Source organism: Stegostoma tigrinum, chromosome 27 (assembly GCF_030684315.1).
Source record: "Stegostoma tigrinum isolate sSteTig4 chromosome 27, sSteTig4.hap1, whole genome shotgun sequence".
Taxonomy (NCBI): Eukaryota; Metazoa; Chordata; class Chondrichthyes; order Orectolobiformes; family Stegostomatidae; genus Stegostoma; species Stegostoma tigrinum.
The window spans coordinates 34,436,705-34,944,204 of NC_081380.1; the positions used below are offsets into that span (position 1 = coordinate 34,436,705).

The 507,500-nt window shown below is 41.9% G+C and overlaps 9 protein-coding genes across 25 annotated transcripts in view; 6 read left to right on the forward strand and 3 right to left on the reverse strand.

Annotated features, from left to right (window-relative positions):
• The window catches only part of cuedc1b (CUE domain containing 1b), a 160,827-nt gene extending 96,958 nt beyond the window's left edge, over window positions 1–63,869 (forward strand). For all 3 annotated transcript variants that reach the window (XM_048557401.2, XM_048557402.2, XM_048557403.1), the window contains exons 2-11: window positions 26,194–26,809; window positions 43,991–44,118; window positions 45,336–45,462; window positions 45,992–46,163; window positions 48,526–48,618; window positions 51,612–51,704; window positions 53,499–53,592; window positions 59,263–59,321; window positions 60,112–60,181; window positions 62,540–63,869. In XM_048557401.2, the coding sequence (XP_048413358.1) occupies window positions 26,501–26,809; window positions 43,991–44,118; window positions 45,336–45,462; window positions 45,992–46,163; window positions 48,526–48,618; window positions 51,612–51,704; window positions 53,499–53,592; window positions 59,263–59,321; window positions 60,112–60,181; window position 62,540 (1,146 nt within the window). In that variant the 5' untranslated portion in view covers window positions 26,194–26,500 and the 3' untranslated portion in view covers window positions 62,541–63,869. The remainder of the gene's footprint in view (window positions 1–26,193; window positions 26,810–43,990; window positions 44,119–45,335; window positions 45,463–45,991; window positions 46,164–48,525; window positions 48,619–51,611; window positions 51,705–53,498; window positions 53,593–59,262; window positions 59,322–60,111; window positions 60,182–62,539) is intronic.
• Window positions 63,870–83,650: 19,781 nt separating this feature from the next.
• gemin4 (gem (nuclear organelle) associated protein 4) lies at window positions 83,651–100,312 on the forward strand. Of its 2 annotated transcripts, XR_009447299.1 has the most exons (4): window positions 83,651–83,741; window positions 86,182–86,278; window positions 91,428–98,822; window positions 99,598–100,312. XR_009447299.1 is itself a non-coding variant. In XM_048557293.2 (3 exons), the coding sequence occupies exons 2-3, from the start codon at window positions 86,269–86,271 to the stop codon at window positions 94,703–94,705; spliced, it is 3,288 nt and encodes a 1,095-aa protein (XP_048413250.1). In that variant the 5' UTR covers window positions 83,651–83,741; window positions 86,182–86,268; the 3' UTR covers window positions 94,706–100,312. The 2 variants fall into 2 exon arrangements, 1 of the variants encoding a protein (XP_048413250.1); XM_048557293.2 differs by having other exon boundaries at window positions 91,428–100,312.
• A 6,143-nt stretch (window positions 100,313–106,455) lies between these two features.
• Window positions 106,456–130,708, reverse strand: LOC125464675 (ceramide synthase-like). Its single transcript, XM_048557354.2, has 6 exons — window positions 130,648–130,708; window positions 118,941–119,191; window positions 111,431–111,514; window positions 108,966–109,182; window positions 107,270–107,365; window positions 106,456–107,165 (listed from the first exon to the last, which is right to left on the reverse strand). Exons 2-6 carry the CDS (start codon window positions 119,060–119,062, stop codon window positions 106,914–106,916), a joined length of 771 nt encoding a protein of 256 aa, XP_048413311.1. The 5' UTR covers window positions 119,063–119,191; window positions 130,648–130,708; the 3' UTR covers window positions 106,456–106,913.
• A 26,744-nt stretch (window positions 130,709–157,452) lies between these two features.
• vps53 (VPS53 subunit of GARP complex) lies at window positions 157,453–384,081 on the forward strand. The gene is made up of 22 exons (XM_059655282.1): window positions 157,453–157,556; window positions 163,299–163,379; window positions 168,291–168,340; window positions 181,939–182,005; window positions 209,915–210,001; window positions 211,034–211,149; window positions 213,291–213,410; window positions 236,249–236,327; window positions 237,471–237,614; window positions 238,691–238,833; window positions 239,561–239,702; window positions 249,764–249,859; window positions 273,766–273,860; window positions 285,017–285,259; window positions 287,759–287,906; window positions 294,345–294,427; window positions 302,499–302,577; window positions 303,376–303,524; window positions 334,804–334,873; window positions 355,441–355,578; window positions 375,244–375,348; window positions 379,194–384,081. Exons 1-22 carry the CDS (start codon window positions 157,461–157,463, stop codon window positions 379,362–379,364), a joined length of 2,502 nt encoding a protein of 833 aa, XP_059511265.1. The 5' UTR covers window positions 157,453–157,460; the 3' UTR covers window positions 379,365–384,081.
• A 129-nt stretch (window positions 384,082–384,210) lies between these two features.
• rflnb (refilin B) lies at window positions 384,211–412,204 on the forward strand. 4 transcript variants are annotated; one of them, XM_048557312.2, is made up of 4 exons: window positions 384,211–384,346; window positions 395,940–396,213; window positions 410,268–410,377; window positions 411,677–412,204. In XM_048557312.2, exons 2-4 carry the CDS (start codon window positions 395,998–396,000, stop codon window positions 412,008–412,010), a joined length of 660 nt encoding a protein of 219 aa, XP_048413269.1. In that variant the 5' UTR covers window positions 384,211–384,346; window positions 395,940–395,997; the 3' UTR covers window positions 412,011–412,204. The 4 variants fall into 4 exon arrangements, with proteins under 4 accessions (XP_048413269.1, XP_048413268.1, XP_048413267.1 ...); XM_048557311.2 differs by lacking the exon at window positions 384,211–384,346 and adding an exon at window positions 395,568–395,670; XM_048557310.2 differs by lacking the exon at window positions 384,211–384,346 and adding an exon at window positions 395,602–395,816.
• Window positions 412,205–417,570: 5,366 nt separating this feature from the next.
• Window positions 417,571–427,527, reverse strand: liat1 (ligand of ATE1). Its single transcript, XM_048557137.2, has 2 exons — window positions 426,271–427,527; window positions 417,571–422,104 (listed from the first exon to the last, which is right to left on the reverse strand). The coding sequence occupies exons 1-2, from the start codon at window positions 426,482–426,484 to the stop codon at window positions 421,662–421,664; spliced, it is 657 nt and encodes a 218-aa protein (XP_048413094.1). The 5' UTR covers window positions 426,485–427,527; the 3' UTR covers window positions 417,571–421,661.
• On the forward strand, window positions 427,217–443,712 carry exo5 (exonuclease 5). 3 transcript variants are annotated; one of them, XM_048557130.2, is made up of 6 exons: window positions 427,217–427,599; window positions 434,054–434,150; window positions 435,370–435,626; window positions 437,454–437,558; window positions 437,954–438,126; window positions 439,546–443,712. In XM_048557130.2, exons 1-6 carry the CDS (start codon window positions 427,455–427,457, stop codon window positions 440,011–440,013), a joined length of 1,245 nt encoding a protein of 414 aa, XP_048413087.1. In that variant the 5' UTR covers window positions 427,217–427,454; the 3' UTR covers window positions 440,014–443,712. The 3 variants fall into 3 exon arrangements, with proteins under 3 accessions (XP_048413087.1, XP_048413089.1, XP_048413088.1); XM_048557132.2 differs by having other exon boundaries at window positions 435,370–435,602; XM_048557131.2 differs by having other exon boundaries at window positions 435,373–435,626.
• A 5,890-nt stretch (window positions 443,713–449,602) lies between these two features.
• LOC125464783 (tapasin-related protein-like) lies at window positions 449,603–470,348 on the forward strand. The gene is made up of 8 exons (XM_048557621.2): window positions 449,603–449,793; window positions 453,960–454,139; window positions 455,825–456,115; window positions 456,406–456,744; window positions 457,762–458,088; window positions 461,419–461,511; window positions 463,350–463,366; window positions 464,845–470,348. Exons 1-8 carry the CDS (start codon window positions 449,748–449,750, stop codon window positions 464,857–464,859), a joined length of 1,308 nt encoding a protein of 435 aa, XP_048413578.1. The 5' UTR covers window positions 449,603–449,747; the 3' UTR covers window positions 464,860–470,348.
• Window positions 470,349–483,228: 12,880 nt separating this feature from the next.
• LOC125464526 (rap1 GTPase-activating protein 2) overlaps window positions 483,229–507,500 on the reverse strand; it is a 325,971-nt gene continuing 301,699 nt past the window's right edge. For 7 of the 9 annotated variants that reach the window (XM_048557001.2, XM_059655287.1, XM_059655286.1 and 4 more), the window contains 12 exons: window positions 506,544–506,699; window positions 506,103–506,174; window positions 504,708–504,794; window positions 504,286–504,420; window positions 499,739–499,876; window positions 498,218–498,315; window positions 495,585–495,698; window positions 494,307–494,427; window positions 493,623–493,728; window positions 491,720–491,796; window positions 490,714–490,767; window positions 483,229–487,831 (listed from right to left, as the gene is read on the reverse strand). In XM_048557001.2, coding sequence (XP_048412958.1) covers window positions 490,756–490,767; window positions 491,720–491,796; window positions 493,623–493,728; window positions 494,307–494,427; window positions 495,585–495,698; window positions 498,218–498,315; window positions 499,739–499,876; window positions 504,286–504,420; window positions 504,708–504,794; window positions 506,103–506,174; window positions 506,544–506,699 — 1,116 coding nt within the window. In that variant the 3' untranslated portion in view covers window positions 483,229–487,831; window positions 490,714–490,755. The remainder of the gene's footprint in view (window positions 487,832–490,713; window positions 490,768–491,719; window positions 491,797–493,622; window positions 493,729–494,306; window positions 494,428–495,584; window positions 495,699–498,217; window positions 498,316–499,738; window positions 499,877–504,285; window positions 504,421–504,707; window positions 504,795–506,102; window positions 506,175–506,543; window positions 506,700–507,500) is intronic. The other 2 variants (XM_048556997.2, XM_048556998.2) reach the window with 2 other exon arrangements.

The window sequence follows — 507,500 nt, forward strand, 5'->3', positions numbered from 1 at the left end:
CCCTCCCCTCGCTCTTCCCCCCTCCCCTCGCTCTTCCCCCCCTCCCCTCGCTCTTCCCCCCCTCCCCTCGCTCTTCCCCCCCTCCCCTCGCTCTTCCCCCCCCTCCCCTCGCTCTTCCCCCCCTCCCCTCGCTCTTCCCCCCTCCCCTCGCTCTTCCCCCCTCCCCTCGCTCTTCCCCCCCTCCCCTCGCTCTTCCCCCCCTCCCTCGCTCTTCCCCCCCTCCCCTCGCTCTTCCCCCCCTCCCCTCGCTCTTCCCCCCTCCCCTCGCTCTTCCCCCCTCCCCTCGCTCTTCCCCCCTCCCCTCGCTCTTCCCCCCTCCCTCGCTCTTCCCCCCCTCCCCTCGCTCTTCCCCCCTCCCCTCGCTCTTCCCCCCCTCCCCTCTCTCTTCCCCCCTCCCCTCTCTCTTCCCCCCTCTCTCTTCCCCCCCTCCCCTCTCTCTTCCCCCCCTCCCCTCTCTCTTCCCCCCTCCCCTCTCTCTTCCCCCCCTCCCTCTCTCTTCCCCCCCTCCCCTCTCTCTTCCCCCCCTCCCCTCTCTCTTCCCCCCCTCCCCTCGCTCTTCCCCCCATCCCCTCGCTCTTCCCCCCATCCCCTCGCTCTTCCCCCATCCCCTCGCTCTTCCCCCCCTCCCCTCGCTCTTCCCCCCTCCCCTCGCTCTTTCCCCCCCTCGCTCTTTCCCCCCTCACTCTTTCCCCCCATCACTCTTCCCCCCCTCACTCTTCCCACCTCACTCTCTCCCCTCACTCTTTCCCCCCTCCTCACTCTTCACCCTCCTCGACTTCCCCCTGACTCTTCCCCCCCCTGACTCTTCCCCCCCCGACTCTTCCCCCCCCGACTCTTCCCCCCCCGACTCTTCCCCCCCCGACTCTTCCCCCCCCGACTCTTCCCCCCCCGACTCTTCCCCCCCGACTCTTCCCCCCCCGACTCTTCCCCCGCCGACTCTTCCCCCCCCGACTCTTTTCCCCCCGACTCTTTCCCGCCTCACTCTTTCCCCCCTCACTCTCCCCCCCTCCTCTCACTCTTCACCCTCCTCCACTTCCCCCCTCACTCTTTCCCCCCTCACTCTTTCCCCCCTCACTCTTTCCCCCTCACTCTTTCCCCCCCTCACTCTTTCCCCCCACTCCTCACACTCTTCACCCTCCTCTCACTCTTCCCCCTGCTCTCACTCTTCTTCCCCCCTCTCTCGCTCTTCCCCCGCCACTCATCCCCCTCCTCTCACTATTCCCCCTCCTCTCACTCTTCCCCCCCGCTCCTCTCACTCTTCCCCCCGCTCCTCTCACTCTTCCCCCCCTCACTCTTCTCCCCTCACTCTTTCCCCCCTCCTCTCACTCTTCCCCCCTCACTCTTTCCCCCTCACTCTTTCCCCTCCCCTCGCTCTCCCCCCCCCACACTCTTCCCCCCTCCCCGCACTCTTCCCCCCTCCCCGCACTCTTCCCCCCTCCCCGCACTCTTCCCCCCTCCCCGCACTCTTCCCCCCCTCCCCGCACTCTTCCCCCCCTCCCCGCACTCTTCCCCCCCCTCCCCGCACTCTTCCCCCCCTCCCCGCACTCTTCCCCCCTCCCCGCACTCTTCCCCCCCTCCCCGCACTCTTCCCCCCCTCCCCGCACTCTTCCCCCCTCCCTCGCTCTTCCCCCCTCCCCTCGCTCTTCCCCCCTCCCCTCGCTCTTCCCCCCTCCCTCGCTCTTCCCCCCCTCCCCTCGCTCTTCCCCCCCTCCCTCGCTCTTCCCCCCCTCCCCTCGCTCTCCCCCCTCCCCTCGCTCTCCCCCCCTCGCGCTTCCCCCCTCGCGCTTCCCCCCCTCGCGCTTCCCCCCCCTCGCGCTTCCCCCCCTCACTCTTCCCCCCTCACTCTTTCCCCCTTTTCCTCTCACTCTTCCCCCTCCTCTCACTATTCCCCCTCCTCCTCTCACTCTTCCCCCCCCTCACTCTTTCCCCCCTCCTCTCACTCTTCCCCCCTCACTCTTCCCCCCTCACTCTTGCCCCCTCACTCTTTCCCCTCCCCTCGCTCTTCCCCCCCTCCCCGCGCTCTTCCCCCCCTCCCCGCGCTCTTCCCCCCTCCCCGCGCTCTTCCCCCCCTCCCGCGCTCTTCCCCCCCTCCCCGCGCTCTTCCCCCCTCCCCTCGCTCTTCCCCCCTCCCCTCGCTCTTCCCCCCTCCCCTCGCTCTTCCCACCCCTCCCTCGCTCTTCCCACCCCTCCCCTCGCTCTTCCCACCCCTCCCCTCGCTCTTCCCACCCCTCCCCTCGCTCTTCCCACCCCTCCCCTCGCTCTTCCCACCCCTCCCTCGCTCTTCCCCCCTCCCCTCGCTCTTCCCCCCTCCCCTCGCTCTTCCCCCCTCCCTCGCTCTCGCCCCTCCCTCGCTCTCGCCCCTCCCCTCGCTCTCGCCCCACCCCTCGCTCTCGCCCCACCCCTCGCTCTCGCCCCACCCCTCGCTCTTCCCCCCCCTCGCTCTTCCCCCCCTCGCGCTTCCCCCCCCTCGCGCTTCCCCCCCCTCGCGCTTCCCCCCGTCGCGCTTCCCCCCGTCGCGCTTCCCCCCCTCGCTCTTCCCCCCGCAATCTTCCCCCCTCACTCTTCCCACCCCCTCTCCCCCTCACTCTTCCCCACTCTTCCCCCCCCACTCTTCCCCCCCCACTCTTCCCCCCCCACTCTTCCCCCCCCACTCTTCCCCCCCTCACTCTTTCCCCTCCTCTCACTCTTCCCCCTCCTCTCACTCTTCTTCCCCCTCCTCTCGCTCTTCCCCGCCACTCTTCCCCCCCTCCTCTCACTCTTCCCCCCCCTCTCGCTCTTCCCCCCCGACTCTTCCCCCCCCATCTCTCTCTTCCCCCCTCATTCTTCCCCCCCTCATTCTTCCCCCCTCATTCTTCCCCCCCTCATTCTTCCCCCCCTCATTCTTCCCCCCCTCACTCTTCCCCCCCTCACTCTTCCCCCCTCACTCTTCCCCCCCTCACTCTTCCCCCCCTCACTCTTCCCCTCTCCTCTCAATCTTCTCCCCTCGCTCATCCCCCCTCCCCTCCCCTCGCTCTTCCCCCCTCCCCTCGCTCTTCCCCCCTCCCTCGCTCTTTCCCCCCTCCCCTCGCTCTTTCCCCCCTCCCCTCGCTCTTTCCCCCCTCCCCTCGCTCTTTCCCCCCTCCCCTCGCTCTTTCCCCCCTCCCCTCGCTCTTCCCCCCTCCCCTCGCTCTTTCCCCCCCTCCCCTCGCTCTTTCCCCCCCTCCCCTCGCTCTTTCCCCCCCTCCCCTCACTCTTTCCCCCCCTCCCCTCGCTCTTCCCCCCTCCCCTCGCTCTTCCCCCCTCCCCTCGCTCTTCCCCCCCTCCCCTCGCTCTTCCCCCCTCCCCTCGCTCTTCCCCCCTCCCCTCGCTCTTCCCCCTCCCCTCTCTCTTCCCCCCCCTCTCTCCCATCCCGTCTCTCTTCCCCCCCTTCCCCCCCTCCCCCCCCTTCCCCCCCTCCCCTCTCTCTTCCCCCCCTCCCCTCGCTCTTCCCCCCTCCCCTCGCTCTTCCCCCCCTCCCCTCGCTCTTCCCCCCTCCCCTCGCTCTCCCCCCTCGCTCTCTCCCCCCTCGCTCTCTCCCCCCTCGCTCTCTCCCCCCTCGCTCTCTCCCCCCTCGCTCTCTCCCCCCTCGCTCTCTCCCCCCTCGCTCTTCCCCCCCTCGCTCTCCCCCCCTCGCTCTGCCACCTCGCTCTCCCCCCTCACTCTCCCCACCTCACTCTCTCCCCCTCACTCACCCCCTCACTCTTTCCCCCCTCCTCTCACTCTTCACCCTCCTCCACTTCCCCCCAACTCTTCCCCCCCACTCTTCCCCCCGACTCTTCCCCCCGACTCTTCCCCCCGACTCTTCCCCCCCGACTCTTGCCCCCCGACTCTTCCCCCCCGACTCTTCCCCCCGACTCTTCCCCCCCGACTCTTCCCCCCCGACTCTTCCCCCCCGACTGTTCCCCCCCGACTGTTCCCCCCGACTGTTCCCCCCCGACTGTTCCCCCCCGACTGTTCCCCCCCGACTCTTTCCCCCCTCACTCTTTCCCCCCTCACTCTTTCCCCCCATCACTCTTCCCCCCCTCACTCTTCCCCCTCCTCTCACTCTTCACCCTCCTCCACCTCCCCTCCCACTCTTCCCCCCTCACTCTTACCCCCTCCCACTCTTCCCCCTCACTCTTACCCCCCCTCACTCTTACCCCCCCTCACTCTTCCCCCCTCACTCTTCCCCCCCTCACTCTTCCCCCCTCACTCTTCCCCCCCTCACTCTTTCCCCCTCACTCTTTCCCCCCTCACTCTTTCCCCCCTCACTCTTTCCCCCCTCACTCTTTCCCCCTCACTCTTTCCCCCTCACTCTTTCCCCCCTCACTCTTTCCCCCTCACTCTTTCCCCCTCACTCTTTCCCCCTCACTCTTTCCCCCCTCACTCTTTCCCCCCTCACTCTTTCCCCCCTCACTCTTTCCCCCCACTCCTCTCACTCTTCCCCCTCCTCTCACTCTTCTTCCCCCTCCTCTCGCTCTTCCCCCTCCACTCTTCCCCCCGCTCCTCTCACTCTTCCCCCCGCTCCTCTCACTCTTCCCCCCGCTCCTCTCACTCTTCCCCCCCCTCACTCTTCCCCCTCACTCTTTCCCCCTCCTCTCACTCTCACTCTTTTCCCCCACCTCACTCTTTCCCCCCCCTCACTCTTCCCCCCCTCCTCTCACTCTTCCCCCCCCCTCTCACTCTTCCCCCCCTCCTCTCACTCTTCCCCCCTCCTCTCGCTCTTCCCCCTCCTCTCGCTCTTCCCCCCTCCTCTCGCTCTTCCCCCTCCTCTCGCTCTTCCCCCCTCCTCTCGCTCTTTCCCCCCCTCGCTCTTGCCCCCCTCTCATTCTCCCCCCTCCTCTCACTCTTCCCCCCCTTCCCCCCTCTCTTCCCCCCTCCCCCCCTCTCTCTCCCCCCCCTCTCTCTCCCCCCCTCTCTCTTCCCCCCGCTCTCTTCCCCCCCGCTCTCTTCCCCCCCTCTCTCTTCCCCCCCTCTCTCTTCCCCCCTCTCTCTTCCCCCCCTCTCTCTTCCCCCCTCTCTCTTCCCCCCCTCTCTCTTCCCCCCTCTCTTCCCCCCTCTTTTCCCCCCTCTCTTCCCCCTCTCTTCCCCCCTCTCTTCCCCCCTCTCTTCCCCCCCTCTCTTCCCCCCCTACCCCCTCTTCTCTCCCCCATCCCCCCCTTCCCCCCCTTCCCCCACTCACTCTTCCCCCCCTCACTCTTCCCCCCCTCACTCTTCCCCCCCCTCACTCTTCCCCCCCCTCACTCTTCCCCCCCCTCACTCTTCCCCCCCCTCACTCTTCCCCCCCTCACTCTTCCCCCCCCTCACTCTTCCCCCCCCTCACTCTTCCCCCCCTCACTCTTCCCCCCCCCTCACTCTTCCCCCCCCCTCACTCTTCCCCCCCCTCACTCTTCCCCCCCTCACTCTTCCCCCCCTCACTCTTCCCCCCTCACTCTTCCCCCCCCACTCTTTCCCCCCCTCACTCTTGCCCCCTCACTCTTACTCTTGCCCCCTCACTCTTACTCTTCCCCCCTCACTCTTACTCTTCCCCCTCCTCTCGCTCTTCCCCCTCCTCATTCTCTTCCCCCTCCTCTCGCTCTCCCCCCTCCTCTCGCTCTCCCCCCTCCTCTCATTCTCCCCCCTCCTCTCACTCTTCCCCCCCTCTCACTCTTCCCCCCCCTTCCCCCCCTCTCTTCCCCCCCTCTCTTCCCCCCCTCTCTTCCCCCCCCTCTCTTCCCCCCTCTCTTCCCCCCCCTCTGTTCCCCCCCTCTGTTCCCCCCTCTGTTCCCCCCCTCTGTTCCCCCCCTCAGTTCCCTCCCCCCTCTTCCCCCCCCTCTTCCCCCCCCTCTTCCCCCCCCTCTTCCCCCCCCTCTTCCCCCCTCTCTCTTCCCCCCTCTCTCTTCCCCCCTCTCTCTTCCCCCCCTCTCTTCCCCCCCCTCTCTTCCCCCCCCTCTCTTCCCCCCCTCTCTTCCCCCCCCTCTCTTCCCCCCCTCTCTTCCCCCCCCCCTCTCCCCCCCTCTCTTCCCCCCCCCTCTCTTCCCCCCCCCTCTCTTCCCCCCCCCCTCTTCCCCCCCCTCTCTTCCCCCCCCTCTCTTCCCCCCCCTCTCTTCCCCCCCCTCTCTTCCCCCCCCTCTCTTCCCCCCCTCGCGCTTCCCCCCCCTCGCGCTTCCCCCCGTCGCGCTTCCCCCCGTCGCGCTTCCCCCCCTCGCTCTTCCCCCCGCAATCTTCCCCCCTCACTCTTCCCACCCCCTCTCCCCCCTCACTCTTCCCCACTCTTCCCCCCCCACTCTTCCCCCCCCCACTCTTCCCCCCCCACTCTTCCCCCCCCACTCTTCCCCCCCTCACTCTTTCCCCTCCTCTCACTCTTCCCCCTCCTCTCACTCTTCTTCCCCCTCCTCTCGCTCTTCCCCGCCACTCTTCCCCCCCTCCTCTCACTCTTCCCCCCCCTCTCGCTCTTCCCCCCCGACTCTTCCCCCCCCATCTCTCTCTTCCCCCCTCATTCTTCCCCCCCTCATTCTTCCCCCCCTCATTCTTCCCCCCCTCATTCTTCCCCCCCTCACTCTTCCCCCCCTCACTCTTCCCCCCCTCACTCTTCCCCCCCTCACTCTTCCCCCCCTCACTCTTCCCCTCTCCTCTCAATCTTCTCCCCTCGCTCATCCCCCCTCCCCTCCCCTCGCTCTTCCCCCCTCCCCTCGCTCTTCCCCCCTCCCCTCGCTCTTTCCCCCCTCCCCTCGCTCTTTCCCCCCTCCCCTCGCTCTTTCCCCCCTCCCCTCGCTCTTTCCCCCCTCCCCTCGCTCTTTCCCCCCTCCCCTCGCTCTTCCCCCCCTCCCCTCGCTCTTTCCCCCCCTCCCCTCGCTCTTTCCCCCCCTCCCCTCGCTCTTTCCCCCCCTCCCCTCACTCTTTCCCCCCCTCCCCTCGCTCTTCCCCCCTCCCCTCGCTCTTCCCCCCCTCCCCTCGCTCTTCCCCCCCTCCCCTCGCTCTTCCCCCCCTCCCCTCGCTCTTCCCCCCTCCCCTCGCTCTTCCCCCCTCCCCTCTCTCTTCCCCCCCCTCTCCTCCCATCCCGTCTCTCTTCCCCCCCCTTCCCCCCCTCCCCCCCCTTCCCCCCCTCCCCTCTCTCTTCCCCCCCTCCCCTCGCTCTTCCCCCCCTCCCCTCGCTCTTCCCCCCCTCCCCTCGCTCTTCCCCCCTCCCCTCGCTCTCCCCCCTCGCTCTCTCCCCCCTCGCTCTCTCCCCCCTCGCTCTCTCCCCCCTCGCTCTCTCCCCCCTCGCTCTCTCCCCCCTCGCTCTCTCCCCCCTCGCTCTTCCCCCCCTCGCTCTCCCCCCCCTCGCTCTGCCACCTCGCTCTCCCCCCTCACTCTCCCCACCTCACTCTCTCCCCCTCACTCACCCCCTCACTCTTTCCCCCCTCCTCTCACTCTTCACCCTCCTCCACTTCCCCCCAACTCTTCCCCCCCACTCTTCCCCCCCGACTCTTCCCCCCCGACTCTTCCCCCCCGACTCTTCCCCCCCGACTCTTGCCCCCCGACTCTTCCCCCCCCGACTCTTCCCCCCCGACTCTTCCCCCCCGACTCTTCCCCCCCGACTCTTCCCCCCCGACTGTTCCCCCCCGACTGTTCCCCCCCGACTGTTCCCCCCCGACTGTTCCCCCCCGACTGTTCCCCCCCGACTCTTTCCCCCCTCACTCTTTCCCCCCTCACTCTTTCCCCCCTCACTCTTTCCCCCCATCACTCTTCCCCCCCTCACTCTTCCCCCCTCCTCTCACTCTTCACCCTCCTCCACCTCCCCTCCCACTCTTCCCCCCTCACTCTTACCCCCTCCCACTCTTCCCCCTCACTCTTACCCCCCCTCACTCTTACCCCCCCTCACTCTTCCCCCCCTCACTCTTCCCCCCCTCACTCTTCCCCCCCTCACTCTTTCCCCCCTCACTCTTTCCCCCCTCACTCTTTCCCCCCTCACTCTTTCCCCCCTCACTCTTTCCCCCTCACTCTTTCCCCCTCACTCTTTCCCCCCTCACTCTTTCCCCCCTCACTCTTTCCCCCCTCACTCTTTCCCCCCTCACTCTTTCCCCCTCACTCTTTCCCCCCACTCCTCTCACTCTTCCCCCTCCTCTCACTCTTCTTCCCCCTCCTCTCGCTCTTCCCCCTCCACTCTTCCCCCCCGCTCCTCTCACTCTTCCCCCCGCTCCTCTCACTCTTCCCCCCGCTCCTCTCACTCTTCCCCCCCCTCACTCTTCCCCCTCACTCTTTCCCCCCTCCTCTCACTCTCACTCTTTTCCCCCCACCTCACTCTTTCCCCCCCTCACTCTTCCCCCCCTCCTCTCACTCTTCCCCCCCCCTCTCACTCTTCCCCCCCTCCTCTCACTCTTCCCCCCTCCTCTCGCTCTTCCCCCCTCCTCTCGCTCTTCCCCCCCTCCTCTCACTCTTCCCCCCCCCTCTCACTCTTCCCCCCCTCCTCTCACTCTTCCCCCCTCCTCTCGCTCTTCCCCCCTCCTCTCGCTCTTCCCCCCTCCTCTCGCTCTTCCCCCCTCCTCTCGCTCTTCCCCCCTCCTCTCGCTCTTTCCCCCCCTCGCTCTTGCCCCCCTCTCATTCTCCCCCCTCCTCTCACTCTTCCCCCCCCTTCCCCCCCTCTCTTCCCCCCTCCCCCCCTCTCTCTCCCCCCCCTCTCTCTCCCCCCCTCTCTCTTCCCCCCCCGCTCTCTTCCCCCCCCGCTCTCTTCCCCCCCCGCTCTCTTCCCCCCCTCTCTCTTCCCCCCCTCTCTCTTCCCCCCCTCTCTCTTCCCCCCCTCTCTCTTCCCCCCCTCTCTCTTCCCCCCCTCTCTCTTCCCCCTCTCTTCCCCCCTCTTTTCCCCCCTCTCTTCCCCCCTCTCTTCCCCCCTCTCTTCCCCCCTCTCTTCCCCCCTCTCTTCCCCCCTCTCTTCCCCCCCTACCCCCTCTTCTCTCCCCCATCCCCCCCTTCCCCCCCTTCCCCCACTCACTCTTCCCCCCCTCACTCTTCCCCCCCTCACTCTTCCCCCCCCCTCACTCTTCCCCCCCCCTCACTCTTCCCCCCCCCTCACTCTTCCCCCCCCTCACTCTTCCCCCCCTCACTCTTCCCCCCCCTCACTCTTCCCCCCCCTCACTCTTCCCCCCCCTCACTCTTCCCCCCCCCTCACTCTTCCCCCCCCCTCACTCTTCCCCCCCCTCACTCTTCCCCCCCCTCACTCTTCCCCCCCCTCACTCTTCCCCCCCTCACTCTTCCCCCCCCCACTCTTTCCCCCCTCACTCTTGCCCCCTCACTCTTACTCTTGCCCCCTCACTCTTACTCTTCCCCCCTCACTCTTACTCTTCCCCCCTCCTCTCGCTCTTCCCCCTCCTCATTCTCTTCCCCCTCCTCTCGCTCTCCCCCCTCCTCTCGCTCTCCCCCCTCCTCTCATTCTCCCCCCTCCTCTCACTCTTCCCCCCCTCTCACTCTTCCCCCCCCTTCCCCCCCTCTCTTCCCCCCCTCTCTTCCCCCCCTCTCTTCCCCCCCCTCTCTTCCCCCCTCTCTTCCCCCCCCTCTGTTCCCCCCCTCTGTTCCCCCCCTCTGTTCCCCCCCTCTGTTCCCCCCCTCAGTTCCCTCCCCCCTCTTCCCCCCCCTCTTCCCCCCCCTCTTCCCCCCCCTCTTCCCCCCTCTCTCTTCCCCCCTCTCTCTTCCCCCCTCTCTCTTCCCCCCCTCTCTTCCCCCCCCTCTCTTCCCCCCCCTCTCTTCCCCCCCCTCTCTTCCCCCCCCCCTCTTCCCCCCCCTCTCTTCCCCCCCCCTCTCTTCCCCCCCCCTCTCTTCCCCCCCCCCTCTCTTCCCCCCCCCTCTCTTCCCCCCCCCTCTCTTCCCCCCCCCTCTCTTCCCCCCCCTCTCTTCCCCCCCCTCTCTTCCCCCCCCTCTCTTCCCCCCCCTCTCTTCCCCCCCCTCTCTTCCCCCCCCCTCTCTTCCCCCCCCCTCTTCCCCCCCTCTCTTCCCCCCCCTCTCTTCCCCCCCCTCTCTTCCCCCCCCTCTCTTCCCCCCCCTCTCTTCCCCCCCCTCTCTTCCCCCCCCTCTCTTCCCCCCCCTCTCTTCCCCCCCCTCTCTCCCCCCCCCCTCTCTTCCCCCCCCTCTCTTCCCCCCCTCTCTCTCTTCCCCCTCACTCTTCCCCCCTCACTCTTCCCCCCCCTCACTCTTGCCCCCCTCTCTCTTCCCCCCCTCACTCTCACTCTTCCCCCTTCACTCTCACTCTTCCCCCCCTCCTCTCACTCTTCCCCCCTCCTCTCACTCTTCCCCCCTCACTCTCACTCTTCCCCCTTCACTCTCACTCTTCCCCCCCTCCTCTCACTCTTCCCCCCTCCTCTCACTCTTCCCCCCTCCTCTCACTCTTCCCCCCTCCTCTCACTCTTCCCCCCCTCCTCTCGCTCTTCCCCTCCTCTCACTCTTCCCCCCCTCCTCTCACTCTTCCCCCCTCACTCTTTCCCCTCCCCTCGCTCTTCCCCCCACTCCCCTCGCTCTTCCCCCCTCCCCTCGCTCTTCCCCCCTCCCCTCGCTCTTCCCCCCTCCCCTCGCTCTTCTCCCCCTCCCCTCGCTCTTTCCCCCCATCGCTCTTTCCCCCCTCCCCTCGCTCTTCCCTCTCCCCTCCCCTCGCCTCCCCTCCCCTCGCTCTTCCCCCCCTCCCCTCGCTCTTCCCCCCCTCCCCTCGCTCTTTCCCCCCTCCCCTCGCTCTTCCCTCCCCTCACTCGCTCTTCCCCCCTCCCTTCGCTCTTTCCCCCTCCCTTCGCTCTTTCCCCCTCCCTTCGCTCTTTCCCCCTCCCCTCGCTCTTCCCCCCTCCCCTCGCTCTTCCCCCCTCCCCTCGCTCTTCCCCCCCTCCCCTCGCTCTTCCCCCCCTCCCCTCGCTCTTCCCCCCCTCCCCTCGCTCTTCCCCCCCTCCCCTCGCTCTTCCCCCTCCCCTCGCTCTTCCCCCTCCCCTCGCTCTTCCCCCTCCCCTCGCTCTTCCCCCCTCCCCTCGCTCTTCCCCCCTCCCCTCGCTCTTCCCCCCTCCCCTCACTCGTTTCTAGCTCTCCTCTCACTCTTTCCTAGCTCTCCTCTCACTCTTTCCTAGCTCTCCTCTCACTCTTCCCCCCTCACTCTTCCCCCCCCTCACTCTCCCCCCCTCCTCTCGCTCTTCCCCCCAATTCTTCCCCCCCTTCCCCCATTTCTCTCCCCACCCCTCTGTCTCTCTCTCTCTCATCTCCCCTCTGTCTCCCTCTGCCTCTCTTTTCCCCCCATTTTCTCTTCTCCCCTCTCTCTTCCCTTCTCTTATTCTCTTTATATCCTCCTTTGCCCAACGGTGAATCTGTCGGTTGGTCTCAGTGTGGGCAAGTCCCCATGTTGACAGTCCAATAGGGCTGATGTCATCTGTCTTTGGACCAGACCAAACCCCCACAAAATATATTCAGAAGGTAGTATGGTCTCTAACTGTTTCTTATTTGAGAGGTAACTGTAAGGTGTTGCATTTTGGTTGGTTAAATTACTCAACATTAAGCAAAACATTAAATTATTTTTACACTGTAGTTAAAACTTCGAAGAAATTGGATTCATTAACTCTATTGGAAAACTTCATAGAATAATAGCTTATTTTACTACTAAACAGTAACTGTTCCAAAATAGTAACATCCTATAAACACACCCTTGACTAAGGCAAATTCAGTAAAAATAGATTGTCTCACGGGCAGTTCTCCAGTCCAGGAGGGAAACATCAAAAAAAAATTCAGAGTAGCAGAGATGTACAGCAGCTTCCAAATCCAGCCTGAAGGCCCTGGCAACTGCTACTGAAAAACTGAAACTAAAAATCCTGTCTCTGGGGGTGCTTGACCTCACCCATTCAGGCTGCATACAGACTCATAGAGTCATACAGCACAGAAACAGACTCTTCAGTCCAACCTGTCCATGCTGACCATAATCCCAAACAAAACTAGCCCCACTTGCCTGCTCTTGGCCCATATCCCTCCAAACATTTCATTCTCCTGTATTTATCTAAATGTCTTCAGGACAAAGTATATCTCTTAAAGCCAATACTTTCATCACAACTTTATATTTCCAGAGTGAGCCTCCATTCAAATTCACATTGTCACTTGGCTTTTGTTCTTTCTCCGGGATCCCCTTCACGCCTCCTCTTCTCCCTCCAACCCAACAGTAGAAGAAAAGGCCAGAGACTGATTGAAATGTTCAAACCTGTGGTTGATAGAGGTAGGGTATGGAGGAAATAAGGTCAGAGGTAAATGAAGCTGTGGTGCATATCAACTGTGATCCAGGTTGGTAGAGAGTGAGTTCAAGGCCTCAATGACATCCACCATTCCCAGTGTTTGCACCACAGCCTTTAAATTGAACTGTTTAGAATGTCAACCTGTACTACCAACCTGGAGTTACAGAGAGCACAGGAGACTTCCCCCAGCCCTAACCAAATAGGCACATCTCCATGGGAGAAGTGTAACCAACCATATTTGCAAATGTGCCCGCTTGTGCCAACTTGACAGAAAGTTGGTAGATGGAGAATGTTCCACCCAGGATCCAGGATGTTTATGGAACTCCATGATGTTATTCTACCAAGAATTGCATTGATAGAAAGGCCCTGCATTATCATCTCTTCCCAAATTGACACTCCAGTGTCAGCAAACCAGTGGGAGGACTTTCCTCACCCTGTTTAAGCTTAACATCTTAAAAATAAAAAAAGTCCCCCAGTTAACTGCTTTTGAGCCTGAGACAATATGACTTCCTTCTGCTTTTTCACTAGCTTTCAAAAGTAGCCTGTTTACTTCCTAACAGTGATTCCCCCACCTCTGACATAGGCAGGTTAACTGAATCAATCCCAGGGTATGAATGCTGATCATATGCTCAGTGTCTGTCCCACTACAAATACTGGGACAACAGCTGGGGTCTTCATTTTCTGCAGTTTGATGTTTTCTCTCACCTCATGAATCATGGGTCTCACCCTCTTTGCCTTGGAAGTGGTCTTCTTGAACATTCACAAAGGAGGCTTTCCGGCAGGACACCACAATTTTTGTTTCCGTTCTCCCTGGTCCCTTGTAATTGAAAACCAGCAACAGTAAAGAGCATTGGCCCTAAAGCACTGGAGTGAGCTGAGTTTGATTACCTCCAGTGAGGTGCAGACAAACTACAAGCCTTTCACGCAAGTTAAAATGTGTGACGCCACTTGGTTCTTCAACTTGAAGTGATGAGCTGCCTACAGAGTGGAGTCAGTGCAAACCATTATTTCAATGTTAGGCCTTGTACCACAGTACAAGTTTCCTACTTTGTGACTGACTGCCCATTAATTCCACAATGTACAGCGCAAGTTATTTGTTAATACTTGTACTCATTAGTGTCAAATCTGGTCTCTTGAGTCATCTCTGATTTTCTACGTGTTGTTCTTGTCTGATCTCTGTTGTGCCTCTGTATAATTTGCCTTTGCTTTTTTTAATGGAATGAGAGAGTTTAATCATGGCATTCAACTTGCTAAATTAAAAGTCAGTTTTCTTCACTGTAGTTTAGAGATTTCTCTTCCCTGGAGAGCTGATGGAGCTCTGAAGTTAGACATTTATTCGATGTGGACATTGGGAGCCGTGAAGCTAAGGCAGGTAAATGATGTAGGCGGAGCAAATCAGCCATGATCCCTCCGGAAGACCAAACGGCTGAATCGGACATTTCTATCCTTAGTTTGCCTCTCTTTCTACAAGCCAAGTCACAGCTTCCTTGTGTTGTGAAGTTGGGTAGAATACTTGTGCATTGGAAGGCAGGAAGTTAGAATTTGGTGTTGGTGAAGTGCTAAGGGGGAGAGCAGTGCATGGGCCCTTTAGAAGATGATGTGCTTTTTCTATGTTTACAGATTTTGAAAAGGTCATCTGTGAGCAGCTTGAAAGTTTGCAAGAGCACAGAGAGCACCTGCAGGCCTGGCAGCATCTGTGGAGGAGAAAAAAGAGTTAACGTTTCGGGTCTGGTGACCCTTCCTTAGAACCTGAAACATTCACATTTGGGTCACCGGACCCGAAACGTTAACTCTTTTTTCTCCTCCACAGATGCTGCCAGACCTGCTGAGCTTTTCTAGCAACATTGTTTTTGTTCCTGATTTACAGCATCCGCAGTTCTTTTGGTTCTTTCAGAGAGCACCTGAATTGAAACATTTGTATCAAAAGGCCGTACAGTTAGCAGGCCAAGCAGCAGCTTCCTTTCGTTATCAAGACAAGTTTTGAATTTGGCCAATCATTTGAACCAGGCACTTAGATGCCAAAACCAATTAAATTTAAGTCTGATGATTTTGACAAAATAGAACCAATCCTATTGTGAAAAGTTGGTATGTCATCAAGGGTATAAAAGAAGAGAACAGTTGGACAAAGCTGGAGAGTGGATAATAGGTCGGCATGACATTGTGGACCGAAGGGTCTGTACTGGGCTGTACTGTCCTATGTCCTAGGTTCAAACTGCCATCTGCCACTTAACAGCTGTCGGCTCTCACAGTCCTCTTTAAGTCTTAGAGAAAGCACCATATGAATCAAAGGTACCTGTGGCACAGCTAGTTAATATTCCTGACACAGGAATGGATGGAAAAGGCATTCCTGACGGAACATTTGTCAGAGAACTCACAGAACATTCCAGAAGTCGTAACCGGGCTGTAATTTCATGAGACTAATTTTCTTTATTTTATACTAGTGGGACTTGTATTTATTGCAAAAGCTTACTATAAGAATCTTGTTTCATTCAGGAATAGTTAGAAGTTAGAAAAGGTTTTTTTCGGAATGTCAATAATTTAGTTAATTTGTTCACTGTTTGAGTCAGATGAATAAATATTTAGTTGTTAATTGTAATGGGAGTGTAAGGGGTTTATTTTAGTTAACCACTAAGTTGTTGAAAGGCAGGTGATACCACTTTTCACGCTCCTTTTTAACAGATTATAGGGCAAGGTGGTCCTCTTTGGGTGTTTCAGTTTTAGTCCTCAGAGAGGGTTCAAACTCTATAACACGTGAAATTAAGCTATATATTCAGCAACACTTGTAAGCTGTCAATGTACAAAACGAGGCTAGACTTTGCTGCTGTTCATTGCACTGATGATGAACATGAATCCCATGTCTGACAGAGGAAACTAGGCAACAACACACAACACTGACTTTCCCTGCTCTTCCCCTCTTCAAATCTCCAAGTATTACCTTGGCAAGTGCAATGAGGCCTGGGCCTATAAAGCAAGGGTACAGCGCTGAAGTGCAGGTGAGACCAGGGAGGCTAAGCCTGACTCTACTTTTTTTATCCTCAGTAAGGTAGCCTAGGCGGTGATGATGCGTCAAAAACAGAAGTTGATGGAAAACCTCAGAAGATCTGGCAGCATCTGTGAAGGAGAAAGCAGAGTTAACATTTTGGGTTCAATGAGCCTTCCTCAGAACCCTCAGGAACCCATCAGAGATGATGGGTTTGGGAATGCTTTGGAGAAGCTAAAGATGAACCTGGACTGCAACCCAACAGGCTGGAGTCTTGTGGACATTCATTATGTAGCTTGAAGGTCACTGCTGACATTTAACAACCTTCTTGTCACCTGACCTCATGGGGCCCAGTGTCAAATAATGTTGGTGATACTCCTGCAAAGGCAATTTACCTGTTTCAAAGGCATTGTATAAGTACAAATTGAGGATGGACTTGCATCTCGAACTTAGGAGCAAGAAATCCAGTAGCTAAGCCAGACCAAACTCGAGTTGGACCATCATCCAGCTATTGGAGTTGGCCTTGGAAAATGGAAACATTGGCTAGTCCTCCCCTCCAGATAACTCTCTAGTCCATAGCCTAGTGAACTGTCCACATATGTCTGGCAATGGGGAGCTGTGGTCTTTCCCCATATTGAAAAAAAACCCACTGGGAGTTCTGATAACTGAGTATTGGCTGTTTGAACCAGCTGCATCTCAACTAATGCAATTACCTTTTTGAGAGGATAAAGGAAGAAAAGTTACCACATAGATGCCAGAGGTGGAATAGTTAACATATTCGAGGTAATCAGAGCGTACAATACCACAATTGCAGAGGTGCTCATCTAGAAATGGTTGCCATGGGAATACGTGTGGAGACACACCCAACTTCCTTCTAATCAGACTCCACCTGACATTCTCAATAATGGCTCACATTCAAGTTGATATCCAGCCAGGACTGCTCATGTCATCAGAAAAGTCACTTGATGTCTAATACCTTGTGTATTCTGGACAAGGGATCACTAATTGTGAATCACTAATCCCTCTGTGTGGACTATATCAACAGTATTTTAACTTTTACCACAATAAAGGGTCTAGATAAATATCCAAAGGTGTTTCACAGAAATATTAGCAAACTTTAACACTAAGCCATGTAAGGAAAATTTGGGGAAGATGACTGAAAGCCTGGTAAAAATTCTTGAAGGGATTTAGAGGCAAGTCATCTAAGGAAGGAATTTAGAGCTGAAGAGCTTGATAGCTGAAAACGTGGCTGGCAATGGTGGAGCATGTAAAATCAGGGTTGTGTAAGAGACTAGCATTGGAGGACTGCGGCGATCTCTCAGGGTTGTGGGCCAAGTGAAGTTGCAAAGATGCAAAGGACAAAAATAAACAATAACAAGGAGGAGAATTTTGCCATTGGCACTTTTCTCAGGAGAATCATGAGAGGTGAAAGAAGAGAAGCAAAAAGATGTGTTAATGAGGTGAAATGAGGAGTCTTATGTGGCAAGCGGGGCAGATGGGCTGAATGGTCCAAATGTGAGTTGTAAAAGTTATGCTGTGCGTCGTTCTTAGAATCTTCTACCTTGAAAAGAGAACTGTGGGAAGTTGCGTCCTTTAAGGATACTGAGCATTTTTAGTTTCCTTTCCTTGTAGGTCAGATTGATTCATTTGGTCATTTAAATGTTTGTGTTTTCTCTTGCTACCAATCTTTCACACAAGCCACAGGTGAATAATAATAGTTTATATGTTTGTGAATTATCACCTCATGGTTGGTAACAGTATGCAGTTTCTGGGAATTAGTCTAAAGAGTGGTGCAAGCTTCCCAACAACATTCATTTCTGTAGAATCAACTAGTTGGCCTGTTACCAATGGAAGTTCCCGGAGTTCCTTCTAAGGTCAAGCTAAGTACCTTTTAATGCTTCTGAGTTCAAGTTGGGGAAGAGCATCAGTAACTTAATACTGCTGTCGGGAAGGGTGAATACCATCATCAGATGTGAGTGAGGTGAAATTCTCTTTTAACTAATCTGTGTGTTGTGGTAGATATTAAATATCCTGTAACAGAGAGCAGGGAGTTCACCTTTGAGTCCAGGCCAATTCGGCTTAACCAGAACAGATGAAGGGCTTGTTCTGATTGTCATTTTTGAGACCTTGCTGTTCACACGGTTGCCTCTAACAATAACCTGTACTTCCAAAGTGATTAATGATGTGACAAAACTTGTGATGTCTCTGAGAAATGCAAGTCTCTTACTCTCTCTCATTCCTTTGCTGTTTATCTTGTGCTTTCTCTCTCTCTTCCAAGATTGGGAAAGGGAGAGGTTTGGGGAAGAAGGCCCTGATTGCCATCGGGTGCCATTTCATTGCCTTGGCTAGTGGTCTCCATTTCTGGTGACGTCAGGGTCCCAAAACTGGAGTGCCGTTCTGATACCCCAGTGGGGGGTAAGCCAGGGAGTGGCTGCTTCAATATGGAGGCACCCTCTCTCCAACTTTCTAAAAACAAATTATTGATGTTTTTTGCAGCCAGACCACTACTGGGGGAAAGCAGTAGCTTTTCTGAGGGGTGGCCTTCCATCTACATGCTGCTGTCCCCAGGGAGGGTCTTTCGGCCTGCTTCGAGCACTCACACTGAGCTACTGCTGATGGCTGTGACTGTGGAAGATCCCAGTCAGCCTCCTTTTAATTAACCAACCTCTCGGTTGCTTCCTAATGAGGCACATTGACCACCGTCGCCTGCCCACCCTGATTTGGCAGAAGCTGAAGATCCAGCTCTCTGTTTTTTGCGTCTTTACCTCTTGGGTCCTCTAAACTCTCTTCCCTTCTGGCTTTCTCCGTGTGTCACTGGCAAAGCCAAAGGGTTTGCAAGTGTCTTCAACCCAAGTGTCTAATGGACGATCCTGCTTGACTCCTTTCTGAGATGAGGTTCCCACACTGACACCACTGCCCAGCCACTTCAGTCAGCTACAACTCAGTGGCAAGTGATGGGCACTGAGAAGTTCAAGGATAAGATAATATCTTGGCTATAGCACCGAAAACCTGTGCATCCCAGCTGCAGCTCCCAGCTAACTGCTAAAATGGAGTTAGTTTGAGGTCAAAGAACGACTTCGTTTTATGACAGGTGAAGTGGGTTGAAATATAGAAACATAAAACGGTCACGACACAAGACCATTCGGGCCATTGTGACTGTGATGGTTTTTTGGAAGCACAGTTCACCTTGCGTCGTGCTGTCCACATTAACTTCACAGCCCTGGAAAATTCTGCCTTTTCCAATAACAATCGATTTCTGTCTTGAATATGGAATCCCAGAATGATTTCCGAAAAGACAGAGGTCTATTCAGCCCATCACGTCTGTGCTGGCTCTCCATTAGAGTAACTTAGCTACTACTACTCCCTTGCTGTCTCCCCCGAAAACTTGCAGCTTTCCCTTCAGAAAGTCACCAAGTTCGCTTTTGAAAATCACAGTTGACTGTCCTGCCACCACACATTCAGACAGCACTTTCCAGATCTTAACTAACTTTTGTGTATAACAGTTTTTCCTCATGTTGTCTTTGGTTCTTTTGCCATTCATTTTGAATCTGTCACCACTACTTCTCAACCTTTTCCACTAATGGAAACAGATTCTCCTTGTCATACTGTGTCTGAATCCTCATGATTTTGAACACTTACCAAATTGCCTAATCTTCTCTTTGTTGGCAACACAGCCTCAGCTTCTCCAGTCTACCCATGGAACCAAGGTCTCTCACTCCTGGAGCCATTTCCTTTGTTGTCTCTTTCTAAGACATCTTCCGAAGGACTGGTATCCAGAATTGGATACAATACTCCTGTTGAGGCCAAACCATTATCTTATGAAAGTTCACTGAACTCTCCTTTCTTTTGTAGCCTGTGTCTACACTCTTGGGGCCCAGGGTGCTGAATTCCTGACCAACTGCTTTCAAATGGGCCATGTCACCTTTTGATAATTTGACTCTTCCACCCCCCCACTTGCCTTTGCTCCTGCTCCCTGAGCAAATCCAAGAGAGAGATCGATGAATTTCTACGTTTTAAGGATGCCAAGAAATATGGAGCTAGTATGGGGAAAAGACTTTGAGGCGGAAGATTAGCCAAAATATAGTAGACTGGAAGGTGCAAGGAGCCAAATGGCCTAGTCCTGTGTTAAGAATCCATTATAGTGAACTGGTTCACACTTAGCTATCTGCTCCATTAAATTGTCTCCACGGAGTGTAGTATAACCTGCTGTCCAGCAACCACATTTTGCACTAAAAGCTCTCCCAGACACCTGTTCCTGAAGTGATAAATGATAGCTTGTTCTATTGACAAGAGTTTGGCAAGGGACAAAGGCTTTGTTGCAAAGCCAGCAGGAAGCCATCTTGTTCTGTCAGCGAGAGCTCAGAGATGCTCAGTTCATGAGCTTGAATGAATTCCAGTTGGAATCTTTACTTTGTAATTTGAGTTGAAAACAATTCTTAGTCATAAACAAAAACAATATACACAGAAGCAAGGGAAGATTCACATGATCTCTGGCCACAGAGGGTGAAAAGGATGTGTCAACGATATTGTAGCTTACTTCCTGAATCCAGTGGCTGGCACTGGATTTGGCACATGCAACACACAATGCTTTGTTTGCAAAGTACTACACTTCCCTTCTGCAAGGCCGACTCAGTTCGCAGACTGAGTAATTCTTTCTGTCCCCAAGCCAGTAGCTGCTTACTGCAGGCACACTGGAGCAGGCATAGAACCAGACTGAAATAGAGATAGAAAGAAGCATCTGGTGTTTTGCCCATTTGATGATGAAGTGTAAAGAGGGACATTCATGAAGCCAGTCTTAGTGCCAAGTGCTGTGATCAGATCAGCAACTCAATGTCTTCAGGTTTCTGTGCTGCAGCAGAACATCTTCCTGAGCTGGTAATTCATCTCCTGTCTCCCCAAAGCCTGTATACTCCTCACAAGCTATGAATTATGAAGATTTGTTCCCCTGCAATGTTTCTTGCTGCTGTCTGGACTCTAAGGTCAATTCAGAAGCAGACACTGAACAACACATTCCTAGCAGCTTAGAGGGATTGTTTGTCAGGAAAGTGACCAAATACTGTCATCTTGCCTGGATGAGTGCAGTTCCAGCAATGCTGAAGAAGCTTAATACCATCGTGGAAAATATGTCCCGCTTGAATGGCACCCAGTCCCTAAATACTCGTGCTCTTTTTCACGAGCAGTGTGCATCATCTAGGTACATTGTCATAGTTCACCACAGCTCCTTTGACAGCACCTCCCAAGATCTCGATCTCTACTGCCCAAGAGGAAAAGAGCCACTGCAGGTTCCTCTCCAAACAACGCTTGCCATCCTGATGTAGAACTTCATCACTGTTCCTTCACCATCACTGGGTCAAAATCCTGAAACAGCATTGTGGCCGCTCCGGATGGACTGCAGCAGGTCAAGTAGGCAGCCCACCATTGCCTTCTCCAGGGCAATGGGGGGTGGGCAATAAAGGCAGGAATGGCCAGTGATGCTTTAAGTATGCAAGGCATGCTGCAGAATTTGAGATAAGCCTCGGCAGTAGCTGAATGTGTTTCATTTTAGGGCTTGGACTTTCTCCAACTTCTCACAATGCTGTCACCTCAGCAAACTGAACCCAGTCTTCACCAGGACTGTCCACCCATTCAGCCACAGCTGCTTTGTGGTCTCCCCAGTACTGGATCTCAATGTTCCAGCGCAATGTTACATCTGGACACTGGCAGGAGAGGGAAGAGGTAGTGGGGGTGAGAGGAATGCAGAATACAGCCATGGTTCATGTCACAGGTAGGAGTTCGTCATTGGATTCAGGGCAGTTTATCTTTGTGGAAAAGTTTCCTTCTCTGAATCCTGGAGCTGCTTTGTCATGTGTGTCAAGTTTGATGTGACTTCTCTCAGCCAGTGATGAGAAAAAGGATTTCTTTTTTAATAACCATCATTTTTCCAAAGGGGTCCCTTCAGCTTTCAAAAGACAAACAACGTGAATGACTAGCTGTTTGCTGCTGCAGAGCTGCTGAAAGCTTCTCCGAGCAGATGAATTCTAAAACATAATTAATAGAAGCCTGCATATTGCAATGTCTGGACTCCAGCCGGGAAGATGGTGTTTGGGGAAGTCAGGCCGTCAGTCATGCCTGGATATAACACTGTTTGAAGTGGCTGCTGTTGGTTTTATTCCCACATAATTTTTTTTGGAGAAATGATCTTGCCTTTATCTGGAGACTTGACTGCAGTTTTCTTGATGGAATTCAGTCTCCTGAAGAAGCTGTGCTTCTTGAAGGCAGTGAGGGATGGCCAACAAATGCTGGTCATTCCAATGATGCCTGTATCGCATCGAATTTTGTTTTGAAAGTGGGGCATCTTTTTCAGAATTAACAGACTTGTTTGCCTTAACTCCTGTCATGTCCCACCCTGCCTCCAACCCAGCTGCTGATATATTGTTATTTCTCATGTATACAGACCTGTCACTGGATGGTTAATCCACGGGTGTAAGCTAACATTGTGGGTTTGGGACTTCAAATTCCATTTATGGTAGCTGGTAGACTTCAAATTCCATTAAAACATGGAATCACAGTAATTTTAATTACGCTTGTTGGGAAAACACAGCTGGCTCCCTAATGGCTTGGGAAGCTGCTGTCCTGACCCAGTCGGTCCTATGTGTGACTCCAGATACACATTAAAGTCCTTGACTCTTAAATGTCCTCCATTATGGTCTCTCAAGTCATGCAGTCCGAGAGACATTAAGCGTGGTTGACAAACATTGGCCCTGAAGTGGTGTCTACTTCCCATAAAGAATTAAAAATGAAGCTGGAATTGGAGTAAAGAAGGTATAGAGGTGAGCATGATCATCGAGACCTGCTGTTCAGAGAGCCCATGCTTGGTTTACAGTTTTAATTGTACAGTGGCTAACTTTTTCTGCTGGCTATAGCAAACCAACAATGGAATATTGCCTGTGGTAGCAGAACATTGTAACAACACCCAGCTAAGGCTCGCAGACTATCTTCAGAAAGTTGCATTTCTCGCTGACTGATATAAAACAGGTTGTTATGGCTTAAGGTTAAGCCCCTCCAGTTGAATGGAAATTGTTTGAAACTGAGAATTAAATGGGCCATTGTGAAAGCACAGTAAAATGGCACTGGTGAGCTACTCTACTCCTAATACAAATCAGCACTTGCAGGAGATGAGGAAACAGAGTAGAATATTGGTTTGGAGTGAGAAATGGGGAGATGACAGCCTGGTGGTATTATTGCAGGGCTGTTAATACATAGACCCATGTAATGGTCTGGGGACCCACTGTGGCAGATGATGGAATTTGAATAAAAAATAAGATCTGGAATGAAGAGTCTAATGGTGACCTTGAATCCATTGCTGATTGTCATAAAAATCCATCTGGTTCACTAATGTCCTTTAGGGAAGGAAATCTGCCATTCTTGCCTGGTCTGGTCTACATGTGACTCCAGACCCACAGCAGTGTGGTTGACTCCTAACAGAGCTCTGGGCAATTAGGGATAGCTGTAAATACTGTCTGGGCCACTGATGTCCACGTCCTGTGAATGAATTTAAAAGAAAAGGCACATGGTAACAGTTTCATAGTCTCCAACTTTGTTCGTTAATCTGTTATTTACTGTTTGTACGTCATGAATCGTAAGCAATTTTCTTTATCTGCTGTGTGTAGTCTCAGCAGGACCCCCCCCACCCCCCACCCCTCAGCCTGTCACTGCGACATTTGGTCTGATGTGAATTCACAGTGAATACCCTCTGGTTCCTTGTCCAGAATGGCCAGGTATGAAATGTAACAGTAGACATTGGGAATTAACAGAAACAGTTGAGAGGGGTGGGGTGGAGATTACCACTGGTTAGCTGCTCCCTGAACCTGCCCTTATCCAACATCTCTACACATCAGCTGGACAGCACAAGAAGCCCATATCTTGCCCTCTCACTCTGTGGTTCAGAGGGGTGTATGAAAATACACATGAACTGTCCTTTCCAGTGTGAGCAGATAACTCATGTAGACATGCAGATTGAACGTGGGATCTTCGAGCTGCATGGGACCACAGCAATGTACTGCACCTAATGTGATAACCAGTCCAAGAGTATTGCACTGAGAGATAATGCTGTTGCGTTGTTAATTTGATCTGAAACCTTAAATCAACTGCTCATAGTGTAATAAAACTGCTATTCATCATTCAGCAACGACCAACAATGAGTTCAAATCATACCAGTTGTGAAATTAAATTCAATACATCAAGTTGATTATGGCGAGTGCAAGGAATAATGATAATGGAAATTGCCAGATTTTTTGGTAATGTCCTTCAGGGTAGAGAACCTGCCACGTCTTCCAAACGTTCAATTTTGAAAGGCCCTCTGAATTGACCTCAGAATGGTTACAGTATAGAAGGATTACTGTAGACCCAGCGATAGTAGGAACTGCCGATGCTGGAGAATCTGAGATAACACGGTGTGAAGCTGGATGAACGCAGCAGGCCAAGCAGCATCAGAGGAGCAAGAAAGTTTCTGAAGAAGGGTCTTGACCCGAAACATCAAACTTTCCTGCTCCTCTAATGCTGCTTGGCCTGCTGTGTTCATCCAACTTCACACCGTGTTATTACAGTAGACCAATCTGGTTCTCTGAATGAGTATTATAACTTAAATGTCATTCTCCATGGTGCAGGGTAGCAGAGTGGCTCAGTGGTTAGCACTTTTGCCTCACAGCGCCAGGGATCTGGCTTGAGCGACTGTCTGTGTGGGGTTTGCACATTTTTCCTGTGCCTGCGTGAGTTTTCTCCCACTGTCCAAACATGCAGATTAGGTGGATTGGCTGTGCTAAATTGCCTGGACTGTCCAGGGAAATGCAGGCTAGGTGGTTAGCCATGGCAAATGCAGGGTTACAGGGGTGGGGAGGGGTGGTGTGAACTCGAATCCTCACTGGATTGATTCTATGATCTAGCCTCTCCCTGTAACCCTGTACATTAGATAATTATTTGAATAGAAACATGCTCCTGAATGCCTTCCAGATCATACATTCCAGCTGCTGACTAGACGCTATGCGAAAAGGGTTTTCTCACGTTGCACTTGTTTCCTTTGCAAATGACATCAAATCTGTTCCCTCTCACTTTTGATCCTTTTACAAGCTGGGACTGACTTTCCCCATCCATTCTGTTCAGACTAGTCATGAGCTTGAAAAAGTTCATCAAATCTCCTCTTAGTTTCCCCCCTGCAACTAAAACAGTCCCAACTCTCCAATCTAACCACATAACTAAAGTTTCTCATCCCTGCAACCATTCTCATTATATTGTTCTCCAATAGATTCACACCATTCCTGAGGTGTGGTACTGAGAAGTGAACATGATGCACCAGCTCAGATATAATTAGGGTCTTATAGAAATTTAGCACAACATCCTTGCACTTGTACTCTGTGCTGCTGTTAATAAAATGTAGAAAACTGTATGCTTTATTCTTATCCCTTTCTGCCTGTCCTCCCACCTTTAATGATTTATGTACCCATACACCCAGAGCTCTTTGCTCGTGCACACCCTTCAGAACAGTACCCTTTCTTTTATACTGTCTCCTCATGTTCTTTCTATCAAAATGTACCACGTCATACTTCCCCACATCGATCTTCATCTGCCGCCTGTCTGCCTACTCCACCAACCTGTCAGTCACACGGCATGGTGGCTCATTGCTTAGCTTTGGAGGGGCCTGGGTTCAATTCCAGCGACTGTCTATGTTGAGTTTGCACATTCTCCCCGTGTGTCTGTGTGGATTTCCTCTGGCTGCTCTGGTTTCCTCCCACAGTCCAAAGCTGTGCAAGTTGGGCAGATTGGCCATGCTAAATGAAAGATTATGGTTATGGGTGGGATGCTGTTTGGAGGGTCAGTGTGAAATCAATGGGCTGAATGGCCTGCTTCCACACTGTAGAGATTCTGTGATTCTAATATACCCTTTTTTTTGGTTCAACACTGCCCTCATCAAGTTGGCAATGCTAGATAACAAAGTGTGGAGCTGGATGAACACAGCAGGCCAAGCAGCATCTTAGGAGCACAAAAGCTGACGTTTCGGGTCTAGACCCTTCATCAGAAAAGGGGGATGGGGAGAGGGTTCTGAAATAAATATGGAGAGAGGGGGAGGCAGACCGAGGATAGATAGAGGAGAAGATAGGTGGAGAGGAGAGTATGGGTGGAGAGATAGGAAGGGGATAGGTCAGTCCGGGGAGGACGGACAGGCCAAGGAGGCGGAATGAGGTTAGTAGGCAGGAAATGGAGGTGCAGCTTGAGGTGGGAGGAAGAGATAGGTGAGAGGAAGAACAGGTTAGGGAGGCGGGGACGAGCTGGGCTGGTTTTGGGATGCAATGGGGGGAGGGGAGATTTTGAAGCTTGTGAAACCCACATTGATACCATTGGGCTGCAGGGTTCCCAAGCGGAATATGAGTTGCTGTTCCTGCAACCTTCAGGTGGCATCATTGTGGCACTGCAGGAGCTTCCAGGTTTTGTATTTTCAACAGATAGGCTTGTCCCTTGCAAGCCAAGATCTCAATCATGATTTGTAAATAAGGAAAAGAAAAGAATTATAGAGCCATAGAGAAACAGGACCCTTCAGTCCAACACATGCATGCCACTTAGATATCCTACATTAATATAGTTCAATTTTTCAGCATTTGGCCCCATCCCTCTAAATCCTTCCTGTTGGTAGACCCATCCAGATGCCTTTTTGATTGGTCACAAGCTTTCAGTTCTAGCTTTCTTCGTTGAATTTAAATTCCGCCAGCTGCCATGGTGGGATTTGAAACCATATCCCCCGAGAACCAGCTCAGGCCTCTGGATTGCTGGCCCAGTGACGTCTCCACTGTGTCACCATTGCATCACTGCCTCACCTCCAAGTCAGTTCATCAAAACACCTTGCACAAAAGGAAGCCCATTGCCCTGCATCAAGAAATATGGCCGTTAGATAGCAGCATTGCCTTTTTCTTGAAAGCCAAGAGTTTTATTTTCAATGTAACTCTCAAAGCCTTTATACTAACTGACTAAACTTTTGTTCTTCTGTTACAGGCGTGCCAGTGGCTGGATGAGATGGTGTGTGCGTTTCTAGTACCTATGAGGATCGGGATATGATAGGATCTCTGGTGGCGTACTTTGCGTGCAGAGGTTCTTGCTGTGCTTTCCTTTGTCCGGGAGCCCATGGTTGTGTGGCCTTGTTCATTTTGCAGTAAAATATCGTGAATGTTTGCACTGGGATTTATTTCTGTAGACTTGGGATATGGCTTTGCAGCAGCTTTGCGTGTGAGCTCTGACACCTTAAGAAGCTCTCACCATTTCCCACTCCAAGCTGAGCAGATTTCGAAAGACATTTCTGAAAATGACCAGCCTTTTCCGTCGGAACAGTAACAATGGCAACTCCAAGAATGGCTCAGCCAACGCGCCGTCACAGCTGCTCAACAACAGCCGGCCCCCCCGACAGGTCCGGAGACTCGAGTTCAACCAAGCCATGGAGGACTTCAAAGTCATGTTTCCGAACATGGACTACGACGTGATCGAGTGTGTCCTGAGGGCCAACAACGGAGCGGTGGATGCCACCATTGACCAGTTGTTGCAGATGAACTTGGACTGCGGATTTGACAATGGGTATGATGATAGCTCGGACTCTGATGACAGTATTCCCCCAGAGGTAAGCTCATCAGCCTTAACATTGTTATCGAATGAATGTGATTGCCGGGCCTGCTTTCGATGCATACTTGAATGAAGCTTAGTGCTGTGTGACAGAAAATGCCTGAAGTTTTTTGCCCATGCTACTTTTGGAACCATCTCTGTTTAAAAGCTACTTCTTGCCTCATTAGTAAACGCACTGCCTGGGGCATGTGTACATGAGACACGTTGACCTGGAGATTCTTGGGTTTGAACCCAAGACTGGGCGGATTAGTAAGTCTGTGAGCTACCTTCATGCAGTATGTTTATGCAACGCGTACAAGATACCAATTTTGTGATTTTGTCATTTGGTATTAGCTCCAATGTGCTAATGAGGAATTTCGGCACCAATCTTTATCCATTGAGGTTACATTAGCTATTTCCCAGCCCTCTGGGATGCTCCCTTATTCAAGTCATTCCTGAAAAGTTAGGGATCCCCTCAGAGTGCCTTTGACTGTAGTGGCAGTGGCTAGCTAGAGGCCTTACTGTCTATGGAGCGGTCCCAGTGAATCCTTTGGACGAGAGCTCCCCTATTGTAGCAGAGGTCATCCCCATAAAGAAGACATATAGTTGCTTTGAAATCACATTAAATGAGTTGCCTCTCTTATACACTATAATTACTGTAATAGTAATTACTATAAATACTAAGTATAATTAATTCAGTACTTTCAATTTAAAGGATAGATCAGGTGATGTAACATTGTACCCCAGAAACTTGTTTTCTTAACACAGAGTCTACATAAGTCACTTTGCTTTGAAGTATTTTCTTGTGATATTTGAGCCAAACTATTGCTGGTCTAAAATACCCTCAGTACCAGCATCGATCGCCAATCGTCATTCAATTTAGTTCTAAATCCTTCTAATATCCACTGAGAAGTGACAGCAACTACCAGTCTGTCTTCCTGCAGCTAAAGAAACGGATCACGAGGTCAAACTACACCCCAGAGACAAGAACAGAAATTGCTCAGCAGATCTGGCAGCATCTGTGGTGCGCAAAGAGTTAACGTTTCAGGTCCAGTGACCACTCTTCAGAATCCCAGAATCTTTAGCACAGTGCTTTCCAAACGTTTTCTCACCATAACCCCGTTTGGAGGCTTGAAAATGGAATGAATGAATTGGCTTTATTGTCAAACGAGTACAGCAAAAAGTCTACAGTCTCTGCATTATGGCCCCAGCTTAGATACAAAGGCACCTATGTGCCGATACTTAAGATCAAATTCTACGAAACGAAGGAAAAAGTAGAAAAGTAAAGAAACAAATAGTCCAGCATTATAGGTCATCAAAATAAATTAGAAAAATAAAGACGTACGAAGTTCAGAATATCAGCCTTTCCAACCCAGACCATGCCGGCACTTAGTCTTGAAGGAGAATAGTTACAATCCTTCAGTAAGAGCTGTAGGAGCAAGGGTCTGTTAGAGTAGGAGCACGACTGCTGTAACTTGATTGGCGCTCCATTTTTGATTAGATCTCGCGGTGACAGAGATATTAAACAAAGACTTCTCTTTGTTATTTTTTTATTCTTTCCTGGGATGTGGGTATCTCTGTCAAACCTGGCATTTATTGCCCATCTTGAATTGCCCTTGAACTGAGTAGCTTGCTCGGGCAAGAAGGAATTGGGGATCTGCCGTCACACGTTATGGAACAGGATCTTCTGGTAATGTATTTTGATTCTGTTCTGAGGAAGGGCCAGTGGGCTCGAAACTCTGCTTTCTCTCCGCAGGTGCTGCCAGGCCCAATGAGGTCCCCCAGCAATTTTCGTTTCTGAATCTAATTTTAATGTTGTTTTTTGAGATCTTGCTGTGGGGAAATTGGCTCTCACACCTTACCAGAGGTTTCCATTGATAATTTCAAGGATGTGAAAGATGATGTAGGAATGTCATTTATTTCTTTAATAAATGGTTTCTATTGAATATGTCCGACCGGCAAGTTTGGCAAGTTCCGAAAGCTGCCACATTTCCAAAATACCTCTAGAATGTTCCCCTCCTTTCTGTTGCTGGCTCTTCTCCACTTCCCAACCTTTATAGCAGCACCACAATAAAGCCTTTTCCCGTCCATTCATGGAAAAGACTGCTTTATATTCTAGTGTGGTCTCCAATGTCGTTTTTGACTTGGTGGCTGCTAAATGTCTGGTATTAATGATTGTGAAATCAGAATTTCATATTGCTGACATACACTTTTCCAAAATGTCTGAAAAGATGTAGAATCTTCAGTGTTTCAGAAGATACAATTTTTGTTACTGATAGCTACAGATCCATAGAACTCCTACCATGTAGATCCAGGCCCTTCGGCCCAACAAGGCCACACCGCCGGTCAGACTATCCCACCCAGACCCATCCCCCTATAACCCACCTAACCTACACATCCCCAAACACTATGGGCAATTTAGCATGGCCAATCCACCTGACCTACACGCCCTTGGGACCATGGGAAGAAACCCATGCAGACACGGGGAGAATTTGCAAACTCCACACAGACAGTCGCCCGAGGGTGGAATCGAACACGGGTTCCTGGCACTGTGAGGCAGCAGCGCTAACCACTGAGCCACCGTGCCGCAGTTTTGATACAGCGAGATTCCTTAACTTTGGTTCCCTCACACAAGTGAGTGATTACGTTATGGATAATGAGAAGGGAGGAATTTGAGATGTGACGTGTGTTAACTGGTAGCAGACTCGGTAAGAGGAGATAAAGTCGAAGTTAAACTGCTCAGAAACAGGCCCATCAGCCCAATTCGTCCATGCTGAACAGGTTTCCGAAACTGAACTAATCCCATTTGCCTGTGTTTTCCCCATATCCTGCTAAACCTTCCTTATCCACATCCCTGTTCAAATGTCTTCTAAGTGTTGTGATTGCACCTGCCTGTACCACTTAAGCTGGCAGTTCATTCCAAATACACACCACCTCTACATAAAAAAGTTGTCCCTCAGGTCCCTTTTAAATCTTTCCCCTCTCATCTCTAACCTCTGTCTTCTGTTTTGGACTCCCTCTATAAGGTCACCCCTCAGCCTCCATCACTCCAGGGAAAACGTCCCTGCCAATCCAGCCTCTCCCTATAACTCAAACCTTCCAGTTTTGGTAACATCCTTGTAAATCCTTTTGCACCCTTTCCAGTTTAATAGCATTCTTCCAATAGCATTGCTCCAAATGGGGCCTTACCATAAGACCATAAGACATAGGAGCGGAAGTAAGGCCATTTGGCCCATCAAGTCCACTCCGCCATTTAACTCATGGCTGATGGGCATTTCAACTCCACTTCCCTGCATTCTCCCCGCGGCCCTTGATTCCTTGTGAGATCAAGAATTTGTCAATCTCTGCCTTGAAGAGATGCTACAAGTACAATACCAGAGAGAATAGGGCACCTACCAATATCTTATACAGCTGTAACATGATACCCAACTCCTACACTGAAAGTTCTGACCAATGACTACAACTGTGCCAGACACCACCTTCACCTTCCTATCTACCTGTGTCACCTGTTTTAAGGAACCTGCACCCCCAGGGTCTCTGTTTGATAACACTCCCAGGACACTACCATGAACTGTGTAAGCATTGCCAAATGCAACATCTCGAACTTATCTAAATTAAACTCTGTCTGACGTTCCTCGGCCCACTGGCCCATTGTTGATCAAGATCCCATTGTACTCTTAGATAATGTCCTTTACTGTCCACTATATTATAAGCTGAGTGTCACTGACAAACCTACTAACACTGCTTCCTCTCTTCTCATTCAAATATTTTATATAAATGACAAACAACAGTGGACCCAGATATAATGGGAACTGCAGATGCTGGAGATTCCAAGATAATAAAATGTGAGGCTGGATGAACACAGCAGGCCAAGCAGCATCTCAGGAGCACAAAAGCTGACGTTTCGGGCCTAGACCCAGATACTTGTTTAGGATCTCATCTGTCTCCTGTGGTTCCACTCATAGATAGCTTCTTTAAGGGGCCCTGTTCTTTCCGGTATTGTACTTGTAGCATCTCTTTGGATTCTCCTTCAATTCTATCTGCCAAAGCTATCTCATGTTCCCTTTTTGCTCTCCTGATTCCCCTCTTCAGTGCACTCTTACATCACTTAAACTTCTCGACGGATTCACTTGATCTCGGCTGGTTTTTTCTTGACTGGAGTCTCTATCTCTAGTCATCCTGTGTTCCCTACTCCTGCCAGCCTTGCCCTTCACATAAACAGGAACATGCTGGCCCTGAACTCTCGTTATTTTACTTTTGAAAGCTTCTCATTTGCCAGACACCTTTTTTATCTGCAAATAGCCTCCCCCTGCTCAATTTTTTAAAGTTCCTGCCTAATGCTGTCAAAATCGTCATGCCCCAATTTCGAACTTTAACTTGTGGACCCGACCTCTCCTTTTCCATAATTATTTTAAAGCTAATAGAATTATGGTCACTAGCCCCAAAGTGCTCCCTGACTGTCAGCTTCAGTCACTAATCGTGCCTTATTTCCCAAGATGACTTGGGGCATAAACTATCTGAAATTCTGCTGTCTGTGTTCAAGTTTACCTTTCACCGGCACATTTGCAGATCTACACTAACTTGTTTCCGGTCAAGCAATATCTCAGTTTTAACATTTTCATTCTTGTTTGCCAATTCCCCATTGTTTCATTCCTCCATACCGCTATACACCTGTCTGTAACAGTGATATTCTAATTCTGGCTGTTTGTGTGGGCCCGATTTTTTAATTTCTCCAGCTTGAATGGATGTGCCATCAACTGACAGCAGTTCACCACTGGAATTCCTGTGCGAAATCTCTGTGCCTCCCTTTCCTTCTTTAAGACTGACTTTGACCAGGGTTCTAGTCTTTTGCCCCACTTTATGTCCTCGCATGGCTCTGTGTCTGATTTTATTTGCTCCTGTGAATGAGATACTTGTCTACATTTAAAGCTGCTGTGTAAACCAAAGTTGTAGTTGGAAGCTCCTAATCATTGGAGCTCTCCTTGCATCATGCTTGGATGGGTTTTGTCTTACTGGAGGTTGCTGTGATCAATCAATAACTCCACTACTGATGCACCTAACTACTGGTCTAGAGTCATACAAGGCAAGCTAAATGATCTTTGGTTGCTTTTCTGCTAACCGTTCCCATATTCCTCTGACCCCACCCTTGGTCTGGTGGCAGTGGGTAGACTTGCATGCGTGAAGGAAATTAACAATATGCACAGATCACCATGACCATCTCTGGCATCACATCCCAAGTCCTAAATGATAATTCTGTCTTCTCCTGCTTCATAAGTTGAAGGCTAAGCTTACTGAGCAGAAAATCTCTACATTTGCAAATGTTCCCGAAAATGGATGATAGGGATTGTAGAAAGATAATCACTAGTCATTTGCCTGTGGACATAAGTAACACTTTAATGTGACTAGCTATTAACCCTGGCTTTAGCTCTGCCGTTTCAGTTGAACGTACTGGTCCCATTCTTGGACCTCAGTTGCTAAGACCTCTGATGTGTTGCAAAAAGACGTGACATTGGGAAAATGTCGTGCAGCCATGTGGATTCCTAATCAAACATGCTTAGTGCCTGTGGTTGTAAATGTTGAAATCTATGCAGCACATTTTGTCTAAAGTAAAATTGAAGGGAGTCCTAGTTCCTCACTCATGCTCTGTGTGTATGTCGTTGTTCTGCCTGTTCGTCTTCAGGAGAAGCTCCTGTCTTTGAACGACAGTGTAATGTGCATGCAGGGTCTAGGCCTACCAAAAAACGTTCCATCACTGGCACAGCAGTTAACATGTGCAATACTGAATTATAAGGACCAAAAATTTGCTTTGCACTTTGCGGTGTAGATTTTGGAAAGTGTTTGTTGACTGCGATTAAGTGGACTGCATTTTATGGTTGAATGACCACCATTCACTGCCTAGAATTGCAGGTGAACAAAAGGAAAAGAAGACTTGGTTTTATATAAAACTTTTCATGACCACTATATATCACAGAGTGCTTACAATCAGTGAAGTACTTTTGAAGTGTAGTATCTGTTGTAAAGTAGGGAAGCATGGCAGCCAATTAGCTCTTGGCAAATTCCCACAAATAGCCTTGTCATTATGACCAGGCGATATCTCTCTTTTGTGTGATTTTGATTGATGGATAAATGTTGGCTGGGGGATCAAGGAAACTTCCTTGAAATGGTGTTGTGAGATCCTTTTCATCCTCGTGATCAGGTAGTTGGGACCTCGATTTGATTGATCCATTGATTTAATTAATTGTCACGTGTACCTAAGCGCAGTGAAAAGCATTGTTTGCAGCAGATCATAGTAAATAAGGATATACAGATCCTAGGGTGATTAAAAATTTGGACAGTGAGGCAGATAGATGACTGCACAGGACTTGCACGAGGCAAGATCAACATTATTTGAAATTAGAGAGTCCATTAATCAGTCTAATAACAGCAGGGAAGAAGCTGTTCTTGAACCTGTTGGTGCACGAGTTCAAGCTTCTGTATTTTCTGCCTGATGGACGAGGTTGTAGGAGAGCATTACCAGGGTGGGGATGGGTCTTTGTTGGCAATCTTTCCACAGCAATGAGAGGTGTAAATAGAGTCCATGGATAGGAGATAACAAAGTGTGTCACAGCAGGCCAAGCAGCATCTTAGGAGCACAAAGGCAGATGTTTTGGGCCTAGACCCTTCTTCAGAGAGCTCTCTGATGAAGGATCTAGGCCCAACATGCCAGCTTTTGTGCTCCTAAGATGCTGCTTGGCCTGCTGTGTTCATCCAGCTTCACACTTTGTTATCTCGGATTCTCCAGCATCTGCAGTTCCCATTATCCATGGATAGGAGATCGCCTTCTGTGATGGTCTGGGCTGTGCACACAACCTTCTTTAGTTTCTTATGGCCCTGGGCAGAGCAGCTGCCGTATCAGACTGCCATGCACCCGGACAGTATGCTTTCTTTGGTGCATCTGTAAAAGCGTCTCTATGGACATGCTAAATTTCCTGAACTGCCTGAGAAAGAAGAGACATTGTTGTACCTTGACCACCACCGCTATGTGGGAAGTTCAGGACAGTTTTTTGGATATAGTCACTCCTAGGATCTTGACGCTGTCCACCGTCTCAGCCTCAGTTCTGTTGATGTAGATGGGGGCGTGTTCTCCTCCTTTCTTTCTGAAGTGAGTGATCAGTTCTTTAGTTTTGCCAACATCAAGAGAGAGGTTGTTATCATTGCAGCATGTCACCACGCACTCTATCTCCTTCCTGTATTCTGACTCATCGTTGTTAGATATCTGTCCCACTACGGTGGTGTCATCAGCGAACTTGCAGATGGCATTCATTTGGAATTGGGTAGCACAACCATGGATGTACAGGGAGTACAGTAGGGGGCTGAAGACACATCGTTGGGGGACTCCAGTGTTGAGTGTTATTGTGGAGAAGGTCCAGTTATCTACCCTCACTGATTGCAGCCTATGGGTCAGGAAATTGCAGAGGGCAGAGCTGAGACCAAGGTCTTGGAGATTTGAGATCAGTGTAAAGGCAGAGCTATATTCAATGAGCAGGAATCTAACATAGATTTAAGAGCTTATCTGAAAGATGGCACTTCTGATAGTGCAACACTTCCTCAGTGTTGTACTGGAGTAACAACCTTGATTTCCATGTTTAAAGCCTGAAGTGGGACTTGAGCCTGGAACCTTCTGAGAATATTACCAACTGAGCCACAGCTAACACTTAACCAGTGGCTATGGAAGTGAACTCTGACAATAGGCAGTGCCTTCAGAAGGAAGTGGAAGAAAATGAAGCCAGTGATGAGATTCTCCCCTTTAAACAGTACATAGAACGCCAAGAATATCTTCTTTATAATACGGAAATTCCTATGCAGCAAACAGAACAAAAACACCTGTCTTTAATTAGCAAAAATAACAACACAAATATGAGGCCCACTCTCTCTCATGATCTTTATAGTAAGAATTTTGGAAGAGCTTCAATCACACCATCTTCATTCATGAGTCACTATTATACTTTTGAAGCCATTCCAAGGCATCCTTAAAAGAGTGTGAATTTCTGCCAGTCTTGAGTCTCAGACCAGCCAATGTAAATTACAGCTCTGTCACTCTGCTGCTACCCTGTGGGGACACAGGACTTCAGATCACTGATTTGGGCACATTCACCCCCACCCCCATGGGATGAGAGTTCTGTCTTGAACTCTTCCAGCTCTCTTCCTTCAATTCCTGTTTTACATGATTTGGGGTCAGTCCCTCTCTCAAATTGTACATGTCACTTTCAGAAGTCAGGGAGTTATTCACGAAACTAAGGAAGACCCAGGCTTGGAACTACGGCTTAACTCTTCTGCAGTCTCGGTGTCCTCTGTGAAATACTTCAAATAAATATTTAATTTAAAAGGAATGCGTTGAGGATACAAAGGAAGTTATTCTTTTCAAGTAAAATATTCCGTTATGGACCAGACCAAACACCCTTGAAATATATTCAGAAGATAGTCTAGACCCTAATTTTTTCTTATTTTAAAGGTGTTACATTCCAGATGCAATTCAATTGGTTAAACTACCTGATTTGAAGCAAAACACACTTTATTCTTACACTGTAGTTACAAAACAACAAAAGAAAGAAGAAACTGGAATAATTAACTCTATTAGAAAACTTAACTGAGTAATTGATTATTTAATTACCAAGCAGTACTGTTCCAATACAGTAACATACCCATAAACACACCCGTGACAAAGGCAAATTCAGTAAAATAGATTGTCTCTCAGGCAGTTCTCCAGTCTTCGAGGAAAACCATCGAGAGAAAACTGTGCGAGAGAGTGCAGCAGGGAGAAAGATACTGCAGCTTCCAAGCCCATCTTCAAGACCCCAGCAACTGAAACTAAAACTAAAAATCTTGATTCTGTGGGAGCTTGACCCATCCATTTGGCTGCTTCTATTGTTCCAACCTCAAGGGGGAAAAAAACCCAAAGCCTCCCGAGCAGTTTACATTATGGACTTTGAAGCAGACTGATTATCACCTCTGATCTCAACCTTTCTTTGTAAATAGTCCCAGGATGAAATACACCTCTTGAAGCCATAGTATCATCACAATGTAAATGAAAGCAGGGTGAATCAAACAACTAATTGTGTGTCTGTTCGTTGATAGACAGGGCAGTGCTGATGATGACATTGTGGAAGAGTCTGCTAAAAGACGAGTGCAAAAAGGAGCGACAGGTAAACTAGAACTGGGACAAGCAGAAACATTGCAAATCCATAATAGTTTGAGCTCTAGCCTATTTTAGGAATGAACTTGCAATTAAAAGAACAAATTACATTTCTTTGGCACCATTTAGAAAATCAAGACGTCTGGAAGTGTTTATGCCCAATGAGCGACTTTTGAAATGCAATTACAGTTGTACAGTCACAAACAAAGCACCCAATTTGCACACAACACCTTAGCCAGCTTACCAACATCCCCCAAAACACTTCACATACAGTGAATTATTTTGGAGTGCGGTTATGGGTGTTGTGTTACCATCTTGCCTGGGGTAAGGTCTCACAAAATACAAAATCACTTGCCCATTGATCTAGCGTTTGGAGGTGTTTGAGAGGAATGAATTTTGGCCAGAATACCAAGTGAGCTCCCTTGCTGTTTGTCGCGTGGACTGGGTTCAAAATCTTATTGATGCCCCCAGCAGTGACAGTGCTCCCTCAGCAATGTACTGAAGCTTCAGCCTAGATTGTAGGCTCAAGTGGGGACTGAATCCTCAGCTCAGCAGTGAGAAGGGCACCACCTGAGCCAAGCAGACACTTGTTAGGAACTGTAAGGCAAATGCCAAAGTGAAAAGGTTGTGTTCTGGTTGCAGATTAACCATGACCTTTCATTATTTCAGTCTCCACTGCACCTTTGGGTACTTCAGTTCATGTGTCTGACATGCTCTGGTGCATCTTTTGGCCTGGGAACCATTCAGCTTCTTATTGCATTGGGGCCTTGGTCCAAACATGGATGAAAGAGCTGAACTATACAGTTGGAGACAAGAGTGACATTAAGGCAACAGTTGACCGAATGTGGTATCAAGCTGCCCTAGCAAAACGGGTGTTAACGGAAACCAGCAGGAAAGCTCTGTTCGCTGTCTAGAGTCATACCCATCACAAAAGAAGATGGCTGTGATTGTTAGAGGTCAGCTATCTCAGTCCCAGGACATCACTGTGAGCATTTCTCAGGGTAGTATTCAAGACCGAACTATTATCAGCGACTTCCTCCATCGTAACGTCAAAAGTGGGGATTTTGCTAATGATGGCACAATTTTCAGCACTGTTCACAACTCCCCAGATAATTAAATAGCCCGTGTCTATTTGCAGCAAGACTTGGCCAGTATCCAGGTTTGGGCTGCTAAGTGACAAGTAACAGGCAATGAGCAACTCTAACAAGAAAATCTAACCATCGTCCCACAATGTTCATTGGCATACAATCGCTGAATCCTCCTGATTTGAAAATGTTTGGGATTATTACTGACCAGATACTGAACTGGACTAGCCATATAAATACTGAGCCTATAGGAGCCAATCAGAAGCTTGGAGTTCTGTGATGAGTAACACCTCCTGTCTGCCCAGTGCCTGTCAGTGTCTACAAGGTATAGGTCAGGAGGTCAGGGAATACTCCACTTACCTCAATGGATGCAGCTCCAACAACACTGGCATAACTTGACACTATTCAGCACAAGAAAACTTGCTTGATTGGCACCTAGCCACCATTGTAGCATTTACTCCTGTCACCGCTGATGCACAGTGGCAGCAGTGTGTACAATCTACAAGATGCACTGCAGTAACTCACCAAGCCTGCTTCAGCAGCATTCTTCAAAACCACAACCTCTACCACCCAGAAGTTCAATAGCAGCAGGCACTCGGAAGCAGCACCATCTGCAGGTTCCCCTCCAAGCCACATACCATCTGTTGGAATGATATCGCCATGCCTCCCCTTGATGCAGGGCCAAAATCCTGGAACTCCCGGAGTTAATAGCTGAGTTGTTCATTGCCTGGCAGTTTTGTGTGGCCTAAATTTTGCTTACCATTTACCAGCCCAAACCCGGATATTGTCCAGGTCTTGTTGCAAATAGACACAGACTATTTGAGGATCTGTGAGGAGGTGTGAACAGTGCTGAACGTTGTAAAATCATCCCCACTTTGGATATCTCAGGACTGCAGTAGTTCAAAAAGGCAACTCAGCACCAAGACAGTTAGAGATGGGCAATAAGTGATGGCCTAGCCAATGATACCCTCATCACACAAATGATTATTTTAAAAGAGCACTTAGGCTGGGTGTGGCTGCAGGCTGAGCTGACTCTGGTACTGACAAAAACTTTATTACATCCCTGAGCCCTGCTGAAGAGTAGCATTTGAGGCTTTTACGGCAGACTGTGTGAATTGGGGATTTTCCATATGTGCTGCAGATTGCACACAGCCAGACGGAGGGGAAGACACATTCAATTGAGAAACCTTTTTAGCATTTTATTTCAGTGACATTAACAGTTTAGAATTTTCCTGGTGGCTGGACATCAGGCGATCCTCTTGATTTGAAAGACTGATGCAGACGCATAATATAATTCTTGTTAAAATGAGAGAGGCAATGGCTTGTGGTATCATCACTGGACTGTTAATACAGAGATCCAGATAATGTTTTGGGGACCCAGGTTCGAATCCTGCCACGACAGATGGTGGAATTTGAATTCATAAAATATCTGCAAGTAGGAACTGATGATGACAATGAATCCATTGCTGATTGTTGGGAAAAACCCATCTGGTTCACTAATGTCCTTGAGGGAAAGAAACTACCATCCTTACCTGGTCTGGCCTACATGTGACTCCAGACCCATAGCTCTGGGCAATTAGGAATGGGCAGTAAATGCTGCCTAGCCAGCGATGCCCTCATCCTGTTAATGAATAAAGAAGATAAATTCCACGGAACTCATAGAATTGTAAGGTAGTTTCTTCAGTTGTCAAAATGAGTCAAAATTCCCAGTTTCATTCAGTATTTCAAAACAAAATTCTTTGTTCCTGGGGTATGAATGTTATTGTAAAGACTGGCATTTACTGTCCATTTTTAGTTGCCATTAGAAGGTGGTGGTTTGATAGAATCGGCTTGCTACGCCGTTTCAGAGGGCCCCTTGCTGTGCACCAGGAGTTCAGGTGGAAAATTTCTCTGCCTAACAAGCACAAGAGATGGAGTTGGATATCTGACAGCAACCTGATTGTTTGTTGCTCACTTTTTTTTATCAATAACCAGTATTGGTTCAATCTCTGCCATGTTCTTTTAAACCGAGATCAAATTCTCTCCCTGCCGCAGAAGGATTTGTACTGGTCTTCTGAACTATTTGTCAAACCCACTGAATTTCCCAACCAACCAGATAGCCACTCCAATACCACACCTCCAATTTGGTCTGGTCAGTTTAATTGGAATGTGGACAGACTCCAGGACCTGGGCCCGAATGACTGGGGTTACCCCTTAAACATCAAACAGACTGTTACACTGACAGCCTTTTGGAGAAGTGCATTGATGGCAGCTTGATAGATTGTAGTGGTCACCATACGTGTACACACATCAGCTTGATGTTTCGAATTGATAGTTAATGACCATTTTAGAGTCAATGGACTGCTTTGACTGAAGGAAAATACCTGAGAAAACGCTTGTAAGTTCACCTCTGGATTTTAAGTTATTCACATTGAAATATATATTTATATCTGTGTATATATAACAATCGGAGTTGTGTTTAACAACTATTCATTTTGTAAACTGAATTGACATCTTCTGGCATAATGAGGCCCTAGGTAAATTATATACACATGAAGGAAGCTCCCTGGGAGCACTCAGTGTTGATTCCAGATCCCATGAAATCTCAAGGTTTCAGGTCAGACATGGGTAGGCAAACCTCCTAGTACCTACATACCACTATACCCCAGCTGATGAACCAGTACTCCTTCACCTTCTAAACCCACCACCAGTACCAGTTAGAAGGACATGGAAGATAAATAGAAACACCACCAATTTCCCTTGCAAGTCATCCTGTCTTGGGAGTATACTGCCATCCCTTCATTTTCAGAGGACCCTGTACCTCCCTCGCTATCAGCATTGTGGAAGTACCTATACCAAATGGACTGCAGCGGTTCAAGAAGGCAACTCACTATCATCTTCTTGGGGCAATAAAGGGATGGGCAATAAAGGCTGGCCTAGCCACAAAGCCTATGTCCCAAGAATCAAATTCAGTAGAGCTGACTAATCAATCAGCACCATTTGCCCCATGTAGTATCACGTATTGCTTCCTTTGAAATCTGGCATTCGTGCATCTGTCCTGATGAGAGCAAGATGTAAAGCTGCAATAGCATGTCTATTTTTCAGCAATACTCAGGATTAAAAAGTGTTTACAACAGCTTTCGGAATGGTACCAGAAAGCTCTTTTGTGCAAAGAGTGAGTACCATGTGAGATTGGACAAAAACTTAATTTGTTGGAAGTACACAGTGGGCTCATCAGAAATCTGTAAGGACAAAGATTGGGTTAGCAAATTAGCATTAACCAATTCCAGCAAATGTCATAGTCCATGTTTCTTTAACAGAGCTTTAACAGACTGACTTATGGTATTTTATCAGTATTTTGCTGTTCTTGTTTCACATTCTCAATATTCAGGGGGCTCTGCTGGAATGAAATGTCCAGTATTGAAGTAGGGACTAAGCTTTGGATGAGTGTACAAAACATAGCTTTCAAAACACGTTCAGTTTCGTGACCTGCTCAGAGGCCCAGACAAATGTGGCCCAATTATTTTCTGGGTTTCTGATTTGAATTTAATGAGCCTGGGGCTTTGGAAAGGAATACTTAATATGCTTATATTTCAGTAGAAATAAATTTAAAATCAAATCCCCAAGGATTTCAAGCAGGCATTAATTGGAAAAATAGACATGCGCAGAACCGAACGTAACCTGAAGACATATATTGGCAAATTTTTTGGGACTTTGGAGACAGGTGGCAGATATAAAGGGAATATTCTCTCATCAGGATTTAACAGGTGGTCTTTCCCAGATATCTGCTGGGGCCCCAGAGTTTTGACATGAAAGCTAACATGTAGTTGCAGCTGGCTTCTAGGAAGGCTCATAGTATATATACCTGGAATGTTACTTCGTAGTAAAGAAGTCTCACAGCGATTAGTTAAAACCTTGGTGAGACCGCATCTAGAATATTTTTATGTAGGTTTGTTCTCCTTGCCTAAGAAATGATATATTTGCAGTAAAGAGAGGACAACAAAGGTTCACGAGTCTGATCCTAGGGATGGTGGGATTGTCCTGTGAGGAAGGGTTGAACAGATTGGGTCTTTGTTCCCTGGAGCTTAGGAGAATGAGAGGTTGTTCCTCTGAATATACGCAGTCCTTACAGGAAGGATGGTCCCCTGGCTGGCAAAGAGGCGTCTCTGGAACCAACGAACCCAGTAACAGAGTAAAAGCTAGAACATTAAGGACTGTGATGTGAAGGGATATTTTTATTCAGAGGGTGGTGAATCTTTCGAATGTTTCGTCACAAAGAGTTGTGGATGCTGAGTACTGTCCTGTCAGAGATTAATAGATTCTTAGATATTAAAACTATCAGAGGATACTGGAGTGTTGGAGACTGAGGAATGACCTTATAGAGGTTTATAAAATGATGATAGGGTGAATAGATAAAGTCTTTTCCCTGGGTTAGGGGAGTCCAAAGCTAGAGGGTATAGGTTTAAGGTGAGGGGGGAAAGATTTAAAAGGGACCTGAGGGACAGCTTTTTTCACGCAGTGGCTGGTGTGTGTAGGGCATGAGCTGCCAAAGGGAATGGTGGAGGTTGATATAATTGAAGCTTTTAAAAGGCATCTGGATGGTTACATGATGAGGAAAGGTTTAGAGAGAAATGGGCCAAATGCTGGCAAGTGGGACTAGATTAATTTAGGATATCTGGTCGGTTTAACTGAGTTTCTGTGCTGTACAAATGTAACAAGGACAATGTGGAAAAGTGGCATTGAGGTAGAAGATCAGTCATGATCTATTTGAACACAAAGCAGACTCCAAAGACTGAATGGCCTACTGCTACTCCCAGTTCCGATATTCCTATTATCATTTACTGATCCATCTGCAAACATTTCTTGTTAAAAGACAACAACAACTTATTTATACAACAACATTAACATAATAACTTTAACATGCCTTGGCATCACACAGTTTGATATCAGATCACATAAGGAGGACTTGAGTCAGATGATCAGAAGGTTGGTCAAGGAGGTTGGTTCTCATGGGCATCATAAAGCTGGAAACAGAGGATTTGAAGGGACTCCCAAATTTTAGGGTCCAGGCAACTGCAGGCATAACCACCAATGGTGAAGTGATTAAAATTAGGAAAGCCCAAGATGCCAGAATTGAAGGTGTGCAGGTATCTCAGAAGGTTGTGGGACTGGAGAAGATTATAGAGATGAAGTTGGACGATGTCACGGAAAACAAAGATGAGAATTCTAAAATTCGTATAAACCAAAAGAACTGCGGATGTTGTAAATCAGGAACAAAAACAAAGTTGCTGGAAAAGCTCAGCAGGTCTGGCAGCATCTGTGGAGGAGAAAGCAGAGAGTTAAAGTTCTGGGTCTGGTGACCCTTCCTCAGAACTGTGTGTGTGTTGGACAATAGTGGAGATGCATCGAAGAAGCTTGATGTAACCCAGACTGCAGACTGGGTGGGGAGAGATTCACCTTTTTTACAGTCTCATGGGCAGTCATTTGTGACTTGGCTAAGAACCGCTTCAGCACCCTTGGCAGGGGCAGAAACTTAATGAAACTGAATCAAATAAGAAATCCTGGGAAAGGTGATGGTAGATTTGAGAACTGACAGATTATCCAACAACTTTAGAGAAGAAATGGGTTGATTGTCAGAATGGAGAGTTCAAGTTGTCTTTTTAGAGAGGAGGGGTGATTAGAGCAACGGTCAGCACTTTTAGAACAAAAGCGATCATGAGAACAAGAGGTGGAACACCTCGATGCAGTAGGCTTGGAGAAATGGGAGAGGACCTAACGAATTCCAGGGAATGTTTGGTCTGGTGGGTGGGAGTAATCTGTAGAGGTAAGCGATCAGGTGTTCTCAATCTTTGTCCTGAAAGATTTTGTGATCCCCTTGTACTTGTTGAGGATAAGAATGTAAGATCCAGGAGAAGATGGATTGCAGTACCGGAACAAACCGTAGAGGTTCCAGGTAATTCTAAGAAGTAGGGACCATTTTGAGCTGATGAGAGCAGGATATAATGGTGCTTTTTGTGGTCCAATCTGATCTGGAAGTAAATGGCTAAATCAATTGTCTGCCGTTTATGTTCAAGCCTGTATCCTTTGGACCTAAGGCAATGGGAGGTGGGGGCCACGACAGAAGGAATGTCTGGATTGAGAGGGAGTAATAGTTTTACTGGACACTAGAATGTCAAAGATAGAAGTGTGAACGTGACTGAAGAGATTAGCGGTTGCAGAAGTATTGTGATAAATGGTAGTTAGATTTTGGGAGTGATATGGGAGCTTTTCGCTTACCCAATGTTGTCATGGTTGTGTGTAGCAATAGGAAGATGCATAGCCACATAGACAGCCCAGGTGGTTGGCAAAATCTGTAGGGGATGGAGTTTAATATGGGGATGTGTGAGATACTCCAAGAATGATGAAGCTATTTTTTAAATGGCAAGAGATTACAAACTGTCAGAGGAGCAATGCAGTTGGTAGTCTGTATGTTCAAATCACTTGAAGCTGGTACACAGGGACAAAAGGTCATCAAAAAGGCTGTTGGCTTTTGTTTCAGAGTCTGGAACATTTGGCAAAAGAAATAGTGCATCAGGTGTAAAGCATTGATCAGACCATAGTTTGAGCACTAGGGTCAGTCTTGGACACTACAAATGGAGAGGGTAGATTGCCCTAGGATGGGGATCGAATGCCTCTTCACCAAAACGATATTGGGGTTTTGAAAGGCATTAGTTATGAAAACTTATGAAGATTGTGCTTGCTTTAATTTAAGAAGATGAGGGATGATCTCTTGGTGATGTTTCAGATTTGGTTGGTTAAGTAAGGGAGTATTATTTCTAGAAATGCCCCTTTCACTAATATATTTGCAAATGGCATCTGAAGGCTGTTTGAAACAATGCAGTGTTTGTTTTAATGTGGACAGAAAATTATGCAGTCTGGTAAAATCTTGCGTATAACCTACATTTTCTCCTTCTCCCCCATTCAGATTTTGGAGAGGACGCTAGAGCCGGACAGTTCTGATGAAGAGCCTCCTCCTGTGTACTCTCCTCCTGCCTATGACATGCATGTGTTTGACCAGGGTTATCCGCAGCTCCCTCCAGTGCCACCGCGACGGTAAGCACCACAATCATAGTCAACAGGCACACTCTCTGCCTTGGCTTAGGGCATGGACTCATGCAAGTGATACTTTGCCAGCCTGGCACAGTAAAAATGGTCCCACGTCCATTCACACTGTATTTCAGTGAACATCAGAGTTGCACCAGGGCCACCTCCTGGATTTTGAGTGACATTACACCATTCACCAATTGTCACATTGTTAGCATGGTTCTTAAAATGCGCCGCGTTTAGCAATCCTTCTTATAATAAATGTCAACTCCCTCTCTACAGAATTAGATAAACAGGGAGGTCACTTCCCCTTCAGTTTGGCTCATAACTAGCAATAGTAACTGATGGTCAATACCACTGAAGTCATCACTTCGCTATCCGTTTGTTATTTTTCTTCTGGGGAGCCTGGATGTTTGTAGGTATTCCCACAATTTTGCAAGGCCTGGCAGGATTACTGGGTCAAAATCCTGGAACACCCTTCCCAACAGCACTGTGGATGGCACTGCACCTCAAGGATTGCAGCAGTTAATGATCCAGATTACCACAGCCTTCTGCAGGACAGTTATGGGTGGGCAATAAATTGTCAGTGATGTCCATATCCTGGTGTGTCGTTGGCATTCAGTCCTCAGTTTTATATCTCCAAGAACTTTCCAACTGATCCATATCCTCATGAATCCTTTGACAATCTTCCTTACTATCCACAACTCCTCCAATTTTTGTGTTGTCTGCAAATTTACTAACCAGACCATCTCCATTTTCATCCACATAATTTATATTCGTATGTTAGAAACAACAGAGGACACAGCACTGATCCTTGAGCAACACCACTGTTAATAGATCTCCAGTCAGAAAAACACTTCTCCACACTACCTTCTGTCTTCTGTGACCAAGGAATATTGTATCCACTTTACCAACTCACCATGTGATGTAATCTTCTGGACCAGCCTACCATAAAGGACCTTGTCAAATGCTTTAGTAATGTCAGTGGAGACAACGTCAACCGGCCTACCCTTATCAATCACCTTCGCCACTTCCTCAAAAAACTCAAATCAAACTAGGGAGACAAGGCCTCCCCTGCACAGAGCCATGTTGACTATTCCCAAAAAGTCCATCATTTCCCTACTCGTTTTGATGTTTTGTAATTCTTTGCAATATTATGAGGCGCCTACACAATGCGGCGTGACAAAGCTGCAGTTACATTCTTCATTACTCCATTGTGACCACAGGGTTGACGCACAGAGCTCGGGTGGGAGCCAGTCAAAAGTACGCTATCGGAATTGGAATCCGCCGTTACTCGGTAACCTTCCTGACGACTTCCTGCGAATTTTACCTCAGCAGCTTGATGTGGTGCAGGTGAGCGTGATTCTGTTTCTCTCACGAAGAAGCCTGTTCTGTAGGTAATGGTTCTGAAAGGGTTAAAAATAGTGAACGCACTACTGAGTCCAGAGAGCTGCAGGGTCCCCAAGCAGAAAATGAGGTGTTGTAGTTCCAGCTTGCGCTGAGCTTTGCTGGAACGCTGCGGCAAGCCTGAGACAGAGATGTTGGCCAGGGAACAGGGTGGTGCATTGAAGTGGCAGGCAACAGCAAGCCTGGGGGCAGAACATAAATGTTTTGCAAAGTAATCACCCAGGCTACATTTTGTATCCCCAATATAGAGCATGTTATGAGCATGGGACTAGATTAATTTTAGAATATCTGGTCAGCATGGACGAGTTGGATTGTGCTGTGTAATTGTATGACTGCTCCTCCTGCGGCCTGCAATACTAAACAGTGCATTTCCCGGCTACCACCCTTGAGCTCGGTGACAAGGGCACAGTCTGCATGTTGCTGTGGAAGTAATACTCGTCGTCATTAATGAGAACATGTGCTCGTACCCTGGCAGAACTCACAGAAGGGCCATCATGGGAGCGGCCAAGACTCACAAGGATCACTTGAGCAGGAGCGAAAGCTGAAGCAGTACCTGGAGGATGAGCGGATTGCACTGTTCCTGCAGAATGAGGAGTTCATGAAGGAGCTGCAGCGGAACCGTGAGTTCTTGCAGTCACTGGAAAAAGGTGAGACAACACACAAGATGGGAGAGGGTAGCTTTGTGGTAGCTGAAATAGGAAGACCTGCCATTCCATCTCCAAATTTTTCTCTCTGTTTTCCTACCTCACTCTAGAAGCTGGAAAAGCACAGTTCCAGTGGGAGGTCCTTCTGTGTGTTAATGCTGAATGACCCTTCTTGTAAGGATCCTAGCAACATTGGGCTGATCTTTAATCTCGATATGAAGATGTGTGCATTAGGACTCCACTTGGTCATACCACCACAGTCTAACAACCATCCAGCCTCTGCTGTTGTTGAACTGAGATATGCAAATTGCTGACAGGGGCCGGAGGCTCCTCCCATGGACAAAGAGGAAGTTGGAGCCAAACATACTGTTGCTCTGTGGGAGCTGGGCATAGCCACCCCCTTTGGAAGCGGAAGATGTGGTGTTCTACACCTAGAAAGGAAATGGGGAAAAATATGAGTATCCTTGTTTTCCTGAGGCAATGTTGATTTTTATTTGCACCATTTTAACATAATCTGCTCAGTGGAAAACAGGCAGATTCAGATCATCTGCTGTTTTATACTTGGCCTGATTTTAGTTTCCACCGAATTCCAATTGATCAGGTTAAAATAATCTGTTTCGAATGAGTTTCCGCTTTGGCTGTTGATGTCATGCAATCACATCGATAATCCTATGTGGTCCCACCCTCCTAAAACCCTTCAGATTTCATGTGGCAATGATTTTTACTCTGATATCATTGTCAAATTTCAACTGTGAAGACCACTCAGACTTTCAGCATCTCCAGTCAGCCTTACAAAGTGCTTTGAGTTGAAAAGGGATGATAGATCCTTTAGGGATTCTGAGAGGAACACTGCAGCTGATACCGGTACCAGGGGCATGACTAATGCAACTCAGGAACGGCGATTGGCATTGCCATTCCTCCTTGTACCATACATTTTAGTATATATACTGTTCTGGTGAGTTTCCTCAGATTTGGAAACAGCTACAGACAAACTAGAATACAGCGGTAGTTGCTTTATTAATGCGAAGCTTTCCGCCTGTATCCTTCTTACAGCTCCACCTACAGGTGTTGTTCTTCATGGCAGCTACAAGCAAACACTATATTCAAGATAATAAAATGTGAGGCTGGATGAACACAGCAGGCCAAGCAGCATCTCAGGAGCACAAAAGCTTTTGTGCTCCTGAGATGCTGCTTGGCCTGCTGTGTTCATCCAGCCTCACATTTTATTATCTTGGAATTCTCCAGCATCTGCAGTTCCCATTATCTCTGACACTATATTCAAGATATTGGTTTAGTACCAATATGAACCTGTATTAGTATAATATTTTACCTCTGTGAATGAGAGGCTAAACCCTCTGACCATCTTTGTCTTCCACTTTCCCTCATTTACTGGAAGCTGGGTTCCGTAGACACAGGTTAATGGTAACTCTCTTTTTTGATTTGCCACTCGTGGATATTGAGTGTCAGCAAGGGTTATTGAACATGGAATGGCCAAAAGCCACGCCTAAACTGGCCCTCACTATCATTGTTTGGTGGTCAGGACTCGTAACCTCACTAACCCCCACCCCCGGGCCTTCGGTCACGGAGCCCATTTGTGATGGCCTAGCAAAGCCATTATAGCAAGACGAAGAAACGCGGGTTCAAGCTACCCTTCACAATTGATCAGCTTGTGGAATGGTCACGGAATCCACAGCCCTCTTGACTGTTATGTTGTGGGGACTGTTGAGTTTGGGCTGGATGAGCTAGGGTGATCCTTTCTACTTTATATGGATGTCAATCCACTTGGCTCAAACCATAATGTAAGGCTAGGACACTTCCTGACTTTTTTTTATATTTAGTTTTGGAACAGCGAACATTGCTGAGCAGAACAAAGCTTGTAGCTTGTCTCTAATTGCCCTTGAAATGAGTGAGTTGCTAGGCCATTTCAGAGGGCAATTAAGAGCCAACCATGTTGTTGTAAGTTGTGAGTCTCTTGAGCAATAAGAATGGAACATTTCCTTTCCTAAAGTACACCAAATGAAATTTCACATTAATTAGTGGTCTCATGGTTAATTTAATGATACAAGCATTTTGTTCCAGCTTCATTACTGAATTGACTTCAACCTCCCCCCCACATTTGGAGTTTGAACTTGCATTAGTCCACCACTATGCATTAACTGTAACATTCTCACAATGCTGGTATCCCTTTATACATGGGTCGAAATCCAGCCAATATTGGCTACCAGCTAGGTATGGCATTTGATATAGGATCCGTGGCAGATTTGAAACAGTTTGTTGTTAATCCCGCAGGTAGATCCGGAATTTAATTGCAATTAAAGCCAGCTTGAGTACTGAGTACATTATACCTTATCTCCCCTTCCTCCAGATCGGCTAAAGTACGAGTCTAAGAAGTCGAAGACCAACAGTGCGAATGAATCTCTGTCCTCTGGCAACAATAGTTTTCCCTCAGCAGTTCCAGGTAAATAAACCATTAATTTCCAATCAGCGTAATTCGTTTGGTTTATTATTGGCTGCTATTAGAGTTTAGTGATTTACTTCTGGCTGCCTAGAGAGATCCAAACAGCCTTATTGCTGTATCACTCTTCTGTCCAATTGCACGTTGATGAGCCACTTGGTTCAGTGTTGGTGACCATTTACAAGGTAACTGCTGCTGTGAAACATGGATTAATGACTGTCTGTGACACAGGCGCCTGCAGAGCTAGTTAAGGAGAAGTGATACTGAGCCACGCAGACCTGCATAGCTGTAGGATTGCTTGCAGCCTGGTTTGTGCTGAGATAGCTGATCTCACCCTGGAACTGAGGGGCATCACAATTGATGGCAGTGCCACCTGCCACCACCCAGAGGATAGTACAAAATCTTGGTCATCGATTAAGAACTGCATTGGGTTCCATTCTGATTGAAAACCAGTTTCTGTGTCTTAGGACGAATGGACAACTTTAGGGGAGATGCCAGGAAGCAAGTGGTACTCACCTAAGGGTATTCCACAATAAGCCATGGCCTTGGCAGAACAAGCTTGTGGTCCGGCTTCTCTTCAGGGAAGAAGGAGCTCAAGACTTAAATGCTGGCTGCCTGTTTTTCAGAGGTACCTTCACCTCTTCCAGCTCCAAATGATGTTGTCATTCAGAGAGCCATAGAGAGATACAGCACAGAAACAGACCCTTTGGCCAACTCGCCTGTGCCAACCAGATATTGTAAATAAATTTAGTCCCATTTGCCAGCATTTGGCCCATATCCCCCTCAACCCTTCCTATTCAAATACCCACCCTTTTGGATGTTGGAATTGTACCAGCTTCCATCATTTCCGCTGGCAGTTTGTTCCATACACGCACCACCCCCTGCGTGAAAACGTTCTCCCTTAGATCCCTTTCATATCTTGCGCCTCTCACCTTAAACCTATGCCCTCTAGTTGTGGACTCCCCCACTCTGGGGAAAAGACCTTTTCTATTTAGCCTATCCATGCCCCCCATGATTTTTTAAACTATACAAGTTCAGCATTCAGCCTCCAGTGCTCCAGGGAAAATAGCCCCAGCCTATTTCAGCCTCTCCCTATAGCTCAATCCCGCCGACCCTGGCAACGTCCTTGTGAATCTTTTCTGAACCCTTTCAGGTTTGGCAACATGCTTCATATAGCAGACAGACCAGAATTGAATGCAGTATTCCAATAGTGGCCTAACCAGAGTCCAGTACAACTGCAACATGACCAACCAGCTCCTGTACTCAGCGTACAGACCAATAAATGGAAGCATAACAAACAGTACCTTCACTATCCTGTCTACCTGGGGCTCCATTTTCAAGGGACTATGAACCACAGTTGAAAGTCTCTTGACTTAGTTGTCTGAACATTAGCTATAGCTCAGTGGTTAACACTGTCTCCTCTAAACCAAATGGAGAGGACAATTCTTACTCTCCCTGACTTTAGGCAGCTTGACAGACACACTGCTGCCACTTCAAACACTTGGTACCAGCTCCTACCAGTCTTAAAGTGCCAATGCTGGCACACCAAGGAAAGCCTCAGAGTGCCTTTGTCCTCCTCTACAAGCCTGGCCCTTTGAGACTTAAGATAACAGGGCTTGGCTCGGAAGACATTTTGGACATCCAACAGTTGACTCGATAGGAGTTTTGCTCAAACTTTTTCTGGCAGTTTGAAGTGCGCAAATTGGTTGCTCTCTTTGCTTTATTGCAGTGGTATATCATTTTGCAATAATTTTACTGAATGAAATAATTAAAGGTGAATTGGGCAGAATTAATGACAAATTCCAGGTTACAAAATCTTATTTTTCAGTTTGTTCTGCTTTAGCCTTGCAAACTAATCTAACAAAATAAAACTAATTACAAGTCAGAAGTGTGATGCCTGGATTTGTGCAGCTTCAGAAGCTTGACCATCACAGGTAGAAAATAATGATCTTATCAAAGGAGAAATATACTGACTTCAGAGGCAGTCCAGAGAAGATTTACTGTGTTGATCCAAAGTATGAAGGAATTTTCTTGCAAAAAGGCAGAGGATGTTTGGCTTGTACTCTTTGGAGTTTAGATGAATGAGAGGAGACCTTATAGAAGCACGTAGATTCTTAAGGGGGTTGACAGGGTAGATGTAGAGAGGTTGTTTCCCCTTGTGGGGGAGTCGTAAGACAAGAGGCCATAACCTCAGAATAAGGAGTCGCCCATTTAAGAAAGAGATGAAAACTTTTTCCCTCTCTGACAGTGCTGAATCTGTGCAATTCTTTACAAAAGCTGGCTGTCAAGACTGGGTTGTTAACCGTATTCATGGCTGAGATAGACAGACTTCCGATCATTAGGAAAATCAGGGGTTATGGGAATAACACGGGAAAGAAGAGTTGAGGATGATCAGATCAACCGTGAATGGGAGAGTGGGCTCAATGTGCTGAATAGCCTATTTCTGCTCCCATGCCTTATGACCTAATAACCGGGACCGATCCACCAACTTAAAAGTTGCACTCGGTACACTACTGGTGCACAGTAGCAACTCGCAAAGTTCTTGCAGTAGTATCTTTCAAGCTTGTGATCTGTACTGTGTGAAGGTTGTGGTCATTTGGCATTTGGGAATTCCATCACCTGCACGCTCACAATTGGATCTACGTTGCCATTTCTTCAGTGTGACTAGGTCAAAATCCTGATAGTCCTAATAGCACCATGGGTGTACGTACATCGCACTGAGTACAATAATTCAAGAAGGTTCCTCCCCACCGCCTTTTCAAGTATAAATCAGGATGGGCAAGAAATGCTGGCCTAACCAATGATGCTCATGTCCCTTGAATTAATAAAAATAAGTATTAAATTACTTTTAAGACCAGTCATTACAGAATGATTTAATGTCTGCAGTGGATTGTGTGCTGGTGACATGGATGGCTGTGGTCTGATGAAAAGCCAAAAGGATGTGATGAGAAAATATCTGGAAGCAAAACCTTAACACTTTTGTCTCCCATTTGCAGCAGTTGAACCTGGTACCTCTGGTGTTGCTGAAGCAAGCAGTTTAGTATTTGATGATGCGATGTTCAGGGACAAACTGAAACACATGGGAAAATGTGAGTCCATCTAAGATCATTACTTAGTACTTCACCTTTTGGCCTCACTAGCCTGTGCGTGGCTTTCCAATCCAGCAACACGTTCCACACCATCTCCTACCACAATGTATCTGACTGTATCAGCATACTTTTTTTCCCCCCCCTCAAATACTTGTTCACCTTCCCCTTACATTTAAAAAGGTGTTGTTTTCAACGTGATACCTGGACACAAGCTAGGGTTGTATTCCTTTAAAGGTTAAGAGGCCAGTATCCCATGGCCAAGTCATCCTTTCTTTACCCTTACATGACACTGACCCAGCCGACTCAGTGAACAGAACCCCTGGCACTCCTTTTTACATCTGTCAGCCAGGGCTCCCTGATTGAACCAGAATAACAGCTCCAATCAGGGAACTCATATTCTATGAGATCTCCCTGGATAACCTCATTCCAATTGCTGCAAGGTGATTTGATCGAAGTTGTCAAGATATTAAGGGGAACAGATAGTTTCTCCCAACTGACCCTATTTCTGATGGTTGGGAAATCCAGAGTGAGAGATTATAGAGTGTAAAAATTACAGCTGGACACAGTGAGGTCACAAAACAAGCAATCAGAGTTCAAATTTAAAGGCAGCGCTAGGGACTGCAGAGTGGAGGCTCCAGCGTGATGGACACTGGATCAACTTTAAGGCTCTTTAAGTGCACACAACTTCTTCGTTTTTGTGGGTCAGTGCGGCCAAACAAAAAATGTTGAGGCCAAGTTGCTGCCAGCAGCAGAACCATAAAATGCAAGATTTCCAATGTTTTTTTTGTATCTGTATGCCTGTCATTTCAGCTGCTCTCCAGGTCCATGACAATGACCTCAACCACCTTCCCAATTTTTGCACTAGGATTTTTTTGTGATCAGTGGAAAACTGACATGTTCGCCAATGACCTCGAGAACGGATCAGGCAATCTGTCTGGTGTGAATTTCCCTTTCCAATTTTACTCTGCCTTGGAAACAACTGATAGTCTGCTCAGTGGCATTATTGCTGCTGTGCGCCGAGAAAGCAGTCACATTGAAGTGTTTTCTTGCATGGCAAACCAACAAGTTAAAAAGCACTAATAATCCTTAACGTTTTACTCAGAATGAGATAAAGATTGGGTAAGGCATATTGGATTAAGGTAGAAGCTGAAATATCATTTTCAAAAAATCTTTCCAAAGATTGTTTTCAGTGGAATTTATTTTATTGTATTACCACTGGATGAATGTTCAATACGTTTTCCAGGCCAGAGACGTTGCTGAGCTAACATTTTGGACGCAGTACCCTGTTTAAAAACCCCGTTACACCACATTTAGCCATTCATAAACTTTTTATAGGTCTCTACAGTAAAACTAAATCTGCCAAAGTGGAAGATCTGGGGTTTTTTTTAAAGCGTATCTTCACATATACACGTTTTATCTTTTTGAAGAATAGTGTGTACGTGGTGGGAGGATTATGACTGATTCTCAGCCCTTTGAACTGCATCACAGCAGCTCTTTCTGTAGCCGACCAAGTTGTGTGGGACCTTGTCCCTTCTGACCCATATGTAGGGATGCTACCACAAGTCTTCCTTGCATAGGATTCATTTATACAGTTTAAAAGTTATATTTTTCATAATGGTTTTTGAATAGTCTGTGTTGGAATCTGTCATTTCTAGCTGTCAATTGTATATTTACTGCAGCCTAAAAATGCAGTTATTGTTTGTGGGTGACTGATGACATAATTATTAGCATAACTGCTCACCCATAATGATCTCAAACTCAGGAGGGGCCTGACCCACTGCTTGTATTTTTCAGCGACAAGGAAGAAACTTTTCGAGCTGGCCCGAGCATTCTCTGAGAAGACAAAAATGAGGAAGTTGAAGCGAAAGCATTCCTTAAAGCACCACACGTATCCTTAATAGTTCTTTGTGATGGTAAAGAATGATGGGTCAAGGGCCCAGTTTCAGTCAGCAGCCTTGTAACTGATAGATGTGCTGTGGAAAATCAGGATTCCTGTTTGACTGTATGTTTTCCTTATTGGAAAACTAAACATTCAGCCTAAAGCCCACAGTGTAGGACAATAGCAGGGATCATATGGCATTGGAGGCCACATTTGGCCAGTACCAGTTCTTTGGGTGAATTATTCGATCAATACAAATGTACGCATTAGGAGCAGGAAGAGACTATTTAACCACTTCACCCTGCTGTGCCATTTAATAAGTTCATGACTGATTTGATTACTCCACATTCTGATAACCTTTCACCTCCTAGCTTCTCAAGAATCTACCTGCCTCTAACTTAAAAGTATTCAGAGACTGTGCTTCCACTGCCTCTGTGGAAGAGGGTTCCAAAAACTCATACCCTGCTGTGAGAAAACATCCCTCATCTCCGTCTTAAATGGCACCTTCTTCCTAGATTCTTCTACTAAAGGAAGCATCGTTTCCACATCCAGCCTGTCAAGACCCCTCAGGATCATGCGTGTTTCAATCAAATCGCCTCTTCCTGTTCTAACCTCTATCAGACACAAATCTAATCTGCCCAGGTTTTACTCACAAGACAACTTGCCCTTTCTGGATATCACTCCAGTGAATCCTCCTTGAACTGCTCCCAACCAAAATTTCAAGGGTCTGCAGTCAGTGCTGTTCCCAGCATTGACTTGCAGTTGCCGAAGTGTCTACCATGCTGGAACCTTATAGGTCCACGCGGAATAAACAACAAAAAGGAATGATGCTTCCAAAATATTCACATCCTTCCTTATATAAGGAGACCAATATGGTACATAGTACTCCAGATGTGGTCTCAACCAATGCCCTATATAACTGAAACGTAACCTCCCCAATTATGCTTTATTTCTCTTTGCAATAAACCGTAACTTCTATTATCTATTCCTCATCACTTGCCATACCTGCATTTGTGATTCATTCACCAGGACACCCAAATCTCTGCATCTCAGAGTTCTACAATCGTTATCGTTCTACACCATTAGGATAATATACTACTTTATTCTACTTGCCAAATTGTATGACTTTGTTTTCCCACATTATACTCCCTTCCCTAGACTTTTACGCACTCATTGCCCACCTATCTGTATCCCTTTGTAGCTTTCTTAGTCTCCTGCACAACTTACTTTCCTGCTAGTCCCACAGCTCTTACTTTTTCCCCAGATCCTGGTAAATCTTTATTCCCTCATGCACTTCTTGGTGAGCAGAGTGAAAGATGGGGTAAGTACATTAGCCTGAGGTTTGTCAGAAATGAAGATTGAAGAAAAATAAGATCTGGAATTGACTGAGCTGGAACAGAAGATTTTAATCCGTCTCAATTTCAGTAATGAAGAGGAGAAAGTTGGTTTATTAGACAGGATAATCAGGAGAAAATTCAGAGCAGCAATCAGCATCGTAGCAGAAAATATATAGAGAGAAACGAGCGAAGTTGCAACAGTTGGAGATTATAAATTAAGTGCCAGACAACCAGCTTTTCCTTATTTAGAGGAAGGTGTTGTTGGACTCTCGCCAGATATGAGTGCAGTATTCTTGTGCTGAACAGATTGTGTTTATAAGGCAGATATAGGTTTCTGATGAGGAATGAGTATTTTGGCAATTAAGAGGGCACATGAGCGTTGAAGGTTTGTGTGATTCATCTAAGGACAGAAACATGAATATGTTCATTAGACGAAGGAAGACAGAGTGGAGTGTAATAGGTGCATAGAAATCCGTATGTGTCATGGCTGATTTCAGATGTAAATGGACAAACCTTATACCAGTCCAGCAGTACTGTGGCCATATCCAGTGGAGAAGTTGGACCCACTCTTAAGCTCATTGAGGTATCTGAGATAATAGGGACTGCAGATGCTGGAGAATCCGAGATAACAAGGTGTGGAGCTGGATGAACACAGCAGGCCATGCAGCATCTTAGGAGCACGAAAGCTGACATTTCGGGCCTGGACCCTTCTTCAGAAATGGGGGACAGGGAGAGGTTTCTAAAATAAATAGGGACAGAGGGGCAGGTGGATCGAAGGTGGATAGAGAAGATAGGTGGAGAGGAGACAGAAAGGTTTAAGAGGCGGGGATGGAGCCAGTAAAGGTGAGTGTAGATGGGGAGGTAGGGAGGGGATAGGTCAGTCCAGAGAGGATAGTCAAGGGGGCAGCTTGAGGTTAGTAAGTAGGAAATGGAGGTGCGGCTTGAGGTGGGAGGAAGGGATAGTTGAAAGGAAGAACAAGTTAGGGAGGCGGGGACGAGTTGGGCTGGTTTTGGGATTCACTGGGGGAGGGGAGGTTTTGAAGCTTGTGAAATCCACATTGATACCATGGGGCTGCAGGGTTCCCAAGCGGAATATGAGTTGCTGTTCCTGCAACCTTCGGGTGGCATCGTTGTGGCACTGCAGGAGCCCCATGATGGACATGTCATCTGAGGAATGGGAGGGGGGAGTTGAAATGGTTTGCAACTGGGAGGTGCAGTTGTTTACTGCAAACCGAGCGTAGGTGTTCTGCAAAGTGGTCCCCAAACCTCCGCTTGGATTCCCCGATGTAGAGGCAGCCACAATGGGAACAGCGGATGCAGTATACCACATTTGCAGATCTGCAGGTGAACATCTGCTTGATGTGGAAAGTCTTCTTGGGGCTTGGGATGGGGGTGAGGGAGGAGGTGTGGGGGCAAGTGTAACACTTCCTGCGGTTGCAGGGAAAAGTGCCGGATATGGTGGGGCTGGAGGGGAGTGTGGGGCGGTCAAGGGAGTCACGGAGAGAGTGGTCTCTCCAGAAAGCAGACAAGGGTGGGGATTGAAAAATGTCTTTGGTGGTAGGGCCGGATTGTAGATGGCGGAAGTGTCAGAGGATGATGTGTTGGATCCGGAGGTTGGTGGGGTGGTGTGTGAGGACGAGGGGGATTTTTTTTGGTTGTTTTTGCAGGGACGGGGTGTGAGGGATGAGTTGCGGGAATTGCGGAAGACATAGTCAAGGGCGTTCTCAACCACAGAGGGGGGGATTTTGCGGTCCTTTTAAAACGAGGACATCTGAGGTGTACGGGAGTGGAATGCCCCATCCTACATCTGTTGATTTGTTAATCCTCTGCTGTCTTGCTTTGAGGATCAGATGAATTGTTATCTGCTGGGCCTGAAGTATCAAGTTGTCCTTTGGCCTTCTGTTCCCCCATGATGCTCCTGCAGCTGTCAGTTTCCTCAACCACTCCCTAACCTCCACTCTTGCCATCTCTTTGTTTCTCTGTCTCTTCTCCCCATCCCCAAGGCTCCTGGTTCTGGGCTCAGTCTTTTTTCCCTCAAGTCAATGTGTCACACATGCTTGAATGGACCATGCCAATTAAAATTCTGACCCTCCCTCCTCCCCAGCACAAGCAGCAATAAGCACAAGCAGATGGCCTCAAGGCCCTCCGCTTCTTCCTGTCCCGCAGGCCCGACCAGTCCCCCTCCACCGACACCCTCATCTGCCTAGCCGAACTCGCCCGCACCCTCAACAACTTCTCTTTCGATTCCTCCCACTTCCTACGGACAAATTGGGTGGCCATGGGCACCCACATGGGCCCCAACTATGCCTGCCTCTTTGTAGGTTACATGAAACAGTCCCTCTTCCGCACCTACACAGGCCCCAAACCCCACCTCTTCCTCCGTTACATTGATGACTGTATCGGCGCCGCCTCTTGCTCCCCAGAGGAGCTCGAACAGTTCATCCACTTCACCAACACCTTCCACCCCAACCTTCAGTTCACCTGGGCCATCTCCAGCACATCCCGCACCTTCCTGGACCTCTCAGTCTCCATCTCCGGCAACCAGCTTGTAACTGATGTCCATTTCAAGCCCACCGACTCCCACAGCTACCTAGAATACACCTCCTCCCACCCACCCTCCTGCAAAAATTCCATCCCCTATTCCCAATTCCTCCGCCTCTGCCGCATCTGCTCCCACGATGAGGCATTCCACTCCTGCACATCCCAGATGTCCAAGTTCTTCAAGAACCGCAACTTTCCCCCCACAGTGGTCGAGAACGCCCTTGACCGCGTCTCCCGCATTTCCCGCAACACATCCCTCACACCCCGCCCCCGCCACAACCGCCCAAAGAGGATCCCCCTCGTTCTCACACACCACCCCACCAACCTCCGGATACAACGCATCATCCTCTGACACTTCCGCCATCTGCAATCCGACCCTACCACCCAAGACATTTTTCCATCCCCACCCTTGTCTGCTTTCTGGAGAGACCACTCTCTCTGTGACTCCCTTGTTCGCTCCACACTGCCCTCCAACCCCACCACACCCGGCACCATCCCCTGCAACCACAGGAAATGCTACACTTGCCTCCACACCTCCTCCCTCACCCCTATCCCAGGCCCCAAGATGACTTTCCATATTAAGCAGAGGTTCACCTGCACATCTGCTAATGTGGTATACTGTATCCATTGTACCTGGTGTGGCTACCTCTACATTGGGGAAACCAAGCGGAGGCTTGGGGACCGCTTTGCAGAACACCTCTGCTCGGTTCGCAATAAACAACTGCACGTCCCAGTCACAAACCATTTCCACTCTCCCTCCCATTCTTTAGATGACATGTCCGTCATGGGCCTCCTGCAGTGCCACAATGATGCCACCTGAAGGTTGCAGGAACAACTCATATTCCGCTTGGGAACCTTGCAGCCCAATGGCATCAATGTGGACTTCACAAGCTTCAAAATCTCCCCTCCACCCACTGCATCCCAAAACCAGTCCAGCCTGTCTCTGCCTCCCTAACCTGTTCTTCCTCTCAGCCATCCCTTCCTCCCACTCCAAGCCGCACCTCCATTTCCTACCTCCTAACCTCATCCCACCTCCTTGACTTGTCCGTCTTCCCTGGACTGACCTATCCCCTTCCTACCTCCCCACCTATACTCTCCTCTCCACCTATCTTCTTTTCTCTCCATCTTCGGTCCGCTTCCCCCTCTCTCCCTATTTATTGCAGAACCCTCACCCCATCCCCCTCTCTGAAGAAGAGTCTAGGCTGGAAACATCAGCTTTTGTGCTCCTGAGATGCTGCTGGGTTTGCTGTGTTCACCCAGCCTCACATTTTATTATCAGCAATAACATCTGCTTTTAGCCCCACTTTAGCCTTTAATCTTCTGAAATCCATGTTGCTGGGCGAGCAGAGCCCTGTTGCTACAGGAGCAGAAGTCCGGAGAATGAGCCATCAATTCCAGCATAGGTGGGACCAACTTCGAGGAAGCAGTACATATTCAGACGTGGAGCTCTTGCGGTGCAGTGGTAATGTCCTACCTCTGAGCCAGGAGCCCAGATTCAAGTCCTCCCTGTCCTGGAGGTGTGTTGTAGTTTGCCTGAACAGGTTGATTTAAAAATATCTGCATTTGGGCACGCAACATCAGTGGGAAGCTGGTAAGAAGCGTACTGTGTCAGACCCTGTTTGTCTGCAGGAGTAATAAACAACACTGCATATTAAACTTTATAAAGAGTGATTATATTTTACAGTGCAGTTAGCTGGATAGAGACTAGCTGCTGTTGTACAGGCGTAATTAATAACTGTTACATAGATGTCCGTGAATTACACTATTTTAACGTTTTTCCTTCATTCCTCCGGCAACGCAGTCTCGGAACTGCAGCCTCAACAGCTAACCTCCTCGATGATGTAGAAGGGAATTCTTGTGGTAAGGATATCTGCATGCTTTAACCTTTTCATATGTCTGGAGGGCATGGAATTGTCAAGGCGAGCTGCACGGGGTCTATCCAATGTAGCCCTCGGTTGTTGGGTATGATGCATGTGGAAGTTGTTTTTACCTCTCAGCTAACAGCAGGGTATAGATTTGCTCTGATTTTTGCCCTGCAGCAAGGGAATGTGTTATGGTACAGAATTTCAGCAGGCAAGAAACTTGCTTGCTTTGGGCTTGGAAACACGCGAGGACCATGTTGTCATCAAAAATGATTTATGAGAGTTTAAAATTAGAAGCAGAGATAGGAAGAGGAACAGCTTGGCTTAACTGTGGCTTAAGCAGATCAAAATGTAAATTTTGGCAGCTTTTTCATCTTTAGAGTTAGAATGGGAGCTCAGGAAGGTGGGGTATTGAGTGAGATATGGCTTCGGCAGGAACAAGCACAGAAAACGCTGGAGAAACTCAGTAGGTCTGGTAGTGTGCGTGGAGCAAGAAATAGAGTTAAAGTTTCAAGTCCGGTATGATTCTTCTTCTTTACATCTTCTGAAAAAGAATCAAACTAGACTTGAAACATTAACAGACCCACCGAGTTTCTCAGCATTGTTCTGTGTTTGTTTCAGATTCCCAGCATCTGCAGAATTTTGATTCTATTTGTATGTTTCCTACAGGACTTGGCTGCCAGTTTATTTTCACTCGTTTATAAGAACACGAGAAAGAGGAGCAGGAGTAACACATTTTCCCCCTCAACGCTGCTCTGCTATACTACATATTGGTGTTTCTCTTTCAGATGAAGATATCCAGTTCAGGAAGCAGCCCCTACAGGAAGAAGATGAAGAAAATGAGGATGGGCAGTCCTGGTAAGCTTAAAAAAAAAGGATCTGTTTCAATGTCAACTTCTGGGCAGGAGTGGGGAGTGGGATAAAGGGCCAATCACTATACAGATCTCTGGACGCACAAAGCTCTTGTGTTAATATGGAAAACAATTAGCTGGAGCAACAGTTTCACGAATCACCCACGTTATTGGTTGAAGGGGGCGCAAATGGTATGTTATTTATATTTAGTTGAATGCAGATGGGAGGTATTTACTGCGGCTGTTGTGGTTACAAACGTGTGAACAATGAACAAGAGGAGGCCACCGGGCCCTATGTGCCTCCTCTACTATTCCATAAGATTGTGGCTGATCTGATTTTAACCTCAACTCTACATTCGTGCATATCCCTGACAATATTTCATCCTCTTGGTAATCAAGAATCTAGCTTCCTCTGCTTTAAAAAAAATCTGCATCCACTGCCTTCTGAAGAAGGAAACTGCAAAAAGTCATCAACTCTCTTGGAGGGAAATAAAATGTTTTGTCATCGCTGCCTTAAATGAGCAATCCCTTATTTTTAAACTAAGACCTTTAGTTGTTGTTTCTTCCACGAGAGAAAATATCCTTTTGACATCATTCCAGTCAAACCCCCTCAGGACGTTATATGTTTCAATTAAGTTACCACTGACTCTTCTAAACTCCTAGCCTCTCCACATAAGGCAGTCTGATCATTCAAAGTATTAGTCTAGTAGCCCTTCTCAGAACTGTGTTAACATCCTTCCCCTAAGTACAGTGACCAGTATTGTACACAGCAGTCCAGATGTGAACTCAACATTGCCCTATATAACTGAAGCATAACCTCCCTAATCTTGCAGTGAATTCCCCATGCCATAGATCATAACATTCTATTAGCGTTCCTGACTATTCCTGCATGCCAGTATTCTGTGATTCATGCATTAGGACACCCAGATCTGTCTGCATCTCTCACCATTTAGATAATATGCTGCTTTTCTCTTCTTTCTGCTAAAATGGACAATTCCCCACTTGCCCACATTGTACTCCATTTGCCTAATCTTTGTCCACTCACTTAACCTTCTGTATTCCTTTGCAGGCTCCTTATGTCCCCTTCACAACTCACTTTGCCGACCATCTTTGCACTCTCAGCAAATTTAGTCACTCATCGGCACTTTGATCAGCTGAGCCCCACATGCCTCCCCAACCCATGAAGATGATGAGCTGCCCACAGCTTGGCTGCAGTTGTGAATGGCATGTAGCGACAGGCCCAGTGTCAATCCCAGTAGAGCCAACCTAACGCTGTTCTGTGATCTTCATTTGGCTGCTGATGCCCTCAGTTGGCATGGGGACAGGATGGTCAGCCCTCGGATGCCTAATTCTGGCTGGAAGCAGGAGGGTTTCGGTATTCCAGCACCTGCTGCCCTCAGTTGGCATGGGGACAGGATGGTCAGCCCTAGGATGCCTAATTCTGGCTGGAAGCAGGAGGGTTTCGGTATTCCAGCACCTGCCTTCCCTACCTCTCAGACTCCTTACTACCCGGAGCAGGAAGTGTTCCTGCAGCTCCACACTGTGTTACCTCTGACTCCAGCTTCTGCGGTTCTGACTATCTTGAAGTTCCACCCTCTGACTTTTCTTCATTTTGAGAGGATGTGATTTCTTTTCACTAGCTTTCCCAAATGCTTATTGTATCATCATCAAGTGTTGGATGTTGCAGACAATCATTGTTTATTGATACCTCAAAACTGGGCATATTCTGTAGCTCCCTGGGTCTGTCTTAGTCTTTCATTATCCTACAGGCATTTATTAACCGATGCTTGATGTAGGCTAACCACAGGTTGGCTATCAATTATGTATTTTTCCAGTCACGCTGGCAGCGTTTACCATGGGCCGTGAGTTTCTGAAAGAAAAATCTGTTAAATTTAACTACTCAAATAATAATGTATCAGAGATAATGGGAACTGCAGATGCTGGAGAATCCGAGATAACAAAGTGTGAAGCTGGATGAACACAGCAGGCCAAGCAGCATCTCAGGAGCACAAAAGCTGACGTTTCGGGCCTAGACCCTTCATCAGAAAAGCTAATAATATTCAGTTGCCATTCTTTGTGTCTCCCCCAGCTCGTGCTGGAGGCCTCCCCTGTTTCCCAGGTAACCAGCATGACATCTTCAAACAGGAAAAGTGAGGAGATGCAGTTAAGTGTTATGCAGTTTCTTTGCATAACAGGAGAAAACTAATAATTTGTGAAATCTGTATTTCAACCAGCATTATTAAATCCTCAAAAATGAAGTTAATCTCTTTGTCTGCTATTATCTCTGATTAAATATATATGAAGTGAATTATATCATAATTTGGCTTAACATTTAACCACATTTTCGGATGCTCTTTACCTACAGATGCTGACACCTTTTCTGCTGAAGGAGCTGCTTTCACTGATTAAGCAAAAGGACAATTATTCTTTACAGATGAAGTTGGTGGCATCTCTTCATCTGCTTTTTAATAACTTCTGTAATGAATAAGGCACAATTAAATGGAAAAAAAATCAAGGGATACCCATCCATCACCATTGTAAGTGCAGGGTTTGGGTGTATTCATGTTTTTATCTTTAATTCTCTGTTTAATTCATCAAATTTATAAATGTCTAGATTTTTCTATCCAGACCTTGCTATAATCCTAACCCTGACTCACAATGGTTGAGAGCAACTGGTAGAGGGCTGAGCCTAGTTTTTAACTATATGTATGGCAATATTTTTTGATAGAAGAGGCCAACTTCAGGCATTGAATTGTATTCCATTTGGGCTGCTGTTTGATTCAAGTAGGCAGCACAATTCCTTAGCTCACTGTCAAATGATGTCGTTTAGGTTGTTGCGTGCCTAATGATATACTGTATTAATTAACAGGCCCATTCAATAAGCCGGAACATATTTGATTATGTAAATGTTTCTGTTGTAATTGCCGGGCCAGTTCGTGCTTTTTTTCCTTTTTTTTAAAGAAATACTAGATTATAGTGGAACAGGATGGACTGAAATGAAGAACCGTCTGATTGTCATGGTAAACATCGATGGATAAGGAGCTACTGGGGCCTTTGTAATGTTGAATCACAATCCCACCCACTGCAAAAACACCAATTGGACACTCAGCCAGAATGATTATTTAGCAGAATACAAATATTAAAACAGATCACTGCAGCTTATGGTGAAAGGGGCTGTACAACATATAAACCACAGTTTAAACTGCCCTATTACTGTGTGGACATGTGTGCTGTGAGGAACATAACCCACACAGCAGTTTAAACCGATGAGGAATTTGCTAATGCTTTCAGTATCCTGTTTAACTCTTTCACATGAGCCGGCCTGAGCTATGGAAAATCAAAAACTGGTAGAAAATCCAATTAGTTTTGTTTCTCCCTTCAGTATTGGGGCTTTGGCTGTTCAGTTTTGCTAATATTCCTGTTGAATATGACCCATTTGTTCACTTTCTTCAATCATGTAACGGGGAGACAGATGTGCAATCAAATTGATTGAATCAAAAACACCATAGCCAGGCTCTCAAGGAGGTAGGTCTTTAAGGAGGACTCAGACAAAAAGTAATAAAGAAGGAGTCTTGTATATCTCCTTGTAGCTGCTCACAGTTTAAGCAAGAATTTGTCAACGGGTCATTTATTCACCTTTTCACCATTGTAAAAAAGAGGAGGAAAAGGAATTAAAATGATGAGGTATGAAATTCTCTAATTGCTGTGTAAAGTTCACTTGTTTGGAATTGCTAGCTAAGATGTTGTGAAGAAATTTGCAATGCTACTGCGCGTGGTGACGGAGAAAACTCTTACCTGCCCGGCATTAGTATTAAAATAATGGAATTTAGCGCTGGTAAAAGGGTTACATTTGTTAGGAATAAACCTGTTTATTTTTCGCAATGTTGCTTTTCTTTAAAGATTGTATGCATGAATATTACAGCACACTTTGAGGAGACTTGCAGAAAGCACATGAAATATATCTGCAAATCTAGACCTCATTGTTCAGGATCTTACTTCAGATAGAATCCATTGCAACTCCCCTCTTTTTAACCAGTATATCACTTGTGTTATACCGACTATCCGGTTAAACACTTCGTAAGAGAGTGAATTAAAAAATGTGGTATGCATCTCTCAAATGAAACAGTTTTAAATCATAGACCACCCTTTCATTCAACATATTCAGAGGAAAGAAACTATTCAGAGATTGATACATTAATTTGGGAGACTGGAGGAAAATTTCATATTTTATTATAAATAATTTTAAAGTATCTCAAGGAAATTCACAGGAATCATTTATTATGTGCCCTCATCTAATACCTGTCAAGTCTGCTGATTCCCATATACGTCAGAGAGAGGGGATGGGAGCGTTTGATACAACAGATTGCAGCTGGTGCATATGTAAAATTGGAAAGAAAATGAATGAGACTGCTGTACAACATTAAATGAACATGAAGAGCTCAGGTCAAGTATAAAGATGCGTGTGTAAATGGGTTCTGTACAAGGTTCACAGAGTGCTTGGCCTGGACTACTTGCAGTCACGTTCCTGTCTCTGACCTCTTCAAGAGTAGAATCTATTTCAGAGTGTTATTAATATTAAAACAGCTATTCCTTTAGAACGGGCCAGTGGGAGTGAGCGAATTATTGTAAATGATTTGTTCTGATGGTAACAGTGAGCAGTAGTGGGAAGAACAATAACTAACTCCGCTGTCAGAAGGGAGTATTCACTTCTGATTTTGAATGGTGACTATTTGCCAACGTCACAACTTTCTTCCCAAGCTGGGTCAACGGCAATACATGGAAACCCTGGCAAGTGTTCCTGAAGGAGCTTCAGATAACTGAATGTAGGACAGCTTCCAATGCCTGACCTTATTGGGATGTAGGGGGGAGAGATGTAAGGGAGTCACAAGTATATGCCACTTTAAACTACTTCCCCAACGACACTTAACCTTGTGTTGGCATAATGCTGAACAGGCTTTGGTACGTCCTATTTCTCAAGCATCATGTCTTATGAGTGATTATTAGAAGAAAAGAATAAACAGCTGCTAGTTTTACCAAATAAACTGCACATTCAAGAACCGTCAGGAAATCGGGCAAAGCCTGGAGTTTCCTTCCTAGGACATGACCACATCTTCTACCTCTAAGTTACACCCTACTGTATATTTTCATTGCAACATATGCTGAATTTGACAGTACTGTATCTTTACCAGTCCCAATAGGGTCTGGTTCTAATGTATCATCATTACTACACCAATGCAATAAGTATGAAATGAGAGCAAAGTTTTTTTTTAAACTTATATGTAAACAGACAGGAATTGTACCTGGTGTAAAGTCACAGCATGGAATCTGTTACAACTGATTCAGGATATTCAGTGAGGTGTAAGAATTAGAAGCACCACTGTTAAAAGGAAAAGTGTCTTCACAACCAGTAAATGTACAGGTGAATAGCAGTACACAAACTGTGCCATCTTTGCTGAGATCAAACATATTGTAGTTGATTGTGAGTTAATTTGTTAAATTGCATTATTCCCTTTGCTGGTATGTGAGGGCCGCTTGTTCATTGAAAAGATTCTCGTTCTTGATGGTGCAACATCTTATAATGCAGCGCCACAGACTTAGAATCAGAGGTTTTACTGCTAGGTTTAACCAACTCACATCTAGACACGCTTCCCTGAGATTAGAAAATATACCAAGTTGCTAGTATTAGCCAAATTGAACAAAGAGAATTCCATCTTGGGTTTTATGTTACAGTACAACTTAGTGACTGACCAAAGGACAGTATGGTTGGAGCCATGAAAATACCTATAATTACCAAGTACCTCGCAAAAATATGAAATGGGGGCATGGTTATCAAACAGTTGAAATGTAATGAGAAGTAGTAAATGAAAATGCATGCCTTTGGAGTTGCTCAGTGATGGACCCAAGTTGAGTTATTCAGATAGGTTTAAGGATATAGTGGCTGCACCTGAGGTGTGTGTCAAAGAACCAGGGGACACACTTTTCAATCAAACCCGGGGGAATGACGAGGAAACTGGTGATTGGAAATGGGATGCCTTTTGCTTATTTTGCCCCATACTATTTTAAATGGTCCCAAGATATATCTCTGTCACTCTCCCTTCCCATTTTTGGAACTTTAGAGATTCTGCCCGTGGGAAACAATGGAATTGAGTGAAAAGCAAGTGCAACTGAGGTCTGAATGTTTGGGTGAAGCAATTAGAATGAACAAAATAAAACATTGTGCAGTGTTTTGAACTTCTCATTATTGGGCACGGCTAGTGAAAGTCACAGAAGAGGGAGCACGGGGAAAAGAATATGGAAAGCTAGAATTCAAATTTTACAGCCATTACAGATTCGTAAAAGATTATCTGCTGCTTCACTTGAAGATGCTCATTGGAATGTTTTAATCTGTTGAGTCTTTGAAGAATGTTTGATCCACATTGACTGTGATGCATCTCATGATGTTCCTTGAACAAAACTATTTAAAAGCAAGTTCTGTTATAAACCATGTGTATTGAATGTTGTCCAACTCTTTCACTCCACTTGTTGAAGTATTTTTGGTAGTGTTGGGCTCTGAGAAGTTATATTTGAAATTTGTTTTTCTAGGGATGCTTGTTAATTAGTTGGGCAGCTGATGTATCCTGTTTTAGAAAAACATTTATTTTCACATCAACCTGTGAGATCTGTTTCTGACTGATTACTAGACTATAGGGCCATTCATTGACTAGTTTTCCAGATTCCCTTCCTTCCCATGGGAGATGTTGCCCAGTCTTGTGGCCACAATTACAAACCAGCTACATGGGTTCAAAGTTTATGAGAAGATTTGTAGTTCAGGTTGTGGATGAGGTTGTAGACATGCTCGCTGAGCCAGTGGGTTTAGTTGCAAACATTTCGTCACCCTGCTAGGTAACATTGTCAATGTGCCTCCAGTGATGTGTCGGTGTTCTGTCCCACTTGTTATTATTTTCCTCTGTTTGCTGAGGTAGTTGGTATTAGCAAACAGAGGCAGAAAATAACAAGCGGGACAGATCACCAATACTTCACCAGAGGCACACTGACGATGCTGCCTACCAGGGTGATGAAACATTTGCAACCAAACCCATCAGCTTGGCGAGCATGTCTATAACCTAAACAAACTCAGTCTACAAACTCAGTTACGTGGGTAATCATTGGAGAGTGCCCAGCCTAATGTGGCATACATCTATGCCAACAGAGTCATCAATGAATATTCAAGTACATTTTCCTGTAATTTATAATATATCAGTATTTTCTCATGGATGGGCTCCATTGACTTTGCATGGCTCTGCATGTCTTGAGTTCAGGTGTTTCTCGATAAGGTTACCTGTCATAAGTATTAATCTATTCATCCAGAACCTCGTTATTTGTACTGGAATTTGAAAATGAATGTTCTGCTTTAACTGTGATGCTAACTTATAATTGGGATAAATTTATAAATGAGTCATTTTTGATTCCGTTGAAGCATTGTTAGACCAGATAGTTTGGAACAGGTGAATTAATTAGTGGAAGGGTTGATGAAAAGGGTACTGTTAGGGTAAAAATTCACAGAACATAAACTGTTCTACGAAAATGATAATAAGTGCATACGATGATTAAGATCACCTCTGATTAACATTTCCAGTGTTTGCTAGCAGAAGTGCTCTGGAGATTAATCCTTGAATTCTAGGAGACATTTGGGTGAACCTGCAGGGTTGGTAATCCAGAAATGTACCTTAGGTTGGCTTCTTTGCACCATGTTTTGAAAAGTTGTCAAATGAAAGCCATTAAGGTTGTGGTGACAACTTGTCAGCATGTTGTTTGCTGCATTCAGTGAGAATGAGTGAATGAAGATTTAAACTTCACTCCTGTGACTTTTAAATACATGCAATCTTAAGGTAGAGTACTGATCATAACTTGAAGCTAAACACTGACGGAATCGATGAAGGACTGATGCAGGCCATGAGGCTCGCTCTCCAAACTGGAAGCAAAAATAAAGGGCTAAAAACGCAAACCATTGATTTTAGGAGCAGGAGGAGGCCATTCAATTCTTCAGGCCTGCTCCACCATTCTTCACGATCATGGCTGATTGTCCAACTCAATAGCTTAATTCTGCTTTATCCCCATAACCTTTGATCCTATTTTCCCCAAGTGCTATAACTAGATGCATCTTGAATACATTCAATGTTTTGACATGAACTACTTGCTGTGGCAGTGAATTCCACAGGCTGTCCACTCTTTGGGTGAAGAAATGTCTGCTCATCTCTGTCCAAAATCGTCTATCCCAAATCCCCAGACTGTGACCCCTGGTTCTGGACAAACCTAGCATTGGGAACATCCTTTCTACATCAACCTTGTCCAGTCCTGTTAGAATTTTAGAAGTCTCTGAGATGCCCCACTCATGCATCTGAACTGTAGCAAAAACAATCCCAACGCAGTCAATCTCTCCAAGTGTCAGACTCATTATCCCTGTTAATCTTCACAGCACTCCCTCAGAAAAGGAGACCAAAAATGCACATAATATGCTAGGTGTGGCCTCACCAAGGCCCTGTACAAATGCAATAACATATCCCTACTCCTGTACTCAAACCTCTTGCAATGAACGCCAACATGCCGTTTGCCTTCTTTACCACCTGCTGCACCCGCATGCTTACCTTCAGCGATTGGTGCACAAAGACACCCAGGTCCTGCTGCACACTCCCGTCTTCTAATTTACAGCCATCCACGTAGAAATCTGCCTTCTTGTTGTTGCTTCCAAAGTGAATAACCTCACATTCAGCCAAATTATACTGTATCTGTCGTGGATTTGCCCACTCACCCAACCTGTTGAGATCATTCTGAAATATCTCTGCACCCTCATCACAGTTCTGTGTCTCACCCAACATGGTATCATCTGCAAACTTCCAGATTTACATTTTGTTCCCTCATCCAAATCATTAATATATATTGTGAACAGCTGGGGTCCCAGCACTGATCCCTGTGGCACCCCACTTGTTCTTCCTAAGTCTGACAACTTTTAAAACCTTATAGACATGGTAGAGCAGCTAATCTCTTGGTTACAATCTGACTTAATTCTAAATCAACCGAAGCACATTCTTTGCTTTTTTTAAAAAGAAAAGTATGTTCTAGGACATTAAAAATATCAATCATTTGCCAAAGTAATTGACTCCAACATGTTCACTGCCAAGTGGACTAATCAGCAATAATCTCTTCTTGTCAATTGTAATTCTGTCATTGGTGGGAACTGAACCGGCATTTCTCTACTGTTTGCTGTGCAGTTGTACCTTTTAAAGAAAATATGTTCACAATCTTTGGACTGTGTGTGTTTATTCGTCACAAAGAGAAGGATTTTATTCATTTCCCAACAAGAGGGAAAATAGATCTTATGTTCAGGTATCAAACGTTCTTTTAGGTTTTGTACATCCATGTGCGGAATTATTTTTGTCTGGATGTGCTTAATTATGTATAGGCTTGTGCCATTAGGACATGCTAGATGAAGTCTAGTACAGAGCTTCATAGTGAAAAGGAGAGACGTTGCTGAAGCTTATTTGTCTTGCACTCATCAAGATAACATAAAGAATGTCAAATCACCACAATTTATAGCGCAGGGAGAAGGATTCTCAAATTGACTCTGGTGGAGGTGTTGCTATTGAGAAAGTAATAAATAGCTTTACTTCCCCTCCCCCAACTTTCTGGATTATTCAAAAAATGTGCAAGACTTGAAAAAATCTGTTTGCAGCGAAGTTATTTTGATACCAAGCCGTAGCAGGAGAAATCAGAAATGCTGACCAAAACACTGCTCAAAGATACAGGTTTTAGAGAGGGGAATGGAGAGGTTCAGTGACAGAATTCCGGGTATATAGGCAATTACCAGGCAATTTTCCCACCTGGCCCTCACGACTGGGAGGCTTGCTTGCCAAATTTTCAGCTCGGAAATTCAGCTGCATGTTGTTCCTTTTCTCTCATTGTTCAGAATATTCGCCGAAGACTACACGTAGCCTAACTTTCTGATGCATGGCCTGGGCAGGTTCAATTCCCTATTGGGAGCACCAAGTGTGACATGTTACACATTACAATAACAATGATTTGTTACAAAAACAATGATTTCTTCTGTCCCATTGCTCAATTGTGAACTTTGCGTGGAGGAAAATCTGTTATGTTTCTGTAAAGGAACCTGAGATTGATCAATTATTGGATTTGTTGAGTGTGCAGAGCCTGCTGGCTCCATGTTGCCTTAGTATGGGAAATTGTTTCAGTTATATCGTGTACTCAACGGGTATAACCCCAATTGCAGAAAACTCTTGATCTGTCAGATTCTGTGACTGGGTTGGCCATTAATTCAGGACTTAATAATATCTTTGAACTAGATAACAGCTTCATATCATATCCCCCGGTGAGATTGCATTCAATTCTAGATAGAGGTTTATTTCCTTATGGAGTGATTGTGTTCAGACCCAGTAAAAACACTGACAATTTGGAAGCACTCTAACTGATGCTGAATTGAATATTAATTGCATTTAATTTTGTGTGCAGCTCCATACTACCGTGGAGGTGTTGTATTCATAGCTGAGCACAGGTTCTCGGAGCTTTGGGAGCACAATGTTAAAACCGACATGTAGTCACTAATTTAAGGATAATTTGAGCTGCACGTCACTCTGGGGCATCCTGGTGACTCTCTTTCAAGCATGTTTGTTTTGTGAAGCTGTATTATTCAGGAATTTTGTGAAAATGTCTAATTTTGTGGGGGGTTTTTCCATGATAATGATGTTCGTAAATTGAGCTATTGAAGGCTGTGCAGAATGAAAATTTAACAGAAAATTGAACCTGAAACTTGAGTAATGGATAATACCAATTGGTTTGTGTGTTTATATTATTGTAAAAGTAAACTAATAATCATGCATTGGGAAATGTGACTGGCATTTAGCCCCTTGACTGACTATACAAATCTCTTGAGCATTTACATCTCTTTCTGAGAGGTCTGTGGAACAAGACTAATGGCTCATACGTTTCATCTCTAAATATTACTTCATTCTCCTACCAGTTTCAGGCACCGTTTTCCACATGGACTACCCACTATCTCACTCTTTCTCTCAAACAGATAGACACACAATGCACACAGTCACATGACATATTTACACCCACAATCTAGCGTGTATACATATTTCATGTTGGAAGAACATGAGCTTTCTGGACAGGGATAGGTAAAGTACATGAACCTTGCTATAAAGGTTCTTGCCTACAGATTGATAGGGTCACTTTGTTGCGATGGCAGGTCCAGCATCTATATTTTACTGCTTTTTGCCTATTCCCTCCACCTAATCACAGGCTTGTCCCCAGTGTTTTAATCCATTCCGCAGCCCATGAGAGTTTCTTTCTGAAGCCTTGTAAAAGCCTCACTTCTAACTGTGTCTTCCCCTGCTTTCCACGGGTTATATTTGATAGTATTCTCTTTCTCGTCCAATAAACTAACTCTTGAGATGATTATCATTTGAAGCTTGGTGTGAATGCTGTGATGTTCCAAATTAGTTACCATTGCAAACCTGACCCTTCCATTGGATTATATTTTCTGGCAGTGTTTTGGGTTTGAAGTTACAATGGTTTATGATTTGCGTACAGATGTCCTTCAGAGAAACAGAATTCAAATTGGGTAAAGTAGTCCAAATCTATTCTCCTAGTCATAAGAAGTATTTCTTGAATTTTTTTTCATAAGAAATGATATCCTAAGTATGAAGCCGGAGTTGAAATCAGCTCCTGTTAAGAGTGGTAAGCATAAAGGAAAATGTTTTAACAGTGAAATAACAAAAAAACTTAAGATTGTATTTGAATGTTAAAATGTAGGCAGAAAATGTGAACCTATGACCGTATATATGCCTGTTGCACCTACATTAATGTACAAAAAAAGTATGTGAAATACAAAGAGCTTTTAAAATGATTGAGTTTGTGATGTTGGTAACTTAGAGTATATTTCCATATCTGATTTTTTTTTCTTAATAAACTTAATGATCTTTTGTTTGTTCATAGTGACCTTCAATTATAATAAACGTCTTGTATTCTCCCTGCCTTTTGTTCAACAACAGTTTTTTGTTCTTCAATATTCAGGGTCCTAGTGAAGTGAAATGATTCCAATCTAGATTCAGCCTTAATCTCTTGTTTGCTGAAGATCTTTGCGGTGATGCAATACTCTGAATGCTTGCTTATTTTTTAAAATATTTCTCTTCACTCAAGGAATGTGGGTGTTGCTGGCTGTCCAGCATTTATTGCCCAGTCTAGTTGCCCTTGAGAAGGTAGTGGTGAACTGCCTTCTTGAACCGTTTCAGTTCACGTTCTGTAGGTAGATACACAATGCCACTAGGGAGGGAATTCCGGGATTTGACCCAGCAACGCTGAAGGAACAGAAATATTTTTTCAAGGCAGGATGGTGAGTAACTTGGATGGGAACCTGTCCTTCGAAAAAGTAGTGGCCGTGGGTTTGGAAGGTGTAGTCTAAGGATCTTTGAATTTCTGCATTGCATCTTATACACAGTGCATCCTGCTGCTACTGAGTGTCAGTGGTGGATGGAGTGGATGCTAGTGGGTGTAGTGCCAATCAATTTGGGGAATCACGAGGTGAGTTACCCGCTGCGGCAATCTTAGCCTGTGACCTGCTCTTGACAAATCCATCTGAATTTTGGGTCAGTAGTATCCCCCCCCCCACCCCAGAGGTTGATAGTGGGGGATTCAGTGATGGTTACATCAATGAATGTCAAGGAGCAATGATCAATCATCTCTCACTGGAGATGGCCATTGCTTGGCATTTGTGTGGCGTAAATGTTACTTGTCATTTGTCAGCCCAAGCCTGGAAATTGACCAGATCTTGTTGCATTGGAACAGAGATTGCTTCAGTATCACATTATGCACTCATTGGTGAACATCTCCATTTCTGAGCTTATGATGGAAGGTTGTTGATGAAGCAGTGGATGATGGTTAGGGCTAGAGGTAGGAACTCCTGCAGAGATGTCCTGATGTTGAGATGACTGACCTCCAATAACCACAACCATCTTCCTATGTGCTAGGTATGACTCCAACCACCAGAGAGTTTGCCTCTTGATTCCATTGATTTTAGTTTTGCTAGGGCTCTTTGATGTCACACTTGGTTGAATGCTGTCTGGATGTCAAGGGATGTTGATGCCCCACAGCACCTCATCGATGCCCAGTCCTAAGTTGCTAGACCTGTGTGAAGTCTGTCCCCTCCAGCATGCTGATAGTACCACACAAAATGATCGAGGATATCCTCCAACGTGAAGGTGGGACTTCTGTTTCCACAAGGACTGTGCAGCAATCACTCTTGCTGAAATTGTCATGGACAGGTGCATCTGCAGCAGGCAGATTGTTAAGGATGAGGTCAAGTATGTTTTTCACTCTTGTTGGTTCCCTCTCCACCTGGATTCTAAGGTGGAGGAAACCGAGGGCCCACCTGTGGTGCAGTGGCAGTGTCCCTACCCTTGAACTAGGAGGCTTAGCTTCACAGTCCCACTTCTCCACGGGTGTGTAATAAGTTCTGTGAACAGTTTGATTAGAAAAGCAGGTTAAACAAGGAAAAAGTGGAAAAGTTTCCTTGAAAAATTCTTGTGGGGCTTCGGTGTTTTTGTGCAGTAGCACAGCTTCAGGTGACTCAAAAACAACCAAATGATTACAATAAAGTTTCCTCTTGTTAGCACCAGATATTGAGATAACATTATACCACATTTAGGTTGTTACAGTGAGCTTTCCTTAGCGTACACCTCCTAACTACATATAGTTTATTTATACTGTAATACTATAATACACCTGATGCACCTGCAGGAAAGACATCCAACCAGAGCTGATAACTATTCAAACAATGAATAGCCTGCTGTGCATGTCCAGCATTTTCCATTAATAACAAAATTGCTAAATTACTTTTATGCGAATAAAGCTTTCTTTGATTAGAATGGTCTTGGTTATGTGTATTACTACACAGTGTAGCTAATTTCTTTCCACTGCTGTTGGAACCAAACAAATTAAACTGCACATCTTTTAACAATAATATGCATAGCTAGTTCAGCCTCATTACTGTCTAGTTGCACAAATCCAAACAAGGCAGATTAATTTGTTGTTTAGATGCCCTGTAAGCAACTATTATGGGAAATCACTGCAATTAGTATTCACCTCATGTTCACCTGGTGTTAAAACGGACTACACATTCTCTTAACAAGACTGTAAGAAAATACCAACTTAACGTTTTTAAAAAATGTTCAAGAAAAATATTAATCATGCATGTTAGAACACTGAAAACCTCACGTGGTTACATATAGGAAGTATTGCTGTTTTATGAACACAGAAATTGTCTTTTCACATGCTCACACCAGCAGCATCTGTGACTTGAATTTGAATCACCCCAGTCTTGCAGTGGATCGTTTTTCTCTGTTTTACCAGAGGGTTCCCGCTTCCCCCTCCAGCTTTATTCCACTTGCAAGACTAAACACTGATGCAGTTGAAAGAACTGACTATCAAAAAACCAGAACCACCATGAGGGGCAGAGTGACCTCCTGTGTTGTGTGACCCTGTGAAGGAGCGATCGAAGAATTTCACATCTTTAAAATACTAGGAAAGAATTGATTCAGAAGGAAATGCTGACAAAATACAGTTCAGCACAGTGAAGATATAGTAAAGATTAGTTAATGAAGGAAAATAAAACGTGCATTTATATAGCACCTTTCACAATCTCAGCATGTCCCACAGTGCTTTACAGCCAAAACAGTGTTTTAGAGGTGTTGTCATTGATGTAGGAAATGTCAGCCAAATTGTGCGCAGCAATCTCCAACAAGCCATACTGTCACAATGACCATATTATCTCTCATTACGCTGTTGATTGAGGGATAAATATTGGTCCGGTCATTGAGTGTCTCCGACACTGCACTGGACCATCAGCCAGCGTTGTTGTGATCAGGTTCTAGAGTGCAACCTGAAACTTTTGTCTCAGTGATGAAAGACCTACCCAATCAACCACAACGGATAGAACAACGGTTTGTCCCAGGAAAGAAAACACAAAAATAAGCATCCTGGAGGCAGCCTTAGCAAAGGAGGAATGCAGAATATTCCATCTGCAGTCAGGAGAAGTGGCTTCTTATTTTTAGTTTTAAACTATCCAATGTGGAGTTGATAAGATTGTGAATGGTATGGATAGAGTGAAAAGTATGAGCCTTTTTCCGAGGATGGAGGGGTCAATTACTGGGGGGTGGGGGGCGTATGTTTAAGGTGCAGGGAGAGAAGTTTGAAAGAGATTGGGACGCTCCTCGGAGAGTCAGTGTGGACTTGTCGGGCTGGATGGCCTGTTTTCACACTGTGGAGATTCTGTGAAATTCCATGTGTTGACGCAGGTTTTTCACACAAAGGGTGGTGAGTGCCTGGAACACGCTGTATGAGGATGAGGTGAAAGCAGACGCAGTAGCAGCGTTCAAGAAGCACCTGGACAAGTACGTGACTAGGAAGGAACAGTGGGATACAGATCCTGGAAGTGAGGACAGTTTTAGTGTGGAAGGGCAAAATACATCAGCGCAGGCCTGGAGTGTCAAAGAGCCTGTACTGTTCTTTATTCTGCAATGTTCAGCATAGACTGGTTGGACCGAAGGATCCGTTTCTGTGCTGTAAAACTCGATGTGTCAAAATGTGTTAGAACCTCTGCTGAGTTTACTGAAAAGTTTTTCATGTACTTTAGCGTATACCCAACTCCACTCATCACAACAACTAGGTTTGATGGGAGCCTTAATGAATTTGTGGGATGGAATAAATTTGTGCAGTAATTACTGTTTAATGATCAATTAACAAAGCAAGGGGAAATAATTTATCTGAATTCTGAGTATGAACATGTTTTTTTTTTGGAGTTACTACCCTTTGAAGCACAAATAGTGTATATTGGATAGAGCAAGTTAAATCCCCTGAATGCTGTGTGATAACTCCAACCCAGGAAATATCAGTGAGGATAAGACTGGGTTGCTCATAGTGTCCCTGCCTGGCATCGACTAACTAACTAGGTTTTCGCTTGAGGAATGTCCATGTTCTTTGATTTGTGGTTACCAGCTTCAGGAGAAGATTGGGAGCAGAGGGAAAGCAGACAATTCCAGTAGCAAATATGTTCCTCGATCCTAGCTATCCTGTGTTAAGATTTCCAGGATTAATGATCGACTGGTGATTTCGATTCCCCAAGCACAGTAGGAAAATCAGTTCAGGTTTGGGGCTTCCACCTACCGTACTGTCCAGTCCAGTCAAATGGATGGTCTCAATGGCATGTGAATATTAATATCTATTTCAGAACAGATTCCATTCTTTTGTCTCTGAATCATGCCTATGGTGATAGAATTGAGGAAACCTAATGGACATCTTTCCAAACTAATCAATATAGGGTAAGCAATGGCATAGTGGAATGATCACCAGACTATTAATCCAGAGACCTAGGTAATGTTCTGGGGCCTGGGTTTGAACCCCACTGCAGCCAACAATGAAATTTGAATCAAATAAAATTCTGGAATGAAGAATCCAACACTGACCATGAAACCAAAACCCGTTTGGTTCACTAATGTATTTTAAGGAAGGAAAACATACTCACCTGCCCTACACGTAACCACAGAAATCTGGTTGAGTCTTAACTGCCCTATGGGTAATTAGGGATGGGCAATAAATGCTGGCCCAGCCAGATTTGCTCACATTGCATGAACAGATTTTTAAAAATCCCATTAGTTATCCAATTGACCCCTGCCATTTAGTAATACAGAATCACAGTTTCTCCACTGTGCAGAAAGAGGTCATTCAGTCCATTAGGTCTGCACCAACCCTCTGAAAAGGCAGACCCCAAACCATCCCGATAACCCCACTGTTACCATGGTTAATCCAGCTAGCCTGCACCATAGTTTGCAGTTTCAATTTCGTATCCTATCCAGATTCTGATGTTTATCAGCTAACATGCTATCCACAACTCCTCCAGCTCTGTCAGGTAGCTCATCAGAATTTCATACCATTTTCAAAGAGTGATTAACCTGTGTTTAATAAGTGTTTGATCTCTTGTTCACACTTTGGTCGTGACATGCTTTAGGAGGTGCTGCAATTTTGCAAATTCCATTCCCTGTCCCCAAGTCAGTTCATAAAATGCAACTGTCTCCCAAATTAGAGACAGTAAGAACTGCAGATGCTGGAGTCAGAGATAAACCATATGGAACTGGAGGAAGGCAGTAGACCAGACAGCATTAGAGCAGGAAAGTTGATTCGAAACATCACCTTTCCTACTCCTCCGATGCTGCCTGGCCTGCTGTGTTCCTCCAGCTCCACACTGTGTTATCTCTCCCAAATTAGCCTGGCTGTTCCAGACTCTCTGAATCGGACGATGAAATCACAGCTTTGAGTTGCACTGACCAGCTTCCATCACTATGTGGGGCTCTAAGGAAACAAATATATAGGCCAAAAATTGCTGGCAGGGTAATCGTGAGTTCACTGTGCTCCTCAGTTATTACAGCACGAGGCCATTCAGCCCATCAACTCCATGTCGACTCTCTGAGTACAGCAATCCACTCAGTCCACAACCAGCAAACCTCACAACTCTATCCCTGTCATCCCTAAACTTCACTTTCCACAAATGTTCACTTAATTTCCTTTTTGAAATCCTTGACCATCTTCTCTCCCAATACCCATATTGACAATGAGTTCTCGGGCTTCACCACTCACTACTTGGGGGAGAAAGAAACGACATTCTCTTCATGTCTCTTGCCTAAAATCTTAAATCTGTGGGACGGAATGGTGGCTCAGTGGTGAGCACTGCAGCCTCACAGCACTAGGAGCTCGTGTCTGATTCCAGCCTCAGGTGACTCTGTTTTCATTCTTCCCATGTCTGCATGGATTTCCTCCCCCAGTCCAAAGCTGTGCAGGTTAGGTGAATGGCCATGCTAAGTTGCCCATACTGTCGAGGGAAGCACAGGTTAGGTGGATTGGCCATGCTAAGTTGCCCATACTGTCGAGGGAAGCACAGGTTAGGTGGATTGGCCATGCTAAGTTGCCTACAGTGTCTAGGAATGTGTAGACTAGATGGATTAGCCATGGTAATCCTTTTTTAACATGGTAAATCTGGGGTTACAGGGCTAAGGTGGGGTTCTGGGTAGTGTTGTACAGACTTGATGGACCAACTGGCCTTTTTCCAAACTCTAGGGATTCTATGATTCCGAAAAAAAAGGCACTTGGTATGCTTACATTTATTGGTCAGTGTACTGAGTACAGGAGTTGGAAGGTCATGTTTTGGCTGTACAAGACATTGGATCGGCTACTTTTGGAACACTGAGTGCACTTCTGGTCTTCTTGCTATAGGAAGAATGTTGTGAAACTTGTAAGAGTTCAGAAAAGATGTTGCCAAGATCAGAAGGTTCAAGCTATAGAGAGAGGCTGAATAGACTGGGGCTATTTTCCCTGGAGGGTCGGAGGCTGAAGGGTGACCTTCTAGAAGTTTATAAAATCATAAAGGGCATGGATAAGGTAAATAGAATAATGTCTTTTTTCCCTGGGGTGAGGGAGTCCAAAACTAGAGGGCATAGGTTTAAGCTGAGAGGGGAAAGAATTAAAAGGGACCTATGGGGCAATGTTTTCACGCAGAAGGTGGTGTGTGTATGGAATGAGTTGCTAGAGGAAGTAGTGGAGTCAGGTATAACATTTAAAAGTCATCTGGATGGGCATATGAATAAGAAGAGTTTAGAGGGATATGGGCCAAATGCTTGAAAATTGGACTATATTTAAATTAGGATATCTGGGTTGGTGTGAATGAGATGGGCTGCAAGATTTGTTTCTATGCTGTACATCTTTATGACTTTATCTATGACTCTAACACTTGGGCCATCAGCAAATGGGAATAGTTTGTATTTATTTGCCCTCTCTAATACAACTGTCACAAACTTGTGCATATGTATCTAACCTCTCCTGCACCAAGGAAACAACTCCACTGCCCTGAACCAACCCTACAACCAAAATTCATCATCCTGGGAACCATCCTGGCAAATTTTCACTGCACCAGCAGCGAAACTTGGACCCTCATCCTTCCTAGAGTTTGGTGACCATAACTGTATACACTGCTCTAATTGTAGTCTAACCAAACCAACTAAGAGTTTATGGTGTCTTTATTATTAATTACGACCTTACCGCGGTTGCCAATATTAATGTATACATAATATTAATGTATATGGTAGGGGGGTAAAATTCTCAAATCCATTATCAAGGACTTCATAGTAAAGCATTTAGAAAGCAGTGGCAGGATCAGACAGAGTCAGCATGCATTTATAAAGAGGAAATCATGCTTGACAAATCTGTTGGAATTCTATGAAGATGCAACTAGTAGAGTTGTCAAGGGGGAAGCCAGTCCTTGTACTATTTTTGGACTTTCAGAAAGCATTTGTCAAAGTCCCACATAAAAAAATTAATGTGCAAGATTAAAGTACATAGGATTGGGGGAAGTGTATTCAGATGGATTGAAAACTGAGTGGCAAAGAGGAAACAAACAATAGGAATTAATGATAACAAGGTGTAGAGCTGGATGAACACAGAAGGCCAAGCAACATCTTAGGAGCAGGAAAGCTGACATTTCGGGCCTAGACCCTACACCTTGTTATCTCGGATTCTCCAGCATCTGCAGTTCCTATTATCTCTACTAGGGTTTAATGGGTCCTTTTGAAATTGGCAAACAGTAACCAGTGGGGTGCCTCAAGGATTGGTGCTGGGACCCCAGCTATTCACAATGTATATTAATGATTTGGATGAGGGAACAAAATGTAACATCTGCAAGTTTGCAAATGATTCCAAGTGGGGTGGGAGGGTGAACTGTGACAAGGATGCAGAGATCCTTCAACATGATCTCGACAGGTTGGGTGAGTGTGCAAATCAATGGCAGATGCAGTATAATTTGGATAAATGTGAGGTTATTCATTTCAGAAGCAAAAACAAGAAGGCAGATTATTACCAGAATGACTATAAATTGGGAGGGAAGTGTGCAGTGGGACCTGGGTGTCCTTGTGCACCAATCGCTGAAGGTAAGCATGCAGGTGGTAAAGAAGGCAAATGGGATGTTGGCCTTCATTGTGAGAGGTTTCAAGTCCAGGAGTTGCAGTTATACAAAGCCTTGGTGAGGCCACACCTAGAATATTGTGTGCAGTTTTGGTCTCCTTTTCTAAGGAAGGATGCTCTCACTCTTCAGGGAGTGCAGCGAATGTTTACCAGGCTGATTCCAGGGCTGACAGATCTGACATAAGAGGAGAGATGGACTAGATTGGGACTGTTTTTGTTGGAGTTCAGACAAATGAGGGGGAAATTTCACAGAGACTTATAAAATTCTAACATGGCTAGATAGGGAGATGCAGGGAGGATGCTCTCAGTGGTGGGTATATCCAGAACCAGGGCTCACAATATGAGGATTTGGGGTAGACAATTCAGGATGGAATTGAGAAGATATTTCTTCACCCAAAGTATGGTGAGCCTGTGGAATTCATTACCACAGGAAGTAGTTGATGCCAAAACATTGGAAGTTTTCAAGAGGTGGCTAGATTTAGCACTTGGGGCAAATGGGATTAAAGGTTATGGGGAGAAAGCAGGATTAGGCTACTGAGTTGGGCCATCATCCATGATTGTGCAGAATGGCGGAGCAGGCTCGAAGGGCCGAATGGCCTCGCTCTGCTCCTATCTTCTATGTTGCTATAAGCTGACAATTCATGATGTCAGAAGGGCTATGCCACAAGATGTGAATTGTCATAAATTGCTGGATGCTTTGCACAATTCAGCTATTTATTCTCATAAAACAAAGCTTGAGATCAGTCCCTCTGTGAGAATCAAGAAACTGCTGGACTTGTACTGTGAGTAAGAATAAATCTCACTGAGGTCTTGTAATTAATGACATAAGGATACTGTTAGTGCTGAGATTATAGGTCTGACATGAAACCTAACCTCTCCAGTCTGGAAATAGAAAGAATTTAAGCTGTGGACTCTCAGTCCAGTTGGTTGTAAATTGTTCCTAAAGCTTATTTTTTTTGTCATAAATTTTAAGTTTCGCTTTTGTCTCCCTCTCTTAGCTCACATTCTCATTCTCTCACTTTGGGGGAGAGGCAGTTACTCTTAGAAGGAACTTCAAGCCATTCGGCACATAAGAGGACATGAGCAGGTGTTCCTCCTGACTGAGAACCCTGGAACATGGCATCCTGCCTGTAGTCATCTAGCCGGCAGTTCCAACATTCAGTCGCACCACAGAAGTTTGTGCCTACTGCTGGCACACCTGAGTCCCAGCTTCAAGGAGTGATGCTGCGAGAAAGGTGGGTGTTGTTAAGACTGGCTCACTTAGTAGGCCCCTTAGTGGGAGGGGCCACCTGGAGACAGGGGAGTGGCTCGAGGTCAGAATCTCTTTTCCTCTCTGTTTTATTTTATCAGCCATCTTGAACTTGACGTAAGAAAACCTGTATAATAATAAGTATATATTTAATAATGAAAAAGTCAATTTTGACACAAAAAACTTACATCTACACAGCACCTTTAAAGTACAATAAAAACACCTCAGGGTTATCCACAGGATACATCTTACTAATGCCCTTTATGGAAGGAAATCCACTACTTTACCTGGTTTGGCCGAGGTGTGATTTCAGATCCAGAGCAAAGGTTTCATTCCTAACTGCCCGCTGAAATGGTTTAGCAAGCCACTTGTTTTCAGGGCAATTAGGGATGGGCATTAAGTGCTGGTACAGTCATCCACACCCAAATCCTATACATGGTTATTTTCAGTCAGATGTTGTTAGAATCTTGCTGCACATTTCATGTAATAAAAGCAAAACACTGCAGATGTTGAAAATCTGAAATGAATACAGTTCTGAAGACAGCACATAAAATGTTAACTCTATTTCTCTCTCCACAGGAGTGCCGTACCTGCTGAATTTCTCCAGGCATATCTCTTCTGTTGTGAGGACAGATCTTTTCAAACAACCTGTTCAAACACCTCTGGAACAGACAGGACTTGAACCTCGGACTCCTGGCTCAGAGGCAGGGGTACTACCACTGTGCCACATAACCCTTAAAATACAAATTGTTTGCAACTTGCATTACCAAGAGAATAATGTTGATATTTTCTAATCAATCTGTTCAGAGATGTTATTACACTGATATTAATTGTTATTAGTTCTGAGGAAGGGTCACCGGACCCCCCACCAACCTCCGGATACAACATATCATCCTCCGACACTTCTGCCATCTACAATCCGACCCCACCACACAAGCTATTTTTCCATCCCCACCCTTGTCTGCCTTCCGGAGAGACCACTCTCTCCGCGACTCCCTTGTCCGCTCCACACTCCCCTCCAACCCCACCACACCCGGCACCTTCCCCTGCAACCACAGGAAGTGCACACTTGCTCCCACACCTCCTCCCTCACCCCCATCCCAGGCCCCAAGATGACCTTCCACATCAAGCAGATGTTCACCTGCACATCTGCCAATGTGGTATATTGTATCCATTGCACCCGGTGTGGCTTCCTCTACATTGGGGAAACCAAGCGGAGGCTTGGGGACCACTTTGCAGAACACCTCCACTCGGTTCGCAACAAACAACTGCACCTCCCAGTTGCAAACCATTTCAACTCCCCCTCCCATTCCTCAGACGACATGTCCATCATGGGCCTCCTGCAGTGCCACAATGATGCCACCCGAAGGTTGCAGGAACAGCAACTCATATTCCGCTTGGGAACCCTGCAGCCCAATGGTATCAATGTGGACTTCACAAGCTTCAAAATCTCCCCTTCCCCCACTGCATCACAAAACCAGCCCAGCTCGTCCCCTCCACCCACTGCATCCCAAAACCAGCCCAGCCTGTCTCTGCTTCCCTAATCTGTTCTTCCTCTCACCCCATCCCTTCCTCCCACCTCGAGCCACACCTCCATTTCCTACCTACCACCTCATTCCACCTCCTTGACCTGTCCGTCTTCCCTGGACTGACCTATCCCCTCCCCACCTATCTTCTTTTCTCTCCATCTTCGGTCTGCCTCCCCCTCTCTCCCTATTTATTCCAGAACCCTCTCCCCATCCCCCTCTGATGAAGGGTCTAGGCTGGAAACGTCAGCTTTTGTGCTCCTGAGATGCTGCTTGGCCTGCTGTGTTCATCCAGCTTCACACTTTGTCATCCGAAACATTAACTCTGTTTTCTCCTCCACAGATGCTGCCAGACCAGCTGAGCTTTTCCAGCAACTTTGCTTTTGTTCCTGTTATTACACACCTCTGGAGCTGGGACGTGAACTTGCACCTGCCAGCTCAGCGACACAAAGAACTGTTTCAAAAAAATGTTAGCAACTTCCATCATCAAAAAGATTCTATACCAACCCGCTCAGAGGTGCTGTTCCACACCCTTAGAAACATACTCTGTCGCTCAGCAATGTGCATGCTTCTCAGCAGAGGCCATATGCAATGCGGCGCAGTTACTCATCCTGCCTAGGGGGCGGCAGCGGCGGCGCCTGGCTTTCTTTTCGTGTCCCTGGGAACGCGTCTGCTTTGGCGAGGTTGCCTGTTGTATGATGGAGAGCGACTGAGTGATGGAGGCACTGAATGAATGAGTGAGTTGGAAGAAGGGAGGAGGTCTTCTTGCTGTATGGGTTTGGAGGGTAGAGGATAGGGATGATGATGATGATGATGATGATGATGGTGGTGGCGGCGGCGGCGGGGAAACCGAAGATACTCCTGGAAGCTGTACATCTCATTAAGGGCCTCAGGCCTTCCTGCAACTTAATCACAAACGTACACCGCCCCTGTTCTTTTTATCTTGGTTAAATAGCCTTCAGGAGGAAATTTGATCTCATCAAAACGTTAAATTTGCTTGCTTGTGGTTTTGATGCAATTAAAATGTATGATTTTACTTAAGTTGCATTAGCATGGTGTGAAGAAAGCACGAAACAGCCACACAGTGACTTCAATATAATAGGAAATGTGTGTGTTTTCGAAATCTTTTGGAGCAGTTGCTGTACTTAAACGTTCAAAAGGCCAAATTTGCTGCAATAATATTGTTATCTGTTGGTTGTGGTGTCTGACGTTTGATTTGTCCACTAGTTATAGTCTCAAACAAAATACGGTGGCTGTTAGAGATCTGAAAGAAGAGGAGTCATTGGATTCAGAGATAGTGGGAGCTGCCGATGCTGGAGAATCTGAGGTAACAAGGTATAGAACTGGATGAACACAACAAGCCAGGCAGCATCTGAAGAAGGGTCCAGGCCCAAAATGTCAGCTTTCCTGCTCCTCTGATGCTGCCTGGCCTGCTGTCTTCATCCAGCTCTACCCCTTGTTATCTCAAAGTCATTGGATTCAAATGTGTTAACTCTATTTCTATCGCCACAGATGTTGACAAACCCACTCCAGCATACACTGTTTTTATTTAATTAGAGTCTCACTTCAAGGTGCAATTATTACCAAGCTCTCCATATTTGGGATAAAATAATGGGAAAGTGTCGGGGATTCTCAGCGGGTACTCCAGCACCTGCGGACAGAGGAACAGATGTAATGTTTCAGGTTGATGACATTTTGCCAAAAACAAAAACAACCAGAGACGTAATGGGTTTTCATTTGAGTACAGAGACAGGGATAAGAGTGAAGAAATGAAAAGCTTGTCTAGAGGAAGTATAAATGGGAATAGCAGGATTATTGTCCATAACTGCAGTCTGAAACAGTTATTTTGTATTCATTAACGGGATGAGGGCACCGCTGGCTATGAGCATTTGTTGCCCATCCTTAATTGCTCAGAGTCAGCCACATTTCTGTGGGTCCGGAGTCACATGTAGGCCAGATCAGGTAAGGATGGCAGTTTCCTTTCCTAAAGGGCATTAGTGAACCAGATGGGCTTTTCCTGACAATTGACAATGGATTCATGGTCATCATTAGATTCTTAATTCCAGATATTTTTATTGAACTAATTTCCAATATCTGTTGTGGTGGATCTTCAATCCCAGAATGTTGTCTGAGTCTCTGGATTAACAATCAAGCGACCATACTACTAGGCCACCACCTCCCTAATAGTGGGAAAACATATATGATCTGAAGTGGTTAAACTCGATGTTGAGTATGGAAGACTGTAAAGCACTTGGAAGAAAAGATACTGGCCTTCAGCTTCTCTGGACAACTGCAGAAAACCGCAGACAATTGAAACTATGTTGGTGAATTAAAATGGCAGGTAGCCAGAATTTTGGGGTTGTGTGGACAACGTGGTATTTGGAAAGACAGTCACCCAATCTGCTTTTGCTCTTACTGGTGAAGAAGAGACTACACTAAGTGCAGTGAATCCTGTAGACTAAATTGAAAGAAGTACAAATCAGTCTTTCAGCTGGAAAATGGGTTTGGGATCTTGGTGAGTGGGAATGCACAAAGGCAGTTCTTAAGGAGAGTCATACTGGACTCGAAATGGTATTTGTCTTTCACCATTGATGCAGCCAGACTTGCTGAGTTTCTCCAGTGTTCTCTATATTTATTTAAGGCAGATACAGTCTTTCACTTACCTGGGAGAATGCCTGTGGAAGGACTGAAGGTGTTGGGGATAATTTGAAGAGTGAATCTGGGGTTGCAGGCAAGACAATCCTTTTGGAATACTGAATGTGAAAGTACAGCAAGGTGCTTTGGTGGTGGAATCACATTTGGGATAGCGTACAATGATAAATTGAATATGGAGACTGATCTATGGAAGGTGAGGACAAAAGCAACTTCGTTATGTCCAGGTATCTGCATTTTTGAATTGCACCTTTTACTAGTTGCAGTTAGTGTGAAACCAAAATGATTTGCTTCGTTTAACAATGATCTGTCACGGAACGCTATAGGTTTGGTACTCTCAGGAACTGACATTTCAGTCATGCTGCCATTTTTGCATTCCAATCATGATTTAGAAGGCAGGACAACTACATCTTTCAATTGCCGCTGAGTTTTATAAGCAAGAAAACTGTCATTTTTTGTGGGGGTGATACTCTTTACATATTGAGATGTTAAAACTTTGTTTAAAAAGTTCAATTTTTTTCTAAGAGTTCACAGGTTTGGAGGAGTTTCCAATTAAATTGTACGATCAAGCCATCAAAGATTGCACAGTGTATGGGGAAATAACCTGTAAATATGGAGCAGGGTAAGTTTCTTTCCATTTTTTAAAGACCATAATTTGTGTCATGGCTCCTGTACAGCATAACTTGAGCACGAGTTGCAGCTTCTTCGGTGCCAGATTTGCTAAACTGCAGAAAAAAGTTTGCGTGAAATTATGTTCTTGTGCAGAAAGCAACACCACTCTCGAGTAAACCCATGAAACAAATGTTTGTAAACTTGCAGTTTAAATGCTTCCCTTGGCTGATTACTGCAGGAAGCTTGCTGAATGTGGATCCTTTTAGTTTACAAAAGCAAGTTGACTTTAAAATACATTGGTTAATTAATTTTTGTATGGTGCCTGAAGGTATTGTGAGAGAGAGAGGGTGAACAGAAACTTGTAGCCACACTAACCTCACCATATCAGGAGGTCAACTGACTTGACTGAGACTAAGGCTGTGTGTTTGTGTTATTGCTACAGGTTCAATGTAATGCTTTAATGGTTTTCTGACCTGCAAGTTATGAATGATACATTAAGGACAAAAATGGAAATCTCTATGCTCTTGCAAATGTTAGGGCTACATCGTTGATATTTTTTCCAGTTCTTCTTACTCCAAGCTACTCTTCTCCTGGGTGTAGTTACAGTATAAGGTCATTGATGTCATGTCAGTACTTCACTGTAATGACCCTTGCAATAACAGCAGCACCAATTTGCATTCATTTGGCATCGGTCAATTAAAATAATATCTTTCATGCGAATGTTATCAAACAAAGAGTCTTATATAGACTCTCACTTTGAAATCCCTTTGTGACCTTCTTATTTTTATTATTTTTTTTCCTTGGAGATGCGTGTGTCACTGGCATTTTTTTTGAAACTCTTATTGCTTTTGAACTGAATGGTTTGCTAGGCCATTTCTGAAGGCTGTTAAGAATTAGAAATCACATGTAGACCAGACCAAGTAAGGATGGCAGATGTCATTTCTTTAAGACTGTTAGTGAACCAACTGGCTTATTTTGAGGCAGTCAGCAATGGTTTAATGATCACTAAAATCTCAGAATCCCTACAATGTGAAAGAGGCCATTCAGCCCATTCGATCCTGCAGTGACCCTCCAAAGAGTACCCACCCAGATGCAGACCCCCGCCCTATCCCTGTAACCCCATATTTACTATGGCTAACTCACCTAGCCTGTACATTCCTGGACACGAAAGGGCAATTTAGCATGGCCAATCCACCGAACCCGCATATATTTGGACTGTGGGAGGAAGCCACTGTACCCGGATGAAACCCTTGCAGACACAGGGAGAAAGTGCAGACTCCACACAGACAGTCACCCATGGTAAGAGTAAAACCAAGAGCCCCTGGTGCTGTGAGGCAACAGTGCTAACCACTGAGCCAGCGGCAGCTCATAAAGTTAATGAGAATGATGATGAATGTGATTAGTAAAATACATTGCTAATAATATTAGAAAATTTCCTGGAAGAAGTACCAGTTGTATGTATTTATTACTGGGGCTAACTTTCTATTACATATTTAAATTAATTGAATTTAAATTACACCAGCTGCCTGGTGTTTGAACCCCTGTCCCCAGAGCATTATCCTGAGCCTAGAATACTTGGTTACAAGTCCAGTGACTTCACTTCTCTGCTTCTTACCAGTGATTTTCTTTAATCATATATCTTCTCCTATACCGTTGACGTACTCCTCTTAAATCCCAGTATGACTCTTTGACTGTACTGTGTCATTGTTAGATAATGCTTCAGCCACATATCCATCACCAAACCTGTCTATTTCCACTGTAAGAATATTGCTTGATTTCATGTGCTTGAGCTCAGCTGCTGAAGTCCTTGTCTGTGCCTTTGTCACCTCCAGAATTTACTGCTCCAGCATTTTCTTGGCCAGGCGCCCAGCTTCCACTTTATACAAGCTTGTGTTCACACAAAACCTAGCTGCCCATAACCTAATTTGCACCTTGTTTTGCTCACTTCTGTGCTTGCTGACATATGTTAGCTCTTGACCAGGCAACACAGCTCTCAATAACAACAGCGTATATTCAAATTCTTTAATGAAACTCCCAAAACACTGCACAGGAGCATTGTAACACCAAGTCTGACATAAGACTATACAAGGAGATATTATGTAAACCTGCCAATGTTTTAAAGTGTGTCTTCAAGGAGGAAAGAGAAGTAGAGAAGCACATTATAGTTTAGAGCTGTGGATACTGATGCTAAATGCTGTCATGTTTTTTACAACTCTTAGTTGATCACGAATATCTTCTGCCCTTACTGCTTGCTTATGTGTTGGAAAGGTTTGTAGATTGATAGTCAACCTGTTTTGCCACATTATATATGCGTTCCCCTTGGTCAACAAGTCTGATAGTGAATCTCAAACTTGGATCTTCTGTCTCAGAAAGGGGGACATTATCCATGGCACCGTAAACCCACCACCTGGGAGATGAGTGTGCGCAAATCATTGAAGGAGACAGAGAAAGTTGTGGAAGTTGCATGGAATCCCAACCTTTATAAATAGAAGCTTAGAACACTAAAGCAAGAAAGTTATGATGAACTTTTGTAAAAAATTGGTTCAGCCTCAACTGGAGTATTTATGTCTAATTCTGGACACCATACTCTAGGGAGAATGTACAGGAAAGACTGAAAGGAATGATTCCAGGTATGAGGGGCTACGGTTATACGATGGACTAGACAAGCTGGGCTGTTCTCCTTAGAAAAATGGTTGTGAAGGGATTTTATAAAGGTGTTCAAAGTCATGAGGGATCTAGGCTAAGTAGATAGTGAAATTATTTCCAGTGATTGGAAGAATCAAGAATAAGAGGACAGTGATCTGGGGTGATTAGCAAATGAAGCAACAGGAATATGAGAAAAACGTTTTCACAGCAGTTGGTTTGGATCTGGAATGCACTGCCTGAGAGTGATGGAGTTCAGTTATGGTCTTGAAAAGGCAATTGGATCATTACCTGAAGAGAAAATAATTTCAGTACTCTGACGATAAGATGGGGAAGTAGGTCCAGCTGATTTGCTTTTGCATGGGACTAGCACAAACAGGGTAGATGAATGGCTTTGTTCTGTCTAATGACTATTATGATTTTGTGGTTCCTTTAATTTTGTACTGTAATCCTCTGAGATCCATGTGGGAACAATAACTTTAAGTGTTTATTTTCACTTATTTTCTTTCTTTGAATTCAACATGCTGTCCATTTTAATTGAGAGAAGGAAGAGCATGAATTGCCAGAGAGTTTTGCAATCATTCTATTCTCTTGTGCTGCTGAGTTCAATGACTGTTTATTTGTTTCCCAACCGCCCATTAACATTTCTCATTAAAGTCAATATCCTAAAACAAATATCTACAGACAAATAAAAACGATGTTCCTAACATAAGTTATTCATTGTACAGTGAGGTCATGTAAGTATTGCTGAAAGAAGAGATATTTTGTCCAAATTTTTCTTCATGCACTGATCAGGACTATCAATTTAAAGGGAAAACTAAAATTTATACTGCATGAAAGGAGAGTGCAAAAAGGATTGGCTTTTATTGGTAGAGGCATGGAGAATGGAGAATGACCAATTAATGATACTTGACAGGTAACAGCCAGGCTTTGTTTAAATTTTGAACTGTGTAGATTGATATGATCAGGGCATTTGAGAAATGGACAGATGAATGGTTATTTTGAATTGAAAGAATGTGTAAGTATTCTTTCTACCTACAAAGAACAGAGCTCTGTGTTGGATTTATGCAGATTCCAGTAGAGACAGGTACACTTCTGAATTGGTTGTCACCATAGTTCCTTGCACACTTGGGATTGTTCACCAAGTGTTGTCCAGCTACAGAATCACGCATTATGTTGGACTGGTTGGACTTCCTTGTCTGAGCAGCTAAAGGGATATGCACTTTGATATGATCCACTAGAATTTGGCATCATACAAGCACTGAATTTTATACACCACCTGACTCCTCAGAATGAGAGGGAAAATGTCTTTTTGGCTTAATTCCAGCATTCAGTTACTGGCAAACGCTAGGACAGCATGAAACTATTAGCTTCACCTGTTGCTTAAATGTTTGAGGTACTTTCCCCTTCCAGGGTAACCTGAGAGTACTGAGCATTTTATAGAACCAGTAGTCACTGCTTTAAGTCCTTCCATAAGTTTGGATGATATACCACAAGAAATGATTGGAATATGGGAATCATTATCTACAGAATGGCTTTGATGCACCCTATTTGAATGTCAAACTTGCACAGTAAGCAACTGGCTTGGGCCATACTGAGAAGATTGATAATAAGGCCAGTCTTAAGAAACTCTGGAAACCACAGTGTATACTAACTATTAGGTTTGCAGTAAACAGTATTTCTCAACTGGGACATCAAGTCAAGCCAGCTCATTTGACTGTTCCATTTCAGATATAATGGTCTTTCTTATTAAGGATTACTTATGATAACATTCACCCTAATAGATTTACTACTCTGCACTCAAAAATAAGAAAATAGATTGCGGAACTTTTTTTACAATACAATGTACAATCATGAGTCAGTGGTTTTCTTTGTATTCATCAGTTTTGGACAATGAGCTGGAAACATTGGCACCTATTGACTTTTCTTTAGTTTGGTAAAAGCCATTGGTGTCCATCACTGTTTTTAGAGTATATTAACAGCTTTGTATTTTACAGAATAATTGCATACCTCAAAAAAGGCATTTATGTTGCTAAGTTGTAATTATATGCACCTTTAAATGTGTGTTTGGAATAGGACTTTTTGTATCACATTCACATTACCACATTATGAGTAAAGTTTGATGAATGAATCCAGTTACTTATATAGGACAATTCTGAAAACCATACTGTTGTTAATGTCCATTGTAACAGTTTTGCAACCTCTATGATTGTGCACTAGTCCAGTCCCCAGTTTTCACATCCCAGCTTTGTGTTCAACTGTCTAGACTCTAAGATCTGGATTTCTTTTTCCCAAATCTCTCCTACCACTGTCTTAACCCTTTTCCCCCTTTAAGTTGCTCCTTTATTCCAATATCATTGACCAAGCTTTTGTTCACATATCCTAAAATCTCAACTTTAAAGGTGCAACTTAACTAAAATGATTTTTTTAAAAAATTGATGCAGTAATATAAGTTTATAAGGCAATGATTTCACCTTTATACATTTGGAATTAATTGGTTTTTCTGCACTGTGTAGGATCCTGGATTTGTTGTGAGAAGATGGCAGTTCTCCATGGGGGTTTTCTGTTGGCCAAGAAGCAAAGTCAACACAAAGTGCTTTTGGAAACAAAAAAATCTGATTGGACAACTTTAGGGAAGCCTATTGTCTGTGCCATACATGAGATCTGTACAGGAGGGACTAACTCAGCACAAGATCCTGCAGAAACAAAGGACTGGCAAAGGAAAATACTTGCTTTTTTGTGGGCAAAGCTACTGAACTCTAATGTAATTGGAACTAAAGTTAAGGAGGAACTGGATTCAGATCCTGAGAGTGACCGAAGGTGGAAGGAAGACCTGTTCTTTTCAGCAGAAAGCATGATTCCAGAGATAAATCACACTGTTTTTTTTGAAATGGTAAAATCACTGGGGGCTTCTGATGTCTTTGTTGAGTTACTTTCAGCATTGCCAGCAAATGCAAGCTGCCTGGAGATGGCTCATTTTGTGGAACATGTTCTTGATGGAACCTCTGATGATGATGTGGCTTTGTTTCTAGATGTATGGTGGGAACTGATGAAACAAAATGATGGACAAAAGAGTAGAATTGTTCAGACTTTTGGAGACGAGACTAAAAAGTACTTGGCACGTGTGGCTGATGAATTTAGTCATTCATCGAAGAGACTCAAACTAGATCCTGATGTTTCTTCTCTGTTCCCTTCATTGAACTTGCCTGAATCTTCCAACAACCTGTCCATTCCTTGTCTGCTACTAGATGGTCTTAAGAAATTGAAAAGTCATATAAACTCTTATGTTTATAAATGCTCTGCACTAGCAAAACTGTCAGACATGATTTGCAATTCAGTTCTTTCTGAAAATATTGTAGAGTTGTCCACTAAGGTGTATTTGGAGAAATTTGCCAGACTGATTACTTTAGGAAATCCTGGGGTCCAAAAGTTTCTAGTACCAAACATTTTCATAAGGAATGTGAAGGAGACACAGAGAGAGCTGAGAGCCACTCCTCAGAAGTCTTTATTCCAGTTGCCTCAGGGAGCACTGACTCCAGGGATTGAGTTGCTTGCTGATCTCCTGCACTCATGGGTAAATGAACTTCAGACCGAGCCTGAGAATGACACTGAAATTCAGAAGAGAAGCCTGGCTATTTATAGAACAGTGGAAAGTTTAAAATGCTTCCATGAAATCTGTCCAGTGCTTCAAAACTCCAAGATAGTATCTGAAGATGCAAAGAAAAATCTGTCTGATCTCCTGCTGAATTCAGCCACTTTTATTCAGAAGATTGGCACATCTGTGCCTTTAGATGATGCTGCTACCATAGATAAAGTTAAATTTTCCATTGCTTTGACAATAATTGATGGAAGAATGGAAAGATATGCAGAAATATGTGAAATATTTGCATCGAGTCCTGGTTGGGCTTTATCAGCTGATGGTTGGCTTGATTGCCTTGAAAGAAACCAGGACATTTTCCAAGATACAAATTTAGTGTTGAGATTAGCTGGAACACTCAAAGAAGTTTCATCTTGTAGGATCAGCGAAGTGTCAAGGGTTAAACGACTAATGAATGTCATTTTACATTGCTTGACTGCCCTGTCAGTTGCTGACAAAAATAAAGTTCTCTTGGGGATCCTGTCCTCTTATGGTAGCAAAGGCTTCTGTAGAGACGAGGGACCTTTTAGGGACTGGTTTGAAGAGGAGGTGAACATGGCATTCAATTGTATTACACAGAGTGAGGCTGCTAAGAACATTAGTAAAGCAGTGAATGCAGTTGCAAGAGTTGCTTTCTTAAACCCAGAAGCCACTCTGCAAAAGATATGCCACTTGGCTGCAGTGAACCTGGGTGCCCATAAGCTGCTTGGTCAGATCCTGAAAAATTTGTCAGTGCTGTCCTTTAAGGGCAAGCTGTCTTCAGATGGACTCAATATCTTGGCCAAATGTCTCCTGGAAGCTGCTTGGGATAGCTTTGCCACCACCAAAGGGGAAAATCAGTTTCTTGAGTTCTTGACATCTCTTATGGAACCAGGAGAAGGAAATGGTGAAGAACCTCCTAGTCCTCTTCTCCAACCAGCAGATGCCACAAAGATATTTGTCCTTCCTTATCTGATGGAAAGCAACTCCGGTATCGAGTTTCCTCTTAAAGTTCTTAACAATGCTCTAAAGATTGAGGTGACAGATGACGAGACCAAAGAACATTGGCTACTTGCCTGTTGCCCATTTCCCCTCATTTTTGCTCTTTCTCAGCTCCTGGACCATTGCATCTTGTGCTGGGAGGAGGGCAACAATAAAACATCAAGTCACATTTCTGTAGAAACAAAAGGTCTCCTGATTGAGACATTGAACATGGTTTGTGATATTGTTGGACAGATCATTTCTGTAAACCCAGAGATGTGGTCAACGTCTGTTTGTTGGTTGTACAGAAAAACTGAACAGTTGGACTGGACTGTGCGCCTTAGGTTGAAAAGCATCTTTGGGAACCATTTCAAGTATGAGGTACCTGCCACATTGTTTGAGGTCTGTGATCTTTCCGATGATGGTTGGTCACCACTTAACCTTCCACAGTATGGTCCAGGCACTGGACTTTTGGCCTGGATGGAATGTTGTTGTGTCTCGACTAATATGATGGAGCAGATGCTGTCCCATCTAACAATTGATGCTAAAAATGTTGAGGAGGTCAATATGTTTAGCAAAGGCTTTCTAATTGCACTGATCCAGGTCCTACCTTGGTGCAGCTGTAGTGAATGGAAACGCCTCAACCATGTTGTAAACAGCCTTCTGCAGCGCGAATTGCTTCATGTGCCATATACCCTGGAATATGTTCATTATATGCCACTGCTCAATCTTCGACCTTTTGCCCATCCCCTACAGATATCTCAGCTTTTACTGAGGGCCTTCCAGCTGATCTGTAGTTGTAGCTGCTCTGACTGGCTTCCAGCAGCGGGGTGGAAGTATGTAGCACGACAGTGTGCTGGCAGTATGTCAGACATCTTGGAGTCTGTAAGGTGCAGACTCAAAGGGCATGGAGTTCAGAATGCAGACGGAAGTCAGGAAGCCACTTTTGTCGTCATGCAGCTCTTTTGCCATGTGATTCACATTATGGTGATGATGCCCTCCGGCACGTCCGAGCCCCTCTATTATGTAGCCTTGGAGCTGCTTTCCCAGTACGAGACCCTGACAACTGCCAATACTTCTACCTCCGGGCTACTCAGCAAAGTTGATGAAAAACACTTCCTCTATTCCATTGCCGAGAATCTGTCCAGCGAAGATCAACGTTCTGTGCTACTGCAGAAAATCAACAAAATCTGTTGAGTAACAAAATCAGAAATTGTTAGAAAGTCTCAGCATCTGTGGAGAGAATTCAGAGTTAACATTTTGGGGTTAAGTGACCCTCCTTCAGAGCTGATAGTTACATTGTTTTTTATGCAAAAGATAGGGTGGGGGTGGAGACAAAGTGTAAATGTTTATTCCCTACCCCCTCCTCTCACCCTATCTTCTGTAGAAAAAGTAACTTTACCCTAGCTACCAGCAGGTCTGAAGAAAGTTCACTGGATCCAAAAGGTGAGCTCCAATTTCTGCCTGCAGATTCTGCCTGACCTGCTGAGATTTTTCAGCAGTTACTGTTTTTGTTTCTTATTGCCAGCATCTGCAGCTCTTTTTTCGTTTTTTTTTAATTTGTTGAGTAGTTCAGTGGCTGTTTATCCATGAGCTGCCGGGGTTTGACATTGCAGGGGTGTTATATTGTATGGAAAAAGATTCATCTTGTTTTGGAGACTCCTAATGCTGAAAACTATTCTGACCTGTACAGGTCCTGACAAGTGAACGTTCAAAGTTACCAGTGAACAGTTGAATTGAGACAGAACACTGAGTTGTTTCCAGCCATATCTGGATCTTGAATTGAAATTTATAAGACTCCCAATCTGTAATTTAACTTTGTGTGAATATTGAGAGCGTAACTCAACTTTTTTTCAGTTAATTTGTTTTGCCTTTTTATGGGCTTTGTGTGTCTGCCCCAGGTGGTATGAGAGAAGGTTTAGAACAAAACCATGCTCCCTCAGATTTTATTTCCCTCCACATGTTTTGAAGATATTAAAAACTTCTTAAAGGGATGTTATCAAGAGTTTTTCTTTTCTCTATACCGGCTATTCCACTTCTATAATTGTGAACAGGAAATTATTTTGGTGCTTTTATTTTGTAGATCCGCTTTGGTACAAACAGATAGACCAAGCTGCCTATATGAAATCTGAAAGAAATTCAACTACCAGTCAAAACAAAAGTTCAAATCCTGACTTGAATGGTTTGTTCCCCTTCTGTAAGTGGATCTGGTAACTTACGATTGGGATGGTAGTAATCTTACAGCAGCGATTGAATGGCAATACTATTCCAAATCAGGATGTGTAACTTGTGGGAGTACTTGAAACTGGTGGTTTTGCCAGGTATCTGCTGCCTTTGGTTGTCCGGCCAGAGAGATTATGGATTTTGAAGGTACAGTCCCAGGAACCTTAGTAAGTTGCTGCAGTGCACCTTGGAAATGATACACACTGCTGCTGTCGTGTGTCCGCTGTTAATGGAGCAAATATTTGAAGTCACGGATGGGCTGCTGATCAATTGACTTGCTTCACCCTGGAATATTTTGAACTTCACAGTGGCTCAGTGCTTAGCACTGCTGCCTCACAGCACCAGGAGCCTGAGTTCAATTCCAACCTTGGGCGACTGCCACTGTGGAGTTGGCACCTTCTCCTGTCCTGCAAGGGTTTCCTCCAGGTACTCCAGTTTCCTACCACAGACCAAAGATGTGCAGGTTAGGTGGATTGGCTATGCTAAATTGCCCATAATGTCCAGGGATGTTTAGGTTAGGTGGATACAAGGTTGCAAGAGATAGGGTGAATCTGGGTGGGATGCTCCTCAGAGTCGGTGTGGACTTGTTGGGCTGAATGGCCTGTTCCCACACTGTAGGGATTCCGTGAAATACACAAGTGCGGGTTGTGCTGTGCTTATTCAGCAAGTAGAGAACATTCTGTTACACTCCAGACTTGCACCTTGACAGATTTTGGGGAGTCAGGAGGTGAGCTGCTTGCTACAGAATTTACAACTTCTAATCTATTATTGTAGCCACTTGTACCAAGATGGGTGACAGGAGTACTAATCTGGAGATCTGAGCTCAAATCCCGTGATAGCCACTGAGGAATTTACATTCATTTAACTGTCAAATCTGGACTAACACATTACAGTCAGAAATGGTGAGGTTAATGGATTAGCATGGAAGTGTCTGGTTCACTAATTCCCTCTAAGGAAGTAAGCCATTTTTTCCTAGTCTATCTTGTTAGTGACTCCAGACCCGAAACACGAATGACCTTATGTTGGAGGCCAGTCATAGTCATGCAGCACAGAAACAGACCCTTCAGTCCAACCTTTCCATACTGACCATAATCCCAAACTAAACTAGTCCGACCTGCCTGCGCTTGGGCTATATTCCTCCAAATAAGTACTCATGTACTTATCTAAATTTCGTAAAGAACATAGAACATTACAGCACAGTACAGGCCCTTTGGCCCTCGATGTTGTGCCGACCCGTCCTACCGATCTCGAGCCCATCTAACCTACACTATTCCATGTATGTCCATATGCTTATCCAATGACGACTTAAATGTACCTAAAGTTGGCGAATCTACTACCGTTGCAGGCCAAGCGTTCCATTCCCTTACTACTGTCTGAGTAAAGAAACTACCTCTGACATCTGTCCTATATCTTTCACCCCTCAATTTAAAGCTATGCCCCCTCGTGCTCGCCGTCACCATCCTGGGAAAAAGGCTCTCCCTATCCACCCTATCTAACCCTCTGAATATTTTATATGTTTCAAGTAAGTCACCTCTCAACCTTCTCTCTAATGAAAACAGCCTCAAGCCCCTCAGCCTTTCCTCGTAAGACCTTCCCTCCATACCAGGCAACATGCTAGTAAATCTCTTCTGCACCCTTTCCAAAGCTTCCACATCCTTCTTATAATGTGGTGACCAGAACTGTACGCAGTACTCCAAGAGCGGCTGCACCAGAGTTTTGTACAGCTTCACCATAACCTCTTGGTTCTGGAACTCGATCCCTCTATTAATAAAAGCTAAAACACTGTATGCCTTCTTAACAGCCCTGTCAACCTGGGTGGCAACTTTCAAGGATCTGTGTGCATGGACACCGAGATCTCTCTGCTCATCTACACTACTAAGAATCTTACCATTAGCCCTGTACTTTCCCTTCTGGTTACTCCTACCAAAGTGCATCACCTCACACTTGTCTGCATTGAACTCCATTTGCCACCTCTCAGCCCAGCTCTGCAGCTTTCTATGTCTCTCTGCAACCTACAGCATCCTTCGTCACTATCCACAACTCCACCGACCTTAGTGTCGTCTGCAAATTTACTAACCCATCCTTCTACGCCCTCATCCAGGTCATTTTAAAAAATGACAAACAGCAGTGGACCCAACACCGACCCTTGCGGTACACCACTAGTAACTGGTCTCCAGGATGAACATTTCCCATCAACTACCACCCTCTGTCTTCTTTCAGCAAGCCAATTTCCAATCCAAACTGCTGCATCTCCCACAATTCCGTTCCTCCGCATTTTGTACAATAGCCTATTGTGGGGAACCTTATCAAAAGCCCCTCACGTCTTTTTAAAATCTTTCTCCTCTCACCTTCTCCTTATAATTTAAACTTTCCATTTCTGGCAACACCCTCGTAAATCTCTTCTGAACCGTCACCTGTTTAATAACACTCTTCCAGAACAGGGACACCGGGACTGCCCTACATCAAGAACATATCAGAACTGACAGCGAGACTCCTATGACCACGAGAAATCATGGTAGCGCACAAGCCGACAGCTACTCTACAGTAATGAACTTTCCTTAATATCGGTACACGCAGATAATGAAGGCCATCAGTTTAACTGGGACAATGTAACCATGGTAGCCCAAATGAAACAGACATGCATGGGAATTCTTAGAGGCATGGTTCTCAACCCATAATGCAATCAACAAACATATGGAATTGGACCCCGTGTACAAACCCCTACGGAACAAAACCGGAAATGACACGACTCACCATAATGGACCAGACAGTGTAAACCCTAAGTGGAGTAGCACAACATTGCTTCATCAAAGGCCTCACTGATGCTGTTACCTGGCATGGTGACGAAAACAAGCCAGCTTGGCGAACAAGTTAATGACCTCACCTGTAACCTGAGCTATGGAACTTTGCTAAATCCTTAACTGAAATATGGCAGTTCCAGACAATGTGGCACACAGTCAATACTGCAGTGAGCTATTAATAATGTGCTAAAGCCTCTGGAGTGAAACTTCAACACTTCACTCAAGAACAATCTCACTTAGATACTACTGTTCAAACCAGGCTGGTACCTTTTACAGTACTGGATTACCAGGTGGATAGCATTTTTTTTCTAATTTAACTGATTTATCTAATTAACATGTCCAGAGATGTTAGAACACACTTCTGAAGCAGGTGGGATTTGAACCTAGGTCTCTCATTTCAGGGGTAGGGAGACTGCCACTGCACAAAAAGAGGGCCCTAAAAACCTACTGCACCTGGTATACCAGGCAACCTCCCATCCAAGTACAAATTGGGCCTCAGTCTGCTTAGCTTCTTAGATCAAGCATTTTTTAGATTAATCTGTTGGCATTACTGTTGAGGAAGAATCAGGAACACCTGGTTCTTTTCAGTAGAACTCAGAAGGTTAAGAGATGTTAGAGGTCTCTTATATCAGTAGAGCTGACTAATTTCACCTGTTCATTTTATAAGTATTAGGGTCATCAACAGAATGTAGAGTTCAGGGAAATTGTTCTATTCACGAAAGTTGTTAGCACATGAATACTCTGTCAGAAATTGGTGCAATCACAAGCAATTGTAGGTTTTGCAAGGGGCATTGAGTTAATCAATTTGTTTTTTAATATTATGAGGAAAAGATTGAGAATTGGGACTAAATGGCAGACCCAATATTGGCATGAGGACCTATTGGCCTTCAGTGCTATAAATTCTAAGATGTTTCTACACACAAATAGAACTATTTCATGAATACTCTGTGGCCATATCTTTTGGCTTGAGGATGTTTATCAACATTGAAAACTGGTACAACAAATTCCAGAGAGTTGTAGTTAAACAAAGCAATTAAGATTGTGCCATTTGCTATGTCTCTACAGGTTAAGGTGGAGAAATCTCATTGTTGCAGTGAGTGCTTTTCTGCAAAAGAATGAATATCCAAGTTGGACAGATGGGAAGTCACTTGCAAAAGTATCCATAAGAATTTTTAAAATGATGTTTTACAAGCTTTAAATGTGTTTTGAGAGTCCACACTGCAAAATCTCTCAGAACAGCTCATGAAAATCCATGTGGTAATGTAGCTTGTATATGTTGCACACGGTTGGGCTATCAAACTGGAGATAGGTAGTGTGAAAAAAGACTCTTATACTTGAATAAATGGTTTTGTATTTTACAGTGTGATAGTCACAAATTATTTGCTGTGAACTTGCTTTCAACTAAGAAATATTGCCTACCAACTTAGAATTGCACATTTCCTACTCTTAAGCAACTTACTTTCAAAGTGAGATTTTATTCAAATGGATTATCGAGTAAACTTGTTTGTTGCAAACAAGACACCTATGCAGTGACTGTCGTCTCAATTTGCGCGCTACAGGTTATTGAAGCAGGCTGGATGTAGAGGGTAATTTGTGCTGAGTGCCAACAGCATTGGCTACAGGCCAGACAATCAAGGCTGCATTAATGTTAACTCCTGTTCAGCTGCTTTAGTAGAAGCCTTGTAAAATTATTCCTTTTGTGTCGCTGATATGTTCACTGCAGTCATACCCAGTGGTTAAAAAGGAAAATATTAATTCCCTTTACTCCTCTGCCCTGAAGATACTGCCTGTTCTTTCAGATAAAAGTAAATAAACAATGAATTTTGAACTGGACCAATTTGCTTTTATTATCTTGTGGAGAGAAACCAACAAATATATGTTCACAACGTAAAATGTGTGCAGGCCCATTATATAAAACTGATGGTTCCAAGGAACTAAGAGTTTATAACCATAACCTTTATTTTTGACTGTGGATTGAATTGTAAAAAGGATTTTTAAAACCAAAGTACCCAAAATACAATTATTGAAGCTCATCATCAACCATGTTTACATTGCTGCATTGTTCAAGTAGTTTCTATAGGCTAACACTAGAGGGTGAAGTGAAATTCGGCTGGCAACAAGGGGCTGATTTCATTGTGGAATTGTGACCAAATAGCACAACAAAATCCATCAGTCTTACCATAACTGTTGGTTAAGCAATTGGGTAGCTGAACAGCTTGTGGGTGTGAACAAATACTAACAGAAGCATTCAAACCTCTGGAAAAGGAGGTGGTGTATCTTTCTCTCCAGCAAAATAACTAAAACGTGAAGAAAGCCAGGTTTTTTCCCCTTCACCTATTGCTATAATCTGAGCCTTTTAGTCAGTAACAAAGAGACTTTGCAATTAATGTACCAACTGCCTGTGTCTCTGGGGGGAAGAATGGAAAGAACCTGGAGAAAAGGAATTGAAGGACAGAAATTCCAAACAAAACGATTATCTCAGCAAACTCAGCGAGCTGGGGTCATTAAACTGCTTCCCCAGTTTTTCCTCCCTCTGTCATAATACCAGTGCTTTTGTGTCTGTATGTGTGCGTGGGAGCACGGAGGTTTTCTTAGTACAGGATGAGAGCTCCATTTTATCAGCAGTTTATAGTTGAGGGTCATAGATAAGGTGAATAGCCAAGGTCTTTTCTCCTGGATAGGGGAGTCCAAAACTGGAGGCATGGGTTTAACTTGAGAGGGAACTGAAAGGGACCTGAGGGGCAACATTTTCACAGAGGGTGGTGTGTATTTTGCAACGAGCTACCAGAGGAAGTGGGCCAGCACAGTTACAACATTGAAGAGATATTTGGTCGGGTATGTGGATAGGAATGGTTTAAAGGAATATTGGCCAAGTGCAGGCAGATGGGACTTTAAGAAACCTGGTCGGCATGGCCGAGTTGGGCTGAAAGGCCCACTTCTTTGTTATATGACCCTCTGTTTAGCTGTGGTTAGAATCCATTTATTTGTAATAAATAGTCGTTCTCGTGCAGTGCAAAAATCTGATCAGTTTTTTATTTGTTAAATTTACTTTTGAGAGGTTGGTAAATTGGGGTGTTTTATATATTTTAATAAAACCTTTAACCTTTGTGATGACTGGGAACAGCAGAATTTAAATTCTGGTGCACTTACCCCAGTGAGGCGTTACAGTGGTATTAGTTGGTTTCCACATATCATCTCTGCACAACGGTAGATCAGATATTCTGGATAACAATATCCCAAACGTCGGACTTAAGTGGAGAACAAATATGATTGAGACTTTTCTCCTCTAGGGATATGCTTCTTTGAATCAACTGATTTTGCTTAATTGTGAAATCTAATTGAATGAACAAAAGTGCCAAGTTAGCACTAAGATTGAAGAGAATAGAAAAGCAAAATGATCTAAGTCATCAAGTAGTAAGTGGGTAATAGCAATATTCTAAGAACCTGTCAATATTAAGATAGAGGGGAAACTAAAAGAGGTAAGAGTTTCAGTCTTGAGGACCAGGCAGATATTTTTGATAACAAAGTGTGGAGCTGGATGAACACAGCAGGCCAAGCAGCATCAGACCTTTTCTGATGAAGGGTCTAGGCCCAAAATGTCAGCTTTTGTGCTCCTGAGATGCTGCTTGGCCTGCTGTGTTCATCCAGCCTCACATTTTATTATCTCGGATTCTCCAGCATCTGCAGTTCCCATTATCTCTGATATTTTTGATGGTTTGTTCAGTTGTTTTGACATCTTTTGAACATAGGGACAAGGAAGTGCGTGAACAGCAGCGTATTAAGTACAGGGTCTGATCAAGAAAATTTTATGCTGTATTTTTCCATAGCTCTGGAAAACTAGATAAACAAGTTTTGACATGTTGGAGGCTAAAAATAGAAGGGTTAATAATCAGGCAGAATATTTTCCAAGTTATGGTGAAAGTATGACAGGGAAGCCACATGTATGTGCAGTTTACAAATCTTGGTCTGGATCAGTGTACCGCACAGTTGAGAATCGTTGAATGGAAAGTTGCATTTGGATGAAGGAGCAATGAGTTTCTTTAGCACTGGGTGAGACAGTTAATTTCCATCTGAAGTCAAAAGTAACTTTAAGATTATCAATGAATGACGAGTGAAGATAGTAAATGTAAAAGATGGCAGCTACTGATTAAGCTTGCAACATGGATAAACAATTTATCCTTTTGAGGACTCAGCTATTGGCAAGAATAGGTATTGAAATGTAATAATTCATTCATCAATGCTGGTAGTACCATGACCAAAAATGATTAACTTTGCCAGCAAGGCCTGTCCCCATAAATGAACAGCCTCTGAAAAACACCAGAAATGTCCAAAGATGAATAGTCAATGGCTGCAGAAACCTTTTGAAAGGAAGTTGAATGACCAGTCACAAAGCTTAGTTACAAACCATTCCAGTGGTAACTTAAATGCAAGATGTTGGATTCAGTCAAAGGCTGTGAAGATGCCAACAGCAAAAGGTGAATCATTAAAATGTTCAGGTTGTTGTTATTCAATGAAATGACCATTCTTAAAAACAGCACTTGTAGGAGGGCCTGCTTTTAGGCACAGCCTTCACTATGGATAATAGGCAATAAATGCATAGTTAAAATGAAGCCACAGAAAAGTTGCTAAGGTTGTGAGTCTTGTGGACTGCTGTTCTTGGGTGCAACATCTAATGCCTTGAAAGTTTGAGAAGAGAAAGATGCAGAAAGGCACACAGGAAATAAAACATTTGGAGATGAGAAGAAAGCTCAAGAGAGTGAAAAAAGAATGTAGGAGAAAGGATCAAGAATGAAAGATATGGTAAAAGAGAACAGTTTTAGTTAAAAGCAGTGATAATGGGAACTGCAGATGCTGGAGAATCCAAGATAACAAAGTGTGAAGCTGGATGAACACAGCAGGCCAAGCAGCATCTCAGGAGCACAAAAGCTGACGTTTCGGGCCTAGACCCTTCATCACAGAGGTGGATGGGGAGAGGGTTCTGAAATAAATAGGGAGAGATGGGGAGGTGGACTGAAGATGGAGAGAAAAGAAGATAGGTGGAGAGTATAGGTGGGGAGGTAAGGAGGGGATAGGTCAGTCCAGGGAAGACGGACAGGTTAAGGATGCGGGATGAGGTAGTAGGTAGGAAATGGAGGTGCGGCTTGAGGCGGGAGGAAGGGGTGGGTGAGAGGAAGAACAGGTTAGGGAAGCGGAGACAGGCTGGGCTGGTTTTGGGATGCAGTGGGGGGGGGTGAGCTGGGCTGGTTGTGTGGTGCAGTGGGGGGAGGGGACGAACTGGGCTGGTTTTGGGATGCAGTGGGGGAAGGGAGATTTTGAAGCTTGTGAAGTCCAAATTGATACCATTGGGCTGCAGGGTTCCAAGCGGAATATGAGTTGCTGTTCCTGCAACCTTCGGGTGGCATCATTGTGACACGGCAGGAGGCCCATGATGGACATGTCGTCTGAGGAATGGGAGGGGGATTAAAATGTTTTGTGTTTGGGAGGTGCAGTTGTTTGTTGCGAACTGAGCGGAGCTGTTCTGCAAAGTGGTCCCCAAGCCTCCGCTTGGTTTCCCCAATGTAGAGGAAGCCACACCGGGTACAATGGATACAGTATACCACATTGGCAGATGTGCAGGTGAACATCCGCTTAATATGGAAAGTCATCTTGGGCCTGGGATGGGGGTGAGAGAGGAAATGTGGGGGCAAGTGTAGCACTTCGTGCGGTTGCCGGGGAAGGTGCCGGGTGTGCTGGGGTTGGAGAGTGTGGAGCGGACAAGGGAGTCACGGACAGAGTGGTCTCTCCGGAAAGCAGACAAGGGTGGGGATGGAAAAATAGCTTGTGTGGTGGGGTCGGATTGTAGATGGCGGAAGTGTCAGAGGATGATGCGTTGTACCCGGAGGTTGGTGGGGTGGTATGTGAGAACAAGGGGGATCCTCTTGGGATGGTTGTGGCGGGGGCGGGGTGTGAGGGATGTGTGGTGGGAAATGCGGGGGACGGGGTCAAGGGCGTTCTCGACCGCTGCGGGGGGAAAGTTGCGGTCCTTGAAGAACATGGACATCTGGGATGTGCGGGAGTGGATAGCCTCATCTGGGTGCAGATGCGGTGGAGGCAGAGGAATTGGGAATAGGGGATGGAATTTTTGCACGAGGGTGGGTGGGAGGAGGTGTATTCTGGGTAGCTGTGGGAGTCAGTGGGCTTGAATTGGACATCAGTTTCTAGCTGAGATGGAGACTGAGAGGTCCAGGAAGGCGAGGGATGTGTTGGAGATGACCCAGCCCAGCTCTTCCCCTCCCCCCACTGCATCCCAAAATCAGCCCAGCCTGTCTCCGCTTCCGTAACCTGTTCTACCTCTCACCCATCCCTTCCTCCCACCTCAAGCCGCACCTCCATTTCCTACCTACTAACCTCATCCCGCCTCCTTGACCTGTCCGTCTTCCCTGTACTGACCTATCCCCTCCCTACCTCCCCACCTATACTCTCCTCTCCACCTATCTTCTTTTCTCTCCATCTTCAGTCCACCTCCCCGTCTCTCCCTATTTATTTCAGAACCCTCTCCCCATCCACCTCTGTGATGAAGGGTCTAGGCCCGAAACGTCAGCTTTTGTGCTCCTGAGATGCTGCTTGGCCTGCTGTGTTCATCCAGCTCCACACTTTGTTATCTTAAGTTAAAAGCAGTTGGTTCCAAAGCTGCGAGCAACATAAGGCAACAAGCTGATACAATTACAACTAAAACATAATTTGAGGCAAGAAGGCATTCCCATCCTGTTTGAGTTCCTGGGATCCAAATTGGCAAGTATATATTTTATACTCTGAGATCTATAATTGCACTGTCATATTGTGCGTATTTCTGGAGTTTTAAAATCCATTCTGGATAGAATGCCTTTGAACCCGTGTAGTTTTCTGCTTGTTGGTTGGCCAATCCTTTGCAATTAAGATGATGAGAAGGCCGATTAATAAGTTATAAATTGAGAACAGAGAGTTACAGTGAATGATTAAAATTTTATTTTGAAGGCACCAAAGGAAATTGCAGCAGAGGCATTGATGGCAGGCCTCTCAAATTTCCGAATTCCATTTGAGTCATCCTGTCTACTGTTGTCACCTGAGTCGTTCTATCAAAGCTTTCTGGGTAGGTTTGTTTCCACAAGTAGAATTGCCCAAGTTTTGCGTTGCTATGCTTACGCTGTTTTATTCTAGTGTGGACTTGACTTTGGGGCACAACTGGACAGGTTTGGGGAATTGGGCGGGGGCTGTGACTGGAACAGTGCCAAGCCCTGGGAGACAACTTTATGCGCGAGGTCAGGTAAGCACACTCAAGAGTCATGCAAGCAGGTGTACAAAAGCACACAAGGGTGCAGAGCCATGCTCAGGGTTGGGAAAGGTTGTAGTCATTCCCCAAGAGGTCATCAATAGCTGCAGATGGATCACCAGGAAAGGTAGGGGAGGAGCTAGAAATTATGACAAAACACCAGATGTCCTTTAAAACATGAGAAGGTTCTGCAGATTGGTATTCCAGAAAGATGAAATGAATTGGGCCAAAAATGACCATTTGAATCAATCCGCACTGAAACCATGTCGTCTGTTGCTTCAGTTGTAAGTAAATTCCACACCAATATGAAATGACATGGGGGTATATAATCAGCGCAAATACAAATACTTTTGTAGGTTGACTGTAATTCAGTGACTTATTAAGAATCATGAGAAATAATTTCCAGGCAGCTATTCCTTTACCTGTAGTGGGAAGGGTTTAGGGCATCAGTATAGTGATGGATACAGATACATAGATTACATCCTGTTGGTTTGTCTTTGAGATGCACATTTGATACATCTGTAAGTAGAGAATGTTGTTAGCTTTGAGCTGGATCTTTCTAACGTTGGAGACTTTGAGGGGGTTGCTTGGAAATAACTGTTTTCTGTAATGTCCCATTTTAAAAAAAAGCAACTTTTATTTTTAAAACGTAGCCCACAAACTGCATTGTCAGGTTTTACATTCAAAACAGGTACTGCTTGCTAACAAATTTCAAGGTAGTGTACAACATTGAGAACAACTAGGCTTATAATCTTTATTAAATAAACCACAATATACTTTATAAAATATATATCAAGTAGAATCTTTTGTCATTATCAAAGTAAAAAAAGGGGTAATTTTACCACCATTTACTGGCAGCAGACTAAGTAACGGAAGTTGAGGTACATGCAACTTTCTGTCTGCAAAGAGAGACCATAGGCCCATGAAATTCCCATTAAGCGCTGGTAATAGTCATACGAATAAAATTACCTCAGTGTGTAAGTAAAAAAACAAGGGTAATATTTCCAAACCACACACACACACTCACGCACACTCAGGGAGTCACTGTCACCCGCCAAGTGGGAACAGCAGCAGCGCCGTCCTCATTGTCTCGTCACTCCACCTTCACAGTCTTCCCTGCCTTCCCGATGATCAGGCTGAGCCAGTAAACCTGAGGAGTCATCAGCATGGCGTTACCGAAGGTGCAGTGCAGGGGGATGCGGAAGGGGACAAGGTGGGCAGGGATCCCATACTGCTTGCCGTAGGCCCAGTACATGTAGGGGAACACGAGGATACGGCAGAGGAAGAATGTCGCCAACAGGATGACACCGTTGACCTTGTACAGCAATGTGTTCTGCTTTCTGAACTGTGTATACAAGACAAAAACAATATGGGTTATTTTTCTTCTTGATTCTTGTGCCTTGAAATAATGTATTGCAACTCTCTTTCTCGTCTTTTGTTGATACAGACCCGTTTGAGTATTTTGGCAAATGAGACAAACGGTGTACTGAGTTCGGCCAAGAACAGACATCCCAGGAAGAAATCTCCAAGGCCTTTTCTGTAATACTGCAAATGTTAAAAAAAGAGTTCTGGTGTTAAGTTACAGTTTGCTCAAAAAGAAATTAAGTTTTAGCAGGATTAGCCTATGCAGTGGAGGTAATAGGCATTTTAATTTTTGTCTTATATGGTAGGAACGAATTGTCTTCATTCTGGATGCTTCCTGGTCGCAGAAACATAGAAAATAGGACCAGGAGAAGGCTTTTCAGCCCTTTGAGCCCCCTCTGCAATTCAACAAGATCATAACTGATCCTCTATCTTAATATCATACTCCCCTAGATATTTTTAGCTTACACTTTTTTTTTAGATATGTTCAGTAATTTGGTATCCATTGTCTTCCGTGGAGAGTTCCTGAGCTCACCACCCTGTGAGTGAAGACATTTCTCTGATCTTGGTCTAAAGTAGCCTAACATGTATCCTGAGACCTTGACTCCTTGTACTGGAACCCCCCCGCCTCCCCTTCCCCACCCCACCTGAGGAAGCATCCCAACGTTTATTCACTCAGAGATAATAGGAACTGCCGATGCTGGAGTCTGAGATAGCAAGGTATGGAGCTGGAGGAACACAGCAGGCCAAGTAGCATCGAAGGAGCAGGAAAGTTGACGTTTTTGGTCTGGTTTTCCTGCTCCTCTGATGCTGCCTGGCCTGCTGTGTTCCTCCAGCTCCATACCTTGCTATCCTCACGTTTACTCCCTTCCCGCCCACACACCCTATCTTCAGCACATATACAAGCTTTTTCTAGCTAGTGTCAAGTTCTGATGATAGGGTCATTTGGCCTAAAATGTTAACTCTGCTTTCTCTGCACAGCTGCTGCCAGACCTGCTGAGTCTTTCCAGCAATTCCTGGTTTTGAGTTCGAGTTTGATTAATTGTTGTCACTTGTTCTGAGTTACAGGGAAAATTATTGTTTTGTCTAATGTCTTGATATCTGATCAATTCTAAGGAACACACCCCCTAATTTTTACACACAATAATTAGCTTGTCTTTGGTATTCGAGAAAATGCCCCAAACAAACAAAAGGAAACACAGAGACTATTGTTAAGAATGAGATTGTGGTAATACACGATAAAACAGGGCTAAGTCAGCATGGTTTCATCAAGGGGAGGTCATGCCTGACAAACCTGTTAGAATTCTTGAGGGAGGCAATCAGCAAATTAAACAAAGGAGAGCTAGTGGACATGATTCATTTGGATTTCCAGAAGGCCACTGACAAGGTGCTGCAAAGGAGGTTGCTAAAAAGGTCAGAAAAGATGATGTTAGGGACAAGGTACGGGCATGGATTGGCTGACTGGCAGAAGGCAGAGCGTGGGAATAAAGGGATCTTTTTCAGGATTACAGCCAGTGACTAGGAGGTGAACTTGTAGGTAGTGATGTTCCCATTGACATGCTGCCCTTGTCCTTCTAGATGGTAGAGGTCACTGGTTTGGAAGGTGCTTTTTATTGGGCCATAGGGTGTTTGGGGGTACAAAATTTGCAGTTTGGAGTGTGCTTATGAATTTCTGATTCTTGGCCCAGAATGTAGAAAAACTTGTACCATTCTGCAGTGTGACACAGGAAATATGACAGACAAGACTCTCTGTTTACAATGCAGTGGAATTATGAAATCTCACCACCACAATGGGGAAGCAGATGAGTAACAGCGTGAGATGATGTAGCACAATCAAGAAATTTTTCTTCAGAAAGTCTATCACAATGTTGGTGGATGAAGTCTTCAACCCATTGCTGTCTTTTGCCTTGTGCTTGAACCAGTGACACAGGTACATGGCGTAAATGTCATAAGCCATGTATGGTGCAGCAAACACCACGTAGTCTGTGGAAATCCAATGCCTGTAACAAACAGCAAATAAATAAGCTGCACACAGAACGAAAGAATGTCAATTGAAGTAATTAATTACCACACAAGATGGTATGTTTCCAGTTCTAAAACTGTTTACCTGGTGTACACCTATCAAGCCCAATTCAGCCTATTCTAACCACATCAGCAATCTGAAAAAGCACCTTCGGCTCCTTCTAATCCCTCACTCTTATCCCAAAGCCTGAAAAGAGTTTTCTCTTCAGCTACCTACGCAAAACCATTTTGAAGAGAGCACTACTAAATCTGTCTCCTGCACATGTGAAGGCAGTGAATTCTTGATCCTTCATGCCTCGCCTGTCCCACTGTGTTCAAAAAGATTTTCCCTGTTTGTGTCGTGTCTTCTGTCAATTGTTGTAAAAAGAAACAGTGCCACCTCATTCCCGACTTTTCTGCAAATGGTAGCAGCTGCTCTCTGCTCTGTCTAGACTGATGATTCTACAGACACTTATAAAATCTCCTCCTCAAATCTCCTTGACTTCTCTGAACAAAACAAACTCAGCCTCACTAATCTTAACTACAGAACTGAAATGTAAGCCCATCCCTGAAATCATACTGATCAATCTTACCCGCACCTTCTCAAAAGTGTTCACATTCTTCTTAAAATGCGGTGGCAAAAATTTGAGACCACACTCCAGTTGAGGCCAAACTACTGTTTTCTAAATGTTCACCACAACCTCCCTACTTTTGTCATCTATGCCTATATTTATAAAGCTCAGGATTCCAGATGGCATCTGTGAGTGAGAATGTCTACTTAGAATATTTTGTCCGCAATATCCTGAGTCATCGTGTTGTGTGGGTGGCAGCGTTCAATTGCTTCTTGCTAAAACAGGTACGGGAGGGGGGTGTAAAAGATTTTACTTGAGTCAGTTGGATTTGTTGATGTAACGCTTGAGCATTGGCCGAAGGGCAGAAAAGGTGAGTCATGACAGTTGCTTTATCATATCAGTGTTTATAATACAGAGTTTTGTATTCAGTTATGGGGAAAATATGAATTCATATTTACAGGAACACAATGCTGATCAGAGATTGATTTAGTATGTAAACTCTTGGACAATGGCTATGTCATAGATTATGAGTTATCCTGAAGGCAAAGATTCCAGTCTCGTTCCCTGAGTTATGCTGCGTTGGTCATCCCAGTTGAGACAGGTGTGTGGAGAATGTAATCGGTTTTAGGTTTTGATGAGTGACAATAGTTTTATTTAGTCATTCATGGAATATGAACATCACTGGCCTGCACAGCATTTATTGTCCATCTCTGTTTGCCCAGAGGGCAGTTTAGAGTCACCCACATTGCTGTGTGCCTGGAGTCACATGTAGGCCAGACCAAGCAAGGGCAGCAGTTTCCTTCCCTAAAGGTCATTAGTGAGCCAGATGGGTTTATTTATAACTGGCAATTGACATCAGTTTCACAGTCATCATTGGACTCTTAATTCCAAATCTCAGTTGAATTCAGATTCCACCATCTGCCACGGTGGGATTCAAACCCAGGTCCCCAGCACATTAACCCAGGGACTCTTGGCGGTGTCGGCGAGGTGGCAGTGGCAACAGAGCCAGGGCCTCCGTGGGCATTACTGTCATCATTGCTGTTCCCATTCAGGACTCCTTGAGGAGCAGAACACCTTGCAGACGGCTTGCAGAAATGCTGAAGCCATGCTTGAGACCCCAATTTGAACAGAAGACAAATTCGTAGTTAAGCAATTTCTTTTTGTCCTGTTTGTAACTCAACATGGTGCCAGATTGTGGTGACAAAACACTTTTCACTGTATTTTCGAGACATATGTGACAATAAATCATTCATTCATTCATTCCACCCAATAGAGGTCTTTATGGAAGATTTTAATAGAATGGACAGAGTGTGTTTGTATTGTGGAGAAGGGTGAGACTGTGGAGACCCTGAGTATTTACTGGTGACAAATAAATCAAATTGAGAATTCAGAACACCTTCACCCAGAGAATGTGGAACTCATTACCAGAGGGAGTATATATACTTTGAAAAGGAAAGTTAGATAACAACGTGAGGAAGAAGGACATGAAGGATTACACTAACACAGTTAGATGTGGCAAGATGAGAGAGGAGCTTCAGGAGAATGTACATGTCAGAACAGACCGGTTGGGCTTGTTTCTGTGCTGTATTTTCGATGTAGTAGACCATCTTTCTATGGTGGGACTGAGCTTATCTGACATTTGAACTCTCAAGACTGTTAACAAAGAGCTTCTTACCTGTCTTTCATCACATGCTTGCAGGAGGAAGTTATGATGAAGCCAGCGAATGCCGCCATGAAACCTTGCACAGAGGAAACAAATCTGCAGTTTCAAGAAAGAAGAAATGAAGCACGCCATGTAAATCTCAGGAAATTGAACATAGATGCTTCCATTTGCTGCTTGCTTAATCTGCTTACCTAGCAGCAGTTACTGCCGCAGCATGGTATGCGAAACCCTACCAAAAATGACTTGGCATCACCCAAGAGAGACAGTAAGAACTGCCGATGCCGGAGTCAGAGATAACACAGTGTGGAGCCGGAGGAAAACAGCAGGCCAGGCAGCATCAGAGGAACAGGAAAGCTGATGTTTCGGGTCGGGATCTGAAGAAGAGACCTGGTTCGAAATGTCAGCTTTCCTGCTCCTCTGATGCAGCCTGACCTGCTCTGTTTCTCCAGCTCCACACTGTGTTGTCATCACCCAAGTTATGTGATTTTCTGATATGTCTCACCTGATACAATTGGTGTTTGCATGAAGAACTGGCGATGGGGCAGGAGTGAAATAAAAATAGCCAGGGTACATAATATTATGGGACTCAGGAAAGCTGCAAATTGATTGATGGTGGAATATTTGGGGATTTTCAAGCTTGCGAACAGGATTCAGCAGTTCCTGATGATATACAAACTCTGTCACATAGCCTGCTGGACTTGGTCATAAATGGTTTCAATGCCCACTTCAGACTGAGTTCACACTTTAGCACACAAATTGGACGCTAACGCTTTTTCATGTTGCTGAGGAAGCCAAATGGATAGAACACCTGAACCAAATCTGTGTTCTGAATGCAGGGGTTTGCGTGGTGCGGTAGTAGTGTCCCTACTTCTGAGCCAGGAGGGCTGGGATCAAGTTCTGTCTGCTCCAGAGATGTGTAATAACAACAATGAACTGAAAATATCTAAAAATCTAATAATCTAAGTGTGTCTTCAATAGTAAGCTTTAAAATGTAGCATCACTACACCTCGACCTTTCAATTTAGTAGTTCCTTTCCAGTAGGGTACGAGCAATCTTCACTTTAATAATTATATTAGAGACATTGAGTTGTACAGCATGGAAACAGACCCTTCACTCCAACCAGTCCATGCTGACTATAAGTCCAAATGAAACTAGTCCGACCTAGCGGGTTTAGAAATGACTTACCAGGATGTTGCCGTGAATAGACGGTTTGATTTATAAGGAGAGGCTGGATAAGCTGGTATGTTTTTCACTGGAGCATAGTAGGTTTAGAGGTGACTTTATAAAGGTTTATAAAATAATGAGGTGCGTAGATAGGGTTAATGATAGGTGTCTTTTCCCTAGGATGCAGAATTTCAAATCAAGGGGCACATTTGTAACATGAGAAAGATTTCAAAAGAGACACGAGAGGCAATATTTTTACACAGAGAGTGGTTTGTGTGTGGAATGAACTTCCAGAGGAAGTGGTGGATGCAGCTAAAGTTACAGCATTTGAAAAACATTGGGCTAAGTACATGATTAAGAAATGTTGGAGGAATATGGGCCAATTTCAGGCAGTTGGGACTAGCTTAATTTGGGATGATAGTCATCGGCATAGATTAGTTGGACTGAGGGTCTGTTTCCATGATGTAGGATTCTATGACTATGACTCTACATGATTAATAGATTCTCAACACCTATAAAAAAACACATGATTTTAGAAAGTGAGTCAAATTGAATTGCAGAGTTAACGAATAAAGCGATGTTGAATCAGTAGATTGTGTTTTTAGATTTTTGAAGAAGTGTCATGTTATCGTGTACGCAATAATTTGCATGTTCAGCGCTGACGGACGCCATTCCAGGAACAGCAGAATAGTTTTCCCCTTTTGGCTGTTGGTGTCGTGTAATGGAGGAAAATCATATAAAATCATTGTGAGGAAAGCATTAACAAACTCTCCTCTTTCAAAAATAAACGGTCAGTTGCTGAAATCAGCCAGAGAGAAAGTCTGGTTTTCTTTCCTGGGACAAATAAACCAGAATTGGATGTCTTCAAAGTTTTCTCCCAGAGTATTACATTTTGATTAACTGACTGTAAGAAGTATATGCAAATCTGACCCCAATGTTGCTTTGCCTTACCACTGATTGCACCACACTTTTAGAGTAAGGATCAGCCCAACTTCTGGCATGTTGCTTCTGTGGAATAAGGAACCTTAAAAAGTACCAGTGTTTATATATAAAACTGGTTGCACGGCATCAATTTTAGAGCCACTTCGTCAATTTTAATAATCATTCCAAATGTTTCATAATGAAGTCACTGTCTCTATGAATAACACACAATGCCTCAGCGAAGTACTGTGGCTATTACTTCATGCGTGTTGCATTTTTTGCCACTGAATAATAGATGATTTTCAGGATGTAACACACTAATTTTCTTTCAAGATAGCCACCTGAAATTTGTTTGCCAAATTAGTATGAATGGCGAGAGTCAAGGCAATGGTAGTGTAGTGGCAACATTACTGCATGAGTAATCCAAGCACCCAGGTTAATGCTGTGATGCCACAATTTCAGTGATGTTCAGTAGCATTTTAAATTCAATAAACAAAGCTGAATTAAAAATGTTAATCCATTTGTGACCATGATAAATATCATCGGTTGTTGTTGGGTGAGGGGTGGGGGTGGTTTGCAAAATAAATCTTGTTTGCTAATATACTTTGGGGTAAGGAAATCTGCTGCCTTTACCTGGTCTGGCCTACATGTGACACCATTTGATTGCCTCTTGACTATCCTCTGAGATAGCTCAGTAAATGATTCTGTTCGGGGCAATTAGGAATGGGTAACAAATACTTCCCTCACCAGTGACACCCACAACCCGTGAAAGAATAAAGAAAATTATTAACTGCAAGTAAGGTCGTAAATGGAGTTTAAGGTAAGATCATCACGCTGAAAGCTGCCCCTGCCCACGAAATTGGCCAATATCTGCCAACTAGAATAACATGCCTAGTGAGTTACTGCTTTCTTGCTCTTCAAGCTAAGCACCTTTTATTATATTGGAAGCAATAGGCACCTTTTAAATGTTAAAAAAATGAGAAAACTGCCTAATATACACCAATGTAACAACTAAATTTTTGTTACAAATGCTTATTTTTTAGGGCAAGTCTGTTTTTAGCTTTGTTAATAAAGCAGAAGTTCGCAAAGCATATTGAGGATCTTTTTTTCATGCAGTGTGGTTAAAAATTTATTTTATTCTTTCATGGGATGTGGGCAGCACAGGTGAGGCCAGCATGTTTTTGCCCCGCCCTAATTGCTAAGCTTTCATAGGAGTTGCCATGGGACTGGAGTCACATGTATGTTAGACCAGATTAGGGAGGCAGACTTCCTTCACTGAAGAAAATTAATGAACCAGATTGGCTTTTGCAACAATTCCATGATTGTCTCATAATCACCATTACTGATAAAGAGCTTTCAGGTTTTTATTCCACCTAGCGCTGTGCCAGGATTTGAATCTTTGTCCTCAGAATATTAACTTGAACATCTGGATTATTACATTCTTCCACTATACCACCAGTTCACTTTAGGCTGCCAGATCGTGGAAGATTTTACTTTTGGATTCTGCCAAAACACACGGTGCAGAAATATGCAATATAGAACTAGAGGAACACAGCAGGTCAGGCAGCATCAGAGGAGCAGGGAAGTTCATGTTTTGGGTCAGGACCCTTCTTCAGAAATCCCAACTCAATCCAAAACGTCAGCTTTCCTGCTCCTCTGATGCTGCCTGGGCTGTTGTGTTCCTCCAGGCCCATACTGTGTTAGCTCTGACTCCAGTATCTGCAGTCCTTGCTATCTCTGAACAGAAATGCATACCATAATTTCACTTTGGAAAACTAGTTTTATTTCAATCCTCCACATTTTATTTTCAGTGCCAGAGAGGTTGATTGGAAGTAATTAATTTATCATTAAAAGGATATATAGAATTGAAACAATAAGTCTGGTGTGAACAGGTTTTGTCTGTATCTTACATGCAGGTGTTTCCATCAATAGCTTCCATCAGTTTCTAAAAGCCCACATTAACCTTGACTCCCATATTTCTTCTGACCTAAATTACAAGAGCATTTTGCATTAAACCTGATGTCCACCTGTAGTTTTTATTTCGGATTCCCTTTTAGTTTCCTGTTTTGATCTTCCTTTGCTGTTCTTTGTACCTCTCACACCCTCCTAGCTTCTCATGATTCCTTACATGGAATGTTAGCCTTTATTACGAGGGGACAACGATTGAAAGGGGACGAAGTTGAGCTGCAAACACTTCAGGTGTTCAGTGCATTTTAACAGTGAGGCAAACAAATGTCACATTCATTCAGTTTAGCAGCTAGGCACAGCTCAGGCAGCAACAACCTTTTGAATATTTACATTTAACTTGAAATCTATTCTTTATTTGAAATGGCTCTAGCATTTCCACATAAATAATTGTCAATACTATTGCCTCACCATTATTTTTGTGGCTAAAAATCAACTTATTGTAAATTCACACATTCCAAACTTTTGTCCATACTTTATGGTTAGACTTTTAAATCTTGTACCAGTTTAGTTTAGTGCTAATGTTGTGTAAGCTACAGGCTTATATTGATGTTATCAGATCTTAGAGTGGTATTAACTTATTAGTACAAACAGGTTGATCTCCCGCAACTTATCACCAAGAAAAGTCAAACACTTCAGCCAGAAATAGAGATAGTACCTGAAACATCAGTTTTCCTGCTCCTCTGATGCTGCGTGGCCTGCTGTGTTCCTCCAGCTCCACACTGTGTTATCTCAGCCAGAAATACATTTGAGAGCTGCGCACACAAGGGATTCATGCAGGAAATTTGAGTTGGGGTTCTAAGCAGATCCTGCGTGATCTTACTGAATGATGGAGCAGGCTCCAGTGGCGAAATGACCAGTTTTCATTGAGGGTCATACAGCATGGAAGCAGACCCTTCGGTCCAACCAGTCTGTGCTGACCATCATCCCAAATTAAACTGGTCCCACCTGCATACGTTTGGCCCAATCCCTCCAAACCTTTCTTAGTCATGTACATATCTAAATATCTTTTAAAAGTTGTACCCACATCCACCACTTCCTTTGGAAGTTCATTGTACACATGAACCACTCTCTGTTAAATAAAAATTGCTCCCGTGTCTTTTTGGATCTTTCTCTTCTCACCTTAAAAATATGCCTCCTTGTTTTGAAATTACCCATCTTAGGGGAGATACACCTGCCATTCACCTTATCTATACCCTTCACTATTTTGTAAACCTCTACAAGGGACACCTCTAAACCTCCTACACTCCAAAGAAAAATGTCCCAGCCTATCCTTATGACTCAAACCATCCATTTCCAGCAACATCCTGGTGAATCTTTTCTGAACCATCTCCAGCTTATTAATCTCCTTCCTATAGCTGGGCACAGTATTCCACAAGAGGCCTCACCAATGTCCTGTACAACCTCAACATGACGTCCTAACTCCTTTTCTCAAAGGTCTGAGCATCAAATTTCTTATATTCTTGACACCTATTGAGCTACGATAATTTTCCTGGAAGTGCAGCAGGGTCTCCATTAATGCACAGAAACAAAATTTCCACCAGACAGCAAACATTTGATAAGTAAAATTACCACAGTCTTAGCAGACCACAGGGGCTGCTCTCTCTTAGACAGACAGAGACACTACGGGGGGGTGGCGGAGTGCTTTAATCCAAGGATCACCACACTTCAGGTGAGGGCTGGGATTAAGGAGAGTCCTTCAGCTGGTGTAGGAATTGAACCCAGACTGCTAGAGTCACCCTACATCCCAAACCAGCCATCCAGCCAACTGAACTAACACCCTTTTTTTTGGCCTCGCCGCTAATATCTTTGCCAGTCAACAGTCTCTTCAACTCCCCCTTTAAATTATTCAATGGCCCTGCTTCCCTGGATATGACAATTCCACAGACACCAATCTTCCCAGATCCAGCTTCTACCCGCATTGTTCTGGGAGCAGATCGTCATGTTCCAAGCTGAGGGCTGGAATTGCTGACAGAGGCAGGAAGCCGAGGCTAGATGATGCCTGTCAACATTGCTTGGCACACCATCTGATCGCAGTGGGTCAAGCCTCAGCAGTCAGAAGGGAACAGAATTACCACAAGTGCCAGCCAGACCGCTTCGAGCACCGAGCCATCGATTGGCATCTCAAACACATTGTTAGGATAAAAATAAAAACCCATACACATCTGCACTCGGGGGAAGGTGATGGGGGGGGCATTAATTGCCCTGGCTAATAGCAAGAACTGCAGATGCTAGAGTCAGAGACAACAGTGTGGAGCTGGAGGAACACTGCAGGCCAGGAAGCATCAGAGGAGCAGGAAAGTTGACATTTCGGGTCGGGACCCTTCTTCAGAACTGACTGGATGATGGCTCTGTTATTGAACCTTCTTAGTCTGTACTCCAGGGCCGACCCATTGCAGGTTCAGGGCCTTTACAGGTCAGATCTGGCATTGCAGCTTAACATGCAATTATCATTCCATTCTCAGAAAGCCCCAAAACACCCTACAGCCCAGGGCTTTTCATTTCTAGATTTGAAGTACAGCCTATTATTTTGCAGACAAACCAAGTTACAGCCAGCAAGTTCCATTAGAACTGTGATGGCGAGATGGGGAGAAATATGTTCACCTCGAGTGGAGAGCCTGTGGAATTCTCTGCTGCAGAATAACTGAATGGAATTGAATATTGAATGTTCTCGAGGAGTTAAGATCTGTTTCTTAGGGCTAAAGGAATCAATCAGGGCAGCACGGTGGCTCAGTGGTCAGCACTGCGGCCTCACAGCACCAGGGACCTGGGATCAATTCCAGCCTTGGGGTGACTACCTGTGTGGTGTTTGCACATTCTCTCTGTGTCTGCGTGGGTTTCCTCCCACAGCCTAATGGTGTGCAGGTTAGGTGGGTTGACCGTGATTAATTACCCATAGTGCGCAGGCTAGGTGAGTTAGCTGTGGGAAATGTGGGTTACGGGGATGTGGTGGGGTCTGGGTAAGATCTTGTTCAGGAGAAAGGTGTGGACGCAAGGGGGCTGAATGGCCTGCTTCTCCACTGTAGAAGTTCTACGGCGATTTCAATGGGAACAGACTACTGAGTTGGATGATCACACCGAGTTCAGGAGCAGACTCAGAGGGCTGAATGGCCTACTCCTGCTCCTATTTTCCAGGTTTCCATGTCCCATTAACGAAGGAGATGCCCTGGCAGTTGGTAAGAAATCAGAAACAGTCCCGTGAGCTGCAGCAGGCATTTGAAAGCAGCTGTGGCACTCTGTGTAAAACATTTCCTGCCTCATCGTCAAGGTGTAACTTTTGCAGGACGAAGCGGAGTGCGGGAGGGAAAGATCCCATCGCTTAGAAGGTGGCACAGCAAAGAAATGGTTAGAAATTGGGGTCAATTCACTTGAATCAGCCGGGGAACGGGGAAAAACTGCAAGCCCCTAAGAAGAAATAAGACCTCCCCCCCTCCCCACTAGAACAGTATAAAGTAACGAAGGATGCAATTACCTGACACTGATGTTGACCGTGTCTTCATCTGTTAACTTTGGGAAGTTTTTCTGCAAGGATCTCTGGATGAGGATGAACAGACAGGGGAAGAAGAGGCAGCCCAGTGCGAGGAGGTGCCACATTGTTGAGATCTAAGCCCTGGGCTGCTGTGTGATGATTGTCTATCTCTCGGTTCTGGGTAACACCAGATATCACCATCTCTTCACCTGATATTCAAATAAGAACCACACCTCCTGCCCAGCTCCGAGGTCCTTCCGCAAACCGAAACATGAGATTGGGAAAGAGAGAGACGTCTGAGTTCCTCAACAGTGAAGGGAAAAAAAACCCAATCTAACCTGCGCCACCTAAGGGCGCAATATATTTTCAAAAATTATCTGTAACAATACTATTTCCTCGACTCCGCTTCTGTCTGCAATCGTGAACTTTGCATGCATTACCAGGTCAATTTCTATGCCATGTGCATCCGACTCATTCAATATCCCACACGCAATCTCCCCTCCAAGCAGAAACTTCTAAATCCTAATCTGGCCAGAAATGAATTGGGAAACGGGGCCAGAAATGAATTGGGAAACGGGTCGACAAAGTAGTTGGGGAAGTCGTCCCACCTTACTCCAGTCAACACGATCTTCCAAAGGTCTCCAGACTCGAAACATTTAACTCTCTCTCCACAGACCCTGCCGACCTGCTGAGTTTGTCCTGCTTTTGCACCCCCCCCCCCCCGAATGTGACCTGCTTTCGTTCTTTAAATCTGAACTTTACTCCCCCTCCCCAATTTGTCCTTCATTCTTAAGAAACACTTTGAGCAGAATAAAACAAAGAATTGCGGATGGTGGAAATCTGAAACATAAACAGAAATTTCTGGAGAAACTCAGCAGGTCTGGCAGCACCTGTGGAGAGAGAAGCAAAGTTAATGTTCAAGTTCTGAAGCAAGGTCACACTGATCTTGGACCAAAACTCTGCTTCTTTCTGCACAGATGCTGCCAGGCCTGCTGAGTTTCTCCAGCAATTTCTGTTCTCCTGCAATACTGCATGCCTTTGTGTTTGGTTTTGCCTGTGAAATTCAACACCCTCCGTGAATGCCTGTAGGCATGTTTATGTACCATCAGTGTCTTGTTAATGCTTTTCCAAGTGTTTAGATTTGAATTCAATATATTGACTGGTTTACACCCAGGGCTTACACTGCTGCACCTGCACACACTGTGAAAGGATACAATAACTAATACAATGAAGATGATTAGGAGCAAACAGTGAAAAGCTGGAAATACCCAGCAGGTCAGACAGTATCTGAAATTTTTAAAAATTGCTGGAGAAACTCAATCGGTTTGGCATTATCTTTGGAGAGAGAAATAGTTAATGTTTTCTGTCTAATTTGATCCTCCCTAAGACAGCATCTGTAATTAGATTATTCTAGTTTGACAGCTAACTAAGATATAACAGATATACTGCATTTACTTAAAGGTTATTTTAACTAAAGAAGACGGGAATGACCATAACCACTGCTAAAGAATCAAAACCAAGTGTAGGTATTAGCAAAGCAAATTTATGCATAAACTGAAAACACCCTCGATAAATAAAATATTTCATACAGAACTTGTGAATTGTAAATTGTAAACTGTAAATTCAGGTTATTTCATGACTGTATTCCTACAATGTTGACAACCATGTGTTATATTTGAGCAAGGGCAAACATTGTTACACACTGGGAACTCACAGTACCATACAATCACAGTGAAATATTACAACAGCTATCCTGCCAACCCCACAGGTACAAACTTGCAGTGGATCCACATCCTCACTAAACACTGAAGCATCTCACCAAACAATTAAACCTCACAACCCAACTGAGGTTTCCTTTTGTGAGCCTCTGTAATCCTCTGCTACATTTGTGGTCCTTGTACCTTCCCTGTGAACAGCCATCCTAATACCATGTGCCTTTCTGCTCCTAACGCCATCCTAGAGCTAGCACAAGGTGATGTGGTGCACAGATTTTTCACAAACATTTGACTCATTCCATGAGAACATGTCATGAAGTCGGGAATTTTCAACCCCACTTTCCGGCATTTTCCCCATAACCCTTGATTCCTTACTGATTAAAAATTTGTCTATCTCATTCTTGAATATATTGAATGTCCCTATAGCCCTCTGCAATAAAGAATTCTATGGGTTCGCTATGGTCTGAGAGAAATTCCTCCTCATCTTTGTTTTATACATGTGAACTTTTATTCTGAGATTTTGGAGAATTAGGTGGGTCCCTATTCCTGGAATTGTCAGAGAATGCAAGGAGGAAATAATATGGCTTTGGTGATATTTTTAACAGTTCTTTGCACACTGGGGTCATACCTGAAGCAAGTGCAGTCTCTGAATTAAAAAAAAAGACACAAACTTGGTAACTCCAAATTGATCAACCTAATTTCTATTTTGGGAAAATGTGCTCAGAACATGTGATAAGTGTGGATCTAAAGAGCACAGGTATCTGGGGCATAGACTGCAAGTGTTTTTGGAAATAGAAGGGAGCATTTTACAAACTTGCCGGAATTATTTTAGATGGTACATTGGATGAGTAAGTAACGGAATCCAATAGATTCCATTTACTAACCTAATTGGATGGGCATTTGAGGAAATAAGCTTGCAGGACTAAGAGAATAAAATGAGGGAATGTGACTGATTGAATTACTACACAACATAGATTCGATGGAGTGAGTGGCCTCATTCTGGGCCATCACCTGCTCCCTGACCCATTTTAACAAGGCTCCTCAAGTGAGGCTAGTGGGGAAGGTTTAACTCCAGTAAATCATCCAAATGAGGAGAAAATTCATTTCAGCCGTAGAACTTTAGGAAGGATATTGTGAAACTTGAAAGGGTTCAGAAAAGATTTACAAGGATGTTGCCAGGGCTGGAGGGCTTGGGTTATAGGGAGAGGCTGCATATAGACTGGGGCTATTTTCCCTGGATTGCCAGAAGCTGAGGGGCAACTTTATAGAGGTTTATAAAATCATGAGAGGCATGGATAAGGTAAGTAGAAAAAGTCTTTTCCTCTGGGTGGGGGAGTCCAAAAGTAGAGGGCATTTGTTTAAGGTGAGAGGGGAAGGATTTAAAAGGGACCTAAGGGGCAGTGTTTTCACACAGAGGGTGGTGCGTGTATGGAATGAGCTGCCAGAGGAAGTGGTGGAGGCTGGTACAATTACAACTTTTTTTTAGATTAGATTCCCTACAGTGTGGAAACAGGGCTTTTGGCCCAACAAGTCCACACCGCCCCTTGGAGCATCCCACCCAGACCCATCCCCCTATAACCCACACACCCCTGAACACTACAGGCAATTTAGCATGGCCGATCCACCTAGTCTGCACATCTATGGACTGTGGGAGGAAACCGGAGCACCCGGAGGAGACCCAGGCAGACAAGGGGAGAATGTGCAAACTCTGCACAGACAATTTCCCAAGGCTGGAATCAAACCTGGGTCCCTGGCACAATGAGGCTGCTATGCTAACCACTGAGCCACCGTGCCACCCCCGCCCCCGAAGGCATTTAAAAGGCATCTGCATGGGTAAATGAATAGGAAGGGTTTAGAGGGATATGGGCCAAATGCTGGCAGATGGGACTAGATTAATTTAGGATATCTGGTCAGCATGGATGAGTTGGACAAAAGGGTCTGTTTCCGTGCTATAAATCTCTATGACTCTACGTCCCACAGGGAAGGAAACTTGCCGTCCTTAATGGTTGGGGGTTACATATGGTTTGTTTCTTTATAGGGTACTGTACAGGACTGAGCTCCTTTAGTGACTATGTATGTTTATAAAGATATTTTATGAATAAATTATATTTTTGCAATAAAGAAGGAATAATTGCAGCCACCTTTCTGTGTGGCTGCATCAAGCTGTGTGTAGACCCTGCCTATGCAAACACCAAGTGTCACTGCATACTCAGGTTCTACCTGTCCTCAGTATTGTGAAGGATGGGACTGGTCTCATTGCCATGGAATATTCCAAGTAATTGAGGTATTCCATATCACCCGTCCTTCATGGAGAAATTTGAGAAGAAAAACACCTTTGAACACAAGACCAAGATCCCGCGGGAAAAGGAGAGGGTGGATCCTGTTGCGTGGTTCCCTGACCTGACTGTCAAAGTTATTTGGCAGAATGTCTCATCACCAGCACTTTCCAACAAGCACCAAGACATGGCCTGGCTGGTGTTGGGAAGGTCACTACCTGTGATGTCCCTCGTGTACGCCCAGACTCTCTGCGCCACCGCATGCTGCCCTTGAAGCAGCTTCAGGGGAGGTAGAAACTGTCATTCATCTCCTTCTGGAATATGCCTTTGCAAAGGAAGTCTGGAGAAAGCTGCAGTGGTTTTAGCTGACGTTCATTCCTGAGCAGCTTTGTGACACAGGGCTCTGTTCTCTACGGTCTGTTCCTCAGGATGCATAGAGACAAACATCGACTGCGCCTGGCAAGCCATCAACTCAGTGAAAGATTCTCTTTGGTCTACTGGAAATTTGTTGGTCTTTCAGAACAAGGGGTGGGCCTTGACTGAGTGTAGCAGACTGGCACATTCCAAAGTCAAGGACTTGTGCACTAAAGCATTGGGCAGCTGCTGCCAAGGTACAGTGGGGAAAGACCACTGTATTTCTTCTTCCTACCAAAGTACAATGGGGGTCCATTCATTTATTGGACCCTCCTGATGCCTCAAATGTATGTAAATATAATCTTGTATAAGTAGGAAATGCCTTGGGTTTGTTTGTTCTTTGTATGTAGAGACTGTACAAAATCAACCTGTTCTAGTAACTATAGTTGTGCATAAAGATTTTTATGAATAAAGTATATTTTTGAAATAAAAAAGGTGATTTCAGACACACGGCAACATTACTTACTCTTCATTGCCCTCCAAAATGGCCTAACAAGTTCAAAGGCAATTAGGGATGGGGAGCAAATGTTGGATTTGCTAAGTGATGCCCAAATCCCATGAAAGAATAAAGAAAAGAACTGGTATATTAGATGAATGAAAGGATAGCAAGCAGATCCAGCTGCGTAGAGAGAGGCAGTGGTGCTAATGCTGTGGGAAGATCTATTCAAATTCATGAAACAAAGCAGCCCTTGAGATCCATGTACTGAATGACAAGGCTCGGGACTTTTTTTATGTTATGAAAATATACTTCATTAATAACAAAAATCCTTATTTGCATACACAGGTACTAAAATGGTTCTGTACAGTCTTTGCATATAAAGAGAAAACGAATACTGTAATTTGACATTCCCTGCAGTTATAGAAACCAAATGCATTTTCTACTCAAGATAACAGTGTGGAGCTGGATGAACGCAGCAGGCCAAGCTGTGTTCATCCAGCTCCACACTTTGTTAACTTGGATTCTCCAGCATCTGCAGTTCCCATTATCACCGGAATTTCTACTCATGCAGGGCATTATTTATATGCATTTGAGAGAAGGTCTGATAATTAAATGGACACTGATTGGGCTTTGGCAGGAATAAACTTAGTCTTGGTTTTCCCCCACTGAGCCTGGGCTGCAGCTGCTAATAATAATACAGGGGCAATAATACAACAGACTGAGCCACAACAGAAGCTGCACTAGGTTTGTGAATGTCAAATGGCTCCCGTACAATTCATGCCTCTACTAAACATCATGCGCTTGATTTATTGTGACAGAGTAGACAGCAAGTTAAAATAGAGAACCGTAATTTAAAGTTGTTGTTGAAAATGTAAGTGTCTGTTTAATATTATGAGTAGCCTCTCCCATATTATTTGCAAGTATAATTAGTTTCGGGGAGGGGAGATATTCCAGGAGGGGAGAGAGGAGCAGACAGACTTGCATATTTGGATTTCCAACGAGCATCAAATCAGATCACAGTCTTTGATTTAAAAGTTGAACATGTTATTGATGAGAATTGTTTGGAAGGTAAATTATGAAGGGAATGTAAGGAGTATTCAAATTGAACGATATACAGAAAGTCAGTGAGTGGATAAAATATTGTCTGATACAAAATAAAGTGGAGACTGTGATGTTTGTTAGGAAGGAACAATGAAGAGATTTTAATTTAAATGGGAGATGTTGCAGGGCTCTGAAGTACAGAGGGATCTGGCTGTCCTGGGATATCAATCACATTGAGTTATTCTGCATGGGCTGAGGGTGATTAGGAAGGAAAAGGGATTTTCTTTTCATTCATTGTCGGGATGTGAGCATCATTGGCTGGGCTAGCGCTTATCCCCGATTCCTATCAGCACTCCATAAATTTTCTGGTGAAATGGAATGTGGCAGAAATTAAACTGCAGCTTTTTCTGTTCCAGCTCCCAGTCTAATATTCAACCATACTGAATTCGAGACTGGAATCGCATTGATGTTCTCAGCAAGTTTAAACATAGCATAACATGAAGGGGATCAAGTTACAGACTGTATTCTAATTGTGGGGATTGGGGTTTTTATATACAGCATAGCACATACTGGGGTCAGAAATCTACTGGAGAACTTTGTCAAACTGTTCACATAATGTCATGACAGTTATACTGCTCTTCCTTCAGACATTTCCCTGCCTGGATGATGCTCTGTATCTCCAAAACTAAAAAAAAATCTTTATTAAGAATTTCTATTTCACTGAGGAGGCTGCAGGCTGATCTGCATTCAACAATCTGTGCTGAAAACTCTGCTGACATTTTGACAGCCGTGACAAATGTCACCACAGCAGCTGAGACAATTCATTACCTTCTAAAATAATTCACAACCTTGTAGAGAAAAGACAATTTGCTCTATCTCCTATTGCCAAGGGGTCTTTCAAAATGTTTCAGGTTCCAATTTACATGTGTGCCGAAAACAAATCAGTTCTCCCAATATCTGCCTTGATCTTAATCAGCCACTGTACTGATCTTGCAAAACCTACAATCCTCCTACTGATCTCGTTTCCTCTCCTATTTTGGGTCCTTTGATAATTTGATCATTTTACTTTGTGTCTTGCAATTCAAGTCAACGGTAAGATGACGGTGAAGTAGGATGCACCAGCCGGAGCTCCTCTGCTCCACACATTCTTTTTCTCCTTTTTCATTTGTTTTCTCCATCTCTCTCTCTTCTCTTGGCCTCAGAAATTCGCCCCTGGCCTCTGGTCGTCTGCAACACAAGCAGCCAGAGCGATGATGCCAGTGGCCCAGTGTGGTGCGTGGTGGCAGTGAGTGGTCAGACCGTGTGGAGGCCCCTTGCTCTGGTCTGCTGCAGAGAGCCCTTGGAGAGAGACTCTGATGTTTGTTTTTTTAATGTTGCTTCTTTTTTTCTGACCTGTGGTCATACTGTGCATAGCTGTATTATAACTTTTCTTCATTTCTGTGTGCTGTAACTAAGTATGGTACCTAGGCATCTTTGTACCTAAGATACCACTGTAAGTGGCAATTCACAAACCTGTCAGTGTACCCATTTGAGTACGTGACAATAAAGCTAATTCAATTCGATTCAATTCAGTTCAATAAAGTAAAGCCATTAAAACCTTGAACCGGATCCCACTCAATAATATCCCCCTCCCTGTCCCAGCAAAATAATGATTACTCATTGTTTCCTGAGCTTCAATCAATTCCATATCTGTTTCGAGAAGTTTTCAGCATTGATTTTAACTAAGAATGGCGTAAATGAAACTTTGTTGAATGCCCTTTGGAAAGTTTGGTGCATGCTATTGTGAGACTTTCAAAAAGTTTATAATTTGTCTATGCCTTGAAGAACATAGAACATAGAACATAGAACAGTACAGCACAGAACAGGCCCTTCAGCCCACGATGTTGTGCTGACCATTGATCCTCATGTATGCACCCTCAAATTTCTGTGACCATATACATGTCCAGCAGTCTCTTAAATGACCCCGATGACCTTGCTTCCACAACTGCTGCTGGCAACGCATTCCATGCTCTCACAACTCTCTGTGTAAAGAACCCACCTCTGACATCCCCTCTATACTTTCCTCCAACCAGCTTAAAACTATGACCCCTCATGTTAGCCATTTCTGCCCTGGGAAATAGTCTCTGGCTATCAACTCTATCTATGCCTCTCATTATCTTGTATACCTCAATTAGGTCCCCTCTCCTCCTCCTTTTCTCCAATGAAAAAAGTCCGAGCTCAGTCAACCTCTCTTCATAAGATAAGCCCTCCAGTCCAGGCAGCATCCTGGTAAACCTCCTCTGAACCCTCCCCAAAGCATCCACATCTTTCCCATAATAGGGCGACCAGAACTGGACGCAGTATTCCAAGTGCGGTCTAACCAAAGTTTTATAGAGCTGCAACAAGATCTCACGACTCTTAAACTCAATCCCCCTGTTAGTGAAAGCCAGGCAAGTGGGCAGTATACCATTGCACTTCTAATGCTTGCCTTGCATATAGTGGACAAGCTTTGAGGAGTCAGGAAGTGACTTATTTGATATGCATTTCCTGGCCTCTGACAGGCTCTTGTTGTCACATATTTATATAGATTATCCAGTTCCATTTCTGGTCGGTTATAAACCCCAGGATTAATAGGTGGGAGCAGCACTACGATAACAGGACATTAGCTGGATATGGTAGGCTCTCTCTTGTTTAAGATGGCCATTGCCTGACACTTGTGAGCATGAATATTGGCAGGATATTGCCCAGGTCTTGCTGCATTTGAACATGGATTGCTTCAGTATTTGAGTTGTGAATGGAGCTGAACATTGTACAGCCATTGGTAAGCATCCCCACTTCTGACCTTATGATGGAAGGAAGGTCATTGATGAGGCAGCTGAAGATCGTTGGCCCTAGGACACCACCCTGAGGAACTCATTTCATAGTGAATGAAACCTTTGAAGAGCAGGTGTGCATGCTGGAATGGATAGAGATAGACGAAGCTGATGTGCTGAAAATTTTGTCAAACATTAAGATTGACAAGTCGCCAGGCCTGGATCAGATTTGTCCTCGGCTGCTTTGGGAAGCGAGAAATGCAATTGCTTGGCCACTTGCGAGGATCTTTGCATTCTCGCTCTCCACTGGAGTCGTACCTGAGGACTGGAGAGAGGCAAATGTAATTCCTCTCTTCAAGAAAGGAAATAGGGAAATCCCTGGCAATTACAGACCAGTAAGCCTCACGTCTGTTGTCTGCAAGGTGTTAGAAAGGATTCTGAGGGATAGGATTCATGACCATCTGGAAGAGCATGGCTTGATTAAATGCAGTCAACACGGCTTTGTGAGGGGCAGGTCATGCCTCACAAACCTTATCGAGTTCTTTGAGGATGTGACTAGAAAAGTTGATGAGGGTCGAGCTGTGGATGTGGTGTATATGGACTTCAGTAAGGCATTTGATAAGGTTCCCCATGGTAGGCTCATTCAGAAGGTCAGGAGGAATGGGATACAGGGGAACTTAGCTGTCTGGATACAGAACTGGCTGGCCAACAGAAGGCAGCGAGTGGTAGTAGAAGGAAAATATTCTGCCTGGAAGTCAGTGGTGAGTGGTGTTTCACAGGGCTCTGTCCTTGGGCCTCTACTGTTTGTAATTTTTATTAATGACTTGGATGAGGGGATTGAAGGATGGGTCAGCAAGTTTGCAGACGACATGAAGGTTGGAGGTGTCATTGACAGTATAGAGGGCTGTTGTAGGCTGCAGCGGGACATTGACAGGATGCAGAGATGGGCTGAGAGGTGGCAGATGGAGTTCAACCTGGATAAGTGCGAGGTGATGCATTTTGGAAGGTCGAATTTGAAAGCTGAGTACAGGATTAAGGATAGGATTCTTGGCAGTGTGGAGGAACAGAGGGATCTTGCTGTGCAGATACATAGATCCCTTAAAATGGCCACCCAAGTGGACAGGGTTGTTAAGAAGTCAGAAGGGTTGGTCAAACAAGGTATTCTCTTCCTCTTTTACATGTTCTTAGCTCGTTTATAATTGTACAGGTAATCTTCAGTTTATTCCTGGATGCTTCCATTATTTTGAGACAGATGTAAAATTGCGATTGTTTATCCCTCTTTCTGAACATTGCCAACTTGTTGGCCTGTCTCCAAGCTCCTCACATTTGCCAAAGTCCTGTGTTTCGTATGCACATGTTTGGCCCTTAGTCCTTCTCAGCAGTCATACTTTAAAAAATGATCAGACATAAATGGCAGGATATCGATATGCACAAATAATCTAGATCCACAGAAGCTAACATGGATTCAGAAAGTTTATCCCTGGTTGAGGACAGGATGATGACCATGTTTTGCTTTGCGATTTCTTTGAATTTTTGGATCACACAGCTCACCAAGAGGCCATTTCGTTCACTGGGGCCATGAATGCTCCTAGAAAGGGCTATTTTATTAATTCCCATTCACTTCTTTTTATCTAATAGCCCATTGTCTTTGTCCATACATGCTGTAATTTGGAATACGCACTGCTTTGCAGTCATCCTCTGTTTGAAGCTCATTTCCAAACTGCGACAAGTTGTCTTTGATATAAAAACAAATGCGGTAGAAGGAGTAGGCCAGATTGTTTTCCATCCCTTTCCAGTGTTTAACAAGACAGTGACTAATATTTAGCTTCAACTCCACTTTTGCATCTGATTTCCATATCCCTTAATTCTCTTAAAATCCAATAATCTATTGATCTTCGTCTTGGTTTAATTCAGCAGCTGATTACCCATGAACCTTTGGGAAAGGAAGTTCCAAACAATCATAATCCTTTGAATGGAAATTTCTTCTCATAACGGTGCCGAATATCTGACCCCATATCCTGGCATTATTCCCCCCAGTTCTAGATCCCTTGGGCAGAGGAAACAGCCCCTGAGCTGTCAATCACTCTCAGAACCTTCAATTAAATCACTTCTCATTCTTCCAAACTCCAGAAAGTATGAACTGATTCTATTTCAATCTAGGGCCTTTTTAAAAATTAATTCACGTGACATGGCTAGGCAGCATTTATTGCCTATCCCTAAATGCCCAGAGTGCAGTTAAGAGTCATTCACATTGCTGTGGGTCTGGAGTCACATGAAGGACAGGCCAAATCAGGATGGCAGATTTCCAGCCCTAAAAGATACTAGTGAACCAAATGTTTCTTTCTTAATGACAATCGACAATGGTTATGATGTCATTATTAGACTAGCTTTATCTTCCAGATTTTTGTTGAATAAAAAGTTCATTTGCTATGGTGGGATTCAAACCCACAACCTTAGAACAATATCCTGGGATTCTGGATTACCACCTTAGGGACATTACTCTTTCACCATCATCTCCTTAGGTTCAGTCAGTCTCTTTATATACTGAGAATGTTTTATTGTTTACTTTCGACACTGTCTTTTTTAAGGTCATCTTTGTCACTGACATTTTTTGAAGCGTTTCACCATTTTCAAATGCATTTCAATGAACCTCTTCCCCTTCTGGTTTTCTCTTTATTTAATTTCAAATTTGATTGTTAGTCAGTTTTGGGTTGTGCATGCTTATTCTGTAGCTCCCTCACATACCGAATGACAGTGTGACTGACTCTGTGACTAATCACGTATACTCTAATAGGTGAAACTGATTATGATACTCTGATACACAGAGGTTATAATGTTCTACCTTAGCAACAACTGTCACTGTAGGACTCTCTAAATATAGGAACAAGGTATATATATACGCAATAGACTCTGACACCATTCCCATAGGAAACACTTCAGGAAGTAAAATGTTTGCCTCTTAGAGACCAGGAGAAGCATAAGATAAAAAACATGCAACCTGACTAATTTTATATTAGAAATGGGAAGTCTCACCATCTCTGTCCTTTTAAAATCATCACCTTTCAATTTAATCTTCATCTACTTCTCCTGTGTGGACTCCTGGATGCACATCAAAACATACTTTTGTTTTGAGTGCTGGTGTCATCATTGGGTGGAAACTGGGAGGGGTTACTAAGCAATGAGGGAGTGAAAGAAATACGCATTGTTAGTAAGTCAGGGTGACTCAGCTACAGCGTCAATTCAGACAGACTGATTGCTCCAAGCATCTTGGGCCAAATAACCTGCCGGTCAGGTTTTCCCTTTTATCTGTAATGCATCATTCTAGCCTGTTTCAGACAAGAAAGAATGTCAACAAGTCATTTATTAACAATTTGGAGCTTGTCAGGACTCTGCATACTTCAGAACTGATTAGTTTTGGGTGCTACTGACTAATTTGTTGCAGGTATGGAATACCCAACATGTCCCATGGCTTTCGATTTGAACCTGATTCATCCTCATGTGTTAATTCCCCTATAGGCAGTTTCTAACCATGACAAAAGATAGTTTCTCTGGTCAGGGAATTACTTCACTTAATGCCAATGCAGAAACAATGATAGCATTTCGCTACCCCACCCTGGTAAGAAGAACATTACTATTCCGTACCTGGAACTCTGGCAACACCTCGGCTTTAAAGTTAGACTCATAGAGTCATAGAGGTGTACAACAGGAAACAGGCCCTTTGGTCCAACCCATGTGTGCTGACCAGATAAATTAATCTAGCCCCATTTGGCCCATTTCCCTCTAAACCCTTCCTATTCACATACACATCCAGATGCCTTTTAAGTGCTTTAATTGTACCTCCCTCCACCATTTCCTCTGGCAGTTCATTCCATATATGCACCACCCTCTGTGTGAAAAAGTCATCTCTTATGGGTCCCTTTTAAGTCTTTCCACTCTCACATTAAACCTATGCCCTCTAGCTTTGGACTCAGCCCCCCACCCTGGGGAAAAGACTAACTGTCATGATCTTATAAACTTCTATAAGGTCACCCTCCAGCCTTTGACAATCTAGAGAAAACAGTCCCAGCCTGTTCAGCATCTCCCGATAGCTCAAACCTTCCAACCCTAGCAACATACTTGTAAAGTTTTGCTGAACCCTTTCAAGTTTTACAACATCCTTCCTATACTAGGGAGACCAGAAATGAACGCCATATTTCAAAAGTGGCCTAACCAGTGGCCACAACATGACCTCCCAACTCCTAACTCAATGCACTGTCCAATAAAGGTAATTATACTAAACGTCTTCTTCATTACCCTGTCTACTTGTGACTCCACTTTCAAGAACTATGAACCTGCACTCCAGGCCTCTTTGTTCAACAACGCTGTCCAGGACCTTACCATTAAGTGTATAAGTCCTGCCCTGATTTACCTTTCCAAAATGCAGCCCCTCACACTTATCTAAATTACACCCTACGTGGTACTCTTTGGCCCACTGACCCATCTGATCAAGGTCCCATCGTACCCTGACATAACCTTCTTCATTGTCTAGTACACCATCAATTTTGGTGTTACCTGCAAACTTCCTAACTATACCTCCCGTATTTACATCCAGATCATTTATATAAATGCCAAAAAGCAGGGGACCCAGCACCAATCCTTGCAGCACACTGCTGGTCACAGGCCTCCAGTCTGAAAAGCAACCCCGTTGAAAATGTTGATAAGGTTCCTCAAAAGGAATTGAATTTGCTCTTAGCTATATTGGTATGGGAAGGTTGGGTTAAATTATGCATCATAGGAATATTCAAAATATTAAAATGGTTTTCTTTCACTCAGTTCAGTAAGAGGCATATGACAATGTTCTGCCAGGACTTTTATACCAGGGAATGTTGTCTTTGTTGATCAATTATTGATGCAGAGAACTCAGGAAGTCTGGGAAGTTCATAGGTCAAACACTGGATTTCTCTTGTGCTGGTAAAATGTAAGAAATTGAAGTCAGTCTTCCAAGCAAAACAACTCTTTCTATCTCAGGTTAGTGCCAGTATGTTCAATGCATGCTCAGTTGCAAATAATGATAGTTGGTCCATGTGAAGAGGTAATGTCTAAAGTATTATTTGGTGAGACATGGATTGGAACACACTGAAAATGATACAGTGTATTCTGATACCACATAGGAAATCAATCAGTTTGTCAACTTACAATTGGACACTCTCTGACTTTTCAGCTGAATAATATTAAAGATGGAGGAGTTCACGAGCACGATGTGTGATATCCCAATATGCTGTATGCCTAATGTTGTGCATTGTTGACCCATTTCATTTTTTCAAATGGACCTTTTTTAAAAACATTTTTTTAAGCGTCTACTGTGAATGGCTGAAATTTTTATTTATTCTTAATTCAGAAAATTTAAAAAGCCTACGTGTGTTTTAGAGGGCCCTTTTTTTACATTCTTACATTTTCACAGAGAAAATGAATATCTTGTGTCTGTTTTTACTGTGGAGAAAGAAATGGAGTCTAGGGAAAGCAGAAAAATAAACTTTGATGTTTTAAAAACAACTCACCTTACAGAAGAGGAAGTTTGAGTGGTCTTAGAGAATACAAAGGCAGATAAATCTCCGGGGCCTGATCCAATGTGTCCCAGAATGTTGTGGGAACTAGGGGGGGGAATTATGAGACCCCTTGCAGAAATATTTGCATCATCTATAACTACAGGTGAGGTACCTGATGATGGAGGGTGGCTAGTGTTTTACCTTTGTTTAAGAAAGTTTGTAAGGAGAAACCGGGGCACTATATACCTGTGAGTCTGACTTCATTTGTGAGTAAGTTGTTGGAAGTGATCATAAGAGATAGCATTTGTGGACATTTAGAGAGGCAAAAATTGATTGGGGATAATCAGCATGGTTTTGTGTGAGGAAAATCATGTCTCACAAAATTGATTGAGTTTTTTTGAGGATGTTACCAAAAAGGTTGATGATGGCAGACCAGTAGATGTTGTTTATTTGGATTTTAGTAAAGCTCTTGAGAAGACTCTGCATGGTAGACTAATTAGTAAAGTTAGGTCACATGGGATACAGGATGAACTTGCCACTTGGATACATAATTGATTTAATGGCAAGAGACAGTGAGTAATGGGGGAGCGTTGCTTTTCAGATTGGAACCTGTGACCAACAGTGCTCCACAGGGATCAGTTCTGGGTCCTCTCTTGTTTGTCACTTATATAAATGATTTGGATGAGAATAGAGGAGGCATGGTTAGTAAGTTTGAGATGACATCAAAATTGGTGGCATTGTAGACAGTGAAGAAGGTTTTTTAAGATTACAAAGGGATCTTGATTAAATGGATCAATGGGCTGAAAAATGGGAGATGGAGTTCAATCTGGATAAATGCGAGGTACAACAAACAAGAGTATGGGTTACACAATTAATGGCAGGGCCTTAGGTAGTGTTGTTGAACTGAGTGACCAAGAGGTGCAGGAGGATGGTTAAAAAGGCTTTTGGCAATGCTTGCCTTCATTGCTCAGAGTTGAGACATTATGTTGAGGCTGAACAGGACATTGGTGAGGCCTCTTCTGGAATACTGTATCCAGTTCTGTTCACCCAGTTACAGGAAGGATATTATCAAGCTGGAGAGGGTTCAGGAGAGGTTTACCAGGATATTGATGAGTATGGAAGGTTTGAGTTATAATGAAATATTGGATACGCTGGGACTTTTTTCACTGGAGCATAAGAAATTGAGAAGTGCTTTATAGAAGTTTATAAAATAATAAGAGGTATAGATAGAGTTAATCACCATTGTCTTTTCCATATGATGGGGAATTTCAAGACTAGGAGATACATTTTTAAGGCAAGAGGAGAGAGATTTAGAAAAGATGTAAGAGGCAAATATTTTACACACGGGGTGGTTCACTTGTGGAATGAACTTCCCAATGAAGCGATGGATGAGGATACCGTCACAATGTTCAAAAGACATTTGAATGGGCATATGAATAGGAAAGGTTAGGAGGGATATGGACCAGGAGCAGTCAGGTGGAACTAGGTTGTTTGGGATTATGTTCTGATTATGTTGATCGAAGGTTCTGTTTCTGTGCTGTATGACTCTATGACTCTGTATCCCCTGGAACGCAGTACCGCATCAATGGATATTGGCAGTGAAGGTTAAATCCTGATTGTGAAAAATTTAGAAACTGAAATAACTCCACAGAGACTGATGACCCGTCACCAAGTCGCTGATTCAGCTCTCAGATCTGTCAGCCAGAGCTCCATGATTGGACCAGATTAACAGCCTCAATCATGGAACCCATATTCTGTGAGATCCACCTGCTTGATCTTGTTACAACCTCTACAGGAACAAACATAAATGCTGATATGAGAGAGACTGTGTAACACAAGAACACAAAATTAGCAACAACACCAACTTAATATCAAAACTGGAACAATACTTCGTCACTTTAAGATCATAAGACTGTATGATGTAGAAGCAGAAGTAGGCCATTGAGGACACTGAGCCTGCTCCAACATTCAGTGAGATCGTGATTGATCTGATAATGCTCAGCTCCACTTTCCTGTCTTTTTCCCACAGCCCTTGATTCCCATGCTGGTAAAAAGAATGTGTCTACACTACTCTGTGCACATCATCCTTAGTTCTCTTCATCCCTTTTAGCTGTATAGAGCCAAAAGGGCAACTCCAGAGCTGTCTTTCTTCTGTAGCATTTGTAATATTTATTGTGGTTAGGGACATTTCTTATGGAACAGTTTGAAAAGTTTAGTGAAAAATCAAACAGTTCATTCCCATAATTATTCTCCTGATTGATGTTTCTACTGTTTTCTTTTTCTCTCAATAATTGAAATGGTCTTATTGTAGTCTGACTTGGATGATTTACCATGTTACTTTCTTCAGTTTATTCTAATTAACAGCTCATAGTTATGTTCGCCTTTATTTCTGTTGCTACTTCTTGTGGAACAGGTCAGCGTAGCTTTGAGGAGCGACCCCTCTGCGCCATGCAAAACATGAGCAGAATCGGTACAGTCATCATTGAATCTCCTGCCATCAATATTGTTACAGATGAGAGCAGTTATGGATTATTAACAAAAACCCTCTAGATCCCAGCTCCATTAATGAATGCAACAAGCAGAGGCTGATATCATGGATACACCCATTATCACATTATATGAGTTGCATTCAGCACAGCTAACCCATTTTCTCACTCTTAGCTTTTCATGATCACTTATTCAGCTTTTCTTCTGCCCTGGCCTGCTATCCATAACCTTGTTTACCTACCCACCTCACATATCTCTCTCTCTGGGCTCCATCTCCAACTAGCCAGTCACCTGTCTCCTTTCCCTGAGCCCCCTTTCACCTATTTCCGTTTCAGTAAAAATGCTGCCAGATCGGCTGAGTTTCTCCAGCAATTTCTGTTTTTGTTTCAGATCTCCAGCACCCACAGTTTTTTTGTTATATCTAAGCACAGCTTAATGTTCAAGCCTGTTCGCTATCAGCATCCTACTATTTCTGCAGTTAACTCGAGAGAAGAGTAGCTGTTCAAAAATGTTTATGGCAAGAAACGTTTGTGTAGTTGTTCTTTAATTTTATTTCATTTTGAAGGTTTTTTTCACTAGGTGTCTCCTTGGTGTCAATCTTGGACTAATGCAGCCTTGACATTACTCATGACTCATCACTGGAATTTGACTCTTTTGTCCACGTTGGAACCGAGGCTATAATGAGGTCAGAAGCTGAGTGGCCCTAGTGGAACAAAAGTGAGCATCAGAGGGCAAGCTTTTGTTGAGCAAGTGATGTGCAAGTGAAGCAAGGGTGATGTGAGAAGGAGATAACAGAGTGTGGAGCATGGGGAACACAGCGGGCCAGGCAGCATCAGGGTAGCAGGAAAGTTGACTTTTTGAGTCGGGATGCTTCTTCAGAAATTCATTCTTCATTTCTGAAAAAGGTCCAGACCCGAAACAATCGTTTTCCTGCTCCTCTGATGCTACCTGGCCTGCTGTGTTCCTTCTGCACCGCACTGTGTTATCTCTGGCTCCAGCATCTGCAGTTCTTACTATCTCTGATGTGTGAGAAGGATACATTTTTACACAGCGAGCAGTTCGGGTACGGAATGCACCATGTGGAAATGCGGTGCAGGCAGGTTCAACTGAAATATTCAAGAGGATGATTATTTGGTGTGCAGGGATAGGGGAGAAGGCAAGAGATTGGTACCAGGTAATAGAATCAGTGCAGGCATGATTGCGTCGAATGGCATCCTTCTGTGCTGTAGCAATTCTGTGATTCTGTTAACAGGACAAACAGTGAGCTCGCAAACCTGTCCTAACTGGCAAACTGTCGAATTGTCTCATGCATATGAATAGCACATTGTAATGCTTCTGGAATTGCATCAAATGATTCAAGTGATACTAGAATGAAGTATCCATTCATGAGATAATGGCAAATTATTCCACAAATTGTCGAAAACATGTACATCCTGGGGCTAAATCCAGAATGTGGATTTAGCACATAGACTGAAAAGGGAAAAAGAGATGAGATTAATCACCTTCAAAAGAAGTAACTGTGAAACAGTGCCACATTTCAACATCCAGTGTTCTTCAAGTTCTCAAATTAAAGCCCAGTTACGACATTTTTACAGGAGTTGTTTTGAAAGCATCAACTGTTTTGAAGAAAGCTAGAAACAACACTGAGTCCATGCATTTAATTGCAATGCTTTTGGGCAGTGAAGAATTTAAGGCGAAAGTAATTGTTTGCTGTAGCTAGGAAGAATAATCACAAAAGCATCGTGAGTTATCAAAGATGGTTGATGACTGTAACACAAGGCAACACCGTTTGCTCTGCCAAAGACAGCCTGGCCCACCAAATTTTGTAATTGTATCTGCTCCTGGAAAATTGAACCGCATAAAATACACTCATTTCCTCAAGGTTACTTCATAGAACAATACAGTGCAGAACAGGCCCTTCGGTCCTCGATGTTGCGCCGACCTGTGAACTAATCTAAGCCCCTCCCCCTACACTATCCAATCATCATCCATTTGCTTATCCAAGGACTGTTTAAACGCCCCTAATGTGGCTGAGTTAACTACATTGGCAGGCATGCCCACGCCCTTACCATTCTCTGAGTAAAGAACCTGCCTCTGACATCTATCTTAAATCTATCACCCCTCAATTTGTAGCTATGCCCCCTTGTACAAGCTGAAGTCATCATCCTCGGAAAAAAGACTCTCACTGTCCACCCTATCTAATCCTCTGATCATCTTGCATGTCTCTATTAAATCCCCTCTTAGCCTCCTTCTCTCCAATGAGAACAGACCAAAGTCCCTCAACCTTTCTTCGTAGGGCCTGTGGTCCAGACCAGGCAACATCCTGGTAAATCTCCTCTGCACCTTTTCCAATGCTTCCACATCCTTCCTGTAATGGGGCGACCAGAACTGCACACAATACTCCAAATGAGGCCGCTCTAGCGTTTTGGACAGTTGCAGCATGACATCACAGCTCCGGAACTCAATCCCTCTACCAATAAAACCTAACACACCGTAAGACTTCTTAACAGCACTATCAACCTGGGTGGCAACTTTCAGGGATCTATGTACATGGACACCAAGATCCCTCTGCACATCCACACTACCAAGAATCTTTCCACTGACCCAGTATTCTGCCTTCCTATTATTCCTCCCAAAGTGAATCACCTCACATTTATCCGCAGTTAACAAAATCACATCAAAAATTACTGCACAAATGCAGGCCATTCAGCCCAGCATGTCTGCTAGATTTCTTGTTTGTCACAAGCCATCTCATTTAATTACATCCCATCTACAGATCCTAATTATCCCATTTTTTTCCTCAGTTCTTGTGATCGTGCTTCTATTCAGAAATGGCTAAGCATTAAATTATATTTCTGTCCCTTTGGTGTTACCAGTTTCATTAATATAGAGAACTCTGATTGGAAACCATGCTAGAAAAAAAGCTCAAACATGCTTGACAAGCGGCAGGTTTGGTTTCCTTAGAACTTGTGGATATGAGCTTGAAGTGCTGTATAGATCCAGAGCTGGAATGGACATTTGTTGGTTGCATGCGTATTCTGGGCCTCCTTCCAGGGACTATTTCAACAATTCTATGACGAAAATTGATTGAGTGATGAAGATGTGCAACATGACCAACTGATTCGAGAAGTGGCAAATCCTCCTTCCCTTCATCTGCTAAATTTAATATGAAAGGATGTAAGATATGTCTGCCTAGCTTCCTGAATCATTTTGTAAAAGCTATTTAGGGAAACCAAAAACAGCATAAACATCAAGAGCTGGCAGGAGGATTGCAACTTTTTGCACAAAAAAGTGTAAACTTGGGGAAGGAAACATTGGCTGCCGTAAAGAAACAGGAATAGTAATTGCAGAGAATGCTGCATTGCTTCTGGTTGGGGGAGCATAGAGTTCTTGCATTGAAAAGAATAACATACCAGTGTACGATTAAATAAAGGTAAACAAATCACTTTACTTTGTCATTCTTTATTTGAGATTTCACCTGCGACAATCTACAAAGGGAACAGTTTAATTTCATAAGATAATTTGTCACAGCTTCAAAAAGCAGCCAATAACCAGCTCAAGATAACAAAGTGTGGAGCTGGATGAACACAGCAGGCCAAGCAGCATCTCAGGAGCACAAAAGCTGACGTTTCGGGCCTAGACCCTTCATCAGAGGTCTAGGCCCGAAACGTCAGCTTTTGTGCTCCTGAGATGCTACTTGGCCTGCTGTGTTCATCCAGCTTCACACTTTATTATCTTGGATTCTCCAGCACCTGCAGTTCCCGTTATCAATAACCAGCTCAATCTCTTTCCCTAATGGGTTGACAAATAAAATCAGGAGAGAAGGGCTCCTTTGTGCTGATGAGGTATCATGTTACAGTGTAAATGATAACCAGATTAAAATGTGTGCATTTTCACTTAAGCGTGTTTAATTGTTGGCTCAAGTACAACACAATTTAATTCATGTATTTGTCTTGCTTAGCTGGTAGAAGGTCACAGTTTCATTGCTCGCTGGTCCTACCATATAGCATTAGGTGGTCTCTGCTTTGAATGTGTGAGCTCCCCCACTCTGTGTTTGCAGATATATCACAACCAAACCTCCTTCTTCTGTCCCTTTCTACCCTCAAAATCATATACTGTCCTATGTGAGGCAAATCCTTAGGAGACCATATGGATCAAGTGCATGACAATAATGACCTTCTCAGTGCCACTTGTGGCTCGGTTGGTAGCAACTGGGTCACATGATTCTAGGTCCAACTCCAAAAGTGGATACCAAATTCAAAATTGACACTCTAATGCAGTACAGAGGGAATGCTACATCATCTGAGGAATAATCTTTCAAACGAATTAAACTGAGGACCCATCCCATGGATAGCTGTAAAAGAGCCTGTGGCTGTATTTTGAAGACAAGCAGGAGAAATACACTTGGTGTCCTGGCCAACATTTATCCCTCGGTAAACAGCGCAAAAACAGTTGATCCTGTCATTATCACATTGCAACTTGTGGGGTTTTGCTGTGAATAAATTGGCTGCCACATTACATCTCAAAAATACTTCATTGACTCGGAAGATCTTTTTGTATTCTTTCATGGCTCGTGGGCAATGTTGCCTAGTCCAATATTTATTTCCCACCCGTAATTGTCCAGAGATGGTTAAAAGTTAACCACATTGCTGTGGAGATGGAGTCACACGCAAGCCACACCAGGCAAGGACGGCCAATTTCTTTCCCGAAAGGACATTTGTGAACCTGGTGGGGTTTTATTTCCTTGCAACAATTGACAATGTTTACAAGGTATCTTGGATCACAGAGTGTATCCAAGCAGTTCTTTGTATTTCAATTAAAAGTAGTTCAGAGAATGCTCGACAGCGTGCAATTTGCTTGAATTTGAATGTTTATTCAGTAATTATAAAAGACAAAAAAGAAAGGAACAGTCATTAAGCAAATAAAAGGAATGAGAAAAAGAGGAAAGAACAATAAGCCTGACGACCTTCTGCCCATTGGGGTCCCGTTCATTGACAGCTGGTCTGGAGACTGAGCTTGTTCCTGGCACCATTCACAATCCTGGACTGAGGCAAAGCCCAGTGACTTGGAACAAAACTCTCTCTTATACGGTATAGCACACAGTCGGGTGCAGAAAAAAAACTACAGAAGACAAAACTGCTAGCTGGCACAGAAAACACAGCTGTAGAAAAACAAACTGCAGGTGCCATCTCCAACCTGTAAAGAAATGTCCACAGGACTCATCCAAGGTCATGCAGCTTGTCGAGTATCATCAACAACTTTAGCCCTTCAGCCCATCCTATACATTCTACCCCGATGATATTTGACAGCACATTTTACAATTACAGATGCAGACACATCATCCACAGTTGTTCAAGAACTTATAACAAGAGTATGTAACCTACACTAGAAGATTAAAACTGCAATGAAAATAACTATCATCAATACAAATAAAATAGCAATAGTGTGTATCATCAAATTAATGATTGCAGTGGGCTTTGGGGACCGACCCTTCAAAATCTATCCCATCCCTGATGTATGGTCAAGACCGTGATGGAACTAGCAAGTCATGCCACCCGATTGAGGTGGTCAGGATATTATCTACATCTTTTTTCCAGTCAATCTGTTTACATAATTTGCTCTAAAATTCAGTCTATTCCAGATTCAGGTTCCTCAATTTGTGTTCTGTTTTAATCGTCCAGTTCCTTATCCACAGATCACCTCATCCAATAACAGTAAAATAACAAAATACATGGATTGAAAATTTCTCCAGTTCTCATCTGTGTCTGTGTTGAGGATTCTTCTTCAATGCATTTGCCTCCTTGCCAATTTTATGAATGATTTTATCATTAAGTGGTAACTACTTCCAAATGCAGGTACCCCGTTTTGAGCTACAATATACATGGGATCAAACAATGCAGCTCTGATGTTCATCGGGCTTTACCTTCAACTGATGCTTCCTGCCTTTTTGTTTGTCCCAGGGTTCCCTCACCACAGGCTCCTATACCACCTGAGTCTTAGCTCAGCCCTTTTTTGTATACACTAATTGTCCTAAAACATTACAGTTGCACCTGCTGGTTTACTCACACAAATGCTCAAGATAGGATATGTGTATGTCATCTGATGCGCGCTTTCACTCAGTTCACCCTTACTCCTCCCAGGATCCATGTTCTTTCATTTCCGTAACATTTTGACATAATAACCAATCACACTTTTTATTTTGACTGTCCTTTTTGCATCCCTTTCATAATACTACTTCCACTGTTTTGAAGTCAGTTTCTCTTTGGATTTTGTGTCAGTGTCTTATCATTTAAGCCATGTTTTTGTGCTGTTCCACCACCATACCAATCCTTTTGTCAAACAGGTGTTCATGTCTGAGACCCATTCTTCAGTGTATGTTTTTTATTATTTCATGATCGCTACCTCTGAGGTAGCATTCACTTTTGCAGACTTTACATCAGTATCCCAAGGCCATGTCACACATTCTTGACTCCCACATGATCTTATCAAATGATCTATAATGGTTTACTTATATTTCCACGTATGGTCTGGATGCTTGGGTAGTGACTTGATCACCAACTCAATCTTTCTTAAAAAGAATGACAAGGACACAAATATCACCAAGAAGAAGCTATCAGTTTGGTGCCCTCATATAAGCTTCCTTTAAATGCATTTTAACCTCATTTGCCATTTCAACTCATTATTTTAATTCCTTTTTCTTCTACCACCAGTCTCCACCCTTAATTACTTCATTTCAATCAATTTTCAACTTAACTTTACCATCGTATCTAATTCTAGAAATCTCGTAGAGAATTGTAGTACATGGAACATAATCTTATAATATATTAAAACAAAAGTCAGGCACAACATACTTTGTTCTTTCTCTAAGATAACTAAGTTATTTACTAATTCATTCTAGATATTTGATATACATCTACATAATATTTTCGAGATTCAATCTTCTGTTTACTCCGTTAAAGTCACTTATCATTTTTATGTATTGAAAGCATTGAGGCTGTGTGCATGCACTTTATCATTTGCCAGAATTCCTTGAAATTTTCAGGTAACTATCCCATTTCAATGTTTTAGAATGCCAGGGCTTATGAGTCTTGATATAGATTTTGTCATGACGTGCTTATGTGCACCATGGTCAGTGGTTTTGAGATTCCTGACACTCACTACGAATAATATTTCCACAGTACTTCACCAACGCTGAAATGTATTATTGATGAATGGCTTGATGGATTGGGTGCCTCATCCATCACTGTATTGCATGTTTGAAATTGTACAAACGGATTCAGCTTTCAGTGTCTCCAATTTCTAAAAAAACACAAACAAGGGTAATCCATTCCGTATCAAGCAGAATGGGTTAATTAGTATTAATCTGCTACAGATTCAAAAAGAAGGGGGTGGGGTGTAAATTCCTGCATGTAATTACATCATCTGTCTCTCCTCCTCCTTGAATGAAGGAAAAGACCAGCCCTTTGTTAAATTTGCCTGTCTGAATCTCCACGCACACTGGGGAGTTGCAGTTTCAACATTCCAATGTCCCTACATTTGGATATTAACGATCAGTCAATCTTATCATTGTGAATTAAGGATTCACTCCCCTTAAAACAACACTTGGAAGTTCAATCTGACTGGAAAATGAAATTCCAAACATAGTAATTTCTGGAATTAAAATTTACCCAAGTCCAAACACAACATGGAGGCAATTTCAAAAGGTAAGGATTTTACCAAGCGTTATGGACCAAATTTTTGAATTGACATTTTGCAGATTTTTTGCTTTATGCAATTACTGACAGTTTCTTAAAAGGACATTACACTAACCATACATGTCCCACACTAATACAGTCACCCATCATACTTTCAAATCACCAGACATTTCCAAAATGCAAACTAAAACTTCAAGGTATCCCCAGATCTCGAGCTGCAGGGGACAAAAAGACACAAATTCTACAGGACAACATTTAGCACCCAACAAAGATAGATTCAAACCAGACTACAAAAAGCAAACACTTCTACAACCTTCAGTGCACATGCACAGCACAGAAACCTAGCCTCTAGCTATCTCTTTTTTCCCGTGAAGACTGTCCCCTATCCTTTTGGGGGTCCTAATTGTGCTAACATGTTAGCTATAGACTTGAATTCAAAGTTTCCGCATTCCACCCTAGAATACAGAAGGTCTCTGGAACATCAAGTTTCTTGTTCCTTCTTTTACACATTTTCCCAAATCCCGTTCTCATCGTCAAAAATGTCTTCGATCATAGTATCCAAACGGTTCTTTTTAGATTCAGTTGAATATAGTTCAGAGAAGGCTCAACAACAGTAATTTGCTTAAATATGAGTGTTCATTAAGTAATAGTGAAAGATAAAAAAGAAAAGAACATTTATTAAGTAAACAAAAAGAATGAAAAATGTGGATGAAACAATAAGCCTCACACCCTTCTGCCCATCAGGGTCCCCTCGATTGACGACTGGACTGGAGGCTGAGGTTGTTTCTGGCATCATTCGCAATCCCGGGCCAAAGTGAAGTCCAGTGACTGGGTACAAAACTCTCGCTTATACGGTGTAACAAGCAGCCAGGTGCAGAAAAATAACAACTACAGAAGACAAAACTGCTAGCTAGCACAGAAAACATAGCTGTAGGAAAACAAGCTGCAGGTGCCATTACCAGTCTATAAAGGAATATTCACAGGATTCATTCAAGGTAATGCAGCTTGTCGAGTATCATTAACAATTTTTGTCGTTCAGCCAATCCTATACAATCTATTTTCTCACGCAGTTGTCGAATATCATTACTAACTTTTAGCCCTTCAACCCATCCTAGAAACATTATTAGGCTAGTTTTTCATAATGCCAGATTTATATTGAATCCAGATATCATCATTTGCTGTTGTGGGGTTATCAACCGACGTTCCAAGAATATTAACCTTAAGAATTGTGAATTACTAATGTAGTGTGACATTACTAATACACCACCGCTTCCTTTGAAGTGTCTTGGTAATTATGAAAGAAGTTAGAGAAATGTATCTATTCAAGATGCATTCTGTGCTTCAGTCACTGGCCGAGCTCCATCTTAAGGGCATATGGAGAGGCAACACCCACTGGACCAGCCAGGACAATCTATTCCCGAGGCTCACTGCTTTAGAGGGAAAGAGAGAACTGCCTAACATCCAGGCTATTCCTGCTCTTACATCAGTTAAACTCATGTCTCCTGCTCCTCCCCAACCTGTTAAACTTTCATCATCCTGCAGTAAGGTCTTTCAATGTTTAATAATTCTCAACAAGTCACCTTGACATTTTTGCTGCTTTAAAGCATAATAGACCGAAATCTTTGAGCTGAGTGATTGATTAGCTGATGTTGCTTAAGCTAGGAATTTTCCTTGACCCCTGATCTGGTGAAGAGTCAGCTGGTTGCAGGCTGGTGGGCAATGACCATAGCTACTCAAAGGTGCTTGTGCGATTATTGGTTGAGAATAGGAATTGGATTTGATTAACTGCAATAGTCTTCCATAATGGAATGGGTATCTGACTTGTCACTGTCACACAGGCTTATACAAAATTAATAGCTGCTCGCTGCCATTTAAAAGCCAGGTTCCTGTGAGACGTCTTGATGGTTTGATCTTTTAGGCCTTGCCAAGGATTGGAGGGAGGCGGGTACTGTAGATAGCCCCGCCTCCAGCTTCTTTATCCCATCTTCACCTCCAGGATGCTGGGGAGACTGGCAGGGTCGCCCAGCTAAGGATGGCCCACTGGGCTCGGTAAGGCCAATTGAAGGATTCCAGAGATAGCAGGACTGCAGCTGGCAGATTGTAGCCTTGTGGCTCACTCTGCCCACGGCATCAGCCATTTGTTACGTTAAGATGATCCATGTTGAAGAGCCAGCCACCATCATTAATTGGATAGTGAGCTCCGGTCATTCACCAATAGCTCTGGAGTTACAGTGAGGGACTCTTCCCCCAAAGTGGGCTCCTAAATCCTATTTCAATCTGACAGCGAGGTTCAAAAACTAAAAGAGAGATCCTTCCTTGTAATTTATTCCATTCGCCTTCTTTCAAAATGGTACCATTATCAATGGCATCCACTGAAGATCCATTACAAATGACAGGGCTGGTTGTTTGGAGTTAAGCCAGAAATCTAACAGGAAGCTTTGAATTTGTTGTATGGTAAATTACTAAAATTGAATAGAATAAGTGTGCGCGTAAAATTTCAACAATGTAAATGCAATTTTTTATACTTAGGAAAGGGAAAAACCATACCATGCATTGAGGGATGTTTTAAATTCAATGACCAAGAAAGCAAGACTTTTTAAGTGGAATGAATAATTGACCTATTCATGCACATGGATTGCAGCAGTTCAAGGCAGCACACTCTGCCTTCTCAAGGGCCACCTAGGGACAGGCAATAAATACTGGCCAGACAGCGGTGCCCATATCGCACAAAAGAATAAAACAAGAGCTATGATACAAGGAGGACCATAATCGTCCAACTGAGAGTCACCACTACCATTGCATCAAAAGAACCCTAGGCTTGCATTTATATAGCACTATAAATGACCACTGGATCTGTTTTACAACCAATAATCACGGTCAGAATGAGCAGCCAATATCTGCTCAAACAAACAGCCATGAGTTAGTGATTGGAGAATTGGTGGCTCAATGGTTAGCACTGCAGCCTCAAAGAGCCAGGGACCTATGTTCAATACCACCTTCAGGTGACTGTCTGTGTGGAGTTTACATATTATTCCCGTGTCTGCTCTGGTTCCCTCCAGTAGTCCAAAGATGTGCAGGTTAGGTGGGTTGGCCATGCTAAGTTGCCCATAATGTTCAGGGATGTGTACATTAGGTGGATTATCCATGGGAAATGTGGATTTGAGGTAGGGAGTATGGTCTTGGGTAGGAAACTGTTAGGAGGGTAGGTGTGGACTCAAATGTCCTGCCTCTATTGAAGGTTAAATACCGGCAGGACACTGAGCCCTTCCTCAAAATAGTGCCGCGGGATCTTTCACATTCAGCTCTGCAAGAAGAAAGGGCTTCCATTTAACATTTCAGACTGTGTAGCGCGCTCTCAGATCTGTGCTTAGTAAAGGCAGCGTTGATTTCTGTCTTTCGCCACCTGGAATAGGACTGAAAGCAAGAGCATTGCCAGCAAAGCCAACGCTACATTGATAAATATTTGCCTGTTAAGATAAAATCTGATCGTTGTGCAAAAGTTCTTGCTATGACCTGATGTGCGGTCATCCAGTTACAGACTGTGTTCACCCTTCATGGAAGGGTATGGAATTTAGTTCATGGGTTACTGACTCTGATGTCATCTATACTCAAGGTCAATGTTCAAAGTGCTGAAGGGTTATGCTATAATGGAAGATATATGACCTTTGATGCATTGAACCTACTGTAACGGAGGTGCCAAAAAGATCCAGTGTTCTTGAACAGCACTTGATTCTAAGGCACCAGGAAGATCACATATATTTCTGAATGACACATTGTCTTTTTGTGTTTAGTTTCCATGCGTCCTGATAAATACTGACTCAATAACATTGAAACAGTACCATTGATCCAGCTGAACTTGAACAACAGACTATTAGAAGTTATTCCCTGTGTTCCAGAGAGGATTTTATATAAATATTTACTTTATCTGTGTCTGTTAATGCAGATTATTCATGACACCAAAATTGGTTGTGTGACGGACAGCGAAGAAGTTTACGTCAGAGTACAATGGGACTTTGATCAAATGGGCTGAGGATTGGCAGATTGAGTTTAATCCAGATAAATGTGAGGTGCTGCATTTTGATAGGGCAAATCAGGGCAGGGATTATATACTTAAATGGTAAAGTTCTGGGATGTGTTGCCAAACAAAGAGACCTTGGAGTGCAGGTTCACATTTTCCTGATAGTGGAGTCACAGCGAGACAGGGTAGTGAAAGAAGTGCATTGAGTATAAGATAATAAAATGTGGGGCTGGATGAACACAGCAGGCCAAGCAGCATCTCAGGAGCACAAGTAGCTTTTGTGCTCCTGAGATGCTGCTTGGCCTGCTGTGTTCATCCAGCCCCACATTTTATTATCTTGGAATCTCCAGCATCTGCAGTTCCCATTATCATTGAGTATAAGAGTTGGGAGGTCGTGTTGTGGCTGAACAGGACATTGATCAGGCCACTTTTGGCATACGGCATTCAATTCTGGACTCACTGCTCTAGTGAAATTTGAAAGGGTTCAGAAAAGATTTACAAGGATATTGCCAGGGTTGGAGGGTTTGAGCTGTAGGGAGAGGCTGAATATTTCCCCTGGAGCATCAGAAGCTGAGGGGTAAGCTTGTAGAAGTTTAACAAATGGTAGACGCAGACACGATAGTGTCTTTTAAGATGTACCTGGACAGGTACATGGATGGGCAGGGAGCAAAGGGATACAGATCCTTAGAATATAGGAGACAGGTTGAGACAGAGGATCTCGATCGGCGCAGGCTTGGAGGGCCGAAGGGCCTGTTCCTGTGCTGTAATTTTCATTGTTCTTTGTTCTTAAATCTTCAGGGGCATGGATAGGGTGAATAGTTGTGGTCTTTTTACGAGGATAAGGGAGACCAAAACTAGAGGGCATGGATTTAAGGTGGAGAGAGGAAGGATTTAAAAGGCACATAAGTGGGAACATTCGCAAGCAGAGGGTGGTGTGTATGGAATGAGCTGCCAGAGGAAGTGGTGGAGGGGGGTACGATTACAACGTTTAAAAGGCATCTGGATGGGTATATGAGTAGGAAAGGTTTAGAGGGATATGGGCCAAATGCTGGTAAATGGGACCAAAAAGATTAATATATGATATCTGGTGAGATATCCGTCATCTATTTCCTAAGGGTCTGTATCTCTTTGCTCCCTGACCATCCATGTACCTGTCCAGATACATCTTAAAAGACACTATCGTGTCTGCGTCTACCATTTGTTAAACTTCTACAAGCTTACACCTCAGCTTGATATCTGGTAGACTAGTTGGACCAAAGGGGTTGTTTCCATGCTGTACAGCTCTATGACTCTATGATTATGATTGTTCTACACACAGGTATTCTTCATTAACCATCTGAAATGGCAAACGTAATTACTAATATGTGTCCAATAGTGTTGTTAATGTGTTATGAAATGTCTCCCTATGGCTATTGTCAGATGTTTAACTCATTTTCAAATGTTTCTCCTCAAACAGTCTGGTTTATTGCAAATATTTCTTGCTTTCCCTCACCCACTGCTCAAATGTTAGTTGCCCTGTTTCTGTATTCATCCACTTCCCACTCCTCCAAAAAAAGAGTTTTGTTTTTGTTATTCATGGGATGTAGGCAGCATGTGCTCAGCCACATTTATTGTCCACCTTTAATTGCTCTTGAGAAGCTGGTGGTGAGCTGACTTCTTGAACTGCTGCAGTCCACATGGTGTAGGTGGACCCTGTTGCTATCAGGGACAGAGTTCCAAGGTTTTGAACCCATTGACAGTGAAGTTTGAAGTCAGAATGGTGCATGGTTTGGAGGGCAATTAGCAGATGATGGTGTTCCCATGCATTCCCTGCCCTCATCCATATCTCTCTTTGTTTTAACATAGGTATGGAAAAAGATAGGACAGGTCCACAGATTAAGGAGCTAAACTGGAGCAGGGCCAATTTTGGGGCCATTAGGCAAGATCTAGCAGGGATGCTGAAGGAGAGATCAATGAACATTTGGATAGTCAATGTCTGATTAGGGATAGTCAGCATGGATTTGTGCCCAGGAAGTCATATCTGACAAATCTTTTAGAGTTTTTTGAAGCGGTAACCAAGAAGATACTTGAGGTTAGGGCAGTGGATATTATCCTTATGGACTTTAGTAAGGCCTTTGACAAGATCCTGCATAGTAGACTAGTCATGAAGGTTAGGTCACATGGGATCCAGGGGGTGCTAGCTATTTGAATTCAAAATTGGCTTGATGGTAGAAGGCAGAGGGTGATGTTGAAGGTTGTTTCTCAGCTGAAGTACTATGACTAGTGGTGTACCATAGGGGTCGGTGCTGGGACCTTTATTTGTTATTTACATAAATCATCTGGATGTAAATGCACAAGGCATGATTAGTGAGTTTGCAGGTGATACAAAATTAGAGGTATCGTTGATAGCGAGGAAGGTTATCAAAAATTCCAGAGGGGTCTTGATCAGAAGGATAACTAGGCAAGGCATTGGCAAATGCAATTCAATACAGCTGAGTGTAGGGTGTTGCACTTTGCAAAGTCAAATACACCTGCATTCCCCATGCAAATGGCCTAAAGGCCCTCCGCTTCTTCGTGTCCCGCAGGTCCAACCTGTCTCCCTCCACTGACACCCTCATCCGCTTAGCCGAACTCGTTCTCACCCTCAACAACTTCCCTGTCGATTCCTCTCACTTCCTACAAACAAAGGGGGTGGCCATGGGTACCCGCATGGACCCAAGCTATGCCTGCCTCTTTGTAGGTTACATGGAACAATCCCTCTTCCGTACCTACACTGGCCCTAAACCCCATCTCTTCCTCATGCTCCCACGAATATCTTGAACAGTTCATCCACTTCACCAACACCTTCCAACCCAATCTCAAGTTCACCTGGACCATGTCTAACACATCCCTCACCTTCCTGGACTTCTCAGTTGCCATCTCTGGCAACCAGCTGGAAACCGATGTCCATTTCAAGCCCACCGAATCATACAGCTACCTATAACACACCTCCTCCCACCCACCTTCCTGCAAAAATGCCATCCCCTATTCCCAATTCCTTCGCCTCCGCTGCATCTGCTCCCAGGCTGAGGCATTCCACTTCCGAACATCCCAGATGTCCTCGTTTTTCAAGGACTTCAACTCCCCCCCCCCTCAGTGGTCGAGAATGCCCTCGGCCATATCTTCCGCATCGCCTGCAACTCATCCCTCACATCCCCTCCGCACAATAACCTCCAAAACCCATCATCCTAATGTACCACCCCACGAACCTCCGGATCCAACGCGTCATCCTCCGACACTTCCGCCGTCAGCAATCCAACCCCACCACCAAAGACATGTTTCCCTCCCCACCCTTATCTGCTTTCCAGAGGGACCACTCTCTCTCTCTGTGACTCCCTTGTCCGCTCCACACTCCCCTCCAGCCCCACCACCCCCGACACTTTTCCCTGCAACCGCAGGAAGTGCTACACCTGCCCCCACACCTCCTCCCTCACCCCCATCCCAGGCCCCAAGAAGACTTTCCACATCAAGCAGATGTTCACCTGCACATCTACTGATGTGGTATACTGTATCTGCTGTTCCCGTTGTGGCCTCCTCTACATCAGGGAAACCAGGTGGAGCCTTGGGGACCGCTCTGTGGAACACCCACGCTTGGTTTGCACTAAACAACTGCACCTCCCAGTCGCGAACCATTCCTCAGACGACATGTCCATCCTGGGCCTCCTGCAGTACCACAATGATGCCACCTGAAGGTTGCAGGAACAGCAACTCATATTCCGCTTGGGAACCCTGCAGCCCAATGGCATCAATGTGGACTTCACAAGTTTCAAAATCTCCCCTCCCCCTACCGCATCCCAAAATCAGCCCAGCTGGTCCCCGGCTCCCTAACTTGACCTTCCTCCTACCTTTCCTGTCCTCCCACCTCAAGCCCCAACCCCATCTCCGACCAACTTACCTCATCCCAACCCCTTGACCTGTTGTCCTCCCTGGACTGACCTATCTCCTCACTAACTCCCCATCTACACTCACCTTTACTGGCTCCTGTCCATCTCCTCTCTATCTATCGTCTCCTCTATCCATCTTCTGTCTGCCTACCCCTCACTCCCTATTTATTTCAGAATCCTCTTCCCCTCCCCCATTTCTGAAGAGGGGTTGAGGCCCAAAATGTGAGCTTTCCTGCTCCTCTGATACTGCTCAGCCTGCTGTGTTCATCCAGCTCCACACCTTATTATCACAGTATTCCATAACACCCGTGATTTGTGCCGTGTAGCTAGCGGACAGGATTTGGGGAGTGAGGAGGCGACTTACTTGCCACAGAACTCCAAGCCTCCGGCCTACATTTATAGCCACAATTCTTGGTTTTCAGCTTTGTTTTTTGAACTGATGTACTAAATTCTCCCAACATTGGGAATGAGGCTATTTGGGGAACTCTCACCTCTTGTTAGTAGTTAAATTGTCCACCACCATTCACTAGGTGTGGCAGGCCTCCAGACCTTAGATTTGGTCAGTTGATTGTGGGGTCACTTAGCCCTGTCCATTTTAGCTTCATCAAGGTTGACAGCTCATTTTTGCGTGTGCCTGGGACTGCTCCTGGCATGTTCTTCATTAGAGGGTTGATTTTCTGGTAGAATTAATGGTAGAGTGGGGATATATCTGGCCATAACATTTTGGTTGAATACAATTCTGGTACTGTTGATGGCTCCTACAATCTCATGGGCGCTCAGTTTTGAGTTGCTAGATATGTTTGAAGCCTGACTCATTTCGCACGGCGGTAGTGCCAAGAATATTTTTTGAGTTAATGAATTAAATTCCACCAACCACTTTGGTGTCACTTCAAACAACCTGGGCCAATGACTACCAATTCAATGACATTATCGTAATCCCATCACCTCCTTGCAATTGTGTATTGAAGCCCTCTCCCACAATAAGAAATGTTTTCTCTGCATGCACACTATCAAATCTTCCATAATTCTAAGGTCCTCTATTAGGTCACTCCTCGGTTTTCTTTTTCCAGGAGAAAAGACATCCAACCTGTCAATCCTTTCCTGAAATCGTTGCCCACACATTTCTGGTATTAGCCTTTTAAAATTCTCTAGTGTTAAATGCTAACACACATATGAAAATTTAGCTCTGTCATCTGTCCCTAGTTACTGCTGTCCTGTTCTATTAGCTTTGGCTTTTCATCAATTTGAAAAGAAAAAAATGTTTATCCTCTACAGCTTACTTGCTTTGAGCCAAGGTTAGCGTGTGGTCAAAAGTCCCTCACTCCTTCTATTCTAGAAAGCAATTTAGTCTCAACATCCCATTCACAATCATCGCAAACCACATTTGCTCCCACAGCTCTTTCAAAGTGGAAGGAGAATTTGGAATATTCACCTTGCCCCACTCTTAATGGCTCTTGCACCAATGCTGCACCCCTGTTCAAACATTTCTGTTTCAATTCTCCTTTTCATTCCAACCACCAATCTGTCTTGAGGCCCCTTTTCCCTTCAAAGGTGCTTTGTTGACACAGATTTCCAACCTGTGCTTTTCCATGTTTGAATTGCCTCATTCCAATTTTCAGCCTATTGCCCACTGCTTCTTGTCTTTTGGGAAGGGTAAAAAGGAGGAGCTTAAGATTGTAAAAGTTAATTTGCTTCAATTTGGTTTTACTAGTACAGAGCCAAGAAGTAACTCCTTGCTAATACAACATTTAATGAACAGCTGAGAACCATTAAGTAGACTTTAGACCTGTAACACAACACGCCCCTACAGATCTTGTGGCATAGTGGCAGTGTTCCCTACCTTTAATCTTAGAATACTTCCACGTTCTAATCCCACCTACTCCAGCAGTATTTGTACAGGTCAATTGACAACATCAAGAAGCAAGCAAAGGTTGACCTAGAGAAAAAAGTGAGACAAAGCTGCTGTCTAATATTAGATTTCTGGTCCTGTATTTCTGTACAGTTGGAATTCTCAGTCTGCTGTCTCTTATTTTCCCATAATCAGCCCAGTAATTTGGAATTCACAGCAACAGAAAAATCTTAAGGATCAAAAATGGCCAGTGATTCAGGAGAACTGATAATGTACAAGTCTGCCACCTACTGTTGTGATGTATATCATGTATAATTGATTTGAGTAGCATTTTTCATTCTACTGATTCAGGCTGACCTGCATAGTTTCAGCATTTTCTAACTGAGTTTCATTCTTTACAGCATCGAGGATTTTATTAAGTGTCAGCTGTTGCTCAGCTGGGAGCACGTTTGAGTTGAAGTTGAAAGATTGTTGGCTCAATTTTCCACACCAGAAGACTTAAGCCCAATAATCTAAGATGATGCTGCAGTACAGTTCTGAGGGATTGCTGCATTATTGGTGGTGTTTTTTTTCAGATTAGATGTTAAACTGTATCCCTGAAATATTCCCAGTGATGGATATAAAAGATCAAGGAAGAGCAGGGGTTCAACCCCGATGTTTTAGCCCTAAGTAATACAATTGATTATCTGTTCAATATTATGTTGCTTGTTTAAAGAGTTGCTGTGTGTAAATTGGCTGCCATGCCTAATTTTACCACAGCAACTAAAGATGAAAAAGTCTTTTGGTATGGGTCAATCTATCAATATAACCTCAGGTCATATCCCAAGGTGTTTATTTAAATATTAGTTATTAACCATATATGCATAATTATTGAGCGAAGCTCAGTGCTGTGCTCATTTCAATCCATTTCACTTTAGAACATGACAACTGAGGTTACAATTCTAAATTAACATAGCCGAGTCTCCTCTGCACATTTATTAAACCTTACAGTTAATTAGTTATAAAGCATTACTGGCATATCAGATGTCACCAATATTCAGTTTATAAAAGTCTTTCTTAGTAATTTTATTTAGAGTGATCAATTCACAGATAAAGTAACAGCAACAAACACCTTGGAATTATTTCAGAACTCAGGAACATGAGTAGTCCATTCAAACCCTTGAAACTGTTCTAAAATTCATTCCCATTATGGCTGATCAGTATTTGAATTCCATCTACTTTGGTTCCCTAATCCGTAAGACTTCAGCGATCAAAAATGTACTTCAGGTCTGACAATCAACATCAATAGCTTGGGCGGAGGGGTTTCCTGAATCCAAAATGCTTTGGATGAATAATCAGAAAGAATTCAAAAAACAGTTTAAAAAGTTAATGCCATGTGTGTCTGGTTGAATGAATTACGATGGGCTGAGTGCACTTTCCCATCAATGATCCGCTGAGATCTTTCCGAATTGCTTTGAATCTGGCATTTCCAGAATTTACAAGTTTCTTTTTGTATCACTGCAAAACAAATAATTCAAGTTGACATATCTGTTAAAGTGAAGTAATGATTCATTCATTATATTGCAATTGCTTGCAACAAATGCTTCCACTCCTCAAGAAAAAATGGTGAATGAGACATACAGCTCACGTTCTTTGCTTCAAAATATCAGTAAGATCGACACATTATACCTGTCCTTTTCTTTCCTCCCTCCTCACCATCCAAGGCCCCAAGCACACCACCACGACTACATAAATTTCTAAGTTTCTACCTGGTATAAGATTTTTTAATACTTATTTTCCAAAATAGCCAAATGATAGCCAATTCCACTTCATGCGAAACTTTATTAAATTTGGACAACAATTAACTTCACAACAACATCTCGGTCACAAATAAGTCCTACTATTAATGTGAGTGAAAAACATTACCAAGTTCACAGATTTTAATTTTTAAGACAGATTTGGATAACCACTAATCAACCTGTTCAGACGTGTTAGCACACACTTTTGGAGGAGGTGGGACTCGAACCCAAGTCTCTTGAATAAGAGCATCTGTCAAGAAAACTCAGAGTTAAAGTTTCAGGCCCGGTGACCCTTCCTCAGAACTCAAGTGCTGAGGCAGGGTCACTGGACCCGGAGAGTTAACTCTGATTTTTTCTTCAAAGATGCAGCCAGGCCTGCTGACCTTTTCCAGCAATTTCTGTTTTTGTTCCTGATTTACAGCATCCACAGTTCTTTTGGTTTTTATTTATTCTTGAATGAGAAGTTGGGACACTACCCTGCACCACAAGGAGCCTTCACTTCCAACTCTCACTGGCCAGAATAAACCAAATAACAGTGGATGCTGCAGATTTGAAATAAAAACAGAAATTGCTGGAGAAACTCAGCAGATCTGGCATCATCTGTGGAAAAAGAAACAGTTAATGTTTCAAGTCTGGTGACTTTTCATCAGATTTATTAGCAGCAGGGAAAAAAGTGGTATTTGTGCTGAAGGTAAAGCTTTGAACTGAAAAAAATTATCTATTTTCCTTCCAATTTCCACCTTGCTCTTATCTTCACCAGGTCTATCCGACTTCTCCTGTTCCTTCCTCGATATCTGTTCCCATTTCAGGGGATAGACTGATCACTGATACACACCACAAACCCACTGAGTCCTAAAGTGACCTTGACTAACATCCTCACACCCTGTTTCCTGCAAGGACTCCATTACATGTTGTAAATCAGGAACAAAAACAGAAGTATTTGAAAAAGCTGGCAGCATCAGAACTGTCCTGAGGGTCACTGGACCCGAAGTGTTAACTCTGATTTCTCTGCACAGATGCTGCCAGACCTGCTTAGCTTTTCCAGCACTAAGGTTGGTGGAGTTGTGGATAGTGACGAAGGATGCTGTAGGTTGCAGAGAGACATAGATAAACTGCAGAGCTGGGCTGAGAGGTAGCAAATGGAGTTTAATGCACACAAGTGTGAGGTGATGCACTTTGGTAGGAGTAACTAGAAGGCAAAGTACAGGGCGAATGGTAAGATTCTTAATAGTGTAGATGAGCAGAGAGATCTCAGTGTCCATGTACACAGATCCTTGAAAGTTGCCACCCAGGTTGACAAGGCTGTTAAGAAGGCATACAGTGTTTTAGCTGTTATTAATAGAGGGATCGAGTTCCGGAACCAAGAGGTTATGGTGAAGCTGTACAAAACTCTGGTGTGGCCGCACTTGGAGTATTGCGTACAGTTCTGGTCACCGCATTATAAGAAGGATATGGAAGTTTTGGAAAGGATGCAGAGGAGATTTACTAGGATGTTGCCTGGTATGGAGGCAAGGTCTTACGAGGAAAGGCTGAGGGACTTGAGGCTGTTTTCATTAGAGAGAAGGTTGAGAGGTGACTTAATTGAAACATATAAAATAATCAGAGGGTTAGATAGGGTGGATAGGGAGAGCCTTTTTCCTAGGATGGTGACGGCGAGCACGAGGGGGCATAGCTTTAAATTGATGGGTGAGAGATAGAGGACAGATGTCAGAGGTAGTTTCTTTACTCAGAGATTAGTAAGGGAATGGAACACTTTGCCTGCAACGGTAGTAGATTCGCCAACTTTAGGTACATTTAAGTTGTCATTGGATAAGCATATGGACGTACATGGAATAGTGTATGTTAGATGGGCTTGAGATCGGTATGTCAGGTCGGCACCACATCGAGGGCTGAAGGGCCTGTACTGTGCTGTAATGTTCTACGTTCTGTTTCTGTTATCACATGGGTTGCCTTTACCAACGTCACCCATTCCCACATACTCCCAGGCCCATTACAATGAGCTGTGTTTAAGTACGGCTCACCCATTTTCTCCTGCTCTAATTATCACTTATAAGGGATAATGGGAACTGCAGATGCTGGAGAATCCAAGATAATAAAGTGTGAAGCTGGATGAACATAGCAGGCCAAGCTCCTGAGATGCTGCTTGGCCTGCTGTGTTCATCCAGCTTCACACTAATTATCACTTATTTAGCTTTTCTTCTGTCCTGGCCTGCTAACTACAATCTACCTGTTTACCTCTCCCCTTCATTTTAAAAAATGTTTGTCTTTGCTCTCCCTGCACCTTTCATCTTTTTTCTAAGTTCCCCACCCCAAGTTCGTCTTCAACACAAATACCACCTGCTCCTAAGATGCTGCTTGGCCTGCTGTGTTCATCCAGCCCCACACTTTGTTATCTGAGATTCTCCAGCACCTGCAGTTCCCATTATCCCTTAAAATTTCTCATTTCTGCTTGTGATTCAATGGCCAGATGCTGGACCTCAGCCCTGGTCACGTGACGACAATGGCAACACAGCAAAGCCCCGACCCTCACTCTAGGCCGATCACGTGTCTTCCGGCTGGGTCCTCCTGTATCCCAGCGTGCATTTCGCCGGTAATGGCAGCCACCATGGAGGAGGAAGAGCTGGAGTTTGTGGATGAGTTGGAGGGTGTGTTACACCTGTCTCCGGAGGTGCAGCAGGCGATCGAGCAGGTACAGGGCGGCCCTTCGAATGCGATGGGAGCGGGCTGAGGCTTTTATTAACCGTGGCGCGGAGCGGCGTGGGGTGACAGACCAGTCAGAAAAGGGTGGGGTGGTATTTATTGCGTTTGTTGACAGCTGTCTGTCAGGGTCCTGCAGCGTCCCTGGCCACTTTCATTGAGTCTGAAAAACTCTTAATCGTTTCTCCAAACCGGGAGACTGCTTCAATTTTGCATTTTGCCCAGATCTGTGGAGCTGTGAGACACACAGCTGCCAGAGGAGATGAGTTGGAGAGACGGAAACTGTGAACCCTTTGAGTTTTCAGATGACTGCTATTTGATTTAGCCGTCATGTGTATAACTCTGAAGCCTGCGGGAATCAAGTGAAGGCTGGATGGAACAGTTATCATTTGACGAGATAAAAACCGAAAGAACTGCGGATGCTATAAATCACAAACAAAAACAGAAATTGCTGGAAAGGCTCAACAGGTCTGGCAGCATCTGTGGAGAGAAATCAGACTTCACGTTTTGGGTTGAGTGACCCTTCTTCAAAACTGCTGCAGACCTTTTTCAAATCATGGAGGACGTGGAAACAGACCCTTCGGTCCAACTTGTCCATGCTGACCAGATATTCTGGATAAATCTAGCCCCATCTGCCAGCATTTGGAACATAAACTTCTAAACTCTTCCCTGTTCATAATACCCATCCAGATGCATTTTAAATGTCATAATTGGACCAGCTTCCACCACTTCCACTGGCACCTCAGTCTATACATGCACTCTGTGTGGAAAAAGTTGCCCCTGATGTCTTCACTTTCTAGTTTTGGACTCCACCACCTGCTGAGCTTTTACAGCAACTTCTATTTTTTGTTAATTATTTGATGAATCTGGACAAGATGGATTAAGGGAGTCAAGCCCAGTAGAGTTTGGTCAGTGATTTGTGTATTCACGTGGTATATTGGGACACCTTAAAGTTTAAAATTGTAATTCCTGTCTGCAGAACAGATTCAGAATGAAGTGGGAAAAATTGGTAATTGTGATGAGCTGCCTATTTCCCAAAGATGTGACTGGTGCTGGATTGCAGGTTCAAAGATTCTTAGTTTAATATGAGCAGAAGTAGACCATTTGACCCCTCAAGTCAGGGCTGATCTTTCCATGTTTTGATTTTTCCTTTCCTATTTACTTCCAAAATTTTTGATCTGCTTGCCTAACAATAATCTATCTACCTCTGCTGCCTTAAATTATTTTAAGAAGTTGACTCCACCTCCTCCGCTTTTTGAGGTGGAGTTCCAAAGATGCGCAATTGTCGGAAAAAACAATTATCTTCTGTGTCTTAGTGTGACGCTTAACTTTAAAACAGTATCCCCTATTTCTGCACTGATCTACATGTGAAGTATCATCTCCAAGTCCATCTTGTCAAGACAATTCAGGGTTTTGATAATAAAATGTGAGGCTGGATGAACACAGCAGGCCCAGCAGCATCTCAGGAGCACAAAAGCTGACGTTTCGGACCTAGACCCTTCTTCAGAGAGGGGCATGGGATGAGGGTTCTGGAATAAATAGGGAGAGAGGGGGAGGCAGACCGAAGATGGAGAGAAAAGAAGATAGGTGGAGAGGAGAGTATAGGTGGGGAGGTAGGGAGGGGATAGGTCAGTCCAGGGAAGACGGACAGGTCAAGGAGGTGGGATGATGTTAGTAGGTAGGAGATGGAGGTGCGGCTTGGGGTGGGAGGAAGGGATGGGTGAGAGGAAGTTCAGGTTAGGGAGGCAGAGACAGGTTGGACTGGTTTTGGGATGCAGTGGGAGGAGGGGAAGAGCTGGGCTGGTTGTGTGGTGCTGTGGGGGGAGGGGACGAACTGGACTGGTTTAGGGATGCGGTGGGGGAAGGGGAGATTTTGAAGCTGGTGAAGTCCACATTGATACCATTGGGCTGCAGGGTTCCCAAGCGGAATATGAGTTGCTGTTCCTGCAACCTTCGGGTGGCATCATTGTGGCACTGCAGGAGGCCCGTGATGGACATGTCATCTACAGAATGGGAGGGGGAGTGGAAATGGTTTGCGACTGGGAGGTGCAGTTGTTTATTGCGAACCGAGCGGAGGTGTTCTGCAAAGCGGTCCCCAAGCCTCCGCTTGGTTTCCCCAATGTAGAGGCAGCCACACTGGGTACAGTGGATGCAGTATACCACATTGGCAGATGTGCAGGTGAACCTCTGCTTAATATGGAAAGTCATCTTGGGGCCTGGGATAGGGGTGAGGGAGGAGGTGTGGGGGCAAGTGTAGCATTTCCTGCGGTTGCAGGGGAAGGGTTTTATAACTTTAATCAATTCATACCTCACTCCAAGCCCCCTGTGGAAACAAGCCTAGCCTGCCTGACCTATCCTTATCAGACAATCCCCTTATTCAAGATACCAGTCTAGTAAACCATCTCTCACTGCATTTATATATTTCCTTAAATAAGAAGGCCAAAACTGCACACAGTATTTGAGCTGTGAATATCATATTAAAATGGTATGAACTTGGAATTTTGGCAGGATATTTGCTGATGAAGGATTGCACAGCTGAGCATGACCTTTGCCCATGTGTAGATTTCCTGGCTGATTTTTTTTTCCCCTCTCCTCGTTAAATCAGGGATGTGAATGATATTTTATGCCTGTGTTGATTTGATTTATTATTGTCATGTACCAAGATACAGGGAAAAGAATTATTTTGTGTGCCAACCAGACAAATTATACCTTACATAAAAAAATCGGGGTAATAGCACAGAAGGCAGAATATAGTATTACAGATGCAAGGACGTACAGAGGAAGATCAACTCTGACGTACCTGAGATCAGAAATCTCATTACAAACTTGGAATCAAACCTACTGTTATTTGGTTGAATTACTGAGTTTTGCATTTAATAATAGTTTCGTCCACCAAGCTGGAAGTAAGGTTGGAACAATTTTGAAATTGTGCTCAAATAGTGAGGTATTAGGGGTCAATCGACTCAAGCCCCATTAGATTACAGCTTGCAAGGGTAGTGTCCAACCGTCTGCTTTGTGACTGATCCTCTCTTCTTTATTGGATCAGAAATGGGGTTGTTCGTTGAACATTGTTCAATGTTCAGCACCACTCATGTCTCCTCAGATATGAAAGCAGCTTTGTGCCTGAATTCAGCAAGACTTGAGCAACTTTCAAGTTTAGGCCAAGAAGTAGAATTAACATTTATGCAATCCAAACTTCAGGTGAGGATCATTGCCAACAAGAGAATCAAGCCACCTCCCTTTTGAGATTCAATCACATTATCTTTGCTGAATCCCCCACCATTGGCATTCTGGAGGTTCCCACTGAGTAGAAACTGAACAGCATCAGCCGTATAATGCTGTGCATAGAAGAGCAGGTCAGAGGCTGGGTATTCTGCAATAAGTAACTCAAATCCTAACTCCCCAGAATCTTTCCTGTACAGGGCAGGACTGCGATGAAATATTCTTCACTTACCTGGATGAGTGCAGTTCCAGTAACACTTGAGGTGTTTGATATCAGCAGGGACAAATGAGCCTGCTTTATAGGCACCAAGCACTTCAGACATTTCCTCTGCAACAGCTCACTAAACATTTTCTGACAATGTCTTTCAATCCTATGACACCTTCTGCCTAGATGAACAAGGACAGCGGTTACAAAAGAACACCAAACTTACAATCTCTCCTTTGGGTCTCATATTTTCTTAACTGGGAAATATATTACTGCTCTTCACTATTAGTAGGTCAAAGCCCTGAAAACATCTAACAGCACAGTGGGTACATTTACACTACAAAGACTGCACAATCTCAGGAAGGTGGCTCCTTGCAATCTTCTCAGTCAATTTGAGGAGTGAATGCTGGGTGTGTCAGCAACAGTCTCATCTTATAAGTATATATTTTTAAGAATAATAAAGTACAACTTCATTAGTTATTTTCTTTGCACCAATTTCCCAATATAATGAAAGATTATTGTAATTAATTTCACTCCAACATTTACCAAATTCCTGTGCAAGTTCAATTCCATTCCTGTTCCTGCCAAAATGTCTACATAAAGCAATTCCATGATTGGTGGATGAGGGGTCACTGAACTCAAAACATTAACTCTATTTTCTCATCAGAGATCGTGCCAGACCAGCTGATTTTCTCCAGCAATTTCTGTTTTTGTTTGTTTCAGATCTCCAGCTTCTGCAGTTCTTTGTTTTTCTATTAATTGGATGATACTGGCTATAAAACACCCTAAAGTTCATCCAAAGGTTACCATTTTCTCATATCTCCTAATTACACATCAATAATTTTGTTTGCAGAATTACTTGTAGATAATGGCAAGTTGGGTGTGAAAACTGGGAATCTAAGGAGCATGGACACAGCGGGCAATTTTTTTTATAGAGTGGTTCATGTGTGCAATGAACTTCCAAAGGAAGTGGTGGATGTGGGTCCAACTTTTAAAAGACATTTGGATAAGTACATGACTCAAAGGTTTGGAGGGATTGGGCCAAACGTAGGCAGGTGGGACCAGTTTAATTTCGGATGATGGTCAGCACAGACTGGTTGGACCGAAGGGTCTGTTTCCATGTTGTACGACTCTAAACAAAAAATAAATAAAACAAATAAATACAGTTACAAGGAATATCAGATGAATAGAATTTCTAATATTGATACATTTAAAAGATTGCATGTTGGTTCAGAACCATACTGAAGTGATTTTGCCTTTATTGGTTAAATACCATGGACAGGAGAAAGATTCAGCTATTCTGTTTGACAAAGTGTTAATAGTGCCCTAATATTAGAGAATGACTCCCGTTGAATAAAGTTTTGAGGTGAGGCAAATAGATCAGCAAGAAAGAATAGCCTTGTTTGAGATCACATTAGGATCATTGTACCCAATTTACTGGGAAAGATTCTGAAAAAGTCATCAAGGTTATCCATAAAAGGAAATTACGGTGAAATGCTGGAAATCTGAAACAAATGCAGAATGCTGGAGACACTCCGCAGGTCTGCCAGTGTCTGTGGAGTGAGAAGAAGTTGTTTCGTGTTCACTGTAACTCTGAAGAAGAGTCATACTGGACTTGAGCATAACAGTTGTTCTGAGTCTTGGATCATGGAGCTGTGTTGAAGTAGCAAAGGACTTATGACCCTTTACCTTTATGGTCAAACTCATTTGCCAGAGCTGAGGAGTAGAATGAGACTTTAAAATCAATAAATTGAAATATAGAGAAACTGTAAGGAACAATGTCTTTTATTTAAGCAAAATAATTTTGCGGGATTGGAAAACTTTGTCTTTTACGTTTGGAGATCTGGGATCATCTTGAAACAATTTGCTAACTCCTTTCTGGATAAGGGCACCTTTTCGTGAATAAAGGTTATCCCTGCACTGTGTGTATCGTGAATAATTTATTCAGAAAGAAGCCACAGATATGTTGGAATTGGTGACCTTCAGTTGGAGCTGGAGCTGTTGTTCTTAAAATGGGTTAAACATGCATTGTAGAGAATATTTTGCTTCCTATAGAAATTGCTATCTTCAGGAAAAGAAGCTAGAAATGGCAAAATAAAAACAAGAACTAGTGTCTAAACCATGAATCGCAAGAGATTTAAATGATTTTCCTCTGTGTCATGTATCAAAAAATTGCTAGAATTAATTTAGAGCTACATAAATTCTTTCCTCAAGATTGTGCAGAATCAGATGTAGATGCCTTAGTGTCACTAAGAATAGTAATGTTGAATGACACATTTGACATGTCATCTTCACTGAACCTCACAGGTGTTTCCCAGCCAGGATCCCTTGGACAGGGCTGATTTCAATGCTGTGGAATACATCAACACACTCTTCCCCACAGAACAGGTAAGAGAGCTGAGGGGACAGTTGGATTTTTTCTTTAATGATGTGTGATTTCTCCAAGTGTTCTGCCAGATATCGACAATGTTCTTCTACATATCTGAACTGTCCATTACAACCATCAGAAGCTACCTAATGAGCAGACCATTATCTGGCAGGCATCTGTTTTTAAAATGTTTATTCTTAGGAAGACATTCATTTGCTGTTTACCGTAGGAACGTTTGTTCCATGTTGAGAGTTCCTTGATGAGGCTCCTGGATGGTACAAAATTAGGCATTGCTATCGACAGAATGGCTGCTGAGTTTGTCTATGTGACAGTGACGCATGAAGTGCTTTAGAACAGTCCTGAGAGGAGAGGTATAATTAGCTACGGCAAGTCTGTAGCCCAGAAACAGGCCCCTTGGTTAAAAGTATTAGCGTTATGTGAAGTCCATTTGTACTGAGCTTTTAATTACAGACAACTCTGGGCTAGGTGTCACTAATGAGAAAAGATATTGGTCTAATGCTTTACGGTGCTTATATCAGCTTCTTGTCTATTTGAGACCAGATATGTTGGGTATATAAGAAACTGTAAATAAGGAAATCGATATCAAACCTTTCTTTGCAGATAAAAAAGCTGATTTAAAGAGAAGCAAAACCCTGGCAAGGTTCTTGCTCAAAACACACTTCTGCTTTGTGCATGTCTTTAAAAATATAGTTAATAAGAATCTTTCATCTTTTAGTGTATCATTATCAGTTGATACTGGTTTCTTGCTTCAATAACAATTTTTATAGGGAGTTGATGCAATATTGGGTGTCATGAGGTTCTATTCAGCTGATGGCATACTTTTCTGGAAATGATTGGCTCTGGTTGAATTAGGCACGTGCAGTCAATGTTCATTGCATTCAGCAGAGCTCTTTTGGGATTCCTTCTTATTAGCTATGTTTGGCATTGATAAACATCAAGGGAGCCCAAGACCAAGAGACTTCTATTGCAACTGAAGCCTCAAGAAAAATTATTTCCATGCGTTAATTAGAAAAGTATCGATCTTTATTGAGGGGCTAGGTCTGGAGCAATATCAGTGGGAGCGTAAACTTGGATATTGTTCTTCAACTCTTCCCTTAGCTGGTGAAGGTAAACATCGTACAGAGAAACTCATCTAGAAAGATACAAGTGAAGGAAATAAATTGGTCTAAAACGAAATTCCATTTTCTTTTTGGAATATTTTAAGGTCAGTTTAAAGTTGCTAATCTGAAGGAGTTAATCAAGCCCTTCAAAAATATCCTGCATAGGATTTTCTGAATCTTCAGTGACTGCTGAGGCAAAATCAAGCTCATATATCTTATTCACACTGAAATTGATAGATGGATAATGTGTTAGTATTTTGCAGCAATTTCCCTGTGCTTTGCTAAGCATGGTGTTAGTGTGAACACTTTTCTTTCATTTGAGGGAAGGAATGAAAATACTGCTGATGTACTGACTGTTCTGATGGAAGAGGTTTATTCTGGGTGGGAAAAACTGCATCCAATGGCATAAACGTTATGGCACTAGATTAGTAATCCAGAGCTCAAATGTCATTCTGACGGGGAATTTAAACTCAGCTAAGTCTGGTTTAGAGGCTAGTACCTACAGGTGCCTAGGAAAAAACCAGATTGTTGTAATATCTCAATTGGTTCTCTAATCTGCTTCTGGGAAGGGAAATCTACCATCCTTACATGGTCTGGTCTTTCAGGCTCATGGCCATATGATTGACTCTTAGTTCTCTAAAATAGGCTGTTGAGCCATGCTGTTAATTCAAATTCACTGATTTGATACACTGCAGTATTCAAGATACCTTATTTTAGTGATGAACAAATTCATTCTGGCCTTGTCAATCACACCCATATCCTGTGAATGAATAAAAAGAAGTCATGTTTAATCTAACACTAATGTGAAGTGAATCTCACTCGTTGAAGTGAATCTCATTCGTTGTTACTTTAGGTGGCCAAGTTTCACATGGGCTTCATTAGGCTGCGTTTGCATTAATACTATATTGTGAGGAAACAGAGCTGTTTTGTATTGATGCTATAATGTGTCTGCCTTTTGGTTACTTAAAAGGCAGACAATTCTGTACTTATACAATCTGATCAACTCTCTTGTCTTACTGTAGTTCTAAGACGAGTACTGTAAGGAGAGACTATTCAAAGTATAGATTTTTGTTCTTGAGAAAAGTGATAACTTTGTCAAAAATCAGAAACGGTAAATCGCACATTCTCCTCCATGGTGATCCAGTTGTGTGGTACTGCACTTTCCCTGCTCTGATCTTATCTCTCTACTGTGTCCCATCTGCCATTTCCCGAAATGGCTTCACATTCTGCTCTCACTCTGGTATGGTCGGTGACACCCAGGGATGAAGCCCTGGCCCCTTATTTCCCATCTCTTCGCTGCTCCTCAGTGAAATTGTCCAAGGTATCTCATGAGTATGATGTTGACATTTAGCTGTAGCTGTTCATTGCTGCTCTGGATTGCTCCACCTGTGCTAAATGATCAAACTGGTTACTATATCTGACACCAAGAAGTGAGTGGGCAAACACTTGCAAATATTGGGAAGAATAAATCATCAATTTCTGTTCCCTAGCCACAATGATCATCCCTATTCCAGCCAACTGAGACTGAGCCTGCCTGTTTGCAATTTTGATTTCATATTTGATTTTGAGATGGGCTTTTGAGGGCTGTTACTAAGATCATCTTTTCCCATCTCCGATCTGTGGCTCAACTCTGTCCGTGTCTCAGGTCATTTGCTGTTAAAGCTGTCCCCCATGCCTTTGCCTCTTCTGGAGTTGACTGTTCTAATATATGCCTGAAAGGCCTTGCGTATTCTACTCTGCATAAGAAACAAGAAGAATACCTCTTAATTATCTGCTGCATTGACTGCAAGATTTGGAATTCCTTCCCTAAACCCCTCTGTTCCTTACCTTGGTTTCCTTAAAGCCTCTTTTGGCCATCTGTCATGATAGGACCTTATGTGACTAGGTGTCAATATTTAATTATAAATGCTCCTGTGTAGAAACTTAGGACATTTTATTACATTAAAGATGTTGTATAAGTACATGTGATAATGGGAACTGCAGATGCTGGAGAATCCAAGATAACAAAGTGTGAAGCTGGATGAACACAGCAGGCCAAGCAGCATCTCAGGAGCACAAAAGCTGACGTTTTGGGCCTAGACCCTTCATCAGAGAGGGGGTTGGGGAGAGGGAACTGGAATAAATAGGGACGGAGGGGGAGGCGGACCGAAGATGGAGAGAAAAGAAGATAGGTAGAGAGGAGAGTATAGGTGAGGAGGTAGGGAGGGGATAGGTCGGTCCAGGGAAGATGGACAGGTCAAGGAGGCGTGATGAGGTGGTAGGTAGGAAATGGAGGTGCGGCTTGAGGTGGGTGGAAGGTATGGGTGAGAGGAACAACAGGTTAGGGAAGCGGAGACAGGCTGGGCTGGTTTTGGGATGCAGTGGGGGGAGGGAACGAGCTGGGCTGGTTTTGGGATGCAGTGGGGGGATGGGAGATTATGAAGCTTGTGAAGTCCAGTTTGATACCATTGGGCGGCAGGGTTCCCAAGTGGAATATGAGTTGCTGTTCGTGCAACCTTCAGGTGGCATTATTGTGGCACTGCAGGAGGCCCATGATGGACATGTCGTCTGAGGAATGGGAGGGGGAGTTGAAATGGTTCACGACTGGGAGGACCAGTTGCGAACCGAGCGGACATGTTCTGCAAAGCGGTCCCCAAGCCTCCGCTTGGTTTCCCCAATGTAGAGGAAGCCACACCGGGTGCAATGGATACAATATACCACATTGGCAGATGTGCAGGTGAACATCTGCTTGATATGGAAGGTCATCTTGGGGCCTGGGATAGGGGTGAGCGAGGAGGTGTGGGGGCAAGTGTAGCACTTCTTGCAGTTGCAGGGGAAGATGCTGGGTGTGGTGGGGTTGGAGGGCAGTGTGGAGCAGACAAGGGAGTCGCGGAGAGAGTGGTCTCTCCGGAAGGCAGACAAGGGTGGGGATGGAAAAATAGCTTGTGTGGTGGGGTCGGATTGTAGATGACAGAAGTGTCGGAGGATGATGCGTTGTATCCGGAGGTTGGTGGGGTGGTATGTGAGAACGAGGGGGATCGTCTGGGGCCGGTTGTGGCGGGGGCGGGGTGTGAGGGATGTGTTGCGGGAAATGCGGGAGACGCGGTCAAGGGCGTTCTCGACCACTGTGGGGGGAAAGTTGCGGTCCATGAAGAACTTGGACATCTGGGATGTGCGGGAGTGGAATGCCTCATCCTGGGAGCAGATGCGGCAGAGGAATTGGGAATAGGGGATGGAATTTTTGCAGGGGGGTGGGTGGGAGGAGGTGTATTCTAGGTAGCTGTGGGAGTCGGTGGGCTTGAAATGGACATCAGTTACAAGCTGGTTGCCTGAGATGGAGACTGAGAGGTCCAGGAAGGTGAGGGATGTGCTGGAGATGGCCCAGGTGAACTTGAGGTTGGGGTGGAAGGTGTTGGTGAAGTGGATGAACTGTTCGAGCTCCTCTGGGGAGCAAGAGGCGGCGCTGATACAGTCATCAATGTACCGGAGGAAGAGGTGGGGTTTGGGGCCTGTGTAGGTGCGGAAGAGGGACTGTTCATGGTTGTTGTTGATGTTTTCTGTGTTGGGAAGTGTGTTTAAGTTAATTTGATTGCATTGAGAGTTCTCACTTGGCAAATTTTCTGTGAATGGACCAACTTATATTAACTATGTTATATGGAGTGATTTTGATTGCATTTACTTAAGAAAAGAAACTAAAGCTGAAAGATTGCTTGAAAAATTAATTGTGCATTCGTTGTGCTCCACTAGGAGTCACTGTTTTACTGAATTTAAAGCTGCTGTTTATTTAGAAACTGATTGTTCTCTCATTCTTGCTTTTCTTTCTCCCCAAAGTCATTGGCCAACATTGATGAAGTTGTAAACAAGATTAGACTAAAAATCAGGTGAGTGAAATAAACTATTGCCTCTTTACTGGAAGTAAGGATTTCAGAGTGTATCTGTTAACAGTGCCTCATTAAGTATACATCTTTGAAGACTATCCTTCTGGTCATTTCTATTCTTGAGGCGTTTGACAATAACAGCAGTTTTGGTTTACTTGATTTTGTGCAGCAGAGTTCCCCTGCTTTACTTGCACCCTCTGCATCGATACCCCGCACTTCGCATTCACCCTCTCACTCCATCATTAGTGGCTGTGGCATTATCTGCTTTGCTGCTAAACTCTGGAATATTCCCCCGAAGCTCCTCTGCCTCAGCAGCTCCCCCTCTTCCTTGAAACCTGTGCCTCTGCGAAGCTTTTGATTATCCCCTCAGGGAGTCATTCTTGCTATCCACTTTCTTAATTTCGCCTCCACTAAGTACGTTAAGGTGTTTTCTGCATTAAAAGTGTAATATGCACAAGTTGTTAGGTACCTAGCTGCTTATGTATGCATAGTATTACCTTCATAATGTGCATGCTACGTGGAAACAATCTGAATGAGGAATGGGATACATTAGCTATTTTCTTCCAAAAAATATTATTTTTTTTCAAAGAGCTGAGACAGCTGTTGTTGAGTGTGTTCACATGATGGTAGAGTTAATCATACTTTCCAACTCCCAGCAGTATAGTATAAGTAATAGAATGAAATTAGGAAACACTTCTACAAACAAACAGCGATTGCTAATTTAGTCACTGTGAAAGTGATCCACATTACTCAGCGATGCCACAATACTTCATTCAAACACTAATTGATTTAAGGGGAGAAAACAGTCTCATGGTATTATCCAGAAACCCAGGTAATGTCCTGGGGACCCAGGTTCAAATTCCACAATAGCTTGTTATTGTTTGATATGGCTATGTTTTTTCTGTGTGTCTAATTCTTGGTCATTTATAAATGAGGTGAAGTGTTGGGCTGCTGAACTCATCCTTACTGTCATCATTTTGCAGCTTCCTACCAGTGTAATCATTCCTATTACTGAACTCTCTCACCATCATGATACCTTAAGGACTGTATCAATTTGAAACCATTAATTTAGCACAGTTTTCTGATCATAAAGAACTGCTCTATTATTTTCAATTCTTTCTTCATTTTTAAAATTACCTTTCTTGTTTTCAAATCCCCCCAGCTGTGTACTCTCCTGCTGAAATCTCAGGTGTGCTCCTGCAATTCAAGGGTTTTTGAACATTCCCGGTTGTATTTGTTGCATATTTGGTTGCCGTACCTTCAGCTGCAGAAGTCCAAATCTCTGGAACTCCTTCCCACTCACTGCCTGTTCTTCCTCCTTTAAGGCAGCCCTTAGTTACTTGAACAAGCTTTTGGTCATCTGCCGTAACATCACATTGCGGCTCAGCGTTAAGTTTTGTTTGATAACATTCCTACGAAGCACCTTGATGTTCTGCTAATGTTGAAGGTACTGTATAGGTGTAAGTTGTTATTATATGTGAGACTTTTAATATATAATGTGTCAGTCTTCTATGGCAATGCGCACAGGATATCAAAATGAAACAGGGCATTCAGGTGTCATTATTGCTGAGAAGGTGTAATTACAGTGTGACAAGTTTCAATTACCAATTACTTTGTGGAAACAAAAAAAATTGTAATGGAGACAGTTACTAGAGAATAGCACCAAAATGTGAATTATATTTTGTATCCAAAGTTGTGTTCAGGGCAGCTGGTGGCTCAGTGGTTAGCACTGCTGCCTCTCAGTGCCAGGGACCCGGGTTCGATTCCAGCCTCGGGCCACTATCTGTGTGGAGTTTGCACATTCACCTTGTGTCTGCGTGAGTTTCCTTGGGGTGCTCTGGTTTCCTCCCACAGTCCAAATATGTGCAGGTTAGGCGGATTGGCCGTGCTAAATTAATTGCGCGTAGTGTTCAGGGAGGTGTAGCTTAGGTGATTATAGCGAGATGTGTCTGGGTGGGATGCTTCTAGGTTCAGTGTGGACTTGTTGGGCTGAAGGGCCTGTTTCCCCACTGTAGAGATTCTATGATTCCATTCTATGTAAAAACCGCAAGAAGTGCGGATGTTGTAAATCAGGAACAAAAGCAGAAGTTGCGGGAAGCTCAGCAGGTCTGGCGGCATCTGTGAAGAAAAAATTAGAGTTAACATTTTCGTTCTGGTGACTCTTCCAGACCTGAAACATTAACTCTGATTTTTTCTTTTCTTCACAGATGCTGCCAGACCTGCTGAGCTTCCAGCAACTTCTATTTTTGTTTGTGTAGATGTAGGCATTTTTACAGACTGTATTTACTTTGCATGCAGTGTTTGTAAGTAGCACGCACATTAGATATATTGTTATGACTGCACAAACACTAGGAACAATGTGTGAAAGTGTTCAAGCATCTTGCTGCTTGTTACCTGCCTGAGTGAAAGTTATAACCTTATAACTTTCCTACATAAAGTCTGTGAAACATTAATTCCTTGTTAAATACCAGGGTCCATTTTGCTGATCTGTCTTTATTATTTCCGTTAATTGAGGTTGAGGACATTAATTTATGAGTAAATTCAAATATAAATGACCATTTATTAAAATTATTCATTCATGGACATGGATGTTGCTGACCAGACCGGTATTTATTACCTGTCCCTAACTGCCCAGAAGGAAGTTCAGAGTCAACCACATTGCTATGGGTATCAAGTCATATTATTTCTTTATTATCACTTTATTTCTCTAAAAGACATTAAATGAACTAGATGGGTTTTTCTAATGATTGGCAGTAGTTTCATGGTTATCATTATGCTCTTAATCCCAGAATTTTATTGACCTCAAACTCCATCATCTGCTGTTGTGGGATTTGAACCTGGGTCCCCAGGACATTACCTGGGTTTCTGGATAATACCATGAGACTTTTTTCTCCCCTTAAATTAATTAGTGTTTGAAAGAAGTATTGTGGCATCGCTGAGTAATGTGGATCACTTTCACAGTGACTAAACTAGCACTCACTTTGTTTGTAGAAGTGTTTCCTAATTTCATTCTATTACTTATACTATACCGCTGGGAGTCCTAGACTCCCCAGTCAGCAGAAATAAAGTATGTAGGGACCTATTGGTTCCCCTTAATCTCTTGAAAGTTTTGAGCAAATTTTATCCTTAACCTTCCATCTAATCCTTAAGAATCCTGATGCCATTCTGCAATATCTATATTAGATTTCTAAAACTATTACATTCTTCTGAAGACTTGGTGCCCAGAACTGCTCATAGTATTCCAGGATTGATCTAACTAGAGCTTTGCATAGCTGTGACATAATTTTTAAACTCCTGGAATCTAATTATTCAGATAAGAGGCCAACGTTCAATTCACTGTTTTAATCATTTCCTACAGCTATCAATGACACCTTTTAATGTTTTGTATACCCGGACCCACAAATTTCTTTGGATCTCGACTGATTGTGGCATTTCACTTTTTAAAAAGCACTCTACTTAATCCTATCAGGCATTTGTTTTTGCTTATATTAAAATGTTTCGAACATTCATTTGATCTATAAATATTTCTTTGTGACTCCTATGTCTGTATTATCTACTTTATGCTCAATGCCACCTATCTTTCTGTGCTTGAATTTATAAAATCAGCTGAAGATTTATAAACTCTTCACGTTTGCTATCTGAAAACTAAGTCCGAATTATTTTTCAGCATTGAATACCAGGCTAACTGGTGCATAGTTCTTGACTTTTCCCATGTTATCTTTGTTGAATAATGGAGTGGGATATGATTTTTCTAGCTGATCAGGCCAATGCTTGAATTTAGGGAGTTTTGCAAGCTTATAGTGAGAACACTCCCAATGTTTTCTCTTATGCCTTTAAAACTCTGCAGTGGAAACCCTGTAGTTCTGGGAATTTGCTACTCTTTAATACCATTATCATTGTAATTACTGTTATTTTACATATTCAAAGTAAAGCCAAACTACAATTATTATGACCCCTCCATAGACAAATTTCTGAACAGGTTAAGTGTGCATAAAGATGTTTGCAATGCTTTCCTCCTCACTTTCCCCCTGTAAGGCAAGCATTAAAACCAGCCTGTTTGACACTGATTTTGGTTTTGTGGCTTAATTTCTTTCAATGGTTTGGTGTCGTACTGTTTTGTTTTAAATAATGCTCCTGTGAAATGCCTTGGGACTCGCGCACCCAAGTTAAAGTCACTTTTTGTACAGAAATATGATGGTTCACGTATGTGTAAGCAGATGTATTGCAGTATAAAAAGGACCTGTGTCCAAAATGTATCTAAGGTTGGTTGGTTCGCCGAGCTGGTTCTTTGTTGTTCCGCAGATGTTTCGTAACCCTTACTGGGTAACACCATCAGTGCAACCTCTGAAGAAGTTATCCAGCAGGGTAAGGAGACATCTGCGGAATAACGACAAACCAACTTGGCGAACCAACCAACCTCAACATCCACCATCCAAGTTACAATCTACCCCAAAACCTTAAAAATGTATCTAAATTCTAACAGAGACTGTTTGGGTGACAGGCAGGAAGTATGCACTAAAGGCTGGACCTTGTGCTTTCTATTCTATATTGTTTATGACATTAGAAAAACATACAAAATATTACTTTATAGTTGCATCCCTTTCAATTGCAAACTTCACATCTACTTAGTACTGGAAAGTTCAAATGAATCATTCACTTTGGGAAGAAGGCAGAGTACTGGGTCAATGGAAAGATTCTTGGTAGTGTGGATGTGCAGACGGATCCTGGTGTCCATGTACATAGATCCCTGAAAGTTGCCACCCAAGTTGTTAGTGCTGTTAAGAAGGCTTACGGTGTGTTAGTTTTATTGGTAGAGGGATTGAGCTCCGGAGCCGTGATGTCATGCTGCAACTGTACAAAACGCTAGTGTGGCCTCATTTGGAATATTGCGTGCAGTTCTGGTCGCCCCGTTACAGGAAGGATGTGGAAGCATTGGAAAAGGTGCAGAGGAGATTTACCAGGATGTTGCCTGGTTTGGAGTGAAGGCCTTATGAAGAAAGGCTGAGGGACTTGGGTATGTTCTCATTGGAGAGAAGGAGGCTAAGAGGGGATTTAATAGAGACATTCAAGATGATCAGAGGATTAGATAGGGTGGACAGTGAGAGTCTTTTTCCAAGGATGATGACGTCAGCTTGTACAAAGGGGCATAGCTGCAAATTGCGGGGTGATAGATTTAAGACAGATGTCAGAGGCAGGTTCTTTACTCAGAGAGTGGTGAGGGCATGGAATGCCCTGCCTGCCAATGTAGTTAACTCAGCCACATTAGGGGCAGCTAAACAGTCCTTGGATAAGCATATGGATGATGATGATGGGATAGTGTAGGGGGATGAGCTTAGATTAGTTCACAGTTCAGTGCAACATCAAGGGCTGAAGGGCCTGTTCTGCGCTGTATTGTTCTATGTTCTTTGTTCTATCATCTCCTTCCCCAGTAAGTGATAGAGATGGGTGTGATTTAGTTTCCTGTTGTCTTGAAGTTTCAATAAAAGTGCATTGTAAGGTCTGTCTTTCATGACTGCCACCACCAAGACCCACAAACACTGTAACTGAAAACACACAATGTCCTTATAGGCCAATCTCTGAACTTTTTTAGATAGATTCCAGACATTTCGTTCTTAAGGGCATGGCATTGTGTATGCACAAGATGTCTGTTTTATTATGTCATATTTTTGCAATTGTTTGTCCTTGTAATGAAATTGAATACTTATTTATGATTTATTTTTCTGGTCACTATTGCTAGTGAATTCATTAAAATGGGGAGAGCACTCGTGATGGTCTGAAAAATGATAGACTTTTGTTACGCTCAATTAGATTTTTCCCTTGGAACAAAGAAGGTGATTTAGTACATCTGTTGAATGCTATCAAGTCCTGCAGCATCCCTGAGAGCAGGATAAATGTAAATGTCCTTAACTTATGCGAGTTTGCCTTCAAAGTGTGACATTCGTTACCTTGTGTGCAAGAGATTAGCCTGGGACTTGGAAACCCACAAGGGTAGATTGCTCAAATATAGGTCTGAGGAAAAAACAATTTTGTACCAAAAGCTTTTCAAAGCAATTTGCAGTTACATTTAGAGCTGCATGACAAGAAGACTGCTTCCTCTCTGATAGTAGGCTAATCAGGTTCTGTCATAGCCACATAATGAATAAGGAAGTGTGTCGAGAGTAATTTTTTGCTTGAGGATTAGCAAAAGAGATCTTGACGTCACAAAGAGAGTAATATTTGCAACATGTTCTGAGGAAGGGTCACCGGACCCAAAACGTTAACTCTGTTTTCTCCTCCACAGATGCTGCCAGACCTGCTGAGCTTTTCCAGCAACTTTGTTTTTGTTCCTGATTTACAGCAACCGCAGTTCTTTTGGTTCTTAATGTTTGCAGTTACTATTTACACTGAGTACTGACCTTTTTTTAACCCATTTAATAGTCTGGATTTTGTAGCTTAAATTCTAGGCCACAATTTGATAGTGTTTATTCTGGCACATAACAAAGTTATGTAGAGTTTGTGGCAGTGTGCGCTGTTATGTAATAAATCCAGACAACAATGACAAGATTGTCTGATTTTAAAAAAATTGCCCAGATAACAGCCAGTGTTCTTGAACGCTCTGAAAATATTTAGCGTGAGATCCTAAAGTCCTTTTACATTATGGCCCGAAGCACAATACTTGATGGATGTGTTTTGCTGACTATAGATTTATTTTGTTTATTTTATATAAACTAAGCATTGCAGTTTTCTGACAACTATCTGCAGAGTATTTTCTATAGTTTGAGTTTTCATGAGCTACCCTGATCCCAGTAGCATTTACAAATGCTGCAATCAGAGCTTCCCTAGTACTCCAGATTAGCTGTTGAAATGCCTGATGTATTGCAAATAAAGCCAGGGCACACAGGTCAAAGAAATCCAATGCTGTTGCCCTGTTCTGTCACTCACTGAAAATGCTGAGCTATTGTGTAACTGAGGAAAAGAAAAACGTGGCCAATGCATACAGATCTCTGATGGATTTTGCATATGCTGTAAACATTTTAAAAATTATTGTTATTGTAAATTCCCTGAAATGAAATATGTGCGCCTCCTGCCTTTTCGCAAGACCTAAACCATCAGTCAGTATCATTTACTTCTGCACACCTGTGATTGGAACTGAGCTTGTATTAATATATATAATACATTTTGGAGGCTGCTCAAGGTCTCGGGTGTGATTTACACCATTGACTCTTATCAACCTGGTGGAAAATAACGACTTTAAGCAAATGTGCCTGATCACAGCTTTTCCCATAGTTCTGGAACTTGGATCTTCTGCTGACTTTCCTTACGGTTCTAACAGTGTTGAGTGAAAGAATATCTTTGTGCATGAACCAATCCAAATTCCTGCCCAGGCCACATGTGCACTGACAGTACGACCTGCTGGCAGTATTGTTGCAAGAAGCACAACTGTACACTTCAGAGTGGCAGTGCCCCACACTTTTAAGCAGTCAGCTGAGTGGGGAAATTGCAACTTTTCACTGAGATTTCAAACATCCACATCAAAAGATGCTGAAAGTTGTATATACAGTTTGGATTAATGGTTTTATTTCTACAAAGTGGCAAACCAGAGATGACATCATGAGCAATTACTAACAAATCCAATAAACCCAGGTTGGAATGGTGGCTCAGTGGTTAGTGCTGCTGCGTCACTGTACCAAGGACCCAGGTTTGATTCCACCCGTGAGCCACTGTCCGTGTGGAGTTTGCACATTCTCCTTGTGTCAGTGTGGGTTACCTCTGGGTGCGCCAGTTTCCTCCCACAGTCCAAAGATGTGCAGGTTAGGTGGGCTGGCTGCGCTAAGTTGGCCTGTAATGTCGATGGATGTTCTGGCTAGGTGGATCAGCCATGGGACATGCAAGGTTACAGAAATACGGTGGCGGGAATGGGTCTGGGTGGGATACTCTTCAGAGAGTTGGTGTGGACTTGATGGGCTGAATAGCCTGCTTCCACACTGTAAGGATTCTATATTTCAATAAATTCAGCACAAGCATCTCAGCACAGAGAGTGATTAGAATATGGAACTTGCTATCACATGGAATGATTGAGGTGATTAGCATAGATATATTTAAGTGGGTTGCTGTAAGTGCATGGGAAGGAATGGAACTGAAATACAAAAGAAACAAAATACTGTGGATGCTGGAAATCTGAAATAAAAAAGCAAAATGCTGAAGCAATTCAACATCATTGGGGAGAGAAACAAAGTTAAAGTCTCATCTCTCATATGACTCAAGTCCAAACTGACTCAACGTGATCACGTTAACTCTGTTTCTGGTTCTGCAAGCACTGCCAGAACTGTTAGGTTTTGCAATTTATTTCTTTTTTTTAAAGGAGTTGAAGAATGTATTCATAAGAAACAATTAATGAAGGTGGAGAGACACTTGTGTGGAGCATGAGCACTGAGTTAAACTTGTTGAGCTGAATGGTTGACAGACTGCATTAATAGATGCGAGGAGGTTGGGGGGTGGGGGAGAGAGAGCATGAAGAGATGTGAGGTGAGTCAAGAGGGGTGTGTGTGCATGTGTGTGTGTCACAGGGGAGGGGTGCAGGTGGGGGGAGGCAAGGAGAGGCTGGGAAGAGATGAGAGACAGCGTTTATGAAAAATGAGGGAGAGAGAAATGATCCGAGACTGGGGAGAGAGCTGCTATCCAGCTCTGGATAGTAATATTTAAGTGATTTTAATTTAATAATATTGTAAGTAGCTGTTGTGCCTCATATTCCTGCTCCTTTTAGTTCCTCTGTCTTCCCCTCCCCCTCCAAGTCCAGCATGTAAAATTTTAAAATATTTCCTGAAAGAAGCTGATATTTGGATATCACTACAGCAAGAAAGCTCACTAATCAAAAGATTAGGACTAAAGGGATACAAGTCAAAAAAGTCAGTCTTTGTTTCTGGTGTTACTGATGCAAAATGTCCAAAGATTTTGGAAATTGCCTTCAGTGCCAGTGGTATAATTATCAAAAAAGGCTTCCCTCATCCCTAACAAGCTGTTTGTGGTTTTCATTTGTTCCAGTATGCATTTAAAAATTACTTCTAGTTGTCATTTGCTTTGCCTTCACTGTGAAACTATTTTGTGGATAAATCTTCAATTTTTTGCCCATATTTCATGAGTTTGCATTAAATTTGTATTTCTAATGGGAATTTTAAAAAAAATTGTGTTTGAGGTATGGAATGCCTAAAGCAGTCTCTGTATTCATGTGAAAACAATATTGAGTTGCAGCTAATTGACATTCGAACTGAATTTAAGCTCAAGACATATGATTTACAAACCAAGTCCTGGAGGATTAGGTTGCTTTTTGCTATCAAGCCGCCATCAATTCTTTTGCCTTATCTTCTAGCTTCACAAGGGAGAATGTAGCCTTTTCACTGGTATCCTGTTTCCACCTACACACTGTTGGCTGTATAGAACTGCATTCCACCTCTGCAAAAAAATCTTTAGGATACAAGTGCTTCCTTTTTTTTCCCTTTTTTCTTCTAACATAAATCACTTAGAACTAACACCAAGCTATATGCCTAAATGTTGTGACTGGGGAAGCATGTTACCACACAATCTTTTGACCCCTTGCTATAGTTCATCTGTCACTGGTGGGGCACAGTTCTCTTCCTTTAAAAACTAAAAGATCCATGGATGCTGGAAATCAGAAATTGCTGGAAAAGTTCAGCAGGTCTGGCAGCATCTGTGGAGAGAAATCAGAATTCATGTTTCGGGTCTGTTGACCCTTCAGAACTCTTCTTTTCTCTCTATTCATTTGTGGGATGTGGGCATTGCTGGCTGGCAGCATTTCTTGTCCATCCCTAGTTGCTCTTGAGAAGGTGGTGGTGAGCTGCCATCTTGAACTGCTGCTGTGGGGTGACCCACAGTGCTATTAGGGAGAGAATTCCGAGATTTTGACTCAGCGACAGTGAAGAAATGGCAGTATATTTCCAAGTCGGGATGGTGAGTGACCTGGAGGGGAAGTTCGAGGTAGGGTGTTCCCAGAACTGATGGTAGCTAGGAAAACGTTGGTTTTTAAGCAGAAGATAGGGTTTGGGGAGGAGTAAGGAATAAATGATAGGTGCAGATAGAACCCAAAGAGAGAGAAAAACAGTTGGACAGACAAAGGAGTGGGTAGGGGTCAGCGAGGAGAATTAATTGCTATTAATGAGGATTATTCGTGGATAACAATGGGTTGTGTGTAATAGCAAACCATATGGTTACAAGGCCTGATGTATGGAGGCTGGGGTAAGGACATAGGAGAATTTGCCTCAAGCCCTACTATTGGTGAACTAGATATTGAGTCCAGTAGGCTGTAGAGTTCCCAAGCAGAAAATGAAGTGCTGTCTTCTAGCTTCCACTGAGCTTCACTGGAGCATTGCAGCAATTTGAAACCAATGTTGGCCAGGAAGCAAGGTGGTGTGCTGAAGTGGCAGGTAACTGGAAGCTCAGTCTTTTTTGTGGACAAAGTGAAGGTGTTCCACAAAGTGGGCATCCAGTCTATGTTTCGTTTGCCCAGTGTAGAGGAGGCCACATTGTGAACAGTAAACTAGATTACCTGTATTTCACACAAAGTGCCTTTTACCTGGAAGGTGTGTTTGGGCCCTTGGATACTAAAGAGAGAGGACATAAATGGTCAGGTGTTAAACTTTCTGCGGTTGCAGGGGTAAGGTGCTGTGGAGACTGAGGGGATGTTGGGAGCGAGGGTGGATAGGATCAGGATGCCCCAGAGAGAATGGTCCTTGCGAAAGGCTGGCAGTAGGGGAGAGGAATATGTGTCTGGTGGTAGCATCCTGCTGGAGGTGGTGGAAATAGCAGCAAATAAACCTCCAGATGTGGATGTTGGTGGGATGGTAGGTGAGGACAAGAGAGACCGTGTTGCTGTTTTGGGAGGGAGGGAAGAGAGGAGTCAAGGGCTGGTGCAGGAGATGGGTCAGACCCAACTGAAGGCCCTCTCAACTATGGTGCTGGACAATCCTTGATTCAGGAAGCAGGTGGACATTTTGCAGGCTGCCTTGTCAAAGTTGGCATCATCAGAACAGATGTGAAGGAGTAGGAGAAAGGAAGAGTGTCTTTGCAGGAAGCAGGGTGTGATGATGTATAGTTAAGGCAACTGTGGGAGTTGATGGGCTTATAGTGGATATTATTGGCCTGTCCATTCTCAGAAACGAAAGGAGAGATGTAGAGGAAGGGAAGGGAGGATTTAGAGGTGGACAAGATAACGGTGATAGCAGGGTGGAAATTGGAAGTGAAATTAATAAACTTTTCCAATTCCATATGAGAGAAGGAAGCAGCACCAACTATGTCATCGATGCACTGGAGAAGGAGTTGTGGGTGGGAATTGAAATTGGAACAGAGAAGGTTCTGTGTTCCCCATGGCCATCCCTTTGACCTGAAGAAAATGAGAGGAGTTAAGAGAAGTTGTTCACTGTCAGGTCGAGGAGAGTGGTAGTGGATGGGAATGGTTCAGGCCTTTTTTCCAGGAAGAGGTGGAGAGCCCCGAGACTATCCTAATGGCAAATGGATATGTAAAGGGATTGCACTCCATGACAAAGAGGCAGTGGCCGGAACTCGCAAACTGGAAATGCAGAGGAATTGCAGATGTAATGGGAAGAGATTAGATTAGGGAAGAAAAAATCATGTTGAGGTAGAAAGAGGTGAGTTCTGTGGGGCAGGAGCAGGCAGAAACAATAGGTCTGCCTGGACAGTCCAGTTTGCGGATTTTGGGAAGGAAGTAAAGTGAGCTGTGCGGGATTGGGAGACTATGATTTTAGAGGCAGTGGAGGGGAGATCGCCAGATTAAATGAGGTTGGTGACCATAGTTGGCACAATGGCCTGATGTTCCATGGGGTAATGGTTCAGGGGGATCTAGGAGGAGGTATCTGAGAGTTGCTGCTCAGCCTTTGCAATGTTGAAGTCAGTCCTCCAGATGACAACGGTACTACCCTTGTTAGCAGGCTTAATTACAAAGCCAGGATTGGATCTGAGAGCACAAAGTGCAGACAGTACACAGGGAGACAAGCTGGAATAGGTGAGGTGTTCAGAGAAATTGAGGCAAGCAATGTCACGTTGAAGATCTGTCTGAACACGTTAATTTCAGGTAAAAGGCCAGAGGGAGGGGTCTAGGTGAAGAGAGTCTGTTGGAACTGGGTGAAGGGATCTGTGGGATGGAGGGAGTACAAAGAAATGGGCACAGAGGTGAAGACAATGGAAGAAGAGTTCAATGTCAATTTGTGCCTGAAATCCATTAAGATGGGGGTGCAGAAGAATAAAACTGAGACCTTTGCTGAGAACAGAACAATCAACAACAGAGGGTGGAAGGTCAGTAGTATAGTAAATACACAGCAGGAAGTAGGGTTGGGAAAGGAGATGGAGTCAGGAGGTAGAGGTTGGGCGGGACGGTGGTTTCTGGAGGGCTGAGAGTATGTTTCTGTTGGCTACATGGGTCTACTTTGTAATGAGATTGGCCCTTCTCAACCAAAGTCCCTAAGGGCATTGAGCCAACTGTATTCCATTATCCATAATTTATCACCAGTTGGCAGCCTTACTCTGAGACTAAGTGATGACTGGAGTAGGAAACAAAAATTGAATGACAGACATCTGTTTCAAAACTAAGGGTCCAAAATGTTATTGAAATGGAAGTGGAACCTAATTGTGGTGCTGCAGTTGACTGTGACTTGTTAGTGGTAACACTGGGTGACAAAATCAAGATAGGGTTTAATTCCCCTACACTGCTATCACTCAAAATTCATGTGCGCATGCATACTTCTGGTCTGTTTGGGGAGTACTTTCTCTGAAAACCCTTCTGTATAATAAACAATCTAAATTGGATTGAAATAAAAAAGCTAACTCGCTCTTGATTTGACAGTTTTTAAACCTTTTGAATATGACCTATTTGAAATTCTTCTAGTGTGAAGAACATTCAGTTGGGCTGACCCAACCAGAAGTAGTTCTCTTCATAAAGTGCCTGTCATGAGTACAAAATGTCCAACATTGCTTGGCACCTAATCAAATATTGTGTTGGAGCTGATGTCAGAGTCCTTGGAATTTTATATGTAACTATCGATATATTGCCTCCTTGTAGGTTAGACTAGATTTCTGAATGGTCACTTTCTGCCTTCCTTTTAGGTTTTTAAAGAAATTTTACCTGAATTTTACCTTTACCTGAATGATTTGTCATTTATTATTTTTCCATGAAGATTATCCGTCTGAATTTGCTTAATCTCACTCTGTAACATTTCTTTTACTAGCAATGAAAATATTCAATAACCTGAAATTCCAAAACTCGACTGATTAGAAAATGGAAACTTTTAAATGCCATGAAATGAGCTGAAACTGACAAAAATTGTGCACGTACTTTGATTACGTATATCTGAAACACGATCTTCCTCCAGTATTATTGAGGTTTATTATCACTTGCCTGCACTGTTTATTTGTTCCCACGCATGTGTTAAGAAACTAGTATTCTTTCAGGTTTTTTGTGCAATATTTCAGCACTTTGCCAACAAATTGTACTGTACACCATAAATATAAAGCATCTTGGATGTGTTGCCCTACTCAAAATCACTTGCTAATTACATTGTATGGATGCTCTTATATCTTGTGTTTTATTTTGATAGGAGGTTGGATGATGACATTCGAACTGTGGTGAGAGGACAGACCAATGTGGGACAAGATGGCCGACAGGTATAAAACCATATTTTTCCATTAGTGCTCTTCTGTAATCTTCAATGCTTGAAATTCCTTATTTAGTCATGTCAAAATCAATAGCTACGAATCAACCTGGAGGGGAGAACAGGGCTGCTAATGGATAGTTTGGTTGTTTGTCATGTTGGTGTCATACTGGATTCAACAATTGAGCAACCTTGGACTTTTTTGAAAAAGACATAGCTGGTATTTACCATTCTTTGTCTACTGTTTCTCTGTTCAGACATAGGAACAGACACTGGGGGTGACTTGCTGGAGTGCAGCAGGACTGGTAATGAGAAGCAGAAGGTTCAGGAAGTAACCAGTAAGGTAGAGAAGGTGCATCTTAATAGTTTGTGATAATATTTTTAGAAGGAAGTGGGATGAATGCAACAGAGGGGCCTGAAAATAATTCAAGTGTCATGAAAATATCTCTTGGCAGGTTCTTTCACAAATATCTTTTCACAATCCAGACTCTCTTCCAGGCAAATTCTAAATGCTGACATCTTTTTGCAATTTCATCAATCTTGATCAGATCTAATTTGTTCCAGCCCAAGTTTTTCTTGACCAGTAGTTTTGACGTTGATTGGCAGAGTTCATCTCTTCCACTGTGAACAGGTGGCCTAATGAGCATTAGTGAATGTCTCCGGATGTGTTGGAACAGGGTTGGAGTCCGACAGGTTTGAGGAAGATCAGGTTTGCTGAAGGAACCGTGGAAAGTGGATCACATGTGGCTGCTATAATGTGTATGGGTAGCTTGGTCTTTGTAACCTTCATAACCTTTAAGATGCGCTTGGACGAGCCCTTGAAACATACATTCAAGGCTATGGGCATAAGTGTTGAAACATAGGGTTGCGTGGATTTTGAGTAGTTAATTCACTGCAGGCCCGATAGATTGGAGGACCTCTTCTGCACTGTACGATTCTACGATTGAGCACGGCCGGTTAAGCGGCATCTTAGGAGCAGGAAAGCTGACGTTTCGGGCCTAGACCCTTCTTCAGAAATGGGTGACAGGAAGGGGGTTCTGAAATAAATAGGGAGAGGGGGTGACGTGGGTGGAAGATGAATAAAGGAGAAGGTAGGTGGAGAGGAGACAGACAAGCTAAAGGAGCAGGGATGGAGCCAGTAAAGGTGAGTGTAGATGGGGAGGTAGGGAAGAGATGGGTCAGTGCAGGGAGGACAGACAGGTCAAGGGGGGTGTGGGATGAGGTTAGAAGATAGGAAATGGGGGTATGGCTTAAGGTGGGAGGAGATAGGTGTGAGGAAGAACAGGTTAGGGAGGCGGGGACAAGCTGGGCTGGTTTTGGGATGCAGTGGGGGAAGGGGAGATATTTAAGCTTGTGAAATCCACGTTGATACCATTGGGCTGCAGGGTTCCCAAGTGGAACATGAGTTGCTGTTCCTGCAACCTTCGGGTGGCATCATTGTGGCGCTGCAGGAGGCCCATGATGGACATGTCGTCTGAAGAATGGGAGGGGGAGTTGAAATGGTTTGCGACTGGGAGGTGCAGTTGTTTGTTGCGAACCGAGCAGAGGTGTTCTGCAAAGTGGTCCCCAAGCCTCCGCTTGGTTTCTCCGATGTAGAGGAGACCACAATGGGTACAGCGGATGCAGTATGCCACATTAGCAGATGATTTAGGAATATCTGCTTGATGTGGAAAGTCTTCTTGGGGCCTGGGATGGGAGTGAGGGAGGAGGTGTGGGGGCAGAGAAAAGTGCCGGATGTGTTGGGGCTGGTGGTGAGTGTGGAGCGGATAAGGGAGTCACAGAGAGTGGTTCCTCTGGAAAGCAGATGCGTGGGGATGGAAAAATGTCTTTGGTGGTGGGGTTGGATTGTAGATGGCGGAAGTGTCAGAGGATGATGCGTTGGATCTGGAGGTTGGTAGGGTGGTACGTGAGAATGAGGGGGATACTTTTTTGGTTATTATTGCGGGGACAGGGTATGAGGGATGAGTTGCGGGAAAGCAGGAGACACGGTCAAGGGCGTTCTCGACCACTGTGGGGGGACATTGCAGTCCTTGAAAAACAAGGACATCTGAGATGTATGGGAGTGGAATGCCTCATCCTGGGAGCAGATGCGGCGGAGGCGAAGGAATTGGGAATTGGGGATGGCATTTTTGCAGGAAGGTGGATGGGAGGAGGTGTATTCTAGGTGGCTGTGGGAGTTGGTAGGCTTGAAATGGATATTGGTTTCTATGTGGTTGCCCGAGATGGAGACCGAGAGGTCCAGGTAGGTGAGAGAGTGTTAGAGATGGTGCAGGTGAACTTAAGGTTGGGGTGGAAGGTGATGGTGAAGTGGATGAACTGTTCGAGCTCCTCTTGGGAGCGCGATGTGATGGCAATACAGTCATCAATGTAACGGAGGAAGAGGTGGGGTTTAGGGCCAGTGTAGGTGCAGAAGAGGGATTGTTCCACGTAACCTAAATCTCCCTAAGTCATTTGTGTCTCTCAGACACGCAACGCCATCGGAAGAAATGACACAATGGGCATGTACTAGATGTAGAGCTTTTGAATATATAGATCTCCTCCTGGAGGTTAACTTGTGAGGAAGAAGAACCGTTGTAGCTCACCCATAGAAGATTGCCAGTCAGTATTCTTTGCTTTAATGGATGCATAAAAATGGTTTTAAGGCTGTATTTCAATCAAGTGCTCTAATCTCTTCTAAACCTTTGAGACCAGTGCAGCTCCTGCGTCCGTATGGAGATGCTGATATTCTATAAGAATGCCAGTGTTAAAAACAGATACAGAAACATTTTCCCATTTTGGGGCCTATTTTTAAATCAGGGAGCTTCCGGTGGTTTGAAATTCTTTGTGAAAATATGCAAGCTTGCAGTTGTGAAAATTGAGTACAGAACTCTTTTCCCCTTCTGGTGTGGTTCCAAGACAGTGAAGCAGTCTCCTGACACTGCTCTTTGTTAATTCCTCACCTGATACAAGCCAGCATTTGGGTACACTGAGCTCCCTTTACATGTGCACGCAACCTAATATTATTACAGGCCACTCTTTCAATCTCAGCGTTTTGATCATCTTCCTTTGATACTACAGACATCGTCATGTTAGTGGTTTAATAAAACCCTGTGTTTGGTGAATGAGAAGTGGAGCTGGTGTATTTGGCAGCACCTTGAGACCATCTCAAGTATGTTTCTGTCTTGCTGCCAAAATTAAGTTGTTTAGATTACTTATTTCTTCTGATTGTAGCTGGCAATGAGAGAACGGTGCCTTTGTCTCACTGCAAGCTGTAAACCAGAAATGTCTAAAGAGAAAGAAAGCAGAGAATGAAAGTAAGTGTTAGAGAGTAGGTAATAAATATTTATAACCTTTTTTATATATGCAAGTGACAAAATGCCAAGAAAAGTGTAGAAATAGCTTAATTGCTTCCATCTTTTGTCTCCTTTCAAAGGACAACTTGAGATATTGTGATCTGATATAACACCACTGTGAAACAAAAGAAAAGCTGAATTTATTTGCGGGAGTGTGTGCATATGCATATTTATCAATCTGTTGTATCTGTCTCTGGTCTGTGCTCAATTAGCTAATGTTAGTGGCAGAAACATAATGGCCTAGATGTCTCCGGGCTAAAAAGGGAAAGATTCGTCCGGGACCCCATTTCTAATTATTCGGTGAACATCACTGGAAATTGTCTGCAGATGTATGTTGGCTTCAGTTTGTAGTTTTCTCACTATTGAATAACCCAGCATGAGAGTACAGAAATAGCTAGAAGAATAGAAATAAATAGTCCTTCAAAGCTCATGTTCTACAATTGTTGCTTCTGCTTCTTAAAACAATGCATACACATGCACTATTTTAGCAATTTATATATGTATAAAGATGAAACTTGCCAAGACAGTTGATTTTTGAAGAGACATGTTTGGTCTTAACTTCATTACTGAAGATGTCTAGGTAAGAGGGCTGCTGATTTTCTCAGTCCTTGTCCCTCGTTATTCTGAATTGGTACAGTTTATTCTTTGATGTGAGGATTTGAACGTTGGGTAGCTAAGGACATCAGAAGAATTTGGATTTGTAAATTGCCGAGTAACTCTGGTTTTTGGTGTAAGTAGGAAGTTGTGTGCTGAAGGAACTGTTATATTTTCTTTGAAACACGCAAGTCCATACAGGCAGGTGTACATTGACAGGTCAACATTGAAAGTGTATGCAGTTAAGAGTTGACCTCAAAAGTCAAATTTAAGCATGGTAGTATAACTTGGATCTAATAAGCTTTTGCTGAAGAGATGTTAATTGTCTCACATAGTATTAGACAGTGAAGATACTGTTCGTTTTGATCCTTTAAAGCTCTTATTAGTCAGATTCTAGATCGATCAAGGTAAAATTCTACCTTTAGATTAAGGGATGCAAATCCATTGCAGTAATTTTCCCCATCTTCAACTGATCTTTGCTTGTTCATTGGACACTGACTTCGAGTACCATGTTCCTTTGGTAAAGGGCTTAAAGGTCTGCATTGGTTTTTAACCAAAGATATGTTGTGATTTATGTGATCAATCATAGAATCGTACAGTATAGAAGATGCCTTTGGCCCATCAAGTCTGCACTGAAAAACTACTCTAAATCTACACAAGCCCCAGTTTCCAACATAACCTTGAATATTAAGATGTTTCATCTGCTCATCCAAAAGTACTTTAAAACTTGAAGTTTCCTGCCTCAACAATCCTCCCAGGCTGCGCACTCCAAATTCCCACCACCCTTTGGGTGAAAGAAAATGTCCACACATCCCTCTTAACCTCTTGCCCTTCACCTTAAAATTATGTCCCCTCGTTATTGACTGTTCAAGTTAGGATAACAGCTTCTTTCTTTTCGTTGCTAAAATGCTGCAACCCAGCCAACATCCTGATGAATCTTCTCTGCACCCTGTTCAGTGTAATCACATCCTTTCGTTAGTGTAGTGAGCAGAATTGCACATGGTACTGCTGCTGTGGTCTAACCAAAGATTCATACAGCTCCCAACAGAGCGTCTCTGCTGTTATAATCTATGCAACAAACAAAAAAGGCAAGTGTCTCCATGCCACCTTAACCATACTATTGACTGGTCCTGCCACCTTCACGCATCCCAGGATACCTCTGTTCCTGTGTTTCCTAGGGTCCTGCCATTTGATGAGTATCCCCTTGCCTTGTTACTTCCAAAGTGCATCACCTCACACTTGTCAGGATTAACTTCTATCTGCCATCTAACCAAATCCGTCTATATCCTCCTAATACCCTAAGATCTCCTTCCTCAGTATCAACCACCCAGTCAATCTTCAAATGTTTGCGCAACTTAATGAAAAGTTATCTCCTGTGTCACGCTATTTCATCTGTCAGTAGATTTCACATCAATCAAAGAATAAAGTTTTCCCAATGACTGATGCATTGATCCTTGTACAACTTGCAGTTGAGGAGGCATTAGTGTTCTTTTCGTATTTGAGTTTAAATAGAATAGCAGGCAGAAGCTGCAGGGCTTCTGTGGCTGTGGGTGAGGATGTAGTCAGTGCACCGTTGTTTGAGACTCCTTTCTGGCCCTGATAATTATACCATTGCTGGAAGTAGTGTAAATCCCACCGGAAATGGGACCAAAAAAAAGCAAACGAGAAACAGATCAGTTTACTGGACTATCTTCACACGTTACTACTTCCAGATGCAGGTTTCATTCAGGACAGAGCTTCCATTGTTGAATTAACTGTGAGGTGACAATGCTCTGTTGGTTTCAGAATGATGAATAGATGGACCTCCTACAAATTTAAATGTCAGCAAAAGACTTTTGTTTGTTCCTGCTGGCACTTTCGCTAGTTACACGTTCTCTTCCCCAAAATAATGCACATAAATGTCACTCTAAGGTTATAACAGGTAAAGTTCACTTTATGCTGGAAATTCTCATTGAAGCTGATAAACCTACGTTTATTACTAATTCCTAGATGCCTTTGATTATAGTTACAGTTGAGTGCTTGATCACCCTGGAGCACATTAACAGTCAGTGAGGTTTGATTCTTTTCTTGAAGGACATCACTGAATTCATCTGATTGTTACATTAACTTGATAGTTTTTTGTATGTTGTTTGGAATCATAGAATCCCTATAGCGTGAAAGTAGGCCATTTGATCCCAGTTGATAATTCTCGACAAATTAGATTCCAGAGTGTGATCAGCTTTGATGTTAAAATTAAACTTATGGTCTACTTGTTTACTGTGGTGGTCAGCCAATGAATGTTCTCATATGAGGCCGTTAATGGACTTTTAACAAAGGAACATAAAAGTTGATTGCGCTAATTTCTTTTCTTTGCCCTGACAGTTCGGAGACAGCTAATGTTCATTGTTATTGTTACAGGCCATTTCTCACTGAATGTTCTGCTTCTCTCCAAAAGAAACCTGCACATTGCCTTCTGAAACAAGCTTGTGTTCTACCTCCGATAACAAGGTGTGGAGCTGGATGAACGCAGCAGGCCAAGCAGCATCAGAGGAGCAGGAAAGCTGACATTTTTGGGCCTAGACCCTTCGGAAGAGTCTAGGCCCGAAACGTCAGCTTTCCTGCTCCTCTGATGCTGCTTGGCCTGCTGTGTCTATCCAGCTCCAAGCCTTGTTATCTCAGATTATCCAGCATTTGCAGATCCTACTATCTCTTGTTTCTACCTCCACCTCCCTGTGTCATTGAACATTTTGTTGCTAGGCAACAGACCAATTTTAGTTTCTTTTCTACTCTTGTTTCTAGTGCACTGAACTGTTCACCTCGACTGTGTTGATAGTTCTATTAAAATGTATGTAAAGAAACTTTCAGTGCATCACTGTCCACAGTGCTGAAGAAGGGTCACTTGATTTGATGCATTGACTCTGCTTTTCCTCCAAAAACATGCTGAGTTTCTTCAATTTTTACTTTTGTTTTAGTTCTCCAGGCACTGCAGTTCTTTGTTTAGTTTTATAATGCACATTTTATTATTTTGATGTTCTTTTCCATTGCCCTGCTCTGTTAACCAAGTTTGTGTTTGCATGTACAAATGTGTTCTTTCCTTCCCATTTTATACAGTATTCTGTTTTCATTGTTTTATGTTCACACACTAGCTGCCATTATGTCATCAGTGAATACTGATCAAGGAGGCAGGTAGTCTAAAAGTGCCGTGATTGAACTATGTGCTTGCACATGGTTTGTTCCTTGTTAAATAGACCAAATTACAACTACAGATGCACGCTTATTCCATAAATTGCAAACCATTTACATACTATGGCCCACACACTCACCTACATTCTCATAATGTCAGTTCTTGCTGAGCTTCACTGGCTCTCTATGTCTCAAAATTGATGATGCTTCTAATCCATGAATTGAGATCCCTACATGGCTTCATCTGTTTTTATGACTGATCTTCTCCAATGATATACGCCAGCACCCACACTCTGTTTCCACACCACAGACCTACTTATCAATGCCTGCTCTGTATCCTCCAAAAAGAAAGAGGTTAATATTTCAGCTACCTTGCCCATTCGCCTTAACATTATCTGTCTGGATGCCCTAACTCATCTGCTGAAATACTCATAATGAACTTGATACTTGGCTACTTCATTGTGCACCTGGTTGGCCTCTCATCCTGTATAAACTTGAGCTCATCCTAAACTCAATAAAACTCAAAAGAACAGTGGATACTGTAAATCAGAATCTCTTGTGTTCTCTCGCTGTCCAATCTTCTCCAACCCTACAATTTTCTAAGCTCGTGCACTCCTGCAATACTGATCCCTTTTACATTCTTGATTTTAGCCACCCCTGCATTGGTGGCAATGACTTCAGCTGTTTAGGCCCTTAGTTCTAGAAGTCTCTCCTGTTTTACGTCCTCCCCCTTTCTCTTTAAAATGCTCCTTACAACATGCATTTGGTTGCTCATATCTCTCTTTGTGGTTAAGAGCCAGATTTTGTTTGATATGTTTTAATAAGTTAAAGATGCTTTGCACATACAGTTGATATTGATGGTTTAGCCATAGTGTTGGCTCTGAGGTTCCCTTACCTCAGTGCCTTCAGTCTGCTACTTCTGCCTTTCCACGCACAGCAGATTGAGAAATGAAGATTATGTGAGAAGAATACATCACCTGTAGTCAATGATCTCAAATCGAAGAGAAAGGGCTTGCAAATCGTCAACAATTAGTGACAGGCTAGGAGAATGGGAATATTTCTAGAAGTCAGCTAAAATTTACTGGACAAAAGAAGGAGGAACCTATCATAAAAACAAAACTAGCAAGAGATATTAAAAACAGTAAAAGCCTCTGAGTACATAATAAGGAAGAGAGTAACTAAAATGAACTCTGGTCATTTAGGTGTTGAAACTAGGTAATTAATAATGGGGAATCAATGAAATTTCAGGGAATTTTAACAAGTATTTTGCTCCTGTCTTCACGGTAGGAGACAGTAAAGGTATCAAGGAGGGAGCAATTACAATCAGTTGAGGAAAAAGTACTAAGAAAACCAATGAGATCAAAGGATGACAAATACCCTGGACCTAATGGGTTACCTCCAAGGGATTACAAGAAGTGGTGGCAGAGATAGTGGATGCATTAGTCGCAATCTTCCAAAATTCCAAAAAAGTCCCAATGGATTTGAGAAATGCAGATGTAATACTTAAGTATTGAGAAAGACAGAGGCATGAAACCCAAGGTCAGTGAGCCCAACATCTGTCGTTGGCACTGTAGCAGAATTCGTTTTTAATAAAACTATAGTGAGTCATATTTGAAAACTATAAAACCATTAGCCAGGGTCAACATAGTTTTGTGAAAGTGAAGTAGTGTTTGACAAATGTATTGAGTTCTGTGAAGATGTAATAAGTAGGCTGGCTGAAGAGCTACTGGAAAATAACAGGTACTTGCATTTCCACCGACATTTTGCTAAGGTAGTACATAAAAGATTATGTACTATGTCAGAACTCAAGGTGTTAGGGTGGCATGTTGACATTGATAATAAATTGGCTAAAAGTAACAGAGTTGGAATAAATTGATCATATTCCAATTGACTGACGTGCACAGGGACTAATTCTGGGGCCTCAATTATTTACAGCCTGTATTAATGCCATAGCCAAACAGACAGAGTAATGTATTTAAATTTGCTGATGGGACAAGCTGTTAGGCGGAGTCAAAGAAACAGCAAAGAAATATAGCCAGGTTAAGTGAGTGGACAAGGGGGTGGCAAATGGTGTACGATGTGAGAAAGTGTAAGATTATTTACTTTGATCTATAATACAAAAGCAAGATATTTATTAAAGGTGTGAATCTTGAGTGCTGATATTCAGAGAGCGTTTGAACTTGCATAAGAACCACCAAGTTAGCATGCAGGTACTGCAAGCAATTAGAAAGTCAAATTTCAAAGCTTACTGTAAAGAAATTGTCATACAACTATAAGGAAGTCTTCAAACTATTTTCTGGACCTTTGAGAACCACATCCGGAATAATGTGCAGTTTTGGTCCCCATGTTTAGAGAGTACTTGCCTTGGAGACAGTGGAACAAACGTTAACCAGATTGGTTCTTGGGATGAAAAGCTTGACTAATGAGGAGAGATTGAGAGCTGATCACAACATAAAAGATTCTGAAGGGCTTGTTAAGAAAGATACTGAAAGGTTGCAACGCTTGAGGAATCTGGAGAAGGGGGCACAGTCTTTGGATAAGATAAATCATTTTGGATGAAGGTGAAGGGAGGTTTCTTTATTTGGATTGTGATTGGTTATAAATCCTGACCTCAGAAGATTGTGGATTCACCACTATTAAATATATTGAGGGCTGAAATAGCTGGTGTCTTGGGAACAGATTTGAAAATGGAGTTGAGGCAAAACGTCAGCCATGATCATACTGAATGATGTGTAAAGGGTTGTGAAGTCTATTTCATTGGCTCTTGCAAGTTTGTACTCTATTTAATTGATCAGACCTCATTTCCCATATTTTTGGTACTAGAATAGAATCCCTATAGTGTGGAAACAAGCCATTCAGCCCAACAAGTCCACACCGACCCTCAGCATATTCCACCCAGACCCATCCCCCATATATCATCTACCAGTCCCTGAACACTACAGGCAATTTAGCATGGCCAATCCACCTAACCTGCACGTCTTTGGACTGTGGGAGGAAACTGGCGCACCCAGAGGAAACCCACTGGGAGAAAGTCACCCAAGAGTGGAATCAAACCCAGGTCCCTGGTGCTGTGAGGCAAGCCGTCCCACACACACTGTAACATGCTTAGTGCGGATCCTGCTTTCCCAGAAAACCAAGCCTTGTACATAAAGTATGTCCACTTGGGCAAATGACTGAATGACAGCTGACGTCCATCTGTCTACATGTTCAGGAGAAATCATGTTATGATTTACATTGACAATAAGATGTTATTTGTTCAAACACACACTCATTTCTGTGGTAGGATTAAATGCAGTTCACAAACAAAGAAAATCCTGATCCATCAGAAAGTGTCAGATATTTAGTTACATGTGACTGAATTTAATTCAAGATGACACTTTCTGATTTGAGAACTTTACGCTTAACTGAACGGTGTCTCATTCAGAACTTTCTCTGTGACTAGCCCAGTGTTGTAAAAAGCCATTCTTGTGGCTAAGATGACAAAGTGCTGTCTGGTGGGCTGCAAACTTTCCTGCTGATGTACAACATTGTGGTCAAGGGTGATGACTGAAGACAAAACATAAGTGACTCAATGTATTGTCAGAGTGACATCAAGAGATGCTAAGTATATGTAAAGATACTGTGTAGACAATGAGCTTCATATAAGTGCAGGTCAGAACTAAAATAATTGCAATGGATTTATGGGGAAGAGGGATATATCCCAAAGTTTAATAGGTGTAAAAAACTCCATGCTAATTTAAGGAACATTCTGAGAATTTAAAAAACAAATCAATGATAGATTGAAGCAAGACTTGCTTGTAACAAACCAAAAACTTGTTATTGCTGTACATGTACAAAAGATTTGATTCTTTGTCAATAGTGCTCATTGTTACTTGAGGGGTTTTTGTGAACACAATGCCAAGGAATGTTATTGTAACCTGGAGTGCATTATGTTTTCTTCTGGATGCGCATGCATTTCAGACAGTAAAGAAAGTTTTTTTTTGGAAACACAGCTCATTTTTTAACAAAAGGTGCAAAGGTACTCAGCCGACTAAAGATCAGAACTTACATAGCCTGCTGAGTTACTATTAACTTGTAAAATATTTATCCGACTGAGTTTAGTGGCACAAATTTGAAAATTGGCTATTCCTTTGGTACAGATTCTGTGATTTTTTTAATTTTATTTGCAAACTGGCTTTTTCAAAAGAAACTAAAATTAACATGTTTGCTGCCATTCTTCAAGTTATACATTAATTGTGTAACATTAATTTGATGGTGTCTTGGACATCAAGAACCACAGATTTCAGTCTGTACCCACACATGAATGCTGGTCAATGTATGATACATTTTGTGAATGCACTAAACAATATTTAATGTTTTAGCAAAGACCTGTAGCTCAGATTGTGGCTGGAGTTGTTGGTTGGTTTGCTGAGCTGACTGGTTTTCATACAAACGTTTCGTCCCCCTTCTATGTGATATCTTCAGTGCTGTCTAGCCTCCACTGAAGTAGTCATTCTGTTCTGGTCTGTCTTGGTGGGTAGTTCTGTTTCCGGTTTTACTCCGTAGTGGTTTGCAGATGGGATCTGTTACAGCATAACGAGGTGTAGAGCTTGAGGAACATTGCAGGCCAGGCAGCATCAGAGGAGCAGGAAAGTTGTTGTTTCGGGTTGGGACCCTTCTTCAGTGTGCTGTCATTATTCCAGGAGGTCGCAGGATTCTTGTAGTCAGTTCCAATGTGTTTCTAATATAGGTTCGGGCACCCAGTGTGTTTTGGGGGTACGGTGTCTTGGTGTTTATTTACCAGGCATCGGAGGATGAAGCTGTTAGGATACCTGTGGTTTGCAAAGACTTTGTATAGGTGTTCCTGTTTGCTTTTGCACACCTCTGGGGTGTTGCAGTATGTTATCACTTGTTTAATCAGAGCCTTAACACAGCTCTGTTTGTGGACGCTGGGGTGGTTATTGTTGTAATTCAGGATTTGGCCTGTGTGTATCATCTCTGTGTATGCTGGTAAGGAATTCACTGTTGTTCGTTTGTTCCACCATTATGCCCAGGAATGGGAGTTGATCGGTTTCTCCTCTTCCCTGGTGAACTTGATCCCGGTGAATACGCTTAAGAGTGTGTTGTGTTTCTTCGAACTTTGCTCATTTTAATGATCACAACAGTATTGTTCATGTGCCTGACTCATGGTTTAGGCTGGATCTTGGAGGAGAGCAAATAAACAACACTAGAGAAGGCACTGTACTCCCCAACACACTGGCCACCCTACCCTATATTAGACTACCTCTACTACCTCTTGGAATAATGATAGCACATAAACCAACAGCCACACTTTGCCAGCTACTCTCAAAGACAAAAGACCCCATACCCACAATGAGCAGGACAAATGTGATATACAAAATGCCATACAGCAACTGCAAGAAACAGTTTTAGGACACAGGCCCGAAACTTGCCCCCACCAGGATACATGAACACCAACTCGCAGCAAAATGGCATGACCAACTCCCCCCACATTTCTATTCACTCTGACAAAGAAGGACATCAGTTTAACTGGGACAACATAACAATACTAGGACAAGCAAAACAAAGACAAGCACTAGAATTCCCGGAAGCCTAGTTTTCAACCACCAGTGCCATGAACAAACATGTTGAAACAGGCACCACCAACCTACCATGATGGAGCAAAACCGGAAGCAGAACTACCTACCATGACAGACTGGAACTATATAAATTCAGAACAGAACAAGCTTCACTAGAGACGGTAACATGAATGCAACTTTGAGGACACATTTATTAAAATAAAATCAATATCAAGCTTGATGACCTTTGAGGAACTTCCCATCCTTTCGGCCTCTCCCGAGTTGTTCTACCTGAGCCAAGCAACATTATCTTGTCAAATAGCTTTATTTTTAAGAAAAAACTACATAAATAATGGGAAATAAACAAAATGGCAGATAGGTAAGTATGTAGGTATGAGCAGACAAAAGAACTGCGTTAGTTGGGAGCACAAATTCCAGACCAATAAGTTATCTGGTGTTTAATGAATGTTTTCGAATATAAGATAAGATAGTTATCCTGAAGTTCTAGTTGACTTTTTTTGTACAAGATGAGAAAATTTATTCGAGTCTAAATTTTTAAAAGTTCACAGTGAATCTTGTATGGACTGTGGAAGGAATGACTGAGACATGAATATGGTAACATCTTGTGACCTGCTCTCATGTCTTTTGGTGCAGCGCATCTTTAGTACTGGTGTTTTCTTTGTTTTGTTCTGATGCCCTGCAGTTCAGTAGAGTCGGTGCATGAGGATTAATGCTCTTAAAAGGCAGTATGCATATCATTGACCTTCTCTTGTGGTGAGGCTGTCAGGTGTTAACTAGTTCAGAGATAGTAGGAACTGCAGATGCTGGAGAATCTGAGATAACACGGTGTAGAGCTAGATGAACACGGCAGACCAAGGAGCAAGAAGGCTGACGTCTCGGGCCAAGACCCTTCTTCAGAAATGGACCCTTTTTATAGCTTTAATGAGCTGAAGCTATGAGGAGCCAGTGCTTCCGTCAGGCACTATTCTAACAGTTTTATCGGCAGTGCAAAGAGACAGACTGGAGAATGAGAATGGAGTTGAAATGGAACCAAGCTGAGTTTCGTTCCAGCAAATTATAAGCAGGAATTTGGAAGAATCTCAAATTGGAGCAATTTAATACAAAAGTGTCAGCTATTTTACATGGGCACTTAACATACACATGACAGGCATCATTACTGTTTGTATCTCGATGCCAATCAACACAGATATGCCACTTTATTATCAGTGTGAGGATCCAGTTGTGACTTAAACAAGATATTACATTTTAAATGTTTTTGATCTGCAAATGCATAGTTATTGGAAAAGCTTAAATTCACAGTTGCTTCAAAATTCTTCACTATTTGAATGCATAATCACTCAAGGTCAGTTTGCTGTCACCATTTCAAGCCAAACAAAGTGAATACTTTTTGGGTAGAGGTTTTGGCTAAATGTTTTCTTTTTCTATAAACACTCCCTCTAGCCGGTTCTGGCTGTTGCAAGTTTTGTTTTCAAATGATTTTGTTATGTCATGTCAGCTACCTTTCAGTTAAGGCATCTTGAAGGTCAGATGAAATTTTATTTTTATTTAATTTAATTGAAGCATGCATTTTAAAATGAAAACCCAAGAGAAACATTCCCAGAATCTGTGTTTTGAACCAAAAGCTCTAAACTAGGTGTACTGCAAATGGTGAGCTGTTAATGACATGTCTTTTGAAGTCAGATTCTGAAACCATCAAGTGGAAGGGTCCACCTTTTTAGTTTGGTCTATTGTGGATTATGTTTTTGCTGTGAATAAGAACCAGATGGTGGTGGCTGACGAGTAGAGTGTTTGTCACTAGTACCGTTACTTTTGGAATGGATATGTGGAAATGATAGGTTAAAGGTGAAGAGGAGTTCAACTGTTGCCCCAGCAACTCTTGAACTAGACATTGCATCCTTTGTGAGGATAAATTCACATTAGAGTGATTGTTAGGAAATTACAATGGAATATTTGAAACCATTGCTTGCGTATTTTTGAACCCTTTTAAGCAAATCGATGATCTTGGTGTACAGGGCAAGTAAATCCTTATTGTATGTGTATTATTTCTATCATGAGAAGGACGTGTTAGTCACTGTGTGCAGCATGTTTTACCAATCTGTGATAAATTAATCTTGAGTCGCTGCAAGAGAGTAGAGCTACAAATCTCAGCACACAGAATAACTTTTTGGCAAATCCCTGTGGGGAAATGTAAGTCATTGCAGAGATCAGTGGACCCAGTCTTCCCAGAGAAATTTAGTAGAACTGAGAGGAGGGTTAATCCTTCCTTGAAGTCGATATCTCCATCGTCAAGCTTTCTGTGCCCAGATTACCATCTTCTCCAATTTTTAGTGAATGCAATCCCTCTATTGGTGAAATTGTGAAACTTCAAGCTTGAAATTTTAACATGTGCATACATGAGTCTCTGGTGTAAGGAAGAATGGCTTGCGTTTGTGCAGTGTCTCTTACAACCTCAGGATGTTTAAAAGTGATTTACAGCCAATGAAGTACTTTTGAAGTGTAGTGATTTTTGTAATGTTGTAAACCCAGCAGCCAGTTTGCACAAAGCAAGTTTCTGCAAAACAGACTTGTGATATTGACCACATAAAGTGTTTTTGTGATGTTGTTTAAGGTTAGATAATGATCAGGACACCTGGCTTAATGCTGTCTGAATCAGTGCTGTGGGATCTTTCTTGTAGAATTTATAGAATCCCTACAGTGTGGAAACAGGCTCTTTGTCCCAAATAGTCCACACCGTCCCTCGGAGCATCCCACCCAGAACTTTCATTTACTCTCGATGGGTAGCTATGTCCTGAGAGATGCCAGTATGACAATGGATTGTCAGCCCAGATTGAGTTTTTGTCTGTAGAATTGTGCTTGAATCCTCAGCCCTTCTGGATCAAAGGTGAGATACAACCCACTGAGCATTGGCTAACAGCTTATAACCAAGCTTAAGCTAACACTACCCTGTGCATGCAAACTTGCGATTATAACTGTGTTCAGTGGTAGGAATTGTGGAGTAGAATTTATACACATCCCCTCCCTCTGTCTCATTACTGTGATACAAGCTGAGATCAACTAACTAGGCACGAACTGGCATTTTAACTTAAGACTTCCTGTACTGTATGGTACAGTTCGGCATTGGGAAATATACTTACAAGTCAAACAATCTGGTAATATTATAATTAAATACGTAATACATTTTTGATTTCAACCGAATGATTGAATTAAGCTTCCCATATGAGGAGTAGGTAGTGTCCAGAGACACACACAAGCTCATGTCTGTGGTGTATTGCCCAAAGACCACTTACTGCATGTAACTCTAGCAGTTAATCGAAGTTTTCTTGTGAAAGCCAGATGTTGTTTTTAAGTGCTGCATGCAAAGATTAAAACTTTATGATGCCTTTCGCTTGTAAGGTTGTGATGAGCCACATTACTGAAGAGTAACATTTCTAAAATGCGTCTGGTTTCAATTGGAAATAAAAAAAACTCCTGAGTTAAGATACCAGTTTGCACAGTAGTATAGTATGGGTAAAAGAATGGCACACTACTTAAATAAAGTCAATGCTGACAAGATGGATGCAGCTCTTTCAACACTTGTGTTAACAGCCTGTTACTTTTTGCTAATGATTCTTGTAAATGTCAAAGGGCCCCACAGATGTATATGGTCAGATTGGAGCATTTTTGGAAACAATGGAATTAAGTTGACCCATTGTTGAAATATTCTCTATTTTTAAAACTGTTTCTCTCTCTAAAATGTTTCATTTTAACATGTAGTTTCTGTACTAAATTATAACTGTATGAGCATTGTATTGCCACAATGCATGATGATTTGTTTACAGTGCATAGGGCAAATCAGAGCAAACAACTACAGTTATATCCAATGACTGTTGAAGATGCCCAATGTAGGCAAATCACAGAGGAGGTGGGAAAGGTGAAAGAAATATTTATTTTTTTCCAAGGCATTCACAATATAGGATGAATATTTTGTGGTGAGCCTGAAAATGATCCTGACTAAATTATCCATTCTGTAATGTGCAATGTGTTGGAATGTTGATTTGATTATAAATTCCATGACTAATTGAAATGAGAAAAAATTACTTGAATTTACAGCCTTTGAGCTTAACGGTGAAGAAAGAAGACTGCCAACTTTCTCCTGCTCATCAAGACTTCACAGAGGAATCTGGAATGTCTGGGGGAAATGCCATTCCTGATATAATTGATAAAGCTGGTGTTTACATGTGACCTTTAAAATTTCAAGTTCTACACAATAGCTGTGGTTGTGATCGCATCATATCTGTTTGCTAATGACTTGTTGCTTGTAAAAGCCAGGACGCTGGTGGAGCAAGTTTAAAACATTGACTTAATTGACAGGACCAGAAATTAATGTAACCAAATTGATGGGCTGAAAATCTCCTTTTGCTGCAAGATACGATACACCATTACGACATGATTTTTAGTTAAGCTTTAATAGGTACAAATGCACAGCACAAATCTGCTTGCAACTTTGCGCTGTTTGGAAGCGCATCGACAGTTTCTTTCAGGGAGTGCACAGATGATGATAAGTGGCACAGTATGATATCTTTTTCTGAATCAAGGTTTTATGTCTGTTATGGAATTATTTACCAATTAAGTGACATGTGTGGTTTCAGAACAGGAATGCTTGTTGGACACATATGGCTCTTTGTATCCTCCTTGAGCACAAAAAAGTCATAAAGCAGTTTTAAACTGATACTGAGCAATGCAGACCGGATTGGTCAAACTGATTCATCACTGGGAAGATAGCATAGAGATAAATTTCCCGTGTTGTTGTACCACTTTGCAGCATAATGCTAGTAAAAACAATATGGAATTGTGCCCAAACTTAAGTAATTTGAATCACTAATTACTGCAGATTCGTAGTGCCTCAATTTTTACTTATCAAGAAGCTGTGTTCCTTCTTTGCTAGTTTACCAAATTTCACTATTAACTAAAAGCAAATGTGTTCTGGTTGCTTGCAATATCTGAACTTCAAATAACTTGATCTGTGTAGTTTCTTTTAAAAATGGAGTTTATTTCTTCCCATCATCTCAAAGAACAAATATACAAATTTGACTTTATTTTCAACTAACGTATGTATAGCCAATGCAAACGAAATTGTGATGTGTCTTCTGAATCTGATACTCCTAATGCCTGCATGTTGGCTTCTATTTTCATTGCAGGTTCCAATTCATAAATTAGGATAACAGGGAGTGGGTCTGTTTTTGTAGTACAAGGTTACTGAAATTTCCTTTGATTTATATGTTTTTGAAATCTCACGCAGTTTTCGAGGAGGCTGCCTGTTGGAGTCAATTATGCTGGTTACATTGATTTTTTTTTTGGGAAGGAGGGAGGATCAGTAAATGAAGGGATGGAAAAAGAAACAGGGCTGAACGGTTTTCAGGACAGTTGCTTCATGGCTAATGACCTTTCAATTCCCTAAAGTATAAAATTCCTAAAATTTGTAAACAAAAAATTGCAAAAAAATTCATTTGAAAATTGCAGAATATGTAAATAATTCAACATGTCTACTTTCAGCTTGTTCTAACCTTGTGTGCACCAGTGTAATAGTAAAAGTTTAAATGTCAACGATATATATTCCATGGTGGTTATACAGCCAGACAAAATTTTTTCCGAAAATATACTTCATTCATAAAACTTGAAAAGAAATGACAAAAGTTTCAACTCGAACATTTCAGAATTTGTGATTACATTCAGTTTGTCTCCTTGCAGCATGTTCCACTTAATAAGATTGTAATAGTCTTGATTTTTACAATATCCATTCCATGTCTGCTACATAGCTGAGAGTAAACATTTCAAATTGGAAATTACTGGAAGTGAAATGGAAATGAGCTTTTCTATTTTTACCATGTTTGATCCTGAGATTTTGCAATACACGTTCAAAACTCTTGATCATCGCAATGTACGTTCTTTGTGAGATATACTACCCAAGGGGTTCTACTTTTTCCACTCCCTCTGCGCACTGTGGCTGAAAGGCTTTAGACAGCAACTTTTCTCCATTGTGCCTTTTTGTGCAAATTTGCAACATTATTGTGTCCCTCAGCACTTAGTCCTGGACTTCTGAATTTGTCAGTCTGCAGTAGTCGGCTGAGGACAATTCCATGCTGGGAGACCTCTCAGCCTGCTGGCCACACCTTTCTGCTTACTAAGGTTTTGCTGCTTGGCTATTCTTCGGACATCCTGCCCACCTAAATCATTGCAGTGACTGTGTAGGAATTTGTAAGAGCAGCGGAGTGGAGTTTAAATTTGTTTGGAGCAATTATTCTAAGTTTATACCTGCTTAAATGATTCTTTGTCTATAAGTATCATTGTCCCCTTGGAAAATGTGGTGTTTACAATGGCTGGCCCTTTGTGGTGCCCAGCCATTTAAAATTGGAAGTAGATTCCGAACAACATAGTGAAGAGTATGTGGCATGCAGGAATGCAATAAATTTAATGCTTTCAAAGCCAGAAGGTCAAAAGGTTTGTACTGAGGGATCTAATATTACAAGAAGCAAGAACAAATTTATATCATCTTGTGAATAGTTCCAGAAAAGAAATGGTTGTGTGCGTGTTTCTTAATACCCAGTTGCACATTAAGAACAGAAAGAATTGCTTTGTTATTGTGCCGCAGTCAGAAGTGGGAGTGCAGTAGTCAGACATTCTTAGGTGTTGGTTATGGCTTGTGGCTGTCTCGTTCCTTTACCTTGAGAATGTGGAAAATCCCACTCAGTGGAATGCATTTCCTTTGCACACTGAGCAGGCCCGGTCACTGGTACTACAGTGTTTGCTAAGTATTTTTCCATTCCGTGAAAAGAACATTCCTTTTCCAGCTGCAATTAAAGTCCGAGGTTTTATTTTAAATAAAGTCATAGTGTAAAAGTAGTTTTTTTTGCTAACTTTTATTCATGTAAGTTTGTACAGAAAGCTTGTAAATGATACAGCGTACAACACAAAGTTCTGCATGGTCAATTTAAAAAAGAAAGACTGCATCATTTGCTTTAATAGAGTGAGGTGTAATGGAGTGAGAGTAAGGTGGGCAACCAATCCAAATCCCATCAGTTTTCCAGTAGGTGGTTTAGTTTAAAAAAAAAAATTACCCTTCCCAAGGTTACAGTAATGCAGTGTTCATTTTTTACAGTGCATTTGAAATAGTGCACTTCCCCTATGACTTAACTTTATCCAGTAAAGTAAGAGAGTCAAGATGGGCAGCTGTAAGGCCTCAGTTGTTCTGAGTTAGGGAAGAACAGAATTGGCCAGTGTTTCTGCTCTTGGTGTTAACCACCAATCCTGTTCTGGGTAGATACACATCAAATAAGCATCGAATTGGCAGTCATGCCCCTCCCTGAAATGAAAAGACTGCTGATAGTTGCTGTTGGGTTCCCATTTAACTTTACAAGATACCCAACACAAGTGGAACTCTTGCAATGAATTGATGTCTTTAGAAAGAAAGGAAGTTTAAAAAAGCCAGGGTAAGGGTTTTGTTTAAAGTAGACAAAGTTTTGAGTTCCCAGGTACTTGATTTGAGAGTAAAACAGCAACATTCCACTGTTTTGAACAAATAAAAAAAACTTGTTCTACAAAGAACAGTAAAATGTTCTGTGATATATACAGTTACAGTCTGGTAACCTGACTTAACAAGAGGTAAATACGGGCAACAGTCAAACTGTGAACTAAGCACCAGATCAAAAATGCAATCGAGACAGATCCCATAGATTTTTAGCAATCTACCAGATATTGTGACATTGTTAATCACCAAATCTTATTAAAACTTTGTTTCCTTTACAAGAGATTCCAACTTCTCACTTTCAAATGTCACATCTTGAATCTCCCATAAAAGCTGTTCCATAAAGGAGTGTCTCAGTCATGCCCTGTTAATTCAACCTTGTTTTCGAGGAATATGCTCCTCTGGATTCTTGAGGCTGTATCCCAGCACCTAATCACAGGCTCAGTCCCATCCTTTCACAGACAGCTTAGTGAAACTCGTGGACATTATCCTTCATGTTTCTCTGAGCTCAGCTATTTTCCACCTGCAACAAGCAAATACTACTTGCTTACTTCACCTTCACTTTCAAATGTGCTGAGTTATCAAGTGGTACCCATGTTTTCTTCGACGCTTAAGTTGCTCCAAACGGGCTTTTCTTGAGCTTTAACTGCTTGGAATTTGCTACAGCAACCCTTTCAATATGGACCCTTTCTCACTTCTACCTGACTGACTAGGGCCCAAAGATAGCAACCTCCATTTTCAGTGGCCTCCGACCAGTCAATTTAAAAAAAAGTGATTGTTCGGTTAAACTGCATTTTTGTGGCCTGTTGAAAACCTTGCAGCAAGCCCTGCCCTTGTTTCTATGGTGAACTGAATGCAGCAACCATTGGAACATCCTGTCTCTTAATGATATTGCCAGGCTGCCAGCTAATGCCGCACGATTTGATATGAAAGAAATAACATTGATTGCAGAGGCTGAAGAGGAAAGTTTACCGTTAACCAGCTGAATTCAGACAATAAGGAAAGGACAGGATTACGAGCTGGATCTTGAAGACCCAGCCCAACACAATGTGATGAATGTGAGTAAAGGAGTTTTGAAGAACAAATGGAGCAGAGATGGTAAACATAGTCAGCAGAGTGTGTTGCATCAAAGCAAGGAACCTCTAGCAGCATCCAAAGAATGATTGGAGCTACCCAAACCATGTGAAATACCACTTGAAGGAGCTTAACCTGAGCCTCACTGAATCAGAAGGTCTTTGGCTCAACATGTAATGTTGCTAGGCACTTACTGAGGCACTGCTGCCCTGCAGATGGTGCTGTGTTTTGAATGAGATTTTAAGCTAAGGCCCTGTTTGCTTGATCAGGTAAGCATAAATAGGTATAAATAGCCTGGGAAAGGAACCATGATTGCTTCCAAAAAAAGAGATACTCCACTCTCAGAACTGCTTGTAATTGGTTGGATTTTCTTCCATTCCCATCTCACTGCCACAGATTGAGAGTGTTATTCTAATTGGCCCAGGTCTCCAAGCTGACAGCTGCTGCCTCCTTGCCATGTTGTGATTTGCAGGATACTGAAATATATTTTCACTTGTGCTCTACTTTAAGTGTTAAACAGGAACTGAGGTTGTAAGATATATGCAGCAATAAAATGCATACAAATGTGCTCTTTCTTGGTCTTACAATTAAATAGACAAATATACATGAAGGTACTCAATTGGTCCTCCCTATAAACAGAGTATGAGAATGTGAATGTTGAAATAATAAACCTAATAGGGTTCTCTATGACTTAATAGTCAGGAATGCAGATAATCGCATCTTAATTCCCAATTAGCCACAACTGGCTTGAACCTCACTGACCACCATTGTCCTAGAGTCTAATGTTGGGTGTAGGAGTATAACTTAGACAGTCAAAGACTGCTGTTGTGGTTGGTAGATCGTTTTGTTCCAAACAAAAACCACGCACATCAAATATAGATGTGATAATTGTGGTTAATATAATTGAAAAGCTAATGAACATCTTAAATTGATAGTAATGTAGTTGCATAATCCATAGCATATAACAATGTAACCTTTCTCCTGTTGTAACTATGAATCTTGTTTTCTGCTTAGTTGCTTACTTTGAGGATTTTGTTAAGTACTTAGTGCTTCTGTCCTTTAGTCAGCATTCTCTCTGCACCTGTGGAGGCTGCTAAGTTGCTCCAGGGGATGAGCAGATTTTTGGCTGCGCCTCCGCTGTCTGTGTGTCTCTATTCTTGTTGCTGTGGTTTGAGTCTGTGAGAGTCATTCTTCTTGCAAGCTTGTCTCATTTACTTGCAGTTCATTCTACACCATTTTTCCAGATTTCAAATATGCTTGCAGGATTTCATATCACACTTCCTGTGTCACTTGCTGGCTATCTTAAATTTTCTAATTCAGGTTTAACACTTGCACCAGTACAAACTTGACTGTTGCCTGACATCAAAATCTACGTTTGTTCACGGGGAGGTGTATGTTATTCAGCTTACCATGTAATGAAGGCAATGATGCAGACTGCTGTACATAAAATCTGTCGACACTTAAGAATTCGAGGATTCCTTTGGCTGTGGAATTGCTTGCATTGTTTTTTGGATTTCAACCAAGGTTACCCTATGATGGTGGTCCAAATATGAACTGGAAATGGTTGTAGGGGGAATTAGAGACTCATGGTTGAAAGTTGCATCCATCTATTTATAATATTACATTTCTTACATCTGCATCTACTTTGTGTCAATAACCCTTATTTCCCCTTGAAGTGTTTGTCATATTTTTGTGATAACTCCTCCCATTATAATTCCTTTGTACACCTTTTTAGTAAAACTGCCTATGTAAACATGTTCTGCTGGAATTCTGCCCTCTTCTCATCCTCAGCTCCAAACCTGGTAAAGTGGTTGTGGTTGACCTTAACAATTCCTAGCTCCTCAAGTTTGTACTGCAGAGTAGCCTCTACATTCAAACCAACTCTGCCACTTTATAAATTGGTATAACTCTTGCTATTTAATGAAGAATTACATTAGAGTAAAGTTATTATATACATGTAAGGATGTAATGGTTAATTTTGAAATGTGGACTGCATTCTGTCCATGTGTCCTTATCTAATCAACCCCTCGCCTCTAATCCTCCTGAGCCTGAAGGTTACGCTTGGTTTGATTCCCTGAACGCAGTGCTAGGGAAGGAAGACTAGAGATATTCTGAAATTGTCAGCTTGTGCTGTTTGCGAGATTTGGTATTCCCAGGTGGTCTAGTCCCTGTATCATTGGACAGTGGTTGTCTGTTCTGATGGTTTCTGAAGTAGTCTACGTTTTTGCAGTGCTTCTGTTTGCTGTCAGTAGTCTTGGTTTTGGTGATTCAGGCTATTCCCGTAGTTGATACTTTTGTGTTTTCACTGACCTAGCTGCATTGGGAAATTTGGCACATGACCAAGGAGTAAACAACGAACTTTCTTTAATTTGGTTTCAGATATTGGTTTTATTCCCATGACTTCACTTTATTCTCTTAAGACAGAGTTAGAATAACTCCACAGAGATAGTAGGAACTTCCGATGCTGGAGAATCTGAGATCATACGGTGTGAAGTTGGATGAACACAGCAGGCCAAGCGGCATCAGAGCAGCAGGAAAGCCTGCCGTTTCGGGTCGGGACCCCATCTGATGCTTTCGTTTCTAATTAACTTTTTTGAACAGAAAAAGCACAGGAGAGGTAGCATTAACAGAATGCATGTTTATATAGTAGTAATGCTGTGTTGGTTGATCGCATAGCGAAACTAGGGAATACTTTAGCACCAGAAATAATGGGAACTGCAGATGCTGGAGAATCCAAGATAGCAAAGTGTGGAGCTGGATGAACACAGCAGGCCAAGCAGCATCTCAGGACCGCCTGGCAAACTATATGTAAAGACCACATTCTTAATATACAGAAGTTACCTGATCAAACTTGCTTTCTTTGAATACTGTGAAATCCTACAGTTTGAACCAACTAGAGTGCGGTATCTGACTAGAACTTGATAGAAAAACAGATTGATGTAATTATCAAATACAATTTGGGAGTAATTCCAAAAGATGCTTAGCTTTTGTCACTGCAGCCACGTGATAGAAGTGTCAGGCATTCTGACATTCCATCAGCGTCGACTTACAAAACACTCCATTGTACATTGCTTAGTTTGAAAATCTCTCATAACTTGGCACACTAGAACCTAAATTTTTTTGCTTGACCATCCCATGTGACCATGGCCACACCTAACAGATCTTGCTGCTGCTTTGAATAATGAATGTCCTTTTTGAGCGAAGTAGTATGCGGCCTTCGGAAGACTTCAGGAAGAATATCCAGTGTTGATGAAGTTGACTAGTTGGGCCAAATAGCCTAAAACGTTTGTTTATGGTTTCACCTGTACATTCTATGCAGCCTGATAGCTTAGTCTGTAAAATCGAAGTAACGCGTGCATTTAATTACTGTTTTTTCGTTTATCCTTATCATTATGTGACAGTGCAGCTCATGTCATTTCTTTAATGTGGCTGGAATTCGGAAGGGCAAGAGTTCAGCATGCTCCTGATAGTTAATAAGTGCATTTATTCTTTTTGAGTTGCTTTGTTAGAAGTGTACCGTTTTGAAGATTTTTTTAAACATTTGGGGTCATGCATATTCTTTTCAAATATTATCGTCCAAAGTAGCAGATGAGACAGTATAGGGTTTTATTTTACATTCAATCATGTCCATTGTTTAGGACTCTTTATAGCTTAGAATTAATAAGTTTGGAAAAATAGAGATGTTTGGAAGTTTGCTACCTATACCCGAAGAGCCACTGAATGGTGAGAATCAGCCATGTTCCGCGTGTCTTCCTTCAAGCGTCACCGCCTCCACTGCAAATGCCCAGTGATGCGGAAGTTAATGGACATTGGCCGTGGTGGTGATCAACTTTTCAGACTTGGATGACTGTTTTAAATGTAATCACCCATCAACTGACCAAGATGTGGCTTACATTTGGTTTCATATCAGAGTTGGCCTCATCTTGAGTCAAAGTTTTGTAAAATGGATTCAGGCATCAAGCTTTCATTTTCTTTGAAATCCTTCAGTAAATAGTAAGTGTCTAATATTGTAATGATTTAGCATTCAAGACACAACAGCCCCACTTGTTTGAGTGACAGCCATCTGGTTTGAGGTCTTGTGAATGTGTTGAATTCCACAGCCAGCTGGCTTTAGCTGCTGACATTCCTGGTCACTGTTCAAAGTGTGCAATTTGGGTACAGTTGAGACCTTATAATAATTGACTTTCTGTTTCTTAGGAAAGGAGTTAATTTTGTCAAGATGTTTCCATGGGCAGGTCCACTCAGTCGCAAAAAGCGGTGGAATATAACGTTATGCCTTTAAAAATACTCAAAAGATATAATAATTCGATCCTCTTGTAAAAAGTTTGTGGGCTTTTCTGGGAGGATTAGGTTGATACTTTTTTTTAAGAGGTTTAAAAAACACTGGGTTTTGTGTCTTTGCAGTAAAGAGTAGCTTTGTAATGTATTTCTGATTCATTTGGGATTGGGTTACATGAATGAGTAACAGAAAAAGGAAGACATTTTTAGTTCCAAACTGAGAAGCCAGTGGAAGTCTGAATTTTGAAGTAGTGGTTGACCTTGTTTAGACTGGAAAAGAACAGCATCCGTTTTTAACCGGTCACCCTTTCAGTTTCAGTTATTTTAGAAATGACTTTGTTCAGTGATCTTTGTGGATTCAGACAATATCGGAAGCTGGACTGTCAGTAATTTAGACCGCTGCAGCCAAATGTAAATGGCATCAAATAAAAATTATTACATCTAATTAATAACAGAAATTTGAAACCAATCCAAGGGATTTTTAAAATTCAATTTTGGCCTAGTAAAGAGGATATTGGAAATTCAGGAGATTACTTTTAGTCTTTTGGGTGCTGAATTTCGTTACCAAAGCTACATTTTTGAAATTGCTTTTCAAGTACTAATGTGTCACAAACTTGACAGAAACATTTTAGTTCAGTGTTTTACAGACACCCATAAATATACAATTATGTACGTGCACATTTATTAGGGTTGTGTTGAGTATTTGTTCAATTTAGAGGGAATCTGCTGACCAAGATGACCCTTCAAACTCCACTTGGACAGTGTTGTTGGAGATCTTATCAGAGATATAGGTTTTGGGTGTAAAATGTGTCAACACAGTCCATTAGGTCTGGTGTGCACATGAGCCATTTCAATTATCATGACATCTGTGCTTCCATTCACTGGATGCTGACCAAACAGAATTGAACAAGGTAGGTATCATGTCTTAATGTTCTGATAGGATGTGGATTATCACACGAGATTTGTCCACTACCAGTAGCTTGGGTGTGAGAGAACATTGTCCCTTTCTGTGTAGTCATGCAGACTGAATTTCTCAAACCCTATTCCGTATGGAAATACCAATGTTAGAGCTGCTGAAGTTGAAGTCCTCCCTACGTGTACACTTCTTTTATGTTTTTTTTCTCACAAGGCATTGCTTTACTTCGCTTGGCATGCGCCTATTGTGATTGGCTCGAGATTGCATGTTTCCATTTCTTACCCTTTTACCTCTTTTGCTGCTGTTTCCAGATTAAGCTGCTTGAAAATAGTTTTTTTTAAAAAAATACATAAATAATTGCCGCCCCCCCCCCCCCATTTCATTGACACTGCTGGAGCTATGAAAGGTTGAACATCTATATACGCCGCTGGAGACATTATGGCGCCGTAGCCTTTTCCGAGAAAGAATTTAGTTGCTTTTCGATCAACTTGTATATGTAATTTAGTTTCATTGAAATATTATTTTTCTAGCAAGGAATTTTGCCAGTATTAGAAGCTTAATTTCAATAACCGCACCAATCCTTATTCTGAAGTACAATTCCAGCAAGTACTTTTTATGTTTACAAAACACTATTACGTTTCCCAGATGAGTTTTGTACAAGATAAGAAAAGTCTGTTCTGTTTTTGTGTGTTTCTGGAATACAGTTTTTGTCATTCACAAAAACACTTTTATTGTACTATTCTTGAACATTATGCTGCCTTTCAATTTTTGAGTAAGTTTTTTGTACATCATCTCATAGTCACTTGAATGACAGTAAGCCCGAATCTCTGATGTTATCTGTTTGTCATTGTCATTGTTTCTCTCTGCCCTTTCTAGTCAAGCCTTTTAAAAAGTTGATTATGGACAGTTTAGTTTCAAGCACTGCAGTGTTAGCAGATAACCATTTGATAGATTCAGTTTAAGTTGCAACATAACGTAAAAGATTGAGGCCCCCCTCCTGAAAAGTGCTTTCTGCAAAGCATGATGATTCATGAAATTTTAAGAAATAACAAACCATGTTCCCTAATAATAGTGCTCAGAATTAACAGAAGAGGACAACAAAGCATTCTGGTTAGAATGTATTATAGGTACACAAGTGTACGGCGATACTAGTTCTTAGCCAAAAGAAAATGCAGATAAGCTGCTTGGGACAGCTGTTTGGACCCAATCAATATGAAAAAGGGAACTTAAATCAATTTGTCTTGAACTTGGAATGAAAGCACCAATCATTTCTGGACACAGCCTCAACGTCTTAAATATTGAGATCTTTTGCTATTTTCTATTATTTTAATTTTGCTGAACAAACCTCTTTACCAGCTTAGTGATTGCAGAGGCAGAGTTGGAGGGAATGCCACTGACTCTTTTAACTAATGCCCGCTCCTGAATTGACCGAACCTTTTTTTGTTCGATACCTCTGACCTAAAGCTTTACCTTTATTCTTGTGCAGGCTTTGGAAGAAGCACAAAAAGCCATTCAGCAGCTTTTTGCCAAGATAAAAGATATCAAGGACAAAGCAGAGAAATCGGAGCAGATGGTAAGTCCAGTGCTGAAGTGATTGTTTTGATGTTTTAGAATGAAATGCGCCATTAGTGTTGAATGTGACAAACATATTTTAAGAAAAGGGGCATTCAAAAGGAAGGCGATGATGAATTTTTGCGATGGTGATCAGAAAAACGGGTTTGAGGAAGATTTTTGTAAATGGTGGGAGAGAAATCACAAAGCTTGTGAAGCAGGTTCCAGAAGAGAGGATCAAGGTGACAAAATGTGAGGAATGCCACAAAAGGGGAATGTACAGCAGGCTTGTGTCACAGAATCACAAGATAAGGGGAGGAGGTGGTAGAGCCAAAAATAGGAGATCACAGAACCCCTACAGTGTGGAAGCTGGCCATTCGGCCCATCAAGTCTGCACTGACACTCTGAAGAGCATCCCATCCTATTCCTGTAATCCTGCATTTCCCATGGTCAATCCACCCAACCTGCACATCTTTGGACTGTGGGAGGAAACCAAGCACCCAGAGGAAACCTACGCCGACACGGTGAAAATATGCAAACTCCACACAGACAGTCACCCGAGGATGCAATCAAACGTGGGTCCCTGTGAGGCAGCACTGCTAACCGTTGAGCTACAGTATAATTGAAGCCGGCACAGGTCAGCATGAATAGAGCTGATGGATAAGTGAAAAGTAGCACAGACTTCGGGCAGAAGGGTTTTGGATATCTTAGATTTATTAAACCGAGGAATTCAGAAGGCCTGTGAGTGCAGTATTGAAGAAGTTGAGACTTGACATAAAGAATGTTTATAGCTTTCAGAAACACTTATGATGGATCCAAAACATTTTCAAAAGGAGTTTTGATACAACTCACTTTAAATCTGTAAATGAATGCTCCATTATTAATTGAGTATTTGTATTTTTGTCTTGAATTTCGTAGTGTTAAGAATTTTGATTACAGTTGCTAGCATTGCCCAGCCTTAATCTAATTCAGCCCATATAGGCTTGAAAGATATGGTATATTTATAGAAAATACAGTTTAACAGGAAATTAAGTTTATAAACTCTGTTCTTTAGGTTAAGGAAATCACACGGGATATTAAGCAACTTGATCATGCAAAACGCCACCTTACCACTTCCATCACCACACTCAATCACCTGCATATGCTTGCAGGCGGCGTCGACTCATTGGAGTAAGTAATTATCAGAAGCAGAATTGTGTTATGACTTGGGGTACTGAGGTACTTTAATGGTGTTACCATGTCAGCAGGTATAGAAGAAATGATCTATTCTGAAAAGGGGCTGATTACTCTGGATGTCAGCTTGGGGGCAGAGGTAAAATGTTATTAGATCAAATAACTAACAGTGGTCATAAACCAATTTAAGAGGAGAGAGAAAACTGAAATTAATGGAAACTAGATTCCATTTTGTATCAGTAAGCAAGACTACAGAATTTGAAGCCATCCTTTTGTGAGTCTTTTACTTAGTTGGACAGAAGGGTCTGTTTCTGTGCTATGACTCTATGAAATGCGTATATTGAATAATTTAATTTTTCCAGAATGTATCATAATCAATTAGAATACAGTTTCTGCCCCCTGTTATGGATCAGACGAAGCGCCCTCAATATATTTTAAGAAGGTAATCTAGACCCTAACTTTTCTTATTTTAAAGGCAAATGTAAATTGCTGTGCTCAAGATGTAACTTGTGTGGTCAAACCAGTTGGCATTAAGTAAAACACAATTTATTCAAACATTACAGTCAAAGTACAACAAAAGACAATAATTTAGAATAACCACTTCATTGGCAAACTTAACAGAATAATAGAGACAAATAACTATTACTAATTAATTGTTCCAAAATAGAAACATCCCATAATTACACCCTCTTGGCAAAAAGGCTAAGTCAGAATCAGATTGTCTCATGTGCAATCTAGCATCAGAGAGAGAGGTGAAGAAAAAAAACTATCAAGCCAAAACTCAGTAGCAGCCTGGAGACATTTACTGCAGCTTCCAACCCTGTTGAGAATCTCAAGGCTAAAAGTCTAAAAACTAGAAATCTTGGTCGGTAAGAGCTGACCACACCCTGCTAGGCTGCTTCTATTGTTCCAACTTCCTTTTTTAAAAAGAAAACAATCCAAGGCTTCCCAAGTTGTTTACTTTATGAGCCTTCACTAGCCAGCTCTGCATTCTGCCTTAAAATCTCCCTTTGGGGAAAAAATGATCCCGGAGATGCTGCTGGGCCCGCTGTGTTCATCCAACCTCACATTTTATTGTCCCGGACAAAATATACCTTTTAAAGCTATAGCATCGTCATACTCTCTTCCCTTTTCTTAAAGATGAATCCTGCAAAGTTATGATTCTGTTGCATTTTGCAGTCCTCATCTACAATATAAGAGTGAAAACAGATGGCTAAGAACTAGTATCTCCACATAAATGTGTACCTTATGATACATTCTACCCAGAATCCTTTGTTGTCCCCTTCTGTTAATTCTGAGTGCTGTTAACGGAGAATGTGGTTGGTTACTTAAAATTTCATGAACCCTCATGTTTTGCAGAAAGCACTTTTCAAGAAGGGACCTCAGTTGTTAAATTATGCTGCAACTTGGAATTGTATCCATCAAAATTCTTATCTGCTAATAATGTAGTGCTTGGAACTAAATTGTCCATGATCAACTTTTAAAAAAGCATGATTAGAGAAATTGTTAGTTCTCATCCTAACAGCATGATATTACCTCAGCGCTGCACTGGAGTGTCAACCTTGATCTTTGTGTTCTAGTCCTAGGTAGGCTTGATCCAGAATCTTGTGATTCAGTGCTGTGTGCTAGCAACTGAGTCACTATTGATGTCACGCTATTGAAATAACTGATGTACAAACCTATTATTATTCTTGATTCTTTCATAAATGTAACACGATTTGCTCAAGGAAAACATTTTGTTGGGAGTATAGGAACAGCAATAGGCTGTTTAAACTCTCTAATCCATTCTGTTATTCAGTGATGTCCTAACTAATTTGTAAACCACCTTCATATCCCTTAATATCTTTGCTTAGCAAAAATCTAAAAGCTTATTTTAAAGTTAACAGTTTAATGAGCATCTTGGAAAATTCGTTTATTATCAGGATTACAGTGCTTTTACAACAGATCGAGTAAAATCCCAGTGTGTGAATTGTGATGCTCGAGTGCATGCAATATTGTGAAATCTTAATTATTAACACTATTCTCAGGTTGTTACAAATGTTTGGATCAACAATTTAATCTCAGTTATGGTATTCATAATTTGGGAATAAAAGTGAATGTAGAATTGGTGGCTTAGAAAGCATATTTTACCTCTGTAGGGCTATGACTCGTCGCAGACAATACGGAGAAGTGGCTAACCTCATGCAAGGAGTGGTGAATGTTTTGGAACATTTTCATAAGTATATGGGTATTCCACAGATCCGTCAACTTTCTGAAAGGTAAAAAGCAAAGCTCCTGTTCAACTTGAGATCATTTATATGTATGTAGTGGCTTCCTTGAAGAAATATTATAGATCTTGGTTTCTTTGAACAGGATTAGCAACTCCTTCTCCCCAAATTCACATGTAGTTTCTTTAGGTTTTCAGCACATGCAATTTGCCTAGCCCCTGTTGGTGTATCTATGTTGTAATTTATGGTTGAAATTGGCAACATCTTTGAATGTCATTACTCCCTTTCAAGTAGAGTGAGGATAAGTTACTTCAGCACCTAGGCTGTTTGCAGATTGGTGTCTGGGCAGAGCTGCCATTTCACGTTTGCTTATCTATGTGGCTTTCCGTGGAATGAAGAGAACTTTTGGCAGATGAGTGAGTAGTACAAACTCAGTACCAGAAAAGTCTGTGACTTTCTGTTCCTGCTCTGTGTGTGAGTGAAATAGAGTGCAATAACTTTTAAAATATACTTACTCTTTATTCGTGGTTATCACTAGCAAGACCAGTATTTATTCCCCATCCATAGGTGCCCTTGCGAAATTGGTGACGGTCAGCTCTCTCCTCAAACATCAGCGGTCCGTGTATGGTTGTATACATGTAAGTTGAGAAGGTGTGGTGCATAGGTGTGGTGTTATTATTCACACTCTATTTCAACAAGAAAGTTTGGGATTATGTTTGGTGTGGACTGATTGGACTGTATTGATCTGTATCCATGCTGTATGTCTCTATAACTCCTTACAACACAGGAATTATAAACAATATTTTTTCCTGAAATAATTTCGTCTGAATGAAGCTATTCTTCTTTGATTTTCTTAAATGCCACACATACAGTCCAATATGCAAGCAGTCGTTGTCCTTTTGAAGGAGTGCCTGCACATTGAATCCTTTTGATCCTGAATCCAACAAGTTCATGGCATCAAGCATTATAGGCGAAGGAGATGCTGTAGGTGGGGGTAAGATACTTCCTCAAACAGAAAGACAGTCAACTTTGATAACTCTTAAGTAATTTCCAGTGGTTCTGTTTACAGCAGCATTGAGAGACCTGGCAGCACATTGCCTCCCACTCTCACACTTGGCCAGGAAATACGTATTAGGAATCTAAAAACAGAAGAAAAAGCTCTGGAAGGTCATTGACCTGTGTTAAGCTTGAAGCCTATTCCTTTGTCTAGTCTTCAAGATAAAATATTTGAAATCCATGGTTCTGTTTACATTTGACAGATTGTTGTGGGGGAGAAAGAAAGGATCTGAAATAATGTACACTAATCCTTTGAAACTGATCCTATTTTTGTGCTATCAATACAAGGCTTCCCATATGGCTGTTTAAAGTCTGATATTTTAGCCATCTGGCTCAGACACTGCAATATGTGTGTGGTGATAACTGGAGCCTTCAACCACCAGGGTTCTTGTAATATCGATTAGGATTTTTATTCCCTTTTAATGTTAGGCTCTGAATGGAAAGCTGTACATTTCAGACATTCACTGAGAAAATATGAAAGGAGATGAATATACATAAAACTTTATTAGATTTCTCATGAAGTGTCATCACACATGCACTTCTGGTTGTTGTATAGGAAATCATCTTGTGCACATCAATGTCCCTCAAATACTATACAAGATATTGCATTTTTATCTGCACTTATTGAGTGGTATTAAATATTGGCCTGAGATATCATTAGAACTTGCCTTTTTTCATAATGAATCTTTAATGCCCAGTAATATACACTGCAGTAGTTCATAGGAGGTTCACTGGATTGATTCCAAAGATGAGGGGTTTGCCTAATAAAGGGAGATTGAGCAGTTTAGAATCTGTACTCTCTGGAGTTTAAAAGAATGAAAGGAGATCAAATTGAGGAATATAAGACTGTAAAGGGGATTGACAAAGTAGGTGCAGAAAGGATGCTTCCTCTAGGGAAATCTAGGATGGACAGTCATAGTTTTATGACAAGGGGTAGCAGATTTAAAACAAATGAGGAGAAATTACTTCTCTCATTGGGTAACAAATCTTTGGAATTTACTCCCGAAGAGTTTGGTGGATGCTGGGACACTGAGTAGGTTTAAGGAAAAGATAGACAGATTTTTCATCAGTGATGGGTTGAAGGCTTATGGAGAATGGGCAGGAAAGTCAAGTTGAGGTTGAGATGAGATCGACCATGATCATATCATCAAATGGATGTGAGTTTGCTCACTGAGATGGAAGATTCGTTTTTAGACGTTTTGTCACCATTCTAGGCAACATCATCAGTGAGCCTCCGATGAAGAGCTGGTGTTATGTCCCGCTTTCTATTTATCTGTTTAGGTTTCCTTGGGTTGGTGATGTCATTTCCTGTGTTGGTGATGTCATTTCCTGTTCATTTTCTCAGAGGATGGTAGATTGATTTGGAGCCAATGTGTTTGTTGATGGAGTTCCAGTTGGAATGCCAGGCTTCTAGCCACCAGGATACATGAACGTCAACTAGCCACAAAACGACATGACCCACTATCACTAGTATCCTTACGTACAGATGAGGAAGGACACCACTTTGATTGGGACAACACGTCCATCCTAGGACAAGCCAAACAGAGACACGCACGAGAATTCCTAGAAGCATGGCATTCCAACCGGAACTCCATCAACAAACACATTGATTTGGAGCCAATCTACCATCCCCTGAGAAAAAGAACAGGAAATGACATCACCAATGCAGGAAATGACATCACCAACCCAAGGAAACCTAAACGGATAAATAGAAAGCAGGACATAACACCAGCGCTTCATCAGAGGCTCACTGATGTTACCTAGAATGGTGATGAAACATCTGAAAACTAACCTTCCAGCTCAGCGAGCAAACTCACATCCAGAAACTCAACCTGAGCTACAAATCTTCTCTCAACTCGATATCATCAAATAATGGAGTAGGCTCAAAAGGCTGTGTTTCAGCTTCTTCTGCTATTTCTTAAGTTCTTATGTTCATTTAAATAGACTATTGGAGCTTTATATCTATTTCAGAGGATAGTGCCTCCATTGATATGGTATATGAATTTCAATGCTGGTGTGATACCACACATATATGTCCCAAAGGCTGACAGATCACATTAAATAACACATTGCTTGTTGTAAGTAGCCAAAGCAAGGTACTGCCCATCTCCAACTAGCCTGTGCTTGCAAAACTCAGTACACGTTGTTCAACATTAAGTGCAGTTGGACAACACTTGCTGGATAATCCTGTGTGTGAGAAGAATTATACTGACAACCAATTTAGGATTTTCAGTCAGACTTGCAGTGTAGCGTGCTTGCATGTGCTGGTAGGTATATATATTAATATACAGGGCCCTGTTCTTTATAGGGAGAAAGAACATGAAGCAGGTGCAGTGCTTGTACAACAATAAAAAAGGAGTCAGTCAATCATTAGTTCAAAAAGTATTAGCAAAGATACACCTCATTGGTATTTATGGGACATTGCGATGCACACGATGCTATTGCATAATTCAGGGTAGTGGTCAGACAAATTAGTCGACCTGCCTGATTTGAATTTTAAATGTAGAATAACTGTTAACTGTTAATTATGATTAATGAATTCATTCTACATGACAGACCTCTATCAATTAGTCAATTTGTCAACTAAACAGCATTCTCCTCTTATCTAATATAAATGCTGATTTTTCCTGTTGAATTTGTAATCTTGTGAAATGTCTTAAGTGCAAGATGAGAAGCCTTGACAAAATGCCTGTGGGATAGACTCTCTTCTGGCATCTGTGAAAGATGAGATGAAATGGGGAGCTGTAACAGGAAAGAAGCCCAGGAAAGCTTGGGCCATGATAAACAGGAGTTTCAGATACAGCTCTTCAAATTCATTGCATAATTAATCTTGAAAATGGAATAATAAGGTTTTTGAAATGTTCATTGATGTTCAGAGGAGAAGTTAGAGACAGTCAGGCAGAATGAATTGAATTGAATTGCTTAAAAGAAGGTTCTGCTCAGTAATGAATGTTCTGGTTGGACAGTGGCTACCTCTCTACAGTGTTTAGAGAGAATTGGCTAAAACGTTATCTAGATAATAAGGACTGCAGTAAAGTTAAGGAATTTGACAATTTTATGTGCTTCAGGTTTCGGAATGACCCCTCACTAAAGAGTTGTAGTTCCATTTTAAATAGTATAGATGTTGTGTCAAGTAAAATAGCCTAGCTCTTGAATAGGTCATCAGTGAAAAATGCTGAACTGACGCAAAATATGGAGCACATAAGCGTAGTTGTTTTTGGAGAAGTTAATGGATTTACAGTTTATACAATCCAGACATTAGAGGGATGTAATAACAAGAGCTAGCTTCTATAACAAATATTAAAGAATGATTATGGAATAGAAGTTTGGGAAAATGGCTGATTGTCTTAAAGCTACACTGACCATCTTCCCATCCGTCTTCTGACAAGTTTAAAATCCTTGCTAAAGGATGTAGTTGTAAGAGGCAATAAGAATGCTAGACTTGTAGATAATATCAATGATAAATGTGATTTTTGTTAAAAAATTATAAACGGACAGAGCATCGTAGCCAATGTAATGTTCCCTTTAGTCAAAGACTTTACTAAGTTGTTGTTTTATTGGATTTGAAGGTATGAGATCAGGAAACATTTCTTCTTGCACTTCATAGACTGACAACAATATTTAGCCAATCCACAATATGATTTAGTAAAGAAATAGGCGATTGTGGATAAAATAATGGAGATTGGGATGAGATTAAGGGTAACAGCTAAATTCCTCAATGACAATGGGGATGACATCACTAGAAACTAATTTAAATGTGTGAAAATGTGTAAATGTGAATATTATTGTAATGAATGCAGCAACGTGAAGACCATTTAGTAAAGGAATTTTTGAAAAAAATCATGCAGTAATAGATGTGAAGCTTCATAAAATCTAGCAGACCAATCAAGGTGTAAACTAACATTTAAAGAAAAATTCACTGCAAATAGTTGGGTCTATAGTATCAATTAGTTTTTGGGAGCAAATCAAAAAATGTTGCAGTGTTGAGTAATTGTCTGCCAGGTTGAGAAGGGATCAAAATTACTCCACTTTTCCTGAGCGCTTGAATGCCCTGAGAGCACAGAGGAGGGTTTTCGTTAAAGCTGAAGTTTCAGAGAAGTTTCGGCAAGTCTTTCAGCTTTGTACAAGACTGTTAGAAATAATTTTAACCTGGGACACATTATATTTCAGATGTGAAAAGCAGGAAGAGTGGAAGCATCAGGGTAAGGCTATAGGTAGTAATGGAGAAACGGTCATTTTACAGGATGGCAATTGGACTGTCAGGGTGCATGCTTTGCAATTAATTGTCACATTTTCAGAATGGGAGCACAATGTTAGTCAATTATGAGAAACAAGTTATGGCAGATGAGGTGCTGACTGAGGATGGACAAATTGAAATTAGTGCATAGATAAGGCTACTCATCCATGACTCTAAGTGGGTCAGAAGGGGACCAGTGAGTGGAGGGTGCCACCATTAAAGGAAGAGTAGAGAAAGCCACTGGAAAATACAAACATTGACACAATGTGCAAGATGAAGGTCAAAAGGTGATATCCATGTATTGGCCTTGGATGGTAATGATGTGGGAAGGCCAGAACAGACAGTACGTGTTCTGAAAGTTGATTGAAATGTGACTGTTGCCCGAGAAAAAGAGTTGTGAAAGCAACTCTGATCATTAGAGCTGGAGATCTTATTAATTGTTCAGAACAAAATTAGGTGAATTGAGCAAGAATTTGACAAGAACAAAGACAATGGCACAGCTAGGCTGCCATGAGAACTACAAGCATTGTCAGGTTTTATATGTCAGTTTTCCAAATGGATATTCTAGTCACATTGTCCTTTCCTATGAAGGATATGATCAATAAATGTCAATTAAGGTAGAAGACTAAAAAAAATAAAAAGGGTAGTTAGAAGTACTCTAGCTTTGGAAATACTGGTACTAGTGGAAGCAGTAAATATGGAGATGTACTTTCTGATGTTCTGAAGGAAATCCTGTAGAAAGGATAAACTGAAAAAAATGCCCATCAAATATTATTTGGAAAGTCATTCTTTGTCAAAATGTTCATTTAACAAAGGATGTAGCTGAGAAAAGGTTGAGCATTGACCTTGCTAGTGTGAAGAAAAAAAATCTTAATTCATTTTATTTACAAATTGTCCAATTCATTTGCAAAAAGAATTGCCTGTCTTAGGAAATGATTAGATTTTGTCAAGGAAGGATATCCTGTGTTGTAAGAACATGGAAATGTTTAGATCCCTTTATAATTGAAAATGTAATTATGTTCCTTCTTTGAAGGAAGAACAGGATATAGAAATTTGATTGCATTACAATGCAAGATATAGAACATGAACAGACATTAGTTTTGTTTTGAGGATTGCTTGCACATTTTAAAAATTATGAAGAGAAGAGAGAAACCTGTTAATATATTAGGTGAATAAGTTTAGAAAGGAAACAGGTAATGGATGTTAATTGACTAAATGATGTCTGGATATAGAAGAGGTAACGTTTAGGACTGGGTGAAAGAATTGCTGGACTGCTATATTCAGTAGCCTCCTTGCACCAAAAATGACTCTGTTTCTGTTTTCGATTGAGCAGCATGGTTATGATCTATTAGCGATGTGGAGTTAAACATACTTCCTCATGCAAAATTAGGACCAGCAGTTGGAACTTCAGCACGTTGATAAAGCACTGATGCATTGTTGAAAGCATGTCTTTCAGATGAGACACTAAATCAAAACTTTTTCTGCCAATTGAGGTGGACATTTTAAAGTCCCATCACACTTCTGAAGAAGTACATGAGGTTCTATGACAACTAGGGCAGGCTTAGCAGTAAGGGTCATAAATAGGATCATTTCGCAGACAGCTTCACGTTATCTTTTAGTTAGAAGAATCATACTGTTCAATATGCACAAACAGTCTGCAAGACTCTTTAAACTTGCCCATATTTTATTTTTGGATTAGGATTATTCCATGGCACAACATCATCATGGCCGAAGGGCCTGTACTGTGCTGTATTTTTCTATGTTCTATGAACAAACAACACAAATCTTCATTTTGCTGTTTGCTCTGTAAGTAAGCTGCCACATTTGGCAGCATTAATGGCAAAAAAACATGTAGAGCTTCGGATATTCCTTTTCAGGTATGATAAAGTGCTATATTCACACCTTTTCTCGATTTGCTTTGTAGTTTCTAAAATGTTTTAACAATTTCACCACTTCACATTCCCGGATGCCATCTCCCAACTTATATTTCTAAACAGTCCATTTGTGTTTTTGTCCCACCTCTGTGATGCACAGCAATTCCTTGGCAGTCTTGTTTGATTCAGTTGTCTCTCTCTTGTTCTGTTGCAATAAGTTTCAGGTCAGAAGTCAAATGACACCAGGATATAATCCAGCAGGTTTAGTTGAAATCTCAAGCTTTCCGAATGCTGCCCCTTCATCAGGTGAAGTGGTTCTTCACCTAATAAAGGGGCAGTGCTTGAAAGCTTGAGATTTTAAATACGCCTGTTGGACTAAAACTTGTACAGAGATATTAGGTGTCATCTCGGACAAGAACTGTTGTTGTGTGACTTCTGACTTTGTGCACCCCACCCCAACACTGGCACCTCCCCATGTAGGTTTCATCATTTTATTGACCCATGTTTCTCCCTTGTGTGGTAGATGACTATTTTGTCACCATGTTGCCTTTACTTTCCTCTTTTGTTGTCTTTTTTAAAATGTTTAAAGCTTTATAATTTTCTGCGTACATTCTTCTCTTTGCCTAGTTCTCGTCACTTTTATCTCTTTTTCATTCAGCAGTTCATCCACTTGTCTGCTGTCTTGAAATTCTATTTTAATAGTTTATCCTATGTTCTGTTTTCAATTTCCAACTTGATAAACTCCAATCCAATCACTAAACTACAAATGTTTTTTTACTTCAAATTTGTTTACTTATTCCCTCTTTAATTAAAAACAAGCCCAACATTGCCATTCCCCTCATCTGTTGTTGAAGTACAGATTATTTAATTAGTTTATTTGTCCATTGGTCTGGATGTTGTCATAGATTGAACTTCAAAGGAATTCCCAGTGATAGCCATGCAAAATTCACTACAAGATTGTGGCAATAGCATTTACAGACATCAAAGGCGGGAGTGTTTATTTTGGCAGCAACTGAAATGTTAATTGTGTCATTTGTCTTTTTTAAAAAAGTCATTTGGATTACAATTTCGCCACAGGTATGTTACACATCTTTGAACTTCTTGACTGTAGATCTTTGTCTGAACACCTGACTTTTTTTCTATAAATCTGTGATTCTGCACTTTGCTGGTCAAATATTTAACCTTTCATCAATTGAGAGTTTTAACCCAGAAGCAGTCTGCTTTCCTGCACAATGTGATAAATATGAATTGGAAGAAGAAAACTGTTTATGCAGAATCTACTTTAGATTTCCTATTACCCTGCTACTTCTCCACTCTCCCCTTATTCGTGCTTCCCCTTACTTCCCCTAGCTCTCCCCCTCCTCTCATCTATCCTTCGCTCTCCTGGTCACTCCCCCTGTGATCTTTTGTCCTTTTCTAAAATAAATGTAGGACTTGTAATTCTGTGTACTGGACACCCCATTTTTGCGGCTCTATCTTGATGCATGACCAAGCTGGCATAATTTTTACTGATTTTAAATTGGAGCACTTGGAAAGTGTAGTTTGAAAGTGCGTGTAAGAAAAGAGTGTAAATCTTTTTGATTTTTGCTTTCAAATCTCTCCATGGGCTCACTTCATCCAAGTGATTGCCTTGTGTCTTGTATCCCATCATTCTTCTAACATTGAACTGCACACTGACAGCGCTTTGCTTTGCTATATGAATAGCTGTTTGTTCACGTCTGTCCTCTGAAATTCTCTGTCCAGTTCTTTTGCTTTTTAAAAAAAACTTCTGTCTTCTGCCCTAACCTCTGCAGTTTCTCTTATCACAGAATTCTTAGTGTAGAAACAGGCCCTTTGGCCCACCAAGTCCATTACGACACTCAGAACATCCCACAGATCCAACCCCTTATAACCCACCTAATCTACACATCCCTGAACATTATGGGCAATTTTAGTATGACCAATCCCATCTAACCGCACGTTCTTGGACAGTGGGAGGAAACTGGAGCACCCGGAGGAAATGCACACACAGACACAGGTTGAACATGATACTCCACACAGACAGTTACCCGAGGGTGGAATTGAACCTGGGTTCCTGGTGCTGTGAGGCAGCAGTGCTGACCACTGAGTGCCACCCTTTTCTCCCTTGTTGCAATGTTTATTGCCCACCATGCCTTTATCCTGTTTGCTGCTTTGAGATGTTGTAGTAAATAAAGCATCATTCTACAGTGAAGCTTTAATAAACCAAGAAACACATTTCTAATTGGGTAACTTGGTAGTTATGTGTAGGGAGGAACCCAGTTTTCCATTCTTTGAATAATATTGCTGTTTGATTCTAAAACCACCAGATTATCCTTGAAGTTGTCAAAGCTTGTCTAATATTTCTCACCACGTGAATAATTCTAGATCTCATTGTCTGCGTTCATAATGCAGTCACCTTAAGACGACTTTCTTTTTTGCTCTGTATGTTACCAGTCTCCCGTTAAAGAGCTAGTAAAAGGACAAGCTTGTTTTCCATTTGTCCAGCGGCTATTCCTGGAATCCACAAGAAGCAAATACTGCTGCTGCTGAGAATACCACAAGCCTGCTGTCTGTGGGACTTTATGACTGTAATTTTGCAATTCAGGCTTTTCCCTCTGCCTGCCGACCAGCAAAAAAAGAAGTTAAAAGGATTTGATCTGACCCCCTGTCAGTCCCTTTCCCGCTGCAAAGTACCACGTCCATTGATGTGGTTTAGTGTAGACAGATCTCAGATGTGGCTGGCAGACTTGAGTGTTGGAGAAGGCGGAAAGCAAACATCTGTGCTACCATGCTGATGTTTGTAAACCTTAACTCTTACACTGCTGGCAAGTTCATCAGAACACGTTCCCTTGCTCGTGCGATTATTATTGTGACAACCGACTTGGGAACGTGCATTAATTTTCAAACTCCACTTCTCTCAGGGTTCCCACAAGACGCAATGCTTGAATCAAACTGGTTAACAGAAAACACTGGTTCAGAACAAAAATCCAGGCTCCTGTACTTAACTTGCACTACAGTTTAATACAAAAATAAGTTTCAGTGACAGATAAACAAAACTACAGCATACACATTGAAACTGAAACCCCTTTCAAAACCCCCACACATACAATGTTACCATGGTTCCAGAGGACTGTAGGGTTGCTCTTTCATTACAGAGAGAAATAGAGAGACGACTGGTGGTGTTTGAACCTGAGGATCACTCGGTTGAGGGGCAGGGCCAAGAAGATAGGATTCTCATGGTGATCTCAGCAGTACGGGTATTAATCCCAGGTTGTTAGTGTCATTCTGCATTACAAACCAACTGTCCAGTCAACTAAGCTAACTGACCTCCCCACAGACCAAACAAAAAGTTGCTGTTATGGATGGAGGGGGTAAAAGAACTCTTCAGAAACACAGCTCAGTAGTATCAGTCCGCAGGCTTTGATGCAGTGTCTGTTTTTCTTCTTGAGACCTTCTTCCTTTACACTTCTTATCAAAGACAGCAGATTTGCACACTAATTGTTCAGTTTCAGTCATTGGTTAGAGGCAGCAACTTATAGCAAATAATGGTAGACAAAACCAACTGTCTCCAGGCTCAAGTTATTTTGTTGCAGAGAGAGAGAGAGAGAGACCCTGCTTCCAGTTTAGAGAATCTCTTGCTTTGTATTGATTGTGCACCCTTGCTGCTCAGCTGCCTAGGAACAATCGGTTGTTGCCAGGCTACTGACCTCTGGCATCTGCAACTGATCACAACTGCACAAAACAGCCAGCAATCTGTTGCTGGCCAAATCTCTCTCTCTGTGCACATGTGCCATGCTGTCTAATCTCTCCACTGCTAGCAAGGCAACAATGTAAATATAACTCAGTGAGTTCCAGTAACTTGTTTTAAACAGTGCAGCAATTTCATCCCCATTCCCTTGGTCTTAAAAAGAAATGTTCTACTTTAGCCCACAATCAAAGAGACGAGGTCTTTACACAATGATGCAGAAAGAGACCACTTGGCACATCAAGCCCATTACGACCTTTAGTGGCTGGTTATACAAGTTTCAAAAGCACTGCTAAGGTTTGTTGCCCTTTTATAGAAACAAGCCATTAATTGTATTACCACCACAGCATTTAAATCTGGCAGTCTGGAGTAGAGCCAAGCATTTCTGTAGCTGTGTATGAGTCTCCAGGATGATGTATTGCTTACCTTGTGCCAGGGTCCTGGACTACTCTGAGTGAGTGGGAACGGGACACCCTGAAATAGGAGGGAAAACAGACGGAAGTCATTGTCCACGTTGGCAGAAATGACATAGGTAGAAAGAGGTCCTGTGAAGACAATTCAGGGAGTTAGGGAGGGAACTGAAAACCAGGACTACCAGGGTAGTAATCTCAGGATTACATCCAGTGCCGCAGATTAGTGAGTTAGGAACAGAGATTTCACAGTTGAACACGTGGCTACAGAGCTGGCGTAGGAGGGTGGACTTTAGATATTTGGATCAATGGGATGTCTTCTGGTGAAAGTGGGATGTGTACGAGAAGGGCGAGTTGCACCTGAATTGGAAGGGCACCAATGTCCTGGATTGGAGATTTGCTAGAGCCCTTTGGGATGGTTTAAACTAGTGTGGCAGGGAGTTGGGAACTGGAGCAACAGGCCAGTCAATGCAGGGACTGGGGACAAAAGTGAGACTGAAACATGCATAACACAGAGTAAAAGCAGACAGAAGGAAGTCATGGGGCACAGAGACTGGAGAGCATTTTTCTTTATTGCACGAAGTATAACAGGTAAGTCGGATGGACTAAGAGCATGAATTACTGTGTGGAATTGATATTATTGCCATTATGAAGACATGGTTAAAGGAGGGACAGGACTGGCAGCTTAATGTTCCAGGGTATCGCTGTTTTAGACGAGAAAGAAAGGGAAATGGAAAGGTTGGGAGAGTTGCACCCCTAATTAGGGATCACATTAAAGCTGTTCTGAGGGAGGGCACATCAGAGGTATCTTGCACTGAGGCATTATGGGTGGATCTCTGGAATATGAAGGGCGAAATCATGATGTTGAACATTTTCTATAGACCTCCCTACAGCCCATGGGAGACAGAGGAGCAGATATGCAGTCAGGTACTGGAAGAGTGTGGGGGAAAAAAAAGTGCAGGGTAGTTGTGGTGGGTGACTTCGATTTTCCTGTTATTGACTGGGACTCCCTTAGACCCAGGGACTTGGAGAGCAATTTGTTAGCTGTGGCTAGGAGGGCTTTTTGAGACCATACGTTGACAATCCAACCAGAGAGGAAGCCATACTGGACTTGGTACTAGGGAATGAGCCAGGGCAGGTGATCGATGTTCAAGGAGGGGCTTAGTGACCATAACTCTGCAACATTTTTAGTAGTCATGCAATTTGGTTGACTTTTAATTGCCCTCTGGGCAATTAGGGATGGGCAATAAATGCTGCCCAGCCAGTAATGCTGTCATTTTGTGAATGAATTATGAAAAAAAAGGGGGGAAGAAAAGGGAATTTAAACGCAGAATTAGGAAGGCTAAAGGGGTCAATGAAATGCCTTTAGCAAACAGGATCAAGGAAAATCTCAAGGCATTTTATGCATGTATTAAAAGAAAGATTAGCAAGGGAAAGATTAGGCCCCTCAAGGATAAAGGAGGGAAGTTATGTCTGGAGCCACAGGAAGTGGGAGAGATCCTTAGTAAGTACTTTATTTTGCTATGTGTGTGAATACTCTAGAGAATGTCAATATATTGAAGGAGGAAGTTTTGCTTATTCTAAATGGCAACAAGGTAGACCTGTTCCCAAATGAGAGCCATCCCAAGTTACTGTGAGAGGCAAGGGAAGAAGTAGCTGGGGCACTAGCAGATATCTTAGCATCCTTTTTGACCACGGGTGAGGTTCCAGAGCATGGGAGATTAGCTGATGTTGTTCCCTCGTTTTAAGAAAGGAAGCAGGGATAATCCAGGAAATAATAGGCCGATGAACCTGACATCTGTGTTGGGGAAGCTCTTGGAGAAGATACTGAGGGAGAAGCTTTATGCACATTTGGAAGAAAACAGACTAGTTAGTGACAGGCAGTATGGGAAGGTCATATCTCAGCAACTCGATTGTCACCTCCAAAAAAATTCAAAGATAATTGATGAGGGAAGGGCTGTGGATGTAGCTTATACGGACTTTCGTTAAGCATTTAAAAAAATTCTTCATGGCAGATTGGTGCAAAAACTACAATCACTTGGGATTTGGGGTTGGGCTGGCTAGATGAATACAAAACTGGCTTGGTCATAGAAGACAGTAGTGATAGAAGGGGGTTTTTCACAATGGAGACTGATAACCAGTGATGTTCCACAAGGATCAGTCTTAGGTCCTCTGTAGTATATATAAATGATCTGGAGGAAAATGTGGTTGGTCTGATTAGTTTGCAGATCATACCAAGATTGGTGGAGTTGCTGATAGTGCTAATGATTGTGAAATGACACAACAGAATATAGAAATCAGTGACTTCTGCACTGAAATAGCAAGTGGAGTTTAATCCAGACAAATGTGAGGTGATGCACTTTGAAGGATTAAATTTAGGTATGAATCATACTGTAAATGACAGAACTCTTAAGGACATTAACGTACAGATGGATCTGGGTGTTCAGGTCCACAACTCCCTAAAAATGTGCAACACTGGATATTATGGATTACTTGATTTGCCGTTAGGCTAGCTTTGAATACCAGATTTTCAAACAGATGGTGTAATTTGAACTCATGTTTTCAGAGCATTAGCCTAGGTTTCTGGATTATTGTCTAATGACACTACCGCTTTGCTACTACCTCCCCTATGTAACATAAAGCACACTGCATATTATTTAGAATAATAGATACTCGGGAGTGACTAAAGAGTGTAATCTCATGACAAATTGAAATTGTTTGAAAAGAATCTGTACTGGCTATTTGAATCATCTTTCAGCAATAAATATTAAACTAGTTGACCCCAGGGTATACGAGCTAAAGCAAGTAGACTTTGTCCTTGATGAACAGATCTGTTGGTTTTAACTTAATAAGTTTTAAGATCCTCAGTTCAGCCTGGCTATGGACAATGTGGATACCAGAATGTTGTCACAAGCTTCACCAAGTGTATTAAGTTATAAGTGTACATGCAGTACGTAACAAAGGCAGTGGAAATTTTCCATTCACTCTGGAACAGTGACTCGTGACTTCAAGCTAACTATGGCACTGTGTTTTGCTGTGCTATTTACTGTCTTTGTGCTCCTTTTCCTTGAACTTCAAGCTGCTGAAGGCTGGTGCTTATTCAACTTTTAGTGAGACGTGCATGGTGTTCCTGAGCTCTGATTGGTTTGGTCAGTCAGTTTCTCATTGGTTCAGTGGTGCATATCTGTTTCTCATTGATTTCTTGAGGAAGAAGGCCATTTACTGTCAACACTTTGTTATCTCCAGGCTGGTTCCTACGAAGTCACTTTTCCATGGAATCGTCTCGCTCCTAGTTTTCTGGTTTTCTACCTAGATAACGGTGTCTCAAGTATTTTTGGCATTTGCTTATTGGAGTTCATAGTGCCATGTAATGGCATATCTTTATTGTATTTTTAGACTTATCACCCAGTCCCTAATTGACACACATTTGCCCTGTGGAAATTCCATTTAAAATGGGACTTATCAGTATGTTTCTTGTGTGTGTTTCGCAATGACTGTAAACACTTGGAACAAATTTCAAAGTGTAACGTGGTACATGACAAGTCTTAGCCTGTAATCTCTGAATTAGGCTATTCTATACCTTACACAATGCAATAGAAATATAGATATAGAAATGTGTAGGAACTTACTTAAATTTGAAGTAGTAAGGATAGATGTACAAACTACGGCAGAAGCCAAAAGAACTATCTAGCTACAACTGAATTTGAAAACAAGTAACTATTCTTGAAAGTGCTTTGAAACATAGCACTGCACCAGCCCATAGTGATATTTTTATTTTCTGTCAAATAAGTATCTTTACAGTCCTTGATATTCTGCGCTGTTTATAATACGCAGAATATATGAAGTTACTTGATAAAGTATGTTAATCTTCTTAAATGCAAACTGCTCTAAGGAAGCTTGTGCATAGTTTAAAATTTTAACAGATGGAGATAGCTCCTGTTTTTCTGAGGTGACATGTGTAACAGATATTTCTTTATTATTCCTGTTTCTGCAGGAATCATGGTATGTTGTGGTGCTTTCAGCACTCCTCTCTGTTTATCCCTGTTCCTACGTTCCAACATTCCTTTCCAAGCTTGACCTGGCAGTTAACATTCCTCAGCCTTAACAGGTCCAGGAAACACACAAGTCAACATTGACCAAATGTTCCCATAGTTTAGTTACTTCACAACAAAGACACATCTCATGGAGTTGTAAGTACTTACATTACTTCCCACGCAAGTGTGAGGCCACGTGCGATCTTGCAGTCTTTGCAATTTTTTCCTTGCTATTTAGGGTCTCTCACCTCCCAATCAATCATAATTGATCCTTAAATCATACTCGCCAGTAACTATATCCCATCTATGTCCTGTTCTACTGACTAAGTACATGTCTCCAATACTGCCTCACTCAGGTGTAATAGTTCTGATTTCACTGAATCCCCTAAATCTCTGTGACCCCTTTTAATAGTCTAGTGGGCTCTAGTAACACTGGGAAAGCAGTAATGGGTCTTATCCAATCCACAGTCCCCTGCCTTTCCTGTCTTCAGCACTTCGCTATTTCAGACTCATATAAGTACGATTAGACAATTTCTGTTCTACTCGAATAACCTGCTTCAAAACCAGGATCTGTTCAGATCTGTCGAACAGCAAGCTTCCATTTGGAGAGAGGATTACTTGTCTCCCCTTTTCACAAAAATGTTCAGTGTGGTCTGACCTATTAAACAGAAAAAAAATTGGCTGTCCTGATTTCTCTGCAATTATTTTTTTATTTACCCATAGTCCTTTAACGCATGAAACTTCAGGTCACGTGGGTTCTTGGAGCCTGATGATGTTGTAATCAGCGATCCAACGAGCCCCTCTTTAAAAATTCTTCTCAGTTCACTTTTCTGTTAAAAGGGCAATGCACGAAACAAGTATAGGCTGCATGCAGCCATTTCAGGACCAAACTAGGACCAGACGGTGCCCTCCTGAACTTGCATTCACATGAATAAACACTGCAAGCTGCAGCTGGGGAAATTCATGCAATTTGAGATCCTGCCAGCATCAGTCTTAAATCAGTTTCTCACAGTTACCCAGGAGTGGCACAGGGTGTTTATCGCTGGTGTATGTGATCTGACGACCTGATTTTGTTCATAAAAACAAAACCTGATACAGAGCATTGTACGTTGTCTGAATGCCTCAAGTGTTTCAGATGCATTGGATTATTCTTTTGAAGTGGAGCCACTGTAGATACGTGAACTTTACAGCAGCATGCTGCTAACCTGCTCTTTTATTACTTTTTCCTCTGTATAACTTTTCAACTGAGAGTTGAGGCCAATCATGTCCTTGGCTTCTGCCAGTATCTGTACTCTGAATAATTTGCCCACTCTCAACTTTGGTCTAATATGATGACAGCCTGGTTTCCAGTGAGCACTTTTCAAAATGGTCCCAGTCAAAATCAAAGTTTTGTGTGTTGGAAACCAGGTTGATGATCCAGCGACCTTTCACATGGTATAGATCATGGATGAGCTGATGCTGAACAACAGGGCTGCTTGGCACAGTAACCTTAAGATGCACGAAACCTGTTTTTATTCTTTTATGGAATGTGAGTGTTACTAATCCCATTTGTCCTCAAGAGGATGGTGTCAAGCTACTGACTTGAACCAGCGTGGTCCATGAGTCATAGGTACGCCACAGGACGAGGGTTCCAGGATTTTGACTCTGACAGTGAAGGATCGCATCTAAAAGAAAATGTAAATAACTTGTAAACTTTGAGAAGTGTGCGACTTTCTACTAGAGAACTGGGAAATGACCGCAAAACTAAGTAATTGATTTGTGTTTGACTCTATGGAGGAAAATGAAAAAATCCATCAGAAATGCAAGGTAACTGAGGAACTGAAATAAATTAGTATTACTAAGGATATAGATGTTCAGCAGTTACCTGTAACAATTTATAGGAGAAGCAGCACCCTATAGGTGGTATTGTTGAACTATTAATCCAGAGATCCAGGTTTGAATCCCACATGTTGGAATTTGAATTCATTATAACAAAAAATCTTGAATTCAATTGTCGCACAAATCCATTGTTGATTGTCAGGAAAGGCCCATCTGGTTCACCAATGTCCTTTAGGGAAGGAAACTGCCATCCTTACCTGCTGTGGCCTGCATAGGACTCCGGGCCCACAGCAGTGTGGTTGACTTTTATTGCTCAGAGGGCTGTTTAGGGAAGGGCAATAAATGCTGTCCTAACCATGACTCCCTTATCCCATGAATGAATAAAAAAAAGCCTGGATTGAAGTTTGGTGAATCCCTTGGACTAGATAAGCTGCACCCCAGAGTGTTGAAGAAGATAGCCACAGGAATGGTGGATACATTGGTAACCATCTTTCAAAATTCTATAAATCTGGAAATATACTATAGATGAAGGGAGAGAGAACAGAGTTAGCTTGATGTGAGTAGTAAGGAAAATGCCAGAACCATTAGAAAATACATGGTAATTGGACACTTAACAAATAATGGTAGAATTGGCCAGTCAAAGGAGGAGGTTAAGAAATAAAATTAGAGCACAAGGGATTTGAGGAATACACTAGTATGGATTGAAAATTGGTTAATAAACAGGAAGTGGAGACTAGGAGTAAATGCATCACTTTCAAGTTCATTGGCAGTAATGTGTGGATCAGTGCTAGGATCACAGCTGTGGCAAGTTACGTGAATGATATGGATGTGGGGACCAATTGTAATATTTCCAAATAATCTAGTTTGGAACGTGAATTGTGAGGAAAGTGCAAAGAAGCTTCAGGTGGACTTGGACAGGCTGAGTGACTGGGTAAGGACATATGATGAAATATAATCTGAATAAGTGCGCAGTTATCCACTTTGGTGGGCAGTCAGAAAGGCAGGATATGAAATGTTGGGAGGGAGGAAATTTGTGTGGAGCTGGATGAAGTGGGCAAGGCCCAGTATTCATAAAGGAGAAGGACATGATGGATGCTGAGGCTAGGGCATGCTACTGTAAAATAGGTGTTTGGTGTTTGTAAAAAGCATTAAAGCAGACAAATCCCCAGGACCTGATGGGATCAATCCCAGAATGGTGATGGGGGAAATTGCTGGGGTATTGTACAAAATCTCTGTATCCTCTTTCGTCACAGGAGAGGTCTCAGAGGACTGGAGAATAGCTAGTGTTGTTCCTTTGTTTAAGAAGGGCAGTGGGGATAATCTGGAAAAGTACAGGCTGGTGAGCGTTATGTCGGTGACAGGAAAGTTATTGGAGAAGATTCTTAGGGATGGGCCTTACTCACATTTGGAAAAATACGGATTTGTTAGTGATAGACAACATGGTTTTGTGCCGCGAGGCCTTGCCTTTTGAGGAAGGGACAAAGATGATTAAGGGCAGAATGGTAGATGTTGCCTACATGGACTTTAGCAAGGCCTTTGCCAAGGTCCCTCATGGCAGGCGAATACCAAAGGTGAAACCTCATGGGATCTGCAATGAGCAGGTAAATGGATTCAGAACTGGCTTGGCCAGAGAAGACAAAGTACTAGCGGAAGGGTGTTTTTCTGATTTGGATATCTGTGACCAGTGGTCTGATTGGAAGTTTGTGGACAACACAGATTGGTGAAGCTGTAGATAGTGATGAGAATTGCCAGACGATACAGCAACACAGATAGGCTGGAGGCTTGAGTGGCGAAATGGCAGATAGAATGACAAATGCAAGGTGCTGCATATTGAAGGTCTAACGCAGGAAAGAAGTATACGTTAATGGCAGAACCCTCAGAAGCATTAATATACAGAGGGGTCCAGGCATACAAGTCAACAGTTCTCTCAAAGCAGCAACACAAGTGAACAAGGTGATGAAGAAAGCATACGACATGCTTGCCTTGATCTGTTGTGCCATAGAGTATAAAAATTGTCAAGCTACATTACTGCTGTATAACTTTAGCTGGCCACATTTGGAATTTCGTGTAGTCCTGGTTGCCACACTACCAAAGGATGTGGAGGTTTTACAAGAAGATGTTTTATCAGGATGTTGTCTGATTTGGAGAGTATTAGCAATGCGGAATGATTAAAAGTTTACAAAATTGAGGTATGGATAGAATACAAGGTCAGAGTCTTTTTCCCAGAGTAGAAATGTCAATTACTAGGAGGATACGTGCTTAAGATAAAAAGGGGAAATTTACAAGGAGACGTGAGAGACGTTTTTTTTTAAAGAGTGGTAAGTACCTGGAAGCGTCGCCAGAGAAGGCGGTAGAAGCTGATACAATAGCAAAATTTACAAGTCATATTGATATATACATGAATAGGTATGGAACAGAGGAGCATGCACCATGTCTAGGCAAAATGTTTTTAGTTTAGAAAGGAGTCACGTGCTGCGCGGACTTGGTGGGCCAAAGGGCCTGTTCCTGTGCTGTGCCACTTGGTTCTTTGTCTTGGTGTCCGATGGAACCTGGATGTCCCTGTTTTAAAAAGTCACTAAAAGCTTAAGTGCAGGTGCAACAATCAATAAGGGAGGCAAATGACATGTTGACCTTCGCAAGGGGTTTTGAATAGATGTATAATGATTTCTTGCTGTTATTGTATCGAACCATGGTGAAACTGCAGCTAGATTATCCTACACAGTTTTGATCTCTATCTTGGGTGGGATATACTTGCCAAAGAGGAAGTGCAATGGAAATTCACTAGAATAATCCTTGGGATGGCAGGATTATCTTGTAGGGAGAAATTGAGAAAAGTAGATATGTATTCTATAGAGCTTCAAAGAGTGAGTGGTGGTCTTATTAAGCATGTAAAGTTCTTAAAGCATGACAGGGTGGATGTTGATAGGAAGTTTCTCTGTGATGGGAGTCTTGAACCAGGGACTCTACCTCAGAATTAGGGTTAGACCATTGAAGACTGAGAAGAGGAGAAATTCCTTCATTAAGCTGATGAATCTTTGGAATTCTTCACCCCTAAAGGCACTGGAAGATCAATCATTGAGCATGTTCAAGACAGAAATGGATATATTTCTGGAAACTAATGATATCAAGGATACAGAGATAATGTGGGAAAATGCATTGAAGTAAATGATCTGCCATGATCTAATTGAATAGAGGAGCAGGCTTGACAGGCTGAATGGACTATCCAAGTTCCTGTGTTCCTTTTTAATTGTTTTGAGAGGAATAGTCAGCCAGTGTTTTCACATAATTAAAATTATAAATTAATAATTTTCTAGAATCTGTTTTGAGATCAATACTTAAATTGGCGGAAGCAAAGCAAAATTATACAATTAAACAAAACACTACTTCAGCAGTAAAATGCTGCACAGTTCAGTTTCTTAACTACGAATGAAGATGTTTGATACCCTGTCAGGAAGAGAGCAGTGTTATTCTTTTATCTAATTAGGCACATTTTACTCTCCTGAGTCAAAGTACGTTGCTGTAGGCTTGCTTGGCATGCAATGTTGTTATTATAGTCTTAAGCCTATGTGAGGTGGAACATTCTGTACTTATTCAGGTTTGGACCTCTAACCACATTCCAAGGTTAATGAGGTTTCATGTGGTGTCTAACCCATCCTGTGTTGTTTGAGTGGAACCTTTAGTGCCTTCCAAATGCATACAAAAAAATTGGCAATGCCATTGTCTAACCTCAAGTTCTCCTGTTTTAAATCTGCTTATAGATTGTCCACAGCGCCAAACGTATGTGGAATTTTCTCCGGCTGTATGTCAGAGTTCAGTTTTATTTATTCCTGTCATATACTTTACAGCATCAGAATACCCTGATGTAATTTTTTTAAAGGAGTATGTGATGGAAAGGATCTACTCTGACAAGACCACAGGATGTTCGAAAGTACCATGATAAGACCACAGGATTTAGGAGCAGAAGTAGGCTATTCAGCCCATTGAGTCTGTTCTGCTATTTAATTAGATCATGGCTGATCTGATAATTCTCAACTCCGTTTTCTTGCCTTTTCCCTGTAATTGTTGATTCCCTTGCTGATGTGTAAAAAGTAATCTGTCTATTTCAGCCTTGAATGTATTTAACCACCCAGCCCATATACCCTCCTGTGGTAAGGAATTCCATAGATGCACTACATTTCGGGGGGGAGAGAAAAAGTCTCTTAATCTCTGTTTAAAATGTGCAACCCATTATTTTGAGATGAGGCGCTCTGGTCCTGGATGTTCCCAGAAGGGGAAACAACCTTGCCGTATCTACTCTCTCAAGTCCCAAAGAATCTTGTATGTTTCTTGCCTGGAATGGAGGGAAGATCTTACGAGGAAAGGTTGAGAGAGCTAGGGCTTTTCTCTTTACACTGATGAAGGATGAACTGTGACTTGATAGAGGTGTACAACATGATCAGAGGTATAGATAGAATGGATAGCCAGGCACTTTTTCCTAGGGTGGAGGTAGCTCTTATGAGGTGGCTTAGTTTTAAAGTGAGTAGAGGTGAATATCAGAGACGTCAGAGGTAGGTTCTTTACTCAGAGTTGTAGGGGCATGGAATGCTTTGCTGGACAGGTTAGTGGAGTTGGCCTCGTTAGGGTCATTTAAGCTGCTATTAGATAGGCATTTGAATGATAGTATAAGGTCGGGATGGACGTTAGATTGACCCTTGGTTTAGGGTAGAAGTTTGGCACAACATCGTGGGCCAAAGGGCCTATACTGTGCTGTACAGTTCACTAAGTTAGCCTGTCATTCTTCTGTGCCGATTCCGGGCTCACCTACTTAATCTCTCCTCATAAGACAAGCCCCAGGTCTAACCTCGCAAACTTTCTCTGAACCGATGCCAGTATATCTTGTATCTGATAAGAGGCCCAAAACTGTTTGCAGTATTCCAGCTATGGTCTGACTGAGGCCTTGCATAATTTTAGCAAGGCTTCCCTATTTTTATACTGTTTTCCCATTCCAATAAAGGCTAACATTCCATTTGTTTTCCCTAATGCCTGCTGAACTTGGCTGCTAGCATTTTGTGATTTATGATTTATTACAGCTGTAAAGTACTTTTCAAGCCTAACCAGAGTAAGAGACATGGCAGATAATTTGTGCACACAAGATCCCACTGACAGTAACAGTGTGATAAAGAACAGGCACTTGTATTTTAGTGTTGTCAATTGATGAATAGACATTGTCAGCACACCAGGGAGCACTCCCTATTGTTTAAGTAATGAGAAGTGTTCTTTTATGCCCATCTAAAAGGGCAATATCTCATCCAAGAGACAGCGCCTTTAACAATGCAGCACTCCTTCAGTAATGCCTAGATTTTGTGCTCAACCTCCTAGAGTAGGACTTAAACGTACAATCATCTGATTCAGAATGAAGAATGTGACCAAATGTGTCACAGTTGACACTGTACAGAGTAAAATAATCTTCCTAAAGTAAATACGTTGTATGTATTAAACAGCATTCATGTGCTCAGGGCATCTTAAAAGTGCGTAAAACCAACAAGCTATTTATGCAACAACCAAGCCAAGTAAGAAAATAATTAAATATATACCGATAATTTGTTCTTTATTGCTGGTGTTATCTCTATCAATCAAATCTGATGTCAGTTTGAGAGTGCAGAACTTAGTTTAATGTCCATTTATTTTCACAGCTGCCATATAGAACTTAGGGAAAGTCTGATTTTGTTTTGCTAGGGTACGAGCTGCTCAGACGGAGTTGGGACAGCAGATCTTGGCAGATTTTGAAGAAGCATTTCCATCTCAGGGGTCAAAGGTGAGAATGCCTTGCTAACGTTTAGTGGCTTCAAACTACCCCTATTTATTTGATTACTGTTTGAACATCCATCTCCATTTTCTGTCAGTGTGACTTTCTGTACATTGTGCTGTCAAATTCTTGATATTAGTAGAGAAAATGAATTGTTGATGTTGTCCCAGATCCTTGTCCAATGTAAATAGACAAGGAAAAAAATTGCATATGAAACAAAGTGGGAAAGTGCAGTGACTTTTCATCCAGCCCCTTAGCCTCTGAAAATAGATCAGCATAAGATGAGGATCCCTGCACAGTTCAGAAAAGTCTCATCGAAATTGCAGATCAGCCTTTCCTATTTTGAAGCGCTGACCACTTTCAGTATATTTCTAGTATTCCTTGCCTGTTACAATCAGTTATTGTCAACATAACAAAGAAGGCAGCAGTGAATTTCAAATCAAAACGTGTCCTGGTCACCACAATGAGGAAAACAAATATTTACAAATGCACACCTTAGTTTCTGTTTGGATGTTCTGTGCCAAGATTGTATAATGTTATTTCACCTGTCCAGTTTACTTAGCTCTGTTTTTATGTGGAACTATGAAGTGGGAAGCCAGGTTATTTTTCTACTTAGAAAGAGGGAATAAAAATGTTGGTAGGGGAACCTGTAAGCATATCTCAGATACTAGACTAGTGCCATGGGGAGTCAAAGTTGAAGGGAAGATAAAACTAAGGATTTGAGAGATTTTGTTTCCAGTTTTGCATTAAAATTGTATTCCTGAATTAAGGGTCAATTGAGTTTCAACTTTGAATTTAAAGTTTTCGGCATAACCACAATTTGGGAAGACTGAAGTCATAAATGTTAACAAAAATGTATTTTATGAATCATGTCTGTGTATGTTGAGCAATTTCAGTATTAAATGAAAACTGGCTTACTGTCACATTGAGCTGCTGTCATATTAAATCATAAGTTTGTAACTGTGATCCAACAACACGAGTAAAAAGGCTTAGTTTCAACAATAGAGAATATATCTCATAAGCATTGGGTTATGATACTCTCTCCTGAAGTACAATAGACCCATAACTGATGTGTAAAACTTAAAAGAAAACGTCTATTGTATTTATTGGACACACGTAATTTTTGGTGACTTTTCCTTTTCATTTTTGCAGAGGCCAGCGGGTCCCAGTAATGTTCTACGTGATGCCTGCCTTGTTGCCAATGTGCTGGATCCCAAAATTAAACAGGAAATCATTAAAAAGTTTACAAAGCAACATCTTTCAGAGTACCTTGTTCTGTTCCAAGAAAACCAAGATGTAAGCATGAAGCTGAATGAATACTTTAGCTTGCAGTAATTTTTAGCAGGCTCAGAAGGGCAATCTTTGTTCTGCAGTTGGCATTTGGAACCATTGTAGTTTTTTTGCAGGAATGAAATTAGGAGTCCTAATTGATGAACTCGAATTTGCACTTTGGAAAAGTTAGTTTTAAGATTTCTGCTCTTGCAGAATTATTCAGTGTTTGGTTTCAGTAACTAAACCATTGAAAAATGTAGTGACCATGGTTGCCGTTCCTGATCACTATTCAGTGACTCCTGTGGGTAAGCTCCTTCTGTGGGCTGTGCTGGGACTGGCCTCAGATGTGGCGCTCTCCATGATCTTAATGTTATGTTTCTATTTGGTGTGAAGAATGCTAGTAGATCGCGAGACTGAGATTCTGGTGCTTCCAGGAGAGTTGAAAGGACAAAATTAAATTGTTATTCTAGAAATATGAGAATATATATCTTGTTATGGTAATATAAGATTATGAAAGAAAAGCAAATTGGAAGGTAAAGCTTACATGACCTTGTTAGTATTACAGGAAAGATCTTGTTATGAATTTGTGAACCACTTGACAACCCTGCATTCCTGGACCCATACAAGTTGACTGATTCATAACTGTGTTGGGTCAAAGGCCATGAAATAGACTAAACAGTAATTGGATCATCTATTTATATTTGCTTTAATGGCTTTGTCCCTTGTGTCCTTAATTGTAGTTAACCTTTTGTTGCCATTCTGTTAGCGAGTTTCGGTTAAAGCAAGGAACAAACAAATTAGTTTGATGCTCAGTCTTCTACATATAGTGCATTTCATATATTGTACCTGTAAGTCTTATGGTCTGTTTTGGTGTTGCATGGGATTCATCAGGTTCTGAGTCTTATACAACCCAAGAGTATGCATGCAGTATTTGCTAAGGCTGGATGATGAGAAGACTTAATGAATCAAACTGTTTTACTTTGTGGCTGTGAGAAATTTGCGAATAGGAAACTGACAAACAGCTGCTGAGGTTATGCATTTGGGTCACAAAGGGAAAACTGCATTGTGTTCTGAGCCTTGTATGTTAATACTATGTTTAGGTGGCATGGTTGGATAAGATAGATCGACGCTATGCATGGATTAAACGCCAACTGGTAGATTATGAAGAGAAATATGGCCGGATGTTCCCACAGGAATGGTGCATGAGTGAACGGATCACTGTGGAATTTTGCCATGTCACCAGGTATAAAGCAGATATGTGTTGATAATTGTTTATCCTCTATTTTTTATCAGATTGCTATGAATTCCTCGTGTGCTTCCAAAAGCAGTGAAGGGCATGGCTTCCCTAATATACAGGTTTTACTAGACAGCCAGTTCTTATTTAAAAACATCCTTTATCAGCTTCCCCCACTACTAGATGATTATGACCATTCTCTCTTCAGCTAGTAGGATGAGACAGTCTGATCACCTTGTAGCCACTGGTGAGGCCACACCATAACTAATTCACAGGAACTGTGTGAATTCAATCTTTCCTGTTGTACGAGATCCACACTGGAGCAAAATGTCATCAGCATGTTTTCCCTAGTTGCCTGGCTGAGGACTGAAAATGTTGTCATTTATGGTGACTAGATGCAATAGCACCTGAAACTAAGACCCTACTTCAGAAGCTGCCAAATAGAAAATGCTAAATATAATGTGAGAAACATTTTGATTTTTGCCCAAGTTTGTTAAGTTAATTCTTCTCCTTTTGAATATGTTGAAGGGGTTGAAAGGTTGCCAGAGTTTGGGTTAGGGTATCAGGTTTTTATGGGAATGTGGGTTTGAGATTACACTCAGATCTGCCATGATCCCATTGAATGGTGGATCAGGCTGAATGGCTTGCTCTTGTCCTTTGTGTGTTTGTGCGTTTTAATGCTCAAAACGTGAGAATGGGAATGTTGCCTAAAGACACGTTTTCCCCACTGTTTTAGGATTGAGCTGGCTAAAATAATGCGCACAAGAGCCAAGGAAATTGAAGTGAAGTTGCTGCTGTTTGCAATTCAAAGAACAACAAATTTCGAGGGGCTGTTGGCCAAGCGGTTCTCGGGCAGCACACTGACGGATGGGATTGTGGTAAGAAGTTATGGGAAAAGAGATTAGTCTCCAAGTTAAAGCTTCCTTTACCCTGTTTAATTGGTGGATCACTGATAACATCATCACCAAGTCTTTAGACACAACAAAGTCCCCCATGACAGAGTTTACTCTGTCTCTGCTAACAGCTTGCTTAGTGCCCTTATTTAAATTTTATTTCAAATACCTGTTGAAATCCATCAGTCACCTTTTTTTATAGTTTGTCAGTTCCTTATTTTATCTGTTGGTCTGACCATAAAAATTTCTCATAAGACATAGAAGCAGAAGTAGATCATTCGCTCAATCAAGTTTGTTCTGCTATTCAATGAGATGCAAAGACCATAGTGTGAGAGAAATTCTTCTCATGTTTGTCTGAAATGGGTGACCTCTCATTTTTAAACAATCCTCGTTGGTTCTGGATTTTCCCATAAGAAAGCAAATCCTTTCCACATTTATCCTGTCAAAACTGCTCAGGATCTTGTATGTTTTAATCATTTTGCCTCTTGCTCTTTTAAACTTTAGTTGATACAAGCCTAACATATCCAACTTTTACTCGTTATACAACCTGCCCATTCCAGGTAATAGTCCAGCAAACCTTCTGTGAACTATGTGCAAGATATTTACATCCCTCCTTAAATAAGGAGACCAAAACTGTGCACAGTACTTCAGGTGTGGTCACATCAATGCCCTTTAACTGAAAAGGAATCTCTCTACTTTTGCAATAAACAATAACATTAGCGTTCTTAGTTTCTAGCTGTATCTGAGTATTCATCTTTCGTGATTCATTTAGCAGACACTTAAATCCCTCTACACCTCAGAGCTTTGCAATCGCTTGCCATTTAAATATTATACTTTTTAAAAATTCTTTCTGTCAAAATGGATTTCACATTTTCCCATGTTATAGTCCATTTGACAGATTTTTGCCCACTACACCCATCTATATCCTTTGGTAGCTTCCTTGTGTGCTCTTCATAATGTACTATCCTACTTACATTTGTGTCATCAGCAAATTTAGCAACCATAACTTTGGTCCCTTTGTCCAAATCACTTAAACAACCAGAAGGAAGTTGGGATCACCGGCCTGATCACTGTGGCACATTGCTTTTGCTTCTTACTGATCAAAAAATGACCCAGTTATGTCTACTATGTTTCCTGGTTAGCTAGCCAAATTTTTATCCATACCAATGTGTTACTCCCTACACAATGAGCTTTTATTCTCACATAATCCTTTGAGGTAGCACCTCTGATTATCTAAGTACATCGTATCCACTGATTTTGCCCTTATTCCACAGATTTTCATTTTTCTTTTTGAAAACTTCAATAAATTGGTTAAATGTGAATTCTCATTTGCAATCATGTTGCCTCCACCTGATTGCTTTGAATTTTTTTTCTAGAGCTCTAAAGTCTTTAATAATAGCTTTTAACATCTTTCCTCTGAGTTGTTGAGCTATCTGAACTGTTTTTTTTGTCTTCCCTCCTTTTTTTGAATGAAGGAATTATATTCACTATTTTCAAATCGGTACGTACACTAAATACAGGGAAGTTTTTAAAACTAAAGCCAATACATTCACTATTTCATATGCCTCCTTATTTTAAATTCCTCAAATGATGTGCATCAGGATCTGGGAATTTGTCAGCCCACAGCTCCAACCATTTGCTTAGTGCCCACTTCCTTGATTTGTAATTCCGTGTGTTTCTCTCTCCTTTCCATTTTCTAATTTAGTTAGTTCTGGGAAATTATTTGTATGCTCAATAACTAAGACCAACGTAAAACGCATGTTTATTTCATCTGCCAAGTGTTTTCTTTTTCCCAATAGTAATTCCCTAGACTTGCTTTCTGTTGGACCACTGTTCACTTTGTAAACTATTTTCTTCTTTAAATATCTGTTGAAAATCTCTGTGATTTTATATTTCTAATTTCATTTTTCTCATACAGTGCTATCAGTTTATCTGTTTAGTTTTGAAAGCTTCATGCTTTCACATACAGAGGCTTCAGTTTAATCTTTTAATTGTTATTTTGTAACCTCTAACATTGTCTGTTGATTTGCTCTTAGATTTGTAATCAGTATCCGTTGTCGTCATGGTCTGTTTATTGTTGCCCAATCATTGTTGCCTTGTCTATACTGTTTGATTTGATCTTGCCAGATTAGATCCTTGGACCCAAGTATTTAGTTTAAAACTGTCTGTACTTCCCTAGTTCGGCAGTTCACTAGGACACAGCCCCAGCGTGGTTCAGGTGTAGATTGACCCAACATTAGAGCTGGTGCTACCAGGCAGCAGTGCTAACGCCAGTGTCATGTGCTGCCTAGTTAATTAGTTTCTTTAATTAACTGGCTTCAGATACTCTCCATGGAGAACTTGTAAAGCGCTGCTTAAACCTGAATGAGATATAGAATTTAAAGCGTAAATTGCATTTGAACAAAGCATATAAACAATAGGATTAAATAAGTTTTTTGCAATGTGTTTACGATCCCCCTTAATTATCCAACTCGCAGTACACTATTCAAAGTTGTATTAAGGTGGGAGGAGAGAGGACTTTGAAATCCAAAAGTTTATTTATGTGTAATTGGTACATTAACACATTTGCTTCTGTCTTTCCATTTGCCCTATCACCATGTACATTTGAATCTGTCTCTCTGGATATCACAAGTGAGAAAAAAGTGCATCCATACTTATGAGATTGTTTTCTCGCAGCAAAAGAAGCTGCAGCTGGCATTGCAAAGGCTGTTCAGCATAAATACAGCATTGAAAGTTATTTTGTCTGCAGCAAAACTCCTTTGTTGGTCTCCCGGAAGTGCACTGCAACAAATGAATGTTCCAGACTGACCAATTTGAAGTTTTTTTTTAATCTGTGTAGGCAGCTTTGAATTGTTAGCAGAGTAGCCAAGAAAAATGTCTATGGTCGTCTTCAAAATTTCTATGTTAGCGTCTGGTTTAAGTTTATTTATGTACAAGAAACTTGCATTGCATTTTCAGCAGACAGTGTTAGTAAATGGTAATGGTCCTTGACAGCCAGACCTCTGAACTCTTTCCGCATTCTTTGTGGACTAATTACTTTCCTTGTGCCCACATGCCTGTCAGCAGGGACTGGCCTTTTTCATCCCCTGAGGCTGGTGTCTGGAAATTTGTTGAGCTTCAGTTGAGAAAAATGAGCCGAACCTGCTGATGGGTTAAGCTAAGATGCTATGCTCAACATGCCACTGTTCTCTCTGAGTCACTGTCTGCTGGTGTTGTGGGCCCTCCTGTGAAATGCCGAAGGCAAAACCATGAGTAACAATCTAATGGTAGATTTACAAACTGATATTTTCCATCAATTTGAAAGACTTCATGATTTGTTGATGTTAATAAGTTTGGATGCTTTTATTGTTGAACGTAGCTATTATTTCCAACTTTTTTATGTCAAGGCTTCTTAAGACAGTTACGATGATGGGTCATTGATCTAAAATGCTAAATCTCTTCCTACCTCCATAGTTGCTACCTGACCTGCTTAGTGTTGGCAGAATTTTGTTTTTGTTCTTTAGAGTAAATTATTATCCTTTTATTTTGACTTGCAGTTAAATGATTTTTATTCGCATATCTTTTCAGCTCTTCCAGTAATAATCGTATTACAAATCTGGACAAGAATACTCCTTGTCCTAATTAATATGCTATGCCTTTGAGTGTAATTTGAGTTTATGTAGTTCCAGAGTATGTGTCTCCTTTTTTTAAGTCATTGGTACTAAACCTGATTATAAAAAAAAAACTACCCAAAAAACTGAAAGAGGTGCAAATGCTGTAAAGTGCTGAGAAAAGGGGCACCAGACCTGAAACGTTAACTCTGATTCTTCTTCACAGATGCTGCAAGACCCGCTGATTTTTTTCCAGCAATTTGTCTTTGTTCCAGATTTAACACATCCGCAGTTCTTTCAATTTTTATTTTGTCTCCAGACCATTTGATTTCTGCAAACTTTGACACACAGCCTAATTGTTGGCTGTATGTTAATTTCTGGTACAACGCTGTTGGGTGTCAGGAAATCGTTGACAAATCTCAACATTTGCTAGGATTTACTGATAGGAACCATGATATAGAATGCTTCAGAAATTCATTTAAAGCTTTTGTAGAAAAGGAAGAAGGAAATGCATTTACATATCATCTTTCACTACCTTTGCGTACCCCAAATGCTTTGCAGCCAGTGCAGTAGTTTTTCGAGTACCATCTTTGTTATAATGTGTGTATACAGGAAGAATATCCTCTTTATTGTTAGTCATTTTTAAAAAATTGCCCTCCTTACAGTATCCACCTCTGCTGTTTTCCTGTTCCCCCATTTCCTTCAAAGTAAAACAAGGATGTGGATTTTTCCAGTCAGCCCCGACCTGCTCCTTACCAAACCATCAATAGGGGCCATGACTTTTTCACCAAGATTATAAACTCCACCATCTTCTATTCTCCAAGGTCAAATGTGCTGCTGATAGTATTGGGCACTTTGTGATGGAGATGAAGACTGTCTCTTTTTACCTGGCGGTCTGGCTACAAATGGATGAAATTAGCTTCTTTACGTTTGAGATTGAGCACCGAAACTTGGTTCATTCAAGGATTTTGATGGAGGAAGGTTCTCTAGGGCTGTTGGTGGCATCTGAGACTAATTTGTGTTTTAAGTATTGACTAAGTGCTGCTTGAGATTCTTAAAGCCATTGGGACTGCATGAATTTTTCATGAATTCCAAATCTAGATTTAGGCCCCTAAATATGATTTAATTGATGTTAATGTTAAATGTGCACATTATATTCACACATATATGATACCATAAGCAATGATTTATAAAAGTAACTTAACTATCCTTTTGCACATTTTAGAGCATAGGTACAGAAAGCATTGCACTGGTAACATTGGATTTCTTTTCCAATGCCCTGCACAACATTGTGGAGGAATGAAGTTATATCGACTGTGAGACATGGGAAACTGGTTTGAAATGTTTAACCTCTTAAATGTTATGTCCTGCCTGGTCAAATTACGGCCACTTTGGCATCAATGCAGAATGAGAACTGCAAAATTTCAGCTTCTGAATGCATAGAAACTCAACATTCAAGAGTCAATTATTAGATTTGTAAAAGTGAGGGAATAGGTTTCTGCAACAATTGTGGCTTTTACGTAAGTTGTGGCAAGTCCACAATTTCCTATCATAAATGCAAATAAATAAATATTTTGTTTTAATTTTCTTTATAAAAACATATTAGTTTGCCATCTGGTTTAACAGAAGCGAATTAGAATGCTAATGTATAGCTGGCCACATCATCAAAACTAACATTGCTGTTTTTTATGGATCTACAGTGCTGTATGAGTGGAAGTACTGGACCACCTGGAATGTTTGCAGCAGGTTTAACACAATGTATTTTGTGTATATATATCGTATTATAATTAAAACCAGAAATAAAGTTTGAATTGAAGTATATGTCAAAATAGTATGAAAACTGGTGCATTGTTTCATTGGTTTTCTTGCGCTGGACAGACTGTTATAGCATTCCCTATTTACACATAAAAGTGTGACCATTTTTATGCAAAATTTACTTTATTTTAAGATTTCACTAATTGGAGATCTTTTGATAAGCATTGTGTGGCCCTGTCTGTACTTGTTATTGCTTCCAGACAAGTAGTTAACTTCCTTTTAACTATAAGGATTACATTTTTGGACAAAGTCATCTGAGGTTTTGTGTCAGAGTGTAAAACCTATGTATGTGACCACATTTTGATGTGCCTCAAATTAAGCAAGTAGTTTGTAGCAGTTCCAGTGATATTGGATTGCATCTATAATTTTTAGCATGTATCTAAATTAAGTTTTGAACATAATGTACGTTGCCAGAGACTAACAATTTTATTTTGCAGGCCTGCGTATTTTTATGGTTTAATGAAACATCTGTATATGATGATCTGTGAAAATAATAATGCTTTTAAAATGCAAATTATTCGCAATACTAAAAAAAACTTGGAGTAATGTTTCATTATCTACCCAAACAAGTTCTGAGAAAGTCCTGTGAAAACGGAACATTTTGTTAAAGTGACTTGCATGTTATTAGAATTAAATACTGCAGGGAGATGAGAAAGGGTCATAAAAATATATGAACCATCACTGCTACTTTGTTTCTGACCTAAATGTTCCTCGAATTGCCAGCTGCACGCTACATAACTTTGTGATGACCTGTTTTTAGGCCAGCACGTAAACTTCAGGATATTCTACGTAATTTCAGTTAACAAGTAATATTGTGACATTTGTATTAATACCTTGCACTATGCACCTTTAAGCTCTGTGTATGGATATTAAAATGGTCACTGAAGTTTTTTTCATTACTCCAATTTCTTCAGAAATATGTCCAGCGATGTGTGGTGTGCATGTATTTGCCTGTGCACTACTGCATTGGCATATGCAGCAAGTGAATTATTGCTTTGTCATGCTAATTGGTGTTTAGAGCAAGGCACATATATCATTTTAAAATGCTTGATTTAAGAGTTCATGCAATTTCCTTAAATTCATAATATTGGTTAATGAATATAGTTAAATATGCTTTATTTATCTTTTGTTTTAATTAAGAAACTTACAGGCAAAAGATCAAAATTCATAGTGTGGTGTGTCATTGAATCTGGAAAATGTCAGGGAATCTGGGAAATGTCATGAGGTGAAGATTAAGAAGCATTGTGGTTGAATTTTAAAAATATTTGATTGCCAGATGAAAGGAAGATTGAGAGGAGTAAGAGCAGAGACTGAGGGTGACCAGGTAGAGGTCTTTAGATATAACAAAGAAGTTTAATGGGTTAGATTGAGGGAAGCCGTTTCTATTTGCAGACAAAATCAGAATTAAAGCTCATAAACATAAGGTAGTCAGAAATAAATCAGTTAGGGAATTCAGAACAAACCCCTTTACCCAGAAATGGTTAGAATGTGGAACTTGCTACCATGAGGAGTTGTTAATACAACTAGCATAAGTACATTCAAGGGAAACTTAGAAAAGCACATGAGGGAGAAAAACAAAGAAGGACACGTTGATGCGGTTAAATGAAGAAGGGTGTTAGGAGGCTCATGTGGAGCATAAACGTTGACATGGAACAATTTCTGTGCAGTCAGTACTGAAAATGAGTTTCTCAGCTTTAAACTCCTAAGAATGAGTGATTTAGAATATTAAGAGTGCAGTGCCTCTTAATTTGAACACTGAGACTTGGCTGTATTGCTTTTGTAAAATGTGATTGACAATGAAACAGATTCATTAACCTTTTATTTTAAAGTTTTTTTGTACTGGACTGTGACTAGGATTGCCTTATTATAAAATGCAGCTTAATTAGTACATCTCCCCTTCCTCCACTGCATCCCTAAACCAGCCCAGTTCATCCCCTCCCCCCACTGCACCACACAACCAGCCCAGCTCTTCCCCCCCACCCACTGCATCCCAAAACCAGTCCAACCTGTCTCTGCCTCCCTAACCGGTTCTTCCTCTCACCCATCCCTTCCTCCCACCCCCAGCCGCACCCCCAGCTACCTACTAACCTCATCCCACCTCCTTGACCTGTCCGTCTTCCCTGGACTGACCTATCCCCTCCCTACCTCCCCACCTACACCCTCTCCACCTATCTTCTTTGCTCTCCATCTTCGGTCCGCCTCCCCCTCTCTCCCTATTTATTCCAGTTCCCTCCCCCCATCCCCCTCTCTGATGAAGGGTCTAGGCCCGAAACGTCAGCTTTTGTGCTCCTGGGATGCTGCTTGGCCTGCTGTGTTCATCCAGCCTCACATTTTATTATCTTGGAGTCTCCAGCATCTGCAGTTCCCATTATCTCTGATACTTAATTAGTACCACCTTTTCTCCTTGGAGTGCCAGATTTCAAATTAACATTGCATTCAATATTAAATGTGCATAACTTTGACCACTTGCTTTGAGGTTTAGTTTTAATAGATAATTGGCCACTGTCTTGGATATGGAGGTTAATGTTGCCAACAGTATTGCAGGTACATTTTGAATTTTGACACAACACCTCTTTTGCCTAATTTTAATTAGAAATAATAAGGGCAATAATTAACCCAACTTCTGCTTTCATTTAGACATGTTACATGTTGATATTCCTAATGTGAAATATTCATTCTTCCACTGTCTCATTAGCATGTTTTAGGAGTCAGTGTTTAAAAACTGGGGAAGCAGATTTTGTTGAAGTGGAGCGGTTTTGGAAGCTATGTAGGAGTTGGTATATTCCTCAAAGATGTTTGCTTTCATCAATGCTAGAGACCATAAAATATAAAAGCAATAGTCATTTGGCCCATCTGTTCTGCTCTGGCACTCAATGAGGTTGTGGCTGATCTGATAATCCTCAACTCCACTTTTCAGCCTTATCGATATAACCTTTGATTGCCTTACTGATCAAAAATCTCTCTTCATCTTGAATATACTTAAAGACACAGCCTATGCAGGACTCTGTGTGAAGAACTCCACAGATTCATTACCTTTATGTTAATTTATCCTCTGCTCGGTTTTGAAAGGGTGACCTTTTTACTCTGAGATTATGCCCTCTGATCCTAGACTTTCCCACAAGGGAAAACAACCTATTAGCGTTTATTCTCTCCAAACCCCTAAGCAACTTTTATGTTTCAGTGAGGTTACTTTTTCTAACTCCACTGAATATAGATCCAAACAACCCAACCTGACCTCATGAAAATCCTTCCCTATCTGGAATCAACTTGATGAATCTTCTCTAGCTTGCACCCAGTGCCAGTATATTTTCCTTTAGTTAAGGAGACCAAAACTGTTCACAGTATTCCAGGTGCAGTCTAACTAATGTCTTGTACAGTTTTAGCAAGACTTCCCTATTTTTATACTCCATTCCCTTTGAGATTCAAAGAAAGCCATTCTATTTGCCTTCCCTGTTGCCTGTATGGTAGCCTTTTGTGATTTATGCCATTTAATATGGCATTCCCCACTTCGAATTTTAAAAAAATCACAATGTCTCCTTCCTTTTTTACAGTTGTGACAATTCAAATAAGGAAACCAGGCATTTCCAGTAAAGCCCTCCTAGCTGGAAGCATCTTGCTAAGTGATATCTCAAGGTCATCGTTGCAGTAGAGGCTAGCATTCTACTCAGTATCTGGATGTTCATTGCGTATCAAATAATAGCAACTTAAAATATTTTGTGCTGATTAGGCTTTCAAGTAAAATTTCAGCTTCTTTTCCACTTATCATTTTTCTGAATGGACCTCTCATTTATTAAAGTTGATCTTTCTCTGTTTCTCTGATGCTGTAACACTCTATTCTGTTCTGTTACCCTGGCATACTTACGTAAAGTATGATTTGCCTGGATAGCACATAAAACAGTACTTTTCACTATATCTCAGTGCATGTGACAATAATAAATCAAATCAAATCAAAAGCAGATCTAGAGAGTATGCTCAGTTCTAGTAACTTGTTCTTTACAAGTAAGCAGCATTGTTAGAGTATAATTGTGAATTTACATTAAACGTGTTGGTTCTTATACAGTGACAGTGTCCCTATCTCTCAGCTAGGAGGCCTGGGTCAAGTTCTACTTGCTCCAGAGATTTGTGACAAGTCAATTTTGAAATATCTAGACAGATGTTTTCTACTGCTTTTTTTTCTGCTGTAGAAGAGGACTTTTTGTTCTGTCACATGGGCAGATGTTGACATTGAGGTTTCTGTTTTATTGAGAAACTGCAAGTTGTATAAAATTATAGTTCAATTGATAAGAGAGAGAATTTGTGCTTTCATAGCATCTTTCACAGTCTCTCATTGTTCCAAGGCGCTTTACAGCCAAAGGAATGAAACAAATGTCTGAATTTGTAAAGTAACTTAAGCATTGAAGGGATCATGGAGGGATGGTGTAGATCAACTGTAGTAAAAGACGAGCAACAAAAGTGGATCTTTGTGTGTGATCGTTCATATACCATGTCTGTAAGTAAAACTTGGCTTTTTAATAATTGCTGTGTGTATGTATTTATATCTGTGGTTGAAAAATGCTTCTTTTCCCTTCCTCCTTACAAAGTATTTTTCGCATCGATGAGATTTTTAAATATTAACTAAGTGCCCTCCATTCCCTTTGATAGAAAAAGACTGAAGCAGCACCACCATCTACAAATCCATTCCTGGAAGATGAAACTGGAGTTGAGTGTGACTCTGAGAAAGAAGGAGACCTGGAGAAGGTAAGGAGAGAGGCAAAAGAATAGCCTTGTTGCACTGTTTAATTAGGGCTAACTGATGATGTGGATGATTTTTGTTTAGACTTGTGATCAACTACAGATCAATAATGAGCAAAATTCTCTGCAATAAATGTGCTCTGTAGAATCTCAGAAGGAAATTGTTCATTGTTTGGTTTAAGATTTCTGTTTTCTGATTTGCTTTCGATGGAAGTAGTAGATGGTATCCACAGCTCAAATTAAGATATGTAGCAGTTCCTTTTTTGTTAACCAATACAATGTTATTGATAGCGTTGAATCACATTTAATTGATACGAGGTCATTCATAAATTGTGTTTATGCTGACACCAATGCAGACGCACAGAAATGTGTGGCATTTGAACACTTAATAAAAAGATAATTTATGGAACTTCTTTCAATTTCCCATAAAATTAAACGCTTTGATCTTGTGTGTCGGGAATAATGAAGCAATAAGAATTGAATAAATGTTGAATAGTATCTAATACATTTGCATTTATTGCAGTTATAAATTTTATACTTGTCAAAATGGTAGGGATCCCAAGTTGCTTTTCTGGATAAAGTTGGTATAATTTAGAACGAACTTTCCTTGTTCCTTTCCTTTTTAAAGCGGCACTGTTACTTCCCTGCTGGCTCAGCAGCTTAATTCAGGGAATATCTGATACTTGCAGACTGTAAGTGACCTTGGCTCAGAATGTGTCTGCTGAGTGAGCTGATTTAGCTGTGACAACAGTAGAGTTATAACTGGACTGGGCTACAGAGTGGAAAATTCAGAATTGATCACCCTTTGCTGTGTGTGTGTGTGTGTGTGTGTGTGTGTGTGTGTGTGTGTGTGTGTTGGATAGGAACAGGATCCAACTCATTAAAAGCAATCTTGGTGATTGAATGGTCTGCACCACTCACTATCTATGATTTCACATGAACAGTACCATTTGATGAGGCCCTCTGTGGAAATGTGTCCTGATTTTACATTCAAGAAAGTGCAGGGGAACAGTAATTAGTAAGGAGGATGAAAGTCACTTTCTTGATGGCCTGTTCTTGTCCCTGAGATTGAAAAAGTCTTTAATTTTTTTTCATATTCAACTGACATCATAATATCTGTGCTCAATCCACACAAATGTTCTTGTTCATAAGATTTTTAATAAATATTCCTAATTGTGTCTGGTATGTGATAATTTATGTTAAAAAAACTGAACTTTCTGGAAACTATGTTGCCTTTAAGAATAACATGATATAGAAATTGTGTTTTTTAAGTGAGGGTTAGGAAAATTATTTGAATTTCGGTATAAAATGTATGCGTATGTATATATGAAAAGAGACTAGGTTAAAGGGTGTGGAAATAAAGGAGGTGATAAATTGGATTTAAAACCCTTTGGAAAGGAGAAATTAAGGGCAGCCTCGGAGAGTGGTTGGAAGTAGGAAGTGGTCTGACTGGGTGCCATTATTGTACTGCTAGTGTTTACCGACACACTAATTTGGATAAGGCTATGGGCAGGAAGTGGTAGCCAAATCTTTTAAACGCTATTAACATTGGCGAATAATTTTGACGACCAAAAGATGCAACAAGTAGATAGTGATAAAATAGGATGGAAAAAAGTGGCAAATTAAGCTCAAGAAAGACAGTATAAATGTAACAGGATAATAAAATGTGAGGCTGGATGAACACAGCAGGCTAAGCAGCATCTCAGGAGCACAAGATGCTGCTTAGCCTGCTGTGTTCATCCAGCCTCACATTTTATTATCTTGGAATTCTCCAGCATCTGCAGTTCCCATTATCTCTGATACTATAAATGTAACAGGATTTACATTTACATTGAACTACCCTGAATTGACCCGTTGCCTACCACTTCAATGTACCACCCTGCTCCCTGGCCAACATTTCTGCCTCCGGCTTGCTACTGTGTTCCAGTGAAGCCCAATGCAAGCTGGAGGAACAACACCTCATTTTCCACTTGGGGACCCTACAGCCCTCTGGACTGAAAATTGCGTTATGTAATTTTAGGATCTAACTCCCCCCATGTCCCAGCCCCCCACCCCACACGCTAGGTCTTGTTACCACTACACACCCCCTGTTGTTAGTCACTAACTGTCTCCATTAACAACTGTTCACCCTCCCAGCCCGATAGTTAGCAACTCCTTTGTCGTCCAACTGTCTTGCTCTTTCTTCGGGCTCCGTCCCTGCCCTGCCCACCTCCGAATTTTCTGCTTATAAATTGACGATTTCCTACCCACCATCAGTTCTGAGGAAGGGTCACCGGAGCTGAAATGTTAACTCTGTTTTCTCCTCCACAGATGCTGCCAGACCTGCTGAGCTTTTCCAGCAGCTTTGTTTTTGTTCCTGATTTACAGCACACGCAGGCAGTTCTTTTGGTTTTTAGTTAGTATAAATCTAACATGGTTACGTTTATCTCTTTTTTTTAAATGGGTGAAGCTGGATGATGCGGAAAAGATGAGTGCTGTAATGTTCAGACTGAAAGCTATTAGAAAAAATTGATGTTACCATTTAAAAGCGAACAGAATTGTCTCACAAGAAACAGCTAGGATAGAAGGTTCAAACCTGTACTCCTGAGTTGTAACTTGATCAATTAGTGACTACCTTTTCCATGCTGAAATGAAGGTTTAATGATGTGGTCTCCTCAGCTCATTGTCTCCAAGTGGGTGGTGCAGTGCTCAGTGGTTAGCACAGCTGCTTGATAGTGTCAGCGACCCAGGTTCAAATCCAGCCTTGGGTGACTGTGTGGACTTTGCATACAGTCCTTACCTCTATGTGGATTTCTGCCAGGTGCTCTGGTTTTTCTGTCAGTCCAAAGATGTGCAGGTTAGATGGATTCGCCGTGCTAAATAACCCTGCAGTGTTCAGGGATGCACAGGCAAAGTGGGTTAGCCATGGGAAATGTGGGCGTTTCGGGGTGGGGTCTGGATGGGTCGCTCTTCCGAGGGTCAATGCAGACTTGAAAGGCCAAATGGCCTCTTTCCGCCGTAGAGACTCTATGATTCTGTTATTCTAAGGTCATGTGCTTGGTGACAGTAAGTATAATCTGATTTGTCATCCTTTAAGGCAGACTTGTTAATTTGATCTGAGTGTCTACCAAATCCACAACTAATGATTGACCAGCTAGTTATGTCATTAATGATGGCCTATCCATAGTGGCTATTTTACGATCAAGTTGGCAAGAGATCACGGAGGGAACACTGATTTAATATCAGCTTTCTTTACCCCCTCTCTCTGACTTGCAGATCCATCTTTCTGCATGTCTAACAGCTAATGACATCTTGGAGAAACTTCATAATTCAATTTTTATGTATTTTACTGTTGAGCTTTTTAGTTTTATAGAGTTCAGCTTTTTTTAAAGGTCGGTTATGTTTCCAATATGACATTTGTTGAAGAAGGGAATTTTGAATTACTGTAGGTTGAAAGCCATGATTAAAAATGCCAGAGTTTAAAGCTGAAAAGCATTTGGGTGTTGAAACTCTTTGAACAGTATACATTCTGCACATAAAAATGTGACAGTCCAACAACTGTTGCATTATTATGATTGCATTTTTGTCACTGAGTAAAATTGCTCTTAAACAATTTGACACTTCAGTGAATTCAAGTGAATGGATGATTCAGTACATTTTGCATTGAGCTTTATAATTGAAATGAAAATCATCATCTTTTTTTTTGTAAACTCGTGAAGATTACTGATTTTTAAATTGGGAAATTCATTTGGATTCTGAGAGTTGGAAGGTATTGGGGAACAGTAACCACAGGAAACTGGAACAAAAAAATCCTTCATTTTGTTTGAGGGACTTAAAAGCTTATTTTGATTCTGCAAAACAAAACTGCAATGAGAGAATAACGCATAACCCTTTTTAATGTATTTGCTGAAAAGATGATTGGAAAGGGCCCATATTTTCCACTCCTCCAATTCGTGCACAAGGGATTTGCAATGAGTCAAATTCTGAGCACTATCAAAGGCAAGGAGTTCAACTTCATTGAATAGCTGCAGAAACTGTGCAGAAATTTTGCTAGAAACATGTTGTCAGTGTAAAAACACATTAATTGCTTTATAAAGGTGAAAAAATTCTGTGATTTAAAGAATAAAAGTTGATAATGATTTGGCTGCCTTTGTAGAATGTGAACATTGGGTACTGTATTATTTTCTCAAAGTCCTCTGAAAAATAAAACCTAAGGAAGCTGGATATTGGACCTTTGATTTATCTGCTGACTTTGCTTAGTTAATTAAATTGGAACAGCAGGATCATTTCCAAGGCTGAGTAAGGAGGATTCAAAAACCGCTAAAAATGCTGGGTAGAATTAGCACTTTCTTAACCTCTTAACTGAAGCCAGATTTGTTTCCTCTTCAAATTAGTTTTACAAAGTTGCACTGTATAAAAATAATTTTGTCAAAATTTAGCTGTTGAAGTCATATTCTGAGCCAACTTGAATTTCTGTTCAAAATCATTATGTTCACCATTTACAAAAACAAAATACACTCTCCTGAAGATGCTGGGCATTACCTCTGTTAATCTAATGCCCAAATAGTCCATCCTCAGTTAGCTGTGTTATCCTCCATGTGGAGGATGGCTCATCCTATCCTTACCGATAGCAGCAAACATATGTTCAGCGAAGATCGCTTCTTTGAGATCAGAAACTCTAACCACAGTTAACTTTCCTGTCAATTGCCCAGGGTGCTTTGGCCAACTAAGATTTTTCAACTCGGCGTTAACTAAAGACCAAACTTTAAACTTTCCTACTTTGCTATTTTACACACGTCCATGTGATGCATTTACCAAGTAAGCCTTAATAGAGTTTAGAGGTGCATTATTTTTTAATCTGATGAACTGCTATTGTGAAATAGGAAAAAAATACTCAACATAGATGGACCAGAATTTGTAACTGAAGTAATTGCAGTGCTAATGATGTTTCTATTATTTATGGATAAAAGGTATATCAACTTTGAAATGAGGAACACTGGTAATGAGAATATTCAATTAGGGTCATAGAGACGTACAGCATGGAAACAGACTCTTCAGTCCAACTTGTCCATGTCGACCAGATATCCTAAATTAATCTTGCCCCATTTGTCAACTTTTGGCTCACATACCCATCCAATTGCTTTTAAATGTGGTAATTGTACTTCCTCTAGCAGTTCATTCCAAATGTGTACCACCCTCTGCATCGCCCCTTAGATCCCTTTAAATCTTTCCCCTCTCACCTTAAACCTATGGTCTTTAGTTCTGGACTCCACTACCCTGAGGAAAAGACCTTGACTATTCACCCTGCCCATGTCCCTCATGATTTGATAAACTTCTATAAGGTCATTCCCTCAGTCCCTGACACTGCAGGGAAAATAGCCCCAGTCTGTTCAGCCTCATCCTATAGCTCAAGACCTCCAACCCTGGCAACATCCTTGTAAATCTTTTCTGAACCCTTTCAAGTTTAACAACAACTTTCCCCTAGCAGGCAGGCTAGAATTGAATACAGTATTCCAAAAGTGACCTAACTAATGTCCTGTACAGCTGCAACATGTCCTCCCAACTTCTACACTCAATGTGCTGACTGATAAACGTAAGTGTACTAAACACCTTCGTTGCTACCCTATCTACCTTTTGCTGTCTGAGTTATCATTTCCTCATTCTGTTTGTAAAAAACAGTATGTGTCCTTAGCTCCTACATTTTCACAATTTTAATGGTCAAGTAAAATAAGTCAAGTCCTGTAATTGCAAATGTTGAATCCCTTTCAACAATGTAACAAGTGTTGATGACTGCCAATTAATCGTTCTGCTGTGGAGAATTATCTATTACAAATCTGGAGTTGCATTCCTTCAAGTTTTGAGTTTTTCAAGGAGATTTTAAAGATGTCAAATTCTAGAAAAGTCTTTCTTTTCCTTGCCACTGCAACAGGAAGAAAAATGTAAGTGCTAATTCTTTGCAGCATTTTTCAGTGGTTTTGAATCTAGTTTAATCAATCAAGGCAAGGGATCCTGCTGTTCTGCTCTTAATTTAATCTTTCTACTCTCCCCCCCCCCCCCCCCCCCCACTTCTGTTTCTGTACTGATTTACCTCCTCTAATTCATTCTACTTCTCCTCATTGTGTCTATGTTCCTAAATCTGATTTGGTTAAGGACATATCTGTTGGTGGTCTTGGATTCCTGATTCTCATTAAGGCATCTTTCACAACTCTCATTTCCAGCAACTTTTTGGGCAGTATTTTTTTTTCTGACTCGTTGGTACAGAGGTAAGTGAATTCTCGCAAGATGTTATCAGCTGCACCACTGCAGCAAATTCTGGCCTTATAGTCTGCTGTCCTTTGTAGGTGCTGTTTTCTGTCTAACTAAATAAAATATACAATTTTTTTGCTTTGTTGCTATTCTCAATATAGATCTGTGAGGATGCCAGTTCTTACTAGCCATAACGCAACAGATATGTGCAAGTTTATGAAGCCTGTTTCTTTCAATCAGGATTAAAGCGGGATTTATGAGAAAATGTTACATCTAGAATTGTAGTAATTAAGATGCCAAAAGTGAGTGTCAAATATTGTTCAGCGTTTGGACTTTGGAGCGAGGAACATTTGGCGAAGGGTACAGTCTGAGTATGCACTTGGATGAAGCAGTTTAAGATTCATCCAAAAACTGCATATAAAAATAATCCTTTAAGAAATCTGCTGTTCAGAGTAGATTGGTTTCTTTTATCAAGACAAATTTCACAGTAGCCTGGTTGGAATTAGAGCATGGTGAACATTTCTAACAGCAACATTAGGTATTGATAATGTTGACAAGAATTCTGTTTTGGGAGCTTTTATTTGTTATAGACATTCACTCCAAGTAAATAATTCAGTTCTTGCAGAACTAGATAGCAGTAAATAAAGTTCCTACAGTTCTTTACCAAGAATTTTCAGCTCAAACCTCCTGAATAACCTGTTAGCCCATTTCCAACCTCTAGATATTTCTCCATAATTGGCTGCTTGCAGTACATGTTCTTTTGTTATCCTCACCAAGAAAGCAAACACTTCACATCTGCTCAGTCTAACATTGGAACTTGCCATGCAATGAACGGTAAGGAAGAATCTCTGTCCTACTACTGTATGGTACCATGCCACAAAACTATTCCACTGTGTCCAATTTATTCTATATGAGGGAAAAGTTCACTGATTTTTCAAATTGCAGTATCTCTGTAATTTGCATAATAATACTTAGAATCAGGAAGGTTTTGCTGTGTATTATTTTTTGCTTTCACTTAGTACCAAATGCCGCTCAGAGTTTAGTTGACAAAGTGCAAGATGCCATGAATGTGATGTCTCCATGCAACTTCTCAAATGAAGGTGCCTTACATACCTTTCTTGTGACCTTGGTTGCCCTTCATACTTGGAAGAAAACTGCAGTCTTTATTTCACACTCAACTGAAAATTTTCCTCTTGTGTCTGAATGTCAACATAGGAACAACTTCAAAGCTACCTGCTGTTTATTTATAGTCTAGGTTTTCTTGTTAGCTGCAGTAGTTTCAGATCACATGCTAGGTGGTATCAGACGAGAATGGATAATTGTCTCTTCGAGATTTGTCAGCTTTCAAACTGTGATGTAAATTTGATCAAGGTTCAAGTTCAGTTTTATTTGGTGCTGAAAACTTTACTCAACAAGCATAGTGTGCGTAGTGATTTCTTTTTCAAAATTATTCGTCGCTTTCCTTAAAGTGTTATTTTATTTTGTTTATTTATTCATTTTAAGGATTTACTATTTTGAAGGCGAACATGTAGCTTTTGAGTTGTCACGTCTAATGTAACTCTGCAATCCATCTAGGTTATGGACCAGTGGGGAGTAATGTACTTCTGGATTTTACCTTGCTGTTTTCTTGCTTCTGGATTCAGCGGTTGTATGTTCAAGTATCATACAGGATCTAGGCTCGTAATTCAGTCCTAAATGTGTGCTCCATTATCAGAGACACCATTCTTCAAATGAAATATGAAACTGAAATTCTGCGAATCTATTGAAATAAACATGAAAGTTTTTATGGCAACATTGGGAGTGGAGCATGGCATTTTATGGTGTTTTGGTCAGGTTCTATCAGCCAGCAATATTGCTTAGTAGCTAGCTAGATCATCCTTCTGATTTACTATGTAACCATCATCACGGCACTGTAGAAGTCATTCAGTGTACAAAACATTATGACAGTGCAATAAATTGCTATGTAAATGCAGTCTTTTTTTACAGTCTTGCTCTGTTGCCAAAATAAATGGAGAGCAGATGGCAGGGAGCAGCTACTGCGTTTTTACCTCTTCATGGCCTAAGCAGTGATTGCACTGCTCCATTATGCAGGAACCAGTTATATGGGCAGGAGAAACCGAATGCTTCAAAGCTGGATTGAATGCGATGGACTAAATGGCCTTTTTAGCTTTATCTTTTATGTTTAGCTGGATTATGTATATAGTTATCACATTTCCTTCCTCAGCTATTCATGATCTTCTGACCGTTTCCTGTACAAAATGGGCTAATTAAAACATGCTATCACATATCTCAGTTCCACTCTGAAATTTGTAAGAGGAATAAGCTTAGCTGTCTGTGCAGCAAGTCTCAGTGAGTTTGAACTTTGTTGAGCTGGGGTTTCTCTCATGGAAACCAGAGTAACAAGGCATTACATATTCTTTTTTCTCTTGTTATCCCTGTCCCTTTAATGCCTACTCCAATATGCCCTCCCCAACTGCATCAAAACACTTAGTATAGTGTTGCTGTCTTTATCAGCTGTTCTTTTAAATTGCTGTTGTGAATATGTCAAATTCTGGCTGTGTATTGAAGTTTACTGATTAAGGCAGTCAAAAATAATTTTCGCTTAAAGCTTTTGGAGTCCTCAAAGAGAGAGGCTATTCCAAGGTCATTACTTGAAGGAGATCCAGGAAAAGGGAGAGATTACATTTTAAAATTATGATACTTGGCAAGTAGTTTTATTTCAAAGCATGCTTTGAAATAAGCTTTGCTTGGGAATTGTTTGCCACCATGTGACAAGTTGCCATGTGCTTAATAAGAATGTAGCTCCAACAGTAATGAGCTTGACAGCATTCAAAGCAGCTCACTTAATTAACCCCCATTTACCACCTTAAACATTCACTCAATCCACTACAGGCTCACCGTGGCAGCAGCACATGCTGTCAATGAGAGGCATCTCAGCCACTTGCCAAAACTGGTTTGCTGCAAATTTGTAACCGTTACTAGCTAGAAGAACCTGAGAAGCAGGATCCTAGACATTGTGCCACCACCACTAAGTCACGCACCTTTGGCCGTGATAATGGCGACTCCTCACAAAATGTCACTTGAAGAGACCTTGTGCTACCGTGCTTCTTGTATTAACCATACGATTTTAAGGCAGTGTGTATGAGGCTGCAGGTACAGGAACATAAAAATATGATAGGTGCAAAACAAAAATGGCTGGCCCATAGTGTGTGTATCTCATATTCATGATGCCTTGAGTATGAGGAACAGCTATTTTCTTCATGGCTGCAGGGCATGTAATCTCCTGGCAAAGGAAGTTTTATATGTGAAGTTTGTCGCTGTCTTTGGTGAAATAATTTTAAAAGTTCATGAATGTTCCTTGCTTAACCATTCTTTTTGTCTCATCACTATTCTTTCCTTCTGAATTACAGTGCACAAACTGCAACATCAGAGAGCTTCTCATCTCTTTTATGATTATTGCATTCTAACTTGAGACCAGTAGCGTCTGTTTTTGAGAAGTCAAATGATAAACAAGTATAGTAATTATTAGAATCTTCAGGGAATCCATTCCCTTCATAAAAGAAATGCATGTCTTTGAGCAGCAGCTTGAATGTTTGCAAGTGTGGTTGTTGACTTGCTCACCAGCTGGTAAGTTTGTTTGCAAATGTTTCATAACCATAACCAAGTGGAATCAAGGCTTATGGGGATAAGGCAGGAACAGGATACTGATTGTGGATGATCAGCCATGATCATAATGAATGATGGTGCTGGCTCGAAGGGCCGAATGGCCTACTCCAGCACCTATTGTCTATATGTCTATACTAGCTAACGTCATCAGAGCACCTATGGTGAAGCATCGGCGCTCTGTCCCACTTGCTATTTATGTGTCATGGTTTGTTAGGGTGGGTGGCATCACTTCCGGATTTGTTTCTTAGTGGTTGGTATATGGGGACCGGCTCTTAATGTTTGTTAATGCATTCTGGTTTGAGTGCCAGACCTCCAGGAATTCTCACGTGTGATTTTGCTTGGCTTGTCCCCAGTTTGCTATGTTGTCCTAGTCAAATTGGTGGCCCTCTTTGTCTATGTGTATTGAAATGACTGATAGTTGGTTGTCCATGTGTATTGAGTATTGAAATGGCTGATAGTTGGTTTTCCATGTGTATTGAGTATTGAAATGAGTGATAGTTGGTTGTCCAACTATCACTCATTTCAATACACATGGACAAAGAGGGGTACCAATTCAACTGGGACAACGTATCAAACCTAGGACAAGCCAAGCAAAGACCCACTCAAGAATTTCTAGAGGCCAGGCACTCAAACTGGAACTCCATTAACAAACATGTAGAACTCGACCCCACATACCAATCACTAAGAAACAAGTCCGGAAGTGATGCCACCCACCCCAGCAAACTGAGACACACACATAGCAAGCAGGACAGAACACTAATGCTTCACCAGAGGTGCACTGATGCTGTTACGTAGTATGGTGACAAAAGATTTATGAACAAACATACCAGCTTGGTAAGCAAGTCAACAACTACATCAACAGCCCAAGCTATAAATCTTCTCAAAAACCTTGAGTTTGCCAGTACACAGAGGGCACCCGAATTGAAACATTTGCATCAAAAGGCTGTGCAGTTAGCAGGCCAAGCAGGAGTTTTTAACAAGACAGCAAGTTTTGAATTTAGCTAGTCTATTTAAACCAGACACGTAGACACCAAAAATCAATTAAACTTAAATCTGACTGTTTTGATAATATAAGACCAATCCTATGTTAATATGTCATTATGGGTTTAAAAGAAGGGGGCAGTTGGGCAAAGACAGCAGATCGGAAGTGATGCCACCCACCCCAGAGCTAACAGCCCTCAACCCTCAAGAGAATCGCTGGCTCGCACAGTCTACTCTAAGTTTTAGAGAGCACCATCTAAATAACAAAGGTGCCTATGGCACAACTAGTTAATATTCCTGACAAAAGAATCAACGGAGAAGGCACAGAACATTCCAGAAGACTTAACCAGGCTGTAGTTTCAAGAAACTAAATTCTATATTTTTATATTGAAGTGGGGCTTGTATTTATTGAAACAACATAACATTAGAATCTTGTGATCAGAGATAATGGGAACTGCTGGAGAATCCAAGATAACAAAGTGTGGAGCTGGATGAACACAGCAGGCCAAGCAGCAGCTTGGCCTGCTGTGTTCATCCAGCTCCACGCTTTGTTATCTAGCATTAGAATCTTGTTTTATTCTGGAATACTTAGTAGTTAGAAGGGATATATTTGGTTTGTTAATTTGTTCATTATTCGAGTTAGATAAATAAATTGTTACTTGTTGATTGTAAAACGAATGTCAGGGATTTTAATTAATCACTAGAAGTTGCTGAAAGGCAGGTTACGCCACTTCTGACACTCCTTTTGCAGATTATAGACCATAAGACATAGGAGTGGAAGCAAGGCCATTCAGCCCATCAAGTCCACTCTGCCATTTAAATCATGGCTGATTGGCATTTCAACTCCACTTCCCTGCACTCTCCCCGTAGCCCTTGATTCCTTGTGAGATCAAGAATTTGTCGATCTCTGCCTTGAAGGCATCCAATGTCCCGGCCTCCACTGCAGTCCGTTGCAATGAATTCCACAAGCCCACCACTCTCTGGCTGAAGAAATGTGGCCTCATCTCCATTTTAAATTTACCCCCTCTAATTTTAAGGCTGCGCCCACGGGTCCTAGTCTCCCCGCCTAACGGAAACAACTTCCTAGCGTCCACCCCTTCTAAACCATACATTATAGGGCAGGTGCTCCTTTTTTGGTGTTTCGGTTTTAGTTTTCAGAGGGGGCGTGGACAGCCTCCGCTTTATAACAAGAGGCATCTACGTTGCTGTTTGTATGGAGTCACATGTAGACCAGATCAGGTAAGCTATATTGTATCCCTAAGGGACATAAGTAAAGCAGATGGATTTATATGACAAGGTTATTGTTAGACTTATAATTCCTGACTTCTATGGGTTTTGAATCTCACCATTTGTTGTGAATTGAACCTGAGCCCTCAAAATATTAACTGGGTCTCAGGATTACCAATTTAGTGACAATGTGACTAGACTGTCATCTCCCCTTCTGAAACCAAAACAAGTTTTGTTGCATCTCTTAGGAATTCACTTTGATTCTTCCCAGTATTTGCACTATTCTTCAAGCTGAAATTTTCTGGGGTGTTTTCATTTCCATTTAGTTAGGTGACCATCCAAATCCCTTTAAGCACTTCATAATTTGCGAACCCTGCAGTCTGTGCATAAACTTCAGGGCCTTCTTAGTGGTCTGCAGCTTCTGGCAGCTTTCTCTCTCTGCCAGCTTCCAGCCCTTTCCAGCTCCAGGTGTAAGCTGCTTTTGTCTGAAAACTCCTGTCCAGTTCTCTCAGTTGAATTCATTTGGATTTGTCCTTTGCCAATATTTACAGACCTGTCATCCTGTAAAATGGCCTTTCAGATGTTTGAACAGTCGACCTTTATGCGCTGCATTTCATTGATACGTCTTAATTAAAAACAAGAATTTCCTCTTCTCTCCTCCCCTATCTAAAGGAATAAATGGGGGATCCTGTGCTTGAGTATTTGGCAAAATTATTCAGGTGATCATATTGCTAGACGTGCATTGACAAATTTCGTGGTAACATGTTTCCTGTAGGTGAAACTATGGATTTGGCAGGTTGGCAGAATTGCAGAAACATTCATTCCACACATTATGGAATGGATTCATAATTTGCAAACTTTACACTCTATTCTATTCACAATGAAGAAATAATAAGTTACAGGTGGTAATGTTGGAACTAGTAGAATTTGGGTCCTTAACAAGAATAAAAACAAATTGATGAAATGGCTTATTAAAGCAAAATGTTTACTCAGTTGTAGCAGTTGATCCATTGAATACTCGCTCTATTTTGGAGGCAAACATCATGTTGCTTTTTCAGATTAGCTGTTGGTAATTGTTGCCAGACTTGTCTTTCACTAGTTTCTTTGTATGCCAGGAGCATCGCCCGTCTGATATATGATAATCGAGACAGATGAATCTACTGTGTCACATTGTCCCTTCCATTATGGTGGAGCCTGTGCTCCAGGTTTGTTTTGGCTGAAAATCATTCTGTTTATTTTGTTTGGGATTATGTATATTAAGAAAATCTGGATGAATACTTACAAGCATGCCAATGTTTCCCCTCTGGCAATTCAATAGTCCTTACTTTATAACATATTTACTGTAGAAATCAGAGAAGCACCCAGAGTCACATTTGGAAATCTAAACTTAACTTTAACGTGTAGATCTTTTGCTTTTCATTTTGTTTTAATATGCATTAGTGGATGGCAGCCCATCAATAGCTGTGCAGCCCAGATGTTCTTGTACATAGATGAACAAAGCTGTGTTTTAGATGGACAACTGATTTGCTGGGGTTTTCAATAGTTATGAATGCAGTGTGCTTCTTTGACTTGTATAAAAAGCATTGAATAGTAAAATAAGTTGATTCAGCAAAGGTGAAGATTAGATCCACTCCTGAAATGCTTCCATAATTCTATTACACTAAGATGTAACCTCTGTAGTGTCTTTTGTACTAGCTTCCTCAGCCCACTGCATTCAAACTCTGACCATACCAACTTAAACTATTGTCATGTTCTCCAACATGCAGACTTCAAAATCTCTACCCTTCTTTTACGAATCTTTTCATGGACTCCTTTATGGTGGATATGTTCCAGCCTATGCTCCCAGAGCATGTCAAACGAGCCAGTAGCGAGCAGTCCTTCGAAATTTCTTCCTGGCTGTGTGGGTGTGGCAGCAACTCCCAGAACCTGAAGTCAATGTCGCAATCAGTGTGCCAGTGCTGATACTTAATTCCCCTCTTCCAAGATTTCTCGGTGAAATCTTCCGTTACCTTGGTCGGCTCTCTCTGCAACATGCTTTCTGAGCCTTTTGGCCGCTTATTTTTCTTCCCAGCTTCTAAACCTTCGTCAAAAGCTAAGAATTACAACCATGTTGTTTTTGCACCAGGTTTCCTCTACTGTCCCAGTGCTGATTTTCTAGTATATAAGCAGGAACTTGTACATTGGTGGTGTGTGTTTGCCTTCCTTACTAACTTCAGGGCATAAAGTCAAAGGTAGAATTAAATGCAGTATTTTGTACATTAAGTATTTCAAAACTAGCACATAGAGCCAGCAGCATAACTTCACCCAAGTCCTACAGTTTTGATTTTTCCATTTCCCTTTGTATTTTGACAAATGATCTTAATTGGTGCACTTTAGATGGATCCTCTTAACTTATAAGTATGGTCCATATAATCCATATGAAAACCACCATATTCTGGAGTAGTGGTTATAAAATCTAAATTGTGGAACAAAACCATCTTTGGTTGAAAGATAAGTACAAGATTAAATCTCTTGAAATAAGACTTGTAGCATAGAAAAGATATATAGATTCAATGGTAAAGGTTTTAAAATTCTTGCAGATCAGAGAGTCTTAGAGACACGTGTATGAATCTTTACAAGTGGGAGAAGGCAGTGATTTTTGAGTTTTTACCTTCTTAATTTCAAAATTTAAAACTGATTTAAAGTTTTCAAATAAAGTTGGGGCAGGGCTGGAGCATATGTTAATAATCACCAAGCAGATAAAGGTAGGGATTAAGAAAATTTGATCTTTCCCCTGAGGATTGAGATGGATGGAATGCTGTGTCAGAACAGTAGTGGAAGCAGTATACATAAAGCTTTTAAAAGTCAAATCGATAACTTTAAAAATGCAGAGAGGCCATTGGTTTGGATTAAATACAGTCCTTTGAGTTGTTACAGGTGGGCTCAATGACCTTTTTACTGTGCAGTTAGTTTTACTGATCAGGGAAATTAGGTTTCAGAGTTCAAGGAGTTTGCACGGCAAGCACTTCTGCAGATGGAAAGTTTTAGGCAGACAGTATTAATTACCCAATTTGCTTGCCTTTAATTGTACACTGGACTGATATTCGAAGATAATGTCAAAAGTAGGTCACCTGGCGGAGGATTTCTTCTGTTCGTTTTCAGTTGCATTGTAAACAAAGTGGAAAATTTCCTACGTACAATATTATAAAGGAACAGATATAGCAGAGGAAATTTTCCATCATTGTTATTGCTGTTGACTCATAGTGAGCAGAGCACATTTATTTCCATCGTGCCCACCCCGCCAACTGACAGGTGAAAGATGATGTATAATGTGTGATTTATGTATAATATTAATATCATCATTTAACTTTTTTTAACAATTTGAGTTTCAAACTAGTGGTGCATAGGTGGTGGTTTATTCTTGTGAAGAGCCTTAAAAATGAATTAGCTAAGCCTTTCTGGAACCTGATTTTAAAACCGCGTGTGTCAGAGAGCAGGCTGTGGCAAAATGACCTGGAGTGTTAACGGAAGTTTGTTCATATGGTGGGGTTTAGGATAGGAGAGAAAAAACATCAAGTCATGAGCTTTAGCAGAATCTAGGATACGGAAGTTTTGCGTTTAGTTCAAAAGCTTTTAGGCTCATTTTAAAAGAGAGGTTACTGATGTCTGATGCAAGTGTCGTTTCTCCTGTAAAAGAATATTGTTCAAAGCAGATGGGGAAAAATTATCTCGGTGAAAAAGATTAGTTTGTCAAACTTAAAGTCCAGGAAAGTATGGATTATTCACAGCTGAGCAAGCCAGCGACCTCAGTTGTGAGGGTAGTCGAGAAAAAAATGCCCTGCAGGTCATAGGAGAGGAATGGAAATGAAATAGACAAGTCAGTTACAGATTTGACAGAGAAGCAAAATTTCTGTGAACTTTGGTTTCATGCAAGGAGCTCGTGTTGAGTAGATGGGATTTTCTTTTGTCTGGTGTTTTGAAATCTTTCAAACTGTTACATTTCAGCAGCTTGGTTTCTTTTCTTTTTATCTGTGGAATAAACATCAGTTTTATGTTTAAAACCAAATCCACAGCCTTCTGTGCCTGTGTTTCAATGAAAGACTGCCAAATTAAGTTTTTTAAAAAAAACAAACTGGATATGATCTTTCAAGCCACATTTCTTCTTGGACTCTGACTTGTCCAGTATAAACATCAGCTGGGACCATAACAACATGCAACGTGTTTTCTGAAATATTCCAGCATCCTGTTATATTTATGAAAGCAGTATTGCACTTGTATTAAGTCACAAACGTTTTTAATTGTAGGCTCTTTGCAAAGGATTTGCATTCTGACTCTTGTACAAATGGGAGCATCTGTTCTTTTTGCAAGTTAGTGCATAGTTTCTGTCTATGGCCTTGTGCCAGGCATTAGCCCAGTTGCTTTTAGATTGAAGACCAGATAGTTTGCCCAAGGCCTCCATCATATTCTCATATGTAGTCACATACAGGCCAAGACTACAGCTTTTATTGGATCAATTATTATGCCTTCAGGACTGTTGTTGTTTTTATTTAGTTAGAAACAGATGCTTTCAGTTTAACTGTATCTGTCTGCTGCCAATTTTAAAAGAGCACCTGCTTTTCCTTATTAAAGAAATGCTAGTTCTCGAATTAACCCCCTCTCCTACTGCAAGGCTAGAAATGGGCATGCTATTATTCCCCAATGTGACAACAGGTGGCTTCAGTTGCAGATACCCTTATTTCTACACAGTTTCTATTTTCTATCGTTTTAAAGTATATAAATAATAAACTTTGCAGCTGTTTAGAGTAAGACATTTTGGGATTTTTTTATTGACTTAACTTGTGACTTCTGGGCAAAGTAACCCTTGAGTGTAGCCAAGCAGGTAACTGCTTTGATTCTTAAATTGCCTGGTAATTGACACTAGCACTATCTAAATTTCAGGGTTTTTTAAACTATAATTTCTTGTATTTTCCCAGTAATTCACATTCCCTTCTTTGGTTTTGGCTTTTACTATGGTATATTCCAATACTGAGTTCCAGTATCTCAACACTCTTTCACACATGAGCGTGCTGGACTGTGAGTATTTGGTCTGACTATTCAGGTGTATTTAGCTGCATGACCAAAGCCTAACCTGTCCACATTTCCGCAGGCATTGCTGTAGATATTTTTGAATCAGCCTTTTCAGAAATGTTACGGCACATCACTGGAGCAGTCGGGATTTGAACCTCCGCCTGCTGGCTCAGAGGTAGAGACGCTGTGTAACAAGAGCCACAAGGAAATTTGAGGCCATTTTGGAATTTTGTTCATTCACACAGCTTTTGTTAGAAAGTAGATGCCTAATCCAAATGTATAACATATAAGTACTTATCTTATAAGTAAGTTAGGGTATTTAAGGTAGACGTAGACTCTCAGCTGTGTTCTTGTAGTGTTATGGTAAACATCCTATTCAAGTCATTTATGCACAGCTCAACACTTGTCTCTTCATGAGACCTCTTCTCCTCCCAAACTGTCAAAGCACCAGAAAGAATACACTTCCAGGAAAGTAATATTAATATAAACTAGCACCTAGTGCTTAGGAAAAACACTGCAGACTAGCTCATTCAAAGTACTTGTGGACATTTACCACAAACCTGAGCTTTACTGCTGTGTCAAGGCATGTAGCGTTTAGTGCAAATTATTTCTTTTGAAGTCACACTGACTTTCTTACCTCATCAGTCAAAATTAAAAAGCTGCAACTGACTGAGTGACTTCAGTGGCAGACTGGGAGAATCAAATTTCAATCTTTGCAGCATAACTCAAGAAGCTCATGATTATACTACCAGGGAGTCCTGCCCCAATCTCTTGTGCATTATCTCCACCATTAGCATTTGCTTTCAGCTGCCCAGTCTGTACAGTTTGAAATTCTCTTTGTACACCTCTCTGCTTCCCTATCCTTTGAGATCCTGCGTAATATTCTTCGATTCGATCAAGCTGTTAGTCACACCATTTAATGTCTCTTCTTCGGTCAGTTTTTTAAAAATAATTACATCTTTTAGGATATTTTTCTGTATTAAACGTGCTGTATAAATGAGAGCTGTTGTTGTTTCAATGACTCTCCAATCACAGTCTCCAATTTGAACATGAATATGTGAACCACTACATTTCAGCTGTGTTTTTGGAGATTGAAGATCAGTCTCTTGAACATTTGATGAGCTGCTGATAATCATTTAAGGTCAAAATCCACCAGAGCTCTGTTTTCAGAACAGACAGTAATTTCTTTTTGCATTGCTTTACTGAAGAACATTTGCTCCTATGAGTGTAACCAAATAATGACTCTTGTTATAGCACTATTTTTGTAACTTTTAACGGCAAGAATAGTATGCAACATTTTGTGGTGAGTGGGTCACAACTGATTATACATAAATGCTTTTCTAGTTTATGTGGTATGGTGATCTTGAAAGAATGTTGACGAAAATATTTGTGGGCATGCATGTTTTTGCAGTGGACCATACCTGTAGCTGTAAATGGCTGCATAATTTAAGAACGTTTATGTACATTATTGCTGCATGAGAATCAGTACATTTCAATTTAAGGAGTCTGGGATGGAAAAAAATGTTATTTGGCAGAAGTGCAGTAGGGGTTATTGTGTTGTCCTTGTGACAAAATAGGACTTTTCTTTTGTCGGTGTATGGCAATGAATCAAACTTGTCATTTCCAGGTTTCTTTTTCCCCCTCCTATAAAGTGCATATTAATTTACTCCCCTTATTTCTCTCCATCATTCCTCCACTTAGGCTAATCAGCCCCTTGAGCACAACGGTGAGTTTCTTCCTGCTGAGTCTTCCCTGAAGATCATCTTTCCAGCTGAAATCACTCAGGATTTACTTTGAGTTGCAGATTTAAAGAGCTTCAAAGGCATAGCCTGAAATTGAAAATTTAGCAAGTACCAGATTTTATAGTTGGAATTCAGCTAACAGTACTGCTTATCCATAAAGCAGCCGTCTCTTGTAAATGCCAGGAAAGAAAACAGCAAACTGAATATATTTTATTCTATTTGCCCCTGGATGCAAAATAGTACTTACTGCTGTCTCTTGGATACCGTAGTAGCCCCTTGCTACTTGTTAGAAATTTGCAACATAAAATCTCTCTTTCAAATGGCTTGAAAATATTTCTGTTGCCAAGCTTGCAAATATAATTATTCAGTGGGTTCTTTACTCATTATCGAAATAGGATCAAGTTCTGCGTCTGTAAGAATGCAAGATGTGGGGATGCCCAATGCCATACCAGATACAATATTGGAAAAGTAGAGATCCTGAGTGCTGGAGTAGCAGTAAAAATTGGTTTTGTTTTCAATATAGTTCTGACTTAAGCCTGTCAGGTTTTAGCACATAGAACATGACAGCACAGTACAGGCCCTTCAGCCCTCGATGTTGTGCCGACCTGTCATACCGATCTCAAGCCCATCTAACCTACACTATTCCATGTGCGTCCATATGCTTATCCAATGGCGACTTAAATGTACCTAAAGTTGTCGAATCTACTACGCTGCAGGCAAAGCATTCCATTCCCTTACTACTCTCTGAGTAAAGAAACTACCTCTGGCATCTGTCCTATATCTTTCACCCCTCAATTTAAAGCTATGCCCCCTCGTGCTCACCGTCACCATCCTAGGAAAAAGGCTCTCCCTATCCACCCTATATAACCCTCTGATTATTTTATATGTTTCAATTAAGTCACCTCTCAACCTTCTTCTCTCTAATGAAAACAGCCTCAAGTCCCTCAGCCTTTCCTCCTAAGACCTTCCCTCCATACCAGGCAACATCCTAGTTAATCTTCTCTGCACCCTTTCCAAAGCTTCCACATCCTTCTTATAATGCGATGACTAGAACTGTACGCAATACTCCAAGTGCGGCCGCACCAGAGTTTTGTACAGCTGCAGCATAACCTCTTGGTTCCAGAACTCGATCCCTCTATTAATAAAAGCTAAAACACTGTATGCCTTCTTAACAGCCCTGTCAACCTGGGTGGCAACTTTCAAGGATCTGTGTACATGGACACCGAGATCTCTCTGCTCATCTACACTACTAAGAATCTTACCATTAGCCCTGTACTTTGCCTTCCGGTTACTCCTACCAAAGTGCAACACCTCACACTTGTCTGCATTAAACTCCATTTGCCACCTCTCAGCCCAGCTCTGCGGCTTATCTATGTCTCTCTGCAACCTACAGCATCCTTCATCACTATCTACAACTCCACCAACCTTAGTGTCGTCTGCAAATTTACTAAACCATCCTTCTACGCCCTCATCCAGGTCATTTATAAAAATTACAAACAGCAGTGGACCCAACACCGACCCTTGCGGTACACCACTAGTAACTGGTCTCCAGGATGAACATTTCCCATCAACGACCACCCTCTGTCTTCTTTCAGCAAGCCTATTTCCGATCCAAACTGCTATATCTCCCACAATCCCATTCCTCCGCATTTTGTACAATACCCTACTGTGGGGAACCTTATTGAACGCCTTGCTGAAATCCATATACACCACATCAACCGGTTTACTCTCATCTACCTGTTTGGTCACCTTCTCAAAGAACTCAGTAAGGTTTGTGAGGCACGACCTTCCCTTCACAAAACCGTGCTGACTATCCCTAATCAATTTATTCTTTCCTAGATGATTATAACTCCTGCCTAATTCGCAAACAAATGCTTCTGTTTTGCCAGAAATAGGCAAAGCATGCAAATTATTTAGAGATAATAGGTACTGCAGATGCTGGAGAATCCGAGATAACAAGGTGCAAAGCTGAATGAACACAGCAGGCCAAGCAGCACCAGAGGAGCAGGAAAGCTGACATTTCGGGCCTAGACCCTTCATTAGAAAAAGTTATTGACTTTTTTTGAAATGATAGAAGGGAAGTGAGGGGCTACATGATGTTGGACACAATTTTCCTCACCATTCACTTGTTCTGTTTCTTCACACTGTCTGCTTGGCAACTGTGCTTCGAATCCGATTCAAAAGTAACCACTTCCAAACATGATCCTGGATGGTCTTCATCCTCACTGATAAAGAACCCAATCATTTGCCCTTTTAGAGAAGGCCCTACTACGGCTGATGATAGCCCAGTGGGTGGGATGGTGCCTAATGGCATGTTTAACACTGTCGTGATTCATGATTCAGTCCCATTGGCATAACAGAAAACAGGGTTCATTTGTTTTGAACACATTTCTGGATCCCCATTAACCATTTCAGATTTTCTCCGTAGGGAAATGCCATCCCTTATTCATGAGCCCAATGAAGACCATCACCAGCCTCCTCTTCTCTGCTCACTGGGCCAGACTGTTAGTCACATATTTGACTGATTATCGGAAATTCCTCCCTCCGTACCAGTTTTTAGAGCAGACACTTTGAAAGGGCACCCAAGGAACTGTGTAGTCACTGACGACGAACGCAGCTCTCCCTTTCACCAAAATGTACTTGTCACTACTGCAGGCTGGAAAGGTGTTACGTCCAACCCCAATTTCTTTAACAGTCTAAAAGAAGAAAGTTGCCAAACTCCCAAAGAAAAGGTGGGATTTCTTCATCTACTCACTGGAGACCCCTTTAACTATGGATATGGAGTCATCATGTGTTATTCTTACCATCTTCAAACCTGTCAATAACAGGCCAAAACGCTGCAGAGGGTAGATGATGTCAGAAAAAGGTTAATCGCCGAAATGTTTTGTTCTCGGTAAATTCCACTGTGAAGTGTTTTCCCATCATCCAACTGGTTGCTGCTTCGCTTTAGGCATGAAATGCTTATTACCTGAAAAAATAGTTCTTGGAAATTATTGCATAACTGCTGATATCGAACAGCTGAGGTTAATTATGCATTCTTATCATTGGTTGACTGTTCACGCAAAAAACTTTCAGCCTCATAAAGCAGTGTATGTTCAATGTGGAAGCTCAGCCTGTCTGCCACACACAGGAGTGAGATTCCTCCGTGCATTTCATCTGTTTTTTAAATTTAATCAACCTGTCCAGCCTAATTGAGTTTTGCGTGGTGTGGTGACAATTAACATTGTGTTGACTTCTGGTTTCAGAAATTGGTAGCAGGAACAGAACTTGGGGGCCTGCGCACTAAAAAAACATTAAATTCCACAGCCGTTTGCCTAGTAATGTAGAAGTGCAGGTTAACAGTCTGGGACCTAAGTTCAGGCCACCCCATGACAGCTGTTGGAAATTAAATTGAATTGCTCTCCATAATTGTGAAACTACCATTGATTGTTGTAAAAATCCATCTGCTTCACTAATGTCTTGTAGAGAAGGAGCTCTGTCATCCTTACCCCATCCGGTCTCTGTGTGAATCTAGACCAACAGCAATGTGATTGAGTCTTAACTGCCCACGGAAATTGAAACTGGATAACAATCACTGGCTAGAAAGAACCACTACCTCAGCGTCAAGAGGTTTCTCTCCCTTCTACTTGTATCTCTGCATTTACATTACATTTTGACCGATTCTCCTTCTGTCTATCACCCTTTGTTGTTTAATGTGACAGTTTTAAAAACTTCCTATCATAACACCCATAATTTAGAATCCTCTAATGAACAAAGCTAGAGGGTAGCATTTTAGGTTACTGGCAAAAGAATCAGGTGACAGGAATTTTTCAATACTGTGGTTTTTATCTGGAAAACACTGACCAGAACATAGAACAATAGAAAGACTCTCACTGTCCACCCTATCTAATCCTCTGATCATCTTTTATGTCTATATCAAATCCCCTCTTAGCCTCCTTCTCTCCAATGAGAACAGACCCAAGTCCCTCAGCCTTTCTTCATAGGGCCTGCGCTCCAGACCAGGCAACATCCTGGTAAATCTCCTGTACACCTTTTCCAATGCTTCCACATCCTTCCTGTAATGGGGCAACCAGAACTGCACGCAGTATTCCCGATGAGGCCGCACCGGCATTTTGTACAATTGCGTTATGACATCATGGCCCCGGAACTCAATCCCTCTACCAATAAAACCTAAAACACCGTAAGCCGCTTTAACAGCCCTATCAACCTGGGTGACAACTTTCAGGGATCTATGTACGTGGACACCAAGATCCCTGAAAGAATGATGGAAGCAGATTTTTAGTAACTTTCAAAAGGAATTTGAATAAATACTTGAACATGAATAATTTATAGGACCTATGTGAAAGATCAGGGGGGCGTAGATGTTTAGATAACTACTTCAAAGAGCCAGCATGTGCTCAGTGGACCAAATGGACATCGCCTGATCTCCAGACACCTCCATTCTCATTTAGTGTATCCATAAAAGCATTAAAGTTGAAGTTAATCCCAAAAGGGCCTGAATATTTCCAGTTCTTGCTTTCCCACGTGTGAGTCTTCTAAGAAGGATCAATAAAAATAACAATAGTAACCAGGAATCCTGACATCATTTTTGCCCTCCTGACTCAATAGCCGTGAAGCCACTAATTGTGCCTCACACTACTCCAGTTGAGGACTTGAAACTATGCTTGAAATCTTTTGGTTTATTTTGATCAGCTACCAATAATTTAGTAATTGAAACATGGGAAATGCTTTTCACATTGCTAAACTTAGTCTAATTCTAATTAGCCTGTAGTTGTGTCGAGAAGTACTAGTTTATTTTAAAATATAAGCTCTTTGTAATATTAACTTTTGTAACGTTGCCTTAATCCTGTTTATCCTCAAGTATTTGTAAACCAAAATAACAATTGCATTCTGAAAAATTCCACCAGTCTCGGTTAGGACTTAGAAGGTGTGTTGTGTCTAGATCCTGTTTACTTGCATTGTATAATCATAGCCCACACTTATTGTTTGCCATCTTGTATGTGACTGCAGTTTTTACTTTTTCAGCCAAAGAAGCCCAAAGCCCCAGACAACCCTTTCCATGGCATTATCTCCAAATGTTTTGAGCCACACCTCTATGTTTACATTGAATCACAGGATAGGTGAGTTGAAGACTCAGACATTCAGTAGTTATCTAATGAATGTTATAAGCTAGCATTGCAGTTTGAATTGGTGAAGAATATTGAGATCAAAGTTATCGCTCATTTTGCCCAGGAGACTGAAGTTCAAGGGTTAGCAACTTATCTGTCGATGGGAGAAAATTTGAGAACTAAAAATGTACCTTTTGTTTAGTTGCCAGAACAATGGTGTGAACTTTCAGATCTTCAAAAGCTGCAACATTCTGCCTTGATTCATTTTAGTGCACCTAACCAAGTAAGATATAATCCAGGAACTGACCTTCCCAAATGGGATCAAAAGTGAAATGTTCACTTGAACTCTTCTCCATTTCTGAAGCCTTCTAATAATCAGCCAGGAAGGAAATCACTTTAAACTTCACTTAATTCGGTATTGGTCACTTTGTTAAAACCTGATCTGGCAGTAAATATTCATCCTCTGAAGCCTACACAATTTAATGCCTCCACATCTTGGATCATTGTCTGCTTGCAGTCACTTAGAATTATTGCACTTTTAAACTAAATAGCAACAACAACATTTGTCTTAGGTGCTGTCCACGGTCTTTATTGTAGCTTCTTATGTGGCTCAGTGTTAAATTTTGTATGGGAATGTTCCCTTGAAGCAGCTTGTTAATTTTAAAATTTATTAAAAGGTTGTATATAAATCCAAATTATTGGTTGCTTTAAATTGATGCAAGTCAAGAAGAAGACAAACCCATTTACAAAATAGCTGACTTCTAGTTCCAAAGTAAATGTCTCAGGTGTTCAATTATCACTGTTTGTTTATTTTAGCATTTTAACATTTTTAATTGTTCATGTTCCACAAGAAAACAGTATTGGCTCAACAATTACATATGTTTCATTGTTGATCATCAATTAATAATGTTGATAGAGTGGGAGCAAAGGAAACCTTTTTAGTAGGATATGGCTTCTGAAAGGACAGCCGTTGAAAGACAACTGAATAAATTCCACCTTCACAATGAAGCGTAGGAGGAAAAAAATTAAAAATTAAAACAAAATGCTAGAAATACTTAGCAAGTCTGGCTGCATTTGTAGGGAGTGAAACAGTCAATAATTTGAGACGAACATGATACTTCAGAAATAAAGAAGGAAGATGGTCCTATTCAACTCAAAGCATTAACCCCTTTTCTCCCTACATATGCTGCCAGAGCTGTGAAGTATTTTCAACAAACAGAGATACTCAGAAGGTCTGGTAGCACTTCTGGAGAGAGAAACAGAATTAATGTTCCAAGTTGAGTATGACTCCTCTTCCACCCTTTTTTTTCGTCTACTGTCTGATTCAGATTGCCAGTATCTGCAGTATTTTGCTTTCATTTAGAAAAAAATTAAACTGGATTCACCCACAGTGTTGATTCATCTTCTATCAAGATGTAACTCTGGAGAGTTCAGACCGTCGCTATGTTAAATGCTGAACTTATTATTTTGTAGATTAGTACTTTTGCTGTTTCAAATTGTGCTGCAGTTTTCAACTAAATTGTTGTCATGATGAATTGTGTCTTTAGTTGGCTTCATTCCTCTGCATATGAAACACTAGTAAACGTTCTCCGAAACAGAAGTTATTGCTTAGCTGCTGTTCCTTGTGGCAAAGTGCTTAAAATGCTCAATTATGTTATAATTGGTTTTCCCATAAATTTTCTTATAAAGGTGATGTTGTGAGTACTGACCAGAGAAACCTTTGAAACAATTTTTTTAAAGAGTGACCAAAATTAAATTGTGCAGATCAAACATGATGTGAGGCAGTTAAACAAGTTCGGAAACTTGGTATTCCATTACTTCTCATATATACTCACTTTTTTATTTTGAGAAAAACGGCTTGTAAAATCAGATCTGGCAGAAATGCGTAATGTGGGTTTTCCTGGAACTGTGGATACATAGAAAAGCAACTTGAGAAGCCAAGACTTCTGCTTAAATTGTTCTGATTAACTACTGGGGAGGAGTGAATTATTTACGGCTGGGCCAGTTTACGGTGGGATGCTCCCCTTTGTGAGAAATAAATCCTATATTTAACATGCCAAGCTGAGACATATTAAATCTATTTTAATTTTAGTAATCTGAACATTTCACAAAGATATTCTGTTTTATTTTCAATGTTCTCACTACTACCAGCAAATAGGATATTACATTTAAACTCAGGCCTAGGTACTATTGAAGTTTTTAAAATCTAAAGTAGAAGTTGTTATTGTGTGTAGTTTTAGTATTACACGCTACTTTTCAGTATCCTGTTTGGTGGGCTATGGTGGTATTCCTTTTAGTATATATCCAAAACACACTTTCCTGTACTCTAACTTGCACCAGATCCCACTCACCCATTGCCTTTGTGCTTATAACCCACATTGGCATCTAGATGTGTATCTCTGGACCTGGACCTGTAGAGCTTTCATCTGCTTAGCCCTACAGTCTGGAGTTGTCTATTTAAACCTGTCCTCCACTCTACATCTCTTCTTTGAAGACACTGTTTAAAACTTATTCCTTCGGCTAAGCTTTTGGTCACAATCCTAATGTATAACTCCATGTCAATAAATGTGGATCTGAAAAAGCAGATCAGTCTGTCGAAGGGTTTCGGCCTGAAACGTTGACTTCCCTGCTCCTTGGGTGCTGTCTGACAGCTGTGCTATTCCAGCTCCACATTTATTGACTCTAGCTTCCAGCATCTGCAGTCCTTGCTGTCCCTAATTCCCTGTTAACTCTCTGATACTACCCTGTGAAGTTTCTTAGGAATTTTTTTTATAGCTACAAGCACTATCGAAGTGCAAATTGTTGATGTCGAAGCTATCAGCTTAAAGTCTCAAAATTTACACAACTGAGTAAAATCCAAGCAAATTGGTTGATGACAAAAATGGAATAAGATGTCATGGCCATTTAAAAGCTAAATGAATAAGCTCCTGAAGTGTCAAGCAATGGAAGAACCCTCCCATGGCATTATCTCCAAATAATTTGAGCAAATACTTAGGAAGGTGGGAGTAGTGTAGATAGTTCAACACAGATTTGATGGGCCAAAGGGCCTCTTCTGTGCTGCATGACTGTATGACTAAGATGGAAATGAAATAGTATATTGATGTGTGACCACAGAGACGCCGAGGACAAGTGGTATAATTTTGTGCCAAGAGAGCTAGTGCATCAGGAAGGGTTTCCTGCAGCGATACTAAACGCATCCCAAGTTGTGTAGCAAGTACCTGGTTTCAAAATGGCAGAAACTCCCTTTGTGCCATTATGAGCAGCCTCATAATTGTATCCTTGAAGGCCCATCCAAGTTGGTGTTGGGCCAGACTGGCCTCCATTTTAAAGTGAACTCTGGCCAAAAATGTATTCCTGTTATGGTGAGCAAGTCAATGACTTATAGTGAATGATTGTATCTCGAAGTGTAATGCATTTCATTAAGGTCTTTAGTTGGTGATACGTGATAAGCTTCTGATTTTATGTTGATATTTTACTTAGCTGGGTGAAGATTTAGTTTGAAATGGGAAATTATGTTTAATTACATCAACAAGTTGGAAACTTAAATTACCAATTTAGATTTTTAAAAATTGACCTGGGCATTTTTCTCTCCCTTCTGTAGCCTGATTTTCCAGACTAACATAATGAAAGCTGTTTTACCCGTGCTGTAATTGTCCAGTGTCACAATTATATGCCAGAGTTTTCACAGGACATAGCTGTGTGGAGTCCCTGCAAATGCATAATGTTTCCTTTGTTAGTCTTATACTTGTTTCCATACACATGCTGCATGGTACACACCAGACCAAATTTTGCAGACTCAGTTATTCACTTTCCATGATGAGATCGGGGGGAGGTGGAGCAGGAGAGGCTCTGTTTCAGCATTCAGAAGTACTGCATTTTCAAGGCAGAAAAAGGCCAGCTAATGGTATGGTTGTAACTACCTCACAAACCACAACGTGTGATTTATATGTTACTGGTAGATGCAATCATTTGGACTTGACAATACACAACTACTTCTCAAAAGTTGCTTGCTGCTGCCAGAGTGCTGTCTTTAATGAGTACTTAAAAGTCACACTGACCTGCAACAAAACTGCTAATTCCTACCACTTTTTATTTGTTATCCATGTCTTTTATGATCCAATATTTCCTTCCTTTTATCTCCTTTAAATATATAAACAAGTTTATGTTAGAACTCCTAATCATTGAGCCATACAACACAGGAGGGAGCCATTGACCGACTGTGCCTTTGTCATCTCTTTGGTCAAGCATCCATTTAATCCTACTCCCCTGCGCTTTCAACATAGCCTTGAAATGTAACTTTTCACTTTAAATACTGATGCAATTATCTCCTGAAAGTTACATCAGCTGTTGAGTCTGCTTCCACTGCCCTTTTAGAACACCACTAGTTTACGGTCCCATACTGCGTCTGGTTCTTCTCATGTGTGTTACTGGTTAGAACATAGAACATAGAACAGTACAGCACAGAACAGGCCCTTCAGCCCACAATGTTGTGCCGACCATTGATCCTCATGTATGCACCCTCAAATTTCTGTGACCATATACACGTCCAGCAGTCTCTTAAATGACCCCAATGACCTTGCTTCCACAACTGCTGCTGGCAACGCATTCCATGCTCTCTCAACTCTCTGCGTAAAGAACCTGCCTCTGACATCCCCTCTATACTTTCCACCGACCAGCTTAAAACTATGCCCCTCGTGCTAGCCATTTCTGCCCTGGGAAATAGTCTCTGGCTATCAACTCTATCTATGCCTCTCATTATCTTGTATACCTCAATTAGGTCCCCTCTCCTCCTCCTTTTCTCCAATGAAAAGAGACCGAGCTCAGTCAACCTCTCTTCATAAGATAAGCCCTCCAGTCCAGGCAGCATCCTGGTAAACCTCCTCTGAACCCTCTCCAAAGCATCCACATCTTTCGTATAATAGGGCGCCCAGAACTGGACGCAGTATTCCAAGTGCGGTCTAACCAAAGTTTTATAGAGCTGCAACAAGATCTCACGACTCTTAAACTCAATCCCCCTGTTAATGAAAGCCAAAACACCATATGCTTTCTTAACAACCCTGTCCACTTGGGTGGCCATTTTAAGGGATCTATGTATCTGCACACCAAGATCCCTCTGTTCCTCCACGCTGCCAAGAATCCTATCCTTAATCCTGTACTCAGCTTTCAAATTCGACCTTCCAAAATGCATCACCTCGCATTTATCCAGGTTGAACTCCATCTGCCACCTCTCAGCCCATCTCTGCATCCTGTCAATGTCCCGCTGCAGCCTACAACAGCCCTCTACACTGTCAATGACACCTCCGACCTTTGTGTCGTCTGCAAACTTGCTGACCCATCCTTCAATTCCCTCGTCCAAGTCATTAATAAAAATTACAAACAGTAGAGGCCCAAGGACAGAGCCCTGTGGAACTCCACTCACCAACCTTTCTGCCACCGCAACTAGTTTGTTTTTTTTACAGTTCTTGAGTCTGTATCTCCTGAATAGGGTTAGCTATCTGGATGAAGTCAATTAGATGCAAATCTGTTCTCTTTCTGATCAATAATATAATCCATATATAATGTTTTGCTGATGAAACAGTATTATTTCCGAAAAAGTAATTCTACATTTTAAATAATTACCAATTACTACAATCTTTCCGAAATTCGTGTCTGTTCAAGAGCTAGACCTTAAGCATCAGCTTCCCCTATATTCAGCTACGTATTGCTGGTAACAGTGAGTCCATACTACATTATTGGCTCCTGTATGTACAGGAGGAGGAATGTGCTCAATAGTGACCGAGATCGGTGAGTGGTAAAAATAGCCTTTTTATTGAGCATCCACAGTGGCATAGTTCGAGGCAGTGATGGAATCTAAAGTACAGTTTTACAGTAGCCTCTCTTATACACAGTTTTTACATACATTAAAATTTCAGCATGATGGTGTCACATAGTTGCATCTATTGTACACAAGTTTGTGTGACACATGTCCTGGGGAGGCAGGACCACTGTGATTGCATCTTGATCATCTTGAATGGTTTCCATGGGGAACTTAGTGTATTGGAGTACTGTAATCATTACTTTGGTTTGTAAAAATCCCTATGAAGACTGCATGGAGACTTAGTATTTCCGGCAAGTAACAGGGCAAACCAAAATTGCAAAAGTGGCCTCAAGTTTTGTTTATTGGTCTTGAATCACCCTTTTAAGGTATACCAAAATGGCAAGTAGGGAATATTTGTCTTGTAACAAGTGCATTCCTGGAAACATGGATGCTTTTTTAACACCTGAGTTTCTAAATTTATATTTTGCCAAGAATCCTTGATAATAGTGTGCTTGTCTACTTTCAACTTTGGTTGTTCCAACACTTATTTTGCTGTTTGTGAATAATAAATAGATTTAAACATGTCACCCAAGCACCTTTTCATTTCTTCATGAAAATTATTTCCTCAAATTATTGATGCATCAATAGAGGAATATGTTAATCATTTAATGTGCCTTCGTATAAACTCTGTGTAAATTGGCAAAGATTTATTCTAATGCAAATGTTCTGTTCCAGTTCCTTAAGATTTACATAGTACATAAATAAGATAAGAACATTAGAATTAGAAGTAGAAGTAGGCAATTCAGTTCCTCAAACCTACTCCACTATTTAATAGATCATGGCTGATCTTATTTGAGTCTCTGCTGTACTCTCCTGCCTATTCTCCATCACCATCTAACCCATTACTAATGGAAAATCTGTCGATATCCTGAAATTTATTCCATGTCCAGACGTTCATTGCACTCTGGAGTAATGAATTCCAGATTCACAACCGTTCAAGAGAAGTAATTTGTCCTCATCTCTGTTTTAAATCTGCCACCCCTTAACCTAAACTGTGACTTATGATTTTAGATTGACCCAGAAGTGGAAACATCATCTCTACATCGACTTTGTCAATTCCCTTTTAGCGTCTCTCATAGCTCAATTGGATCTCCTCTCATCTATGTAAACGCTAGCAAGTAAAGGGCCTAAACTGCTCAATCTGTCCTCGTAAGACAAGCCTTTCAAGTCTGGAATTAATCTAGTCAGTCTTCTCTGAACTGCCTCCAATGCAATTACATCCTCCTTCCAAGTAAGGGAATCAAAACTATATATAGTATCTTGCACAGTCACAACAAGGCTTCCCTACTTTTATACACTGTTTCTTTAGCAATAAATTCCAAAATGTCATTGCCTGCTTTACCTCCAAACTTTCTGCAACTCATGTGAGGATGCACAGATCCTTCTGCCCCAAAGTATTTTTGAAGTTTCTGTACATTTAGGTAACAAATTGCCTATTTATTCTTCTGACCATAATGGATGACATCACACTTATCCAGGTTAAACTCCATCTGCCAGGTTCTGGCACTTTTACTTTGCTTAGCCATTTCATTTGTAAGTTTCTTAATTTCTTTAATTGCAATTTACTTTCCCACCTATTTTCATGTCATCTGCAAGTTTGACTACAGCACACGCTACCCCCGAAACAAGCCATTTAATATAGATTGTAAATAGTTGGGGCTCAAAGACCGAAACTTGTTGCACTCCCCAAGGAACAGCTTGACAGCAAAAGAAAGCTCATTTGTTCCGACTCTCTGTTTTCCGTTGGTCAGCAATCTTGTATTCAAGTTAATATATTACCTGTAACTCTACGCGATCTTACCTTGACTGAATTTATTCAGAAGATTTTTTTATTGTTTTTGGAAATTCTGCATCAGACTTGGATCTTAAATCAGCTTCATTATGTCGCCTTTATTTCTAGAACTTCGATGTATAAACAATGGACCAATTTTAAATGCAGGCTTTCTGTTTGTCTTATTGATGCAATTTTTGCATTTTTAACCTTCAATTCTTGAGAGAAATCGGCAGTTTTCTGTGAGCTCTTCCCAAATGCAAAAATGATTGTACTCCAGAGTGGTCTGCATAAACTGCATAGTGCATTTTGAGACATTGCAACATAAGACATTGTATAAATGAAACACATTATTTCACTTTCTCGCTTTTCTCTCTCTTTGTTTTTTTTTCAGCTTTAACTGAATCTGATACATGACAACCGTTCCTGCATGACTTGGGGCACTCTACTTTTTGTTCATCAGTCAATGTATTTATCCATTATCTAACATCCTGAGGAGCTGCACCTTTCCAGTACTGTAAAATAATCCTCATTGCCAAGATTAAACCCAAATGTAACTGATGGGCCCCTCGAGGGATGGTCTGAGTATGACCAATTTAGCACTAATTGCTAATGTGCATTTAAGAATATCTCCCAGAAATAACTGGTACTTACGTTCAGAAAATTTCTGTGGTTGGGCAACATGTGGGCACTATTAACCTTCTTGCTGGCATATTGCCAGAGTTTCTGATTGTAGTAACCTTACGGTTAAAAGCTGTGCTGCAGATACATAACATTAAATTAGACTAAGTCTGGTTTTGCATCAGTCCTTTGTAATGTTCTAACCAGCCTTTTATCTGAAGTTTTCTACCATTTTTTTGTAATGCTGTTTTGATTCTTGGCTTACACATACTGTTCTTCCTTTGCTGAAATCTGTCTGTTTGGTATTTTGTGAAAAGGGCATCTCAAAGGAGCATTACTAAATTTTTCAGGCACATCAAGAAGCAAATTTTACCCTTGTGTATTTGTTGAAAGAAAAATGTACTTTTTTCTTTAATTTCTTTTGGTGAACTAACAATTCCCCATTCCTATTCTTCCTGAAGATGTTGGCTCTGTTGGGTACAATTCTATAGGCACCAGGGGTCTTCCTGCATTACTGAAGCAGCCATTATCTATGAGGGCTTATGTAGAATGAGCAGCCTTTTTAATCATTAGTGACTTTTACAGTTCTGGCAGATTTTGTATTCACGTGGTATCCAAAGAAGTGCACTTCAGACAGGGGTTCCTGAATAGTAATCAGGATCATAAATTCTGGCTAATTTTCATCTCCCACTAGTGTCTCTATCACTGCCCTGACTGAAGTTAGACAATTCAGTGCAGAACAGCAATGAAAGCTGGAAGCTACCTGGTCTGTAAAGTTCTGCTAGTCATTGGATAACCTTGACAGCTGCATGGGGGTGGGCAGGTCAAAGGATGTAATTACCCCTATGTGCTTGTGACAAGATACTGCATTTAACTTTCATTGTCAGCACCTCATTCTTGCTTCTGATCCCTCATGTAAGTAGAACAAGGAAGTAATAATAAAGGCAGAATTTCCATTATAAAATGTCTTCATGACCTTCGGGGTGTCTCAAAATACTGCCAATTAAATACATTAAAGCATAGCTATTGTAACGTAGGAAATGCACCATCCAATTTGAGCATAACATGTTATCACAAAGAACAATGTGATAATGACTGGACAGTCCGTGTTTGTGTTAGCTGAGGGTTATAAACAGCTAGGCTCCCTTGCTCTTCAGGTAGTTCCCTAGGATCTTTTACACCACTTCAGAAGGCATACAGGGCTTCAGATAAATAACTCTGTCAAAAATGGGACGTCCATCGGCTCAGTCTTCCCTTTGTCATGGCTCGCCTGGCTTTTGTGCTCGGCTCTCTGGACAGAAACTTGAGTGGGAGCTTCAGCTAACGCCACAGTGTGTGTTGCTGGCAGCCAAGTTAAGTCCCTAAGTCAGAAAGCTTGTGAAGTTGGTGAGCTGTTTGGGAGGCATCCACCACACAGTGAGCATAAAAAAGGAATGCGTTACAGACTTGTGCACTTAGGTCCAGGTAAGATTGGCTGCTTTGTTGCCATAATCTTATCTCAAAGCTTTCACAAGCCCTCCGCATGATGTAGAGGTGCTGGTGTTGGACCAGGGTGGACAAGGTCAGAAGCTACATGATACCATGTTAGCCACCAACAAGTTTATTTGAAATCACAAGCTTTTGAAGCACTGCTCCTTCATCAGGTGACTTTGCCTGACAAAGGAGCAGCGCTTCGAAAGCTGGTGATTTCAAATAAGCCCTCAGCAAGTTGAGAAGATTTGTATGCCAGGTACATCATTTCCACCAATAATGCCACGATACTTCCTATCTTATGAAGTCCCAATTCATAATGTTTCATCACATGAATAAGTGCCACTTTTTAGTATTCTCTGTGTTTAGAATGTTCGTTCTTGCTCTTTTTCTTCCCCCCCCCCCACCTTGCTTTCACGTGTGTAAAAGGCAGCACAACTCTACCTGCCACTAACTACTTGATTTAATAGAAAACACTGAAGTAGGAAGATATGCACCCTCTCCAAACTGTTTCCTTTCTGTGCATCATGTGAAACTGAACAAAGAAAGGAAGTACATTTACAAGATAAATTAGTGAAGTGATCAAGCTGGATCAAGTGATCAACCTTGCCTACTGCTTGAACTGCCAGTGCACTAGCATTGAAATCGTTTCCAATTCAATTTCAAGCACTCGATTAGGTGGACCAGATTGTGGAGAGGATCCATTGGATAATAGAAGATTGTGGCCTATCTAACTTGGTATAAGAATTCCTTAGAAACATCAAAAACACAACAGATTAGACATTAAGGGGAGAAGGCGAGCTAACGTTTTAGATAGCTACTCGTTAATCCGAACTAAGGTGTGACCATTTGTTTTAGCAAGGTTGGAAAATTAGGAGATGATGTATGGAAACTGTATGGGGAGGCAATGCCTAGTGGTATTATTGTTAATAATATTGTTAGTATTAGTAATTAATTATTGTTAGTAATACCACTAGGGCAATAATATTGCTTGACTCTGTGTTAATCCAGATGGTGGAATTTGAAGTCAATAAAGGAAATCTAGAATTTAGAGTCTAATGATGACCATGCCTCGAAAAACCCATCTGGTTCACCAATGCCCTTTAGGGAAGGAAACTGCCATCCTTATCTGGTCTGGCCTACACGTGACTGCAGACCCACAGCATTGCAGTTGACTCTTAACTGCTGTCTGGGCAATTAGGGACGAGCAATAAATGCTGCCTGGCCAGTAATGCCCTCCGCCCATGAATGAATTAAGAAAAACCCTGCAGTTAGATCTAATTCTTTGAACTTTGGTTTATAGAAAGCTGCTTTCTGGCACATTTTATATGCACTAATTTCCCTCATGCTATATCACGCATGTAATCAGGAGCATTTTCATGCCTCAGTTGTATCCCAGATCCTTATTTCAAACGTCTAATATTTTTTATTTGTTTTTCTCTTTGCCAGGAATCTCAGTGAACTGATTGATAGGTTTATGGCAGATTTTAAAGCCCAAGGCCCTCCAAAGCCTAACACTGATGAAGGGGGTGCCGTGCTGCCTAGCTGTGCTGATCTGTTTGTCTACTACAAAAAATGCATGGTGCAGTGCTCACAACTCAGCACTGGAGAGCCGATGATTGCTCTAACCACCATATTCCAGAAATACCTGCGAGAATATGCACTGAAAATCCTCTCCGGAAACCTGCCAAAGTGAGTATGAAATGGCCTTTAAATAGAGAGGCAAAGGATTTCCTCTGTAATCAGCAGCAAATGATTACTTGATTTCAAATCTGCAGTAATAACATCCTAAATCGGTGTAATCCCTTTTAATTAGCTACATTCCTAAATGAGAAGCCCTATATATACTGTCCAGTAAAATTGAGAATATTGGAAATTTAAGACCTAGAAATTGTCATTAGAACAAAGAGTTCAATCCGATATGGGCCATTTTATAATTCTTAAGCTCTATTCAAGATTAATTTCCAAGTTGAAGTTTGTTCATGTCCACTTTTTTTACATTAAGTTTCTAATATAATGTACTGGGGTGATTGTTGAACTTTTCATCTTTTGTGCAGAAGGGCAGATTTTCTTCTAGCTGCAACTGGCATTAATGTTTGTCTAGGCACAGCATGGGAAGACTCAGTAAATCGGATGCAAGCAGAAAGAACAACTGGTCTTAATTGGAATGGATTGCAATCATTTTCACCATATATGGCACTACACAGATTCAGATTGCCAGGTTGTGTGCACATTTTTGGCAAGCTTTCTGTTCAACATTGTTCTTCGGAACCAGCAGTTTTATTGAATCTGAAGGTCCTAATAATGGTCAATGGGTACAGTTATTTGAAAGGAATGCACTGTTTTCCTATGTAGCAAATGGAAAAATTCTTTATCTTCCTTTGTGCTTACAGTGACATTGGGATATGATTAAACAATGATGTTTAAAATGTAAGAAGTTCAATAGGTACCATACAGCGATGATATCGTGATTACAATGGTGAGCTTTGAAGCTGAACTGCACTTTTTTGGAGAACCCTGTTGAGTCCAAAGCATTTCCCTCATAGAGTGAGCCAATGCTTAGGACCTGTTGGTCCAGGGACACTTGAGATCCTCCAGTGGCTGGCCAGGTGACAGCATGGCGAACACTTAGGGATAGTTGTTCTTGTCTACTCTGTTAAAGAACACATGCAATATGAGGAAACCGTGTGAGGAGAGAAGGGCAATAAAAAATGGAAAATTCAGTTTGAAGCCTGTTAATTAATGAAGATTTCATAGAATCATGGAATCCCTACAGCGTGGAAACAGGCCTTTTGGCCCAACAAGTCCACACCGATCCTTGGAGAATCCCAAAAAGACCCATGACCTGTGACTCACCTAATCTACACATCCCAGAACACTGGGCAATTTAGTATGGCCAGTCCACCTAACCTGTACATCTGTGGATTGTGGGAGGAAACCGGAGCACCCAGAGGAAACCCACGGAGTCCCAAGGAGAATGTGCAAACTCCACACAGACAGTCACCCAAGTTTGGAATCGAACCCGGGTCGCTGGTGCTGTGAGGCTGCAGTGCTAACCACTGAGCCACTGTGCCGCCCAAGAATATGTTAGCACGTCTATGATTTTACTTCTGGATTGTTGAGGATTTTCTAGCTTAAGGTTCTTGCACCCAGTACCTCAGTTGTGGTGTTCTATACTGATTATAGTGGTTACAATTCGAGGAGAACTTTCTCAAACAGACCACGCAGTAATGATATGAATGTCAAGAGTGGTGTCCTGTATCAGCTGCTGTGTTTGAAGATCTTGGTGAAGAACATGTTGAATTTGAAATTTGGATTTTGAATCTGAAACATTTAAAGGGTAAAACGATAGTGCTGTCCTGTCAGCTGTGTTCATGCTGATGGTGAGCATGGGGGCGAGTGTTTGGGTCTGCTGCATCTCAAACTGGTGTTTACTGCAAGAGAAAGCTATATCAATGATGCACCTCAAAATTATTTGGCAATGTGGTGGGGAAGGATTGCAAATTGAAATAACAATTATGATTTTGGGTATTCTAATTTGGACTTCACTTCACTAAGTATGAATTTTCCGATAGGCATGTGTTACTGCTGCTGAAGGAGAGATTCCCTTTAACGACAGGAGAAAAGTGGCTCAGTTTCTGTAAGAAACTCAAGGAAACTTGAGGAAAATCAGACACCAAGCAAATGGTGGGATGAGAATCACAGCAAATAATCAAAGCAAGGGAACAGTTCTGAGGGAACACTGCTGAGGGATGTGACTTTTAGCAATCCAGTACCAGAGTGCAGTTCATGATATTTTAAGGGTCTGATCATGAGGGAGAGAGAAAGAATAGTGTATCTTTTGTCTGAATTTGAACACCGGAGATTGCAGAAGTCAGGTTGGAGGGTATGAACAGTTTTGTAAACCAGAGCAAAAATTTTGAAACCAAATGTTGAGGAATGCAGTAGCTGGTGAGAAGAATAGTGGTAGGTTTCTGGAGAGAGTAGTTAATATTTTACATTGAAGACCTTTTGTCTGATTTTTAGTTTGAAAAGAAGGCTTAAAAAGGAAGACTTTGGCAAAGTTGGATATGGGCGATGAAGAGGAGGGTTTCAACTCAAAGAGAATGAAATGGAAATGGAGTTGGGAGTCTGTAACATCTTTGTTTTACTGCATTGCTCCCTTGTCATTTAGTATTTTCTTCTCTTCAGAACTACAAGCAGCAGTGGTGGTTTGACCATTTCCAGCCTTTTGAAGGAGAAGGAAGGCTCAGAGGTTGCAAAGTTCACTGTGGAGGAGCTCTGCCTCATTTGTAGCATTCTCAGCACAGCTGAATACTGCTTGGCAACAACACAACAGGTGAGCAACCTTTGCATGGAAGGCCTGGAGGCATGTGAGTTGCATGTTGGGAGAGCAACTGTTACATTGCTGCCTATATACCTTAAGTGCAAAACAAAAAACATGTTGTGGCTCAAGTGCAATTCGTACTGCTGACACAAAGGAACACATATTGAAGCTTTGTGTGGACCAGAATGATTGATTGTTAATGACGGAAACTACTTGTTCTCATGTTAAAACAAAGTTACTTAATTTAAATTACCAGATAACACAATTTTTTCAGTCTAAGTGACTTTAAATTTTAAGAAGATAGATTGCAGTGAGGAGCCTGTTAACTTTCTAACATGCAGTCTCGAATTATCAGAGGAGTACGTATCCTTTATTCCAAGGTAAAGCAATTTCACAGCAAAGCTTGAACTAACGACAGCTCCCAGTTTCAGAAGCCTCAAATAGCTTGGGCACATCTACAACAATAGCCCATCATTAATGTTCGCAAGCGGGTTTGTGTGTTAGCTTTGTACCAGTTGTTGTTACATGACTAGTTCTGAGAAATATCCAAAATTATTCCACTTTGTACAGAAATAGATTTTGACTCTGGAATGAATTGGTTTGAATTGGCTCAGCTAGAATATATCAAATACAGTATGTTTTGGCAGAAGTGTTGATCTGTGATTCACCTCTACGGCCATGCTGAAATATTAAGAAGGGCTTATTGCCTCAAGGCTTACGTTTGGGAGTTTGTTCATTGTTATACACTAAAATGATACAGTAAATGAAAAGTACTCTAAAGAAAAGCAGTGCAGAGTATTACAAGCAAGAGAGATACCAAATGTTGCCAATTCTAATTTATCAATCACACATTGGACTGAAGGGGTGTTGTCTGTCAATAAGACTGCCAATCCCAGCATTACAGGTACTTAAAATTTGATTTCAGGTTTGCAGTTGATTAGTTACACCAGGTTTTATAAAATGGCAATGCAGCTGTTGTCAGCTGTCAGCAGGTGGTGTGAGAGGAAAAGAGACAGCTAGTAACATAACATAGTATGAGGACTGTAATTGACCTTCATGGTCTAAAATTCATTCTGTGATGGCCAGATATATCTGTACCATTATCCTCACATTATGTTTTAAAAGCTTGATTATCCTCTTATAAATAGTGTGCTCATCGGTGTGAAGGATGTTGTAGGAAACACTTGACATTTCAGAAACCCGGTGCCAACATCAAACAAACCAAAATTCACTGCAGAATAATTCAATAAAAGATAAAATGTATCTCAGAACAATTCTTGAAGGAGCAACTGAGCTTTTACATTTGCCCATCAGGTGCCCCCACCCATTCAACCCTCCAAGTTACCTTTTCTTGCTCTTTCTAAATGGTCCCTAATCTCCTTTTAGAGGCCTGCAGACTGGCTGTAGTGCAAGACATCTTCCTGTGTACATTTCTGTAGTACCAAAACGGCTTAGTGCTCCCAATGGCACTGTTGATGTTGGGAGAGCCTGTGAATGGCTGGTTGTTCTCTGAGGCTGGATGCCTTGTTGCTGAGGGGCAGAAGTCCTGCCTCAGGGCAATCAGGGCAGCTGCTCAAAGCCAGGCTTCCCCCTGCCCTTCCCCTTTCCACTCCCACATCATTTCAGCCTGAGCAGGGTGGTGTGTGGACTGCTTTAAAGTGCACCCTTAAATCCAGCCCCTGATGTTAATAAGGGGAGACTGACACAAGCCACAACATCTCATACAGCCCAGATGGTTTAAATCAATCGATTTGAGTTCAGTTAACTGAATCCGGAAGGAATATTGATTTGTGTGACTCAAGCACTTATTGTTTACCTGGCTCGGTGATACAGAAGCCTCTGGGGACTGTTTACTGCTGTGGGCTGAACACTAGGACTAAAATGCTTCCAACTTTATCAGCCTAGTTATTTAACAATTCAGTTTTATAATAATTTTGTACATCATTGAACTTTGAAAGACAATATAAAACAGGGGCTACAGTTCTAATGGGGGTGCAGGAACAGAGGGACCTGGCAGTATTTGTGCACAGTAAATAAAGTATACAATGTTCTCAGCTTTATTAATATAGGCATTGAGTACAAGAGCAAGGAGATGATGTTGAACTTACGCAAGACACTTCTTAGGCCACAGCTGGAGTATTCTGTGCAAGTGGGGACGCAACAAAGATGTGAATGCGTTGGAGAAAGTGCAGAAGTGATTTACAAGAATGGTTCCAGGAATGGGAGGCACTTCAGTTATGAATATAGATTGAAGTAGTTGAGGCTGCTCTCCTTGGAGAGAAGGATGATAGGAAATTTGATACAGGTTGTTATGATCATGAACAGCCTGGCGAGAGTAGGTAGGGAGAAGCTGTTCCTGCTCATAGCAAAGTAAAGAATGAGAAAGCACAGATTTCAAGTGATTTGCGGAAGAAGCAACAGTGATATGTAAATAAACTTTGTCATACAGCGAGTAGTTAAGATATTGAAAGTGCAGCCTGGAATTATGTGGAGGCAGGTTCGATTAAGGCATTCAAGAGGGCATTGGATGATTATTTGGATAGAGATGGTGTCCAGAACATGCGGGGGGGGAGGAATGCATAATAGTAGATTGGCACTAGGGAATAGAACCAGTACAGAAGTGGTGGGCCAAGTAACAACTACGTAATTCTGTGATTGCCTTTGGTACAATAATTGCAATGGTCCTATATCATCAAAAAACATCCAAGTTTATGAAATTGTGTTCAAAGCCACCATGTTATCTACTGTTCCCATGTCACTGTCTCTCACTTCTCAACAGTGCTTTTCGTCTCACTTTATTTAAAACCTGTTACTTCATTACCTAATGAGTGATATAATTCCTGTCAACTAACTTGTAAGATTTGGATTAATGCTCAATGTTGAGAAAAAGTGCCTACCTTGTATAGAAATTATTCAGAATGCTATCACTCAGTCTTTTCAATTTGCCAGTATTGTCTGCTATAAATTCAATTTTGCTTAGGATAAATGACCAAATCACTCTTCTAACGCAAAAAATAGTTTCCTCTCCCTTGCATGCTTGGAAACTTCTCCTGAACCCGTTTCCCTTTGCACTTTTTGTCCCTAGTGAGTTGGCAGTCTTGATTTCCAGTGGATTTTGAGGTGGTCACTCAGGACTGGAAGACAAACACTGCTTCAGCTTTCTGTGCTTTTTCAGCTCCTTGATTCCTGGCGAGGGAGGGCTACGGCCTGTGTAGACATGCACACAAAAAAACCAAGGGCCTCAGTCTCAAAATAAACCTATTTTTGTTGCATTGCCATGATCCTTATACAAAAGGAAATTGCAGTTATAACAGACGGTGAGATTTTTGTGCTTGCATCCGCTGTATGTTTTGATTTAACATATTCGTTAGACTGTGGCAAGATATTGCTTGTGCTCTTGGCAGCTCTGATTTCCCGCAACCTAATGAGTTCTGTGTATGTTCCTTAAACAAGCAGCCTCGTCATCATCAATGCTAGTTTTAAAACTGTGCCATCAAAACTAATTGTGATCAATGTTGCTTTTTTTTGGGCAGGAATTCAGCAATTTTTGTTATAATAAAAACGATACATTAAATAAGGGGTATCAAATACATTAAGCAATGTAAAATAAACCAAACAATTTTGCTATAACCCAAGGATATTGCTATTTAAATGGGGAAGCTGGGTTTTTCTTCCATAAAACAGGCTATTAGAGTCTAGAGTGCACCTTTACAAACGGCTGAGACAAATGCAACATTTGAGAGAAAATTCAAAAAAGTAAAATATTAAACAGTATGTGGAAAAACTAGACAAACTGGTTTAGATGTTGACCTGGTCAGGGAACAGAAATAGTGAACTAATTGCCACTGTTTAATGCTAAGTCATTTTATTAAAAGCAATCAATGAAAGTCACAGCCAAAGATTTGTTACACTGACTACACTGATAACTCTCCATTTTTGAGTGTACGGTTTTGGTTGGGTGTATTTCTTCATCTCCTTCACATGTCCGTTTGGGCCGGTGATCCATATTGTTGCAGTACTGAAGAAATGCTGTTTTTCCAGGAAGTGTTATCTTTTGGTTTGGATATTAAACCCCCCTGTCTCAGGTGAATGGAAGAGTCTTTACAGCACTGTCTGGACGGGAGCAAGATAGTATTGCTAATGTCTTTGCCAATATTTATCTTAGAAACAACCCATTGAATTCAGACTTTCTTGTCATTTATTTCATTGTCTTAGTGAAACCATGCTTTGTGCAGAATTGGTTGTATAACCTATATTACGCTAATTATTGCATCTCAGATATGCTGTCGGATATTGTGTGTGTATGAAAGTTGCTTTAGAAATGCCAATTATTTCTACCTAAAGTGCCATAACAATGAAAAATCTTGTCCTTGCATATATTTCCTTTAAATGTGTCTGGGATGTCCAAGAACATATTGCAAAATACTGAGGATGCGAGAAATCAGAGACAAACGGCAAATGCTAGAAGTACTGTTGCAGGCTTGGCAGCATCTGTGGAGAGAGAAACAAGAGTTAACGTTAGAGGTCTGCAACTTCTTTCAGAACTGGGAAAAGTTAGCAATGTAAGAAGTTTTGAATAAGCAAAAGGGTGAGGGGAAGAAAAGGAGAAGTCTGTGACAGGATGGAGACTAGGATAGATTAAATGAGCTAATGGTGCACTGCCAAAGGGGGCAAGTGAAGAAGCAACAGATGTAGCTAGAGGAGCTGCGAATGGCTGAATTATACAGTTGATTTTTTCAAGCATAGTCTCTATTGTTTTGTAATTGAATTCCGCAGCGATTTTGTTCATAGTAATGTCCCAAGCACAATGTTAAGTTAAATGGGAGAGCTCCATATGCATTGAATACTGCTGTGGATTCAAAGAACATGCAATGGGGCCAGAGATAATAGGAACTGCAGATGCTGGAGAATCCGAGATAACAAAGTGTAGAGCTGGATGAACACAGCAGGCCAAGCCCTTGGGCCTAGGCCCAAAACGTCACCTTTTGTGCTCCTCTGATGCTGCTTGGCCTGCTGTGTTCATCCAGCTTGACACGTGCAATGGGATCTCTGTTCAATGCCTCCTCCATACAATGGCATAAGCAACCCTTTGTCAGTAACACACTGTGGTGACTACTTAGCTTACACAATATTTGCTGTTTAAATGAAATGTTCCACAGCTGTGTCCCACAAAAAGCCACAGATGCTAGTTCAGTCAATAATTTTATTTAAAAAGTAGCTAAAGGGTACAGTAGGGAATATCGCGGACCCATATGTATTGTACTAAGATAGAGATCAGTTATGACCTCGTTGAACGACAGTGAATAAGCTGAAGAGGCCAAAAAGCCTTCTGTTGTCTCTATGATCCAAGGAACCAGAAAGACTGAGGAAGGGTTAAAAATTATTGTAATTGCTACAGTTTCTTTTTACTTCTTGTAATAATTATGTTTAAATAAATAAAATTACATTCTCAAGATTTCAAATCACGATTTGGTGATTGGGTTAATCTGCCATATGGATTTTTCAAGCACTTCAGGAAATAACCCATCTTTTGTTATAAGATATAATCTTGATAATTTAGTCAGCATGTCCTATTCCAACATAATGCCTGTATTCTGTTAAAGCATTACAAACTACATCTTAATTCAGCCATAAATTGTTATACATAAGTAGAAATTTTGATGTGTGTGTGGGAGTACAATTGTTTAATGAATCTGTTCCACAAATGGAGAATAATTGAGTACGGTCTACAATATACATATCAACTGTTTACAATGAAAAGAATCCTTTCACATTACAGTAACCAATTTGGTCATAACATATAAAAGCAACTTAACTGCACGCAGTGTTTAACTGTTTCGCTACTTTAACAGATTTTGTTTTTATAAATGTATATCCATTTGAAAAGGATTTGTTTTACTATATCTTGGATTGATAGCTAAATTTAAATTTGTAAATTTCATTTGGCTCACTCAAGTTCTGAATCTAGTTAAGCACTCTCTAAATTTATTGAAAGTAAAGCTGAATAATGTTTTGTCATGGATTTTGAGCTTGTCTAGTTATGATTTGAACTATATAGAACTACTATTAATCTTCAGTGGATTGACTTGTCCATTTACTGTAGAATTGTCTGGCAGATGCAACAGTATGTTTACTGCCTTTCAGAATCGGGCTAGATTATATGCTCACATGTGATATGAATGGTAGACATTCTGTCTTGAATTCCTGGGGTGTGCTTAAAAAGTATAGCGATAACGGCCAGATAAAGGTTCACTGATTCGGAGGAAAGCAAGGGCTCAAATGATGGGAACAAAGAAAACAAAATGCATTGAGTCGAAACCCAAACTTAGCAGTGTAGTTGGTAACATGTAACTTGACAGCTTTCATTATGCTAATTCATTGTTTTCCTTTAATATTCCCTAATTTGCTTTGTTACCTGTGTGTTATTGGCATTTGCCATTTCTCCTAAAGCTTGAAGAGAAACTCAAAGAAAAAGTGGACGCAAGTCTGGTGGAAAGGATTAACCTGATGACAGAAATGGACACCTTCAGCACGTGAGTAGAAGCAGTGAGAGGATCGACAGGTCCACAGTTTGCTCTTCACCAGTTTAAAAATAAATGCTTCGCAATTGCAGACGTACCCGACCACACAGCAGTGTAGCATTTGCAGCACAGGAGGAGGTAATTCGGCCTTGAATGATCGAGAAAGACTATCCATCTTAATACATGTTTTCCATCTCTTAACGATACTCTGTAGGTTCTGCAACCTGAAGTGTGTACCCAAGTATTATTTAAATGTGATGAGTGTTTCTTCCTCTTCTGGGTGAGAGAGTTTGAGACTCTTCCATTCAATGGTGTAAAATGTCATCTTTGGTCTACAAGCTACAGTAAGAATATAAAAAGCCATAGATAAGCTGAAGTTGGTCCCTTGGACAGAAAGGCTAAGGAAACATGTTAAGTGGCAAGGGTTTTGGGCAAGCTTCTTGTATCTGCCATTACCACGTAAGGAGAAGTATTAAGGACAGTATTACAGTTATCGTTGCAGAAAGGATGTTTGGGGACTCGTCAACTGACGTAGTATGGGCTGAGGTTAGAAACAGGAAAGGAGAGGTCACCCTGTTGGGAGTTTTCTATAGGCCTCCGATTAGTCTCAGATATATAGAGGAAAGGATAGCTAAGATGATTCTTGATAGGAGTGAGAGAGACAGGGTAGTTGTCATGGGGGCCTTCAACTTTCCAAATATTGACTGGGAACACTATAGTTCAAGTACAATAGATGGGTCAGTTTTTGTCCAGTATGTGCAAGAGGGCTTCCTGACACAGTATGTAGACATGCCAACAAGGGGCGAAGCCGCATTAGATTTGGTACTGGGTAATGAGCCCTGCCAGTTGTTAGATTTGGAAGTAGGTTAGCACCTTGGTGATAACGATCATAATTCTGTTATGTTTACTTTAGTGATGGAACGGGATAGGTGTATACTACTGGGCAAGAGTTATAGCTGTGGGAAAGGCAATTACGATGAGATTAGACAAGATTTAGGGAGCATAGGATGGGGAAGGAAACTGCAGGGGATGGGCACATTAGAAATGTGGAGCTTATTCAAGGAAAAGTTCCTATGTGTCCTAGATAAGTATGTACATGTCAGGCAGGGAGGAAGCTGTAGAGTGCAGGAGCCGTGGTTTACGAAGGAAGTGGAATCTCTGGTCAAGAGGAAGAAGAAGGCTTAGGTTAGGATGAGATGTGAAGGCTCAGTTAGAGCGCTTGAGGGTTTCAAGGTAGCCAGGAAAGACCTAAAGAGAGAGCTCAGAAGAGCCAGGAGGAGACATGAGAAGTTGCTGGCGGATAGGATCAGGGTAAACCCTAAGGCTTTCTATAGGTATTTAAGGAATAAAAGAATGACGAGAGTAAGATTAGGGCCAATCAAGGATAGTAGTGGGAAGTTGTGTGTGAAGTCAGAGGAGATAGGGGAAGCACTAAATGAATATTTTTTGACAGTATTCACTCCAGAAAACGACAATGTTGTCAAGGAGAATACTGAGATACAGGCTACTAGACTAGGTGGGATTGAGGTTCATAAGGAAGAGCTATTAGAAATCCTACAGAGAGTGAAGATAGATAAGTCCCCTGGGCCAGATGGGATTTATCCTAGGATCCTCTGGGAAGCCAGGGAGGAGATTGCCGAGCTTCTGGCATTGTTCTTTAACTTGTCATTGTTGACAGGAATGGTGCCAGATGACTGGAGGATATCAAATGTGGTTCCCCTGTTCGAGAAGGGGAGTAGAGACAACCCTGGTAATTATAGACCAGTGAGCCTTACCTCAGTTGTTGGTAAAGTGTTGGCAAAGGTTATAAGAGATAGGATTTATAATCATCTTGAAAAGAATAAATTGATTAGGGATAGTCAGCACAGTTTTGTGAAGGGTAGGCCGTGCCTCTCAAACCTTATTGAGTTCTTTGAGAAGGTGACCAAACAGGTAGATGAGAGTAAACCGGTTGATGTGGTGTAAATGGATTTTAGCAAGGCGTTCAATAAGGTTCCCCACAATAGGCTATTGTACAAAATTTGGAGGAATGGGATTGTGGGAGATATAGCAGTTTGGATCAGAAATTGGCTTGCTGAAAGAAGACAGAGGGTGGTGGTTGATGGGAAATGTTCATCCTGGAGACCAGTTACTAGTGGTGTACCGCAAGGGTCAGTGTTGGGTCCACTGCTGTTTGTAATTTTTATAAATGACCTGGATGAGGGCGTAGAAGGATGGGTTAGTAAATTTGCAGATGACACCAAGGTCGGTGGAGTTGTGGATAGTGAAGAAGGATGCTGTAGGTTACAGAGAGGCATAGATAAGCTGCAGAGCTGGGCTGAGAGGTGGCAAATGGAGTTTAATGCAGACAAGTGTGAGGTGATGTACTTTGGTAGGAGTAACCGGAATGCAAAGTATTGGGCTAATGGTAAGATTCTTGGTAGTGTAGATGAGCAGAGAGATCTCGGTGTCCATGTACACAGATCCTTGAAAGTTGCCACCCAGGTTGACAGGGTTGTTAAGAAGGCCTACAGTGTTTTAGCTTTTATTAGTAGAGGGATCGAGTTCTGAGGTTATGCTGCAGCTGTACAAAGCTCTGGTGCAGCCGCACTTGGAGCATTGCATACAGTTCTGGTCACCGCATTATCAGAAGGATGTGGAAGCTTTGGAAAGGGTGTAGAGGAGATTTACTGGGATGTTGCCTGGTATGGAGGGACGATCTTACGAGGAAAGGCTGAGGGACTTGAGGCTGTTTTCGGTAGAGAGAAGAAGCTTGAGAGGTGACTTAATTGAGACATATAAAATAATCAGAGGGTGGATAGGGAGAGCCTTTTTCCTAGGATGGTGACGGTGAGCACGAAGGGGCATAGCTTTAAATTGAGGGGTGAAAGATATAGGACAGATGTCAGAGGTAGTTTCTTTACTCAGACAGTAATAAGGGAATGGAACGCTTTGCCTGCAATGGTAGTAGATTTGCCAACTTTAAGTACATTTAAGTTGTCATTGGACAGGCATATGGACGTACATGGAATAGTGTAGGCTAGATGGGCTTCAGATCGGTATGACAGGTTGGCACAACATTGAAGGCCGAAGGGCCTGCACTGTGCTGTAATGTTCTCTGTTCTATGAGAAGAATAGCAGATTGTAAAAAGACAGGTAGTAGCTTGAGATGATCCCAATCACCGAAGAAAAAGTATTCAGAAAGTTAGTGGGACTAAGGGATGATAAATTCTCTGGGTCTGATGCTGTACGTCCTGGGGTCTTTAAGGGTATGGCTGTAGTGAATGATAAGGTGCTAAATAAAAGGTTGCTGCACAAGATAAGAGCTCACATAACTGGAGGTGATATATTAACATGAGTAGATGATTGATTAATTAACAGGAAGAAGAGTAAATAAAAGGGTCGTCTTCAGGTTGGCAAACTGTAGCCGGTGGCATGTTACAGCAATGAGTGCTGGTACCCTCAATTATTTGTGATCTATATGGATGACTTGAGTGAAGGGATTGATTATGTTGTTGCCAAATAATACAAAGACAAGTAGAAAAGTGAGTTGTGAGGAAGATGCAGAGAGTCTGCAAAAGGCTATAGATAGGTAAAGTGGTAAAACTTTAATAGGTCATGACTTCAATAGGAAAATATCAGAGCAGAATATTATTTAAATAGATAGAGAGTGGAGGAATGCTGGAGTACAGAGAGATGTGGGCATCTTTGAATCACAAAGTCAAGGGCGGCACCTATTTAGGAAGGCAGATGGAATGTTGGCATTACGTCTCGCGTCTCTGGATTTGTCCATCTGATCATCTTTCTGTAGTCTCCAGCATTGAGCTCACTGTTAACAATGCAGTCGTGTGGCACTGATTCATTAAACATGCTGTTCAGGTGAGCATACTGAGCATCTTAAATCTTTAACTCTAAAATTGATTATGTTCACACGAACAATTTTTACTGCATAATGAAATGTCATTTAAGTGTGTTCCTTGATGACTTCTTCACATTAGAATTGGACTTGTTATAGTTTTGGCTGTTCCTATTTTCCTGGTGGAAAATGTGCAAGCCCTTTAAAGAAAACAACTCAATTTTCAGTCGACTTTATTTGTGGTTGTCCTTCTGGAGCGATCTAATTCTTTGTGATGATGCCATAGCCTATTTCAGTCAGGATGGAAAGTCCATGGATTACAATAAGATGGTGCAAAGCCACAAGAATTTCCCTGCACAGTTCTATCAGTTAGTCCATTGTCAATGTCCAAGTGCCAAAATATTTAAATCATTTGGAGTTTGAGGTATAGTTAATTTTGCTCGCTGCTGCTCTTTGGGGAGTAAATCATATGGCGCCGATCTAATAGAGCCTTCAACTCTGCCAAATAGTTTTGGTCACAAATGTCTTCTTTTAACAGAGGGCTGGTGCACAGTTGCTACATTTAAAGACACAAGAATATTATGCTTGATTTGATTAGCCAAGAATGGACCAAATACAGTAGCGTGAATAGAATCCTGCAACACACACGACTAAATTAGAACGAGCTTAAGTTGTTACAGCCTTAAAATTACTCTGCAGCTGGTTGTTTACCAAGTTTTGTTAATGAGTTACTCTTTAAATTTAGTGCCCAGCTATAAATACTAAACAATTTAATTTTCATGTCTCCATATTAATGATGCAGAACTTGTTTACAAAAGTGTTAATAGATGTTTGCCTGTCTGCACCAGAATTGATTGTGACTTTCAAGTGTCATCTTTGGTTTGTACTGTAATGCTCTAAAGTTGTTGAAGGCAAGTGGTGGTTGCACGCTCTCCATTATCAATTTAGATATGTCAATAGCACCGTACAACTGAACATCAAACATTCAAAAACATTCCGTCAAAAGTAAGTGGACTCAAGCGCTGAGTATAAAATATGGGCCACCCTGTGTTGAACTAGATAGTTAACATTTTGAAATGTAAAATGAAAATAACACTGGTAATTGATTTAATTTCAATGTGTCACATTTTATTTAATGGAATAATTTTATGGGGATAATTTGAACGACAGTCATTACATTTTGAAAACCAAGTAAATTCAACATCTGACATATAATTCATTAACTTCATTGAGTCATTTTGGCAAAGGCATCACTGCAGGATTCCATTATGAATCAGAAATGGCGGCTTTGGTTTCCTATTCATTCCCCTCCACACCAAATCATCTTCCTCTCCGTCACTGAATTGGATGTTCTGCAGTTTTTTTTTATTCTCATCACAATTTCTGCATTATGAGGATCTCACAGTTTAATGAAGAAACCAAGAAAAGCATCAACTGGGGAAGCATGCATACTTCAGTCTTTGTTCAGGTCTTTTTCTCCCTAAATCATTCAACTTTTTATTTCTGTGAAAACATGAATTTAAACTCCTGCAGGTCATTGTGGCACATGCCCTGTATTGCCTACTTGATCACGTGTGCCAACGTTTGAGGCAAATGTAACCTCTCAAGCATCTATTTCCGAGCTGAAAAGATAAGGCTGATCCCTCATACAGGTACAGCCATAAGCGCACAGCTCTTCGATGAAAAATGCTGGATCGACTTAGAACATAGAACAGTACAGTACATCCCCTTCAGTTGTGCCGAACTTTTGCCTTAATCCTAAGGTCTATCCAACCTCCACCCCGACCTTATACTATCAGCCATATGCCTATCTAATAGCTGCTTAAATGCCCCTAATGAGACTGACCCCACTACCCTCTCCACAATGCATTCCACTCACTTTAAAACTATGCCCCCTTGTATTTGCTACCTCCACCCTAGGAAAAAGTCTCTGGCTGTCTATCTATACCTCTAGTCATTTTGTACTCCTATATCAAGTCACCTTTCATTGTTCGTCATTCTAAAGAGAAAAGCCCTAGCGCAGTCAACCTTTTCTCGTAAGACCTTCCTTCCATTCCAGGCAACATCCTGGTAAATCTCCTCTGCACCTTTTTCCAATGGTTCCACATCTTTCCTGTAACGAGGTGACCAGAACTGGACACAGTACTTCAGATGTGGCTGAACCAGGTTTTTGTAGAGCTGGAGCATAACTTCATGGCTCTTGAACTTGATCCCTCTGTTAATGAAAGCTAACACACCATACGCCTTCTTAACAACTCTATCCACCTGGGTGGCAGCTTTCAGGGAACTGTGGTCATGAACCCCAAGATCCCTCTACACCTCCACACTGCCAAGAATTTTTCCATTAACCCTGTATTCTGCTTTCAAGTTTTCCTTCCAAAATGAATCACCTCACACTTTTCAGGGTTAAACTCCCTCTGCCACTTCTCAGCCCAGCTGTGCATCCTATCAATATCCCTAACTTTTTTGCCTTGTATATACATAAAAACACATTTGTCACCGAAACAATGAGCTTGTTTGATACACCGTAACCTATTGTACATTCATCAAATCCTATCATGCCTGTCTGCTTTGGAGGCCAAGAAATATCTCCAGATATTGCAAGGTGTTTAATACAAGAAAAGGCCAATCGTACAATTATGCTTATGTTGGTTCTTTGAAAGAGAAAAATTCCTCCAAAAGAGAGTTTTCAACATTTTGTCTCTGGTGTCCCCAGAGGTGAATAAAATCCAGAATTTTAATAGAGGACTTCAATTCATATTTATTTATATTACTTTTACTAAATTGTCTTTTCCCCTACAACCCTCCCTTCCTAAACCTATCTGATGACGGTTCCATTCACGTGACCTTACCTGACTGGAGTAAAGTGTTCTTTTTCTGTCTATAGCTCTGCACCTTTCCTTCAATAGACGTTGCTTGCAGACAGTAGCAGTGAGATTGTTTCCAGATGCTCCCGGCAGTTTTTTTCTTGTTCATGCTTTAAAGCTTTGGGAATTGCTACAAGAGGATTCCTACTTAGATTATCTTCTCAAGTAATTCAGATTTTCTTGAGTTTACTGGAGGTGATGGCCTAGTGATATTATTGCTAAACTGTTAATCCAGAAACCCAAGTAACGTTTTGGGACCCGAGTTTCAATCCTATCATTGCAGATAGTGGGATTTGAATTCAGCAAAAAATTTGAAATCAGGAGTCTAATGATGACCAATAAATCATTATTAATTGTTTTAAAAATCCATCTGGATCATTTATGTCCTTCGGGAAGGAAACAGTAGTTTTTATCTGCTCTGGCCTATGTATGACTCCAGGCCAACAGCAATGCAGTTGACTGTTAACTGTCCTCTGGGCAATTAAGGATGTCCAATAAATTCTGGCCAGACAGTGATGCCCAAATAAAATAAAATCCCATGACTGAATAAAACACTGATTTGATGGTGTTACATGCCAAACTAAAATGTTTTCAAAGGGTTCTCTGTTTGCCTTGTTAAAACACCCTTTTGGCATGGTTAACTATTAACAGTTCTCAATTGTGTTCAACCAGCCTTTATTGTGTTACGTTGTGATAGCTACTATGCATATGTATCTAACATCAGCAATGATTCATTTATGAATTCATCCTGAATTGATTGGTTATGAGTTTTCTGTTGCCCGCAGGCTGTTGCATTGAGGTAGTAAAACAGGTCGCAGCCACACAGTTTATATAAAATACTGAAACTGCTCCATTGGTCACACAGTAGGTACTTTGGGAAACACAGAATGCACAGTATTCCATCAAATCAGATTAGAAAATTAATTACTGCAAAATTATCAATGGTAGGATCCTTGACAATGGACAGAAGACAGGTATAATCTCAAAATGAGAGCTTATCCTGATAGGTGCAAAATCAAGAAATACTTTATCACATCAAAAGCACTGGCGATGTGGAAATCTTCATCCTTCCAATAAGTCTGTGGATGCAGGATCAATTCGTATTTTCAAAACTGAGCTGAACTTGATATGCTTTTGTTAGGTAAGGAATTGGAGGGAGATGGAGATTATATATAGAAGCCTGATGGTGATAGTGTATTCCCTAAAGTAAAAGCACCACGATATTGTCCTTTTGGGACTTCATAGAAAAATTATACTAATCAGCATGCTACTTATATTTAGAGTGATTGATTCTGTTTCCACTGAATGTTCCATTTAACAGACCTTTATTTTGTATATCATCACTTTGTGTTTAATGGGATTCTTCTATCTTGTATTACAGTGTGATTTCCAACAGTATTCAGCTGTTAGTTCAGGACTTGGATGCTGCCTGTGATCCTGCACTCACTGCCATGAGTAAAGTAGGTGCAAATTCTTGACCTATTAGTTCCTATCAGTAATCAAGATGCTGTTGAGTATTGAAAATTCAATGTGATCTGGTTCCTCCAGTGCAGAGCTGCACTAACACCAAGTGGATCTTAGACATTCAGCTTGAAATTTTTGTTGATGCGCTCTTTCAGAGAGCTGGATTCCTGACTTGGAACATTAGATCAAGGAATTACCCCACTTTTGATGCATCCTATTCACATCACAACGCATATTTCTCTAATAGCCTTGAAAGCTTATACCAACTGGTTGCATCCTCTCGTTTCTGGAGCAATGACCTGAATGTCATGAGAGTTTGAGGTCATATTAGCTGACACCCCAAAAATATGGGTACCCTTTTAACCCCAAAAAAGAACCTTTTTAAGATATTAAAAGTTATGATCAGCCAGTTCTGATGGTTCAGATGGACAATGAAGATCATCTGGCACTATTCAAAGTGGAGAGCAAATTTTTTGGCCACCATAATTGCTGTCAAGATAAAAGACTAAATAATAGTTCATTTCATTGCTATCTGTGGGACATTGCTGGTACTCTGGCTGTCACTGCATTTCTAATACAATTTTTTCTATGAAACACCAATTAAACATACTCTGTGTTAGGTTATTGCATCAATGCGTGTGTCATTTTTTATTTCATATGTAACGTCTTACCCATGAATTGATGGTTCTGACTAAATTATCAGTACATCTTATTTCAACCAACAATCCAGTTGTTATGCTCTCTGTTGATTTTTTTTTCTAAATGTAAAAATTAATGTGCTGCATTCCTTCTAGATGCCATGGCAAAATGTGGAACATGTTGGTGATCAGAGTCCATATGTCACATCCATAATCCTCCATATCAAACAGAACGTGCCTATCATTCGAGATAACCTTGCCTCTACTCGGAAGTATTTCACGCAATTCTGCATCAAATTTGTCAAGTAAGTAATTGTGTCACCTTAATGTTTTTACAGGACAAGTTGAAGAAAATTGAAGGTACTGCTATGTGGTGAATAAGTTGTATTGCGTTTTTATTACAAGGGGTTCAGGGGTTTTTACAGGGCTTTTGGGAACCTTTGGTTTGAACTTCTATCCAGTATTCCCATGAAAATTGAAGCCTTTGATTAAGAACGTCTCCATGATAATTGGTGTGGGAAAGGAATCGTAAGATATTTGTACGAGGCAAAAATGAAATGAGCAAAAGATTTGCTTACCTTGGTTTTACAGTAATGCAAATTATGAATGTTTTTCCTCTCCCAAAAAGATACTTATTCAAAATTTTGTAAAAGCACCTTTCAAAATAGTTCAATTTTAATTACAGAAAATGTAATAAAATTCACCTAGTCTTCACACAGCTTAATACAACTCCACCACTGTGTTCCTGGGGACAGTCCTGCATTATGATAAACCCCGACATGTTTCCAGACTTCTTTTTGAAAGGCATGGAAGGTGAAAGAAGATGGATGATGGTCTTTTCTCCATCAAAGCTGCAATTGTGCAATTTCACCATTTACAAATTAATTGAAACCCCATACTTGTTCTGCTATGCCAATTCATGCTGTCATTTTGTCATTGGTGTGACTTGATTCTTTGGAAATTGTAGCTGCATATGTTAGAGGATGCCATTAATCATAAACAATTTGGAAAACACTTGTCTGTTTAAGTGCATGAAATAACTAATCCCATATTAATTTGACTGTTGTACCAAAGTAAATCATGTTCATTCAGCGCAGAAACTGATACATAGCAGGATGAAGTAATTATACTTGCTCTGTGATCCTGTTCATTTGGTTAAATTTTGCTGAGAGGATATGGCTATAGTAATGCTTTTCACACTGAGTAACAGGACAGTTTTTTTTGGAAGGATTCACATACTATTAATTACAATTCTTCTTTTGAGGTCATTGTGCTCTGAACAAGCCTAACCAACTGCCACTATTTACTGGCCATTCATCCCTTTGCTCTGTGCCACATGCAGTGTTTGCTTGTGTACTAGTGAGCCTGTGCATGCAAAGCTTTGTGCATCCAAAAGATGTATATGCTCATATTATTCTAATTGCTAAGTGCTATGAATAGTTAACTAGGCTTTACTTCAAGGAGTGTTGGCTTAATTCTAATCTTGGTCAGATTTACAACTAAATTCTTACAGGATACTTGTGTCGGGGGGTTGTGTGTCTCAATATGGATTGTTTACATTTAAAGGAATATGAAGGGTATTTTTGTGTTTAAAATCTAATTGAGCTCAGATAAACATTTGTAAAAACACTGTTAAAGAATTACAGTGGATTTTTAAAAAAAAATTGATTGTGAGGTTTGAAGCTGTCAGCAATTGATCAACTCAGCCAAAATTAGGTTCCCTGGGGAACTTTTAAGAATGAGAGAGAAGCATTGAAGCAACTGCACAGTAGCTACTGTTTGGATCTATTTGTGGCTGCCTATCCTTTTCTGAAGAAGGGCCTAGACCCGTAACGTCAGCTTTCCTGCTCTCCTCTGATGTTGCTTGGCCTGCTGTGTTCCTCCAGCTCCACACCTTGTTGAGCCAGTTTAAACTGCTTGCTTTTTAACAGCAAGTATTTGTTATGCTAAGCATCTCCTGTGTATACAGTGTGCTCTGTTGAGAGTGAAACTGATTTCACACCAGATGTGAGAGATAATGGGAACTGCAGATGCTGGAGAATCTGAGGTGACAAAATGTGGAGCTGGATGAACGCAGCAGGTCTAGCAGCATCTTAAGCGCACAAAAGCTGACGTTTTGGGCCTAGACCCTTCATCAGAGTCTAGGCCCGAAACATGAGCTTTTGTGCTCCTATGATGCTGATTGGCCTGCTGTGTTCATCCAGTTCCACACTTTGTTATCTCACACCAGATGTGAAGCTGGAAATGCCGAAATACTTAGCATATTTGCATATTTAGAAGATCACCACAATGCAACTGGATCAATTATTTCTATTTTCTATAGTTTAGCTGCATTTAGTCATGTTTAAAGTTTTCTGAATACAACCTTTAAACGTCAATTGCTGCAGTCAGTGTCCATGACGAATCTCTCGATTTACCACAATGTGTGTATTCTTTTTGTTTTCATGGGCAATTTGGTTGACCCACCACCAGTTTTCCATTAATGGTCAATGTATTATTTTACACCTTTTTGTTTTATTTGCAGACAACCTTGAAGGTTGGAAGCCCATTTCTGTTTATTGCTGTTTGAGAAAATATTATACCTTGATTTTCTCTTGCCTCAGTTATCAAATCAGAATTTCCTCAGCACAAAAACATAAAATGTATATAATGTGTCTGTGATTTATATTATGCCTGTCTTCAGCCATATCTTGTGGTCTTCCTGTATCAATGATGCTGATCATGATTTAGGGCAGTGCTTCCCAAATTATTTTACAATCTGACCCTATTTTAACACCTGAAAATTAACCTGACCCCAGGCAGCACCAAAAACAAAAGAGGCAAGACAGCCTAGTAACATTCAGTATAAAACTACTCCAAGTTAGCACATTATAAATCAGTTATGAGTGTCTGTGTTATAAAGTACTCATGAAAGTTTCTGTTAAGCTCTGTATTCCCTGGTGAGAGAGAACTCAGCTGTCCCAACCCCCTGTTCAAACTCTTTCTTTCCCTCAAATATAGACAACCTCTAACCCCTTGGTTATAGTTGCAGGTGCTTACAAAGAATAGTCATCAATCTGGAGCAAGAAGCCTGTACAGCAGGCCTACAGGAGCAGCAACACAGTCAAATTTAAAGCTATCATTCACCTCAGCTACATGACCTCCCACTTTACACTGTCAACTGCAAGGTTTAGCTTGCCAATATTCACCTCTGCCAAGTTGGCACAGCAGCTCCAGACCCCTCAAAAATTCTAATGCTGTAGAAAGCTGTGGAGCCCAAGTCCAAGTGTACTTAAGACACAAATATGTTCTTAATTAGTAAAAGAATCAAGGGTAACAAGAAGAAGGCAGGAGAATGGGTATCATCAACCATGTAGAATGGTAGAGCAGAGTCATGGGCCGAAAAGCCTAATTCTGCTCTAATACATTGTCGTCTTATAGTAAAAATGGTTTCTGATTTTTAAAGGGCACTTTGGGCTCTCCATCTGTCCCTTGCAGTTTGATAACATTGATTTAATGGGTATTGATGGAGAATGACAGAGTTGATTCTGAGACTAGGGTCCTGAATCTTAATAGGAAAACTATGATGGTATGAGGCATTAGTTGGGTGGTGATGGATTTGGAAATGTTACTGAAAGGAATAACAGTGGATAGGCAATTACAAACTTTCAAAGACTGAGTGGGTGAATGACAAAAACTGTTTTTGTTCTGTCTGGTGCAAGAATGCAAAGAGAACAGTGACCAAACTGTGGCCTATAAAGAAAGTTAGAGGTGGTATTACATGCACAAAAGAAGCATACAAATGGCAAAGAAAAAGCCATTGACCTAAGGACAACCAAGGGATTGATTAAAAAGGGGAAAATAGAGTATGCAAGTAAGCTTGCAGGGAACATAAGTGAGTGTAAAATTTTCTGTAGGTATTTAACAGAAAAAGATTGAAAACTAATGTAGGTTCCCTTACAGTTAGAAGCAGCAAACTTATATTGGTGAATAAAGAAATGGCTGACGAACTAAACTCATACTTCACTTCTGCCTTCACAAAGGCAGACATGAATAACCTATTGAAAGTGAAAGGGAGGAACTGAGGCAGATGTATATCGGATAAATCCCTAGGGTTTGATAATCTACATCCCAGAGTACTTAAGGAAGTGGCCCTAGTAATAATGGATGCATTGGTGGTCACTTTCTAAGATTTTATAGACTCTGGAACAGTTTCTACAGATTGGAGGGTAGCTAACGTAAGCCCAGTATTTAAAAAGGGAAGGTAGAGAGAAAACAGGGCCACAGTACTAGGTATTGTGGGAAGATGGTAGAGTCCATTATCAAGGATTTTACAGCAGAGCACTTAGAAAGCATCAATAGAATCAGACACAGTCAGCATAGATTTACAAAATCATGCTTGATAAATCCACTGGAATTCTGTGAGGATGTAACCAGGGGAGTTGATGTTTTTTATTTAGACCCACAGAAGGCTTTGAAAAGTCCCACACGAGATTAATGTGTAAAGTTAAAGCACATGGGATTGAGGGTTGTCTATGGAAATGGATAGAAAATTGGCTTGGAGGCAATAGGAGTAAATAGATGCTTTTCTGAATGGCAGGTTGTGATTAGTGGGGTATTGCCACTAATCTAGTTGGTGCCACCTAGTTGGTATTAGGACCCCAGCTATTCACAACATATGTTAATGATTTAGGAGAGGGAGCCTAATGTATTATCTCAAAAATTGCAGCTTACACAAAGCTGGGTGGAAGGTGAACTATGAGGAGGATGCAGAGATGTTGCAGTGTGATTTGGACGGACTAAGTGGGCAAATTATCATGTGAATAAATGTGTAATTATCTATTTTTGCAAAAATAGGAAGGCAGATATATTTCTTAAGACTAAAGGGAGCCGTCGCCAACTGGGCCTGGTCTGCTCTGAAATTGGTGATTCACTATGACCAAACCTGCTCTGTACTTGGCAGGAAGAAACCTTGTACTCCTCAGAGATGGGGTCACCTATGTGCCGGGACAGAGGGATGGACACCTGCCTCATTAGCCTGGATCAGGAGAAGGCCGCTGACAGGATATTGCATCAATGTGATGGGTATGCTCGCCAAAGTGAGCACTGGAGACGAAATCTACAATTGGATCTGACAGCTCTACATCAGCATCAGTAGTGCAGCCTCAGTCAATGAATGGGAATTAAAAAGCTTCCCAATCAGATTTGGAGTCAGACCAGGCTGCCCACTCTCTCCTGCCTTGTTTGTGTGTTATAAAGAGCCTTTTGTGGAGTCTATCTCCGGAGGGATGTGAGCTTGAGAGGGGTGACTATTCCAGGCAGCGAAGGCCACCCCATACATGGATGACATCGCCGTTTTCTGCTCGGATCCACTGTTATGAGCATCTGCGACCAGTTTGAACTGGTGTTGGGACCCTAGGGAAATTGAAGCAAGGCAGAGGCCACGTTCTGAGGAAGGGTCACTGGACCCGATGCATTAACTCTGATTTTTCTTCACAGATGCTACCAGACCTGCTGAACTTTACCAGCAACTTCTGTTTTTGTTCTTTGGGACCTGGGCTGACTAAACCATTATCCTCTTCACTGTCAGGACAGATTTCTTGAACATGCTCGGAATAAGGTTCAGAAGGCGTGCACCACATCTTGGGAGGAGCATGTCACTAAAGTGAGGCACAAACTGGGCAAGTGAGAGCGCTGCTCTCTCACCATAACAGGTAAAAACTTGGTCGTCAGGTATAAGGAACTGTTGCTGCATATGACGCAGGTCTGGCCCATTTCCTGAATCTGTGACACTGCAATCACCTGAACGGTCTTCCACTTCATCTGGAGGGAAAAAGATGGACCATGCGCATGGACAATATGAGCAAAGCTCTGGATAAGTGGGTGAATAATGTATCCAATGCTACCCTCATGCTGATGGTCATCTTCATGCGGGCTATATCAAGCTGTACACAAACCCTCAGTACACAAATACTAAGCGCCACTTCGTACTACCTGGCCCTGGTGTCATGGAGGATGGCCTGGCCCCATTGCCACAGAGCACTGCAAGTAGTTGGAACCTTACGTATCACCTGTCCCTTGTGGAAAACTTTACAAAGGAAAAGACCTTTGACCGCAAGTTCATCAGGAGCAGTCAGCACGTAATGTCCTCGAGACTCGGCAGGAAAAGGAGAGGATGGATCCTGTTGGGAGCAGACTGTCAAAAGTCATCTGGTAGAATGCTTTATCACCTGAACTTTCCAGCAAGCACCAAGATCTAGTTTGGCTGATTGAGAGGAGGGCACTACTTAACGGATCCTTTGTGTGCGCTCAGGCTCCCTCCAGCACCACATGATCCTTCAGCTGCAGTTGGGGGGAAGAGACAGACGCACATCTCCTTCTGGATTGCACTTTTGCATGGAAGGTCTGGAGAGAGATGCAGTGGTCTTAGTCACAGTTTGTCCCAAGCAACTCCATGACGCAATGCTTTGTGCTCTGCAGGCTGTTCCCTAGGATACACGCTGAGACAATGAGACAAGCATCGACTTAGTGAAAGATACTCTTTGGCCAGCCTGAAATATGTTTGTCTTCCAGGGTGAAGTGTTGACTTAGAACAAGTGTTGCAGACTTCTTCATTCCACAGTCCAGGACTGCATGCTGAGGGACACACTAAAGCTTGTGGCAGTGGGGAAAGACCACCATTTAAGGTCTCTCTGCAAAAGTCCACGGATCTGTTCAGTGGTCAGATGCTCTGTCTCTCAAAATGAATATAAATATGTCCTGCTAGTGTAGCAAATGCCTTTGTTTGCAACTACAGGGAAGCCCTGAGGAATGTCAAATTCCAATGTGTTTGGTTTTTTTTCCCCCCCCTGTGCAAATACTGCGCAGAACTGTTTTCGTCCCTTCTGTTTGTACTTTTTATGAAGAGAGTATATTTTTACAATAAAAAAGGAGTTGAATGATTAGCAATGATCATATTGAATGGTGGAGCAGGCTTGAACAGCTGAATGGCCTACTCCTCATGTATTCTTTGTTTCAATAAACTATTTTGATACAGACCGGTGTAAATTGCCTGTGTCTCATGAGACAGAATCATCATCTGAATCGATAGAAAGTTATAAGAAGAATTTTAGTTCTCTCTTTCCATTCTCCGGTAGCTTATTTGCGAACAATTTGTGGAAATGTTTTAGCGTAGTCTTCTGTACAGAATTATGTAAAAACAGTATGCAAGACAGAACTGATACAGTGGTAGAACGTGCAAGTATAGCATGGCTCTTCAAGAAGATTAGTTGTTACTTTGCTGAGTTCTTGAAGAAATGTTTCTCAAAGAATAACCTGCATTATAAGAACATAGAAGATAGGAGCAGGAGGAGGCCATTCGGCCCTTCAAACCTGCTCTGTCATTCTTCACGATCACGGCTGATCGACCACCTGAATAGCCTAATCCTGCTTTCTCCCCATGACCTTTGATCCCATTTTCCCCAAGTGCTATATCTAGCCACTTCTTGAAAACATTCAATGTTTTGGCATCAACTACTTCCTGTGGTAATGCATCCCACAGCTTCACCGCTCCTTTGGGTGAAGAAATGTCTCCTCATTGCTGACCTAAATCAGCTACCCCGAATCCTCAGTCTGTGACCCTTGGTTCTGGACACACCCACCATCGGGAATATCCTCCCCACATCCACTCTATCTAGTCCGGAGAACCCCCCTCATTCATCTGAGCTATTTATTTCAAAGTGGTTTTACTGATTGAAATGTCGACTGGCATACTTGTTCCAAGGTCAGGTGGTTCAGACCTGTCCCAGAAACTGTTCAGGCATGTGAGCAGTTGTTGTGCTTAAGTTCCACAACTGACACAAGTTGTGACTTCATATTTTCTTTTTTACCTTTCCCATTGATTCCTTTACTACAGTTTTTTGCAACTGCAAGCACTCTTCAGCTTGAAGATATTTTCTGATCAACCTGCTCAGACAAGTTTATGACACACTCCTGGACCTGGTGGAACTTGAACCTAGGCCTCCTAGCTTAGAAGTAGGAACACTACCGCAGCACCACAAGACCCCTTCTCTTCAGCTTGAAATGAGTGTAGGCGAATCGCTAACATTTGTCAGTGGCCGTCACATCACTAAAAACTGATTTTTGAGCAGCTTGGGTCAGTCAGGTCTTCTAAATTCTGGGTAGCACTGCATTACTGAAATGTTATTTTCCTGACAAGACATCCTAATTTTAGACAAAATCAAACATTTCATTGCTTTTACTGACAAGATAAGCTTCAATCCAAGTGTTCGAACTCTGTTTAGTCAGATTGTTCAAATCAAAATTGGGAGAGCTGTGTATTGTCAAAATTTTTTTTAGCTCGTGGGCATGGATCAGAGACTTGATTGGATTGCTTCAGTGTATTAGTCTAATCCTTTAGTTAAAGGAATTTGAAGTGTGGTTTCATGTCTTAGCCAGCACACTCCTACATTCTAGCACCATCTATTAGCTTATTAATAAGGATAAAACAAAGAACTGCAGATGCTAGAGTTCTCAAATAAACAAAGTGAGAAACCAAAAGAACTGTGGATGCTGTAAATCAGGAACAAAAACAAAGTTGCTGGAAAAGCTCAGCAGGTCTGACACCAACTGTGAAGAAAAAAAATCAGTTAATGTTTCAGGTCTGGTGACCCTCAGAACAAAAAGAAATTGCTGAAGAAACTCAGAAGGTCTGGCATCTGTAAAAGAGAACTGTTGTCAGATTAGATGCTAAAGTAATAAAGCCTAAAAGTCTTTGAAAATTTTGAGTCATAATGTCACAGAAATGTAAATGTTTCTTTTCATAATGCTGTAAGTTAGTCTTGGAAAGCAAATACACTTTCTCACTTATGAGCCTATTTTTAAAACCGGCAAGCGTAAACAAGAATAAATTTAGAGAGAGTTGGAATGGTTGTAGACATTTTCAAGATCTTTATTTATAACCACCATTTGTTTGTTTAATGCTCTCTGTTAGGATTTACCATCTTTTCAGTGGGTGGTAAGTTTGAGAAATTGCGAGTTTTCATTCTTTTGCCAGCACAGCAGGATAAATTTTGTGTTTAGAAAGATGATGGCAAAATGCAACTCCTAATGTTAATCATCACAAGGTTTAAGTGGGACAGAGATCGTTGGTTTCTTCACGGGGGGACATTTTTTAAAGTTAGAGGAGAGAGACTTAAAACAGATATGAAGGCAAATTTTTTAGAGCGGTTCGCATGTGGAATGAATTTCCTGAGAAAGTGGTGATTGCAGGCGCATTACAACATTTAAAAGACACTTAGGCAAGTTCATGGCTAGGAAAGGTTTGGAGGGATATGGGCCTGGAGCAGGCAGATGGGACTAGTTGAATTGGGATTGTGTTCAGCATGGACTGGTTGGACCGAAAGGTCTGTTTCTGCATTGTATGACTTTATGACTCTAATTCCTGTTCATTCCCATGCAGAAACCTCATTGTCTTTTCATTTTGTCTGTGGAAAAACCTGAACAGTATTGAATGGCATTGTAGCTAGAGGCGTATACTGGTGTCATGCCTCTGTACTAGAAACATTGTTGCAGACACAAGCTAGAGGCCCAACAAGCCCATTGTAACAAGAAAAGGAAAGAGGAGTGAAACTCGATCCGCTTGATGCATGCACAACTTTCTATAGGACAGCAAAAATGCAGTTATGAGATGTTCTGCCCTCCATGGGTTTGACCAAGTGGGAAGCCGAGAGATTTGGACGAAGATATCTACACTAGAGTCATACTTGTGAATCCTGCGGCAATAAAACGTTACATTTTAAATAAGCAAAGTGCAAACTCTAAAAGGTTAGGATCTCTTGGGACTTTCTATTTGTGTGTATTCCCTGAAAATGTAGAGGTGCTTGTTCAAATTTGACCTGAAGATCAGTCAGTAGGAGACCTCTACTTATTGTATGATATTTAATATGTCAGTCCTAACTGATGGACAAGTTCGTATGAGGATCTTCAGAAGGCCTGTGAAGGCATTACAAGAGCTTTAAACAGACCTTGTTTTAACAAAACCCTTTGAAACTGTAAACAGAGAATTCATTGTAAAATGTCTGTGGAAACATTTATTATTGTTTGGTCTGCACCTTTAAAAGGAAAAAGAATGGTGTTAGTCCTTTACTTCTTTCATTACATTTGCATTTTGCTGGAGAGTGTGAAGGAGGAGGATAGCTCACATCCACTTTCTTGTATCAGTAACCTGTAGATTTGAACCAGTTCAGTTTGATCACTTTGAAAGTTTGGTTCATTATTTGTGTTGATTCCTCTGCCAGTCCTGCCACACCCACCCTTCTACATTCAGTTCATTTTTCTGTCAGGATTTATGGTCTACTTTCCTTCTGCAAATATTATTGCTGGGTAAGCACTGTGTTCAATATGGAGTCCAAAAGCTGCTTGTCCGTGCCAGTTGTTATGAAACGATTAACAGTCTGAATTTTTGCACTCTGATAGTCTATAAAGTTTTACTGCAGAACCTATTGTGCCTGTGACTGAGCTCCACTGTCATTTGTTTTGAAGTGCAAATTTGCAACAATATAATATCCAGGAAGGGTTGTGGGGTGGGGGTATAGCCATGTGTATTTCATTGTGCAGAGACTAACGGGTTAAGATCTAAATTTTTTTCCCAAATCTAACCAAGCAAGCTTGATTGATAAAGGAAAGAAACTTGACCATAATTGTGCCCAGATGAGGAAAACCTCGAAGCCACAGAATATTCATATCCCCAGAGGTGAGATTAGAAGACATTTATTTACACTGTGAAATATTATGTTCTGCAACATACTGCCTGAAAAGAAAGCAAATTCATTGATAACTTTCTGAAAAGGGAATTGGAAAGATATGCAGGGCTATGTCAAGAGAGCAGGAGGCTAGGAATAATTGGAGCATTTCCTAAGTATTAGCACAGATACAACAGGATGCAAGACCTCTTTCTGTGTCATATTATTCTATGATCGTATTGATAATACCATCATAGAGTCATACAGCTTGGAAATAGACCCTTCGGTCTAACCACTCCGTGTTCCCAAACTGAACTAGTCCCCACTGCCTGTGCTTGGCCCTGACCCCTCCAGACCATTTTTCTTCCTGTACTTAGCTGAGTGTCTTTTAAATATTGTAATTGTGTCCATATCCACCACTTCCTCCAAGAGGGTCATTCCACACGTGAACCACCCTCTGTGTAAAATAATTTTGCTCTTCATCTTTTTAAAGTCTCTCTTCTAAGGAATAGACTGTACAACAATGTGTCTGTGGTTAAAGTTGTCAACTGAGAATATGGGACCCAAAAATTGACTAGGTGAACCTAGGGACAGAAATCACTAGCCCTGATGTTGCTCCTGGCCCTGACTTAAGCACAGAGATTCCACTGTTAACTTGTACACAATGGATCCCCTGAGGCTCCTGATGTAGCATCCTTTCCCCACCCATGCTCCCTCATCCTGGGCGTTTGGTGAATTGACATCTACCTTATTTACCTGATGACTACAACATAAAGTTTAAAGCATTGCCATTTTTGGGCTTGGTGCAATGTGTTCTGCACACAGCAAGCTTGCTTCTGGGGATTGGGATCCCAAATGGTGACTTTGTTGAGCCAACTCTGGGGATGCTTGTGAGGGGGTAGGAGCGGGAGATGGTGAGTATCTGAAATGGGCTGAGGGCTTTTCATGCTTCTTACAAACGTCACCACCATAACAATGTGAAAATTCAGAAGTCACAAGATACCAGCTTACAGTCCAGCTGGACTACTTGGAATTACAAGCTTTTGGGGCACTGCTGCTTCATCAGGTGAAGTGGAGGGAAGCACACAGGTGCAGAATTTATAGCTGGAGAGATAAATTCTGTGCCTGTGTGCTTCCCTCCACTTCACCTGATGAAACAGCAGTGCTCCATAAACATGTAATCCCAAATAAATGTGTTGGACTGTAACCTGGTGCCATGGGAGTTCTGACTTTGTCCAACCCAGTCCAACACCAGCACCTCCACATCGTAACAAGAAAATTGGATTATAGGTGTATAACTGGCTGGCTTGGCATTCTACATTTAAATTATGATTATTGTTTATATGCAAATTAAGCTATCAGAGCTGGCAATTGGTTCATATTGTAATGTTTGGGAAACAGATAGTTTCAAGGGATGCCATATTTGAGTCACATTGTTGGCTGCTGCGTTTGCTTCTGCTGTAGCGATTGGGACAGAGCTGTTGGAAATTTTTCAGTTAGTCACTCAAAACAGTTCAGGAAAATGGTTCCAGGCTCATTCTCGTTGCATTAAGAAGACCAACAGAAGTAGACACCATGCAGGAATCAGCTGTTTAGCTGAGAATGCAGTTGATCTACATTGGTTATATGAAGCTGGGTCTCAGTGAGAAATCTAGAGCAGCTGTAAACCTCTGTATAGTCAGAATTCAGGAATGATTTGGTGTTAGTAGGTAGCTAAGTGTTAAGTAAGGGCTTGAAAGCAGACGACTCATAATTAATAGTTCAGTGCAGATGGGAGTGACTTGAAAATTCGCAAGCTGTAATTACTTGGTGCACCTGAGTTAGAGTAGCACTCAGGAAATAAACCCGCACAATACTGGATTATTGCTGTTAGTTTGCAAAAAGCTGGAGTTGAGCCAGTAAGTGCTGGAGTGTAATATCCATAATCCAGGGACGTGGAGAACATGAGTCATTGTGGCAGTTCATGATGGAGTGGCTGTTGCGGGAGTTTTGAGTCCAGATTACCCAAATTCAAAAACTGTTAATCCCTTGTGAAGTTTTAATGATATTTGGGTGACCCAATGTATCATTAACGTCTAAGAGGTGCTGTCAAGAAATCCTGGTGATCTGCTGTTGCTGCTTGAAGTGTTATGTGGGATATCTGATCATCATTTGTCTACTTAACATGTTTGCATTGTTAATTTTGGGATATAGTATATGAGTTTTATCTATCAATACAGTGTAAAACTTATTTTTGTCAATGACATTTGCATGTTTGAGTAAGTTCTATTTGTAATAACCCTGTTGTTCTCTGACTTTAAAAAAAATTGGTTGAATTATATCTAATACTAAACTAAATACAGTATAAAATGTACATAATTGGCTGAATCACCACTAGTTAAATTTAAAATTTGTTGTGACCAATGGAAGAGTGAGACTCAAGAAATCAGTGCACTCCTCCAACCTTGGTTGTAACCAAGAATTTAAATAGAATTCATCTGTTTCAAGCAAGAATACTAGCCATCATTTCAAGGCCTATCTTCAAAGCACACCAGGCAGGATTTGGGCAGCTAATGGTCATGTGTACAAAAACAGAAATTGGTGGAAAACCTCAATGATTAGCAGCATTTGTGGAGAGAAAGCAGAGTAAATGTTTTTGGGTCTAATGACCATTCTGTTAGGGTTAATGTTAACACTGCTTTTTCTCCATAGACACTACCAGACCTACTGAGCTTTTCCAGAAAGTTCTGTTTTCGTTTCTGATTTCCAGGGCTCACTTCGTTTTTGTTTACCAGTTTTCAACAGCCAGATGTCCTGTTTGCCAGCTTAAACTAGGCAGACAGCAATTGAAAATAGTCCTTTGCATGTATAAAAGTAACTGCAATAATAAAATGAGATAATCCTATAATAATTGGATACGAAGTTATCATGGAAAATACTGGAAATATTCAGCAAGTGTGGTAGCATCTAAAGAATGAGAAAAACTGAGCTAAGGTTTCAGGCCTTTTTATTAGAATGAAAGATCTGTCCTGATGAAAAGTCACAGATCCGAAATATTAACTCTGTTTCTTGGTTCACAAATGCTGATTGACCTGTTGCGTTTTTTTTAAACATTTTCTGGGAGTTTTTTCCAGCAACTCTGTGGTGCTTTCGCTTTTGTGATGAGTGTGCTTTCATTTTCATGGAAACATGCTCCAAATAGAAAGGTTTATTGTAAACACAGTTCCACTGATTCTCCTTAATTGGATACATCACTTCTTGTGGCCATTATGGAAATCTACAACGTCAGCCTGCCTCTCCACTAGTTACCACAAGTCCCATATGAATTAAAATGGGGACAACTTGCAGTTGAAAGCCTTGCATTTAAAAAAACAATCTTCTGGAAATAAAATCCTGATTATTAATTAAGCCGTAGACCTATTTTAAGTTATGTCTAAAACGGGCAGATTTAAGCAAAGAAAGGGCTAAAGTTTCAGAAAAGAAAACACAGGTCCAGACATCAAAATATTTTTTCTCTGTCTCTGTGGAATTCACTCCTGGCTATGAAATCCATTGAGCAAATGACAAGACTGTGTGTTACACCTCAATTCTGAAATCTGACCGATTGAATGTATGAGGTAAGGCCTTTGAGGTCATGGTTACGATTTGGGCCCATACCATAGTCTGAATGCCAGATCAACTGATTAGATTGGACGTTGGACACAGTTCATCTAATACCATACAGACTTTTTTTTATTTCATAGTGAGATTGAGATCTTACAGTGGTGAATTCCTTCTGTGCAAACAAACCAGCCACAGAGAAGTGTCATTTCAAAAATAGAGTTGCCTCCAGTGCTTTAGAGGCCTACAGATGTTTTTTAAAAATATTACAAAGCTTCCTTTGTGGCTACACTTTTAACTAAACATTCCTCCCTGTTTACATCTGCTAAGATTATAAAGGCTAGATTTTGGCTGAGCGAAAAGGGAGGCAGCTCCCATTGTCTCCACTGCATTAATGGTAGCCCATTCTATGGTTTTCAGTAGGATTAGCATTAATCCACCTCGGAACAGCTGCCAGGCTTTTTCCCTCCATTGACTACCGGAAGCAAAACATCCCCTTACAATGCTTTTGAACTACAGGAGTGCAGTTTGAATAGATGCAAACTTCCCCTCTGTTACAAATATTCCTCATCACTCAGCGCAGAAGGAAACCATTTGGCCCACTCAGACAGTCAGAACTGCAGATGCTGAGGTCTGAGATCACACTGTGGAGCTGAGAAACACAGGTCAGGCAACATCTGAGGAGCAGGAAAGTTGACCTTTTGGGTCAGGACCCTTCTTCATTTGGCCCATTGTGTCTCTCCTTGTTATGAAACTGCTATCCAGTTAGTCCCAGTGCCTTGCTCTTTCCTTGAAGCTTTGGCACTTTTCTCCCCAACAGTTATTTATCCGGGTCCCTTCTGAACATTAGTACTACAAGTGCATCCAAATCTCTTTCAGACAGTGCATTCCAGAACATTGTAATTTGCTGTATTAAAAAAAAATCCTCATTTAATCTCGAGCTCTAGTTCTTGTTCAGCTGAAATTCAGGGCACTGACAGCATCATAACCAAATGTGCTTTCAGGCAAAGACCATTGGTTTCAGTTATGTGAGCATTAATGCTGGCCCCCCTTTGCAATTTGCCCTCTGAGTCTCAACATTACAGAAAGGAACCCAATGTGCTCCCAGAGAGCAATGTAAAAGGCAAGTGATTACTGCTTGGAGGTGGTACTTCTAAAACAAAATCCCATAAAACAGCAAAATGAAAGCAGCTCCAGTCTTTTTAAAAAAGCAAACAACACTGCCCTAGTCACTTTAATTGACCATAAGACTAGGAGCCAAATTAGGCCATTCAGCTCAGTGAGTCTGCTTAGCCATTTAGTCATAGTTGATATGTTCCTCAACTCCATTCTCCTGCCTCCTCTCTGTAACCTTTTACCCCCTCCATCCTAATCAAAAACCTATCTATCCCTGTCTTAAATACTGTTGAGTTCCACAGCCATCTGCAACAATGAGTTCCACAATTTCCCCATCCTCTGGCTGCACAAATTCCTCTGCATGTAAGTTCTGAAGAGTTGTCCCTTCACTCTGAGGCTGTACCCTCAGGTACTAGTCTCTGCTATCCTTGAAAACATCTTCTCCATGTCAACTGTATTCAGTCCTGTCAGTATTGTATAAGTTTCATTGAGATCCCCCATCATCCTTCTCAACTCTATAATAGAGTACTGACCCAGATTCCTCAACTGCTCCTCATAACAACATTTCCTGTAATTTACATTTAAATCTGTAATTTACATTTACCGCTGCTACCTGAATAAGAACATAAGAACTAGGAGCAGGAGTAAGCCATCTGGCCCCTCAAGCCTGCCCCACCATTTAATAAGATCGTGGCTGATCTTTTTGAGACTCAGCTCCACTTGCCCACCCACTCACCATAACCCTTAATTCCTTTACTGTTCAAAAACTTATCTAGCCTTGCCTTACAATCATGCAGCGAGGTAACTTCAACTGCTTCACTGGGCAGGAAATTCCACAGATTCACAACCCTTTTTGTGAAGAAGTTCCTTCTGGCCTCAGCCCTACATTTGCTTCCCTTTATTTTGAGGCGATACGCTCTAGTCCTAGTTTCACCTGCTAGCGGAAACAACCTCCCTGCCTCCACCTTTTCTATTCCCTCATAAGATCTTTTAGAAACATATAAGATTAATACAATTCCTCCCAAGTTGGGCACACTTGCAAACTGCAAGCACCTAGAGATATCGAATGGAGACAAAATTGAAGCAACCAAAAAATTAACGGATAGACTTGCTACTCAAGACGAGGGGGTAGGGTTTGCCATCACCAAGAGATGGCAGATGGTGAATGTTGTCAATCTCTTCAATGATAAAACAATTTTGAAGCAACTCAGCTTTTGTTTTCTGTAAGTACGGTTGAATTTCCCCATTAGGCAGTCTGGATAACTAGTGGAATGCCTTCATTAAGGCTGTAACAATGGATGATGGTAAAGTGGTATTGTCGTTTTGCTTTTAATTCAGAGACCCAGCCAAATGCTGCTGGGACATGGAATCAAAATATCCCTCCACAATTGACTATGAAACTATCAATTGTTGCTTAAACCGCATTACAGTTACCCTTTCAGGAAGGAAATCTGTTGTAGTTGCCTTGTCTGACCTGTATGTGACTCCAGATCAACAGCAATGTGGGCCACTCATAAACTGCCCTCTAACCTGGACTCGCAAGCCACATAGTTGTGTTGTCAGCATATTGTCAAGGGCAATTAGAGATGGTCAGCAAATGTTGACCTTGTCAGCAACACCCACATTCGGTGACTTTTTTTTACTGAAGCGTGTAATAATATTTCAGAAGGTAGATTTGTTTTGTTTTCATTTTTCATTAAAAATGCAATAAATGCTACCGTAAATCTTCACTGCCACTCTGAATATCTTCAACATTCCTTAGCCAAACAATTATCAATTCTGTAGATCTGTGCTGTCAAAACATTACAGTTCCATTATGACACAATATTTGGTTTCACTTAGTTTTGACTGTGCCTCGGCTAAAAGGATATACTTAGCTTTCAACAAATGGCTTATAGTCATTGAATTGGGTGTGACTGCATTGGAGAGGGCAAAGTAAAGAGATGCAAGCCCACAGGCTGCTTCTGATGAGTGGTTAACGCAATAGAGACTGGGTGTAGTGTTAATTATATTTTTCCATGATTAATTCTACTGATTTTTTTTAAAAATGCTACTGCCAAGTTGTTACTTCAATCTTGAGGCTGTTGGAGTGATCTGCCACAGATTCTACTGGCTGTCTGACATTTCATCTAAGAGATCATTTTTCATGTGCGAATTTGTTCAGTTATAGAAAATGTGCAGAATAGGAGGAGGCCATTTGACCCATTGTGTTGAAAAGGGGCTGGCCAGTCTTGATATCACTTTTCTAATCTCAGAATAGTAGTCTTGGAGTTTCTGGCATTTCAAGTGCAATGCAAGTTTTTTTCAAAAATATGCTGAGGTTTTCTGCCCCTTCGTCTTTTGGAGGCATTATTCCAAACCCTGACTGCCCTCTGGGTGAAAAAGAATCCTCTTAAGAATCTTCAAAGTAAACTCTCTAGATTGAACTAATGTATTTCTTAACAGTTTAAAACTATCTTTCTTTTTCAAGAGACAGTGTTCACTCATTCAGCCTCAAACTGGACTTCTGCAAGATTGAAATGAAACCAAAAGCTTTGATTAAGTGATGGATGTTCTTAAGAAAGAATCCATCCATGCCTACTGCCAATTACTTGAAATCTGTAGTTTCTCATCACTGACCTGTCTGCTTTGGGAAATATGTTCCTTTTATCCATTTTATTTAGTTTCCTTAATTCTGTACACTTCAATTAAATCTGCTTTCATCCTCCTCTGTTCCAAGTAAATTAACCTCAGATTATCCCATCTTAAAAATTCTCCAGTCCAGGCAACATCCCTATAAGTCTCCTCTATGCTATCTATTGCAGTTACACTTTTTTCACTTTTAGGAATCAGAAATGTACACACTGTACCAACAGGGGTTTGTTTAATCAGCAATGCTGTGTTTTTCAACCATAAGACTGAGTACAATTCTGTGCTCAACTGATGCCTGTACGCATACTTCCTAATCAGATTGATGAGATGGCAGTAGAAAGCCAAGGTGATTTTTCTCCCTCTCCCTATCTAAGTGTCATTGCATCAAATTGTAGTGTCTCAGCTGTCCCTCTCACTGACATAACTACTGTTGTGCACACGGCAGGGTGACAGTATAAGCTTTAATACCAGCACCACCTGGTGAGGACTTAACTACTAGTTCATCACAGGAGTTTTTAAATTGAGTTTTCATCATTGTGACGCTAGGATCACAGTAAAGAGTTGAAAACAAAATTCCATCTGCCTTTTGTTTTACTTAGCTTATTTCAGGTTGTACAAATTTAGTCCACCATATATTCACTGGGTATGTTGAGATAGAATCATTGAATCCCTACAGTGTAGAAGTAGGCTATTCAGCCCCTCGAGTTCACACCAACCCTCTGAAGAGTACCCCACCCAGACCCACTCTCTTACCCTGTTCCTGTAACCCTGCATTCCCCATGGCTAATCCTCCTAGCTTGTACATCCCTGGATACTATAGGCAATTTATCATGGTCAATCCACCTAACCTGTACATCTTTGCCGTGTGGGAGGACACCAACGCACGTGGAGGAAACCCACGCAGATACACGGAAAATGTGCACGTTCCACGTAGACTGTCACCAGAGGCTGGAATTGAACCACGTCCCTGGGATGCACGCAGCAGTGTGAATGGTATAGCTGAAACAAAAGGTAGTTTCCAAGTGGTATTTTATAGCCATTATGAGTGTGATCTGCAAATGAGCAATGGAGTAATAAAGCAGAATGCAAAATGGAAAGCAAAATGGGATCATACAAAGCCCCATGGCTCAGACAGGGCTGGTCTTCCAAAGATTCCGACCTTTTATACACAAGCTGATTGCAAAATTAAATTTACATGTTTGGAAGATCTGAAGAATATTTATTGTGAAAATTGAATGATAATTATTAATTGTTGTTTGTGAGATATTACCAAACACATCATATCACGATATGGATGCCCCCTGTTTTACAACATTTCAAGAAAAAAAGCATGGCTCTAGTGCACTTTAGGACATCGCGAGATTGTGTAAAACTGTATAAGTGTAAGCTTGTTTTCTTACAGTTGCAATCGTCTGCTTTTAGAAAAAAAGTACAGTGGTGTAAAGTGTAAAATTTACATATATTTTAACATTTATTTTAGAATTTGGATTTTGTACTTGTGACATGTGGGTTTCTTTCTGTGTCTATGAAGGGATATAATGGTTAACTTGTAAGGCTTTCTGATGCCATGGTTTATTTTAAAAGAATCAGTACGAGAGAAAGAGTCCTTGAAGGTTAATGGGAATTTGTCTACATTGGGTGAGCTTTTATGAGTGAACAAAATAAACAATATTGTGCATTGGGCATCAGCAAGATCTGGAATGCTTTGCTTTGGCTTACAGGAAGCATTTCACAGCTTGATGAAAGCTTTTGGTTTCATTTCAGTTTTGTAGAAGTCCAGATTGAGGCTGTACGCATTCTCCTGAAGAAAGGCGATAGGCTAAAGATTGGTTAGTTCAGTCTAGGGAGTTTAGTTTGAAGGTTCCAGACCTAAAGTGTTTGGTTAAAATCTTGGAGTTATTTGAAGTCCTGAAAGTTTAGGCTTAATTGAATGAACCTTAAAGCTTCAAGGATATGGTTATCAGAGTCTCAAGATAGAGAATCAAAGCACCAGTTAAGTTTAAATTTATAGATGTGATAGAGAAGGGAATTCTGTATGTTGTGAGTACTGTGAAGGAATGCTATCTGGACTACTAGATGTAGCAGGTATTCAGGAAAGCTGATAGAATGTTGGCCCTTATTTCAAGGAGAAAGGAGTATAAGAGTAAGGAAGTCTTACTGCAATTGTATAAGATGTTGCTTAGACCACATTGGGAATACTGAGGGTAGTTTTTGCTCCCTTTTTTAAGAAAATAATATTGTCATTGGGAGGTGGTTCAGAGTAGGTTCACAAGGATGACCCTTGGTATGGAGGGATTGTACAGGTTGGGACTCTCTTAGAAGATTGAGAGGTGATCTCACTGAAATATATGGAATTTTTAAGGGACTTGAGAGTTAACGCTGAGAAGATGTTTCCCCTCCTAGGAAAATGTAGGACCAGAGAGCATAGTATCAGAATTAAGACTGAGATGAGGAGGAATTTCTTTTGATGGTTAGGAGCCTTTAGAATTCTTTGCCACAGAGAACAGTAAGGGCAAAGTCTTTGTGTGTGCTTAAGGCTGACAGAGTTTCTTGATCAGCCATAGAATCGACAATTATGGGGGAAGAACAGGGAAGTGGATATGAGAAGTGTTAGATCAGCCATGATCCTAGTGGATGGTGAAATAGGCTTGACAGATTGAATGGCCTACATATTTCTTACGGTCTTATTAATGGGATTGTACTTACTGAGTATTTAAAAATATTTGAATTTGTTACATTTTGGTTTATTCTATTTTTATCTTCTTTTCTTTTGGGTATTAGACCTCCATTTCATTGTTAGAGCCCAATCTGCAATATTGCGTGGTTGTATTTCAGTGAAAGATCACCTCATTAAAAACTAAACTAAAAACAAAATGTTTATCGAACCAGATTTCAGTCTGGGATCTGACTTCTTCAGTAGTAACATAAACTGAGTTCATAACAGCCAAAGTGACTAATCCTGCATATAAAGGAAATGTACTGTATGGAAAGGTTAAAAAGAGGGTGATTTAAGAAGAAGAAAACATTTAACAAGATAAAATAGCCTATTTCTTTGCATTAACAACCACCTTGATAGTGCATTACGTAAAGGGAAATCTAGATTTTGTGGAATTCACAGTGACTTTGGTTGTGAATAATAGACTTTGAAATCCTTGGCTACATGTGTGCATACAGAAAATTGTAGGTGAACAGCTTTTACTTTCCTGATATACAGTTGACGTGGAAGTATTTAGACACACTATCCTGATGTATCTTCTAGGATCAATACAAGGTAAATTGCAAGTAACCACAGAAATGACTTGTATTTTTTATTGTCTTTAAGGCACTTCACAACAACATTATATAAAAAAGAATGACACAGAGCCAGATAGGTAGATGCTCGGTCAGGTGGCTAAAACTTAGGCAAAGAAGTAATTTATATTATTGCAAGGGAGGAAAGCGAGGTGGCAAAGTTTAGGTCGGGAATTCAGAGCTTGGGATCTAGGCAACTGAAGGCATGGCCAACAAAAGTGCACCAGTTAAAATTGGGAAAGGTAAGGTGCCACAGTTAGATTAATGCAAAGATCTTGGTAGATTGTGGGATTGAAAGATTTAATGGCGATGGGGAGAGGTGAGGCCATGGAAGAATTTGAAACCAAGGATGACAATTTTATATTTGTGATGATGAAGTTTGATCAGAAACCAATGTATATCAGCAGAGAAAATGCTTCAAGGACATCCTCAAAGCCCCTCAGAAAAATTGCAATATCCCAACTAGCTATTAGGCCCAAGAGTGCCCAAACCATAGAAGAGGCATCCATGAAGGTGCCAAAGATCTTGAGTAGCTCTGACAGGCCTAGGTGGAGGCCACAGGCAAAGGGCAGAAGGAGCAACTCTAGCATTCAACCGAGCCACCTCGTTAAACACCACCTACCTCACCTATGACGAGTTAAGTAGATCGAGCATTAGTATGTTTAGTCATTTGAGGACCTGTGTCTCTGAAGTGCTGGACAGTCATCCTCAACCTCAAGAGACTGTCTAAGAATGTAGATGAATAGGACTTGGTGCAAGTTATGACACGGACAACAGGGTATGGATGACTCAAACCTACGGAAGGTAGAAACTTTCTATTACTGGAGGTTGCTGTCCAAAGTAGTTTTTAAAGGAAGTATTTCAACAGCGTTGTCATACCTCCTTGTGAAGGGGACTATAACAAAGAAGTACAGTTATGTTTTTGTAATGTTTATGTGATATTCTCTGATGTGATAGTGTTAAAATTATTCAGATTCATAATTCAGAAAATTACTTGCATTGTGTTTATCCTTAAAGGTGAAGACAGACTATCCCAGTAGCGTGCACAGATGTGCTTCAGACTTTTGTAGTTAGTTGTTATATCTGACAAAGGTCCTTCCTCTCCTAACTTATCCCTGCCACAACACACCATGATCGAAATCCACAACAAGCCTTGGACAATGTGGACTAATTTCCATTCCTTGGAAGTCGACTCTCAACAAGATCAGCCGTTGGCAAAGTTCATTACTGCCGCCAGTGTGCCAGTGTCTCTTGGGTCATCTGAAGAAGACTGTGAAAGCTGAGGACTTCAAACCCAGCACATGCTCGTGGTCCACAGTGCAGTAATGATATTTGCTCTTTTACAAGGCTTAGAGATGTGAACTATGTACTGCAGGCACCTCAACACTATGGAGTGATACTGTCAGTGCTGCCTCCACTAGATGCAGCAAATCCAGTGGCAGGATAAGCACACTGACAACAGAGTTATCTCACAAGTCAACATCCCCAGCATCGAACCATTGACCACGCTCGAACAGCTCTGCTGCCACCCACGTGCCTGATACGAGACTTCCAAGACAGCACACACAGGAAACTCTTAGTTGATGAAGTGCGACAAAATTACACCTGCCAATCATCTCAAAGCTTTCTTCAGGACTCAATGCATTGCTGCTTGCTGCTTATGATATTATCTTGAGCAAAATTTCCAATCAGTAATCCATCTCTCTCCAAACCTCAACAGGGTGTGCAATGAGTGACAGAAGGAAATCAGCAAATTGAATATCAGTAATGTGAGAATACTGTATGTACTTGAACTAGGACTGGAAAATTCCATGGCATAACTAGCCTGGGGTGATCTGTCTATTGACTTTAGTGAGCTGAAATAACAAAGCAGTTTCTTGTAATATTGAGTTTGTTCCACTTTAGGATCCTTTGTCCTGTCATTTGGGGCTTCTTTTCTATTTTTCTGACATAATTCTTGTGTACCTGCTCAGGTTTTGAAGCAGTGTTATTTTTCCTAAAAATATTTTTTAGGTTTCATGTCCTCAGGTCAAAGTATAAATAACTGCCTTTGGATGCTTTAGAAGTTTAAGATAGGTGAATTTGAAAAAAAGGATGCGGGCCAAACAGCAAGTAACTTAAAACCTTCCTCTTTCTGCTGACCCTGTGATCTGGCTTTGGATAAGCTCAATGCCTTAAATCATAGGCATCTGAACTTGTGCCTTTGTGGGTCACATAGCTAAATATCACAGAGGCTCATGAGTTATTTATGATGACTAAACCATTCTAAATTGTATGTCTTGAAATGCAGTTGTCGAATCATCTTGATGCTTTTACGATTGAACAACGAAGCCCTTTTCCCTTGTGTATCCCTGACTTCTCATGCCCCTTTGTTTTCAACCTTGCCTTCAGCCATCTTGTCTCCAAGTTCTGGAATTCCTTCTCTGAACCTCTTCCTTTTTAAAGACATATCTTAAATACCACCTACAATTATTTTCATGACTCCTTTAGCTCAGCATCACTTTTTGCTTCACTACGCTCCTGTGAAATGCCTCGGGATACTTGCTATAAAAGAGACAAAAGGCACTATACAAATGCAAGTTGTTTTGGAAGGAGGTGGCTCTTGGATGGCACCTGCAGTGCAAAGCCAATCAAATTAGGTACAGTAGAACATCAGCATCTCTTGACTTTATTTTCAGGAAATGTGTTTGCTGAAAAGTCTTCACGTGACCTGTCTCCAAACGCAGGCTTACCAGGGAACCATTGCCGAGTCAAGAAAATAGACCAGAGAACTGAAAAGTCGGCAGATACCTAATTTTTTATTTGGCTTTCAGTGTACTCGTGGATTCTAATTGCAGTCTCCTAACTGCTGATCGCTGTTTGCAGTGAGGTGCTTTTGATCAACATGACCGTCCTGAAAGCTACAGACCATCTTAGGATAATAAAATGTGAGGCTGGATGAACACAGCAGGCCAAGCAGCATCTCAGGAGCACAAAAGCTGACGTTTGGGAAGTTTGTGATTGTAGGCTGTGCAGAAGTCAGGTTATTTCAGGATATTTGCTCTTGTGTATCACTTGGGTGAGGTTCAGGAAAGTCAGCCCTTGAATGTCAGTAGAGATTTTGACTGAGAGCATTGCACACTAGCTTGACACTGTCTTCTAACATTCAAGTTAAATCTACAAAGAGTCTCTGATTACTGAGCAGTGATGGGAATTCAGTCTGGAATTCTTTTCTATTCCTAAGGCCAGTTGTAATGTTTCAGTTATTGTGCTGACTAAGAATTGTGGTTTTTCCAAGGTATAGTTTTTTTAAATGCTGGAATTGGGATTTCTATATTAATTGGCACCTCTCACTTTACTTTCATTATGTTCTCTTTTGTATTTTGTTTTGACTTTATACTTGATTGTACTAATTGGAAATGTTGGGCCAATTTTCACTTAAGGAAATCATTTTGACTAAGAGAAAAGAGCCTTAAAATGGGATCAATGGTCTGACTGCCCGGGTAGAGGCTCACTACACTTTTCACAAGTACCTAAAGCTGTGCACACTGAGCACATCCCTGAAACCTATAGTAACCCTCTTTTGGTTCCAAGTTGCAAGTGGACCTTGACACTACAGGTTCTGTGTATGCTGGTTTTCCAAACAAAAAGAAAACAATGTAGTGTTTCAAAGAACAGTTCTGTATTTTTATCTGGAATCAAAATGGAAAGTTTCCTACCCTCACATCACCATCCATCCTCTCTAAGGAATTCCTATTGCCACATCCCAACCGGGTGAAATTCAGTGAGGTTGCTAAGTTTCATCATTTGTTGCCTGCAGACAACCTGCAGAATGCAACTTCAGATTGGGACTTGCAAACTGTGACTCTTTTTTTCACCACCCGAACAGGCGGAGGCATGCCAGACAAATTTATTTGGCTTGTGTGTATAAATAACGTCTGGTAAAATGTGTGTGTATGTCCAAACAAAACTTGAGTGCTTCAGATATTATTTTTATTTTTTCTTAAAATGAATCAAATTGCAAACAATTGCCTGTTTGTGACCTGTGCTTAAATAGCAGGGGGTATCTCTACAGTACCTTTGGACCCAGGCCAGGTTTCATTGTTAAACGGAAACGAGATACTTTTATGAGCGTCTAAGGAATAGATGGATGTATTGATAATATTAGATGATGATGGATGCGATTAAGCTCAGTTAGAATTTGAATTGAATTTGGACTGAATGGCCTGTTGCTGTGCCTTGTAGCACTTTGCAAAATGGGAAGAATATGCATGTTGCAGTTTCCTTCAGATGTTTTGAGTAGAAGAAACAAGAAGTTCTAGATTCTATGTAAAAATAATCACGTGATCCTATCCTCGACATACATCAATGGGATGCAGACCCCAAGAAAGTTATTTGTGTTAAATTTCATAATTGGCAATATATGCCGACAAAGCTGCAGCTATCCATCTTTAGCTGGTCCACTCCTTTGATAGCTTCCAACTCTGAGTTTGCATGTGTTGTGCAGAATTTTCAGTGATTCAATTTTAAAGTAAATGGTTGCAAAATGAAGTGGGGGAGGTGCTAGTTGTGCTGTTCGTCTCCTTGGTGGCTTGTTCCTTGTTCAGCAAGAAGGCTTCTGAACCTAAGTAGCAAGGGCTCTAACTGGCAGACCGCTCTACTGTAAAAGGTAAGTGGTAAAGCTGTTTGCATTAATAGGGACCCTCAGGTCAGTGTAACTGCGAAATAATTACAGCCTATATTTAATTCTTTGGCTTCTTGTTTTCTCTATCACTTTCTTTTTATGAGCAGAGGTTGAAGGTAAAGGAATGTTCATTTTAGTGCAAATTTACAGCCTGATGTTTTCCACCCCCGCTCATTCAAACATTCCATAAGGAATACATTTCTCCTTTCTGTTTGCGTTTTCTCTGCCTCGTGAATAAGGCCATTCACTGCAAGGAACAATCAAATCCACAAAAATGTATGCTGCCAGAAAGCACTATGTTAATCAACCAAATTATGAGTAGGAATTTGAGAGATTCTGAGCTGTACATAATTTTTAACATTTAGGGTTAAACATCAATACTTAATGCTTTTCAAAGTCTTGGAATCGTTACGGTGCAGAAAGAGGCTATTTGGTCCATCGCACCTGCAGTCAGTTTGATTATCCTATACCTTTTCCCCATGTTGTTGCATGCAATTTCTATCCAAATAACCAGCTAATGTGCTGTGTCATTTGAATCTGCCGCCTCCTTATGTTCAGACTGTGTATTCCATATTCTAACTACTCACTTTGCTTTATTCCCCGTACTTTATTTGCACATCACTTTAAATCTCTGCCCTCTTGATCTTTTTTCTTTCATGCATAGGAACAGTTTCTCTCTCTCTCTGTTTCATCCAGCCCACTCATAGTTTTAAAAACCACTATCAAATCTCCTCTCAGCTCTCTTAGAGGAGAACAGTTCAGATTTCTTGCGTTATCATCAAAACTGAAGCCTCTTTCCTGTTGTTGGCTTCTGTTGTTAGCTTCTGTTGTTAAATATTTGCTCAGGCTGCTTGCTCCAACAACACTGTAAGCTTGAGTCCATGACAAAGCAGCTCGATTGATGGGCATCATGTCTGCAAGCATTCACTCCCTCCACCACTGACTCTTGGTAACAGCAGGCACAATGCACTCCAGAAATTCATCAAAGCTCTTTAGACAGCATCTTTCAACCCATGATCACTTCCATTCAGAAGGACACGGGCAACAGATACATTGGAGCACCACCACCTGTAAGTTACTTTTCAAGCTGCCCACCATCCTGAAGTGAAAATATGTCACCATTCCCTTATTGTTGTAGCATCAAATCCTGGAATTCCCTTCCTCCTTTCCGGCATTGTGGGTGTACTTGCAGCACTGACTGTAGCAGTTTGAGGAGGCTTCTCATCACCACCTTCTGAAGGGCAACTCTGGATGGCCGATAGATACTGGCCTGACACCTTCATCCCATGAATTAATTTAAAACAAAAAGTTATGGTCTCAGTGGGCCTAGCTCCCTTTTACATTAGAAAGAAATATGTTTTAAAGCATTAATAATAATCCTTTCCGAATCTCAGATTTGTTACGATGCAGAAGGAGGCTATTTGGCCCATCACAGCTGCAACCAGTTCAGTTACCCAGTGTCAATCTCTTATCTTTTCTCATATCATTGCACGCCATTTCTATCCAAACAACCATCCAATTCCCTCTTGAATGCTTCAATCAAGCCGGGCTTGTCTTCATTTCTAAGTGGTGCATTCCGTACCCTAACTACTCGCTTTGTGAAAATGGTCACATCACTCTTGCTTCATATGCACATCATTTTAAATATATATCCTCAAAATTTTGTTTTTCTTTTGCAAGTGGGAACTGCTTCCCCTTATCTGCTCCACCCAGCCCACTCATCATTTTGAAAACCTAATGAAAAACTTCTCTTGGCCGCATTCTCTCCCAAAGAGAACAGTTCAAATTCCTTCAGTCGTCATCAAAACTGAAGTTTCTCTTTCCTGTTGTTTGTTTCTGTCATTACAGCAACACATGACCTGACAGACGATAAGCAATGCTACAGGAGCTCTACTAGCTTAAGAATAAAATTGAGAGGTGTATGAAGCTTATGTCTTTAATCACTTGTTTTGACATGTGATCTTCCACATGTGTGCTGCTAAAGTGATAATGGGGTTAAAGATGTGTTACCATTGAGTAATGTGTAATAGAAATAGACCAGTCTTATGTCTGTAATCTCCTACTTACAGTATTTACAAATCCTGTTGACCTTGAGGTCCGCTGCTGCTAGTATATTATGGCCTGCTCAGCCCAGAACTGAAAAAGTTATGGTGAAACTCTCCCTCCGGGAACATTTGATTAAATGAGCACCTATCCTTTGAAGTTCATTTGCTTTGTGCTTATTTGCTTTCTAGTTTAATTAATATTTTGTGGAATATGAAAGTTGAGCACTTTATTTTGGGACATTTAGTATAACATTGCCTCACTTTGCCTCATGTTTTACACAAACAAATTGAAATGTAAAGGAATTTAATCTATCTTTCTCTGGAAGAAGAATATGAAATTTTTATTCAAACCAAACAATGTCTGGAAATTCAATGTCTGGAACCTCTCAGTCTCCATCTCAGGCAACCAGCTTGTAACTGATGTCCATTTCAAGCCCACCGACTCCCACAGCTACCTAGAATACACCTCCTCCCACCCACCCTCCTGCAAAAATTCCATCCCCTATTCCCAATTCCTCCGCCTCCGCCGCATCTGCTCCCACGATAAGACATTCCACTCCCGCACATCCCAGATGTCCAAGTTCTTCAAGGACCGCAACTTTCCCCCCACAGTGATCGAGAACGCCCTTGACCGCGTCTCCCGCATTTCCCGCAACACATCCCTCACACCCTGCCCCCGCCACAACCGCCCCAAGAGGATCCCTCTCGTTCTCACACACCACCCTACCAACCTCCGGATACAACGCATCATCCTCCGACGCTTCCGCCATTTACAATCCGACCCCACCACCCAAGACATTTTTCCATCCCCTCCCCTGTCAGCTTTCCGGAGAGACCACTCTCTCCGTGACTCCCTTGTTCGCTCCACACTGCCCTCCAACCCCACCACACCCGGCACCTTCCCCTGCAACCGCAGGAAATGCTACACTTGTCCCCACACCACCTCCCTCACCCCCATCCCAGGCCCCAAGATGACATTCCACATTAAGCAGAGGTTCACCTGCACATCTGCCAATGTGGTATAGTGCATCCACTGTACCCGGTGCGGCTTCCTCTACATTGGGGAAACCAAGCGGAGGCTTGGGGACCACTTTGCAGAACACCTCCGCTCAGTTCGCAACAAACAACTGCACCTCCCAGTCGCAAACCATTTCCACTCCCCCTCCCATTGTTTAGATGACATGTCCATCATGGGCCTCCTGCAGTGCCACAATGATGCCACCCGAAGGTTGCAGGAACAGCAACTCATATTCCGCCTGGGAACCCTGCAGCCATATGGCATCAATGTGGACTTCACCAGTTTCAAAATCTCCCTTCCCCTACTGCATCCCAAAACCAGCCCAGTTTGTCCCCTCCCCCCACTGCACCACACAACCAGCCCAGCTCTTCCCCCCCACCCACTGCATCCCAAAACCAGTCCAACCTGTCTCTGCCTCCCTAACCGGTTCTTCCTCTCACCCATCCCTTCCTCCTACCCCAAGCCGCACCCCCAGCTACCTACTAACCTCATCCCACCTCCTTGACCTGTCCGTCTTCCCTGGACTGACCTATCCCCTCCCTACCTCTCCACCTACAGTCTCTCCACCTATCTTCTTTACTCTCCATCTTCGGTCCGCCTCCCCCTCTCTCCCTATTTATTCCAGTTCCCTCTCCCCATCCCCCTCTCTGATGAAGGGTCTAGGCCCGAAACGTCAGCTTTTGTGCTCCTGAGATGCTGCTTGGCCTGCTGTGTTCATCCAGCCTCACATTTTATTGTCTTTGAATGTCTGGAAATTATTCCATTCCCTGAATTCTATACTCAATTCAATCTTTTATTTAATTTTTTCCTAATATATAATCTGTCCAAAACACAACTTCCTTGAGCTATGAAGAAAATTCACTACTTGCTCCCGATTGTTCATCCATGCTGCTTATATTCTGTATGTCTCTTCTCTGGAAAATGTGTTAAGCAAGGAATTAATTTTATTCTTGATAACTAAGGATCCATCAAACTATGTGCTAACAAAGAGATCTGTCTAAACTTATTCCATATATTTTCTCTAGGTCTTCCCTTACACTCCAATTTGGGTCATCTTAATAAGACATGTTTTTGTTGTAATGGCCTGTTGCTCTTAAACCACTTCTGTACATGTATCATAGATGTCAATATAGTTGATACTGTGAGAGTTGACCATTGATGCTGCAAAATATCCCTCCAGAAACAGGTGTCAACCCCTCTAAAACTGAATATAAAATTGAACTGCTGGTGTGGGTGACCTCAATTTTGAAACTGCACTAGCTTTTGCTGCAAAGATTGGCGTGACTTTAACTCCCACGCATTTTCATGACACATCCATGTTGCCTGTTTGACCCCTTGTGCCCAGTCATAAGGTACCAGTAGGTAATGGGACAGAAATTGAGGCTGACCCCTAATAAATCAAGTAAAGCACATTGTAGCTGAAGTGGGGTAGAGAGGATGCTAACCTATATGCCGAGTAAATGCAAAAATCTGATTTTCTGTGCCAGAAAAGTGGTGGTGTATAATATGCCAGATCTGTTAGCGTGCTGCAATTTATAGCAGTAAAAGTAAATATGTGAAGAAATAATCAACTTTCTTTCGTATTCTGAAATGGTGAAATTGATGGGTTTTTGTTTCCATTGAATCTTGCAACAACGGAATAGCAGCTGATGCCTTCCTACTGCTACAGCCATTAATCCAAGCTGGTCCCTTACCTCAAAAATTTTGAGTCTTTTTTCTGTTTTTTCTGTCCTAAAGATTTATGACTCTACTGTGCAGAAAGCTGACTGATTTACAGTTCTTCCAAGTTTAGTATGGATTATTTTGCTACATCTTTAAGCATATTTAAAATTGCCTTGGTTGATTCCAGGAGTGGTTCCATTGTGCAGTTCAAGTTAATAGTCAACAATTAGAATCTATTGCATTCTGGGGCTAAAGATACAGATTATTATTGGCCCTGCAAGGTCACCTGATTCAAGCTGGAACAGCACAGGCCAGTCTAAGTGAACACTTGTTAATAACCAAACTGAATGACTCTCCTAGAAAAAGATCGAAAACCAGAAAATCCAGAAATACTCAACAAGTTTGGCAACATTTTCAGACAGATTTAACAGTTCAGGTCTGACCTTTCATTTATTTGCATTGTTATTTTTGCGTCAGCTTAACTGTGACATGATGGTTATCTTCCACTTTCCTGGAATTTGAGGTCTTCATCTATACTTCAACTATTTTGAAAATTAAATATTAATGTAGTAACTCTGGTATCGGAGCTTCTGTATTCAACAGATGGTTGCACAACTGGGACGGTAGGTGTGGGCCAGTACTTGACCAAACTCTGCGAGTGTAGTTAGGGTTAGGCAGTGTGGCTGAGATTATGACCTCAGCCACATGGTCATCTTTGGTGTGAACCTGCATCTTTGCTACTTTATTGCAACGTAGCCCTGCAAAATTGTTCAATCCCCAAATGAATTTCATCTGTTCCAAAAGTGAAGTAGTTATTTTTGTTAAGCCTTTCTGCTTCAGCGTGTAATATGTGGTTGTTATTTTTTGTAAATTATGCAGCTCCTTCATACCCAAGTTCATCAACCACCTCTTCAAGTGCAAGCCAATCAGTATGGTGGGAGCGGAACAGGTAAGATTTCTAATGTCTCCATGGAATAAACTGTTTTAGTAAAATAAGCTGGTTGCTTGATGCAATATTTAGTTATGTCCAGCTAGTTTCAGACATTTATTCTGCATTTTGTTGGGTAGCTTGCAGTGCTGCACTACCAACTAGAACGTGAAGTTGCCTGTTGTAATTGGATGACATTCATTGAATGATCTTGACTGGGGCAGCTGGGTTCAGCAACTTCATTGACACCACACAGTTGTATCTGTTAGAAACTCCAATTAAGAGTGGACCTGTTTCTCATTTCCAATTGACCATTTTTGTGATGCAAATATTGGTCCTACAATTGAAAGTATATTTTCCTAACTTAATTAGCATAAATTGACAATATTATAAAATGCATCTGATATGTTTTTACCTTTTCCATAAGTTATAAATAGTACACATGATTCAAAGTGCTCAAGATTTATGGAGTACATTGCTTGAATCTCTCCATGGAGTTGGTAAACTGATATATCAATGCATATGTTACTTGATGTATAATTGCCACTCTTAATGTTGTTTTGCATCCTGGAATATATTTTCACATATTAATTGGCTCCTATTTTTTAAATATAATGACAATATAAGAGCCATCACAATGATTAGCCATGTGGTAAACTTGTTATTAAGAATAATTGTTTTTTTTTAAAAAAACCCTGGAATGAAGAGTCTAATGATGACTGTGAATCCATTGCCAATGTTTGGAAAAACCCATCTGGTTCACTAATATCCTTTTGAGAAGGGAAAGCACCATCCTTATATGGTCTGACCTAGATGTTACTCCAGACCCAAAGTGATATGGTTGACTTTTAACTGCCGTCTTGGCATTTGGGATGGGCAGTGAATGCCGAAGTAGCCAATGACTCCTCGTCCTCTGAAAAAATTCCAAAAAAATTCTTCGGAAATACTGCACTCTATTGGGAAAAATTCCAAAATTGACCTGCCATGTGACTGTCAATACTGATACTGCACATTTGTAATAATCAGAGTACTGTGCAGAAATGAAGTGTATAAAATTAACTGTGTGGACGATCAGTGTCGATGGTTTCTGTTATGTAACTGCTCAGGATCATAGTGTTCAGTGTTATGTAGAAATGCAGCACGTAAACATGCCTTCTCATGCATTGAGAATGGGAGATAAGGTCAGTCATGCTGCTGTCATCTTTACTATGCATTTAGTGTGGGTTGCTGTAAAGGCGTTGCAGCTGCATTTTGTAACATTCCAGCAAATTTGAGTTCTCAAAGTCAAATATGTGTTAGTTTTTGCTCATAAATACAACTATTCAGAGGAGCTTCTTGTTTTCATTTTCTTAATTGTTAGACATAGATTCCAATTCAACCAATAGAAGGATAAAAGTTTGTGGCCTCAGATGTGTTTCAAAGGGCACAAATGAAATATATTTTATTCATCTCTGTGAAGTTCCTTGATTTGCTTATTATATTCCTGAGTTTCAGGGCACAGAGTCATAGAATCATAAGGCATGGAAATAGACCCATCGGTCCAACCAGCCTGTGCTGAGTGTAATCAGAAACTAACCTAGTCCTACCTGCCTGGTCCTGGCTGTATCCCTCCAAACCCTCCTTTTTATTCATGAACTTATCCAAATGTCTTTTACGCGTATTTGTAACCACATCCACTACTACTCAAGGAAGTTCATTACACACACAAACCACCCTCTGTGTAAAAAAAAAAAAAAATTGCCCCTCATGTCTTTTTAAATCTTTCTCCTGTCACCTTTAAAAGTATGCCCAGTAGGCTTGAAATCGCCTATCCTAGGGAAAAGACAACTGCCATTATCTCTTTCTATACTTATTATTTCATAAACTCTTATCAGGTCGCCTCTCAACTTCCTACACTCCAGTGGAAAAAGTCTCAACCTATCCAGCCTTTCTTTATAACTCAAATCTTCCATAACCAGCAACATCCTGGTAAATCTCTTCTGAACCCTCTCCAGCTTCATCATATCCTTCCTACAAACGGGTTGATCAGTACTGTATTCCAGAAGATGCTACAGCAATGTCCTGTACAACCTCAACATGACTTACCAACTCCTATATATTCAAAGGAATGGGTAATGAAGGCAAGCATGCCAAACACCTTTTGAACGACCATGTCTATATGTGATGCAAACTTCAAAGAATTATGCACCTGAACCCTTATTCATTTTTAAAATATCCCAGCTGCATAATGCACCACATATGTGAGGAGTAGTACAACATACGTGATTTGTCTGGGTAACCAAGCATCTAAAAGTTAATCATACAAGTTCTATTATTATTCAGTTTGAATTTTTCTAATATATGCTTCCTCCTAATTTGCAAAATTCATCTCCAGTAATTTCAGCTAATCATTCAGAAATAAATTGACCAATAAATGTTTGACTATTTTTGAGATCTACCCACAGACTAGAATCATACAGCATGGAAACAGACCCTTCCTTCATCCCAACCAGTCCACGCTGACTATGTTCCCAAGCTGTACTAATCCCATTTGCCTGCATTTGGCCCATATCCCTCCAAATCTTTCCCATTTCCCCTGTTTGCATTTTAGAAAATAGATCACAATGCTGTGCTCCACCTCCCCACTTACAAGCAGAAATTGAAGTGTGAGGACCCAGTACAGTAATTCACTGTTGGTCTGAGACAATGGAAGGGCTTCTACAGGACTGCTTAGAGTCAGTGGACTGGCCCATAGTTAAGAAGTCAACCTAAACAAATATGCCTCTACGGTCATGGACTTCATTAGTAAGTACATAGAAGACTGTTGAAGAAGTTGATCTGAATGTTCCCCAACCAGAAACCACGGATGATCTAGGAGTAACATGGAGAACTACCTGCTATTGAAGTCCAAGTTTGAGATGTACAGGTTGGGCAGCCCTAACCTATACAGGAAATCCAGGTATGACCTCAGTAAGGCCTTCAGCGATGCCAAGAGGCAGTGTCAAACTAAGCTTGAGACCCAGATTAATTGCCTAGACAACTAGGGCAAAGCTTATCTAAAATAATGGGCTATAAAGTGAAGTCGAACGGAAGTGCAGGCAACTGTACACCCCTACCCAACGAACTCTACTCTCGCTTTGAACAGAAGGTTGGTGAAATGATGTCACCTGTCCCAACAGCCTCAGATGCACCTGTATCTGTGGTCACTGTCACAGGTGTTAGATCGTCCTTCTTGAGAGTGAGCCCCTGGAAGGTGACTGGCCCAGCTGGCATCCGCAGCCGTGCATTCAGATCCTGTGTGGACCAGCGGGTGGGAGTATACGCAGACATCTTTGTCTTCTCCTTACTATGATCTGAAGTTCCCACCTGCTTCAAGAAGATCACCATTATCCCACTGCCCAAGAAAAATCATGCTGTATGCCTCAATGACTATTGTTTGGTGGCTGTGGCCTCCATAATTATGAAATGCTCTGAGGTTAGTCATGGCTCATGTTAACTCCGGCCTACCGAATCACCTTGATCCTTAACAGTTTGACTTCTAGCACAACAAGCCCATAGCAGGCACCATCTCACTAGCCTTATTCTTCTCCCTGGAACATCTAGATAACAAGGAAACCGACATCAGGCTCCTACTTATTGACCAAAGTTCTACCTTCAACACCATAATTCCAAACAGCTCATCTCTAAACTCCAAGACATAGGTCTCAGCTGCCCCTTCTGTAACTGGATCCTCAACTTGCTGACCCATAAACCACAATCAGTAAGGATAGGCGACAACGCTGCCTCCACAATAGTCCTCAACGCTGGTGCCCTGCTGGGCTGTGTACTCAGCTCCCTACTATTACTCCTTACACACTCACGACTGTGTGGCCAAATTCTGCCCCAACTCCATTTACAAGTTTGTTGACAGTATCGCCATTGCAGATTGGATCTCAAACAGAAATGAGTCAGAATACAGGAAACAAATCGAATACTTAGCAGCATGGTGTAAAGACAGCAATCTCTCCATCAAAGTCAGCAAAGCGAAGGAGATTGTCATTGACGTCAGGAGGTGGAGTGGAAGGCACACCCTGTCTGTATCAATGGTGCCGAGGTGGAGATGGTCCAGAGCATCAGGTTCCTGGGAGTGATGATCACCAACAATCTGTCCTGGCCCACCCACGTTGACGTGACAGTCAAGAAAGCACAACAAAATCTCTTCTACTTCAGCAAGCTAAGGAAATTTGGCATGTCCTTAAGGACGCTCATCAATGGTTATAGATTTGCCATGAAAAGCATCCTATCTGGATGCATCGTAGCGTGATATGGCAACTGCTCTTCCTAAGACCGCAAAAAACCAGAGTTGTGAACGCAACCCAGACAACTACACAAACCAGCCTTCCACTCATTGACTCCATCTATACTTCTCACTGCCTCAGGAAAGCAACTGACATAATTAAAGTCTCCTCCCACTCCAGTTATATTCTCTTCCACCTTCTTCCATCAGAAGGAAGATGGAAAAGCTTGAATAGTTGTACGAATAGATTTAAGAACAGCTTTTTCCCGGCTGTTATTATGGACCCCTCAAATGTTAATTCTGATCTGTCTCTCTGCAGCTGTAACACTATTCTGTACTCTGTTCTGCTAACCTGATGCACTTTGTGTGATACGATCTGCTGTGTAGCACACAAAACAACACTTCACTGTATCTCAGTACATGTGACAACAGTAAATCTATTCGTGTACTTATCCAGATGTCGTTTAAATTTTGTAATTGTACATGCATCCACCACTTCCTCTGGAAGTTCATTCCTCATACAAACCATACTGTTTTATAAAAAAAAAGTTGCCCCATATGTCCTTTTTAAATCCTTCTCCTATCACCTTCAACATGTGCCCCCTAGTTTTGAAACTACCCTACCCTCAGAAAAAGACCCTTGCCATTCAACTTATGTATGCCGTCATGATGTTATAAACCTCTATAAGGTCATACCTCAACCACCTATGCTCCAGTGAAAACATTCCCAGTTTATCCATATTACTCAAATCTTCCATTCCTAGCAACATCCTGGTAAATCCTTTCTGAACTCTCTCCAATTTAATAGTATCCTTCTTATAGCAGGGCAACCAGAACAGTACACAGTGCTGTAGAAGAGGCCTCACCAGCATCCTGTACAATCTCGCCATGACATCCCAACTCCAATATGAAAGGTCTAAGCAATGAAAGTAAGTGTGCTAAATGCCTTCTAACACCACCCTGTCTACCCGTGATTCAAATTTCAAAGAAGTACTTACCTGAACCCCTAGGTCTCTCTGTTCTACAACACTGCCTAGGACCCTACCATTAATTGTATAAGGCCTGCCCTTATTTGTATTGCCAAAATGTGATAGCTTGCATTTATACAAATTAAATTCCATTTGCCACTCATCAGCCCATTGACCCAATTGATCAAGATCTCTTTGTAATCTTGGATAACCTTCACTTTCTGTGATATCACCAATTTTGGTGTCACCCCAGACCTGGTAACCATATCTCCTAAATGCTCCTACACATCATTTATGTAAATGACAAACAAAAGTAGCCCCAGTACCGATCACAGTGGAAGACTGCTGATGACAGGCCTTCAGTCTAAAAAAAATCCTCCACCACCCTCTGTCTCCTACCATTAAGCCAATTTTGTCTGTAATTGGCAAGCTTTCCCTGAACTGCATGTATTCTAACTTTATTAATTAGTTTACCATGCGGAACCCGGTCAAAGGCTTTACTAAAGTCTATGCTAATGACATCTACTGCTCTACCCTCCTCAATCTTTTTGGTTACTTCCTCAAAAAATTCAGTCAAGTTTGAGACGCTGTTTCCCTCGCACAAAGCCGTGCTGACTGTGGATGCAGCTGTTTATTCCTTCAGAGCATTGCATATCTGTAGGTCTCTCTGTTTGCTTGTAACTGCAACATTCTTTGTGTGAATAGTACGATAGAGGGATTGGCTTTCAACAGCTCAGCTGTTAACGCTGGCCACAGCTGTTTAGGGACAGCTCCTAGTGTTTTTATAGAGGAGAATTCTGACTACGTTGTTACGATCCTGTCAATTTAATTTCATGAGCCACTGATACTAAAACGCAATTTCACACTGCTGTAAGTTTGAAGTTTGAAATTTGCAGTATCTCTGAAAATTGGAAGTCTGATCATCTTCTGTTTAAATAGTTTTTTATTTATTTAAAACAGCAGCGCATATGGAGTTGTATATCACTGTTCACACTTACCACCTTTCAAAGCCTAATCCTATAGAGGCTAAAAATTCATGCTTTTGATGTAATCTTATCACGAAAACCATTGATCAGTCATTTATGGCACAGCTCCACAGATTAGAAGATCCCGGTTTCAAACTCAAATCAATATCAAGTTATAGATTTATAGAGTCATACAGCACAGAAACAGACCCTTCGGTCCAAGCAGTCTACGCTGAACTTAATCCCAACTAAACTGGTCCCCTCTGCCTGCTTCTGGCCCATATCCCTCCAAACCTTTCCTATTCATGTATTTATCCAAATGTTTTTTAAACATTGTAATTGTACCCACATTCACCACTTCCTCAGGAAACTCATTCCACAGGTGAACCACACTTTCAGTTTTAAAAAAAAATCCCCTCTTATCTCTTTTAAATCTCTCTCTCCTCACCTTAAAATTATACCCTCTTGTCTTGAAACCCCCATGCTAGGGAAAAGACAGCTAGCATTATTTTTTTTTACCTCTTGTGATTTTATGAACTTCTATTTGGTCACCTCAACCGCCTAAGCTCCAGTGAAAATAGTCCCAGCCTAACCAGCCTTTGTGTATAACTCAAAAATCCTGGTAAATCTCTTCTGAACCCTCTCCAGCTTAATAGCCTTAACAGGGTGACCAGAACTGGGCACGGTATTTCAGAAGAGTCCTCACTGATGTTCTGTACAAACTCAATACATAATCTCAATTATGTCAATCATGGAGCCGCTACAGTTGTTCTCTGCATTCCATTTCTGAGGAGGTGAAAGTCCATCAGGGTCTCATTCCAAAATAATATCCAGTAGCTCATCCTGCAGAATACCTAATGATCAAGATCAGTCAGTAGGATGGTCACATAGATAAGGTACCAGTGATGGAACTGCTATTCAACTGAAGAGGAAAAACTTTGAATGGAATAAATGATCTGTCTCTAAAACATATAAACTCTTCAATTTTGTGGCTGGGATATTAAATAAATGCCTTAAAAGAAACACCAAAAGTGTGAAGAAATTATCTTGTATTTTCTGATGCGTTGCTGCTTTTTCAATATAAAAAATATTGGAGTTATGTCTACTGGTGGAATTTTATTCAATTTAGAATCCTCAGATACTGAATGTCTAAATGCGGCAAGATTCAGATTATATCCAGGGTTGGACTGATAATTGGCAAGCAATGTTTGTGCTATTCCAGTGCCAGATGATGACCATCTCCAACAAGACAGAATCCAACCATCACCCCTTGACATTCAATGGCAGTACTTTTGCTGAATCTCCCATAATCAACTTCCTGTGGGTAACTATTGATCAGAACCTGAACTGGACTCGCCATATAAATACTATAGACAAAAGCAGGTCGGAGACTAGGAATCCTGCAAAAAGTAATTTGCTTCTGAATCCCTCAAAGTCTGTTCATCATTTGTACAATACAAGTCAGGAGTGTGATTAAAATACTCCTCACTTGCCTGGATGAGTGCAGTTCCAATAACACTTGAGAAGCTTAACACCACCCAAGAGAAAGCAGCCCTTTTTATTGCAGCCACATCCACAGATATTTGTTGCCTACACCATTGATGCTCTGAAGTAGTAGTGTGTATTATAGACAAGATGCAATGCACAATTCTCCATGATTCCTTAGATAATACTTTCTAAACCTGATGACCACTACCAGCTGGAAGGATAAAGGCAGCAGATACATGGGAATACCAGCACCCACAAGTTACCCTCCAAATCATTCACTATCTTTCATTAGCCTTTACTCGGCTGTAGATATAGATGGGAAAGAGCTGTCAGTAGGTTTCTAAGTTAATTGACTTAGAATTCTCCAGCCCACAAAAGAACGAAACAAAATTCTTCATTAATGCACTTTATTATGCAGTTCGCAGGTGACACCAAAATTGGGGTGTAGTGGACAGTGAAGAAGGTTACCTCTGTGTATAGCGGGAGCTTGATCAGATGCGCAAATGGGCCGAGGGGGTGCTGATGGAGTTTAATTTAGATAAATGTGAGGTGCTGCATTTTGGAAAGGCAAATCAGGGCAGGACTTACTCACTTCATGGTAAGGTCCTGGGGAATGTTGTTGAACATAGAGATCTTGGAGTGCAGGTTCATAGTTCCTTGAAAGTGGAGTCGCAGTTAGCTAGGATAGTGAATGGTATGTTTGGTATGCTTGCCTTTATTTGTCAATGCATTGAATATAGGAGTTGGGAGGTCATGCTGCAGCTGTACGTTGGTTAGCCCACTATTGGAATACTGTTTGCAATTCTGGTTTCCCTGCTATGGGAAGGATGTTGTGAAATTTGAAAGGGTTCAGAAAAGATTTAAAAGGGTGTTACCAGGGTTGGAGGGTTTGAGCTATAGGGAGAGGCTGAATAGGTTAGGGCTATTTTCCCTGGAGTGTGGGAGGCCAAGCGGTGACCTTATAGCGGCTTACACAATTGGGTAAGTAGCCAGGGTCCTTTTCTTGGGGTAGGGAAGTCCAAAACTTGAGGGCGTATGTTTAAGGTGAGAGGGGGAAAATTTAAGAGACCTAAGGGGCAACATTTTTGTGAAGAGGGTGATGCATATGGAATGAGCTGCCAGAGGAAGCGGTTGAGGCGGAAACAATTACAACATTTAAAAGGCATCTGGCTGGGTGTATGAATTAGAAGGGTTTTGAGGGATGTGGACCAATTGCTGACAGACGGAACTAGATTAATTTAGGATATCTGGCCAGCATGGATGAGTTCGACCAAATGTTCTGTTTTTGTGCTGTACATCTCAATGACCCTCTGACTCCAATAGTAGTGATCATTAGATCAGCTTGGAGTTGTACAGCATGGAAACAGACAGTTCTGTCCAATTCATCCATGCTGGCCAGATATCCTAAATTAATCTAGTCCTGTTTGTCAACAATTGGTCCACATCCCTCTAAACACTTCCTAATCATGTACCCATCCAGATGTCTTTTAAAAGTTGTAATTGTACCACCTTCCTCTACTTCCCCTGGCAGCTCGTTCCATACACACAATACCATCTGCATGAAAAAGTTGTGCCTCAGGTCCAGTTGAAAGGTTTTTTTGGAGATTGAACACTCGCCAGAGTCATTGGGTGCCCACGTCTATGCAAAATAGAAAGGATGACCGTATTGGCAAAAAGCTGCCAAGTTAATATCTCTGCATAGGTAATTAACCATTCCCCCCCCTCCCCTGTACTGTAACTTCTGAGACCAAGAACATGAAAAGAAATCTTTAACAATTAAATAAAGCTATCAATCACACTATGGTTCAAAGATATAAGGCTAATTTCCCACAACCTGTTTTTAGCCATTCTCCAACTTTGATCTTAAACCTGTTTCCTTTAGGTAATTTTTAGCAGACGGTGTGCAGAATTATAAGGTGAATACTTAGCCTGTAAGCATGCAAACTTAGCAACAACTTAACAATTGCGAGATTCTATGGATAGATTACTTGGCAGAGATTTAAAAGTGTTTGTGAAGTAATAACTCTGAAAATATTGTAATTAAAATGCAGAACAGAGCAAGCACACATGTTGCACTTCCACAGAAAACCTCTCCTGATCCATTTCATTGTGCTTTCCCTATGTGCGTTTTGTACTTTTTTCAAATAGTAATCCATTACCCTTTTAAATAATTTTGTGGACCTGGCTTCCAAACTATATACTGAAATAATAACATAAACTGTGGAAGCACTTGGTTGGTCTGGCATCATCAGTGGAGTGAGCAGTTACACTCAAGGTGCATTTTCTGATAAAATTTCACAGTTCTCAAATACTAAATCTGCAGCTTTGTCCACACATGCTGCTGGAATTGCTGAGTGTTTCCAGGAATTTTTTTTGTTTTAGTTTTCTCTCAGCATCTGCACTATTTTGCTTTTGTACTTTGTGAACTCTCCCTACTCCAATAACCTCTTTATGTGGAAAATATTACCACTAGCTTCATTTCTTTTTGTGATCTTGTGCTTACTCCTCCATGTTACTAATTTGGAGTAGTGTTACTCCTTAAAAACTCTTCAATTATTCAAATTGATAGATATTTGATGTTGGTGTGGTATGATGACCCAAAGGAGCCCTTTCAGTGCTGTTAAACTCTGACTCTAAGATTCTAATTTTGCAAACTTCTATATTTAAGAAAAGAAAACCTTGCTCTTTTCCATTCCAACTGAAAAACCTGATATTTTACAAGACTATTTGATGTAGGTTGTAGGCGTACGTCTGCAAACAGGTCTGCTCCAATATTCAATAAGATCATGGCTAACCTGATAATCCTCAATTCCCCTTTCCTGCTTTAGCCAGATAATCCTTGATTCCTTTACTAAGTAAAAGTCGCTGCTGTTATATACTTAATGACCCAGCCTCTGCAGGCTTCCGTGTGGTGAAGAATTCCATGGACTGATTGAAATTCCTTGTCATCGCTGTCTTAAATGGCTACCCCCTTACTTTCAGATTCTGCCGTCTGGTACTAGACTGTCCTATAAGGGGAAACAACCTTTTGCACCCACCCAGTCAAATCCCCTAAGAATCTTGAAAGTTCTTAACTTTTGTCATAACTGTAATATCTTATTCATACTATTATTCCAGTGAATCTTTGTTGCACCCTTTTCATGGCACCACTATCTTTCCTATAATGAAATTCATACAGTATTCTTACTGTAGCCTTATGTTTTATTGAATTCAACATGGCTGATTTACATACTGTATTGAATAATATTTGTAGTTTTAAATTACACTTTTCAATCATTTCTTCCATCATGAAAGATGTGTATATCTGCATTCATGACTTCAGAATTTAGAGTATACCTCCTTCTACTATTTTTTCTTAGAATATCCTCCTGCAGTTGCTATTTCTAAGCTTTGTGCTTATACAAAGGGTTTTCTGTTTCTCAACCACATGCATGATTCCTCAGATATCCCCCCAGTGTCTAATCTGGTATCCTCAGTAAATTCCCATATCATTTCTTTGTGTCCATGTCCAAATCATTTATATAAACGGAAACAAAACTGTTTCCAGTGATAAGAACCAAATTGTGCTGGAGAAATCCAGAGGTTTGGGCAGCTTCTGTGGAGAAGGAAATAGTTAGTGCATCAAGTCCAATATGGCTCTTCTTTGCAAATTGGGAGATGCAAAATGTTAGGAGTTTATATTGTAGAGCCTTCTCTACAGTGTTAAAGATACATGGACATAAGAGCGCCATTGCAGTTCAGTCAACTGTTATGCAGCTCCTTAATGTTTCTTCAAAAGAAATAAGGTTTGGTTAGCGTGTCAGATTGGGCAAACAATCTGCTACTTCATGATTACTGCCAATACAGAAGTGAAAATCTTGCCTTTTTTGCCACCTGCTGCTCATGTTGGCTCAGTCTGTTGTACAGACTCTAAGTCAGAAGCTTGTGGCTCAGGTCTTAATCTAGAAACATAAGTATGATATCTAGGCTGACATTCCTAGTGCAGCACTGAGGGGATTTTTTTTTTTCTTCTTTCACGGGATGAGGGCGTCACTAACTAGCCCAATGTTTATTGCCCATCCCTAATTGCCCAGAGGGCAGTTAAGAGTCAATCACATTGCTCTGTGTCGCATGGAGGCCAGACCAGGTAAGGATGACAGCTTTCTTCCCTAAAGGACATTAGTGAACCAGGTGGGTTTTTCCCGACAATTGGCAATGGATTCATGGTTATCATTGAATTCAAATTCCACCATCTGTCGTGGCGGAATTCGAACCCACGTCTCCAGGACATTATCTGGGTTTCTGGATTAACAGCCTAGTGATAATACCACTAGGCCATCGCTTCCCCAAATCTCTCATTTTAATTGCAACAGCACTCCCAATGCAGCACTGTTGGGGATGCTGTTGAGATTAAAATGAAAGATTCCATTGAGAAGCTAAACTGGGTGTCCATTTTCCCCCTCAGATGTAAAAGATGCAGAAGAGCAGAGGAGTTGGTCGTTGATAAGCATTAACCCTTCAACCAACTCCAATAAACATATTGTCTCGTTATTGTTACATCACTTTTTTTCTGAACACTTGCCTTGCTCTGATGTTGCTGCATTTCCTACATACCAATACTGCTTACACTTCAAAAGTGCTTGACTTCCAAAAATGCTGTCATTGTACTGAGGTTGTGTAGGCACTGTATAATTGCAAAACTTCTGTTTTCCTTATAGTAGGTAGTTTGACTATAGGAGTAAGCTCATCAGCGTAATAATGTGCAGCTTCCAGACTGAGTAGTATTTTAATAAGGTTGGACAATTGAAAATTTGTCTCTTACACAATATAGCAGTGTTTCAGCCAGCTGCATAAAAAACCTACAGTTTGAGTAAGATACTTGTGACATTTATTTTGTTGTAGCAGAATGTGAAATGTGTACTTTTTAAAAATTACAGTATAACAACTGCAATCTTGCAATAATAGACACACCCCTATTTTCCCAGGCTGTCAATCTTCCTGCTTGCAAATGCCCAATATATGTTTTATACACACTATTCTCAAGCCTTGAATTAGCGCCATGCTAGTAAAAGGTTTGAGAAGAACGGATTTAGAGTGTAGATCTAGTCATGCACGCCAGATTACCAAAAACTTCAAAAGCAGTTGGTCAATTTCTCTTCGATAACAAGGTGTTAGAGCTGGATGAACACAGCAGGCCAAGCAGCATCAGAGGAGCAGGAAAGCTGACATTTCGGACCGTGACCCTTCTTCAGCAGTTCCTACTATCTCTGGACAATTTCTCTTTTTGTTTTCGGGAGAAAAAGCTCAGTCAAGGGACTTTATGATGAGTAGAGTGGGATTGGGATGGAACCATAGAGACTTCTCAGGAGATCAACACACCAGGGCCATGGCCAGCTAAACTCTGTGTAAGATGAGCAATAGCAATCAAATGAGACTCCTTTGGAGAAGCAGAGTGGACAGCAACGCAAGGCAACACGTCAAGAGCACTCATTTTGATAAGATTGAGGTAAGGGATATCTCTCGTGAACAGCATTTACAACCTTCAATTTGCTACCAAGAAGCTGTTTTTTTATTTGCAAGCCCTGATGGAAGGGTCTCAGTACAATTAAAGACAGTGTAATGTTTTAGTGAAGCAGCGTTAGTCATATGGAACAGATCATCTGCTTTCAAAAGAGTTAGTGTTTTAATATGACAAAAGGAAAGTACTAATCAGGTAAGATATAAAATTATTGCAATGGGAAGTCACTGGAGGGATTGAAATTAAGAGTCAGTCCAATAGTCAGGTGTGCTTTCCCTGCCAATAGCCTTGACTATTCCAGTTGTAGTGAGCACCCCTCTACTGTGGAGCTAAGGAAATGTAAGCATATGTGTCTACCTTTAGTTAGCATCTGCTGTCCCCAGTTGTGTGTCACCTTGCCCTGCAAAGGAGGGTGAAGCATACCACTGAGTTTGGTCTGATCTGCTTGATTGGTGTGGCTGTCATGGTGTATGGAAGCTGTGAAATGTGGGTATGAGGCTTGTGGCAGAGCAAGGCATGTGAGAATGAGGCGAAGCAGTCAGTGTTGGTTGAGCCATGATTTAGCGAGATCATTGATAGATGAGAGATATGCTGTGATATTCTGAGCAGTGTTGGGTGTTAATGGTGTAGTTGGTGGGATATGGAATTTGAAAGTACATTTGTGGACCTTACCCACACGTGACATCATTGAACCTTTTGCAGCAGTGCATTCAGGTCCTTAGTGCTTGGCTTCTAACAATGGCTGCCATGACTATGTGGTGCCACTGCCTTCTAAGAATGAGCTTGGAGGTCATCCTGGCCCCCGGTGGATTGAGCCCATGTCTTATACTCTGCATTTTTCAATTAAGTCCTCAAGTAGCGTTGGAATATTGTGGAGTTCTCTTTCTGCCATGCCACGCCATTGTTTTATCTTTCCGCGCTCTGCGTTGATACCTGCTGCAGCCACAATGCGTGTCCCCTTCAAAAGGTGCAAGCCAGCTTTGAGTAATAAAGGCTAGCTTTAAATGCTGTTCACTTTTTTCAATGGTTTGTCCCCTGCTGCACCATGCAGTTAGTGTTGGCTGCAAGTTGTAATCATGTTAATCTTCAAACAGTTAATCTCAAAGTATCAGTAGCACTGGATGTGCATGTTACTGCTGCACTGGAATCACTACGTTGTTATTGAATTTTACTCTCCGTAGTATTCATTGGATGCGAATACTTGCATTTAAAATGACCGATGTCCAAGCCTGCAGTCTCAGCACGCACTTGAAGAACAGTCTCAAAAGCATTGCAATTGAGCTCAGTACTTAGCACTACTTAGCTTACTGATGCTCCAAATAGGTACTGTAGTAATTTAACTGATCAGTTCACATTCTAAAGTATGGAGACTTGTTTGACACCTGTGAAGAAGATCAAAGTTCTAAAATGGGATGCATTTTAAACTAGCATGCATTTAACTGTACTGCTTTACATTGACTTGATGACAAAGAATTAGTTTTACGAAAAATAAATATAAGCTTAATTAGTACGTGCACTCAAATACTATAATTCACTAGAATTTCAGGCATGTCTCGGCAAATTGTTTATAAAAGATTATTATTAATTAGCACAGGAAAGGTATGCTGAACAATATTTAATGCAATTACTTCAGTGTAGAATGTCCTAGCCAGAGAAATAAAGTTTTTCTATACTGAACCTGTGAAATGTCAAGTACACTTATCAGCCAGAGGCAAATATTGTCTGGCAGGCAAACTATCTCTTGGTGTCACATTTATTTGGCGTCAACTTCTTGGCCAGCTAACACCAGTTGACCTGAACCGGAATGCACCAGCTCCACAATTTTTCATCCTCATGACCAGTCTCAGTAGACTGAACTGTCTGCTTACCAGCATTCCTTTTGGTGTTCACGCAAGTCTGTGAATTTTACTTTTATCCCCTTTTTCTCTCGGCCATGCTTAACTTACTGCTCTGGGAGGATGCTGAAGGCTGTGTCGCTTGTGTGTAAACCTTGTTTTAAAAGCAATTTAAATGCTGTCTGTCACCCCCAGTCTAACTGGCTTTGCTTTCCCAGGGCATGGCTTCAGTGTTGTTTACCACTGACCTACACTATGTTCTGACAGTGAAGGTCACTTTAGGATTAAGGGAGATTATCATCTAATGTTTTGTCGAGACACTTATATTTACAGCATATTAAAATATTGGCTTCCCAGCAGAGTTTCTGGAAAGAATGACGAGATGATATGAAATGACAGAATTGAGGATTGACTGGTTTGATGTTACAGGATGTACCTTTTTTTAATAACGGAACTCAAATTAATCTATGAGAAAATTTAGCCATTTGAACTTGTCCTTCTGCAACAGGAGGCAGTGGCTTAGTGGTATTATCACTGGACTGTTAATCCAAGGACCCAGATAAAGTTCTGGGGACCCAGGTTTGAACCCCACCACAGCAGATAGTGGAATTTGAATTCAATAAATGTGTGGCATTCAGAATCTACTGACGACTGTGAATCCATTGTCGATTTTCGGGAAAAACCCATCTGACTCACTAATATCCTTCAGGAAGGAAATTGCCATTCCTACCTTGTCTGACCTATATGTGACTCCAGACCCACAGTAAATGTGGTTTACTCTGAACTGCCCTCTGGACGATTAGGGATGGGCAATAAATGCTGCCTAGCCAGTAATGCCCTCATCCCATGAATGAAGGAAAAAAAATCAAATGGTCAGAGCCAATAATCTAGCTGTCCAGTTGAATCATGTGTAAATATAAACAGGGTTTTACGTTGCAAGGTTAAGCTATTGGAGGGTAGACTACAATGTCCACATGAACAATGTTATCTCATTTCAAGCCGACCATTGGAGGTTTCGTTTCTGATGACAGGTGGACACAACAGCTCCCTCCATTGATGGAACAGACTACTGCAGATACAACTCATTTGAAACTCTAGATTCATATGTCATCAGTTCTTTGGGGTCTGTAGAACTAAACTATGTCTTGTAGCAGTGATAATGGGAACTGCAGATGCTGGAGAATCCAAGATAATAAAATGTGAGGCTGGATGAACACAGCAGGCCCAGCAGCACCCCAGGAGCACAAAAGCTGACGCCTCGGGCCCAGACCCCCCCCATCATATGTCTTGTAGCAGGTTATTTTAGACCTATGTAACTCATTGGTAAATTAAGATTTAAAGTATGGGGAGGTTTTGACATTCTAAAAAAAGGCTTGCATTGCTATAGTGCCTTTCTTCACCATCAGACATAACAAAGTGGGATCTTCCCACTTCCCACTTCCTACAGACCTAAGGGGGTGGCCATGGGCACCCGCATGGGCCCCAGCTATGCCTGCCTCTTTGTAGGTTACGTGGAACAGTCCGTCTTCCGCACCTACACAGGCCCCAAACCCCACCTCTTCCTCCGGTACATTGATGACTGTATCGGCGCCGCCTCTTGCTCCCCAGAGGAGCTCGAACAGGTCATTCACTTCAACACCTTCCACCCCAACCTTCAGTTCACCTGGGCCATCTCCAGCACATCCCTCACCTTCCTGGACCTCTCAGTCTCCATCTCAGGCAACCAGCTTGTAACTGATGTCCATTTCAAGCCCACCGACTCCCACAGCTACCTAGTATACACCTCCTCCCACCCACCCTCCTGCAAAAATTCCATCCCCTATTCCCAATTCCTCCGCCTCCGCCGCATCTGCTCCCACGATAAGACATTCAACTCCCGCACATCCCAGATGTCCAAGTTCTTCAAGGACCGCAACTTTCCCCCCACAGTGATCGAGAACGCCCTTGACCGCGTCTCCCGCATTTCCCGCAACACATCCCTCACACCCTGCCCCCGCCACAACCGCCCTAAGAGGATCCCCCTCGTTCTCACACACCACCCCACCAACCTCCGGATACAACGCATCATCCTCCGACACTTCCGCCATCCGCAATCCGACCCCACCACCCAAGACATTTTTCCATCCCCTGTCTGCTTTCCGGAGAGACCACTCTCTCCGTGACTCCCTTGTTCGCTCCACACTGCCCTCCAACCCCACCACACCCGGCACCTTCCCCTGCAACCGCAGGAAATGCTACACTTGCCCCCACACCACCTCCCTCACCCCTATCTCAGGCCCCAAGATGACATTCCACATTAAGCAGAGGTTCACCTGCACATCTGCCAATGTGGTATACTGCATCCACTGTACCCGGTGTGGCTCCCTCTACATTGGGGAAACCAAGCGGAGGCTTGGGGAACGCTTTGCAGAACACCTCCGCTCAGTTCGCAACAAACAACTGCACCTCCCAGTCGCAAACCATTTCCACTCCCCCTCCCATTGTTTAGATGACATGTCCATCATGGGCCTCCTGCAGTGCCACAATGATGCCACCCGAAGGTTGCAGGAACAGCAACTCATATTCCGCCTGGGAACCCTGCAGCCTAATGGTATCAATGTGGACTTCACCAGCTTCAAAATCTCCCCTTCCCCCACCGCATCCCAAAACCAGCCCAGTTTGTCCCCTCCCCCCACTGCACCACACAACCAGCCCAGCTCTTCCCCTCCACCCACTCCATCCCAAAACCAGTCCAACCTGCCTCTGCCTCCCTAACCTGTTCTTCCTCTCACCCATCCCTTCCTCCCACCCCAAGCCGCACCTCCATCTCCTACCTACTAACATCATCCCACCTCCTTGGCCTGTCCGTCTTCCCTGGACTGACCTATCCCCTCCCTACCTCCCCACCTATACTCTCCTCTCCACCTATCATCTTTTCTCTCCATCTTCGGTCCGCCTCCCCCTCTCTCCCTATTTATTCCAGTTCCCTCACCCCATCCCCCTCTCTGATGAAGGGTCTGGGCCCGAAACGTCAGCTTTTGTGCTCCTGAGATGCTGCTTGGCCTGCTGTGTTCATCCAGCCTCTCACTTTATTATCTTAAAGTGGGATCTTAATGCATTGAGAATTTTGGTAACGTTTGATGATTCTGGAACCTTGCCTTTAGTTAAGCAAAGAAATTCAGAAACCTGCACTGTTTAATAGAGAGAAAGGAATTATGATTCCTTCAAGAGCACCTTTCAAACCCATGACCTGTAGAATACAACAGCAGTACATGCATGGGAACACCTCCAAGACCCCCTCCACGTCCACACCATCCCGACTTAAAATTACTTTGCCATTCTTCCTTGGATGTCCCTTCCTAACACCGAGGAAGCAGCGTGCCACTGCATTCTCTAGGTACTTATGGATGGGCAATAAATACAGACCTCACAAGTAATGCATACACATTGTGTGAATGACTTTTTAAAACCATGATCTGCATCTTACAACCTTTGTCTCCAATATTTTAATCAGGTTTACGTTTTTTGGAATGAAAATGCAGAAATACAGTTTCCGGAAATTTCAAAATTTTAAACAAGACTGAAACTTGATGTTAAAAAAATTTACACTAGACATTTGAATGATAGCCAACTATTGAAAACAGCCAGTATGATTCTGACTAGTTTGCAGCTCAGTTCAAATAATATATTAGAAGAATGCTTGGAAAATTATAAGGATAAGTATACACAGTCATGATCAAGTGTTGCCAATGGTTTGATAATTACTTGCAGAGTGAATCTGGTATGATTTGAATTTTTTGTACAATTATTTATTAAGATTCTTGAGTTTTTCTCTTTTATTTTAAATATTAGGAAGGAATCTGATAAATCTTAATTTCCTGCTAAGGTTCCCTGCAGTCCATTTATCTCCCTTTTTGAAGCAGATTACCTTGAATAAATCCAATCATAGACCCTTCACTGTTTTCCTCTGACTAACACACATTTGATGGCTCAATGGCCCTTTCCCATTCCATACTTATCCACAGTCTGCCCAAGCTTCACCCATTATGAATGTGTAACAGCAGCAGTCATCCAGGAGTTGCCACAGTGGCCAGCAAGACTACTCAAGTAGCCCTGACTGGATTTGCACCCTCCCGATACAAATCAGCTAAAATCTTCAATCCTCTTGTTCAATTAGTGTTACTTGATGTGTCAACTAAAAACGAGCCCAGTTGAGTACTTAGCATAGAATTTTCTCTTTAGTGTTTTACCAGAAGAGTTTGATAGGGTGCATCAGTGAAGATATTTCCTCTTATGACAAATGCAAAACTAGAGCTAACCATGAGAGAGTTCCCAATAAATACAGTGAGGAATTCTGGATAAATAGCTGCACCCAGCAAATGGTTAGAATGTGGAATTTGCTGCTTCAAGGAATGATTGAGACTAATAGCATTGGTGCCTTATGACAAGTATATGAGGGAGGAATCAGTAAGGGATCCAAATGTTATGGGGAAAAGGCAGGAAAGTGAAATTGAGGATTAATTGATAAGCCATGATCTTATTGGTGGAGCAGATTGGGATGGGCTGAACAACTACTTCTGCTCCTCCACCTTAATGGAAGGACATGTTGATAGGTTGATATAAAGTAGCATAGGAGGAAATCTGTGTGGAGTATCAGAAAAGACTACTTTAGCCATATGACTTGTTCATGCATTGTAAATGATATGGAAAGGTGCCCCAATTTATTCCATATGGGGTATGTGATCAACTTTAGCAGATTTTCCTTTAATGATCACATATTGCAAAGCACTGAATGCCAAAGTTTAAAATGCCCCCTTGTTCCTGTAACTTCAAATATTGTGACTTATTTTGACTTTGATTTCTGTACAAAATAAGCTTAAATATTGCCTTTCTTGTTAACAGACCAAAGGAGCTGTCATTAAAAATCATACTGATGGCTTTAGACCAGCTGAATCGATCCAAGTTCACAACACTAACTGGGTCTGTTTTGCCAGTCTGCAGTCTGCCGTCTCCAGAACCCTAGATGAATGATGTAGAGAATGCATTGACACCTTGTGCCTACGTCAGAAGTCATGTAACACCAGGTTATAGTCCAATAGGTTTATTTGAAATCACAAGGTTTTGGAGCTTTTGTCAGGTGAAGGGGCAGCACTTCAAAAGTTTGTGGTTTCAAATAAATCTGATGAGCTATAATCTGGTGTCGTGTGACTTCAGACCTTATCTATCCCAATCCAACACTGGCTCTTCCACATCATGTTGACCTTATGCCTAGTTTTAAGAGAGTCTAATTGTTATTGAAGAATGAGGGTATGAGCTTGATTGTATTTCTGGGGGTGAAAGCTTTCAGATTGTGTATTGTCTTAACTTGAAACATTTGCAGAATTGCTTTCTGGAACAATTTTGCACAAAGATTTGAATTATAGGATGATGGAGCACTGACTAACACCTGGCATTCTCAATAACTCCCCTTTCCCCCAGCACGTCTTCCCCAAATCCCCAATTTAAATTGAAACCACACATCAAGAAAAATGTTCAAATTTGCGGCAAATGACTCCATAGAAGAAGCAAAAATTTAAATGAGCGTGTTTAATTATTTTATAGCTTCTACTTGACACTCACTCTCTGAAAACGGTTCTGCTTGATCTTCCTTCGATTGGTTCTCAAGTCATACGCAAGGCCCCAGCAAGCTATACAAAGATTGTCGTCAAAGGCATGACTCGGGCAGAGATGATTCTAAAGGTAAGAAAATCCGGCTCTGTGTATGAAATGTGATGTAGCTGGCTGCTGCAAATCCCTCGCAGTTTGGGAATCTGAAATGTTAAGTTTACTAGGTAATATCTTGACCTCAAATACTGGATTTTTGGGAGTGATTGGCCAGTGGTCATCTCAGCAGGTAACACTTTATTGGTCTGAGCAACCATTCGAATGAAGTGATATCGTCGCGGAAAATCCGTCCCATGTACTCCATTGTGTTTTTCGTATAGTGTACAATCTTTGAGTGGAATGCGCTAACTGAATTGTTCATGGTTGTTGGAAGAGTTGTCAAGCAGCACTCTACAGCTGCTTATGGAGAAACTTAGGTTCTGGCAGCATCTGTGGAGCAAATATAATGCACCAGCTCTAATGTGACTGTGTCACTTGTTTGAGTTGCAGGAGTACGGACGGGGGCGAGGGAGGGAGGGAGAGAGAGAGAGAGAGAGACATACATACATGTGTCTATTTGCTGACTCTTCACTGCTGTACCCTTATCTCAAAGCATTGCAGACAGATTTGTGGTGATCTGCAATGCTACTATTGCAATAAAGGATGTTTCTTTATGCAGAATTTTCTCCACAGATGCTGCGGAGTTTCTCCAGTTTCTGTTTTTGGTTCAGATTTCCAACATCCACATTTGGTTTATTCTAAGGAAATAATACTGTTTTTTTCGAGCGCAGCAATATAGCTGCAATAGGGCTGTTAATATACTGCTCAGATAATATTATCAGTTGCAGAGATGGAATCATTAGAGGCTAGGCTAATCTGTTTATTAACTCAATCTACTTCAAAATGGATCAGTAGTACAAACTGAAGTGTCCCATTTGTGTTGTATTATTGGTTTAGAAATGGGTTTTAAAGATAAATTTTGTACAGGCTATTAGGTGGCCAGTGGTATCAACAATGTCAGTGCAAAGTTTTGGTAAACTCCATGAAGCCTTGACTAGATATTCCACTGCACCAACAGATAAAATGTTTTTGTAACCTGATGGCTCTAAAACCAATCTCTCTGGGGAAAACTTGTTGCTGTTGAGAAGAAAACAGAATTAATAGAGCTCATGTTTTGACAGAAGTGACAAATGGATGGCCACGTGGGCAGCTTGAGGTTTTGAATGTGTCTTATGTGCAGGAGAAAAGCTAATTCTCGTTTTTGTACTTTTCCTTGTGCGTGAAGTAGAATGTTGGAAGAGGAGAACATCTAAAGTTTGTGTCACTTAGATGGACAGTGAAGTGTTGTGAAAAATTGAAATTAGGGTATCTTTTTCCAATCTTTGTTTCATGTCTGCATAACCTTTTCTAGTCATGGGATGAGTTGGAGACTTGCTCCTATTCACCCCATCTCCCCAACAATCCTCCTGTTTAGCAGGATAGTGAGACGTGACTCAACTTGTTATTTTAGGGATTTGGTTGATTTACATTCATTTTCTTTGCAGTTATACTTGACTGAAAGTGCCATGTTTTTGTACCCCGTCTGAAAGTTGCTTCATTCTATTCCCAGCTGTAACAATTTAAGAAAGTAACCTACCAAAGGAAAATTCACACAGTGCTTCAGAGTAAACCAGTGTCCTGTCTTGAAATACTGATAAGTTGAGGTGCTTACTAAAGATTAGAGTCTTTTCAAACCCATAGCTTTTTAGTATTGAGCTTAGTAAGTAATGAATGGCACTAGGAAATCCAAACAGTTCGTACCTCAAAATACATGTGGACAGGAAATTCCTGCCTGCAACCAGCTACTTGTTTTTCTCATTGCAAAATTGTAAAATTTAATGTTGGAACATCCCATTAACAAAAAGAAATTCAAATGCTTCACGTCATTGCTTGGAAGAACGTAAAATGCCACAAGATTGTACGTTACTCAAATAATTGAAAACAATAAATGATCTGCTTTACTGTCTATTTGTAAACTGTATTAGATCACAGCAGAGATAATGGAAACTGCAGATGCTGGAGAATCCAAGGTAACAAAGTGTGGAGCTGGATGAACACAGCAGGCCAAGCAGCATCTTAGGAGCATTCCTAGGATGCTGCTTGGCCTGCTGTGTTCATCCAGCTCCACACTTTGTTATCTTAGATCACAACTGATGTGACTGTTTTTTAAATAGGGGACTGTCAGTTATATCAATTTTTTTATAAATAAAAATAACAAATAAGGCAAAAATCTGGAAATAAAGAAAAAAAATGCATGTTTGAAAAGCACAGTGGATCTGTCAGCATCTATAGAGGGCAGGCAGGTCACTGTTGCCAACCCTTTGTCCGATTCCTCATAATACCACTGATTTCTGTTTGTCAGGATATAATGCAATGTTCCGTTAACATTGTCAAAACAGTTTATTTCCTCAATTAAATGCTGCACTTTTGTGTGTGCTTTATGATTCAGTGAAGCAAGCTTGTCCCTGGACATCAGGACACTTTGTCAAATTAAGCTTTTTACAAACAAACAACATTGGAAATTGCTGGAAACGTTCAGCAGGTCTGGTAGTACCTGTAGGAGACAAAGCAGAGTTCACGTTTCAGGTCCTGTGACCCTTTAGATTTGATTCTAGCTGGGAAATTTGGCTATAAATGCTAAAAATGGGTTGAGGAAAGTAAATGATAGATGGAGATGGAGCCCAGTGAGAGAGAGCACAGACAAAGGAATGGGAGAATCAATAGGGGGTGGGGTAAGGGTATGGAAGAGAAGGTGCTCGGGCCCTAAAATGATTGAACTTGATATTGATTCCTGAAGGCAAAGTACCCAAGTGGAAAATAAGATGCTGTTCTTCCAGCTTATGCCAAGCTTTTTAAAATTTACTCTCATATATGCACCAGTTCAATAAGGAATCCCTTGATTTCATCCTAGCTTTTCCTTAGGCTCTTTATACCATTTTAGATTTTCAAAGAATCTTTCAGTCAACTCAGCTGAAAAGGCTCCCCAGGTAAATGTCCATTGAGGATGTACTCCAGGTCAGATCTCTCCTACTGCACCAACATGTCTCTGGCACTTTCTCTGTATCCCATTTGAGCTCCTCCCACATCCATGTTCAGTCTGCAAATGTAATTTGAGCCCACATAACATACTGTCTGTCGTGTACCCTCTCTAATGTGATCGTGTCACTTGTTTGTGTTGTTGGGATAGAGAGAGACATGGGTCCATGTGCTGACTCTTCAAATGCTGTACCCTTATCCCAAGGCATTGCAAACATATTTGTGATGATCTGTAGTATTACTGTTGTGATAAAGGTTCTGTTTTTTGCCATATAAATCCAAGTTCAACTGAGATGGATGTTGCTATTCTGTGATAGAATTAAACAAACAACAAATATCAAAGCCCCTTCAGATGGCCTTTTCAGGTTGATTAGGCAACACTTCTTTAAAAAAAAGGTAACATTTAAAAATCAGAACCCATAAACACAGCTATTAGAATAATGTACAGGAAAATACGTACTCTAGTTTAATTAGGTCAGAATATAGAACAGAATATCCTTTTATTGTCAAGTGTACTCTGTTCTAGGAGTGAAGTGAAAAGCTTTTACAATGTCTGTTTCCTTATGTCAACATCTTGGATACTGAGGTACAATTCTTGGATAGCAGTGGAATAAAAACAATTGCATTACTTTACAGAATTGAAAAATAAGTTTAAAAAATAGGACGTCATTAAGGGGCTGACATTAATGTAAGGCAGGAAATTTCAAACAGACATTACATTGTAACAGCTCAGCTCAGGACCTCTACACTTGGTCTGATTGCCACACCAGACCCCAGCCCAATAGCTATCCGCACTCCACTCCAAACCCCAGTCTGCTCCATAACGGCGCTTGGCTGCTCCCGGGACTGGTTGCCCACACGCTGCTCCAGGGCTCACGGACAATGCAAAGGGGAGAGAGGAAGAAAAAGGAAAAAGAAAAAGAATGGGTGAACCAGGAGAGCTCCGACAGGAGCGTCCTGCTCTGCCACCATCTTGCTGCACTCAGTAATCAAAATCCATCTACTTTTTGCATCTGATCTATTCTCATCCATGCAATAGTTTCTCTATCCCAATAAAACATCCCAGATACATGGGTTGGATTTTTCTGCAAGTTCATTCATGGCCTGCACTAAACCCAGATCAGTTCAGCAATCATCTTATCTGAAAAGTGTGGTGCTTCAGCCATCTTGTACTCCAGTATGTTTAATTCCTCCTAGACCGTTCTAAGGATGTCATTCTTTATTCGGACAATATGCAGAAGAGAAAGTAGTGAAATTCAATAACATTTTTTCGATCCTGAATTATTGTTTGTTTCTGCTGAAGGAGTGCTAAAATAATTCCATGCCGTCACAGGATCTAGTTTTATACCTGTGTGTTTATCATTAAGTGTAGTATCCTGAATTCCTGTTAATCCACTAAGGTTGAAATTGTGTATCTTCTGTTCTCTATTTCTTTCCTCAGCACGTAGATCCTTTGTGGTGTTATTTATATATAGAAAGGTTTGTGTAGTGCATGTAGAGATGAAGACAGGGATATCCTGCCTCACATCAGCTGCACTTCCTGACTAGAGAGTCATTCAATGCAAGCACACTAATTAAATTTTCTGACTCCATTTGCTGCCTGGAAGTCAGAGGAATGAATATAGCAAAAATTATTTTTTGTACTCTTCAAACACTGATATTTTTCTGAATGTTCAAACTTGACATAATTGAACTTGTCTAATTCATCAAGTGTCATCCTGATAGTTGAATTGTAATGAGTGTTGTCAGGTTGAATTATTAAATCAGAAGTTTCAAAAGGGGAAAAATAAATAATGAAGGCTTAACAAAATGAATAAAGTAATTTTAAACTCTGTCAAAGGATTTTACTGATGCGGAATTTCTCACAAATCTTACTACTTCCCCTATAAACGTACTACAATGAATACAGTCATTTGGCTCATTGCGTCTGTGTTGGCCCTCTAAAACAGTTATCCATTTAATCCAATTGCCCTATAGTGTCCCATAGAAAATTCCTTTTGAAAATCAGTATCGATAACGTCCAATGTATTGCTTTGTAAATGTATTCTGCTTTCTTTGCAAAACATGTGATTATATTTGTCAGGCACAATTTCCCTTTCACAAATCCTTGCAACAAGTCTCTTCATTAACCCATGCCTTTGTAAGTAAGTATCAATATATCCAGTGTTAGCACTCTGACTCACTTGTTAGAACTCCTGTCACTGATTCACAAGGATCACGGCCAATTCCACTTCAGGCTTGAACACACAAGTCAAGACTAAAACTCCAGTGCATGCTGATGCTGGGGAGCACATTCTTCAGATGAGGCGTTAGACCTATTGTGAAAGATCCCACAACACTAATTTGAAGAAAGGTAGAGTGGATAACCCAATACTCTCCTTCATTCAATGTCACAAAAACAGATTATCAGTGCATTATCACTTTGGGGAATATAGAACATAGAACACGACAGCGCAGTACAGGCCCTTCAGCCGTCGATGTTGCGCCGACCTGTGAAACCAAACTGAAGCCAATCTAACCTACACTATTCCATTATTATCCATATGTTTAAGCACTGACCATTTAAATGCCCTTAAACTTGGCGAGTCTACTACTGTTGCAGGCAGGACATTCCACGCCTTTACTACTCTGAGTAAAGAACCTACCTCTGACATCTGCCCTATATCTATCACCCCTCAATTTAAAGCTATGTCCCCTCGTGCTTGCCATCTCCATCTGAGGAAAAAGGCTCTCACTGTGCACCCTATCTAATTCTCTGATCATCTTGTATGACTCCATTAGGTCACCTCTTAATCTTTTCTCTAATGAAAACAGCCTCAAGTCCCTCAGCCTTTCCTCGTAAAATCTTCCCACTATACCAGGCAACGTCCTGGTAAATCTCCTCTGCACCTTTTCCAATGCTTCCACATCCTTCCTGTAATGCGGCGATCAGAACTGTATGCAGTACTCCCAAGTGCGGCCACACCAAAATGTACAGCTGCAACATGACCTCATGGCTCCGAGACTCAGTCTGTCTACCAATAAAACCTAACACACTGTACACCTTCTTAACAACCCTATCAACCTGAGTGGCAACTTTCAGGGATCCATGTACATGGACACCGAGATCTCTCTGCTCATCCACACTACCAAGAATCTTACCATTAGCCCAGTACTCTGTATTCCTGTTGCATCTTCCAAAGTGTATCACCTCACACTTGTCTGCATTAAACTCCATTTTCCACCTCTCAGCCCATCTCTGCAGCTTATTTGTGTCCCTATGTAACCTGCAACATCCTTCCGCACTATCCACAACTCCACCAACCTTAGTGTCATCTGCAAATTTACTAACCCATCCTTCTACACCTTTATCCAGATCATTTATAAAAATGACAAACAGCAGTGGCCCCAAAACAGATCCTTGCGGTACACCACTAGTAACTGAACTCCAGGATGAACATTTCCCATCAACCACCATCCTCTGTCTTCTTCCAACTAGCTAATTTTTGATCCAAACCGTTAAATCACCCTCAATCCCGTGACTCCATATTTTATGCAGTAGCCTAGCATGGGGAACCTTATCAAATGCTTTACTGAAATCCATATACACCACATCAACCGCTTTACCCTCATCCACCTGTTTAGTCGCCTTCTCAAAGAACTCAGTAAGGTTTAAGGTTTGGGAGCTTGCTGTGCACAAACTGGTTACAATGTTTTCTACATTGGAAAATTGTCTGCACTCCAAAAGTACTTTATTAGCTTGGAGATGCCCAGTGGTTTGTAAAAATCTTAAATAAATACAAGTCTTCATTTTTTCCATTTTTACTTTTAGCCTTTGGGACAGTTTTTCTTTTTCACAGGATCAAGAAATTCTGGGGAGAAAAAAAATCATTTTGACCACTAGGTCATGACAGTGATATCTACTGCAATCCCACTTTTGTGCTTTTTATACCCCCATGTCCTATCATACTTTTCCTTTTGAACAGTTTACATATTTTCTTCACTGCTTGACTTGGTTTTTGTAGGATTGTATAGTCATATTCTATTAACTCTTTGCATAAAAATGTTCTCATCTAAATCTGCCCTTGATGCACTCTATGAACAGACCTAAATTTATGTAGCACCTTCTGATGTAATAAAAATCTACATTGTGTTTCACAAAAGCATTATCACCTCAGGGTGTCACCTCTGGTTCCTCCTTCAGCTAATGGCACCATAGGCAGATTGATTGGTAATCCATTTTATCTGCTACTGATGAATTTTTTTTTGTGTGCAGTTTGCCCTCTTAAATTATTGTTTCAAAAATTATTTGTTGGCTATGAGAGATGAAAATGTGATGTAGTATTAGTTAAAGATTTTCTTTTCTTAGCACTCAATATAATCATTGCTAGTCATTTGAAAGCCCAACACCAAATAGTTTAAGCTTTGTCTGCAAACTGTTGCAGAGTTTTCCATTGTAATCATTTCTAAACAGGCATTGGCTTGAAGTGCAACTGGAACGCAAACTCTCTCTAATGTGCAGATATAAATCAAAGGAATGGTTGAAAAAATAAAATGGAAGGGCGAGTCTCGCCCTTTCAGCATCAGTGGGATGAGGAATTGATCAGAATTTTTTAATCATTAGTGTTCAGCTGGTATGGAGTGTCTGTTAGACATGTTTAATTTCATGAATACATTTCATTCTTGGGGTTCTTGTCTTACATGAAATCTGTGTGCCCAACATGTTCTGCTGTAACTGTCACAGTACCCATTTATTATCACACTTGGCAAGTTCTTGAAACATTTCTGACAACAAATTATTCTTTAGTAGATGTGACTTACATTGGCAAAGGCAATAATCATTTTGAGCACAACATAGAGTCATAGAGATGCACAGCATGGAAACAGTCCCGCACCAGCCAGATATCCTAAGTTAATCTAGTCTCATTTGCCAGCATTTGGCCCATATCCTTCTAAACGCTGACGGTTCACATACCCATCCAGATGCCTTTTAAATGTTGTAATTGTTCCAGCCTCCCCTGCTTCCTCTGGCAGCTTGTTCCATACACATATCACCCTCTGCGTGAAAAAGTTGTCCCTTAGGACCCTTTTAAATTTTTCCCCTGGCACCTTAAACCTGTGCGATCTAGTTTTGACCTCCCCTACCTTGGGGGGAAAAGACCTTGGCTGTTCACCTTATCCATGCCCCTCATAATTTTATAAACTGCTGTAAGGTCACTCATCAGCCTCTGACACTCCAGGGAAAATAGCCCCTGTCTGTTCGGTCTCTTCCAATAGCTCAAACCCTGGCAACATCTTTGTAAAGTTTTGCTGAACCCTTTCAAGTTTCACAATATCCTTCCTATGGCAGGGAGACCAGAACTGAATGCCATATTCCAAAAGTGGCCTAACCAATGCCTTATTTGGCCACAACATGACCTCCCAACAAGTTTAATGATGTCTTTCCTAAAGCAGGGAGACCAGAACTGAACATGATCACACAACTAGCAGCTAAGTAACTAGATAATCAGTTTTATTCTGATTTATAATTAAACGAGCAGTATTGACCAGGAATCTAGTTAGCTAGAGACACGTCCTCAGTTTATACCTATGGTTTTTCACATGAAACCCTGACTTTTGTTGAGGTGGAGATGTAGTGAGTAGAGACTGAGTTGCCAGGAAAATTACCTGACAGCTCATCCCAGAGTTTCTTTGAACCCTGTCTGTACCTGACTCACAAGCTGCTCTCATAGAGGACGGAGGGGTTGCCCATCCTTTGGTTAAGGAATTGGTGGCTTGTGAGATGCCAAAAAAGTACCAAAAAAACTGTAAAATCAGAAAGTAAAGTAACTAGAAATTCTTACAATTTCAAAAAACGTTGAAATTTATTTCTTGAGAACAAATAGTATTTAGTTATTCAAAATGTTTTTCCAACGGGCTTCGCCCTTTGTTGAAATTCGAAATGAATAAATAGCAAACTCCAGCTGCTGGTCGTTCTTCATCCAAATGCTGTAACTGCACCACATCTTAAGATTCTGTGAAGAGAAAAGTCATGTTTTGTAGACTTTGAAGAAATTATTTCCACATGAGTTGCACAGGATATTCAACTGTAGCTGTCGCATCTGTTTTTACTGTGCATTCTTAATTGGCGAATTTTCAACTGGTATGTCCTTTGCAGGGAACACGGTTTCTTAACGCAGTGATCAAAACCTCAGACTGCAGTGCTTAAAGAGAATATAATTAATTGCATTCTCTCTGTTTCGGATATTTACTTTTGCGTATGATTGCAAATCAGCTTGCTATTTCAAGATAGCGTTTTGAAAATTTGATAACAAATGTGAAAAACATTGGGATACAAGGAAACTTAATCTATTGGAGAAAAACAGGATGAAAATACCTACTATGGCCTCAGAATGTGACACCAATGAGATACTTGTGTTGTTTTACTGTGTAAAATTTAGAGCAAGAATCAAATTATGACATATGTTTGTAAAGGGAAAAGAAAGTGTATGATATATCCATAATCCTTCATTCATGCATTCTAATGTCTCCCTTGCTGGTTCAGTGAATTTCTCCAGGAAGGATCCAGAGTTCATCTGCTATTTAGGCTAAACTGGTTGAATTATCCAGGATGACAATACCACAAGGGAGTTGGCCTCAGCAGAGCTAAGGAAGTGGTAATTTGATCATGGTTTCTGCTGGTCGTCACTGTAGGAGTCCCTAAAGGTAGGCATACTGTCCTCTTAGATGCAGTCAGTGGCCAGTATTCAGCCTTGGGTCGATGTGAGGCATAAATGATATTTGTGCTAGGCGATGACTGTGTGTCAAACAAGGCAACGTCTAACCACTACTCTTGACATTTAGGCCTGTACTATTGCTTAAACCATACCATCAGCACTCTCATCATTGATAAGATACAAATGCACAGAGGCACTGGAGGCACTCAGCAGGTCTGGCATAGATGCTGCTAAACCTGCTGATTTTCTCCAGCATTCAGAGTTTCAGATTTCCAGCATCCTGTGTTTTGTCCTTTATCATTGACAAGACATTTTGCTGGACTAATTAGATAAATACAAGAGCAGGTCAGAGGTTGGATATGTTGAAGAAAGTGCCTGATCAGTTGACTCTCAAATAATTTCTGAGACACAGCTCAGGGCGGCGTTTGATGGCATACCCATACCCCTCGGTTATAATGCACCTTCAATGTCATTTGAGAAAAGTCAACACCATTCCAGACAAAGCAGTCTTCTTTACTGGTGATAATGGGAACTGCAGATGCTGGAGAATCCAAGATAATAAAATGTGAGGCTGGATGAACACAGCAGGCCCAGCAGCATCTCAGGAGCACAAAAGCTGACGTTTCGGGCCCAGACCCTTCATCAGAGAGGGGGATGGGATGAGGGTTCTGGAATAAATAGAGAGAGAGGGGGAGGCGGACCGAAGATGGAGAGAAAAGAAGACAGGTGGAGAGGAGAGTATAGGTGGGGAGGTAGGGAGGGGATAGGTCAGTCCAGGGAAGACGGACAGGTCGAGGAGGTGGGATGAGGTTAGTAGGTAGGAGATGGAGGTGCGGCTTGGGGTGGGAGGAAGGGATGGGTGAGAGGAAGAACAGGTTCGGGAGGCAGAGACAGGTTGGACTGGTTTTGGGATACAGTGGGTGGAGGGGAAGAGCTGGGCTGGTAGTGTGGTGCAGTCGGGGGAGGGGACGAACTGGGCTGGTTTAGGGATGCGGTGGGGGAAGGGGAGATTTTGAAGTTGGTGAAGTCCACATTGATACCATTGGGCTGCAGGGTTCCCAAGCGGAATATGAGTTGCTGTTCCTGCAACCTTCGGGTGGCATCATTGTGGCACTGCAGGAGGCCCATGATGGACATGTCATCTAAAGAATGGGAGGGGGAGTGGAAATGGTTTGCGACTGGGAGGTGCAGTTGTTTATTGCGAACCGAGCGGAGATGTTCTGCAAAGCGTGCGCCCTTTTTAATTGGAGGAGGGAGGTAAACATCAATGTAATCTAAGTTAATAATCTAATCAAAGTATACAAAGCCCCTTCTTCATCTGTCCATTGGAATCAAGTTAATGCACAACATCAACAAGGTTCCTGTGTTTAACAAGAATTAATGTTTACTACAAAGAAGTTAATTTTAATTACAAGTAAACAGCTTTGAAAGGTCAACATACAGCTATACTAGTTAAAACTCAGACTCCTTTGAAAAGCCCTGTACCAGTTAAAACTTAAATCCCTAGATGAACGTACACTTCCAGCAGTTGGTGGGAGAAAATAACTGGCTTGTTTCAGGCTTCAGGTATTCTTACTGCAGAGATGGAGATACACAACTTGCCTTTCCAGATGTTTCAAGGGTTCTCATTGTATCATTCACGCTCTCAAACTAGTCAGCTCTCCTTAGTCAGGTGAAGCTTGTAATTTCAAATAAACCTGTCGGACTATAACCTGGTGTAGTGTGATTTGAGTTTATTTTTCAACCAGAGTAGCAATGATAGGCACAACCTTTTGCCTCACTGTGATTAACTCACTCATTTTTGTTTAATACTAAGGTTCAATTAAACATCAAAATATCTAATTTTGTTGTGATTCATGGATAGAAAATGACTGATTCTCTGCAAACTAATTTACAGTTGGCTTTATATTAAGTTGTTCATATAAATTAATAGTGATTACTTTACTAAGGATTTAACAAGTGCTAACTTGGTGTTGGTTTACTATAGGGGTCTGGCTGGTAGATCTTGGTACCTTTTTCCCCTTACAGAAACCGCTCATCTGCTATACCTTGGACCACTTCCGGTCCAAGTCATCACAGTGATGGTATAGCCCTCATCTTCAAATTTCGTCTTGCTCCATCCTTCTACTGCTCTGAAACTTTCTCATCCTACCTCAGCTTGTTTCACGTCCTCCATTATCTTTAGAACCATTCTTCTACCAACAACCAAGTGTCCCACTCTGGTATTCTCCCTTCTGTCCACCCTTGGCCTCTGCACCAAATGATGTCTCTTTTTCACCATTTCAACTGACTCTGTCTCCTCTTCTCTGAGTCCTGTACTCTGCTGTCCTCCCTTCAAAAAGAACTGGAGTATATTGGTAGTGAATGACCCGACCTTTGACATGTACTGCTGCTCATTTCTGAAGAAGGACCGCGACCCAAAACGTCAACTTGCCTGCTCCTCTGAGACTGCCCGGCCTGCTGTGTTCCTCCAGCTCCACACTGTGTTATCTCTTATTGCTGCTGCAACCAGCTGTGTTTTGCATGTTAACAAGCCGGTTACTAATCTCTCAGCCCCCACTGCACATTGAAGTGGAAGATTGTCTCCGATTGCAACAAATCCATTGCAATAATGTTGAACTGAAGAAATAAATTTTTTTATAGGAATAAATAACCACTTTTTTTCCTTTTACCACAAAGCTATTGCAGATATCCAGTCAGGAAAAGGGGCAGGGAATGGCTTGGTTAGTGATGGCTTTAGATATTTCCCCTCTTATTTACGTTGGCAGGCTTTCACTCTGACCTTGTTGTTACACTGTATACACAACAGGGACATGTAATGAAATAAATCAACATTGCACTTGACAGTATTCCAGGTCTGCGTCTTCAGCTTTTTCTTTGATCTCTGAATCTACCAACCGCCGTAGGAAACTGCCTAATTGTGCTGAAGGTCACTGCTGTGGGATATAAACCGATCAGCACCCTTTGCTTTTCGGTAGCCGGAAAGAGAACTCAAGATGTAAATCGAAAACTACCCCTGTTTGCCCTGACTGCTAGAGGGAGTGTGTAACTTGGCTAAATCCACAAAAAGGACCCCAGGCTTTGATTTTCCAATTTCCATTGCATTAGATGATCGCACCTCACAAAATAGAATGGATGCTTCAAATGGCTTACACTGGGAAAGGGAAAATATTATTCCCACTTCCGATGCTGTTGGAAAATGCATTTGGGTGGCAACAGGGTCACAAAAGGAATCAGCTTGACTGAGTCCCTGTACTTGAATACTTAGGGATTGGAGTAGGCCATATGATACTTTGAGTCTTTTCCTCTATTCAATGGCTGAGCTGCATTGTAACTCCTTGTATCCATTTTTGCCCCATATCCCTGGACACCTTTGATAAAGATTTATTGATCTCACATTTAAAATTAATAATTGAACTAGCATCATTTGGTGTTCTAAGCTGCCTTGATTTGGAAAGGTTTTTCAGACAATGTCCGATAACACACAACTTTATGCTCCCAATCTGTTTCTCTTCATACCTTAAACTTCTAAATTCCTCGAAATATAATTCTAGGACAGAATTTAATGCCGTCCCTGTATGTGTTAGCATTTAATGATGTGGGTGCAGGAGACCCTTCATCTCTGCATCTCACTCCGATTATGTTGTTGGCACAAAAGTAGCCTTCCTGTTCCTGCCAGTTGAACTTCTTAAGTGGCTAATTAATCCCTTTTTAAGTGGGCTCCCTTGTTCAAGGGCATTCAGTATTTGATCAAGAGTCCCAGCACTGGGAATTGGTTGGTGAGGGAAGGGTGGGGGCATTGCCTCCAAGGAGCCAACCATTTGCTCTTGTTACCAACAGCCTCACTCTGCAAAGCCCTTCTACCATCACTCACTTGTGGCCTGTGATCCAGCTGTGATCTTCAGCCTTTGTATGGATATAGCACCAGTGATAGTCACCAGCTGTCTGCCATTCAGCTGACCCACTAGCCTTTATTGGGCAAGTGGGGCTTCCATTCCTAGGATCCTTCGGCCTTCCCTGAAAGAGACAATGCAGGACTATCACTAACTGTCCAGCTGGTAAGGCCTCCATTAAATACCAAACTTGATTGGTCATATTTTACTGCCAATGTTCACAGTTGAGAATAGGTGAAAGGCCAGAGGTAGGCAGTATTCATCCAGCAGTCACAAGCCTGAATGCCAGTTGTAAGCACCATCCCTGAACATAACCAGCAATTTAGCATGGCCAATCCAGCTAGCCTGCACATCTTTGCACTGTGGAAGGAAACTGGAGCACCTGGAGGAAATGCATGCAGACACAGAGAACGTGCAAACTTCACGCAGACAGTCGCCCGAGGGTGGAATTGAACCCGGATCCCTGGTGCTGTGAGGGAGCAGTGCTAGCCATTCAGCCACCGTGCCACCTGTGATGTTTGAAAGCGGGAAGATATTGCAAAAGGTGTTAGTCAAAACCAATTTAAAGATATTGATCTACAAGAGCCTAAGTTGCAATTCACAAAATTGATTTTATATTAATTTTGTGGAAGGCATTTTCAATCTTCGAAGTCTACATTGCCTAGTTGATTTTTTTTTGGGAAAAGGATTCAAGTTGTTTATTGTTTTGTTACAGAGTTTCGTTTTTGTTTTTGTTTTTATTTTCTGCTGGACGATGAGAGACGTGCCAACAAGGCAAATTTAGATGTCATTAATCAGAATTATGGCACAACAAAGCTCCTTTAACACAATGTAAACTATTAGCTTTCCCCAGTAGTCAGTGAATGAGGGAGACCTTTATACAAATTATCATGTTATTATTTGCACGTCATTATGGACTGGATATATATTGTTGGTATTTTCTAATTAACCTGTTCAGAGATGCAATTCTTACGCCTTTGGGGTAGGGGGGACTTTAACCTGGGTCTCCTGGCTCAAAGGTAGCAATATTACTACTTATTGTCTTGTTATTTATTGCCATGTGATTGCCAAGCCCTACACATAAATCAGTTTTTCTTTGCTTTTGAAATTAAATCCATGATGATTGAACATGGTAATTGACAAAAGCTTACAACCTATATTAAAGCTAAATTATGGTGAATATGGAAGTTATTTATCTAACTTATTTGAAGCATTAACTGGTATTGAATCCAAATAGTGGTTATCCATGCAAGTATGATTTTAAATGCTGAACCAACACAACCTATTTTGATTTCAGACAGTTTCTCATTATTTAAGCTAATTGACCAGCATCCTCAGCTGTTCAGATTGATTAGGTGGTTACCTTTTTGGAAAGATTGTTAGGGTAACAGTTAAATAATCCTTTATTGGCAGATGGCCACGGCTAAGTTAATCTACCAGTGGCTCACCTAGTCATGCAGAGGGGCAAGAGTGTGACAGACAGTCTAGAGTCTTGGTGAGATTCCACATGATCCTGTGAAAATCTAGGCCTTTGAATTTTGTGTGTAGGTTTTATGTGAATTAACAGGCGAACGCTTTGCATTATTTTTTACATTGTTTCCCTAATGAAGTTCAGTTGTTAATCCTACGCTTCAGCTTTAAGGTCGTGTTAATGTGAAGTACTCTGCAGTGGAAGTGGTTGTTGTCATCATTTGCCATCCCTCAGTTCAGTGTTTTAAGTTTCTGCTGAGTCTTAACGTGACAAAAGGGAGCAGATCTAAGCTCTGATGAAGGGTCTAGGCCCGAAACGTCAGCTTTTGTGCTCCTGAGATGCTGCTTGGCCTGCTGTGTTCACCCAGCCTCACATTTTATTATCTTGCAGATCTGAGTAAAACAGTTTGAGAAGAGGAACAATGTAACTTGGCCAATTTATCCCTGTTTTGAAATCGATTGCCTCAATAAAGGAATCATCAGGTTTGGTATTTGCTATTGATTGTAGGACAGGCTATTCTCATTGCAAGTCTGTTAACATTGGACTAAAAGAATGTGAGGCCATTGGTCCTGTTTTTTTGGGATTTTTCTAGATATGTAAGTAGTGTTGGCTGATAACAGACCAGATGCAACTATTACAGATTCAAACCAATCTTAAAAAGATAGTCTATTCTTAACTTGGAGTCTGAATTTAATAAACATGTTCAAATCTGTAATTTACTTCTGATTGCCTTCACTCTGGCAATGGTAATTAGATTTTATTGTTAAAGATCCACCTCAGCAGCAGAACTAAGTTCTTGTGAGTTTTGTGGTACAGTGCTTTCGTCCACATGTATATCTACTCTGAGCAAACTGAAGGCAAAAACCTACCAGTGTATCTAAAACTCCTGTGCTTCTTAGTTGTGACATTGCAGGCATCACAGTTTATCACAGTTGAAATTCATTTGTAAATAAAGAAAGTAACCCAGTGAGCTTGTTGACTTGCTCGCCGAGCTGGCTTGTTCTCATTCATCTCATTTATCTTTCAAAAGTCACTGGAGTCAGGGAAAGTCCCAGAGGATTGGAAAATGCTGTTGTAACCCCCTTGTTTAAGAAAGGATCAAGGCAAAAGATGGAAAATTATAGGCCAATTAGCCTAACCTCGATAGTTGGTAAAATTCTAAAATCCATCATCAAGGATGAGATTTCTAAATTCCTGGGCAAGTCAGCATGGATTTAGTAGGGGGAGGTCATGCCTGACAAACCTGTTAGAATTCTTTGAAGAGGTAACAATTATGTTAGACCAGGGAAACCCGGTAGATGATATCTATTTAGACTTCCAAAAGGTCTTTGATACGGTGCCTCATGGGATGCTGCTGAGCAAGGTGAGGGCCCATGGTGTTTGAGGTGAGCTACTGGCTTGGATTGAGGATTGGCTGTCTGACAGAAGGCAGAGAGTTGGGATAAAAGGCTCTTCTTCGAAATGGCAACCGGTGATGAGTGGTGTCCCGCAGGGTTCAGTGTTGGGGCTGCAGCTGTTCACCTTATACATTGATGATCTGGATGAAGGGACTGGGGGCATTCTGGCAAAGCTTGCCGATGATACAAAGATAGGTGGACAGGCAGGTAGTGCTGAAGAGGTGGGGAAGCTGCAGAAAGATTTAGACAGTTTAGAAGAGTGGTCCAGGAAATGGCTGATGAAATTCCATGTGAGTAAATGTGAGGTTTTGCACTTTGGAAAAAAGAATACAGGCATGGACTATTTTCTGAATGATGAGAAAATTTGCAAAGCAGAAGTACAAAGGGATCTGGGAGTGTCGATCCAGGATTCTCTAAAGGTTAACTTGCAGGTAGAGTCCATAATTAAGAAAGCGAATGTAATGTTGTTGTTTATCTCAAAATGGTTGGAATATAAAAGCAGTGATGTGCTTCTGAGGCTTTATAAAGCTCTAGTTAGGCCCCATTTAGAATACTGTGTCCAATTTTGTGCCCCACACCTCAGGAACGACATACTAGCCCTGGAGCGTGTCCAGCGGAGATTCACACGGATGATCCCTGGAATGGTAGGTTTAACGTATGATGAACGGCTAAGGATCCTGGGATTGTACTCATTAGAGTTTAGAAGGTTGAGGGGAGATCTAATAGAAACTTACAAGATAATGAATGATTTAGAAGGGGTGGACGCTAGGAAGTTGTTTCCGTTAGGCGGGGAGACTAGAACCCATGGGCACAGCCTTAAAATTAGAGAGGGTAAATTTAAAACTGAAATGAGACGACATTTCTTCAGCCAGAGAGTGGTGGGCTTGTGGAATTCATTGCCACGGACTGCAGTGGAGGCCGGGACATTGGATGCCTTCAAGGCAGAGAACGACAAATTCTTGATCTTGGAAGGAATCAAGCGCTACGGGGACAGTGCAGGGAAGTGGAGTTGAAATGCCCATCAGCCATAATTTAAATGGCAGAGTGGACTTGATGGGCCAAATGGCCTTACTTCCACTCCTATGTCTTCTGGTCTTATGGTATTATAGATGTTTCGTCTGAATTCCTAGAGACATGGTTCTCCACTCAATGCAATCAACAAACACCGAATTGGACTCCATGTACAAACCTATACAAAGCAAAACCGGCAACGACACTACTCGCCATAACAGACCAGACGGTATAAATTCCAAGCAGAGTAGAATAACATTGCTTCGTCTGAGGCTCCACTGATGATGTGACCTAGCACGGTGACAGAACGTCTGAACAAGAACAAGCCAGCTCGGCGAGCAAGTCAACAAGCTCATCCACGTCCCGAGCCACAGATCTTTGCCAAAACTTTAAAAAATAACCCAATGTTTGTTTCTTCGAGAATTTTGCTGTAGAAGCATACAGACCAAGACAGGTACATGGAGTTAAGATACAGATTAACCATGAAACTGAAAGGTATAAAACTAAAGGTGACTGGCCTACTCCTGTTTCTATAGCTTGGAGATTAAAATTGCTAATATTTGTAATTGGCTGACCTATTGATCCCAGAAATTTGAAAGCTATTAGAACTTCCTGGATTTGCCTATGGACACCAACACTTCACTTTAAAACTGTTGCTCCAGGGCTGAATTAAAACAAGCTGGCCCAATCAAATGTGGCTTTATCTTATCGGCAAGCTGTCTTAGCTATGTTAAGCTGGGGGTGGGGGTATGAGGATGTTCTTGTGTTGTGAACCTAGGTGCAGGTTTGCCAAACAGTCCGCTGCAGTTGGAACAAGGCCTGAGGAATATCAAGTAAATCTCTGCAGAGAAAATGTGCCACAGTTCACCTGACCATGAAATAAACAGTGGACCCATTTAATATGTTACAAATTGAGGTGGCCACGGCTGTACAGGATAGTACAATTTCTGGATGTACAATGAAATAGCACTAAATAAGTATAACACACCCATTCTCAGGATCCACAGTCGGTCATTTTCAGTCTGATTTGAGGAGAAATTTCTTCACCTAAAGTGTGGCGAACCTTTAAACTTCTCTACAGAAGGCAGTGCACACTAAATCACCGAACATACTTAAGAAATGATTTCTAGAAGCCAATGGTGTCAAGGGGTATGGGACAATATGGCATTGAGATAGACGATCAACGCATACACATGCAGAATGGCAGAGCAGGCATGATGGTCCAAATAGCCCAGTCCTATGTTCTTTGATTCTGAAATGTTGTAAATAAGATATATTTATACTGTAAAGTGTTGAAAGTTGTTTGAATCTGATAGAAAATGCTGAGGATACAAAACTAGCCTGTGACTGTGAGAAGAGGAGATTTGTACTTTTCTTTCTGTTCAGATGCAGATGAAGTGAACCCTTGTTTTATTTCCAGTATTCTAACTTAGTAATTACCTGGCCAGTGTCCTACAATGGCACTGTGTTACTCAGGCCTGTCTAGGTGACACTGTGCATCTTCTGCCCCAAGAGTCTGAAAAGTTTTTCAAATGTCATGGATTTATGTTGTGTTACATCAAAACAGGATACGGGTCAGGCTCAATGGCACGTTGCTCTCATTGTTAATTTTTAATCATCCCAGTAAGAAAATCACTATTACAAAGCTCTGTACTTCCATAATTTTAGGCAAAATCAGTATTGTCCCATGGCAGCGTATCCCAGAACAGTGGAGAAGCTACCATCCACTCACTATCTTTTCCTTCAGACGAAAGCAAGGACACCAACAATAGTGAAAGGGAGGAAAAGGTAGTAAGCTGGTTGTTTGAAGATGGCCGTAAAGAACATGATGTGCCTCAGGGAATTGAGGGAATAGGTTGAATTGGTACATCATATGCTCCTGCTGACACCTTTATCCAGCTTGTGGGTATTTAAAATGAACAGTACGTGGGCCACAATTCTTTGTTTGACCCAAGCTAGATTACTTCTGCATTGATTTCATTTTTGTTCATGGGATCTTGTTGGCTGCAAAATTATTTGCATTTTAATTTTGATGAGACAAAATATAAATCACGTTATGTTAATGGCATAAATGAAACATTGTATTTGAAGGCTTTGTGAGATGTGATTATGGTCTTTTGTAAACAAAGGTATTTTTGGCAAATCAGTGATCAAAATGATGAATAGCCAAACGTTCCTAAAACATGTCTTAACTATTTACTTTTTCTCAAACTTTATAGGTGGTAATGGCACCTCATGAAGCCTCTGTGGTGTTTGTAGATAATTACATCAAACTCCTGGCTGATTGTAGCACAGACACATTCCAGAAAGTTCTTGACATGAAGGTGAGGTCTTAAAAACATCTTAACTTCCATTATTAATTCCTCAGATTCAATTTTTATAGGACCAGCACTTGTTTACTATCCTTTCAAAAATGTGTAATTATTGCTTTTTTAAATATCCCTAGTTAGCTTTCTTTTGTATTCTAATTTTACCCTCCTTATTTATCTTTTGGGTCATTCCTTGCCTTTTTTTAAAATTCTACCCAATTTTCTGATTTGCCATCCTTCTTTGTATGTTTATATACCCTTAAATATTTTCCACTGCATTTCAATTGACCTAATTGAAGGATGGAGAAGACATCTGCAGGAAATTGATACAGCATTGTCAAGTAGTTATAATGGGGGACTACAATTACCCATAGATCTTGGCGTGCTGGGAACAGCTTTGAGGAGGACAATACACAAGTCCAAAACGACATAGACAAGTTACTGGAGTTGGCAAATGGGTGGCAGACGAGAAGCTCAATGCAAAGGAAGTGTGAGATTATGTATTTCGGTAAGAAGGACATTGAAAAAATATAAATTAAGGAGTACAAGTCTAAAGGGATACAGGAATAGAGGGATCTAGGTATGTTTGAGCACAGATCATTGAAGGTGGAAGGACAGGTGGAGAAAATAGTTAATAAAACAAAGAGCCTCTGATTTTGTATTTTTCATTAAATTGTTCTTCATTTTAATTTTACACAATTTTTACAACCTCTAGCCTTTTCTGTTGATTTACTGTTAGACTTGTACTCCCCTTCTCTTAGTGGTATAATCTGTTTATCATTTCCCACAGTAATACATTCTCTCTTGCCTTGTTTCTACTCTGCTTTACCACACCTTTTTAAATTTGATTGCTTATCCCCTTCATTTAGTTTTAAAGCTCTATCTACTTCAGTAGTTATGCTAGAATGCTAGTCCCAGTGTTCAAATGTTGACTGTCTCAACAGTACAGTCCTGCTTTCCCTAGTACTAATAGCAGTGGCTCTGAACTAGAACTCACTTACACCGCACCTGTCTTTCAGACAGAGATTTAAGATTTGTTGATGTTCTGTTTAAATCAGTGCCTAGACCTTTTACGAACTATGGACAACCTCCTTCCTTGTCCTGCCAATGCCATTGATAACTACACGGTCCACAACAACTAGATCCTCTTCCTCCCCCCATTCTTCTTCAGTGCTGGGTAGATATCCTGAACCCTGGCACCAGGCAGGCAGTAGAGCCTTCTAATCTTGTGCTCTTTGCTGACAATATTATAATTTCCCGTCACTAGGGTCTCCATACGCAACATTCTCTTTTTGCTCCCTCTACTTGAATAGCTGCCTGCGCCATGGCCTATTAGCTCATCCACTTCGCAGCTCCCACTCTCATTCAAACAAGCAGAAAGAACCTCAAATCTGTGACGATTGATAAGGCTAGACTCTTCCCCTCCTGCCCACTTACCGGTCTCCCCCACTCTCACCCATATCCTCCTTTCCCTGGCCAGTGACCAGATCTGCGACATTCCGCCTGTTGCAGCATCTTTATTGCCTCCTTATGTTTATTGGTATAAAATTGAGTGAGTGGTTATCAAACAGAGTATGATCAATGGATAATTTTAAGGTTTGAGGAAAGCTAGTAGTGGAGATCCTCAGGAGTTGATATTGGGGCCCTTGCTTTTCCTAACGTGTGTTAATGATCTAGATTTGGTGTGCAAGGGGACAATTTCACAATTTGTAGATGACCGCTTGGAAGAATTGTAAACTGTGAGGACAGTGTAGAAGTCCAAAAGGACATTGACAAGTTTGTGGAATGGGTGGATGGGTGGCAGATGAGGTTCAACTCTGAAGCATGAGGTAATGCATTTTGATGGAAAAACATTGAAAGGTGATATAACACAGGAGGTAAAGCCTAAAGTGGGCCCTGGAGCAGAGCGAGCCATGTGTACATATGCATAGACTATTGAAGGTAGCAGAACAGGTACAGAGAAATAGAGTCATAGAGTACAAGAGCAGGGAAGTGATGTTGAACTTGTATAAGACACTTGTTAGACCTGAGCTATTGTACACAGTTCTGGGCACCGCCCTATAGGAAGAATGTGAATGAATTACAGAGAGCGCAGAAACAATTGACAAGCATGATTCCAAGGATGAGGAATTTTGGTTATGAGGAGAAATTCGGACTGATATCTTTGGAAAGAAGAAGAATAAGAAGACATCTGAGATAATTTGAAAGTCATGGGCAAGGTGGATAGAGTGGAAAAGAAAAACTTGTTTCCGCTGCATAAAGGAACAAAAACAAGAGGCCATAGATTTAAAGTGACTTGCAGAAGGAACAAATAAGGTATGACAGAAATCCTTTTCTCACAGTGAGTAGTTAGGGTATGGAATGCATTGCCTGGAACTGTGGTAGATGCAGCATCAGTTGAAGCATTTAAGGTGGCATCGGACAGTTTTATTTGGATAGAATAATATACAAAGATTTGGGGGAAAATGCAGAGATTTAGGACCAAGTGACAGTGCTTATTTGAAGAGCCAGTACAAACTTAGTTGGCTGAATAGCCACCTCATGCGTGGTAATACTTTGTGATATTTAATAATTAACCATAATTAATTAAATTAATGACTCTCCTTACTACCACTCTCTGCACTAACTAAAAACTTAGAATCCAATGTACCCTCCCACTTCAGAAAGATATTTGATAAATGTGCACATTAAATTGAAACTTCAGTAATGTGTTGTCCAAGGTAGCATTGAGCAGGAACATGGTCTTAGAATCAATGGCTTGTAATGTTGAGACAAACAGGAAAAACGTGTTTTAAATTTACTGGAGGCCTGTCCACATCAGGAAGAATGAAACTGTTTGCTTAGTGGTGGGACATTTTATCTGACATGGCTCATCCAAATTTACCTTTCTGTCTCAAATGCTGTGCAATTGCAGCCTTCTTCTTTAAGTTTAAGTATCATTTCAGAGGTTCCCCAATCAGAGGGTCAAGTTGAAAGAACCTGGTACAGTGGCTGCCATATTGGTTTTGCAAAAGGGTGAGACTTCAAATCATTTAAGGGCAAGTTGTAAAACTGGTGAAGAAGCCGTCAAAAGGCACAAGATAACCCTGAAATTGCTGATAAGCTGTGCTGTGCAAATAGCATGTCACTGCAAGTACAATTGTAGATAGTTGAGAATGCATGATGAATAAAAACATGCAGAGGGTCAGTCACAGGAACCAAGATGATTGACAATCATAATGCAGTTATGCTTTCCCCAGCTTCTCAGAAGTTGGCCGCCTCTCAATGTTGCTCTTCACCTTTGTCCTTGCCAGCATGCCCATGATTGTTAATTGAAGTGGAAAACCACTGGCGAGAATTTGCATTGTATGATTTAATAGTAGTTAATGGCACACTGCCCTCTAATTACATCTCCTCAAGTATGCCATACTCCAATAAAAACAATTATATTTGAAATCATAAAATCATGAGTGACTGAAAATTAAACTCAGCTCTTAATTAGTGAAGTGTATCAAAGAGTACATCTTGTGGCTGAGGTACTATGAGGTGATTGCAGAGGTGCAGTCATTGAGACTGAGATAACTAACCACCTTAAATAAGGTGTGAAATAATTACATAGAAGATACAGCACAGAAACTGTACATTCAGCCCAATAGGTCTGCCACTGTTTATGCTCCACATTGTCTCCTCCCTCCATTCTTTGTCAGCACAATCAATTATTTCATTCCACTTTATCTGCCTCCAGCTTGTTCTGATACTTCGGTACTATTCCTATCAGCTTCTAAATGTTTTTTTGTCAGAACAAATCTAAGTGTAATTAAATAGTCTACTTGTAAATCTGCTTGTTATTTTGCTACAGTTCCCTGTTTTTGGTGTTGCAGGGTCTGAAGCGCAGCGAACAAAGCAGCATGCTGGAACTATTCCGACAGAGGCTACCCACTCCTCCTTCAGGTGGAGAGAACAATTTAACAACGTCGCTATCTGCTCCGTCCCCCGAACAAGAATCTTCCAGGATCCGTAAACTGGAAAAACTCATAAAGAAGAGGCTGTAAATGAAGCTCAAAAGCTGCACAGATCAGGCATTGTGAGATAACTGCTGTTTCTGGTTGGGAAACTGACATAGGACCTTTTCCCTTCTCCTTGTGTCTCATCCTCGTTACCTTGCACCTCCCCAGCCCAGCCCCCATGCACCAACTCCTCTTTCCTATTTGTCCTGATCTGTGTCGCAGGGGCAGCAACCATCCTGTTTGTCAAGTTTCTGTTCCTGGAGATGTGAATTCGCCATTGCAGTTAGGGTAATCTCTCCAGCTGAGGAAATCTCCAACTGACCAGAATAGAGACTATCACCAACTGCTCATTGTCCATCTTATGTTCAATTGTTCTGCGTTTGAGTCAAAATTTTGAGTAGCCTGAGCAGTTTCATGTTCTGACATTGCACAAGAGGTTCAAAATTCACACAAATGTACATAAAATTACAATTGGTGAGTTTTACTGTTGCTGGTATTTTGCACAGAGGATAGCTTTGTGCTCCTAATGGGCTGAATGCAGTTACGGAGCTGCAGTGAACCAAGAGTTTGATGCAGTGGACCCCCTCAGTAGTTGACTGGAACTATAAAGACAGTGCCCACAGCTCTTCATGAATTAACACAGTCTGTTCTATCAGAATTGCAAAGGCCCCTGCATTCTGAATACATGCTTGACCAACTGGAAATTGTGTACATATACTGATCACTGAGGTTCTGAAACCCAAATTGTTTAACTGACCGATGCAATTTCATTTTTTTCCAAAGGAAAGACTACATTCAACATGTTTGGTGTTTAGGTTCCGTAACATCCTAGAGTGTATTTTCTGAAATGCAGTCCAGAAATTTCCAGGCTGCTACCAGGACTCTTGAGTACAGTAACCATTTAAGGGCCAGAATGCAAACTGCCTCCAATGCCATTACTGTCTGTAGTCCAGAAATCCAAAATGGACCACTTATTATAACTGTAGTGTAATTACATATATTTTTAACTCCAAAAAGGCAATATTAGGTGCTTACAAAATCCTCAAGCTCTTTAAATGAACTAAAAAGAATTAGGGCAGAACAGTAATTCAAGTAGCTGAATGTTTGATTCGCAAGTGGAGAATCAAGAGTTTGTATGCTAACTTAGTCTCTGAATTTAATGTTGAAGTTGATGTCAGTATTTGCTTATACAGAAACTAAAATCTCTTACAGAAGGGCATGTGAGAGGACAGTTCAAATGATCTAATTCACAAATAATGCTTATCTAGATGATGCATAAAAGGACGAAGGGACACTAGAGTGGGAACACTTTTATTTCACTCTGTCTTGGGTTTGATCTTGAGTAATGCTCACATTGAAAGACCTCAGCAACTAGAAGAGTTGCAAGTGATATAAATTTGTAAGTCTCCAACCAGTTCCAAATAAATAAGTGCCCATAACATAAACTGTCCCACAGCATTAAGCAATAGAAAAATTGTAATTCTCATCAGTCTAGTATTGAAGTAGGTCTGAAACTTGCTGTTGGGAGAGAATAGTGAGAACTGTATCTTGTCTAAAATCCATACTCAGTCTGATTTGAGAAAAACTGTTGTTGATGCTGATGCTGGTTTCAAAATAGTGGATATTTTAAATTTCCTGAGCAGTTCATTCCAATACTTTGAGAGCAGAAGCTGTTAAATATACCATACCCCTACCACCATAACACACATACTTACAAGCAGGACTTTCTGTTATGGGGGGGAAGAAAGGCTGTTTTTGAAATTGCAAGGTTGCATTTTCTAGCATTTCTGTAAATAAAAAAAAATTCTCCTGTATTCCTCATGGAATGTATAATGCAGTACTGTTGTCAGAACAATTTTACTTGTATTGACATGTATAGGCTACAATTATTTCAAGTAACTTTATTCAAATTATCTGAGTTCAATGTGTTTGCACTACATTCTAACACTCCACTTGAATTATCTAGTGCACAAAATGGATTTGAATTTTTAAATAGACTGTAATCCCCTTGGAACTGCTCAGTGTTAAACTTGAACAGTCATTGTCAATTCATGCAATAGATGTTAAAGATATGGGGAATGATAATTTTTTTTAAATTGCCATTGCACATTATTTTAAACCTGGAAAAAAATTACCAGTAACTTCTCTCTCCGTTGCACTCTATCACATACCTAATGGGGTCAACATTGTTTCAAATTTATATGCTACTTTATTCTTTCTCTGTCTTGTGAAGGCACTAATGCTGGTTAGGTACAGTTTCAGAAACATATACAGCCCGTCAGTACCTCATTCAGGTGTACTGTTGCAAATAGTGAATGTTTGTAGGTTGCTGTACCTTAGGGACCAGTACAGTCCAGCACCTCCCTATCATAATTTTTTTTTTGTCTTTCGTCTTTCATCTTACATCCAGGAGACACCTGGGTAGCAATGGGGAATGGAACCTTTGAGATGTCTTATTCCTCTCCTCATCTCTCCCCACCTCCACTTCTGATCTTGTGCCCAGTTATAGTGGCCCAACTGTGAATCTGTTATGCAGAATGAATTCACCTAAATGGAACCCAAATCAAGAAAGCTAAATACGATCAGCATAATTCTTCTGCATCAATTGGGGAAAGTACTTCTGTTAAAAAATTCAGATTTTAATAAAATAATTACCAACACAAGAGACTTGAATTAAGTAAATTCAGTGATTCACTTCACAAAGTATGCCTTTGGATGCAGACTTCTGGGATGTCAGTAATGAAAGACTAAGGCAGGTTCTTTTTGCTGAACAGATCTGTCGAACACCTATTGTATGCAGCTTTCAACCATTTGCCTTTGAGACTTGAGTAAAATATTTTTGTTGCTTTGCACAAGAATAAGAAACACGCCACTTTAAAGAAGTGCATTAAAGCTATGTAGGTGGCCATTTGATATTTGTGAGGAAACCTGACACCATCCACTATAACATTGTGCAAGGCATTGCTGACCAGTACCTGGAAACGCTATGGGATTGCAGGCTATAACCTAAGCTTTGTTTTCACAGCCGGGTCCAAAGCAAAAACATTGGAATTGAGGGAGATATCCACAACCCAAAAGAAGGCAAAAACCGTGGTAAATCAATGTTTAGAGAGAGCAGTCTTGATACTTGGCTACATTATTATTGTCTTTTACACTGGCTGTGATTGGAGAAACAATGCCCGTTTTGTTTTGTGTCCCAGTGTGAATGAAAGGACTTACAAACAACAGTTTATTCAGGAATGCCTTTTCTTAATTTTCCTTGGTTTGTGTAGCACTAGGTTTATTTAAATCTGGGTTCTTCCGCTGGACTTTACATATTTGATTTCAGGATGTAAATTTTCTGTTACTTAATGCTGGTTTATGTCCAGTTTCACGGTTTCTAACATGGGTATGAAAGTCAGAAATGCAGAACAGTTTAAACTTTGTATGATGCTGTATTGAGCCTGGGATGTATTTCTGGGAGATAACTGCACTGTTGGAACTGTTTGCATACTATTTCATCGCGTAGGCCAGTAAAGGTATATTTATCTCATTTTGTCAGTGTTTATTTGTGTTGGTGTGATATTTAGGGTTGTTAATTAACTGATTATAATTCATTTTAATTTTAATACAAACAACCTGAAATATAAATAATTGATTTAATGAATTTAATCGACTAAAGCAGCCAATAGGGGGAGAAAAGGAGTGATTGTACAGTGTTGATTTTTGTCCAGAGCCTGTTGTTGAGAATACTGCCACAAAACACTATCACCTTGAACTTATACCATGTGACACTTGCATGCAAAGTATTTTATCCAACTGCATTGTGTTTCTTGTTATTTCAATAGTAGGGTCTTATCTGTTCGCTTTAATTGTTAAAGCTTTGTAAGATTGCATGCAAATGAATGTCATATGAAGGTCCCTTTCAACTATGGCGTAATGTTATTTTAAGGCTGTTGATCTTTGGTCTATAAATTCGTTGTTGCAGGCCCTTAAGCAAGTAAACTTTGGGGGATGATTATAATTAATTCCACATGACTGAAACTACATTGAATTATTGGCATTACCCAAATTGTGTTTTGGTTAACTCGTGATTCTAAAATAGTGAATGGTTACAGTAGATTGTCCAGCTTGATGACTTTACATAACTTTTACTTTAGAGTTCGGGTTTGTAACTTGATGTAATCTGAATATGCCTGATTGCTGATACATCGTACAAGCATTCCATGTCAAAAAGGACATATGCCTGATTCTGTATTGACTGGTTGTTGAACTCAACCAAGTCAGCATTTGGGTACAAATGTCCAACCATGTAACAGAAAAATCAACCAGAGTGCACACTCCTGATGGCTAGGTACAACCCGCACTGAGAGCTGTGCTTCTGTGTGTGCATGAGAGAATGTCCAACTCGGGACTGCATCATCTCTGATCAAGATGTTCTGATACTCGCAGCCTAGGCCACTTGGGTGAGGTATCAGAGAGCTGCTGTCACCTATTAAGCTGTACCACAGCAAAAGTGTGCACCTCCACAAGAAAAGCTTTTTTTTTAAAAAGTTGCAACTTTTATGAAAGGTTTGAATTTATATACAGAAGTTGGGAATAACAAATCGGAAAAGATATGATGTATTTATTTTGATTTAATGGATTGTTATTTAATTGTTATTCAGGATAAATGTAAAAAAGAGACTAAAACTTGTGTAATACTGTCTTGTAAATGGACCGCATCTTAGTCAATCTGTTAAATACATTTTAAATAAAAAGACATGGCTATAATATCATAATTCTGTCAACATTTACATTAAAATAATGAAAATACAGCCAAATCTCCTATTTCACATGAAGTGCCTGTCTAGTGACTATTTAGCTAAATTATCTTTTTTTCTTTGCAAGGTGAAATTCCAGTTGCTAGTCTGAATTATGGCTGAACACCACTGCTAGTGAGTTCGAACATGAGTTACTGCTAGTTGTTAAATCCGAATCTGCAAAGAAGGAACGGGCACTGTGAATGTGATGCGAAACACAAAGGCCCATTTCACATAAATATGTGGGTGAGTATATTGAAGGGTTATGGAGAGCAGGCAGGGTTATGAATAGCATCAAAGACTAAAGACACCATACTGACAGTAAACAGGACTAATATGCTATACAGAATCCCGTGGACAAATGAGGAGGAAATTGATGACCAGGATACATGAACACCAGCTGGCAATAAAAAGACACGACCAATATTTTGCTTGTCTCAAATATACTCAGACAATGAAGGCCATTAGTTCAACTGGGACAAACGAACAACAGACGTGCAAGGGTATTTCTGGAGGCCTGGTTCTCAACATGGGACTCCATTAACAAACTCACAGAAATAGACCCTGTAATACAGTCTGCTGCTGAAAAACAGAACTGGAAGTGACACGACCCGTCACACCAGAGGATCATGTAAATTCGGAATGGAGCAGAACACCAATGCTTCGATTAGAGGTCACACTGGGAACTGCCAATTCTTTCCAAGACCCATAACGTCCTGATGTGGAAATGTTATAATTCCTTCATGACTGGGTCAAAGTCCTGGAGTTTATTGGCTGTAAAGTATTTTGGGACATCCTGGGGTTATTTACAATTTAATATTCATCCTAGTCCTTTTTTAAAAGCTAACAGATGCTAGATATGATCATTCAGCATGCTGCAAAATGAAAATGGAATCTGTTGTACTTTGTTATAAAAAGCCCAGAAATTTATGGGAGAGTTTGTTTTATCTCTGCATAGCTGGCAGTGGCCTAACTTTGTCTGAACTAGCCATAATATTAACAATGCGTTTCTCACAAACATTACTATAACAGAACCTCCAATTTCATGGTGCGGCTGTGGGGGTGGGTGTGCGTGGAGGACAGAAAGTGTTAAAGTATGGTTTTACAAAGGAATGCAGCCAGAAACCATACAAATGCCTGTGAGCTGCAAAAGGAAATATTCTTTTTAATTTGGTTCTGGCAGAAAACCTTCACCTTGGAGCTACGATTATCCCAGCAGTCAAGGGCAATTTCTGCATTAAAACTCAGCAATAAAATATAGTTTAAATTTAAAAATGGATTAAACATGAAAAGTTCCAAGTGAATTAGTGTTGTTCTGAAGTGAAATATAAAATTTAAATTCTCTGCGACCCTTTTACTCACTCAGCAGTAAATTTCTTATGAAAAACATTGGCTCTTCAATTGGTTAAAGGTGTAACAAACACACAAATTTGTTACCAAGTCCAGCCTAGTGATGGGCAATGGAGATCATCGATATTTTTATGTTGGGTTGGTCCTGAATTGGAACTGCCTCCCAATGGGATCTTCAATTCAAGAGCTTTTGGGCTACATTTCTGTTCTTGGGGGCCAAGGATAGGTTTGTCGCCACAACCTCACTTTTCTGCCTGAAGCCCTCCCACTACCCACCCCCGCTTGTTCTGAGTCTTGGTCTAGTATTGTTCTGTCTACTTAAATGCTACCAGATTATATTAATCTTCAGTATTGTCACTGGGTGCAGTGTAAATTAGATTCTTCCATGGCTATCCACCCCTGTGGTAGAAAACATAAAAATACTTCCACTAATGTGTGGGGCTTTGGGTTACACTGGAGAACAGCTGGGCACTACTATAAGCCTGTACTTCATCCTGAATGAGCCATTAGGATCACCAAAGTATTCAGTGGAAGATTTAGCACTAACACAGCTGTATCCACCTCTCTTTGCTTTCATGCTCTTCCCCAACCCCCTTCCAAAATGGTATGAAAAATCCATCATACTTATATTGGGGTAGTAAAACAGACATTTTATCTGACTCCAGAGTGTGCTTTTCCTGCTATGTCTCCAAGCAACAAAGACGGTCATTATGGCCTTTCAGAAAATGCTGGCATGACTGGAGCTGTCAGACTCAGTCTTTGAGTAAGCCTGGCATTGTGTACACATCATTAAACAACTGTGAAGAGTCATATTTCTGGCGACCTAGTAAACAGGGCCTCAGTGGCACTGAGACTGTTCCAACTTTTCCACACTTTAATATTATTGACATTGTTTCTGAAAACACACAGATCCTAGACTGGAGATCTAGTGTAGTAAGAGATGCTTAAGGTGAGAGGGGAAAGATTTAAAAGGGGCCTGAGGGGTAACGTTTTCATGCAGAGGGTGTTGCCTGTATGGAATGAGTTGCCAGAGAAGGTGATGGAGACGGGTATAATAACAACATTTAAAAGGCATCTGGATGGGTGGGAGGAATATGGGCCAAATGCTGGCAAGTGGGACTAGGTGAGTTTAGGATATCTGGTTGGTATGGATGACTTGGACTGAAGGGTCTGTTTCCATACTGTAGGAGTTTGTGTTGTCCTGGAATGTGTTCAGGGGAACAGAAGTTGCAAAATGGCTTGGGTTACATCTGAGTGGGCAATTCAAATAATTATTGGTGAAGTTATGATATGTTCATTTATCCCTGTATTCCAAACACCCTGATGGATTAATTTTTGTATTTATACTTCTGTCAATAAGAATTTAGGAGATCTGAAGTTTTTGAGGTGTTGACCATACCGAAATGCAGGTAGCCAGAACAGAAAAATTATTTACATGATTCCAGGTTTAAATATATAATAGACAATTTATATCTAAATGTGCCTAACTGAACTCAATAGAATTTAAATCCCTTTTTCTCCTCCTTTGAAATGTCAAGAGTTCAGGAAAACATGACCCCAACAACTAAGCAATTGGGATAGGTTTTGTTCTTTGACGTGGAGGCATCCTCTGTTAAGATTGCACAAAACTGGCAAGATCAGCTCATTATAGTCATGCATGCCTCATATCTGCTTATGTCTGAGTCCCCCTGCCTGTGGCGAATGCATTCAGTGCATTAAACACATTGAATTCATCATGGTGTGCAATGAAGCTTCTTTAAAGACTACACAAATACAAGGTCCTCTGAGGAAAACTGATTTATAAACTGATTGTGGGACAGAAGTGGACAGGTAGCAATTCCTGCCATTGATTGGAGAGTTGAGTTGGCAGCATCTACACAGTGGGTTTTGTTTATTCCAAATTCTTAACTTGCTCGTGGTGAGATGGAACCCAACTACAAATTGTTATTTTCCCCTTGGCCCAGAATTCAACTCCTATTTGTCAAAGTAGTCGAAGCATCAGTTCATCACCCGACAGCACCAGTGGCAAACCTGTTAAATCATTCACTCTGCATTGCCTCTTACTCTCAACTGACCCAGGTCCAATGGGAGAAAGATTGCAAACCAACCCCTATTCGGGCTCTGAAGGATACACTGAGAACACATTTCTGTATACAATAATGAGGTGTTCTGGTCTATCAGGCATGTGCCACACTAATTGCCTATCTTGCCAGATGAAACCAATTATCATTCTGTTCTCCCAGATGCATAAACATAATTGTTATTGCCCTCCTTTGGTGCCTGCTCCCATCCCCTTTAATTTAAGAGTAATTTGGTATGGGTTGTGTAACAACAAATTGCTACCTACCCTGTTTGAAATACTTCCCTCTTGGTTACCATGGGCAATTATAAATCAAAAAAACTCAAATATTTCTAAATGTGCTAACATGTTGAATCGAAAAGTAACAAAGGTTCTGGGCCCGAAACGTCAGCTTTTGTGCTCCTAAGATGCTGCTTGGCCTGCTGTGTTCATCCAGCTCCACACTTTGTTATTTATAATTGAGATTGGTGTTTATTTTGGTCTTTAGTGAACAGTCTGTGACATCCATGACAGTAAAACACACGAGCAGAAGTAGGTCATTTGGCCCATCAAGTCTATTCTGCCACTTAATGAGCTCATGGCTGATTTGATAATCCTCAATTCCATTTTGCCCAGAACCCTTGATACTCTTATGAATTAAAATTGTCTATCTCAGCCTTGAATACCCTTAATGACCCAGCTTGACAACTCTCTGCGATAAAGAATTCCACAGAGTCGCTACCCTCAGAGAAAAAAAAATCCTCATCTGTCTTAGATGTGTGATCCCTTACTCAGACTGTGTCCTCTGATCCTAGACTCTCCCATAAGGGGAATCAACCTGATCACATCTACCCCGTCAAGTTTCCTAGGAATCTTGTACGTTTCAAAAAGGTTGTCTTTCTTTCTTTTAAATTCTAATGAGCACATACCCAGCCAATTCAACCTCTCCTCCTAAGACAGTCTCCCCATATCAGCGAGCAACCTTAGTGAACTGCCATCCATTCCTCAGTTAAGGGGACCAAAACTGTTCACAATATTCCAGCTTGATCTGACCAGTGCCTTGTATAGTTTTAGCAAGGCTTCTCAACATTTATACTGTACATAATTTCTTTTGAAATAAACATTCATTTGCCTTCTCTATTATCTGCTAAACTTGGATGACAGTTTTTGGTGAGTTATGCCCAAATCCTACTGTACAACATTTTTTCTACAGTCTTTCCCCGTTTAAATAACATTTAGCTCCTCTATCCTTCCTATTAAAGTGCATAAAGTAATATTTTCCACATTGTATTCCATCTACCAAGCTTTCTCGCACTCACTTAACCTATCTATATCTCTCTACAGTCTCTTTGAAACATCCTCACTACTTGCCTTCCAACTATTTTTGTGTCATCTGAAAACATGTGATAGAACATTCACTTCTGTCATCCAAGTCATTTATATATTTGTAAATAATCGTGACCGCCAAGCACTGATCCTTGTGGCACTCCACCAGTTACATGTTGCCATTCTGAATGCCCCCTTTATCTCAACTCTCTGTCTTCTATTAGCTCGCCTTTCCTCTATCTCTGCTAATATACTGCCTCTAACAACAAAAGTAGCCTCATGTACAAAACCTTGTCAAATGCCTTTTGAAGTTTCAAATGTATTAGATCTACTGGTTCCCCTTTATCAATCCTGCGTTTGCCTCCTTAAAGAACTATAATTAATTTTTCAGACATGATATCCCTTTCATGAACGTTCAGAGGAAAAATGGCGGCCAACGCACTCACACCAAGTTGAGGACATTTTATTTCTTTTAGTCTGTGGGGCACAGCCTATTAGGCTGGGTCTGAATGGTAGTTAAACATTTGTCATAATGAATCCTTCATTGAGTAAGCAATCCCTTGTTAAACATATAGGTAAAATTAACTTATGCCTCCAGAGAGGTGCGCACTCATAAATAATCACATACTCTTATACGCAAGGTGGCCATAAGTATGGAACAGGAGTTCTATTACAAAGATTCGATTACAACGTGTTCATATTACCTTCAGCCTCAGCGATCTCCATAGTAAAGTGCTAAATCTTTACTGCACTCATGGACACAAGAGTTGAGGATCGCTCGCCATCTGCTGACTAGTCAAGATACTTCTCGGAGATGAGTAATGCCTCACTAACATAACATCCATCCTTCTTGGGATGTGGAAACAGGCTTGTTAACTTTGACATGGTAGCCATGTAACCAATTCCTGCACCTAAAATGATAGTCAGTTAGAAATCTGACATCTGGAAGTGTAAATGTTAATAGTAGTGTATACAACGATGTGTTACCCATACTAGTAAGTGCAATCAGTGTCTTTTTTTCCTACTTGCCCTGCTACGAGGTGCAGACTGGGCTTTGCAGACAGGGGGTAGTGAGCATGCTCTGTGGTGTAACCTGTTTGTGGCCAGAGAGTCCAGATATACTGAGAGAATCCTGCCCTGATGCAGGTGCACCATCCTCAATAGCAATCTCTGCAGGTTTGGAGACCAAAGGCGGGGGGAGGAGGAGGGGAACCTCGAGTGTACTGAGAGGAGACCTCTAGGGGGATTGCTTCTCCAGCTAAGTACCGTCTGGCATCACTCTGCCCCCTGAGAGAAAGGGAACCTTGTGGGAGGTCAAGGTCCATCGCATCTCCCTTGCTGTGGCATAGGTGCTGATCACTGATGACTAAAGCAATGGAGTGCAGGTTGGCATACATCCCTGGCAGCCGCTGAGTATTCTGCTGGACTGATTATGGATAGCAGCTGGTAATCTGTCCACCAAACGCAAAGATGATGGAGACAGCACAGTACTGATAACCTCAGTGGATTCCTCTGCCTTCAGTTTACTGAGTGTCTCTGCCCACCCTGTCTGCTGTTCCTGTGACCGTCTGTCAAAGTTCTGGATGGCCGACACCAAAGGCTCCTCTCCTGCCTGGGGGTGAACAGGTTCCTGGTCTCTGGCAATCCTCCAAATGCCAGACCCGAGGCCTCTCTTCCCTTGCCCAGCTGTGGACACACGGCAATGATGTGGTCACGAGAGTGTGCTCCCAAATCTAATCCAGATGGAGATCTCCTGGAGGTGGAAGTCTCTCACCTGGTGGAGGATGTGGAAGGCTTTTGTCGGTGTGTTCGTGGAAGGATCCGTGGTCTTTTCCTCAGGGGTTGGGGAGCGGCTGATAGTATGAGGCACTGGCCGCTTCAGGGTGGAAATTGTGTAGGTGACATTAGTGCCTGTTCCATGTTGCATGCTATTGATACTAGAATAAAGGTAGAGGCTTCAGCATCTAAAGAATGTGTTCACAATGCAGTTCATGCAGGAGCACAAGCTTGGTTGTTTCAACATACAGAACTAAGCAACATCCCCAGTGATCACAGCCTTCTGCAGCCATTTTGAGGATCTTCTCTTCAGCGGACTTGAGTACACAAATGTCAGCCACAGCCCAAAAATTGCACCACCCCCCGCCAACCCCCCCCAACCCATCTTGGCCTGCTCTACCTGGTCATGTGACACTTCCTTTTAAGATCAAAGAAAGCATTGAGGGAGGTGAAAGTGCTGCAAGAACTGTTAGAGACAGAACAGGAGCGGGAGAAGTGGTGAAGTGTCCTGACTGAGTATGTAGGAAGTGCAGAGGGCAGGAAGGGATGTTAGTCTGGGATAGGATTAGGGGAGATGAGGTGGGTGAGAGCCACTGAGTGGGAATGCTGCACAAAGCAGTGCGTGTTGTAGACCACTGACCTTGGCGGGAGGTGTGTGCAGTAGTGAGTGTAAGATAACAAGCAGAATATGATGGCACTTAACTGTCTGGAGTGCAGGTTACCGACCTTCTTGCAGCATTGCTGGGCGTTCCATTTGGTCTATAAGATGTTATTGATGCAGACTGCCAGTGGGGTTCAGACTTGCCCATGCTGGGTGCCTCCTTTGTTGGTCCACAGGGAAGAGGATGCCCCTCCTTTCTGCCACCCTATCTACTAGCACTTCCAGGTTCCTTTCCCCAAAACAGGCTGTCAATGCCTCTTCCTGGGACATCTTGGAGACAGAAACGTTGGGACAACAGCAGACAATGAAGTGCAGTTCCTGATATGCAGCATTTCAAAGTGGTTAATTGTAACAGTCATCTAATAGTGAACAATTTAGTCAACCCAGATAAATGATACTTACAACATTTGTTAAAAACATTAAATCAGAGACAGTAAATATGCAAATGTTTGCACCATTATACACTCCTTACAGAATAATGAAGAACATAAACCTCACAGTTAAAACCATTTCAGATTATGTGCAAGGTCTGCCTGTAGGTTTGAGTCTGGAGAGGGGCCAGGTTATGTGGGAGAAGGAAACGTGGGAGGTCTCCAGTGGTTCGACATAGGCATGTGGAGGTTTTATAGTATGTTTGTAACATCCTCTGTGTAAATAGAGGTCTGTGTTGTGTTTGTTTAAATAGTTTGAAGCTCCTGCTGATGGAATCGACTGCTAAATGATGCCAAGTAGTGAGAGCAACTGAGATCAATGCTCTCCCATTCCACACACACACTTTCAGAGTGATCGGCATGGGTTCATGGCTGCGACACAGATCGCAGCTTAGAGAAGGCAAGTGCCTTTGTGGATAATGCTTGGTCTATTTGATCAACTGAATAGATTTTGATATCATGAGAGGGCTAGAAAGGAATTTTCAAACTGTGTTTTTCCCTTACTGACCTTGGGCTTTTCCCTTCCGCCAAAAGACTTTAGTTTTTTTCCCTCCACCAGGAGATTCCGTGTTTTGGGGAGGTTTGGAGTTACATACAGGGGAGGATGGGATTGTTTAGAAAGGATGCTGCTGTTATTACAGTGAAGGACAAGCTTGTGGTACACTGCTGTCTCACAGCATCAAGGGCCCAGGTTCACTTCCAGCCTTGGGAGACTATCTGTTTGGAGTTTGCATGCTCTTCCTGTATCTACATGGGTTTCTTCTGAGTGCTCTGGTTTCCTCCCACAATCCACAGATATGCATGTCTAGTAGAATGGTCATGCTAAACTGCCCATAGTGACCAGGGATGTGCAGCCTATGTGGATTAGCCACAGGAAATGCAGGGTTACAGGTAGGGAGGTGGGTCTGGGTGGGATGCTCTTTGGAGGAATCGATGGGCTGAATGACCTGCTTCCACATTGTTGGGATTCTATAATAAGCTAGATGGTCTTTTCTTACCTGTCAATTTTTATGTTGGGAATTACTTTTCCAATCATTCTGAGGGGAGATAAATGCAATATGAATGACAGGAAATCAGTGACAAGATGTCAATTCACTTATCAAAATTAGACACCTCCAAAAAACTAGCTCTTGAATGGAACTGATCAAAATCCAAAATTAACCACGCAGAACCAGTATCCTGCTATTATTAGGGGCGGCACAGTGGCTCAGTGGTTAGCACTGCAACCTCACAACACCAGGAACTCACGTTCATTTCCTTTCTTGGGTGACCATCTGTGTAGAGTTTGCACCCTGTGACTGCTTGGGTTTCCTTTGGGTGCTCTGGTTTCCTCCCACAATCCAAAGATGTGCAGGCTAGGTGGATTGACTGTGCTAAATTGCCTGTAGTGTTTAGGGATGTGTAGGCTCAGTGGGTTATATGCGAATGCTCCAAGAGTCGGTGTCAATGTGTTGGGCTGAAGGGCCTGTTTCCACAATGTAGGGATTCTATTTTATGACGCTTCTCGGTCGTCTCAAATGTCAGCTTGATGCAGTGATAGCACTCTTTGAATCAGAGATTCCTGGAATTCAGTGCGTGTTGTAGCTGAAATTGTAAGTGCAGAATTGATGGAATGCTGCAATGCTTGAGGATGTTATTTTTGTTTGGGTAAAATCCTCAAGAAAGAGCCTGTCTGGTTGTCACATTGAATGTGGAACAATCCCAAAGCTCCCTTTCCCAGAAAGCCAGGACTGTTCTTGTTCTAGCCAACATTTACTCTAAAAGGATTCACAGTTCAGTTAACTCAATTGCTGCCTGTGAAAATTGGTCTTTGTGTTTGCTTACATAACACTCCTGACTGCAAATCACATGAAATCTACTGTGTAGGATACTTTGAGGATGTGCACTGCTATTAAGACACACGTTCCTTTTTAGCAACAGCATGGAGTGTGACAGACACACATATAAAAAAAGTGGGGGAAAATATGTGCTCTTTCTAAGATGCTTTGAAAACATTGATTTGTTCACGCAATGTTCCAGTTCACTTTTGGAAGTCAAATAAAATGCATCAGGGTTGGAGAACAATTCAAAATATAACAGCCAGTAAAAGCACTGACAAGGAGTGACAGATTTATGTTTCTAGCAGAAAGGTTCTGATGTCCTCCAGTGTATGGGTGTCATGTTACTATATTGAGAGAAACCACAAAACTAAGAGCTTATTGTTTTAAGTTCCAGTAAATACAGTCAGAAAATTAAAAAAACCGGTTTAATAGGAAGTGCCTTCTTCAGAATGGGAGCTCAGGTAGGCTGCCACTCCTGTAAAAACAAACTGCCTGGATGCTTGAAATCTGAAATAAAACAGAAGGTGCCAGAGAAGCTCAGGAGGTTTGGCAGCATCTCTGGACAGAGAAACAGAGTATGAGTCCAAAAGAGTCAAAAACACTAACTTTGTTTTGCTCTCCACAGATGGTGCCAGACCTGCTGAGTTTCTCTAGCACCTTTCTGCATTTATTTTGCTGATGATCTGAAATTAAAATTAACAACACTTAGGACCAGCCTTCCATACTCAATTCTAAGGGGTTTTAGAATGGGAGGCAATCTCATTGAATCACAGAATCATTACGGTGCAGAAGGAGTCCATTCGGCTTTACATCTTTGTACTGGCACTCTGAGCAAAAAACAGTGAAATCAAAGAGGGTTTTGTATGCAGTATTGCCCTCCCTCTCACACCTAGCCACTTCATTTATAAATCCACACTAGCCCCTTTAAAAATGTGAAGAATTCTTTAGCGTTTTCTTACAGCCTAGTAAAATCATCACATTGGATGGGATTGGAAAGTTGAAAAATTGCAAGATTGGGTTCAGTCCAAAATTGCATGGTGGGGTTGAAAATGCCTTCTCAGGAGAGAAATGAGTTTGAGGCTTGACCCCCTGGTTTTCTGACTCAGAACAAAACACTATCATATAATTCAGCATTAACAGTAATAATCTTACCAAGAGAGCTCAGGACAAACAGCTGAGTGCAATTAAGGACAGAAATGTACAGTGAAGGACGGTTTATTCTGAAAAAAAAGTTCATTTAATATTTTTAACACAGCGTGGGTAGGCAAGGGAATCAAAGGTCATTGGGTTCAGGGCCCAGGACAAGGGGTATGGGCAGGGCTTTGTCAAGAACCAGAACCTAGCTCTCCAGGGTGAGCCCTGCTATAGTTTGAGTCAGGGTCTGGGGGACTTGTTCTGGGGTCTGTGACGGGGAGACGGTTTAGATGAGGAACGTGAAATTCGGAACCAAATGGATCAGTCGTGAATGGTGGGCAGGTTTGAGGGGCCAAACAGCCTACTTGAGTTCCTATTGGCATGCATGTTTATCCCCATCTCAAATACTCAAGCCACAACCTCACAGATCTAACTTGACCTGAGAGTGTTCGCTGCAAAGTTCGGGGGAAATAAGCCTGAAATCTGACTCCCTTGCTTTCACAGGTTTCAATATGCAACCCTAACCATATCTCCCACCTCCCACCTTTCTACTAAAATGAAGACTATGCGGTTTGTGTAGACATGAGAACACACCCCACATTCTCCACCCATAGGCAGATTCCTCCCCCCACCTCCCACCTCCCACCTCCCACAACACCCCCACCAGACATAACCCGCCTGGGTTTATAAATATTCGTCCGTATTGGCCTTTTAAAATAAAATCATGTTACAAATGCTTGCTCCTTGGTCTTTGACAGCGAACTGCTAAACTGTGAGAGGGTGAAGGGGCGTTCCTGCCAGCGCTCAGCGGGTTATTGAGACGACTTTGCAAAGTTTTGTTGTGGGTTGTTCCAAGTTCAAACTTTATTTCTCTCCGCCTCCTCCCCGCCCCACTTATGATCCTGAGTCCCAGCCAATGCGCAGCCTCGCGGGCGTTCCCTTCAGCCTCTCTCTATAATCAGCAGCTTCATAGAAACAATGAAATCTTTGAGCTGGGAAGATCTTTGACTGCGGTGAGGCTCCTCTGGCACTTACACGCCAGCATTCAGGTCTCTCTGTGTGTCTGTGTGAGAGAGAGAGAGAGAGGAAAGACACCACACCACACAGGCACAGAGACAGAGCTGGCGGGGTAGAACACGGTAGAGTGTATTACTGCCAGGTTACTTTGTAAAACATTTATTTTAATATAAAAGGAATTGCAGGTCACTGGATTTTTAAGCTTTTGCGGTATTAATTTTGCACGTTTCCTTTTTATTTGAAACGTTTGTACATTTACACACAGAGACACACACACACATATACGAGAGGTCTTTTGGAGCGAAATCATCGAAAAAGCAACGATGGTGGGCAGCCTGAACCTGCAGGAGGTGACGGGTCCTCTAGTAGAGCCCAAGCGGCTGGGGGAGCGGGTCCTGGATAGCCCCGACTCTGGGCTTCCCCCCAGCCCCAGCCCCACGCCCAGCGCCTGGTTGCCGTCCCCAGGAGGTGCAGAGAACCGGCTGGCTGAGCAGGAAGACGCCGGCTTCCCACAGAGGAGGGGACAGTCGCTACAAACGGTAGGTACATGCAGTGGACACTGGTGTGCTTAGGGAGATGGGCTGAATTCAGTATGGATTTCAGCAATTTGCTCCCGCGTCGTGTTTGATTGATGGGCTGAATCAGCCGTGCACTGCGGGCTGAAAATTAATTTGCATCGATTTTTCAAATGTCGATTAATGCCTTCATTATTAATGTTAATGCAACACCGTGGAATTGTTCGAGGACAAATGAGTCAGTTTCATTATGTAGATTTCACAAGATATGAATGTTTAGGAGAAGCTTTGAAGTGGAGAACAAGGTGACTCGTAGATTTAACGTTTACGAAATAGCGATTTGAACATTTTGAGAGGTATTGAGATGAGGTGGTGTTGCACCTTTTATAGATGCCTTTCCTCAGCATTCGTGTGGATGGGGGATAGTTGGTGTTAATGGTGACTCAGTTAATTGAAGAGTATGTTTTGAGGGAAGTGGGATATGTCCTGGTGGATAATGGGTGCAGGGTACGTGCGTTATTCCTCCTCACCAACAGCACACGTGTCACTTTTACCAGTTTATCAATGCATTGGACCTTGTCTCGAACATTAGGCATCGCGCCAAGTCGCAGCTGAATTAGCAATCGAGGCGGCTGACGTTAAATGATACGTTTTGAGCCACGCCGTGAGTGCTAATGACTCTGTTGGTCACCGGTGAGTTGCACCATGCTGCTCGTTGCCTCTGCGTGCCTGTCAGTCATGAGTCAGTGATCTGCTTTCATCTCCTGGCCTCTCCCTTCATCGGTTGTGAAAAACACCCTTCTTCACCAACCTATTTGGTCTTTTAAAATCGATTGACTCACAGGCTGCCTTCCTCGCTAGGCTTTGGGACTTAGGACAGCTGAAGTTGTTGATTTGAAAGATCTCCCACCACTCTGACTCCATTACGAGAGCCTACATGTCAAGGTACATTTTGCCAGAATCTTAGCAGACCATAGGGCTGGTCTCTCAGGGAAACAGACAGGTGGTGGTTTAACCCAAGGGCCACATGCCTCAGGCTAAGGGAGAGGTTGGGGAGAGTCCTTTTGTGGTGACTTCAGCAATGTGGGATTTAATCCCACGCTTTTGTCATTGCTCTAGTTAAAATAAACCACCAGGCAACTAAGAAACTGACTCCATTCTCCCCTCCCAAATCACCCCATGAGATGACCTCAAGTGCTGTCAATCTTGAGTGTGGGTCTGTGTTATGAAGCTACTTTCAAAAGGCCGTTCTTCCCCAGGGAATGGCTGGTGTGGGAAAAGCCAAATTGGTGGCTTTTGGAGGCAAGAGACATTGAGGGGTTTTTTTGTGTCCTGATGCCTTGTCCCCATTGGAGGCTACGTATCCCAAAGTATTGCTTATCTTTCAATCTGTATGTGATACTTCACCCCAGTTTGGTGAAGTTCGGAGTGCAGCACGATAAACAAATTGCATTCTCCATTTCTGTCTCGTCCCTTTTATGTACAGCCCAGATTGAGTTGAGCTAGCTGAAAACACTCCCTTCAATTTTCTTAAGTCCCACTGAAAATGTTCGACCAGTCTAAACCTGTTTCCAGGTGGATCTCAACCTTCAGTACAGTCAACCTTCGTAAGAGCCGAAGAAATAGGATGAGAGGAGTGGGCTAGTCAGATCTCAAGCCTGCCCTGCTGTTCAGCAAGGTCCAAGCTAAGCTACCCTACGCCTCACTCTTTTTGATCTGTCTCCTCAAACCCCAAACTCCTCAATTTTAAAAATACACAATCTACCTGCTCTTTAGACGCTACCACTGCTCTAGTCTTTACACTCTGAGTAGAGAATTCCAAACATTCACTATCCTTGGGGGATAAAATTCCTTCACATATTGGTTTTAAATGAGTGTCCCCTTATTTTGTAACTACATCCCTCTAGTTCGAGAGTTTCCCCACTTAGTGGAAACATGTTTCCAACATCTAGCCATTGAGCCCCCTCGGAATCCTGTATGTTTTTTAAAAAATCCTTAATTTTTTAAAATGTCATCTTTACCATTGTGGAGATTGGAGGAATTCTCACACAGTTTGTGAAGGATTACCCTCTGCAGTAGAATAGAACACTTTGTTGTCTGGTAATGTTGATGCACCTGACCTTGAAATTTGTGATGGAGTAAGTGTTTCATTTCTTCGCTGTGAAATCCTTCACCATTTTGTGTCCTTTGTGGATGAAGTGGTTTTACCTGGAGAGATCTGGTAACAGGAATCTCACTGAGATTTTCAGAAAATATCCATCTCTACCATGGAGTATGAGCAGTATTTCCTCACTGTCCCTAAGAGGCGCCCTTGGCTGATCTTATGGGAATATTTTGTGGTTTTACACGGAATACTGAGGTTCCACAGATGCAAGACTTTTTTTCCTCTCTCTGCTGCCCCCGGCACAAAATAAAAAGGTGTTTCAAACCTCTCAGTCAGCTGGTGGATGGAAGCTGTTGATGTCTTCAAAGGCTGCGTTCAGCGTACATGCTTTCTAATATGGGTGCCAATTGGAAACTGTCTGGACTTGATGGCATGTTATTGTGACACTGAATTGGTAAATGGTAATGTCCTGATGTGTTTAAGACTTAGGGATCAATGATAAACTAACAATTCTGACTCTTTCTATTCCCTCCTCAACACGTTGACATCTTCCCTCCTAACAGGGTCAGTTATCTCTGTTATGATCCACTGTTGTCAGCAGCTTCCCAAGAATCTGGTTCAAGTGGCCGTTTTCTGTGGGCTGAGACAGTGACCATTGGCTAACTGAGTTAAGGCTGTCATAGCCAAATCCAATCCACAGTCCAACAGGAATCACTGGACAGTAATAGTAAGCAAGGGACCTCTTTTTTTATTTTCAGAAACAAAAACAGAAGCTGCTGGCAAGGTTCAACAGGTCTGGCAGCATTGGTGAAGAGAAATCAGAGTGCATGTTTCAGGGCCCAGTGACCCTTCCTCAGAACTGTTTGTTTTGCTCCCCGTTTTACCTGTGCTAAAAGATATGGTCAAATTGTAATAGCTTCCTTACTACTGCCCTTGCTTACTACCAGCTGGAAATTAAATTGTTTGCTTTTGGTTGATGCAGTGTGTCATGGGCATAGTTATTGCAACACAGACAATTAGTCTCACATGGACAGTGCTGAAACTTGATGACTTTATCCTGTAGATGTTCCTCTTGTGTCATTGGAAAGCTTCTATTTTTGCAAGCAAACAGAACACGTGTGCACCTTGTATCAGAGACAATGGGAACTGCAGATGCTGGAGAATCCAAGATAATAAAGTGTGGAGCTGGATGAACACAGCAGGCCAAGCAGCATCTCGGGAGCACAAAAGCTGATGTTACGGGCCTAGACCCTTCTTCGGAGAGGGATGATGAAGGGTCTATGCCCGAAACGTCAGCTTTTGTGCTCCTGAGATGCTACTTGGCCTGCTGTGTTCACCCAGCTCCACACTTTGTTAATGTGTGCACATTGTGCCTGTTTCAATTTAGCAAATAGGTGACAATTAGTCTCTGACTAATTTCTCAAGGCATTGCCCTGAGAAGTCAGGGTCAACCAGTCTGATTTAAATATAAACAAAGCTGGATAGTTAACTGTCAGTCACCATCTAACTGCATGCCCCATGGCAACAACTCTACCACTTACCAACCAAACAGCAGTTTCTTTCCATACGGTATAAAACTTTATTCCCCTATGCCTTTGTATTCTTGCAAATGTCTTGTGTGCAAGATTAAAACCTTTGAAAAATTCCCTATTTTGACAGCAGTGCCATTAGATTATATTGCAGTGCTGGCTTCCGGTCCTATGTAAGCCTGTCCCTAAACACCTTTTGTTTTAAGACACTTCTTTAAAATCCACCTCCTTGATTATACTGTACTAATATCTCCGACTTTGTCAAATTTTGAGTAACTGCCCTGTGAAGCACCTTGGGGCATTTTAGTCTGCTGCAAGTCTGCTTTGTGCCTTTTCTGCCTCCCTCCATTTATAAAAGTTAACATGATGCACAATACTTTGCATGCTACTGATAAACCAGGAGCTGGGCCTACACAATAACTTCTGTAGTGGAGTTTTCATTGGGTATGTGTTTTGGTACCTATGTGGAAAAAGTGGTGAATCAAGGGCATGCTTCCTGAATGATGGACTCAAAATAAAAGAAACTGTATCTTTTGGATTTGAATGTGCTTTTTCAGACTGAAACCCAAGTTGGGGTCTGCAATATTTTATTGGGCTAATTTCCAGAGCAAAACAAATGGAAGAATTACCTGGATGTCTGATGGCAAACAAAACAAAACTGCGACATCCATCAGTTTTGGATTGCTTATTTGGATCTGAATATTGACTGTGGCAGCAACCAAAATGTGAAATAACTGCCAGTGAATTGTTATGGAAGTGTAACTTCTTTGACTAGGAGGGAGTTTTGATCTCCACTTTAGTTGTACCCTTTCCAGAGTCTACAAATGTCCCCTTTGTCTAGTTGTTCGGAAATAGGAATTTGAATATTTACTGATGTTTGTCTGGATCCGATCTGAGCTGGCTTCAGCTTTTTTGGTGATGTGACCTGGATAGAAAAGTCAATTTTGGTGTTTGTTCACTCAGTGCCCACAAAGCGCTGGAAGGGGACTGGCTCACTGTCCAGCACCTGATGATACTCGTGATCGTGATCCAAGTGTTGGGTATCACTTGGATGCCACAAGTCAGCAGCAGGACATTGGGCCGCAGCCCAGTCTATTTTTAATTTAATTTGTTCTTTTTTTTTTTCCCTTTTTAGGGCAGAACCCACCTCCCACCACCATCCTGCCTTTTATTAAACTCCTGGCAATCCTTCTTCCTTGTTGACATTTCTTTCTTGTGTAATCTAAAAAGGTTGTATATTGACAGATATTGGGGCAGAATGGATAAGATGAAAGGTATTGCTCATCCTGTAGCACTGAATCTGTAATAAAGGGGAAGAGAAATTTTACCGCTGCCTTTGTAAAGACCTATTTATCTAATTTTTAACACACTTATAATCAATTCTGTTTAAACTGTTATTTGGAATTTTGTCAAGAACCCTGTGGTGTGCTGTAGTACGAGCCATGTCATACAGTCAGGTTTTGTTTCAACCCACTTCACTTTGTTTCTACTGAATCTCTCAGACCCATCTTCATTCAGCATTCTGTGTGCTATTTTGAATTTTGTTGAACTGGATCCGTTAACTCATACTGTCAAACAGTCATGATTGTTCATCTGAGGAACTTTCTTTCTGCCTGTTGAAACCGTTCTGTGTATCTTTATCTTTAATCCTCCCACGCAGTCTTGAAAATGTTGCTTTTAAACTTGCTGAACACATGTGCCTTTAAAAGTTGTTATCAAGCACTTCTTACAAAGCTTCAGGAACACTCCCTGTACGATGGAATGCAAACGCCCAGGTATTTAAAGAGGGTGGGGATGTTTTGCCACTTCTTTGCAAGAAAAACTCCAACCTTGATCTAAAGTGAAATTATTCTGCCAGTTCCAATCTGTTCAAGGCAGTGGAATTTAACTTTTGATTGCTTGGCTCTGCCACTGTTCAAGTTTTTTAAAAGAATAATTGTGAATCTCACTGGAGTGTTAAATGTTGAGTTTATTTATGTTACATAAAAATCAAAGGGATGATTTAGAAAAAAATCTTGTGAATAAAGCACCTGCTACAATCTCAGAATTGTAGGTTTTATCAGTCCATCATTAAAAATTGCCATTCAGCCCATTTGGTTAATACTGGCTCTCTGCCTGGGGTCTTAATCTACCTAGGAGACTTAATCATAAGGTGACACCTCTGACAGACAAGCACTCCCTCAGCACTCCATTGGAATGTCATCCTGATTTTTGTAATCAAGTCTCTAGACTGGGAACTTGAGCCCGCAAGTTTCTGACTCGGAGGGAAGTGTGTTAACAATGAGGCCACAGTTCACTCCCAGAGAGAGAAAAGCGTATTAAATGTTGGTTAAGTCTTGCCAGTTTCAGTAACTGATACACCACGACAGGAACGCTGACAAAAAATAGAAGTTTGGACCCACACCAGATTTAGTAAGTTTAAGAGTTGTCTAAACAAACACAAAGTAAGTTGCTTGTATGGTATTTAATGATTGATTCTAAGAGGTAACCTTGCTATTTCAACTGACCGTTTTGCTGTCGTTGAACTAATCATGAAACATGTCACCTTCCTGCAAACAACCTTACTGAGGTGGGTCATTGGTATCATTCCAGTCTGCGCTAGTCTGTTGGGAACAATCCAGGAGCTTGGAATACAGGGAATCTTTGTATATAATTTCTAATATTCCATTCTTATGGAGCTCACTTGCCTAGCAAATTAGACCTATTAACTTGGTGAGTAATGCCTAGTATTTCTTGATGCCCCCCACCCCTTTCCTTTCCAAATGAATAGGACTTTGGAAGGTTAATTTGACTTTACTTTGGCTTTCCAATTCCTTTTCTGGGTCAGTTTAGAAGTAAGATAATAAAATGTGAGGCTGGATGAACACAGCAGGCCCAGCAGCATCTCAGGAGCACAAAAGCTGACGTTTTGGGCCTAGACCCTTCATCAGAGAGGGGGATGGGGTGAGGGTTCTGGAATAAATAAGGAGAGAGGGGGAGGCGGACCGAAGATGGAGAGAAAAGAAGATAGGTGGAGAGGAGAGTATAGGTGGGGAGGTAGGGAGGGGATAGGTCAGTCCAGGGAAGACGGACAGGTCAAGGAGGTGGGATGAGGTTAGTAGGTAGGAGATGGAGGTGCGGCTTGGGGTGGGAGGAAGGGATGGGTGAGAGGAAGAACAGGTTAGGGAGGCAGAGACAGGTTGGACTGGTTTTGGGATGCAGTGGGTGGAGGGGAAGAGCTGGGCTGGTTGTGTGGTGCAGTGGGGGGAGGGGACGAACTGGGCTGGTTTTGGGATGCGGTGGGGGAAGGGGAGATTTTGAAGCTGGTGAAGTCCACATTGATACCATTGGGCTGCAGGGTTCCCAAGCGGAATATGAGTTGCTGTTCCTGCAACCTTCGGGTGGCATCACTGTGGCACTGCAGGAGTCCCATGATGCTGTTCCTGCAACCTTCGGGTGGCATCATTTAGAAGCAAGCTTGGTTGAGTCAAAACTTGAAAATTCAAGCTTGACTCAAGACTCCAGCCCATCAAGATGATGTAGGGCTGAAATGTTGTTCTCTGGATTGGGTATTAAACAGAGGTCATTCAAATCCATCCGGGACACAGGTTCTACAGCAATCTTTGGAGAAGAGCAAGGATTTCACTTGATTTCCTGGCCAACATCTGTCCCTTGAGCAAAACTAGTTGATCGCCATGCTGCAGTTTTTGGGGGCTTGCCATGTGTAACTTCCCTCTGTTTCACAAATAATGAAATAGTTTTGAGGAGAAGTCACTAATTTTTGGTTGTTGTGTGATCCAAGGTACAGAGATGCCACCCCAGTTGCTTGATAGATGATAAGGCTCCTTCTTTTGCTTAATTTTGCATTGTCCTTTGAAAGTTAAAACACCAGTCATTAGGAGGTGCCAAACATCAATTCATCTTGCCTCAGTAAAGCACTGTGTTTTAGCACCTTCAGCCATTATATATAGTTATAGTTGTAAAAATACTCCTCTAATAATTTTGGCCAAAACTTTCAAAATTGAGGGAAGGTCACTGGTGCGAAATGTTAACCCTGTTTTAACTGTGTCGATGCTGCAGACCTCTTGAGTTTTTCCAGAAATTTTTTTTATATATTTCTGATTTTCAGCATGCATAGCTCTTTAGTTTTTCTTTATATTTCAAACTTTCAAAACTTGCCAAACTTGATTTGGTGAGAGGTCTGGCAGCTGCTGAACCCCAAGCTTTTGAGTGCTCCAGTGGGTGTCAAACGTTACTTAGTAGCTAAGTGTTTTCTAATTTTTAAATGCCTGTATTTTTTTCATTACTTACTAACTGAGAAGGTGGAATGGCCCACTAGAGTGGGCTATGGAAGCCACACGTCAAGGTTAAAATAGTTTCTAGTTTCCCCGTAACAAAATCTCTTATTTCCCCTGCCCTTGATAAATGGGAAGTCTAATTTTTCCTCTGCAGTGAGATGTGATGGTAATTCAGAACGAGTTACAGGTTTGAAACTGTTTGCTGATGGTGCTCTGACATTGAGTTGGGGATGGAAAGGACCTGAACGTCTCAGAAGTTTTAAGACTGATCTCAATGCCCGTACTTGCCCTCCTTTTCTCTTGGCGCTTTTTTTAAACAAAAAAAAAAATCTGAACGTGAATGGCCCAAACTGTTCGACCTCAACAGGGAGGGACCATAGCAGGAACCAAGCCATATGGGTGGTGATGGTGTTGCAATAATGGTTAAAAGGAATTCCATTTGAATTATTTACCTAGAGCTAAGTGACAGTCCTCCAAATATCTATGCAATGTTTAGACAAAATGGAGCAGATACAGGTACTGTTTTGTGCACTGTCTGTGTGAGTAGATAGTTACAGTTGCTGTTAAATGTTACTTTTGTGGTTGGAGGGAGTTGCTCCCATGAATTGAATGTAAGACTTGTTCACGGCTCTGGCACTGACTTTAAAACCAGGTAGTGGCTTCTTGATTGCAGACACTCTGCTTAACTTTGGAAAGTGGATAATCATTGTACTGATTTTGCATTTTCATAACTTCCACCTTGGCCTCTCTTGAGCTGAGGAGTTACCAACCAAAGAAAGATTGACCCTGCAATTTAGGGATGGGAGAAGTTCCATAGGAGGTGGTAGCCTGTGCGTTTGTAAGGCCAAGAATAAATTTTGGGTTGCCTTGTAATTCCATGTTTGCAGTCCTAACTAGGAACGGGTTTTTGTGTAAATGTTGACCTGACTGCTAGTGAGTGTTATCTGTTATCTAATTCTGATGTATGATATTTTAAGATTGTACTTTACATGACAAATTTTGTTTTGGAGGCTTTTATGAAATTTAATTATTCATGGAACGTATTCAAATCGTGCTTCTATTTCCTGATAAATTTGCATTGACACAGATGGATTCATTTGTGTGGTTGCTGCATCAAAATAGCACTCTGGGATTGGTGGCATAACAGATACTATGTTTTGATTTCATTACAGCTACTGAGAATTTACATTTTGCTTTGTAGCTTGGTCACATGTTTTTAAAAAGGGCTACGTGCCAAGTTTATTTTAAGTGGTTATGGATGTTATGTGTTGGTTGGTTCGTGAAGTTAGCTGATCTGAAACTAATTTCTTCTAGCTTTTGATTCATATATCTTATCTTATTATTAACTGAGGAGGTCTTTATGATCTTAATGCTGCTCCTGCAGTGAGAATTGTAATCAACATTGTGTTTAAGTGGACTCCCTTATTGAAGGGAGTCAGACTGCATTGGAGCTGGAGAAACTCTTGAGGGAAGGGGTGCTAAGTGTTATCAAGGAGCCTGATGACACAATCTGATTCTGTTTTGTCAAACAGCCATAGGCTCACGATTTTACAGAGGTGACCGGAAAGCACTCAGCAATTATAATGCCTGGCTGACTCTTGTTGTTTATCATATGCAAAAATGATGGGGCTATTTGAATCTATAGCTGAGTCACCCAAGGTTCCTCTGCTGCTTGGTCTGCTGTCTTCATCCCACTAAATGTGAGGGCATGTTTTATAAGGTGTGAGGTCACGAGTTTCCTCGTGCTCTATATTTTTCCAATCTCTCGAGCCACTCCACTTTCTAACGAATGTTCTTGAAGGGAGTGAACACTTTATTGGGATATTTATAGAACAAATACAATCCATGAGACAAAAATAATAGTGCATAGGCACCTACTGTACTGTGCCATGAAGTCGTACAGTATGGGAGCAGCATGCTGATTCTCATTAAGACTGGAAGAGATTTTGCAGAGACAGAGTCTAGCTCCTTTTCTTCACTCGTAAAGAGGCAGGGTGGAAAAATAGAACTAGAGCTTCTTTTAAAAGTTTCATCACAAATTCTTTGAACAGAAAGTAAACAAATAACTGGAACGGAAGCTCTGGGCAAGCAGTTCTGGGACAATGTTGCAGTTGGCCATTGTGTTTCAACATGCAGTTGCCCTAGTCAGTTAATAGTGTGGGTTACTTGTAAAGAATTCTGATAGGAAGAGGGGAAGGTTTTAAATACAGGCAAGTTTTTTTCATTAAAACAACCATTTTGGAATTGAGTGCAATACTACAGTCATCTTGGAAAAGTTCAAATGTTGGGTGCCTCGGATGGCCTTCAGCTGATGGATCACTAATTGCCACATAAGTGGAAATTTGTGCGCAAGATTGTGGTTGAGTTGCCTAATTTCCTGACATCTTTGACCGTCACATATAGGAAAGCCAATCGTAACCTGTCTGTACCATCTTCCTACCCCCATTAAATGGATGCAAGGATTTGAATTGCGTTTCGCCAATTTGAATAATTTCTCCATCAGCTCCCACTTGGTCTTTCTACCATCAAGGTTTGCTGAAGTTGTTCTCTGGATTTACCTTTTCTGTTCTGTTTAGTCTGTTCGCTGAACAGGTTTCCACAGTGTCACTTCCTTTTCATAAATGCAGAACCTAAATATCTCCAATCTTCCCTTTTGTGTAGGGAGACAAAAAAATGCCAATTTGTACATTGTGCAGAATATGTAAAAAATGAACTATGAAAGCCATTTGGAGCTGATATATTTGAGATTATTTTCTCATCACCCTTACAAAGTGAACATGTACCAGAAACTGCATGCGGTCCTGGCAGAGATCTTCAGTTCCAGTTACCTGTTTTCACTCCCTTTTTTTTTGTCAAAAGGACGTGTATAAACAAATCTTGAATTCTAGCTCTTTCTCTTTGTTTTCCCCCCTCTCTCCTTTACTGGGATCGGTATTTATAAATTTAAGTGGACACCCTTTTGCCTAGAAAGCTGCATGTCTACTTGACACCTGAAGAACATATCATAGGCCCTTGGAAGGCATCACTGAGCCACATTCTGTTATGGACAGCATGTGTGTATTCTGGTAACTCTAACATTTTCTGCACTTCGCAGAATATTAGCAAGTGTGGAAACTCTCTTGCTGAGTTTCCTATTGGTCCAAAGTATGGTGAGATGTAACCCTATTTGTCTTTTGAAGAGGGGTAGAAAGCACCACTTATTTCGTTATTAACTTTAGAAACAGTCAGCAAAGTGGTTTGCATGGATCCCTGTGGAGGTGACTTGACGGTTCTGCACACAATTGAATACTGGAGCTTAGTAATTAAGTAGAAATTCAAGGATAGCTTTTTTTGTCTTGAGAAACTGCTTTTGAATTATGATAATAGTGTATTGTCAGTAACTGAATACAGAGGGAAAGGATGGAAAACTATATGGACTGGCAATTATCTTCCCAGCCAGACAGTCCTTAAAAGGCAACCTGCCTTGTGCAACCGATTTTACTTTTGAGTGTGGATTAATGTTCTTATAGCCTGTGAAAATTTAGAGTGGTTAAAAAGAGTTTTTGGCACTAATTGCTTGGATCTCTTTATTAAACAAGGGGAATGGCAGACATGGGAAATTAAACAAGAAAATGCTGGCATTTCAGACCTGCTCTGACAAATCTGTACAATCTGCCTATTGTGGACTTGACACACTTATTTAATTACCTACTTCAGTGACAGCCAAACTCTTGGAAATGTGGGCTGTACGCTTGGGACAAAAACAGGGGTGGAGTTGTGATTGCTCAATAGAAATGGAAAATGGAAACCTCCGTACAAGAACATTGTGGGACGCCCATGAAAGAGCAAGAAAGCAGGGCCGTTCATACTCGGGGGGTGGGGGTGGGGGGGGGGGGGAAATCCTGTGTTCCCTCTTCAAATACAACACCAAGCAGTTTATCTGTCTTTCCCAGACTTTTCTCACTCAATGTACCCTGATGCTTCAAAACCTCACTCTCCAACTGATAAACATTTAGGGCTGAAGAAAGTTGTAAATGTCTCTTCCCTGGCTTGAGTTTAGACCACTGTCTGATGTGGCTCAGTTGGTAGCACTCCCACTCCCCCTCTGAATTAGAATGTTGTGGGTTCAAGCCCCATTCCAGTTAACTTGAGCACAAAAATCAACATTGATAGTCCAGTGCAGCACTGCAGGGATGCTGCACTGTTGTGAGTGCTTTCTTTTGGATAAAATGTTAAAGTCAAGACCCTGTCTGACCTCTGGTGGTAAAGGATCCCATGACTCCATTTCAAAGGCAAGCAGGTGAGTTCTTGGAAGTGTTTCGTCTAAAGTTCATCTCCCAATCAACATCGCAAAAAAAAATTATCTAGTCATTATCACATTACTGTTTGATGTGTCCAAATTGATGGTCATGTTTCCTACATTACAGTAGTGGCCACTTGCTTATTTAGCTTTAGTGCTTCAGAACAGATCCCAGCTGGGTACACATGTGGCCCTGCACATGCTGTAGGCTTGTAGTAAGTGCAATCTCAGCAACAATAAATCACAGGAAACCATTGTCAAGATGAGTTGAGTCGGGACTAAAAAAATCTGCTCATTCATCAGAATAAACACTTGTAAATTCCAGAATCCCAACTGTAAACAGGATTTTCAAAGGGTGACGAGTCCTAGGTCATCCTTGGTGACATTCCAGCCTTAGTGCTAGTACAGTTTCTGGTACTTGGGTCCTGTTACCCTCTTGAGCACACAAGATGTTAACACCTTTTAAATTAATTCTAGTTGATGCAAATTTTGTTTCATAGCCAGCAATTTGAAGTTAAATGAAAAGAACTCATTAATGTAATTTACTCTTGGGTGGGTGGTGGGGAGACACTCTAAATCTACAAAACTGATCTGCTTCTCAAGATGATTGATTTAAAACTTCACTGTCAGTCTGCATTTAACTCTGTTAGTGAAACCTGGCCACCTGCTTATCAGAGATAATGGGAACTGCAGATGCTGGAGATTCCAAGATAATAAAATGTGAGGCTGGATGAACACAGCAGGCCAAGCAGCATCTCAGGAGCACAAAAGCTGACGTTTCGGGCCTAGACCCTTCATCAGAGAGGGGGATGGGGGGAGGGAACTGGAATAAATAGGGAGAGAGGGGGAGGCGGACCGAAGACCCTGGACTGACCTATCCCCTCCCTACCTCCCCACCTACACTCTCTCCACCTATCTTCTTTACTCTCCATCTTCGGTCCGCCTCCCCCTCTCTCCCTATTTATTCCAGTTCCCTCCCCCCATCCCCCTCTCTGATGAAGGGTCTAGGCCCGAAATGTCAGCTTTTGTGCTCCTGAGATGCTGCTTGGCCTGCTGTGTTCATCCAGCCTCACATTTTATTATCACCTGCTTATCACTTGTCTGATCAAGGCTATCCACCTGAAATGGTAAACTTTTTTGTTTTTCTGTCTACTGCTACTGTCTCACCTGTTGAGTGTTTGGATATCAGTTTTGCAGCATTTGATTTTTTTATTCACTAACCTGTCCTTGGAGGCATGTATGTGGTCACATTTGATTGCCTCTGGCTAATGTCATCTCTTTTTTTCTCCTGGAGCTTGTAACTGAACCATGGGGTTCTGTTCCATGTGAGCATTGGAGCGAGAGTGGAATTTTTTTTTGAATACAGCATTTAAAATACATGACTGTTGGTTCAGCTGAACCAGCAATAGGATTGAGTGGCATTGACTACACACTACATCTCTTTTCTGCTATCAACTACTAATGTGTTAGTTCAGAAGGTTGTCATTATGGTTGGCCACACTCCTCCTTTTCCTTGATGGAGGCAAAACTCAAGTTCCAAGGCACTTCTCTTCTTGGAACTCAAATGACTAGTTATGTTTTGATGTCATCTGGTTGTAAACTACAGCTGTTTGCCTCTTAAAGGAGGTGCTTGATTTGGTGGGGGTGGGGGGATAAATTGGCAGCTGTATCACTGACTTACCACACCACTTGTACTCCAGATCACGTTTAAGGTTCAGCAAATTTGAAATTTTTATCCCCCTCCTTGATTGGAATTTGCTGTCTTTCAGATACTGATGAGTTTCACTCGAGTCAGTTAAACTCTGCTTCTGGAGTTAAGATGCACAGGGCCACATTGTCCACGTTGAACCTCTTAATGCTTACATCTTTGTTTTTATTTTCTGTTTCAGGATGCTCCAGTTACTTCCTCTTTCCTAATCACAGGGTTTGGGCCAAGGCTGCATCCACTGTCATTTGGAGAAGGTGTTGAAGTGGACCCTTTGCCACCAAAGGCGATTAGGTAAATAGTATCACACCCTGTGCTGGAATTGCAGGATGTTTTGGGTTCTTTTTCTTTTCCAGTGGTGAAATGGGAAAAGATTTATAATTGAGCAAGACAAATTTTGCTTACTGTTGATTTTATATATAATCCATGTGCAGGTAATATCGATTTTACTGATGAACAGGGCTAGCAACATAACTCGAGTAAGTTCTACACGTTCCATTTAGGCACCATACCTGACATTACAAACTGAGCATTTTCTAGATATTTTCATTAAATCAGTGTGACTAGCTGCATGTTCTCAAAACCAGATAACTTCTTTTTCTTTTTTATTTAACCTATTTTTCTAATCAACCTGTTCAGAGATGTTATGACACAACTTTGGAGCAGGTGGGACTTGAACCTGGGTTTCTCCATTCAGGGGTAGGGACACTACTACAATGCCATAAGGGGGCCCCCACCTCCTGGCAGTGGTGGGCTGCCTTGCAACTAAGACTTTATTGTTTGTTATCTTGTAATAAAATGTGGCAAGCTGTTCCTGTTACATTGCTAAATGTAAAACCTTCTCCAGGTGTTTTGGTTATCTCCATTTTAAAAGGAATAAACATGCTCCTGCTATGTTTCCCCTTTTAGGTGTTTTGCAACTGACTTAAATCAAGTGATATTTTTCCCCCCCCCCTTTTTTCCTTTAGCTGGTCAATCAGCCAGCAGCTTGACTTTTAACCCCCTCACACCTTTATAAGTTGGTTATGTCGGGCTGACAAATTGGTTGCTGCATTTCCTCGAGTGTGAATGCCTTGAGACTAACCGCTCCTTAAGTCACGAACGGGGTATTCCAGTACCGAATGTGCTTATTTGCTGGATATTTTTAATGATTGCCATTGTCCTGCAATGGATAGATGCATCCTTTGAACTCTAATCTGCTTTTAAGCACCAGGGCTTGGAAAAAATGTTAACTACAAAGTCAAATTTTAATGCAAATCATACTAAGATATTTCTGTTCAGGACATTTTGTTAAATTTGGAATGACTGTAAGCTCGCCTTGCAAGTTCTATCCAAGCTGTCAAAAATGCATTTTCTGATAGACTTGCCATCCTTGGGTCACTGAATTTAAACAAATCCCCACTGTGCCCTGGACAGCTTTGTTACAAATGGAAAGAAGCATGTTTGATTCCACAGTAGTTGAGTTTCCAGGTAGTAACATTTCTAGCTTCTTGTTCTTCCTAGCTTACTATCCAGTGTAAGGCTCTTGTGTTTGGCATGCTGTAGGAAAATTTTATGCTTTGAATAAAATGCTCCTTGTCTGTATATCCCCAGGTACACCTCCTCTGTGAAGTATGATTCAGACCGACACTATGTCAATAATATACTCCTGCAGCACACACTGGGTGTTGACTCCTGCAGCCAGACAGTCATCTGCGTTCCCAATTGCACATGGCGGAACTACAAGACGGAGCTGAGATTTGAGCCGCAACACAAACCGTGGAGGTTCCGCAGCACTATCATTGTGTACCCAAAGTATGCAAAGACAGTCTATACTACCACTGTGGATTACAACTGCAGAAAAGCAGCACGGAAATTCTTGTCCAGTGTGGAACTTGAAGCTACAGATTACAATGGCAGTGAAATGGTGTTCCAGGATAGCCAGTGACTTATCTACGGCCTGCTTTTTCTTTCTTTTTGAAAGAGGATTTTTAAAAAATCCAATCTTTCGACTGTCTGAGAGCTTCTTAACTATGGTGGTCTCTGAATCTGTTCAATACTGCCTTTCTTTTGCTCCTTGCAACATAGTCTACATTGTGTTTCTTTTTTTTAATCACAATAAAGTTTAGGAATTTCCTCTGAGATTTTATTGCCATTAATATGTGTAATACAGGAATAGATTAAGGAAGCAAAGCACAACGAACTAGTTGTGATATTAATTATTCTAACATGCGTGGTCTGGAGATGGGTGTTGAGGTGCAATGTCTCAGCTGTTGCCCACTTACTGGGAGCATGTTTGTCTCTGGCAGAATGGGCGCATGGTTCCTGAGGCTGTTGGGAGGGAGTCAAGCTTGGCTGCGCCTGGCCATGAGCAGCCTATGCAGAGACTGCAGGTGCTGAGGGCTTTGCTTTCAGTTTGGGTATGACACTGGGTTGCAGGCAAAATACTCCATGTGACTGAGGAAATCTCACTGAATGCATCAATTTGTTCTAATTGTTACATAGAAATATTTCCTGTGCATTTGAAATGTGTAAATGGTGAAATTCTGTATTTGAAACATGGATTAATTCATTTGAAGTACAATTAGCAGTGTAAGATTTGGAATAGGTATGCCTGAGATTTATTGAAATGAATTTTCCCTCCACTGTGATAAATTGAATAATTGAGGTTGGGTTCCAATGTGGGACCTTTTAAATCTTTCCCTAGTTTGTACCGTTGAGTAAGAGCTTGTACATGTGACCTACACACATAACCACATTTTTGTGAAAATATTACTGTGGGCCTCAGCTCTGAATGAAGAACAATTCCTCTATGGCCCAACTGAAATTAAAGGTAATGGGACTTTGTTTCGAAACATACTTGTTGCCTGGTAAATGGTAACATAATTGCTTATCTTGAAAACAGTTTCATTTTATCTTTACTATGGTGGGGTGGGTGTGGTAAAGGGTTGCTATTATCTATTGTTTCTTAGGAAACATTACCAGATGGTTCGAGAGCCACTTCAGTTGCTTTCATCAAAACCAGTTCTTAATAGGTGTGAAACTACATGGCTGTTGTATGACTAAAGGAGATATTCTCCTGATTATAGACAAACCAGATGGATGCAGATGAGGAGAGCAAGCTCTCTCCCTGCAAGACATCTGCTTGCTCCTTGAATGAGTCTTGCTTACACTGGACCATTACTGACCTGCACCATTCATTTGAGCACTGTCTTGTGAACAACTTTCTGACCTGCTAGAATTTACCTTTCACTGACATCAAGCATGTTTTCCTATCGTTGTGGTTTATTCTCATTTTGAGTAAAAAGGAATCAAATTATGTTAAAGCAGCCAATTTACTTTGCAAAACTGAACATGATGAAATCTCTGAAGAGAAATAGCTTGGGTGGTTGATCATCAGTTGCTGATCATTGAAGCTATCCAATCCAATTAGATCTGATTCCATTTTTTTTAAAAAAAACAATCAACACATCAGTGCTGGTGAAATGAGTGACAGATTATAAAAGGTTGCATGAATACAAAGGACTGTTCCTTTAAGACACTTTGGATATTAGCATTGAGGGAACATCACGTTCTTTCACAGGTTCTTTCAACTAAAGTTGGAGGATAGGGTATTTGGCATATTTCACAGCCAGTTTTTGTTTAGGGAAGTGGGGTAAGAAGGGAAAACTGGGGAGGGTTCAGCCACTATAAAACTGCGCAAGCACTTGTAATATTTAGAAGGGTACTAATGAGAGTGCTTCCTTTTTTCTTGAGGGGTTAAAAATACCAAAGATGGAAGATTTCTCTAACACACTTGTTTAGAATGTGGTTCAACAAGTGTTTGCACAAATACCCTGGGTTAGTCCAAGCAGTTTTAAGAAACAATCTGTAGAGGTCTTGCTTTTTTTAAATACATAGCTGGCTCAATAAATGTGGAATATTTTAATATATCGGCATTTGTGTGATTATTAAGGTTACGATGTTAAGATTGCCAGACACCACTGACCTTTGTTTTAAAAGGTAACTTTTCCAGGCCTCTGTATGGAGTTGAACGTGACACTGCTTTTGAGCTGGCACTGAAAAGGTCAATTTAACCCAATTGAACAGTTAGAAAGATGAACAGCGTCTGACGAACTGTAATCATTTCAAGTTTGCACACGTACTTGACAAATGTGTTGCATTCTGAATACCTGACACCTGACTCGGCTTTGCGGCAGTGATTTAAGTGGGTGGGGGAAGACCTGATTCTGGCATCTTCGCGAAATGTGACACTTGTCCTGAAATAGTTCAGATAATCCGTGAAATAGATCAGCTCTGCTGATGCATGTTTGGTAATTGAAATGGACTAGCCACGCTAACCCAGATTTAAGAGGGCGTGGTCATTTAACACTGAATTCAGTAGTCTGCTCCACATGTCGAGTTCTAAATAGATATTATTTTTATTTAAAAACTTCAGATAAACCCAGCATTAGAACTGGAAATGTTTGATTTTAATTGGACTTTGGACCAGTAGAAATATGTACAACTTCCAAACCAGCATGACGTAGAGCTTTGGACTCAAATTTACACTGAAATTTTGGAAGTAACATTTCCTAAACCTACTGCATCCACTTTAATTTTTAAAAGTCATTATTAGAATGAAATCCCAAATATGTGGGTTATAATGTGTTGAGCAACAGAAATAACATTTTACAATCTATATCCAATGACTGTGTGCCACTTTTCTAAACTTTTGTAGCTGGACCAGTTGCAAAGTGAGAACCCACAAAAACGTTTCAATTCCATTTTTGTTTTGGCCAACACTCCTTAATGCACATCAAGGCTTAATTTCCTTTGCCCAACTCAACCCTCTTGATTTGTAAATATTTGAGTTTACAATCGTTTTATATTTGGCAGTTTTATGCCATTGGCTCTCTGGAATTGACTTCCCTTTTCATCAGTCTTCAGATTGTGGCTCTGAACCCATGTTGAGGATGTGATTTTGCAACTTCTGCAAAACTTCATTTTAATTTGTTCATAAATATGTTTTTTTTGGCAGATTTTTGATAGAGGTTTACTGGGATGGTTATTTTGAATGTGGTAGATGAGGAAAGGATGAGTGGACATAGTCTTAGGATTCTGAGCAAGATAGGTGGGTGGAATAAACTGTTTATGCCATGATTGTGAATGACCTGTGGTTTGTGCTGATGACAGGTGGTAGAAGGGTCAGTGCTTGAGGGGAAATAACCCTGCAAAGCTACTGAGGTACAGTAGGGTAACAGGACTAGTTGGATTGCTCTAGAGGGCCAGAATGGACTTGTTGGGCCAAATGGCTCCCTGTGCTGACTTGACTCTGACATCTTTGGCAGGTGGGACATGTTGCAATGTTACTCCAAGTAATCAATTGTTTTCTGCCATGTTTTACATTTGGCCAAAAGTACATTTCTACCCAAAGATACATATGTCTAGTATCAGACTACCCTTTTTTTAAATTGAAATATATTGCATGATCTTTAGTAGCCCAGATTTGGCAGAAAATGGGTCTAAGATTGCTTCAATGTGCAGATTTAAGCAGAGGAAGAACATTAAAATGAGAACTTGATTTTGGCTCAGTAATTGCAATAAACTACACTTTTCTAACAGATGAAACTGTTGTAATAGTCATGCAAGTTCTTTCTCTGCACAACCCAATGTGACGCACTTTATAGGTGGAGTTTTGAAAGTGTGCTACACACCCTCTCTATAAACATTAAATGGATAGTTATAGAATGGCTTCATTGTATTGCAGTTTGGATTAAAGTGCAAATTCTGTGAAAGCCGTGTGCCAGGAATAGCATTCCAGAGCATGAGGAATTCAGAGAGGCTGAGAGATTTGGTAATAAAGTTTTTTGCATTCTTTTATTCCATTCTCAATTTTTCTTGATCCTAAAGGTTAAAAAATTGACTGACTGTAGCTAAAACACAATAATCCCTTTTCATTGAATATGATTAGAGCTGATGATTGGGAGGTGTTTTTCCTGCTACAGAACTGTTCAGTTATCTGTCACTTGTTTACTCTTGTATGATATCAGAACATTGTTTAACCTGACACGGATCTATTTTGATAAGTTCCTTTTTTTTAAAGAAAAAAAAATTTGTATTGTTGAACTTGGATTTGAAAAGGGTGTGAATAACAAATTAAAAACAAAATGGCTCATACCATAAATGTTTGTATTAATGTGCTGATTATTTTATATTTTGTATTTAATTGCCCTCTATTTACTGAAATTATGTCTTTTGGGGTAGTGTAGCACCATAATATGGTTTGGTGTGGGTGTGAATCTGCAAAGCTGTACAAACTATTCCAGATCTTGGCTGTGTCATCAGAATTTAATAAAGCATACAAGAAGTTAAATTGGGCATAAAATTAGTTTGAGACCACCCGTGTTCCTACCAAGAGCTAGCCAATACTGTTGCTTGGCTAGAGGATGACGAAATAATGGAGTAAATAAATGGAAATTTTATAACTGAGGAGTTGAGCACATGATGCTGGCAGTTGGGCATTATTTAAAAAAAACATACAGCTGTCACTCAAGCTCTGCTTTTTACAGCTAGCCATGCCATAAGACCATAAGAAATAGGAACATGAGGAGGCTGTTTGGCCCTGAACCTACTCCATCATTCATTAGGATAATGGCTGATCTGATCTTCCTGCTTTTTTCCCCAAACCTTTGTTTTCCTGTCCTGATCAAGGATTTACCTAACTCAGCCTTAAATTTACGCAAGCTCCCTGTGACGCTCAACCTCCTGACAGAAGAAATTCCTTCTTCTCTGTCTTAGATTTGCACACCCCCATCTTTCCCCCGACTATGCCCTCTCATCCTCGGCTTTCCTGTGAGAGGAAACATCATCTCGGCATTTACTCAAACATCTTAAGAATCCTATACATTTCAATAAGATCACCTCATTCTTCTTAATCTCCAGAGAATACAATCCTGTCCTTTTTGTAGTCTTTGTTCATAAGACAATTCACCAAGCTGGGAATCATCCTGGTGTAAAATTATGGGAGCTCCTGCAATTTTACAGCAGGAAATCTGGACCTCAATCTAACATTTGGGTCCTGCAAAGAACACTTGCAACAGTCCAGCTTTCTCTCAGTACTGTAGTGAAATTCAACCTCAGCTAGGTACTTAAATCTGTAATGGGGCTTGAATCCACACGTCCTTCTGATTCAGAGGTAACAATACCCATATGAGCCACAAGCAATAAACTATGGACCCTTTGATTAAAAGTCTGATGGTCTGGTAAATGAGCTACCCAGACTCCCAATGATGTCAGTGCAGCTTTTTCAGCCCTTGCACTTAAACAGTTGCTGCATTAGTACCTCCATTGAAATTACAACACCACAACAAAACTTTGGACCAAGCCAGATTAATTTACTGCAAACCTTTAACAACAATAAAGAAAGCCAGACACAACTTCTAGGAAAAAATAATTTTAATAATTCAACATGTATTTATCTAAAGCATTGAATACAACAAACTGTTGAAAAAAATTCTTGAGGAATACTTAAGTTCTAAAGCAGTCAGACCACGTGTGGGTTTTTTTTGTAAATGTATCAAATTCAGAAGATGGATTTTAAACTTGAATTCTATTATAGTAAAGGTTTATTTTTTAAATCAATGAATTTGTGCCATCTTCATACCCTTCGGAGTCTTTTTTTTAACCCATAAATGGTTTAAAAAAAATTAAATGTAACACGTATATGCTTAAAGATTGTATAAAGTTCTTTCTGTGAGGGAGAAATTTTACACTTATGGTTACCAGTTGGAGTCCAGGTGCTGGTTAGTAACTCCACTTGTCACCAGTGGAGTGACCTTCCACTCATTGTTTGCCAGACTACAGAGTCTTACTGTTGCCCATCTCTGAACTAATGTGGGACCACATTTATATTGACTGACTATAAATTTATAGAGGATAGAAACTAACCTGTGCTGGGGTCTGTGATTAAAGGTCCTACAAAACTGATGAATGTATGAATAATGAGTGAGTGACTGGTAAAAAGACCTCAGATCTGTTGATAGCAATACCTCGTACTGTACATCCCTACATCTATACAAATTCACATCCCACTTAAAGTGTAACATCCTGATGAAACAAAAAGCAATATTTAAGAAATGGGCCGTTTTTGGTGGGGCTGGGGAGCAGAAAAATGCCTGAATAACTCAACTAGTCTCTGCTGCAATCAGAGGTTGTATGGTTCTCATTTTGATGGAACTCGACCAGTTAGCATGCACTGCGTGAGATCAGAACTTGTCCCACAGATTCACTGTTCTCTGGGAAAAGAATTTCCTGAGACTCAACCTAAATGCAATCTAAGGCAATCCTAATCCTTTCTACCCCATTTAGCAGGACCAAATTATGATCTAGAACACCATTAATTTCTTCCATTTATTTTTCAAATTTCAAATTAATTCATGACCATAAATTTTACAGTCCTAACTCTCTCAGCCTTCCTTAATAACTAAGATGCTTTATAACAGGGCTTCCCTCAGTGAGAATTGGGACTCCTACTGGGGTAGTGAAGCATTCTCTCTTCCTCATTACTCATGACAAATTTCAATCCTGAAATGGGGTCACAGGGAAAATATTTGGGAAGTTCTGCTTTGTACTGTGAATGAGACCAGTTGGCATCACTGGCACTTTTCCCAAAGCTTTGGTATTCTCTCTTGGTCAAGAACAGAATTAAAATTGTTTAAACTGTAGTTGAAATATAGGTTACGCTTTAGAATCATTCACAGTACATTGGAGCACACAGTGCTATCAGTTGAGGTAATCCATGCTTTTGCTCTTTGCCCTGGATTGCCTATGATTTGGTTTCACGTTAATGTGATTATTGGTGTCTTCTGTTTAATTGAGGCAGTGTATGCATGTTATACTCTGCTCAATAGGGCCACTCATTCTCTTCTTGTTTTTTGATTGTGTCTCTACTCTGCACTTAATCCATGGCGATCTGTAATGTAACTTGCTTCTGGGTTTCTGCCAATGCATCTTGGAAGCTGGTTATTAGTGGGTGTGCAAGAGAATCTAAAGAGAATTAAACAGAAGCAAGTAAAATGAAATAACTTACTAGCTACATAAAAAAGGTAGTTATTACTCATCTCATTTGAATCAAGGTGATTGCTGATCCAGTGTTTCATTGCGGTTAGCTACCACTGACTCTCTGGCTTGCTAGCCTGCTCAAGCATCCAATGACACTACAACATTTGTTGAGAAACCCTTTTTTATTGGCGGTAAAATGTTCAAAAGTGATTGTCACAGACCAGCTAAGACTTAAAGATGATCCTAAAGGACGGAAAAGTGAAGAGACAGAAAATTACCAGAATTTAAGACAGCTGAAGATACTATGGTTAATGGTGTGGCAAATAGAATTGCAGTGCACAGGAGACCAGAGTTACAGGAATGCAAAATCATGGATGGTAGTATGTCTTGGGGAAGGTTATAGAGAAAGGGAGATAAAAATCCACTGAAGGATTTGAGCATAATGCAAATCGCAGACAATGCAGACTTACATGTATTAGGATGACGGCAAAGCAGGATTTGGTGAGGCTTGGAATTCAAGCAACAGAGACTTGGATCATCTCAAGTTTATGCAGGGAGGAAGATAAAAAGCCAGCTATGAAAGTATTATAATAATTGAATCTGGAAGTAATAAAATAAAGGTTTCAGTAACTGTTTAATTGAAACTCAGAGAAAGGCAATATTATGGAGGTGGAGTAGGTGATCTTGATGATGGAGTGGAAAAGATGTTGGACGCTTAACAGGACAGCACGTTGAGCATAGTAGCTCTATCTAGATATAATGTCTCATGAATACAAATAATGTCCTTTCATGTGCTCTTTGAAGGCTGGTATACTTTGGTCCTGAGAAGCATGGTTTGCTTTCTTTTGTCACAAGGAGTGACATCCATGATTGCACAGGCAGAAAATTGGATCGCTTAATGTAAAATTTTTCGATTAGATAAATGGCTTGAAAGTTGTATTTTAAAATGTAGTCCACTGCATCCCTTTGAATCAATGACAGCTCTGTGTGTGAGCAACATAGCACAGAACCTGTGATAATCCATACCAACTGAACAGTGAACTGACTTATCAAATCCTTGACTAAATGCACCATGGGGCAAATTTAAAATCAGGAACGCTGGTATGTAGAATAATTTAGAAAAAATATTTGAGGCTGACAGCAATTTCTTGTAAAGGTATTTTGAAAGCATTTGCGTAATCAAAAATGTGAATATACAATTTTAAACGTGTTAAATTTAAATGTACAAATATAGCAAAATTGGTTTTGACAATTGATTTTAGTATACTTTGGTATAATATATTTTTGATGTAAATAATTTTACTTAAGCATTTTTACAACTAAAAGCAGTGTCAATTTTCTATCTCAAAACTCTGCAGCCTATCATATATGTTGGAAGTATAGAAAATATTTTGAAGCTGGATATTTAACATAGATAAACCTGAGGCTGAACCTAAAAGTCAGATGTACAATCAGGCAAGATCTTCATGGACTGAACAATTCCTGCTGAAAGTGCAGACATATTTGCCTCACTGAAACAAAACTATGCAATAATTTGTGCTCAAAACTAACCATGGCTTTTTAAAATAGCTCTGTTTTACAATCCGTTCTTTAAATCACTGGTAGCCAAAATGAGGTTTTTGATGCACTAATCATGCTGACAGTTAGTGCAACATTACAAATTCTCCCTTTGCATCTTTGAGTACATATCAGTGACTTGTGAATTTATCAATTTTTAAAATTTCATTATGTATATTAATACAACTGGTCACAATTTCATCAACTTAAATAAATAACACATCATCTCAGCATATGGTTAGTGACCCAGTTCAGAGTACTGCCAACATGAAACCTGGAATGGCTATTCAAAGATGTGTGGGAGAAGCCAGAACTGGCTCAACAGTAATTTCTCACCTCTAAGGCTGCTCACTCCATTCAAGAGAGATTGCAGGAGTGGAACAGTGTGTTACTAATCACTGTACCTTGCTTGAAAATCAAAATAGCAGCATCTTATCAGAACAACAAACCTCATAATGAAAAAAAATGACACTTTGGTCTTCTAGGTTATAACTTACACAGGCAGAATTTGTTCAAACACCTAAACAAGCAATTTGAATGAGGGAAGAAACCATTAGTCTGAGCAGTTGTAGGTTTAAATGCCTACTGATTTTACCTAATAATAACTGGAATCCAATTAGCCCATTAAGATGCAACGATTTTGGCTATTTCCCCCCTGAAAAAAGGAAACACAAATTGGATTCAAAACCCTAATTTCTTCACTGAGCTCAAAATGTGTTGTCTTTACAGAATTCTGCAGTGCTTAAACAGATAGACAATGTTCACTTAATAATTTCTGTCAATATTCTGACTCCAAACTGAAGAGGTTTGAGATGCAACAGCCTTCCTTTGTCCTAGTTGTTCAGTCTAAGATCTTCTGTCAAAACATTTGAGAAACCATATAAAAAAGGGAATTTAAACCACTTTCATATCTGTATCCAGAGCTTTATAACTGCAAGTAACATTGTGCTTACAGGAGTATGAACTGGGACTCTGGCTCGGGCAAAAATGTAATTTGGCTTCAGAATCGTTGGCCCACAAAATAAGAGTTGCAGTGATCCTTTATGGCGAGTTGCTGTAACGTCTTACTGCTGATGATATATGGATTCTCCTTCTGAGACTGAATAGCAGAAAGCTTCTGTTGGCAAAGTTCAATATCCTTGTGAGAACTTTTCTGGGCAGCCAGGTACCTCAGCTGCCGATTTATCTTGTAAAGTCTGATCCTCTCCTCTTCTGCTACGGGATCTTCAAGAATTCCATCCCACCGCAAAGTCTCATTTATTGACGTTGCCAGCTGATCTACAGAGTAAAGAGAATCACCATCTGAATCCTGACTTCTGTCGGTTTTATTGCTGAGATTCCTAGATTTCGGATTTTGCTTGGTGTCCCCTTGAGTAACCGGCGTTTCAATATTTGGAGATGTAGAATGTGTATGCCGTTTACTGCTTTTCCTGTGTTTATGAACTACAGAGAGAGGAAATGTTAGGAGGTGGACAGCAATGATTGATTTTAAAGAGATAGCATATTCGAAGATTTTAGTCAGTTTTAAAATAATGCAAAAGCAGGAAATACTGAAGAAACTCAGCAGCTCTGATCTGACCCATGGACAGATTTAATGTTTTGAGTCCAATACAACTTCTTGGGAAGAGAAGGGAGGTGAAAATATGATGGATTTTGTGCTGTTGAAAATAGAGAAAGGAGCAGGTAGAAAAAAGTGAAGATCAGAAAAAGATTAACGGGCAAAGAGGATTAGGGATCAAAGTTACTGAGGAACAAAGGGCAAAGAAAAATGGTAATGAAGAATAAAAGTATTATTCCACAAATGATGTGAAAAGCAGAGTAAAGGTCAGCTCTGACTGAAAGCAAAGATGTGAAAACAAGATATAGATACTGGGAAAAAAATTATCAAAATAGAAAAGAGATCATGGTCTGAAGTTGTTGACCTCATTAGTCCAGAAAGCTGAAAAGCACTTAATTAGAAATTGAAGGGTGATTCCTCCTCCAGTTTTTTTTTTGTTATGTTTTAGACAGTTTATTGGAAGCATATTGCAGCAACTCAGACTGCCGTGACATGGAACTACTAATGGTTGTTCGGGTTTGAAGATTCGTTATCATTGAAAGAATTATAATTTTTTTTGCAATATCACTATCCCTTTACTTAACTGTCTCAGGCAGAGAGAGACACTGTCCAGTCTTGTCACAGCTGTACAGTCACTTTTGAAATATTGTGTACAATTCTGGTCTCCCTACTATAGGAAGGATGTTGTGAAACTCGAAAGGATTCCAAAAAGATTTACAAAGATGTTGCCAAGGTTGGAGGGTTTGAGCTACGGGGATAGGCTGGGGTATTTTCCCTGGAGTATCTGGGGCTGAGAGGTGATGTTATTGAGGTTTATAACGTCATGAAGGGCATGGATAAGGTAAATAGGCAAGGTCTTTTTCCCAAAGAGGGGGGAGTCCAAAATTAGAGGGCATAGGTTTAAGGTGAGGGGGCAAGATATAAAATGGACCAAAGGAGCAACTTTTTTTATGCAGAGGAGGTCCATGAAAGAAATGAGCTGCCAGGGGAAGTGGTGGAAGCTGGTATGATTACAACATTTAAAAGGCAACTGAATAGGTATATGAAATACAAATGGTTTAGAGGGATGTAGGCCTAGATTTGTGCAGGATATCTGCTTGTCATGGACAAGTTGGACCGAAGGGTCTGTTTCTGTGCTGTACGTCTCTTATAACTCTATGATGGTGATATAGAGTATGATGACTGCTGAATATTTTGTATTTGCTGTACTTAGCTTTTGCTCAGCGAACCATTGTAACACACACATCACACTGAGATCAGAAAGAAGTGCAGAATCACTAGATGAGTTTGCAACTTTCTGTCATTTATCTCATTAGTCACAATCGCCTCCTTGATTTCTTTCCAGATTATAAAATATCTTTTCCATATCCTGATAGGAATGGAAATAAAAAATCTGCTTAGGGTGTCTGCTAATGCTACTCTGAATTATTTAAAAGTATTGAAGAATGGTGATTTGAACTCCCTTTTGAAAAAAATGATAAGGCCACCAGATTTCTCTAGTTATATTGTGCATAAACTGACATAAAAAATTGCAGGCGTGACTACTATAAAGTTGCACTCTGCACTCATAATATAATAAAACAGCTAATTTGTAATGATAATAAAACATAATTCTATTTGGAGAAAGTCAGCAGTTGAAATTCAGTCTGGTGATTCAGCAACCATTTACGAAACATTTTAGCATGCAGTGCCACATGAACCCTGTGATTCTGTAAATATTCTACATCATTCCCAGGCACCTATTTATTCCGTAACTTAGTAAGGGGAGCATTCGCATCAGGATTAAGCAATAATATTCCAGGTATGCAAACTCATGCTTGTTCTGTTACAACTTGTAATCACAGGATGCCATCTACTGGAATCCATACAATTTGCAATAAAATAATCCTACCGTAAGAATTTGGCAGTATTCCTATTATAGTAACGTTCTGCCATGTGGGTGATGCTGTTTTAATTATACAGTTAATGAGAAGCAATTAAGACTTGATTATACAGATTGCACGGATTCAGATTAAATCTGAGCTCTGCTGAGCTTTGGGTAGCTTTCTACAGCAAACTTCCAGCTCTGGTCCACGATGGTAACTGGGAAACAGTCCAAATACATTTGTATATATTCACTGCCATTTGCTTCATTTCTCCATGGAAAATTATACGATATTAGGGGGAAGGTAAATTACCTTTAAATTAACAAACTTGGGACTTTTAAAATGATTCTTTTGTCCAGCATCTTGAGGAAGTACGCTTGGAAGTAAACTGGGTTTAGTTAACAATTTGTTTGTTTGTAAGATGAAAAACAACTCAAATGCCAGAAAAAAATGACAAACTTTACTATGAAGTTGACTTCAGTCAGAAAAATCATATCTTGCAATTGTTAAATATCACACTTCCGTGGTTGCGAAAGATGTGAATACTTTTGAGCAAGTACAGAAGAAATTTATCAGATTGCTTCCAGGGATTCACAATTATGTGAATAGACTGCAGAAACTGAGGTTGTTCTATTAAGAGCAGAGAAAGCAAGGTTTAAAGTAATGAAGGCTTTAGATAATTGAAAAAAGAAAATGTTTGTGATGGTTGAAAGGATGACACAACAGAGCATAAATTTAAAGGTGACTGGTAAAAGAAGTAGCAAAGGGGCTAAGCTTTTATATGCAACAAATGGTTAGGATTTGAAATGTTTTGTCTTATCAGGTGATGGGAACAGATTCAATATCCTAGAAAAGGGAATTGGATAAATTTTTGGTGGAAAAAAAATTTCAAGGAAATAAAGAAAAAGCAGATGAGTTCTTTAAAAGAGCTGGTGGAGACTTCCTTTAAGGGACAAGCACATCATTGACAAGACCAGCATTTGTTGCCCATCCCTAATTCACTCGAACAGAGTTGCTTGCTAATGCCACTTTTAACAGTAGTTTAGGATCAACCACAATGCTCTGTGTCAGGAGCCAACCACGGCCACACTAGGCAAGAAAGGCAGACTTCCCTCCCTCTCAGGACATTAGTGAACCGGATGGATTTTTATGACAGTCAGTGATAGTTTTCATGGTCACGATCAACGAGACTAGCTTTCAATTCCAGATTTATTGGTTGAATTTAAATTCCATCAGCTGCCGTTGCTGGAATTTGAACCTGTATCACCATTAGCCTGGGTTGTTGCATTACTAGATCAGTGACATGAAAACTATGTCATCGTCTCCTTCTTAAATGAGCAGGCTATATTATGTCATCATTCTGTGATACAGAGGAGTAAAGCATGTCCTCTTATTTTCTTGTGAAGTAAAGTATTACACATGCTGCAGATTTGAAATAAAAACAGAAGGTGCAAGAGAAACTCAGCAGGTCTGGCAACATCTATGGAGAAAGCAGCAAAGTTAACATTTTAAGTCCAATATGATTCTCCTTTGGACTCTTCTGCTTCCAGTGCTTATTATTTAAATTCCTCTTTGTTTCTGTCTAGGTCATTAAAACATTGCTTGGATAAAATAAAATGGAGTTAACATTCATATTAGCAAGATATTAAAGCACAACTGGAAACAAAAGCAGATTGGATGGGAGATGAGTCGGTGCAGAATTCAGGCTCTTCACTAGAAAAGAAGTTTAATGTGTGGGAAGGCAGTACCTGACCTGATGACCAGCTCTGTATCATTTTAAGGCTTAGTGGTCCACTGTTTACTTCTCATTTCAAACTTTTACCAAGATTTTCAACTTTCCAATTGTTTCCCCTTTGCTTTAGTCTTCCTACTGAGCTATTCACTTCGTAAAAATATATTTAATTTGGCTGAACACCAATAGATAATTCCCTTGCCATTTTCCCTGTGTTGTCTTTTTATATCTATAGTTTTTCTCCCTCCAATTCACTTTCTGATGCCAGTATACTTCTTTATTCCTGAATAAGTGCACGAGTCCAAAATGCTATCTCCTGTCAAAAGGTGCTGACAGACCAGTCACTTTTCTTGCGGCTTTGTATGGTTACTTTTACTAAAGGCAGTGTATTCCTTGTTTTCCATGTATTTCACAATCTTAGATTTTAATAATCCAAATTTGAAACGTGCCCTACCCAGAACTGTCTCATCTGAAGTCGATGGAGTACTGGAAGAATTTCTTCTTGTCTTACAGGGTTTCTTCTTTTCCTTATCTCTCTTCTTAATTTTCTTCTTTTCTGCTGATTCAACACTCAGACTTGTGGTTGACTTAATCCTACATTTGCTGGTAGGTATTTTATCCTCCATTCCGAGATAACGATTGATCTTGCTTAACCTGCAATTTTGCATCTAATTTCATAAATTTTCTCTTTTCCTTTTTTTCATGTCAAAGAATCTTTTGTTTCATTTTCTTAAAATTACTGGCCAGTTTTACAGGGCAAGGATTTTCAAAAGAATATTTTTATATGCGCGAATCCTTGGCTCTCAAAACCACATTCGGCAGCAGAATTTAAGTACGAAACTATTTCCAACGCTTTCCTCCTCCTCCAAACTGTCCCGGATTTTAATTTGTAGTCATTCCCTCCAGTTCTTTATCGTTAAAAGTATTCTTTTTTATTACATTACTATATCGTTTGATCTTTTGCTTTGAAGCATCTGCTCTCACCTAGAGCGAACAGGCCAAACTGTACTTCATGCTTACTCAGACAGCTTCCTGTTTAATCTATCACTTTTTCTTTTTGTTGTTCTTCGCATTCTTTCCCCCGTCGAAGTTAGTTGATTTATCTCCCCCTCCCTCTCACTGTTTTAAACTAGAAATCCTACTTATCCAGCGTGCACTCTGTTGTGCTATAGTCACCCTTAGGAGCCAAACGACTCGTCACCATGGAAATGCCTCTTCCCTTTCCCTTGATACATCCGCCAAAGAACATAGTCCCAATAAAAATAACCGCAGTACCAATTAAAACAAAAAACAAACTGAAATCGTCAAGGACACTCCAGGAATTTTAAGCTAACAACATCTAATGGTCGTGAATCTGTTTCGCTTCGCGGTTTCCTAATCACCCAAGGTTTATGTATCATTCCGCCGCCGTCCCACTTTGCGCCTGGTCTGAGCTGAGCTGCGGCTACAAAATGCCGGGCGGCTTTCTGGTTTTCCGTTCCCAGTTTAAGACCCGTGATGTTTTCAGCTGTGCTCGGGGGTGGTGGAAGCAATGAGGCTTGATCGGCTTTGGAATCTAAGAGTAGTTTCAGTGTGGCTGAAGTATGAACTCGGAGACGGAACCGACCTTCGAAGTCACTAGTGGGGCGGCTCACGGGGATGGACAATCACAGGCCAGAAGGTGTTGGAGGGATGGTTGATGCGGACGGACAAACGTGCCGGAAGTCGAGTGGAACGATGCAGCCGGAGCTTAGTGACGCGGAGCTCCTCGCATTGGAATTGGATTTGTTCTGCGGCGAATGTGGTACTTGGTTCATTAATACTTGTAGATGAAGCATTACAGTGAAGCTGATCCTGTCTGTTATCGAGCATACAGCACGGAAACAGACCCTTCGGTCCAACTCGATCATGCCGAACAAATTTCCCGAATTACTAAACATGTCCCATTTGCCTGCATTTGGACCATATCCCTCTAACCCCTTCCGATTCACGTACCTGTTCAGGTGTTTTTAAAAACGTCTTAATGCATCTACCACCTCCTCCGGCAGATCATTTCCACTACGAGATAACAAAGTGTGGAGCTGGATGAACACAGCAGGCCAAGCAGCATCTTAGGAGCACAACCGCCCAAAGAGGATCCCCCTCGTTCTCACACACCACCCCACCAACCTCCGGATACAACGCATCATCTTCCACCATCTACAATCCGACCCCACCACCCAAGACATTTTTCCATCCCCACCCTTCTCTGCTTTCCGGAGAGACCACTCTCTCCGTGACTCCCTTGTTCGCTCCACACTGCCCTCCAACCCCACCACACCCGGCAACTTCCCCTGCAACCGCAGGAAATGCTACACTTTTCCCCCACACCCCCTTCCCTCACCCCTATCCTAGGCCCCAAGATGACTTTCCATATTAAGCAGAGGTTCACCTGCACATGTGCCAATGTGGTATACTGTATCCATTGTACCCGGTGTGGCTTTCTCCACATTGGGGAAACCAAGCGGAGGCTTGGGGACCGCTTTGCAGAACACCTCCGCTTGGTTCGCAACAAACAACTGCACCTCCCAGTCGCAAACCATTTCCACTCCCCCTCCCATTCTTTAGATGACATGTCCATCATGGGCCTCCTGCAGTGTCACAATGATGCCACCCGAAGGTTGCAGGAACAGCAACTCGTATTCCGCTTGAGAACCCTGCAGCCCAATGGTATCAATGTGGACTTCACCAGCTTCAAAATCTCCCCTTCCTCCACCGCATCCCAAAACCAGCCCAGTTTGTCTCCTCCCCCCACTGCACCACACAACCAGCCCAGCTCTTCCCAGGCACCCACTGCATGCCAAAACCAGTCCAGCCTGTCTCTGCCTCCCTAACCTGTTCTACCTCTCACCCATCCCTTCCACCCCAAGCCACACCTCCATCTCCTACCTACTAACCTCATTCCACCTCCTTGACCTGTCCCCTCCCCACCTCTACTCTCGTCTCCACCTATCTTCTTTTCTCTCCATCTTTGGTCTGCCTCCCCCTCTCTCCCTATTTATTCCAGAACCCTCACCCCATCCCCCTCTCTGATGAAGGGTCTAGGCCTGAAATGTCAGTTTTTGTGCTCCTGAGGTGCTGCTTGGCCTGCTGTGTTCATCCAGCCTCACATTTTATTATCTTGGATTCTCCAGCATCTGCAGTTCCCATTGTTTCTGATACATTTCCACATACAAACAATTCTGTGTGTGGGGAAAAGAAAAACAAAGTTGCTGGAAAAGTTCAGCAGTTCTGGCAGCATCTGTGAAGGAAAATAATCAGAGTGAATGTTTCAGGTCCTCTTCCTCCGAACTGCACGTGGAAAAGGTTGTCCCTCAAGGTCCCTTTTAAATCTTTTTTTCTTCTCACCTTAAAGATATGCCACCCTCAGGAAAAGACTTCTGCTATTCACCTTATCTATGCCCCTCGTGATTTTATAGACTTCTTACAAGGTCACCTCTCAACCTCCTACACTCCAGTGAAAAAGTCCCAGCCTATCCCTATAACTTCTTCCTTCCTGGTAAATCTTTTCTTAACTTCTCCAACTTAATAATATCCCATCCCTTAGGGTAACTAGAACTGAAGACTGTACTCCAAAAGTGACTTCACCAACGTCCTGTACAGTCTCAACATGATATCCCAACTCCTATACTCAGTGGTCTGAGCAATGAAAGCAAGTGTGCTAAATGCCTTTTTAACCACTTTGTCTACCTGTGATGCAACTTTCAAAGAATTAGGTACTTGAACCCTCTAGGTCTGTATGTTCAACAACACTACCCAGGGCCCTACTGTTAACTATTTATTTTCCTTTTCAGGTGGCTGTTTAAAGATTTGTTAGCAGTGGAATCAATAGCCTAATGTTTTTACTACTAGACTATTAATTCAGAAACCCAATTTCCAATTGGTAATTAAAAGTCTAATGGTGACTATCAATTGTTAGGGAAAAAAATGTGGTTAAATAATGTCTTATTGGAAGGAAACTGCTGCCTCAGTGTGACTTCAGATCCATAGAAATGATAATAGATACTTGTCAAAATAGTGGTGCCCACATTCCATGAGCAACTAAAAACACTCCTGTGACTCAGAAGGGTCTCTGTTCAAGTAGTATCCAGAATTGGAGTTCAGGCTGACCTACCCTTCTGGTGCAGTGCCAAGAGCATAGCACACTTATGAGAAGAGCAGGGAAGTTACTCCCAATATATTCTTCTGTTCAGTAATTATCCTACAATCAGCAGTTAAGGAGGCTGCAATTTAGTGGTAATATCACTGGATTAGTAATCTAGAGACTAACCCTTGGGTTTTAATTTAACCTTGCTAAAAGTCAAATTAATTAATTAATTGAAAAAACCAGGAGTTGAAAACTGGTATAATAATAGGGCATAGAACTGGATGAACACAGCAGGCCAAGCAGCATCAGAGGAGCAGGAAAGCTGGTGTATCGGGTCTGGACCCTTCTTCAGAAGAAGGGTCCAGATCCAAAACGTCAGCTTTCCTGCTCCTCTGATGCTGCTTAGCCTGCTGTGTTCATCCAGCTCTACGCCTTGTTATCTCAGATTCTCCAGTATCAGCAGTTCCTGCTATCTCTGTTGAAAACTGCTGTTGTGAAACTATTGTCAGTTGCTGTAAAAACCTCATACACTTCATTGTCATTCTTACCAACTCTGGCCTATGTGTGACTGAGACCTACAGCTGTGTGGTTGACTCCATGTGGTCTGCTAGCCACAATTCAAGGAAGGGAAGGAATGAACAACAATAGGGAGGTCACATTCCACAGCAGAAAATCAAATAATTCTCACTTTATTGCTTGTGAGAGCCAATATTACTATAGCAACTACACTTTTTAGATGGCTTAATTTGTTGTGAAGTGCTCTGGGATGTCCTGTGGTTGTGTAGATGCCAGACTTTCTTTTCGGAGCAGGCAATTTCTTAGTAACCTGACCAACATTCTTTTCAATTAACAAAAAACACAAATTGGCCTAATACAAAATGCTGGAGCAAATCAGCACGTCTGACAGATCTGTGGAGAGAGAAACGATAAACATTTCAAGTCTAGTTCAGCTTTGCTGAATGTTATCTGTATTGCTTGTTTGAAGTCACACCGAGGCGGCAGCAGTTTCCTTCCAATAAGACATTATTTAACCACATTTTTTTTCCCTAACAATTGATAGTCACCATTAGACTTTTAATTACCAATTGGAAATTGGGTTTCTGAATTAATAGTCTAGTAGTAAAAACATTAGGCTATTGATTCCACTGCTAACAAATCTTTAAACAGCCACCTGAAAAGGAAAATAAATAGTTAACAGTAGGGCCCTGGGTAGTGTTGTTGAACATACAGACCTAGAGGGTTCAAGTACCTAATTCTTTGAAAGTTGCATCACAGGTAGACAAAGTGGTTAAAAAGGCATTTAGCACACTTGCTTGTCTTTCTTCCTACATTTTCTCTTTTTATTTCAGATTTACACCATAGGTGGAATTTGACTTGTGTGTTTCCAGCATTTCCTATTATTTCAACTGGTCACTTCTCTGATTTCCTGTTTGTGGGATTTTGTTGTGTTCGAATTGGTTCAGATTTGAGTAAACAATAATAATTTCAATTTAAAAAGTAATGTAGAATCTGTTTTGAGGTCCTAAGGATAGGCTGTAAATACTGTATTTTCTTTTTGTAATTTTGTTTGTGGACTGAAAAGGGAACAGATGTTTGTTCGTTTTAAAAACCAATGATATTGGAAAGGAATACTACGTGTTTTAAAAGCTACTTTAAACTGCTGTTTGCTCAAGGAGACGGGAAGTCTAGTTGCAGGCAAACCTGAGCCAAGGGGTGTGTATGAATGGAGCTTTTGTCGGGCAACAGGTAGCTGAGGGACAACTGGTCAGTACCAACCAGACCAATAAAAAACACTTGTCAACAACTGTGTAATTGGCTCCCAGGTAACTGACCATCTTGTGGGTGTGAATGTTTCAATAGGAGTCATTGGATGGACCTCCAGAAAAGGAGGAGTTATCCTCTCTGCAGTAAAAACATTTTGCATCTGAAGAAAGTCTATTTCCCTTCAATTGTTGTAAGCTGTTGTGGTTAACCAATAAGTGAGATACTTTATTAGTGTGAACCAGTTACCCTGTATCTCCTGCAAGCAATTGACAGTACTTGGAATGTTGAGGAGCAACAAACCAGGGCAAGCTGAGCCGGGACCATTTAGGCTGTCTCCTTCGGCCTTTGACTCCTGTATTTTATATTTTCTCTGTAGGTGTGTGTATAGGGGAATTTTATCAGTGCTTGGAGTTTCAACTAGTAGAGTTATACATTGATGGTTCATAGATTTATCTACAGGTAAATAACTATTTATTTGTAATAATAAATATTAATTTTAAGTACAGAAACCTGGTCCATGATTTCTGTCAACCTGTGTCTGAAAGACAGATAAATTGGGGAATTTTGTGACCTGTTGTTAAATTTTGTGTTGACTGTAGGAATAGCCAAGCTTTATTGCTCACATGCTACCCCAGTGAGATGTCACAATGCCAATTTTATGTCCCATTTTTATTTAAACTACTCATCTTTTGATTAATTGTTTGTCACTTCTGTGGTTTTCCTAAGCTGTCTTTATAGTTCATCACCTGTCTCGCTCATTGAAATAGCTTGAGAGGTTTTTTTCTGTCAACAAATGATAGCCTTTTTTTAAAAGGCATGTTGTCATCTTGCTGAGCTTCCTGAATTCTGTTGCCCTATGTATGATGGCAGTCTGTCATTGATGCTGAAACACTCAGTCATGACGACTATTCCATCACATTCCTGTCTGGTCTCTTGTATTCCAACCTCCATTTGCTCAAAGTCTTCCAAAAACATTCCTAACCTTTTTATCAGGTTTTGTTCCCCCATCACTCCTATGCTCGCTGACCCACAATCACTTGAAAAATTCTCATCCTTATTCTCAAATCCCTTCATAACGATTCCCTGGGATATGTGTCTCTCTAATTCTGGCCTCCTGGGCATTCCCATTTTTAACTGTTCCATCATTGATAGATATCCCCTCTGTTGCCTAGACCCCAAGATCCCCACTCTCCCCATCTGTATCTTCCTTTTTAAGCCATTTTTAAAACCTACTTCTTTGACCAATTGTTCAGTCATCTGACTTAATGTCACCTTTGTGACTGAATATCTCTGTCTCTGTTTTATAACACTCCTGTGGAGTAACTTAAGTCTTCTATTTCATGAGTGTCCTAAGTTCCTGTAGGCTAATGGTGTCCCCTATTTATCTGTATACTTAAATTTTCTTTGTCCAAAATTAAGCCTCTGATTTTGTTTCTAGTTATGACCGAATAGACTTGATAAATATTCATTTATCATTTGGTAGAGTTTGGATTTTATATGTGTGCACATGGCATATCACCCTGCTTTTATTTTGCCCGCTCTCACCCATGAAAGCACCCACGTCAGATCTTGTTTAGTCAACCTGACTGTACACTTTTTTTATCTTGCTGATATTCTTCCCACCAGCTCCCGATCACAATGCTGCATGCTGGCCTATGTGTGGTCAGCTGGCTCAAGCCATCTGATGTAGGCTCACATGACAAGAGTACTCGTGGTAATTGCTGTCCCATGACGTAGTAAGAATGCCTAGAATTGGAAATAAGTACAGGTTGTGTGGAAGCACAAAGACTTGAATTTATGTAGCACCTCAGGAGGTCTCCAAGCACTTCAAAGCCAATTAAATATTTGTGAAATATTAAAGTAATTTAGGAAAGAATGGCAGCCAATTTACACACACCAAATCCAGCAATGAGACAATGACCGACTGTCTATTTCAGTGGTGTGAGTTGAGGGTTAAATGTTGACCAAATAGGCAGATATTGATGCTGGAATTTTTGTTTTTGTGAATAATTTGACAGCACAAGAATGCATTTTAAAGTTCTGAAATTATTGATAAATTGCATTATCTTTTGTCATTAAATCTTATGCATCATTTTATCTGTCAACCAGTTTAACTTTTTTTGAATGAGCATGCAATTTACTTTAAAGTTCAACAAGCTGAATGTTTCTTAAGTTGTATGAAGTCATAATGTCAGATATACATTTCCTGAAGTATTATACTGCATTGTAACTTTTTTGTAACCATTTGGAGGGAAGTATAGGTTTTTAGTTTTAGTATAACTGAAATTTTAAATCAGTTTGAAAAGAGAATGTGTAAAGTTTACAGCAATATGTATCCTGACTTTTTGTTTAATTTCTGATCTTCTAGACAAACCTGAACTAAATGAGGGAGATGATGGTCACACTTCTAGCAGATCTGCTGAATCTTGCTGTACTGGACAAGGGACTGTTGAAGATACTTGTAGGTAATTTTTAAGTATTTAATATCATTTATATATTACTGTGGCTAATCCTTGTAGTACATTATAATAAGTCTTGGCTTGGAGATGTGGGTTAGATTGCTCATTTATCATTTAAATAGCTGAATGTGTCAATGCTTTTTATCAATTCAGCTATTCTAGCAATGTTAAACAAAACATTGTTGGTGCCTTCCTACAAGCTCCAACGCTGGCACTTGCAGTTCTTGTGAAATCCTTTCTTAATACTTTTCGGTGAAATGAAAGAAGAAACAAAGGTGCAAAACACTAAATGGGTGAAAGCTTAGAAAGTGTTGTGTTGAAAGACATCTTTTCTCATAAGTCACTGAAAGCTAGCATTTGGGTGCAACAAGCAGTTCTGAAGGCAAATAGTATATTTGCCTTAATTGCAAGAGAAGTCTTGCTTCAATTGTATAGGAACATTGGTGACACCATACCTCTAATATTGAATGCAGTCTGGTCCCCTTGCCTAAGGAAGGATATACATGCCATAGAGGGAGTACAGTCGAAATTCACCAAATTAAATGCTGGGATTGTTGGACTGTTCTACGAGATACTTGGCCTGTATTCTCTGTTCAGAATTTCGAAAAGCAAGAGGCAATCTTATAGGAAGTGACACAGTTCTTAAAGGGATAAACTGTATATTACAGAAGGGATGCTTATTCTGTCTGCAGTGTGTAGAACCGGGTGATATAGCCTCTTATTCTGAGACTGTCTGGGACCGGGATGAGGAGGAATTACTTCACGTGTTGAATCTTTGGAATTCTCTTCCCTGAGATGGCTGAGTAAGCTCGCTCTTTAAGTAAATTCAGGGCAAAAAATTGCTATATTTCCAGTTACCAATAACATTGAGGGATTTGAGACAACACGAGCATATAGCATTGAGGTAATTGATGACCCATGATTTAGAATGGCTGTACAGACTTAAAGGACTGAATGACCTATTCATGCTCCTATGTTCTAATGATTATTTAGGAGAAGGAAACTGTTCTCTGTTTCAGGTAGAGCAATCTAATAACTAAAATGTCCATAATTGCATGCTTTAACATCACACACCACCCCTGGTTTTGATAGCTGGTCGTTAATTGCAAGTATTTCCTATTAAAAGGAGAATTCGATGCTGAGGTGTTCTTTGCTTGCTTCTGCCCCCATAATTGGCAAGTAAATTTGGGCAATCAATCTTTCTCTTCCCCTCCCCTGACCCCAGTAGAAATGAGCAATCCTCTAATCAGTCTGAACAGAAAAGCGAAATGCCGCCTGAGGGAAGTAGCACCAAACGGAGAAAGCAGGATGAAAGGATCCCGCTGGAACGCTTTGGCCGAAAATACCTGAATGTCACTGACCTGACTAGACAGGTTTGGTGTGAGCAGCAAGTGGTGTATGGACTGGAACTGCCACACATTGAACAACTGCGAGAAGAAGTTCCAGTTGTGAAAGCAGGTAGCTGTCTACACCTGGCAAGAGGTAACTTTTTTTTTATGCTGAAATGAACATTGTTTGTCCCAGCATCATGGTGTAATAGCTGGAAACCACACAATCCTAAGATGCAGACCTTCATCAACAATTCTGTGCTCTTGAAAAACAAAACCTGGCGGATGGTGGGAGGGGTGATTTGATACCGGTTTTAAAATTAGTAGATGCAAAAAGAATGTTGTGGGGGAATAGCCTAACCAGAGGTCACTAATATATAGTGAGAAATCTAGTGGAGAATTCAGAAGAAACCTCTTCATCTAAAAGATTGTGGAACCTGGTGCCATTTTGAGTGCTTAAGGTGTATAGAAAGATGCACTTAAGTGGAGACGAGACAAATGTGAGAAAGTGAATAGATGAGGAAAGCCGCAAAGCATCTTGAGTGGAGCTGGCATGGACCACGTGTCCTGTGACAACCTATGCTGTGCATTTTATATCAGTAAACAGGAATAAAGTGCTTTCCAGAAAAGAAAGGTGGTACAGCCAAGTGCTATTCATGTGCACCTTCTAACATTCAGTTCAAAAGCTCCTGTTACTGGTTGGCTGTATTTATCCATCCCAGCCCCATTGATCAAAGGTCAACTGGTATCAACACGGGCATATAATAGCTTCAAAATTGGGAGGGGTAAGAGATAGTGTTCCAGTACTTCCAAGTAAAAAAAAATTGGTTTTTTTTTTCAGTGGTACCTTTTTTAAATTATTGGCAGTTGACTTTTGTTTAAATCTAGCACCGTAAATACACAGTGTACTTTTGCAAGTGTCCCTTTTTAATCTCCACTTTAAGTTTTTAAAATGTTTTGTTCTCTATGGTCAATAGATTTCTTCTTCCTCTTTTATGCATGCACCAAAAATATTGCTAAGTAATAGTTGCACTGATCTGCTTGCTTGCCTTCCTGGTCATTTTTCCTACGTATACAGCTCATAAGTGAGGGTATCTATTTTTCACTGTTTATTTCTTGCTTCTCACCTCCTTTCTTCTAAAGGCACCAATGTGCTGAGGGTCCACAGTCACTTCATCTTTGACTGTGTTTGCTTCCACAGTTGGGCTTGTTATTTGGTTCTGAGCTGCAGTGCAACCTAGTCCAATCCAATTCACATATTTAGGGGAGATGGTGTAGTGGTAATGCCACTGGACTAGTAATCAGGAGGTACAACCTAATACTTTGGGGATTACTGATTGAAAACCCATCGTGGCAGCTGGTGGAATCTAAATCTTAGTAATGGTGAATGATTGTCATAAAAACTCATCTGGCAATCTGCTGTTCTTGTGTTGTCTGGGTTGTTGCTGTCAGTCACATTTCACATGTGATGACTCTTAACTACCGTCACAAATGGCTACAAATTCAGACCTTGCCAACAATGACCGTTTCCTATTAAATAATTTATAGGGAACACATTTTCCAGCAGGGACATGGAGTAATGATCCGAAGTTGGAACTGTGTATTAGGCACTATTTTCTGCAATAATCTAACATGAATAGAGGAGGAATCAGAAGCTGATTCTACATCTGAATGAGGCTCCATTTATCTGTAGTTTGGTTAAATAAACTGCTGCCTGGGCAGACCTAAGGCTGATCTTGAGATTTAATTGAATCGCTGCTCCTAACAATTATTTAAGAACTAGTGTTGCTCCATTAATGAACAAAGTGGGCTGGGATTGAAATGTTTTCCTTTTTTAATGTAGATGTTTTTTGAACTTTTAATGACAGGGAGAGTTTAAGCCTATCTATCCAGTTTAATTCACACTGCAATTCTGCTGTGTGTTGTAGTCCTGGTATTAAAGAAGGTTCAGTAAAGTGTATTTCTGTTTCTTCTGCTTTAGAATTGGAGATCCAGGATATTGTCCCAATAAATGTAGAGAGCCGGGAAGATAGCTGGGCTGTGAAGATACTTAATCTCCTCTCAATGATCCAGTTCTTGCAAGCAGGTATGTTAAAGTATTGTCAGGTAGTTACCTTTAACAGTAGGAAGCTTCTTTCATCATTTTAAAAAAAAACCTCAAACATATTTTATACTACAAAGTAGCTTCCTGTAGCCAGGAAATCTGCTTCGGTGGCATTTTCCACAGCATCATCCACTTTGCCTAATGTGCTGGAAAGGATTTTTTAAAAATTTGCCGCTTCAGAATATGACCAGCATCATAATGGTGAGATGTACCACCTATGCAAACAGCTGAAAACTGTCTAGCTGAAAGATAATCAAGTTTGACTAATTGTCAACATAAGACTCAAATTTCTAACCATCAGCATGAGTAGTGAATGTCATTTGTGGCTGTCCATTCAACTGTACTGTAACAAAGTGATTTGGTTGTGTATTGAATAGGAGAGCGTGTCCGAGAGCTGCCAGTCTTTGGAGAGCTAGAGGGGATTTTTCTGGTTGGTGTTGTTGATGAGCTGTGCTATAATTCCAAAGGTGAACTGGAATTGTGTGAACTGAAAACTCGTGGTCAGCGAACATATCCCAGTGCAGCTCAAAGGAAGAGTCATCTGTTTCAAGTAAGTGGGTGCAGTAATTTGGAAAGAATCTGTTTTCATGGCTCACTTTAGTCGGTTATTTAAAACACCAACAACGTCTTTTTGCATCATGCTTTACACCATTTTGGAACAACAATGACTGGTAATTGAATTGGTAAAGCGATATCCTAATTATGTTTTGTACCACTGCTTAGTAGGGTCATATCAACACAACACTTACTCTAACCTTACAGTTCAATATGTTCATGGAGTCTCTGCACATTAGTGCAACTTCAGAGTTGGGGTTGTGGAGATACTTTCATGAACTGTCTGTTTGGCTTATTCGATAGCTGTCTCACCCATGGGTCAGAAAGTTTTAAGCCTCCCTTCAAGTCTCTAGTGAACAAACACGTCCAGTGCACTGAGATACTAGGAAGTGCAGATGCTGGAGAGTCCAAAATAACAAGGTGTAGAGCTGGATGAACACAGCCGGCCAAGCAGCATCTTAGGTGCAGGAAAGCTGACATTTTGGGCCTGGACCCATCATCCGATCAGAATATAGAAAATGTTGTTATATCCTTAAAAACAGTAAAGACAATATTTCCATACAATTTTTGTCTTGTAATCTCTAGCTACAAAATCTTGGTAGTCCACTGTACCGCTATGTGATTCAGTACAGTCTGATAAAGCAGCAGTCAGGATTTACAGGATTTCATGTAGATTGAACTTAGGTTGGACTTAAAGACTTGATACGTAAATTCAACAATAATTGGCTGTTACATGTGTCTACACTATGCATATATTGGAAACACCGAAGGTTGGTTTCTCTCCAACTACAGAAATCAATTATTTCTATCATGTGCTGGTTTTTAACCCTGTAATTATAGTTACCGAATGTGATAGCTGCCTGATTCAAAATACTGCTTCATTTAGTCTCCCTGATCAATATTCCTCCTTCAACCAATTTCTCATTAATACTTGTGTGGCAGTCCTGCTGCACTGTCGCTGCTGTGGCTCCACACAGAACAGTTTTAGTGCTATTAAAAAGGGAGTTCTTCAATGAGAAAACCCACTGTTTTAAATGCCAGTATTTATTTCCTGGTGTTTGTTGTGTTTCGTGATCACGTTGGGTAAATTGAACATTATGTCACTACATTTCAATTGGGGAGCAGTTATAAATTACTGTCATGCCATTTAAGCATGGATTATAAACCTTTTTTTAAAAACAAGTGTGCTGCACAACCAGGAAACTAATGATGAGCTCTGCTGTGTGAAATGAATAGCAAAGGTATGTTGAAGTGAAATAAAGAACTGCACATACTAGAGATCTGAAACAAAAAAACAGAAATTTGTGAAGAAACTCCATTCTAGTAGCATCTTGGAGATAGTAAGTCTATATTGGAGTGATGTTGGCTCTGTGTTATGATCATTTTCATAAAACTAAATCCTTTTTATTACCAGGTTAACATATACAAACTTCTCTTCGAGGCTATGATAAAAGGCAAACTGAACAAGGAAACCATCACTGACCACCTTCGCTTACGGACAGAGCAGCCCTTTAGTTCGGAGATTCTGATGCATGCTCAAAAGGTGGGATTTTCCATAAACACATTTGGTGACCTTCTGGATTTAATGTTGCTAAACCTGACGTATGCAGAGATCCCCAATATTGACACCATGAAGATAGAATACTGTTACCAAGCGGATGCCTCTCTAATTGGAACAGAAGTGGTGTACTTTGAAGAGGAGTGGGTTAAAAGTGAGCTAAAGCATTATTGCTCCTTCTGGAAGGGCCAGAGGGAGGCCAAGGGTGTGGATATTGAGGAGGCATGGAAATGTCGGTCTTGTGACTTTGCAGACATTTGTGAGTGGAGACATAGTAAAGCTGAAGAAGCTACGCAAAAGAATAGAGCAAATAAAAGCAAATGAGGATCGCAATCAACATTTGGTTTTAAACCAGACCAACAGATTTGTCTTCTAACCAGAAGGAAGCCACCATCACGGTACTGCTGTAGGATGTAAGCACAGTAATATCTGAATGCTCCTCGATTAATGCCAGCATACTGATTTCATTCTGTGACTTTGCTGTCCTGAACATAACTTTCCAAATATTGTCTGGGATATCCTGCTTGCTGCAGAGGGGATTTCCATTAACTCCTTTCTACTGCCTGACAGCAGTTTTCACTCTAATGTATTTTTGTGGCGAAGTGCCTTGTGATACTGTTAACTATTGGCATTAAGTTAGTGGCCTTTTGGGCAGATGTGATTTCCAACAGGCTAAGGTTAGTGTCTGTTTCAGCATTTGTTGATCTCTGCCTAAATGCTGCCACTTCTTTAAAAATGTAAACCTTGCCCATCATGTTTTTGTGTGCGAGTCTCCTGGCCTTAAATAGTTGATGTAAAAGTGAGGAAGAGGAAAACAGTTTCTGTTGTTCTAATCTGATAGGCCATGATTTTGAAGTATAGTGACTGTTGTAAAGTGGAGCTAGTAATTTTGTGTTGATGTACAGGCTGTACAAGTGGTCATCATCACTAAGCTTGCCAAATTTCTCTTTTTCACATCTCTTTGCTGTCAGTTTTATACGGTACAACCTAAAAACATTTTATTGATCTTGCCCTCTCAATCCTTCTAATTCGGGAAACATGATTATAAACTGAGGAAGGAGTTTGAAAGAAAAAGTAATCACTTTTAGCTATCACTAATTTTCTGCCCTTCATCTTCCCTATCTCCTTTTCCCCCTTACACCTCCCCTTTTGAAAGAACTAACTTCCTGGACGTACAAGCCTCCAGATGTCTCTAAATAGCCCTGATTCACGGCTTTAGAGCAGGGGCATCACATACACTAAACTTATCGTCACCCAACATCTACATGCACCTAGCTAGGGTCGATAAACAGTGAATACTCCAGTAATTTTTGCATCTTCTCATTCCTCTTGCTTGAACTGTACTTTCCTTTCTCCTACTTTTGCTTGTGTGAGACCAGTCTGTTAATTGAAGACACATTGCGAATTGAATTTGGAACTTTCTCGATGTGACTAGTTTGATTCACCCGGTCCACGCTGACCATGTTTCCAAACTAAACTAGTCCCACTTGCTCATGCTTGGCCCATATTCCCCCCAAACCTTCCCTATTCATGTACTTATCCAAATGTCTTTTTAAATGTTGTAACTGTTGTACCTACATCCACCACTTCTGGTGGCAGTTCATTTTCACACAAACCACTGAGTTTTAAAGAAAAAAGTTGCCATTATGTCCTTTTTCTTTCTAAAACTTTCTCCTCTCACCTTCAAAAACTAGCAGGCATCCCAACCAACTAAGGAAAAGATCCTTGCTATTCCACCTCATTTATACCGGTCATGATTATATAAACCTCTAGAAGGTCACCCCCTCAACCTCCTATGCTCCAGTGCAAAAGACCGATGTTATTTTTTAATAACCCAATCTCTCCATTCCTGGCAACATCCTGGTCAATCTTTTCTGAACCCTCTCCAATTTAATAATGTCCTTCCAATAAGTGGGTGACTAGAACTGCACACAGTACTCCAGAAGAGGCATCCCCCCAGAGTCTTTTTCAACCACAACGTGACATCCCAACTCCTATACTCCAAGAAAAACAGAAAGAACTGCAGATCCTGTAAATCAGGAACCAAAACAGAAGTTGCTGGAAAAGTTCAGCAGGTCTGGCAGCATCTATGAAGAAAAAGGAACTCCGTTCTGAGGAAGGGTCACCGGACCCGAAAGGTTAAATCTGATTTCTTTTTTTCCTTCAGATGCTGCCATACCTGCTGAGCTTTTCTAGCAACTTTGTTTTTGTTCCTATACTCAAAGAACCAAGTAATGAAACATGCTAAACACATCCTTAACTACCCTGTCTATCTGTGACACAAACTTCAAAGAACTATGTACCTGAACTCCCTTGAAGGTAAAATGCTTCGGGATTATCTTGATATCATTAAATCTCTCAATCAATGTTGGATCATTGTGGAGTTGTATTCAGAAAGTCCATATTACAAGGGGTGAGACAATCCTTTCCAAGTAGGGCTCTGCCAGTTGTGGGGCTCCAGCATATGGTGCCATACCATGTGAATGTCTGTCATGCAAAAAACCTACTGAAAGTATTCTCTCTTTTTTTTTTGTAGGAGCAAGTCATCAGTCCAGACTTTTGGTTATAATTAATAACAAAGCCTGCAGGAATCTGAAGGGGAATAAAACTAGGGTGGTGGGGAAATGTTACTTTTGAAGTAAAGGTGATTCCATGAAATTAAGGCTAAGACTTCGTACTTAATCTTCAGGATGTTAGCATCTGCATGTTTAGCATGTGTTCATGCAAAATTCCTTTGTACAGTATTCAAAGCTAATTGTAATAGTTCATTTTTAATGGCACAAAAAGAATTTCATAGGAAAAGCTAAGCAGTGTTCCATAAGGTAATCACCGTCTTCTGTCTCTAAGAATTAAGCTACACTTACTAGTAAGCTAGATATTACAATTACTAAGTTCCAAAAACGTCCAGATTTTATAAGGACAGTTTTTGGTAAAGCAGAACTTATGGCCCTGGCTATAAAGTTCAATACACTACGTTTACACATAGAAGTAAAGAACGATGGAAGCTGGAGTTCTGACATAAAAACAAAGTGCTGGAGAGAAGCAGCAGGTCTCGTAGCATCTGTGGAGAGAAAGAGACCGGAATTAATGTTTCAAGTCGAATAACTCTTCAGATCTAAAGATGGCTGGAAAATTATGGTTTTTATGCTTCAGACAATGAGAGGAGGAGCAAGTTGAACAGATGGTGAGGCTGCCTGGAGCAAAAGCCAAAAGGAGTGCTGATGGTAGAAGAGGAGAGCTGTAGATGTAGCATGTGTTTATGGAAGTTGTAAGTAGCAGAAAATAGGTCAGCTCTGCTACTAACCTCTACCATTAACACCTGTTCTACATCTATATCTCTCCATTGCTATTAGTATCCTGTTGCCTTTTACTGTCGGCAGCCTCACCATCTGTTCAACTTTTTCCTCCTGCTGTTCCCTCTTTTTTTTTTGCGAACAGCAAAAAGGCTGTCATTTTCCAGCCCCCTTCAGTTCTAAAAAAATTCCATTGGACTTGAAACATCAATTCTGTTTCTCTTTCCACAGATGCTGCTGGATCTGCTGAGTTTCTTCACCATTGTATTATTTTCACTACATTCACACACTTACACTGAATTTTTTCTTCATGGTTTTATTCTCTAAATGATCACTAATGTAATGTCTCATGCATTCCTCTATCAGATTTCCTTAACTTGGAGTATCTTAATGTTATAATGTAAAATGCACTTTTATTTATAAATGAACAAAATTGTCTCATATACCATTTAAGTACGTTATTTTGTGAACTTTTGTAAAGCTCACATATTAAAATTGTTTGCAAAGTTTTGATTGATCCTGTTTCCGATTTTTATCCTGCGATAGAAATGCAAATATTTCTATAACTTTAGCATTGCATGGATGATGTCTGTTAGGGGAGGCAATGGCCTAGTGGCACTAATGCTGGACTAGTAATCCAGAGACACTGTTCTGTGGACCCAGGTTCAAATCCTGTAATGGCAGATGGTGGAATTTGAATTCAATAAAATATCTGGAATTAAGAATCTAATGATGACTCTGAATCCATTGTTGATTATCAGGTAAAACCCATCTGGTTCATGAATCCCCTTTAAGGGAGGAAACTGCCATGCTTACCTGGTCTGGGCCACGTTTGACTCCAGACCCACAGCAATGTGGTTGACTCTTAACTGCTGTCTGGGCAATTGGGGATGGGCAATAAATGTTGCCTGTCCAGCGATGCCCTCATCCCGTGAATGAATAAAGGGGGGAAAAAAAAACAAAAAACGTAGAGCTGTAGAGAGACGAAGTGCTTTTATTTTTGGGAATAATACTTATTTGTTCGTGGGCTATGGGTGTCTCCAGGCCAACATATAGTGTGCATTTCTAATTGCACTCGAGTGCTGGTGGACTGTTTTCCTGAACCATCGCAGTCGATGGGAGGTAAGTACACCCAGTGTACTGTTTAGAGGAGAGTTCCAAGATTTGGCCTGGCAACAGTGAAGGAGCAGCAACGTGGTTCCAAGTCCAGTTGGTGTGTGGCTTGGAGGTAATGCTCCTTGCTGCTGTTGTCCTTCTATTGGTGGTGGAGGTTGCAGGTTTGAGTGGTGCTGTTGAAGAACCCCCTGAGTGTTGCTGCAGTGCATGGGCATTTTCAGCAAATTGAAGGGTGTGCAGAACTGACACAGTTGTTGCAGTACATTCTTGTAGATGACACATGCTACCAGGTGGGCAATGAGTATTTTAAAGAAGTGAATGTGTTCAGATCAAGTAGGCTTTTTTAAAAAAAAGTTCTGGTACTGAACTGCTTGAGTGTTGTTAAACACTGAAAACTAGGGGCAGGAGTAGGCTATTCATCATGTTCTAGTATTCAATAAAATCATGGATGCTCTGGTCATGTTTTGAGTTTCTCATTCCCATCTACCCTGAATCTTTTGAGCTTGTTGTCCAACAAAAATCTAACTAACTCTGTCTTAAAAGTATTTAATTACCTTGGAGGGGGGAAAAAAAATCACCTTTATCCTGAAAGGCTGACCCCTAATTTTTATACAGTGGCCCCTAATTCTGGGCTCACCCACAAAGGAAACATCCTTTGCTTGTAAAGGCTATTCAGCATCTTCTGCACTTCAATTCAATGACCCCTCTCTCTTCTAAACTCCAGTAAAACTGCCAAGTCGGTCCAACTTTTCCTTGAAGGACAACACACTCATTCCAGGTATTAACCTACTATACTTCCTCTGATCCATCATGTTTTTGGATCCTTAAATAAGGAAACCAAAACTGCATATCATATTCAGAATGTTGTCTTATTAATGCTGTGTTTAACTGAGACAATGTCCTAACTTTACTGTTCATTTCCTCTCAATAAATGATAGTATGCCATTTAGTGTTTCTAATTACTTGCTGTACCAGCATACTCATGTTTTGTGATCTAAGCACAAGAACACTTAGATTCCTCTCTGCCTCAGTTCGATAGTTGTTCTCTGTTTTGAATTGTACTGATTTTGGCAGAAAGATTGAAAAAAAAATGAAAAGCTCCACACTGACCCACATTATACTCCTGCCAGATTTTTGCCCACTCACTCAATCAAGCGAACTCCATCTGCATGTATTGATCTCTACTGAATGTTTTGAAAACATTGAAGCAGATGCTGAAGCATGAGCTCTTTCATGCAACATTGTGCTCGCGTTGTCAACAAAATCTTAGGGCTTTGAGTGACTTGGGCTATGGCAAGATGTGCAGTAGGATCAGTCCAGTGAGGCCCTTCTTGACACTGGGAGCAACTTGAGCCATATTTATGCTTTTTCAGAAGTGAGGTGATTAGATTCAAGCTCAGCAGCGGTGTGTTGCCAACTGACAGTGATTATTGCTTGTTAAACATTTGACAGTAACCCATTAATCAACTTTCTATCTCAACAAACTTGCCCAACAAGTCCAATATGTGGAAAAGTCAACTCTGATACCAACGTGTACCTACTGGACATAGCTTGCTTTTGTTCCGAACAGCCTCCATGCTGTGCTGTCTGAGACAGAGGTAAAGTTCAAGACTAGGCCCTCATCTAAAGATGTTGGCATCTGCCAAACCATCATAGTACTTCTCCAGATACAGTGGAATACCTCAGATGAAATACTTTGTAAGGTATACTGACAACTAGCATTGAAAGGCCTCAGCAGTGATGCTTTGTGTCCAGGTACAAATACCCAGCTCATGGATTGAACCAGGCTACATCTCAGGCCTTCTTGCTGGCTCAGGATCTACATATAGGCTCACAGCATCCATGGCTTGCAATACGTTGCCATGTTGCGCCTGTTAGCATTTTGGAGCTTTGGCCAAGGCTGTTACCGCTGTTCTGAGCTGCTCTTTAGTGCAGACACTCAAAGATTGCTTGTCGTTAGGGACTCTTCTGGAAAGGGTGACAGCTTGACAAATGGCACATCCAAGCATCAATTTAACTCGGCAGGGGAGCTGCCTCAGCACAGTCTGGTGAGGTGTTCAGTGGTCAGTCCATGAGTGCCTGTACCAGCAGTCGGGGGAGCCCAGTATTGTCAGTCGGAAATGATCAGGGGTCTGGTCCGTCATGCCCAGAGACCACTCATTAAAGTTGGTTACAGCTCTGGGACAAAAATGGTCCTGGGTGTCCAACTTTCAGGATGGCTTTACAGGAGGGGACTTGGGTGGTAGTTGGGGGGGGGGGGGGTATCAGAAATACTTGGACATCTCAATAATGTGGAATTGAGCAGCAAGGCATTACAAAAGGCCAAAGGTGAGGATTAAGGGTAAACACAGTTCCTCCACTTTCAAGGGTCCTGTGCAAGCTCTACCAGTTGCATCCTCATCTATCCTATCTGCAATGATGGTCTGTCCTGAATGCAGTGTGAGCCGGAGTATTTGATGTGTGTCCACTGTAGATAGGGTGCTGGTTTATTGCAGACAGACATTTCTTGAAGGCACTAGGTGGCACCTTAAAGTTAGTGCATCCCAAACCTGGGTGTGGATCAACAGCGCTGATATGTCCCTCACGAGCATGTGGAGCATGTGTCGACTTATGGTGATGTGCTCAGCCTCCGCTGCAGGGTATGCCACCCTGAACTGTTCTGAGATCTAAGAAATGGCCCTTCTATTCCCGTTTTAGGTTATTTCCACCAGGGATTGTGGAATGGGAACAGTCTGAGGAGGAAGAAGAAGCTGTGTTGCCCATTGTCAGAGCTCAGCTGTGTCTGGTGCTTCGGGCCAAACAAAACATCATTCATACCCACTTCCAATGGATAAGAGGCAGTAGACAATTGTGGACTGCAAATTAATTTTTGGTCATGCAGCATTGCTGGGGTAAAATTCAACCTCTATTGATTTTGTTTGTATTCCTGTTTGCTTTCTGTAAACGAAAGCTCATGTTTGTATTTGTCCACTTACTTCCCAAATCTGATTAAAAACCAAAAGAACTGCAGATGCTGTAAATCGGGAACAAAAACAGTGACCCTTCCTCAGTCACTGGATCCAAAACGTTAACTCTGATCTTTTCTTCACAGTTGCTGCCAGACCTGCTGAGCTTTTCCTGCAACTTTGTTTTTTGTTGCCAAATCTGCTGTTCCTGTACTGGCCAATGACAGGCTACGAGTCTATAGTGTGCTTTGGGAATACTTCACATGTCCATAGCCTACATACCTCTGTACAGCTTCCAAGTATGCGGCCTGATGGTTAAACAGCAACTTAGGTGAAAGATGGGATTATATGTCCAATGGAATGCCAGCCACATGCTGTGAGCAGTGTGGCATTTTTGGGGGTAGCTGTGCCATGATGTTGCTGCTAAGCGGGGCCATACTGGATTGCCAACACTTGTCTGGGTGCTCAGCAGCCTTTCAAAGGTAGCACAGGTGCAAGTGCTGTCAGTTTTTCAGTGGATAGATACCTGCTGAGCGACAAGTTGTTCTGGGAATGGTGCATGGTAAGGCAGAGCGGAAATCAGATGTTAGAGATGCAGTTAATGCAGTAAATTTGGTAAGATTAAACAAGAAAATATGCCAAGCCTCGTGGGGGGGAAAAAAAAATGCAACTTTAGCCAAAAAAATTAAATCATTTGTGTCTGCTTGATTCCCAAATTTGCACTCATGGAATTGGGAGATGCCTCCTATTTTTAAAAAGAATGAGAAATTCAGAGGAAAATATGAAGGTATTATTAGTGTAGTACATTGCAATTGCTTTACAGCGTAGAACTTAGCATTGCCAAAAACAGTCAAGGTTTTTCATCCTACACTCATCAGGATTGCATGCTACAAACCAGCCCTGTACAGCTGAATATCTAAAAGTTCAGACAAACGTTATGGCCTAGCCACATATTTGTGTTTTCAAGAAAAGCATGAAGATGTTACAATTAAAGATAGACTATCCCACATCCTCAAAGTAAGGTCACCACAGTGCAACTCTTTCATCAAAGGTAGGTGGGACTGGTGGTGGTTTAAACTGTGTGTCACCAGAGCTCAGGTGAGGGGAAGAGGCTGAGAAGGAGAGTCCTTCATGGTAACCTCAGCTGATGCAGGAAATGAACCCACGCTGTTGGTATTTGCAAACCAGCCATCCAGCTAACTGATTCCTCAGTACTGAAATAGGCACAATGCTTTCATACAACAACAATGTGTGACTTTTGTGACAGTACACTACACAGTTTCACCATGTTTAATTCTAAACTTAATTATTATAAACAAATGGAGCTTGTGACAATTTTTCTGCAAAGCATTTGGCTGCTAGTGATGTTACAAAATGTCTGGAATTTAAAAGACCATAAAAAATAGGAACAGCAGCATGCTGGTCAGTCCCCTCAAGCCTGTACTGCCATTCAAAAGGATCACGACTGATCTGACACTCATGTCCACCTTCCTGCCCTTTCCCCAAACTCTTGATCTGCTTACTGATCAAGAATCTATCTATCTCAGCCTTAAATACACAAAAAGACTCTGTCCCTACATTCTCTGTGGCAAGGAGTTCCAAAGGCTCTTGTGAATTCCTTCTCAATCTTAAATTGGTACCTCTTTATTCTGGTCCTATGCCCTCTGATCCTACAGGGGAAGCATCCTCTCAGCATTTACCCTGTCAAGTCCCTCGAGAATCCTACGTGTTTCAATGAGATCACTTCTAGTGAGAAGAGTCCCAATCCGTTTAGCTTTTGCTTCTGAAAGGATTGTTGTATATCAAGGATTATCCTAGTGAACTTTCTCCAACTAACTCCAAGGAAATGATATCTTTCCTTAAATAACAGGGCCAAACTGCTCACTGTATCCCAGATAGGGTCTCAACAGTGCCTTGTACAGTTAGTAGTAAGACTTCCATACTCTTGTAATCCAGCCTGTTGAAATAAAAGCCAACATTCCATTCAGGTCTGAGGAAGGATCATCAGACCTGAAATGTTAACTCTGTTTTCTCCTTCACAGGTGCTGCCAGACCTGCTGAGCTTTTCCAACAACTTTGTTTTTGTTCCAACATTCCATGAGCCTGGTAGATTACTTACTGCACCTAGTTGTGTGTTTCGGCCACAATCCCAAATACCCTTTATGGTGCAGCTTTCAGTCTTCATATCAGTAACACGCTTTTGTTCTCCTTCTTAAAATGAACACCTTGGCATTTTCCCACATTATGCTCCGGAAAATGCTGGAAATATCCAGTGGGTCAAAGGTCACTGGCATTGTCTTCAGTGTGTATCTGACTCAAATGTTTCAGACTCCCCTTTTCTCCCTTAAAGCTCCCTCCTTTCCATTCCACCCCTAACCCCAATTAAAGCTGTCCAGGAAACACCCACTGTACTTCCCCAACCTTAGCCCAGCACCCATTCGTAAAGGGCTGCTGTGTGAGTGTATTTGGACATCTTGAATGCATACGAAATACTGTTCCCAGTAATTTGTTTTTACAAACTCAAATTAAAGGTGGAATAGCACATCTGACACAATCTGTCATTGTGAGTGCTGCGCCTCCCGCTGAAACCTCGCAACGCTGCGTTCTCATTTCGAAACTGGTGTTCCTTCAAATTGCAATTACCAGACACTGCCTCGTTAAATCGAAACCGAAACTGTCGCTGCGCCTGGACCGACGATGCACAATGTATCTGGAGGTGTTCCTGTTGCATTTTTGGATTGTTGCAGCCGGTAAGAACGTCGAACGCTTCCAGGATGAAAGAGGCAGGACGTGTTTTAAGTTTTGACATTGGTCATTTGACGATTGGAAAGCGGCGTTTCGGACGAAACTAAATCTTGTGGGATCCTTAAAGGTCAAGACCAGGTTAAAATGGCAGCGCAGCTGCTTATCTTTCGGTTCCTGGTGATAGCTGCAAATGGTCTTGGATATAATGAACACATCAGTACGCGATGAACGTCATTGGCTCACTATTTCAATGACGGGAGAATAAACTGGCTTTTGGAACCCTTCCCCCTTCTTTTCCAATTGGGAGAAGGTTAAAAGCTTATGCATAACACGGACCGAGGGTTGGGCGAAACATTTTTCTGATTGCCATTGTGATTGTGAAGATTTCCTCTTTAGGTCAATTTAGCTCAGTTTAGTTGGACTATTCCCCTGAACTACAAGGCACTGCCACCACAATGCAGTGCTGAAGGAGCAAGTTCTTCAGGGTGGGAGTATGGTGATAGGTGAGCACAGGTAGGGAGTGGTCAGTGAGGTGGGAGTGGGGGATAGGTGCGAAAGAAGATGGACAAGTTGTATAAGGACAGAGAGGCCAGGATGACAGGTAGGGTTGGTCATGGAATGAGGCTGGGGTGGTGGTGGGAGATTTTGGAACTGCTAAAGTCCACATTTAGGCCATTGGGTTGTAGGGTCCCCAGGCGGAATATGAGGTGCTGCTGCTGCTTCAGTTTCCGGGTGGTGCCATTGTGACACTGGAGAAGGCCCAGGATGGACACGTCGCCCAGGGAATGGGAGGGAGAGTTGACCAGAAGGTGGTCTTGTTGTTTGTTGCGAACAAAGCGGTCTCTGAGCCTCCGCTTGGTCTCTCCGATGTAGAGGAGGCCACATCGGGAGCAGCAGATGCAGTAGACCACAGTGATGGATGTGCAGGTGAACCTCTGTCAAATGTGAAAGGTTTGTTTGGGGCCTTGAATGAAGGTAAAGGGGGAGGTGAGGGGGCAGGCGTAGCACTTCCTGTGGTTGCAGGGAAAGGTGCCATGGGTGGTGGGGCTAGTGGGGAGTGTGGAGCAGATGAGGGAGTCATGGAGAGAGCAGTCCCTACAAAAGAGAGGTGGGAGTGGGGAGGGAAATATATCTTTGGTTATGGGGTTGGATTGCAGGTGGCGGAAGTGGCGGAGAATGATACATTGGATATGGAGGTTAGTGGAGTGATATGTGAGGACAAGGGGGATTCTGTCTTTGTTTTTGTTGGGGGGGCGGGGATGAGAGGACAGAGGTGCAAGAAATGTGGTCGAGAGCATTTTCAACCACTGAAGGGGAGAAGTTACGGTTCTTGAAATAAGATGACAAATGGGATGTTCGGGAGTGAAACACCCCCGTCGTGGGAGCAGGCAGAGGTGGAGGAATTGGGAATAGGGGATTGCATTCTTGCAGGAAGGTGGGTGAGAGGAGGCGCAGTCTAGGTAGTTGTGGGAGTCGGTGGGCTTGAGATAGACATTGGTTTCGAGGCAGTCACCAGAGATGGAAACAGAGGGGTCTAGGAAGGAGAGGGAGGTATCAGAGATGGTCCAGGTGAACTTGAAGTTGGGGTGAAAGGTGTTCGTAAAGTGGATGAACTGTTCAAGCCCCTGATGGGAGTACGAAGCATTGCTGACACAGTCATCGATGTAGCGGAGGAAGAGGTGGGGGATGGGACCAGTGTAGCTGCGGAAGAGGGCCTGTTCCACGTATCCTACAAAGAGGCAGGCGTAGCTTGGGCTCATGCTGGTACCCAGGGTCACCCCCCTTTGTAGGAAGTGGGAGTTCCCTATCTTCCCCAGACACACCCCTCTTCTCTATTTATCTTCGAGCTCCCTTGCCCGTTCCGCTTTTCTGAAGAAGGGTCCTAACCTGAAACAGCAACTTTCCTCTCATGTTGCCTGGCTTGCTGTGTGTGTTATCGCTGAAGGTTTAAGGTTTGGTAGCCATAGTCTTACCTTAGGCTGCTTTCTACTGGAGAGATAGAGACAGAGAGAGATAACTGGTGCTGGTTTAACCTCAGCTGAGTGTAGTGGTAGTCCTTCATAGTAATCTCAGCTGTTGCAGGAATTGAACCCACGCTATTGGTATCTCTTTGCAGCACAACTGGCAATAAAACCAACTGAACTCAATGCTGTTGTAATGCTTTTCATGATTGATGGAACTGTAAAGTCCTTGTGAGAGACAGCTAGATGTTAAAATGTCGCTACCTCTAGGCAACTAGAGATGGGCAATAAATGCTGATCTAATCAATGATGTCTCCATCCCATTAACAAAATAAAGTAAAGAAGGGGTTGGCTAGCTCACTTGGTTGAGTACAGAGTGACACCAATGATGCGGGTTCAGTTCCTACATCGGCCGAGATCAATGTGAGAGTCCTGCCTTCTCAACCTTAGCCCCTCACCTGAGCTGTGATGACCCTCCGGTTAAACCACCCATCAATCATGTCGCTATCTCATGGACAAGCAGCCCTATGATCATCTGGGACCGTGATGACTTCACCTTATCTTCATTTTAAAGAAGAACAGAGAGTTCTTTGTTATCTGTGGAAGATTTCTGGCCACTGAGGGAATGCAACTGATTCCAAGGATGGCAGGATTGACATTGGAGGGAGATTGGACTGGTTAGGACTACATTCACTGGAGTTTAGAAGAATGAGGGGGAGATCTGCTAGAAACCTATAAAATTTTAACAGGATTGGACAGGGTTAATGCAGTAAGGATGTTCCTGATGACCAGGAAGTCAAGAGCCAGACATCTCAGTACAAGGGTACAGGGTAGATCATTTAGGATTAAGATGATGAAAATTTCCTTCGCCCTGGGAGTGGTGAGCCTGTGGAACTATCTGCCTTAGAAAGCAGCTGAGGACAAAAATATTTGATCTTTTCAAGAAGGATGTAGACATAGTTCTTGGGGACATAAAAGAGTATGTGGAGAAAGCAGAACACTGTACTGAGATAACAAGGTGTGGAGCTGGATGAACACAGCAGGCTGAGCAGCATCAGAGGATCAGGAAAGCTGACATTTTGGGTCTAGACCCTTCTTCAGAAATGGGGGCGGGGAAAGGGGATTCTGAAATAAATAGGGAGAAAGGGGGAGTTAGATAGAAGATGGATAAAGGAGAACAGTGTACTGAGTTGGATCAGAAACAGAAGTTGGTGGAAAAGCTCAGCAGGTCTGGCAGCATCTGTGAAGAGGAAGAGTTACTGCACCCAAAATGTTAACTCTGATTTTTTTCTTCACAGATGTTGCAGTTGCTTTTCCAGCAACTTCTGTTTTTGTTCCTGATTTACAGCATGTGCAATTCTTTCAGTATTTATGTACTAAGCTGGATGATCAGCTATGATCATACTGGATGGCGAAGCAGGCTCCCGAGACTAAATGGCCAAATCCTGCACCTATTTTCTGTGTTTCTCTGTGTCGTATACCACAGCAAAGACATCAGCCAATATCACCCATTTGTGTAATTCATTACAGTGAAGTTATATGGCCTGTATTTGGCTCTGTGTTCGATCAACTTACATTTAATGTGTTAGCTAACTTATGACTAACTTACTCAGAGAAAGGCACTCCTTGAGTCGTTTATGGAAATCTAACGGTTTTATTTAGGAGCTTTCTGTGAATTTGTGGACTGATTGAGTGGACAGAGTGAAGTGCAGTCTGGTTGAAAGCCTTTGGAACATACAACTGGCTCCATAACATGGAGACCTATTCATACTTAACTTCATATTAGGGCTGAGGCTAGTTTAACGGCATTCAGTTCAATAACATAACATCGTTGTGCATGTACACTTACATTTAAGACTACTTTAATTTCGGGAGTCACAAACTAATCCATGTAAAATGAATTAGCTTCAGAATATAACCCACTAATTGAAAACTTTAGGAGCAGAACAAAATCCTAGCTAATATTCTCAAGTTCTCCAATCTTTTTGTAATATGGAAAATTGACCTTGTCAAAAATGGACTAAAATGTTCAATTTGTAATTTACTATATGTTTTTGAACTTTAAACTCATGGGCCACTGTGACATTATATGATGGGAGTCAATGTTAAAAGATTCGTTTATTCATTGAGGTGCCTGGGTAATTTGTGGAGTGTGGTATGCATTTGGTATTAAAAGTTTTTTTTATTTAGGTGCTTAATGTATTTTTAAGGAATTGTGCAGGCACAGAATGGACGCAGGATTCCAGGCAGAAAATTGGACTGCACGTTTGTAGAGCAAAAACAAAATGAACAGGCTGATGTTTTTGGGCCAATCGTCATCAAAAGGAAGGCAACCTTACTGTTTGGTGATATTGCTACAAATGACGAGGCCATTATTTTTAAAGTTCAAGGTAAGGATGAAGCATATCTTCAAATTAATTCTCTCAGGCAAGCCCCCTCTGCTGTACATAGAGTAAAACAATGTAGAAGTGCTTTAATGCTCCCAAAGTTACTTGTATTAAAGTCCAACATTGTTTATTTTGTTAGAGTAGCAGATCTCCTATGGCATTGCTCATAAGAATTCAGACAATCCACTGATATCTAAGAAGTAATAAATGCTGTAAAACACAAGAGATATAAATTGTAACACCCACCATTCTATTGGAAAATTAATAAATTAAGTGCAATACTGGTTTTATATCCAGCCTGATTATTTTTTATTGAAGTCACTGGTGAGTAATATTGTTCAGAGATTTAAACAGATGTTCCATATGATCCATTGGTTTCCCAGCCAGCAAGTTCAGTCAAAAACATCCTCAAAACAAATTATTCTCCAGATAAATATAGGTATGCATCTCTTTAATTGTACAACTCTAACTGAATCCAGGGTTTGAAGCTGAGCAAGGAAACTCGTAGGCTGATTCATGGCCAGCTCAAGGCAACACTTTAAAAGGACCAGAACCACATCAGCCCTGGTCTTTATTAAATGGCTGAACAGGCTTGAAGTATCAGATAGCCAACTTCTGTTCCTAAATTTTATGTTTCTGTGTCCTGCAGCACAGTTTCGGTGAATGACTTCAACCTAGGCTTCCTGGATCGAAGGCAGGGACAGTACCACTAATGATCAAGTCTATAGTTTGTTTTCAATTAAACCAGTTTTTCTAATCAACTGTTCAGAGTTGTTATTACACATCTCTTGAGCAGGTAGGACTTGAATCCAGGGACGCAACCACTGTACCGCAAGAGGGTCCCCTTGTGTGCAATCAAGTGAAGCCTCAATGAATGCCATTCACCTGCATATAATTAAACATAATTGACATACAATTAATATGGGCTTTAGTGGACACTACTTACCTGCCCTTTTGATCGTAATCCAATAGAATATAAAATTGATGCAATCATTTAGGTCTCATTATCAACCATAGGTTATGCGACTTGCCATGTCTGAGTACACAGTGTGAAAGAATGAACAATCTTGCACACCCCATTTCAATTTGGTGCAAATGGAGCTTAACATAGTGAAGCAATTCATTTACTGAGACTTACCAATAAAGTGAAAATATAAGGGTATACCTGGGCAGATTGCTGTGCTTAAGTTGGCTTCTGCATTTCTTACATTACTCTAGGGATTATTTGTCAAATGTAATTCCTTGGCTGAAAAACTCTCTTGGAGATATTTTGAGCTTTGTAAAGGTGCTGAACAGACGTTTCATGAAAGACAAGGTGTTAACAAGAATCCATTACTGGAAAAAAACAATTCTGCACAACCTCTGAAATTATAACATGACAAGGCTAGCTTACTCTTTAAGAGTGACCTGTTTCGATCAAAAGTTAGGCTGCATTTTCAATGTTTAGTTTGAAAACATCTTTTGGGACAGACGAGTCTACAGGTTCTTCAGCTCCCTGAAGTCAGTCTATTAAATATATATATTCAAGATGTAAATTCAATTTTTCAGAAAAATTTATAGGATCTTACAATGTGGGAGGAACAGCAAACTGTGCTTCATTAATGTTGAGACCTCTCTCTATATGACTAATTTCCATCATTTCTAATAATTTGCCGTTACTTATTATGTGTATCAATTTTTTTTAACAGAGACTTCATTAGATGTTTTCCAGTATGTGGACAAAAAACTGGACGCATTAGGATGTGAAATTAATAGGTATTCTACTCATGGCATCCATATGCCCTGGCCGCACGAGGGTAAGGAGGCTATTGAAGACATATGGTTCACACTGACTTTAAAGCATTTAAGTACCAGGTTCACTGTAACCGGCTTCATGAGGAAGATAGATGAGCCCAATAGCCAGGAAGTTGAGAAAAGTGAAGCAAAAACTGATGGTGAAGATTTACCCATTGGTGACACTGACACTCTGTTTGTTCAAGGTAATGTTTTAATGTTGACAAGCTGAGCGCATGTTCAGAGTGAGTGCTGCAAGAATGTGTGTGAGAGATGTGGGCAATATTTGTTTTGCATAAGCATATTAAACCCTATCAACTCCAGTGATAATACAAGAAATGAAACATCCAAAGAAATATAAACAACTTATGTCTGCATATTTAAGATGCTGAACTTCGGAGAACGTACAGTTTCAAATAGTTTTGGCTGAGTTATTAGCAGTGATTTAACTTTTACAAAAATGGACAGTCATTGCCTGTTTGTTTTTATTTGTTAGTGACCTATATTGTACACACCAGGACCCCATTGATCAGAACTAAACTGAAGCAAGACCTCATTCTGGACTGTGGCTACAAAATTGATCACAGTACAGACTTTAACGTTGACTGGCGGTATCAGCACAAAGGGAGCAAGAAGAAATTGTTTTCCTACAATGGGCGACATCAGCGGATTGAATTCATTGAGACAGGAGTTGAATTATTCATGGACCAGATCAAAAAGGGAAATGCTTCACTCCGTTTAAGAAACATTGGTATTAAAGATGAGGGATCCTACCTGTGTTCTGTATATGTGCCTCCACTCTTTGGAACACACACCATTGAGGTCGAGATTATGGGTAAGATGTTGAGTCTAGTGAATTAATCAACATGGAAAGTTAACAGATTAATGGAAATGTACTCATTCATTTGGTAACAAAACAACACAGAAGTCAGAAGAAGGTTGAAAGGATCATTTTCATCTTACTGCCTCCTGAATAAAGCTGAAGTTGTTGCTCCAGTGGTAGTGCCTGGATTAATTATTCCAACCTACAGCAAGGTGCATTTTAACATCATGCAGAAATGTGGAGTGCAAATTGTTCAGAATTGTGCCAGAAAAAACATCTTCACCCTGGTTGTCAGGGAGGTATCTTCTAATCAACCTAGTCAAGGGTGTTGTGACCTCCAGAGCAGATGGGAATTGAACTATTGTCTAGTTGAGAGGTAGCATAACAAGAGCATTGCCGTGATTATCAGTGATCAGAGTGATTGCAATCCTGCTCAGCTATGCACCAAGTTGTTTCTAGTTACTGTAGAGGGACTCAGTGGCTTGCTCCTGGTCTTATGTTTTCCTCATTAGAAGAGGAGTCGTACCAGACACACAGTGTTAACTCTGCTCCTCTCTCCACAGATGCTGAATTTCTCCAGCATTCTCTGTGTTTGGATATGGGCCTGGATTGTGATTAAGTAAGCCAAATATAGCGAGTAAACTTAAGGAAGCAACACAGGATTACCATTGTCCCTGTCCTGTAAATGGAGCAAATGCCAAAGCTTCACAGATGAATGTTGCCCTGGTGCTACCATCATAGCTTTGCCTCCAAAACAAATTGTTTCAGCAACTTTTTGTTACAGTGTGTTAACTGTGTAATGTGATTGTACAGGAAATATTACTATCAAAAACTGTTGAAACTGCTGATTTTTAAAAAAATTCCTGGTTATTTGTCATGTTCCCAATGAAAAGGTCTCTTATTCTAATTTGATTCTAATTAAATGGATTGAAAGCTAAAAATCCTAAGTGTCAAAAAGCTCCTGTGAATCTTGAAGGTGTGTTTGCTCGTTGTGAAGTGTTGTAATACAGCTGTTTGCTTATGTTGTAGAGTCGCCCATTGTCTCTGTGAACCCTGATTCGGTTTCCCTTATTGAAGGGGATGAACAGAAGCTGGTCTGTGATACAGGGCGGTATTATCCACTTGATGTAGCGGTGAAGTGGCTGCGGCAAAAGAGTGCGAGGCACATGCTGCCCGTTTACATGACGAATGTTGTCTTCTCCCCCCACAAGCGGAACATGGATGGCACCTACAACTTGACCAGTTATTTCAGGTTCACAGCATCCCTCCAGGACAATGGTGTTATGTATGTATGTCGCGTTGAGCACGCCAGCTTAGAGAAACCAATCAAACAGTACATCCAAGTGAATGTCGAAGGTAAGCAATGAACAGAGTCCTATGCTACTTGCTTTTAATTGTTTGTGGTATGCAATATGCAATACAATTTGATGCCAGAACTGTTCATGAATTTTATTTAACCTCTCATATTTATATGGAAGCTGCACCACTTCAGTGAAAACATCTATTGTGGGTTTTGAAACCAATCTGGTCTATTCATTTAAACTGATTAGCCTTCCCAAAGGTCCATCTTTTGTCAGTTTTCTAGCAGTCATATGCTCTTGTTTTCTCAAAATCTGCTTCAGTCAGCATAAAGGACCTAAGGGAAACTAGGGATTCTGCACACATTGACACATTTCTCTCCAGTGGAATTTAGATGGTCATGGTTAGTTACCCTTCATAATTTCCAAACTTTTACAATACTTTGTATCTTATGCAGATATTGTGGAGAATGTTAAACTGGTTGTAAGAAAAGTTCTTGCAATTACTTTTGTAACTTTTTGTTTGTACATTCAGTATATCATCACTCCATAGTTTATGCCTCATTTGCATGAGCAGCAATTCCTTTAGCCTGCTTAGGTTTGGCATTATGGGATCCATTGTCTAAAATGGCTATTGTTAGTGTCACCATCCTCTGACAGGATTGGTCAGTCTTTGACCCTTTTGTTCGCATTGGATCATTCTGGCTTCGCCAAGCAAACTGGGCTCCTAAGAACGCTTCACAGATAGTAAGAACTGCAGATGCTGGAGCCAGAGACAACACAGTGGAACACAGCAGGCCAGGCAGCATCAGAAGAGCAGGAACATTGATGTTATAGATCATGTTTTGCTTTGTTTTCTTTTAATGTGGCTTTCTTTCATTGAAACATAATGCTACAGATTTGGTACTAACAATAAAACAGAAGTTTATTGCACAGAAGGCATAACGTTAAAATAAGACAAAGCTAACTAAATTTAACACGGTTTGAAAAAAAATTAAAACACTTAGTGAAGCATAATCCCAGCCACTAGCCAAGACCATCACTTAACAAGGTCCAGAGAAATTCCTTCCTTATCAAATCCGTAGGTTTGACTTAACTGCATCTTCTCAGTTCTGGTCACATGAACTGTGAAGCTTTTTCACGTGACGAAGCAAACCATCAAGAGCTTAGATTTTCTCAGTATTTAAATAATCTGCAGTGTTATTACCAAATACTGCTGGTCTGTTAGTTTCACAGACTACACTTTTCACGGAGGCAACTTATTTCCTTAACTGCTCTGAAAAATCTCCCATTGAAGAAGAAGCTATACCTGTTTCTCACCCCAGTCAGGTTTTCCAATGATCTTCCCACAAGCTTTTGAACTAAATTTAAATTCTTACTCATCCTAGCATCTGCTAAGCTAATGACTTTTCTCTCTCTGGCCACAATCCCCCACAAGACAAACACACTTGCATTAACACTGTAGAAGGCAAATACTGGTTTAAGATTGTGCTTCTGGAAAGACTGACCTAGTTAATTTAAAATCTTTCACAAAAATAGACAAACACATGTGACAGAGATGGTAAGAACTGCCGATGCTGGGGTCAGAGGTAATACCGAGTAGAGCTGGAGGAACACAACAGGCCAGGCAGCATCAAAGGAGCAGGAAAGCTGATGTTTCGGGTCAGGACCCTTCTTCAGACCCATTTCTGAAGAAGGGTCCCAATCCGAAACATCAGCTTTCCTGCTCCTTTGATGCTGCCTGGCCTGCTGTGTTCCTCCAGCTCCACACTGTGTGTAAACACATGTGGCAGTAGTTCAAGATCCAAACTCTCAAAGGTTAGTGTATTTAAATTACACACTTGTCATCACAACATTGTTACCACTGTGCATTGAATGTTGCTGGTGGTTAATGGCTTGCCAGTTAAGCAGACTGCTTTGTCCTGAATGCTGTTGGGTTTCGTGCGCATTGTAACTCCAAGTGGAGAGTGTTACATCATACCCCTGACTATTACCTCATAGATTGACAAACTTTGAGGAGTAAGGATGTTAGTCACTGTCAGCAGAATTCCATTTCTAGTCAGTGGAAATACCCATAATGTTAATAATACGAGATAAATGCCATTGAATGTTAGGTAGCAGGCTAGCTTTTGTCTTCTTAGAGATGTTCATTGTCTGGCAGTTGTGTGGCACAAATGTATTTTGCTACTTATCAGATGAGCCTGATTGTGGTCCAGGCCTTGTCACACATGGACAAGAATTAAGTATCCGAGGAGTTGTAAATTGTACAGACCATCATGTAATCATAAGTAATCTTGAAATTGTTGTACATTCAGAATATCGTTATTCCATAGTTCATTCCCTATTTGCATCAACAATGACTCCTTTAGCCTACTTAATTTTGGCATTATGGGCTCTACATTCTAACGTGGCTATTACCAATGTCACCACGAGACCCTTTGACAGGGAAGGATAGGCCAGTCAAACCATCAATATTCCCACTCTAGCCTTACGATGGCAAGAAGGTTATTGACAAAGCAGATAAAGGTGATTTGAGCCATGAATACTATTGTGAAGAACTCCCTGGGCTAAGATTATTGACGTTTAATGACCTAAAATTACCTTCCTTTGTACTAGACATGACTCTGACCAGCAGAGAGTTTTGCTCTGATTCCCACTAACTTCAGTTGATTCCATTCTCGTCGTATTACTTCCTTAATGCCAATGGCAATCACAGTCATTTTCACTTATGGGTTCAGCTCTTTGGTGCTTGTTTGAACCAAGGCTGTGGTGACATCAGGAGCTAAACTGAGGACATTGCAAATGAAGCAGTGGAATTTCTTGCCATTTATATTAACTTGATTTTTAAACAATTGTTGGAAATTTCAACTAGAAAGATATATAACAAAACTTAAAACCATCAAAAGTTGGGATGAAATCTGGGGACTGGACATGATGTTGAATAAATAAGGGCTGCATAGTGTGTATAATGATAGCAAGGTCAGAGGGGTTGTACAGGGTGGGGATGATGTGTTGATTATTTTAGGATTTTTTCCCCTTGGCGTCCTGTTATGCATTAACATGAATTAACTTGGAAGTGGACATCCACTTGTCAGTGATCAAACAGTTTTGAAATTGAATAGAAAGGCCAATGAGTTAGCTTAACTTTCTGAAGAAGTATTTAAATCAGCTTTGCAACTGAGGAAATGAATTAAGTTCTACCAATAAACATATTGAGTGAAAAATGGAAGATCTGTTTTCTGGTATTGGTTTGAAGGATAAATGTTGGCTAAGATACGCTGCTCTTCTAATTCTCCTTTCAGGGCATCAACTCTTCACAACATGCACAGTGACCTGGAGTAGCAATCTCAAAATACTGATGCTCATTAAATGTTTCTTTAATCCACAGCACAATCTCAGACACTTCAATTTATCTTACTGTCAATTGTGATCGTCTTTATCTGTGCTGTTGTGATCATGCTGCTTGTTTACTTGAAGAAAGGTTAGTGTTCTCCTATTACAGAAGCTGTGCTGTTAGTCAGCATGCTCTGATTCAGACTGTCAACTTTCACTATAATCACCTTCTGTCTCGACTAATTTTCATTTGCTAGTACGGAACTGAGCTTTGCTGAAAAATGACGTGTTTTGACAATGCTTTTCATCTAATACCCATTAGGACATTTCAAAAGAATATCAAGGAGAAAACAAGCATTTATATTGCATGAGAGGAATGTGTTGATTGGTTGGCAGTTGGATTCTGATTGGTAAAGGTGTTGCCATGAGATATGCACCCATGTATGTAACACTGACAGTTAACAACCAGGCTTTGTTTACATTTTAAACTTGGCAGGTAGGCTCTGATTAGCCAGGGCGTTGCCCTCCGAACTGAACCAGCAAACGGCTGTTGTAACAGGTGTATCCCATGTCCAAGTTATTTCTATCTGCAAAGATCAGGGCTTTGTGCATTAATGCAACTTCCAGAAGGTGACAACACCACTATCCATAAGAGGACGCTTAATCAACTTCTCCTTTCATGCAATATAAGAACATAAGAACTGGGAGCAGGAGTAGGCCATCTGGCCCCTCGAGCCTGCCCCGCCATTTAATAAGATCATGGCTGGTCTTTGAGACTCAGCTCCACTTACCCGCCCACTCACCATAACCCTTAATTCCTTTACTATTCAAAAATTTATCTAGCCTTGCCTTAAAAACATGCAGCGAGGTAGCTTCAACTGCTTCACTGGGCAGGGAATTCCACAATTTCACAACCCTTTAGGTAAAGAAGTTCCTCCTGACCTCAGTCCTGCATCTGCTTCCCTTTATTTTGAGGCTATGCCCTCTAGTTCTAGTTTCACCTAGTAGGGGAAACAACCTCCCCGCCTCCACCTCATCTATTCCCTTCATAATCTTATATGTTTCTGTAAGATCTCCCCTCATTCTTCTGAATTCCAATGAGTATAATCCCAGTCTACTCAGTCTATCCTCATAATCCAACCCTCTCAACTCTGGAACCAACCGAGTGAATCTCCTCTGCACCCCCTCCAGTGCTAGTATATCTCTTTTCAAGTAAGGAGACCAAAACTGCACACAGTACTCCAGGTGTGGCCTCAGCAGGACCCTATACAGCTGCAGCATAGCCTCCCTGTTTTTAAATTCCATCCTTCTCGCAATGGCAGACAAAATTCCATTTGCCTTTTAATCACTTGCTGCACCTGCAGTCCCACCTACAGCGATTCATGCACAAGGGCACCCAAGTCCCTTTGCACAGCAGCGTGCTGCAATTTTTTGCCATTAAAACATAGTCCATTTTGCTGTTATTCCAACTAAAATGGATGACTTCACACTTATCAACATTGTAGTCCATCTGTCAGACCTTTGCCCACTCACTTAGACTATATATATCCCTCTGCAGACTTTCAATGTCTTCTGCACACTTTGCTCTACCACTCACCTTAGTGTCATCTGCAAATTTTGACACACCACACTTAGTCCCCAACTCCAAATCAGTTGAAGTGCCACCACTGATCCCTGAGGCACACCGCTAGTCACTGGATGCCAACCAGAAAAACACGCATTTACCCCTGCTGTTTGCTTTCTACTGGTCAACCAATCCTCAATCCATGCCAACACATTACCTGTAATCCCATGCAACTTTTATCTTATATAGCAGTCTTTGGTGTGTGCCTGCTGGCAATCCAGATACACCACATATGAATGTTGATTTTTGTTTTTCCCTTAAAGTACCCTTAAAAAGCCTTCCCAATCTCTTAAACATTCAATCTGTTCACAAAATGATGTGGTTGTTGAGTTTTTAATTGCTTTCTGTCCTTTCCTTTGCAGTTGCAGAAAAAAACAAGGTAAGAGCAATATAATTTGAAATTTTACTAAAGCCGTAAAGTTTTGCAAAGAAATTATGCAAGAAAAGGATAATTTTAGAAGACCTATTGATATATTCACAATGCAGTTGTAAGTTTTTTTTTATTCCCCAGACTACGAGAAAGAAATTAAACAGGTTGGGCCCAAACCTATGCGGTTTTTAAAAATGAGAGATGGCCCAAAGAGGCTTTGCGGAGGGGCTGATACTGAGAATATGTTTCTCCTCCTGCAAGAATCTAGAACTAAGAAGCCGGGTTGCACAACAAGGGCTGCCTGATTTAAGGTGGAGGTGAGGAGACATTTCCTCTCTCCGAGGCTCATTTGCATTTGGAAGTCGCTTCCCTATAAGGAATAGTCAGTGAAGGTACTTAAGGCTGGCGGAGGTTGCAATGGCAAGAAGCTATCAAAGGAGCCTTGGTGAGTTGCTGTGATGAGTCTTTAGGTAATATTCACTGTTGCCACTGACTGTTGAAGATGGAGTGCCAACCAGGCGGGCTCTTTGTCCTGGATGATGCCAGGCTTCTTGACGGTTGATAGAACTCCAGCCATCTTGGCCGGTGGAGAATGTTCCATTACTGATTCATGCCTTGCAGTCGGTGGGCAGGCTTCGGTGAATCAGGAATTGAGTTACTGCCACTATTTATATGATTGGTCCAGTTCAGTTTGTGGATAGTGGAGAATTCTGTGTTTGTGATACCGTTGAACATCAAGGGGAGATGGTTATGTTCTGTCTTGCTGGAGATGGTCATTGCCAGGCATTTGGGTGGCATGAAAATTACTTGCCACTTATCAGCCTAAGCCTGAGTGTTGTTCATGTCTTGCTGCATTTTACATGGACTGCTTCAGTATCCAAGGAGTTTTGAATAGCACTGAACATTTGTGAATAATTGTTCACCTCTAGTTCCCTTGATACATGTCCCCTCATCCCTAATCCCTGCTCCCCATGTGGCCCCAGAATGTGGCATACTCCCCCGACTAAGTCCTCAGCCACTTTTCTCACTTTTCAGGAAGGCAGGCAGCCAGGCCAGTGGTGAATTGAGGCCCTTAGCTGACTGGTCATGAACCACAAGGGCCTTATTCAGTGCTAAGCTGAGTAAGTGCCTACCGTATTTGCTAAAATGGGGGCAGATATCTCTGCAGACATATCTGTATGTCTTAATGACCTGCATAGACAGAATAGTCACACCTTTTGAATTTAGAATGGTCAAGTTTTTCCACTGCGTTGAGGTAGGAATAGATATGAGATGTTGGGCTGGAGATTGATGATGCAACTAATGGTCTGTGGAGTCGGAAGTTTGGATTAAAAATTTAAACCTATTAATTAAAGTCAATGTGATTCAATGAAGGGCTTTTTTTTATTCCCTTATCTTTCAACTATTCCGAATAGCCCTTAAACTTAACTTGTTGCTATAATATGCCAGTGTATTTTCTAATGTTCTTCCTTTTATCTCTTCAACAGAAAAAGCCATATTGAGACTGTTAAAGAGGATTCAGCATAAGTCCTGATAAGGAAAGAAAAGTATTTATGTGGACCTTTAGCACATCCTTGGAGCATTTGCAAAAGCGTCACCAGCAGTGAATTACTTTGAAGGGCTGAGAGTACAAACACATGCTGCAGGGAACATGTGCACAGCAACATCCCACAGAGAGCAAGCAATTGGCTGATTCATCAGTTTAGATGTTATTCTCAGAGAGAGGAATATGGATCAAGGCACAGTATTAACTCTCTGCACTCGTTCAGGTAGATGCTTTACATCCACTTGAACGAGTGGAAATGGAGGACAGAGCCGCAGTTTAATGCCTGATCTGAAAGATGGCCTTCATTAATGGCCCATTACTTCCTCAGCATCCTGAGGTTAGGTTCCAGATTGAAGCTGAAACTACAAGGTTCTGGTTCAGACCAGGAGTGCTCTGAACTGAGCCAAGCTCATCGAGGCATGAATTTCGCCTTCACTTATCGCCAAACTATCATTCATTGCTGAGTGACAGAACCCACAGCGTACCTATAACAACATAATGCTCATCTATCCCTGACCCAAGCGGCTGTAAATTCTCTATTAAGCTGAACAGGTTTGTGTTTGAAGTTGAAACTAAGTTTTTAGATCTGTTGTTTGTTGAACAGTCCATTCCAAATTGTTCTCTTCATCTTCCATTCTGTTTGTTCTAAATTATGGAGAACCAGTAGGGCATTCACTCGTGCTAAGGTGAATTTAGTTGCCAGCTTGATGCCAATCCTCTGTTTCTCCTGATGAGAAATATGGAAGCAAGCCAGCAGTATAGCTCCGGTCTGCTGGCCAGAAAATTGGTGATTGTTTTGTAACAATCCCATTTGGACACAAAGGTTACAGAAACATGAAAAACAGGTGCAGAAGTAGGCCATTCAGCCCCTTTGAGACTACACCACCATCAGTATGATAATGGCCGATCATACAATTTCAGGATCCCACTCCCACTTTCTGCCCATACCCCTTGATCCATTTAGCGACAAGGGCCATGTCTGGCTCTCTCTTGAATATATCTACCAAACTAGCCACAACAGCTTTCTGTGGTAGAGAATTCCACAGAAGTCTCAAAGTGAAGAAATTCTTCCACATCTCAGTCCTGAATGGCCTACCCCTTATTCTTAGACTGTGCCCCCTAGTTCTGGATTTGCCCAACATCAAGAAAATTCTTCCCGTGTCTAGCCTGTCCTGTCCCAACAGGACCTTTTATATGTTTCTATGAGGTTTCCCCTCATTCTTCTAAATTCCAGTGAGTAAAAGCCCCGTCGATCCAGTCTTTTTTTCTAATGTCAGTCCTGCCATCCCGGGAATCAGTCTGGCAAACCTCCGCCAGACTCTCTTATTTTCTGAAGAAGGGTCTAGGCCCGAAATGTCAGCCTTCCTGCTCTTCTGATGCTTCTTGGCCTGCTGTGTTCATCCAGCTCCACACCTTGTTATCCCTCAATGTAGGTTGTTCTGCTGTAATGCGTATTTCTTTAACATAAATTGGCTGTAATGCAAATGATGAATATTGGATCCTGTTTGGATAATACCAACTTTCTTCTGTACAAGTATAGCGACTTTCTGTAGCGATCTCGCTATAACGTGATTTTCTGTGGCAATTTTCTGTAGTGCAATTTTCTGCAGTGCGAGGTCATGCAAGAACACAACTATCACGTTGTAGGAGAACTACCTTTAGCAACAATGTCCTTCCTCAGACTAGGAGACCGAAACTACACACAATACTCAAGCTGGGATCCCACCAACGCCCGGTATAACTGCAGCCAGACATCCCTACTTCTATGCTCAAATCCTCAGTTATGCCCAGTTTCCCACTGCTGTTGTTCCGTGAAGACTATCTCCCATGAATGACATTCATCAAAAAAGTCTAATGGCAAAACAAGGCACCATTGACAACTCTTCATTCAATTTTCTTCAATAATTTAATCCAAGGCAGCAGTCTCTTTATTCCAGAGATATGCAATCAGTCCTGCACAGCCTTTACTGCAATTTTTTTTGGCTTGAATTTCCATCCCGAGTCAGCAGTACTGATTGGAAGCCTTGTTTTTGAGAAATCTTGTTTTCACGTTTCCCCTGAAAATATCATCCCTTACCATTTCTTCAGAACTACCACTGAACACACCTTAGAATCCACTGAAATCCTTAAAGTGGGACCTTCTTATTTAGCATTGCCAAAAATCAGGACACACGTTTCCAGACATTCCTTACTTGGCTATAATTTATTACCAAGTCACGGACTAGAAGCTGTATTTCTTAAAACTATTATTACGATGGAGAAAATGGTGCCAAAGCTGCAGTTCTGGAAGTCTCACTCCCAAACTTGGTGCCCACTATTTTCATCATGAGGGTGTGTGTGGGGGCAGGTTGTGGATTACACAACTGTGCTGAACGGAGGCTGCTGCATATGAGCTGCCCTCAGTCTTTACGAGAGTGTTGTCCCCAACACGACCGTGTACATTTTACACTGCTGGGAGAAGGCCAAAAACTACAAAATAATTGAGAGGGTAGTACCCTTTGGAACCATCATGCACGTTAGAACTATCTTAATGTAACAGGAAGCGTTCAGACATTTAAAACATTAGCTTTGAAGTTTAAAAAAGTCTATGATCATAGAATCCTGATAGTGTGGAAACAGGCCCTTCAACCCAACATGTCCACGCTGACCCTCAGAGCATCCCACCCAGACTCGTCCGCCTCTAACCCACCTAATCTACACATCCCTAAACACTATGGGCAATTTAACATGGCCAATCCACCTTGCCTGCACATCTTTGGAATGTGGGAGGAAACTGGAGCACCCAGAGGAAACCCATGTAGATACGAGGAGAACGTGCAAACTCTGCACAGTCGCCTGAAGGTGGAATTGAACCCGGCTCCCAGGCACTGTGAGGCAGCAGTGCTAACCACCGTGCCACCTCAATGGTTTTTAAGAAATTGGTGCTTGGTGTTTCACTCTGCTATAAGCTGAGGGCTACCTTTATAAGAGGATGACTGCTTTCAGAAGCTAAAGTTATCACAGCAGAGTGCCTCTCAGTTTGTATTTTAATTCACAACTCCAGATGCTTATGAAGACCTTGTTGCATGTTTATGAATGCAAATGTTTTTTTATATAAAGGATTAAGTTGTTGAAGAAATTTAAATAGAGCAAATGGATTTTTAATCTTGGAGAGTGTTTCTTCTCATCTGGCAGCTCCTGTGGCTTCATTTGCGTTGCTTCTGGGGCAGCAGGACTGAATTTACACCTGGCCACAGTCAGGTCATCCCGGCCACTTTCTGACAAGTCAGGTTTGCAGGCTTCCAATCAGTACTGCTGACTCAGGATGAAAATTCAAGCCAAAAAAAATGCAGTAAAGGCTGTTCAGAATGTGACACATGAATTCAGGTGACCATTCACTGAATGAGATATTATTGACTGAATGTGAATGGAAACAATGTGAATAATTGTCCCCTGTCTCCTGTCAGGACAAGTTACATACGGAAGTGGGCTATAGGACCTGACTTACTGTTTTGTTGAACTCTCCCCTGAAGCTGTGATATTCCCACTCTGTCCGTCAAGCCATAACCCGACCCTGAAGGATGCTCTTTATCTTCAATGAGTGGTTATGACAATGGTCCCCAGTGAGAGTATTCACGGTTTGAAACCTGGAAATTGAGCATTGTGGGATGGTGACATCATTGAGATGGTAAAACCTTTCAGCCAGTATGTCCCTGTCTACTGATATGGCCAAGACACCTCTCATGTGCAGTCTGTCCACATTGTTTTGAATGTTAGCATTGACCCATTCTTCTTTAACTTGGCTGAAGTGTTACATTTTATTCAGTTCTGTTCATTTTTTCCCCAAAATTTACATCTTTGTTCACGTTCTTTTTCAAAGAAGGTGATATAAGGAGAGCACATTGCTTGTAACGGTATGAAGGTCGTGGACATTAAATGGGGATTCATTATAAATAGGAAAAGACTGAAACTACAGTTGTCGAGTTAGGAGATGTGTGCTTGTAATGCATTACTCTGCAAGTAAAGGGTCATAAAATATGTGTCAGTCCTATCCCTCACTGCCTGACATCCTGGAATGGAGCAGGACTCATTGTTCAAATGCACACGTTGCATATGAGGCCCAGAAGGTCACAGGGGGTGGGGTAAATGCCATCTGTACCACAGCGGTGTGCCAGAACGAGAAGCAGCAGCTACAAAACCAGCACACACCTAGGCCTGGCCTGACCTTCCTTCCACGCAGTTCCCTGGTGGAATGATTGTGCTCTGTTTGAAATCTGTGACCCTGATTTATTCTCTTTTCTGCATGCTCTCAGGTAGTTCTTTACACAGATACTGTTGCTGATTGACTCCAGGGTCTCTCAGTATTTATCTGCTTCAACATAAACGTTCCTCAATGTTGGAATTTTGTGGGAATATAGCATACTTTGTAGTTTAATTTCAAAGAGCTGTTTTCTTCCGACTGGGGTTTTGCTCAGAACTCACTGTTGTATTATCCCATGCTCTTTGTCACTGTTTGGATTCCCTGCTTTACTCTGAGACCAACTGGAAGCTAAACTAAGTGCCGTCTTGAAACCAAATGTTTAGAACTATTCATATCACCTTGTGGTTCCCAACCCTTTCCCTTTGTCCTGGGATTCTTCACGAGCTAAAGATCAATCTCCTGGTCACTGCTTCAAGCAAATTGGGAGAAAGAAACAGAACAGCGTTAATAAGGATAATAAAATGTGAGGCTGGATGAACACAGCAGGCCAAGCAGCATCTCAGGAGCACAAAAGCTGACGTTTTTATCTACATCTTGTTATTTCAGGTTTAAGCATGCCATCTTACTTCATAGAGAATATCAGAGATAATGGGAACTGCAGCTTTAACCCAACAGCGTTAATAAGGACTTTTTTTTCTCTCATTTTGTGAAAGATTTGTGTCTGGTAAAACTCCACTGCCTCCCACTTTTTCGTTTGGTATCATCTGCAATTCTGACCACTCTACACCAAGATTCTGAACTCAGGCCACCCAATCCAGCTGCCTCACTACAAATTAGTCTGACATTGAAATGTGCCTCAGCTTTGATGACAGGGAATCTAGCTAAATTACAGCAGAATACCACTAGGGGGGGAGCTTTACAAGCACTTGTTGCTTTCTCCCATTCGTAATGCAGTTGGGACAACATTTTCTGCTCTCTGTAAGTGTTCCATCTCCAGAGGTAAATTGTTTACATTGTCAATGAAAGTAATTTGCTTAGCTGTGTACATTACTCTATCTGGCATACAGTTTTTTGTAAAGGGAATGTCTGTGTAGTAAGAAAGAGCTGTACACGTGCCCTGATGTAATGAATTGAATAAAGACTTGTTTTTACTGAGTTTATAAGAATCATAGGTAATGTACAGCCATTATTATTTGGTACTTGGTTATTTCACTGGAATAAATGCACTAGTTCTATGACCTGTCAGATTTAACATTGGTTTAAAAATAAACGCAAGTAACAATTAAAGTGAGCAAGTCTCTAGTCATTTAATTCTTAATCGGTAAATCAATATAATTTAAACAAAATCTTGTTGCCAATCTTATTCAGTGATGCTCCAGTGTGATATTGAGGAAATGCTACACTGTTGGAGTTGCTATCTATGGATGAGAGCTTGAATTAAGACCCCATCCATTTTCTTGGGTGGACATAAAAGATCCCATGGCAATATTCAAGATGGACTAAGACATTCTCCCTTCCTGTTGAAACTTTTAGGCATTCAAATACCTGGGTGAGGCAAGGAAAGTCAACAATATTGAAAATGAGAAATAAAATCAAATCGGAAACTACTTTTTCATGTTCAGTCAAACTAGTGGGATAAGTTTTTAATCATCCGATAATAGCAAGGACCCTGATATGATCTTGTAACTAATAACAATATCATTAGGCATTTTATTCATATGAATGTGCTAGTTGATATTTAACCCTCACCCAGCATAATTGAAATAATCACAAGATTTTTTAAAAAGTTTTTTTTTCTCATTAATGTTTATGGGATGTTACTTTGCACAAATTGATTGCTGCTTTTGCCTAAATGGTGACCATGCTTCAAAAGCAAGTGAATAATTTGTAAAATGTTTTGAGGTGTTCTGACCTTGTGAAAGGCATAATATAAATGCCATTTTAACACTCCACCCTGCTCCTTGGCCAACATTCTGTCTCTGAGATAATGGGAACTGCAGATGCTGGAGAATCTGAGATAACAAAGTGTGGAGCTGGATGAACACAGCAGGCCAAGCAGCATCTTAGGAGAACAAAAGCTAAAGTTTCGGGCATAGACCCTTCATCAGAAAAGGGGGAGGGGGAGACAGTTCTGAAATAAATAGGGCGAGAGGGGAGGCGGATCGAAGATGCAAACAGGATAAGACAGGTTAAAGGGGCGGGGATGGAGCCTGTTCAAGGTGATATAGGTGGGGAGGTAGGGAGGGGATAGGTCAGTCCGGGGAGGATGGACAGGTCAAGGGGACAGGATGAGGTTAGTAGGTAGGAAATGGAGGTGCAGCTTGAGGTAGGAGGAAGGGATAGGTGAGGGGAAGAACAGGTTAGGGAGGTGGGGATGAGCAGGGCTGGTTTTGGGATGCAGTGGGGGAAGGGGAGATTTTGAAGCTTGTGACGTAACCCCGCGCACAGCCGACGCCGATATCACTCCACCCACAGCCTCTGCAACCAGCAGCTGCAGAGAAGACAGCCACACTGAGCACTGCCGAATCGTCACCATCCCCCAAGTCTTTCCCCTGACTGAGGACGAATGGTAAGCCCTCAGTTAAGGGGCTCACCTTTGTCCCCCTCCACCCTCAAATAATGAATACCAGTCACGTTTGGACATTGAGCAGTTTTTCCGCCACCTTCGCCTCCACGCTTACCTCTCTAACTGTGAGCCTAACCATCCCTCCACTGATCCCTTCTCCCGCCTCCAACACAAGTCCTCCTCCTGAACACCACCCCCGGGCCTCCTACCCTCCCTCGACCTCTTCATCTCCAACTGCCATCGAGACATTAACTGCCTCAACCTCTCCACCCCTCTCACTCACTCCAACGTCTCCCCCGCAGAACGGGCAGCCCTCTGCTCCCTCCGCTCCAACCCCAACCTCACCATAAAACCCGCAGACAAGGGTGGCGCAGTGGTAGTATAGCGCTCTGACCTCGACATCGCTGAGGCCAGGCACCAACTCTCCAACACCTCCTCCTACCGCAACCTTGACCATGACCCCACCCCCGAGCACCAAACCATCATCTTCCAAACCATCCACAACCTCATCACCTCAGGTGACCTCTCACCCACAGCCTCCAACCTCATTGTTCCCCAACCAAGCACTGCACGCTTCTGTCTCCTTCCTAAAATCCACAAACCTGCCTGCCCTGGTCAACCCATTATATCCCCCTGCTCCTGCCCCACCGAACTCGTCTCCACCTATCTGAACTCCATTTTCTCCTCCTTGGTCCAGGAACTCCCTACCTATGTCCGTGAAACCACCCACGCCCTCCAACTCCTCCAGAACTTCCAATTCCCTGGCCCCCAACACCTCATTTTTACTATGGACGTCCAGGCCCTATACACCTGCATTCCCCATGCAGATGGCCTAAAGGCCCTCCACTTCTTCCTGTCCCGCAGGCCCAAACAGTTCCCCTCCACCGACACCCTCATCCGCCTAGCGGAACTCGTCTTCACCCTCAACAAGTTCTCTTTTGATTCCTCCCACTTCCTACAGACAGAGGGGGTGGCCATGGGTACCCGCATGGGCTCAAGCTATGCCTGCCTCTTTGTAGGTTACGTGGAACAGTCCCTCTTCCGTACCTACACTGGGCCGAAACCCCACCTCTTCCTCTGTTACATTGATGACTGTATCGGTGCCGCCTCATGCTCCCAAGACGAGCTCGAACCGTTCATCCACTTCACCAACACCTTCCACCCAACCTCAAGTTCACCTGGGCCATCTCCAACACATCCCTCATCTTCCTGGACCTCGCTATCACTATCTCAGGCAACCACGCAGAAACCGATATCCATTTCAAGTCCACCGACTCCCACAGCTACCTAGAATACACCTCCTCCCACCCACCTTCCTGCAAATATTCCATCCTCTATTCCCAATTCCTTTGCCTCTGCCGCATCTGCTCTCAGGATGAGGCATTCCACTCCTGTACATCTCACATATCCTCGTTTTTCAAGGACCGCAACTTCCCTCCCGCAGTGGTCAAGAACACCCTCGACCGTGTCTCCCGCATTTCCTGCAACTCCTCCCTTACACCCCATCCCTGCAATAACCGCCAATAGAGAATCCCCCTCGTCCTCACATACCACCCCACCAATCTCCGGATCCAAAGCATCATCCTCTGACACTTCTGCCACCTGCAATCCAAACCCACCACTAAAGACATTTTTCCCTCCCATCCTTGTCTGCTTTCCGGAGGGACCACTCTCTCCGTGACTCCCTTGTCTGCTCCACACTCCCCTCCAACCCCACCACACGTGGCACATTCCCCTGCAACCGCAGTAAGTGCTACATTGCTCCCACACCTCCTCCCTCACCCCCATCCCAGGCCCCAAGAAGACTTTCTACATCATGCAGACGTTCATCTGCACATCTGCCAATGTGCACATCCGCTGTACCCACTGTGGCTTCCTCTACATCAGGGAAACCAAGCGGAGGCTTGGGGATCACTTTGCAGAACACCTACGCTCGGTTCGCAATAAACAACTGCACCTCCCAGTCGTAAACCATTTCAACTCCCCCTCCCATTCCTTAGACAACATGTCCATCCTGGGCCTCCTGCAGCGTCACAATGATGCCACCCGAAGGTTGCAGGAACAGCAACTCATATTCCACTTGGGAACCCTGCAGCCTCAATGTGGATTTCACAAACTCCCCTCCCCTCACTGCATCCCAAAACCAGCCCTGCTCATCCCCGCCTCCCTAACCTGTTCTTCCTCTCACCTATCCCCTCCTCCCACCTCAAGCCGCACCTCCATTTCTTACCTACTAACTTCATCCCACTCCCTTGACCTGTCCGTCCTCCCCAGACTGACCTATCCCCCTTCCTACCTCCCCACCTACACTCACCTCTACAGGCTCCATCCCTGCCCCTTTAACTTGTCTGTCTCCTCTCCACCTATCTTCTTCTGTATCAAATCTGAAACTAGTGGGACACAGGTCTTTTATCTTCTGACTGCAACATGGACCCTAGTATGATTTTGTAACTAATGACAATATCATTATGTATTTTGCTGCAATGCCTCCAGGATTTTGCCCATCCCGAGTTACCTGTAAAGGACTTCCACATGACATGATATGGTTTCCTACAGTAGTACAAGCCATAATCTTGCTCGTTTTCAGATGGTTTCATGTGTAACATGGTGTGAGGTGTGACACATCCTCAAAACTTCGAACATACGTATATAAATTCACATTTGATAAATAGAATGGGGTCTTTGATCTAGATTTTGTCTCTATTTTGTTGCTAGACTCAGTCATGTGGACACGTTATTGAAAATGAAGGTGCCGAAGGATGTGGGATTGCACATAGAAATCTGATTAGGGTAGAAACTGCCTGGCCTCAGTGTAGTAATGTCGATGATTTATTGAGTTTTAAAAAATCTGGCAGTATGGCAAAACAGAAAATAACAGAAGCATACAGCTTCCCCCATTGCCGCTTGCTAAAGAAAGATAGATCAGTCTTTTTAATGGACCGTTCTGCAGACCAGCTCTGACTAAGGGTCACACAAGAAAGTTATTCTGCTAGTTCTATCTGTGCTGGTTAACAAGAACTACCTTACCAGCCCCGTTTTTGCTTTCCCTCCGTTAATTCCCTACTGATTTTATCTGTTTGGGTATTTATTCAATTCCTTTTAGCAAGTTATGATTCAGGCAATGCTGTTCAATTTATACTTACCTGCAGTACGGAGAGATTTATCAGCACAACAAATTAGAAGTAGGCCATTTGGCTGTTGTTGCCTGCTCTGCTAATTGTTAACATTGTCGCTGATAGCGACCTTAACTGAACTTTCATGCCTACCCCAGGTAACCTTTGACCTCTGTTGTCCGTTAAGAATCAACCCTCAGTGTCCCTACCCCTGAACTGAGAGAGTCGGATTCAAGTCCCACCTGCGCCAGAGGTGTGTAATAACATCTCTGAGCTGGTTGACTGGAAAAATAGGGGGAAAAAAAATTAAAAAGCACTTGCAAGAGAGCCCTGTTGTGGCACAGTGGCAGTGTCCCTACCCCGACACTGAGAGGCCTGAGTTCAAGTCCCACCAGCTCCAGCAATCGCTAAAACATCTCTAAACAGATTGATTAGAAAAATAGGTTTAAAAAAATCAAACTAACAACTAATTTAGAAATAATCAATGACCTCCTAACTCCACTGCCCATTGTAATGAAGTCAGCCAGGTAGACCTCATAGAATATGAGTTGGACCAGATTAACAGGCCCAGTTAGGGAGCCCTGGCTGGCAGATGATAAACAGGAGTTTCAGAGATGCTGACACTCAGGATCAGACATGGACAGTCCCTGGCCAGAGCCAGGGACTTTCCACGTGTAAGTAAAGGGTGACAGTTACAGTCATTTTACAGTTGCATAGGACTTTGGTTCGACCACATTTGGAATACTGCGTACAGTTTTGGTCGGCACATTATCAAAAGGATGTAGATGCTTTGGAGAGGGTGCAGAGGAGGTTCACCAGAATGTTGCCTGGTATGGAGAGTGCTAGCTATGAGGAGAGGTTGAATAGATTAGGAATATTTTCATTAGAAAGACGGAGATTGAGGGGGGACCTGATTGACGCCTACAAAATCATTAGAGATATAGACAGGGTGGATAGAAAGAAGCTTTTTCCCAGAGTGGGGGACTCAATTACTAGGGGTCATGATTTCAAGGTGAGAGGGGAAAAGTTTAAGGGAGATATGCATGGAAAGTTCCTTACGCAGAGGGTGGTGGGTGTCTGGAGCATGTTGCCAGTGGAGGTGTTAGAGGTGGGCACGATAGTGCCATTTAAGATGTATCTAGACAGATACATGAATGAGCAGGGAGCAGAGGGATACAGATCCTTGGAAAATAGGCGAAAGGTTTAGATAGAGGATCTGGATTGGTGCAGGCTTGGAGGGCCGAAGGGCCTGTTCCTGTGCTGTAATTTTCTTTGTCCTTTGGTGGCTTGGCGACTGGATGCCAGCCTCTGCGGAGATAGTTCACCCATTGGGGCAGGGAATTCCACAGACCAATGGGCCTGTGACAGAAGAATGTTCCCCCTCTTAAACTAAGTGGGGAGACCCCTTATCTTTGTGCTGTGTCCCAAAGTACAAGTCTTTTCCACAAGCATAAACACCCTCACAACATCCAGCCTGTTAACCCCACCACTTCAATAAAATCACGTCATTCTTCCCAACTCCAAAGGATATAGGCCCCACCTCTCCAATGTTCCCTCATGTCACAGCATTGTTAAAGGTGTGCTAAGTTAGATATTTAAATTATAATTCCATTGGCTGGTGGTACATGGAATGATTTTGTACAGAAGATTATTTTACTTAACAAAGGAACTGGCTGGAAGCAGCTGTTAATTTGCACCTGAAAAACCATATTCCAGTCCATGATAACAAAGTGTGGAGCTGGATGAACACATCAGGACAAGGGTCTAGGCCCGAAACGTCAGCTTTTGTGCTCCTAAGATGCTGCTTGGCCTGCTGTGTTCATCCAGCTCCACACTTTGTTATCTCGGATTCTTCAGCATCCGCAGTTCCCATTATCTCTTCCACTCCATGGAGTGTAAACAGAATCACCGATAGATACATAGAGACCAGGAGCGCAAAGAGGCTGTTCAGCCCCTCAAGCCTGCTTTGCCATTCAATATGATCAGCATTGCTCCTTCATCTCCCACAATCGCATTGAATGAGATTGAGATGGCGATGGTGTGAACAGAGGTGTGAACAGCTCCTTCCAAATTCTCCACGATGGAGATTGGACTATTCTGCAGTCATAGCTAGCATATGTTTGTTAACAGACCCTCCCCATTCCTCAGATGCATGTAAATTGTACAGTACATAATTAAGAAATGCCTTTGAGTTCATTATGACTGTGGAGAAAGTCAAACCCCAATGTTTGTTTGTTTTCCAGACAGTACAGAACTGAACTGCTTTAGTAACTGTGTATGCTTTAGGGACTGTGTATAATGTAAAAATTTTTAATGAATAAAGTATATTCCTGCTATCAAAAAATAGCTGGGATGTTAAAAATGAAATCCCTCAGCTAACACATGAGGCTAAGGAGAAACAATGCAAGACATTCTGTATTCTTTGGAATGTACAACCAACACATAGACAGATCCATATGATCCAGCCTTTAGCGTCTGTGGCTGCTGGATTCAAAAATGCAGAGATTGGTGCAGAGCAGTGAGCGGACACTGCGTTACCACCCCACACCAACATCTTTCTCACTCTCCCTCCAACCGCTAAAAGATAATGGTGGTAACAAGGTGTAGAGCTGGATGAACACAGCAGGCCAAGCAGCATCTTCGGAGCAGGAACGCTGATGTTTCAGGCCTAGACCGGCCCTGTTTGCGGTTTGTAAAACAATCGGTAAACCTCCTTGTTGCAAAGAGAATTTTAAAGGAAGATTTCAACTCAGCAACAGAGGTTTAATAACCAATATTACAAAGAGAACTGCTTCATTCAGGGCCAAAACGTAAAACCTTATGCATTTCCTTATTTTCAAATCTGCATTGTTAACTTAGGTTAACTCTTCAAAGTTGTATTTTTCTGCATGTTTGGGGTTTGAGTGTGTCTTGGTGTGCACTAGGATCACGGAATCAAATAGCCTGGAAAAAAAATCCTTTGATCCTTATCATCCATGCTGACCAGATATTCTAAACTGAATGAGTCCCATTTGTCTGTGTTTGGCCCATGTCCCTCTGAACCTTTCGAAATCATGTACCTGTCCAGATGTCTCTTAAATGTTGTAATTGTACCCACCTCTACCACTTCCTGTGCCATCTCATTCCATATATGCACCACCCTCTGTGTGATTAAGTTAGCCTCTCAGGTCCCTTTACAAACATTCTTCTCTCACCTTAAATGTGTGCCCTCTAATTTTGGACTCCCCTACCCTGGGAAAAAGACGTTGAAAGTGGCCAATATTTGTACATTTAAAAACATATTTTTAGTATATTTTTTACCAAAATTGGTTGTATCAATAAAACTAGTTTCATATTTGTTAACTCAGGATGTTTGATTTAATTCTTGCAAACTGCACAGGTTCAGCCTAGAACATAATGAATTGGCAATCCAGTATCATATTCTAAAATTGAAAAAGCCTGTTGCTGTCACCAACATAGTGGGATAAGAGAAAAAACCAGTTAATCCTCCTCACTTGGGTGTATCAATAACCTTTCTGTTTCCTCTGTGTGTGTTTTCAATTGCTGTGTGCTATGAAATGGTAGAATTATTTTGGTGACTGATTTATTTTGATAATGTATTTGCTGTATGGGTCGAGATCAAGGAACTGAAACTGCGAGAACTGAAGAGTCACTTATTTCGCCAAACTCGCCCTCTCTGTCAGTTTCTGGGGTAGTGAAGGCAACCGGTATTGTCTTCAAGTGGCCAAACTGCCTCTGATTTGCCCCCTATCATTTCAGACACTTCAGTAAATCATCACATCGCTGACCATCCTGGCTTATTGCTCCTGTAGGAAAATACCTTTCTTTGCAGGATCTTGTGGGCCAGGCTGGGGAGGGGAGGAAGGTCTCTCCTGCAAAAGCGCTGAGTCACACATTGTCCCCCACCCCCTGCCAGTGCACCTTGTTGGCAAACCCCACCCTGTGGCTCCACCCTCCTCAATGCAATCTCTCATCTTGAGCCTGGGCCCCTCTGCTCTCCAGAACCTCAGTTGGATGCAGTCCCAATAGCAGTCACAGTGTCCCCAGTGTTAAATACAGAAGATCTGCCTGATCTTAATTGACTCTTCACAGGCTGACCATCTCTGACCCTGTATCCTGTTTGATTTTATAAGAAGTCATTCAGGGCTTAGGGATTCTACTGTGTCGTTTTAACCTGGGGTCTGTAGCCTCCAGAGGACTGTGAGTGAAGCCCCAGACTCGGAAGACTATCACCAGATTGTTAGCTTACATTTATCTGAAATCTCTCAGTTGGAGGCCATGTTGAAAACAACCAAGAGAGTTCTCCCTGATTAATATTTGTCTTTCTTTTATTCTTTCATGGGATGTAGGGTTTTGTTTAGCGATGTCAAAATTTATTACCCATCTCAAATCGCTTTTGAATGGAATGATTCATTAGGCCAGTTTAGTGGTCAGTTAAGAGTCAACCACATTGCTATTGGTCTGGAGTTACATATATTTGGTTCTGTCATGTAGACATCACTGGCCAGTCTTGCATTTATTGCCCATCCCTAGATGACTCGGAGAAGGTTGTGGCCAATGTCCCTCTCAAAGTGTTGTAGTCCATTCAGAGCAGGAATAGCAGATTTCTTTCCCTAAGGGTGCACCTGTGAACCAGATGTGTCTTTACAACAATCAACGATAGCTTCACCGTCACTGTTCCTGAGAATAGCTTTCAATTCCAGGCTTCTTTTTGATTAATTGAATTCAAATTTTGTCACTTGCTGGGTGGGATTTGAACCCATTTTGCTAAAGCAATGGCCTGGGCCTCTGGATCGCTGTTTCAGTGACAAAACCATTACGTCATGCCCTCTCCGACCAAAACAACATTGTTAGAGCATATGAACTGGTTGTTATGATAATATTGTTTATGGGATCTTGCTCTGTGTGAACTTTATGCTGCATTTCCTACGTTCTGCCACTAACTATCTGGATGAGAATATAGAAGGCATGGTTAGTAAGTTTGTGGATGACACCGAAATTGGTGGCATTGTAGACCATGAAGAGGGTTTTTAAAATTGTAAAGGGATCTTCATCAAATGGGTCAATGGGCTGAAAAATGGCAGATAGAGTTCAATCTGGATAAATGCAAGGTATTGCATTTTAGTACTACAAACAAGGGTAGGGCTTATACATTTAATGGTAGGGCCTTAGGTAGCATTGTAGTACAGAGAGACATGGGGGTGCAGGTGCATAATTCTTTAAAGTTTGCATCACGTGTAGACAGGCTGGTTAAAAAGGCATTTGGCACGCTTGCCTTCATTGCTCAGTCCTTTGAGTATAGGAGTTGGGATGTTATTTTGATGTTGTACCGGGCATTGGTGAAGTCTCTTCTGGAATACTATGTCCAGTTCTGGTCACCTAGTTATAGGAGGGATATTACCAGGGTAGAGTGGGTTGAGAAGAGATTTACCAGGATGTTGGTGGGTATGGAAAGTATGAGTTATAAGGAAAGGCTGGATAGGCTGGGACTTTTTTCACTGGAGTGCAGGAGGGTGAGAGGTGACCTGATCGGAGTGTATAAAGTAATGAGAGTATAGATAGAGTTGGTGGCAGTTGTCTTTTCCCTAGGATTGGGGATTTCAAGACTAGGGGGGCACATTTTTAAGGTGAGAGGAGAGAGATATAAAAAAGACATAAGGGCAAATTTTTTACTCAGAGGGTGGTTCACTTCTGGAATGAACTTCCTGAGAAGTGGTTGATGTGGGTACAATTACAGCATTTAAAAGATAGTTGGATGGATATATGAATAGGAAAGGTCTGGAGGGATATGGGCAAGTAGCTAGTAGGATATGGGACTACTTTGGTTTGGGATTATATTTGGCATAGATTGACTGGACCAATGGGTTTGTTCCTGTGCTGTATGACTCTCTGAGTCGATTCTTTGCAGCATTCTTGAGTACGGGTGAGGTCCTGGAGGACTGGAGAATTGCTAATGTTGTCCCCTTGTTTAAGAAGGGCAGCAAGGATAATCCAGGTAATTATAGACCGGTGAGCCTGACGTCAGCAGTGGGAAGCTGCTGGAGAAGATACAGAGGGATAGGATCTATTTACATTTGGAAGAAAATGGGATTATTCGTGATAGGCAGCATGGTTTTGTGCAGGGAAGGTCTTGTCTTACCAACTTGATAGAATTCTTCAAGGAAGTAACAAAGTTGATAGATGAGGGAAGGGCTGTAGATGTCATATACATGGGCTTCAGTAAGGCATTTGATAAGGTTCCCCATGGTAGGCTGATGGAGAAAGTGAAGTTGCATGGGGTCCATGGTGTACTAGCCAGATGGACAGAGAATTGGCTGGCAACAGGAGACAGAGAGTTGTAGTGGAAGGAAGTTTCTCCAAATGGAGAACCGTGACCAGTGGTGTTTCACAGGGATCTGTGCTGGGACCACTGTGTTTGTGATATACATAAAAGATCTGGAGGAAGGTATAGATGGTCTGATTAGCAAGTTTGCAGATGACACTAAGATTGGTGGAGTAGCAGACAGTGAAGGGGACAGTCGGAGAATGCAGCAGAATATAGATAGACTGGAGAAATGGCAGATGGAGTTCAATCCAGGCAAATGCGAGGTGATGCATTTTGTAAGATCCAATTCAAGAGGAAACTATACGGTAAATGGAAAAGCCCTGGGGAAAATTAATGCACAGAGAGATCTGGGTGTTCAGTCCATTGTACCCTGAAGGTGGGAACGCAGATCGATTGAGTGGTCGAGAAGGCATACGGCATGCTTTCATTCATTGGACGGGGTATTGAGTACAAGAGTTGGCAGGTCATGTTGCAGTTCTATAGGACTTTGATTCAACCACATTTGGAATACTGAGCACAGTTCTGGTCGCCACATTACCAAACGAATGTGGATGATTTGGTGAGAGTGCAGAGGAGGTTCACTATGATGTTGCCTGGTATGGAGGGCGCTAACTATGAAGAGAGGTTGAGTAGATTAGGGTAGAAAGATGGAGGTTGAGGGGCGACCTGATTGAGGCCTACAAAATCATGAAAGGTATAGAGAGGGTGGATACTAGAAGGTTTTTCCCAGAGTGGGGTCTCAATTACTAGGGGTCACGATTTCAAGGTGTGAGGGGAAAAGTTTAAGGGAAATAGGCGTGGGAAGTTCTTTACGCAGAGAGTGGTGGATGCCAGTGGAGGTGGTAGAGGCGGGCACGATAGTGTCATTTAAGATGTACCTAGACAGATACATGAATGGGCAGGGAGCAGAGGGATAAAGATCCTTGGAAAATAGGTGACAGGTTTAGATAGAGGATCTGGATCGGCACAGGCTTGGAGGGCCAAAGGGCCTGTTCCTGTGCTGTAATTTTCTTTGTTCTTTGTTCTTTGTTCTGTGACTACACCTGAAAACTATGTAGTTGGCTGTGAAGTGTTTTGGCATGCCCAGAGATGTTGAAAGGTGCTATATAATTGTTAAATCTTCCATTACAAACACACTAGTTCTATTCCTGAATGGGGAGAATAAGCGTTGCTGGGGATAATTTCACTTTAAATTAATTGCTGGGTGGAAAATATGCGATTGTGAGTTGGCAGCTCTTTTCACACTGGATATAATGTTCCTTTTCAGTGTGGACCTGCTGGTTTATTACAACCTTCATTATGTGTTTAGTGATATCATTTTCTAAGAGTAAGTGGCAGTTTCTTGGTAGCCAAAACTGTCAGCCCCCAAGACCGTGTTGCTATTTAAAAGTGGTGCCTGTACAGGGTAGTTTGAACAAAGTCCGCTGAACTATCACAGAACTTTTAACAACACAGAAAGAGGCCCTTCCGTCTGTACTGGCTCTCAAATCAGGGACCAACTAAAGCTTTGGGCAACTGCTGCCAAGATGCAATAGGGAAAGACCACCATCCAAGGTCTTTTTACTGAAATTAAATGGGTGTCCCTTCAGTTATCAGACCACCATCATAGCGTCTCAAATACATGTAAATATGGTCTTGTGCAAGTAAGAAATGTCATTAGTTTGATGTTAGAGCGAGCCAAACTCGAATACTTGCCCGTTTCTTCTTATGCTACTGTGCAGAACTGAACTGCTTTAGGGACTCCATGTTTACATATTTATATTTATGAATAAAGTACGTTTTTGAAATGAGAAAAAGCTCTCCAAATCAGCATATTGCATAATGCCAGTCTTCTGTCTTCTTCTCGAAACTCAGGGTTTAGCTCCTTTCCAAACAAGCAGGTAATTTATTGGTGAATGGCTTCCACCTCAATCTCAATGCAATTCCTGATCCTAAGCATTCACTGAAAAAGTGCATAAGCTTTTCCTAATATTGTTTTTGCTTCTTTGACTGATTAATTTAAATCTGTACCTTCTCCTTTCTGAATAAGTACACTTCCTCAAGCTCCCAGCCTAACCATATTCCCTCCGGCCTCTATGTATGGAACTTATAGACATGTTATGAGCCCATCATAAGAAATACTTAATTTATGACTCAAATCATTCTGACACAAAATACATTTATTATCTGTAGCATCACACGGAAACATGGGCAAAATATACAAACATGGATTTTTGATATCCTCCAGTTTTTACATCACAACAAAAGAAATTTGCCAAGGTAGCAATAAATTAATTATACAATATTTACATCCGTGGATAGATCAGGCAGCTTCATAAAGCTCTGTCACATCTCATTAACAGTTCCACACACATAATCCTAACCATTCACTTCAGTTCACCTCATAAAGGCCTCAATTGTAGGTCTCGATTCCACTGTTTCAAATTTCAAATCTTCTGCATTCTGTGTTTGATCAATACATGTTGGCAGGACTGTAGCTCCAGGAACCTCTTGCATTTCAAAGATTACACCTACTGGGGCATGTTTATATGTATGTGTGACAGTGGGTTGGAAGAAAAATCACATTACAGACACATTAGCATTAGGTTGTGTCTATTGGTGTTAAGTGATGCCATCAACTGCAATGAGGATTGTGCTTTTAATGGCACCGTCACAAAGGCAAAAGAACGCCAAATGTTAGCGAAAATATTCAGAGAAATGGCCAACAAAATAGACCCCAAGGAGACTTCTACTAGCAGGTCCCAAAGGGGCAAGGAAAAATGCTTCAGCCAGTGAGATGGCTGATGTGTTTGACAACTTGGTGACAGTCTGGTACAGATGTACAGCCCGCCAGAGTTTGACAATATCAGATATGCCAATGCGCCAGGTCTCTGCAATCAGGGTTCCCTTACAGAGCCTGTCCAATCCATCTCCCTTTGACCTGCAACTTAGCTCAGCCCAGGGCTCAGGAGGGCAAAAAGCCTGGCTGACCAGCTCGTTCCTTGAGCTAATCTCACTGAGTGACAGAAATCCTGTGTGATTTTCACCACTCTGCAGCATCAGCAAGAACATGTCTCCCAACAATGAATATTCTCGTTGCTCTAACAGTGTGTGAAGTTTCAAACTCATGACTATGGGGAAAGTGCCCACCAGTTAGAGGCTCACTGAATGTTTCATTCCCTCTATCCTTTGAGCATTTTAAACAAACAGAATTACAAATTAAGCTGAATTTTATGGTTTATCTAAAAGACATAGTAAGATTTATCCAGACTTGAATACTTAATAAATATTTTCCATAAACCTGTCAGCCATTTTGCTCAATCTGACAATGGTGAAAGTCATACTCAGAAAATCAAGATGGCAGAACTGATGTCTGGTTATAGGCTGTGATAATACCTGAGATATTAAGGTGCAGCTTGTTCATTATATAAGGTAGATTCTTGTGTTTCTATTTCTCTGTTTATCATTCCTTTGTGGACAGTTTGATATTTTTGTAATGTCTGAAAGAAAATACATTCATGCGTAATGAGGTGAATCCCTCTTGGGTGCCCATGCAGGGGGCGAGAGACTGTACAGGAAAGTGTGGGGAACCAGGATCTAACCTCTACCTGTCACCACACTAGGGCAAGAAGTTTTCCAAGATGCAAGAAGTGGGGAGTACAACTTTAAATTCCAACACCTGAGGATACTGTGGTTGATTACACGCGAAGTCTTGCAAATTCTTTTCAGATTTTAGTGACCTCACATAAGAATACAGAAGACTTGATTTTGATTTTGCACCATACAAAATGACTTTCATTAAACCAGTGATTAGACAGTCGCTGGGCATCAGGTAGGCTCCTAAATCTGCTGCCTCTAAAATCATGGGTGATTTATAGTCAATTCAATGAGATGTATCTTACAGAGGGCCAACATATGACAGAATCATCAGTTGTCTCCTGTGGATGTGATGTTAAAAATAATCGTTCCAGTTCTGAAATAAGGCCAAGAATACAAAATGTGTATTAAAATGCTTGGGAAATATTTTAGAATTCCACAGAGAAGATCTTGCCAGATTCTGTCCCTGCCTTTTTCTTCTAGGGTGAAGAGTTTTTACACGGTGCAGACTTCAGTGATAGACTGGATAATAACTGGTCAAGCACATTTCATTTGTGACAGGCTTGTGAGAGGAATAGACAGAAGGGACGAGTATGGAGTTAAAATGAGTAGAAAAGAGAGCAGTGAGTGAGTGGGGAGACATTAAGGAAACAGATAGAATGGAAATCCACTTGAATGAGAGAGAGAAAGAGAGACAAAGGAGCAAGAAGGAGAGAGAAAGTATAAATAAGTTGATGAGAATGAAAGGAGACAACACAACGAGAAGTTTAGATGGGCGACAATACATGTGGAAACCTAACAGAAAGGCTCGAGTTAGAGATTTAACAGGAAGTAGAAAGACAAGAGTAACTAGGAATTAGCAAGTGAGGGAGAGAGAGCAAAGGAGACATAGGAGATAAAGAAAACAGAAAAAAAGTGAGGATGAGTTAGAGGGAAGTGAGTGGGGTGAGTCAGAGATAATTGTCAAATCTTTGGTCCAGATTACTTCACATTCAGATCTGTAAGATAGTAGACCCAGTGTGATCCAATCCCTAAAGGATTCAAATGCTCATCGTGGCAGGGCACCCAGGCAGCCCTCTTACAGTTTTGTAATCTCGCATTCTTTTAACGTTGACACAAATTCCAACATGCAATTTTTATACTATGTTGTCTGAATTAGCTGATACTCAGTCTATACAGAGGTTATGACTTAATCCTCACAATAAAAACACTCCAAATCAGCTGGTGAGAACTGTACACATTTATCCACAGGTTTTGGCCCTTGATAGCGACAAATAAAAACATGGCAATTATTGTCAAAATCTTAACAGCAGAAAGGTTCTCTCGGTCACCCCTGGGCTGATTTGGGCAGCAAACATGGCATTTTTTTTTAAAAAAGCTCTCTCTACTAAATGGTGTTTGACAATTTCACTGTAACTATTAATTAATTAAAAATTCAACTTGAAGATACAATACTCACTGACCAATCATTTTCTGAGTGGTGTCACATTTCTGAAAGTGGAAAACATCATTCCACATCAAAGTGCGGAGTGTATCAAACACTATCCAACAGGAGAGTACCAATGTGAGGCCAGGCATTGAGGGCTTTTACAAAATAAAGGAGTTCTGTTTCTCGTGCCAATTTCAATACTAAATAAAGTAGGCTTGGAACAACAAGAGAGAACCAGGGAATAGTTGGCAGCTCTCCCAGGGCTAGAGGAGAATGTCTGCACCAAACTGCAATATTCTTGAATCTCAAGCAGGCTTTAAATTAAGAATTGAGGTTTACTTCTGTACAACAGACACTGTTTTGTGATGTTCACCTTCAGAAAGGGAAACAGAACGGGGACAAGACTATTAAAAATTACTAGATGGGGTGGGCATGGTAGAGTTTGGATCTCTCACATATAGTAGTGGTTCTTGGGTCAGGGTGGCACCATGGGTTAGGGCACTTGTATGTGGCAGCCTTGGGGTTAGCTCTAGTAATTGTTGGGGTTCAGGAGCACATGGCCTTGGTGCCACAGAAATGGGGTGGAGGGCAGCTCAGGTCAGATTCACTTCAGTTCCCAAACTGTGCAACAGGTGAGAAATCATTTCTTACCATCCAGTGCTCAGCTAGAAGTGGCAATCTGGGAACAGATCTGGTGCCCACCGTCTGACTTTCAAAACCCAAGGACCACATTGACCAAGAAAAGGAGATAAAATAAAACTGGAAAGGAAAATACTTGAAGCTTTCACATTGTTCAGGGAACAAACTAAAATGAATTATAATCTTGTTGAACACATTTTACTGTAATCCTTCAGTGATACATTTGCCCAGTACCGGGAAAGGCAGATTTTTTGTAACTTTGCACATATTTAACATTTAAATGTAACATCAGATATACGTACGACAAACCTAGCAGGACACAATGGACAGTTTTGTTAATTGGCAGTGTAAACATGGTGAATAACAGGTTACAACGCAAAGTTTAGGCTCTGTTACAATTACTGTGCAAAGCAACATCAGCAGGGATTCAGGTACGGCCGCCCCACTGCCTCAGGATGACTAGACGAGGGAGGACGTGTTTGAAGATTGACATCGCTGTAGTCTCCTAGTTTTGCTGCTCTCTGTCCTCAGACAGGAGGCAGTTACATTACCCCAAATGTTTTCCTGATGGGCTTGGAGGCCTCAAGGAGGTCTGTTTTTAGGATATGTCGGAGCTCCTTCAATATCCATCCCAGGTACATCCCATTGCAAGTTGTAAAGAAGCATGCTTATGACTTTTAAAACAGTATCTCCAATGGTCAAGTGGCCAAAGGAAGCTACATTTCAGAAGGCTGCAGAACCACACAAGGGAAGGACAGGTAGGGGACATTGAAGGTTATCCATACGGTGTTGCCTCGTACACACATCAGACTGCTTAAACCATTACAATTACACATCACCAAGTGGGTCCTAAATAGGTTTACTGTGAAGCTGGAGTGGACTACCTGAACCCCAGTAACAGCAGATATAGGACAGAGTTTCCTGGCAATTTCCAGCCTCCCAGGGCACGGGAGGGTGTGCTTCACTTGCAGAAAGGACGGGATGCAGCTCAATGTGAACCAGCTGTAGCTATGTTTGCGGCGAATGCAAGTTTCCACTAGATGTTGGAGAGAATGAAGGGCGCCTTTACTGTCAATGGATTATCCCTGAAATGATGTTCACTGGAAACAATTGTAGAGAGTACCGTCAGCAGGACACTCAAGATTAATGAAATTAATTATTTTCAAAATAAATTTTAATAACAGTTTCAAAACTAGGCTTTGGTCTGTGTCATCTCACAAACTTTAATGTCTTTATGTGAAATTGCTTTGTGCACTATTTTAACTTTATGACCTTGACAATTTTAAATTGTTTACAGCCTCCATTTAAACAAGAGTAACTAAACATTAGCTAATAACACTTTTATAAGAAATTTACAGTGCACAGTTTTCTGTCTTTGCAACAATAGCATTGACTAAAGTTATTTTCCTCATAAAATTACAGGATCCAGTAGGTGGAAATATGAGAAAGTGAAGTTTGTAACTGGTGCTCATCTGGATCCAGTTATGTCTGGGTATGACTTGCTGGTCAATACCAGTTAATAATATGTGGAATAGTGGGAGAAAACGCATCTTAATCGTCAAATATTCAACACTTCCTTGGTTTTCTCTCCAGATATTACACACAGATATCCTCTCCATGCAGTTTTGTTCACATCTGATTAAAGACAGTGGTATCAAGAGGCGAACTGATTGTACACAGTGCCTAAGGCTACTTTTCAGAGACCAGCAACTCAGTTCAGAAATTGATATGAAATCTTGTTGGGCTATTTTTTCATTTATCTGCCATGGGTTGTGGGTGTTGCTGGCAACTCCAGTATTTATTGCCCATCACTAATTGCCCTTGAACTGAGTGGCTTGATAGGTAATATCAGAGTCAACTATATCACTGTGGATCAGTGTTCCTATGTAGGCCAGAATAGGTAAGGAAGATAGACTTCCTTCCTAAATTAGTGGATCAGGTGAGTTTTTTTTGATGTTTTGTTATAGCTGCTGGGTCGCCATTACCAACTAGCTTTATATTCTAGATTGATTAATTTAGCAGCGATGGTGAGATTCTGAACCGATCTCTTCACCCTGGGTCACTGAATTACTTACCCAGCAATATTAGCATTATGCCACCATTTCCCCACATTCATCAACTGCACAGATGGTCATGGATTTAGAACCTGAGCTATGAAGGCAGCTTATTGTCTTGCTCCGTTCCAGAGATAAAATTAGTCCTGAGGGAGCTAAAGGGCTTCAAGGAAACCAGAGCAGGAAGTTTAAGAGAAAGAGATGGTAAGCGGTTAGGTTAACGTTAATGATCTTGACAGATCTGGCAGCATCTTGGATGGAAACATAAAGTTTACATTTTGAGTCCAAACAGTTCCAGAGAAATGTCAGACCGGACTTGAAATGTTAACCCTGTTTTTGTCTCCACAGATGCTGTCAGATCTCAAGTATCTCCAGCGTTTTTTGGTTCTACCACTAAATTGATCCTGAGGTGAGAGGGTCATCTTATGAGGAGGGATTGAGTAGAATGGACCAGTCTTCTCTGGAATTTATAAGAATGATAGAACATCTCATTGCAACGTATAAAGTCCTTACAGACCTTGATTAGGTAGATGCTGTTACCCCTGGCTAGAGAGTTTAGCATCATTGGTCCCACGTTAAGCAGATGGCTTTTGAAGATTGAGACAAGGAACTTCTCTATACATAATGTTGTGAAGCTTTGGATTTCTCTACCTCAGAGACCAGTGAAGTCAATGGGTGTATCCAGGACTGAGTTAATGCGTTTTTATATGTTCACTGAGTCACGGAATACAGGGACAAAGTGTAAATGTTGAGATGTTGTCTCAGCCATGATCTTACTGAATGATGGGTCACTCTTCAGTGGGTATAATTTACCCCAGCTCCCATCTCTTGTGTTCTACTCCGCACCTGCTGTTTTCATTTTAGATGTGCAACGTTTGTTTACTTTAGTAATCAGCCCAGTGAACTTTCGCAGCACCTGACTGAGGTAATTGTTATCTTTCCTTTGGCAAAGAGACAAAATATTGTGTATGGAATCTCCTATAAAGTGCTCCAGGATTATGTAGAGTGCCCAAATTTGTATAAAACTGCAGCAAGGTTTCCGCTAGTAAATACCTACTATCCATACCCTGAAGTCTTCTACCTCCCATTTAATTCCTTACCTATTTACTTGACTAATACTTGGAATGGACTGGCATTTTATGACAGAAGATTGAACAGGCTAGGATTGTATTCACTGGAATTTAGAAGAGCAAGAAGTGACTTGAATGGAACATATCACAGAGTCACAAAGTCACAGACTCATACAGCATGGAAATAGACACTTTGATCTAACTTGTCCATACCAATCAGATAATCTAAATTATTCCAGTTCCATTTGCTAGAATTTGGCCCATATTCCTCTAACCCCTTCCTATTCCTATACCCATTCAGATGCCTTTTAAATATTGTAATTCAGATTCTGAGCGGTCTTGACATGGAAGATGTGGAGAGGTTGAACGAATCAAGAACTAGGGGTGACTGTTTAAAGAAAAGCGGTTACCTTTTTAAGATAGAGACAAATAATTTTTTGTTTAGAGGATCAAAGAGTCATAGAGGTCTACAGCACATAAAAAGGCCCCTCAGCCCATTGCATCCGAATAAGTCAAATATACTCCCATTTCCCAGCGCTTGGCCTATAGCCTTGGCATTATGAATCTTTGGAACTGTCTTCCTCATAATGCGGAGGATAAGAAGTTTTTGAAATTTTTAAGTCAGAGGGAGATGGATTCTTGCTCAGCAAGGGGTAAAATGTTATTAGGAGTAGACAGGAAAATGGAGTTGTGGTTACAATCAGATCAGTGATGGTCTTATTGAATGGTGCAGCAGGCTTGAATGGAGGGTGGCTGACTCCCGTTCCTAAGTCACATGTTCTGACATATTTCAAAAGGAATATGTTGATAGAACACACACATATCAGGAATGGAGATGAAGCAAATACAAGGACTGACCTTACAAGTGCAAAATGTCGGGGGTGGGGGGCACTGACTCTGTTAGTGACCCTGCTGAAAACAATTGGAATAAAATTAACTCAGCTGCTGGTTAGCTTTTAAATGATTACTAACAATAGAAACATGAACCAGTTGTGAATTCAACAAAGTTAGATCACAACCACTGCTCCTCATTTCAAAATGCTGCAATACCTCTTTAGTGACCTCGTCCAGATAAAAAACCTCTCTTTTCTCACATGTTCCCTGGCAACCTGCTTTTCCTTTGTATATAATGAGCCAGTTAAATCACTCCTGCTCGCCACAATGTTGCTGACCTTTCCTTTTCTTCCTCCCTTCCACCCACCCTTTTCCCCAGATTCTAAATCTGTAACTTCCTGCCAGCTCGATGACAGAATGTAGATCTGAAATATTAACCCTGATTCTCCCCTCACAAATGCTCAAAGACCTGCTGAGTATTTCCACCATTTTCTGTTTTTGTTTCAGATTTTCAGTATCTGCAGGTTTGTATGTTGTCAGTAAGGGAGGCAGAGCACTACAGGATGTTCTAGATAGCCTGTGGGCTGGATGGAATATTGTATACTATATGGGCAGATACAATATGGGATTAATTGAACACTGTACTGATGCATGAAGGCTTAGAACCCAGCCTGCCTAGGAAGCTATTTGCTGAGAATGGGCTTACATCACCAAAAGAAGGCCATTAACTACCAGCTTTTTGCCTGAGTAATTCAAACGTAATCCCAATACTGCTGTTTTCTCTGCCTCACCTGTTTATCTCACTACTTCTCTTCAAAGATTCCACGGTCGCTGTCTATGCCCAGTGTCTCCAACTACCCCCATTGAACCCTCTCAGAACAATGTAAACATAAATTCACTGAGCCTAGAAGCTGCTTAACGACTATGATCGTGACGAAGGTTATCGTGAGAAAATGCTTTAACTGAGAAGTTATTCAATGTGTCAAATTCACGACAAAGAAAGGGCCGGACTTGGTGGCCCGGTACTTACTGGATTTGAGCTGTAATGGAGTTTATCAAATCTGAATTTCAAAGTAGTTCTTGGAGAAGTTTTACACTTGGCTGTATCTGTGGAGGAAAATAAACTTTCAAAACATGTAGATTGACAATGCGGTGTACAGTGACAAGAGGAATCTTTCATGGCAATAGCTGTTGGAACTTTGTTTCAGATTTCTTTATCGTCACTTGGAAGATACATGGGCCAAAGCAGGACCAGGTTGGGGGGAGTAGAGGAGATCAATCAAGATGCTATGATTAGCCCACTGCACACTCTGAGCATACACCACAGCTAGCCTGAACCATATCTCACCATCTTCAGATGTTGCATGCACCAAATTAAAACCTTTCTGAATTGTAAAGGTTTTTCTTTCTCAGGCAAGAAATAGAAGGCCAAGTTGCACTATTTTCTCATCCTCATGTAAGCTACACTTCAGGACTCCTCTTTCAGAGTTTGGCAGTTGTATAACCTGGTTTCATGCGACTTCTGACTCGGTTTCACTTATATAGCTCATGGTTTTATTAAATAACCTGAAACCACAGCAATCTGATAGTCAGATACTCCGAGGTTCAGTGACAGTTCTACCTCAGGAAAATGTGTGTTTTATTAGTAATTAGGATATGAGAGCTTGTTGGTAGGGTAATATTCATCATCAACTCATAGTTGCTTTGAAAAGATGATGCGGGCCTCCTCCAGGTTTGATACAGTCTAGTTTCTTGCTAGACTACTTAAACTATTAAGAACACAAGGACAAGAGTTATGCCAGTGGTTCAATGGTTAGCACTGCTGTCTAACAGGTTTGATTCTGCCCTCAGATGACTGTCAATGTGGAGTTTGCACGTTCTCCCCGTGTCTGCACGGGCACCCTCTGGGGGCTCTGGTTTCGTCTCACAGTCCAAAGATGTGCAGGGTAGGTGGATTAGCTGTAGTAAAATTGTCCACAGTGTCCGGGGATGGGTGTGCTAGCCACAGGAAATGCAGGGTTGGGTCTGGGTGGGATGCTCTTCAGAAGGTTGGTATGGGCTGAATGGCCTACTTCCACATTGTATGGATTCTATACTATGAGTGAATAGACCATTCAGTCCCTCAAGTCTGTTCCACTAGGTAATGAAATCATGGCTTATTTGTGACCTTATATACCTGCCTTTGGCCTTTTGCTTCACAAAAATCTGTTTACCTCAGACTTAAAACTAACAATGATCTAGCCATTTGTGGAACAGAATTCCAAACATTTACCACCATTTGTGTGTACTTTCTAAGATCTCTCCTGAATGGTCTGGCCCTAATTTTCAGACAATGCCCCCTAGTTCTCAAACTTCCAACCGATGGAAATGGTTCATCTTTATTCAGAGAACAATTACATTGGTGTAGGACGGGAGTCACATTTTGACGAAACCAGCCTCTACTCCCAGAGTTTTAAAATTGCATTCAAGTTCCCATGGTGAGACTGGAACTCACCTTCTCTAAACTTTTGGATTTCCAGTGCATTAGCACAATCCACACATTGCTGAAAGCTCTCAAGCTCAGTCCTCTCTGTCTCTGCAACAAATATTTGTTTTTGTATTCGCTGTTGGGGTGTGGGCATTGCTGGCTAGACCAGCATTGATTGGTCATTCCTAATTGCTGTCAAGTAGATGGTGGTGAACTGCTGTTTGCAATCTCATTGAGGTGTATAGACTTCCACAGGGTTGTTAGGAAGTGAGTTCCAGGATGTCTGCATGGTGTGTGGCTTAGGGGAGCAGTCCAGACAGACAGACTAGGGTATACAACTAGGTTGCAACTTTGAATGGGAACTAGCATTATGGCTTAACCCCTCGATGGTCCTGTGCAGTTGATGGGGCAATTGGCTAAGCTTTCAAGATGTCAGGTAAGAATGTAGAACTCCAGAAATGCCGACCTGTGGGGCTCTTGCACAAGCCTATTTGATTTGGGCTGCTTTGGTTTTCACTGCCATAGACAAAGACGTCTTGTCGGAAAGGAGATGCTATGGATGGCTGATTACCCTGTACACAAAGAGAAAGTGTAAACCAGTTAGGCACGTGATATAATAATGATCAGTAAGTTGTACTCTACCATGCATTTACTCAATAGCTGTAAGAATCATAATGAGGCTATCAGCATCTACAGTGAGTATGGGGCAAATTGAAATCCTAGCATTCTCACACACACAGTTCAACATAGAAGTTCAGAGGCTCCTTTTAGAGATTCTCTGCTCTTCCACAAGATGTACTGTTTCTCATTCTTGCCTAAAATGTTGTGCAGAAATCACTCTAACAACATGAACTAGCCAACTAACTCCAGACTAAATGGGCTAAAAAATTAGGGCTGATACACTTAAGAGCAGATGAGTCTTTAATGATGTAAGAAGTGATAATTATTGCTCAATAATCACTCTGCCCTGAAAAATTCACAGGATGCCTCATTTCCTTAGAGGAATATTTGAAGTTACACAGAATTAATGCTTTGGACAAGAATAATCATGCTGAACAAGCACCACTATATCAACAAATGCACAATGAGAATTAACCTCACCCCGAAACTGTGTACAGCTTTTCCCATGGCACTGCCTGTATATACTCACTGTGCTGGACTCATAGTCCTCCAAAGCTTCATTGTCTCCAGCCGTGCTGCTGAAACTACTTGTGCTCGATGAAGAACGGGAGATGTTGCCCTTGCCGTTCTCCTTGAGTTTGCTATAGGTCCTGGTGAAGAATGAAGAGAGTCAGCGTGAGAAGCTAGGGCCATGCCACCTTCCCCACTTGGGCGGAAAATCGGAGAGTGCTGTCAATGGTGGCTACAAACAGGATTTGAGGGTGAATGCCTGTGGGAAGTGAACTAGCCTCAAAAAGAAAAGGTGTATGAGCAACATACAGGGCGGCACGGTGTCTCAGTGGTTAGCACTGCTGCCTCACAGCACCAAGGACCCCAGGTTCGATTTCACCCTCGGGTGACTGTCTGTGTGGAGTTTGCACATTCTCCCTGTGTCTGTGTGGATTTCCTCCGGGTGCTCCAGTTTCCTCCCACAGTCCAAAGATACGCAGGCTAGGTGGATTGGCCATGCTAAATTGCCTGCAGTGTTCAGGGATGTGTACATTAGTTTGGTTATAGGGGGATGGGTCTGGGTGGGATGCAGTGTGGGCTTGTTTCCACACTGTAGGGATGCTATGAATATACATGGCTACAGCATTAGCAGATTGGAAGGGACATGTATCTGGTGTTTGGGAACATAAATCAGCATGGGAATCAAGGGTTATGGGGAAAAGGCAGGAATGTGGAGTTGAGGATTTTCAGATCAGCCCTGATTCTATTGAATGGTGGAGCAGGCTCAACGGGCCTATTTCTTATGGTATTATGGCCTAAGACTGAAAGGAGACTTTTCATAGAGCTGTTCAAGAACATGAGGGCTCCAGATAGAGAGGGAGGTAGGAAGAAATAGTCCTCACTTGCGAAAGCTTTAGGAATGAGAGGCCGCAGATTTAAATAATTAGCAAAGGAAGCAAGAACAATACAAGGATAGGCTTTTTTGATGCAATGAACAGTTAAGATCTGGAATGCATTGTTTGTAAGTGTTACAAAGGTGGCAATTAAACTGTCATCAGAAAAGGGAGAATGTGTAAGGCTATGGGCAGGAGGCAGGTTGATAGCACTGAACAACTGCTCGTTTGGACAGCGAGGTAGGGACAAAATGGGCCAAATGACCTCCCTGGGCATTGCAATGATACTAAGAACTTCTGGCTGCATTTCCTACTGCGAAGCGTGTCATTAAAGGTGCAGTTCAGATCCAAACATCAATGAAAATGTCAAGAGAGGAGTGTCCTTGTGTTACTCCTGGCATTTTACACTGCACTGTGAAGATTACCTGTCTTTGTTGGGACCCATTTCAGGAGAGCTTGGATTGGACGACGTTTCCCATCTGACGTCCGATGAGATCTGACTACTTTCAGGTGTCTTCGACAAACTCGAGAGACTTTCGCTGTCGGAGAAAAATGCAAGTCAATATGTCAGTGCCGCAGCTTGAGAGCATTCTTCCTGTACATTTATGTTACGTTAGTGACACTGAAAATCTTGGTCTTATCTCCTGGTGCAATGAAATCAATTCCTTATACACTCCAAACAAATGGTACATTCATAGCTAAAGAAGAAAACTGAAAGAACTGTGGATACTGGAAATCAGAAACAAAAGCAGAGATTGCTGGGAAAACTCAGCAGTTCGGCAGCATCTGTGGAGAGAAACCGGAGTTAATGTTTCGGGTCCAGCGACCTGTCTTCAGAACAGTTCTCCAGAACTGATTTCTCTTCACAGGTACCACCGGGCCTGCTGAGTTTTCCCCAGCAATGTGCATTCATCATTGCCTGGCTTTGGCACAAGTCAGGTTTTGCTCTGTGTGAAAGTTGACCTATAGAAGGATCTACCCAATAGGAATGGAGGAGAGCATAAGTATCAAAACAGACCATGGCCTGTTTCTGTGGTTGAAAAACTCTGTCTTGTTCCGTGCAATTGCAGTCTTTCCCTGCTATAATAGAGCTATAATTGGTGCAGGTTACCAAGATTAAGGAACCCTTTATGTGAAACGTAAGACAGCTACCACAAAAGAGCAAAGCCTGACTGTGGGAAAGGACATGAGGGTAATCCTTCCTGCTTGGAGAGCAGTAATGTGATCTTATCTGCTTTCTCTAGTATTTAAATGAAACATATCTCTTTGACAGTGTCAAATGCATTATCCCACCCAAGTTCTAGGTCTTCCATTAAATGTATGCATCAGCAACTTGCATTTATCTAGCACCCTTGACCTAAAAATCCAATCCAAGGCATTTCATAGGAAATGTAATACCAGGACTGGTCACTGAAAGCTTGGTCAAAGGGGTGAGTCTTAAGGCATATCTTAAATGAGAAGAGGGTCAGCAATTTAGGAATGGAATTTCAGAGTTTAGGGCCTTGATTGTTCATGGAATGGCTGCTAATGATGAAGAGAAGGGAATCTGCAGAAGAAAGCACTGCAAGCAAAGTGGAGTCGAGGCTGAAATGAGATCAGCGATGATGGTATGAAATGGTGCAGCAGGCTTGCTCCTAGTTCTTATGTTCTTATATTGTAGGTATGCAGAGATTGCAAAAGGTTCTTAGACTACAGAGAGAGGAATGAGCAAAACCACTGGAAAGTTTTGGTAATATGGACAATAATATTTAAATTAAGGACTTGTTAATCAGCACATCGACACAGAAGTCCACCAAAGGACACGGACACTGAAGAGGTTACATATATGGTAACTCATCCAGTAATATCGCTTACCAGAATTAACCTTCCATGGTACCTATTAATAGCAGAGTCTTCTCTGGCCATTAGACTTGGGCTGCTTGGATTTATAAATAGAGGAACTTCATAGAATCCCTACAGTGTGGAAACAGGTCCTTTGGCCCAACAAGTCAACACTGACCCTCAGAGCATCCCACCCAGATCCATCCCGCTATAACCTATTTAATCTACACATCTCTGAACACCACGGGCAATTTTGCATGGCCAATCCACCTAGCCTGCATATCTTTGGACTATGGGAGGAAGCCGGAGCACCCAGGGGAAACCCACACAGACACAGGAAGAATATGCAAACTCCACACACGCAGTCACCTGAGGCTGGAATTGAGCCCAGGTCCCTGATGCTATAAGGCAGCAGTGCTAACTACTGAGCCACTGTGCCACCCAGGAACAGAATATAACAAGAAAGCTAGCATTGCTAGGGCTTGATCGTCCATGATTAGTCCTTAGTAGGGGTATTGTGGAGCATCCTAGGTATGAGAATTTCAGGAATGATGTAAAGACATTAGAAAGGATACCAGATGTCATCAGGGATGAAGGATTTTAGCCAAAACGGAGGGAGTTGGAACTAAAGAACTTAGAAGAGAGTACAGTACCACGGGGAAACAGGCCCTTCGGCCCACCATGTCTGTGCTGACCATGATGTCACTCTAAACTAATCCCATTTCCCTGCACATGGTCCCCTATATCCCTGTATTCCCTGTCTGTTCACATGTCTGTGTAAATACCTCTTGAACATATTATCAAGAAAATAAGAGGATTTCAGAGAGTAAAACAGGGAATAAATAGTTTTAAAATCATTGGAACTGCAGCTACAGAGAAGGTGAAGCAAAATGGTATTATTCAGAGAATATTTACATCTCAATGTTCTACCTGAAAAGATGCAAGTTGATTCCCTCAATAACTTTAATAGGGAGTTGAATGAGTAGAGTCATAAAGTCATAGAGCTGTACAGCGTGGAATCAGACACTTCACTTGCCAATGAGGAGCTTAATGGGATATGTTGGGATATACTAGGATATGGGATAGTGGGAATGTTGGACTAAACACAACTGCTCTCTCGAAGAGTCAGTGCAGGTCTGATGGACTGAATGGTCTCCTTCTGCTGTGCTGTAAACTTCTATCATTCTACCTTATGAAAGCCAGGGCAAATAAAGCACTCCAGAGATCACATATTTACCAGCGTGGTCTCCCATCCAACTGACTGTCTGAACTTGTATGGGTTCGAGGGAAGAGAGCTGATCTCCTTTTCACTGGGCTCTTCAGAAGCTTTGCTTGCTGCCAAATTAAATGAAAACGTTTGTTACAGAGCGAGATTGCTACGTCATTGCAGAAATGGATGAAGTATGGCCCACAGAACTAGGAGAGCAACTATGTGATCCAGATGTCAGCAGAATCTGACAAATTTTCTATCTTCAAGCAATTTCTCTTTACTCTGGCAACAATGCCATGGAACAGTTTATGTCACAGGTTACATAAACTGTTAGTTAAGGTCACATCTGTAGTTGTGAAGCCAAAACCATGAAACAAAATTAACATTGAGAGTTAACCTTCTCACAAGGTTGGATAATGCTCCAGCCTTGTGCATCGATGTGCTTACGGCATTTTAATTCGTGTGTAATTATCAACTTAGGAGGGAGGTGGTGACATAGTGGCAGTGTCACCAGGGGTAGCAATGCAGAACACCAGGTCAATGTTCTGTGGACATGGGTTCGAATCCCTCTATGGCAGACAGTGAAATTTGAACTCCATTTTTAAAAAAAACTAACAGTAACCACATAATCACTGTCAAATTGTCACAAAAACCCATTTGGCTCACTAATGTCCTTCAGGGAGAGAAATCTGCTGTCCTTATCGGACATGGTCACATACTACATGTGACTCTGGGCCCACACTAATGCCCTCTGGGCAATTAGGGGACGGGCAATAAATGCTCACATCCCATGAATGAATAAAAAGAAAGCAGGACCTTCCTGCCATCAATGCAAATAGGACTGATGTTGGGCTCACAGGCTATCCTGCAGAGTTCAGCCCTGGGAATTAAGTCTGAGGTTGGCCAATGCCTTAGGTAACTCGTGCAGGACATGGCTCAGTGTCTTGTGCAGTTACCATGTACGTGACCTGGATACCCTAGATCTTTGAACTCACCCATCCCAAACCTGTGCTTCAGGAGATACAAAAGGTATTTATACACCCCTCACAGCTGAGCTGGTGATGTTGACAGTGCAGCTATTTTGCCACAGTTTCTTGTGTAATCACGAACTCCAGCTGGGAATGCATCATTCTTGTGGGAATGCAACTCACCCCCTTGACCCCCATAACTCTGCATTTGTCACGGCTAATCCACCTGGTCCTCACACCCCCGAACGCTACGGGGTTATTCAGCACGGCCAATCCATCTAACCTGCAAATCTTTGGGCTGTGGGAGGATGCTGGAGCACAGGGAGACCATGCAAACTCCACGCAGACAGTCACCTGAGGCTGGAATCAAACCCAGGTCACTGGTGCTGTAAGATAGCAGTGCTAACCACCGTGCCACCTCTGATCCAAGCCAGGAATGGTCCTTGCTTGTGGCTTTATCATTTCACCACGTAACATCACCACGGGTGGACCTTCCTGCAAAATGGAATTAAGAGTCCCAGCTAACAGTTACTGAGAGGCACTTTGCTGCATGCCTAAGGTTGGAGTGATGTGTACTTACATTGGGAGGGTGCTTGATGATGTCTACCACGTTGTGCGAGATCCCACCACTCTGGCTGCCTGGCAACCCTCCGCTGTGATGCTTCTTGTGACCTGATACCATGGTCTCCATTGAGTGGCTGCGAACACGGAGAGCCCTCTAATTTGGAAAGAAAGATGAGTGTGCGCAGTGCAAGATGAGCCCCTGCCTCTGATTCCCAAACAACCAGACTTATAAATCTGCATTGCTTGTTTTGAACTTATTGCGCTTCTCAGCTCACTATGATTTTCTGCCTGGTTCGCTCAGCTTATATCTATAACACAATGTAGATAGTCTCTCTGCATTTTTTATTCTCAAAAGCCAGTTAATAAAGGATGTTACTGAAACCAATTTTTAACTGAATCACATTTAGTCACAGACTGACACATTACAAGCATATGCCTCCCAACTCAACCACACCACAGTTACAGAAATTATCACTTTATAATTTTTTGTAACCAAACCTATTTGGCTATTTCATGACGTAGGTCGGTGGCCATCATATTATGAGGTGGGACTTAAACTCAAACCTGCTGTCGCAGTGAGACCATTGAACATCAAGAGCTCTTGTAGTGTCTCTCTGTTGCATATTTCAAAATCATGCTGTGATGTACCTTCAGAGCAGGTGGGATTTGAGCCCAGAGGAAGGGGCACTACCACTCCTGCCACAGTCAGTGAATGTTCAGCAGTTTTGGTTTTCATTTCAAGTTTACAGCATCACCAGTGTGTCTCTCTTGTTGTAGTCATGGTAAGATTGGGTGAGTAAATGGCATCGCCCCATAAATCTGCCCTCAGAATTTGTGTCAGCACCAAACTCACAACGGTGTCCTGGGCAGTAATTTTCCGCTCTGCAACTCTGAGACTGACCAAAACCTTGTCTCACATTGGCCTCATTTACACCAAGCCACCCAACATACTTTGTGTTCCCGTCTCTCCGAAAACATACTGTGTTGGGGTTACGGCCAATATTTTTCGTAAAGCACTTCTGGAACACTTACTGTGCTGCATAAATATAAGAAGTTGTTGCAGCAGGACATTTGAGCACAATTACCGTTCTAATGTTAATTTCTGAGTGGCCCAACCAAAATTTATCTCAGCTTCAAAAAAAACACAGGACCAGAAAGTGCAGGCCAATGCTCAGTTGCACAATACCGTCTGTCAGATGAGTATGTGGATAGTAGGAGAGTAAAGCACCTGCAAACAGCAGCAGACTCTGCACAGGTCATTTTTCCAAATAACATTCCATGTCTATTCTCATTTATTCCTCATCATTGGTGGGCATTTGCAATCATCATACATGAGTAACACAAGGTAACCAACACTGCAATGCCACTGTGCCTTCTGTGTCTTCAAAGTTACAGCCCTGATCGAGGTACACCATGCCATGGTAATTCTGTCCCATTTCAGAACCCCAATTTCCAAATACAAAACTAAACTCCTAAGCCATTTTTAAAAGTTACTGGTTTCTCCTCCCTTTTTATAGTGGAAAATCAACTGTTCAAGGATGACTGGGCCTGGAATGCGAAAAATGTTTCAGCTTAAAAACATCAAGAGTTTTTGTCAATAGGACTTATTTTTATCCCTGACTCACTGCAGCTGCATATGCTTTTATACTATTGTTTGCAGATTAAAACCAGTCAGGGGTGAAAAACCATTCAGGGTGAGAGTTTTAGTGCCTCTCCCAAATCATTCCAACCTTGATTGTTTTTATATGTGTCATGAGGTGACATTAAAAGATCGGTATTAAAGCCCTTTTCTTTTCAACTTTGCTTTTGCTTCAAGGCAAAACAGCTGGAGATGACAAACTTCTAAATATCAAAAGCTCACTTAAACAGCACACAGGATGTCTGCTGTACATGAGGCCCTTATTCCTCCCCTCTTTTCCACCTGTCTTTTGTGTTATTCTTTAAAATCTTTGTTACCAATGAAAAAGTCAAGACAGCAGAAGGAGCCTTGGTTTAATATCTCCTCTGAAACTCACCACCTCCACTGGTCACACACTGAAGTGTTAGTCTAGATTGTGTGCTCAGGTCTTCGGTCTAGCACAGAGACCCACAGCCTTCTGAACCAAAAGGTAGCTGTGTTACTACCAAGCCAGGCTCTAACTTTAAAATCGAAACTATTCAACACCCTAAGTGAAGAATGTCAACAAATCAAACGGAAAGCGGGGACTGGACGGTTTGGGGTGAGTCTGCATAGGCTAGGCCTTTCTCCCCTGGAGCGTTGGAGGCTGAAGGGTGACTTTATAAAGGTTTATAAAATCATGAAGGGCATGATAATGTGAATAGCCAAGGTGTTTTTCCAAAGATAGGGGAGTCCAGAAGTAGATGGCATATATTTAAGGGGACAGGGGAAGGATTTAAAAAGAGACCTGAGGGACAGCTTTTTCATGCAGAGGTTGGTGTGTGCATTGAATGAGCAGCCAGAGAATATGGTGGAGACAGGTACAATTACAACATTTAAAAGACATTTGGACAGGTACATTAATAAGAAAGGTTTAGAAGGATATGGGCCAATCCCAAGAAATGGGACTAGTTTGGGATACCTGGTTGGCATGGATACATTGGCCTGAAGGGTCTGTTTCCGTGAGATATGACGCTATAAACAACAAATTCTGGTGATGTCCAGTAATTCAAGATCCCAGAAAGAAGGTAGATTTGTATCTCAGGTGAATCGCAATGCTGTTTTTGGTTTTAGACAGAATTTTTTGAGAATTTGTGACAGCGCACATTCACTTGAATACCAGCAGTTTAAAGGTTTATATTAGGAGGTAAGGTTGCTGGTTTGTATTTCTGGGGTTAGAAAATCGTGGGCAATCCAATCTAGTCTTTATGACAATAAAAAGCTTTGAATAGGGTAAATTTTCAAAATCTTTTCCACGAGCAGAGAAATCAAAAATAAGGGTGAGTACATCTCAAAATGAGAGCCTGACAATGAGGATTTAGATGAGAAAGCGCAATTTCACAGTAGGGCTAGCAGTACACTTCCCCTCAAAAAGCTGAATTTTTTTTAAGACTGATACTGCTAGACTTTTGTCTATTAAGGGTTTTAAGTAAGATGGAATGCCAACAAATAATAGAAAGGGGCTGGACGTGTCAACTGTACCCGGTGTGGCTTCCTCTACATTGGGGAAACCAAGCGGAGGCTTGGGGACCGCTTTGCAGAACACCTCCGCTCGGTTCGCAATAAACAACTGCACCTCCCAGTCGCAAAACATTTCCACTCCCCCTCCCATCATGGGCCTCCTGCAGTGCCACAATGATGCCACCCGAAGGTTGCAGGAACAGCAACTCATATTCCGCTTGGGAACCCTGCAGCCCAATGGTATCAATGAGGACTTCACCAACTTCAAAATCTCCCCTTCCCCCACCGCATCCCTAAACCAGCCCAGCTCTTCCCCTCCACCCACTGCATCCCATAACCAGTCCAACCTGTCTCTGCCTCCCTAATCTGTTCTTCCTCTCACCCATCCCTTCGTCCCACCCCAAGCCGCACCTCCATCTCCTACCTACCAACCTCATCCCACCTCCTTGACCTGTCCGTCTTCCCTGGACTGACCTATCCCCTCCCTACCTCCCCACCTATACTAACCTCTCCACCTATCTTCTTTTCTCTCCATCTTCGGTCCGCCTCCCCCCTCTCCCTATTTATTCCAGAACCCTCACCCCATCCCCCTCTCTGATGAAGGGTCTAGGCCCGAAACGTCAGCTTTTGTGCTCCTGAGATGCTGCTGGGCCTGCTGTGTTCATCCAGCCTCACATTTCATTATATTGGATTCTCCAGCATCTGCAGTTCCCATTATCCCTGGACGTGTCAAGTGTTGGGAGATGGGATTAGAACAGCTGGGTGGTTGTTTCTGAGCGTGCAGATACAATGGGCCGAAAGGCCTTTTCTGTGCTTTAGCTCTCTATGACTCTTTGGTAAGTGGAATGTCCTACTGTCATTTCGATATTCCCCTTGCATTCATACAGATAAAAAGAGCATGTCTGATACAGTCATACAGTACAGAAGAGGCCATTTGGCCCATGGAGTCTGCGCCAACAAAATAACCCCATCACTTATCTACACTACTTTCCAGCACTTGGCCCATAGCCTGGAGTGTTTTGATATTTCAAGTGCTCATCCATGTAAATTTTTAAACGTTGTGAAGTTTCCCATCTCTAGTACCCTCCAAGGCAATGCGTTTCAGATTCTCATCACCCTCTGGGTGAAAATGTTTTCCCCCAAATCCCCTCCTAAACCTCCTGACTTTCATTTTCAAAGTATGCCTACTCTTCATTGACCCACCAACTAAAGGGACCAGCTGCTTCCCATCTACCGTGTTCACATTCCTCACAATCTTATACACCTCAATCAGGTACCAACCCTCGCCTCAGCCTTCTCAAATCTAAAGAAAACAATCTGAGCTTATCCAGCCTCTCTTCATGGCTAAAATGTTCCTTCCTGGACAACATCCTGGGGAATCTTCTTTGCAGCCCCTCCTGTACCATCACATCTCAAACATAACATGTTCAAATAGATGGTTTTACCTTGAAAGACTCCAGGAATCCTCCATGGCCACCATTTTCCATTTTCTCTTCATCAGAGCCCAGTCCCAACATTGCCTGTGTCTGACTGTGGAGTTCTTCGTGCAGGTTGTCCAACAGTGCTGCTCGTGTACGGTTCTGTGCAACGAGATTGAAAACACAGATTTCTTAATGAGACCCAGAACAAGAGTTTCCTGAATGTTCTCTTGTGCACAGTATAAGTTAGACAGTAGGCAAACAAAGATAAAAGACAATATACTGCCTGATCTGACACATACTGAAGTACATTTTATGGTTCCAAAACAGCACTGAAAACGGTCTATTTCAAGTAAATGGCACACACAGCAGTTCAAACAGCAGTATGGATGTGATTGATAAAGATCACTCTCGAGCATTTCTTGAATATGTTAAATATACGTTCTCACCTCCAGCTTTGCAAACTTCTCAGACTTGTAACAAGCCGTTTCTGCGTTGATGAGCTTTGTGAGTAGAAACTCTCTGAATTCAGGGCCCTGCACATAAAAAGTACACATTCAGGAGCTTGATTTCTGAGTAAAATCTTTTGAGGCACTTGATTATGCCAGCGCAGTGCCCTGAGCCTCCACAATGCAATATCCCAAAGTGCAGGGTGGGGATGTTTGCCCCTGTGGGTGTCTTGCCCATGCATTCCCAATCTCAGGCAATGGCCCCATGAAGGCAACAAGGAGAGTGAAGCTGTTCTCACACAGTGGTAGAGTTGACGGACGAGTGATTCTGCATGAACAGACTGTTTGATATGACTCCGTGGCACAGTGCATGGACTCACACCAGCGTACAATTCAGCAGAATCTGGAGTATAATGAATGATAGCCATCACATGTCCCCGGATTATATCAAAAGAGGATCATCAAGTTAAAAAAAGGAATCCAAGGATCAAATTTCAAAAGCTTCCTGCTTTAAATCATTAAAATAGGCATTTTGAAAAGCAATCCCAGGATTAACACTACTTTACTAATAACACCAGAGATGAGTAAGACCAATCAAAGTTGTCCCTCTAACACATCAGCTGTCGCATTGTAACAATTCAATGTATCACGATTGGCTCCAAATCTTTAACTTGTATTGGTATGTTTGTTATTTTATTGCAGCCATTGACAACTTTATTAACAGCATAAGAATGTACGAAGCAGGAAGAGGAGTACACCACTTTCCCCCTCGTGTGCACTGCCCTTTAATAAGATAATAGAATCATAAAGTCATATAGCTCGGAAACAGACCCTTCGGTCCAACATGTTTGGGCCGAACAGAAACCCTAAGCTGATCTAGTCCCATTTGTCAGTTTTTGGCCCCTATCTTTCTAAACCCTTCCTATTCATATACCCATCAAACGCCTTTTCAATGTTGTAATTGTACCAGCCTCCACCACTTCCTCTGGCAACTCATTCCATACACGCACCACCTTCGGCATGAAAAAGTTGCGCCTCAGGTCCCTTTTAAGTTTTCCTCTTCTCACCTTCAACCTATGCTCACCTTCATGACTTACCTTCAAACTCAAATTCACCTTTCTTCCTGTTTCCCATATGCCTTGATTCACTCCCAAGGTCTACTGAGCTCAATCTTGAACACACTCAATGAATGAGCATCCTCAGGTCATTTGGGTGGAAAATTCAAATGAAATTTCTCCCCATCTCAGTCTGAAATGGCGATTCCTTATTCAGACTACACATCTTATTTCCAAACTCTCCAGCCATGGGAAACTACTTTCAAAATGCTTTCTACAAAAAGCATCCACCCTCTTAAGTACATAAGGAACCTTTTTTTGGATAATACAGCCTTTTTACCTTTTTAAATACAGGTGGGCTTGGCAATAGGGGCCCAAATTGACGAACACCCTCTCGAGCAGTGACAGAAACCTGCCAAGGAGAAGGGATGATTATTATTTGAGAGCCTTTTCTGAATGAAGTTAAGCTCACATTACAATCAATGCCATTTATGTGAATGCCAGTTAACCCCCACTTCATGAGCAACTTCAAGTTTGTAAAACGGGCTGTCAGTTCAGTCTATGAGCATAACTTATACCATTTAATCAAACCAATTTCAATTCTTTTGCCTGTCAGCTCGAATGGATTGCTGAGTTTACGGTAGAATAGACTGCAATGCGCCATAGAGCTTAAAAGTTACTGGAATAGGCAAGTTGGCATCAATAGACCATAATTGTTTTGTGGCTGTTTCAATTGTCATTCTTCCTCCTTTGTTCACCCAATGCATTTTACTTTTGTTACCTTATAAGTAGTTCTATCTGCACAAGAAGTCTCCACCTGCACCACAATGTATGCATGAAGGAAATTGGAAGCAATCATATCTGGAACAAATGGTGTATTTTCCTCTTGGAATACGATTGCCACAATGTCATTCCCGATGTGCCGTTTTCTTTGCAGCTGCAATGGAGAAGCCAGAAAGGTTAGCCAAAGTGAATCCTGCATCTTAAATTAGGAAGGCATCATATTCCCAGTTGCCAGGGAGAACTTGAACATTCGGTTACGACACTCACCTCCTTAGCAATTCCGTTACTGGGAACCTCTATTGACTAAACTTTGCTTTTTCAGCATTTCTGGTGAAAGAGCTAGCTGGGTGAAAATCTAGAAATCAGTAGTTATTTCAGGAATCTGGATATTTCACCTCTCTCTAGCTTAACGATATTGATAAATATTCTGTCACCTATATTAGTTAAGTTCGGGGAACTCAGTACAGACCTGGCACTGAATTTGGGATCTTCATCTGACTCAAATGATGACAGGTGTTTGTGCAAAATTAAGAAATTCACATTGGAATACAGCAAACTATGTTTTAACCAGCACTTTATAAACAGGCCCTCTCAATAAACCTGCAAGAACTACTGACCTCAAATACCAGAAGTTTATTGGATTACTGCAATCTCCAGAAGGCTGTCTGCTGGTAAGTTTCATTTAAAGCAAAGCTGCATTATTAGTTAAGTGTTTTATGCTGGAAATAAAGTGTAATGGTGATGTGTGTACATCTTGTATTACATTTCTGTAACGGTGTTTTTACATTGATAAAGTTGACCTCTTGATCAACTGACATATTCCTGGTGTCATAGATGCCAGTTAATAAAAATGTTGTGATATTTTTATTTCCGCTTTTTGAAATTCTTTGCTTTCTTTTGATGTTAGGTAAACATGTTGCTCAAATTGATGATAGTTTACTCAAAAATATAAACC

Bases quoted from the DNA above. Each gene is read 5' to 3' on its own strand.
- vps53 (XM_059655282.1), top strand. From the start codon at position 157,461: ATGGCAGCCACCATGGAGGAGGAAGAGCTGGAGTTTGTGGATGAGTTG. The intron at 238,834-239,560 runs GTATAAAGCAGA...CCACTGTTTTAG, and splicing joins GAATTTTGCCATGTCACCAG to GATTGAGCTGGCTAAAATAA. The intron at 302,578-303,375 runs GTAGGTGCAAAT...CATTCCTTCTAG, and splicing joins CACTCACTGCCATGAGTAAA to ATGCCATGGCAAAATGTGGA.
- exo5 (XM_048557130.2), top strand. From the start codon at position 427,455: ATGGACAATCACAGGCCAGAAGGTGTTGGAGGGATGGTTGATGCGGAC. The intron at 427,600-434,053 runs GTACTTGGTTCA...CTGATCTTCTAG, and splicing joins TTTGTTCTGCGGCGAATGTG to ACAAACCTGAACTAAATGAG. The intron at 438,127-439,545 runs GTAAGTGGGTGC...TTTTATTACCAG, and splicing joins GGAAGAGTCATCTGTTTCAA to GTTAACATATACAAACTTCT.
- liat1 (XM_048557137.2), bottom strand. From the start codon at position 426,484: ATGCAAAATTGCAGGTTAAGCAAGATCAATCGTTATCTCGGAATGGAG. The intron at 422,105-426,270 runs GTAGGGCACGTT...CTCTCTCTGTAG, and splicing joins TTCAGATGAGACAGTTCTGG to TTCATAAACACAGGAAAAGC.
- LOC125464783 (XM_048557621.2), top strand. From the start codon at position 449,748: ATGTATCTGGAGGTGTTCCTGTTGCATTTTTGGATTGTTGCAGCCG. The intron at 449,794-453,959 runs GTAAGAACGTCG...TGTATTTTTAAG, and splicing joins TTTTTGGATTGTTGCAGCCG to GAATTGTGCAGGCACAGAAT. The intron at 454,140-455,824 runs GTAAGGATGAAG...TTTTTTTAACAG, and splicing joins CATTATTTTTAAAGTTCAAG to AGACTTCATTAGATGTTTTC.
- LOC125464675 (XM_048557354.2), bottom strand. From the start codon at position 119,062: ATGTGGCACCTCCTCGCACTGGGCTGCCTCTTCTTCCCCTGTCTGTTC. The intron at 107,366-108,965 runs GTGAGATTTCAT...TAACATTTGCAG, and splicing joins TCTGCTTCCCCATTGTGGTG to TATTACAGAAAAGGCCTTGG. The intron at 107,166-107,269 runs GTCTGTATCAAC...TTGTATACACAG, and splicing joins TTGCCAAAATACTCAAACGG to TTCAGAAAGCAGAACACATT.
- rflnb (XM_048557312.2), top strand. From the start codon at position 395,998: ATGGTGGGCAGCCTGAACCTGCAGGAGGTGACGGGTCCTCTAGTAGAG. The intron at 396,214-410,267 runs GTAGGTACATGC...TTTCTGTTTCAG, and splicing joins GGGGACAGTCGCTACAAACG to GATGCTCCAGTTACTTCCTC. The intron at 410,378-411,676 runs GTAAATAGTATC...GTATATCCCCAG, and splicing joins TTGCCACCAAAGGCGATTAG to GTACACCTCCTCTGTGAAGT.